Source organism: Rhinatrema bivittatum, chromosome 3 (assembly GCF_901001135.1).
Source record: "Rhinatrema bivittatum chromosome 3, aRhiBiv1.1, whole genome shotgun sequence".
NCBI classification, from domain to species: domain Eukaryota; kingdom Metazoa; phylum Chordata; class Amphibia; order Gymnophiona; family Rhinatrematidae; genus Rhinatrema; species Rhinatrema bivittatum.
In genome coordinates this window covers 137067361-137644076 of record NC_042617.1, presented here as the reverse complement: position 1 = coordinate 137644076, position 576716 = coordinate 137067361, and the positions used below count along the sequence as shown (strand labels likewise).

The window sequence follows — 576716 nt, the reverse complement described above, 5'->3', positions numbered from 1 at the left end:
GAGACGGACCGTGGCTCCCCTGCCTCCCGGAGGCAGCTGCCGGCGAAGATGGATGCCTGCATGGGCGAAAGCAGCCCCTGTGCGTGCAATTGGGCCGCTCAAGATGTGATGTCACATGCCGTGACGCCAAATGTCGTGACGTCACGCCTTGAGCGGCCCAATTGCATGCACAGGGGCCGCTTTCGCCCATGCAGGCATCCATCTTCGCCGGCAGCTGCCTCTGGGAGGCAGGGGAGCTGCGGTCCGTCTCCGCCGATGTCCGTCTCCGGAGGGGGGCTGCAAGAAGAGTAAGTCGCTACGTTGCTTTACACTGCCAGTCCTTTCTCCCCTCCTCCCGAAGCAAGGCTGCTTTACGTGCCTTGCTTCGGGAGGAGGGGAGAGAGGACTGGCAATCCCGAGCGTAGGAGAATCATCCACTTCGTTGCTACTTTTTTTTTCTTTCGCTTTTTCGCTTTTTTCCGCTTTCGTTGCTTCGGGAGGAGGGGAGAAGACTGGGGCTGCCCCGGAGACCAGCACCCATGGACGCGGCCAGGGCAGGTGAGCGGGGGCTGGGGGAAAGTTTGCCACCTACCCTTACCCCTGCCTCTAACGCAGGGGTAAGGGTAGGCGGTAAGTTAGCAGGTTAAATGCGCGGCAAAACAGCAGGTTAAAAAAGCGATAGTCAGGGTGCGCGTTACTGTATGGGAGGGAATAGCTAATTCGATTGTTTACATCTAATATACATGCCGCGGACGGAAGGGGTTACCCGGTGATTTAAAGAGGCGGTAAGAATGGGTTAAAGGGGATAGTGTATCGCGGGTTGGACTAACGCGGCCGAAAAGTGAGTAGAAAGCGGGTTAGGAGCAGAGTAACCGCGGCCGCACTTTACTGTATTGACCTGATTGTGAGTTATTATTAGCTTTAAAACTTTGCTTTAGAAAAGGAGACCTATCCTTTCAGGAAGAATGTTTTCTGAGGAGTCATTTTCTCTTTTTTTCTGGGGGGGTTTTCTTAATGACTCCTGCCATGAATTGAATCAGTCACCAATCATTTACACATTTCTATCAAAAGAGCATTGCTTATACATGCAACTGGTCACATAGTTGTTCTTGAAACATAGTTGGTCTGTTACTGCCTGAATATATATGCCTGATACTGATGCATATATATTCCACATTTTGTACATGCTTCTGTGAGTCAGATACATTAAGTAAGGTTGTGACCTATCACAGAGACAGCAAAGTACAAATTAATTATTATGAGCAATGTATTTTTTTCTACCTTTTACCATCATCTTCATTTATAGATATCTCTGTACCCCAGCTTTATAGTTCTGTTTCCAATCTTGTATAATCAAAATTGCATGATTAGAATTACGTAAACGATAAGACTTTTGGACTATCATTTCTATTAGGATAAATCCCTTAGAAAGTTTATATGAGAATCTGAATAACAAGTATTATAATAATAGTTTTGTAACTTTGCTTTGTATAACTTGTCTTGTAGAAGTCTTTGATATTTTAAAATAAAAATATAAAGCAAAAGAAATGTTTGACTGCAACAAACATATTTGGGGCCAATTTTCAAAGTTTAGGCTCCAACCGTTAGAGTTAGGCTCCTAAATTTCTGTGAATATTCAGCTGAAACCTTAGGAACCAAATTTTAGAGGCTTAAATTTAGAAACTCAGCTCTTTTAAAATATTTTATTTATTTAATATTTTATTTAAAAAAAAAACTTCTTAATCATCTTCCTGATTACATCTCTCAAAGCAATTTACAACAAAAATTAAAATATATCATAAACAACAAATGACTACATTAAAATCATATAACATAAAACCATTCATCCAGGCTTAATTTTATATTATAGTTCTTTCAGTGTAGGGTTTATTTTTTTTCAGTGTATATAATTCTTTTATGTGGTACCTCACCTCCCGCATATTATGTAGGCAGGTTAAAATTAATTAAAATAAATATATTAACAATAAGATTCTGCAAATATTATTATAATCCCTAAAACTGAAGCTTTGAAACATCATTGTCTAAAGCTTGGAACTGACACATATGATTTATATAACAAAAGCAAAGGATCTGAAATTCATCTAAGTAAATATGATATACGGGAAACCTCACTAATCTTCTCTGTGTTGACATACAAATAGTCAAACTGCCTGAACACACAATAACTGGGAGAATAAAAAGTTTGCTTTCTTTTACTTTAATTATAATATCTCTAGGTGTCCAACAAACTCTGATTTTCAACAAATAATTTAAGTAACATTTAGAGGTTTCCATACAAGATACATAAGCCTCATCAGAAAGGTCCAGTGTAAGATTAATTATGCAGTTCACACCACCATCACTAAGTATTAAGTATGCAATTATTATTATGCATAGGCCTTATTCCAATTAAATTCTCCCAAAACATATTTTATAAGTGACTGGGATCAATGGTACTTCCAAGAAGTGACTAGGTGCATGCAAATTCAACCTATTAATTTTCCCACAGCTTATGCCAAGACCACGTATATCCTGTCTTACCTGGATGGAAGGGCACTAGCTTGGGCTTCTCCGCTGTGGGAGGGAGATGACCCCATCCTGAGGGACCTTGCTGGGTTTCTGGACCTGTTCAAATCCTTATTTGATGACCCTGCCAGGTACACAACCACAGGATCCACATTGGTTCATCTACAGCAAGGTAATAAACCTTTACCACAGCTTATGCCAAGACCACGTATATCCTGTCTTACCTGGATGGAAGGGCACTAGCTTGGGCTTCTCTGCTGTGGGAGGGAGATGACCCCATCCTGAGGGACCTTGCTGGGTTTCTGGACCTGTTCAAATCCTTATTTGATGACCCTGCCAGGTACACAACCACAGGATCCACATTGGTTCATCTACAGCAAGGTAATAAACCTTTACCAGACTTCGCCATCGAGTTTAAGACTTTGGCTTCAGATTTGATTTGGGACTCGAGATGCCTGAAGACCTTTTTCTTTGAAGGCCTGAACTTCCGGCTGAAAGATGAATTGGCGGCTCGAGAAATGCCTGAGACTTTGGAGGACCTGATGAAGTTAGCCACAAGAATTGACCAACGACTTTGGGATAAGGTTCAAGAGGTTAAAGGTTCTAAGAGACCTAGCCAGGGAGAAATCCGAGCCAAAACTATACCTAAGCCTATTCAGTCTAAATCGGTTGCTGGCGAAGAAGAACCTATGCAACTAGGCTGTAGTCACCTGACTTCTAAGGAGAGAAGAACGCGGAGAAGATTAGGCCTCTGCATGTATTGTGGTCAAGCAGGCCATGCGGTACAAACATGCCCTATCTATCCGGGAAACGGTCAGACCTAAGTCCTGTGGGAGGACTCTTCTTAGGTCTAACTGCACCTTCTCCTCCAATCTCTCTGCCAGTCTCCTTGATAAATGGACCTTTTGAATTCCAGACTCTTGCCCTATTGGACTCTGGGGCAGGAGGGAATTTTATACTGAGACGTCTAGTGGAACATCTTCGTATCCCCACTATGACTATGAAGCCTACGCTTCTGTTATCCTCTATCCATGGGGAGCCCTTACCAGGTGAAGTAACCCTACAAACGGAACCCATCAATTTAAGGACTGGAGCTCTTCATACGGAATCCATTTCCTTCATCATGCTAGAAAAGGCTATGCACCCCTTAGTACTCGGGTTACCATGGCTACAAAAGCACATGCCTCAATTCAACTGGGCTACTCATTCTCAATAAATTCAGCACCAAGACACCAGATCCCCCTCCTGTTGACGCAGAAGAGGACATTGAGTACAAAGTAGATGCTATACTTGATATAAGGAAGAGAGCAGAGTATGGGAATACCTCCTGTCATGGGAGGGCTATGGACCAGAAAATAACTTGTGGGAACCTATGTCTAACATTCTGGACAAAGAGATGCTGATCCAGTATCATCGATCACATCCTCGGAAACCAAAACCAGGTCCTTTGAAGGAGGGTACTGTTGCGTCCGTCGGTCTCAGACGGCTTCGCCCAAAATGCCTCACTTCTATTTCAGCCTTTCCACCAACCTCAGGAGAATGGCGTCCTTGCCGCATCCTCCGACGTCCCTGGAGCGGCTTTGGTGCGGTGTCCCGCCATGTTGACCTGAGGCCTCCTAGGGCGTGCGCGTGCACACCTCACGTCTTGTAGCAGTGTTGGCGCGATTCTCGGGAGTGTCCCCCTCGAGTGACGTCACTGCTTCCGACTACAAAAGGTTGCCCATTTGCTGACTCTTGCCGAGTTAGCAACGGATTGGATTTGTTCCGGTCTGAAGCTGCTCTGCCACGTCTGCTGCTGCTGGAAACTATCTTCACCCTCCGGGGTTCTACTAAGTTGGGTATCTGCTCCTCGGGGGCCCTTTGCTTATTTCTAGGTGCCTATCCTAAATCCAGGTACTCGCTCCTTGAGGGCCTGTGTGTCTATCCTGGTGCCTGCTACCAATTCTTCTACCTGCTGGAACACAACCTATCAGCCACAGAGAGTGAGTACTACTTCTCCCAGTCTGTTCATCTATAGCTCCTCGTCTATCTGCATCGGGCCCTACACCACCATTGTGGAACGGGACTCCTCTGCCAAGGATCACAGACTGTTGCTACCTATCCTATCTCTACTGCTTATTAGGAACTCTATCTACTCAGCTACAAGGGAGTGTTAATAACATCTGCCAGTCTGTCTCTCCTACAGTGCCTCACTGGATATCTGTATCAGGGCTTTATACCACCATTGTGGGACGGGTCTCCTCCGCCGAGGATCACAGACTGTTGCTATCTAATCCACTCTCTACTGCCACCTCTAGCGAACCATACAAGCTGCATGATAAAGATATATTATCTGAGTTTGTGCATCTGCGTCTAGCCTGGTGCTACGGTTCCCTACGGGGCTCCTCCCCATGAGAGTCACTATCACTGTTGCCCCTAAGAATCCACCAAACACCTCTATATCATAACAAGATTATATGAATTCAAAATCAGGCATAGCAAATATATTTGCCTCTCACGAATATCTGTTAAATATTGTGTTCAGGTCTAAAGAGGTCAATAACAAATGGCTCCGTGACTCATTGGTTATGCAGACTAAGCCTGGATCTTGATCCCTTGGCTGGATTTGTTTTGGCACACTGACTATTAATACTAGCAATGCTACCAGTACTATTGTATCCTGGCCAATACAAAAGTTCCTAGAGGGAATAGACACCAGCTAGGGAGCTACTTGTATCCCCTACTGATTGACTAGAGTGAAACTGGTAAAGATCAGTTAGTTGAGCTCACAAGAAGACAGTTAAAGATGAGTTGTATCAACCTCTCACATTTCTCCAGACAGAAATCCAGCCACAAAGAAGGTAATTTTCAAACTTTTTACCTACAGACTTCAGTCAAAATTTTCAAAGCAGATTTATGTGCATAAATCTGCTTTGAAAATTCATGGATGTGCATGGAACCCTCAGCATCATAGATGCACAAAGTTACACCTGCTTAAGAGTAGTTTGTTCTGTGCAGTTTATACTGTTTTAAAAATCAAATCAGTATTTTCCTGACAATTATTGTTAGAACTATTTAACAACCTTTTATTTATTTTGAAAAGAATTGGTTAAATTGAATCTTGGATATGGTGAATACTTTCTGTTTAAAGTCAAACTTTATACAGGTGTTAGATTTAACAGGATACTGTTAACAAGAGTCAAGAAGCTAGAAATGCAGCCCATGGGTGTGTGCAATACTAAAATATTGTATTATATATGCCCTCAGAAGGAGAAAATTGTTGTGAGTGGGCACAAGACCCAATTGCCAGGGAGAGCGTGAGCCCTTGGACCACGGCCCAACCCCAGGGTGAGGCTCCAAGATACGTGCTGCAGGTGGTGAATAAATCTAGGCACTGGCTGGACAGAAGCTTAGAAGCATTGGGAGACTTAGAACTCTCAGAGACTCTGCTGAACCTGCATGCATGGAGTGAGACCCATCAACCCAATGCTAGTCTCTGGGTTAGCCCTCGGGCCACTCAAAAGCCCATTAAGACCTGCTGCTTGGGAACAGCATATGCATCAGGACAGATGAAGGTTGAGGACAGACGATGGCTCTGGAAACAAGGACTAGACGAAGGTACAGAAGATTTGGAACTTAGACAAAAGTACTGAAGACAAGGAACTTAGTCGAAGACTCAGATTCAGGTTCAGGATCAGGTTCAGGATACAGACTCAGACTCAGACTCAGGCTCAATTTCAGGTTCAGGATTCAGACTCAGACAGGTTCAGGTTCAGATTCAGACTCAGGTTCAGGTTCAGGTTCAGGATTCAGACTCAGGTTCAGATTCAGGTACAGCCCTGCACCGCAGTGCACCCTACACAGCCCGTGGGCTGGTTGTGGACGCCGCCGAATGTGGAGCAGACTGGGTTTGGAACAGGTTGAAGACTTGGCACTGGAAACATGACAAAGACTCTGGGAGAGTCCTGCACTGCTGTGTGCCCTACACAACCCAAGGGCACACAGACTTGGACATGGACGGAAGCTGGACAAGGAGCTCTGAAGACCAGGAACAGGATTCAGGGACTCAGGAACTCATAACCAGGGACGGGACATTAGCTTTCAAAAAAAGGAACTTCCAGAGATTTGACCAGTGAAGAAGACAGGCCTTGTGCCACAAGGCGCCCTACACAACCCATGGGCTGGTCGCATACCATGATGCTAGCATGCCTGGAAGAGTGATGAGAGAAAAGACCTGGAAGGTGGGTCTTGGAGACAATGACTGGAACATCAGGAATTTGACATCAGGAACAAGATACAGGGACTTTTGAGAGACCAGGAACATGTAACGAAGAACACAGAGGAGCTCCCATGAAGAATGAAGAACACCAAAGATTCCTGGAGGGACAGCTGGACAGGACTCCAGGAGCAGGACAACTCTTTGCGAAGGCAGCGTTCAGTGGCGTCAGGGCAGCGGCAGTTCGGTTCACAAGAGGCTGGGCCGAGATGGAGGTGCACAAGGCCGCAAAAACAGCAGCACAGCATCCAGGAAGCCAGTGGCACTCCAGGGTGCATTGAGGGCAAGGCAGCATTGGAAAATGAGTGAGCCAGACATGGGCCCATCCCTTGGCGGTATTTACAACAAAAATGTCTTTTCAATTAAAAGCTGTTACATCCAAAATCCAAGTCTTAAGGTTTGATTTACTAAGGCGTTTTTCCTATTCTGTGTCTAGGAAAAAAAGGTTAATGATTAGACCTTTAGTGTGCTTTAAGAGAAGATTTGTGTCCTCCATTACTAAAGGACAGATCAGAGAGCTATGGAGGCTTCTTATATGCCCAACATATAAGAGTCAGGATCCTGGTATCTGGATAAATGTTCCAACATTTTCTTAGAAAATCACTTTTTGTGTGTGTTTGACATTGTTTTAATTTATGTTTTTGTAATATCTGTAGAGGAAGTTTTCTCCTGTACTATGCTTATTTTATCTTTTGTTCAGGTGTGAAATAAATTTAATAAATCAGTAAATGAATGAATGGATGTTTATTTTTGAATATGCAATACCATTACATTTTAAATAGAGCCAGTTTCCACAGACCATTCCTTGTTTAGGAGCTTTTCTCCCTATATATTCCTGTGCTGCTTTTTATTTTTAATCTGAATTCAGCACCACACATCCCAAAAATGGCCTCAGAAAGGAGCATAATGAATCCAAGAGAGCCCTAAAATCTGCCTCCTGAAACTGGGTTCCCTCAACAGCTCAGCTTTGGAGACATGTTTGGACTTAGTCAACTGTCTGAGGGACTTCGTAGAAGATTTCCTTTAAAAAAAGATAATCATGAGGCAGGGTTTGAGTTTTACAGAAGTGGGGACAAGGAAGTCAAAGACGGAAATGTGTATCCATGGGTAACTGAGAAGTCAGCAGTCGCAGCCAGGACCATGTTTACCTTGCATAAATCGACAATAATTTGAATTAGATACATCTCCAAGTAAGTATTTGTCAAAAAATACACGACACCATAACATGATTGTTTTTGAGGAGCTTTTAATAGCCTACTGAAACCCAGGTTCAATAAAATATATATATATATCTAGTTTTCCTTTCAAATGCTGGGTGTGACACAGTGAGTCACCAAGCATTATTTACCTTTATTTTTTAATAACTCAGTGGCAAATTTCTGGTTCCGGGGATGACACCAGCCCTGATGTTCCTCTTGTTTACCTAACTAAATGTGCTAGGTGATAGCACCAAATATGAGGAGGTCACGTGACCAACAGCAAACAACCAACAGATGCATTGTATTTATTTTGTTTTAGAGCCTTTTCATAACTTTTCATAAGCTGCAACCATCATTATGCTTCCAGGTTTTACTGCGCTGCCTCTTCTCTAAATTATCTACATGATACTAGCAACTAGTTCAATTACCAGGGAAACCACAGTTGAATTTTACAATGTAACAATATAGAGTAATCCCTTTTAAATCTAAATTTCTTTCTCTAAAATAACCTAACAAGGACTTCTGTAGCGTAAACTGAAAATCACTATTTTAGTTATATATTCCTCTTAATCCCATTAAGATAAGAGCATTGTTATTATGTAGTTTTCTACCACATTGGCCTAAATATAAGATGACTCTTGGCCTGAATATAAGAAGAATACTAGCCCAATATTTGGGCCAGTACAGTACAAACAACAAACAGCAGCGGCAGGGAGTGGTGCCAAGAAGGCTTCCTTTCCTGCTGGGCCCAGCAGTGTGTGGCTTCTGTTTCCCTCACTGGGCCAGGCACTTTCTGGCATGGACGAGGCTATCTCTTCTGCCACTGCTTAGGACTGGATGCTGCCTCCTTCCCTAATGAGCCCAGTAAGACTTTACTTCTTCCACCCTTGTCAGCCCCAATGGGACAGTGTCACTTCTATTCTTGCTGGGGCTCGGGCTAGGCTGTGAATATAAGATGAGGTAGATTTTGAAAAAAAAACATGGTTCCAAACAAACTACCATCTTTTATTAGGCCAATACGGTGTGCATTTTTCAATGCCAACCTCCCTAACAAATGCATCTTTGAAGATATTTATATTTTTTGGCTCAGCAGTTTCCTTCTGCTCCATTGAGCTTCTATTGCAATCAGAACTGAATTCTACTGGGTCTCAGGCCAGGATTTAGGCTTGGCCAACATAGGCAACTGCCTCTGATACCAAATTCCTATAGGCACTGAAATATTGCCGCCTATGCCTATACATAGATCTGCTGCTGTGCCACCATTTCTCTCCTCCCATGGGACAGGCTCTGGTTGCTGCAGGAAAGGTGAAGAAAAATCAGCATAGGGCCTTCAGCAACCCTCTAATGCTGTCAGATTCTGCAGTGCCCTGCCACTCACATGGGTTTCCCTGGTAATAGGATGCTGTGCAGGGGGCAAGATAACACAGGGTCTGTCAGGCTCAGTGTTTATTTTCCTTCATTCTCTGTTGCTGCTGCAGCCTGAGCTGCAACTTTGAGGAGGTGAAAGAGGGAAGGAGAAGATGGGATGCCCTGAGAAGAGGATTTGGGCAGGAGGGATTATACCCTCCCCTTACAGGGAGAAGGGAGAGAATAATAACTCCCCTTCCTCCTATTGCCCATGGGATCATCACCCCTTAATCTGGCCTTGCTGGGACTGAGGCATCATGAGCCTTCATCCACATCTACTTCCATCTAGTCAGTCATTGCAATAAAATTCCTCTGCCAAGGACCCCTCTCCATGCAGAACCCTGAGTCTGGCCACTAGATATTACTATCATGTGATGGCTGAGATTTTCCCTTCCCCTGGATCCTCTGAAGACAGTGAGAGGTTGAGAGCAGTGAGAGAGACAGACTGTAAGAGAGTGAGAATTTTGTAATGTTATTTTAGTTTTTTCTTTTTAACTACAGGGAGGGCAATTTTCAAACTTATTTACCTGAGCAAATAGTGATTTGCCCTGATAAATTGACTTCTTTGAAAGTTAACCCTCTCTCATTGATAAAAGTATGTGTAGGCTTCCATAACATACATACTTTTAGTTGGACAGGAGGAGGGAGGGATGTATATGGGGGCAGGGAGAGGATGTGATAGGCATGTAGGGTGAATATATTTGAAGAGATGAATAAACATGTGGATATAGGTGAACCGGTGGATGTAGTGTATGGATTTTCAGAAGCCATTTGAAAAAGTCCTTCATGATAGGCTTCTAAGAAAACTAAAAAGTCATGGGATAGGAGGCGATATCCTTTTATGGATTGCAAACTGGTTAAAAGACAGGAAACAGAGAGTAGGATTAAATGGTCTGTTTTCACAGTGGAAAAAAGGTAAACAGTGGAGAGCCTCAGGGATCTGTACTTGGACCGGTGCCTTTTAATATATTTATAAATGATCTGAAAAGAGGTACGACGAGTGAAGTGATCAAATTTGCAGATAACAACATTATTCAGAGTAGTTAAATCACAAGCGGATTGTGATAAATTGCAGGAGGAGCTTGCGAGACTGGAGGATTGGGCATCTAAATGGTAGACAAAATTTAATGTAGACAAGTGCAAGGTGATGCATATATGGAAAAATAACCCATGCTGTTGCTACATGATGTTAGGTTCAATTTTAGGAGTTACCCCAGGAAAACGATCTGGGCATTATAGCCAATATTACATTGAAATCGTTGGCTCGGTATGCTGTGGCAATCAAATAGCAAACAGAATGTTAGAAATCATTAGGAAGGGAATGGCAAATAAAATAGAGGATGTCATAATGCCTCTGTATCGTTCAGTGGTTAGACCACACTTTGAATACTGTGGTCAAGTCTGGTCACTGCATCTCAAAAAAGATATTGTTGCACTCGGGGATGGATTTAGAATTTTGCCACTCCTAGGCACTTTTGGTACTTTCAGTCCCTTATCTCCTGTATTGGGCTGTTACAGGGTAGCAAATGGACTTTTCTCTTCTGAATAAGATTCAGCAGAGCTGGAAGGTGGCAAATATTAGCCAGCCTGCTGCCCCTAAATGTATGCTACCATAGGCACAGATACAATGGGTGCCTATTGATAAATCCAGGGCTGATTGCACTGGAGAAAGTACAGAGAAGGGTGATGAAAATAATAAAATAATAATAAAATAATAAAAGGCATGGAACGGCTCCCCTATTAGGGAAGACTAAAGAGGTTAAGCCTGTTCAACATGGAGACGAGAAGGCTGATAGAGGTCTATAAAATCATGAAAGGACTTGAATGTTTAAATGTAAAACAGTTATTTACCTTTTTGGATAATACAAGGACCAGGATGCACATCATGAAGTTAGCAAATAGGACATTTAAAACAAATCGGAGAAAATTATTTTTCACTCAATGCACAATTAAGCTCTGAATAAGCCAGCTAGTGTAGCTAGGTTTAAAAAAGAGTTGGATAAGTTCCTGGAGAAGTCCATCAATTGCTATTAACCTTGGTGCACAATCAAAAAATGTGAAATACGGTTTCCTCCTATCCATAATAAAAAAGGACAATAGGGGAGGAGTTGGTGAAGTGGGCTAAAAACTTGCCCATACTTACAGTGCTGATTGCTATCCTACAACCCATGTCAATGGTGCAAATTAGAGTAGCACAGATCCTAGTATTGATCCCTGTGGTAGTCCACTAATGAACTTTCTCCATTTGGAAACCTTATCTTTAACTTTCTTTAAAAAGAAATTAGAAAAAAAACAAATAAAAAGAGTAATTGCAAAGGTTAAAAATTTGCATCAGATATAGACATTGTTTGAAAATACTATCTTAGAAGCACAGATAAAATGTATTCCATTCATTAAAAAATGTCAAAGGAAGATAAACAATGGCCAGCATGGATTAATGGTGAGGTGAAAGAGACAGTTAAAGCCAGTAGGGCATCTTTCAAAAAATGGAAAGCAGACCCAAATGAAGAGAATAGAGAAGAGGATAAGTTCTGACAAGTTAGATAAAAAACAGTAGTAAGAGAGGCCAAGAATGAATTTGAGAAGAAGCTTTAAGGCAAAAACTAATAATACATTTTTTTTCAAGTTCATTTAAAACAAAAAGCCTGTGGAGTCATTTGGCCTGCTGATTGACTGAAGATAAAATGATTGCTCACGGAGGACATGGAAATAGCAGAAAAACTGAATTAATTCTTTCCCTTAGTCTTTACTGAGGAGGACGTTGGGAACTGCAGCATTCTTGGAAATATTCTTCAATGATGATGATTCTGAGCAATTAAAGCAAATCTCTATGAGGTAAGGAACTGCATTTGGATAATCAGAATTTGAAAAATGCAATGAATAAGGCCAATTCATTTCTTTCATGGGGCCCCCAAATCAATTTGGGGCCCATGAGAATTAAACAAATCTTATTAGTTTCATTTGTTTAAAAAAACAAATCTCCCTCAGACTATCTGTAAACAATGGTAGTGTACTATTTTTAAATTTATCACCTTGATATCTTATATGCCTTGAAAACTATATAAATAAAGAGTTAAAAAAAAATCTCCCATCCGGCCTAGGCCTGAGGCCAGGGCCTCACCTAGGGAATAGGCCAAGGCCCAAAGCAGGGGTCGAAGCCTATGCCTGAGGGTTATGCTGGCATCTTGGCGTAGGCTTGAGGCCAGAGCCTCGCCTAGCCATAAGCCACTGCCCATCGTGTGGCCTTGAGACTATGGCTGAGCATGATACCGGGGTCTTGGCTTAGGCCCTGGCCCAATGCCGGGGTTTCAGTTGAGACCTGAGCAAAGGCCCAGGCCCCCCAAAATATTTTGCAGGGATCAGAAAATTTCCCAACCCTCATTTACCTGATCTGTTAAGGATCAATGCCATAGCCCAGCCCAGAGGCCATATCCTGATGTCTGGGCCTCTGCCTAGACCAAGCCCTGGGCCCAGGCTCAAAGCCAAGGCCTGGTATGGAGCCCAGGTCCTGATGCATGGTTCTCTGCCCAAGCCCAGGCCTGATGCTGGGGTCCAGTACGAAGGCTGGGTCCTGATACCTGGGCCTTATCCTAGGCCAGATCCCAGACCCAGGCCTGATGCCAGGGCCTGGCCCAGAAGCTGGGTCCCGATGCTTGGGCCTGGGCCTAAGCCCATGCCCGATGCCGGGGAAGCAGCACAAAAGCCAGGTCTTGAAGCCTGAGCATTGACCTTTTTGGGCCTCAGAGCCTGAACCCAGACCCAATACAGGGCCACAGCCAGAGGCTGGATCCAAATGCCTGGGCTTCATCCCAAGCACAAGCTTGACACCTGGTCCTTGCCTAAGCCAGAACCCAAATCTAGACCTGACAACTGGGCCTCAGCCTAGGCCACAGCCTGAACCCAGGCCCGATGATGGGGCCCAACCTGAAGGCCAGGTCCTGATACCTAGGCCTCGGCCCAAGCCCAGGCTCTACATCTGGGCCTCAGCCTAGGCCGAGTCCAAACTCAGACCCAGATCCAATGCTACGCCCCAACCTGTAGGCCAGGTCCCAATGCCTGGGCCTCAGGCCAAAGCCAGAGGCCAGATCCCGACAATAGGGCTTTGGCCCAGGGTCAGGTCCAGGCCCGGAGGCTGGAGCCCACTGCTAGTAGGAGTCTTCTTTCTTCTTTCTTCAAATGACGCTGTCCACTGGAGATGTGCCAAAGTAAATTAATGGGCCCTCTGCAGCATTAAATGAAGCATGAAGTCCAATGATTGGGTTCAACTGAAAAATCTTTATTTCAGCTTAAAAAGGATGATCCTAGAAAGTATGGCAAAAATAAAAAAGTGCAAGATAAAAATCTTAATCAGGACAGCAATGGTTTATTTGTCTATGGTGCATTTATTAGGTACTATCCGTCCTCTAAATGATCCAGTTTCCACTATCTTTTCCTCAAAAAGGGTGGGATAATTATCTTCAATAACAAACATAAACAGAGCAGAAAACAAAATCCCAAATCTTCCAAAAATAGCTGTCTCATTTATTTTTATTCTGCTTTTCAACACTTTAAAGCAGATTACATTCAGGTACTGTAGGTATTTCCCTATCCCCAGAGGGTTTACAACCTAACTGGTGATTCATCAAGCCGCATTAGGGCTCTAACACACATTATATCATGTATATTGCACAATATCCACAATATTTTGCATCTTCCTGACCATATATCCTCTCCTATTACAATGAACTTCTTTGCATGCGATTTGCTGCAAGAATAATTCAAATGCATGCAAAGAAGGTCATGCATAGTCAATTTGATATTAATATTTTATTGCGGCTGACCAAAAAGATGGTTAGCCATGCTAAAATAACATATAGAAAGTGTTACATGTGCTGAGGGAGACCCGAGACCATAACGCGAGTCCAAAGGCTCCCACTGCACATATATAGGGGCAGAAAAAGAAAAAAAAAAAACTCGCGGACAAATGGGGAGGTTGAGCAGGGGTCAATGCTAACCCCATCTCAACTTGGGGGTTAGCATTTTGAGGTGGCGCAGACACACCCAAAATGTGAAAAAAAGCTTTAAAGTATGCGTGTGGCAGTGGTACCATACCCTTCAACAAATAATTACTATCAGGCCCCAGTGCCCCTTCCCACACCCTCCTGAAGTGCCGTCTGGGGGGAATGGGGAGGGGTGGGTGGATTGCCATCAGAGAGGATGGGGGAGGGGAGAGTTGATGTAGGCACTTCAGGGGTGGGTATGGGAAAGGGCATCAGGGCCTGATAGTAATTGTTTGTTGAAAGGGGGCTGCCGCCACTGCCACATTTATACTTTAAAGATTATTTTAACATTGTGGGAGAGTCAAGGCAGCCCCGGGATGAGATGGGGAAGAGCACTGACACCTGCTCAACCTCCCCATTTGCAGCTATTTTGTTTTTGGGCCAGCAACCCTTTAAAGCAATGGTGATCCCATGAGATTGGTAGTCTGAAATAATATCTCACAACGGTCTGTACCTGCGATAGCTTCTGGGCAAGGAGAATCTTCAGAGTGTTCAGGAACATAGGCCCTTGAGGAGCGAGTACCGGTTCTTATCTGTAGTCTGAAATAATAACTCACAATGTCCGTCTCTTTTGATCGCTTCCAGGCAATGGCGAGTCTTCAGAGAGTTTAGGAACATGGGCCCTCGAGGAACGAGTACCGGTTCCTATCTGTAATCTGAAATAGAGAAAGAGAATGAGGCCCCCGAGGAGCGGGTATCTCTGGCAGGTCCGGAGAGGCAATGTTGCAAGAGTGAAGAGGGTCCGAAGGAAATCCCGCAAGCAAGCCTTTGGGTGCAAAGTAGTCTTGGACAGCCGAAGCTAGTCCAATCGGAGTCCTTGTTAACTCGCTCTGTTAGCAAAAGTAAAGACCTTTTATGTTGGAAGCAGATGAAGTCAATACAGGGGGACACCCCTGAGGTTCGCGCCCTTGCTCGAAGCGCGCGCCCTACGTCATCAGGAACATGGAGAATCCCCAGCGTCAAGCCAGCCCAGGGACGCCGGGGAGAAGCGGCATGGAGACGCCACGGCATCAGGCATGGAGGGAGTCGCTACACACGTAGAGAGTGTGGAGTGAGGGCGAAAGCAGGCACGAACGCAACAACCGGAAGGCTCATCTGTATACTGCTCCCAGCATTCCCCGGGAGAGGAGTCCAAAGGTCATCGCAAGCGATCCAGGGATTGAATTCCACAGCCCCAGCTTCCAGAGACCCCGCACCTTTTGCAGTAGAAGAGGTCTGGAAGGCTCATCTGCATACTGCTCCCAGCATCCCCCGGGAGAGGAGTCCAATGGTCACTGCAAGCTATCCAGGGATTGAATTCCACAGTCCCAGCTTCCAGAGGCACCACACCCTATTACAAATGAGGCCTGTCACTTACAGCAGGTATGGCATACCATTTTCCAAACATTACCAATGAGGCCTGTCACTCATAGCTATGGCATGCCATGTTCCAAGCATTATCAATTAGGCCAGTCACTTATAGTTATGACATGCCATGTTCCAAACATTAACAATTAGACCTGTCACGTACAGTTGTGCCATACTATGTTCCAATCATTACCAGTGAGGCCTGTCACTTACAGCTATGTCATGCTATGATCAAAGCATTAAAACTGAAGCCTATCACTTGCAGATATGGTATGCCATGTTCCAACCATTGCCAATGAGGCCTGTCACTTACAGCTAGATATGCCATGTTCCAACCAATACTAATGAGGCATGTCACTTAAAGCAGCTACTGCATGCCATGTTCCAACCCTTGCAATGAGGCCTGTCACTTATAGCTATGTCATGCCATGTTCCAGCCTGTATCTATTAGGCCTATCACTTACAGTTACGGCATGTCATGTTCGAAACATTAACAAAGCGGCCTGTCACTTACAGCTACGGTATGCCATGTTTCAACCAATAGCAATGAGCCTTGTCACTTACAGTGTTATTATTTGTGATAGTTGTGGGTGGATCCTTGGGCCGGTGGCAAATGACCACGCCCATGGGGGAAGATCCCGAGAGGGACCACCGGTCAGGCTCAGACACACACTAGTTCTTTTATTAAACTGTTTTAAAGAACCACCAGAGGTGGCAGTAGTGAGCTGGAAGAGCTCGGCTGGGCTGTAGTCCCTCAGGCACTGGAACAGCGATCCCAGGATGGCTGAGCTGTAGAGAAACTGAGATAGTGAGTAGGCAGAGTATGCAGAGTTCAGGAACAGAACCATGATGGTAACACTCACACAATAGTCTCTTGGAACAGCCCAGGAGCTGGAATGAAGTAGGCCCTCGAGGAGCGAGTACCTGGTTCCAGGGAAAGCTCTGAGAGAGAGATGGTAACTCATTGGTGTTGTAGGCAGCGATGACTTCCTGGCAGACGTTATATTCGGTAGCAGGTCCAGGAACATGGGCCCTCGAGGTGCACGTACCGGTTCCAGACTGCGACCTGAAAAACAAGAGAGACAGCGAGGCCCCCGAGGAGCGGGTACCCATGGTAAAGTCCGAGAAGGCAGAGTAGCAAGGTAAGCGGAGAGCGAATCCCATCCGCAATGATACCTGGAGGCAGCTGGGTAGGAAACCCTTTGCTAACATGATTAGCTAGCATAACAAGAGACCTTTAAATATCCGGTGATGATGACGTCATCTCAGGAGGACGCCCCTGAGGTTCGCGCCACAGCTGGTACTTGAGTCGGGGGCCGCGCCGTGCGCGCGCCCTTATGCCTCAGGAGAAACATGGCGGAAGGCAGCATCTAGCCGGTCCGGGAACACCGGAGGAGGTCAGCAAGATGACGTCACGGCAGCCAAACTTCCATCGACCAAGGAGGGAGTCACCAAAGAGGTAAGATGGGCGGAGTGGAGTCGTCGGGCAGCGACGGTTGCAACGTACAGCAGCTACTGCATACCATGTTCCAACCATTAACATTGTCACTTATAACAGCTTCAGCATGCCATGTTCCATCCATTACCAATAAGTCCTGTCACTTACTGCTATGGCATGCTGTGTTACAACCACTATCAATAAGTCTGTCACTTACAGCTACGGCATGCCATGTTCCAACCATTACCAATTAGGGCTGTCCCAGTTACGGCATGCCATGTTCCAAACATTACAATGAGGCCTGTCATTTACAGCTATGGGATGCCATCTTCCAACCATTATAAATGAGGCCTGTCACTTAAAGCAGCTACGGTATGCCATGTTCCAATCATCAACAGTGAGGTCTATCACTTACAGCTACAGCATGCCACCTTCCAACCATTAACACTGAAGCCTGTCACTTACAAGTATGGCATGCCATGTTGCAACCATTTTATTTATTTAATTTTATTTTAAAATTTTTCTATACCGTCGTTAAGTTAAATACCATCACAACGGTTTACAGAAGGGCACGATAAAGAGAAATATGGGTGGTATAGATTACAAATTATTCGTGTGCCATCATAGTACGGTAACAATTTAAAATAATAAACTAGGTGTGTAAGTTAAACCTGATTGTTAGGAACAAATTAGGCAGTTTGATTTTAACATTAATGTGCTTATGTAGGTTACTAAAAACTTCTAGCTTGGTGCATCCTTATCGCTCACTATTTTTCTCCTTTTCTTTATCTTTATAAAATGCTTGTTTAAAAAGCCAGGTTTTCAGATTAGTTTTGAATAATTTCAGATTTGTCTGTAGTCTTATTTCGAGTGGCATGGTATTCCAGAGTACAGGACCAGCCAGTGACAGTGCTCTTTCCCTTACTTGCGTGAGATGTGCTGATTTGACAGAGGGGACAGTTAGTAGAGCATTATTTGCAGATCTCAGGTTTCTTTGAGGTACATGCACGCGCAGTGCCGTGTTAAGCCAGTCGGCTTTATCATCGTGGATTAGTTTATGGATTATACAAAGTGCTTTATATTGTATTCTTTGTTCAATTGGAAGCCAGTGGAGTTCAGCAAGTGTTCCTGTAATATGGTCACTCTTTTTTTTGCCTGTCAAAACTCTGGCAGCGGAATTTTGCAATATTTGCAGAGGTCGAGGCCTGTCACTTAGAGCTATGGCATGCCATTTTCCAAATATTAACAATGAGGCCCCTCACTTTCACCTATGGCATGCCATTTTCTAACCCTAACCAATAAGGCTGTCACTTCCAGTTATGGCATTCCATATTCCAGTCATTACAAATGAGGCCTATCACTTATAGCTATGGCATGCCATGATCCATGCAATAACACTGAGGCATGTCACTTACAGATATGGCATCATGTTCCAACGATTACCAATGAGGCCTGTCACGTACAGCAGCCACTACATGCCATGTTCCACCCCTTGCCAATGTGGCCTGTCACTTATAGCTATGCCATGCCATTTTACAACCAGTACCTATTAGGCCTATCACTTACAGTTACGGCATGCCATGTTCCAACCATTACCAATGACGCCTGTTACTTACAGCTATGGTATGCCATGTTTCAATCAATACCAATGAGGCCTGTCCACTTTAAAACAGCTACTGCATGTCATGTTCCAACCATTACCAATGAGGCCTGTCACTTATAGCTACAGTAGGTCATGTTCTTCACAGGGGCAGGAATAGAGGATGCTGTGATTAGCTCCAAAGTATAGGAACAGAATAGCCCGGAGGCTGCCCATATTGTTCGATCACAGTCAAGCCGCGGGTGCAAACAGGCCATGGATGCAATAAGACAGGAAGAGAATTAATTGAAATTTTTTAAGTTGCCTGCGTGCCAATGCTGGAAACCATCAAATCAATTGAGCAAAATGAGGACTATCCGATATAACAATTGTGGAGCTTTTATCATGAGGCAAATCACCTGGAAACTTAGGTCTTGCCCCATTTGTTCAGAACTCTCTTCCATTAAAAAAGAGTTGGCTCACCTTAAAGCAAATTAGCTAAAACAACCAACGTATACTCATCCACTTTAAAGCACTCGGGAATCATTTCCTTATTACCACAGAAAAACTCAAAAAACCCAGAAAAAAGCGGTATACAGTAGACTCAGGTAGGATAAGGACTGGTGAATTCATGACCCCCAGTTCATGAAACCCAAGATTGTACCGCTGAGCTATATAGAGCCAATTGGAGTTTGAATGTATGGTACATTGTAGCCAATGATCCTGATGGCTTATGCCGCATGGTCAGAGCATCTCATCATGCAGCTAACCGGCTGCCGTACTGTGGAAGTGCATGCATGCGTCCAGCTGAGGGGAATAACTTTCTTTAAATAAAAGGTGCGCAAACAAAAATGGCTCCATTACCTATACAATCGATAACAAGACGGACGTAGACACAATACACAGCAAGAGGAGAAGACAACAGAAAAAATTATTTTCCTTTTCTCTTCTAAATGCCTACTGGCCAATACTGGAATTCCAAAAAACAAGACTCAGGCGCCGGACGATAGCCCTGTGCAACCGCGGGTCCCCCTGCTCTTCCCCAACTGCAACACCTCTGGCCAAGCTCCGCTCCCCTCGGCCTGGTCCCCCAGGAAGATACCCTGCTGCAGGTTACCGCTGGGCGGGGGGAGGGGCAACATGCATGCACACCCCGGAAACCCCCACAAGAGAAAAGCAAGCCAAGGAAGGTGAGGCTTACCCTGTGTAAAACCGCCAAAGAAGACCTGAGAAAACCGAAAAGGGGGGGGGGGGGGGGGGGCGCCATAAGATGAAAAGAAAAAGAAAAAAAAAAAGATCTCCTGGCAAAATAGCTGCCCCACCCCACCCACCACATCCTCCACATGCCACACTTTCCAATTCCAGGATGGCCGCCTACACGTGCCTGCCTCATCGAGTCAACCAGCTGTGCACCCAGCCGCCGCTTGAAATGGCAACAACCTGCAACCTCCCTCTATCCCTGGAAATGCTCTCTCGGTTCCCACTGGTCCCACGACCCCTCCAGGATCCCTCTGTCTGACACGTGCCACTCGCGGACTGCCAGTCTGAACCCTGCACTACCTGCCCACCCCCACGAACCACGCTGATGCATGCCTGATGCAGAGGCAGTCACGATCGGACTCAGCTGGGCTGCAAATACACTCAAAGGGATGACTTGCGAACCACGTAACCGCCCCAAGCCAGCCACCTCTCCCCAGCAGGTCCTCTGCTGTATCCGACTCCGTCGAAGGAGTCACTCCCCCCCCCTTTCCACTCACCGCTGAGCAGTGAAGGTGAATGAATGTGGCCGCTGTGGACTGCCCTGGGCACTCTACTACACCGAACCCCGACCCGAAGGGTTGACTGCATCCAGAGCATGAGGAAAAAACTGCGAGGAGCACAATGGGAAGGAATGGAGAATGGGCCACATGCTTTCTCGACCCCCCCTTCTTCCCCGACACATGCCATGGTGAAATTAAAGCTGGATGGGCGGAAGCACAACAAAGGTCTCCTCCAAGAGCGGGCCATGCGCTCTCTGGTCTTCCCTATCCGCCCAGTGCATGCCGAGTTGAAAGTAAGGAGGGACAGGTAAGAAGAGAAGAAAGGGCTCCTCCGGGAGTGTACCAGACACCGGCGACACCCCCCCCCACCCCCCACCCCCCAAGCTCTCCCACCCTCCCCATCCCCCGAAGCACTCACCATAACGCTAATGCTGGTCGCGAGGAAGAGGCCGGATGTGCCCCCATCGTGGCCCTTTAGACAGGCCACGACATCATCATGCCACGACTGCTCATCCCCCCCTGCCCGTTCATGCTGCCGCCGCTGCTTGCATTGAGCCAGCGTGAGGGGGGGGGGGGGGGGGAAGGCGAGCTGCACCGCGATTTGGCTCACCGTCGGAGCTCTCCACCAGAGGATGTGACTGGGATGGCCATGCGAGGCGCTGGGTTATGTGGCAGGCGCCATGCATGGGGGAGCGGGCCCGCTCATTTCCATAAGCCTTGTAACCTTTTTTCGGAGCCTTAGGCTACATTATGCTACTTTTTTTTATGCCATTTTGCCATTTTCTAACATACCCTGTGGCTCTTTCCGCCTTTTGATAATTTCTTCTCCCAAGTTTTATTACAAATAATATAAAATTCACTATTTTAGAGCCTATTACAGTCTGAAATAATAACAAATGGAACTAATGAAATGAATAAACAAAAACATTTTTTTTTCATATTGAAACTAATGAAATGAATATGGCTCCCAACTAAACGAATGAACTAACCAAAACAAAATTTTCACATTGTATTAACACTGCTTCTTCTTGTCCTGAATAACTTTTTTCATATTGTTGTCTTTAACCTAGATTCTAAGATCAATCAGGCAGATACAGAAAAACACACAGCTGCGAGTGTATCTTGACTCACATTCCTGAAAATTGTCTCAAGCCGTGCATTGAACTGATTAACCATTCAGGAATCATTTATTGGATGAGAATATAGGTTAATAATGGTGTTAGCTTTCTTCTAAACAAACTGCTCATTTATGCATTGGACTCCCTATTTCTTATAATATTTCAGATTAGGAAGTTATTATTTTATTTCAAATAATAGTGATGTAATAAAGGGTTTCCTAATTCTCTTATCTGATATTCTTGAACTTATGTTCTATAAATTGTGTAAAACTTAATAAAAATATAAATTAAAAAAAAAAAAAAAAAGAAAAACACACGGGAGAGCCGGCGAGCACCTGCTCTCCCGATGCGTGCACAGGCCACTCTTCTGGGCGCGCGATTCAGAAAGCCCAGGTATGTAAATTAGAGCCCGTGGTAAAAGGAGGCGCTAGGGACACTAGCGCGTCCCTAGTGCCTGCTTTTTGACAGAAGTGGCGGCTGTCAGCGGGTTTGACAGCGACGCTCAATTTTACCAGCATCGGTTCTTGAACCCGCAGACAGCCATGGGGTCGGAAAATGGACGCTGGCTAAACTGAGCGTCCATCTTCCTACCCGCGGGCAGACTTTTTTTAAATTTTGGGGCCTCCGACTTAATATCGCTATGATATTAAGTCAGAGGGTGTACAGAAAAGCAGTTTTTTCTGATTTTCTGTACACTTTCCCGGTGCCAGCCAAAATTAAAGCCAGCCTTTGGCAGGCGTTAATTTCTGAAAGTAAAATGTGCGGTTTGGCTGCACATTTTACTTTCTGTATTGCGTGGGAATAACTAATAAGCCCACCAACATGCATTTGCATGTTGCAGGCGCTATTAGTTTCGGGGAGTTGGCCGCGCGTTTTCGACACACTATTAACCCTTACTGTATAAGGGGTAAAAATAGCGCATCGAAAACGCACAGCCAAACGCAGGCTAACAGTGCGCTCCACTGGAGCGCACTTTACTGTATCGGCCTGAATGTCAATTTGCTAGCAGGTAGAAACAGAAACTTTGCTACCTTTTTTCATGATAAGATTAAAACTATTATTATGCAGTTTAATCAGTGTCTCCAGTTGTCTGGCATCTTGCCTTTGAATGAGAGCAGGAAATGGAATCAGTTTAGTGAAGTTTCTTCTGAAGAGGTTTCCTAGATTGTAATTAATATGAAAGACACTTTTTGTCCTTTAAGTAACTGCTCTAATGTTTTCTTTTAAGTTGATGAAGGGGGAATTGTGTCAGCTTCTTACACGTTTTATTTTAATATGTCCTTGTCTGAGGGCCATATTCCTCAACTGCCAAAACAGCTTCTGTATGCCCTGTTTTAAAGAAACCTAAGCTAGATCCTACTGATTGTTTAAATTATCAACTTATCTCTGCCATTTCTTGCTAAAGTATTAGAGAACTCATTGTTGAAATAATTGAAAGCATACACTGAAGAACATACAGGTTGATTCAATACAATGCACTCAGGCTAGCACACAGTTGGATGCGCGTTCTGAATGTGCGTCCATAATCATTTATGTAATAAGGGGATTAGCGAATTCAAATCAGCACGTAGCTAATAGCACTCATCACATGTAAATGCCATGTTGATGAGGCTATTACCTAGTACCCCCTTTTGTAAAAAATAAATGTGTGCCCAATATGCACATTTTTATCCTCAAAAATTATCATGAGAGGTCTAGAACGGGTAGATGTGAATCGGTTATTTACTCTTTCGGATAGTAGAAAGACTAGGGGGCACTCCATGAAGTTAGCTTGGGGTACATTTAAAACTAATCGGAGAAAGTTCTTTTTTACTCAACGCACAATTAAACTCTGGAATTTGTTACCAGGGGATGTGGTCAGTGCAGTTAGTATAGCTGTGTTTAAAAAAGGATTGGATAAGTTCTTGGAGGAGAAGTCCATTACCTGCTATTAAGTTCACTTAGAGAATAGCCACTGACATTAGCAATGGTAACATGGAATAGATTTAGTGTTTGGGTACTTGCCAGGTTCTTATGGCCTGGATTGGCCACTGTTGGAAACAGGATGCTGGGCTTGATAGACCCTTGGTCTGACCCAGTATGGCATTTTCTTATGTTCTTATGTTCTTACCTGCCTCTTGAGGAGTCCCCAGAGTTTTCAGAAAAGCAGAAAATGCTGCTTTCCTGTGGTTCCTCCAACTTAATATCGTCAATTTTTCAAGCATCCATTTTCCTAACCCATGCATAGCCACTTTCCTGGACACACGATGCCAAGGAGGCACAGGGATGCACAATTTCCTCTAGGACCTTCTTTTTAACGTAACGACTCATTAGCCTAATACATCGCGCGCCCGGGAGAGGTGGATGGGTGTGGTTATGAAAGTGGGTGTTCAACTATTGCATATTGCAACGGCCTGATAGTCTTTTGGACATCTACGAGTTCAGTTTCTGTGCCCTGTCATTCATTTTGTTTAATTTATATATGTTTCCTTTATGCCAACTTTTAATCAATCTGGAAGTTGGCTATAGGCTGAATGCTAATGATATACAATTTTTTATTCCTATCAGAAGCATTATTTATTTTTATTTATTCAAAAGCTTATTTTTTGCTCCTTCCACTACAATAATATCATTTAACACAGCATTGCACATATATAACATCTTAAATTCACATAAACATAAAAAAATGGCCATCACTCAAATGCGTCTCTAAACAAAACTATCTTTAGCTGTTTCCTGAAATCCTATACATCAGTTTGAGATCTAAGGTGATCAGGAAGTGAATTCCACATGACAGTTGTGACATATGAAAAAGCTCTGACAGTTCTTTGGAGATGATAAGCATTGTTTGCTGGTACCTTCAACAATGTTTTGTTAGTTGATTGCAAATTACGACCAGGGTTATACCATTGCAGCTTCCTTTGTAAAATACATTTCTCACCAGATGTCAAAAGCTTATGCGCTATAGTGATGATTTTAAATTTAGATCTCAACTGCACTGGCAGCCAATGCAATTCCCTTAATAGAGGTTGAATATGGTTACCATGGCATAAACCCATAAGGATACGTGCTGCGGTATGTTGGATCAACTGCAGTGCAAGCAGCAATCTTTTAGGTAAACCCACATAAAGGAAGCTGTAGTAATCCAGCTGACCCAAAACCAGAGCCTGAAGTACTGTCCTAAACATGTCTCTTGAGAGAACATGTCTAATTAGTTTTATCAACTTATAAAAGGCAGTTTGAGCCACTTGGCAAACATGAGAATGCATGATAAGCTGAGATCCTAAATTGTTTGCCTTGATTAGAATGGGCAAAACAATATTCTGAACTATAATCAGAGGAACCTCTGAGATTAGTGCTGGTGACAACCCCCCCCCCCCCCCCCCCACACACACACACACACACTTCAGTTTTGTTTTTATGAGGTTTAAAACTAACCCATTCTGACTTCCGGTGATGACGTCACCCATGGGACAGTAGGAAGAGAGAGCTCCGTGGCTCCCTTCTGCTCTTACCCCCAACATCGGGCTGAAATTGCAGCGATTTTTCAAAATCTTTTTTCGGTGGGGTCTTTCGTATACTCCTGCTCCCGGTGCCGAGGTGAGGATCGCCGAATATAGCGGGAGCAGATAGTAAACCAGCCGCGTTGTAATCCCCCTTCTCGCGTGCTTAAAATGGCAATCGTTTGTAAGCCTGCACATCATAACCCTCCAGTTACGGCAGCAATTCAGGTGATGATCACAGGGGTGGCGAGCCGAGGAACCCAAGGGCAGCCGAAACCATCTCGGAGTGAGGAGGCAGTAGAGGATCGGGGAGGTGAGAGTGGAGGGCTCAGGACACGGGCCCAATGCCTTGGAACCGCCACGTGGTCAAGATGGCGGCTGTTGCAGTGTGCTCCTGTTTCTGAGCTACAGAACATGGTCGGCTACTCGGGTGTTCGCAGTCTCAGAGGGGGCAATCGCAAAAAGTAAAAACAGGGACATTACAGCCTGCTTTTTCTTTTTTTTTTGCCGGGCTCTCCTACAGTGATGGCACTAAAGTGACTGCAGTTATTCTTTCTCTACTCTGATACTTCACGCACACGCTGACATAATTGCACCTCTTACAAATACTGGTTTTCCTATGGTTTTTATGGAATATACTTGTTAGCTGTCAGGATTCCATAGTGTTTTTATATATGGACAGAGTTCCCAGCCTTGTCATCCCTGAGTATCTCACATTGTATTACTTGCTGAGACCACCGCCGATTTTACTGGATATAGTCACAAACAGACAGGTTCTTCCAGAGTGGATACATTGCAGAGCCTTGATAGCGTCCAGCGGAGGGATACCATGGAATGCGCCATAGGAGTTCCCGGGCCTGTCCTGAGTGAGGAACTCCTGCAGCCAGAATGACTACTAATATGGATGGCGCGAAACAACTCACATCAGTGTCGGAAGATGTCTTACTGCAAATATCGTCTCGGGTTTCAGGAGCACTGGATGAGAGACTTGTTAGGCTGCAGACTATGATGGATGATATAAAGGGGACATTGGAAGGACAGGCCAAGCGGATGGATGGCGTAGAGCAACAGATTAGTGACCAGGATGACAGGCTGGTAAACACAGAATGACAGGTTCAACAACTTACGGAGCAGCAGGGCGTACTCCTGACCCGGATAGAAGATCAAGAGAATAGAAACCGAAGGAACAATATTAAAATAATTGGAATTCCAGAGGCCGTAAAAGAACCAGAGCTGTATCATCTTATAGAGGACTGGCTCCCCAAACATTTGGGCCTGACATCTTTGGTGGGACAACTACGATGTGAGCGTGCCCGTCGGATGGGTCCTTTACGGGAAGGAGATAATAGACCATGGCCTATCATGATACACATTCTAAATTGGCTGTATAAGGTGCAGCTGATGCGGGAGTGTCGAAGACGTCAGGTAGTAGAATATGTAGGAAACCGCATCTTGCTCTTTAATGATTTCTCAACGGCGGTTGCCACACAGCGGAGGGCAATGGCGCCTACTTGTAACGAACTGCATAAAAGAGGCATCTCGTTTGCGCTGCTTTATCCAGCAAAGCTACGGATATACCATGATAATAAGACTCTCTTCTTTTTGAAACCCGATGATGCTTCTGCCTTCCTGGCAAGCTTGGCTCCGGCATGACTCCCTGGAGCGGGAGTCGCGACTTAGATGCCACTCTAAAAAGAGAATGGCCAGGCCCTGGTTGTTCTTGAAAGAAAATCTGGAAATCAGCTTCATGAGCTTACTCACATATCTGCTGGCTCAGAGATGATGTCATTGTTTATTAATTATTATCTTCAGTATTCTGTTCTTTATTTGTGTGAGTTGGTTAGTGGATGTTATCTTGGGTAAGTGGGCTATGGAGGGGAATTATACTACTTGGGTGCCGCAGTTTCAGCCTTTTGTTTCAGTTTTCAACTGTTATAAGGTTATAGTGTAATGTTTTGTAATACTTGTCCAATATAAGGTTTGTACTGTAACCTGGGGGGGGAGGGGGCGGAGGAGATCTTTGGCATGCCTCAAAAATGGGGGTATGTTGGAGTTTTGGGCCTCCTAAGGATGCGAATTGCAAGGTGTAAGTGTGACTGGATTGTTAACTGGTATGTATGGTGTGTATGGAATGTATGGGAATGGATGTTGGGGGGTGGGGGGAGTCAACCGGAACCCCTAGGGGAGGTGGCAGTATTCTTGGTTGAGGAACAGTCTATCTTGGACATAGATGTAGCAAGGAACGAGCTGTTTCCTTATGATCCCGGAGGCTCAGGCTGGGGAGCCGAGGGATTTTTTAAATTGACACTTGCTTTGCACACTTTCTTCAGGGTGAGCCTCTAAAGCTTTACTGAGATGGCTGCAGTAAAATTCATTTCTCTTAATGTAGACGGCATTCATTCTCCAATTAAAAGAAAAAAGCTTTTGATGGCATTTAAACGTATGAATGCACAGGTGGTGTTCCTTCAGGAAACCCACTTGTGTTTTTTCTCCTCTTATAGTTCCCGGAGAAGAGGTGTTCCAATATTAATTCATAAACAATTGTCCTTCCAGTCAGAGAGGGTTTGGCAAGACCCGGAAGGCCTACATCATTGTCCAGGGATTGTGCAATCAACAGAAAGTGATTCTTTGTAATGTACATGCACCAAATGTTTATAGTCATGATCTTTTCACATGCTTGCTGGGGATATTGAGGGAATTCACAGACCATGCAGTGTTGGTAGGGGGAGATTTCAACTATGTAGCTAATAAAACTGAGGATTGTCGGCCGCCTAAGTCTGCAGAGCCTGGAGATGCTCAACAGGGGCCTAATTTTTTGTGCCAAGAGTTACGCCTATTAGATATCTGGCGGACTTTGCATCCTGGAGAACAAGATTACACTTTTTATTCCCATCCGCATGGGTCATACTCTCGTCTAGATTATTTTTTGATATCAGATTTTTTGTTTCCTAAAACATCGATGGCCACAATAGGTACGATAGCCTTGTCCGATCATGCCCCGGTATCAGTTGTTGTCACCTTGGGTCGCACTCCAAAGCCTCCCTTTTCCTGGCGTATGCCCCCTGATCTACTCCTGGACAAGGAATTTTCTCGTTTCCTACAGGAGAGATGGGAGGATTATATCCACTTAAATTTGGGCCTGGAGGTTATGTCTGGGATTCTGTGGGAGGCGGGAAAAGCGGTGATGCGTGGACACATTATAGCATATGTTGCTACTCAGAATAAAGCTAGAAACGCTGTGATACTTAAACTTACTGCGGAGTTGAAAGCTGCTCAACTTCGACATATGCAGGAGATGTCTGAGACTAGTAAAAGGGAAGCCGAGGGAATTCGTGAAATGTTACAAGCACTCTTACACCAGAGAGCGTCTAAATCCTTGCGCTATTATCAGTTTCAGATGTATCGTTACGGTAATAGACCCAGTAAGCTATTAGCTAACTTAGTACGTGTGCGTGGCCCTAAATCTTTCATTACTAGTATTAAAGATCGCACTGGGGTGTGTCACGTTACTGCGCAAGCGATAGCGGATCGATTTCATGAATACTATAGCAAGTTATATAAGGCTAAACCAAGTAATGATGAGATGAAGGAAACATTTTTTAACAATGTGTCTTGGCCTCGGTTCACTGTGGATCAGCAGGCCATGTTAAATAAACCAATAGTAGATATGGAAATTCAGGTCGTGATACATGGCTTGAAACCAGGAAAGGCGGCAGGGCCGGATGGTTTGGGACCAGAATTCTATAAGATTCTAAAATTTCCAGAGCTGCCGGAGTTGCGGCAGTATTATAATGGGTTGCTTCGGGGTTCAACTGTTAGTCCCATGGAAAATCAATCTACTATAGTTCTCTTGCCGAAACCAGGCAAAGATTTACAAGATGTTGGTCCTATCGGCCTATTTCTTTAATTAATGGCGATCTGAAGATTTTATCTGCTGTCCTTGCTGCTAGATTAAACTCCCTCTTGCCTTCAGTAATTCATGAAGACCAAACAGGTTTTGTTAAAGGACGGCAGGGAGTAAAGAACGTGAGACGTCTGATTGGATTGTTAAATTTTCACCCGACAACAGAGGCGGTGGTCTTGAGCCTGGATGCAGAGAAGGCCTTTGACTCCCTGTCATGGGATTATTTATTCTGGGCTCTGCATACTTACTGTATCTCTGGTCCCTTTCTCACTTGGTTGCAGGTACTGTATTCCAATCCTAGTGCCCGTCTCCTCATTAATGGGGCATTGTCTAAATCCTTCCCTATTCAATGTGGGGTACGACAGGGCTGTCCTCTCTCACCTCTTTTATTTGTTTTGGCGGTAGAGCCTTTTGCTATTAAATTAAGGTTGGATGGGGAATTTAAGGGTCTACGACTGGGAAGGCATCAGATGAAACTGGCAAAGTTTGCTGATGACATTTTGTTATTTGTTGGCGATCCGAAAGCTAGTATCCCAGTCATTATCAGTCATTTTATCTCTTTCCACAGCATAGCAGGCTTAACAATTAATTTAGCAAAATTGGAGGCCTTAGTATTAAATCCTAAGGTGCAGCATCAGTGGATAGGAGATTTCCCCTTTACTTGGGCCCAAAACAAACTAAAATACTTGGGGGTTTGGATACCCTGAGATCTTACAGATCTTTATGAGCTCAATATTTCCAACACGATCGCAGCTTTAGCCACCCAACTTCAGTCATGGCAGGTCTTGCCTCTTTCCTTATTTGGTAGATGTGCTCTGCTTAAAATGGTTTTATTGCCGAAGTTACTCTATAAGATGCACATGTTGCCTTGGTTGAAGGGCAGGGATGTCAATTGGTTACAAGTGGCGTTTCAAAAGTTTGTGTGGGCTGGGAAAAGAGCTCGGCTGAATTATAAGGTGCTGACATATTCTAGGGGGGAGGGGGGCTTAGGTCTACCAGACATTCGCCTCGTTAATGCAGCTTGTCAGTTGCGTTTTGTAGGTAAGTGGCTCCTTGATCACTATGCTTATTGTGAAGATGGGCTGGTCATTAGTATGGTTTCCCTGTGGTCTCCCTTATTAGGGATGTGAATCGTTTTAGGACGATTAAAATTATCGTCCGATAATTTTAATATCGTCTTAAACCGTTATGGAACACAATACAATAGAGATTCTAACGATTTATCGTTATAAATCGTTAGAATCGTGAGCCGGCACACTAAAACCCCCTAAAACCCACCCCCGACCCTTTAAATTAAATCCCCCACCCTCCCGAACCCCCCCCCCCCAAATGACTTAAATAACCTGCGGGTCCAGCAGCGGTCCGGAACGGCAGCGGTCCGGAACGGGCTCCTGCTACTGAATCTTGTTGTCTTCAGCCGGCGCCATTTTCCAAAATGGCGCCGAAAAAATGGCGGTGGCCATAGACGAACACGATTGGACGGCAGGAGGTCCTTCCGGACCCCCGCTGGACTTTTGGCAAGTCTTGTGGGGGTCAGGAGGCCCCCCCCAAGCTGGCCAAAAGTTCCTGGAGGTCCAGCGGGGGTCAGGGAGCGATTTCCCGCCGCGAATCGTTTTCGTACGGAAAATGGCGCCGGCAGGAGATCGACTGCAGGAGGTCGTTCAGCGAGGGTTCCGGCGCCTCGCTGAACAACCTCCTGCAGTCGATCTCCTGCCGGCGCCATTTTCCGTACGAAAACGATTCGCGGCGGAAAATCGCTCCCTGACCCCCGCTGGACCTCCAGGAACTTTTGGCCAGCTTGGGGGGGGCCTCCTGACCCCCACAAGACTTGCCAAAAGTCCAGCGGGGGTCCGGAAGGACCTCCTGCCGTCCAATCGTGTTCGTCTATGGCCGCCGCCATTTTTCGGCGCCATTTTGGAAAATGGCGCCGGCTGAAGACAACAAGATTCAGTAGCAGGAGCCCGTTCCGGACCGCTGCCATTCCGGACCGCCGCTGGACCCGCAGGTTATTTAAGTCATTTGGGTTGGGGATTTAATTTAAAGGGTCGGGGGTGGGTTTTAGGGGGTTTTAATGTGCCGGTTTTGCGATTTTACGTTTTTTCGATTTTTCACGATTTTTCACGATTTTTCACGATATTTTACCCCCCAAACGGCAACAATACGATTCCCTCCCCCTCCCAGCCGAAATCGATCGTTAAGACGATCGAGGACACGATTCACATCTCTATCCCTTATACCTTATGCAAGCTAGTAATGCAGTATACCGCTCTCTGCAAGTCCCGCGTGGTTTGGTGCACTCTTGTCGCCAAGCTTGGCGGTGGATCCAGGCACAGGGAGGACTGACTGGACTTGTTTCTCTCTTAATGCCGTTGCTGGGAAACTGGGATTTTCCTCCAGGGCGTGAACAATATGCTATTTTTGATGCCTGGCTACAAAAAGGACTCCCATTCATTTATCAATTTTATTCCGAGGACACACCATTGGTGCAAGACTTTGCATCCTTGGCTACAGGTTACGACTTACCAGCTAAGCAATTTTTTGCCTATTTGCAAACGCGTCATTATTTGCGCAGTTTTAAATGGACAGACGACCAGTTCAGACGGGAACGTCAATTCGCCCAGTGTTTTTTTGATGCGAACTTAAAGCAAAACTCAATTAAGGGATGGTGCGAGGTGGGGAGACGTTTTCGTTCGCCTCGGCGTCTCTCCTGTCTGGTGCAATATTGGACTGAGATGGGGGTGACTGACGTGTCCTTATCCTACTGCTTTCATGTTTTAAAACTATGCAAAAAAGTGTGCCGGATTTATAACTTCAGGAACTACAATTTAAAATTCTACACCATACTTTATGTGATGATGTGCTCCGTTATCAAATGGGGAGGCTTACATCGCCCATGTGCATCAAATGTAATCAAGCTAGAGGAACTTTGATCCACCGATTGTTTACGTGTCCACATTGGGACGGGTTTTGGAATGACGTATTGACTGTTGTTGCTCAAAGTACACATTCATTAGAGATGTGAATCGTGTCCTCGATCGTCTTAACGATCGATTTCGGCTGGGAGGGGGAGGGAATCGTATTGTTGCCGTTTGGGTGTGTAAACTATCGTGAAAATCGTTAAAATCGTGAGCCGACACACTAAAACCCCCTAAAACCCACCCCCGACCCTTTAAATTAAATCTCCCACCCTCCCGAACCCCCCCCCAAATGCTTTAAATTACCTGGGGATCCAGGGGTGGTCCAGAACGGCGGCGGTCTGGAACGGCCCCCTCAATTGAATCCTGTTGTCTTCAGCCGGCGCCATTTTGCAAAATGGCCGCCGCAAAATGGCGGCGGCCATAGACAAAAACGATTCGACGCAGGAGGTCGTTCCGGACCCCTGCTGGACTTTTGGCAAGTCTTGTGGGGGTCAGGAGGCCCCCCCAAGCTGGCCAAAAGTTCCTGGGAGTCCAGCGGGGTTCAGGAAGCGATTTCTTGCCGCGAATCGTTTTCCGTACGGAAAATGGCGCCGGCAGGAGATCGACTGCAGGAGGTCGTTCAGCGGCAGTCCGGAACCCCCGCTGAACGACCTCCTGCAGTCGATCTCCTGCCGGCGCCATTTTCCGTACGGAAAACGATTCGCGGCAGGAAATCGCTCACAGACCCCCGCTGGACCCCCAGGAACTTTTGGCCAGCTTGGGGGGGCCTCCTGACCCCCACAAGACTTGCCAAAAGTCCAGCGGGGGTCCGGAACGACCTCCTGCGTCGAATCGTTTTTGTCTATGGCCGCCGCCATTTTGCGGCGGCCATTTTGCAAAATGGCGCCGGCTGAAGACAACAGGATTCAATTGAGGGGGCCGTTCCGGACCGCCGCCGTTCTAGACCACCGCTGGATCCCCAGGTAATTTAAAGCATTGGGGGGGGGGTTCGGGAGGGTGGGGGATTTAATTTAAAGGGTCGGTGGTGGGTTTTAGGGGGTTTTAGTGTGCCGGTTTTCCTGCCCTCTCCCTTCCCCCGATTTACGATTTTTTAACGATAAATCGGGGGAATTGGTATTGTATTGTGGCCCTAACGATTTTTGACGATTTAAAATATATCGGACGATATTTTAAATCGTCAAAAAACGATTCACATCCCTAACATTCATCCATTGGCAGGAGCAGCAAGCTTCTTCTGTCTGGTCTGCAGGGAGTGGTGCCAGTCTATAAGGTCTCTTTGGACAGGTTTGGCCATACTGCTATATTACTGGCTTGCCGCACGGTCTTGGCCGACTGGATACAACCGAATATACTTCCTACCACAAAGGCCTGGTACTATCGATTGGCCTCCGCTATGCAAATGGAGAGATTGGTCTCTTTGCAGGGCGTGAGACCACCGGACTCGGAATACAGGCAATGCTGGGCCACATGCTTCACCTTATTGCCGCTGGAAATCCAAACTTACTTGCTTGCGCTGGGATACCATTCTTCATGGAAGTGATTGAGCTGTACCAGTCTGTAGTTTTAGAATCCAAGTCCATGAGACAAAAAGGCTGGGTATGGGGAAATGTTGGAGGGATTCTCCGATTTTAATGTTGTACTTTATATATTCTTTCTCAGAAAATGGATGTCTTATGAACTATACATGCTACTCTCCTAGGGGTTCTGGGATGAAGGGGAAGGGAGTGGATGAGTGTGTGACTGGGATGAATGGTGCGAGTGGGTTGTGTGGCTGAATTAGTGGATTTTGTCTGGTGGTTACACCCGCTGGCTATTGAAAAGGAGGGGGGCAGCACGCCTGACACCAGGTGGAAGCATTGTGCAGGGGTGTGGTTTGATATTAATATTGTTGATCTGTTGCGGGCAATTGGGCACCCCTTCTAATGTTTGATGGTTGTACTGTCTTTACTCTTCAATAAAAATGATTTTGACAAAAAAAAACAACTAACCCATTCTTTGCTAACCATTGCGTCACCCTCATAATACATGTTTGAAAAAAGGATGCTGGAAACCTATCACCCTCATCACATGGGATAAAGATCTGCACATAATCAGTTTAAATAAAATACATCAGACCCAACTCCTTTAACAAGTTTTCCAATGGGGCAAGGTAGAGATTGAAAAGGGTGAATGACAGTGTAGATCCCTGTGGAAATCAATATCATACCATCTGGAACTTAATTCTCCAATTTGTACCTGCTATTTTCTCCCATTTAAATAGGAGCCAAATCATTGCAGGATTCTCTCCGAGATTCCAAAAGTCTCCATCTGAGACAATAAAATGGTATGATTTACTGCATCAAAGGCACATGACACATCAAGTTGTATCAAAATTCCCACCTTACTCGCGCAAGTTTCGACATTCCCGGCGGCGTAGACGCCGCCGGGAATGGTGGAGAGGAGGAATGGTAGAGAGGAGCGGAGGCTCGACTGAGCACCGGAGAAATTGGACACCAGTTCTACAAAGAAAATTACTTATTAAGGAACAAACATACCCTGAGGAAGACAGCAACTTGCAAATGTCGAAACTTGCGCGAGTCGGAAGTAAAAAAGACATTCGCTAGAAAGCTAAGTAATTTGCAGTTGGTCCCGGGACGGCTTAAAAAATATAAAAAAAAGTGCTAGACACAGTAAAAAAATTTTTAACAATGGAACACAAACAGTGATTAAAAATAAAGGGTTTACGCTCTATAACCCAGCTTGGCATTTAATACAAAAATTTAAAATAAATAATTGGAGGCGGAAGGTGTGTTAATGATTAAAGGAAAAAACATTGACACCTGGATGGTGTTATAAAATATATGAAACCATCTCCTGCTCTCTAAAAAAAATTTTCAGAAAGAAAAAATTGTTTGTTATACAGAATTGTTGTTACCAACAGTGCCAAGGTGGTATATAGAGGGTCACCTATATGTAAAAAACATTTTGTAAAAATTATACACTGGGTGAATTTTAGTGTGCTGTTCTTAGAATGGCATTTGAATAGTTTAGAGCAGTTTCAAATATGAAAGGGGACTAATTTTCCTTCCTACCTACCTGAATTTTAGCATTGCATTTAACAACAAAAAAATGCTGGGGTAGAGATCTGATGATTCACACAGCATAGTTGGTTGCAGGGCTGATTAAGTATTTATAGTATGAGACCCTGGCACTGAAAAATCAAGGGCCCCCTAACTTATTTTAGATATATAAAATCATTTAAGTATCCTATCATGTCTAACTAATCATCCAAGATCTCCAATACATTTACCTATTTCTAAGTCTTTTGATAGAGCCCTGTTCCCTCCATTGTACCTCCCTGGGGTGTTGGATAGTGTCTCTCTCAGAGATTCAGTTTGGCTCATTTCTTCCAGGGCTCATGCTCTAGCTCTGTCTCTTTAGGATGAAGCACTGGGCTAGCCATCACAGAGGCTCCTCTCTCTTGCAGGGTCCATGGGAGACAGGTAAACCCTCTTTCTTAGGATCCAGGGTGGTAGTGGGTAACAGCTGCTTGTTATCTTTCAAGTCCTGAAAGCCCTCTGCCTATTCTGCCTATGGAAGGTGCTGAACCAACTTATCTACCTCTCCATCTCTTTCTTCTCTAAATCTATCATTCCTCACAATCCTCCATCACTCCTCATTTCTCTTTCAGACTCGATCCTGTCCCTTGCCTTCCTTAGTACTATCTCCTCTTTCTCTTCACTGCTATTTCCCCCTCTCCTCTTTTCTTGCTTTCTTGTGTAACCAGGGGGTCATATAAATTGTTGAAAGGGTCTGGCACTTAGATAGATTGGTGTCAGTCTCTTAGTCTTAGGGTTCAGCAAAGCAGGTCAAGCAGATGGTATAGTGGAACTGGGCTAGAGATAGAAAGGATGTATGTTCTTTTTTAGTTATGGAATAGGGAAACTAGTGGTCTCTTTTCTGTGAATCCCAATCCCTCTCTTTCTCTATAGTAGTTGTTGGCAGTCAAGATCACAATCTACTCCAAGTTATATTTCGTACAATTAAACTTTTATTTCTGGGATGACTTACACAGCAACTATTTATAACATGAAAGAGAGTAGTATAATCATTACTGAAATAATCAGAGTTCACAGGCTTTCATAGCAACATAGAAACATGACGGTAGAAAAAGACTATATAGCCCATCCAGTCTGCTCATCCATCCAATTAATTCTCATCACTTCCTTAGAGGTCCCCTGTATTTATCCCATGCTTTCTTGAATTCAGATACTGTTTGTTTCTCTACCACCTCCACTGGGAGGCTGTTCCATACATCTACCACCCTCTCTGTAAAGAAATGTTTCCTAAGAATATTCCTGAATCTACCCCCTTTCACCCTCATCTCATGACCCCTTGTTCTAGAGCCTCATTTCCATTGAAAAAGGCTCACCTCCTGTGCATGGAAAATTCTGAGATATTTGAATGTCTTTATCATATCTCCTCTATCTCATCTTTCCTCTAGGGTATACATGTTTAGACCTTTAAGTCTATTCCCATATGCTTTAGAACAAAGACCACTGACCATTTTAGTAGCCACCCTCTAGACCAGTGATGGCTAACCTATGACACGCGTGTCAGAGGTGACACGCCGAGACGTTTTTGCTGACACGCGCAGCGTTTCAAGGACTATCGGGAATTTTTTTTTTTTTTATCGGCTGTGCCGAGCCTTTTCTTTTTCAGCTGCGTCGACCCTTTAAAATTTGTTTTTTTAGTATCCCCCTACCCTCCGGACCCCTCCACCAATGCCCCCGGGCGCAGGGAGGCTCATGCGGCGCAGCGATAAGGCTCAAGACAAAGATCGCATTTAAACGTGCTGATGCTCCTCCTCCTTCCTGCCTGTGCATCCCCGGAAGTAAACGTTGCCGGAGCCGCGTGGGCAGGAAGGAGGTGAAGCATCAGCGCGTGCAGAAGAGGAGCAGCATTTGCGTTTACGGGCCGCCGCGAATTCCAAGTCGCAGCGGCCCGAGAAGAGGAAGAGGCCCGGTAGCAGGGCCGCCGCGGCCTGAGAAGATCAGGGCCACTGCAGAGCCCATCCTGCGGCGACCCGCAAAGAGGAGACCCAGAGGTGAGAGAGAGGCTGAGGGTCTGTAGAATGTGCATGTGTGTGTTTGAGATGAGCTGAGAGCCTCTGTGTGTTTGTGAGAGAGAGAGAGAGCATGTGCCAGTGAGAGCCTGTGTGTATGAATGATTGTATGAGAGAGAGAGCATATGCCAGTGAGAGCCTGTGTGTATGAATGATTGTATGAGAGAGAGCATGTGCCAGTGAGAGCCTGTGTGTATGAATGATTGTATGAGAGAGAGCAGATGCCAGTGAGAGCCTGTGTGTATGAATGATTGTATGAGAGAGAGCATGTGCCAGTGAGAGCCTGTGTGTATGAATGATTTTATGAGGGAGAGCATGTGCCAGTGAGAGCCTGTGTGTGTGTGAGAAAGAGAAATGCATGTGAGAATGAGAACCTGACTATGTGTTTGAGGGAAGAAGATGGAGAGAAAAGAAACAGAAAAAAAGACAATATAAAAGGAATTGGCAAAAAAATAAGAAAGGGAAGGTGAAAAAAAAAGCCTGTGACCAACCAATTAGAAAACTAAGATCAGACAGTAAAGGAAAAAAAAAATTACTTTTTAGTGATTGGCACATGTAATCTTTGGGAATGTGCAAGAATAGCACTTTCTCTACTGATCTCACAATGTACGAGATCAGCATGGAGAAAGTGGAAGCCCATGGGGCCTGCACAGAGGAGGCAGCAGAATGGGCTTCAGTGTCAGTAGCAGCAATCGGCACCTCCCCAATAGTCATGTGGCAGCAGTGACAGTGGCAGCAGAGGAATGAGAGAGGCTCCGAGGTTGCTGGCAAAAGAGAGGGGGTCTGCCTTTAGTGTGTGCATGTGTATGAATGGGACTCTGCCTGGGGGTGTATGTGTGTGAATGCATGGGTGCCTGCCTGGGGGTCTATGTGTGTGAGAATGAATGTGTGCATGCCTGGGGGATGGGGAGGGAGTGGTGTGAAAATGAATGGGAGCCAATAAAAGAAACCGACTGACAGATGAAGTTTGTAATGCTTGCTTGGACTTGAAGTGTACGAAATACCAACCTTCAATTGAAGATTTAGCCAATGAAATTCAGCAACAAAAAAGTCACTAAGCAGGTAAGGTAAACAATTATTTGTTTTTGCTTTATTAATAAATATAGTACATATTAAAATTATAACTTTTTGTTATTGATTAGAGCTACAAATATCACAAAATTATGGATTTTTCTAGAAGTGACACACCACCTGAGTTATGCTCGGTTTTTTTATGAATTTTGACACACTGAGCTCAAAAGGTTGGCCATCACTGCTCTAGACCAACTCCATCCTATTTATAATCTTTTGACGGTGTGGACTCCAGAATTGAACACAGTATTCCAAGTGAGGTCTCACTAGGGACCTATACAGGGGCAATATCACCTCCCTTTTTCTGCTGACTATTCCTCTCCCTATATAGCCAAGTATCTTTCTGGCTTTTACAGTCACTTTGGCCACCTGTTTGGCCACCTTAAGATCATCAGATACAATTACCCCCAGATCCCACCCTTTCTTTGTGCTTAGAAGAATTTCACCTCCAATACTGTAACTTTTCCTTGGGGCTTTGCATCCTAAATGCATTACTCTGCATTTTTTAGCATTAAATCTTAGCTACCAGATCTTAGATGATTCCTCAAGCTTCACTAGATCCCTCCTCATGTTTTTCACTCCTTCCTGCCTGTCCACCCTGTTACAGATTTTGGTATCATTGGCAAAAAGACAAACCTTTCCCAACACTTCTTCTGTTACGTCGCTCACAAAAATGTTGAAATGAGCTGGTCCAAGCACCGATTCCTGAGGCACACCACTAGTAATAACACCATCCTTAGAGAAAACTCCATTTACCACTACCCTTTGTCACCTCCCAGTCAGCCAGTTTCTGACCCAGTCAGACACTCCAGGATCCATAACCATATAAAAGGCCTTGCTGAAATCCAAGAACACTACATCTAGCACTCTCCCTTGACCCAAACTCTTTGGTCACCTGATCAAACAACTTGATCAGATTCTTCTGACAAGATTTACTTCTGGTAAAACCATGCTGCCTTGGATCTTGCAATCAATTGGATTCCAAAAATTGCTCTATCCTCTGTCTAGCAGTGATTCCATTAATTTGCTTACCACAGAGGTCAGACTAACTGGCCTGTAGTTTTCAGCCCCTTCCTTACTTCCTTTATATGAATAGGATCCACATCCTCCCTTTTCCAGTCCTCCAGAACTACTCCAGACTCTAAGGAATCACTGAAAAGGTCAGACAGTGGAGCTGTCAGGACATTAAGTTCTCTTAGTACCCTCAGATATATCCCATCCAGCCCCATCGCCTTATCTATTTTAAGTTTAGTTAGCTCCTTACAAGCACACTATTCTGAAGGTTTACCTCACTTCCAATCTTATTTGTGTTTGTTTTATGTGGTCTTGCTCCAGATCCTTCCACAGTGAACACTGATTAGAAATATTTATTAAGCAATATTGCTTTTTCCTCATCAGCCTCTACATATTCCTCCCTTTCGCCTCACAATGCCACATTTGCACTTCCTTCTATCACTAACATATCTAAAAATAAGTTTTGCCCCCTGTTTTTACCATATTTGCTATTTTTTTCTTCTATTTGAATTTTCCCATTCCTATTTTCCCAGCTTCTCTTAATTTTTCCAGATATTGTCTGTCGCCTGTCTTTCTCTTCTGCAATCTCTTGTAGTTTATGAATGCTAACTTTTTCTACCTTACATTTTCAGATACTTTTTTAGAAAACCATAACGGTCTCTTTTTCCTCTTCCCTTTATTAACATTCCTAACAAAAAGATTAGTTGCCTTTATGCTATTTCCTTTTCATTTTGTCCACTGCCCTTCTACTCCACCTAGATTTTCCCATCCAGCTAATGACTCCTTGAGGTACTCCCCTATTTTAAGAAAGTGAGTCTCCTGAAGTCTAGGACCCTCGCCTTAGAATGAACCTTCATCTCTTGCATCCTAATATTGAACCACACCATCTGGTGATCACTGGTTCCCAGATGATCTTCCACTACAACAAAAGACCTAGTCAAGATACTGCTTTCCAAAAATCAAATAAACAGTGCTCAACAATTTACATGCCACTTCAAAGTATCTTTCCAGTCTCTTACTTTGCTCTACATTTATTCCTTCAGCCTACTCCACTGAAATGTTGCTCACACTTCTGTTGCACTCCATAAATCCCAATTTCACAATATCCCATCTTACAATCAGTAGGATACCTCAGGCTCCCCCATACACATCAACATCCCCTCATAATGAAACTAGTATTCCCATTATGGGCCTATAGAGTGCCATCTTTCCCTAGGTTCTTTGTTCCCTGGCAGTGTTCATGGACTTCCCCAGCATCCCTGGTACACTCATCCTTGTGAGTTCTTTTTCTACCCCCTTATCTTTATTCCTTCTGGATAGGGCCAAGCTCTTTCTGGTCCCGTACCCCCCCTTCGACTCCCTTCTATGGGCAAAACCCAGACCAGGTCCCTGGTAATTCTTCATAAGAAGAATTCATCTTCAGCCTCAAGATTTTCCCCTTAAGATGGAGGCAGGGGAGCACCTGCATTGCCCACTCCCAAAGGAGAGGTCTTTGTCTCTCCAGCTTTAGCTGGCTGCTCCCTTAATTCCTAGTCTATGGTAGACTAGGAATCTCCCACCAAACCTTGAATCCAGGTTAAAAACTCTACTAACCACCCCTAGAAGATCTTCTTCCAAATCCTCTTAAAAGAGCAATCATATTACACAATCCATCATTAACGTTTTTGGAACATTACCATTGAACAATATACAAAAGGGTTTACAAATATTTCTTATGCCATCTAGTGGTAGGTCACTGGTACTGCAATATAAACAATTTTCCACTTGTCAATAAAGACTCCTTAAGGGTTCCCACTTAAAGTTTCTTTCAGTGCATACTCCAAGGCATGGACCCACTTTGTGGGCCCCATCACTTCTGAGTGCTACGAGTTCCTCTCTCCTGCAGCCTCAGGTCCATATTAGTCAGCACCAGCTCCTCTCTCCTGAAGCCTCTGAGCTGCATCAGCCACTGCTGGCTTCTCTCTACTGCAGCCTCTGAGCTATATTAGTCACCATCAACTCCTCTCTTCTGCAAATTTGGTCTGCAATCAATCACTGCTGTTTCCTCTGTCCTGCAGTCTTGGGGCATCCGTCAGTCACAGTAAGCTCCTTTCCTACATGGCCTTGGGGCTGCAATCAATCACAACTAGCTTCTCCTCATGCAAACTCAGGGCTGTATCAACCATCATCTTTTCATCATATTATCTATGGCCAGACCAATCTACCTCTGGCTTCAATATGCTCATCTGAGCAGTACTATAGAAATCCCAAAAGCCACTGCTCTGCTATCTTTATGAATACTCCTTTCTAAGCAAATAAATAAGTGGGATAGCCATGTGAACACTTGATGATCCACTGTCTTACTGTTCTCATGGTCCTGTCACTCCAACTATCTGTGCTCCACTGGGACCATAATTCCTCACATTCTTCAACAAGTATACCCGATAGGTAGATGAGGAACAACATAAGATGAGCGCAACCTCTGCTTCAGCAGGGGTGGTTTATCTTTCTCTCTACATATGGGTGAGTCTCTATCAGCCAGGGGTCCCTAGTTATGCTTGACTGGCACAGCCATTAATCCCACCGTGCTGATTCTGTATTTCTGGGGACTTGCAATGTTTCAAGGCAACCATTGTTATGATGCCGCTGTTCCTCCATTATTCTTTTATATTTCAAATCTCCAGCTATGTTTGTGCATTCTGGAATAAGTACTGATATAACAGGATAAAGGAAAACAAATTGCTGGAACATTTGTGCAGGGAGGGTGGGAATGCTGATGGTGTAAATAAACAAACTAAAAAATGCCAGCTGCGCCCACCACCTGGCATGCCTGGCTCAGTCTGCTGATTGGCTCATATATTTCTGAATAGTTTCCATGAGTTCAGAATTGAGATCCAGAGATTAACCATTAGTCTGTGGTGTATGTCAAGGGACTGAAAGACAGAAGGAGACTTCGGCAGAACAATTAACCCTGTGCAAGAGGTGGGGAAAAAAAGGATATTTTTTTGTGTTGACTTATTAAATGTCATTTACTGTTTTACACAATACAAATTATGCACAACCCTTCTACTGTATTATGGCACAGTGCAGTATTATACAGCATAATATAGTCATAATGAAAAAAGAGCAGCACACCAAAAGATCACATTACTGTAAAAGGATTATGAATTAAAATGTACTTAAGTTAGCTTTAGCTGAGCATATTGTGTTTGATTTTGATGCAATATAGTGCCAATCTTATCTATGTTATGCTTTAAAAGAAAAGCTTATTTATACTTCTTTGAAATCACAATAAATAATATTTTCAAAGCAAAATATTTACACATACAATAAACTCCATGCAAGACTGAAAACATCTATGTTTTTATTTGAAGAAAATTAAATATTATCATAAATTTAAGATCCCCAATTGTGAAAGCTGAAGGTAAGCTAGCAACTTATTTTACTACACTATGAAGAAATATAAAAGACTTTTAATAGACAAAAATGTGGTTAGAATTTGAATGATTAATCTTTTCACTCATAAAAATTATACACACCATGACATCCTCAGCTCCAGCATAACTGTCATATTTTCACAATCTTGCAACCTACCATAAAGGCCAGCAAGATTCAAGGCACTGGCCACTGGAGCCTCATCTTCTCCTGGGGGAATTTTGCACAAAAAAATGAAACATTCTGTGCACAAAAACTTAAAAGTCTGCAAAATTCTGCAAACTTGATCACATGCAGCGTTGGTTCAAATCCCTACATATACAGAACCCAGATTTGGGGCTTCGGGAGTTACAATATCGACTTCTACATTTATCGTATTATGATGATGTACGGCACTTCCGGATGGGGCTAATGGATTCCCCGCTCTGCATCAAATACGGCAAAGAGGAAGGCACTTTGATGCATTGCCTCCTTCACTGTACGACTGTCAGTCTTTTCTGGACTCAGGTCTTGCAAGTTATCTCTCAGTGTACAAGTATCACCGCTCAACATGCTGGCACCATGGTGGTTTACACATCCTCTCCGTAGACCTCTTCCTTGCCCACTTTCCAAGGCCAACTTTGGACGTTTAGCGATGCTATTGGCGTGTCGGACCAGTTTGTCATTTTGGGTGGAACCGAATACTTCTCCCCCTGTTACAGCTTGGTATTACCGGATGGCACCCGAGCTCCAAATGGAACGCATGGACTGTCTTTCGGAACATCGTACAAGAGATAAACTATGAAGACTGCTGGCAGGCTTTGTTTTAGGGGCCTACCTAGCAAGATGCAGGCGAATTTACACACTGCTGGATACTCTAATGCAGTGGTTCTCAACCTTTTTCCCATCGTGACACACCGGACAGGCCACGCTCACATGTGTGACACACTGCTCATCAAAATTCACGGTGGAAATAAAAAGTAAAGGTCGGGTAATTATTTTTATTGTTTAAAATGACACAAGGAAAAGATACATATTCTGTCTGAACAGAAATTGCATAAATAGTAAACATCCCACACCAAAACAGCACCAATTTCCAGCACTTAAACAGTAACCACCTTACCTAAGAAAAGGCAACACTGAAATATTATACCAGGCCTTAAGACACCAATACATCTCCTATTAGGAAAACGGACCAAGTCAGGCTGCTATAGAGCCCTACACAGAAACTACACGCCAGCAGAAAACCTCACCTGAGTCACATGTGCTGACCCTCACCTAACAAAGAATAAAGAGACCAAAACGCATAACTAGAAGCATGCAGAAAAAACTGAATTGGAAACTGCAACAAGCCAGAGTCTCTGTACGCAGTGTAATAAAGGAAAAAAGAAACATCACCCATCCTTATATAACAAATCAAGAAATATAAAATCAGTAGCAGTAAAACCATACTAACAAAAAGAACAGATTATTTCAAAACAGCTGATGAGTGGAATATCCAATAATTAAAAACTCATATAAAAATTTTCTAGATACCAATAAAATATTTCAAAATAGCAGACACAAAGACCCAGTAATGAAAAATAAGGATACAAAAATGTTTTTGCTGTGCATACCTGGAAACGTTTGATATCCAGGTGTCCTGATATTGTTTTGAATTAGCAGGAGGAGGGGTGGTTTGCTTGGAACTTTCTCCTCTCTCTCAGTCACATACCAGCGCTCTCTCTCACACTGGCTCTCAATTACACACCTATACACACATGCTCTCAGTCACTCACATATACACATGCTTTTTCTCTCACTTATATAGGCTCTTACTTACACATTTACACACATGCTGTCTATCTTTTCACGCTTACACACGCAAGCTTTCAATCACACACATACATGCTTTCTTTTTCTCTCACACACAAACTCTCATTCACATGCTCTCAATCAGACACAGACACACATGCTCTCTCTCTTACTTATACACACAGGCTCTTAATCATACATACACATGATTTCTCTCACACACAAAGGATCTCAATCATACACACATACTCTTTCACACAAACAGGTTTTCAATCAGAAACTTACACATACAGGTTCCCAATCGTAAACTTACATTCATACTCTCTCTCTCACAGGCAGGCTCTCAATCACAGACATACATGCTTCTCACTCACACACACAGGATCTCAAACACACATGCTTGCTCATTCACTCTCTCCCCCCCCCCCCCCCCCCCCCCCCCGGAACTAGCGGCAGCAGCAGCCTCCTCCCAACCCTAACCTCCTTCGTTTTCAGCCCTGGCGGAGCAAGGAGTCCCATCGGCCGTGGGGGTTGACGCTCTTCTTCATTTTCCTCCGAGCCGCGCTGCACATTCTGTTATGGTTCCCGGCCGTGCTTACCCGTGGCCAGTCCCCCCTACCTTCTTCACGCTGCCGGCACAGGGTCCTGATCAGGGCAGCCAGCAGCGCTCGGGCCGCGGCGCGACTGCCTCCGGAAGTCGGGGAGTAGCATCGGGGAAGACGCAGCAAACCCCGCCTCTTAAAGGGGCAGCAGTGCGAAAACCAGGCCAGCCCCGGAAGATGACATCATCAGCCAGGGAGATTTAAACCTCTCCCTGAAGACAGGAAGACGCCTTTCCAACAAGGTTCCAGTGGTTGCCTGCTTGTTTTCTTCTGGATTCCATGTCTTCTGGCTTGACTTGGATTGGATTTGGTTTTTGCTGCTCGCCGCCTGTCTCGGACCTTTGCCTGGATATTGGACTTTGTTGTTTCGCTGCCTGCCCCAACCTGTGGCTTGGATTCTCTGTCGTTTGGCTTGAATCGGATTGGATTTGGACTTTGTTGCTTGCCGCCTGCCTCAGTCCCTTTGCCTGGAACTCGGACTTTGTTGCTTGCCACCTGCCTCAGATCCCTTGCCTGGAACTTGGACTTTGTTGCTTGCCGCCTGCCTCGGACCCCTTGCCTGGAACTCGGACTTTGTTACTTGCCACCTGCCTCGGACACCTTGCCTGGAACTTTTCATCGCTGTGCTGCAGTATATTTCCACCTTCCGGAGACGAGCACACCTTGGCAGTGCTGGTGGGTATCATCCCTCGTCCCGGACCAAGGATCCACTATCCTAACACATTCTTCAGACCGCACCTCTCTTCTGTTCTTCAGGCCGATGCCGAGCGCACTAGCATGGTCTCTTCTTCCCATGCACGCACCCGATGCTCACCACTTCCTCTTCCGGGCCGCGAGGGTTGGGGGGGGGCAGGAAGAAGAGACCATGCTGATGCCGATTCGCTGACGCCAGCTGTCCTGCCGCGTTCCACCCGGGCTGACAGCATTTTAAGCCCGGTCGGAGGAGGACCGGGGAGCAGCTGGGTCAGCGGGGGACCGGGAAGTGTGGCGACACACCTGCGTGTTCTTGGCGACATACTGGTGTGTCGCAACACACCGGTTGAAAACCACTGCTCTAATGTTTGGGCTTAATTTTTCCTTGATCTCTGGGAGGGGGTGGTGGTTTGAGGGATGTCGAGAAGTGGCTGCTGGAAGTATGGTTTGTATGTGAGAAAGTGTTTTGTGGGGGATGGGAGAGTGACTAGGTTTGGGAGTTGTATGACTGTCTATGGGGTAGTAGGGCAGATGGATATTTGATGTGTAAAAACAAAAAGGAAAAACAAAGGACTGGGGCTTGTGGAAGGCTATGTTTTCTCTCAAGGTCTACACTTTTTATTGTGTTTGTTATTTCACACTGCGGCTTGACTCAATCGTTGAAATTATTTGTTTCTGTTTACTGTCAAGCGTGCTGCTCTCTTTGCATGGCTTTGTACAACCCTTGACCAATAAAAATTATTCTGACAAAAAAAAAAAAGAATTTCTAGAGGGAAAGAATTCCAGAAATTGGGTCCTGCTACAGAGAAAGAGCATTCGCAAGTTGTGTGTAAACAAGGGACCTTTGGGGAAGGAACATCAAGGAGATTGTTGCACTCAGGGGTGGACTCTTGTCCTGGAGCAGTGGAGAACAGTTCCCTGGTAGGGACCAAGAAGCAACTGCCCCCAGGGGGTGGAGCACTGGAGGAGACAGAGGCTAGGATGAGCTTTACCACTGGAAGCCCAAGGTCCCCCCAGGAGGAGCCCATTGGGACCTGGGCCGCTTGGACTTAGGTGGGCCTCGCAGGGACTCCTGGAAGGATGGAAGTCTGGCATGCCCACAGACAGAAGGGGAGCGCAGTCAGGTTCGAGACTGGAGGTCAGATGGAACAAGGAGGACCAGAATAGCGTAGGTGATGACAAGGCTAGGAACAGAGCCAGAATCTAGAGACATGGTCAAGCAGACAAAGGTCAGAGTCCGGGGGTCAGTCCAAGAAGTAGTCTGCAAAGCAGAGGTCAGGTTGCGCAGGTCAGACGAGGTCACAGGCAGGCCAAAGTCAGAAGGCAGGCAGCGGGCAGACGAGTCTAGAAACAAGCTGAGGTCAGGAGGCCGGCAGCAGACAGGCAGGTTGAGAGGCAGACTGGAGTCAGAAGGCAGGTGGCAGGCAGGCAGGTCGAGGAACAGACTGGAGTCAGAAGGCAGGCGGCAGGCAGGCAAGTTGAGGAGCAGACTGGAGTCAGAAGACAGGCAGTAGGCAAGCAGGTCAAGGAACAAGCCGAGGTCAGTACCAGTAAGACAGTCCAGAAGTACTACCTGGGGAGACAGATAGACGAACAGGAACAGAAGGACGCTGGAGTACTAGGATGCAGGAACAAGGCAGAAACAGAACTGGAACAGAAGGATCCTGGAACGAGACTTGGAACAAGACTGGAGCAAGATACAAATGCAGTGACAATCTAGCATACAAGCCGACCCGAATGCCAAGGCAAGGAAGTTCAAGCATGGACTTCCTTATAACAAGGAATCAATCAGGGCACGCTGCGGAGCTAGGACCCGCTCTTGGCCCTACAAGAGGCCGGGCGGTCCGTGCGTGCGTGCGTAGGGGCATGGCCAACTTGGCCAAGGACGCTGAGCTCCAGTGTGAGGCCTAGTGTGCAGTGGAAGGCCTGGCGACCACAGCCGCAGGACGCCAAGGCCTGGAAGCGCTTGCAGCTGCCACTAGGGAGGCTGACCCAGGACCTGCTGTGGAACCATGGAGGTGAGCAGGCCCGTGCGTGGGCTGGGTGCGGACGGGGTGTGTAACAGTACCCCCCCTTCTAGGCCTCCCCCTACGCGGCTGTGGTTTGTCAGGGTGAGTCCTATGAAAGGTTTTCAGGAGTTCCTTATCAAGGATATTGTGGGAAGGTTCCCACAAATTCTCCTTGGCCCCATAACCCTCCCAGGCTAAGAAGTATTTCCATTTTCCTCAACACCGCCGAACGTCAAGGACCTCTCTTACCTGGAGAGAAGAATCAGGCTCTGTAGAGACCCGCGGAGGAGAGAGAACTCTACATGAGGCCCAGGAGAGGACCAACGGCTTCACTAAGGACACATGGAAAGTGTTATGGATACCCATGGCACAAGGTAGCTGGAGTTGATACGAAACAGCTCCCACTCTTCGGATTACAGGGAATGGTCCAATGTACTTTGGAGCCAAGCGATGAGAGGGAAGTCTCAGTCATATGGGTTGAGCGTTTAGCCACACTTTCTGACCAGGACGGAAGAGTGGAGCAGGACGTCTATGGATGTCAGAGTTACGCTTGGAGTGTTCAGTGGCTTGGGAAAGACACTCTTTTACTTGGTTCCATACTTGACGAATGGTGTGAGCCATGGATTGTACTGCTGGAGAAGGAACTATCAGAGGAACTGGAAGAGGCAGTCGAGGCTGCCGTCCAAATACCACAGAGAATGGGGATACATCGGTGGCTGCAGCAACATGAGTATTGTGCGACAGCTCAGCCCAAGGCAGAAGATCAGACCAGTTATCCTGCTGATCATTTACACAGAAGCGGAGGAATGTCTTCAGAGTCCGATTGGTCCTTTCAGCTTGACCATTGGCCTGTGGATGATAGGCCAATGTACCGCTTAAGGAAATGTTAAACTTCTTACATAGGGAACGCCAATACTTGGCAGCAAACTGTGGTCCCCGATTGAAAATAATCTTCTTGGGGAGTCCATGGAGGCGAAAAATGTTCTTCAGAAACAGCTTCGCCAATTCTGGGGCCGAAGGAAAGCCCGGCAGGGCAATGAAGTGACCCATTTTCGAAAAACTGTCGATGATGACCCAAATCACAGTATTGTTCTGGGAAGGAGGCAGGTCCGTAATAAAGTCCGACGAGATGCTAGACCATGGCTCAGTAGGTTCTGGGAGTGGTTGAAGTAAGCCCCAAGGCTTTCCAGTAGGCGGTTTCTGTTGGGCATAGATGGGACACGAGTCCACATAGTTTCAGGAGTCTTGCACCATATTGGGCCATCAATAGTGTTTTCGCAACATCTCTTAAGGTCCGGGCATGACCCAGATGGCCTGCCAACTTGGAATCATGAGCCCATTTCAGAACTCGTTCACATAGTCTATGCGGAACGACGGTTTTCCCAGTAGGAACTGTAGTGGTCACAGCAAGGAATATACAGGCGGGATCAATAATGAAGCTAGGAACTTCAGGAACGTCTTCAGGTTCAAATGATCTGGATAGCGCATCAACGCAAAGGTTCTGGGAACCTGGGCGGAAATAGAGGATGATGTTAAATCGTTCAAAGAAAAGTGCCCATTGGGCTTGATGAGGGTTCAGGAGTTGAGCCTCTTTAAGGTGCTCAAGGTTCTTATAGTCAGTGAAGGTGGTAAACTTGTGCTGCACCCCTTCCAACCAGGGGCACCACTCTTGGAGCACCAACTTGACTGCGAGGAGTTCACGGTCACCAACGGTATAATGCTGTTCCATAGGGGAAAACTTGTGAGAGTAGAAAAAGCAGGGAATCAGTTTACCCTTAGGGGAAAACTGGCTCAAGATGGCTCCTGCACCGATTGCAGAGGCGTCAACCTCCACAACGAAAGGACATTTAGGATCTGGGTGCTGCAGGCAACGGCCAGAACAGAAAGCCTCCTTGATCGTCTGAAAGGCGGCTAGTGCTTTAGGTGTCCACAACCAGATGTTGGCCCCTTTCCTAGTCATAGCAGTGAGCGGGGCAAATAGGGAAGAATAATTAGCAATGAAGCTCCGGTAATAATTGGGAAAGCCAAGAAAATGTTGTAAGGCTTGTAAGCCTACTGGCTGGGGCCAGTCATGGATCCCCTGGACTTTCTCTGGATCCATAGAAAATCCTCGGTCAGAAATGATATACCCTAGGAAGGGTAAGTAATTATGCTCAAACAGGCATTTTTCCAGCTTGGCATACAAATGGTTCTCTCTCAGGCATTGGAGGATGATCTGAACATGATCTCGATGAGATTCAAGGTCTTTAGAAAAGATCAGGATGTCATCAAGATATACGACTACGAAGGAATACAGAAGATCTCGGAAGATTTCGTTCATAAGGCATTGACCGCTGGGGCATAGCCCAAAGAGCATCACAGTGTATTCGTAGTGACCGTCCCTTGTATTAAATGTGGTTTTCCAAATATCATCAGGGTGAATGCGTACCAAGTTGTATGCACCTCTCAGATCCAATTTGGAGAAGATCCGTGCCCCTTCAAGGCGATCGAACAGTTCACTAATGAGGGGCAGCGGGTATCGGTCTTTGCAGGTTATGGCGTTGAGCCCCCCATAATCAATACAAGGGCGTAGACCGCCATCCTTTTTCTTAATGAAGAAGAACCCCGCACCTGCAGGGGAGTCAGACGGATGGATGAATCCTTTTCTAGGTTCTCTTTAACATACTCAGACATAGCTTGAGTCTCAGGTTGAGACAACGGGTAAGTTCTGCCTTTGGGAGGCGTAGTTCCCAGCAGGAGTTCAATAGGACAATTGAACTTGCGTAACGGAGGCAGGGTATCCACTTTCTGCTTCGAGAAGACATCGTTGAAGACAGAATACTGTGGAGGCAAACCAGGTAAGGTGATAAACTTCAGAACAGGAACTACTGGAGATACGGAATGCAAACAAGTTTTCTGGCATTTGGAGTCCCATTGTACCAACTGCAGGGAATGCCAATCGAACTGGGGTTCATGGGCCTGGAGCCAGGGCAAACCCAGGATAACTGAATGGGTTGATCGCTTCAATACATAGAAAGACATCTCCTCCTTGTGGAGAGTGCCCACGGTAAGGCGAACAGCCACTGTCTGGTGAGTGATGAGTCCTGGAAGATGCTCCCCCTGGATGGAGGCGATGCGGAGACTCACCTCCAATGGCTGGAGAGGAATGTTCAGGAGCTTGACAATGTCATCCATAATGAAGCTGCCGCTTGCTCCAGTATCAACAAGAGCAGTGGTAGCGAAGGTATGGGCCTTGATGCCCAGAGATACAGGAAGCAAGAGTTTATTTATTTGTTTGTAAGCTTTTATATACCGAAGTTTAGCTAAAGGCCTTCACTCCAGTTTACAGGTATAACAACATATTACAAGTGAAACATAACTGGTATAACAACAGATATGGACAGGTTATAACATCGGATACAAATTGGTTATATATAACAGCTGATATAGCAACAGATTGGGTATATCATCAGTTACAAAGAGATTAGCTATTCGTAATCGTAGGAGGTGACGTTTATCATGTGAATGATTAGCCAATCCCGTCTTTGTAGGCTTGTCTGAAGAGCCAGGTTTTTAGTGATTTTTAAAAATATTTTAGTGTTGTTTTGTGATCTTAGGTGTTCCGGTAGGGAGTTCCAGAGGTGAGGGCCTGCTATTGAAAAGGCTCTTACGGTGGTGAGTTTGGCAGTTGAGACTGATGGTATGTCTAGTTGTACTTTGTTTGTTGATCTCGTATTGCGTTGGGAGTTGTATCTTTGTATAATGGTGTTTAGGCATGTGCTTTCACTGTTGTGTATTGCGTTGTGGATAATGGTTAGAGTTTTATATTCAATTCTCTTTTCTACAGGTAGCCAGTGTAAACTTTTTAGAACAGGAGAGATGTGGTCAGTTCTTTTGTAACCAGTGAAGATTCTGGCTGAGGAGTTCTGTAGTAATTGGAGTGGTCATATGGTAGATTTGGGTAGGCCTATCAGGAGTGAGTTGCAATAGTCAAAGCTAGTGAATATAAGGGATTGTAGAATGGTTCTGAATTCAGGGTGATACAGTAGTGGTTTTAGGTGTTTGAGGATTAGTAATTTGTGGAAGCCCTCTTTGATTTTCATTGCAATGTGTTTTTTGTATTTAAGCTCTGGGTCTAGCCAAATTCCTAGATCTTTCACGTTTTTGTTTTTTTTTTTTGATGTATGTGTTGTCAATTTGTATGGCGTGGTTCTGGTTGACTCCTGAGTTTTTTCTTTCAAGCAGAATACATTCAGTTTTGTCCATGTTAAGGCATAGTTTCATGTAGTTTAGCGTGTTTCTTATAGTGTTGAGGTAGGTGGCCGAGAGTTTCATTGCATTTTCGAGGGTGTTTGTTATGGGTATGATTAATTGGATATCGTCGGCGTACATGTAGTATGTGACACCGCGACTCGTGAGGAGCTGGCAAAGAGGGAGGAGGTATATATTAAACAGAGTGGCTGAAAGTGTGGATCCTTGGGTACTCTGGTTTCTAGAGGTATGGCATCTGAGGAGTGGTTGTCGATGTTTACCTTGAAATATCTATTTTTAAGGAAAGATGTAAACCAGTCAAGAGTTTTGCCAGCTAGACCAATGTCAGCTAGTCTGGAGATTAGGCTTTTATGTTAGACTGTGTCAAATGCAGCGAAGAGGTCGAGTAGGATGAGGATGTATCTTTGTCCATTGTCGAAACCTCTTATTATTGTGTTTGATAAGTTGAGTAGCAAGGTTTCTGTGCTATGATTTTTTATGAAACCGTGTTGGGTAGGGTGTAAGATGTTATTTGTTTTGAGATGCTCATTGAGTTGTTTAAGAGCTGCTTTCTCCGTCAGTTTGGCAAGGAGGGGTAAGTTTGAGATTGGGTGGTAGTTCAGGTCATCTGGATTGAGGTTCTTTTTTTTAATTATGGGTTTAATTGTGGCAATTTTTAATTTGTCTGGAAGATCACCTTCTTCTAGAGATTTATTTATGATTGCCGTGATGGTTGGAGAAATAGTTTGAGCTATTTCCTTTAAGGCTCGAATTGGAATTATATCGAGTTGAATTGGAATTATTGGAATTATAAGAGTTGAGGGCCAGTAACAGTTGCGCCCAAGCTCAGGACCCCTGCCGGGCTCAGGCAATGCAGTTTCCTGGCTGAACCGGGCAGGACTGCAGACGATGTCCAGAAGTGCCACAGTAAAGGCAAAGACCTTTACTGTGGCACCGAACATCTCCGACCGAACATCTCCTTCCGCCAACGGAGATGTTCAGTTGGAGACAAACGCCCATGGTTCACCTCCATAGGTTCCACCACGGAGGAGGGTGGTGCTACTGAAGTCTTCACTGGAGGACTGGAAACACATGCGGGACATGCTGCAAGAGAGCGTGGAGCCTTTACTTTTAGGCTTCTTTGCCGGAGACGATGATCAATTTTACTGGCAAGGGAAATTAGGTCCTCTAGAGATGTGGGAGTCTCATGGACAGAGTGCTCATCTTTGAGAGCACAGGAGAGTCCATCTAGGAAGATGGCTTGCAGACAATATTCTTGCCACCCAAGCTCCGTGGCCAGATTCCTAAACTCCACCATATATTTGGAGAGGGACCTTGCCCCTTGACGGAGGTGGAGTAAGTTATGGCTGGCAACAGCCTGGTGGCCTGGGTCTCTGAAGGTCTGCTTGAAGAGAGCGATGAATTCAGATAACTTGGAAAGATGGGATCAGAACATTCCCATAAGGGAGAGGCCCAAGCAAGAGACTTCCCTTCCAGACGAGACAGGATCAAGGTCACCTTGGTGATTTCCTTCAAGAACAACAAGGGTTGCAGTGCAAACTGCATGAAGCACTGATTAAGGAAGCCACAACAGGAGCATGGGTCCCCATTATATCGAGGAGGTTCAGGAAGTGCCAATGATGCTTTGGGAAGCATGGTGGCCGAGAGGCCCACAGGATTGGCCAAAGCTGTATCTTGTAGCTGGGAACAAAGTTCTTCCACCGAAGAGGCCAGTGTTTCCAAAGCTTGATGATGTTGTTTAACTGTGGCTCCGGTGTGAGGCCTGGTACGCAGTGGAAGGCCCGGAGACCACCGCCGCAGTATGCCGAGGCCTGGACGCGCTTGCAGCTGTTGCTAGGGAGGCTGACCCAGGACCTGCCATGGAACCATGGAGGTGAGCAGGCCCATGCGTGGGCCGGGCACGGACGGGGTGCATAACAGAGATAGTGTTGTGACAAGCGAAGATTGCGAACCAGTTGATAAAACTTGAGAAAAGTGTTTGCCCAGGGACATGAAATATCATTGTTAAGTTTGTAAATGATAAGGGAGTGTAGCTTTGGGTTCAGTGAGTGGGGGTGGGGGGGAAGGATGGTGGGTTCCTTTCATGGGTCTAGTAGCTTTAACAAACCCAGTGTTAAATTGCAACAGGAGAGCATCAGTTGTTTGCTGGTGGTACAACAAGCCAGCATGCCTCTTCTCCAATTGTAAATTTCATCATGCCTGCTCTTTGTGTGGTAGAAGTCACCCAGCTTCCAAGTACAGTCAAGATCATGCAGCAGGTGCAGGTAGGGGTGGTAAACATTGAGGTTTTGGCCCAGAGGATAGTCACCTGTTGTTTTACATGCTATGAGGGATTGGCTATTGAGGTATCCCAATAGAAAAGCAGTTGTTTTGCTGAAAAAGAGTTTTGAGGAGGGTTTTAGAATTCCTTATGTAGGTCTGGGATTTGAGGGTGAGGCTAAGAATGCCAGGTCTGCAGTTGTTTTGCTGTGATTGTTCGGGATACATTGCAGGATGAATTGGAGTTGGACGTATAGCAGGGCTTTTCCCGTGTCCTCCTTTCAAGCGCATGCATTTTATCCGTTGGCGGTAATACCAAAAAAGGTGGTGGGCAAATATACATTCATTTTGAATTTGTCCTATCCTCCGGGTTCTTCAGTTAATGATTTCATTCCAAAGGGCGAGTGTTCAGTAAAATATGCTTCATTTGACACAGCGGTGTCCTTAGTATGCAGTGTTGGGAAGTGGCACGTTGATGGCAAAGGCTGACATCAAGGTGGCCTTTCAGTTGTTGGCTATTCATCCTGCAAGTTTATACCGTTTGGGCTTTTCTTTCGGGGGCCAGAAATTTGTGGACCATTGTTTGCCTATGGTTTGTGTGGTGTCCTGTGCATTTTTCAAAATTTTCCGTACATTCATGCAGTGGGTCACAATGCAGTCCATGGATAGTGACAGCATGTTGTACTACCTAGTTGATTTTTCTGTTCATAGAGCCAAGTCAGTCGGATTTATGTAATCTTCTGCTGGCGGGGTTCATGCAGGTGGCATGTTTATTTGGTATCCCAATCACCCATGATAAGACAGAGGGACCAGTGGACAGGCTCAACTTTTTGAGCATTGAATTAGATTCTGTTAGTATGATTTCTTATTTACCATTGGAGAAAGTGCAGACGTTGCGAGAATTGGTTCAGTCAGTGCAGGTGGCTAAGAAGGTGACCTTGCATCAAATGAAGTCTTTGATTGGATCATTGAACTTTGCTTGTCGTGTCATCCCAATGAGTAGAGCATTCATAAGGAGGTTGTCTGCAACAACAGCAGGGGTTAAGGCGGGTCACCATTTCATCAGGGTAATGAGGAGGATTCGGGATGAGTTGGGTGTGTGGGCAGTATTCCTTGAATCTTTCAATGGAGTTTGCACGATGCAGGGGGATTTGGTATCCAACTGAGACCTTGAGCTTTATTCAGATGAAACTTCCAGTTTCAGAGTGTATTGGAAAGATATGTGTTGCACAGACTATTGGCCGGCGGAGTGGGTGGAGGCAGGGATAACTCAAAACATTATGTTTTTGGAATTGTTTCCCATTGTGGTAGCATTGACTCTATGGGGCAATTGACTTTGTGATAAAAAAAAGTTGTTTTCTGGTGTGATAATTTGGGGGTGGTTGAAGTTATTAGTCGGCAATTGGCGAAATGTGAGTATGTTTCAGAATTGGTATTATTGTCTCTTAGTTGGAATGTCTCTGTTACAGCCAGGTGCGCAGAATCTAATTGCCAATGCCCTTTCTCATTTCAAGTGAATTTCTTCCAGCATTTGGCCCTACAGGCAGACGAGAGTGGAGAGGCAGTCCTGGACCATCTTTGGCATTTTGGCCTGCTGAAGTGTGGAAAATGATCTGAATGTCAGTGGCACCTTCTACCTGGGCATCTTCGTGGTGGGTGGAGGTGCTGTTTCAAATTTTTTGCAGCTTAGTGAGTGGCTTGGGGGACTGGTTAGTGAAGGTGACATTATTGAATATATTTTGTAGGCTAAGCAGAGTGGTTATTCCATGACAACTGTCAGATCTCACATTGCCAGCTTCTCCTTCTTTCAAAAGCTTGGTGGCTGGGGTAACCCACTGTGAGTTTTACGGTGAAGCATGTGTTAGGAGGATGGGCTAGGGTCATGGTCATGTTGAGGTCAAAAGGTGACCGATTTAATATTCAGAATTGGTAGTGATTTTGGGCAGCTGAGTATGGTGTGTTGGTCCAAGTACAAGATACTGCTCTTCCATGTGGCTTTCATGTTTGCATTTTTTGGGGCCATGAGAGTAGGAGAATTGGTGGCTGATTCCAGAGATAAATGTGTGTGTGGCGAGATTATTTAGGATATTTAGGGATCATGGGCACTTTTGGATCCATAAGTTGAAAGTGGATCAGATGGATCGAGGGCATGTAGTCACATTGGTCCCCCTCAGTGAATGTGTTATCTTGTCCAGTACATTGCGCGCAAGCTTTTGCGAGGGTGAGGCCGTCAGTGGGGGGTTCATTTTTTATACATGCTGATGGGTCTCCCTTAACCAGATTCCAATTTGCGAGGGTGTTGCGAATGATAGTTTTGAGCTTGGGGTGGAATGTTGATGTCTATAGTACGCATTCCTTCCATATAGGAGCAGCTACTATGGCAGCTGAAGTGGGGCTATTGTAGAATTTATTTATTTATTTATTTATTTTTAACTTTTATATACCGATGTTCCTGTATAGGATACATATCGCACCGGTTTACATAGGAACTAGAACTGTCGCCTTGGGGCGAGTACAAGGAACATGTAATACAAATAAATTATAATATAGTATAATCAAAAACATAGGGCTATACATGATATCACTTCAAATAAAGGAACATGTAATACAATTAAATTATAATCTAGTATGATCAAAAACATAGGGCTATACATGATAGCACTTCAAATACACTTTTGGTGAACGCAATAATTATGGGAAAACTAGAGTAAGCTAATGGGTAACGGGTTGAACTTACATAAACTAGCAGGCAAGTTACAAAGGAAGGAGAGAGATAATATATTGAGAACGACTAGCTTACAGGTTCAATTATAGGGGACTAGGCGACTTCTAGCTGCGTGCTGGGCGGCAGCTAGCTTACGGATTTAAAATAGTCTCAGGCTCACGGGTAGTTAAAGAGCTAGAGGATGAATCAGTTGCAGGGTTAGTTCTATTAAGTAGGCTAGTCCGTGGATGGACATGATGTGATTGGACTGGAGGGGTGTGAAAAGAACTTAAGAGTAGTCCTTAGGAGGGACCAGGGGGACCTCTGTGAGCGATTATCTCTCTGAAAAGGCCTGGCTGAAAAGTCATGTTTTGAGTTTCTTTTTGAAAACCAGATGTAACATCTCTGGTAGCGAATTCCTCAACTTGGGGCCTGCCTAGAAAATATTCAGTCTCTTTTTTGTGTTAGATGTGTCCTCCGTGTTGTAGGCACAGTTAATAGTCCTTTGTTTTACGATCTTAGTGTTTGCTACGGTGTGTATGGTTGAAGTGTCACTCCTATTAGGCAGGGTTTTTGTTGATGATATTAAAAATTATATTATTATAATGAATTCTGGATTGTACTGGCAGCTAGTGCAGTGCTAACAATGAGGGGCTGATGTGGTCAAATTTCCTTGTCTTGATGAGGCACTTTGTAATAACTGTAGTGGTTTTAATAGTCCTGAAGATAGGTCTAGTAATAGGAGTTGCATTTATCTATGTTTGAAAATATTAGTGTTTGTAGAACAGTGCAGAAGTCCTGTAATGTTAGTAATGGTTTCAACTGATGTAATGTTCTCAGCTTGGAGTATCCTGTTTTAATTAATTTGCTTATGTGCTTTTTCATTGTAAAGTTCTCATCAATCAGCACATAATAAAGCTATGGAATCTGTTGCCAGAAGATGTGATCAAGGCAATAGTGGGGTTCAAAAGAGGATTGGACAATTTTCCTGAAGGAAAAGTCCATAAACAGTTATTAGACAGGTAGACTTGGGAAAGCCAGTACTTATCCCTGGGAGTGAGATACAAAAAAATAGATCAACTATTGGATACTTGTGATCTGGACTGGCCACTACTAGAGACAGAATGCTGGTCTCAATGGACCTTGGTTTGACTCAGCATGGCGCTTCTTATGTTCTTATGATAGTACTGTAACCAATAACCTTTTCTAGCCTTCTTCACAAATGATAACTTGTCCACCTACCACAGGATCAACAGGGCCATCTAAGCTCTCCATCAAGTTGCCTACCATTGGGCCAGCTAGGTCACTACCCTCTCTGCTGAAGACCTAGTCCCCACCATATAAGGTAGGCTGCCCTTCTTCAGCATGGCTGAACCTAGCACACGTTCCATGGGCAGCATGAGAGTGGCAGCGATAATGACTCATTGTCATTATCACTGCCACTCTCATTTTAACTACTTCAGTGAGACATACTTAACACTCCATGATTCCCCCAGACTTCCTGAACTCTGGTGGGAGTTTTTCCTATTAGGAGTTTGGGTTGTATAATGGCCCAAGCAGTAAAGAAAGGAAAGGAATCCATGAGTACTGTGCCATGTTATGGACCGCACCCCAGCCCAGTGGCTTTTGGGTCCCCTTTTCATCTGCAAAACTGCAGACTCAAAAATGTTTTTTTTTTAGGGAAATTACCAAAAAGGCAAGACCCTTTTAAAGAGCCACCAAATCAGCACAGCAAAAGAAAGTAGGTAGACTCTCACAGATATAGTAGGGTGTGTACATATGTAGCATTATAAAGTTTGCAGGAAATTATACCAAATTATATACAGTAAAAGAAAAGTATGGAAAGCACCAATACCACACTTGTCTCATGTAACAAATCCCATCCCAACAGCAGAAATTTATAGCTTTCAACTAATTTTAGACAGAAAATTATAGGTTAATTTAAATTGCAAGCTGAGTGTCCTTGATAGGATAGGTTAGAATTACTATAAATTATAGTCAGCCCCCACTGCACTGTAGTACCACACTTAAGATAAAAGACCCATAAAATGGTAAATTCCCTCTCCTTTCTTTATAGCATTAAGGGCCTGGTTCACTAAAGCTTTTCTCCCATTCTGTATCTGTGGGAGAAAAGCTTTAGTGAAACAGGCCCTTAAATTTGAAGGCCTGCATTGAGATATCTGAGCCATATTACTTGGTTTATAACACAAAACCTTAAAACAAGCTGTAGTACAATAACTTTCATCACAAGGTTTAAGGCATATTTCAAGGCAGTTCACTGTGATGATCAAAGCAAGTAACAATGTGGCAAGTTATGTGAGCGGTTGAACTAATTATGCTTTATAGCCCTCATTTCTTGCACTACACAAACATTTTATCCCTTCCATTACACTAAAACCAATACTAATCTTGCTTAAACCAGTCATGCCCTGATCACAGCTTTTCAAAATAGTTGTATTTGTTCAAGAAAATGTTTCTGACAGCCAGAAACAGTAAGAACATTTAGAAAGACTAGCAATGAGGCACCTTGATACAGTAAGCCTCGGACAAAATCTATAAAGGAAATGTGCACATGTTGCTGAAGTGTATGTACATCTGACAGATCAAGACAGCAAATGTAAAAAATGGCAAGTTTTGTTTCTAACTGAAAGAAGCATTCACACACCATACAATACCATTGCCAGTCAATTCATGACAAAAGCAATTAGAATGCCATTCCTTAGGGTGGGATATTATCCACAACCTACTTTTCTTACGTATTGACGTCTCAGTTCTTTATACCTCTCTATGAGACCGATCGACTAAGTCACGGAGTTTTGCCATGGAAATGTGCCAGTAACGTGCAAAAATGTTGTACTTTATAAATTGATTTAAATACCATTAAAATAACCCCCTAGACCCGGCAACCAAAGACCTTCTTGCATGCCCAAGAGTTGATGCCATGGTCTGCGCGGTCTCCAAGCGCACCACCATCCCAGTGGAGGGAGGAGCTGTGCTCAAGGATGCACATGACCGACAGCTGGAGTCCATCCTCAAACAGTCATTTGACGTTGCCGCTATGTCTCTACAAATTGCGGCCTGCTGCACCGTGGTGACACGTGCCTGCTTATCACTAACCAGGAACAACACCCCGGGAGAAGAAATGGAACCAGCAGTATCATTCCTCGTGGACGCTGCCTCCGACCTAGTGCGCACCGCGGCCAGAGGAGTGTCCTCTGCGGTGGCGGCCAGGAGGCAACTCTGGCTCCGAAGCTGGTCGGCTGACGCATCTTCCAAGACGCGCCTCACGAGGATGCCCTTCAAAGGATCCCTTCTGTTCGGCAGCGAACTAGAAAAACTGGCCGACAAATGGGGTGAGTCCCCAGTGCCGCGCCTACCAGAGGATAAGATGAAGAGAAACCAGCGACCCTTCCCCAGGTCCTCCAGGGGCAGATGTTCACAGCGTTTCAATCCTTATAGGAGCAACTATCAAGCCCCTCGACCTACGGGCAGGAACCAGTCCTTTCGGACCAAGCACAACAAGAGAGGAACCAGCTCAGGTACAGGCCCCGGCCACACCCCACAATGAGATTCAGCCGACCCATCCAAGGGAAGAAGCCATAGGGGGCAGACTAGCCCTATTCTACCGCAGATGGGTCAAGATAACTTCGGACAAGTGGGTCCTAGCCATCATTCGGGAGGGGTACTACCTAGATTTTCTACGAATCCCTCTGGACAAGTTCATGGAGTCCCCCTGCCACGACCTCTCCAAGAGGGCGGCAGTGGAAGCTACACTGTCCAGGCTACTGGCCCTCGAGGCCATAACCCCAGTGCCTCCACAGGAGATAAATACTGGCCATTATTCCATTAATTTTATCATCCCCAAGAAAGAGGGAACATTCAGGCCCATCCTGGACCTCAAATCGGTCAACCGCCACCTAAGGATTCCCCGTTTCCACATGGAAACCCTACGATCCGTAATAAGGGTGATACAACCGGGAGAATTTCTCACATCCCTGGATCTTTCAGAGGCCTACCTACACATCCCAATTCATCAGGAACACCAGCGTTACCTACGCTTCAAAGTCCTGAATTGTCACTACCAGTTCCGGGCACTACCCTTTGGGTTAGCCACAGCACTCCGGACGTTCACCAAGGTAATAGTAGTGGTGGCGGCAACACTGAGGAAGGAAGGAATCCTTGTTCACCCTTACCTGGACGACAGGCTGATCAGGGCAAAGTCACCAGAGGAAAACCGCCAAGCAACCAGCAGAGTCATAACCCTACTAGAGAACCTAGGATGGGTGGTCAACACACACAAAAGCTCCCTACAGCCCTCACAGTCGCTGGAATACCTAGGAGTCCGATTCGACACCAAAGAGGACAAGGTCAGCCTGACCCCCACAAGGAGATCAAAATTGTGGAACTGGCTGCAAACCTTGCTGAACGATCCTCGTCCCACAGTATGGGATTACCTGCAAGTCCTTGGGCTGATGGCATCCACCCTGGAAGTTGTGCCGTGGGCACGAGCCCACATGAGGCCCCTACAGTGCTCCCTCCTATCACGGAGGAGCCCACCGTCCCAGAACTACACCGTACGTCTATTACTCCCAGGCAGAGTTCAGACCCAACTACGGTGGTGGCTGCAGGCAAGCCACATGAGCCAGGGATCAAGACTATCCTCCCCAACCTGGACCCTACTCACCACAGATGCCAGTCTATGAGGAAGGGGAGCACACTGCGAGGAGTTAACCGCCCAAGGGCAGTGGAACGCAGAAGAGGCAAGATGGAACATCAACCGCCTAGAAGCACGGGCAGTCAGACTAGCCTGTCTGCGGTTCGCTCACAGACTCTGAATCAAAGCGGTCAGAGTAATGTTGGACAATGCCACGACAGTGGCCTATATCAACCGGCAGGGGGGAACCAGGAGCCAACAGGTGTCCCTAGAAGTAGATCCCCTGATGGCGTGGGCGGAAGCAAACCTCCAGGAGATCTCCGCCGACCACATCACTGGGAAAGACAACATCACGGCAGACTTCCTCAGCAGGGAAAGTCTAGACCCAGGAGAATGGAAGCTGTTGTTCGCAGCCTTCCAATTGATAGTGAATCGGTGGAAGCAGGCGTAACTTGCTCGCGCCGCCTCAGCATCCCCCAGCACAGGCCGCAGTGCCGGGGGGACTCGGGACCGCCCTCCTGGCCCGCCCCCAAACCATCGCCACGCCCCTGGACCCTCCCCGGACCGCCGAAGCCCCGGGACTTACGCGCGTCCCGGGGCTTTGTGCGCGCCAGCGGCCTATGCAAAATAGGCGCGCCGGAGCGCACGTGCGCAGGGCTTTTAAAATCTAGCCCATTGTGCAGTCTCACCATGGAGCAATACAGAAGCATTATGACATTTTCCTTTTTATTCACCATTCCCTTCCTAATAATTCCTAACATTCTGTTTGCTTTTTTGACTGCTGCAGCACACTGAGCTGATGATTTCAATATATTATCCACTATGGTGCCTAAATCTTTTTTCTGGGTGGTAGCTCCAAATATGGAACCTAACTTTGTGTAACTATAGCATGGGTTATTTTTCCCTATATGCATCACCTTGCACTTGTCCACATTAAATTTAATCTGCCATTTGAATGCCCAATCTTCCAATCTCACAAGGTCCTCCTGCAATTTATCACAATCTGATTCTGATTTAACTACTCTGAATAATTTTGTATCATCTGTATATTTGATTACCTCACTAGTCCATTCCTTTCCAGATCATTTATAAATATATTGAAATGCACCGGTTCAAGTACAGATCCCTGAGGCACCCCACTGTTTACACGTTTCTACAGAGAAAACTGACCATTTAATCCTACTCTCTGTTTCCTGTCTTTTAATCAGTTTCTAATCCACAAAAGGACATTGCCTCCTATCCCATAACTTCTTAGTTTTCTTAGAAACTTCTCTTGCGGGACTTTGTTGAACGCCTTCTAGAAATCCAAATACACCATATCTACCGGTTCACCTTTGTCCACATGTTTATTCACCCCTTCAAAAAAATGTAGGAGATTTGTGAGGCACTGTGAGAAACTGTCATACCAAATTGATTAGCTCACTTAAACTTTTAACTTATTGCACTATATTGTTACCGAACTATGTTGGCACATACTCAAGTTGTAATCTATACCACTCATAGTTGTTATCGTGCCTATATGTAAACCGTTGTGATGGTTCTCCAACTTAACGACGGTATAGAAGAGTTTTTAAATAAATAAAATAAAATAAATAAATAAGACTTCCCTTGGGTAAATTCATGTTGGCTGTGTCCCATCAAACCATGTCTATCTAAATGTTTTGTGATTTTTGTTATATTTTGTAACGTGTGAACCCCTGGGCTGAGGTGAGAGGTGTCTCCGCCCATGGGGAGGAGCCCCGTGAGCCTCACCGTCGGTAGGCGCGGTCTCAGCGATGTCAGACTCAGCTGTGGAATAGAGTCTTTTATTAAAAGCACAGCCTGTGGAGCGGGAGATGCAGTAATGTTCTGAGCAAAGGGATATACCCAAGGATGATGATGCGTTCGTGCCTCTTCTCGCCCCTCGCTCCACCCTCTACCTGGGATGCGACTCCCTTCGGCTCTGAAGGACAGTGCAACCGCATCTTCTCTCTGCCTCTTGGTCCTGGTTCCCCCGGGCTGGCTTGACGCTATGGATCCGCCATGTTTCCGATGATGTAAGGGCGCGCGCGCGTTCCAGACTTTGTACCAGCAAGGGCGTGAACCTCGGGGGCATTCCCCCGTAGTGACATCATCCACTTGTACTTTAATAGGTCTTTGTTTGCTAACCTCGAACGAGTTAGCAAGGAACTCCAACGGGACTTGCTTCAGCAGTCCACGCTACTTGCACCAACGATCCGAGTCAGCCGGGGAACCTGTCCCCACTGCTCGGCCTTTTCAAAATTACCAGGAGTACCCGCTCCACGGAGGCTCTGCTCTCTCTTCTTGATTTCAGATTGCCAGAACACTCGGAAGACTCATCATTTCCTGGAGGCGATCGCGGACATGAATACAGTGAGTTCTATTACATAGGAATCAGTACTCACTCCATGAGGGCCTACATTCCTATTTGCTCTGAAGACTCCCTTCTGTCCAAGATGTTATCGCAGGTACAGAGATCAAGAGTTACATTGGCAAGATTTACAGATAGGAACCGGTACTCGCTCCATGAGGGCCCATGTTCCTAGAATCTTATACAGCAATTGTGAGTTCTTATTACATATTGTTTGTGGGAACCAGTGTTCGCCTACGGCTCCTGTTCCTGTATGTACTGAAGACTCTCTGTGGCATAGAGACCATTGCAGACATTGACTATTGTGAGTGTACCATCTTGTATCCAGTATACCCTGTCTACTCACTACTTCTAGTCTCTTTCTACAGCTCAGCGACCCAGAGATTATATTCCAGTATCAGAAGGACTTCGGCAGTGCCGGACACAACAACTCACTACTGCCACCTCTGGTGGATCAGCTTCCAGTCTAATAAAGAACTATTGTGTTTATCTCATATTCTAGCCTAGTCGGTGGTCCCTCTCAGGATCTCCTCCTGGGGGCGCTGTCATCTGCCATCGACCCAGGGATTCACCATTTCCTCCAAGTGGTCATTCCTTTCACTATTGTCACCTTGTGGGGAGCCAACCACTACAGACCACTAACTCCACTCACAGAAGTATTATATAGACAGCTACTCCTCTTTCTCTGAGACTTGCCAGCAGCTTATATATATATACAGATTGCTACTCCATAGCAGGGGGCATGATAGATTGCTATCACAGTAGCGAAGTATTATATACCTATTGCCAACTCCTCTCCCTTGGAGAGTTAATCCATAACAGATTGCTACTCCTTAGCAGATTGGTAACAGCTTGCTACTTCCTTCCTTACAGGAGTATCTACAACAGTTCGCTAACAGATCTACAGATAGCTAACTCCTCCCCTCTGGAGGAGCAGGTCAGGTCATATCGCTACTTCTTCCCCTTTCAGGAGAACAGCAGAACAGCTTGCCAACTCTGCTTTCAAGCAGAACATCTGCTTTCAAGCAGAACCTCAAAACTTGGTTGTTCAAACAAGCTTACACTCAATAATCTTGCTGTTTCTGTAATGCCAATCTATTGTCCCTGGTTTTCTCTGATCCATTACCACTCGCCTATTTATTTCCTGGCTCTTACATCCCACTCTCTACTAGTCCTACCATTAACTATAGTATATGATTTTCATTAATTTAATTGTTAGTTGTTAATTGTTTTTATATTTATTTTTATTTATATGTGTTTTTGACATATTATGTACACCTTATTATCATATATACTGTAAAGCTCGTTGCTGAAATTATTGTTTATTGTAAACCGAGGTGATGTTATTAATGTGATGCGGTATATAAAAAATTTCGAAATAAATAAATAAATAAATATTGATACAGCAGGCACATGTCTGTGATTGGAAATATATGCTTTCTCTGCTAGCAGGTTCACAGCATGCAGGCCATAGATGACATCAGGTCCAGTTTGGCCAAAAAGCACCCATTAGGTCCTGTGAGCCAAATGTTATATTGCCGTCCTCTGTCAGTCTATAGTGAATATGCTTGCATTCTGGTTATCTTGGTCCTTAGCATTCTTTTTGCATCTGGATAACAATATATATATGTATGTATATATGTCCTATATTCCTTGAAACAAATTCCAAACTAGTGACCTCAGCTGCTATTGTCCTCCAGATTTTACCTTTTGTAATCACAGCCTTTTGGGTGGAGTCTTTGCCAAACAAGATGATAGCAGCAAAACACAACAAGGTGGAATCGGTAAAAATGGACTTTATTGAAACTTGCACACAGCATTTGCTAGAGCGGCGAGTAGCTGCATGCCATTCTACCCAAGAATTACGATATCACTGCCTGCATAGTGATCAATGGTTGAAAGCATCTGTTCTTAGAACAGGTTGATATTCAGCTTGCTGATTCATGTCTCTTCGACTATGACACATATGATGTCTGCACTGATCTGAGCCAATTCAAGTGGTTCAAAAAGCCCCTGAGGCAGCTCGTAGAGCGAAACTCGGCCAGAGTCGGGCAAGTTTCAATAAAGTCCATTTTTACCGATTCCACCTTGTTGTGTTTTGCTGCTAGCCATATTGGATCGGTTACCGGTTTGTTTTCTTGGACCAAACAAGATGATAGTCAACACAAAGATTAAGGCAACATAATCCAGGACTGAGAAAAGTCCAATGTATATATATGTAGGGAGACCCCCAAAACTGGTGCACTTTTTTTTGTCTTGTGGTCATATAAGAGGTTCTAGGTGGGGGAAACCCAGAGAATTTCAGGATTCCTTGTTTTGAGCATTTAGTATTACTAGAAACTCACTGGATAGCATTTTATGGGCCAGATTTTAAATGCCCTGCGCGCGTAAATCCGGCCGGATTTATGCACGCAGGGTCCTCGCGTGCCTATTTTGCATAGGCCGCCAGCGTGCGCACAGCCCCGGGACGCGCGTAACTCCCGGGGCTTCGTAAAAGGGGCGGGGAGGGGGCATGTCCAGGGTGTGTACAGGGTCAGGGGGCGGTTCGGGACAGGACTGGGGGCGTGGCGCCGGCCCGGGGGTGTGGTTGAGGCCTCCAGACCAGCCCCTGGGTCGGGTGATGGCGCACCAGCAGCCCGCTGGCGCGCGCAGATTTACATCTGCTTTTAGCAGGCGTAAATCTGCCAACAAAAGGTAGGGGGGGTTTAGATAGGGCCGGGGGGGTGGGTTAGGTAGGGGAAGGGAAGGGAGGGGAAGGTGCGGGGGAGTGGAAAGAAAGTTCCCTCCGAGGCTGCTCCAATTTCGGCCTCGGAGGGAACAGGCAGCGCGCGCAGGTTGCACAAATGTGCACCCCCTTGCGCGCGCCGACCCCAGATTTTATAAGCTACGCACAGCTACGCGCGTAACTTATAAAATCCAGCGTACTTTTGTTCGCGCCTAGTGCGCGAACAAAAGTACGCGCTCGTGCAAATTTATAAAATCTGCCTCTATATTTAATGGGTAAGGTGACTGTGGGGAAATGGTGTGTATGTGGCCTTCAAGAGCTGGAGTTTTATGACTGGGTGACCAGGAGCTATAAAAGTGTGATCTTTTGGCAGGTTTTTGCCCTTGGCTCCTGCTCTTATCGGAGAGAGGTGGGTAATAGGACCTCCAGTATATGACCGTCTAGAGTAGCCAGCCTGGGGGCTGCCAGAGTCCAGGGAACCTACCAAGTGAGAGTGGGACCTTTAGGGTCTCTTCCCATCAAGGAGAGTGGCCTGTGGCTGTGGAATGGCTTTAAGTGAGTTTCTTCCTCCTCCAGGGGAATTAACTAAGAGGTAAAGGAAAGTCATAACCAGGAGGCAAAAGAAAGAAGACGTCATTCCTCCCTCTGAGAAAGTGAACCAGGAATGATATTAGTTCTAGAAGATGAGTGCCCCAGAGTGTCCCTTGATGTGCAGTGGTCCAGAACCTGCACCAAGTTTAAGGTGGTGTGGAATTCAGAAGAAAATGTCTATGACCAGAAGATGAGTGAGTAAATCATGTAAGTGGAGTTGCATTTGGTCCGCATTGGATGTGAATGTTGAAATGGTTATGCTACAGAGTGAAACCTACTCTCTAACTATGGAGAAGTGTTGCAAAGAAGTGTGACTTCGGAGGAATTTGAGAGTTCTGATTAACTCTTAAGGATGGTCTAAAGCAAAGCATGTAGGGAAAAGAGATAAGAAGAAGGTATGTACTATTATGTTCCCATGATGTCATGTATTATGCTGACTGTTGAAAACCCATGAATTTCTAATTTATTCAGTGTACAAAATGTAATCCCTATCCATGTATAGGGATCCTGTTAGTCCCCTACTAGAGTGTAGTCAGGAAATACCATTTGGGTGGGTTTACAGCTCACTCATGTGAAAGCTGGTAATGGATGTGTCTCTCTGCCTTATATACTTTGACTACCATTTTACCTTGATTCCCTGTTTTCAGTTGTGGAGGTAGCATATCTTAGCTGTCCTCTGAGTTTTCTGTTCTTTGAGTTGATGCCTCCATGGAGCTTTTTATTTAGATGGGAGTTTTTTCTGCCCTCCCTATCCACTCTATAGTCTTCAATTAATTTATTTAAATTTGGAGTACTCAGTAACTTGGGACTCAGCTAAGCTACTATAATTTTGGCTCTTCCATCAAATGGGAGAGGTCTCCTTCATTCAAAAGGACTGTGATCATCAAGATCCAAGGAGAGGATGATTTGCAGTCATCCTGTAAGGAAGGAGAAAGGGGAGATAGGAGTTTGGATTCCATCCAGGGCCCATTTACATCTACTGGAGTTTTAGAAAGGAGTAAAAGGTATCACACTGATACCGCAAAGGAGAGCAGGAGGTAGGAGACAAATGAATGTATATAATGAATTCCATCTTTGATACTTCACCTACATTGGGAAGGAAGCCATCAAATTGCCCTGTATCCAATGGGAGGGAAGAAATCAGTAACTTAAAGAAGTGAATCAACTGGCTTTAACATCATAAGCTTTAAACAAAACTGTAAGAAGTCACAGATTTATTTGGAAACACTTATATCATACAAAAATGAATCAACCAGTTGTAAAGAACTCTGTCTCATCAATTACAACATATCAGTAAAGAGTAATGTTGGAAACCCTATTTGGTGACTTTAATGGAACCCATCAGCATCAATGGAGGAATAGATAGCATAAATAATAATAATAGTGTAACAATAAAGGAGTAGCCAGCATAAATAATAATAGAATAACAATTAGCATTAGAGTAACAGAATAACAATAATTAGCATTAGGTATATGTTGTATCAAAGACGGTAATAAGGGACTTATCTTGAATGGAGCTTGATGGGGAGGAGAAATGTATTAAGGGGAGGGTCTAATGAGTGGAGAGATGAAATTATTGGTGTGGTGGTGGGGGGCGGTGATTGCCCTGACTGCTGGGTTAGGGTCTGGTTTGGGGTTGGTTCGTGTGTGATGTTGGGAAAGCTTTGCTGAATAACCATGTTTTATGATTTTTCTTGAACGATTGGGTGGATGGATCTGTTCTTAGTTCTGTGGGGAGTTTGTTCCATAGGATGGGGCCGGCAAATGAAAATGTCCGTTCCCTTGTTGATATCCATTGAGTGGCTTTAGGGGGTGGCGTTTGTAGGAGGCCAGAGTTTGAGGAGCAAAGATTCCGTGTGGGAGTATGGAGGAGGAGAGGGGTGGGCAGCCAGTTGGTTTTGCTGTTGTGGAGGATTTTGTGAATGATGGTTAGAGTTTTGTACTGTATTCTCTGAGGGATTGGAAGCCAGTGTAGGTCTTTGAGGATGGGTGTGATGTGGTCTGATCTTTTGGTGTTTGTGAGGGCTCTGGCCACAGCGTTTTGGAGTAGTTGAATGGAGGCTGGGAGACCTAGTAGTAGGGCATTGCAGTAGTCAAGTTTAGAGAAGATGAGAGCCTGTAGAACTGTTCGGAAGTCTTGTGGGTATAGCAGTGCTTGAGCTTTCTTAGGATTTGGAGTTTGTAAAATCCATCTTTTAGTAGGTTGTTGATGTGTTTCTTGAAGTGCAGTTGATTGTCAAGCATGATGCCAAGGTTTTTGACTGTAGAGAGTGTTTGGTTTGTAAGATGTTGTGTGGAGGGGTCGGTGGAGGGTAGTAGGGGGGGGTTTGCTGGATATGTATAGGATTTCAGTTTTTGTGTGATTGAGAGAAAGGATAGTTGTGATAGTAAGTGCTTTATTGATGAAAGGTGTGCATTCCATCGCTCTAGGGTGTGTTCGATGGAGTCTTTGATTGGGAATAAGATTTGTACATCATTGGCATATACGTAATGCAACAGACTTGCTTTGTTGAGGAGTTTGCATAGTGGGGGTCATATAGATGTTGAATAAAGTGGTGGATAGAGAAGAGCCTTGTGGAACTCCGTGGGGGAGGGGGATTTGCTTGGATTCTGTGTCGTTGAATTTGACCTTGTATGACCTGTTGGATAGGTAGGATTTAAACCAGTTGAGCATTGTGTCTTGTAGTCTGATTTCCTGTAGTCTGTGTATTAACGTTTTGTGGTTGACGGTATAAAATGCAGCTGATATGTCGAGGAGGAGTAAATAGGAGGTGTTACAGTCGAGTCCTTTGAGGATTGTGTCTGAGAGGAAGAGTAGTAGTGTTTCAGTACTGCGGGAGGTTCTGAAACCGTGTTGCGTGGGGACGAGAATATTGTGAGAGTCCAAGTGTTCAACGAGTTGACGGTTTATGGTTTTTTCGAGGATCATGGCTATGAAGGGTAGGTTCGATATTGGTCTAAAATTTGCTAGATCAGTTTCATCGAGATGAGGTTTTTTGAGTATTGGTTTGATGATGGCACATTTTCGGAGAAGATGCCTTGGTCGAGTGAAAGCTTGATTATGGTTGCTATTGGTTTGGCTATGTGGTTCGGTATTTGTTTACGTAATTTTATAGGAATTGGGTCAATGGAATGAGCTGTAGGATTAATGTTTTGTATGATTGGTTCAATTTCAGTTGATGCAACGTGGTCGAAGTGAGTCCATTTGTTGTTGTTTGTGTGTGTTTCTGTTGTGGCCTCGATGTTTGGGTTAGGATTTTTTGCCAGTAGATTTAGTATTTTGTTATTGATCATGATCTTAAAGACCTTTATCATATCCTCCCAAGCTTTTGCCAATATCAGAGGATAGTTTGAATTTGACTACTTTACTAGATTTATCAAATGAGAAAGTTATTCCAGCAACGATTGTGTCTTTGGCCTTGGAGTCTAATAGAGAATAGATTTTGAGAAGTTTTATTTAAGCGTCATGAAAAGCTGTTTCTGAATTTTAAAAGTTAGAATTTTTCCAGATGTCACAAAAGCTACACAAAAAAGGTGAAAGCAGGTTCTGTTAATGAGACCTAGAGTACTGCAGTTAGGAGAACTGTTGGTATTGAAATTTCCTTGCAAATGTCTTATTAAATATCAAAGTGCCTCTTATTTCTTTTTCAAACCTAAACAATTTAAGTCTCTTTCTGAGACATAAGGTTGTACAGTCAGGTTATATTTCAGCCCCTCTGTCAGTTTCGTGATATTAATGCTTTATCTCTCTCAATTTCATGTAGTAGCCCCACTGGAGTTTTCTTTTTCTTATATTTCCTTGTAGATTTAGGTATTGCTTCTCTCTTATATAATTGACTTTGTTTTGAGTCTTTAGATAAAATATATTTCCTGTTATGAAACTTGTTAATTAAGTATAATTGTACTATTGTTTCTGTTGACTCTGATATTTCATTTTTTTTTTGCTTGATGTATACTATTAAAATGCATAAATAAAAAGAAAAAAAAAAGCTAGAATCTGAGCAGATCTTTGAGAGAGGGAGGGACTGAGATCCATCCTGTTTGTGTGAAAGAATACAGACAAATTCTTTGGCTCTATAGCAACTTTGATTTTATTTAGAAAGACAGAGAATATTTACAGGTCTGCTACTGTGGTTGCTTTCTAACACTCACTGCTTCCTGTAGCAGTCAATGCTGGAGGACTGTCATAGAGGAGATTACAAAACATTGCTCAGTTCTCTGAAGGCCATTGCTGCATGTCCACCTGCTGCTGGAGAGGTTATTGTTTACCATAACAAAATTCTTCTGGGCATGCTCACAGGCAGAGAAGAGGAAACTGGAATAAGGCCGGAGAAAGTGAGGAAAAGAAAGTCACGACCTCAAGTGGGGCTCGAGATGGATAAATGTCATCCCCAAGGAAGCAGTGGATTCTTGATGCCACAAAGAAGCAAGTAATGCAGGAGCAATGGGCAACAAATTCTGTTGTAAAGTGTCAGATGTATGTAGAGCATTAGTAAGGGTACCAAATGGAAGTTCCAGAAGAAGAAATCTGGGAAATGGAACTTTATCTCATGCACATTCATTGTGGATATCTGAAAACCCAAGTAGCTATGAGATCACCAAGATAGGTTGGGAAACCTTGCTGTAGAAACAGCTGACAACTGAGTTTAGAGAAAGTGATTTTTCAAAATCCCTTGCAGAAATGAGCCAGAAAGTGCTGACATGATGCTTATTAAATTAATATTATCTGATGTTCAAAAACACAACTTTAATAGTTTACCATGCATGCTCAGAGCACACATTTAAAACCAAAATTTCTTGAAAATCCACAAACTATTCAATCCCTCAATACCAAAATCAAAAAATTGGAGTTAAGCTCAAGTAGACTGGGAAATCTGAACTTAAAATTCCAAGCTTTTTTGGCACTAGATGAGCAGCAACATTTCAGAAACAAAGCTGAAACCATTTTGAAGCCAAATATTTTATCTTTTCTTGGCCCATATCTATCTGAAAATATAAAAGACATTTTTCTAAAATGTGTTTGTGTGTTGAAAACTGCTTGCCAAATTACAGGGCAAGCAAACTATTTTTGACAAAATGGTAACCAAATGAATTATATTTTATGTAGAGGCATTTTGTTAATTTATCTTTTTGTTTGCTTTATATTATATGTTAATATTTTATGAATGTTATGAGTGTATTTTGCCCAAATACTACAGTATGTAGAAGTTGTGGAATGTAAGAACAAATAAATAAATAAACAAGTACCATCACAACATAACTTATGTAAGGTTACAGAGTTATTTATTTGCTGTATACTCACCCATTAAAAATCTCACAGCAAACATACAAGAATGAACAATCCATGATTCTCTGCATTTGATTTTTATCTTTTTTTGACCAGGCTGTTATTCCTCCTGCTCCTTTGTGCTTCCAGCTCAGTCTAAACCAGCCTCTGCTGGGCTGCAGTGCCATTCACCTTCATTCATTACATTACAGTACATTTTCAATATATATGCTGCCTTCTTCCACAAAGGATCCCAAGTAGCTTACAACATAGCAGCAATACATAATCAAAATGTGCATGGAAAGTACATCAGGCAATACAAATTCAAATAACATCAAAACACAAAATCTATAATTGTCTCTTTCCTACTTCTTCTCCCTCACTTCACAATTCTTGTTAAATTGGGGGATTTCCCCTATTATTAAATCTCCCTTCCAACTCAGACTAACAATTACAGCAACAGCACCCAGCCAGAAGCTTCCAACAGCAGCTACCTCCAGAGCTCAGTTAATGTGGACCCTAGTTTTGACCACTAGATGTCACCTTTTAAGCAACAGCTGAAACTGACTCCCTCCAGGATTCTGCTGTATCCCTAGGCCCAGCCAACCCAAGGATCAGAATCCTGTCTTGAGAATCAAACCCAAATCATCTACATGGCCATACACAACACATGCCACCAGGTCGGCTCTTTGATTTAATTTTTTAATTTACATTTCAATGCATTTGTTCATGTATGACCAAGTTTCTGGAGGAAGAATTTTGGTCATTCTTGATTTTTAAACATATCCTAGTGCATTGTGGTATTTGTATCTCTACGTCTTCCATTTGAAATAAACATGTCAGATACTAAAATCCTTCAAGAGGGATGTCAAAAAGGCAGGACTGGCCTAACATCTCTTTCAGAAACTGGGTCACATGGCAACTCTGCACACAGTCACTGGAGCCTTTATTCATTTTATTCAAATGTAATACTATAAACCAAAAGCAAGGTTATTTCTAACTATTGTTGCTATGGGGAGTATTTTTTTTTTTTTTATAAAACAAGCCTTAAAAAAACAAATCGTATAAGCATTTCACATAAAAGATGTTTATTTCTAGCCAAACTTTAGTTTTTTGCTTCTATTTCACTTGCTAGCCATCTTTGACGGCATCATATTTCTGTATCCAGTGTGAAATACCATGAAAAGGGCAAACAAGCAGATGGGATCAACAGTTTGCATAAGAAATTCTAAAGCACTGCAAACTGCAGACAACCAAACAGTAAAATGCAAATCCATTGAACATTCAGCCTTAAAATGTTTACCTTGTTTGTGCTTGGTGCATGCAAGATGTTTTTGCCTTTAATATAAAAGTGACCCTTTAAATACAAAGAATTTTTATGTGAAGAAATTCTTACTGCTTAGGTAGAAGTGCTGTTTTTCCCATGTGAATAGGAGCCAGTGAATGAAACATACAGTCCTTTGCCTTAAAATAGCTGCCTTTATTTCACTCAGTCTTCTTGTACATAGTCCCAGTCCTGCGGCCTTTCAGATTCATTTGCAGGTAAACACACTATGACAGGCTCCAAACCTAGAACCAACTAGAGTTGTCACAGCTGTGCCACATAATGAGGCATCCAAAGTCCAAGCCTGCTTAGGAATGTTTGCTGTCACCACAGGCTATAGGTAGCAAATATTTTCCATAGCATGCCAGCTAAAAAGGTTCATAGGGTATTTCATGCAGATCGGTTACAACCTGGTTCTGTAGCTGTCTGGTTGTAAAGCTTACAATATATCTCCCCTGAAGAACAAAAGGGGTGACTCCTTCCAAAAGTCCTGGTTAATTTGCTGTCAGCTCGGATGCATAGGGAAAAGAACAATGATATGCTTACTTACTCCTTTAAAGGAATATTTTTTTTAAGAGTTCCACAAGAACAAGCATACATTAGTAGGCAGAAATTACTCTTAGGATGACATGCTTCGCAAGGGTCTTTTTTTTCAGAAGGGGCTCTCCTATTGTGAGCCTATGGCAGAATTCTGTGGAAAAAGAGTGCTCTGAAAAGATAAAGTTTAATTCTTTAAAAATGAATAACTTAGCCACATGTATTTTGGCAATTCTCTTTCGTAAAACTTGAGTTTTCTGAATCAGATTTCAGCAGAAACGATTCTCCATTTGTAGTCTAGGCATCAAATCTCTTTTACTGTTTGTTTTATTTAAGGTATTTTTTTTTTTGCCTTGAATAAAGCAGTGTGTTTATTTCTTGTAACATGCTTCACACATTATTTTGTGAGTGGAACACATCCCAGTCTTTGTTAGTCCTAGAAAGAGTGTAGTACATCAGTTACTCTAATTTGTACTTGCACATTATTCACTTTTGGTTTACTGCACTGTAATAATCCAAGAGAAATAAAATTCTGTTTACATTTATATTTACTAAGTTTAGAAACAATACAAAGCGTCACACCTTGCATACAGAAACACATGGGAATCTATATCAAGAAAATAATATACAAGGAAATATATATATCAAGAAAATGCAAATAATAGATACCCATTACCTGGTTATACAAATATAGACAAAGGGGGCATTTTCTTGAGAAACAAAATTCTGATTTATGAATGTATTTTGGTAAATAAAAAGCCTAGGCCAGGACCCAAGCTCAAGCCTGATACTGTGACCCAGCCAGGAGGCCAGATCCCAACACCAGGGTCTCGACCCAGGCTCGGTATCCAGTCCTCGGAGGTTAATTAAGTCCAAGGTGTCCCCAGCAGACAGCATCATTACAAAGAAGAAGACAGGGAAAAAGACCTCCAAGATTTGGGCTCCGGGGCTCGGCCTGACCCTGTGCTGAGGCCCTGGTATCAGGACCTGACCTTCAGGCCGCGCCCCAGTGTCAGGCCCTAGTGTTCGGACTTGGCCTCTGGGCCAGGCTGCAGTGTAGGGCCTGGGCCTGGGCCCTGGCCTAGGCTGAGGCTCAGGCATTGGGACCTAGCCTCCGGACCAGGCCCCAGTGTCAAGCCTGGGCCCAGGCCCTGGCCTTGTTGAGACTCAGGCATTGGATCCAAGCCACCAAGCCTTGTGTAGGGCATAGGCTGAAGTAACGGTGACCTACCTCGGCCTAGACTTATGCAATGCCCAGGCTTTGGGCACTTTCAACTCAGGGTGGGTTGGGCAGGAAGTGGTGTTACATTGCTCTGCCTAGGATGCTGCAGACCCTTGCAGAGGCCTGTGGTAAAGGTTTTCAAGGCCAGTGACAAAGAAGTGCCTGCATAGCCAGCTGTCAGTGAGGGTCTACAGCGCCTATCCTGTAGGCTGAGCCAAACTCACCATAGCAGCAAGGGTCCACAAATCTTGCAAGGGGTAGGTGGGAAGGGGGGAACTTGTAGGCAGAGCTGGCTCTAGGGGTAGGTTACTCAAAGGATGCCTGCTTCAGTCAGGGGGACCTCTGTTTGATAAGACACTGCTGCTCACTACAAAGTGGCTGAGTATCGTGTCAGAGAGAGGGCGGCCTGATGATGCAGGTGCCTTTTAATCATAGCAGGGATAGACCAAGAGGGACTACATTTTCAAAGGGGGACCCTTTCATATCTTCTTCAGAAGGGACCCCTCCCCCAGGACACCACTTCATTAGGCCTAGGGCCATTGCTGCCTGTAGGCCCAAGCCCTGGATCTTTTGAGATCTTAGCAATACCTCTGGCCTAAGATCATCCTTGTCTATAGGCCCAAGTCCTAGATCTTTTGAGTACCTAGTAATAACACCTCTGATTGGATGGGTCAATTGGTTGAAGTACTTATTATCTTATGTTGCTTTTTCTCTTCTTTTTCAGTCACAAAATGACATACAGCTACATCAGAAGGAGGAAAAGAAAATGATATGCAGCCACATCAGAATCAGGAAAAGAAATCCTCTAGCATCTTTGTCCCTCAGCAGCAGCAGCAGGAGATGCAGTAGAATGAAGGAGTTCAGTTATATCCCACCCAGCTCAACTGGGAAGGTAGCACTTTTTAAGTATTTTGTTTAATTTCTACTTTGTTCTAGGAATACAAGTTTTAATTGATATGCCTAGTTTGTATTTGTCATTTCCTCTATAACCTATTTTTGTCATGATATGTATGTAGAAATTAATTAAAAGTTATATAATTTCCTACATACATATCTTGACAAAAAACATAATACAGAAAAATGACAGATATGTATGCTGTGTAATGAAACAGTGGTTCTTAAATCTGTCCTGGAGGCACACCCAACTGGTCTGGGTTTCAGGATATCCATAGTGAATATACATGTGCTGGCGGGTCCGCTGCATGACCTGTTCAATAGATCCCTAGAAACAGGAGTGGTGTTGAGTGATTGGAGAAGAGCGGTGGTGGTCCCGCTTCACAAGAGTGGGAGCAGAGAGGAGGCTGGAAACTACAGGCCGGTTAGTCTCACCTCGGTGGTGGGAAAAGTAATGGAGTCGCTGCTGAAAGAAAGAATAGTGAACTATCTACAGTCAGAAGAATTGCTGGACCAGAGGCAGCATGAATTCACTAGGGGAAGGTCCTGTCAGACAAATCTGATTGACTTTTTTGACTGGGTGATTAGTGAATTAGATTGAGGAAGAGTGCTCAATGTCATCTACTTGGATTTCAACAAAGCTTTTGATATGGTCCTGCACAGGAGACTTGTGAATAAAATGAGAAGCTTAGGAGTGAGTGCCAAGGTGGTGGCCTGGATTGCAAACTGGTTGACGGACAGAAGACAATGTGTGATGGTAAATGGAACTTACTCTGAAGAGAGAGCGGTGTTAAGCAGAGTGCCACAAGGAGCAGTGTTGGGACCGGTCCTGTTCAATATCTTTGTGAGTGACATTGCGGACGGGATAGAAGGTAAGGTTTGTCTTTTTGCGGATGATACTAAGATCTGCAACAGAGTGGACATGCCAGAAGGAGTGGAGAGAATGAGACAGGATTTAAGGAAACTGGAAGAGTGATCGAAGATATGGCAGCTGAGATTCAATGCCAAGAAATGCAGAGTCATGCATATGGGGTGTGAAAATCCGAAATAACTGTATTCCATGGGGGGGGGAAAGGGCTGATGTGCACAGAGCAAGAGAGAGACCGTGGTGTGATAGTGTCTAACAATCTGAAGTCGGCGAAACAATGTGACAAGGCATTAGCTAAAGCCAGAAGAATGCTGGGCTGCATAGAGAGAGGAATATCTAGTAAGAGAAAGGAAGTGATGATCCCCTTATATAGGGGAGGTCTCACCTGGAGTACTGAGTTCAGTTCTGGAGACCGTATCTCCAAAGGGACAGAGACAGGATGGAGGCGGTCCAGAGAAGGGCAACCAAAAAGGTGGATGGTCTACATAAAATGACTTGTGAGGAGAGGTTGAAGAACCTAAATATGTACACCCTGGAGGAGAGGAGGAGCAGGGGTGATATGATACAGACTTTCAGATACTTGAAAGGTTTTAATGATCCATGGTCAACAACAAACCTTTTACGTTGGAAAAAAATCAGTAGAACTAGGGGCCACGATTTGAAGCTCCAGGGAGGAAGACTCAGAACCAATGTCAGGAAGTATTTCTTCATGGAAAGGCTGGTGGATGCCTGGAATGCCCTTCCAGAGGAAGTGGTGAAGACTAAAACTGTGAAGGATTTCAAAGGGGCATGGGATAAATACTGTGGATCCATAAAGGCTAAAGGATGGGAATGAAGAGAAGAGCCATGTGGGTGGATTACTGAGTGGAGGCTAGTACCTGGTGATTACTACCCTTACTCAATAAGCCTTTGCATGGTTAATGCAACTACAACATTGCTCTCTGCTTCAATGGCAAGGGGAAATGTGGAAAAGAGGATTTGCATTCAGATAACAACCAACAAGGACTGAACTTCACAATCTGGGTAAACAAATAAGCATGGGGGTAGCTTGCTTATTACGGCGGTTATTACCCTAAAGCAATTAAGCCTGATACATCACTTTGAATGCATATACAGCGTTGCTCTCTGCTTCAACGGCAGGGGGAAATGTGGAAAACAAGATTTACATTCAGACAACATCCAACAAGGCATTGATCTGTGCAGTCTGGGTGAACAAGCATCTGGGTAACTTGCTTGATGCGGCGGTTACTACCCTTAACCATTAAGCTTTATGCTCACCTTTGATGCAACTCCAACATTACTCTCTGCATCAATGACAGGGGATGGCAGGAAATTTGAATCAAACAGTTTCCAACAAGGGCCCTGAACTTGGTGGTTGATGAAACAGATAAGTATGGGAAAAGAAGTGTGGAAGCTTGCTGGGCAGACTGGGTGAGCCGATTGGTCTATTTCTGCCATCAATTCTATGTTTCTATATTTGTATGGGAAATTTGCATGCATGTGTATGCAAATTTATCTCATGCCTATTCATTGTAGCTACCCTGAAAATCAGGCCAGTTAAGTATGTATCCATAAAAGGGTTGAGAACCACCATGATTGAGAAATATGAATTATATATGTGTACAGTTGTTGCAATCTGGGAAGCTGCAGTCCAGGTGTGAACCCTTGAGCCGAACTACCCTGGTGGCAGAGTAGGTCGGGAGGCGGAGCCACAGGCACAGGTCTTCACCCGGGAACCAGGAACCCCCCAGGAGGAGCCCGTAGGGTCCTAGAACCTTGGGACTTAGGAGCACAGTAACAGTCTCTATAGGAAAAGGCCTGGGCAAGAGTAACCCACAGAGTCCAGTAACAGGGAGCAGGAAGGCCCGGCGAGAGCGGGGCGGTCAGATGGAGTCTCTAGCCTGCTGAACAAGAGCAGTCAGTGAGCAGGCCCGGGGTCTGTAGTAAGCCGCGGAGCGGAGCAGACAGGTAACAGGAACAGAGTCTGTAGCGTATCGTGGACTGAGAGCAGCTGAAGGCAGGACTGGAGTCAGTAGCGTGCAATAGAGCAGGAACGTGTGGTGAGAAGGAACGGAGATGAACCCAAGTCAGGCTGGCAGCCGGTAGAAGCAGTCTCAGGAGCAGGCAAAGGTCGGAGGCTGGCGGCAAGCAGGAGCAGAGTCGGGCACAAGCTGAGGTCAATGGCGGGCGCCAGGCAGAAGCGGAGTCTGGAACAAGCTGAGGTCAATGGCGGGCAGCAGGCAGAAGCGGAGTCAGGAACAGGCTGAGGTCAATGGCGGGCGGCAGGCAGAAGTGGAGTCAGGAACAGGCTGAGGTCAATGGCAGGCGGCAGGCAGAAGCAGAGTCAGGAACAAGCTGAGGTCAACCGGAATGCAGAACAGCAGAAGCGCAACTAAGAACTACTAACAGTAGCAACCCTCGTTGCAAGGCAATGAGAAGGCAGACGAACGCCGGTTAAATCAGGCTTGGGGCGTGGCGTTGTTAACCCAGGCGGGGCCAGACTTCCGGCGACCGTGCGTCCATAATGCGCGTCCTTGTGCGCGCGCGTGGCAGCAGCGAGATGGCCCAGCAATGGCGGACGCCCCGAAGGCCCAGCGGTGCCGCGGGAGCGGCGTTCCCCCCATCGGAGGTGAGCACTAAGCACAGCAGAAAGAGGGGAAGCGGTGGAGACCGCAACAACAGCAACTTGCTTGTTTGAGAATGTATTATATATAGTGATGCTATCTAGTGTTATAAGTAAGCCATGTAGGGAGTCTTGCTTGCAAATGTAGCAGTATAGTACTGCATGTGTCTTTTGTAATCCATGCAGTTCTATGGATCCATAGTTTCATAGATGTGTACTATGTGTTACAGAAAATGAGAGGTGAATATATATCAAAAGGGTGGCATGCATGTAGAAAGTGTGAATATTGCATGTGTGAGTGTGTAAGATGGAATAAATATGTTTCTGAAATTAAAATTACTCATAGATTATTCTAAGACGGATGGTGTTATTGTTGTCTTGGGAAATGTAGGACTTAGAGTACAGCAAAGCTGTTTTTAAAAGGCAAGTTCTTTTAAAGCAACTTTTGCATTGGAATCTTAAACCCATTTTTAAAAACATGAAGGCTGTTGAAATTCTAATTGCAGTGCAACACATCAGCAATACATATTAAATCAGTTAGATGATATGTTATTCAATACACTACTGTCGGACCGATTCAGTGTGGTGCCCTCGGCCGAGCGCACCTTTAGCCCCAATTTGGCCGCACGTTTTCGATGCACTATTATTACCCCTTATAGCACGTCGAAAACGTGCAGCCAACCCCCCCTATACTAATAGCGCCTGCAACATGCAAATGTATGTTGATGGACCTATTAGTTATTCCCACGCAATACAGATGTGCTTCGCTGCACATTTTACTTTCAGAAATTAACGCCTGCCCAAAGGCAGAAGTTAATTTCGGCTAGCACAGGGAAAGCGTACAGAAAAGCAGAAAAAACTGCTTTTCTGTACACTCTCTGACTTAATATCATAGCGATATTAAGTCGGAGGCCCAAAAATTAAAAAAAAATTAAAATTAAAAATTTTTTTTTTAAAATCTGCCCACGGCCCGTGGGTTGGAAGACGGATGCTCAATTTAGCCGGCGTCTGTTTTCCGAACCCATGGCTGTCAGCAGGTTTGAGAACCGACGCCGGTAAAATTGAGCGTCGCTGTCAAACCCGCTGACAGCCGCCACTTCTGTCAAAAAGGAGGTGCTAGAGACACGCTAGTGTCCCTAGCGCCTCCTTTTACCATGGTCTCTCATTTAAATACTCGATCGCGCGCCCAGGAGAGTGGTCTGGGCGTGCGTCGGAAGAGCGGGTACTTGCCTCGGAGCGCCAGCTCTCTCGCGGTTTTTACTGTATCGGCCCGTGTATCAGTAGGTATGATTACATAAGAACATAAGAACTGCCATGCTGGGTCAGACCATTGAGCTCTCAGCATCCAATCTCTAACAGGGGCCAATCCAGGCCGTAAGTATCCGGAAGATCCCATAAAGTAGATCTAATTCCTGTTACTCCTAGGGATTGCAATAGCTTTCTTTAGTCTACATGGCTAATAATATGTTATGGACTTTTCCTCCAGAAACTTATCCAAGCCTCTTTTAAACCCCACTATGCTAGTTGCTTTGCTCACATCTTCTGGCAACAGCTTGATAGTGCGCTGAGTGAAAAAGTACTTTCTACAGTTTGTTTTCAATCTGCTAGTTGTTACTTCATGGAGTGTCCCTTTGTTTTAGTATTATTTGACAGGGTAAATAACCATCTTTTACTTGTTCCACTCCACTTGTTACGATTCCTGCCCATGGAGTTACTCTCCGTGAGCAGGCCTCTCCACCCATCTGCTTTCTCGACATGGCAGGACACCGCTGACTCCATTCCCCGCGGCCTGGAGGCCGTGGCCGTCTCCATCCCTGCACGGCAGGGCTGACACCACTGCTGCCGCTCCTCCTTCGTGGCAGGGAGCTGTCCCCGGGGTTCTTATGGTGCAGGGAGGCTGCCTCTGTCTATGCCTGCCTCCCCCTGCCTTCTTCACGGCCTAGTGCCGCCGCCGAGACCTGCGGCCTAGAGGCCGCATCTTCCAGCGCTCTTGCGGCAGGGAGCCGCCCCCCTGGATCCTCTTCGAGTGGCAGGGGATAGCCCGCTGCTGCTCCAATGTCATCGTGCAGCCTGGAGGCTGCTCCGAAGCTTGCCTGCCTCCGCGCTGAGGTGCAGGAGAGCACCGCTGTCCATGGTGCTGCCTCTCTCTTCTGCCTTTCCTTAGGTGCCAGCGTGCACCTCTTCATTCCATTTAAAGGGCCAGTCACAGGAAATGCTGCTGGCTCCTTCTGATGATGACTTCTTGCTTCAGCCCTATAAAAGGGATTCCTCTCGTTGCCTTCGGATCGGGTTCCACAGTCGACTGTGTCTTCTGACCGGTTCAGGTCCTCCGTGGTCTCCTTCTGCTTTGACGGCTTTGTCTCCATGTCTCTGATGTCTTCGTCCAGGTCTTCAGTTGTCTTCATGTCCCAGATGTCCTTCGACCAGGTCTTCAGTCATCTCCATGTTCCAGATGTCCGTCGCCCAGATGTCTTCAGGTTCCTGATGTCCTCTGCCCCTGTTGTCCAGATGTCTTCATGTCCCAGGTGCCTGATGTCCTGCTCTTCTGTTGTCCCGATGTTTCTGATGTCTTGCCTTCGTCTCCGCCTCCATGCCTTGGTTCCTCGATGTCCACTTTCCTGGTGTACCACTGTCATGGTCCATGACCAGTCCCTCGGGTGGACTGTGTAGGGCGCCTCACGGTACAAGGCCATCCTCAAATCCGCAGCGCAACCCACTGGAAGACCTCCTGCTTCAGTCTATTGTTTTTAACCCTTGAGAATCGAATCCTGCTTCAGAGTAGTCCCGGTCTTCAGAGCCTATTGCAGCCTGCGTGATGGCTAAATCAAATCTTTGTCTGAAATTGCCCTGAGTCCGGCATGGTCCGCGACCAGTCCCTTGGGGGGCTGTGTAGGGCGTGCCCAGTGCAGGTCTCTGCAGTTGTTTAGTCATGTTCTGGATTCAGCTTCCACTATTCCTCCTGGAGTACTGCCTCGAGCCCAGCGTGGTCCTCGACCAGTCCCGCGGGTGGACTGTGTAGGGCGCGCTGCATCGCAGACTCGCCCCAGCTCTTGATCCTGCTTCAGCTCTTATCTACAGTGTCCTGCTGCAGCCCTCATCTACAGTGTCTCGCTTCAGCCCTCAGTTATGATGTCTTGCTTCAGTCCTCGTCCATATTGTCTTCGCTCCAGTCCTCATCTGTGGTGTCTTGCTTTAGTCCTCTTCTATGATGTCTTACTCCAGCCTTCGTCTACAGCGTCCTCGTTTCAGTCCTTGTCTACAGCGTCCTCGTCTTCAACTTTCTCGCTTCAGTCTTCGTCCAAAGTCTTCTGTGTTCTAAGAACTCCGTCTGCCCTCGTCCTTTGTCTGGTCTGCCACCCATTGCCATACCCAGCGGCAGGTCCGAAAGGGCTTGGAACGGTCGGAGGACTGTTCATCAATCAACATTGCGTTGTTGGTTATCCTGGGGTGTACAGGTCCGGTTGAGGGTCAGACCTTGTACCTAGTCCTTGCTTCAGTTCTGTCCTGCTTTCGTTACCCATGCTCGCACCAGCTCACCTCCCGCGGTGTGGCTTGGGGGCTCCTCCCTGGGCCATGCCGCGGCCCAAGGGCTCACATCTCCAGCTTCAGAGACAACCACACATCCGCGCTTCGGAGTGTAACAGATGCCGAAGCTCATACTCGTAACAGGACCCGAAGGCCACCGAGCCCTCGGGTCGTAATGGGATCCGAAGACCCCAAGCCCTCGGTCCCTACATCGGCCGGAGGTCGCGCTCATAACTTGATCTGAAGGCCTCCAAGCCTTCGGCTCGTAACACCACTCATGATTTTATAATGTCCCTTCTCAGCCATTTCTTTTCCAAGTTGAAGAGCCCTAACCTACATAGCCTCTCATCATAGAAGAGGTGTTCCATCCTCTTTATCATTTTTGTTGCCCACCCTTTTTCTAGTTCTGCTATATCTTTCTTGAAATTGGGCAATCAGAACTTCACACAATACTCAAGATTGGTTGCACTATGTTTTGATACAGAGACAATAAGATATTTTCCATTTTATTCCTTTTTAGATCATCCCTAACACGCTATATGCTTTTTTGACAGCCACCGCACACTGAGCGGAGGACTCCAAGGTCCTTTTCCAGGAAAGTGACTCCCAATACAGAACCCAGCATCATGTACCTATTATTGGGATTATTTTTTCCTATGTGCATTACTTTGCACTTTTACACATCTGCCAATCAGTTACCCAGTCTCTTGGCAACTAAAAGTAGCTGAAATGTTCATCAACATCAGCCCTTTCTAACCATGTTATTCAACAGTTTGCCTGTGTTAGTTCAGAAGAAAATAAACCTGTACACATTAGTTAATTCTGCGTTCACGTACAATTCTTCATTCAGATTCGTCTTCAGTGATACCTAAACCAAGCTGACTAGTCAAACTCTCTAAATTCTAGTTGTTCAAGACATTATATGTCTTGAACAACTAGACATTATATGTCTTGAACATATATATATATATATATTTCTGATATCCATTTTATTAAATACATCAACCAAATTATTTTAAAGCTTTCTAGCGAAGTTCTTTCAATCACCTTGTAGGAAGCAATTTCCAAAGCTTGCAATATGCACAATGAAACATTTTTTTCACATAACAATCTGACTTTTTCTATTTTTAGAATTTGATCTTTTGCTTACCCCCATAGATTTCTCATAAAATATCAGGCCAATATAGAGACCTTTTGTTTATTTGTAATAGAAGATCATATCACCCAGACTACCTAGTGAAATGTGCTAAAAAAAAAGTAAATAAAGATGAGACTTTTTGCTTTCTTTAATGTTTGGCAGGTATGACATTTAACGTTGATCAAGGGACTTGTTTTCATGAGTTTTGCCATAAGCACAAAGCAGACAAAACCTTTTTTGATAATATAAAATACAGACCTCATTCTTTATATATTTTTACTATTTCTTTCCTTTTTTGTTTTTTCTCCTTTCAACCCCTCAGAAGACTCTACTGTCCCTGCTCCTCCCCAAATGGACTCCTAGATAGTGCAGTTTATCCTTGTGAGCTCCAGGGCTGCCTCCTCCAAGGTGCATCTTCAAGATGCATTGTACAAGCTGCAGAATGGCCTGTAGGGGCCATTACTATAACAGTTGTATTCCCTCTTTCTCTGTGCCTATACATGCTGTCTCCATGGTATGTCATGGCCCAACTGTCCAATCCAACTTGGCTCCTCTGCCCTACATCACAGAGGGCAGTGTCCTGAGTGATGGCTCTGGCCATTTTTCTTCCTTTTATACCATTCAAAGATATATGTTATTACAGTACCTACTATTGTTTAATACATACCAGCAAACATTGGATATTATTTCATTGTATAATATATAATTTTTAATCTTGTATTTTCCATCTTAGTTAAAACAATGGTACTAAGAAAAACTGATGTAAGGATATCTACAAGTCTCTTACCAGGTTATCATATATCCTCACTAAGGACTCATATGATTAGTGATAGAGTAGGAGTAGGTGATGAAGACATGTCCCACTAAATGATGCCTTGAATGTCAGAGGAGTAATAAAAGCAGAAGCTTAGAATGTTCTAGGGCTCTTTAATGTGGATCCAGGGTTCCAGGAAAGATAAATATGGGTTTCTCAAGGAACGAGTTCCTGGAGGAGCCCATGAAGGAGTTTCTGGAAGATTCTGGAAGGGATTCTTGGAGACTCCTTGCTCTGCTGTGGATTTGTCTTTACAATGAAACTGTGTTTAAAACAAAAATCCATTGATATTTGTTATGATTCCTGCCCGCAGAGCTATTCTCTGCAAGCAGGCCATCTACCTCTCAGCTGAGCACACAAAAAGAGGATGCTCCTTTAGTGAAGCATTGTTTAATGTATCAACATAAATTTGAAGATCTACGTTGGTCTGTCATCGAGCAGGTTCAAATTCCATAATGGGGCAGTGACATAATTTCCCTATTAAATTTTAAGGAACATCAACAGATTTTTCATTTAAACACAGTTTCACCACATAGATTAAATGAAAACATTGGTTCTCATTGATTTAGCCCTTTTTCTTATTCAATTGGTGGTTTCTTCTCAGCCTTCTGTTCCAACTGGTCCATTCAGTATTTAAAACTTGAAAGTTTGATATTAGAAGTGTATGCTATTTTTTGCTGAAGAAAAAAGCGAGCTGTAGAGCATGTTTAAGAGTGGCACCCAAGGATTAAATGCAAGTATTATAATTGGAGAAATCAGTTCATAAACTTGATGTGATTTGGTCATGACATAATGTTTTTATTTATTCTAGAATATTGAGTGTTGTCCAATTTATTACCACATTGCTACCCCTGAGGAAGAAACAAAACACACTATGTGTTGGGCATTGGAATTCAGTGTTGTTTGAATCAGAGAAAGGATTTATATCGTCTCTTTCGAACAATTTTCATCAAGATAAGTCCTGCAAGCTCTCATTATCAGGAATATTTTAAATGCATTGAATTTTAAAAAATTGCTTGAAAGATTTATGAAAAATTGTATTATGGCATCCAAGTTGTTGTGAGACCAGTGATTAAAATGCTTGAGCAGGATGCAATGCTTGGTGATCCAGTTTAAAACATTTTTGGAACTATATTAAGGAAATGATACTGCTCTATTATATGAAGGTCTCATTATAATTTCTCCTATCACTTATACTAGTCCTGTGGTCTATTATATTTTTTAATTTCATACATGACACACATAGGCACATATAGGATGTTGAGTAGGAAGTGGGTGCCCTTTTTCTTTTTCTCTCCTTATCTTTTTCCATCCTTTCTGCTCCTTTCAGTTTTTTTCTCCAGCTAATATCTCACATTTATCTTTATCTCCTCTCTCAGGTTCTTTCCATCTCCCATCCCCCCTTAAATTTCTTTTCATTACCTTCTTCTCCCTCCTTCAAGGTTCCTCTCCATTTTCTCTTTGTCTCTCCCTTCTCTTGGATTCTTCTGTATCTCTCCCCTCCGTTCTCTTAGGTTCTCCTTCTTTCTTCTCCTCTATTTCACCAAAGGCCTCTCTCCATTTCCCTCTTCTTTGTCAGATCATCTCTTTAGCCCCATTCATCTCCCCCTCTTGTTTTTCAGATTCTTCTCTCTTTCATGGGACGTAGAACTATGAGAGAATTACTGGCAAGCCAGCTGGGCAGGGACATGATGATCCTGTGCTCCTTGTCCTTTTGGTGGCCCTCCCCTAATGGCGTGTACCTCCTTTGTAAACAGGAAGCATAGGCGGAACAGTTGCAGGGACCTGAAGTGTGTGTGTAATGCCTTTGTACCTTGCTCTTTGTGCAGTCACGCTATACCTTCATGCCTGTGTAGCAAGTCCCCTGTTTTTGCTGTTAGCATCAATCAAAGGGCTATGGGACTGGTTCCAAGTCCAGACTGAGGGGAAGCTATCTTCCTGGGCCCCTGGTATGGTCGGTCATCACTGTAGTCAAAGGCTTACAATCTAGCTGTAAGATCTCTATTAGGTGCAAAAATGTCCAGTATAAGAGCAAGGAAATCAGAACAAGTAAAATGGGTAGAAAAGAAAAAAAACCAGTGTCCATCCATTCAGCGAGTGTCCTGGGCAAGAAGGAAAAAAAAAATCAAACAAGTCCAAAATGATGTTCTAAATAATCAGTTGTCTGTAACTTAAAAACAAGTATCCAGGCCAAATTCACAAAGATAAAAAATAACATTAAAATATTACAATGAAAACAATGTTTTTTTTGTGCATTTTAGATCTTCTTAACCCTCTCCCTTCTCTTGCACTTTCATCCATAGCAAACGTATCTTCCCGTTGTAGGATAGGATACCTAGAGTGAAGGTCTAGCATAAGCCGGTCATGTTGGAAAAAAATATCCCCAAGCACAAAAATATCTTAACTGGCCTCAGAAAGTCAGAAAAAAATTCAACTGTAATCCAAAAAGTCTCAGAAGTGTCCTCAAGTCTCTTAATTATCTTCTCAAACCTCAACTTCTTCTCATCCCAGCTGTTAACAGGTAGCCTGGGTAAAAAGATCCTTTGAGGCAGCCTTTTGAGATATTGGGGGGATGCCCTTCCCTCTGGACTGATCAATGTTTTTCAAAAATTCTTCTCTAAAGCAATAACATTCTTTCAAATCATTGGACCCTCAGGCATGAGGCCTATACTCTCAGAGCTCCTCTCCTTCCTCTTCTCCAGTCTACTTCCACCCACTGAAAACTGAGCATGCTCATGGAGATTTTTATATCTCTTACAAGCCTTCCCCCCAAAAGTTAGGAGTTGTGGCAGAGGGAGGAATCATGATTATAAAAAAAACCAAAACACTCTCCCACAGCACATTGTTGGAAGATGTACATGGGAGCATATTGTTGACTGGCAAAGGCTCATCACACCTGTCAACAGGACACCTTTGATTTGCTGCTTCTGGGACATCTTCAGCCCTCAGCATAGCTGCCACGGCCTGGCATTTCCTCATCAGACTGCATTATGTCCCTGACCACATGACTCTAAGAGCCAATGGACATACCTGGGAAATTTTGAGTTCTGCTCACTCTGAGATTTCTCAAGATTACTGAGGGGGGGAGGAGGGGGAGAGGAAAGCAGGTATTGATTATTATTAAGTCATCATTTAAAATTAATTATTGAATAATGAGTGACCCCCTACCTCTCCTCTGTGACTGTCACTGAGGCTATGTGGTATGCAAAGCATGGGGAGCTCAGTTGCTGAGTGTGCTGATGTGTATGGACTGGAGCTTCACCTATAGCAACCACTTTCCTCTTGAAATGAGACCTTGAGTTCCAGGGCTGGCAGGTATTAGGTGTGAGTCTCTGTGGAAATGTCATAGGCATTTTTCCAGGGCAAGGCTAGGGTCAGTTGCAGGTGGCAAACAATAATGGTCAATGTCCAGGCAAAAGTCAGGGTCAGAAGTCAGTACAAGGGGAGGCTGGGAGAGAAGGAGTAGGACTGACACAGCAGGGCAGGCAAAAGGAACTGGATAAGACAAATCAGGGCAGGCTGGAGAGATGAGGCAAGGCTGAGCTGGAAGGCAGGAATCAGGAACACAGCAATGCACACTACACACAACAATGTAGGAGACCTGTTGCTGAGGTAAATTAGGGACATCCAAAGGGCCCTTTTATAGGGTAGTGGCTGATGATGCCCTTAGATGATGTCATCTAAGGGCACCGCAGTCTTTTCCCACCGCGGGCCCTTTAAATCAGCAGATGCCGGGTAAATGCAGCCCTAAAGGGAAAGGCAGAGGCAGTGGTCCCAGTAGCATCCTGCTGCAGAGGGGAGGCCTGACAATTCACGGCATCAGGGATGAGCGTGAAAGCCTGCGAGGATGTCCTGCAGGCTGCAAAATAATAACACCCCTCAAGATAATTAAACTGAACAATCATGTCTCTCCCCACAAGCCAGCCAGTCATCCAACCTCTCCTCCTCTGTCCCCAGCTAGCCAGCCAGTCCCCAGCTAGCCAGCCAGTCACCTCTGTCCCCAGCTAGCCACCCAGTCTGTCTCCAGCTGCCCCCATCCACCAGTAAGTTGGTCAATACCCCACCTTCCTCGCTCACCTTACTCCAGTGCTTCCAGCCATTGCTACCTCCAAAATAGTTGATACCTTCTGGCACTATGTAGTTCTCAATGAGCCAAGTGAAGCCCAAACTCCAGTGCTATTCTTGCGAGACTGCAAAAGTTTGAGAACAATAAGGGAGTTCAGGCACCATGCAGCTCAAACTCACTGAGAGCTACGTGGTGCCTGAAGAGATCAGCTGTTTCAGGGGCAGCAGCTGCCAATGAGAAATGCCATTTGGAACCCTGGCACACAGAATTGGAACATGGGCCATGTTTTCCAGTGCCTAGTGACACCTCTGCCAATCTGCCTAGTTATTTCCGTCATATTTTGTCAGGGTTATATCTCAGTTGTCCTCTGTAATAATTTGACCATATCAGACTGAAGAAATTGAAGTGGTCAAAGGAATCTGTTCTAGTATCTTGGAAACCAATGTAGCCTTAATCAAGGATAATCAGATTTTGCATAGGAAAATAGAGAATTTGGGTAATTATGTTAAAAGATTTAATTTAAGATTTTTGAATTTTCCTTGGTGTGATATGGTTTCTCCTATGGAGATGCTTAAGAAGTTTTATTTAGACTTCCTGAAAGTCTCCAAAGAAGTAATTCCTGTTGTTACTAAGATTTACTATTTATTTGATGTTACAAGTGTTTCTCCTAGATTAGGGAATATGGATGTTAATGCATAATCTTTTAATTTTATGGCTTTTCTTGAAGATTCAGTTTCCGTTGTTCAAAAAAAGGGCTATTTTATTGGTGACATTTGTTCAAGGATCTGACAAACAATGGACATTGAGGGGTTTTTTTCTCCTTAAAGAGAGGAAATTTCTGGGGCAGAAGTTATCAATATTCCCAGATATAGTTAGAGAAACTCAATCTCATAGGCAATTATTTTTGGAGTAAAAATAGAAGGTATGAGACTTAGGTGCCACATTCCTGTTAAAGTTCCCTTGTAAATATGTTGTTAAATTTCAGGGTATCCACCATAGCTTTTGTGATACTATTCAGTTTGAAACTTTCCTACAGAATAGGTCTAATCCTGTTAGTTTAAATTCTGTCATATAATTTTAGCTAGTTAATTAATTATGGTTTATGTTTTCTTATTACTGAATTTTTCTTGTACTTTCTATCCTCTTAATGGGGTTTGATTGCACAGTCTTTATATTGTTTTCTTTTTCAATGTTTTCTTTGCTCATTATGGTGATTATTGTGTTTTTCCTTAAACAAGATTAAGGAGATTCCTTAAACAGAGAGTAGGATTAAATGGTCAATTTTCTCAGTGGAATAGGGTAAACAGTAGAGTGCCTCAGGGATTTGTACTTGGACCGGTGCTTTTCAATATATATATAAATGATCTGGAAAGGAATACGACGAGTAAAGTTATCAAATTTGCAGATGATACAAGCTTATTCAGAGTAGTTAAATCACAAGCAGATTATGATACATTACAGGAGGACCTTGTAAGACCGGAAGATTGGGGATCCAAATTGCAGATGAAATTTAATGTGGACAAGTGCAACGTGTTGTATATAGGGAAAAACAACCCTTGTCTAGTTACACGATGTTAGGTTCCATATTAGCAGCTACCACCCAGGGAAAAGATCTAGGCATCATAGTGGATAATACTTTAAAATTATCAGCTCAGTATGCTGCAGCAGTCAAAAAAGCAAACAGAATGTTAGGAATTATTAGGAAGGGAATGGTTAATAAAACGTAAAATGTCATAATGCCTCTGTATCACTCCAATGTGAGACCGCACCTTGAATACTGTGTACAATTCTGGTCACCACATCTAAAAAAAGATTTAGTTGCGATGGAGAAGGTACAGAAAAGGGCAACCAAAATGATAAAGGGGATGGAACAGCTCCCCTATGAGGAAAGACTGAAGAGGTTAGGGTTGTTCAGCTTGGAAAAGAGACGGCTGAGGGGGGATATGATAGAGGTCTTTAAGATCATGAGAGGTCTTGAACGAGTAGATGTGAATCGGTTATTTACACTTTCGGATAATAGAAGTACTAGGGGGCATTCCATGAAGTTAGCAAGTAGCACATTTAAGAATAATCGTAGAAAATTATTTTTCACTCAGCACACAATTAAGCTCTGGAATTTGTTGCCAGAGGATGTGGTTAGTGCAATTAGTGTAGCTGGGTTCAAAAAAGGTTTGGATAAGTTCTTGGAGGAAAAGTCCATTAACTGCTTTTAATCAAGTTTAATCAGGGAATAGCCACTGCTATTAATTGCATCAGTAGCACAGGATCTTCTTGGTATTTGGGTAATTGCGAGGTTCTTGTGGCCTGGTTTGGTCTCTGTTAGAAACAGGATGCTGGGCTTGATGGACCCTTGGTATGACCCAGCATGGTAATTTCTTATGTTCTTATGTTGTTAATATAAATTTTGAAATTTAATTAAAGAGAAAGTTAAAAAAAATTGTTTGTTGTCTTCGTCATTTGCTTTTACATGCCCCATACTTAATCCATCATGTTTCCTATGTCTTACCACTAAGCTTTGTAACAGCTACCAAAGCTACTGAGGCTGATGTCTGGATTTCCAGTCACCCAGTGCTCATTGATGTTAGGGTTGTGACATTTTAAGAAAAAGTTTTGCATAGCAGTCAAAAAAAGAATTTTGTATGCATAGTAGTCTAGTAAATGCAATGCCATAGCCAGAGGATGGCTTGTGTGGGCCGTGGTCCACCCACTTTGGGCTCAAACCCACCCATATAGCATTGCCTGAAGGCCCAAAAAGAAAAACTGCAGTGGACCGCAGGGCGTGCACACTCAGAAGACTCGTGACAGAGAAAAGGAAGAGACTAGCAAGGCCGCCGGTAGACCCCCTCCCATTAGCAGCCGAGAAGAAGAGGTGGCCCTGGTGACCATCCATGGACCCCATCCCATAGGTGGCCAAGAAGTTGAGCAGGCGCGGGAGGCCACTGGTAGATTCCATACCACTGGCGGCCGAAAAGAGAAGACCCGGGAGGCCTCCTGTGGACTCCATCCAACCGCCAAGAAGAGGAACAGGCCCAGGAAGCTGCCAGTGGATCCCATCCCATCAGTGGATTAAAAAAAAAAACAAACCTAACCCAGAAGGAGTCTGTTCTTACGTTCCTCCAAGTGTGCCGGCCTGAAGTGTTAGCCCTGTCAGTTTTTAATACCATGGGGCAGGCACACAAGGAGCAGCAATAGTCGAATGGGTTCCCCTTTCTGCTCCTGATGTGAGGTGTGTGTGCATAAATGGGAGCCTGCCTAGGAAGGGTGTATGTCAATGGGAGCTTGCCTGGGGGGTATATGTGAATGGGACCCTGCCTGGGGTGGTGTCTATGTAAATGGGAACCTGCCTTGAGAGGTAAGAGAGAGAGCATCTGGGAGTGAGAGCCTGTGTGTTTATGAGGGAGTATATGGGTTTTGGGAGTAGGAACCTGCATGTGAGAAAGAGCATAGAAGACTTGGAGCCTATGTATGTGTGTAGGTATGTGTGTGTGAGAGAGAGAGCGTGGCAGCATGCATGTGGGAGTGAGAGCATATGTGTGTGCATATGTATGGGAGTAGGAGCCTGTATGTGAGATGAAGCATATGACAGCCTATTTGTTTATATGGGAAAATGAAGCTGAGTGTAAGACAGCATGTAAAAGTGAGAGTCTGTGTGTGTCTGTGGGGGGGATGGTAGCCTGCGTGTGAGAAACAGCATGTAAGAGTGAGAGCCTGTGTATGTGTGTTTGTGGGAATGGGAACCTGTTTGTAAAAGCATGAGAGAATGAGAGCCTGCATGTGAGACAGAGCTATGAGAGTGGAAGCATGTATGTGGGAGTGGGAGTCTGTGTGTATGTGAGAGAAGGAATGTAAGACAAGGATCCAGTGTGAGAGAAAACTTGTGTGTGAGAGAGCGCATATGAAAGAGAGCCTATGCATGTGTATGAAGGAGGAAGGAAAGTAGACAGGAGGAGAGAGAAGAAACAGAAAGAATAAAAGATACCCTGAAAAAGGAATAAAGAAAAGACAGACAAGGGGAAAAAAAGAGGTTGGGACCAACTGATTAGAAAAATAAGAATAGACAACAAAGGTAAAAAGAAAAAAAATTTTGCCTTTCAGTTATGTCATCTTTGGGAATGTGCATTTCTTATATATTTGTATTTTGCTTTTTCTTCAGTATTCCAGAGTTCTCAGATTCTGATTTCTGTGGCTTTCCATTTCAGTTTTGTCTGTATGTCTCTGTTACTAATTTGTAGTCCCTTATTCTGTATTAGGTAAGGGTCTGTCTGTGATAAGCGTGTGTACAGAGGTGAAGTATTTTGACTAGTGTGTTATTTCTCTGTAGGAATTTGTAGCAATTTGGCTACAAATTCCTACAGAGTAGGTGGTGTATTAGTATTCCAGAACCTGATGTAATAATTGCCTTGCTGCCTTATCATAGATAAGGTTGCAACTGTTTTGAGTCCTGGGAATTACTGCTGTTATGATATGGTATGGCAAAATTCTAGATGTCTTTTTTTTTTCTTTTTTTGTAGGGGGTTTGTGTTACTTCACAAAGTGTTTAACAGTGGAGAGAGTTTGTTTTGCTCTCATTTATTTATTTATTTAACATTTTTATATACCGGGCTTCATGCAGGATTGCATATCAGCTCGGTTTACATTGTAACTGAAAAAAGACATGCATAAAGAACACAATTTACATAGAACAGGGACTAAAAAACTTGGAACGAATACATGGGTAAAAATTAACTTAACATAGTATAAAAAATGTGGTGTCACCAAAATTTGAATATATATATATATATATATATATATATATTTATTTATTTATTTTATTTTATTTTTTTTTGCATGTTCAGCTTCTGTTCTACACCCCTTATAAAGCTTAAGTTCTTATGATTATTATGGCTATTGCTGTTTTATAGAGTTATGCTATTCTCTGCATTTTTGGAATGAGGATTCATAAAATAATACATTGATATTTGTTTTATTACGTGATTGGATCTGATGTTTCTGTTAATTGTTTTTTGTTTACTTTTTACATAGAAACATAGAAACATAGAAATGACGGCAGAAGACCAATCGGCCCATCCAGTCTGCCCGGCAAGCTTCACACTTCTTTTTTCTCATACTTATCTGTTTCTCTTGGCTCTTAGTAACCTTTGGTTCTATTTCCCTTTCACCCCCACCATTAATGTAGAGAGCAGTGATGGAGCTGCATCCAAGTGAAATATCACGCTTGATTAGTTAGGGGTAGTAACTGCCGCAATAAGCAAGCTACACCCATACTTATTTGTTTACCCAGACTATGTTATTCAGCCCTTATTGGTTGTTTTTCTTCTCCCCTGCCGTTGAAGCAGAGAGCTATGCTGGATATGCGTGAAGTATTAGTTTTTCTTCTCCCTTGCCATTGAAGCAGAGAGCTATGCTGGATATGCGTGAAGTATTAGTTTTACTACTCCCCTGCCGTTGAAGCAGAGAGCTATGCTGGATATGCGTGAAGTATATTTTTCTTCTTCCCTGCTGTTGAAGCAGAGAGCTATGCTGTATATGCATTGAAAGTGAAGTATGCATTGAAAGCCACATTAACTATCAACAAATATTGAATAAGCCTAATAATTGGTAATACCTATAGCCTTTGAACTCTCCGTTAATTTTACATACTCTTACCCTCCCCTGGGTTTTGTTTTTTTTTTAATTTGGAGATGGCAGCCCTCCATCCTTCCGCTCCGTGAAGGTGGAACACCAACCACTGGCCACTGGCATCCCGCTCCGTGAATGCCACTGTGGCTACTGCTGCTCTGTGCAGTGTTTTGCTGCCTCCTCTTTATACACGTCCTCTAGACCTGATGGACCTTATCTGTTACTCTTGGCTCTTAGTAACCTTTTGATTCTATTTCCCTTCTACCCCCCCCCCCCCCCCCATTAATGTAGAGAGCAGTGTTGGAACTGCCTCTAAGTGAAATATCTAGCTTAATTAGTTAGGGGTAGTAACCGCTGCAATAAGCAAGCTATACCCATGTTTATTTGTTTACCAAGACTAAATAATTCAGACCTTGTTGGTTTTTTTCTGTATATAGATCTACTTTTCTTCATTCCCCCTGCCGTTGAAGCAGAGAGTTATAATATGCATTGAAAGTGAAGTATCTGACTTTCTCCCCTGCCGTTGAAGCAGAGAGTTATGCTGAATATGCATTGAAAGTTAACTATAAGACTTCCTCCCCTGCTGTTGAATCAGAGAGCTATGCTGGATATGCGTGATGTATCAGTCTTTCTCCCATGCCGTTGAAGCAGAGAGCTATGCTGGATATGCATTGAACGTGAAGTACCAGGCTTATTTGGTTTGGGGTAGTAACCGCCATAACAAGCAAGCTACTCCCCGCTTTTTTTGTGAATGCAAATCTTTTTCCACGTTTCCTCTTGCCGTTGAAGCTTAGAGCAATGTTGGAGTCGCATTAACTGTATGTATCTTTATTGAATAAGGGTATTATCTCTAGGCAGTAGCCGTCATTCCCGCGAGCCACCCACTCTTCATTCACGTCCTCTAGACTTTATGGATCCACAGTGTTTATCCCACGCCCCTTTGAAGTCCTTCACAGATCTGGTCTTCACCACTTCTTCCGGAAGAGCATTCCAGGCATCCACCACTCCGTGAAGAAATACTTCCTTACATTGGCTCTGAGTCTTCCTCCCTGGAGCTTCAAATCGTGACCCCTGGTTCTGCTGATTTTTTTCTGACGGAAAAGGTTTGTCGCTGTCTTTGGATCATTAAAACCTTTCAAGTATCTGAAAGTCTGTATCATGTCACCTCTGCTCCTCCTTTCCTCCAGGGTGTACATATTTAGATTCTTCAATCTCTCCTCATAAGTCATTTGATGAAGACCATTCACCCTTTTAGTCGCCCTTCTCTGGACCGCCTCCATCTTGTCTCTGTCTCTTCGGAAATACGGTCTCCAGAACTGAACACAGTACTCCAGGAGAGGCCTCACCAAGGACCTGTACAAGGGGATAATCACTTCCCTTTTCTTACTCGATATCCCTCTCTCTATGCAGCCCAGCATTCTTCTAGCTTTAGCTATCGCCTTGTCATATTGTTTTGCCGACTTCAGATCATTAGACACTATCACCCCAAGGTCTCTCCTGCTCCGTGCACATCAGCCTTTCTCCCCCCATTGAATACAGTTCATTCGGATTTCCACTCCCCATATGCATGACTCTGCACTTCTTGGCATTGAATCTCAGCTGCCATATCTTCGACCACTCTTCCAGCTTCCTTAAATCCCGTCTCATTCTCTCCACTCCTTCCGGCGAGTCCACTCTGTTGCAGATCTTAGTGTCATCCGCAAAAACACAAACCTTACCTTCTATCCCGTCCGTAATATCGCTCACAAAGATATTGAACAGGACCGGTCCCAACACGGATCCTTGCGGTACACCGCTTAAAACCACTCTCTCTTCAGAGAGAGTTCCATTTACCATCACACATTGTCTTCTGTCCGTCAACCAGTTTGCAATCCAGGCCACCACCTCGGCACTCATTCCTAAGCTTCTCATTTTATTTACCAGTCTCCTGTGCGGGACCGTATCAAAAGCTTTGCTGAAATCCAAGTAGATGACATCAAGTGCTCTTCCTTGATCCAATTCCTTGGTTACCCAGTCAAAAAAGTCGATCAGATTTGTCTGACAGGATTTTCCCCTGGTGAATCCATGCTGCCTCTGGTCCATCAATTCTCCTGACTGTAGATAGTTCACTATTCTCTCTTTCAACATTGACTCCATTACTTTTCCCACCACCAAAGTGAGGCTAACTGGTCTGTAGTTACCAGCCTCTTCTCTGTTCCCACTCTTGTGAAGCGGGACCACCAACGCTCTTCTTCAATCACTCGGCACCACTCCCGTTTCTAGGGATCTATTGAACAGGTCGCACAGTGGACCCGCCAGCACATCTCTGAGCTCCCTCAGTATCCTGGGATGAATTTCATCAGGAAAAGGGAAAAAGTACCAGAATGCAGCAGTCTGGAAGCATGTCTGAAAGAGACATGATATTATAATATAACAAATTTTACATGATATTATAATATATCATACATTTAATCCATCTTTAGGCTGTGAGGACTGGTCGAGCAAAATCCTCTAGACTGGAGCAGTAAACACCCTGACTCCAGCCTTTTCTCTTGCAATCTCACTTTATTAACTTCACACAGCAAAATAAACTTCACAATACTGCCTACCTTCACAGTCTTCTGAACACATAACTTCCCAGAGCAGTTCAGGAGCTCCCCACTAACTGATCATGCCCTTCGAGTTCCTCCTGCCCATAAAGCATTTTCCCTTTTGGGGATTAAAGGAGGACCAGGCATCTAGCTTAGTTTTCCCCTATAAACCCGGGCAGGACTAGGCATCTGCATGGGTTTATAGGGGAAAACTAGGAGCACTCTCTCACATACCTATTCCTCAGCTTGGATCCATCGGGCCAAGCATCCTCACTCCCCCTGGTTTTTAACCAGAGAAGTGCTTCACATCACCACTCCCCCTTGTCTGGCCTCCCAACCTCTAGGCTTGGTCCCGGTGTTGTACAGTCATGCTCAGCACTACCACCACCACCCAGTGTGCTGTTTGTGCAGTGTGTACCCCCAGTCTTTTTACTGAATCTTTCGTGGCTCTGGGTTCAAATTCCATGACGGAGCTTCTTGGACTAGCTGGAGGACATCAAGTGCTGGTTCCTCTGTTACCAGCTGTGACTACTTCTGGTATCTGGTGTCTCCTTTGTAGAGTGACTCATTGGCTCCTCTGTCTTTCCAGTTGCTGGGGTCTCCACAGTGCCATCCTCTCAGTTCTCCGTAGTCTCCTCCTCCTTCGGGTTGTCTACAGCGTCTCTCTCTAGGCTCTCTGCAGTATCTTCCTCTGTGATCTCCGCAGCGCCTCCCTCTGGGCTCTCCGTGGTTTCCTCCTCTGTGACTCTGCAGCGCCTTCCTCTGGTCTCTCTGTGGTTTCCTCCTTTGGGTTCTCCATAGCACTTCCCACTGGAGTCTTCACTGTGTCTTCCTCTAGGATCAAGGCAGTACCTCCCTCCAGGGTCTCAGCAGCAGTGACTCCATCTGACTTCCCTGCCATGTCCGCACTAGACCATCGTCACTGCATTCTGCAGGACACTCTATACCACCCCCTTCTGAGCACATTGGGTTGCTTTCTGGTATGGCTATGAAGCTCCACCATAAGCTCTCTGTTTCTTCCAACACAGTTTTGCAGGATCTAGCCCTTGGCATTCCTCCTGCTCAGTTGCCTTCATCTTTGTGGGCTCATGCCCCTCAGGGTCTGCTTTGGCATGAGCCAGGTTGTTGCTTCCCAGGCTCCCTGACACAGACTCTCACCCAGGCTTGAGCTGCAGTCAGCCACATCCCTCAGCTGCTGGGCCCCCACCGAGTCCTCTGCCATGGCTTTCTCAGCTCCCAGACCACATAAGTTCTTCTTTAAATAGGAGTCAATAATTGCACAGCATGCTTCCAGGTTCTTGTTAACCTTATCGCTGGTCCACAGGTTTGGTCTGAGGCTTTCTATAAACTGCCTTTGCCCTTCCAGGGGACTCCGCATCAAAGTTTTTATGTCTCTTTCAGACCTGCTTCCAGACTGCTGCGTTCTGGTACTTTTTCCCTTTTCCTTCCTTTCTTCAGAACCTGAGTTTATTAGGACCAGGCCCTGTGCACACATACTGATGGCTTCAGTCTATAGAGGGACCACACTCTATTTCAGCCCAGTGCACAGCTGTGGGCTTTTTTTCTCTGCAGACTTTTTTTTTCCCCAAACGGTAAAAAAGTAAAACAAAATCTGCTTCACTAGCTCTTACTATACTTTGATACAGATTCTAACTTTGGACAGAGCTTGTCTCTTAAGTCCACAGGAAAAAAAAACCCTAAACCTGCTCCCTGTTCGGGCCCCACTCTTCTCGTTTTTTTTTTCTCTCTGCTCTGCAGTCCTAGCAGTGCTTATTTGCTTCAGTGTGTTCTGTGAGCCACACCCTTTTGCCTTCAGCTGCTTCTGGTAGGCACCATAGCAAACAAATTTTTCTCTTCTCTGTGTTCTTGTGCACACTACAGTAGTCTTGCCTTCAAACTTCTGGCAGGCTATGGACACACAAACTTTTCTTCCTTCCTTCTGGAGGCTTTGGGCTTTCTCTATACCAGGTTTTAGAGAAAAAAATCCTACTTTTAATACCTTATGTGAGGACTGGCCGAGCAGACTCCTCTGGACTGAAGCAGTAAACACTCTGACTCCAGCCTTTTCTCTTGCAATATCACTTTATTAACTTCACACAGCAAAATAAACTTCACAATACTGCCTATCCTCACAATCTTCTGTACATACAACTTCCCAGACCAGTTCAGAAGATCCTACTCCTAGAGGGATGGGGGCCTCTCTATCCCAGCTGGGCTTACATTCTTATTCCCCACTAACTGGTCATGCCCTCTGTGTTTCTCTTCCCCAGCAAGGTCCCGCCTATAGAGCATTCTCCCTATTGGGGATTTAAGGATCTGGTCCTGACAGGTTTATAGGAGAAAACTAGAGGCACTATCTCACAAAGGCATTTTTAATGTTGTACTTGAAATAAAATTAAAATATTTTAGAATGCCATTCATGATGCATCATGGCTGTTGCAGACTACTTATAGGGTGCTGTTGCAGACTACTTATAGGCTGCATTCTAAGGCATTATTTTTCTATAAGAGTACAACTAGTAGGGCCTAGACCTGTACATCTACTGCCCACTCATCTTACCCTTGGGCCCCCAAAAAAGTCAGTTCTGGCTATATCATTGAGTAAATGATGACAAAAAAGACCATTTGGCCCATCCAGACTGCCCATAAGAACATAAGAACATAAGAAATTGCCATGCTGGGACAGACCAAGGGTCCATCAAGCCCAGCATCCTGTTTCCAACAGAGGCCAAAAACCAGGCCACAAGAACCTGGCAATTACCCAGGTTAGCCCAGTTTTTCTCAGCCATTGCTAAGGATTTATATTAGTTGCTAGCAGCATAAGCTTCCAGGATACTAATTTTATCTAAATCCATTTTTGTTTTCTTCCTCTTTGATTATCTACGAGCCTGATTAGATGAGCATTCAAGTTCCCAAACATAATCCAGCACCCAGCTGGATCAACACCAGGTTGGGAGAAGGGTGTTGGCAATCCCCGTGCATGCATGGTAGGTGTGTGAAGGAAAAGATTTTGTTTTGTTATTCATTTTGTTTTGTCGTTTTAATCTGTTGCTTTTTATTTTCATTTCATTTTTTGTCTTATGATTTTAAATGTAAATGATTTTAAAATGTGCTCAATTCATTTAACATTATCTAAAGCATTTAATACACATTAAAACCAGTTAGTATGCACTAAAACAAATTAGCATGCACTAAATGGATTTAGCACACAGGACAATAAAATAAAACAAAACACATCAATGCAGTAAATAAATAAATAAAATTTGTCTTTTCTATCATTTTGTTTTGGAAACAACATTGAAATGAAACAATGTCTATGTCTATGCTTTCAAAATGAAAGCACATCCTTAATGGGAACAATGATGGATAGCACTTGCTGGCATCAACTTGGTTACATTCTGAGGAGTTGTAGTCTATTCATTCCTACCCTACTACTCTCTGGCCTATACTGTCCCTAGATCATTCTTCCTTTATCCACACATTGGGGCCGATGCAATACTGTGCGCACCGGCTAGTGTACAGTTTAAAACGGCATTAGATGCACGTTTTGGACGCACATCCATAACCCCCAAAGCAATAAGGGGATTAGCGCATCCAAAACGCATGCCCAAATCACTGCGTAGCTAATAGCATTCATCACATGTAAATTCCATCTAGATAAGGCTATTAGCTAATCCCTGCAATGCAAAAAATGTCCTGCGTGGCCAATGTACCCATTGCAATGAGGCAAATGTTATGCCAGCCTGGGTCTGGTGTAAAGGTTTGCCACGCTCAGGAGTGCATTGAAAAAAAGAAAAATCCTGCTTTCTGTGATTCCTCCTAATAGTATCGTAGCAATACTAATCAAATAAAGCAGATTTAGTTAAAAAAAAGTTTTTGAAAAAAAAAATTTCTGAACGCCAATAGACACACACAAGTTATATGGTCCATGTCGTGTATCTTGTGCATGTCTATGCCTGTAGCTGGAGAAAACTGATGCTTGTAGATTGAGCATCTGTTTTCCCAACCCACTTGACAGCCACCTCTCCTGTGCGCCCGATCCTGAGGCGCCACTAGGGATGCACAAATTTTCCCTAGCGCCTCCTTTTTTTGCACGATCTCTAATTTAAATATTGGATCACGTACCCAGGAGAGGTGGTTTGGCGCACGTTAGGAAAACGGGTGCTCAACACTGAGCGCCCATTCTCTGTGCACAAACATTGCATCAGCCCCATTGTTTTCTCCAGTGTGCTCTGGTCTACTCCCATACTATCTAGTTTGCTTTCCGGTCTTCTGTGCAAAACGATGTCACAGATCTCACTGAAGTTCAAATAGGAAATGTGTACTGTAACTCTCTACACCACCTCTTTTGTCACTTCATTAAGGGGCAGATTTTCAAACTGTTTGCATTGGAGCAACTCACGGATGGACTTTTAGCTGCATTGAGAGAGGGTGGTTTTCAGAAAGATGATTAGCTCATAAGTCGCCTTGAAAATTGTCCCCCAATAGACCTCAACCAAGTTTGTCTGTCAGCATCTTCCTTTTGTGAAAACATGTTGTCTGGTGTTCTGTAATCACAACTCCAATTGCCTATAGCAGCTCAGGGGTGAGATTCTAGAGCATGATTTTTTAAACTTTGCAGCAATTCTACAATACATTTACACAAATTTGCATCCTTTTGTATACCAAATAATATCAATTTATTTTGCATAATAAAAATAAAGCATTTTTCCAAACGTATTTGTGCATCTGTATAATTTACTTTGTTTTTTTGGGAGGTTTATGTGTATGGAAAAGAGAGGAGAAAACAGATATAAAGAATAGGGAGAGGGAGAGAAGATCACAGGGATGCGAGAGTGGCAGATGGAAAGAGAAAATGAAAGGATCAGGGTTTGCAACAAAAGGAGGAAGCACAAAAGAGGGTTTTCTAAAATCAAGTGAAAGGAGAAGAAGGGGAGTTCTGAGATTGGGAAAAGAGGATGGAAGAAGGAAGGAGGGAAAGAGTTTCTGGGATCTGAGAGGAAGATAAAGGAGAGATTTTGGGACCTGGAGTGGTTCTGGCTCTGCTCCCTCTTGCAACCCCCATCCCTGTTCCTCGTACTCTCTTTTTCTCCCTTCCTCTCCCCACTTCACTGCAGCTCCTCTTTCGCAATGAGTTGAAATTACAAGGCAACTTTCACTCTACAAAAAATGAGTAAATAAACGTTTGAAATACTGGCTATATCTAGTAGGGGGGTTTTCTACATTTTTGTATCATCCCTCCCTCTACCCATAAATGACTCACCAAATTTTGTCTCTCAGTTTCACCTGTCCCCACCCTCAACATGCAAAGTCAATCTTCCTCTCTTTCACTGTACCCTGATTGCCCATGGCCTCAACTCTACCTGCCTTCATCCACTCCCTCCCTCCTGCAGTCACACTCCCTTTCTCTCTCTCTCACTACCTTTTAACCACATTCACTCCATGGGCATAACTTCCTCCCCCCTGCTTACTTCCTTCTCCCACACAGTCATGATCTCACTTCCCCCCCCCCCCCCCCCCCCATCCTAGCCTTAACCTACCTTTCTCTGCCTCAGAGCAGCATAGGAGAATTGGCCCACAAATTTCACACTTGTAAACTGCAGAATCACAGCATCTTATATTGGCAGAGAAAATAAAGATACTGGAAACCACAGGCATGGACTTCCACTGCTCTGATTCAAGAGTGGGGTAGGCACAGAGAGAGTGGAGGCTTCCGGGGGTATGACCACTGGAGGAGAGTGGGAGGTAGGGAAGGAGAGGGAAGGCCACAGAGGGAGAAATGGAAAAGAGGAAGCCTTGAGCCATTGAGGTCAATGTGCATCCTTTTCTCCCCTGTGTCTTCTATTGGCTGCAAGTCTGCACTCATTTTCTGTCAGCAAATGACTCTGGGACGGAAAAAGCTTACATCTTGCACTCTATTCATCAGCCCATCTTGCATTCAGGCCAATACAGTAAAATACAATTCTAGGATTGTGAGTACTATATTCAGAGCTTAGAAGGGCACTGCTGTATCTGAAATCCTTTCTCATGTAAGAGTATAGGCAGCGAAAAGGGAATAAAGTTCCTGAGGACATTCAGAACTTTTTACCAGATAAAAATACTACAATATTTTTAAAGTTGCTTCAATTTAAGAAAAAAACGTTTTCCCCAAGATTTTTGCCTGTAGAAGCCCATGGTTTCATATTTTATTACCTCTGTAATTTTTCAATAAGTGCTTTCTTATTTTCCATCATTTTATTTTCCCTTCCACTCAGATGATCTAGCCAAGCAACTTCGACTTCCTTGCTTGCCATAAACTGAAGGGGAAGTCTCCATTAAGACTATCTTCTCAGTGCCACTCGTGTGTTGGCAGGGGTCACCACAGTAGCAGCAGAAACTAATCACCTGTGATGTGCCTGAGCCCTGCTAGCCCAGTTGAACAGGAGACTTAAATGCTGTAGCTTATTGTACTTTGACTTAGATCACAGGACTAGCCCTCACTGGGGTTATTATTTCAGTTATAGTAGCAGATATTTCTGGATATGATTCATAGTATCCTCTTTTGAGATAGCATTTAAACAATACAGTGTACAGTTCTGGTCGCCGCATCTCAAAAAAGATATAGTTGCAATGGAGAAGGTACAGAGAAGGGCGACCAAAATGATAAAGGGGATGGAACAGCTCCCCTATGAGTAAAAGACTAAAGAGGTTAGGTCTGATCAGCTTGGAGAAGAGATGGCTGAGGGGGGATATGATAGAGGTCTTTAAAATCATTAGAGGTCTAGAATGGGTAAATGTGAATCAGTTATTTACTCTTTCAAATAATAGAAGGACTAGGGGGCACTCTATGAAGTTAGCATGTAGCACATTTAAAACTAATCGTAGAAAGTTCTTTTTCACTCAATGCACAATTAAACTCTGGAATTTGTTGCCAGGGGATGTGGTTAGTGCAGTTAGTGTAGTTGGATTTAAAAAAGGTTTGAATAAGTTCTTGAAGAAGAAGTCCATTAACTGCTATTAATCAAGTTGTCTTAGAGAAAAGCCACTGCTATTACTGGCATCAGTACCACGGAATCTACTTAGTATTTGGGTACTTGCCAGGTACTTGTAGCCTGGATTGGCCACTATTGGAAACAGGATGCTGGGCTTGATGGATCCTTGGTCAGACCCACTATGGCAATTTCTTATGTTCTTATCATTCCTTTACATAAAATTCCACTGATGACAACCAGGTTCTTCAAATAAAAATGTGCATTTTACTATGTAAATCATATTACCTATTAGAACATAAAAATATAAGAAATTGCCATGGTTAGTTGCTTGGTAGTTTCTGATTTTTTCAGGTCTTGATCATGATCCCTAATTTGCACTTTTTACAAGTAACCAACATGTCACTAGAACAAATGAGTGAATTTATCATTACTTGTGTATCTACTGACAAATTCTAACAGCACATTTCACTGCAAGAGAAGAAGGAGGCAATCTGTGTTTACATTGCCTTGGATCACACACAGTAATTCTATTCTCATTGCCAGTAGTATTTTACAGCTGACAGAGAATGACATGGACAGTCCACACATTTTCACCTCATCAACTCCCTGGGGTTGAAGACAAACACAGCTTTCCTCCTGTAGGAAATAATGTTCTCCTTGTGATGCAGATATGTCCTGGGGAAGCTGGAAGACACTTCCTGACTTAGTTCACGTCCAGCTGCCTGCTCTTCCTCTTTGCCAAAAACCTTCTAGTTGGCATATCTTGTGTGCTTTCAGGTGGGCAAATAGTAACTATTGGGATCAATGGCACTTTTTAAAGATGTTTGTGTGTATTCACTTTCTTTCAGGAAGGCCCATGCTGCTTTTCTCCTTTGTAACACATATAATTGCAAATAGTTCACTTTACAGTTTGAGGCAATTATCCTAAAGATGTGTATTGTTGCATCCTTTCAACACTGCACAATTGCTTTCAGAACTGCATCTTAAAATCACCACACTGAGTGAAATAAAGTGATATTCTGACACACGCAGTAATGATTAGGAAAGAGGCACCTCTTCTACTGGTATTTCAAAGAAATGAACAGTTGAACTATGACAGTTGTTTTCAATGTTCAAGTTCTCCTTTAGGTGCTCCTTGAATGCATGGCAGTATTTGAGAGTTCTTAAGAGGGAGACGTGATCAGAAAAAGAGAGCGAGATTCCTCACTGAAATACATTAAAAAAGGAGAAATTCTAAGAAGTAGATAGTAAAAAAAACCCAAAAACCTAACACTTTTGGTCTCCTAAATAGTGCTGGCAAGTCTGAACCTTAGACAATATGGTATGTCTTTTGGATACCTGAATCATGCACATGATTGTCCCAAGAATTTATTTTTTTCTGTAAAATATACGCAAAACAACAGGAGATTAGCAAGGGCAAAACTGCGACACTGAGATATAGATCATGTTGTGGACATTTTAGTTAATGGAATTCTGTTTGAAAACATGAAAAGTTTTATTTATATGCTTCTCTGAAGAATAAAAAGAATGAGGCAGCCTTCAAGAGAGCAGAACTGCAATTTTAGTATATAGAATAATAGAAAAGGAAGTTACCAGCAACACAGAATGATAATGGAAATAACATCTGTGGTATTTTAGTGATGTCCCCAAAACAAAAAAGCAATCACTAAATCCATAAGAAGCAATTATAGGTACCCAGTGCATTACACATGGTGTGACATTCATTAGCAAATGTACTTTGCTACCCTGCTGTGAAAGTCATCCAAACCAGGCAGAAAATTACAAGATAAGGAAAAAAAAGACAGGCACAACTATAGAAACAAAGGCAGAAGACCCACACTTTAACAGAGTAAACAAGCAACATTGCCCTAGCTCCTAAATTGTCCATAATCTTGTCTGTTGGATTTTAGATTTAATTACTTGCTTTTCCAAACCCAAACTAAATTACATTCTGGTACAGTAGGTATTTTCCAGTCCCCAGAGGGTGTACAAGAAAAGTTTGCATCTTAAGGGATGGAGGGTGCAGTGACTTGCCCATGAGGCCACTCATGGCAAAAAGTGGAATATCAAATATCTATTGATGAATAAATCAGTGAGGTCTGAACTAGGCTTCCCTGGCTTTCAGCCCATTGCTCTAACCACCAGGGGCAGCTCAACGCAATCTGCTCCCTAAGGAGTGGGATAAGAGGGTGCTTCCCTCTTCAAAGAATGGTGCAGGTCAAATCACCAAGATGGCAAAGGAGGGAGGGTCCCCTTGAAGTCTGGCCCTTTCAATGATTTGACATGCTGGGAAGTGCGCAGGCAGAGAGGTCAGAGTTCCCAGAGAGGTGGTGGATAAAAATGTCAGTGATAATATTTCTCGGAAGCCGGCAACTCTACCATCAGCTTCCTCGGCCTCCTCAAGCATTTGCACCTAAGATTGGGGGGATGAGAGAATGGGGAGGGTCTTTGTATGACACACTCTCTCAAGGCTAATGCAAGGGTATTAGGTGCCTGGCAAACCTTACAGCCTTGTGGCCCCTTCCCTCACAATGCACACAAATATTATGCATTTATATTAACAGATTTTACCTGAAAAAAGGCATTCAAAGTACAGTCTTCTGATGTGAAAATATCACTTACAACAAAACAAATATTATATTTACATGCAATGTTGTGGTGACAACTAGGAAACCCTGGAAAAAAGACACTTGGAGCTCATATAGTATTAGGCCGATTGTAAAATGTGTTCGGTTTGGGTTTGGTCTTCAGAAAGCCATGAATAAACTGAATTACAATTACAATGTAGTTAACGTCCCTTTCCAAAATGGCACTCAAACAGTAAGAACCCTACCCATGAAAATGCAACACTGCAAATATTACACCAGGCCCTAAAACACCAATACACCTTCTACTAAGAAAACAGAACAAGACAGACTGCTATAGATTTTTAAAAAATCCCAGTTTTCCATATGTGAGAACTTTTGATTTAGTCACCCTGAAATTGTCCTGAATTAGTGGGGACTCCACTCTCTCATATACACACACTTTCCATTTCCTCTTACTTAAGCCCTTCTGTTTCCTTCCTTCTCGTTCACTTACCCCACATTCACTTTCATCCCCTCATTCATTCAGCTCCCTTTACTTCCCTTCTGTCCCCTCTCACATACTCACTTACCCCTCCTTTCCCTTCTCATTCACCACCCTTCCATCCTATATCATTCAATTATCCCTCCTCCCCTCCCATGCCATTTTCTCTCACTCGCCCCATCTTCTCTCACAGCCCACCCAATTACCCCCCTTTTCCTTCACACCTCAGTCACTAGGACTCTTTTTTCCTTCTGCCATTGGGGCCTGGGATCCCCATGAGCATGTCAGACTTCTGCATATCTGGCTCAGTTTGTCTATGTTACAAAGTGGACCCTGAGTCCGAGATGAGGTTGTTACCTACCTGCAGGGAGAAACCCTGTAGGCTCTCATCATCAGTAGGCAGAGCTAGCAGATGCAGAGACTGAAAAGGATCCTCACCAATACCAGCCCTCGTTCCTCTCGAGTTGCTTTCTTGGATGCTGGGGCTGGCTGGACTTAGGAACAGGTCTCCAGAGAAGAACAATTCCACGAGGCAGTTAGCCGATGGAGTCAAAGAAGAGCCAGAAGTCAGGGCAGGTGGTAATCCACCAGAGTCCATATCCGCTCCAAGAGTTGGGGCAGGCAGCAATCCAACAGAGTCTGTATCCAATCCAAGGGTCAGGACAGGCAGCAATCCAAATCCAATCCAAAGGTCAGGGCAGGCAGCAAACCAACATAAACCAGACAGTCCAAAACAGAACCAGGATCCAGGAAAGACGGCGACAGACAATAAAAGACCCACAAGAAGCGACCTGTTGCTGAGGCAAGGCACAGCAGACAGGGACGGCCTTAAGTAGGAAGAAGCGATGACATCTTCAGGGGCAACTTTTCCCGCCATGGTCCCTTGAAGACAAGTGGAGAGGCGAGTGCACCTAGGAGGACGCCGGCAGTATCGGACTTCCGCGTTCTGAGCGGTAGCCCTGAGCCATGGGGAAGTCCTGCGTTGGTAGTGGCTCTCTGCCGCTGCAGGAGAGGACAAAGTTGGACCAGGGCTGCCTCGGGTGAATGTGGCCGGCCGCGGAATGCCGCGGTCAATGCACATATAACAGTACCTCCTCCTCTAAGCCCCCTTCCCAACAGTTTAGGTTTCTTAGGATGGGAGGCATGGAATCATTTAAGAAGATTCTTGTCTAGTATGGTTGAAGCAGGCTCCCTAGTATTTTCTTCAGGACCATATCTCTTTCAGGATATCAAGTATTCCCATTTCTTATTATGATGCCTGACGTCCAATATTTCTTTTACTTGATAATCCTGGTCTTCTTCTGAGGATATGTCCCGGGGGTCCAGGGTTTTCTGAGAGGGCCATGATAGAACTAGCGGCTTGAGGAGGGAAACGTGGAATGTGTTATGGATTTTTAAAGATATGGACAGATGTAGTTGGTAAGTCATAGGCCCTACCTGACCTGCCTGATGATTGGAAAAGGTCCAATATTGGGGTGCAAGTCTCAAGGAGAGCACTCTGATTCATATATATCTGGTGCTTAGCCACACCTTATCTCCCAGCTTAAAGTGTGGGGCTGGTCCTCTGTGTCTATCTTCAGTTTTCTTGGCCCTCTGAGCAGCCTTCTGGATCAACATCTTGGTTCAATCCATAGTTGTTGGAGTTCCTGAGCTGTCATATGGGCTGTAGGCAAGGAGATGGACAAGAGAAGTAGCAGTGGTGGAAGAGGTTGTTTCCCATAAATGATTAGAAATGGAGAAGATCCCGTGGCCTCATTTTTATGGAAATTATGGGAAAATTCTGCCCATGGAAAGAAGGATGCCCAATTGTCCTGGCAGTCATTAACAAATGCTCTTAGGAAGGTTTTGAGGGATCAATTGGTACGTTCAGCCTGACCATTGGCTTGAGGGTGATAACTGTTGTGAAGTCTAGCTAGATGTTGAATTTCTGAGACAGTACATGCCTGTAATTGGCCATAAACTGAGTTCCATGCTCCAAAGTGATGAGTCGTGGTAACTCATGCAGGCGAAAAATATGGATAGTGAATAATCTTGCCAGTTCGGATGCTAAGGGGAGACTGGGCAGAGCGATAAAGTGAGCCATCTTGGAAAATCAATCGATGACAACCCAAATAATTCGACAGCCATTAGAAGGAGGGAGATTCACAATGAAGTCTGTGGAGAGATGAATCCATGGCTCCCTGAGGGCTGGTAACGGCTGCAGTAATCCCCATGGACATCCTACCATAGGCTTTTGCAGAGCACATGTAGGGCAAGAATCCACATAGGCTTTGATGTCTCCTTTTATCTGGGGCCACCAGTAGTATCGTTGGAGCAAAGCTAAGGTATGGGCTTGACCAGGGTGCCCAGATACATGAGAGTTGTGAGCCCAGTCCAACAGCTTTTGTCGATGTTTACGAGGAACAACCGTCTTCCTGGGGGAACTGTATTTGTAGCAGCCAAAAGGATCCTAGCTGGATCTATGATATGGCCCAGAGGTTCGGGTAAATCTTCTTCTTCTAAGAACCGGGAGAGGACATCTGCCTTGGTGTTTTTAGTTGCCGGTCTGTATTTTATCACAAAATCAAATCGATTAAAGAATAATTACCATCAGGCCTGACGGAGATTTAATCACTGGGCAAGACGAAGGTACTCCAAATTTTTATGGTATGTGTATATTATGATACGATGTTGTGCTTCCTCTAGCCATTGATGCCACTCTTCCAAGGGTATTTTGATGGCCAGTAATTCTTTATCTCCAATGCCATAATTATGCTCGGCAGCGAAAACATGGGAGAAAAAGGAGCAAGGGCGGAGTACCCCCATATCCGATTGTTGGCTTAACACAGCTCCTACTCCCAGGGTGGACGCATCAATTTCTAGGATGAATGGATGTGTAGGATGTGGATGTCGAAGGCATGGACCCTGGAGGAAAGCCTGTTTTAATTTGTTGAAGGCAGCCACTGCTTCAGGAGGCCATTTTTTTCTGGTAAGAGCAGTGAGGGGAGCCACAATCTGGGAGTAATTGAGAATAAAATGACGATAGAATTTAGTAAATCCCAGGAACCATTGTAAGGGGTGAAGTCCAGAGGGCTGGGGCCAGTTCTGGATACAGGTCACCTTTTCTGGATCCAAGCGGAAGCTGTCACTAGAGACTATATATCCCAGGAAGGGTAAACTTTCTTTCTCAAATATGCATTTCTCTAGTTTGGCAAACAGTTTATTGGCCCATAGTCATTGAAGGACTTGACAGAAAAGTTATGGATATCATCTAGGAAGATGATCACACTAAAGTACAGAAGATCCCAGAAGATCTCGTTCATCATATTCTGAAATACGGCAGGCGCATTGCACAAGCTGAAGGGCATAACAAGATACTCATAATGGCCAATTCTTGTATTGAAGGTGGTCTTCCACTCATCACCAGGTCAGATATGAATTAGATTGTAGACTCCCTGAAGATCTAGCTTCATAAAAATTTTAGCTCCTTGATGCCAGTCTAGCAGTTCTGCAATTAGCGGCAGGGGGCTAACGGTCTTTCTTTGTTATGGCATTAAGACCTTGATAGTCTATGCAAGTCGGAGCGTGCCATCCTTCTTGACTACAAAGAAGAATCCTGCTCCCACTGGTAACATAGAAGATTGGATGAATCATCTCTCGAGATTTTCTTGAATGTATTGTGACATAGCCTTACTCTCAGGAAGGGACAGAGGATATACCCTTTCTCGTGGCGGAGTGGTGCCTGGCAAAAGATTAATGGCACAGTCATAAGTAAGATGTTCTGGTAAAGTCTCTGCCTTCTTCTTAGAGAACATGTCAGCATATGCAGCATATGGAGGTGGTAATCTGAAAGATATAAAAGTCAGCAGGACCGATGATGGGGGAATAACCGGGAGAAGACAGGAAGTCTGGCAGTGGGGGTCCCCAACTGGTCAATTGGAGGGTTCTCCAATCAATAGTGGGACAATGGAATTGTAACCAAGGTATCCCCAAAATGATGGGATGAACTGCCTTATCGATGATGAAAAAGATTATTTCTTCCACATGTAGGATGCCAATTTTGGAAATATTTTGTATAGTTGTAACTGTGGTACTAGTAAATGTCCATTGGCATCTGGATAAAACTGAGTCCTGTACTATAATGTTTTACTCCAGTTTGGATTGAGGGATGGTGTCTTTGTTCCCTTAAGAACCCTGGGTGTGCAATTGGTGGAATGGGATTTAGTGGGAGGTATAAAATTGGTTTTTGGCAGAAGCTGTGTTTTTCCCTTTTGTTCTTGCCCTTTCTGTATGGGGCTGGTAAAGGAAGGGACATCCAGGATGTAGTGGCTTGGAATAACCAGTCTGTGTGCTAGTGGACCCGGTGATCTTCCCAGTGGGAGCAGGACACTGCAGGGGTTCTTCCCCTCAAGGGAAGTGGCCTGAGGCCATGGAATGTAGAGATGTGAATCGTGTCCTCGATCATCTTAACGATCGATTTCGGCTGGGAGGGGGAGGGAATCATATTGTTGCCGTTTGGGTGTGTAAAGTATCGTGAAAATCGTTAAAATCGTGAGCCGGCACACTAAAACCCCCTAAAACCCACCCCCGACCCTTTAAATTAAATCCCCCACCCTCCCGAACCCCCCCCCCAAATGCCTTAAATTACCTGGGGGTCCAGTGGCACACTAAAACACGGCACACTAAAACACGGCACACTAAAACCCCCTAAAACCCACCCCGACCCTTTAAATTAAATCCCCCACCCTCCCGAACCCCCCCCCCCAAATGCCTTAAATTACTTGGGGGTCCAGCGGCACACTAAAACACGGCACACTTAAACCCCCTAAAACCCACCCCGACCGTTTAAATTAAATCCCCCACCCTCCCGAACCCCCCCCCCCAATGCCTTAAATTACCTGGGGGTCCGTAGCCTTAAATTACCTCCGTAGTGGCGGTCCGTAGCTAAATCAGGGGAAGGGAGAGAGCAGGAAAAGCGGCACACTAAATCGTGTAGTCTTCAGCCGGCGCCATTTTGCAAAATGGCCGCCTCAAAATGGCGGCGGCCATAGACCAAAATGATTCAACGCAGGAGGTCATTCCAGACCCCCGCTGGACTTTTGGCAAGTCTTGTGGGGGTCAGGAGGCCCCCCCAAGCTGGCCAAAAGTTCCTGGGGGTCCAGCGGGGGTCCGTGAGCGATTTCCTGCCGCGAATCGTTTTCCGTACGGAAAATGGCGCCGGCAGGAGATCGACTGCAGTAGGTCGTTCAGCCGGGGTCCGGAACCCTCGCTGAACGACCTACTGCAGTCGATCTCCTGCCGGCGCCATTTTCCGTACGGAAAACGATTCGCGGCAGGAAATCGCTCACGGACCCCCGCTGGACCCCCAGGAACTTTTGGCCAGCTTGGGGGGGCCTCCTGACCCCCACAAGACTTGCCAAAAGTCCAGTGGGGGTCCGGAACGACCTCCTGCGTCGAATCGTTTTGGTCTATGGCCGCCGCCATTTTGCGGTGGCCATTTTGCAAAATGGCGCCGGCTGAAGACTACACGATTTAGTGTGCCGCTTTTCCTGCTCTCCCCCTTCCCCCGATTTAGCTACAGACCGCCGCTACGGAGGTAATTTAAGGCTACGGACCCCCAGGTAATTTAAGGCATTGGGGGGGGGGGGTTCGGGAGGGTGGGGGATTTAATTTAAAGGGTCGGGGTGGGTTTTAGGGGGTTTTAGTGTGCCGTGTTTTAGTGTGCCGCTGGACCCCCAGGTAATTTAAGGTATTTGGGGGGGGGTTCGGGAGGGTGGGGGATTTAATTTAAAGGGTCGGGGGTGGGTTTTAGGGAGTTTTAGTGTGCCGGTTTTCCTGCCCTCCCCCTTCCCCCGATTTACGATTTTTTGACGATAAATCGGGGGAATTGGTATTGTATCATGGCCCTAACGATTTTTGACGATTTAAAATATATCGGACGATATTTTAAATCGTCAAAAACGATTCACATCCCTAATGGAATGAGAAGGCTTTTTCTTCCTCTCAAGGGAATAACCAGAAACTGAGGGTATATACAAGGTGGTTCCTTTCTATGAGGAAAATGGCTAGGAGCAACAGGAGTATGGGGTGATTCTGACATGAAGAGTGCCACAAGGGGTACATTGCATGGAGGATGCTGGGGAACTCTACACACTGTGGAAATGAAGAAGTGCGGAGACCAAGTGGGAGATTGGTGTTCAAGGAACCATGAGTAGTTCTGAGAAATGAAATGCATGTCCCTTTTGGATGTGAATTTTGATATGATTATTGGCATGATAGACCAGGGGAGTAGATTGAGTGCATGGAGTCTGGAGTAATGTTTAAGGGAGTAAACCTTATTCCTTATTAGAATGTTAAGATTGAAATAAACCAGAAGAGGAAGTTGAGAGTCATGCCTAATCCTTGCAGTTTGAGTTGAATTGACAGAGGAAGGAAAAATATACTTTGTGGAATGTAGATCTTATGTTTCTGAGAACTGGTATGAGGAGGAGATGTTCATCTTGACTGTTGTATCCCATGAATTCTGATTATTCAGTGTTGACTATTTTTACTTATGCTAAAGTATATATGGTTGCTGCTGGATGACCCAGAAATAAAGTTTTAAGAGTTGGTATTTTGAAAGTGGTGTCTGCTTATGGCGGATAAGGGGGGCGCAGTGGTAATTCAAGACCTTGTAAAATATATAGAGGATCTCACGATACACCTTAATGATTCAAAATATTACCTACAGATTACGGAAGACCCCACACAAGCTTTGGGGTCAAAAATCCAAGAGATAGTAGAGCACAATCTGAGATTAACTATCAAGGAGAAAGCATATCTCATGGTAACGCATCCAAGGAGACCAGTTATATACTCAGTGCCCAAGATACACAAAAGTTTATTAGCTCCTCCAATTAGACCCATAGTGTCTCAAAATGGGTCGATTTTGGAACCAGTCGCAAATTTTTTAGACATCTTTTTGCAACCTTTTGTGGTACAGTCTCCGTCATATATAAAAGATACAGCTCACTTTTTGAGAAATCTGGAAGCGTTGCAAGTTCAGTGGGAATTTGTGAGAATGGTTACCATGGATATAAATTCCCTATATACCAACATCCCGCAGACCCAAGCCATGGAGGTCTTGGAAGAAATATTAAATCAACGTCGATCAACAGAGAGAATTCAATCTAGTTTGCTGCTACAGTTAGCAGATCTAGTTTTACATAATAACTTCTTCTGGTTTGGTAATCAATGTTATCATCAGATTCACGGCATACCTATGGGGTCCCCGTTAGCGCCTTCAGTTGCTAATTTATATGTGGCACAATTCGAGAACACACAGATATACCCTTCTATTTGGTGGCAGCACATAAAATGTTGGTATCGTTTCATCGACGATATCTTCTTCATTTGGGAAGGAACAGACACACAGTTACACACATTCATTACATGGCTTAACACAGTGAATGCAAATCTGCAATTCACTTCTCATATATCTCAAACCACTATCTCCTTCTTGGACGTGGTTATAAATATAGAACATGGGATATTACAGACGACCATATATCGAAAACCCACTGATCGCAATAACCTATTGAGGTTTTCCAGCCATCATCCTCAGAGTTTTAAAATGGGGCTTCCTGTTAGCCAATACTTTAGAGCTAAGCGCATCTGCTCCACCGCTGAGGACTTTGCTATTCAAGCAGATATCCTAGCAAACAGATTCCTGTCAAGAGGTTATCCACATCAGGCCATAAACAGGGCATATAAAAGAGCTAAGCACAGTGACCGAGACACATTATTACAATACAAACCCACGAAAGAGGAATCCCGATTGATATGCGTGCTTAAACAATCTACAGCAGCAAGTGCCATTAAAACAGCAATACGGAGGCATTGGCACGTATTTACAATGCATGACATTTTCAATAATCCACCTACGTTTGCCATGTCCCGAGGCAGGAATATTAGAGACCTCACGGTCCATGCACAGTTGGCATGTTTTAAACCTGAAGAAACACTCACAGGCCACCAAGCATGTGGCCATTGCACTTGGTGCGCACAAACAATCACGGGAACACAGTGGGAGGACCCGATCTCCAGATATAAAGTCTGGCGTAAAAGCAATACGAATTGTTTATCTTTCAACGTGGTCTACGTCATCATATGTCCGTGCCCGAGGCTATATATTGGCCGCACCACGCGACCAATCAAGGTCCGTCTAGGAGAACACAAATCAAGGTTCACCACTGTTAAAACTACGGCACCCATGGTACAACACCTTATAGACTTTGGACATTCCATCACAGAATTAAAATGGACAATATTAGAACACATAGAACCCCCAGCGAGGGGTGGTGACGTTCGGCTCCTCCTCAACAACCGTGAAGCATTTTGGATCTTTACGCTTTCTTCATCCACCCCCCGGGGTATGAACGATGAACTTAATTGGAACACTCTGCTATAATGATTTAGCTCTAATTACAATCTTTTGATTCTTTAATTCATCTAGTTCTAAATGCTCCATATCTATTCAGGTTATAACGCGTCCAACCTAGTGCGTCATAATCATTCGCCAATAGCACATCAATCAGCGCCCTCTAGCATTGGGAAGTTCCCGACCAGGTTGGTTAGTTCCCGACGAGGTCGGCCCAGCCACGTCACTAGTGCTTATGCTTTTCTTTTAATTCCATTGGTTAATTTCACTTCCAGCGTCCCATATAAAAGGGGTCACAGCATACCTACAGACTACCTGACCGCAGGCGAGTATGGAGTAACATCCATTAGAGGCCAACACCGAATTTAACGATGCGGAGAAGTTCAGACCCCAGCAGTTGGTTGTCCAGCATTCATTTGCACACCCCTGAGGAAAGATTCGACATCTGAAACACGGATAGTTCGTGTCGGGACCGTTATCAGCAGACGGACATTTTACACCAACATCAAACGGGGAAGTCTGATTTTCATTTTACCGATTTACCTAGCATTAATGCTTGTTAAGCCTTTATTATGCATTGCTTGCATTGAAAGTTTATCCACCCTTTCGCCTCGGCAGAGTCTCTAGGTTATGACACCATAAAGAAAAGTAAAAGAAGAAAAAAATTTCGCTTGATTATATATACAAAAAAATTCACACGGGAGGAGGAGGAGAGTTTATGATTATATACACCACAAAGTAGTGGTGCGGGGGCACCTACACTTATGTATGAAACTTTCCTCTAACTCCTTTTAATATTTCATTACTCCATTTTACAGAGTTTATTCCATTGAAACACATTTCACATTAAGTAGGTGCATTAAGTTGAAGTTATAAATCATACAAAAAAACAGATTAGTATTTTTAAAAATAAATTAAAAATTCTCATTAACATCAGCGTGATAGGTTTTTACCTATGATTCTTTTTGCATTTATGTTTTATTTGGGCCAGAAGTAATGGATAGCATAGGGCCAGAGTTCATGGAGGGGAGGAGGAGGATGGTATCTCCCTGTCCAAACAGTAGAATAGTTGGGACTTACTCCTGCTATCTCTATTCAGGTCCACTTCACCATCTGTATTACCAATACATTGAAACCACTAAATACATTTTGGAGAATGACCCTTCTACCAATAAGGGAGTACTCCCATCATTTTATGTGCCTTAATTCTTCTATCATCCAGAGTGCTACTGCAATACTATTAAAAGTAGTCAGAACTTGAATCTAGATCTGTTGTTTGTTAGCATTGTCAGTGGTTGTTGAGAGCTCCCCACAAAGGTTTGAAAAAAATTGTGGTCTTATCATAATAAATTCCATGGTGGGTCATACCAAAGGTCTTTCTCAGATAGTGTCCACGCAGTAGATCCTAAAGCTACAAGACCCATAGGTACCATAGGCTATTGAAATTTGGCTCCAATAAGATTCGTGCATGTTGAAAAAATTTGAATGATTTCTAGAGGGATATGTTTTAAACATTGCATAAAATAAATCTTAGTGAAATTATAAATTAAGGTAGATAAAGACCAAAATGGTCCATCTACATTGCCCAGTTGAGATTCAACCAATTTGTGTAGATGCACAGATAAAATCTTTTATGCAACCCAATATAATTTCTCTCTCCCCCATGTCTTTTACTTGTCCTCTCAACCTTTTTCCCACCACTGTCCTCTGCATCTATCCCAAGCATGTCCAAAATCTGCTCCAGTAATGGAATCTACCATCTCCAATAGTAGGCCAGTTCAGGCCTTGTCATGTTCAACTTTACCTCTTAAAAAATAATTACCTAAGCCAACACCCAGGCCCCTTTCTCTGGCATATCAAGTTTTGCAATAACTCCCACAACCACCATAGGACTGGATTCATCATTCATCATTCATCGCGTGTGATAGAGGCTTATCGCTTTTCTGGTGAAATTCAGAAGGCCCGGGGCTTCTTAAACCAGTGCTGCATGCATTTTGCCTTACAGCCATCTTTATTTCCTAAAGCTCTTTCCAAGACCACCTACATCCTTTCATATCTGGATGGTAGAGCCTTGTCTTGGGCATCTATCTTGTGGGAGCACAAGGACCCCATTTTGCAGGATATAGAAGGATTTATGGACTTGTTTAAATCCGTCTTCAATGACCCTGCTCAAACTGCTGTAGCTGGTTCTGCTTTGGTGGAACTGAAGCAAGGCATCTGCCATCGAGTTCAAAACTCTTGTGGCAGAACTTCGCTGGGACCCCAAATGTCTCAAGACACTCTTTTGCAGAGGCCTGGACACCCGTTTAAAGGACGAGCTGGCTGCTCGCAAAACACCTGACTCACTAGACGATTTAGTAGCCTTGGCCACTCGGATTGATCATTGGCTATGGGACAAGGTGAAGGAACTCCGGCCTAAGGTGTTACCTGGGTTGAAACAGGCTAGTTCTATATCCCGCACCTCGGATGGTTCCAGTAATTCTTGCTGCTGATAAAGATGAACCGATGTAACTTGGTCATGGACATTTAACTTCCAAAGAAAGAAGACTTCGGAAAAAGCACGGCCTTTGCATGTACTGTGGTCAGCCTGGCCATAATGTCTCTACATGCCCCATTCGTCCGGAAAACAGACGGGCCTAAGACCTGCAGGAGGACTGTTCTTAGGCCATACCGCACCCTCTCCTCCACTTTCTCTTCCAGTCTCCTTGACTTATGGACCGGTCACAGTTCAGACTCCTGCCCTGATGGACTCAGGGGCAGAAGGCAACTTCATTCTCAGACGTCTAGAGGAAGACTTAAGGAGTCTCCTCATCAAGCTGAAAGACCCACTACTGTGTCATCATTTGAAGTGGGCTATGGACGTTCCCCAACACCGCCACTTCCACTGAAGCTCAGTGACGTCCCAGCAGCTCAATCCATTGCTGTTGATATTCATAACGCTTTCCATGTTTCACTTCTGAAACCACTCATACTCAGCGAATTTTCTTCCAAATCTCAAGATCTACCTATCATCAATACAGAAGATGACTTAGAATACAAAGTCGAAGAGGTCCAGGATGTTCGTAAAAGAGGCAATACTTTTGAATACCTTCTGAAGTGGGAAGGTTTCGGCCCCGAAGAAAACTCTTGGGAGCCTCAGGCCAATATTCTGGACAAAGAGATGCTTCATCAGTTCCACCTTGCGCATCCTTCAAAACCCAAGCCTGGTACCCGAAGAGGAAATTGCCCTTTGAAGGGGGTACTGTTGCGACCGTCGCTGCCCGACGTCTCCACTATGCCCACCTTACCTCTTTGGCGACTCCCTCTTTGCCTGTTGGAGGTTTGGCTGCCACGGCATCATCGTGCCGTTTTCCTCTGGCGTCCCCGGACTGGCTAGACGCTGCACTCCGCCATGTTTCCCAGCAGCCTAAGGCCACGCGTGCGACGTGGCCCCGACTCAAGTACCAGCAGTGGCGCGAAGCTCAGGGGCATCCCCCTGAGGTGACGTCATCTCCACCGGATATTTAAGGTCTCTGTTATTGCTAACTAATCGAGTTAGCAAAGGGTTTCCTTGCTACTCTGCCTCCTCGAACTTACCAGGGATACCTGCTCCTCGGGGGCCTCGCTTTCTCTTTGCTTTTCAGATCGTAGTCTGGAACCGGTACTCGCTCCTCGAGGGCCCACGTACTCGGACTTGCTACTGAATACTACTTCTGCCTGGAAGTCATCGCTGCCTACTACACCAGTGAGTTACCATCTCTCTCTCAGTGCGTTCCCTGGAACCAGGTACTCGCTCCTCGAGGGCCTTATCCTTTCCAATTCCTGGGTTGCTTCTAAAAGACTATTGTGTGAGTGTTACCATCAAGGACCTGCTCCTGATCTCTGCATACCCTGCATACTCACTATATTCAGTTTCTTTACAGCTCAGTTATCCAGGATCACTGTTCCAGTATCTGAGGGACTACAGCCCAGCCGGGCGTTCCAGCTCACTACTGCCACCTCTGGTGGTTCCATATATTGTCTAATAAAAGAACTAGTGTGTGTCTGTCTCCATACTCTGAGCCTGACCGGTGGTCCCTCTCGGGATCTTTCCCTGGGGGCATGGTCATCTGCCACCGGCCCAAGGATCCACCCATAACTACCTCGTACACTAACAGCTATGACACGACTGGCACAACCTCAGAGCTGGCCATAGTCCATGCCGCTGGCAAGTGAGCGCATCCAGACATGGGCTAGGATGAAGCTGAAGCCTGGAAACTTGGGACAGACTGAAGGCTCAAGTGGAGCTGAAGACTTGGAAAAGGAATACTTGAAGACTTGGAACAGGAACACTTGCAGGCTTAGATCATGAACAGACAAACCAGGAACTAGAAGACCTCAGATGAGAACCAGCAACCCATGTTGATCTCTGAGTTAGCTATCTGGCCACTCCATAAGCCCTTGAAGGCTAACCATTTTGGAAGGGCTTGAGCATAGGACAGATGAAGACTGAGGACTCTGGACACTCATGACAAAACAAGGCTGAAGACTGAAGATTCCTGACAAGACAAAGGCTCTGAAAACTTGGAACACAATGAAAGCTTAAGACTAGGAACAGGCTGAAGACCAGAACAAGAACTCCAGAGACTACGGAGAGGACTCAGGAACTTTGAACTCAGACTCAGGAATTCAGAACTTGGACTCAGGAACTAAAGGAAGAGAATCCAAAGACGAACCATTGGTGAAGACTTGGACATGGTTCTGAAGACTCAGACAGGACTTGGAAAAGGCTGTAGACAAGGAACACTGGAGTAGGAACAGAAGACCAGGACACAGGAGCCAGACAAGGACCAAGAACAGGATGACCATCGAAGATCACATGAGACAGGTGACCAAGAACATGATGAGAGACTAAGAAGGACCTTGCAAAGACCCCGAGCAGAGACTGAAGAGCCCTTTTATAGGGCAGCTGGAGAATGACATCATCGGGGGTGCCACAGGCTTTCCTGCCACGAGCCCTTTAATTGAGGCCAAGGCACGGGCATGCATACCTAGGAAACAATGGAGCAAGAGCAGAGGCCGCTCTGGTTCTTCTGGTGGTTTCAAGGCTACAAAAACCAACAGCAGTGGTGTTGGCCGCCTTGCATAGGTGAAGCCACTTGCAGGACCTTACTGTGAATGGAGCGCAACAGGTCAGATTTGGGGTTACAAAAGGAGTGTTTTAACTACTGCTCCAATTATAAAACAGTAGGAAAGAACTAAATCAGGTGGGGGTGTAGGTGGGATTAATAGAGAGAAGGGAAGCTTTAATTTAGTAAAACTGTAAGGAATCAGTGTACCTAACTGGTAAATTAGGCAAAAAATTAAATCTTTGTCCCAAAGTAATCTATATAAGAAAAGCAGCCCATGGGGTGGGAGGACCTCCCAGAGAGACAGTGCTGCCTTTTATAGGCATTTGTACTTCTAAAGACATCAAACATTCACACTTTAAAAAGAAAACAGCTAGAAAAGTCCTAAAAGCTCCAAAGTTATCAAAAATTAGAAATATTAATCTTATCTGAAGTACTCACTCTGCATTAGGGTAGATGCCTCAGGAAGGCAAATAAGTCATGTATTTAGGTGGGTAAATAACCATTTGGACGTGAGTGCAGAGTTAGAGGGAAACATGATAATGGAAAGTATAGAAAGGCTCCATCTCCTGAGAACTCTGAATATTTTTATTTGGGCTTTTCTAAATATCTTTTATAGTGCGTCACAATGTAGAAAGAATGGCCAAATATTCCCTTTTACATTAGATATTTTTCTCCTAGATATCCAACCCTCTGAGGGTGAATCAACTCCTTATTGTATTAAAATGTAGTCATAAGTCAACTTTTTTAACTGAGTTAGCAATGAGTATTTGGTTTAGATGAGTCCATGCTAGAGAGAAAGAGAAAAAAATATTCTAATATGTTGATTGCTTTCAATAATTAATTGCATGATTCACCCAAATCCAAGACTTAGAAAAAATGTATAGTCAAAAGATATTCACTAAAAAGTCTGAATAAAAATAATCATATAATATGTTAAAAAGTACAGCAGTTTTCAAAGTTACCTCCTATAACTGACCTTCTTGGTTGGAAGCTGTGCCTTGAAACTTCTGTGTGTGTAGCTGATGAAATGCTGAAGTAAGTTTCTCCAAGGCGTCTTGCTGCTCCACAAAGCGCTGGGCCTGGCCCGGTATGGCCTGCAAGGCATTAAGTTGTGCCGATCCATGGATTTAGCAATCTGTTAGTGTACGAGGTAGTTGTGGGTGGATCCTTGGGCCGGTGGCAGATGACCACGCCCCCAGGGAAAGATCCCGAGAGGGACCACCGGTCAGACTCAGAGTATGGAGACAGACACACACTAATTCTTTTATTAGACAGTATATGGAACCACCAGAGGTGACAGTAGTGAGCTGGAACGCCCGGCTGAGCTGTAGTCCCTCAGATACTGGAACAGCGATCCTGGATAACTGAGCTGTAGAGAAACTGACTGGAAAAAGAAGGAGGGACCATATAACTGAAACCCTAGCAGAGTTACATTGGCTACCAATTGAACACAGAATTAAATACAAAACCCTATGTATCATTCACAAACTAATTTATGATGAGAAATCAGACTGAACACAGCATTACGGGTACACACTCCACACAGGAACCTCCGCTCAGCAAATAAAGCACTCCTAACCATTCCATCAGTTAAAACAGCAAGACTGACACAAATGAGAGAAAGAGCCCTATCACTAGCAGGACCCATAATCTGGAACACAATGCCTCAAGAGATCAGGCTACAAAGTGATTTCAAGACATTCAAGAAAAACCTAAAAACATGGCTTTTTAAACAAGCATTTTACAAAGAGACAGGAGAATAGAGAGAAATATTTCCGGAAAAGACAGAAAGGCACCGACATACAGCCCTTAGGACTATACAGTAGATTAGTCTATGAACTCCACACCACAATAAACCATAACTATAATACTATGTGTAATAAAACTACCGGTATAAGTACCTTGGTACAATTGGTCATGAACTACTTCGCTAAATGACTATGTCTAATGATATATTGTAACCGAACCAGTGACGGCACCTGTTAGAATGTACTATTGTACACTTTTACCTATATTAAATATGTGCCAACATGTAAACCGTTGCGACGGTATTTAACTTAGCAACGGTATAGAAAAGTTTTTAAATAAAATAAATAAATAAAAATAGTGAGTATGTGTAGGGTATGCAGAGATCAGGAGCACGTCCTTGATGGTAACACTCACACAATAGTCTCTTAGAAGCAGCCCAGGAGTTGGAAAGGATAAGGTCCTCAAGGAGCGCTCTGAGAGAGAGATGGTAACTCACTGGTGTAGTAGGCAGCGATGACTTCCAGGCAGAAGTAGTATTCAGTAGCAAGTCCGAGTACGTGGGCCCTCGAGGAGCGAGTACCAGTTCCAGACTGCGATCTGAAAAACAAAGAGAAAGTGAAGCCCCTGAGGAGCGGGTACCCCTGGTAAGTACGAGGAAGCAGAGTAGCAAGGAAACCTTTTGCTAACTCGATTAGTTAGCGATAACAGAGACCTTAAATATCCGGTGGAGATGACGTCACCTCAGGAGGACGCCCCTGAGGTTCGCACCACTGCTGGTACTTGAGTCGGGGCCGCGCCGAGTGCGCACCCTTAGGCTGCTGGGAAACATGGCGGAGTGCGGCATCTAGCCGGTCCGGGGACACCGGAGGAGAACGGCATGATGACGCCGCGGCAGCCAAACCTCCAACAGGCAAAGAGGGAGTCGCCAAAGAGGTAAGGTGGGTGCAGTGGAGACGTCAGGCAGCTAAGGTCACAACAATAGCACAGGGACTCGTGCTCACATACGTCGTTCTCACAACAGGTTGCAAAGGCCATGAGCTTGGTGAATGCATCTCCACGATGGGTCTTCATCCAAGTCTTCAGCCATGTGTTTGTCCAGCTGTGCCTTGAATGATTCTTCACGTCTGTTCCTGAAACCAAATATCTCTGGATCCTTTGTCTCTATCCTCGTGCCCCAGTTGATAAAGGATTACCTTCATCTCTTTGGAAGCCGCAGAGTGGAGGCTTGAGGATGGGGTTTTGAGGAGGGAGTACTGTTGTGGTCTGTTTGCAGGAGAGCCCTGGAAGTAGCTTCACCTACCCAACGCAGCTGCTACTGCCGCTGTTGGGTTTTGTGGCCTTGAAATGCCGCAGAGACCCTGTGTGGCTGCTGCTCCTGCTCTTTTGTTTCCTAGGCACGCGCATGCACGCCTTGGTCTCAGTTAAAGGAACCATGGCAGGAAATCCTGCGGTGCTCCCCCAATGATGTCATTCTCCAGCTGCCCCATAAAAGGGCTCTTCAGTCACTGCTCAGGGCCTTCGCAAGGTCCTTCATGGTCTCTTCAAATTTTCGTGGTCTCCTGTCTCATGTGATCATCGATGGTCATTCTTTTCCTGGTCCTTGTCTGGCTCCTGTGTCCTGGTCCTCCATTCCTGCTGCAGCGTTCCTTGTCTGCTACCTGTTCCAAGCCCTGTCTGAGTCTTCAGAGCTCTGTCCAAGCCCTCACTACTAGTTCAATCTTTGGAGTCTCTTCCTTAATTCCTGAGTCCGAGTTACGAGTTCCTGAGTCTGAGTTCTGAGTCCTGTCTCTGATCTCTGGAGTACTTGTTCCAGCCTTCAGCCTGTTCTTAGTCCTGAACCTTCATCGTGTTCCCAGTCTTCAGAGCCTTTGTCTTGTCAGGAATCTTCAGATATTCAGCCTTGTTTTGTCATGAGTGTCCAGAGTCTTCAGTCTTCTCTGTCCTACATGTAAGCCTTTCCTAAACAGTTAGTCCACAGGGGCTTATGGAGTGACCAGAGTCTTACCCCAGAGATCAGCATGGGTTGCTGGTTCTCATCTAAGGTCTCCTAGTTCCTGGTTCATCTGTTCCAGTTCCAAGTCTCTAGTTTTCCTGTTCCAAGTCTTCAAGCATACCTATTCCAAGTTTTCACCTCTGTTTGAGCCTGTTAGGATTAGTGAGTGTGTGGGCCCTGGGCCGAGGTGAGAGATGGTACCACCCACAGGGAGGACCCCTGTGAGTCTCACCGTCAGGAGGCGAGGTCTCAGCTGATGTCAGACACAGAGAAAGTCTAGAGTCTTTATTAAAGAGGTAGAGCAGCACTACCCGCAGAGCGGGAGGTGCAAGAGTAAAGTTCCTCAGACCCAGAGGAGTGACAGGGTCTGGAGAATGGGGGATACCCAAAGAGAATACCTCAGTATAGTTGGCAATGGTCCGCAGAGCGGGGTACACCGATGAGGTTGTCAGTAGAGATGGTAGTGGTCTACGGAGCGGGATACACTGAAGATGTCTTCAGTAGCAATGATAATGGTCTGCAGAGCGAGGTACCTGAAGAGGGTCCTCAGCAGAGATGGTAGTGGTCCGCAGAGCGCAGTACACCGACGAGGTCCTCCGTAGAGATGGTAGTGGTCCGCAGAGCAGGGTACACCGATGAAGGTCCTCAGTAGAGATGGTAATGGTCCGCAGATCGGGGTACACTGAATAGGGTCCTCAGTAGAGATGGTAGTGGTCCGCAGAGCGAGGTACACTAATGAGGTTCCCAGTAGAATAGGAGGTGGTCCGCAGAGCGGGGTACTCACGGCAAGAGTAGCATTGGTTCCAGGAAAACCCCGGGAAACAGGGTAGGCCGAAGTCCTGAGGAGCGGGGACCCGGGACGTCTCACGCCGAGGAAGCAGGAGCTGGAACGAAGGGTCCTCTATGAGCGAGGCAGATTTAGCAAAGAGGGATCTCGTTGCCAAGTCGTCGGTAAGCAGGGCCAGCCAGCTTATATGTCCTGGAGAACTGACGTCATCCGGAGGGGACACCCCCGAGGTTCCCGCCATAATGTGCTTAAGACTGGCCTGTGCACGTGCACACGCCTAAGGGATTCCGACGGCAAGATGGAGGTCGGCGGCGTCCGTGCCACCCCGGGAGGTCTGGGAGCAGCAGGCAGGCCGGCGACAGCTGGCGGAGGCCGCCAGTCTTCCCCACAGAGTCGAGGCAGTGAAGAAAGAGGTGAGCAACAGTGGTCGCAGCCATCTGCGACCGATGGGCTTAACAGTAGCCCCCTTCTTAGGGCCCCTCCCCGGGAGTTTTGGCTTCTTGGGTGAGAAGCATGGAACTGTTTAATCAGCTCCTTGTCAAGGATGTTGACTGCAGGCTCCCAACTGTTCTCTTTGGGGCCAAATCCTTCCCATGAGATCAGATATTCCCAATGCTTCCCGTGCTTCCTTATGTCCAAGATGTCCTCAACCTGGTATGTGATATCCTCTTCTGAAGCCAGATGGCCTATTGTGGACTACAAACTGGTTAAAAGATAAGAAACAAAGAGTTGGACTAAATGGTCAGTTTTCTCAGTGGAGAAAGGTAAACAGCAGAGTGCCTCAGGTATCTGTAATGTGACCAGATATTTATATATAACTGATCTGGAAAGGGGAATGCCGAGTGACGTGAAAAAATTTGCAGACACAAAAATATTCCAAGTTGTTAAATCTCAAGCAGATTGTGAGAAATTGCAGGAGGACCTTGCGAGACTGGAAACTGGGTATTTAAATGGCTGATGAAATTTAATGTGGACAAGGGCAAAGAAAGCCACACTAGTTACACGGTTAGGTTCCATATTAGGATTTACTACCCAGGAAAATGACCTGGGTATCATAGTGAACAATAGAGGTGTGCAGTCATTTGAAATGAAATAGGAAACCCCAACGATATTTCCTATTTCATTTCATTTCACGGGTTTAAAAAAATGATAGAAAAACCCCACAAAATTTTGGTTTTTTATTTTTTTATTTTTGGGGGGAAGCCAAAAAAAGCAAAATTTTATTTAAAAAAAATACCCAGAATGTACCCCAATCCTTTCCGTTTATTAAAATATTGAACTGACCCCCCCCCCCCCCCACACACACACACACCCCTTGTCCACCCTCCCAACTCCCCCCAGGACCCACCACCACCAACATTTCTTTGGTATTCTAGTGGGGCTCAGGAGCAACCTCCTGCTCCCATCTTGTGATGGGGCTGCCAGTGCCAGTAGTCAAGCTGAGATCAATATAAGATATCTGCCCAAAGGGAAAAGTGGGATGGATAGGCAGGGCAGAAGAACAGGTGGGTAGAGACATACTGAAGAACTGAAGCTGAGGAACTGAAGATGAAGAGCTGAAGATGAAGACAAGGAACCACCGGAACTGAAGACAAAGAATCACGGGAACTGAAGATGAAGAATGTTGGAGCAACATGCATTACTGGAATGTAGGGAGACCTGTTGCTGAGCAAGGATGTGGAGTTCTGGAGAGCCTTTTATAGGCCAGCTTATGTGAGGTCATCAGGCTGCGCCGTGGGGCCTTTCTCACCACAGGCTCTTTAAATGCGGCATCATTGGCCGCGCACATGCCTAGGAGGAGGTGTGGCAGAGATTCGGTGGCATCTAGTCACAAAGCGAGTAGCGGCATGTTGCCACGAAGAGGAGTGGGGTGTGACATAGAGGGTAGCGGCATCCCACCATGAGGATATCGTTTTGTGACTGGGGCCCATCCTGGAAGGTGAGGGCAGCTATTTGCGGGCTTATCCAGCGGACCACCAAATGAAACAGTGCCCCCCCTAAGGCCCCTCCCTGAGACTCTGGGCTTCCTTGGATGAGATTGATGAAATTCCTTTAAGAGATTACGGTCGAAGATGTTGGAGGCTGGCTCCCAGGAGTTTTCTTCCAGACCGTAATCCTTCCAAGCAATTTGATATTCAATTTTTTTTCCCCTACGACAGGAGTCGAAGATTTCTTTCACTTTGTATACTGTGTCTCCATCAATAGTTACATACTGAAGTTCAGGTAATGCCCTAGATGGCCATGAGAGTACCAATGATTTCAGTAGTGAAATAAGAAATACATTATGTATCTTGAGAATTGAGGGCAACTTTAACTGATAAGTGACAGGTCCCAGTTGTCAAAGTATAGACAAAGGACCTATGTAGTGGGGGGCTAGAAACATGGAAGGGACCCACAGATGTAAATGGTGTGTGCTTAGCCACACTTTCTCTCTAACCTTGAACTGAGGAGCTGGTCTTCTGTGGGCATCTGCCATTCTCTTGGCTCTGTCAGTGGCCTTTTAGATTAGATGGTTGGTCCGTTCCCATAGTTCATGCAATTCCTTGATGGAGATTTGTGCCGCTGGTTGCATGCCTCTGTCTGACAATATGTGTTTTGGCAGGCTGTGCAGATTTAAGACAAGGAGAGTAAAGAGGCATGCCAGTTCTGGTACAGAAGGGAAGCCTGGTAGTGGGACAAAGTGTTCCATCTTTGATAAAAATATATGACCACCCAAATCATGGTAACACATTTTAAGATAGGGTGGTCTACGATGAAATTCATGGATAGATATGTCCAGGGTTGGCTATGCAGGTTTTTTGCTGTGCATAGATAGGACATGAATCAACATAGGCCTTGATGTCTTGCTTCATTTGGGGTCACCAGTAGTGTCTCTGAAACAATTCAAGGGTTCTCACCCATCTAGGGTGACCTGTGACATGGACATCATGGACCCATTTCAACATGTGGTCTGGAAGGTACAACTGTCTTGCCTGGAGGAATGGTCACCGTGGTAGCCAGAAGTATTTTAGCAGGATTGATGATGTTTCTGGGAGGTTCTGGAGTGTCCTCAGTCTGGAAAGAGAGAGAAAGGGCGTCTGCTCTTGAGTGCAAGACAAAACCGCAGTTCAAAGTCAAAGCAAGTGAAGAACAGAGACCAGAGAGCTTGCCTTACATTCAGCTATTGAGCTTGGTGAAAATGCTCTAGGTTTTTGTGATCCTTATATATTTTGATATGGTGTTGGGCTCCTTTAAGCAGGTGGCACCAATTCTCAAGAGAGTTTAACTACCAGGAGCTCTCAGTCTCCAATGTCATAGTTATGCTCCATGGATGAGAACTTCTTTGAAAAGAAGGAACATGGATGAAGTACTCCTTCTGGAGAGTGTTGGCTTAAAACCTTCCTTATGCCCAGAGTAGAAACATTGACTTCTAGGACAAGGGCAGTGTGGGATCTGAATGACCAGACATGGCCCTTCCACAAAGGGATCCTTCAGTTTCTGGAATGCTTCTAGGGCTTCAAGCAACCAGTTCTTGGTGTTGGCACCCTTGTGGGTAAGGGTAGTAAGGGGAGCTGCCACAGAGGAGTAGTTTGGGATAAACTGATGATAATAATTAGCATATCCCAGGAATCTCTGTAGAGCATGAAGTCCCACCAGATGAGGCCAGTCATTGATGGCCTTTACTTTGGCAGGGTCCATATGGAATCCATCACGAGAGACACTGTACCCTAGGAAGAGGAGACCTGTTGTTCAGAGAGTCATTTTCCCAGCTTAGCATATAGATTGTTCTCTCTTAGGTGTTGCAGGACTGTGCAAACATCTCAGCAGTGGGCGCTGAGAGTTTGAGAGAAGATTAATATGTTATCTAGGTACACAACCACACAAGTGTTGAGTAAATTGCAAAAGAATCTCATTAACCATCTTTTGGAACATTGCTGGTACATTGCAAGGTCCAAAGAGCATAACTTGATACTCGTAGTGTCTGTCATGAGTGTTCAAAGCTGTTTTCCTCTCATTGCTGGCCTTGATCTGCATGAGATTGTATGCTCCCTGGAGTAGTAGCTTGGTGAAATTTTTTGTGCCTTGTAGCTGATCAAAGAGCTCCGATATTAGCGATAAGGCAGTCTTTTTCTGTGGTGGTGTTCAAGCCCCAGTAATCAATGCATGGATTGGCAGTCCATAGATTGCCCCGTGGACCGCTGCTCTCACCTCTACCCCATACCAGCACAGGAACGCCACCATCCAACGCAGCCACAAGCCACCTCCACTTAGCAGGATCATTGCTGATACTCCTCGGTGAGGCGCAACCTCTTTAGGCATGTGCCTCCTGTCTGAATTTAAAGGGACTGTAGCAGGAAAAATCCATGGCTCCTCTTGATGGCCTCACAAGCCTTGACCTTTAAAAGGCCCTTCCTCCCTGCAACCGGCACCTTGGCAATAGATCCACTACTTGAAGTAGAGCGAATTGCCTCAGCATTTCTGCCTCTGTCCCTGGTCTTTGTTCCTGCGTTCCTGGTTTTCTTCTCTTCAGTTCCTGTTCTTCGGCTTCATCCTTTAGACCATCTTCAGTTCTTCATCAGGTCTTTATCCTGTGATCAGTCTTCAGTTCTTCAGTGTCTTCTGTGCCTTACCTGCCCACCTGTGCTGCTCCTCATCTCCCTGCTTGCTTATCCATCCCGCTTTCCCTCAGACGGATCTCTAGTTCTGACTTCAGCCTGTTGATACTTGACTACGTTGAAAGCTGCCTGCCATGACTACCGCCTGCCTCCAACTATGCCTGAACACAACCTGCCGCGGACCATTTCCATGATCATCCAGCTCATCAGCAGAGGCCCCCATATAAGACTTTCTGGCCCCGGCACCCGAGGGCTTAACCTAGGGGGAACAAGGGCTGGTATAGGTGAAGCTCCAGTTGGGCCTCTGCCACAGCCGGCTCCTCCAGCCAATGGTGGGGACCTGCAGGGCTTCTTCCTGCAAGTTGCACCAACTTCACCTCAGAGCAAAAGTCCACATCCACAACAGAGGCCCTTGCTAGGGCTACTCCATCCAATAGAGAGAGAATGTAGGTCGTCTTTGTTAAGTCGTCCGGGAACAATGGTGCCTGTAAAGAAAGTTTTAAGTAGCACTGATTCAGAAACACCTGGCATTGCTTGGGATCCCTGGAGTAATGGGGCCGAGCTGGTAGGTGCAAGTATGAGATGCTGGAGGCTACATAAGGAAACACTGGAACTGAAGATGAAGATCACTGAAGCAACACGCACCACTGGAATGTAGAAATACCTGTTGATGAGGCAAGGAAGTGGAGTTCTGGAGAGGCTTTAATAGGCCAGCTGTGTGAGATCATCAGGCTGCACAGTGGGGTCTTTCCAGCTGTGGGCTCTTTAAATGTAGCAACACTGGCTGCATGTGTGCGTGCTTAAGGGGAGATGCAGCAGCAAGGAGTCAGCAGCATCCAGCTGTGAAGTGAGTCGGTAGCATCTTGCCACAAAAAGAAGTGAACGGAAGCAGCGCCTCACCACAAGGTTATCATGCTGCAGCCAAGGCCTGGCCTGAAAGGTGAGAGCGGCCATTTGTGGGGTTAGCCCCATGGACCGCCGAACGCAACACAGTGAGTGTGCCCCTGCCCTTCTCAGAACTTAGCCCAGCCATTTCAGACAGAAGCCTCACTAATACTACACAGACATCTCCTTCTGGTTCACACCCTCCCTTTCTATGGCAGTAGCTTACCTTCACTTCAGCACATTCTCACTAACTGTATGCATGACCGGATCCCTTAATCTGTCACTGTATGCCTTAGTTCTACTTCTTTTTCTTAAATATCTTGAGCTATCCATCTCCTCTTGTCCTCCTCCCAATTAGGACAGCCAGGATTGGTTGCACATGCCCTTTATAACCAGCCTTTTTGTAGTAAGAGGTGTGGCTAGAGTCAATGCAGAGAGATACCAGAGAGACAAGATGGAGATGTTTTCCCTCCCTGCCTCACCAGTTTCCCTTTTTGGAGGGGAGATTTGCTGTGCACAACCTGCCAGTGGATTCTAGGTATTGTTACAGTAGGGATATCCTTTTGACCTGAAACCTTTTAGAACTTGCACTCCTTGACTTTAAACCAGTGAACCTATTTACCCCCCGAATGTGGCAAGCACCTGTGACAGGCTTGGTTGTGTGAGATGCATGAAGGCTAGAAGAACTTTACTACAGAAGGGACTGCATTTCACCCTGCTCCTTTGGGGAAAGTCATCCTTGCAGGCTATACCCAGAGTACAGGGGCTGAAGACCAGTAAGCCCATTCTCCCCATGAGTGTAGCAAGCACCTGTGACAACAGAAATCCAGTCTAGGAAGGTTTTTGTAGAAAAGGTATTTCTCTTTTGTTGTGACCCAGCCAGCTCCCAGCTTGCTGGGAGCTGGCTGGGTCAGCAGGTTCTCACACTAAGACTTTTCAACCTGAGGAGTCACCTTTCAGAAGAACTAAAGGAATCAAGTAAGAACAAGGAGACCCCATCTGGATCTCCAATAACATGGGACCAGGATATAGGGCTGGGTGATCGGGAAGATGCAGGAGCCACAGGTAGAATTTTTGCTATGCCTCAAGGGGGCCCATGACCTAGGAATCCCAGATAAGCCTCTGGAAGAGCTTTAGTGCACATTTTACACCACCATGGGAGGCTCAACCAGTTTGCTGAAGGAAAGGACACCTATCCAGAGTGAGACACCCCACCTGTAACAAACTCATCTATAACTACACAAGTATTTAAAGATGGACTTTAATTTGCCTTAAATCATTCAGTAAATTATTATTTAACAGCAAGTTCCTGGTCTTGCCTGTTCTTTCACAGCATCTCCCTCCTGGGGATGCCACAGCTACAAGCACCTACACAGGATCACACACCACTTTCTGGGCCATAGACAGAGTCTCCCCCAGGGATCAGGAGTCAATCTTGGGATGGAATCAGCTAGCTGGAGCAGCCCCAAAGGTTATACATTAGATGTGTGCCCTGAGGGAGTTACTACTCCCAAAAAAGGGGTTACATGCAGGGCTGGTGCAAGGGAATTGGGCAACCTAGGCACCTTCAGCCTTGCGCTGCCCCCAGCCGCAGCCCCGATTCCTCCTCCCCCATCCAAAAGAAAACTTACAAAATACCTGGTGCTCCAGGTGGGGGCCTGGGAGCGATCTGCCGCTCCTGGGGCCTCGACTGCCACTAACCAAAATGGCGCTGGTGGCCTTTAGCCCCTACCATGTGATAGGGGTTACCAGTGCCATTGGTTGGCCCCTGTCACATGGTAGGGGCTAAAGGCCACCGGCACCATTTTGCTTAGTGGACGCCAAGGCCCCGGGAGCGGCGGATCACTCCCGGGCCCTCTGCTGGACCACAAGGGGGGCCCGGGGCATTGGGAGGGTGGCACGGTGAGGTGGGGGCTGGCAGAATTTTGAAAGGGCACTTTTTTCCCCTTTCAAAATTTTGCCACCTGCCGTGGTGCCCCCTAAATCGCAGTGCCCTAAACACAGGCCTACCTCGCCTAGTGGTTCCTCCGGCCCTGGTTGCATGTGTCATACAGTCTGCTGCTGTTATGGTTATTGATGTTTGGGTGGATCCTTGGACACTGTGGCAGCTGACCACGCCCACGGGGGCAGTCCCGTGAGGGACCACAGTGTCAGGCTAGACTCTGGACACACAAACACAGATTTGAATATTATATTAAACAGTTTTGGAAACCAGCAGAGGTGGCAGTAGTGAGTAGTAGATGTTGAGCCCAGCTGGGCAGGTCTCCCACAGAACACTGTAACAGCAAATCCTCTGCTAGGCTGTGCTGTAGTGGAAAGAGACTAAGAGTTATGAGTACACAGTAAAAAGCATTCAGAGTCCCAGGTAGAATTAGGAGAAGCTCCGAGACAGGGAGAGCAGGCCCTCGAGGAGTGAGTACCTGATCCCTTAGAGCAGAGAGACTCAGTTGTATTGTACTCACGTAGCAGTAACAGAAATTCCACTAGACGACAGGTCTGGCACTGGAATAGAGGGCAGGCCCTCGAGGAGCGAGTACCTGGTTCCAGTGAAGCAGTACTGTGGAATAGATGGTAGTTGTACTCACAGATGGAAACTGTTAGTGAAGTCTTCCAAGTAGAAGGGTTTGAAGATGCAGGCAGTGACTCAGGGAACATGGGCCCTCGAGGAGCGAGTACCGGTTTCCTGATAGCACCTGAAAGCAGCAGAAGAGGTCCCCGAGCAGCGGGTACCCCATTAGCAACCCTGAAGGGTATAAGAGTTCCAGATAGCACTGGAGTGGCAGAGCAGCTTCGGTACAGAAGGCGAATCCCATCCGTAGAGTTACCGTTGCTAACTCAATGAGCTAACAAATACTGTAGGCTTAAATATCCAGGCAGCGTGACGTCTTATCAGGGGAACGCCCCTGAGATACGTGCCAACGTGGAAATAAAGATGAGGGCGGCGTGCGCACGTGCGCCCTAATGTACCTTGGAGGAGTATGGCGGGAGGCAGCACCAAAGCCGGTCCGGGGACGCCAGAGAGGACGGCAAACAGACGCCCTGGCAGCCAGTAGTCTGAAGTGAGCAGGAGGAGCCGCAAGTAGTGAGAGGTAGGCGGGGCAAAACCGTCGAAGACCGACAGTCGCAACAGTACCCCCCTTCAAAGGGCGGACTCCAACTCTTGTACCAGGTCTTGGTTTTTGAGGATGCATCTGGTGAAACTGAAGAAGCATCTCTTTATCCAGGATATTAGCCATCGGCTCCTAAGAATTTTCTTCGGGGCCGTAAACTTCCCAAGACAGAAGATATTCCCAAGTTTTGCCACGTCTTCATATATCTAGAATAGCTTCAGCCTTATATTCAAGGTCATCTTCTGTGTTGATAGAAGTTGGTTCAGGAGACTTGGATGAGAACTCACTGAGAATGAGTGGTTTCAGAAGTGAAACGTGGAATGCGTTGTGGATTTTCAATCCAGGTGGTAGTTTCAGACTGTATGTAATGTTGCCAAGCTGTCAGAGGATTGGAAACGGTCCAACGTAGTGAGGAGCAAATCGAGTGGAGGGTAACTTTAGTCTCAGATGCTTAGTTGATAGCCAGACTTTGTCACCAGGTTGAAACAAAGGCGCTTTAGAATGGTGAGCGTTGTAGGACTTCTTTGCTCGATCACCCACTTTAATTAGCATATCTTTAGTCTGAATCCATAATTGATGGATATCATCAGCAGTGGACTGAGCTGTTGGGGACGACACTGAGAGCTTCAGTGGAAGTTGCGGTGAAGGTAAACGTCCATTATACCATTTCAAATGGTGTTGAACCAGTGGATGATGCTGAATGTGAATTAATGGCGAATTCAGCCCATGGTAACAGCTCGATCCAGTTATTCTGACAGCAATTCACATAGGCCCGAATGAACTGTTTTAGGATCCTATTCATCCTTTCAGTTTGGCCATTAGATTGTGGATGATAGGCAGATCTTTAACCCAGAGAGATGTCAAATAGCTTGCACAAAGCCTTCCAGAACTTTGCCGTGAATTGAGATCCTCTATCCGAGACTATGTGCTTCAGTAGGCCTTGAAGGCGAAAGATGTGTGCGATGAAGAGCTTCTCAAGCTCCAAGGCTGAGGGTAAGCCAGGCAGCGCCACGAAATGAGCCATCTTGCTGAAACAGTCAACCGTCACCCAGATAGTATTCATTCCTCCAGAATGGTAGATCAACTACAAAGTCAGTAGCGATGTGAGTTCATGGCTGTTCTGGAACTGGCAGCAATTGTAGCAATCCCCAAGGCTGACCAGAAGTAGGCTTATGTTTGGCACAGTTGGAGCATGACGCTACATAGGGGTATGTGTCTTCCTTAATAGTAGGCCACCAATACTACTTCTGTAATTTCAGCAGGGTACGGCGTTGACCAGAATGGCCAGCCATCTTGGACTCATGAGCCCAGTATAGAAGTTTCTTTCTGAGGTTCTTGGGCACAATTGTTTTGCCGGCAGGCACAGAATGGGTAGCCGCCAAGATGACTTTCTTCGGGTCGATGATGTGCTGAGGTTCTTCAGGGACATCCTCAGAGAGGAAAGAGCGTGACAGAGCATCAGCTCTGGTATTTTTGTCTCTGGGGTGATATTTGAGCACGAAGTCAAAGCGATTAAAAAACAGACCATCTGGCTTATCTGTGGTTAAGACGTTGCACATGATAGAAATACTCTAGATTCTTGTGGTCTGAGAATACGGTAATTTGATGTTGGGTGCCTTCAAGCCAAGGCCGCCATTCCTCGAATGCCAGTTTAATAGCCAGGAGCTCTTTATCTCCGATCCCATAGTTCTTCTCTGCAGGAGAAAAGCGTCGCGAGAAAAAGGAGCAGGGGTGTAAGGCTTTAGAATCTCCAGTTTGGCTTAACATGGCCCCTACTCCAACATCTGAAGCGTCAACCTCCACAATGAAGCGTTTATTGGGGTCCGGGTGACACAGACATGGCTCAGTGGAAAAGGCAGTCTTTAATTTCTCGAAGTGGAAATGGCCTCTGCAGACCATTTAGAAGCGTTGGCCCCTTTCCGTGTCATTGCAGTTAAGGGCACTGTCAAAGAAGAGTAGTTCTTTATAAAGCTTCTATAGTAATTTGTGAACCCCAAAAATCATCTCAGGGCCTGGTAGGTTGAGACCAATTCTTGATACTCTAATTTTTGGGGATCCATCCGGAAGCCTTGTTTCAAGATGATATAGCGAAGAAAAGACACAGACTCTTTGTGGAATTCGCACTTTGATGATTTGGCATAGAGGCGATGTTCTCGAAGTCTCAGTAATACTTGTTTGACATCTGTTAGATGAGTAGACATATCCTGTGAGAATATCAAGATGTCAGCTAGGTAAACAACGACACTTTTGTACAGAAGGTCCCGCAGAATGTCGTTCATCATGTTCTGAAACACAGCGGGAGCGTTGCACAGGCCGAAGGGCATTACCATATATTCGAAATGGCCATCTCAAGTGTTGAAAGCTGTTTTCCACACGTCGCCATCATGCATGCGAACCAAGTTATAGGCTCCCTTTAGGTCAAGTTTTGAGAATATCTTGGCTCCTTGAAGTCGATCAAACAGCTCTGAGATCAGAGGTAAGGGATATCGGTCTTTAATCGTGATTTCGTTCAGACCTCGATAGTCGATACAAGGATGCAGAGTGCCGTCCTTCTTCCCCACGAAGAAGAAGCCTGCGCCCACAGGAGATGGTCTAATGAAACCTTTTTGCAGGTTTTCCTCAATGTACTCAGATATGGCCTTGTTCTCTACCACTGACAGCGGGTAGACACGTCCCTTAGGAGGTTCAGCATTAGGTTTCAGTCATAAGATCTATGTGGCGGAAGGATGTCAGCAGCTTCTTTGGAGAAAACATCATGAAAAGATGCATACTGAGGCGGCAGTCCTGGCATCACTGGAGTTGTAGCCATGCAGAGAATAGGAGAGACCTCCTTTAGGCATTTGCCATGACATTATGGGCCCCAATGGGAGAGTTCCAATGTAGCCCAGTTGAATAGTGGCATGCGCAGCTGCAACCAGGGTAACCCCAGAACGATAGGGTGCATGGCCTTATCTAACATAAAGAAGGAAATTGTCTCTGTATGGAGGGCTCCGGTGCGGAGGTATACCGGTTCGGTACAACAGGTAACATCACCCGGTAACGGCTCTCCATGTATAGATGATAAGAGTAGTGGAGTCTTCAAAGTGGTAAGGGGAATCCTCATATGTTCCACTAATCATCATAGAATAAAATTACCTCCTGTCCCTGAGTCCACCAGGGCAAGGGTCTGGAATTCCAAAGGTCCGCAGATCAGAGAGACAGGAAGAGAGAGCAGAGGAGAGAGCATAGTAAGGCCTAAGAAAAGTCCTCCCACAGGACTTAGGCCCGTCCGTTTCCCGGACATATGGGGCATGTTTAGACTGCATGACCAACTTGTCCACAGTACATGCACAAACCATTCCTCTTCCGAAGTCTTCTCTCTTTGGATGTCAGGGGACTGCGACCGAGTTGCATCAGTTCTTCACCACTGGCAACAGGCATTACAGGAACCATCCTGAGTGCAGGCTTAGCACGAACTTATTTCTGAACAGGTCCTTTACCAGGCTTGAGCTCTTGCACCTTATCACGAAGCCGGTGATCAATTCTAGTAGCTAAGGCCACTAGCTCATCCAGTGAGTCAGGTGTCTCACGAGCGGCCAGCTCGTCCTTCAAGTGGGAATCCAAACCTCTGAAGAAGAGAGTTCTCAGGCATCTTGGATCCCAAAGTAACTCAGTTGCAAGAGTCTTGAGCTCTATAGCGAAATCAGCCAGTGGTAGGTTGCCTTGCTTCAGGTCCACCAAAGAAGAACCAGCAACAGTGTGTCGGGCAGGATAATCAAAAACGGATTTGAACAAGTCCATAAATCCATCAATATCTTGGAGTATAGGGTCTTTGCGTTCCCACAGCGAGGAAGCCTAAGACAAGGCCCTTCCATCAAGATAAGATAGAATGTAAGTAGTCTTGGCGTAGGCTGTAGGGAAGTGAGAAGGTTGTAATGCAAAATGCATACAACACTGGTTTAAGAAGCCTCTAGTTCTCTGAATCTCCCCAGAGAAACGTATTGGAGCAGCAAGAGGCACAGTAGTCTTTACAGTTACTTCAGGTAACTGACCTTCATTACTGGAAGTAGAGCCTTGATTGTTCTGTGCGTGCAGCTGATGAAACGCAGTAGTGAGTTTTTCCAATGCGTCTTGTTGTTCAGCAATGCGCAGGGCGTGGCCTGGAATGGTCTGCAAGGTATTGAGCTGAGCTGGATCCATGGAGTTAGCAATCTGTTATGGTTATTGATGTTTAGGTGGATCCTTGGACACTGTGGCAGCTGACCACACCCACGGGGGGCAGTCCCACGAGGGATCACAGTGTCAGGCTAGACTCTGGACACACAAACACAGATCTGAATATTTTATTAAACAGTTTGGAAACCACCAGAGGTGGCAGTAGTGAGTAGTAGATGTTGAGCCCGGCTGGGCAGGTCTCCCACAGAACGCTGGAACAATGAATCCTCTGCTAGACTGTGCTGTAGTGGAAAGAGACTGAGAGTTATGAGTACACAGTAAGAAGCATTCAGAGTCCCAGGTAGAATTAGGAGAAGCTCAGAGACAGGGAGAGCAGGCCCTCGAGGAGCGAGTACCTGATCCCTTAGAGCAGAGAGACTCAGTTGTATTGTACTCACATAGCAGTAACAGAAATTCCACTAGACGAGAGGTCTGGCACCGGAATAGAGGGCAGGCCCTCGAAGCAGTGCTGTGGAATAGATGGTAGTTGTACTCACAGATGGAAACTGATAGTGAAGTCTTCCAAGTATAAGGGTTTGAAGATACAGGCAGCGACTAAGGGAACATGGGCCCTCGAGGAGCGAGTACCGGTTTCCTGATAGCACCTGAAAGAAGCAGAAGAGGCCCCCAAGGAGCGAGTACCCCATTAGCAACCCCAAAGGGTGTAAGAGTTCCAGATAGCACTGGAGTGGCAGAGCAGCTTTGGTACGGAGTGTGAATCCCATCCGTAGAGTTACCGTTGCTAACTTGATGAGCTAGCAAATACTGTAGCTTAAATATCTGGGCAGCGTGATGTCATATCAGGGGGACGCCCCTGAGATACACGCCAACGTGGAAATAAAGATGTGGGTGGCATGCACGCGCGCGCCCTAAGGTACCTTGGAGGAGCATGGCAGGAGGCAGCACGAAAGCCGGTCTGGGGACGCCGGAGAGGACGGCAAACAGACGCCGCGGCAGCCAGTAGTCCGAGGTGAGCGGGAGAAGCCGCAAGTAGTGAAAGGTAGGCAGGGCGAAGCCATCGAAGACCGGTCGCAACAGCTGCTTTTATAATTCCCTAGGATTAGCTCTGCCTGAAGAGGCGGGGGACTATAAATGATCCATACTACCTGCTTCCTACAGGGCTTAAGAAAAAGAAAATTAAGCCCTGGTCAAGGCTATATGCAGCACTGCTGCAGCAGATACTGTGGTGAACTTGGCCCACAAGAGCACAGCTTCAGATGGAATTCTGCTTTCCCACATGGAACCAGTGTAGCCAGGCCTGGTGCAAAGGTTTTAGGCACCCTGAGCAAACCTTATGGCCTCGAATCCCCCCAAAAATTATGCATTTGAAATAAGATTTACATGCAAAAAGACATTCAAAGTACAGCCTTCTGAAATAAAAATATCACAACATGCATATTATATTTACATGCACTGTTGTTGTGCCAATCACAAAACCTTGCAAAAAGTAAGACACTTGAAACTCATATGGCATTAGGCCTATTGAACATATGTTGACTGTGGGCTTGGCTTTAAGAAAATCTTGAGTAAACTAACCTTCAATTACAATATAGTAAATCCCTAAATCAAAACAGCACTAACTGCCAGTACTCAAACAGTAACATAAAGTGCAAAAATAAACATGAGACAAAATCTGAACTGGAAACTGCAAAAAGTCAGATACTGTATATTAAAGAAAAAACATTACTATTCCTCATAAAACTTCAAACAATAAAATCAAGAACTATAAAACATAATAGTAAAACATACGAAAAAAAGAACAAATATTTCAAAACAGCTGACAAATAGAATATCCAATAATTGAAAACGCATTTTTTAAAAAATGTATTGTTTTGGTGTTTGCAAGACAAATCAAATAACACCCAGTACTTAAAACTAGCAAGGATAAACAAAAAAATCCCCTGCTCTCCATACCTGAGAATGTTTGATTTCTACTCACCCTAAGATTGTTGTGCATCATTAGCAGGAGAGAGGAGAGTACACAAACTTCCTCCCCTCACACACACACACATGCACACAGCCTCCAATTCTAAGTCTTATGCATGCAAGCAGGCTCCCAATCTCTCACTTAAAGGCATAGACACACATATATACACACACACACAAGCAGGCTCCCAATCTCTCCCTTACAGGTGCACACACACAAGCAGGTTTCCAACCTCTCTCTCACTGGCACACACACACATGAAGGCTCACAATCTCTCTCTCACAGGGACACACACAAACACACAAGCAGGTTTCCAATCTCTCTTACAGGCACACACATACATACACACACAAGCAGGCTCTCAATCTCTTTTTTACAGGCATACACACACACACAAGAAGGCTCCCAAGCTCTCTCTTTTAGGAAAACACAGACATACGCAGGTTCCAAATCTCTCTCACACAGGCACCCACATGCAAGCAGGCTTCCAATCTCTCACACAGGCACATACACGCAAGCAGACTCCCAATTTCTCTCTTACAGGCATTCACACACACACAAGCAAGCTCCCAATATCTCTCTCACACTCACACACACACACACACACGCACACACACACATAGGCAGACTCCCAATTTCTCTTTTATGGGTACATACATACAAGCAGGTTCCCAATCTCTCTCTTACAAGTATGTTTAATTGCCTTTGATGTTGTATTGTAAACCTTTGTGATGTGAATACGAACGATGGTATATAAAAATTTTTAAATAAATAAATAAATACACATAAGCAGGCTCTTTCTCTTACAAGCACACACAAGCAGGTTCCCAATCTCTCTCTCTCTTTTTTGTTCTCACAGACTCCCAGTAGTCTCTCTCATCCTATTCTGCCTCTGCACATTCTTTGGCCCTATGAGCCTGCACTGGATCACTACATGAGATGCATGTGCATGTAGGCAGCTTTTAAAATACACTGGGTGCATGTAAACCCTACATGCACGTGCTTCTCCTGATTTTAGCGTGCACCAGGCTTTTAAAATTCACCTCAATGTGAGGTATTTAGACATAGTGTTAAAGCTTGACTGCCAGGTTGTTGTCTCAGATGTGGCTGTAGTGGGATCCTATTAAATAAAAAATGCTATGCAAATACAAATTCTTATTATTAGTTATTAATAGTATGTTGTACCAGAGCCGGATTTAAGATTTTAGTGCCCTTAGGCAGATGGCCATGGCAGTTCCCCTTTGAAGCTGTGCTGGCACATGGCCCCCAAAGCAAGTAAAAGCAAGATCTGCTTTGGCCAGGATATTGAAAGCCTTCAAAATTTGGTGCCTTAGTCAATTGCCTATGCCGAAATCCGAGCCTGTTGTACGGGAAGTGTTCAGAATAAAAAATGTGGCAGAACCCATGCTGCATATTTACGGCCTGATTTTAAAAGGGCCACGTGCATAAAAACGGGGGGTTATGCGCGTAGTCGTGCCTTTCAAGGGCCCGGCCATGCACGTAAACCCTGTTATGCGCCGACATGCCGGGCCACTCAAAAGGCATCATTAGCCGCTGTCCCAGGGAAACGAGCACTGGCAGCTGGCCAGCACATGGAGGTTACTTCAAATCGGAAGTTGAAGTAAGTACTAAAACATAAAAAATCTAATAGTGGGGGATTAGGGGTTGGGGAAGAGAGGGGAAAAGTTAGGAAGCTTAAGTAGGGGTGTAGGGAAGTTCTCTCTCAGTCTGCTCCTTAATTGGAGTGGACTGGGAGGGAACTGGGGAAGGCCTACTCGCATCGCCACGCGCAGGTTATAAAATCCCTCTCTTGCGTGCACGAGTTGCAGGCCGCCCACACATGCACATGCGTATTTTAAAATCTGGTGCGCATTTGCGCGCGGCCATCGGATTTTATAACATGTGCGCGCCAGCGCAGCCATGTGCACATGCCGGGAACTGCGCGCACATGGATGCATGTGTGCGGGTCTTAAAATCAACCTCTTAATGCAGAGCTTTCCAAACTGTGTGTCGGGACACGTTAGTGTGTCGCCTGCAGTGTCCAGGTGTGTCACGCAAGCCCGGTCAACTCTGATGCGAGTTTGGGCTTTTTTTTTTCCTAGAGATTCACTTTTTTTTTTCAGTTTATGGGTTGCTTATTATTGGGTGATTTTTGCTGTCAATCGCGTTTTTTGGGGGGGCTTGGTGGGTGGAACGAGCCCAGCCATCCTTGCATTGGCTGCTACTGCCGATGAGGCCTGGCCATGAGAAGTACTGACTGCAAGCAGCAGTGTCTGGTGATCATGGAAGGGAGTGAAGCACTTAACTGGCAACAATCAAAAAGACGAGGTACATGAGTGTGGGGGCCAGACATGTGCTTGAGGGGGAGAGATATGAGTGTGTGGGGGCCAGACATGTGCTGGGGGGAGGAGAGAGATGAGGGTGTGGGGGACAGGCAATTTGTTTTATTATTGTTTCTCATAAATTATAACAATAACATGAATCTTGGAATATATATTTTTAATATAAATTTAAGGTTTTCATGAGATAGGTTGTGTCGTGAAACATTTTATTTATGTATATATTTAAGGAAACATACATAAATTGTCGAAATATGTTTCGTTCGTTTAACCTTTAACCTCTGGTTTACTAGTAGACTGAATTACCGTGTCGTGAAATTATGTTTGTCTAAAAAGTGTGTCACCAACATGAAAAGTTTGGAAAGCTCTGTCTTAATGAGACCTCCCGCTGTACTGGCTCACTGACATTTTCATAAGTTGTGCTAGTTGGTAAAAAGAGCATAGTTAAAAAAAAAAAAAGACAGTACTAGTTGCACAAGCTCACCATTTTTGTCCAATGACAATTTTCCACTGCATCCTGTGCACATATAGAAAAGTAATATTCTTTTGAGGGAAATTTTAATTGCAGCAAACTTTGAAAAAATACACTAGAGAATTATTTCCTTAAAAGCTGCATCTGATCTTTACTGAAGAAATTATATTTAGATGAAAACAATTGAGGATTTCAATCATTTGAAGGCTCTGTATTTTAGTTTTGGACTGACATTATGTTTACACTAGGAAGACAATATGCGTTTAAATTTATTTTTTAATGAGGATGTGAAAATTCATTGTTTAATTGTTCCAAATGCTCTTAACTTCTTGGAAGAGGCCTCCTTTGAAAAGAAGCAAGAATGGCAAGAAGAAAAGTTAAGCAAAACAATGTGAAGCCAATATAGACATTAATGTCTAACTCTAGATTTGCATTTAGAAGCTACAGCATACGTCTATAAACTCTGATCGCCCAAAAGCTGCATTGCTCTGATTATTATTATTAGAAGTAGATGAAATTCAGTCAGATTTACATATTTACTTTTGTCCAGTTGCTTTAATTCCTGAACTTGCATGCTGGAAAAAATGTTTTGAAATGTCAAGATAACTGGGGTATTAGAAATCTGCCAGAACTAATAGGAATGACATTCTTTTACTGCTGACCCAGTGCTCCTGTACTAATATATTCTCATATATTGACATCTTCCATTTTATATAACCAGATTTCCTATTGGATTAGTTATCCTGATTTTTATACTACTAGAAAATGGAAGGTTTTAGAGCTTTGGAGAAATTAATTGGAATGCATTTGAAAGTAAAAGTGAATTTGAACCCAGCTTTAGCAGGTCACTTTCTGCTTAAGACATAAGGTGGAAGAAGAGTTGCTTGAGGTAAAATCATTATTTTCATCTCAAGTGAGAGAAAAAGTGAGAGACTGAGTATTTTAAAAATTTAATTAATTGCTATATGTTCTAAAATGCCCCCTTAACTCCAGTTGAATATTCTGTCATAGTAACTGGTCCTATTTTTTTCTCTCAATTCACCCTCATGTGGAACTTAAAACAATTTATGGCCATGTGAGGTTAACAACTTTATTTTTATCCTCTGCTGTAAAATTTTAAAAAAGCAGCTGAAAGGCCTGGCATATTTCAGAAAATCTGCTTAAACCCCCTTTGTTCAGAGTTTTGAGCCTGCTCCCTACCTCTGGCAGTGTTGTGGGAGTCTCAGTTTAGTGGACCCTTGGGCCGACCTGCTGGAGACGGGGAATAGATGGTCAATGTCTCTAATGAATAGCAGGCCGGGAGGCAGATGTTCAGGCGGGATGTAGATGCTCTTCACCCTGGAAGCTGGTACTCCCCCTGGAGGAGCCCGTAGGAGCCCAACCGCTGGGACTTAGGTGGCTTCACCCTTGGAAGCCGAAGTCCCCCCGGGAGGAGCCCGTAGGGGCCAGGCCGCTGGGACTTAGGCGGGTCGTGGATCAGGACAGGTAACTGGAACCAGACTAGGACAGTAGTAATACTGTAACTGGGTTCGGGTTCTGGAACCAGGCAGGAACTGTAGCAAGACTCGGGTACTGGAACCAGGCAGGAACTGAAGCAGGTAAACAGGAACCAAGCAGGTACTGTAGCAGGAACGGAGCGACGACGCCAAGCGAGTCACTCCGGAGCACAGCGCAACAGGAAACCGGGAAGCTAACCCGTTGCAAGGCAAGGACTGGATGGCCACAGCCGGCTTATCAAGGCCGCGGCGTCTGACGTCAGGAACTGGGCAGAGTCACCACTGGCGGGAAACGGGCTAGAAAGGCGCCCAAGTGGCATGCGCACGCGCGCCTAGGAGCAGGGCATCGTCAGGCACCTTCGCGGCAGCGCAGCCCCAGTGGGGACGCCGCCAAACAGGCCGCAAGCCAGGGCTCCGGAGGCGGAAGCAGGTCCGAGAACAAGGAGGTAAGGGCCTGGTCGTGGTGCTCGCGGCCAGGACCACAACAGGCAGTACATTATCAGGATACACAAGGAGCACCCTCACAGCACAATGTCAGCATGAATTAAAAGCAAGAAGCCCAAAACGACTGCCCACACTTTAATCACTTCTCAGCTTCATTTAAGTATAACTTCAATCATTTTCACAGCTCTATTTCATTTAGGAAAGAATGGGGAAAAAACCAGCACGAATGCATAGAGAGAAAACCTCATATTTCCCATCAAAACCAAACTCCTATGCCTAAGGAAGATATAAAACCAAAAAGAATCTAATCTCATCTACTTGCATCAATTTATTTTTATTTGATTGACAGTTTCAGTGCTTTTTAAAGGGATTTTCTCAGTGGGAGGAATGAACTCCAAACCATGCAAAGGGGCATATTTACCCTTTATTTAAAAACACAATGTCAAATAATAAAGCAGCACTATGAAACAAACATGTTATTGTCTTTTCCATCCTTAGCCTTGAATGATTTCAGTTCTGGAACTTTTTAAAGATTTATACATCACATCAAGCCATATATCTTGAACAAAAAAACTGATTCTGTTTTCATTTTGAACTCTGCTGGTCAGTTTTTGGGATATCTTTCATTTATGGCTCTTTTGGGGGAAAGTGATTTATCACCATTTTGATAAGGTATTCTCTGCTTTGTCTGAGGGGTATAATGCCCAACTCCATTCTAAATGGCTATTTGCCCAGACAAATTAGCTGTTTAAAAATTGCCCATCCTTTCTGCAAGTGAAAGTACACATTGGGATAAACAACATACATAATTGAACCATGTAAAAAAATAGACAAGCTCAGAGTCTGCACAAAAGTGTAAAGTATTGGACCTATTATTGGATATTACCTTATATTATGCTTCAAGAGATTTAGCATTGCAAGGAGCTAATAATCTGATAGGCGACCCACAAAATGGAAACTTTCTTAGAACTAAGATTAATAGCTCATCATGACAGAATCACTCATGACCATTTGGCCAAAGTGAAACAAAAACAAAGGGCAAAACAATGCAAGTACAGGCTTGTTGGGACTGATGTAATAAAACCCATGCTAAAATCATAGTTAAATTTTAGCACAACATTTACTTAAAAAGAGTGGTCCCATGGCATGCAGTAAGCTAATGTGATGCAAATTGAATAGGAGTAAAAAAAAGCATACTAAAATACAAGTTAACCTGAAAAACCACACTAATGCAGAAAAGAGCTTTTAAAAGTGCTTTAAACAAGAGTAAAGAAGTTGGAAGGCGTTTGACACTGGGCATCCAACTTGGGCACAATCTTGCATACAAGGTCATTTGGGAAAGGCATGGCAAGTGAAATCAAAGGGTATGATCTCTAGGGAGGGCACCTATAGCTGAGCAGTATGCACTTTGGTGCTGTGCATCCCTAATGGCTGTAATTGATGTTTGTAGTTCTACGAATAAATAAAAAAATACTATTCAGTTGTAGGTGCCCTCCCCAGAGAGCTTACACATTGTTCAGCTGTAAGTTCCTGCTCAAGAGAACTTATATTGGTCTGAGGTGGAGTATCACACTGGACACACCATTAGACAGCAATGGCTACCAGAAATGTGAGTTTACTCCACCTTAGACCTAGGAGTTAAACTGCCAACATAAGCTCTTTGAGGCAGGCACCAGTCACAGGTTTTCTTTGTTTTCCTGAACAGCTGGATAGTACATGCACAGTGCTAAAATGTACACTGTCCAGCTGTTGGTGTCCACCCAGACAGCCTATGCTTTGTTCATCTAGCTGTAGGTACCTTCCCAGACAGCTTATTATTTTATTTTACTTGCCATTCCTTGTCAAAATGGCCTTGAATGAGAGAATATACCCAGAAGCATCAAACTCACATGCAATGCCATTTTGGTAAGGCATGGCAAGAAAAATCAAAGCATAAGCTCTCTGGGGAGAGTATCTTCAGCTATGCAGTATGCACTTTGGTAATGTGCATCTGACTTTGGCATCTTGTTCAGCTGCAGGTCCCCCTCCCTCCCAGAGAGTGTTTATGCTTTGTTAAGCTAGTTGTAGGTGCCGCCCCCCCCCCCCCCCCCCCCCCCCCCCCGAGAGCTTATGCTTTGATTTTACTTGCCATCTTCTGCCAAAATGGGCTTGGATTCAAGAATTTGCTCTCTGGAGTGGTCATTTACAGCAAGCTGAACAAAGTGTAAGCTCCCTAAGATGGGCATTATAGAGTTAAACAGTATGTCAAAGTTGTGATGCACAGCGCTGGTGTATTGCTCAGCTGTAGGTACCTGTCTTGAGAGCTTACACTGGAAATTAAACTCCTGGTTCCAAGGTAAACTCACATTTCTGGTGGCCCAAGTTATTCTATTGTGGGTCTGATAGAAGCAGCTAAACACTACCACACTGAGTAGAGCAATAATATAATATGGCCTCCAGAAATGTGAATTAAGTTTTACTCCTTACTCAGAAGTTAAATTTCCAGTATTAAGAAAATGTGCTTTAAGCTCTCGGACCTGTAAGGCACCTCCCTGCATTGCAAGAAGGCCATCCTTGGCAGGAAAAGAAAAGGCCATTATTATTATTCTATCAGGTGATGTTACTCTTGATGTTACTCTTGATGTTTCTCACCAAGAACATGTGGTAATATTCTGATCTGAAAAATACAGGAACATTTAATATTAATAAAAGGTTCCTTGAGATTATCAACATTGAGAAGTGCTAGGACTTTTATTTTGCCCCCAGGATCAGATTTAAGGTTTTGTACCTTAACAGGCTCCTTTGATGCTGTGTTGGCACATGGCCATAAAGCAAGCAGAAGCAGGATCCTTTCTGGCCTGCATATTTGGCGCTTTCAAAAGTTGGCACCCAGGCAGTTGCCTATGTTGCCTATTCCTAAATCTGGGTCTGCATCTGTTGCAATACCACTCATGGGAGAGCCTCACGAGTAGTCTCACTTACAACTCAATGACACCACCGCTGCACTTGCTCTCCACAGCCAAAGCATCGCTGTCCCTGACACCACCTAGGCCTGGCCACAGATTCCTGCTTAGAGATGCCGCTGTTGCCACCATGTGGCTGGACGCTGCCTCTGTCATCCATGCTATCATCTTCTGATGTGCTGCCCAATGCTAGGCTGCCATAATCTTCATGCCCTGAGGGCAATCGACTTCCATCCCTGCTCATGCATGCCGGCATTCTCCTAGATGTGCATTCTCATGCCTCTGTTTAGAATTTAAAGGGACTGTGATGGGAAAAGCTCACGGCCCCTTCTGATGATGTCATTCCGCTAGCCCTATAAAAGGGCTCTTCAAATGCTTTCTTGTTGATTTCGTAAGGGTCTTCTGATCCTGTGGTCTCCTGGTTCCTGCAAAGTCCTTCATTGGTATCTCATCTTATTCCTGGTTTCCTATCACGTGATTATCGATGGTCTTCTGTTCCTGGTCCTCGTCTAGTTGCTGGTTTCCTGAGTCCAAGTCTTCAGTCCTGCTTCCAAGCCTGTTTCCAAGTCTTCGGTTCCTGTTCCTAGTGCCCTGCCTGAGTCTTCCGCCGGTTTGTCTTCAGAGTCTTCCAAGATCCTGAGTCTAAGTTCCTGAGTTTGAGTCCGAGATCCTGGATCTGAGTTCCTGAGTCTGAATCCCAAGTCCCGAGTTCCTGAATCCTATCCTGGTCTTTGGAGTTATTGTTCCAGATTCCATCTTGTTCCAAGACTTTGAGTCCAGTGCCTGCGCTGCTATTGGCGAGGTTCGCGGCCAGCCCTGGGGTTGTGTAGGGCGCACAGCAGTACCGGACTCTCTCAGAGCCTTAGTCTTGTTCCAAGTCTTCAGCGTCTTGTCCACATCTCCAGAGTCATCTTCTGAGTCCCTCAACCTTCGTCTGTCCTCAAGCACAAACTGCTTTGCAGCGGCAGTCCAAAAGGGCTTTCAAGTGGCTGGAGGTCTACCCCAGAGACCAGCATTGCTGGTGCATGTTGGACATCTGAGTTTTCCTATGCCAAGCCAAGCATGTTCCTGTTTCCAAGCTAAGGGGGTCATTTATCAAAGTGCTATATGGCGTTTTCGCATGCAAATATGCTGTTAATGCATGCGAAAGCACCATAATTTTTGGTGCTTTGCAAATGAGAAAAAGGGGAGGATATTTTGGCCAAGTGGGCTTTCCCTACACCTTTTTCATTTGCATAAAGCCATGTGATAGGGCTTTATTGTGAGTGAGTGAGAGAGAGAGAGACTGACTAGCCATAATGTACACCTTTTTCATTTGCATAAAGCCATGTGATAGGGCTTTATTGTGAGTGAGTGAGTGAGTGAGAGAGAGAGAGAGAGAGAGAGAGAGAGAGAGAGAGAGAGAGACTGACTAGCCATAATGCCCTCACACTAGATAGGTATTTATATCTCTATGGGAGGCCCACCTAGTCACTCGAGGTGAGGTTTAGGTATTAGTGTAGGGGTTAGGGGCCACTTTGTCATTCAAAGTAAGACGTACAAACAGAACAGTGCTCTCTTGTGAAGATTTGATGACCTTCAGAGTGAGGAAACTCACCCAAAGATGAGATTTGTGCAATGTTCTCTCAATGTAGCTTGATGGACTCTCTACCTGGGTAAATCTTTTTCAGATTTGCATCGCACCATGCATTATGGTGCTATTGCATGCATTAAAGGCGCTTAATGCATGCGAAAACGCGATTTGATAAATGACCCCCTAAGATTTAAAAACTGGAGAACAGATAGTTACATTCATTTTGGTGACTATATAAGTCAAGGTTTTGAAAATGCCTCCAATATGTCATGGAAAATAAATGGTGTTTAGGCCTGCATTATTTCAAAAAATGACCTTGCTGTGTATTTGTGTTACTTATTATAGAATCTATCATAGATGTACAAGATACGTATTTGGTTACATTGGTCATCAAAGCATTATATACCAGTATCCCAAATGCCGAGGCACTTCAGGTGATCCAGGAATCTTTGGATAGTAGACCACGGCCGCATATGGTATCTACTGATTTATGTACCTTAGCCACTCTAGCCCTGCGAGAAAAAGTTTTCTATTTTGACAACGTATTTTACAGATAGGTACATGGCACCGTAATTGGAGCTATGATGGCTCCAGATTTAGCTAATTTATATATGGCTAAATTTGAAGAGTATTTCCAGTATTCAGCTCCAAATTTTGAACCAGCATACTTGTGGGTGCAATATATAGACAATATCTTTTTTCTATGGCAATCAGATGAAGCAGGTTTATTTGCCTTTGTGGAGTGGCTTAATACTTTAGACAGTAATCTTTGTTTCACGAAGACACATGATTTTTATACCATTAATTTTTTTAATGTAACCATCATGAAAGAGGGCTCCAGCTTGAGTACTACCATTTATTGGAAGCCAAGTGACAGAAATATGCTGCTCCATTTTGGGAGTTTCCATCCATATCACTTTAAAACTAACTTAACAGTTGGGCAGTTTTATGCTTTCAAAAACTTTGTTCTAAAAAATCAGAATTTTTAACTCAGGCGACAATTCTATTCTAAAGATTGTGCGAGGATACCTTTACAAAATCATTAAACGTGCATTTAAATGAGCCAAACATGCAAACTGGTGGTGGCTCTTAGTTGACAACACTACTCACAATGAAGACAATTCCCTGGTATGTGTGTTAAAATACTCAGCAAGATCTACATTGGTAGCTTCCCTTGTACGTCGCTATTGGCCAATTTTACAGATATAGCCAATATTTGCTGAAACACCACTAATAATGCACACCTGTGGCAAAAGCATAATGGATTATGTCGTTCATTCTTGGATGCCATCAAGGGACACACAAATAGATATAGTCTCTGATACAGCAGTCCATTGGAAATGTAAAGGATATTCTTTTTCTGAATTTTCCATCATTGGCCCAACCTGGAGTGATTCCAAAACGGGCAAAGAATACAGAGCACAACACTACACGGCTTGTACCACCTCAAATGTAATTTACATGATTGTCTGCCCTTCTTGAAAAAGATATATAGGGAGAACCAAACATGCTGTACAGAAACACCTCATTGAACATTGAAGTTATATACAGACTTGTAAATTACAAACACCTATTGTACAACATTGTATTCAACAATCGCATAGCTTTGAAGATCTGAAGTGGCAGGTCACTGAGAAAGTACAAGTGAGCTTACGGGGAGGAGATCCCTTCCGCTCTTTGAATTATAAAAAACAACAGTGGATTTTTTATTTGAATCCTATCCATGCACATGGACATAAAAATGAAATTGATTGGTACTTACTTGTGTAAAGACATGTGGGCAATATTCTGTTGTTATCTTTATCTAAAAAAATTGAAAAACTTGAACAAATTGAGAAAATTAAAAATGGTATCAATAAACATAAGGTTATCACCAACATATGGGATAATCTATTTAGCTATACTGAACATTTGTGTACATGACAAAATTTAGTGTCCTCTGATTGTTGGCATTTGTGATATTATTAAGAGAGGACCATTTGGGCTTTGTTAGTTTTTGACATGTTTATATAAATGACAGGCTTCTTTCAGGTAACCTTGCACTGACAATGTATCTGGCCAGACGCCATTTCTATTACAATGTTTGGACAAGTAAGCAGGTATTTTCAAAATACTGATGTCTTTCTGTGAAACATTTTAATTTAATATTTCTTTTTACTCAAATGCAAGCATAAATACTGTACCCTGAAAAAGAACCTTGAAAAAGAACTATTCAAATTTGAAATGTGTGCCCGTGTTGGATTTCACTTCTGGACTTTCACCCATGGTGGATACTTGCCATTAATTAGAAAAGTGCTTTCAATACCATAAACAGTGTTTTATTTGCAATATAAAAAAATTTTCAAAAAGAATTCTACACATGGACATATGACCAATGATTATTTATAAGGCGGAGTACTGAATGTGAAAACATGTACCGATGATACCTATTATGAAGGTCATTCTTTAATGCATCAGAGCTTTTTCAATATAGCTTTTGCTTTTGGTTTTCAATAAATAATAAATTGAAATACAGATAAGGCGGATTATTTTATAAGTGTGTATTCTTTTCCACTTATCTATCATAATAACTTTAATGGAGGCAAACAGTTATTTGTTTGTTTTAGGTGTTAGGGTTGTGGACCCTTGAGCCGAGTAGAGGTTGGCACTACCACCAGGAGAGGGCCCCTGTTGGTCCTCGTCGTCGGGAGGCAGTGCAGGCAGAGACGACTCTACTGGAGCTTCACCTTTATCAGCCCTCGTTCCCCGCAGGTTGAGCTCTTGGGTACCGGGGTCAGCAGGACTTAGACGGGGGTCTCTCAAGGCATAGAACCAGAGGAGGAGGAGGCTGAAACGGCGTCAGGCAGGCAAAAGTCGAAGTAGGTGGCAGACAGACGGAACCAGGAACAGGCCAGTGGTCAGGATGGGCAGCAAATAGGCGTAGACAGAGAAACAGGCTGGAGGTCAGGGCAGGCGGAGGTCAAGCAGAGTCAGGTTATCAGGTGGAGGTCAGGCAGGCAGAGGTCAAGCAGAGTCAGGGAGGCAGAGTCAAAACCAGGAGATCAATCCGGAGGGACAGGAATTAAGGAGCAAGGTAGGAACACTGGATCAGGAATCAAGGCAGGAATGCAGGATCAGGAATCAACGCAGAACTCGCAGTCTAAACAGAGCAGGACCCATTGCTGAGGCAAAGTGCTAGAGGCAGGGCAGGGTATATATATCCACCCTGCCTGATGTCATCTTCATGGGCTGCGGGGAACTTTCCCGCCACGGGCCCTTTAAATTGGCAGCAATGCCTAGGGAGCCACATGCGGAGGTCAGGGTGGCGGCGTGCAGGGCTGAGAGGGCTGGCCACTGTAGTGGCGGTTGGCAGCGGGTGCGGCGAGTGGCAACAGAAGAGAGCCGGGCCTGATTACCTCCTGGCAGAGGTAAGAGGACCCGGCCATGGGCGGCTGCAGCCGTGGATTCTAACAGTATCCCCTCCTTTATGGCCCTCTTAGAAGGTCCAGGTTTATCGGGATGGGTGAGTGGAACTGCCGGAGGAGCGACTTGTCGAGTATATTAGAGGCGGGCTCCCAAGTATTATCATAGCCAAACCCTTCCCAGGCAATAAAGTACATCCATCACTTGTGGTGGCGTCATGTCCAGAACCTCCTTCACCTGGTATATCTGCTCTTCTTCGGCCACCAAGTCTTGTGGTTCAGGTGGCTTACCTTGTGGCCAGGAAAAGACTAGTGGTTTTAAGAGGGAAACATGGAATGTGTTGTGAATCTTCAGTGAAGAAGTTAGTCTTAGATGGTATGTGACCGGTCCAACACGTTCAGTGACGGAAAAAGGACCAATGTATCTGGGAGCCAATCTCTTTGAGGGTACACGGAGGCGGATGTGGCAGGTACTCAGCCATACTCGGTCCCCTGTCCCCTGTCTTGAAGAGGGGAACAAGCCAGCGGTGTTTACTGGCCCCCTTCTTAGCTGCTTCAGCTGCACATAGAAGATTATTCTGGGTGCTGGTCCAGAGAGAACGTAGTTGTTGTGTGGTGAGTTGAGCCACGGGAGAGGGCAGCGAGAGAGGAGTGGGAAGCAGCAGGGCCAGTTGCTGACCATAGACAACCTGGAAAGGTGAATAACCAGTTGCAGAGTGGGTATGGGAGTTGTGCGAAAACTCTGCCCAGGGGAGCAGGGATGCCCAGTCGTCTTGTCTACTGTTTACGAAGGAGTGGAGGAAGGACTTTAGGATTCGATTGGTGTGATCGACTTGTCCATTACCGTGTGGATGATATGCAGAAGTAAAGTCGAGTTGCACCCTGAATTTCTTACATAGCAATCGCCAGTAATTCACTGTGAACTGAGCTCCTCGATCAGAGGCTATGTGCTGTGATAGTCCATGAAGGCGAAAGATGTGCTGCGTAAAAAGCTGGGCCAGTTCTTGGGCTGAAGGGAGTTTGGGGAGAGCGGTGAAGTGGGCCATTTTTTAAAATCTATTGACAACTACCCAGATGACGTGGTGGCCACTCGACGGGGGGTAGTTCCATGACGAAGTCTGTTGAAAGTTGAGTCCATGGCTCCTTAGGCACGGGCAAGGGTTGCAGGAGGCCCCAGGGATGCCCAGGCAACGGTTTCTGTTGGGCACAAGTCAGGCAGGAGTTGATGTAAGTCCTGGCATCTTGTTCCATCTGCGGCCACCAATAGTACTGCCATAGTAAATCCAGCATACGCGCTCTTCCGGGATGCCCGGCAGTGAGGGAGTCATGAGCCCATGCTAGGACTTTCTGTCGAAGGTGGAGGGGCACCACTGTTTTCCCCAGTGGAACCGTCTGGGTGGCAGCCAGGAGGTCCTTCGCAGGGTTGATGATGTACTGGGGAGTCACTGGGGTGTCGTTCGTCTCAAAGGTCCTGGATAAGGCGTCGGCCCTTGCATTCTTGGAGGTTGGTATATAAAGGAGGGTAAAGGTGAACTGGCTGAAAAATAGCAACCAGCGGACTTGGCAAGGGTTCAGGAATGATGAATAAAACGGAAAATGTCATAATGCCTCTGTATCGCTCCATGGTGAGACCGCACCTTGAATACTGTGTACAATTCTGGTCGCCGCATCTCAAAAAAGATATAATTGCGATGGAGAAGGTACAGAGAAGGGCTACCAAAATGATAAGGGGAATGGAACAACTCCCCTATGAGGAAAGACTAAAGAGGTTAGGACTTTTCAGCTTGGAGAAGAGACAACTGAGGGGGGATATGATAGAGGTGTTTAAAATCATGAGAGGTCTAGAACGGATAGATGTGAATCGGTTATTTACTCTTTCGGATAGTAGAAGGACTAGGGGACACTCCATGAAGTTAGCATGGGGCACATTTAAAACTAATCGGAGAAAGTTCTTTTTTACTCAACGCACAATTAAACTCTGGAATTTGTTGCCAGAGAATGTGGTTCGTGCAGTTAGTATAGCTGTGTTTAAAAAAGGATTGGATAAGTTCTTGGAGGAGAAGTCCATTACCTGCTATTAAGTTCACTTAGACTAGAGAATAACCACTGCCATTAGCAATGGTTACATGGAATAGACTTGGTTTTTGGGTACTTGCCAGGTTCTTGTGGCCTGGATTGGCCACTGTTGGAAACAGGATGAGGGGCTTGATGGACCCTTGGTCTGACCCAGCATGGCATTTTCTTATGTTCTTATGTTCTTAACCATTGGGCTCGGTTGAGATATTCTAGGTTCTTGTGGTCTGTTAAGACTGTGATGGTGCTGTGCTCCCTCAAGCCATTGTCACCATTCCTCAAACGCCATCTTAATGGCAAGTAGCTTCTTATCCCTGATGCTGTAATTCCTTTCGGCCGGGGTAAATTTCCATGAGAAGTACAAGCAGGGCAACAGGGTGCCCTTTTCAGAGTGCTGACTTAGGATGGCTCCTACTGCCGTGTCGGAGGCGTCCACTTCTACCACAAATGGGCGTGAGGGGTCCGGTGTCTGAGACAAGTGTCTTGTAGGAAGGCATTCTTCAATCTGTTGAAGGCCGCAATTGCCTCAGGCAGCCATTGTTTGGAATTGGCCCCTTTCCTGGTAAGATCGGTGAGGGGCACCACCAGGCAGGAGTACCGGGGAATAAAGTGTCTGTAAAAATTGGCGAAGCCCAGGAAGCGCTGTAATGCATGGAGCCCAGAAGGTCGGGGCCAATCCCGGATACTGGTGACCTTCTTCGGGTCCACGTGGAACCCCATGGTTGAAACGATAAACCCCAAAAAGGGAAGGGACTCCCATTCGAACAGGTACTTCCCCAGTTTAGCAAACAGCTTATGCTTACGCAGGTGTTGAAGGACGTACCTGTCCTCCTGGCGATGGGATGGAAGATCCTTGGAGATTATCAGCACATCACCCAGGTAGACGATGACGCTGGAGTGGAGCATGTCTCAAAAAACCTCATTCATGAGGTTTTGGAAAACCGCTGGGGCATTGCATAGGCCAAAAGGCATCACCAGGTACTCATAGTGGCCATCTTGGGTGTTGAAGGCGGTTTTCCACTCGTTGCTGGGCTTGATACGTACTAGGTTGTAGGCCCCTTGGAGGTCCAACTTTGTGAATAATTTAGGCGGTCTAACAATTCTGGGATAAGTGGAAGCAGATACCTGTCCCTGCGGATGATGGTGTTTAATCTGTGGTAGTCAATGCAGGGCCTCAGGATACTATCCTTCTTCACCAGCAGACGAGGTGGAAGGGCGGATGAACCCCCTGTCGAGGTTTTCCTGGATATACCTGGACATGGCCTGGTATATCCTGGACATGGATATACCTGGACATGGCCTGGGTTTCTGGAAACAATAGAGGAAATACTTGTCCCCGAGGAGGAGTGGAGTCCGGAAGGAGGTCTATGGCTCAGGGAGTGTCTCAGCATTTTCCTTAGAAAACACGTCTGCAAAATCTGCATATTGCAGAGGCAGAGTGAGTGGTGTGGTAGCTAGAAGAAGCCTGGGGCAAGGTACTTCTTAGAGGCAGGAAGTGCGACAATAGGTTCCCCAGGAGGCCAGCTGCAAGGTCTCCCAGTTGAAATGGGGGGAGTGCTTCTTGGGTCAGGGGAGGCCTAGGACCACCGGGTGTATGGCCTTCTCCAGGACAAAGAAGGAGATCTCCTCCTCATGGAGAATCCCGGTGCATAGCTTCACTGGGGTGGTCACTTGGGTAATGTAGGCACAGGAGCAGAGCTGGATGGAGCTTGGAACACAGGGTTACAACGTAGGTCTCTGGCTAGGAAAAGGAACTTGGAACATAGGAAGGTTCAAGGAAAGCTTAGAGCACAAAAAGTCAGAGAAGAGCTTGGAACTTGGAACTCTCAAGGAGTACGATGTGGAGCTTGGAACGTGGACTTGGAACATGGAGATGAGGAGATGAAGACTTAGAACGTGGAGATGAGTAGCCCAGGGCCTGGACCCCTCACACCCATTTGTGGTAGACTTGGAACGTAGACTTGGAATGTAGACTTGGGCAAGGAAGGCGAGCCCCTCAGGCACCCTACAAAGCACATGGGGCTGGTCGCAGACCACACTGAAGACTCAGGTGGAGAACATGGAGACATGGGGACTTAGACTTGGAGATGTAGACTTAGGATGTAGACTTGGGCAAGGAAGGCAAGTCCCTCAGGTGCCCTACATAGCACATGGGGCTGGTCGCGGACCACATTGAAGACTCAGACGAAGAACAAAGACAGAGGTGGGGTTGAGCAAGACCCTCAGGTGCCCTACACAGCACGTGGGGCTGGTCATGGACCACACTGTCCCCTATGCACCCTACACAGCCGAGGGCTGGTCACGGACCACGAGGGGAGTGGGGCGAGCTCAGGAAGTCTCATAGCGCAGGTTAGTGGAAACCCTTCGGATCCTCCGGATTTGGAACTTGGGAACAGATAAAACCTTGGAGCTAGGAAACTCAGAGTAAAAGCAGGGAATCTCCGGAGGCACGAGTCCCACCGGGCCTGGAGCATTAGGACCGGGACAACATCTAGAAGGGAACAAGGACAGCGGCAGATTCCCAATGAAAACTGGCTGGGGATTTGCCACCCAGGCCGGCCCAGGAGATACTAAGTGGTCTGCCGAGCGAGGCTCTGTCACAGCCGCACTCGGCAGACCACGTGACTAGCACGACCAGCCCACCGAGGGATGCCCGTTCCCCCGATAGGCCAATCCACCCCTGAACAAGGAACATCACTGGACGAGGACTCACAGACATCTTAGGTCTAGGAACATCTTGGAACTAGGAACATCTTGGAACACGGGATATCTTGGAACTAGGGACATCTTGGAACACGGGACATCTTGAAACATGGAACCAGATCTAGACACACGGACATCCAGACTTGGAACCGCGTCAGGATCTGGACTCATGGACATCCGAACTCAGGAATAGACATCAGGATCCGGACTCAGGAATAGACATCAGGATGTCAGGATGAAGAGACGTCTTCAGGAGCATCTGGATAGTTACGAAGACAAGGGTGGAATGAAGCAAGACCCTCTTATAGTGCTGAGAGGGCAACTCTCTGGGAGGAGCTGCCTGAAGGACCACACCTCTCTGTCCCTTTAAGAAGGGAAGAGAGCCGCGGGCCTGCACCATAGGAGGAGCAGGAAAGAGGAAGTCCAGAACCCTGGACAGTGGCATCCCAAGGCATGCAGCAGGGGAACGACAGGAAGAAGAGTGGCATCAAAACCACAAAGCACTAAAATAGATGTAAAGGGTAGCAACAACAGTGGCAGTAACACACCACGCAACTGAGAGAGGGGCAAAGCAGCAAAATCAGTGGCATGAAGTCCCCAAAGTATCAAGAAGGGAGTGAAGAGCATCAACAACAGTGGAAAAACATCCCAAAGCACCATGATCGAAGCAAAGTGATAGCAACAGTGGCAGGAGTTCCTCAAGGCACCATGAGAAGGACAGGAGCAGACCAGGCAGTGACAGACCAATACAGCAAGGCACTGAATCAGGAGAGAAACAAGGTGGAAGGAGAAGGATTTTCTTTTTTTGAATATGACAAAGATCAGTACATCAAACTCAAACTAGGAAATCCAGAAGCCTTTCTAATTCTACCCCTGGATAATAAAAATCCCTCATACTCATCTTTAGATAAATATAGGTCAACCATGCCTTATAGTCATGGTTCACCAGAATGAAAGAATAACGCTATTAGTTTAGTACCCATTTAGAACTTCTAAGTCATCTTTATATCAAAAATGGTTGGTTGCCATTATATTTTCAATCTCTTCATCAGTCACATGAATATATTCCAATGGAATCAGCCTCAATAAATAGTGCTATTATCAGTATTCCTCAAAAATATTAATTTTTCAGCCATATCCATTTTGTGTCTGTGAGAAAAACCCTTAGTGCATCAGGTTCTTAGTTTCTTGATTCTGTTTCATCCAATACTAGTCTTATTTTTAGATCTCCTTGTTGTTTTTTTGTCCAAACACATTTTATTTTCTCATATTTCCATTTGTTATGAATAAAAGTCTGTAACTTTTATTATAGCCACTTTAAAATTTTAAAATCTTCTCCTGCAGTCACTCCACATGGTCCGACTATATTAATACTCTGCATGCATTAGGTGATTCAAGCAGAATTGTCTGTTGATGATTTACTTAGACCCCTGCTGCATGCCTTTACTTTTTTGAAGGAGTTAATAAACATGTGGATAAAGGTGAACCGGTAGATATAGTATACTTGGATTTTCAGAAGGCGTTTGACAAAGTTCCTCATGAGAGGCTTCTAGGAAAAGTAAAAAGTCATGGGATAGGTGGCGATGTCCTTTCGTGGATTGCAAACTGGCTAAAAGACAGGAAACAGAGAGTAGGATTAAATGGGCAATTTTCTCAGTGGAAGGGAGTGGACAGTGGAGTGCCTCAGGGATCTGTATTGGGACCCTTACTGTTCAATATATTTATAAATGATCTGGAAAGAAATACGACGAGTGAGATAATCAAATTTGCAGATGACAGAAAATTGTTCAGAGTAGTTAAATCACAAGCAGATTGTGATAAATTGCAGGAAGACCTTGTGAGACTGGAAAATTGGGCATCCAAATGGCAGATGAAATTTAATGTGGATAAGTGCAAGGTGATGCATATAGGGAAAAATAACCCATGCTATAATTACACAATGTTGGTTCCATATTAGGTGCTACAACCCAAGAAAGAGATCTAGGTGTCATAGTGGATAACACATTGAAATCGTCGGTGCAGTGTGCTGCGGCAGTCAAGAAAGCAAACAGAATGTTGGGAATTATTAGAAAAGGAATGATGAATAAAACGGAAAATGTCATAATGCCTCTGTATCGCTCCATGGTGAGACCGCACCTTGAATACTGTGTACAATTCTGGTCGCCGCATCTCAAAAAAGATATAATTGCGATGGAGAAGGTACAGAGAAGGGCTACCAAAATGATAAAGGGAATGGAACAACTCCCCTATGAGGAAAGACTAAAGAGGTTAGGACTTTTCAGCTTGGAGAAGAGACGACTGAGGGGGGATATGATAGAGGTGTTTAAAATCATGAGAGGTCTAGAACGGGTAGATGTGACTCGGTTATTTACTCTTTCGGATAGTAGAAAGACTAGGGGGCACTCCATGAAGTTAGCATGGGGCACATTTAAAACTAATCGGAGAAAGTTCTTTTTTACTCAACGCACAATTAAACTCTGGAATTTGTTGCCAGAGAATGTGGTTCGTGCAGTTAGTATAGCTGTGTTTAAAAAAGGATTGGATAAGTTCTTGGAGGAGAAGTCCATTACCTGCTATTAAGTTCACTTAGAGAATAGCCACTGCCATTAGCAATGGTTACATGGAATAGACTTAGTTTTTGGGTACTTGCCAGGTTCTTGTGGCCTGGATTGGCCACTGTTGGAAACAGGATGCTGGGCTTGATGGACCCTTAGTCTGACCCAGTATGGCATTTTCTTATGTTCTTATGTTCTTTGTTCATATGTTTACCTCGGTTTACATAACTTCAAACATATATTTATCTCCTAGAATCAAATACAAATCATAAAGAAAACAAGTATGTTAAATAATTTGGTTTCACTATCATAATATTTTTGAGAGTCCTGCTGCCCTTTATTAAATCATTGATTGGACATTGTAATCTGTCTGTATGAAAATTATTGACAGTGTCTGCCTTCATGAGTAATGAATCATACTGAAAATATATATGTAACCCAAATTGTAGCCTAGGATTTCTGAATGCCCTAGAAACATCTGTACAAATTCTTAGTTGTGTGTGAGTGTGTGCTGTTTAGATTTAAATAAAATCCTCATAAATTCAGACCTTTGCCCAACAGAAACCAAAAGCATGAGCCACCCCAGATGTGAAATGGCTAGCAGAATTAGAATCCAACAATCTCATGATAAGCAGGATTCAAGTTACTGACTGAGCTCACATCTCTAGTCCAGGAGTGAAAACACAGTGGTGAAAGACTTCACATCATTCTTCCCTTCAGAAGCATTTAGGTTCACATGTAATAATGTGTTGGTTCCATCTAGTGGTCATTAGGAAGACTGCATGTTGACATCTCAGTTGGCTCCTTCATACAAGAACATTTACCATATAAACTAGAGTTATTTTACTACAGTTCCTACTATCCTTTGCTCACAATACTATCAACAAACGTGTTACCATACAGATAAATTTTAAAAGGAGCACACATGCACCCGTAAATATGTGTATATGTGTATTGAGCATGCAAGCAAAAATACACTTGATTTTATATCGTGCATGCAAATACATGTGTATCATTTAAAATACACCCTACCATAAATATGTGTGGAGCTTTTACACGCGTACTCACAAGTGACCATGGGGGGAGAAAGGGAGAGGGAGAGAGAGACACATTCTGGCAGTCTATACATCTCCCAGTGTAAGAGGGGAACTTTCAACTCAGGGTGGGTTTTGGGGGGAGCAGTGTACAAGGGTCTACAGACCCTTGCGCCCTAGGCATACCTGAGTTGAAAGTGCCCCTCTTATAGTGGGAGATATATAAGAGTGTCAGAATCTCTATCTCTCCATGCACAGGTTTGTACACGTTACTTCCCAGTTTCTTAAAATTCATGTGTGGCCCACATACGCATGTATGGGGCCATTTTTGTGTGAGCAACGCTTTTAAAATCTACCTGTTTATGTGTATTGAATATCATAAAAAAGCTAAATAATTACTAAGCGTTATAAGCTTATATCTAAAATTCAAAGCCTTTCCATCTGGCATGCATTTTAATGGCCCTTTTTATCTTAGTTATAAAATAGGCTTTTGTTCCTTATGTAGAAATGTTGCCCTATCATTTTCTCAACTTTAAAGAGTTCTAATTGAAAGTCATTTTCTAAGGAAATGCTAAGTATGTTATATTTCCCAATTAAAGCACACTAGATTAGAGGAACCTTTTGATCAGACAGTGAAAAAATATAATTTCTACTAAAGATATTTAGTTAGTTATTTTAAACTTTTATATACCAGCTAATCCAAAAGTTCAAAGTAGTTTACATCAGTACATACCCAATAGATAAAACAAAAACTTGCACAAACAGTACAATAAAAGTCTGTTATGTTTTTGTAAGGATGTGAACTCTGGGTCGAGATGAGAAATGTCTCCGCCCACAGGGAGGAGCCCTGTGAGCCTCACTGTCGGTAGGCGTGGTCTCAGCAGCGTACGACACAGCTGTATGTTAGAGACTTTATTTTGAAGGAAGGAAAAGCAGAGCCCGCAGAGTGGGAGATGCAAAATAAGTACAATTCTGAGCAGTGGGGTAAACCCAAGGTGATACCACTGATGTGAAGATCCAGTAGTGGCCCGCGGAGCGGGGTACGCCAGGAAGTCCTTTCAGTCAAATATAGATTACCTCAGAAGTGCAGATCTGGTAGTACGCTGAGACTGCAGAGCGGGGTACGCCGAGAATGACTGTACTATAGAATAGTGGTTCTCAACCGGTGTGTCGAGACACACCAGTGTGTCGCCAAGAGCACACAGGTGTGTCGCTACACTTCCCGGTCCCCCACTGACCGAGCTGCTCCCCGGTCCTCCTCCGCCCGGGCTTAAAATGCTGTCAGCCCAGGCGGAACGTGCCAGAACAGCTGGAGTCAGCGGCACCGGCATGGTCTCTTCATCCCGCCCCCCCCCCCCCCCACCTGGAAGAGGAAGTGGTGAGCAGCAGGTGCGTGCGCGGGAAGAAGAGACCATGCTAGTGTGGTCAGCATCGGACCGAAGAACAGAAGAGAGATGCGGCCGGAGGAATGAGCAGCGCGGCTGAGAGAAAAATGAAGAAGAACGTCAACCCCTTCGGCCGATGGGACTCCTTTCTCCGTGAGAGGGCTGAAAATGAAGGAGGTTAGGTTTGGGAGGAGGCTGCTGCTACCGCTAGTACCGAGGAGGGAAGGAGAGAGAGTGAATGAATGACCAAGCAAGCATGTGTGTTTGAGATCCTGTGATGTGTGTGTGAGATAGCATGTATGTGAATGATTGAGAGCCTGTATATGTGAAAGAGAGTATGTCTGTGATTGAGAGCCTGCCTGTGAGAGAGAGCATGAATGTAAGTTTACGATTGGGAACCTGTATGTGTAAGTTTGTGATTGAAAACCTGTTTGTGTGAAAGAGTATTGTGTGTATGATTGAGATCATGTGTATGTATGATTAAGAGCCTGTGGGGCAGATTTTAAAAAGTTGCGCGAGCACGTACTTTTGTTCGCGCAGCAGGCGCGAACAAAAGTACGCCTGATTTTATAAGATACACGCGTAGCCGCGCGTATCTTATAAAATCTGGGGTCGGCGCGCGCAAGGCTGCGCAAAATCAGCAGCCTGCGTGCAGAGCCGCGCAGCCTGCCTTCGTTCAGGGAACTTTCCTTCACCCTCCCTGCACCTTCCCCTCCCTTCCCCTCCCTAACCCACCCCCCCCCCCGGCCCTATCTAACCCCCCTCCCTTACCTTTGTCGGCAAAGTTACGCCTGCTGGAAGCAGGCATAACTTTGCGCGCGTCGGTCGGCAGCCCCGCTCCGTCCTTCGGTCCCGGGAGCTGGTCCGGAGGCCTCGACCACGCCCCCGGGCCGGCGCCACGCCCCCGGGCCCGCCCCCAAAATGCCACGGCCCGCCCCCGAAACACTGCGTCAGTAGGCCCCACCCCCCGACATGCCCCCTTACAAAAGCCGGGACTTACGCATGTCCCGGGGCTTTACGCGCGCCGGCGGCCTATGCAAAATAGGCGCGCTGGCGCGCACGGGCCTTTGAAAATCCACCCCTGTGTGTATAAGTAAGAAAGAGAGTATGTGTGTCTGTGTGTGATTGAGGGCTGGTTTAGGTGAGGGAGCATGTGAGTATGTGATTGAGAGTCTGTCTGTAAATGAGAGAAAGAGAGAGCATGTATGTCTGTGTCTGTGTCTGATTGAAAGCTGGTTTAGGTGAGGGAGCATTTGAGTATGTGATTGAGAGCCTGTGTGTAAATGAGAGAATGTGAGTCTGTGTGTGATTGAGAGCTGGTTTAGGTGAGGGAGCATGTGAGTATGTGATTGAGAGCCTGTGTGTAAATGAGAGAAAGAGAGTGCACATATGTGTATGTGAATGAGAGTCTGTGTGTGAGAGAAAAAGACAGCATGTATGTGTGTGATTGAAAGCCTGTGTGTGTAAGCATGAAAAGATAGACAGCATGTGTGTAAATGTGTAATTAAGAGCCTATATAAGTGAGAGAAAAAGCATGTGTATATGTGTGACTGAGAGCATGTGTGTATAGGTGTGTAATTGAGAGCCAGTGTGAGGGAGAGTGCTGGTATGTGACTGAGAGAGAGAAGAAAGTTCCAAGCAAACCACCCCGCCTCCTGCTAATTCAAAACAATCTCAGGACACCTGGATATCAAGTGTTCCCAGGTATGCAGAGCAAAAAAAAATTTGTATCCTTATTTTTCATTACTGGGTCTTTGTGTCTGCTATTTTCAAATATTTTATTGGTATCTAGAAATTTTTTATATGAGTTTTTAATTATTGGATATTCCACTCATCAGCTGTTTCAAAATAATCTGTTCTTTTTGTTAGTATGGTTTTACTGCTACTGATTTTATATTTCTTGATTTGTTTTATAAGGATGGGTGATGTTTCTTTTTTCCTTTATTACACTGAATACAGAGATTCTGGCTTGTTGCAGTCTCCAATTCAGTTTTTTCTGCATGCTTCTAGTTATGCATTTTGGTCTCTTTATTCTTTGTTAGGTGAGGGTCAGCACATGTGATTTAGGTGAGGTTTTCTGCTGGCATGTAGTTTCTGTGTAGGGCTCTATAGCAGCCTGACTTGGTCCGTTTTTCTAATAGGAGGTGTATTAGTGTCTTAAGGCCTGGTGTAATATTTTCAGTGTTGCCTTTTCTTAGGTAAAGTAGTTACTGTTTAAGTGCTGGAAATTGGTGCTGTTTTGGTGTGGGATGTTTACTATTTATGCAATTTCTGTTCAGACAGAATATGTATCTTTTCCTTGTGTCATTTTAAACAATAAAAATAATTACCGGACCTTTACTTTTTATTTCCGCCGTGAATTGTAATGAGCAGTGTGTCACACATGTGAGCCTGGCCTGTCAGGTGTGTCACGATGGGAAAAAGGTTGAGAACCACTGCTATAGAAGATGAAGAGATGATCTGAGGTACAGGAACCCAGAAGAGGATCCTGAAGCTGGTGAGACAATACCCTGCGGCACAGGTTATACTGGAACAACTTCTATTGAAGAGGAATGGTAGTGGCCCAAGGTACACCGCAGAGAACCTTCAGTGGTGCTGGTATCGAGAAGTCTGTAGTAAGGTACTCACAAGAGGTAGTTCAAGGAGAATGTTCAGAGAAGCGAGTCAGGTAGTAGTCCAAGGCAGGAAGGCCCTCTGAGGAGCTGATAGCTGGGAACGCAGAAGAGCCCCCGAGGAACGGGTTCCCAGAGTGTCTACACGCCAGGAAAGGAATCTGGAACTGGAAGTCCAAGAATGGAGCAGATTCAGCAATGAGGGAACTCCTTGCTAACTCGTAGAAGCAATGGGCCGGTCAGCTTAAATACAGCAGCGAGTTGACGTTATCGGGAGGGACGCCCCCGAGGTTCCCGCCATGACATGTACAAAGGAGGCCCTTGCATGCGCGCCTTAGGTGATTCCGGAGTCAAGATGGTGGTCGGCAGCACCCAAGCCATCCCGGGAATGCCGGGGAGGTCAGGGGTGGTTGGCAGAGGCCGCCATTCTTCACAGAATTGATGGTGCAGGGAAAAAAGAGGTGAGCATGAGTGTTCGCAGCCGTCTGCGACTGATGGGCATAACAAAATCATTGCTAAAATAATCTCCAGTAAATTATAGGTAGAAAAGAAGAACTGTAATAAAGGCTATCTGCTAATAATTATATTACCTGAAAGATGGATAATTTCATCTGAGTACTACTGTGTTTCAGGGTCAAACACCAATTAGAACTGGCAAGATTTTAGTAATTTTTTAAAGCTCTTAGTACATAATGTCAGCCTGAGGTGATCTGTTGGGTATTCCAGAAGTAGTGCCTGATATTAAAAAAAAGCATGCTCTCTTGTCTCAGATAAATGATCCATCTTAAGAGGTGGTACAACAAGAAGTCTGGATTGGGAGGAGCACAAGGTTCTGGAAGGAACATAGATCTTCAGTAAAACATAATCCATGGTGTCTTGGGGCTTTCCAGAAACTAATGAATAATCATGGCAACTTTGTACTTAATACACCATAAGATTGGAACTCAGTGTAGTTTATGGAGGATTGGGAATAACATCCTCTATTTATGCCTGCTAAAATACGAGCAGCAGCATTCTACACAATCTGTGGTGGTCTCAGTATAGAAACAGGAACACTAAAATATAGGGCATTAAAATAATGAAAACCTATAAAAAAAAAAAGAGATTGAAATACTGTATGAAACTCGTTTGCTTTTAAAAGTGATCTTAGATGTCACAGAAGTTTTATTTTAAAAACGGTTGCCTTTGTTACAGTGTTGATCTGCGGCTGCATTGAAGGACTATAGTCAATAATGACTCCGAGAATTTTTTACTTGCGACACTATTGGAATCTGGTGGTACTCAAACACAAAGGTGGATGGCTTATCCTGAGAGGATTTACTTTCCAAAATCATAAACAGTTTTTTCCACATTATAGAGCGAGTCTGTTGCAAAGATGCACCTGATCTCCTGTAAGTTTATTTACAAATAGGCTTTCACTACTTATGAACTCTGACACAGGCAATGATTTAGGTCTAAGAACCAATTTAGCTCTTAACTGCTCTGAACTTTTTACCATTGACTTTTCCTCTGTCACTGGAGGAAGAAACATCACAAAAGTGGCGCTTCACTACTTCTCCAATATATTGACTGCAAATCCAAACAAATCTGAAAAATGTTTACATTCATTCAATTAATTGCTGAACTTGACGTTCTGAATACGTTTATTTTTAAACAGCATAGTCAAAATTAGATTTTTTGAACAAGTCTCCAGCAAATACAGATACAACCTTGATTTCTGACGTTAGATTTCTCAGCTACGCCATCCTCCCATATTCCACAGAAAGGTTTTAACTCAGTTCTTCCAAACCTAGATCTGAAGGTAGTGGAACAGGAGTGAGGAAACTTTTAATCAACTTCTTTCATTACGTGAGCAGGCTGTTATTTGATTATGGAACTTTTGATTGTTAGGAATTGTGGATTCTTTGCCCGAGGTGGGGTTGTTGCTACCTGAAAGGTTGGGCCCCGCAGGTCCCCACCGTCGGGAGGCGGCCAGTTACAGAGGCAAGCTGGGACTTCACCTGTGCCGACCCTCGTTCCCCGCAGTTTGAGCCCTTGAGTGCTGGGGCCGGTAGGCCTTAGGAGCGCCCTTGTGTGGCTGGTCCCGGAGAGAGTAGGCGAGTGCATGCAGAGAGTGTCAGAGAGCTTAGGCACAGTTCGAGACAGGAGCCCTCCAGGAGGCGAGGAGAGAAAGGGTTTCAGGGAGTGCAAGACCACTGTAGCTCTGAAGAGGGTAGCTCAGGACCACGTGGGAGTATCCTCGAGATAATGAGATTCAGATGAAGAGGTACGACCTGGAGTCCGCTGGATAAGGCTAGAGCGGGGAACCCGCTGAAGCAGGTGCCTGTAGGAAAGCAGTGCCGGAGTACAGCCCAGGGTATGGCAAGCTGATGACAGGGACCTCTGTTGTGGTAGCGTAGAGGGATACCCCAAGGAGCGGGGCACCGACTCAGTCTGGAGGAGTACCGTGGGGATTCCCAGGAGCTGTGGGTTACTGCGGTTGGAGCTCACAGGTAGAATGGCGCTGAGCCTGGCCCCGAGGAGCAGGAAGCGCTGAGAGAGAGTCCAGGTAGGGTTGCACTGAGCCAGGGTCCACAGAGCAGGAAGCGCCATGAGAGTCCAGTTAGGGTGTGTTGAGCCAGGACCCGCGAAGCGGGAGGCGCCGAGAAGGAGTCTGAGTAAGATTGTGCTGAGCCTGGCCCCGAGGAGCAGGAAGTGCCGAGAGAGAGCCCAGTAAAGTTGTGCTGAGCCAGGGCCCCCGGAGCAAGAAACGCTGAGAAGGAGTCCAGGTAAAGCTGCGCTAAGCCTGGCCCCGAGGAGCGGGAAGTGCTGAGAGAGAGAATCCAGTAAGGTTGCGCTGAGCCAGGGCCCGCGGAGCGGGAGATGCTGAGAGAGGAACCCGGAAGGAGAAGCGCAGAGGTCCGATGACAAGAACAATCCAGTTCGTGGAGAGAATATGGCACCAATAGGAACCATGGAACTCGTTGCCAAGTCGGTTAGTGGCGGCTAGAGGTGAAGCTCAAATACTCCAGGTCAATGATGTCATCAGCCGGGGATGCTCCCGGAGTTCCCACCAAAGGCCCTTTAAATGAAGGGCAGATAGCACGTGCGCGCATGCCTTGAGAAACCCAGGATCAGGGCGCTGGTCAGCGGCATCCTGGCTGCTACGTGGAATGGAGAGAGCCGGGAGGAACACGGTGGTGGTGACTGGCCACCGCCGCGAGAGCACCAGAGTTGGAGAGGCAGGCATGACATGACGTGAGTTGAGCCTACCACGGATGGCTGCAGCCAGTGGTCATAACATTGATTACTGGATTTTGGTCCAGGGGGAATCCAGGAGATTTGTGTAAAAAATATATCTTGTAAAATGTTACATTAAGCATAACAAATTCATTAATAGAACAAATAAGGCAATATTTCCCAATCAAAGACATGTGAAGGTTAATATTAAAAATCTATTTTGATGGATAACTGAAAAATTATCCATCTAAATGGCTAAACTGTCATATTCAGAAACTTATCCAGCTAAATTCTAGCCGGTTAACTAGTTATCCAGCCAGAATTTAGCCGCGTAAGTCGGGGGCATTCTGGGAGTGGCCAGAAGGCATTTCAGGGAGGAGCAGAATTAGCCGCATAAGATAACCAGCTATTTTGATATTCAGAATTAGTTGGTTAACTTATGTGGCTAACTCTGGTCATGCCATTGACCTATCCTAAAATTATCTGGATAAACATATCCGGCTAACTTTTAAGATAGCTGAATATATTCAGTGGAGCGACCACACCCCTAAGTATACCTTGCTAGTTAGCCAGATATGTTTATAGGCTAATTAGCCAAGCTGCTCAGCAGCTGAATATTGCCCCCATAGTATTCTTTACCAGTGTATTTATCTTGAAGGCAAAGAATTCTAGGGGACCAATGTACGTAACTTTAAAAGAATTCTTTGCAGAAATGAGCTGACTCCGTGAAGTTTTCTTATGGTACCAACTCTTTTAAATAGAATGGAAATGGGTTTTGCAGCATTTATTTTGTGACAAAGTCTATGCAAAACTGCAAAATTTATTGCAAAAATCGTAAGCCTTCCTGAGGTGCAGTTACATAGAAACATAGAAATGACGGCAGAAGACCAAACGGCCCATCCAGTCTGCCCATCAAGCTTTCACACTTATTTTTTTCATACTTAGCTGTTACTCTTGGCCCTTATAAGTAACTTTTTGGTTCTATTTCCCTTCCACCCCCGCCATCGATATAGATAGCAGTGCTGGTGCTGCATCTAAGTGAAGTCTAATTGTTTAGGGGTAGTAACCGCCGTAATAAGCAAGCTACTCCCACGCTTGTTTACCCAGCCTGTGCAGTTCAGTCCTTGTTGGTTGTTGTCTGAATATAAATCATCTTTTCTTCATTCCCCCCTGCCGTTGAAGCAGTGAGCTACACTGGATATGTATTCCAAGTGAAGTATCAGGCTTAATTGATTCTGGGTAGTAACTGCCATAACAAGCAATCTACACCCATGCTTATTTGTTTACCCAGACTATGTAATTATGTTTGAAGAAAAAAAACTTTTGCTTTTGCAAAATTTCTATTGTAATTTTTCTAATGTTGAATCACTAATAAGCTGATTTGCATGATTTTTCAGCTCATTAGTGATTAGCATAATTTTTGCAAATGGCTTTACAAACATAAAATTGTGTGTTTAAAAGACAAATAGTGTGTTTTAAAATGTGTAAATTCAATTACATGTATCCTTGTAGCGCATTAAAAGATGTTTGCAAAGCCATCTGCACCTTAGTACATTGCCTCTTTGAGAGGTATACAAAACATATAAACCACTAATGCAAACTTCATGAGACTGTAGAACCCCTCTCAGATCCCAGTATTTCAGCACATCTAGTATCTAACTTACTACATTCAATTTACTTTGATTAACATTACAGATTTTTTATTATGTATCTCCAAATATTTCCTAGATCAAATGTGCAAATACCCACCGCTATCTCTCCCTATAACACAGATCACACTCCCCTATATGATCCATACATATATGATAACACTAAACAGCCATCAAAATTGACCAATAAATACACATCACAATTCTCATACCAATATCATTAAGGACATCTTTTTTAAAAACAGATGTTCATGAAAGACTACCCACTGACAAATGTAACACAGTTGGTGGCCTTAGGTATAATCACTGATTCAAGTCTAAGTCTTTTTTTTTTAGTTATTTTCACAATGTGATAATAGAGTGATTATAGTCTAAACAACTTCATTGTGAATATCAGCCATGAAAACATAAAATTCTGGCATTGATAGAGATAGGAAAATCAAAAGTACTTAAATTATGCTTAATCCAATACTACTGTGTCCATCAAAAAAAAGTAATGACACAGAAGCATGGCCTAGATTCATTAAATAGCTATAAATATAGCAGAAAGAGCACCTGCGATAAAAAATGGGCATGGTTAGGCTAATTTCCTATCTAACACATCACATAGGCAATTTTCGCGCTGCGCGATACATTTTTTTGGTTGCACTTCATTTTACTCAGCACAAGTTGATTAATACATGGCGCATTATTTTTTTGGTTTATATATACCGGCTTCCTGCAGCTGCCTCTTTGTGGGTGTGGCAAGCGTTGGAGAGATGAGAGAAGAGTTGGGGAGTTTATTGGTTTAGTGGGAGCAGGAAATTTTTATCATTTGATTAGCTGAGTGCATTTTCTGGTCTTCTGCTGTCTGATAGCTTTATGGAGCAATTGGTTCAGGAACAGACAAGAGAGGGAGCAATTTTAGATCTAATTCTCAGTGGAGAACAGGATTTGGTGAGAGAGGTAACAGTGGTGGGGCTGCTTGGCAATAGTGATCATAATATTAGGGATGTGAATCGTTTTTCGACGATTAAAATTATCGTCCGATAATTTTAATATCGTCTTAAACCATTATGGAACACAATACAATAGAGATTCTAACGATTTATCGTTATAAATCGTTAGAATCGTGAGCCGGCACACTAAAACCCCCTAAAACCCACCCCCGACCCTTTAAATTAAATCCCCCACCCTCCCGAACCCCCCCCCAAATGACTTAAATAACCTGGGTGTCCAGCGGCAGTCCGGAACAGCAGCGGTCCGGAACGGGCTCCTGCTATTGAATCTTGTTGTCTTCAGCCGGCGCCATTTTCCAAAATGGCGCCGAAAAATGGCGGCGGCCATAGACCAACACGATTCCACGGCAGGAGGTCCTTCCGGACCCCCGCTGGACTTTTGGCAAGTCTTGTGGGGGTCAGGAGGCCCCCCCCAAGCTGGCCAAAAGTTCCTGGAGGTCCAGCGGGGGTCAGGGAGCGATTTCCCGCCGCGAATCGTTTTCCGTACGGAAAATGGCGCCGGCAGGAGATCGACTGCAGGAGGTCGTTCAGCGAGGGTTCCGGCGCCTCGCTGAACGACCTCCTGCAGTCGATCTCCTGCCGGCTCCCTGACCCCCGCTGGACCTCCAGGAACTTTTGGCCAGCTTGGGGGGGGCCTCCTGACCCCCACAAGACTTGCCAAAAGTCCAGCGGGGGTCCGGAAGGACCTCCTGCCGTGGAATCGTGTTGGTCTATGGCCGCCGCCATTTTTCGGCGCCATTTTGGAAAATGGCGCCGGCTGAAGACAACAAGATTCAATAGCAGGAGCCCTTTCCGGACCACTGCCGTTCCGGACCGCTGCTGGACACCCAGGTTATTTAAGTCATTTGGGGGGGGTTCGGGAGGGTGGGAGATTTAATTTAAAGGGTCGGGGGTGGGTTTTAGGGGGTTTTAATGTGCCGGCTCACGATTTTACGATTTTTCACGATATTTTACCACCCCAAACGGCAACAATACGATTCCCTCCCCCTCCCAGCCGAAATCGATCGTTAAGACGATCGATGACACGATTCACATCTCTACATAATATGATCAAATGTGATTTAATGACTGGAAAGGGGACAGTAAGCAAATCCACGACTCTCGTGCTAAACTTTCAAAAGGGAAACTTTGATAAAATGAGAAAAATAGAAAAAAACTGAAAGGAGCAGCTAAAAAGTGTGCAAGACGCATGGTCATTGTTAAAAAAATACCATCCTAGAAGCACAATCCAGATGTATTCCACACATTAAGAAAGGTGGAAAGAAGGCAAAACGATTACCGGCATGTATAAAAGGGGAGGTGAAAGGAGCTATTTTAGCCAAAAGATCTTCATTCAAAAATTGGAAGAAGGATCCAACAGAAGAAAATAGGATAAAGCATAAACGTTGGCAAGTTAAATGTAAGACATTGATAAGACAGGCTAAGAGAAAATTTGAAAAGAAGTTGGCAGTAGAGACAAAAACTCACAGTAAAAACTTTTTAAAATATATCCGAAGCAGAAAGCCTGTGAGGGAGTCAGTTGGATGGTTAGATGATTGAGGGGTTAAAGGGGCACTTAGAGAAGATAAGGCCATTGCGGAAAGATTAAATGATTTCTTTTCTTCGGTGTTTACTGAAGAGGATGTTGGAGAGGTACCCGTACTGGAGAAGGTTTTCATGGGTAATGATTCAGATGGACTGAACCAAATCACTGTGAACCTAGAAGATGTGGTAGACCTGATTGACAAACTTAAGAGTAGTAAATCACCTGGACCAGATGGTATACACCCCAGAGTTCTGAAGGAACTAAAAAATGAAATTTCAGACCTATTAGTAAAAATTTGTAACCTGTCATTAAAATCATCCATTGTACCTGAAGACTGGAGGATAGCTAATGTAACCCCCATATTTAAAAAGGGCTCCAGGGACGATCTGGGAAACTACAGACTGGTTAGCCTGACTTCAGTGCCAGGAAAAATAGTGGAACATATTCTAAACATCAAAATCACTGAACATATAGAAAGACATGGTTTAATGGAACAAAGTCAGCATGGCTTTACCCAAGGCAAGTCTTTCCTCACAAATCTGCTTCACTTTTTTGAAGGAGTTAATAAACATGTGGATAAAGGTGAACTTGTAGATGTAGTGTACTTGGATTTTCAGAAGGCATTTGACAAAGTTCCTCATGAGAGGCTTCTAGGAAAAATAAAAAGTCATGGGATAGGTGGCGATGTCCTTTTGTGGATTACAAACTGGCTAAAAGAAAGGAAACAGAGAGTAGGATTAAATGGACAATTTTCTCAGTGGAAGAGTGTAGGCAGTGGAGTGCCTCAGGGATCTGTATTGGGACCCTTACTTTTCAATATATTTATAAATGGTCTGGAAAGAAATACGACAAGTGAGGTAATCAAATTTGTAGATGATACAAAATTGTTCAGAGTAGTTAAATCACAAGCAGATTGTGATAAATTGCAGGAAGACCTTGTGAGGCTGCAAAATTGGGCATGAAAATGGCAGATGAAATTTAATGTGGACAAGTGCAAGGTGATGCATATAGGGAAAAATAACCCATGCTATAGTTACACAATGTTAGGTTCCATATTAGGTGCTACTACCCAAGAAAGAGATCTAGGCGTCATAGTGGATAACACATTGAAATCGTCGGTTCAGTGTGCTGCGGCAGTCAAAAAAGCAAACAGAATGTTGGGAATTATTAGAAAGGGAATGGTGAATAAAATGGAAAATGTCATAATGCCTCTGTATTGCTCCATGGTGAGACTGCACCTTGAATACTGTGTACAATTCTGGTCACCTCATCTCAAAAAAGATATAATTGCGATGGAGAAGGTACAGAGAAAGGCGACCAAAATGATAAAGGGAATGGAACAGCTCCCCTATGAGAAAAGACTAAAGAGGTTAGGACTTTTCAGCTTAGAGAAGAGACGGCTGAGGGGGGATATGATAGAAGTGTTTAAAATCATGAGAGGTCTAGAACAGGTAGATGTGAATCGGTTTTTTACTCTTTCGGATAATAGAAAGACTAGGGGGCACTCCATGAAGTTAGCATGTGGCACATTTAAAACTAATCGGAGAAAGTTCTTTTTCACTCAATGCACAATTAAACTCTGGAATTTGTTGCCAGAAGATGTGGTTAGTGCAGTTAGTATAGCTGTGTTTAAAAAAGGATTGGATAAGTTCTTGGAGGAGAAGTCCATTACCTGCTATTAATTAAGTTGACTTAGATAATTTGTCTTATTTGCTGGAGTGAAAGTTTTTGTTTGTTAGTTTGTCTGACTGTCTTTCTGTGCAGGGGAATGAGGAGGAATGATGATGGTGGTGTAGAGGAGTGGTGCTGGTGTAGAGGAGAGATGGTGGTGGTAAGGAGGGGTGGTGGTAGTGGTGGTGAGGAGAAGTGGTGGTGATGGTGGTGTAAAGGAGTGATGGTGGTGATGGTGAGGAGGAGAGGTGGTGAGGATGGAGTGTGAAAGGCATGGGGAGAAGAGGGGAGGAGAGGAGGTGGGATGACCAGGGCAGGAGTGCTAGGTGGAAAAGTAGGCATAGGAGTAGGGACAGGGACAGGAGTAGAGATAGGCAGGAGGGAAGGAATAGGAGGAGATGGGAGGGGAAAGGGTATAGGCAGGCAAGTACAGAGGGAGGAGGACAGCAGGCTAGGGATATACAGAAAGGAAAGAGGGAATGAGAGTTGGTAGGGCAGGTGTGGGGGGGGGGGGGGGAGGAAGCAAGGTGAGAGGAAAGTGGGAACAAGTGTGAGGCAAGGGAGGACACCTTTCCAGAAGTGGAAGTGGCACCCCATTCTGGCAGCCAGGCCGCAGGGCGTGCACATCTGAGGACTTTGAAGTTCAGCATGGAGGACAATGAGATGATAATCACAGGGATCCCAGAGAATTATGCAATGCTGTTTGGCAACAGGGCCGCCAAGTCATCCAGGGCATCCAATGGCCAGATGTGGCACACCATCACACAGGCTGTATCCAGGCACAGTGGCATGAAATGTAGTCTGGAGCAGGTGGCCCACAAGTACCACAACATCAAGGCCCAGCTGAAAACAAAGGTGTCTAAGCAGAACAAATATACGGCAGTCTGAAGGAGAAGCCCCTTGTCCAATAGTATTGACACCGATGGAAGAGCACCTCATCCACAGCTGGGACTAGATGTCTTTGAGGATGCATCTGTGTATGGGTGCATGCAACCACAAAGAGGTATGTTAGCTTGCACTGACCTGTGAGCATTGTGGGAATGCCACAATCTTTGACAGGTGCTTTACTGAAGCCTGTAAGTGAAGGCCTGCTAGGTGAACACTCTGATGTCAGCATTGGCTCTCAAATAGCTGAGGCAGTGCTGTCATCAGTATCTTTGCAGGCCCATATGACACAAAGTATCTGATGTACAAGTACATATCTTCAGTTGCACACAGATGTCAACTAAGGGATGAGGCTGTAAAATGGCTACACTGTAATTGATACTTTTAGCTGTCAACCTGTAGCTTTAGGCTATGCCTTTAAGCTTCAGAGCTACTTTTGATTTTTATGATTTCTAGAGGAGTTGGGCTCCATGTTCAAGGCTCTGCTGGAGTGCCATAAGATCTATGCCACTATCTCACCCACATGTGAGAGCTAGAACAGGTTCCAAGGGGTAGGCCAGGCAAGCAAAATGCCGCAAGCTAGGTCAAGCTATGTACACTGTGTTGGCAGTCCTACATGAACACTATTGTGAGACATGCCTCTTTTAGATTCACTATCAGTCAGAAAACATTAGGCCAGGCACATGCATTTGGTGTTATCTTTTCTTTGAGTACGTGGCAGGTAACCCAGGAAGGGTTGTAGAATTTAGAACGGTCACAGATGGAGACACTTGCCGTAAACAGCAGTTTTGACATTGAGGGCCCCACTGAATTAGTTGCAGGGATTGCCAGTCAAAGTGGGGTGCATGTAACTGGAGCCGGGGAAGTCCAAGGACTACAGGGTGCGTGGACCGTTTCAGGATAAGGAGAGAGATTCCCTCGTCATGGAGGGTTCCAACGGTGAGGCGAATGGTCGTGGTACGGTGAGTGATACGACTGGGAAGATGCTCTCCCTGGATCGAGGTGATACGGAGTGGTACTTCCAGTGGTTGGGCCAGTATCTGGAGAAGCTTGATGATATCTTCCATAATAAAATTTCCACTCACCCCAGTGTCCACGAGGGCGGTGCAGGCGAAAGAACGAGTCTCCCCAAGGATGGAGATAGGGAGCAGTAGTTGAGGGCCAGAAACAGTAGCGCCCAAGCTTGGGACCCCCGCTGGGCTCAGGTTTTGGAGTTTCCTGGACGCACAGGGCAAGTCTGAAGAAGGTGTCCAGAACCGCCACAGTATAAGCAGAGACCTGTTTTTCTGCGTCAGAGACGTTCCTCTGGAGTCAGGCGACCGCGATTGATTTGCATGGGCTCCTTGGGTGGTTAAGGAGCTGGTAAGGCCTTCAGCAGAGGACTCGCTGCACATGATGGTCGTGGGGCAGGAGCTCAGACGATGTCTCCTCCTGGATGTCATCGGAGACGGTAGTCAATCCTGATGTCATCGGAGACGGTAGACATCCTGATGTCATCGGAGACGGTAGTCAATTCTATCAACCAGGGAGATCAGGTCTTCCAGAGATACGGGGATCTTGCAGACGGCCAGTTCGTCCATAAGGGCCGGAGACAGTCCCTCGAGGTAGAGTGCCCTTAAGCATTCTTCTTGCCAACCTAACTCAGTAGCTAGTGTTCTGAACGCCACTGTATATTCAGCGAGCAAGTACGAGACTTGACGGAGGTGGAGTAGATGATGGCCAGCGACCGCCTGTCAGCCTGGGTCCTCGAAGGTACGTCGGAAGATGGAGATGAACTGAGGGAGCTGGCGAAGGATGGCGTCAGAACATTCCCAAAGTGGGGAAGCTCCTGCCAGGGCCTTCCCCTTGAGGCACGAAAGGATGAATGTGATCTTAGTTGCTTCATCAGGCAACAGCGAGGGTTGCAATGACTACTGCACATAACATTGATTTATGAAGCCACAACAAAGGCACGAATCCCCATTAAAACGGGGTGGAGCTGAGAGGGCCAGCGGTGCCTGTGAGGGTAAGGTGTGGGCAGTACCCCGTGAGTTGGCCATGACAGATTCCTCCAATTGGGAATGTATCTTCTCCACAGAAGAAGCCAATGCTTCCAGGATCCGTAGTTGCTCTCGGACACGAGTGACCAGACCAGGGATGGCCTGCAAGGTAGGAGACTCTGCCGAGTCTATGGCCTTGGCAACCTGTTGCACTGGAGGTGGACCCTTGGCCTGGTGCAGGATTGGTACGGCCCTCTGGTCAGACCCAGAGAACGCCTGCCACCAGGAGGCAGAGCACACAAGGAGACAGAGGCTAACTGGAGCTTCACCAATAACAGTCCGGGGTTTCCGCAGCTTGAGCCCTTGGGTACCCGGACCGCCTGGACTTAGGTGGGCCTCTGGTGGTCTCCTGGAGAGGTAGCGGAGGGGTGTGCTCACCACGAGCAAGGGTGCGTGGCTGATGCAGAGTGGATGGGCTAGACCCGAACTGGAAGCTCCGGAGACCTCAGGGAGGCAACAGTTCAGGAAGGTTCTCTGGGCAAGACAGGCAGCACCTGTGGGTCTAGCCAAGTGGAAGCCGCAGTTGGTTTCCAAACAGGTTGGTCTAATGGACACAGTAGGTCAGAAGAGAGTGTCCGAGTGAAGCGCAAGGGTCAGAGCCAGAGTATCAGTCCAGGAGAAGTCAGCCAAAGCAGGGGTCAATACCAGAATCAGTCCAGGCGTCATCAAGGCAAGCGAGGGTCGGTTCCAGGCGGCAGACAAGAGAATAGTCAGGCAGGCAGTGGTCAGTTCCAGGCGGCAAGCAAGAGAGTGGTCAGGCAGGCAGTGGTCAGTTCCAGGCGGCAAGCAAGAGAATGGTCAGGCAGGCAGTGGTCAGTTCCAGGCGGCAGGCAAGAGAATGGTCAGGCAGGCAGAGGTCAGTTCCAAAGGTCAGTCCGAAGAGGTACTACCTGAGAAGGATACAGGAACACACAGAGCCACTGGGAACGGAAGACACAGGAACACGGAGATGCTGGAACAAGAGACACTGGAACAGGAGAACACTTGGAACACAAAGGCAAACTAGCACACCAACGGTGTCGACTCGATTGCCCGAGGATGCTGTGAACTGGTTGTGGCAGCAAGGGAGGGGTGCACGGAGCTGGTTGAAGGAAGCGCAAGGTGGGCAGGCTCAGCCGCGGTGCCAACACGGCTGGGACGAACAGCAGTTGATTCCAGAACTACACTTTTGGTTGTTTTTCTTTTAAAATCAGACAGGGATTGGACATTGAAACAGTTTTTTCATCTTCAGAATAATTTTTTTATGGGTCACAGGGTGGCGTTATTTCCAGATGTTTCAAGAGTTACCCAACAAAGAAGGAAAGCTTTTTTTGACATACAGAAGTAAGATGATTTCGTTAGGATTTTCTTTTTTGATAAGATTTCCTTGTAAATATTTAATAAGGTCTGGGAATGGCAGGTTTATATTCTTTGAACCTAAGCAGCTTGAATTATTTCTTCAATCTAAAACTATTTCTCCAGCTTCTATCCATACTCATAGGGAATAACCAAGCTAATTAATAAGTGATTTGGCAGTTCTTTCTAAACTGTTTTTTATTTTTCTATGCTCTCTTCCCTCACATGTGGACTAATTTATGTAATTTAGTTTCCTTTTTAAAAATGGTGTAGCCAAGAGCTTTGAAATGTTTCTTTTTTTCTGGAATCAAACTATTTTGTTTGATGCTATTTGAAACTAATAAAGATATTTGAAAAAAAAACAGTATTACCAGACGAGAGGTAACCTGACAGGATTGGTCGAGGCTGAGGACTGCGCCTGAAGAAAGGATTGTAATCCTTGAAAAAATTATACCCTGGAAAAGGCAGAAGGATCCATGCCAAAAGCAGAAGTTCCCCTGCTGACAAACCAATTAAGGGAGATCCAAGGTCAGGCACCCCTCCTGGCATGGTCTTTACCCAGGCCCTCATCAGGCTGGGAAGAACCAGGCTTAACAAAATCAGAAGAAGGTAATTCTCCCTGATCCTCTAAGCAGCGCTGGCACAAGTTAGAGGGCATGCCAGGCTGAGATGCCCGAATATAACAGGCAGCACAGAGGGAAAGGTGCTTAGGTTTCTTAGCTATAGGCACCATGAGTCTTTCAGTATGCATAACAGGTGACTGAAAGGGATGCATCCAGCTGAATTCATGCTGTAAAATACATACATCCAAAATTTAGGCGTCCCAAAACTAGATGTCCCCAAGCTAGGTACCCCAAAGTTAGGTGTGCAACCAATGCCACCCAAATTGTGCATATAGGTAAGCACACACCTATCAGACACCACTATAACCTGGACGCCCAAGCAGGTGTCCAACTAAGCATCCAAAAACTGAATGCACAACCTGGACGCACAGGCATACACACTTGCACAAACCAATGGTCCTGAAGTGGGCAGCCTAACTCGCGGGAAAAGGCATGAGAAAATGCCACCGCGGCCTACCACACGGTGCACAGAGAAAAGCCTAAGAGCATGGCCAAACCCAAAAAGGGCTGCTCAACACACCAGGCTGCCCATGTCCCTTAACCTCCCTCATGGGTGGGAAGAACCTCAGAATGGCACGCTGAGCACAGAGACCGGAGGAAGGAGGAAACCCTACAAACTCCTCTGTCTTTTTTTTTTAAGTTTTACTAGAACTCAGCCCGTCCCAACTGAGTATAGATATGGTCTCTGGCTGCAGGGGGAGAGGGCATATACATCACCGCTGCACTCTGCTTCCTGCATTCGCTGCCTTTCAGCTGTTTTAACAGCTAAATCCACCCCGGCTGAGAAAACCAGCTACCAAACCAAGGCACTCATCTGAAGGACCATGGAAATCACCTCAGGAATTCTCAAATAGGGGAGGGACCATTTGGTATCACCATAGAAGAAGACAAATTAAATTTCCTTTCTTTATTTCTTTCTAAAACTTGAAGCAATCCCTAGTAGGGAGATGCACACCCACCTTCTGCTGGAGACAGAGAATACTGGCAGGCTGATGTCACTACAGGAGTATACATACTGTGATGTCAGCTTTGCTCCGTCTCTATCTGCTGGTAGAGGTGCATAACTCACTGGTTTTGGATTCAACTGACTAGAAGCTAAGAAATGCTAAATTAAGCTCTGAAATTCATTGCTGGCGGATGTGGTTAAGGCAGTTAGCATAGCTGGGTTTAAAAAAGGTTTGGATAAGTTCCTGGAGAAGAAGTCCATAAACTGCTATTAATCAAGTTGACTTAGAGAATAGCCACTGCTTATTACTGGCTATAGTAGCATGAGATCTATTTAATGCTTAGGTACTTGTGAGGTACTTGTAACCTGCATTGGCCACTGTTGGAAAAAGGATGTTGGGCCTGATGGACCTTTGGTCTGATCCAGTATGGCTACTTCTTATGTTCATTTTGCCTTGGACAGACCATTCTTTAATTTTCTTTAGCTTTAATTTTTTTTTCCACTGTTAACAATCAGAATCATGAAGCATTTGTAAACAAATGGGAGCATACACAAGAGAATAAAAGCAAGCATAAAGGAGATAGATTAATTGACATCAAGACATCTTCCCTTTACATAGCTTTAGATATAAAACAGCATAAATATCCCCTCTCAGCTATCCTCTCTATCTTCAATTTGCTTTCTCCAGTTCCAGTAACGCTCCCACACTCTGTCAAATTTAGATGGGTCTTCCCATAGCACACATGTAATGCTCTCCATGATTGCAATATCTTCAATACAGTTTTTTTCAGAACACCAACAAAGGAGAAATCTTCCAGAAGGATTCAATTGTCAGGCATGCTGCATGTTAGAGGTGTGAAACTAAATGACATTGTTCTGTATGTCCACAGTCCCCCAAATACCGATAAGGATTAACTGAGAGGTCCAATCAAAGTTCTGCCTAATAATCATCTGTATTTCCCGTTGTATTGACACCCAAAAAGAATGTACCACTGGGCAAAACTACCACATATAAATATATGTTCCTTCTTCACCACACCCCTTTCCAGCAAAGATGAGTGGCATTAATGAAGGTAGCAAAAAAATGAGAAATTACTACTTACCTGATAATTTCCTTTTCTTTAGGACAGTCAGATGAATTCAGAACAAGTGGGTTATGCACCTCTACCAGCAGATGGAGATGGAGCAAAGCTGACATCACAGTATATATACCCCTGCAGTGACATCAGCCTGCCAGTATTCTCTTCAAAAGCAACTGTGGACAGACTAACAAAACTTGATTAAACAGATAACCATTTCAATACTCATCCAACAGGCAACACTGAACTCAGACAAGAATTTATTTATTTATTTATTTTATTTAAATTCTTTTAATATACCGATGCTCAAGACCAGGTCTTATCGTACCGTTTACAATAAACTAGGGGGAAACCAGTTAACAATGAAAGCAAAAAGTTACATTATAACAGGGAATGTGGAACTAGGCTGTTAGAAAAAAGGATAGGTTAAACAATTACTAACTGGAGAGCAGGGCATATAAGCAGGAGTAAGTGCTTACATGGTAAGAATTATATACAGATTTACATAGTGTATATGATTAGGCAAGTTATATGAAAGAATGTATTAACACTAGTCAAGGGAGTGGATGAACACTTACCAGTAATCCCTGTAACATGTAGCCATAGAGGAGGAACATAATACAACCAAATGGCAGCCAAGGGAAGGAAGCTGGATTCATCTAACTGTCCTAAAGAAAAGGAAATTATCAGGTAAGTAGTAATTTCTCATTTCTTAGCATTCAGTCAGATGAATCCAAACCAAGTCAGAGTACCCAAACTACTCCTGAATAAGGTGGGAGATGCCCATGGTCCAGTCAAAACCACACGGGAAAAGGCTGTGTCCTCCTGGGCTTGCACATCCAGATGATAATTCCTGGAAAAAGTGTGTAACAAGGACTATATCGCAACTTGGCAAATGTCGACAGGAGACAATAATTTCACTTCCGCCTATGATACTGCCTGAGCCCTAGTGGAATGAGTCCTGACCTGACTAGATAACGGTTTTCCACAGGGCCGGTGCAAGGGTATTAGGCACCCTAGGCAAATCTTCAGTCTGGTGCCCCCTCCCCATACACAATTTTAAATTATGCATTTATAACATATTTTACATGAAAAATGACATTCTAAAGTAAAATTAATATACAAGTTGTTGTGATAATTTCATGCACTGTTGTGATGCCAACAAGAAATCGTTGCATCTTGGAATTCATATGGCCTCATACCTATTATGATATATTTTGGCATGGTCCTCCCATATCAACACAATACTATCTGCCAACACTCAAAGAATAACAACCCTACCTATGAAAAAGAATACCAAAAATATTACACCAGAATCTAAAATATCAATACACCTCCTATCAGGAAAACAGAACAGGCTAAGCTACTACAAGTCCCTAAAGAGAAACCACATGCTTAAAGAATGCTTCATCTCAGTCTTTGCTTGCAGAACACAAACCCTCACCAAATACAGAATAAAGCCACATAAAGTATAAATAGAAATGTGCAGAGAAAAACTGAATTGTAAAACGCATCACGCCAGACTCTATACAGCGTACCAATGGGAAAACAAAAATTTCACCATTCCTCGTGAAACAAATCAATAAAATGAAGATATATAAATCATTAATCATAATTATAAAATCATACAAATAAAATAATTTCAAAACAGCTGATGAATAGAATATCCAATAATTAGACTCATGCAAATTTTGAAAGCTTTACCAAACACCAATAAAATATTTCAAACAGCAGACACATCACATACTACCCAATAATTAAAATGATAGTCAATCAAGAAAAATGAACTTAAAAAGCCACCTTTACTTAGCCTCTCCAGCAGTTCTCCTACTCCTTTCCCTTGCAGGCCATACCAGAAGCAGCAGTAGCTGCTGAAGCTGTCCTCACAGACCTCTTCCTTAGGGATCACAACCAGTCTCTTCTCTCTCTCACACACACACACCAGTCACACCCTCAGGACCAGTTTCTGTCTCTCACACACCAATCATCTCCTCAACCAGTCTCTCTCTCTCTCACACACACACACACACACACATACACACCAGTCATCTCCCTGATCAGCCTTTCTCACACATACACACGTCACCTCTCTGGCCAGTCTCTCTCAATCACACATGCTCTCGCTCTCTCTTACTTACACACAGGCTTTCAATCACACACATGCTCTATTTCACTTGCACACAAGCTCTCAATCACACACATGTTCTATCTCACTTACAAACAGGCTCAATCACACACATGCCCTCTCTCACAGCCACAAGCCAGCCAAAAACATGCTCCATCTCTCTCACGCACACACATTGACGCACAGAAGCACCCTCCCTGACTCACATATACACCACACACACACATACAGAAGCACCCTCCCTGACTCACATATACACCACACACATACAGAAGCACCCTCCCTGTCTCACATACATATTACACTCTCACGGAAGCACCTTGCTTTCAGACTTGCAGCATTTTTCACTTTTATTAAAAGTGAAAGTGATGCTCCCAACCGTTAAATAAGAAAACCACATTCCTATCAAAAGACGAAATGACACCCTTCCTTCAGGTTCTGTCCTCCCAAGGGACAGCCACCCACCCAGTACAGCTTCTCTTGTTTTACGCTTCCAGGCAATAAAGCAAGTCTGCCACTCCACAAGTTTCGAAACAAACCTCTTCTTTCTTCATAGATTTTACATTTCAAACTGTTACCAAAAAGTACTTAGCTTGTTAACCTAAACGCTGAGGCACCAATCCACGGCAGCGTGTTAGCCGGACAAGGCCAGGTTTCGAACGAATTCTTCATCAGGGGAAAACGCTTGTCCACCGCTCATCTCAGCTCCAAGATGTTATCCATCTAAATCTTATTCTTTTATTTATAAATTTTCAAACCTCATGCAACGCAGGGCAGGCGGTTTGAAAATTTATAAATAAAAGAATTATGGACTTGAGGTGTAGCTGAAAGACCTTTGTCAAAATTTTCACATTCGCATTAAGCAGGGAAATGGGTTTATATGAGCTACAGTCAAGTTTTTATTTTATTTATTTCAAGTTTTTATATACCGGTATTCGTTTTCACATCATATCAGTTTACACGGAACAGTTTAACAAAGTGAAGAGATACATAGAACCAGTAGAGTTAACATAAGGGCAGGAAGATTAAGATAGGTAACAGCATTAAATATAATTCAACAGGGTTGTAGTATTTACAATTTTTGCAGGAAGCGGTAAGGTTGAATGCAGACACACATTTGTAAATGAAAGTCCCTTTCAAGCTCTTCCTAAAAACAGTGCTGCTCTGGCTGGGTGCAGATCCAGTTTCTGTACATGAGGCAGTTTGCACTCTTGATGCTGGCATCAGTCAGGTAGGCACAACCCGATTCCTGTGAAATGCTAAACGTGTTATTGAATTCCCGATCCATCCGTCCATTTCCACGGCTGCCCTTGCTCTCTTTTCAGACCGATCCCAGTCAATGGGGTCTTTATCTTTCTTGGGAATCAAAATGATTAAAACATCTAACAAGCAGCCCATATGATGGTCCACATTGTTAAGATGTTAAGAGGTTCTTAAGAACATAAGAAATTGCCATGCTGGTCAGACCAAAGGTCCCATCAAGGCTAACAACCAGTTTCCAACAGATGCCAAACCAGGCCACAAGAACCTGGTAAGTTCCCAAACACTGAGAAGATCCCATGCTACTGATGCCAATTATAGCAGAGGCAATTCCCTAAGTCAACTTGATTAATAGCAGTTAATGGACTTCTCCTCCAAGAACTTATCCAAACCTTTTTTAAACCCAGCTACACTAACTGCACTTACCACATCCTCTGGCAGCAAATTCCAAAGCTTAATTGTGCGTTGATTGAAAAAGAATTTTCTCCGATTAGTCTTAAATGTGCTACTTGCTAACTTCATGGAGTGCCCGCTAGTCCTTCTATTATCCGAACGTGTAAATAGCCGATTCACATCTACTCGTTCAAGGCCTCTTATGATTTTAAAGGCCTCTATCATATCCCCCCCCAGCATTCTCTTCTCCAAGCTGAACTGCCCTAACCTCTTCAGCCTTTCCTCATAGGGGAGCTGTTCCATCCCCTTTATCATTTTGGTCGCCCTTCTCTGTACCTTCTCCATCGCAACTATATCTTTTTTGAGATGTGGCAACCAGAATTGTACATAGTATTCAGGGTACGGTCTCACCATGGAGCGATACAGAGGCATTATGATATTTTCTGTTTTGTTAACCATTCCCTTCCTAATAATTCCTAATATTTTGTTTGCTTCACTGTTGCAACACACTGAGCCGATGATTTCAAAGTATTATCCACTATGATGCCTAGATCTTCTCCTGGGTGGTAGCTCCTAATATGGAACCTAACATTGTGTTAACTACAACAAGTTATTTTTCCCTATATGCAACACTTGCACTTGTCCACATTAAATTTTATCTGCCATTTCAATGCCCAATCTTCCAGTCTCGCAAGATCCTCCTGCAATGTATCACAATCCACTTGTGATTTAACTACTCTGAATAATTTTGCATCATCTGCAAATCTTATAACCTCGCTTGTCGTATTCCATTGTAGATCATTTATAAATATATTGAAAAGCACTGGTCCAAGTACAGATCCCTGAGGCACGCCACTGTTTACTCTTTTCCACTGAGAAAATTGACCATTTAATCCTACTCTCTGTTTCCTATCTTTTAACCAGTTTGTAATCCACGAAAGGACATCGCTTCCTATCCCATACCTTTTTAGCTTTCTTAGAAGCCTCTCATGAGGAGCTTTGTCAAACGCCTTCTGAAAATCCAACTACACTACATCTATCGGTTCACCTTTATCCACATGTTTATTAACCCCCTTCAAAAAAATGAAGATTTCTGAGGCAAGACTTCCCTTGGATAAATCCATGCTGACTGTGTTCCATTAAAGCATGTCTTTCAATATGCTTTGTGTTTTTGATCTTTAGAATAGTTTCCACTATTTTTCCTGGCACTGAAGTCAGGCTCACTGGTCTATAGTTACCTGGATTGCCCCTGGAGCCCTTTTTAAATATCGGGGTTACACTGGTCACCCTCCAGTCTTCAGGTACAATGGATGATTTTAATGATAGGTTGCAAATTTTAACTAATAGATCTGAAATTTCATTTTTTAGTTCCTTCAGAACCTTAGGATGCATACCATCTGGACCAGGTAATTTGCTACTCTTTAGTTTGTCAATCTGGCCTACTACATCTTCCAGGTTCACAGTGATTTGGTTCAGTTCATCTGACTCATCACCCTTGAAAACAATCTCCAGAACTGGTATCTTTCTGGTCGTTTTTTTTTCAGGTGGAATGGGATAATCAGCTCTATGACAGCATTACATTTAGGTGTTCCACAAGGATCTATTTTTGCTCCTCTGTTACTTAATATTTCCTGGATCCATTGGCCACCCTATCCATGGTTAATAAATAAATAATAAGCTCATCCTAAGGGTCTTCCCTTTATGAAATTGTTTACTTTTCCAAACAGCTTGCCATTGAATGAATAATCATAGGTCCATTCAAACCTCTAGTCCATAACAGTCCCTTAACTTTGTGGGGTATACATAACCTCAGATTTAGGTGAAAATATACCTTTGCTATTTATTACCTTTCCAGCCCTCACAGTAAGTGCCCTGCTCCATGTATGAGCAGAAAGTCAATATGGCGGGGCACTTGTGCTAGGCTTGGAACCAAATTGGAATTTAGATAGAAATACAAAATATTTTGAGCTGCATGATTTTGGTGCACACATCTAAATCACCAAACTGCCCCAAAAATAATAACAAAAAGGATGAGAGAAACAACAATCATAATAATATTTATTTAACCATCCTGAAAAATATTATTTATTTATTATTTATTTATTTATTTCGGATTTTTATATACCGACATTCTCAATACAAGTATCGAATCAGGTCGGTTTACATAGAACAATAACTGTCGCAATAAGGGCGTTACATTAAACAGCGTTTCTTAACATATATTTTTTTTTTTTCTTAACATATCACATATAAATATAACTATAAATACAACTTAAATATAAGTATAAATACAACTTAACTTAAATATAAATATAAATACAACTTGAATATTACATAAACAATAATAATAATGATAATGATGATAATAACTCGTCAACAGGACGAAGATCAATATCAGGAATGTTTAAAGCGTGAATAAATATCTTGAATAATTGGAGGGATAGTCTAAATTGTGATGTGAGGGTACATAGACCTTGTTTGAAATGCAAAATCCGAGTTATGCATGAATTAAAGAAGACTGATAAATCAGAGAAGTAGTCTTAAACAGGTGAGTTGTTCAGTCTGGCGTGGTTGGTTCTTGAGGGGATATGGGTGATCGATGATCTGATGTTGGACTATTTTCCTCTTTGACCGGTGTCTGAGTGATCTTGTGACTCTGTATAGGCTTGCCTGAAAAGCCACGTTTTTAGGTTTTTCTTAAAAGTTAGATGACAGGTCTCTTGGCGTAGATCCGGCGGTAATGAGTTCCAGAGGGTGGGCCCAGCTGTGGAGAGTGCTCGTTTTGTTAGTGTAGATTTGATCGGGGGAGCATATAAGGAACCTTTGTAGTTGTACCTGATGGGTCTTTGTGATGTGTGAGGGCGGATTTGTGTGATTAGATTTAGGTGAGCGATGCCCATGATATCCTTGTGGATCATTGATAATGTCTTGTAGGAGATTCTAGCTTTTATAGGAAGCCAGTGGAGGCTGTGAAGAATAGGTGTTATGTGGGCTCTTTTATTTGTGTTAGTGAGTAGCCTCGCTGCGGCATTCTGCACCATCTGTAATGGTCTTGTGGATAAGGCTGGAAGACCTAGCAGTAGAGAGTTGCAGTAATCCAGCTTAGACAGAATTATAGACTGGACTACTAGCCGGAAGTCACTGAAGTGAAGAAGAGGTTTAAGATTTTTTAGCACTTGGAGTTTGAAATAGCATTCTTTAGTTGTATTGGTGATGAAGTATTTAAGGTTGAATTTGTTGTCGAGACGCACTCCCAGGTCTCTGACTGAGGTGGAGTGGTTAATAGTTAGTTTTGAGAATTGTGTTGCGTTTTGGGAGTTGGTGAGGGTATTGTTTTCGTCAGGTGAGATGATGAGGATTTCTGTTTTGTTTGGATTAAGTATGAGGTTCAAGCTGGATAGCAGAGTGTTGATAGCCTGTAAGCAGTTGTTCCAATGTGCCCAAGTTTTTTGCAGTGATTCTGTGATGGGCAAGAGAATCTGAATGTCATCAGCGAAAATATAATGTTTTAGGTTGAGGTTAGAGAGTAAGTGGCAGAGTGGAAGCAGGTAAATATTAAATAGCGTAGGTGAGAGAGATGATCCTTGAGGTACTCCTGGAGTTGATTTGATAGGATGCGATTCTTCATTATTGATTTTTACTTTGTAGAATCTGTTCTCCAGGAACGATTGGAACCAGCTATAAGCTTCTCCTTGGATTCCTATATCGGATAGCCGTTCGAGTAGGATGGTATGGTTGACCGTGTCAAATGCGGCGGATAGGTCGAGAAGAGCGAGGAGGTGAGGTTGTTTTTTTTCGAGATTAAGAAGGATGGTGTCCAATAACGATGTTAGAAGTGCTTCAGTGTTTTGAGATTTCCTGAAGCCGAACTGGAAATAATTATTTCCAGTTCGGAAACATAAATAAATATTTATGTTTAATAATAAATAAAATTCTTACTTTTTAAATTTCTTTCATTGTAAATCAAATCAAATGTCTTTCATCCTAATTAATCCTCACTTGCCTTCCAAAGAACGTCTCACCTGAAAAAAACAAGTGCATAATACAATGCAAGCAAAACTTCTCAACATTAATGTCTAGCTTGCATGTTATAATAAAAAAGAAATAATCAAAAACCAAAAAGGTATAGAGTGAAGTAATTGATAAATCAACAGAAAACCAAAACTTCACAACACCAATATTGCAAAAAGCCTATTGGTTGATAATTCCCAGATGTAGAAAGACATCATGAAAAAGAAATAGCACGGAGGAGTGGAAGATGGACAGAACCAGATTAGACAGTCAATCTGAAGATCACGCTCTGGTGGTATTTTCAATGACACTGGTAAATGTCATTATTGCACTAGTAAGGTTGTAATCATATTGTCAATGTTTTGCTCCATCTGCCGATGGTGTCTAGTCTCCCATATCACTGTTGCAGTTCCCCCTCACCTCATGCTATCCCTCAGTTACAGAGTTATCATACCGCTCCTACCTGGGCAAAATTTCATTTGATAACTGATCACCAAGATCTTCCAGGCATAGGAGCAATAGAATAGCTGGCTGCTCTTCTATAGGACCTATGCCTGGAACATCTTCAGTGGGTTCTATTCCCTCACCGGTGCTACCTGTGGCATGAGTTGCTATTTGACCTCCTGGCTCTTCTGGGCATCCAACGACTCAACAAGTGAAGCGGCTGATTGTTAAAGGGAAAAGTGATGACTGGCATGAAAGGAGTTTGTTCAACTTCGTCCATGCTTTCATGTACTGGGGCAGTCTCCTCTTGATCCTCGCCCTCATCCTCATATTTGAAGGATAAAAACTAAACACAAGTTGCAATCATCTTTTCATCCCAAAGACAAACATCAAATAATTTTTTTTGCATGCATCTAGACCCCCTGCAGTATTAAAATCACAGTGCCTCTGCACACTGTCAAGCACCTCAGGCCCTGGCCCGAATTTAGGCTTAGGCAACATAGGAAACTGGCTCTGGTGCCAAATTTTGAAAGGCACCTGAGCATTACCGCTGCTGCTATGCTTCCACTTGGGCCTAAAACACCACTGTCCTTGCTTACCAAAAACGCCACTGTCCTGAACTCACAGCCTGCAACCGCATGCTCAAGATCCTGCTTCTCGCACTGGCTTCCATAGTAACAGAAAGCCCGTGTAGGAGGCGTAGGCAAGGCTTTGAGTGTGCAGCCACAGGCTGCAGGCCCCACACTTGAATTTCTTCTAAGTTGCTGCTGCTGCTGCCACTGCAGTAGGATCAAGACAGAACCGCTTTAGGTAAGAGGATAGAGGTTGACCCCCCATCTCTAGAAGAGGGAATGGGAAGGGGGTGTCCACCATCCCTCTCTCTCTCCATGCCTATGGGCGCTGGCAATGGAAATCCGGCCCTGTTTTGGTCAAACTGTAGTACCAGCTTCTCTAAAGGGCAGCTCAAGGCTGCATGGCAGACCTCCCCACATCTTTTACTTTGCTGGTTGGATTTTTGCCGCCTTCTCTTTTCTCCTTGCGCATATTGTGCGAACAATGTGGTATGTGGTTTACTGTTTGTGTCGACTGTCAGGCTGCTGACATCTGTGGCTATCAAAGCAAAAATCCACCTCTTGTTCACTGATGAAATCTTTACCCCATACAGTGCAACATAGCTCTCACATATGTGCCAGCACGACTCACACATGCACCAGCATGTCTCACACATGCACCAGCACATGTCTCACACATGCTTCTGAGGATCACCACTCGGCCCTGCCTGCTCCTCTTGCCCATCCTGCAATGTGCCCTCTCAACATTTATTCCTTCCTGCAATCCCACTCTTTCTGCTCTGCCACCTCTTCCTTTTCTCTACAATTCTGGGGCCCTGCTCCTTCCTCCTCCATCTCTTTTCCCTCATTCACTCCCTGATCCACCATCTTTCCCACATTCTCCACTGTGCCACCAATTTACAAACATGCCCACAACATCCTGTTATAATAAATATAAAAATAAAAAAATAAAGGTTAAAGGTTAATAAACCAAAGAATAGATAACAGAATTGTTTTCAAGGGTTACATACATGATCCTTAAAATAAAGGGACCATGAAATATATGCCCACAAAAGAAAAGGCATCAGACAAAATGAAGAACGAACCTACAGAAAAATCAGCTATCAACAATTATAAATACCTTACAACAAATTCAACAAAACAGCATAAAATCAAACAAGTGCAAAACACTGTCTTATCTATTGAGTTCGCCTCCACACCCTTTTATGAACCTAAAAATAAAAGGTTTATGGTTAACAAAACGAAGCACTGCTAAGAACCCAAAAAACAAGGAAAAAGCTATGTGTCTCATAAAACAAAGGGACCAAGAAATATATGCTCACCAAAGAAAAGGAATCAAACGGAAAAATCAGCTATTTTTTTAGGGGGTACGTTAAGAAAATGCATTACTCATTTTTTTTTACTTCTGTCCATTACTTCGGGTTCCAAGCAATCAATTGAGTAAGGAAGAATAGGAGATGAGACAACCCTAGAAGGCATCTCCATAGGGAACAGTTAATTCTGTAACACAAAAACATTTTTACTATGAAGTAAAAGTGTTTTTAATCCCAAAATTCTGCAACTTCTTTCATCCTGCTCCCAGCTTCAAATGAAGCTTGAAAGCAAAGCGCCAGAAAGCACTATTGCTTTCCTAGGTTCTCCTGTTGCATTAGCCCCGGCCCCGGGAAAGGACCCCGAAGAGCCCAGACAGGTCCCAGCCCCTACTTGCTCATCACAGACTGCTTAGGACGTTACCCTAGAACCGGCCTCCCCCCGGCCCAGAACCTTTCGCGAGCGCGCTCCGCGGACGTTAGTTGTCATGGCGACGAATTCAATCGTTGCCTCTCCATCCGGGACATTCCACACCCTGCAGCTGGGTTTCCTGTTCTTTCCCCCTCGTCTGCCACAGAGGGAGCGGAAAAGCTGGAGCAGGCCTTTGCTCACCGCCGTATTCTTTGCGCTGACTCCTACTACAACTACTATTCTTGTCTCGCCTTTCTTAAGCCCTTTCCTGGAGCAGAGGCGCAGAGTCATCCAAACCGGGGCGCTCGTTTTTCGGTGGCACTTGGCCTCTCTGCAGCTGTCATGTCCGAGGAGAGCGAATGGGTGGTGGAGAGCATTTTCGGCTTCCTCAGCGGGCCCGTCTGGACCGTGCCGGTGCTGGACTTCGTAGAGCAGAACTGCTCAGGTGAGGGCGGCTGCTAGGCCGTGGTGCGGGGGCCTGTCGCTGCCCGCCACCAAAAATCCTGGCCGGTGCTGGCTGATATGGCCCGTCATTGCTATCGGCAAAGCGCTATTTACGTGTTTCTAGGGAAAATATAGGTGTTTTATTTTCCCACTGCTTTTTCATCACTTTGCATTATTTTCTGGGGGTCTCGTATGCACCTCTAGAATTTTTTCTTTAGTCTCAGTTTCTTCTTAAAACAAGTCAGCCTTATATAAACAAACAAATTAGTAAAGCCCAAACCGGGAAATGTTGCCAAACTGCTCATTGGACTTCAGGAAGGATATACTTGGCTTTGTATGTGGGTCTGTGTTGTTTTCCGTGGATCCGCATTTGAGTTTCTAAAAAAAAAAATAATAATTGTCTAAAAATGTAGATCAGGCAATGCTTAAGTAATCGGGATATTATTTTTACATTCTTGGTTGATGAGCAACTGGATATGCTGTTTCTGACAGAAATTTGGCATTCTGCGGCAGACGAGGTTTTGCTGCATCAATTGTGTACCTTCTGGTGTTCTTATCTTCATCATCCTAGGGTGGGGTTATTTTACTTCATAAAGCAGCTTTGTGATTAAGAAATCTGGGCTATCATTTGGATGATGGAGCTGAGAATTTGGTTGTGGGTTATTTTAGTTCTGATTTTGGGATGATTTACTTCTTGCCTGGACTAGGTGGGGTAACTTCTGAAGGTAGTGGAGTTTATTACATCCCTGCATCTTCATTTTGAGAATTTGATAATTGTGGAGGATTGTAACGCCCATTTGGATAATAATTCTCTGAGAGTGGTTAGAGAATTTTATTACAATCTTGCAGATTTTGGGTTAGTTCAAGCGATTAAGGAACTAACCTATCGAGCAGGTCACTCCTTAGATTTATTATCTATACCTGAGAAGTATGACAGGGCATGTGATTACAGAATTACAACTTGTTCAGATATTAAGGTCTGATCACTTTTTGTATTATTTTAACTTTTTTCCTATAATTATGTACTGAACTTCCTCTGTAGGGAGGAATGTGAAAATGTTTCTGGGCCCAATCAATGTTGAATAATTTGGAGAGAACGGGAGATTAACTTTCAGGTTTTTTGTTTTAGTACTGTAGTGTTAACAGCACTTGCAAATTCTTTAAAATTCATTCTTTCTTTTATAATCTAATCAGTAGCACCATTGAAATTTAAAATCTGTGATAAAAGTGCTCACCAAGTTCCCTGGTTTAATTCCACTTTGATAAAAAAGAAACAAGAAATGCTGGATGGGAATGGCAAAAGGAATGTACTGATCAGTTGTGTGAGACATTTCAAATATGTGGGCAAGGAAAGAGTTTTAAACCCAGTGGCTACAGGGATCACTTAATAAATATCTGGAATTATATGGATTAATAAATCAACTGACTGACACCCCCCCCCCCCTTCTAGTCGGTCTTTTGTAGAAGAATTTGATTGTGAGGGTTTTTCTGATTGTGATAGATTTTAGATTTGCAGGTTACTGTTGGGTGTGTAAAGCCACTGGTACTAATAGCCCGTGTTGGGAGGGATAGCTTTTAAGGAAGCTGCTTCTATAGTAGGGAAAATCAAGTCTTCTTTCTGGCCTTTGGATCCTTGTCCATTTTGGGTACCTTGTAATTTGGGTCCAGTTTTTATTGAAGTTTTAACTAAATAAGTAAATTGTTCGCTAACTGAAGGCTGGTGCCAGTTCTTTTAAAGTGGCCTGTTGTGTGACCAGTATTGAAAAAACCATCCCACTTTTGGAATACTTATCGGCCAATTTCAAACCTCCTTACCATTGGTAAGGTCTTTAGAAAAGGTGGCATTTGGACAATTATTGGATTTTATTGAGGATCATAGGGAATTTAATGTGTATCAGAGTGGTTTTTGTGCTGGGCATAGCACAGAGACCCCAATGTTTTATGTTTCAGATTTTATCCTGGAAGAATTGTACAGAAAGCATTCTGTAGTGTTACTTTTGTTTGTTTCATCAGTATTTGATATTGTCAATCATGATAGGTTGCTGGGTAGATTGGCTGAGTTAGGGACTGGGGGGCTAGTGCTTGGGTAGTTTGTCATTTTTAACTGGTAGACCTATCAGTGCAGGCTGGATTAAATCAGTCTTCTTAGAGAAGGGTTACATCTGAGGTTCCTCAGGCATCTGTCGTGGCTCCCACCTTATTTAATATATATCTGCAACTGTTGTGTGAAGTAGTATCTAAATTAAATGTTTTATTTATAAAGTTTATGCAGACGATATACAGTTGGCAGTCCCTGTGGAGGAATCAATAGTTACAACGTTTTCCTGTCTGTGTACCTGTGTTAAAGTGATAAATGAATGGATGGGGGAAAATGGTTTAGAGTTGAATATCCCAGTCCTCTCCTCCTGATTCAATGAGTTTTTTCTATGGAGGGAAATGTTATTCGTTTTCCAGCACAATTAGGAATTTGTGGGTAATATTTGATAATTTTCTTTTGAACCCCAGCAGGTCAGCAATTAGGGCTGGGTTTTTTAAGTTATGGAAGGCCATTGTTTGAAATATATTTTGTCAAAAAGGGATTTTTAGGACTGTGATTTGTGTTAACATAGACAATTGCTGCAACTCTTTATATATTGGGTTGACTAATATACTTCAGGCATTAATGAATGCTGCCAATAGGCTTAGTTTAGTATGTTCCATCTTTGATCACATTTCCCCAGTGTTGAAAGAACTACATTGGTTCAAGAAGGAGCAGTTACATGTAACTGCTCCTTCTGCACTATTGTTCAAGTTGTTAAGTTTATTATAATTGCACTCCTGTTTCTTGTGAACCAGCATGATGGGACAATCGTCTTGAATGTTGGTATATAAAAAACTTAAATAAAAATAAATAAATAGTAAATCAGAGAGTGAAATTTAAGGTTCTGACTTTGGTTTATAGAGCCTTTGGGGTAATGACTACTTATCTATCCTTTCTTTTCACATGGTATAGTCCAGTCTGTTATCTCAGGTCTTCTGGTATAAATCAGTTAGCTATTCTATTGTGGGCTGGAAAACACCCTTACAATCGCATCAATAAGAGATTTGTGGTTACTCAGGCCAGAGCATTTTATTTTATTGGGACTGGTTTAAGGAATACACTGCCATTAGAGCTGAGGATGATACAAGATTACTTCAGGTTCAGGAAAAGTTTAAAAGGGTGGCTGTTCATGAGGTGTGTCAAGATTGAGGGGTTATGGGTAGAAATTTTATTTTTGTAGTTGGAGATGTGAGATTGATTTTATTCGGTGTTGTGTAATCAGCCCTGAATGGCTGGTCTGGATCAGGTGGAATATAAGCATTTTAAATAAATAATTTTAATAAAAATTTTTTCTGAAAGAGTAGAAAATTTCAAGCTATAAGGAAGGCCAGCATTTTGCAAAATAAGTTGAATGGCATTCATTATCAAAAATGAGAATGAGGTGGTATAGGACTGATAGTTGAAAAGCTTTAACAGTTTTGATTTTAGGGTTTTATCTTAAAATAATATGGTTCTGAAAATTTTTAGCAGACTGTAATACAGTCATAATGCAAAATTTAGCTAGAATGTACCCATCAGGTGTGTAGGTGGCTAACATTTATTTATTTTATTCATTCATTCATTCATTTAAAAGATTTATTACCTGCACTTTTCCAAGTTCAAGGCAGAGTACAAGCAACATGCATAAAACTCTTCAACGTAAAAAACCCACAGTGAAATAAAATCAGTAAAATAGAAAATTAAAACATCAAAAACAAAAATGCATTTTCAGCACTGACCAACAGACATTGGGATATTATCCAAGAGCTGGAGCATTGAGGTAGGGAATTACATGGACTGGAATCAAATTCTGGGACTGCAGGCATCTCTAAAAAGCAACATCTTATGAGCTTTTTTGAAAGCCAAAGTCTCAGCTGAGAAGCGAAAATGCTCATGGAGGGAGTTCCATAAAAATGGCTCAGTGACTGAGAACGCATATTTACGAGTCTCTGTGAGATGCACTGATTTCAGTGAAGGGTTTTCTAACAAACCATGGGCCTCATTTACCAATATCGCATTGGTAACGCATTAAGGGGCGTTTCCCATGCAAATGAGGCTTTTTTCGTGCAGCGGGGAAACTTTGCGTGCCGCGATGTTTTTGCGAGTTGCACAAATATATTCGCAAAAACATCTACGCGGTGCACGATAAAACAACCAACAAATCATCACAGTGCACGAAAGTATCCAGACAGCCTGTGAGAGAGAGAGAGAGAGAGAGACTTGCTATAGTGTCTCTTCCCTAGACAGGTATTTGTATCCCTATGAGAGGCTCACCTAGTAACTGGAGGTGGGGATTAGGGATGAGTGTAGGGGGTTGGGGGCCACTTTCACATTCAACGTGAGACGTACGAACAGAACAGTGGTCTCTTGTGAAGATTTGCTGGCCTACGGAGTGAGGAAACTCACTCCAAGATGAGATTTGGGCAATGTTCTCTCAAACTAGCTTGATGGACACTCTACCTGGGCGGCAACAACAAGCTAGTTTGAGAGAACATTGCCCAAATCTCATCTTGGAGTGAGTTTCCTCACTCCGAAGGCCAGCAAATCTTCACAAGAGACCACTGTTCTGTTCGTACGTCTCACGTTGAATGTCAAAGTGGCTCCCAACCCCCTACACTCATCCCTAATCCCCACCTCCAGTTACTAGGTGAGCCTCTCATAGGGATACAAATACCTGTCTAGGGAAGAGACACTATAGCAAGGTGCTCTCTCTCTCTCTCTCTCCCCCCTCCCCCCCCCCCCCCCGGCTGTTAGCGCGATATGTGGAATTATCTCCTGCGGTAACTCCTTGGAAAATGACCCCCCATGTTTGCTGATCAGAGTACTTGTGATGGCTTATAGATGCGCAAAAGTGCACTAAATCATATGGTGGAAGTGTTATATAGAAGCTTATGAATGATCACAGTAATCTTAGAGGTTAAAGTATATACATATTTTTTTGTAATTTAAATTTTATTAAACATATTATATGAATGTAAGATAGTTCAAACATGTGCAGGTATATACCATTGCCATACAATATAGCATATTAATGTAACCAAGATACTAAACGATCAAATAAACCAATACATCAAATAAACTTCGATGCTGGATGCAGTACTCTTAAGTTATCTGAGTGTCATTATGTTTACTGAACACAGATTGAGGTATCCTTGGGCTCAGAGTCAAAGTCACTGCAGGCGGTAAGCTGCCCTTCCACTGTAGATAAGGAGTCCACACTTGTGTAAAACGAGGTATATTCTGGTGCAGCTGAGCCGTCATCCTGTACAGAGTACACATGTTGTCCAGTTTGTGAAGCAAAACATTCAACGAGGGCACCAGGGCCTGCTTCCAGGTAGATGCCAGGATACACCGGGTCCCCAGACATATTTGAGCAAATAATACATTATCACTTCTAGAGCCCTCAAGTGACGCATTCAGTAAGGCCCTTTCCGGTAGAAAAAGAATAATATAGTCTATGTGGGGTAAAATGCCATCAAAATAGGACTTTGAATCAGTTTTCCATAATGGAAGTGGAAATAGAACACCTTTTAGTATTCACAAATATCTGATCCCATTCATCTTTGGAGAGAGATATCCCCAAATCCTTCTCCCAAGCTTGGATAAAGTTCAATCTGCAGGGGGTAGCGTTTTGTTTAAGACCGTATATCTTAGAGAACCCTCCTTTAATCCAATCCACTAACCCACACCACCCTTCAAATTGTTGCTTACCCTGACTTAGTTCCCCAACAATGGCTTCCTTCCTTATGAATTGATAAATTTGATGATAAGGGAATATATTTGATGGTTGTAACTGATAATGGTCTCGGAGGTGCTCAAAAGACATCACACCCTCTCGATCCCACAATTGCCCCAGAGTGGTGATGCCCTTAACTTTCCATTCCTGAAACAGAGACGTGTTCCAACCCGGAGAGAATTTCCTATTGTGAAAAAATAGGTATTATGAAAGTAATTCCTCGAGTGTACTAGTAAATGTTTCCACTGAGCCCAACTGCGGAGTGTGGTTTGTAATGATAGAGGTATTATTCCCTGAATTCTCCATGTCTCGCGAGGTTGCCAGATAATGGCCCTAATTGGCATTGCTCCTATCGCTGCCTGTTCAATGTCAACCTAGCTGGGGGTCTCCCCTCGTTTATGCCATGCTAATATGGTGCTGAGCTGCGCCGCTGTGTAGAACCCCTGAAGCCTGGGAACCCCCATACCTCCTCGTAATTTGTGCCTATACAGCACATTTTGGGCTACCCTGGGAGGTCTTCGTTTCCAGATAAATGCGAATAATCTTTTCTGGCCAGCCATTTCAGCATTGCTGACGGTATATGTATCGGTAATGACTGGAAGAGATAGTTGAATTTGGGAAGAATATTCATTTTGATCTTAGCTATTTTCCCCGTCCATGAAAATGAATAATGCGTCCAATTTCTAGGTCTTTGAAATCTTGTTTAGCAAAGGGGTATAATTTAACGTAAATAGTTCTTCCAAATAACTACTGAGTAGGATACCCAAATATGTAATATGTTTTCCAGCCCATTTAAAAAGGAATTGTGTCTTCAAAGGGGCGATCTGCCCATGAGGTAGGGAGATATTAAGCACTTCAGATTTGTCAAGGTTAAGTCGGAATCCTGACACCGAGCTAAATTCTTTTAACCTGGCTACTACTCGAGCCAAAGATTTTTGGGGCTTGGATAGGGTGAATAGCACGTCATCTGTGAACAATGACATTTTATAGTCTGTGTTCCTGACGAGGTGCCCTGAGATGGAAGCTGCCCTTCTAATACTTGTGGTAAATGGTTCTAAAAATAGTGCGAAAAACAATGGAGATAGTGGACACCCCTACCTCATACCTCTATGGATAGGGAAAGGTTCTGAATAAACACCGTTTACTTTAACCCTGGCCTCAGGGTCCTCATATAATTTAAGTAACCATTTTCAAAATTTCGAGCCAAAATTCATTTTTGCTAAGGTTTTAAGCAGAAATGGCCAATGGACCATATCGAAGGCCTTTTCCGCGTCGACTGCAAGCAGTACTGCTGGGGTGTCATGCTGTTTAGCCCACCATAATAGGTCTATAATTTTTCGGACGTTGTCCGCAGCTTTCCGCCCAGGGATAAAACCTGCCTGGTCTGGATGTGTCATTTTGTCATGACCCTATTAAGGTGGGTAGCCAAGATTTTGGCTAAAATTTTCATGTCAATATTTATTAAGGATATAGGTCGATATGACCCACAATCTAGGGGATCCTGTCCCGGTTTGGCCAAAATGGTTATCCTAGCCACATTGGCTCCCGATGGCAATGATTCCCCCCCTTGAAGCGCATTATGGGCCAGATTTTAAAACTTATGCGCAGGCGTAGATTTGTTGCGCGCAACTCAGCGTGCACAAATCTACGCCCGATTTTATAACATGTGCGCGCTACCATGCGTATTTTATAAAATCCAGGGTTGGCGCGCGTAAGGGGGGTGCACACTTGTGCATCTTGCACGCACCAAGCCCAAGGGGAGCCCCGATAGCTTTCCCTGGGAACTTTTTTTTTCTCCCCCCTACCTTATCTTGTTGAGTTACACCACCTTGCGTGCGCTGGCTCGCCATCCCCCGGCACAGGCCGCTGTGCCAGAGGATTCAGTCCCGCCCCTGGATTGCCGCCACGCCCCCGAACCGAAGCCCCGGGACATACGCGCGTCCCTGGGCTTGCGCGTGCTGCCGAGCCTATGCAAAATAGGCTTGCCGCACTCAGGGGTAGGTTTTCGGGGGTTACGCGCGTAACCCTTTAAAAATCTACCCCTATAGACCTCTGCTAAATGGAGAACTGATTCGTCTTTGAACTTTTTATAAAAAAGACCCGAATACCCATTGAGCCCTGGAGCCTTATTCGACTTAACTCTTTTATAACCTTCCTAATTTCCAGGGGAGAAATACTGTTTTAAAAAAAACTATCTCTCCGCCTCTATGAGCTGGGGCAATTCCACTTTGTCCAAATATTGTATAATTCCTTCCTTCTGAATTTTAGAATCAGCGGTGTATAAGGTACCGTAAAACTGCTGAAATCTCCGTTGGATTTCAGCCGGTAATACCAGCAGGGAGCCATCCTCATCCTTAATTTGTGTAATTTGCTTCTGGGCTATCCGTTTTTTTCAACTTTCGGGCCAGTAACCTTCCAGCTTTATTGCCCCACTCAAAGTGTACTTGTTTTGTCATTTGAAGTTGGAAGGCAATATCGTTGGCCTGAGCCTCTTTTAAAGAATTTCTAGCCTTTTGCAATTGAGCATAAATATTAGAGGATAAGATGTTTTATGCTGTTTCTCTAGTTGAGAGATTTCAGCATGCAGGGCTATGATCGTTCCCTGTTTTACCTTTTTTGGTAAGAAGTTTGGGATATAAATCTGCCCCTGAGAATTGCTTTTAAGCAGTCCCAAAATAAAAAATTTAGACTCCGTGGAGTCCCTATTAACCGCTGGTATTCCTCTGTTGCTGTTCTCATTGTCTGACAAAAGGGTTCATCCTCCAACAATGTGTCGTTTAATCTCCAGTACCTCATCCCTGACCATATCATGTAATTGAATTTTTATCCAGGTTGGTGCATGGTCCGACTAGGTAATTGAGCCTATATCCATCTCCCGTACCCGTAAGCATATAACCCCATCTACTAAAAAAAAATCAATTCTAGAGTAGGAATGGTGAGGATGAGAAAAGAAAGTATAATCCCGTGTCGTGGGGTTTCTATGTCGCCATATATCCTGCAAGTCTCTTTCTTTAACAAATTCCCTAAGGCGGGTATGCCCCATCTTGGATCCCACCCAGTCCTGAATGAATTATCTATGCAAGGTTGGTTAGTGATATTAAAATCCCCTGCTATGATCATGTGTCCCACGTCTATGCTATCCAACAGTTGCTCTACCGTATCAAAGAATACCTGTTGTTCAGAACTGGGGGCATACACATTCAGCAACGTATACTTTTCCCGATCCAATTCCAATTGTAACAGTATGTAACGTCCCATAGGATCCTTCCGTGTTTGTAAAATTTGACACTGTAGGTCTTTATGTAACAGTATGCTCACCCCTGCATAATGCGCCGACTTAGAAGCTGCAGCATGGTGTTTTCCCGTCGATAGCAGGGCTGAATTACCCATGCTGTCATGGGATCTGTCAATCAGGTACAGGAGGTGGAGCTTGTCAAAGCAGAGAACAGAGCTTTGCTCTCTGCGGCTGTGCGTGTGTTCCCGCGCAGGAAAGTAACGGAATCTCCCTCAGTCTGTTTTTTTCCGCGAGCAGGATCGCATGAGGAGCTGTTCCTCTCCTCAGCATTAACATAATAAACATGTCAAAATCGGGGTTTAAACCCTGTCATTGCGGCAAGGTAATGTCTGTCACGGACGGCCACGACCGATGTTACCGATGCCTAGGACCAGATCACAATCGAGAAGATTGTGAATTTTGCTCAAGGATGTCACCCAGAGCACTGAAGCAAAGGACCTACAGGCTTCAGGAACCTTTTACCTCAATGGAACCATCGGAGTCTCATTCGTCGCCTGGCCCGCCGATTTCATCGGCTCCCTCGAAAAAGAGAGCATCTTCGTCGGATCCTCAATCCTCCACTCTTGGAGGTAAGGAGATGTCAAAATGACAAAGGCCAATGGATTATCAAAAATCCACAGAGCCAGAAGCGCAACAGACATATTGGTGCCAAAAACCTCAGCGCCTACACCTTCTGCGCCTAAGGCGCCGTATGTGCATAAAAAGTATCGGCGCATAATACTTCGGCGCCTGGCAAGGGATTGGCGCACATCACTTCTATGCGCATGGCACCGATGACACTTGTGCATACGGCGCAGAAGAATGCTGCGCGCAGGGCACCAAAGATATCGGCTCGCAAGACGCTGAAGATGTCGGAACACACAACCAAGGGATTTGCTGCGCGCACGGTGCCAGTCGACATCTGCGCGTATGGTGCCGACATCACCTGCGCGCTCGACGCCAATTGTGTCTATGCTCATGGCGCCAAAGACATCGGCGCCGATAACCCTTGCGCGCACGGAAACAGAAGGATATGCGCGCAAGTCTACATCCGCACATAAATCTAAATCCGCGCATAAGAGACATGATCACTCATCTCATGTACTACACAATGAGTTGAAACAACGACGTAGCCCTTCACAAGGGTCTTCTTCAGCTTCTCTACCAATAACTTCACCTTGTTCAGGTACTTCCCTTTCTTCGAGAGCTGATTCCAAAGAATTTACAATAAAACATAGGAAACGATCACCGTCTTCACGTAGATGTCATACAGACTCGTCGTCTCACTGTTATCATAAGCACCCACGACACTCCCACCATAGAAAGTTGGCAAAGAGGAGTGCTACATGGGAAATAAGCCCTTCGACTTCTAAATCATCTCATATACCACCTTCCAATACCTTCTCACATAGAGAGGTAATACAGGTTGTTTCCTCTAACGCTTCTACAAATTCAGAGGATTCGAGGAACATAACGGGCGATAAAATACGAAATGACCGTAAGGTATCTAATACTTCACCTCAGAATACTCCAATGCTCCCTAAAGCAGGTGTCTCACGAGAACCAGATGGTCGTACAACAATGCCCCCTCGTACAAAAGAGGCATTTTATCAATTGTCTCAGTCCTTAGCAGGTTTTTATGAAACTCTTCAGTCATCGTTCAAAATGACTAATATTGCTGCTGACAGTTCTCTGGAACAGAAGACGCAGATTAATAGAGAACCATCGGTGGAGCTGCCGACATCTCCCATAACAAACCGACCAGCCTCACCAAATCATACACAGGATACATCTTTTGATTATCCTTCACTGCAAACATCCCCATCATCATCTACGGGATTCCCGTCGGATCCGCAGGAACAACCTCAACTGCTGCGGCAGTCAAAAAAGCAAACAGAATGTTGGGAATTATTAGAAAGGGAATGGTGAATAAAAACGGAAAATGTCATAATGCCTCTGTATCGCTCCATGGTGAGACCGCACCTTGAATACTGTGTACAATTCTGGTCGCCGCATCTCAAAAAAAGATATAATTGCGATGGAGAAGGTACAGAGAAAGGCTACCAAAATGAATAAGGGGAATGGAACAGCTCCCCTATGAGGAAAGACTAAAGAGGTTAGGACTTTTCAGCTTGAAGAAGAAACGGCTGAGGGGGGATATGATAGAGATGTTTAAATTATGAGAGGTCTAGAATGGGTAGATGTGAATCCGATATTTACTCTTTCGGATAATAGAAAGACTAGGGGGCACGCCATGAAGTTAGCATGGGGCACATTTAAAACTAATCGGAGAAAGTTCTTTTTTACTCAACGCACAATTAAACTCTGGAATTTGTTGCCAGAGGATGTGATTAGTGCAGTTAGTATAGCTGTGTTTAAAAAAGGATTAGATAAGTTCTTGGAGGAGAAGTCCATTACCTGCTAATAAGTTAACTTAGAGAATAGCCACTGCCATTAGCAATGCTAACATGGAAAAGACTTAGTTTTTGGGTACTTGCCAGGTTCTTATGGCCTGGATTGGCCACTGTTGGAAACAGGATGCTGGGCTTTATGGACCCTTGGTCTGACCCAGTATGGCATTTTCTTATGTTCTTATGTTCTTAATCGTACTCCCCTCCGGAAGACCTTACATACCCAAAATTTCTAAAAAAATTGGGTACAATACTGCATCTAGAGGTCCAAAAAGAAGCAGACCCTAGAACAGAAACCCTCGGTCTCCTAAAGATTTTTGATACTCCAGGGGAACCAACATCTCTTCCATCACAAGAACTCCTGCATTCAGTCTTACAAAAATCCTGGGAAACGCCTTATGCAATTGCAGTCGTTTCCAGGAAAACAGACATAAAATTTCGTATGAGAAAAACATCACCATACTCTCTACCACAATTACCTCATGCTTCGATTGTGGTGGAATCGGCTATGCAAAGATTTAAGAAAACAAAGTCACATTCCTCATACCCACCAGGGAAAGACAACAAATATTTAGATGAGTTTGGCAGGAAAATATACCATAACTCAATGTTGAATGCCCGAATTATGCACCATCAGTTCTACATGGTACAATACCTATATGAGTGCATGCAGCTATGAAGGGTATGCTTTCTTCGACGGCGGATCAGATACCTCCGCCTCTTCATGACATGGAAGAGTGTTCTCGACACCTTTTGAGGTCGATCTGTGAAGCATATGAAACATCCTCCAGGGCATCGGCAACAGCTATTGCAGCCCACAGACTAGCATGGTTACGTTCAAGTTCGATACGTGAAGATTTGCACGAGAAACTAACAAACCTCCCATGTACAGGAGATAACCTGTTCGGAGAAAGATTCCAGGACACAGTAGGTAAACTAAAGGAAGAAGCTCTAGCAGTACAATCATTAACATCACATCCTAACTATTCGACCACATGTCGTTATATTGGATCTACTCGTAGGCAATCATATGCCAGGAGACCCCTACAGATCTTATCAGTCTTTTCGTACACAAGCATACCCTTCCTACCAGCGTCCAGCTCACAACAGAATACCTCAAACCAACGTAGAGGTAAACCACGTAACCAGAGACAGCAGGCACAACAGCCGGCTACTGCAGGCAAAAGCAACTTCATCTTTTTAGTTACTCAGCCACCACCACAACATCAAGCTCCACCCGGCAGGATTGATTCCTGCCTGGGAGAGAATAACATCTGATCAATGGGTTTTGGAGATAGTACGTCACGGTTACCAACTCCAATTTGTCACAAAACCCATATTGCCTCATCTTTCCACACTCAAGATTCACAACCTCCAACCACAACTAGGGGAGAAAATTGCTTTGCTTCGCAAACAACAAGCAATTCGAGAAATTCACCCAGGCTCCAAATCAGTAGCATTTTATTCCCCATACTTCCTCATACCCAAGAAGTCAGAGGGCCTTCGCCCCATACTAGACCTAAGGGAATTGAACAAATTTCTCACCAAGGAGAAATTCAAAATGGTATCGTTGAAATCAATCCTTCCTCTGATTCAAACCAACAATTGGATGTGTTCCATCGACCTGAAGGATGCTTACACACACATTCCAATCCATCCATCTTCGTGGCGTTACCTATGCTTTTGCTACAGGCATCAACACTACCAGTACAAAGTTCTCTTCTTTGGACTATCGGCTGCACCCAGGGTGTTCACCAAATGCACGATAGTGGTGGTGGTTCATCTCAGACAACAAGGTATAACCATCTTTCCATATCTGGATGATTGGCTCGTAATTGGCCCAACTCCCAACGTCTTACTAGATCACCTCCATCGGGTGATACAATGCTTACAGGAATTAGGATTAGTGATCAGTTTTCAGAAAATCACACCTACAACCAACACAGCAGTTACAGTTCATAGGAGCATGCCTGGACACTACTTGCAACAGGGCATACCTAACAGGCGACAGAATATCGCACTTCCGTCACCTTCTACTTACATTGAACCATACTCAGAGACCGTCAGCGAGACAGGTGTTGGTAGTGCTGGGCCACATGGCGGCAGCAATTTTCATGGTTCCCAACACCAGGCTACACATGAGATGCCTGCAATGGGGACTAAAATGCCAATGGAAACAGCATTCACAATCCATTGATACAGAAGGTTCGCTGACCGCCGAAATGAAAAAGGATATAGCATGGTGGCTCCTAGACTCCACCCTGTCCAAAGGAAGATTGTTCAGTTCCCCTCCTCACAACGCAGTCTTAACCACAGATGCGTCTCGCAAGGGAGTTTGTTTTACTCCTTCACAAGGCCTAAGGCCAGGAAATTAGGAAAGCAGCAGGCTGAATGTAAGATTCCTTACTTGGGTCCAAGGTCTAATCCACGCAGTGGCCTAAGCCTAATGGTGGCTCGGGACCTTCACGGGCTAAACGCCCATTAAGGACAGCGGCCCCCCAGACTGACTCTGATTCCTAGGATCTGGATTCTGTCCTGGGGAACCAAGACCTGCAGGCCAAGCCCCCGCTGGGGGTGGATGTGGCTCCTGATCAGCAGCAGCAGGATGCAGGCAGGGGATCCCATGTTGTGGAGGGCAACGACCCTAAGGTGGTCCACCTGTTTCGGAAAGAGGGGTTAGGTCCATTGATCCCTGCAATTCTGGGGGAGCTGGACATCGATGTGCCTCCAGAAGAGCAGGTTAGGGGCTATGGATCCGGTATTGTTGGGCCTGCGGAGCCTGGACACTTCTTTTCCTTTTCATTTCTCAGCGACGGACTTGTTTCGAGAATGGGATACCCCGGATTTGGGATTAAAGTAACCAAAGCTATGGATAAGCTGTATCCTCTTCCGGAGGAAGCTCTAGACCTGCTGCGCGTACCTAAGGGGGATGCTGCAGTGTCTGCAGTCACCAAAGAGACTACCATCCCAGTAACGGAAGCCACGGCCCTCAGGGACCTGCAAGATAGGAAGTTGGAGCTTCACCTCAAGAATATCTTGAGGTTTCTGCACTGGGAGTGTGGGCGGCTATGTGTAGCAACTTTTCTTTGCGAGCTGGCCTTCGCTGGGTTCAGCAGTTGCAGGGCCAATACAGGACTTTCTGAGGAGGAGGCTCATCAGGCGGGGCGCCTGGAGGCGGCAATAGCTTATAGTGCTGATGCACTTTACGATCTGTTGCAGACTTCGGCCAGGTCTATGGTGTCTGAGGTTTCAAGCCCGCAGACTCCTGTGGTTGCGGAACTGGTTGGTGGACGTTTCCTCCAAGCTCAGCTGGGTTCTCTGCTGCTTAAGGGAAGGTTGCTTTTTGGCAAGGCCCTGGAAGATATGATCCAGTCACTCGGCGAGATCAAGGTCCATCATTTGCCAGAGGACCAGCCCAGATCGAGGGGCGCCTTTTCCTCCCAGGCTTGGTTCAGAGGAAATCGCAGATTTCGTCCATCTAGAGCTCCAAGCTCTTCCTTTTGGCAGTCTTCTACTGGCAAAAATCCTGGACTCGGCCTTTTCGAGGCCGGTGCTTGGTAGAACTGGAAGTCCTCAGACGGCCACTGGAGCAAAGTCTTCCCAATGAAGGCGCGCCGGTCCATTCCTCAGTGCTGGTTGTGGGGGAAGGCTGTCCCTGTTTTACGAGGAATGGGCCAGGCTGACATCAGACCAATGGGTCCTTACAGTGATAAGTCAAGGCTACGCTTTAGATTTTGCTCGGCGCCTTCAGGACCGGTTCCTAGTTTCTCCATGCGGTTATGAAGAGAAGCAGAGGGCGGTGCGAGACACTTTACAGCGCCTTCTTCAGCTCGGCGCCATGGTGCCAGTTCCTCCCAGCGGAGCTAAGACGAGGGCGGTACTCCATCTACTTCATGGTTCCAAAGAAGGAGGGGGCCTTCAGGCCCATTCTGGATTTAAAGCAAGTAAACCGATGCCTTTGCGTGCTCCGGTTTCGCATGGAGACCCTGAGGTCTGTCATAGTCTCAGTGTGAAAAGGAGAGTTTCTGGCATCTTGGATCTCACCGAGGTGTATCTTCACATCTGCATCTGCTCCGACCACCAGACGTTTCTCCAATTCTCTGTACTGGAGCGCCATTTTCAATTTTGGGCTCTGCCCTTCGGCCTTGCCACCCGCACCTAGGTCGTTTACCAAGGTAATGGTGGTGGTGGCATCGCAGCTCCGGAAGGAGGGGCTTCTGGTGCATCCATATCTGGACGACTGGCTGATTCGAGCGAAGATGGAACCGCTCGGCCGGTTGGCGATTCGCAGAGTGCTGCAATTGCTGAGGTCGCTTGGTTGGGTGGTCAACTTAGCCAAGATTCGACTGGTACCCCTCCCAGTCCCTGGAATTCCTGGGTGCTCTTTTCAACACACAAAGGGGGAGAGTCTTCCTTACCACGGATTCGCATTGGCAAGCTGCAAGGCCAGGTGCGGGCCTTGTTGGCCAAACGACCTCCCAGGGTGCGAGATTACTTACGGGTCCTAGGCTTGATGACTTCCACCATGGAACTGGTTCCCTGGGCCTTTGCTCATATGCATCCGTTACAATCTGCGTTGCTTTCGCGATGGAACCCCCCGTCTCCGAACAATTTCACACCTGCCTCTGCCCATGACGGATGCGGCTCAGTCCAGCCTCGATTGGTGGCTCTTCTCAGACAACTTAACCTGCAGAAGTGCCCGAGTGGACAGTGCTTACCACGGATGCCAGCCTATCCGGTTGGGGAGCGGTTTGTCTGGGGAGATCGATGCAAGGGCAATGGTCCCAGCAAGAAGCTCAGTGGTCGATCAATCATCTGGAGACCAGAGCGGTGTACTTGGCGTTACAAGCCCTTCTTTCCTCTCCTCAAAGGGAAGTCTGTCAGGGTTCTGTCCTACAATGCAACTGCGGTGGCTTACATTAATCGCCAAGGAGGGACCAAAAGTCAAACCAGTGGCGTTAGAGGCTCAGCAGTTGATTCACTGGGCGGAAGAGCATCTGGTCAGCATTGCGGCATCTCACATAGCCGGCGTGGACAACGTTCCAGGCAGACTTTCTCAGTTGTCACCGTCTCGATCCCGGGGAATGGGAATTGGTCAATGAAGCTTTTTCAGCTCATTTGCGACACGTGGGCATACCCAGCATGGATCTGATGGCGACGTTCAAGAACGCCAAGGCCCCGCGCTTCTTCAGTTGTTGCAGGGAAACAGGAGTGGAAGGAGTAGAATGCTCTGGTTCTTCCCTGGCCAACAAACATCTTGCTCTACATGTTTCCCCCATGGCCTCTGATCGAGAAAGTGCTCAGGTGCATCAAGTTACACGCCGGCAGAGGTGGTTCTACATGGCTCCGGAGTGGACGAGATGTCCTTGGTTTGCTGATCTCCTCAATCTAGCTGCGGCGGAGCCTCTGCATTTTCGGGAATTTCCGGCCCTTCTTCATCAAGGGCCCGTCTGTTTCGAAGAGGCGGATCGCTTTGTCTAGCGACCATGGCTTTTGAGAAGCGACGTCTGAAGAGCAAAGGGTATTTGGACGCAGTAGTGGCTACACTTCTGGAGGTCTCGCAAGACATCTACTTCCATGGCCTATGTCCGGGTGTGGAGAGTGTTTGAATCTTGGTGTGTTGGAACGCAAGGTGGGTTCCGACCCAGGCTTCAGTGCCTGATATTTTAGGTTTCCTGCAATCCGGCCTGTCAAAGGGGTTATCGTGTAGTTCTCTCAGGGTTCAAGTAGCGACTTTCGGCTGTTTACGGCGGATCTGTTCAGGGGGTAGTGTTGGCAGCGCACCCGGATGTGGCTCGATTTCTTCGGGCAGCGAAAAGACCTCCAATCAGACTCCCTTGTCCTTCTTGGAACCTAAACTTAGTTCTCACAGCTTTATATGCTGCGCCCTTTGAGCATCTAAAAAGGGCAACTTTTAAGGATCTCACGTTAAAGGTGATTTTTCTGGTAGCAATTTCATCTGCTCAGAGGGTGTCTGAACTGCAGGCATTATCTTGCAGAGAGCCGTTCTTCAGAATTCTGATTCTGGAGTTTCCTTAAGAACGGTTCTGTTATGTACTGGTGGATTTCGTGTGCCCATGGGCCTCCAACCGACCCAGGCCGTCCAGGGCCGAGCCAAGGGTTGACGGTGGCCCCGCATGGCTGACGGTCTACCCTCTGCCAGGCCGGCAAGCTCCCATGGCCAAACATCCGAGGATGTTGGAAGGTGAATGGTCCTCCAACCATTCCGGGCCCTTTCGGACCTGCTGCGAGCAGCATGGAGCAGCAGGCCTGGCCTGAGATTGAGGGCAGATGGGCCTTGACATGAAGACACTAGAGTTGATGCAACGGCATCACAAATCACGAAGACACTTGGCAGAAGACATGACACCAGGGCTATAGATACGTGACACCAGGATCGATGCGGACGGCATCGCAGACGAGACACTTGAGATCGATGCGGACGGCATCGCAGACGAAACACTTGGGATCGATGCGGACGGCATCGCAGACGAAGACACATAGCTGGGTTGATGCAAACGGCATCCGAGGCAAGACACATGGCTGGGTTGAGGAAGACGAAGACACATGGCATCACAAGGCAAGACACTAGGCATGGACATTGGCACTGTCTCTCAGGGCGCCCTACTCAGGCCACCTGCGGTACTGAGTCGAGGACCACCCTGTCAGTTACGCGCCCTACACAGCCCCAAGGCTGGTCACGGACCACGACGGGAGTGGGACAGCACAGGAACACACATCAGGACTTGACGGCTCAGGAGCACAGGACAACCGTCCACCGGCAGCCTAGTCCACCCAGGAACCACATCTGGGGAACCCCCGGCCTACCGGACCAGAAGGCTCCAGAGCAAAGACGAGGCAGAGTGAAGGGAAAGAACGTCAGGAAGGCAGGAAACACCAGGATGAAGGCTGAAGACACCCTGGACATGGACCTCAGGCGAAGACATGAACATGTCATAGCCTGACGAGACGACATCAAGATGAGGAGCTCCACAAAGAAGACCTTACATAGTCTCTGGCAGGCCGGAGCCTCCAGAGCGAAGACTGGAACACGATGCAAGGCCCTGGACAATGAACGAAGCAGCCCTTTAAAGGGCTCAGGCAGGAAACAGTCATTGAGGTGGGGCCCAGACACTTCCTGTGTCTGGCCCTTTAAATTGAATAGAGAGACGCGGCTGCGCGCCTAAGCAGAAGCAGGAGCAGGGCTGTGCAGGACCGTGGACAGTGGCCTGCACAGCGTCTATGCGTAAGACGCAGGGAGGAGGCAGGAGAGAGCCTGGAAGCAGGCTCCGACGAGTGCAGCGGCTCCAGCCTCCAGGAAACACCGGGGCTTTGCGGCCTCCAGCCGCGAAGATCCTGATGACGTCGGGGGCACTCCCAGCCCGTGGGAGGGCCGCAGCTCTGATGCGGAGCAAAGGAAGTTCCAGGGCGGCCTCCGGGCCGCGTGGGCAGGCCGATGGCGGCATCCTGCTGCATCGGCAAAGAAATCAGCGGTTGAGGTCAGTGCCTGCTTGCGGGGGGTGGGGACCCCGCGGGCGGCGTTCATAACAGGTTCCTTCCTTTCTTCCAAAGGTAGTTTCCTCTTTTCACTTGAATCAGTCGGTGGAGCTGCCGTCTTTTCCAGAGATGGACTGGTCGGATCCCTGTCTAAAGATTTTATGGAACTGGATGTTCGCAGGGCCTTAATCGTTACCTGGAGATTACCAATGCTTTTCATCTATCCGACCATCTGTTTGTGTTGTGGAGTGGTCCAAGGAAAGGTAATATGGCGTCTGAGGCTACTATTGCACGATGGCTGAAGGAAGCTATAACTTCGGCATATTTGCTAAGTGGTAGACCTCTATCATTTGGAGTGAGTGCCCATTCTAACCCGTTCTCAAGCATCATCTTGGGCAGAATGCCAACAAGTCTCACCGAAAGAGATTTGCAGGGTGGCCTACTTGGAAGTCTTTACATACTTTGCAAGGCATTACAGACTGGATGTCCAAGCACCAGGTTCCGGCGGATTTGGAGAAGGTGTGCTTCGAGCGGGCCTCTCCGGATCCCATCCCGGGTAAGAAAGCTCTGGTACATCCCAGGAGTCTGGACTGATCCGGGTACGTACAGGGAAGAAAAATTAGTTCTTACCTGCTAATTTTCATTCCTGTAGTACCATGGATCAGTCCAGAGGCCCACCCTCTGAGTCTTGGGGATAAAGGAGAGTCCATCATTTAGTATTATTTTTTGATTCACAGAATTCAGTGGTTTTCTTCAGGTTCTGGTCCCTTTGTGGGTTGAGGAGCCGGTTTGTTAAGGTATTACTGTATATAGTTAGTTTGTTTTTTGGGCCATTCTGCTTTGACACTGAGTAATACTGCCGGACTGTAGGTGGCACCCTGGTATATAAGGTAGAGTTTTGTTTAAAAACTTCTCTGTTTCCGTCTGCTGGAAGGGAGGCAAAACCCAGGAGTCTGGACTGATCCATGGTACCGTGTTTCCCCGAAAATAAGACATCCCCCAAAAATAAGACCTAGTAGAGGTTTTGCCAAATTCTTAAATATAAGACCTCCCCCGAAAGTAAGACATCCCTTGTAAACAGGGGTGGATTGACCTATCGGGGGATTGGGCTTCCCCCGGTGGGCCGGTCAATCCTGTGACGTCATTTTTTTTTTTTTTTTAAATAAAGTTTCCAAAGTATTAGGGGCAGACGCGAGCAGTGGTATCCCGAGGGGAGCCAATGCCCCCCGGGCACAAGGAAAAGATCGCGTTCAAACACGCTGATGCTCTTCCTCCTTCCTGCCTGTGCGGCCTGGAAGTAAACGTTGCCGGAGCCGCATGGGCAGGAAGGAGAAAGAGCATCAGCGCATGCAGAAGAGGAGCCGCCGCGGGCTGCTGCGAATCCCAAGTCGCAGCGGCCCAAGAAGAGGAAGAGGCCCGGGTAGCGAGGAAGAGGCCCGAGAAGTTCAGGGCCGCTGCAGAGCCCATCCTGCGGCGACCCGCAAAGAGGAGGCCCAGAGGTGAGAGAGAGGCTGAGGGTCTGTAGAGGGTGTGTGCGTGCGTGTATGAGATGAGTTGAGAGATTGTGTGTGGGAGTGAGGATCTGAATGTTTGCAGAGGCAGCATGTGAGAGCCTCTGTGTGTGTGAGAGAGACAGCGTGTGACGGTGAGAGCCTATGCTTGAGCAAGACAGCATGTGGGAGTGAGAGAGAGCCTGTGTGTGTGAGCGTCAGACAGCATGTGCCAGTGAGAGACTGTGTGTATGAATGATTGTATGAGAGACAGCATATGACAGTGAGAGCCTGTGTGTGTGAGAGAGAGAAATGCATGTGAGAATGAGAACCTGACTGTGTTTGAGGGAAGAAGACGGAGAGAAAAGAAATACGGAAGAAAAAAGGACAATATAAAAGGAATTGGCAAAAAAATAAGAAAGGGAAGGTGGAAAAAAAAAAGCCTGTGACCAACCGATTAGAAAACTAACATCAGCCAGCAAAGGTAAAAAAAAAAATTTACTTTTTAGTGATTGGCACATGTAATCTTTGGGAATGTGCAAGAATAGCACTTTCTCTATGCGGATCTCACAATGTACGAGATCAGCATGGAGAAAGTGGAAGCCCACGGGGCCTGCACAGAGGAGGCAGCAGAATGGGCTTCAGTGTCAGTAGCAGCAATCGGCGCCTCCCCAATAGCCATGTGGCAGCAGTGACAGTGGCATCAAGATTACTGACATCTGGGGATGGTGGCAGTACCAGTCGGGGGACCCCTTCCAAGCAGTGTGCAGAGGTTCAAAAGCAGCAGAGTCAGCCCAAGCTGACTACCATGAATGCTGCACACTCTTACCTCTCTCTGACAGCACACTGGTGAGGCATGGCTGACGCAGGGGCAGCCAGCAGCTCAACGGTATTAGACATCCCCTGAAAATAAGGCCTAGTGCATCTTTGGTAGCAAAAATTAATATAAGACACTGTCTTATTTTCGGGGAAACAGGGTACTACAGGAACGAAAATTATCAGGTAAGAACTAATTTTCCTTCCTACTCTGTCTAACTTCATTTTTGCTTGTTTACTGTTTTTACTGTTTATTGCTCATCTTTTTAATTTTCTCATTATTTATTTAACTTTTTTACACTTTTTGCTTTTGTCTTCCCTTCCCTACCTCCTCCCTTTCTTCCCTTCATGTTCTCAAACTCTCTGGCCTCTTTGCCCCTTCCCCTCCCCTACATAACCACTTCTTTTCCCCAGCAGGGCAACAGCTGTGATCTCTCTCCCTGGTTAAGCACCCATCAGCAGCAGGAACTCCTCCTGGGCTGAGTTCTGAGAGTGCAGAGCTTCCTGGGTTGTGGAACACTGCAGTGGTTGCTCGTATGCTCAAGTCTGCCATAAGTAAATCACTCCCTACTCTCCCTGGCCCACTGAAAGGGACACATGGTTAAACCATGGCTTGCTTACAAAATCGCAATGTTCTGGCAGCTCCCTCCTTCTTACTTGCAGTGCGCCTCCATGGCACCAAGACTTAACAGCATAGACATTTTTTCTTCCTTGTTTGGGCAGCCAGTGGGGCTCCCCTTCAGGATTGTTCAAGCCCACCCCACCAGTTTGCTCACCTCTGTGTTAAGGGTTAGTTCTTGGCAGACCATTTACAGAGAGGCTATCGGCTAAAACAAAATGCCATCAACTAGTAAAGGAGAATGGCAGACTACACAAATAGAAGGCATCTCTGTGGAGGACAGTTAATTCTTGAAAAAAATAAAAGAAATACAAATCTCATCTGTATGCTCTCCAAGTCTCCATTGCCTTTTCTTTTTAATAAAGAAAAGATAAACTTTGGTATTCAAACCTATTTTCCAAATTATTTTTAAGGTGAAATACCTCAATGATGCCTAAACTTTATAAAATTTCCTTCAAAGGTGAATTTGATTTACCATGGAATGTGTCAGTGGGAAAATACTAGAAGAAACCCTTACAAGAAATGAGTATCTGAAATTTAGTCATGTCAATCAATTTCAGTCTAATTAAATTGAGTACTACCTTTTTGATTGTTGTCTTAAACATGTAGTAGACTGTAGTACCACTCTGACATACTGTATATACATAAAACTGTCATACTGTGTCGAACTAGCCAATCCAAGATTCAGGTACCTCGCAGGATCCCAAATATTAGCTAGATTCCATGTTGCTTTTGCCCAGAGATAAGCAGTGACTTTCCTTAAGTCTACCTTGTTATATAACTTTTCCTCCAGGAATTTGTCCAACTTTTTTTTTTTTTTTTTTTTTTATAATCAGCTACATTAGCTGCCTTTATCATATTCTCGGCAATTAATTATAGAGATTAATTGTGAATTGAGTAAAAAAGTATTTTCTCTGATTTGTTTTAAATGTTGCTGCTTGTAACATCTTGGAGGGTCCCATAGTCTTTTTGGAGATAATATTCAGTAAACCAATTAGTCCACTAACTGGTTTGTCCCAGATTCTCAGCAGGATAAATGTCCCACTAAATGTACTTGGCTAAAGTTATCCGGCTACATGTAGCCGGATAACTTTAAAATCTAACCAGCTGTGTTTCAATATCTAGGGACGTAATGCTAGTTTTAAAATAAAAGAATAAAGATGTAAAACGACCTATGACCCGACCCCTCCTTCTCCCACAAAATTTCATATGACCCTGTTGGGCTGAGTATCCCCCACACCTCAACCTCCCCTAAATGTGAAAGTAATGTCCCAGGGCTTGCAAGCTTGCAATTTGGTCCCTCCCCATTCCTCTATTGTCAAAAAGAAAAACTGGGCTGCCCCCCCCCACCCACTCGATCAACCCACCCGCAGTCCCTAAGTGCAGTGCTGCCCTTCCAGACCCCTCCCCATTGCAATACCTTAGGATCCACAGTCGGGAGCAAAGTACACATTTACCACTCCCAGTGCTGCTCTGTCAGAGACTACTCTGGAAGCTGTGAGGCTTACACTTCCAGCACAGCCTCTGACAGAATAGCACTGGAAGTGCTGGATAATGACTTAATCTGGCCTATAATTTAGCTGAGTGAGTGACTGAATATGGCCAAACTTGCCATTTAGGACAGAGCGGGCCTGGGAGGGAAGGGGGGAAGGCAGCGCGCGCAAGATGCACAATTGTGCACCCCCTTGCGCGCGCCAGGTAGCGCGCACACATGGATGCGCGTGCGCAGGTCTTAAATCTACCCCAGAGTCTGTTTTCTCAGGCTTTCCATTTTCAGTTTTGTCTGCGTGTTTCTCTCTAATTTGTAGTCCCCTTATTCTTAGGTAAGGGTCTGTCTCTGTTTGTGTATGTGACAGAAATGTAATATTTTGTCTAGTGTCTAGTTTCTCTCAGGGATTTGCAGCAGTCTGGTTGTTTTTTGCCCATTAGGTAGTGTATTAGTGTTCTAGGGCCTGGTGTAATGTTTGCCTTTGCTGCTCTTTGAGTCCTGAGAGTCACTGCTGTTATGGTATTGTAAAGTTCTATTATGATTTTATTTGCATGGTTTGTCTTACTTCACAAAGTGTTTGGCAGTGAAGGGAATTTGTTTTGCTGTCACTAAGGTGACAGTGGAATTTGATTTTTTTTTTTACATGTCCTAGTTCTGTTCTACACCTGTTGGAAATCTTTTTATGATTATTATGATTATTGCTGTATTATTGTAGTTTTATGCCTTTTTGTAAAGGATTCATAAAAGAATATATTAATATTTGTTTATTACTTGATTTGATCCGATGTTTATGAAGTGTTCTTTGTTTACTTTTTACATGTGTATATTTATAAACTGTAATAAATATAAATAAATTATTATAGATTAATGCATTTTTATGTTGGTAAGTGCTTGAAGTAATAGAATTAAAATATTTTTAAAATGTCACTCATGCATATGATGGCTGTTGCAAGCTACTCAGAAATCCATTGTAGGGTGCATGCTAAGGCATTATTTATCAATTAGAATACAACTAGTAGGGCCTAGATCTGTATGTCTACTGCCCACCCATGTTAACCTTGGGCCTGCCAAAAAATTCAGTTCTGGCTATGCCACTGTGGCAGATCCCATAAAATAGATCTAATTCTGTTACTCACTCCCAAGGATAGCAATAACTTTCTTTAGTCTATCTGGATAATAATGTATTATGGACTTTTCCTCCAGGGACTTTTCCAAACCTCTCAAACCCCGTTATGCTAGTCACTTTGATCACATCCTCTGGCAATAGATTCCGCAGCTTGAGTGAAAAAGTACTTTCTACAATCTTTTTTTAATCTGCTGGTTGATAGTTTCATGGAATGTCCCCTTGTTTTAGGATTATTTGAAAGAGTAAATAACCATCCCTTATTTACCTGTTCTAGTCCACTCATGATTTTATAAACTTTTATCATGAATTCTCTCAGCTCTCTATTTTCCAAGCTGAAGAGACCTAGCCTGCAGGCCTGGCATGACCGGGTGTGCATACCGTGCAGTTACACAGGGAGGCACACGGGGGGGCGGGGGGCAGCGGGCTGGCGGCAGCAAGCGAGGCCATAGGTCTGCCGGCGGAGCCTAACCTGCCAGCGGCTCCACAGCCTGCAGCCGAAGAAGAGAGGCTGCTGGCCTCCAGTACTCAACCTGTCAGCGGCCGTAGGAGAGACGCTGCAGGCTGCCAGTACTCAACTTGCCAGCAGCTGAAGGATTGATGCGGCAGGCCACTGCTGCTCAACCCGCCAATGGCTGAAGAAAGAGAAACACTGCAGTCCGCTGGCGCTTAACCCACCGGCGGCTGAGAGGCTGGGTCTTCTGTTGTGCACACACCTGCCCCCCCCCCCCCCCCGCAAAGTAAGAAGGACTATAAGTCGTGGTAGAGCTCATCCCACCATGGCCTGATGACAACAGGAGGTCATGTGTGTATGTATGTGAACTTGTATATGTGTGTGAGTTTTCGAGAGAGCCCATGTGTGTCTGTGAGCCTGTGTTTGTGTGTATGAGTACTGTTTCTGCTTTTCCATTGTTGCTCTGCATATAGAGGCTGGCTTGTTGTGGATTCCAGTTCAGTTCTCAGCACATTTCGTTTATACTTTTTCCCACAGATAAGCAGGTTGAATTAGCCATGCGTCTGGGAGCATACCTTGGCAGTCCGGTGCGGGAACTTCTTTAGAATGAAAACTTCACTCCGGGCGCCTTCCAAGCGACCTATCTGTCTATTCAGTTTTTTACTTTCCTACGCCAGTAATGGTCATGGGTTCTTCTCTACTCTTCGCCCTTTACTGAAAAATTTCTCTCTCTTTTCTGCAAATCACTGTAGTGATTCCCAATGGCACCTTTTCAGTGTCCTGGTTTAGTTTGCCAATGCGACAAAATCATGTCCCTCACGGATGACCATACTTGTTGCTACTTAAGCCTCGGCCTGGATCAAGATCAGGCATCCTTGCGGGTTTGTGGCAAGATGTCCCCACGGGCCCAGCGGCAATCTTCACTGGGGCAAGAACCAAACAGATCAGACAAACAAAAGTGGGTATCCTCCTTAGAACTGGCTGCCAGTAAGTCACAAAACTGTAGGGGTCATACGAAGCACGGGCATTCCCATACCAGCCCGGATGCACCGAATCCCAATCAATCAAGCACCAATGCATCTTATGCGTCGCCCGATGCTTCCCATGATAACCGGAGTAGCACTGTGCCATCGTGATCGATGCAGGAATACGATCGACGCAAATCGACCAACAACCTGCGTCGACAGACAATAACATCAGAAGGTGCATCGAAGTCTGCTTCAAACCACGTTTCCACAACGCCGATGAATCCGACTCCAACGCGTAGGTCAAGGCTTTTGAAAAGTAAGAAATCACATTCGATGCAGAAACCACCTATGCTTCGAAAACTTTTCCTGTTAGGACACCTGCACCAGTCTAAGACGTGTTTTACCATCTCTGATCTAGGAGATTCAGATGCTTCAGATGCCGACACCCTTGCATTCCAAACATTCCTCTTCAATCAACTTCAGATAAACATCACAAGAGGGGAAGACACTAAGCAACCTTCCCCACCACCCTTCAAATGGACGGGAAAATCGACTTCACCCAGAAAAGACCAACACAGTATTATCCATTAGCCAAGAAAAAAAGAAAACATCTGCAACTACCACCAAAGAGTTACAAGCTGCAGCCTCTCAATTACTGTCTGAAATTATAGGAATTGTACAAACCTCCTTGGGTACCTTAGTGGCCTCTCAAAATCTCTAAAGCCAGAAGAATGCTGGGCTGCACAGAGAGAGGAATAAAAAAGGATTGGATATGTTCTTGGAGGAGAAGTCTATTACCTGCTATTAAGTTCACTTAGAGAATAGCCACTGCCATTAGCAATGGTAACATGGAATAGACTTAGTTTTTGGGTACCGTACTTGCCAGGTTCTCATTGCCTGGATTGGCCACTGTTGGAAATAGGATGCTGGGCTTGATGGACTCTTGGTCTGACCCAGTATGGCATTTTCTTATGTTCTTATGTTCTAATAGTCTCATCACTGTCACTTTTTAAGGAAGTTGAGGTTATTGTAATTTTGGCCAGGAAGCTTTGTACCAGAAGAACATATAATGTTAAATGGAATTGTTTTTTATCTTGGTGTCAGGCAGGCTCCTTGTACCCGTTTGCCTGCACTCCATAGGATCTACTTCAGTACTTATTCTTGCTCTTTTTGTCATCAGTCAAGGTGTATCTCCATTCATTGGGCTGTAAAAGGGCCTTTTGTATATTATCTAAAGAGAACTCAACCACATTGTCAGGCTTTTCATTTTTTTGCATCTTACAATCCTAACAGATTGGGAATAGCTGTGGCTGGCCTCCAGATACCAGACTCTGTCAAGGCTCATCAAGTAAGAGCCAAAGCTACCTCAGTGACTCACCTTTGAACCGTGTCCATTGAAGACATTTGTAAAGCTGCAACTTGGTCATCAGTTCACATCTTCGTGTCCTACTACTGTCTTGACAGTCTCTCAAGAAGTAACAGTAGCTTTAGGCAAGCAGTTTTACGCAGCCTTTTCACCCAGTAGTCCACTGTCCACAGGGGGCCTGGCTTGTTTTTCAGTAAGTGCTTCACCATACAATCCTCAGCTTAGAACTCCCTTTGTGTCATGGATAATTCTGTTTGTTGATGGAGAAAGCAAGTTTGCTTACCATAAATGGGGTTCTCTGTAGACAACAGGATGAATTAGCCATGCTTAATGTTCACTCGTCTCCCTGGAGAGTCAATTACATAGCTAAAGCTAAGCTCTACAATTGATTTAGGGGCTCACAAGGCAGCATGTGTGCAGGAACTCCCGCGCATGCTCAGTAGTATTCTGAGTTAGAGAAATGTTAAATGACGACAACTACATGCTTCTTCCAAATGCAAGGGATCTGGTCAACTTTGGGCAAGTAGTTTAGTGAAGCCTGTACATCCAGTAGTCCATTCTCCATGGCGGAATCCAGGTTGTTTTTCAGTGAGTGCTGTGCCATGCAACCCTCAGCTTGGGAATCTCCAAGTGTCATGGCTAATTCACCCTGTTTATGATAAGCAAACTTGCTTTCATTCAGTTGTCTGCTGCATGTATTGTTTTTCTTCAGAAATGTGTGATTAAAAATCTGCTTTCCATTTCTGTTATTGTCAATTCTTTCGTTGTTGTTTTAGTTTTTGATGATGAAGAAGAAAACAAGTTGTCCTATACAGAGATTCATCAAGAATACAAAGATCTGGTGAGTAGAATTCATAATTTAAAATCGAATATTAAAATTAAGCAATCTGATAACATGACAGCTTCTGGGACCATGGAAGAAGGTAATATGCATGCCACATTTTCACAGGTACAATACTGTCAATATCATTCTGTAAGGTAAATAGTAGTATTACTAATATAGAATAATTATTTTTGGAGACTTTATTGTATAATATACACAATTTATTAATTTATTAATTACACCAACTATGGCCAATCAGTATTCATTTTAATCAGAACAAGGACTAATTTGGTTTATCTAACATTAGAGGCTTTATTGAGTGTATTATCAATTGAAATATAATTGATTGATATAACAATCATTTAAGTGATCTAGAAAGCTAGAGGCAGTTATAGTTTCTAAAGTAGCACTATAGCTTCTTGACCACCAGCTTGGCACAGATTTAATTCAGAGTAATCATAACTGTCTATCTACCCACACTAAAGGTAACTTTAGACCTCTTAATTAAAAGTTAGTTTTTCTTACCACGCTAGTAAACAGCAGTTAAAGGAGACAAGCAACTTTTCTCTATAAAAGCATTTGCATCTATGTTCTTCAGTGTGCTGGTCCAGGTCCTCTACAGCTGGACACAGGCATCTGGGTAAGTGTATCCTCATCCCAATAATCATACTGAAGTGGAGGCAGATGACTTCTGACCCCCTGGGATGTAATTTGTTGATTGGAGAGAGCTCTTGGATGGCATGCTCTCTCTCTATGACGACGAGACACCCGTCTCTTTGTTTCACTTACTTTATAGCAGTCCATCTGCATAATGTGTACACAATCAATGCATATGAATGAGGGCCAAGCACAGCTCTCTCATTGGGAGTTTCACACTCTTCACTTAAAAAAAAAAAAAGTTCATGTTAGCATAGAGACCTACATAGTCTCACATTGCCATTAGAGATAAACGTCCTCCAATCAGTATCAAAGACCTTTGTTTCAGCATCAAAAACCATTGTTTCAGCAGAGCTAACAATAGACAAACTGGCACCCATGCCAGAATAGGTTTTACAACCTATGCATTCCTCCTGCAAGGCCTGTATTTTTCAGTTTCGGCACAAATAGAAGAATGTCCATGAAGCTTTGTTGTCCGTCTTCCATTTTCTTTGGTGCATAGAAAGTGAGCTCTTTTAAGATACACTCAGAAAATGTTGATCTTAATTCTCCATACATCATCCCCCCTTTAAAGAAATGATGTGATGGCAAAGGAGCACATCACTTCTTAAACCGAACTATCAAAGTAAAATCTGGGCAAGCTTTAATCAATGAATGTTAATACTAAGAACATAAGATATGCCATACTGGGTCAGACCAAGGGTCCTTCAAGCCCAGTATCCTGTTTCCAACAGTGGCCAATCCAAGTCACAAGTACCTGGCAAATACCGAAACATTAGATAGATCACAAGTTACTATTGCTTATTATTCTTTTTCACTCAATGCACAATAAAGCTCTGGAATTTGTTGCCAGAGGATGTGGTTAGTGCAGTTAGTGTAGCTGGATTCAAAAAAGGTTTGGATAAGTTCTTGAAGGAGAAGTCCATTAATGGCTATTAATTAAGTTTACTTAGGGAATAGCCACTGCTATTAATTGCATCAGTAGCATGGGATCTTCTTAGTGTTTGGGTAATTGCCAGGTTCTTGTGGCCTGGTTTGGCCTCTGTTGGAAACAGGATGCTGGGCTTGATGGACCCTTGGTCTGACCCAGCATGGCAATTTCTTATGTTCTTATTAATTACCATCATAGCAGTTTATGGATTTATTCTCTATGAACTTATCCAAACCTTTTTTAAACCCAGTTACACTAACTGCTGTAACCACATCCTCTGGCAATGAATTCCAGAACTTAACTAAGCGCTGAGTGAAAAATAATTTTCTTCGATTTGTTTTAAATGAACTACTTGCTGACTTCATGGAGTGCCCCCCAGTCCTTCTATTATCTGAGAGAGTAAATAACCGATTTACATTAACTTGTTCAAGTCCTTTCATGATTTCATGTCATATCCCCCTTCAGTTATCTCTTCTCCAAACTGAACATCCTTAACATTTTAGCCTTTCCTCAAGGGCAGCCGTTCCATTCCCCTTATCATTTTGGTGTGGCACATTTAAAACTAATCAGAAAAAGTTCTTTTTCACTCAGCGCACACTTAAACTCTGGAATTTGTTGCCAGGGGATGTGGTTAATGCAGTCAGTGTAGCTGGGTTTAAAAAAGAAATGGATAAGTTCTTGGAGGAGAAGTCCATTATCTGCAATTAACTAAGTCAACTTGGAAAATAGCCTTGATAAGTATATGACAATAAGAACGGACAAGTGGGTCGGATAAGCAGCCAGGGAGAAGGGATTTTACAAGTAAAAAATAAAAGAAAAAAGAAAAAATCAATATAAAGTGTGAATAATAAAGAGCAATACACGGAGCAAATGAGAAGGATAACTAAAAGTGGTTATCCTTGAACCAGAGCCACCGTACAAAAAAAGACCACCAAGCAAGGTTTCCCCTTGAATCGGTGGGTGTTGGAGAATTGTTTGTGAAGGGAAAGAGGTTAGTTGGTGCATTATTAGCATTAGTAGCATGGGTAGGACTTAGATTTTGGGTACTTGCCAGGTTCTTAAGGCTTGGATTGCCCACTGTTAGAAACAGGATGCTGGGCTTGATAGACTCTTGGTCTGACCCAGTATGGCATGTTTTTATGGTCACCCTTCTCTGCACTTTCTCCAGTGCAGCTATATCCTTTTTGAGATGCAGTGACCAGAACTGAACACACAATATTCAAGGTGCCGTCTCACCATGGAGCGATACAGAGACATACCATGGAGCGATACAGAGGCATTCTGACATCCTCAGTTTTATTTTCCATTCCCTTCTTAATAATTCCTAACATTCTGTTTGCTTTTCTGATCGCCACAGCACACTAGGCCGAATGATTTCAATGTATTATCCACTATGACACCCTAGATCTCTTTCCTGTGTGGTAACTCCCAAGATAGAACCTAACATTGTGTAACTACAGCAAGGGTTATTTTTTCCCTATATGCATCACTTTGCACTTGTCCTCATTAAATTTCATCTGCCATTTGGAAGCCCAAACTTACAGTCTTGCAGTGTCCTCCTTGCAATTCATCACAGTCTGCCTTAAGATTTAACTACTCTGCATAATTTTGTGTCATCCGCAAACGTGATCACCTCACTCGTTGTATCCTTTCCAGATCATTTATAAATATATTAAAAAGCACCAGTCCAAGTACAGATCCCTGAGGCACTCCACTGTTTACCTTTTTCCACTTTGAAAACTGACCATTTAATCCTACTTTCTGTTTCCTGTCTTTTGACCAACTTGCAGTCCAGAAAAGGACATCACCTCCTATCCCATGAATTTTTAGTTTTCGTAGAAGCCTCTCATGTGGGACTTTGTCGAACACTTTCTGGAAATCCAAATACATCACATCTACCAGTTCACCTTTGTCCACATGTTTATTCACCCCTTCAATAAAATGTAGGATATCTATGAGGCAATACTGTACATCACAAATTCTTAACTTCATATAAAAATATGAGATAAAATATTGTCATTACTAAATATGAGTAAATGAATGTAAACAATAGATAGACATAATCTGTTATGTAAGACAGTGCATAGGTTTTTACACATACTCAAAGAATATGTCATTAAATATAACTGTTATTATTTGTGATAATTGTGGGTGGAACCTTGGGCTGGTGGCAGATGACCACGCCCCCGGGGGAAGATCCCGAGAGGAGCCACCGATCAGGCTCAGAGTTGGGAGACAGACACACACTAGATCTTTATTAAACTGTATAGTGAACCACCAGAGGTGGCAGGTAGAGTGAGCTGGAAGAGCCCGGCTTGGGCTTTAGTTCCTCAGGCACTGGAACAGTGATCCCAAGATGGCTGAGCTGTAGAGAACTGAATATAGTGAGTAGGCAGAGTATGCAGAGTTCAGGAACAGAACCTTGATGGAAACACTCACACAATAGTCTCTGAAGGAGCCCAGAGGCTGGAATGGAGTAGGCCCTCGAGGAGCGAGTACCTGGTTCCAGGGAAGGCTCTGAGAGAAATGGTAACTCACTGGTGTTGTAGGCAGCGGTGACTTCCTGGCAGATAGTAGTACTCGGTAGCAGGTCCGGGAAACGTGGGCCCTCGAGGAGCGAGTACCGGTTTCAGGACTGCGACCTGAAAAGCAAAAGAGAGAGCGAGACTCCCTAGGATGCGGGGTACTCCTGGTAAAGTCCGAGGAGGCAGAGTAGCAAGGTATGCAGAGAGCGAATCCCATCCGCAGCGATACCTGGAGGAAGCCCTTGCTAACTCTAATAGCTAGCAAAAACGAAGACCTTAAGTATCTGGTGAGGATGATGTCATCTCAGGGGGATGTTCTTGAGGTTCGCGCCACAGCTGGTACTTGAGTCGGGGCCGCGCGTGCACCCTTAGGCTTCAGGACAACATGGCGGAAGGCAGCGTCTAGCCGTTCCGGGGACGCCGGATGAGGTTGGCAAGATGACGCCGCGGTAGCCGAACTTCCAGCAACCAAAGAGGGCGTCGCCAAAGAGATAAGGTGAGCGGAGTGAAGACGTCTGGCAGCGATGGTTGCAACAGTACCCCTCTTCAAAGGACGATCTCCTCTTCGGGTACCAGGCTTGGGTATGGAATGATGCGCGATGTGGAACTGACGAAGCATCTCTTTGTCAAGGATATTGGTCTGAGGCTCCCAAGAGTTTTATTCGGGGCCGAAACCTACCAGGGAGAGAAGATATTCAAAAGTATTGCCTCTTTTTTGAACATCCAAAATCTCTTCGACTTTGAACTCTAAGTTGTCTTCTGCATTGATGACAGGTGGATCCTGAGATTTGGAAGAAAATTCGCTGAGTATGAGCGGATTCAGAAGTGAAACGTGGAAAGCATTATGGATGTTGAGACCAGGTGGTAGCTTCAGACGGTAGATGACTTTGCCAATATGTTGAAGGACTGGGAATGGTCCCACGTAGCGAGGAGCAAAAAGTAGTTTAAGTCTGAGGTGCTTGGTTGACAACCAGACCTTGTCTCCTGGCTTGAAGACTGGAGCTTGCGAATGGTGCGCATCGTAGTACTTCTTAGCACGGTAACTTGCTTTGATTAGCATGTCCTTTGTCTGAACCCACAGATTATGGATATCATCAGCAGTGGATTGAGTTGCTGGGGATGTCACTGAGAGCTTCAGTGGAAGTGGCAGTGTTGGGGAACGTCCAAAACCACTTCAAAACGTGACAATCTAGTAGATGTTGCTGGATGAGAGTTTGATGGCGAATTCAGCCCTGGAAGCAATTCGGCCCAGTTATTCTGTCGGGACGTGACATAAGCTTGAATAAACTGCTTCATTGTTTGATTCATCTGTTCCGTCTGGCCATTCGACTACAGATGATAGGCTGAGGTGTAGTCTAGAGAGATGTCAAACACTTGCAAAAGGCCCTCCAGAATCGTGCAGTGAATTGGGACCCACGGTCGGATACGATATGAGAAGGTAGTCCGTAGAGGCGGAATATGTGCGATATGAAGGGCTTTGCATGCTCCAAGGCTGGAAGGTATGCCAGGGAGCGCCAATGAAAGTGTGCCATCTTGCTAAATCGATCCACTGACACCCAGATGGTGTTCATTCCTGCGGAAGTGGGTAAATCATCTACAAAGTCAGTAGCGATGTGTGACCAGGGCCAATCCGGAACTGGCAGTGGTTGCATCTGACCCATGGTTGTCCAAAAGTGGGTTTGTTCTTGGCACAATTGGTGCAGGATGCCACGTAGAAAATAGGTATCCTTTTTGATAGTAGGCCACCAATACAGCTTCTGTATCTTTGAGCAGGGGTACGGCGTTGGCCAGGATGGCCAGCCAGCTTGGAATCGTGCACCCAAAAGAGCACTTTCTTCCTGAGTCTTTTTGGAACGATTGCTTTACCAATGGGTACAGACTGGGTGGATGCCAAGAGGATCTTCTTCGGGTCAATTATGTGCTGTGGCTCATCAGGCACATCCTCCGAATGAAAAGAGCGTGACAGAGCGTCTGCTCTGGTGTGTCTATCTCCAGGGCGGAACGTCAACACAAAATCGAAACGATTAAAAAATAAGGAGCATCTGGCCTGTCTGTAATTCCAACTTTGTGCGTGGCGGAGATACTCTAGATTTTTATGATCCGTGAATATGGTTATTTGATGTGGAGCGCCTTCAAGCCAAGGCTGCCATTCCTCGAATGCAAGCTTTATTGCCAAGAGCTCTTTATCGCCGATCCCAGTTTTTCTCGGCGGGAGAAAATCTTCGTGAGAAGAAGGAACAGGGACGTAAGGCTTTCGAGTCGCCTGTTTGGCTAACACAGCCCCTACACCCACATCTGAAGCATCAACTTCGACGATAAAGGGCTTGTTGGGGTCTGGATGCTGCAAGCACGGTTCTGTGGAGAAGGCAGTCTTCAATGTCTTGAACACGGAAATGGCCTCCGCTGACCATTTTGAAGCGTTGGCACCCTTGCGAGTCATCGTAGTCAAGGGTACGGTTAAAGAAGAACAGTTCTTTATAAAGCTTCGATAATAGTTGGTTAACCCCAGGAATCTCCTTAAAGCCTTCAGGCTGGTAGGTTGGGACCAATTCTTGATAGTTTCAAGTTTGTGAGTGTCCATTTGGAAGCCTTCTTTCGACACTATGTAGCCTAGAAAAGGCACTGAGTCTTTGTGAAATTCACACTTAGAGAGTTTGGCGTACAGCCGGTGTTTCGCGAAGGACGGTGGAGTACTTGCTTGACATCTGCAATGTGGGTGTCTAAATCCTGGGAGAAGATGAATATGTTGTCCAGTGGACCACAACATTCTTGTACAGCAGATCCCGCAAGATGTCGTTCATCATATTTTGGAAAATGGCAGGTGCATTGCACAACCCGAACGACATTACTAGATACTCGAAGTGGCCGTCTCGCGTGTTGAAGACCGTTTTCCATTCATCGCTGCTCCGAATGTGAATGAGGTTGTAGGTCCCCTTCAGGTCGAGCTTTGAAAATATCTTGGCCCCTTGCAGCCGGTCAAACAGCTCCGGGATTAACGGCAAGGGGTAACTGTCTTTGATCTTGATTTCGTTTAGACCTCAGTAATCGATACATGGATGTAGGGTAGCGTCCTTCTTCCCCACAAAGAAAAAGCCTGCGCCAGCTGGCGACTTTGGTCTGATAAAGCCCTTCTGGAGATTTTCTTCAATGTATTCCGACATTGCTTTATTCTCAGTGGCTGAGAAGAGGGTGCACCTGTCCTTTCGGTGGCTCAGCATTGGGCTTCAGTCTTATGGCACAGTCATAGGGCCTATGTGGAGGAAGAATATCAGCCGCTTCTTTGGAAAATACATCCCCGAAGGATGCATATTGGGGCGGCAGTCCTGGCATCACTGGAGTCATAGGCATGCAAATGATAGGCGAGATTTCCTTAAGGCACCTCCCATGACATTCTGGGCCCCAGCAGGAGAGATCCAAGGATGCCCAGTCAAATTGGGGTTGGTGCACTTGGAACCAGGGTAACCCCAGGAATATAGGGTGCATGGCCCTTTCCAGTACATAGAAGGAGAGCGATTCTGTATGGAGAGCTCCGGTGCGGAGAGTAACTGGTACGGTTTGGCAAGTCACATCGCCCGGTAAGGGCTCTCCATGAATGGAGGATAACAGTAGTTGATCTTTCAATTTGATGAGGGGAATCCTCAAGTATTCCACTAGACGTCTGAGAATGAAGTTGCCTCCTGCCCCTGAATCCACCAGGGCAGTAGTCTGAACCGTGACTGGTCCGTAGGTCAAGGAGACTGGGAGAGAGAGTGGAGGAGAGGGCATAGTGAGGCCCAAGAACAGTCCTCCTGCAGGACTTAGGCCCGTCCATTTTCCAGACGAATGGAGCATGTAGAGACATCATGGCTGGGCTGACCACAATATATGCAATATATGCAAAGGCCGCGCCTCTTCCGAAGTCTTCTCTCTTTGGAAGTCCAACGTCGATGACCAAATTGCATCGGTTCATCTTTATCAGCAGCAGGGAATACTGGAACCATCCGAGGTGCAGGTATAGCACTAGCCTGTTTCAACCCAGGTAACACCTTAGGCCGGAGATCCTTCACCTTGTCCCGAAGCCGGTGATCAATCCGAGTGGCCAAGGCTACTAATTCGTCCAGCAAGTCAGGTGTTTCACAAGCAGCCAGCTCATCCTTTAAACGGTTATCCAGGTCTCTGAAAAAGAGTCTTAAGACATTTGGGTCCCAGCAGAGTTCCGCTGCAAGAGTTTTAAACTCTATGGCAAATTCAGCCAATGATCTGTTGCCTTGCTTCAATTCAACCAAAGCAGAACTGGCAACAGAAGTTCAAGCAGGGTCATCGAAAACGGATTTAAATAAGTCCATAAATCCTTCTATGTCCTGCAAAATGGGGTCCTTGCTTTCCCACAAGGTAGATGCCCAAGGCAAAGCCCTACCATCCAGGTAAGAAAGGATGTAGGTAGTCTTGGAGAGAGCCGTAGGAAATAAAGATGGCTGTAAGGCAAAATGCATGCAGCACTGGTTTAAAAAACCCCGGGTCTTCTGGATTTCTCTGGAAAAACGAATTGGAGTCGCCAGTGGTACAAGCAGTTTTTAAAGTTACCTCCTGTAACTGACCTTCATGGCTGGAAGCTGTGCCTTGAACCTTCTGTGTGTGTAACTGATGGAACGCTTAGTAGAAGTAAGTTTCTCCAAGGCGTCTTGCTGCACCGAAATGCGCAGGGCCAGGCCCGGTGTGGCCTGTAAGGCATTGAGCTGTGCCGGATCCATGAAGTTAGCAATCTGTTATTATTTGTGATAATTGTAGGTGGATCCTTGAGCCGGTGGCCGATGACCACACCCCCGGGGGAAGATCCTGAGAGGGGCCACCGGTCAGGCTCAGAGTTGGGAGACAGACACACACTAGATCTTTTATTAAACTGTATAGTGAACCACCAGAAGGTGGCAATAGTGAGCTGGACTGTAGTCCCTCAGGCACTGGGCTGTAGTCCTTCAGGCACTGGAACAGTGATCCCAGGATGGCTGAGCTGTAGAGAAACTGAATATAGTGAGTAGGCAGAGTATGCAGAGTTCAGGAACAGAACCTTGTTGGTAACACTCACACAATAGTCTCTTGAAGCATCCCAGAGGCTGGAATGGAGTAGGCCCTCAAGGAGCGAGTACCTAGTTCCAGGGAAAGCTCTGAGAGAGAGAGAGATGGTAACTCACTGGTGTTGTAGGAAGTGGTGACTTCCTGGCAGACGTAGTATTCGGTAGCGGGTCTGGGAATGTGGGCCCTCAAGGAGCGAGTACCGGTTCCAGATTGCGACCTGAAAAGCAAAAGAGAGGAGAGCGGAGGCCCCCGAGGACCGGGTAACCCTGGTAAAGTCCGAGGAGGCAGAGTAGCAAGGTATGCAGAGAGTGAATCCCATCCGCAGCGATACCTGGAGGAAGCCCTTGCTAACTCGAATAGCTAGCAAAAACAAAGACCTTAAGTATCCGGTGAGGATGACGTCATCCCAGGGGGACGCCCCTGAGGTTCGCACCACAGCTGGTACTTGAGTCGGGGCCATGCCGCGCACGTGCCTTAACGCTTTAGGAGAAGATGGCGGAAGGCAGCGTCTAGCCGGTCCGGGGACGCCGGAGGAGGTCGGCAAGATGACTCTGCGGCAGCCAAACTTCCATCAACCAAAGAGGGAGTCACAAAAGAGCGGTGGGCGGAGTGGAGACGTCGGGCAGCGACGTCGGGCAGCGACGGCCGCAACAATAACCACGCATCTCTGAATTTAATAGAAATGAATTAAATGCATATGATGGTGGTGTTCATTTATGTGCCTCAAGTGAAAATATTAAAGCTATTTTTGACAAGAATGATATCATGATGAACTGAACAATCATCGCAAAGAGAAGAAAAAACAACTAAGATGATGGTTTCATCTCTAAAGTGTAATTATAATCAGTTAATTGGACTGTTTAAGTGTCAGTTCACTGCTGTGAAAGTCTTTATAGTCCTGAAGATAAACCAAGTCTCTGTTAAAGTTGATTCTTGTCTTTGGAACACATCTAAAATTTTAACCTCAGTTGGCACTTATTGTGTGTTTTGTGGTCACCTTTATGTTGAGGGAAGACTGTAGCTAGGGATTCACCCATGTGTGGGTCTGCCATCTTGCTTGACCTCAGAGTAAGCAAAGTTGCTTACCTGTAACAGGTGTTATCCGAGGACAGCAGGGTGTCAGTCCTCACGAAACCCACCCACCATCTCACGGGTGGGTTCCATTACATGTGTTTCTTCTCATTATTTAATTCTTGAATTCTGTATTATATGATTGAAGGGGACTCCATGTGGATGTGTGGTATAATGCATGCTGAGCATTTTCTGTGAGGCTCAGTCAAAGTTCTAGAAACTTTGACATAAATTTTCCATGACAGGGCTCCATCCAATGATATCACTGATGTCTGAGGATTGGGCATCCAACTCTGCTTTCACATCCCCCCTCCCAATAAGTTGGCACTTACATGATTAAGTCAGGGGATTTTCTTACATGCATGCGGCAATGACAAGTACCCAGTCTAACCAATTAGTCCAATTTGCCCAATCCTTCTGCAGCTCATAAAGGCCTTCCTGGGTTTCCAGCCTGATGTCCCCTCATTTCACCTAGACCTTCTACTTAGTTATTTTTTCACTTTTAAGATGTTTATTCTTTTTTTTTTAATTATATCTTTATTAAATTTCTTATTTAATACAATAAGATAAAGAAATACAATTGGTGTAGCATATAATTACAAGCAATATTTACTATCAAAAGTAAACTAAATTATAACAATCGTATGCCTTATAAATCTGGGGAGTTAGAAAAAAACGACATCAAAATAACAACATCATTAAAGAAAAAGGAGAATATACCTGGGTTTACTTCAAAATTAAAGACTATCCCCACTACTAGCTCAACCTCAAAAAAGAACCATAGTCTTAATAACCTTTCTCAGCATTCTTATTTAATATAAGCATTTCCAAATGAAGAGGATCAGTAAACATGAATTTATTTGAATGCAAAGTTATGAAACATCTCCAGGGAAATTTAAGAAGAATGATGCTCCTAGGGCCAAAACCTTACTTTTTTAAGGAGAGGAAATGTCTCCTACGCACTTGTGTAGGATGGGAGACATTGGGAAAATTAATATCTCTTGGCCACAAAGAATATATCCTTTTCTTCAAGTATCTATAGAAAACTACATCTTTATTTCACTCTGCACAAAAAGAAACAATAAGAGTAGTTCTATACTTATCATGTGTCCAATTACTGGAGCGCTGCCATACTCCGGGAGTTCAATCTTTACCCGCTTGTGCAGGGAGTTCAAGTCCCAGAGCCTATGCTCCTGGGCAGAAGGCAGGCCCTTCTGAAATAATTCACAACCTCTTTTCTTAATGAGTAATCTTTATTAGTAAAATGCAAGAAATGAATATATAATTAGTCTTTCTTGGAAGCAGCGTAGCAACGTACTACCTAGCCTGCTCTGCTTTCTCACTTCTCCCCTAATACAAGATACATTATTGTCTTATATACATGTATGGCTGACAGCGTTTTTTTTCTCTTTTGTTTTGGGATGGCTCCCTTATTTGGAGTGGAGAATTACTGAACCTTTTCCTCAAAGTACTGTTATCTGGTATACTCCCCCCATTCCGTGTTCAGTAACTAGGCCTTGAGGTGGAGACAGTTCTCTACACAAACTGCTTCTGTTTCTCATCCAAGGTCTGTTTTGCCTGCTCATAAAGGCAAAATATATTCTATTCTCTTGTGCAAAACTGTTCCATTATTTCATTATTTAATCCAGGTTATTATCATTCCCTCTTGAAGAATTAGCGCTACTAATTCTTCACTCTGGATGGCCCGTACCTGGCTGTCTTAGGTTGTCCAGCACTGCCCATCCTAGTGGTGGGCTCACCAGATCTTACCCGTCATCGCCTAGCATACACTGTTCTATACCACCAGGTTTACATAGGTGATTCTGGATCAGGAGCACATGGCTCTGCATATTGGGTTTGCACAACGGATTTCTGAGAGATCATAATCCAGGGAGTGAAAGGCATTTTCCCTGTACGTACCAGGATCAGTCCAGACTCCTGGGTTTTGCCCCCCCCCTCTAGCAGATGGAGACAGAAGTTTATAAACAAAAACTCCGCCTGTATCTAGGCTGGTGCCACCTACAGTCTGGCAGTATTCTTCTGTCTCCTAGCAGGTGGAGAGGGTGCAAAACCTACAGTCTGTTAGGGCCTAAGTATAGGTGTTTAAAAAAAAAAAAAAAGACAGTGAAAAGAGAGAAATTGTGACTAGCAGGTAGGTGTTGTGATTTTGGAAGGGGAAGGACCGCAGAGGCTTGCCTGCTGGTCCCAGTCCCCGCCTCCCAGGGGAAGGTAGGGTCCTGAGGGGACCGTTCCCCCTGGTAGAGGCTTCCGAGGAGTGGGGGAGCCCCATGTACCGGCACTTACAGGCCTGGGGGTGATACCGGGGGTCCCTGCTCACTCCCCACAGCCGGCTCAGGATCCGAGGTAAAGTTTAAAAAAAAAAAAAGGTAACGCTGTGTTTTTCTTTGTGTGTGTGTGCTGCTGGTAGTGCTTGGCTTACTTCCTCGAGGTGACTAGGGCTCGCGATCCGGGGAGGTTTCGGAGACAATTTTCTCTTTTTTCGTCGGGCTCCCTTCCCGCTCCACGGCGTCTTCATGCCCAGGCAGGCTGCTTGCAGGGCCTGCGGGTCCGCAGCAGCGCGGCTGTCGCGAGACAGCCTGTGTTCCGGGTGCGTGGGCGGCGGAGAAGGGGGATCGGCGGCAGCTTCAGGGACCCGGAGGGGTAGACAGTCGCACACTGGGGCTTCCTCCGCGGTTTCAGCCTTTTCGGAGCGGTCGTCTTCGGCACCGCCGGGGGCGGCCGCCATTTTGTCCGCGTTTTCGGCGGGAACGGCGGCCATTTTCTCGGCGCGGACAGCCGAGATCGGCGCGGGCCGGCGCGGCAACGGAGAGTTTGTGGACCCGCCGCGTTTGTCCCCCCAGCAGGGCCCTGCGGGGGGGGACAGGCCAGCAGGGCCCATAGCACCTAGTGAAGATTCCCCCGGGGAAGGGGGTGATGAGGAGGGGTCATCGGACTCCTCCTTTAACTCTCAGTTCATATTGCTGATGCATAAGGCTTTTAAGCCCGGCGCCTAGCCAGAAAAAGGATGCACGGGACCCCTGCCTCCGAGACTGGGGCTCCGGCAGAGAAGGTACCGAAGCCTGGTCCGGGGGAGGGGGGGCCGGCTCGAGCCCAACCCCTTCGCTCTCGGGGGGGCGGAGGTTTCTCAGAACTCATCGTCGGAGTCGGAGGAGCTAGAGGAGCCGGAGGAGGATCTGGAGTTTCCATCCCAGCCCCCGAGGGGGGTTGAGGGGGATGGAGAGCCGGGGGCTAAAGGTTCCGGGGCACCCCATGGAGCGGAGGGGGATGATCCGAAAGTAGTCAGGTTATTCCATAAGGAGGAGTTAGGACCCCTCATTCCGGAGATCCTGGGGGAGCTGGGAATTCCGCTTCCCCAGGTTGAGTCTCGTCTTGGACAGATGGATCCGGTCGTCCTGGGGCTCCGGGGCCCGTCTTCGGCGTTCCCACTACACTTTTCGGCCTCGGATTTACTTTTTAAGGAGTGGGATACTCCGGATTTGGGCCTAAAAGTTGCAAAAGCCATGGATAAGTTATATCCACTGCCGGAGGACGTTCTGGAGCTTTTGCACCAAGGATTGATTCAGCGGTGGCAGCGGTAACGAAAAAGACCATCATCCCCGGTGACGGAGGTACGGCGCTTAAAGATATACAGGATAGGAAGTTGGAAGTTCAGCTAAAGTATTTTTGAAGTTTCGGCATTGGGAATCCGTGCAGCGATTTGTAGTAATTTTTCGTTGAGAGCAGGCCTTCGCTGGGCGCAGCAGCTTTTGGCCAATGAGTCCCTGTCACTGGACGAGGTGAGGCAGGCAAGTCGGTTAGAAGCGGTCATCGCCTATAGTGCGGATGCCTTTTATGATCTCCTGCGTACTTCCGCAAGGACCATGGTCTCCGCGGTGGCGGCGCGGCGGCTGCTATGGCTCCACCATTGGGCGGCGGATGGCACCTCCAAGGCTAGGTTGGGCTCCCTTCCCTTTAAGGGGAAGTTGCTGTTTGGCAAGGAGTTGGAGGACCTAATTGAATCCTTGGGGGGAGAATAAGGTGCACCGTCTCCCGGAGGATAGACACTGTTACCGGGGGGCTCCTGCCTCTCGTCCTCGTTTTCGTGGCGGTCGTAGACCACGGTCGGCTCGAGGATCGAACTCTTCGTTCCGTCACAGTGCTACCCGCCAGCAATCGTATTCTCAGTCCTTTCGTGGGCGCCGTTTCGGCCGTCCTGGAGCCGGTCCAACTGCGCAGGCGGTAAGCCAGCGCAATGATGTGAGGGCCGGTCCATTCCCCCCGTTCCCAAAATTGGCGGCAGATTATAAACCAGTTTTACGAGGAATGGACCAGAATCACGTCGGATCAGTGGGTACTAGAGGTGATAAGACACGGCTACGCGTTAGATTTTTTCGCACCGCCTGCCTCAGTGCTTCCTGGTGTCCCCTTGCGGATTTTCAGAAAAAATGTCGAGCGGTGAGGGCGACTCTGGCTCGGCTGCGCGATCTCGGGGGCCATTGTGCCGGTTCCCTCAGGCGAGCTCCGGCAGGGTCGTTATTCCATTTATTTTGTAGTACCCAAGAAGGAGGGAACGTTTCGTCCCATTCTCGATCTGAAGAGTGTCAACAAGTGTCTAAGGGTACCGCGTTTTCGGATGGTAACCTTACGGTCCGTCATCGCGTCGGTGAGAAAGGGGGAGTTTTTGGCTTCTCTGGATCTCACGGAGGCGTACCTTCACATCGGTATTCGGCAGGAGCACCAACGGTTTCTCCGGTTTGCGGTAATGGGGCAGCATTACCAGTTTCAGGCGTTGCCCTTTGGCCTGGCAATGGCTCCGCGCACGTTCACCAAGATTATGGTGGTGGTGGCAGCGAGACTCCGCGAAGAGGGGCTGTTGGTGCATCCATACTTGGACGATTGGCTGATTCGAGCCAAGTCGAGGCATCTTTGTCATCTGGCGATCCAGCGAGTTCTACAGCTGTTACGCTTGCTGGGATGGGTAGTCAATGTAGCCAAGAGCCATCTGGTTCCATCTCAATCCCTGGAATATTTGGGAGCGGTGTTCGACACGTGTCAAGGCACGGTGTCACTCATGCAGGATCGAATATTAAAGTTGCAAGCTCAGATCCAAAGGTTGTTGCGCAAACCAGTCCCAATAGTATGGGATTATTTACAGGTATTGGGCTCTATGAACTCCACGCTAGAGTTGGTTCCATGGGCGTTCGCTCATATGCGTCCCTTGCAGTCAGCGTTGCTCTCCCGCTGGCGCCCAATCTCGGAGGATTATTTTCTCAGTTTGCCTTTGACCCAGGACGCCAGGGACAGCTTGCCGTGGTCGCTCTGCCAGGCCAACTTGAGTCGAGGGGTTTCGTTGGAAACTCCATCGTGGACGGTGGTTACTACGGATGCCAGTTTGCTCGGTTGGGGAGCGATCTGTCTCGGGCAGGCTGTTCAGGGAACATGGTCTGCTCGGGAGGCGTCGTGGTCCATCAATCGCTTGGAAACTCGAGCAGTGCGGCTGGCTCTGTTGAGGTTCCTTCCGCTCATCCGCGGTCGGTCGGTCAGGATTCTGTCAGACAATGCGACCACGGTAGCTTACATCATTCGGCAGGGGGGAACCAAGAGTCAACCGGTGGTGGCCGAAGCTCGGTCGTTAATGATATGGGCGGAGGCCCACCTGAGCAGTATTGCAGCCTCACACATAACCGGTGTAGAGAACGTCCAGGCGGATTTTCTCAGCCGCCACTGGTTGGATCCCGGAGAGTGGGAGCTCGTGGGGGAAGCATTCCGACTCATCTGCGCTCGGTGGGGCACACCAGCGGTAGACCTGATGGCTACGTTCAAGAATGCGAAAGCTCCTCGGTTTTTTGCTCGCCGTCGGGAGACGTCAGCGGAAGGAGTAGACGCGCTGGTGGTGCCGTGGCCGACGGATGTGTTGCTCTATGTGTTTCCTCCGTGGCCTCTCATAGGAAGGGTGCTGCGTCGAATAGAGAAGCACCCGGCGGATGTGATCATCGTCGCTCCAGAATGGCCAAGGAGGCCGTGGTTCGCGGATCTGCTGAATCTAGCGGTCGAAGAGCCGCTTCGTTTCCCGTATCTTCCGGACATCCTGCATCAGGGGCCCGTTTGTTTTGATCTGGTCCATCGCTTTTGCCTAGCGGCATGGCTTTTGAGAGGCAGCGGTTGAGATCTAAGGGGTACGCGGAGACGGTGGTGTCTACGCTTTTGCGTTCCCGAAAGAAGTCTATGTCCTTGTCTTATGTGCGTGTTAGAGAGTTTTTGAGTCTTGGTGTTTGGAGCGCGGCGTAGTGCCTACCCGTGCGGCTATTCTGGACATACTGCTGTTTCTCCAGGACGGGTTGTCCAAGGGGCTTTCTTGTAGTTCTTTGAGGGTGCAAGTGGCGGCGTTAGGTTCCTTGTGGGGTCTAGTTCATGGAGCCTCAGTGGCAGCGCATCCGGATGTATTGCGTTTTCTTCGGGGGCAAGGCATTTGCGCCCTCCGTTTCGGCAGCCGTGTCCGTCTTGGAATTGAATGTTGTCCTTAAAGCGTATGTACGGCCCCTTTGAGCGCAGTATCACGCTTAAGGATCTAACTCTAAAGGTGGTATTCTTGGTGGCCATGGTATCGGCACGACGGATTTCTGAGCTCCAGGCGCTGTCCTGTCGGGAGCCTTTTTTGCGGATTTCGGATTCGGGAATCTCGTTGTGGACGGTACCGTCATTTTTACCCAAGGTGGTTTCCTAGATCCACGTGAATCAGACGGTGGAGTTGCCATCTTTTGGGCAGGTGCAGTCCTCGGACCCTATGGCTAAGGATCTTCGTAAGTTAGATGTGCGACGTGCGCTGCTACATTATTTGGAAGTCACCAGTGCCTTCAGGGTATCCGACCACCTATTTGTCCTCTATGGTGGTTCAAGGCGGGGTAAGGCGGCCTCCAAGACTATGATTGCTCGGTGGTTGAAAGAAGCCATTCGGTCGGCGTATCTGTTACAAGGGAGGTCGTTGCCCGTGGGGCTGAGAGCCCACTCTACTCACGCCCAGGCTGCTTCCTGGGCGGAATGCCACCATATACCTACAGAGGAGATCTGTAGGGCGGCCACCTGGAAATCGGTCCCACACCTTTGCCCGGCCACAATCGTTTGGATGTAAAGCGCCAGGGTCGACGGAGTTTGGAGAAGGGGTGGTTAGAGCAGGCCTCTCCGGCTCCACCCTAAGTAATGTAAGCTCTGGTACATCCCAGGAGTCTGGACTGATCCTGGTACGTACAGGGAAAAGAAAATTAGGTTCTTACCTTTTGCTAATTTTCATTCCTGTAGTACCGAGGATCAGTCCAGAGTCCCGCCCAGTGTTGGGATTTTCTGCCGGGAGAGGATGTGTGGTCTGTGTGCGTGTTATCTGAATCAGGAATTTTTTTCTTATTGATTACCTAGAGTTCGGTACCCAGTTGGGTGGAGTTATGCTTAGTTTTGCCATAGTTTTTGAGGTAATTTTCAGCGTTCTAAGGATTATATGTTGCGGTTGGTCCTGCTGCTTTGACATTAAGTAATACTGCCAGACTGTAGGTGGCACCAGCCTAGATGTAGGCGGAGTTTTTGTTTATAAACTTCTGTCTCCATCTGCTAGAGGGGGGGCAAAACCCAGGAGTCTGGACTGATCCTCAGTACTACAGGAACGAAAATTAGCAAAAGGTAAGAACCTAATTTTCTTTTTGTCGAAGTTGCTGCAGGCATGAGCAAAGGCATGAGAGACAGAAACATAGCAGTAAGCATAGGGCAAAAAATCCAATGGCAAAACTAACATGGCCTCGCAAATAACTGCTGAAGCTAGAGAACCAGGAAAAGAGAATGTATCCCACCAGGGCACTGTTAATCCTCCCTCAAAATACAACATTTTGAACTGTTTAAATTAGTGCATAAGCCACCTTGTGCTGCAAGTATATAATCTAAGCCATGTCTGTTATACATAGAAACATTAGCAAGTTAATCAACAGTTTGCTGCAAAGCTTTCAATGCAATTCCTAACTCATATGTCACTTCATGCAATACTGATTGCAATCTTCTAATAGCCATTCCTAATTCAGCAGCTACTGCGGGTTGAGCAAAGGGTAATCTAACGAGAGTTGAATTGCTTGTTCTTCAGGGACAGCTAAGGGTACACTTCTACGGGAGCGATTATGAGCAGGTTTCAATAGTGGAATGATTAACCAGTAATGTCCAACATAAAGATTTGTAAAATTTTGTATCACAGAGTAATTAGCATTATCCCAGGGCAAGCAGGATGCTAGTCCTCACATATGGGTGACGTCACTGACGGAGCCCTAATGCGGGAAAACTTTCTGTCAAAGTTTCTAGAAACTTTTGACTGGCACTGTGAGGCCACTGAGCATGTCCAGCATGCTTTGATATTCTCTGCTACAGGGGTCTCACTCTAGTCTTCGTTTTTCCGCGCTGCTGTAAGCATCGCGGAGATAGGAGCCCTGTGAGTTTTTACTCACTATTCTGACTGAAAAAGTCATCAATTTCAAAAGTTTTCTCCCATAAGGGATCTCACTCTCTCTTTTTTCACCAGACGGTGAGAAATTCACATCGCTTTTACAGTAAGTAAAAACAATTTTTTCTCTCATAAAATTTCCCTGTTTTCATTGACGGCTGTCGATACAAACATGGCTTTGGGGTTTAAAAAATGTCCGATTTGCAATCGGACCATGTCTATCACATACCCACACCACGAGTGTGTCGTCTGTTTAGGTGAAAAACATGATATTTCATCCTGCCAACAGTGTGCAGAGATGACCCCTAAAGGAAGGAAGCTTAGGCAGGAAAAAATGGAGCACCTTTTTCACCTCCAACTCCTTCCTTCCCCTTCAATGTCAACGAAATCATCCCCAGCTGGAGTTACCAAAAAAGTCCTGCTGAAGAAACGTCGTCTGGAGGGATCAGGGGATGGGACCTCGCCAACACCGTCGACGGCCTCAATAAGGTCGGTAATCGAGCAAAGGCCTAAACATAAGCATCAACATGCCCCGACACTAACGTTAACTCCCTCCCCGGCAGAACTGATCGCAAAGCGGCAAAAACACAAAGAAACACCGGCACCATCAGGGCCTACTTCGATGGAACCCATATAACCATCGCAAGAGTTACCATTTACTCCTCCACCGCCGACGACCATTCCAGCCGTACCACAGGACTTGTCCATGCTAATCAAGCAAGCAGTAATGCAATCCCTGAAGGAACAAATTCTGGCGACTATGCCGATGCTGGCGATACCACCGATGCCAGTGATGTCACTTACACCGGTGACATCACCGATGCCGGGACCAATCCCGATGCCGGGGGACACCCCGATGCCAGAGGCAACGTCGATTCCACTGACGACCTCGATGCCACTATCGATACTGAAGTTGGTGCCTTTGGTATTACCGAACACCATGCCGATGTTGATGGCTCTATTGGTTCCGGCACCGATGCCAATTTGTACACTTGCACCGATGCAAGGAAGAAAATACAAAACAACTACGGTGACTTCGAGGAAATCATCGAAGACGTTAATCGCTTCTTCGATGCTGAAGCCTTCACCAACGGTGCCACTCCTTCCTGGGGCTCCAGGACACCCAGAATCAGCACTACATCAAATAATCACGAAAAGTATCAAGATTTACTGGATTCTCTTCCCTCTAATCCAAGAGAAGAAAATCCTGAGGAATCTCCTGAAGATCCATTACCAGGAGCTTCTGGCATTCCTCCTCCACCTAGGACTTCAGCACCTCCACAACAAATCCAACAATATGATACTTGGAGTGACATGAACTCAGACACATCATCTGAGGATTTTATGTCTGAGCCATCACCACCAGATCCCCGAAAGAAATCTCCAGAAGATTTTACTTTCACTACCTTTGTCCAGGAAATGGCAGACTCCATTCCTTTCAAATTAGTAACAGAGCAGGACACCAGACAACAAACCTTGGAGGTACCTCGGTTTGTCGACCCTCCAAAGCAGGTTGTAGCCATACCAGTGCATGATGCTCTCTTAGAATTACAACATCGTCTCTGGGAACATCCCTGCTCCGTTCCAGAGGTAAACAAGAGAATGGACAGTACATATCTAGTACAATCTGCTCCTGTGTATCAAAAGTCGCAGCTACCTCACCACTCAGTGGTGGTGGAATCAGCACAAAAAAGATCAAAAAGAATAAGAACACATTCATCGAATCCCCCAGGTAAAGACCACCGATTTTTTGATTCCCTGGGTCGCAAAGTGTATCAAGGAGCCATGTTGAATTCTAGAATCTCTTCCTATCAGCTCTACATGACCCAATATCAGAGAAACATATGGAAGCAAATCCAAGATTTTGTTTCATCTCTCCCAATTCAGTATCAAGAGGCAGCCCAGACCATCATCCACAAGGTTCTGGAGGCCGGGAAACATGAAGTCTGTGCGGCCTATGATGGATTCGAAACAGCTTCAAGGGTAGCTGCATCAGGAATCAGCACCAGGAGATGGGCATGGCTTAAGGCCTCAGACCTTAGACCTGAAGTTCAGGATAAGCTAGTGGATCTCCCTTGCCTGGGAGACAACTTTTTTGGATCCAAGGTCCAAGATGCAGTGACTCAACTAAAGGAGCACACTGAAACACTGAGGCAGCTTTCTTCCCTTCTGCAAGATCTCCCTACGCACTCTGGGCGTAGGCCTCAACGGAAAGACACGAGAAGGCCTTTTTACAGACAACGGAGATACTATCCTCCTACATCTCGTGCCAGACCTTCTAGGACTCAACAAAGACTGTAACCAAGACAGCCGAGGGCAACTAGGCCTCAACCTGCTCCGCCGACAGGGCCAGCTGCTGGTTTTTGAAACCAATTCCAGAGAACTCAGCTACTTCTGCAATCCTCAGCCAGAACTTCCAGTGGGAGGCCGGATATCCAGATTTTACAACAATTGGATACCTATAGCATCAGACCAATGGGTTCTGTCAATAATATCTCGAGGTTACCAACTCAGTTTCCTCTCAATTCCCACAGATTTTCCTCCGAGTCATTTTCATCTCAGCGAAAATCACATACTTCAATTGCAAATAGAATTATCCACCCTTCTGAAAGCCAGGGCTGTAGAGTGGGTGCCCCAGTCTCAGTGGGGCAGAGGATTCTATTCCCGTTATTTCCTCATTCCAAAGAAAACTGGAGGCCTTCATCCCATCCTAGACCTCAGAAATCTCAACAAATTTCTAAGGAAAGAAAAGTTCAGGATGGTTTCTCTAGGCACCATGCTTCCACTTCTTCAAAAAGGAGATTGGCTTTGTTCTCTGGATCTTCAAGACGCTTACGCTCACATTCCAATATTCCCTCCTCATCGCAAGTACCTGCACTTCATGGTGGGTCAACGACATTTCCAATACAGAGTATTGCCATTTGGCCTTGCCTCTGCTCCCAGAGTATTCACCAAATGTCTGGCAGTAATAGCAGCACACTTGCACAAAGTGTCCATGTGTTTCCATATCTAGACGACTGGCACATCAGAAGTCAATCTCTACAAGGAGCTCTCGCTTCTCTCAATCAAACAATTACTGTACTCCATTCGATGGGGTTTCTTATCAATTATCAGAAGTCCCATCTCACTCCATCTCACCTGCTTCAATTCATAGGAGCAGAATTGAACACTATCCTCTCAAAGGCCTTTCACCCGAGGATCGGGCAGAGACACTTTCCCTTTTGGCAAACTCACTCCGCTCAACGAAACAAGCAACAGTTCATGTCACTCCTATGGCACGGCTCGCCAGGAGAGTAACCCAATGGACTTTAAAGTCACAATGGATCCAAGCCATTCAACCACTGCATTCTCCAATTCAAGTAACCCACCAGCTACGTTCCTCTCTACTATGGTGGGCGAACAAGGACAACTTGCGCAAGGGCCTACCCTTCCAGCAACCAGTCCCACAAATAACCCTAACCATGGATGTATCCACCTTGGGTTGGGGAGCTCACATAGACACTCTCTAAACTCAAGGTACTTGGACAACACTCGAAGCAACATATCAAATCAATTTCCTGGAACTTCGAGCTATACGTTATGTGCTATATGCGTTCAAAGACTTCCTTTCACACAAAACTGTTCTCATCCAAACGGACAATACAGTATGGGCTCGTATCTCCTTTGTCAAGAAGCCGCACAGATTTGGGGCTGGGCCCTGAACCACTCAATGATTCTCTGGGCCACTTATCTGGCAGGTATTCACAATGTAGTGGCAGATCGACTCAGTTGTCAGTTCCAACCACACGAATGGTCCCTGGATCCCGCAGTAGCGACCAGGATATTTCAACGTTGGGGACAACCAACAATAGACCTCTTTGCGTCACATCTGAATCACAAAGTGGACAAATTATGTTCTCTACACAAACAGAAGAACCAGCCAGCCAAGGACGCCTTTGCTCGCCCTTGGAACTCAGGCCTTCTATACGCGTATCCTCCGATACCACTCATAACCAAAACTCTAGTGAAGCTACAACAGGACAGGGGAACCATGATCCTCATAGCCCCATATTGGCCTCGACAAGTATGGTTCCCCACACTTCTAGACCTCTCAGTCAGGGATCCCATTCGCCTGAGTATAGCTCCCACTCTCATCACTCAGGATCAGGGTCGGTTGCGCCATCCCAACCTTCAATCCCTATCCCTGACAGCATGGAATTTGAAAGCTTGATTTTACAACCACTCAATCTTTCAACCAATATATCTCAAGTGCTTAAAGCTTCAAGTAAACCTTCCACACGAAATAATTATTCTTCCAAATGAAAGAGATTTACTTTGTGGTGCAGACAAAAGAATATTGATCCTTTCACTTGCCCCACTACTTCTTTTCTAGACTACTTATACCATCTTTCAGAATCTGGTCTCCAGACTTCATCTGTAAGAGTACACTTAAGTGCAATCTCAGCTTACCATAACAAAATGGGAATTGCACCAATCTCCACACAACCTCTTGCCAGCAGGTTTATGAGAGGTTTAACTCAACTTAAACCACCAATTCAGCCACCTGTCATAGAATGGGACCTGAACCTGGTTTTAACAAGACTCATGCGTTCTCCTTTCGAACCCATGAATTCCTGTGATATTAAATTTCTCACATGGAAGACTATCTTCCTCATAGCCATTATATCAGCTAGAAGGGTTAGTGAGTTACACGCACTTGTCACGTACTCACCCTATACAAAGTTCCTACATGACAGAGTGGTTCTCCGTACACATCCAAAATTCCTTCCCAAGGTAGTTTCGGAATTCCACTTGAACCAATCCATAGTTTTACCCACATTCTTTCCAAGGCCTCATTCTCACCAAGGGGAACGGGCCTTACATACCTTGGACTGTAAACATGCGCTAGCATTTTACTTAGACCACACTGCAGTCCATAGGAAATCCACTCAGCTCTTTGTATCTTATGATCCAAACAACCTGGTAAAGCAGTGGGTAAACATACTCTATCCAATTGGCTAGCAGATTGCATATAGTTTTGCTATGAAAAAGTAGGCCTTCTTCTCCAAGGACGAGTAAAGGCGCATTCAGTAAGAGCAGTGTCAACCTCAGTAGTACACTATCGTTCAGTGCCAATCCTTGACATATGTAAAGCAGCAACATGGAGTTCTCTTCACACCTTTGCAGCTCATTACTGTTTGGACAAAGAAGGACGATAAGATTCTGCCTATGGACATTCTGTCTTAAAGAACTTGTTTCCAGTTTAATCCCAATTCCTTCTACATCCAACCTGCTGTGATCTTCAGCTGTCACATTTTCAAAAACAATACTTCACTGTAGCTTCACTACGAAATGACTCGGCCTCTAGCTTGCTAATCACCCATATGTGAGGACTAGCATCCTGCTTGTCCTGGGATAAAGCAAAATTGCTTACCTTGTAATAGGTGTTATCCCAGGACAGCAGGATGTAGTCCTCACAGAACCCACCCGCCACTCTGCGGAGTTGGGTCTCATACCTTTTATTAGTTTATTTTTGCTAAAACTTATTGCTACATATGAGACTAGAGTGAGACCCCTGTTTCAGAGAATATCATAGCATGCTGGACATGCTCAGTGGCCTCACAGTGCCAGTCAAAAGTTTCTAGAAACTTTGACAGAAAGTTTTCCCGCAATAGGGCTCCGTCAGTGACGTCACCCATATGTGAGGACTACATCCTGCTGTCCTGGGATAACACCTATTACAAGGTAAGCAATCTTGCTCTGTTATAAGGACCATTATAAGACAAGGGAAAACAGCATCTAAATAAGGCATAGAGCTAAACAAACACAAAGAGAAAATCAGGCAAGAAGTGACAACAGTTCAGTTCAGATATTGAAGGGTGCAAGATGACTTCCATGGCAAAGGCATGACTAAAATTTCACCCAAAGAATGAAATCCTAATCTGTTCCAACCACGGGATTTTTAATAAAAGTAAAAGGAATCTTATCTCATCTCTATCAGATCTCTGTATAAACAATTTCAAACCAGAGTAACTCTATACAGGCAAACAAACTTTTACTTCTAACAACTATTATAAGAGACGGGGCTGAGAAACTATAGTCCTCAAACAAAACTAGCTTACTATGGACAACATCTAAACTATAAAAACATACAGTCCAAAACTGTAAATGTAGGGTTCCCTGTGCTATAGTCTAACCAAGGGTTAAATTCTGATTCTATGCTCTCGTAAGGAGGGGAGAAACTCTGGGAAGAAGAAAAACTGCCTGATACTTAGTAGTGCTTGTAACTTTCAATTCACAAACTAATGCTTTAAACTTCATGTGGAAATAAGTGCTAGGGGACTGGGGAATCCTGTACCTTGTGACATAATAACGTTAACTTAGTATGCTTTAGAAAAGACAAATTACCAACTTTAAGCTACTATGTAACAGTTAGTAATGAAACAAACATTCAGCAAAAAGTAAATGAAAATACTTACAAAAAAATATACTCAAATGATGGCGAGTGCTCTGTTTTGGCTTACCTCAATGTCATCACGTAATATTCATTACCTGAGGCATATCTCTCTCAGGGAAATGTGACCTGGTTCTACTTGTGGACCCCGTCTAGGAATAGCAGTTTGACATAACATACACAATGGGAAACATAATCATGACACATTTGTGTAAGTGCGGCAGAGCAAAGCGGTGTAAGTGTGTTGCAAAGAAAGCAATGACAGGGGCAATCTTGACTGATCGCTGCCAGTCACCCTCCTTTTCCTAAACCTGGTATTGTGTGATACTGGGGTATTGTGTGCCACTGGGGCATCTACACCATCTGCTGTTGTCTCACAACACTTTTCACTTTCAGTCTTTTCAATCTGTAAACACTTGTCTAAAGGTTTTAAAGAGGCTGGGTCATTATGCTGATAGCCACAGTCTGCAAATGTTTCATTAATCTGTTCACAGGCTGGGGGATCTAATGATAATAATGATGATTCAGAGTCTGGCGCAGACATCACCCCTATGCTCGATTCTATAACGGGAGTACACTGAACTCTCCCCGTGATATCAACCCAAGCGGAATTCCCTGTAGGCTAATTCAGCAGGGGGATAGTGGGGGTTGGGAGTTTGTGCTCTGAAGTTAAATTAGGAGTACATCCAGCTGCTGTTAAAGGCGGGTCACTAGCTTTCATCTGTGTCTGAATAGCGGGAAATGAGGTAGCATAGGATGGAGGGAGAAGGGGAGGGGGAACATCGGGAGCTGCAGTGTGAGCTGGGGAAGCTGAAGCTAAAGTCTCCTGCTGAGAGAGAGCGTCTGGAGACTGGCATACATTGTCAGAATTTCTAATCTTCTTTTCTGCTACCGGTGTAAGTGTTTCTGCCTGTGCCGGAACTGAAACCATATCTATTATTAGTTTGTCTGGTACAAGGTTTGGCTGCCCCTTATTACCTCTTGCCCCTTCCTTCAACAGTCTCTCCATCTCCATCTTCAGATTGTCTCTTTCCAGTCTCAGCTCTTCCTCCTTGCTCAGGCTGCACTGGTTCACCAGGGCTTCCAGCAGTTCCAGGACGCGGATGATTTTAAACTGCAGCTCTTAGACTCTGCCGGCCTGCCCCTGCGAGTTGTCTCCGATCTTCAGCAGATCCCTGCCGATCACGTAGGAGATGTCGTAGACGTCTTCCACTGTCAGCTGGAAGGGATCCTTCTCCAGGGCCAGCTCGGGATCTTCCATGGCAAGCACTGAGCACTGCCCCGCAGTCCTCGACCTCTCCGCTACTTACTTCCTGCTCCGAGGAACTCAATCTCAGCCCGTGAACATAATGGTCCGTTGGTCCTTATCACATCCAGTAATCACGTCGGGGTCACCAATTATGTCCAATTACCAGAGCGCTGCCATACTCCGAGAGTTCAAGTCCCTGCTTGTGCAGGGAGTTCAAGTCCCGGCCTTCTGCTCCTGGGCAGAAGGCTGGCCCTTCTGAAATAATTCACAACCTCTTGTCTTAATGAGTAATCTTTATTAGTAAAATGCAAGAAATGAATATATAATTAGTCTTTCTTGGAAGCAGCGCAGCAACATAAGAACATAAGAAAATGCCATACTGGGTCAGACCAAGGGTCCATCAAGCCCAGCATCCTGTTTCCAACAATGGCCAATCCAGGCCGTAAGAACCTGGCAAGTACCCAAAAGCTAAGTCCACTCCATGTTACCATTGCTAATAGCAGTGGCTATTCTCTAAGTGAACCTAATAGCAGGTAATGGACTTCTCCTCCAAGAACTTATCCAATCCTTTTTTAAACACCGCTATACTAACTGCACTAACCACATCCTCTGGCAACAAATTCCAGAGTTTAATTGTGTGTTGAGTAAAAAAGAACTTTCTCCGATTAGTTTTAAATGTGCCCCATGCTAACTTCATGGAGTGCCCCCTAGTCTTTCTATTATCCGAAAGAGTAAATAACCGATTCACATCTACCCGTTCTAGACCTCTCATAATTTTAAACATCTCTATCATATCCCCCCTCAGTCGTCTCTTCTCCAAGCTGAAAAGTCCTAACCTCTTTAGTCTTTCCTCATAGGGGAGCTGTTCCATTCCCCTTATCATTTTGGTAGCCCTTCTCTGTACCTTCTCCATCACAATTATATCTTTTTTGAGATGTGGCGACCAGAATTGTACACAGTATTCAAGGTGCGGTCTCACCATGGAGCGATACAGAGGCATTATGACATTTTCCGTTTTATTCACCATTCCCTTTCTAATAATTCCCAACATTCTGTTTGCTTTTTTGACTACCTAGCCTGCTCTGCTTTCTCGCTTCTCCCCTAATACAAGATACATTATTGTCTTATATACATGTATGGCTGACAACATTTTTTTTTCTGTTTTGTTTTGGGATGGCTCCCATATTTGGAGTGGAGAATTACTGAACCTTTACCACAAAGTACTGTGAACTTTTATACTCCCTCCATTCCGTGTTCAGTAACTAGGCCTAGAGCTGGAGACAGTTCTCTACACAAACTGCTTCTGTTTCTCATCCAAGGTCTGTTTTGCCTGCTCATAAAGGCAAAATATATTCTTTTATCTTGTGCAAAACTGTTCCATTATTTCATTATTTAATCCAGGTTATTATCACTTGTCTTTTGATTCCTCAAGGAATGTAGAGAGACTAGGACTATCTAACATAGGAGGCTGATTAATCTGTTCTTGTTCTGTTCCGTGCCCGCAGCCGTCCGCGGGCACGGCCCCCTACCTGACATCCGTGCCGGGCCATCGGCGGCAGCGTCAGGGCAGACTTCCCTACCTCTGGGCCCGGTGCCCCCGCGCGTCGGCGCGGGCCTCTGTGCTAGCCGCCGGGTTAGGAGCCGTTCCCACTCCTCCCTCGCGGCAGCTAGCTGCTCTCCTCAGTGGCCTGAGATCCAAGATGGCCGCCGCCATCTCAGGCACGAGGCCGCGCCTCCTCCCCTGAATTAAAGGGACCTCGTCCCTTTAATTGCCTACAGCTGATCCCAATCCACCGGCCCAGAGGAAGTATAAAAGGAGACTTCCTCTGACCATTCCCTGACTTGGCAACGTTCTCCAGCACTGTCTAGTCTGCTTGCTTCGGTGAGTTCCTTGTGCTTTGGATCCTTGTTCCTGTTATGTCTTGGTGTCCCCGGTTCCTGACTTCGGATTGGCTTACGGTGATTCTCTGGTGTGTGACTTCGGACTGGCAAGTGGTGATCCCTTGGTGCATGACCTTGGACTGGTAAGCGACGACCGTCTGGCACTCAATCTTGGACTTCTGGACTACCATCTCCAAGGGCCCGCCTAAGTCCCAGCAGTCCGGGTCCCTACGGGCTCCTCCTGGGGGAACTGCGGACTTCCAGGGCGAAACTCCAGTCAGCCCTTGCACCGATACCTTGACTTCTCAAAGGTCCACCTAAGTCCCAGCGGTCCGGGTCCCTACGGGCTCCTCCTGGGGGGACCGCAGACTTCCAGTGGTGAAGACACAGCTCCTCTTCTCGTCTCTTCATCTGCCTCCGCAGTCGTCTCAGTCTCCAGTGCCGAGGGTCAGCTGGTCTCATCTTCTGCTCTGCCTCGCCACCCGACGAGAGAACTACGGATCTTCCGCAAGGTATATCATCCTCCCGTCGGCCCAAGGGTTCACAAGCCTGAGCATAACAGTTCTGAACTTTTCCTCTTAGTTACATAAAATATTTTAGAAATGTGTGGGACCTCATCTTCTGAAAAAGACAATATCTCTTGTAAATATTTTTTAAACATTTCTAAAGCAGATAGTAGCGTAGTACATGGAAAATTAATTAAACACAAATTCTTAACTCTTGCAAGATTTTCTAAGCATTTAATCTCATTATGTAGGAAGAAACTATCCTTAATATGAGCCAATTCAGCATTAAGCAACAATTGCAGTTGTAAGTTCAAAGCAGATGTAAGTTTTTATTTTATTTTATTTATTTAAGGTTTTTATATACCGGCAATCATGAGGACATATCTTGCTGGTTTACATGAAACGGGGTGCATTAAATACATCAAACTAAAACTGTGGTGATCGAAGGAAACAGTTACAATTAACAAGGGTCACAGAACTTGGAGAAGAAGGAAGAGATAGGAAAGAATAACTGGTTAGACAAGTTCAGAGCAGATGTTGTTTTCTCCAGAGTTGCAATTTCTTTTCTTGTGCCTGAATAGAGACTTAGTTTCAGTCATAAACACTTTAAACTGAGTAATGGATTGAGTAACATCACTATCTAATTTCTTAATCATTTTCCATAGATCTGCAAGTGTTACACAAGAGGGATCTTTACCTATATCCAGTGATGATCTTTAGGACCAGATTTATCAAAAGCCCTAGCAATAGGCATTTCTAATTCACATGCCTATGAACCAGGACTTGGGTCATCCCATACATAGGATTGCAAAATTGGGGGCAGATCCTGTCTCACTTCCTGCAATAAGGGAGCTAATGTTTGGGTGGGGAGTCTAAATCTACAGGACTCAAGGAAATTCCAGTAGAGGAGCTTCCAGTGCAGTCACTGACTGACAGCTCACCCATTCAAAGTAGATGAATGTCCATTGGGCCTCAAATAATAGCTGGAGCCCGTGAGGATGTAAAAACCTTCGATTTCCTTTTCTTCCCCATCAAAACAAAGTAAGCCGCGTGCTGACGGCTCACACCGTAGGCTTGTAGATTTTATAGGAGACAGGTGTCCCTTAATGATGACGTCAGTAGCAGTATCGGTGCGGGAGTTGGGGCATCGCCGCAGTGGAAGGGAAAGCAGAGAAGCTTATAGCAGCCCTGGGTTTCTCTCCCAAGTACCTCCAAGCTAGGGATCTCCCCTTAAGATGTTTATGATCATTTACTCCTGATATTGAGCAGGAGTAAATATATGTGATTAAGATTTCACATTTACATGCATAAATTGCTTATAAAATAGTAATTTACTCACGTAAATGTTGGCCCCTCTCTGGAACGCCCCTGGTCCGCACCTTTTTTACACGTGTAAATTTATTCACAAACCCTGATTGACGCATATATGTTGAGGGTTTTAAAATAGCATTACGCGCGCAAATTTTTAAAATTCACCTTTTTATTTGTAAGTCTAATTTGATTAAGTTCCCATTTAGGACACTTTGCTATTTGGGAAGGCACTGGAGAAGATGGGCAAAATTTGAGACAACTCCATGGTTTCATGTTTTCCGGAGGATAAGCCTAGAAATGTAATGTGTTCTTCCCAGTCCCGAAGCAGGTTTTGTGACTCACGGAAGTTTCAATCTGGAAGGCCCTCTTGACCTTTTGTAAGGTTTCATTCCTTTCATACAGTTAAGAGAGGAAATTAGGATAGTTCTTCTGGAACCAAGGAACCAACCTGTGGTTTACAATAAACGTATGGGGGCTCATTCTCTGATTCTGGAGATAAGTAGCCACCTGTCTTGGTTCTGACTGAGTTGGGCCCAGATTACTATAGATCTATGGGTGTTAGTGATAATTTGAAGAGATTGTGCCTTTGAATTCTCTTGCCTAATTTCAGACACCCTTGTGTTTTTTAGCCCCTGTCATTCTGTCAAGAAGGACAGATGATAGAGGTTACTCTGGAGCGGTGGTGTCTATTCCCAGATCTCAGTGGGATGAGGGTACTATTCGATTTAGTTTATTGTCCTGAAGAAGACCGGTTCCTGCTGCCTCTTTTTCATTTTGAAGCAGGTCCAAAAGTTCCTCAGGGGCCACATTTCAGGATAGAGACTGTGAAGTTGGTTGTCATAGTGGTGAGACACGAGGAATCCCTGACATCTCTGAAATTCACGGAAGGTTATCTTATTAATCTTATTCAAGAATGTCAGCATTTGGCTGTTCTGGGAAGTCATTTTGTTCAATGCACTGCCTTTTGATCTGGCCACAGCCCCGTAGACCTTATCAACGGTATTGGCAGTTGTGGTGGTGGATCTCCGGAAGGAGGGACTCTTAGTTCATTCCTATATGGATGATTGACTCATGTGAAAGCAGTTGGAGCAGGAGAGCGATTTGGCTTTCCAGAGGGTGGTCAAGTTGTTCTTGGACCAGGGATGGGTGGTGAATTTCTCCAAGAGCAGTTTGCTACCTACACAGTGCTTGGAATACTGGGGGCTACATATGATGTAAAACTAGGGCAGGCCCATCACACTGACATACACATTTTTAGACGTCATCTGCTTCAGTGATATAATGTACCAATTATTATTGGTACTATTTATTTATATTCTATTTATTTTATTTATATTCTGCTTTTTCAGGAACTTCAAAACATTATATTCAGGTACTGTAGATATTTCCCTGCCCCAGAGTTCTCATAGTCTAAGTTTGTACCTGAGGCAAAGAAAGGTAAAGGGTTAGGTTCCATATTAAGAGCTACCACCCAGGAAAAAGATCTAGGCATCATAGTGGATAATACTTTGAAATTGTCAGCTCAATATGCTACAGCAGGCAAAAAAGCAAACAGAATGTTAGGAATTATTTTATTTAAAAAATTTTCTATACCATTGTTTAGTAATGTACCATCACAACGGTTTACATTTCGGCACGAAATAGGTTGGTTAGGTTTCTAGGTTATCCATGGTGTGCCAATATTTTACGGTTACATAGTTCAGTATATACTCTAAATGAGAGATGGATTGGGGTTACCATTTATATGATTTTGGGATAATCACATATGTGTATACTGTTTCAATTTAATATTTAATAATGGGTAACAAATAATAAAATTGTCAAATTTTCCGTTTGTTGGTGACTTTCAGCTGTATGTATTGTTAGTCATCGCTCTCATTGTGAAATGCTTTTTGAAAGCCAAGTTTTAGGCCTTTTTGAAAAGTTTTAATTCTTTCAATTAATCTCAGTTCAAGTGGTAATGTGTTCCACAATAATGGTCCTGCCTAAAGATAGAGCTCTCTCTCTCACTTGGGTCAACTTTGCTGTCTGACTGAGGGTATGGTTAGCAGTGCTTTATTGGCCGACTGAGATTTCTTTGTGGGACATGTAATCGTAAAGCAGTGTGTTAGCCAGTTGGCGTTTTCGTCATTAATTAATTTATGAATTGAGCAAAGTGTTTTGAATTGGTACTCTCTGTTCTATTGGGAGCCAGTGTAAATCTGCAAGTGTTTGGGTAATATGATCTCTTCTGCCTTTTCCAGTAAGTATTCTGGCAGCTGAGTTTTTTTAGTATTTGCAGTGGCCTGATTGTGGTGTATGGTAAACCTAGGAAGAGTGTGTTGCAGTAGTCCGTGCTGGCAAATATTAGTGCTTGTAGTACTGTACGAAAGTGTTCCTGGGTTAATAAGGGTTTTAGTCTTCTAATGACCATTAGTTTGGCATAGCCTTCTCTTACTTTTATTGATATGTGTTGTTTAAGGCTGATTTCGGTGTCCACAATAACTCCTAGGTTTCTAACCTTATCGTTTAACTCCACTAATTTATTAGAATTATTAAGAAGGGGATGATTAACAAAACGGAAAATGTCATAATGCCTCTGTTTTGCTCCATGGTGAGACCGCACCTTGCATACTGTGTACAGTTCTGGTCGCCGCATCTCAAAAAAGATATAGTTGTGATGAAGAAGGTACAGAGAAGGGCAACCAAAATGATAAAGGGGATGGAACAGCTCCCTTATGAGGAAAGGCTGAAGAGGTTAGGGCTGTTCAGCTTGGAGAAGAGATGGCTGAGGGGGAGATATGATAGAGGTCTTTAAAATAATGAGCGGTCTTGAATGAATAGATGTGAATCAGTTATTTACACTTTCGGATAATAGAAGGACTAGGGGGCACTCCATGAAGTTAGCAAGTAGCACATTTAAGACCAATCGGAGAAAATTCTTTTTCACTCAACACACAATTAAGCTCTGGAATTTGTTGCTAGAGGATGTGGTTAGTGCAGTTAGTGTAGCTGGGTTTAAAAAAGGTTTGGATAAGTTCTTGGAGGAGAAATCCATTAACTGCTATTAATCAAGTTGACTTAGGGAATGGTCTCTGCTATTACTGGCATCAGTAGCATGGGATCTTCTTAGTGTTTGGGTACTTGCCAGGTTCTTGTGGCCTGTTTTGCCCTCTGTTGGAAACAGGATGCTGGGCTTGATGGACCCTTGGTCTGACCCAGCAAGACAACTTCTTATGTTCTTATGACTTGTCCAAGATCATAAGGAGTGGCAGTGGTTTGTAGTCTAATGCTCTAACCACTAGGCTACTTCTACTGCTGAATTCAAATATGACAATGAAACAAGCTGATTGGCTACTGTTTCCATGTTATTTAAGTTTTAACATTTTACATCTGTCTATTGTGTAGATAGTGTGTAGATAGTTTTAATCATAAATTGCAAACTTAGGTCTTTTTGTATATTTATGGTTGCATAATATTTAATCTGTCTTGTTTATGTAACACTTTTTAAAAATTAAATTAGTAAAAGGATTATAGAAATAAAATTTGCTATGAACAAAAGGCCAAAAAGTATTATGTATTCAGTAGCTACTCAGCTCTTCTTGTCTTGCTCTTGCATTCTTTAAATGGAACATCTTTTGTCACTGTTCAGCAATAATTTGCAAGCATTGATGGGCTCCATTTTTCCTTTGCTTTACTGTCCTGGTGAAATCCCTCGCCCTGCTCATTACTCACTGTTCCACAATTTGATGGAAAAAATTTAGATGAGAGTGCAGAAAATGTATCTTTAGTGATATGTTGCAGCCAAGACTTTTGTATGCATTGAGGAGGTTATTTTTACCTTGCTTCTGAGAAAATTTGTTACCATTAACTGGAAGGTTTTCCATGCCGTTTTTTCCTTACAACACAATGCACGGCTAAATGCATTATTTCAAAGAAGTTCACTTATCTGAGGGCCAACAAAAACACCTTCCTTTATCTTAGCTTCACTTAACCTTGGAATTTTACCACCGAGGTACTTGAAGGCTGCTTTAGTTTTGTGCATGGCCTTGACAAAGCTCTTCATCAGAGCCAGCTTATTGTGTAAGGGTGGTAACAAAATCTTCCTTCATTCAACAGTCATTTCTAGTTTAATTTCAGATTCCTTCGCTTCTTAACTCACTTATCCTCTGCAATTCCCAAGTCAAACGTATAGACTGACCCAGTAGCATACCTTGAAAACTAAAGCCAAACAATTTTAATCATCATTTGTTCTCAGTGATCCAGATTTAGTAAAGTTTGACTACATTCATTTCAGAACCATTTTGGATGTAGGACAAATGCTACCGGCTCACAGGGTTCTCAAACTGCGGCTGCACTTGCGGTCCTTGCAGGTGGCCAGGTTCTGGTAGTGTGGAGTTATCTGCAGCTGTTTTGCTCCATGGTACTCATGCGGACTAAATTCCGTGAGTGAAAGTGCATTTGGGGGTCTCTTCAGATATCTCTATTGTTCGGTGTGATCCTCAATCTCAGGACTTGCTACAGGAGTCTGTTCAGGGTCAGTTTAGGTTGGTAGATGATTTCCCAGAATTTGCTTACTGGACTGACCTTGAGCCCTCAGTCTTGATCATCCTGATGAGGACATCAGCCTTCGAAGCTGGAAGGCCCATTGCAGGGCATTTGGTCAGTGGAGAAAAAGAGGTGGTCTATCAGACGCCTGGTAACCAGGGTGATTCATTTGGCTCTGTTGGACCTTGTAATCATCCTCTAAGGTCAAGCCGTCTGGGTGATGTCTGACACTGCCACAACAGTGGCTTATATGAATCAATAAGGTGGAACCAGAGATCTGCAAATGTCAGAAGAATTGATCCTGTTGATTTATTGGGTGGAGAAGAATCTGAAAAGTGATTTCCATCATGCATATTGTGGGAGTAAAAACATTCAAGCAGATGATCTATCAGAATATGGTTGATCCAGGGGCATGGTCATTATTCCTGGCAGCCTTCGAGTTGATATCAACAGGTGGGCACTTCCCTTGATGTATCTGATGGCTTCAGACAGGAATGAAAGGTGCACAGGTTTTTCATTTGAAACAGATATGGTCATCTGGTCTGAATGCCTTGGTTCAATATTGGCTGAAGGAGGCTCTGCTGTACAGTTTGTTTTTCCTCTTGTACTGTTGAAAGGGAGATTTCTTTAGTTAATAGCTTCTCACGTGATTCTGGTGGCCCTGGACAGGCCAAAGTGTCTTTCGAACGCAGATCTCATCAAGCTGTAGAATGGAGATCCGTTCTATTTTCCTAGATACAAGTATCTGATGTCATAAAATATATTAACTTGTGTTTGTTGTTCGGTGCCAACATCAGCCATGGTATAGCCCCTGTGTCACTCTGTCTCAATATAGTGTTTTTTTACAATGATTATAATTTAGTACCTACATAGCCATGTGCTGTTTAATTTTTTAAAAATACAAGCATGTGTTTTGTGTTCGGTGCCGAAATTAGCCATATTGTGTTGTCTCTTTTAATTGGTCTTTTAATAGTTTTTTAAAAGAGTTCTGAAATAAATCCCTTTTATTATACCATGTATATATATTTTTTTACTATAGGCAATCACTAATTTGTGGTTTGTGTAGTGTTTAGTATTTTTCATTTTATAAAATACTGTGAATATGATTACAATATAGCCCATGCACAGTCTTGTGCTTTTGACTTTTTAATATCTAAGCGTGTGTCTGTAGTTTGGACGCCGTAAACAGCCTACTGTGTTGGCTCTTTCAAGTTGTTCCTCTTAAAGCAATCTTTTTTAGTAGTCCCTTACAAGCACATTTTTATTATTATTATTTAGAACAATACTCTTGTCAAAGGCATTTCTCTTTTTATTTAATTAATTTTTTTATTTTTGAACTTTGGGCTCACGTTTGCAATAATAAAAAACCTGCAAATAGTCTTTACGTGTGTAACCACATATTTTATGACAGTGATGTTTTTTGATTATGATTTTAGTTATTTTTTATCAGTTATTTAATTTTTTATAATTAATTAGGCATTTTTATGTTTGTAGCACTACCAATATCAGTTTTATTTTTGGTTTTATTTTTTCAGCCACATTGCTCAAAGTACTAAACCAGTATTTCCCAGTTGAGGTTGCCTTTAATAAAAGCTGCTCTGTGAACTAACAACATAAAAGCAAGCAGCGTTTCAAAACGAGACAGGTAAACAATTAATTTTGCAGGCAGCCTTCATTTTGAATTCTTCATTTTTCAGTTAGAGTTGTTTTTAATATAACCCATTTTTTTTCTATATAGGCACTAGGTCAGCCTATATATGGTACTGTATCATTGGCCCTGCAGGCATATCCTCAGTCCTGCTTTATTCGAGTAAGCATTCCAATTTATACATTCAACTTCCTCTTCCTTTTTTTTATTTTTTATTTTTAATTTTTCACATTTTTCTGTTTTTTAACCATTACTGATTCTTTTGCATGATCAGAACACTTCCTAACACAAAGTCTACCTCTCCAGTACCACATTGTCTATGTATAAATATAGCAGTTTACAGTATGGTTTTCCATGTCTTAGTCCACATATTTTCTGCATACCATTATGTTTTTGATCACATATGTATGTTTTATTTTAAGTCCTGTATTTGTACACCTATATATGTTGTTTATTGATTTTAATTTGATGTGCAATTTGAAATGTTTTTATATTTGTTTTTAGTTGCCCCTGAGGCAGCTCTTTGTAAGAGAGCGAAACTCGGCCAGAGTCGGGCATTATTTAATAAAGGGCTTTTTCCAACAACCGATTCTCTTTGTTTCTACTGCTACTAAATAAAGCTCTGCCCCACCCAACTTTCATAGATTACCTTCTATTTACCTCTTGGGCAGTCTGTGGCTGGAGATCTCTGGGACCGTCTTGAGGGAAAGGCTTGCTTTCTTGGTCCTGGTACTGGCTTGGCTGAAGAGGCATCTCTAAGCTCTTGGCTTTCTGGCTTTATGACAGGTGGCCAGATATCAGGTGGGGCTTTCCTTTCTTCAGTCTCACCGGACACCCCTGATCATCTATCTCTTCGACACAGGGAGGAGTAGGGTTGATGCTTCTACGTTGTTAGGTGTTGACTGTCTTTTCTTGGGTTTTTTTCCCTCCTGTTTCTTTCTCCTCTAACAGTCAGCTGATGAATATGCAAAAGGTTCATACATAATCATGTTGTGGGCAGATGGTGTCTCCACATTTCAGATTGCTGACCTCCAATTTTCCATGGGGGGGAGGTCAATGCTCCTGCTGCTTGCCAACTTGACCAGGTCCAGTCACATCTTCACCAGTGCTGCTTTGCCATGTCAGCAATTATCTTTGATTGCTGCCCCTTCTCTCCCATCGGGAGGTCACTGCTCCTATCTCATGAACTGTCTAGGAATAGACTATTTTCTGCTCTGGGGGATTAAGCTGTTTTTGAGTTTCTGACCTGGCTGTCCAGGGCTACTTACTTTTTATTTAGAAAGAAGCTTCTAACAGGCTGATCTGATAAGCTGGATAGCATTGTTGTTCAGGTCAGAGTTCCTTATCTTGTTTTTCTCTGCTGAGACATTCATGTCAGCATCCATCTTTTAAAGTCTGTGTCCCTCTGAGGTCAGTATTCATAGAAGGTAGAATTCATATTTTGTTTCATAGAGTGGTAGAGCATCTGGTAACTCTCTTACAGAAGTACCCTTTGAAGATATCTGCAAAGCTGTGACATGATCTTCAATGTACACATTCATATCCCAATACTATAACATCTCAGTGTCTGATAGTAGGTTTGGACAAGCAGTTTTGTGAAATCTGTTCTCGCTATAAGCCACTTTCCACAGTGGAGTCCAGTTTGCTTAATAAGTAATTATTCCGCTGCAACCCTCAACTTGGGACTCCCCACATGTGCTAATTCAGCCTGCTTATCGAGGGAAAAAGCATGTTGCTTCGCCTCAACTGTGTTTTCTGTAGAGAACAGGATGATTTAGCCATAGAATACCCACCTACCTCCCTGGAGAGTTGACTTCACAGGTATTTAACTCTGATACTGACTGAAAAGGCTCATGAGTGAATGCCTGCGCAGGAACTCCCGCACATGCTTAGTAGAACTGAAAGCTCTTCAGTTTGTAGAGACAAGTTCATGCATCCTCCTATTTATGAAAACCACAATTTACATTAAGCAGACATTTTTTTTTCTTCTGTTATATTAAGAATATGGTTTGTATTTCTGCTATTCAAGGATCCTGGTAGGCATTTGGCCTGTTTCTCTCCAACTGTATTATGAAGTTAGTGCCATTGATAACAAAGTCTTCCCAGCAGTCAGAGTTTTCTGTTATGGGATCTTTTGATAGTGCTTTTACTTTTATGTATTAGCATAGGTGAATTTTCAAAGGAGTTAGGCATGTAAATGTAAATTTTTGAAAGCCATTTACCTGCGTTAAATGCACTTTACACGGGTAAAACTTATTAACAATTCAATGGCATATATTGTAGCAGTTTTCAAAAACCTACTTACATGGGTGAAGTGCTTTCCCTAACTTGTGTATATCTGAATTTGATCTTTTCCTCTACAATTTTCTTGATGAAACTTTTAATTTAATTAAATTTTACTATTTTTAAGATTTATTTTCCTGTTTTAATCAGTTATATATCAGTCTTTTAGTTTGTTATTTAACAGTTATTATGTATGTACTTTTGTAAACCGCTCCAAACTTTGGATGGCGCGGGATATAAATACTTTTAAATAAAATAAATAAAATTTGTAAAACCCAGTTTTAAGCATGTTAATGCTTTTGGAAATCAGGCCCTACATGTATTTCTTCGACTTTGTTACTACTTCAGATGCTTTCTTTGGCATATCTTTTGGATGTAATGCCACAAAAAACATTTAGTAAGGGTGACATATTTGGGGGAGGTGGGTGTCTTTTCTACACACTATCTTTTTAGCAATATACATTTTTTAAAAAAGTATGAAGAATACAAACACCAAATATTTTTTCTTGTAGGTAGAAAAGCTTCTAGAAGGTTATCTTCAAGATATTGGAATTACTGAAGAACAGTTTCAGGACGCATGTAAATCCCCTTTTGCAGAGTCCCATTCGCTTCAGGTATGTTTAACTTTTGCTGTCCTGTTTAACGTTTGCTGTCCTGTTGTGTTGACAAAGCAAATGAGAAAAGACATAGAATTTCTGTAGTTAGCATTTCATTATCACAGTATTTTAATTATGAACATTTGCATATGCCATTATCAGCATTTTTTCATAGAAATTCAGTCCTGCAATAACTGAACATTATGGCAATGTTTTCCAATCAGTGAGTAAAAACCAGGCACAGCCAAATAAAAACAATGACACTAATTTATTTTAAAGTGTATTCCTGAAATTGAATCTTTTCAGAAACTTTCATATTTAGTGGTATTGCATTAGAATTAACATTATAACATGCTAATATCTTTTCTAAAAATGTCATTCCCGTTTCATTGGTTCTCTTCTAACTTTATATACTTAGATGTTGCTATTTTCAATAATTTTTCACAGATATGTACCTTTAATAATAGACCCCTGCTAGGCAAGATCAAGAAGGATCCTTGAAGATAACGCCTATTATCAGTTTGTTGGTTAGAATGACTAAATTGTGTAAAGATGATTGTCCTCTCAAAGGTACTTTTATTATTGCATAAGCTTTTGTGTGAAGTACCAAATTAATTTTGCTGCATTCTGTTGGGGCATTACGTACATTGTTGTATACAGTAAGTCTAGACTGCCGATTTCATGTTTCCAACACAGTGAAAAGTCTTGCTGTCTCTCTTTACCAAATTTTAGATTTTATAAAGCATCTCAATTGACAGCACTAGATTGCTATGGAAGAAAAAACTTTCTAAACCACATATTTTTTGTGTGTTTATGTTCAACAGTTGTGTCTGCTCTCAAACTTAGGGGTAACCCATTTATTGCACTTTCTCTGGGGGTCTGGCTGAAAACAATCAGAAATGAAAATTGACCCTACATTTTAAGTATTCTGATGTTGTAAATTATGCATATGCTTTAGCATACATGGACCTTGTAGCTAATTTTCAAAGTGAAATTATATGGATAGTTTTACTTTGAAATTAGACAGAAGATATGTGTGTGTACAAAGTGGCTGCATACATGTTCACCTGCTACTTCTGCAGGCGGCTGAATTTGGGATAAGAGAGTGTATGTCATTTTGAAACTCAAATCTATGTGAATTTTTTTTTTTCTCCTGAACTAAACATACCCTTGGGAACATCTCTTTTTAATCCTGCTAAAAGTATGCACAGCGTATCTGATTTTCAGTTGTCTATATAAGTCATCAAATGTGTGCGTAAGTGGGCCTGCAGAGATTTTATAAACTGTGTTTTTGTATCCAGAAACAATGTACATATGTTTGGTATGTAGGAAAATATATACATTTTCTACATGTTTTATAAAATTACATGCATATATTTTATGCATGTAATAATTGTAACGTGTGTGTAATATCCCAGAATTCTTCTAGGAGGCATAAATTTTATAAATAATGTGCATATTCCATTTCTGAAAAAACGTATTTGTTCGCATAACTGCAGTCACCAGTTCACGGACATCTCTATCATTTTCTGTCAATAAGCAGGGCTGAATTAGCCATAACATGTGGGTGATGTCATCCAGATGTCTCATAACTAGTAGAACCTTTTGCTCTACTGATCATGTGTGGAAATTCCCACTTGGGTGCCACATCATGAGCCCCTTCAGTCTTTTTTCATCTGAGCAATAGTGTGGACTTGTACTTCTACCTCTTTCTGTTTTCTTAAGAAATTTTCACAACTTATCTTTAGTTACCTTGTTGCCTCAGTAGCCCCAAACAGTATTTTTCAGTGCTACCATTTTCATCTGAATGTCTTCCAAGAACAAAGCCACAATAAGTGGGTGTAACGACTGAGTTTGTGGCAGGAACGTGTCCATTATAGATGAACATGAACTTTTCTGCTGTTGCCTGGGTCCAGACCATGACTAAGCCAATTATTACGATTGTGGACGGATTTTCCAATGAACACAAAGATCCAAGGCCTAGAAATTAGATGAATTGCGTAAGTCTCATAGAAACCACAGTTGGTGGTCTTCCTAAAGTGCAGCCTTGTCTACCTCACTGGGAATAGAGTTGAGCACTAGCTACTCTAAAATATCTTATCACTGGAACAGGCCCAATCCTCAGGATTGAGCAAACATAGCCACCAAGTGTCAAAGAAAAGGAGGCACCACTCTGCAGAACCACTGGAGCATTGAGCACTAAGAAGAGCAAAGGCTTGAGTGCATTGGCACTGTCTATGAACAAGGCTTCATCGGCGCTGTCAGCAATCAGAGCCCCATCGACACACAAGTCTTCATTGGTGCCATCCAAGCACAAAGCTGCATCAGCCCTGTTGAAGCATAGACCCTGTTGCCATCAATGCAAAAGTCATCAGCACCATCATCTTAAAAATCTTTTCATTAAGTCCTGGAGCACTGATATTTGATACTTTTGCCTATTAAACCATTGGAAGCATCCATGCATCATACTGCAGCTCTTCCTGTTCAACTAGGAATAGGAAAACTCTTCACAAGAGCAGAAAGGGATATGGTTCCCCTTCCACCACCAATTACTAGAACACTCGCCAACAAAATTGTTGTCACAGGGACTGTGTCTAGAAACACCAGATCCTGTTTGCTCTCTGGTGGCTCTTATTTCAAATAGTCTTCTAGTTCAAATTCTGAAAAGCCCAGAAGACGTTCAAAATTCCATTCTAGTATGAGAAGATGATGTTCCACCATCCACCCCAGGTCAGAGGGCATGTCAACTACTTGACAAAGTAGTGGAGTTAGTGAAAGATTTTTTAAATCTCATTAGTACCTAAGGATAAGGAGAGTACTATACAACCTTTCCTTTTCAAGCTGTCATCTTTACTTCCACAAGAGGGACTCTCAGAAACCCCAGTTCATGAGGATTCCCATCAGAACCTCCATAAGATGCTTCTATCCCATGGCATTCTAGCCACTCTGAGGATGTGCAACAGGAACTCTCTCCTCCGAGGTGACCGAGACTCCTCCTCAATCACCAACTTTATCATTGAAGTACTGGATCATTGTTCTGTCACCTCTAGGCTATGAAAAGAGATCAGTAATTCTCTCCTACCTCCCTCCAGAATACTAGTCTTCCCTGGAAGACCTTTTCTACTCCAGCTTTCTGGACACTTTAGGAAAAGCTCTTGGAGTTAATGTTCGTAAGGGCAAAGAACCTCATACAGATGTCTTGAGTCTTCTTCAGGTTCTGGAAGCTCCAGCAGACCCAGCAGTTATACCGGTTCATCATATCCTGCAAGATTTACAAATGAGAATGTGGGAAAATCTCATTTCCTGTGCCCCAGTAGCAAAGAGACAACCAAGTACAGAGTTAAAAAAAAATGCCTAGAATATTATATTTACCCTGTCCAATCAGTAATGGCAGAATCAGCTCTCAAAGTAGTGAAGAAAACAGGAATATATTTGAATATGCCTTCAGGACAATTTTGGCAAAAAAATGCTTCAAAATTCCATGCTCATCAACTTTTTTGTTTCAATCAAGTTATTTTTAATTATTTTACCTAACTATTTTTGCATTCAGTTTAATATTATTTATTTGTTTTTAATGTGTATTTTAGTTAATGTAGTTTTTTGTTATTTTATTGTATATGTCATTTTTGTTCATCACCTAGACCTTTTTGTGATTAGGCGATTTATATGTTTTGTTTTGTTTTTTGCTATCATCAACATTTATTAAATTCAAGCCACAGCACTTATAAATGAAAGTACTAACATCAATTGCTCTCCAAATATTATCCATTAGATTCCAATCTAAGGAATGAGAGAATTAAAGACCAGGAAGACAAAAGTGATTTATACATTTTAATAAATCTAAATCTAATCTAAATCTACATGGGCCTGTACCAATATGACTGTATTAAAAAATTGAAATCATTTCTTCCAGCCGATGATGGTGGAATTGCATACCCTTGGCCATTATTGGATGCCGAAGAATGTATATGCCATCTTCTTCATTCTGTCTATGAGATATTTGAGAGCTAGTGCCCTACATGAGGATGTCCATGAAAAGTTGGTAAATGTACCCTGCGATAGGAGTATACTACCGTACACCTGACCAAAATGATGAGACAGAAAGTGAAATGGTAAGAGAAATTAGGGAAGCGAGCCAAATTCGTAGTGCAGTTATTATCCCAGGACAAGCAGGATGCTAGTCCTCACATATGGGTGACGTCATTCACGGAGCCCTTAAGCGGGAAAAACTTCTGGCAAGTTTCTAGAAGCTTTTAACTGGCTGCCTGAGGCTACTGAGCATGCCCGGCATACCATGATATTCCCCTGCCACAGGGGTCTCACTTCAGTCTTATTTTTTCCATGCTGCTAACGGCATCGCGGTTTACATAGGAGCCCTGTGAGTTACCTCACAACTACAAAAAATTATAAGAATTTTCGCCCTTTACGGGTCTCACTTGTTTTGTCACCGGCTGGTGACAAAACCATATGTTTTTTCGCTAGAAAAAAACTTAATTTTCATCGACGGATGTCGACAGAAAAGACTTCGGGCTTCAAAAAGTGCCCGGCCTGCAACCGAACGATGTCCATCACGGACCCGCATGTTGAATGCGTTCGTTGCCTAGGGGGAGAACATGACATTGCCGCCTGTTCACAATGCCAGGAGATGACGGTGAAAGGCAGGAAACTCCGCCAAGAAAAAATGGCGCAAATCTTCCAAATTCAGACAGCGCCATCGCCGATGACTTCAACAAAATCGTCACCAGTAGGCCTCACAAAAAAGATCTTGATAAAGAAAAGGATTCCGGAGGGTTCCGGGATGCCTCCTCTCCAACACCCTCCGCGTCATCGACAAGGTCGGTATCTGAACCGTGTACCAAACATAAGCACCGACGGCACCGTTCCATTCCTCCGTTGCCACCGCCGGGGGAGCCGGTCCCTAAGAAACAAAAACTTATATCGACCTCCGTAATATCCGGACAGGAATCGATACCATCGACATCGGTTACAGATTTAACTGCGTTAATAACACGGATAGTCACAGATGCTCTCAAAGATAAACTACCGGCGTCATCGCCGATGCCGACCACCGGGTCGATGCCGACCTCCGGGTCGATGCCGACTGTACAGTCGATGCCGACCGCCGAGTCGATGCCGACAACCGTGTCGATGCCGATACTGTCTGCAGTGTCGATGCCGACAACCCTGTCGATGCCGATGCCCACTGCAGTATCGATGCTGGGAGAGTTGCCGATACTTCCAACTTCGTTACCGGCTACTCAGCCGATGCCGGCAACCCCATCAACGCCGATGACTGCAGTAACTTCATCGATGCCTTACACTACCTCTTCGATGACAGTACCATACACATGGCAAGACTCATCGATGACATCGATACTTACAAAAAGTTCGATGACCACGATAACCTCTAGACCTATTTCATCGATGGTCCCAATCTCCATGTTCACTTTTCATACTTCATCAATGCCAACTCCTGCACCATCGATGTCCTTGTACACTCTAGCTCCAACTAGAGCACCTATACAAAACAAACCAACTGCACCAAAAAAGGCATCAGGAAAATTGAAACACACTTCCATTCCTGCTCCAGACACTTCCACCTCTGAAGCAAGACTACATAGCATCCTTACTAAAAGGTACCAAGACCTATTAGCATCCTTGCCTATAGCACCTGGTCAGGAAGAGGAAGAACTAGAAGTTGAGGATGAAGATAGTACACCAGACCCTCAAGATCCCCTACAGGGACCTTCAGGAGTTCCCCTATATAAAACACTGGAAACTCCTCAATACCAACATACGTCAGACACATGGTCAGACACAGGATCAGAGCATTCCTCAGAGGATTTTTTATCTGAGAATACTCCGCCTCAGGCTAAAAAGCAGTCTCCTCCAGAGGACCTTTCATTTTCCTCTTTTATTCAGGAAATGTCTGAGTCCATACCCTTCCAACTCCAAGCTGAAAAGGATGAGAGGCAACAAACCCTCGAAATACTGCAATTTGTGAATCCTCCTAAGCACAATTTAGCCATTCCAGTGCATGAAGTACGTTTACAACTTCAGCAAAGAATATGGGAACACCCTTGCACAACCCCTGGAGTAAACAGGAGAGTAGACTCTACTTATCTTGTACAAGCAGCCCCAGGTTTTGAAAAACCTCAACTCCCTCACAACTCCTTAGTAGTAGAATCTGCGCAGAAAAAATCCCGCAGATCTAGAACACATGCTTCCATCCCTCCAGGAAAAGATAGCAGGTTTCTCGATTTAATGGGAAGAAAAATCTACCAGGGAGCCATGCTTAACTCCAAGATTGCTGCATATCAGCTTTATATGACGCAGCACCAGAGAAACCTCTGGAAGCAAATAGAAGAGTTTTTACCATCCCTGCCTCAACAACAACAGGAAGCAGCACAGCAAATTGTGCAAAAAGGCCTAGATGCAGGAAAGCACGAGGTAAGGGCAGCCTATGATGCTTTCGAAACATCATCAAGAACAGCTGCATCTGGCATCAGTGCAAGAAGGTGGGCCTGGCTAAAGGCTTCAGATTTACGCCCGGAGGTACAAGATAAGTTAGTTGACCTACCTTGTCAGGGAGACAACTTATTTGGCACAAAAGTGCAAGATGCCGTTGCCCAGCTCAGAGATCATTCTGAAACCTTAAAGCAACTGTCAACCTTACCTCATGACACTGCGACTCATACAAATCGCAGATCACAACGCAGGGAGCCCAAACGTCCCTTCTACCGACCAAGGAGGTACTATCCTCAGACCTCTAGGTCAAGACCTCCAAGGGCTCAACAACGACCTCAACAAAGGCAACAGCGAGCTGTGAGACCACAGCCGCCTCCTCAGACAGGTTCCACCTCCGGTTTTTGAAACACATCCCAGAGTTCAGAGCCAACTACCAAATCCTTATCCAGAATTACCAGTTGGAGGAAGAATTTCCCAATTTTACACAGAATGGACAAACATTACAACAGATCATTGGGTCCTATCCATTGTTCATCAAGGCTACCGCCTAGACTTCACATCTCTCCCTCAGGATTTTCCACCACAAAACTCCCATCTCAATCACATACCTCAATTGCAAACAGAATTATCTGCTCTTCTGAAGTCAAAAGCGGTGGAGTACGTACCACACACTCAGAAGGGAAAAGGATTCTATTCCCGGTATTTCCTCATTCCAAAGAAAACCGGAGGCCTACGTCCCATTCTAGATCTCAGAAATCTCAACAAGTTCCTCAGAAAAAAAAAAAATTCAGAATGGTGTCCCTAGGCACCATGCTTCCACTAATACAAAATGGAGATTGGCTTTGTTCTCTGGATCTTCAAGATGCTTACACTCACATTCCTATATTCCCACCTCATCGCAAGTACCTGCGATTTACAGTAGGACATCAGCATTTCCAATACAGAGTATTACCATTCGGCCTGGCTTCAGCTCCAAGAGTATTCACCAAATGCCTGGCAGTAATAGCAGGACATTTGCACAAACAAGGTGTGCATGTTTTTCCTTATCTCGACGATTGGCTAATCAAAAGTCAATCACAACAAGGAGCAGTAACTTCTCTACATTACACAATAAAGTTACTTCACCAGCTGGGATTCCTCATCAATTATCAAAAATCCCACCTGAACCCTTCTCATCTCCTCCAATTCATAGGAGCAGAATTAAACACAAACCTTGCACAAGCTTTTCTTCCAGAAGACCGTGCACTCACACTGTCCCAGTTGGCATACTCAATGTCCATTCAGCCACAAGTGACAGCTCATCAATTTCTAATCTTACTAGGCCACATGGCTTCAACGGTTCACGTCACTCCTATGGCAAGACTTGCCATGCGACTAACCCAATGGACTCTTCGATCACAATGGATCCAAGCCATCCAACCACTTCATTATCAGATACAAGTAACCCACCAACTACGCTCCTCGCTACAATGGTGGATAATCAAGGACGATTTACGCAAGGGCCTACCCTTCCAGAAACCGGTCCCTCAGATAACTTTAACTACAGATGCATCCACCTTGGGGTGGGGAGCTCACCTAAACTCTCTTCAAACTCAAGGAACTTGGACAAAACTCGAAGCCACATATCAAATCAATTTTCTGGAACTTCGAGCTATACGTTATGCGCTGCATGCGTTCAAGGACTGCCTTTCACACAAGACTGTGCTAATCCAGACAGACAATACAGTAGCCATGTGGTATATCAACAAACAGGGAGGTACGGGCTCGTATCTCCTTTGTCAAGAAGCTGCACAAATTTGGGACTGGGCCTTGAACCACTCAATGTTCCTACAGGCCACTTATCTAGCAGGAATTCAAAATGTCCTAGCAGACCGGCTCAGTCGCCAGTTCCAACCGCACGAGTGGTCCCTGAATCCCTCGATAGCGACCAAGATATTCCAACGTTGGGGACAACCAACAATAGACCTCTTTGCGTCGCATCTGAATCACAAAGTGGACAACTTCTGTTCTCTACACAAACAGAAGAACCAACCAGCCAAGGACGCCTTTGCTCGCCCTTGGAACTCAGGCCTACTATATGCATATCCTCCAATACCGCTTATCACCAAGACACTGGTGAAGCTACAACAGGACAAAGGGTCCATGATACTCATAGCCCCATATTGGCCTCGACAAGTATGGTTTCCCACACTGCTAGATCTCTCAGTCAGGGATCCAATTCGCCTGGGAGTAGATCCCACTCTCATAACTCAGGATCAGGGCCGGTTGCACCATCCCAACCTTCAATCCCTATCCCTGACAGCATGGATGTTGACAGCTTGATCTTACAACCACTCAATCTTTCAACCCATGTTTCTCAAGTACTCATAGCTTCACGCAAACCTTCCACAAGAAAGAATTATTCTTTCAAATGGAAACGGTTTACTTTCTGGTGCAAGCAAAACAATATTAATCCCTTCACTTGCCCCACAACTTCTCTCCTAGACTATCTGTACCATCTTTCAGACTCTGGTCCTCAGAGTACATTTGAGCGCAATCTCAGCTTATCATGACAAGATAGGAGATGCACCTATATCTACACAACCTCTCGTCAGTAGGTTTATGAGAGGTCTAACTCACCTTAAACCACCAATTCGGCCTCCAGTCACAGCATGGAATCTGAATTTGGTTTTAACAGGATTAATGCGTTCTCCTTTTGAATCCATAGATTCCTGTGATCTTAAATTTCTCACATGGAAAACTATTTTCCTCATAGCCATTACATCAGCTAGAAGGGTTAGTGAGTTACAAGCACTTGTCACGTATGAACCTTATACAAAGTTTCTCCATGACAGAGTGGTTCTCCGTACACACCCAAAATTCCTTCCTAAGGTAGTTACGGAATTCCACTTAAATCAATCCATAGTTCTACCCACATTCTTTCCAAGACCTCATTCTCACCAGGGGGAAAGAGCTTTACACACCTTGGACTGCAAACGTGCTTTATCCTTTTATCTGAATCGCACCACGTCCCTCAGAAAATCCAATCAACTTTTTGTATCTTATGATCCAAATAAGCCAGGTAAAGCAGTGGGAAAGCATACTCTATCCAATTGGTTTGCAGATTGCATACAGTTTTGCTATGAGAAAGCAGGCCTTCCTCTCCAAGGGCGAGTAAAGGCACATTCAGTAAGAGCAATGTCAACTTCAGTAGCACATTTTCGTTCAGTGCCAATCATTGACATCTGTAAAGCAGCAACATGGAGTTCTCTTCACACCTTTGCAGCTCATTACTGTTTGGACAAGGAAGGACGACAAGATTCAGCCTATGGACAATCTGTCTTAAAAAACTAGTTTCCAGTATAGTCCCAACTCCTTCCACATCCAACCTGCTGTGATCTTCGGCTGCATCATTTCCTCAAAAATGCATTACTGTTACCTGCATGGACAATGACTCAGCCTCTAGCTCGCTAATCACCCATATGTGAGGACTAGCATCCTGCTTGTCCTGGGATAAAGCAAAATTGCTTACCTTGTAATAGGTGTTATCCCAGGACAGCAGGATGTAGTCCTCACAGAACCCACCCGCCACCCCCGCGGAGTTGGGGCCTCAGACTTTTATTATTTTATTTGGCTAACGCTTATTGCTACAAACAAGACTGAAGTGAGACCCCTGTGGCAGGGGAATATCATGGCATGCCGGGTATGCTCAGTAGCCTCAGGCAGCCAGTTAAAAGCTTCTAGAAACTTGCCAGAAGTTTTTCCCGCTTAAGGGCTCCGTGAATGACGTCACCCATATATGAGGACTACATCCTGCTGTCCTGGGATAACACCTATTACAAGGTAAGCAATTTTGCTTAATGGGAGATTTCAATTACCCTAATATTGAGTGGATAAGTGTAACATTAGGACATGCTAGACAGATAAAGTTCCTAGATGGAATAAATGACATTTTTATGGAACAACTGGTTTAGGAACAGACAAGAGAGGGAGCAATTTCAGATCTATTCTCACTGGAGCACAGGATTTGGTGAGAGAGGTAACGGTGGTGGGGCCGCTTGGCAATAATCATAATAAGATCAAATTAGAATTAATGACTGGAAGGGGGGTCAGTAAGTAAATCCATAGCTCTAGCATTAAACTTTGAAAAGGGAACTTTGATAAAATGAGAAAGTTAAAAAAAAAAAAACAAAAAACCCCAAAAAACAAAAAACCCAAAAAAACCTGAAAGGTGCAGCTACAAAAGTTAAGAATGTACAACAGGCGTGGACATTGTTAAAAAAATAATAATAATAAAAAAAGTCTTAGAAGCACAATCCAGATGTATTCCATGCTTTAAGAAAGATGGAAGGAAGGTCAAACAATTGCCAGCATAGCTAAAAAGTGAGGTGAAAGAGGTTATTTTATCCTAAAGAACTTCATTCAAAAAATTGGAAGAAGAATCCATCAGAAGACATTACGACAGGCTAAGAGAGAATGTGAAAAGAAGTTGGCCATAGAAGCAAAAACACTATAATAAAAACTTTTCAAAATATATCTGAAGCAGAAATTTTGCGAGGGAGTCAGTTGGACCATTAGAAGATCAAAAGGTTATAAAGGGATACTTAGAGAAGATGAGGCCATCTTGGAAAAACTAAACAAATTCTTTGTTTCAGTGTTTACTGAAGAGGATGTTGGGGAGATACCCATTCCAGAGATGGTTTTCAAGGGTAACAATTCAGATAACTGAACCAAATAGGTGTACCTGGAAGATATGGTAGGCCAGATTGACAAACTGAAAGAACTAAAAAATGAAATTTCAGACCTATTTCAATTAATTTGTAACCTATTATTAAAATCATCCATTGTACATGAAGTCTGGAAAGTGGCCAATGTAACCCCGATATTTAAAAAGGGCTCCAGGAATGATCCGGGAAACTATAGACACGTGAGCCTGACTTCGGTGCTGGAAAAATTGTGGAAAGCACAAAACATTTAGTTAGACATGGTTTAATGGGTCATAATCAGCATGGATTTACCCAAGAGATGTCTTGCCTCACAAATGTCCTACACTTTTTCAGTGGGTGAATAAACATGTGGAAAAAGGTGATCCGGTAAATGTAGTGTATTTGGATTTTCAGAAGGCATTCGACAAAGTCCCTCATGAGAGGCTTTTAAGAAAACTAAAAAGTCATGGGATAGGAAGGAATGTTCTTTTGTCAATTGCAAACTGGTTAAAAGACAGGAAGCAGAGAGTAGGATTAAATGGTCTATTTTCACAGTGGAAAAAGGAAAACAGTGGAGTGCCTCAGGGATCTGTACTTGGACTGGTGCTTTTCAATATATTTATAAATGATCTGGAAAGGAATACGACGAGTGATGATACAAAATTATTCAGAGAGTTAAATCATAAGCAGATTATGATAAATTGCAGGAGGACCTTGTGAGACTGGAAGATTGGGCATCCAAATGGCAGATGAAATGTAATGTGGACAATTGCAAGGCGATGCATATAGGGAAAAATAACCCTTGCTGTAGTTACACAATGTTAGGTTTTATCTTAGAAGGTACCACCCAGGAAAGAGATCAGTGTGCCATGGCGGTCAAAAAAGCAAATAGAATGTTAGGAATTATTAGGAAGGAAATGGCAAATAAAATGGTGGATGCCATAATGCAGCGGTTCTCAACCTATGGGTCGCGACCCCGGCGGGGGTCGAACGCCCAAAACACAGGGGTCGCGCGCTCCCGGTCTCTCCTGCTGCCGTTGCCGCCGGGCTGTCAGCACGTTCAAGCCCAGCGGGAACGGCAGCGGCGCTAGAAGAAGCTCTGCACCCGCGGCTGGGCCTTTTCTTCTTCCTGCGCCTGCCCCCCCCCTCCCGTGACCCGGAACAGGAAGTGAATCGTGGTGCGCGGGAAGGAGAGAGAGCCGCGCGAAAAAGTAGCAGCAGCGGCTGCAGCATCAGTCCCCGAGCAATAGAAGCAGCCGGTAATGGAGAAAGGAGACAGCAGCATGAGCCTCCCGCGGCCGATGGGATTCTTCTTTCTTGGCCAGCGGAGGCTGCTGCAGCTCCCATTTGTGCTCGGGGGAGAAGAGGAAGTGAGTGAGAGAAAGAGAGAGAAGCAGCCAGCCAGCCTGTGTGTGATTGACTGGTCAGAGAGCTGATGTGTGTGTGTATGTGAGAGACAATGAAAGTGATTGCTCAGGGAGATGACTGATGTGTATGTGAGAGTGTGAGACATTAGTCAGGGAGGTGACTGATGTGTGTGTGTGAGAGAGAGAAAAAGCATGGAAGTGAGAAGTCTGGGTATGTGAGAAAGCATGGGCGTAAGAAGCCTGGTGTTGTGGGGGTGAAAGAAAGCATGGGAGTGAGAAACCAGGGTGAGTGTGCATGCATGAGAGAGAGAGACTGCTTGGTAAGGTGATGGTGTGTGTGAGAGAAAAAGACTGGTGTGTGTGTGTGAATATGAGAGAATGTGATTCAGGGAATGAGAAGCCTGTGCACGTGGAGAGTGAGCATGGAAATGAGAGAGACTGGTGTGTGTGTAACAGAGAGAAAGTGATTATGGGAATGAGAAGCCTGTGCATGTGGAGAGAACAAGCATGGGAGTGAGAGACTGGTGAGTGAGTGAGTGTGTGTGTGTGTGTGTGTGTGTGTGTGAGAGAGAGAGACAGAGAAAGTGATTATGAGAGTGAGAAGCCCATATATGTAAGTAGAACACGGGAGTGGGAAGCCTGTGTGTGTGTGTGTGTGTGTGTATGGCATGAGAGAAACTGTTCAGGAAGGTGACTGGTGTGTGTGTGTGTGTGAGAAAGTGATTATGAGAGTGAGAAGCCCGTATATGTAAGTAGAACACGGGAGTGGGAAGCCTGTGTGTGTGTGTGTGTGTGTGTATGGCATGAGAGAAACTGTTCAGGAAGGTGACTGGTGTGTGTGTGCCAAAGACTGTTTGGGAGATGATTGGTGTGTGAGAGACAGAAACTGGTCATGGGGGCATGACTGGTATGGTGTGTGTGTGTGAGAGACATGGGCACTAAGGAAGAGGACCATAAGTATAGAGCTTAGCTTCTACTGCTGCTTCTGGTGAGTGCCACGGCCTGCAGGGAAGGGAGTAGGAGAGCTGCTGGAGGGGGTAAGTAAAGGTGGCTTTTTAAGTTTATTTTTCTTGACTGCCATTTTAATTGTGTGATGTCTGCTTTTTTGAAATATTTTATTGGTGTTTGGAGAATGTTTAATAGTTTTTATGCGTTTTTAATTGTTGGATGTTCATAGCTGTTTTGAAACATTTATTCTGCTTATTAGTATAGTTTTACAATTATTTCTGTGTGGGGATCTATAGCTGCTTGCTAGTTCTGTTTTCCTAATAAGAGGTGTATTGGTTTTTAGGACCTGATTTAATATTTGTAGTGTTGCCTTTTCATAGATAGGGTTGCTCCTGTTTGAGTGTATTCCATAATACAGGTGTAACTGTGTGCGGATTAGTTTATGTGCATTACTACAGATCCTGGAGTATGTTAGGTCGGTTCTGTGTCTGTTACCGAGATGAGATATTTTGCTAGCATGTAAGCGTTTGTATCGGTCTTATTTGTTGTGTTTTCTCAGAGGACATGCATTGGTGGTAAAACTGCTGTCTTTTCATAAGTAGGGCTATTGAGCCTGGAAATAGAAGGAGTTTGAGTTGCTGTTACTGAGATGTCACTAGAACCAGAATATCTTTTTTGTAGGGTGAGTTGTATGGGGAATGTCATAATTCTGCTTTACATCCATTATTGTGGGTCAGGGGGGTTCCTGTGGATACAAACTGTACTTTTACATCTAGCCCCGTGACGATCATGGGTCAGTGTGCCATGCATGTGAGAACCTATGGTGAGTTGAGTTACATTCACATTATAAATGTCATAATTAAATGATAAGTGTGCACTAAAATCCAACCCCATCCATAACCCCGCCCCCATATGACCAAAGCCCCGCCCTCACCCCACCCTCACGGGGCGAGGGCGGGGCGAGGGGTCACCGCAACATGAGGAACTGTATTGCGGGGTCACGGCATTAGAAAGGTTGAGAACCACTGCCATAATGCCTCTGTATCACTCTATGGTGAGACCGCATCTTGAATACTGTGTATAATCCTGGTCGCCACATCTCAAAAAATATAGTTGCACTGGAGAAAGTGCAGAGAAGGGTGACCAAAATAAGGGGCATGGAACGGCTCCCTTATGAGGAAAGGCTGAAGAAGTTAGGGCTGTTCAGTTTAGAGACGAGACGAATAAGAGAGGATATGTTAGAGGTCTCCAAAATCATGAAAAGACTTGAACAGGGTAATGTAAATTGGTTATTTACTCTCTCAGATAATAGAAGGACTAGGGGGCACTTCATGAATTAGCAAGTAGCTCATTTAAAATAAATTGAAGAAAATTGTTTTTCACTCGGCATATAGTTAAGCTCTGGAATTCATTGCCAGAGGATGTGGTTAGGGCAGTTAGTGTAACTGAGCTTAAAAACAGGTTTGGATAAGTTCCTAAAGGAAAACTCCTTAAACTGCTCTTAATCAATAAGGAATAGTAGCTTGAGATCTATTAAATGTTTGGGTACTTGGCAGGTACTTGTAACTTAGATTGGCTACTGTTGGAAACAGAATGCTGGGCTTGATGGACTCTTGATTTGACCCAATATGGCATATTTTATGCTGTAATAAAAAATAGCATATTTTATGCTGTAATGTACCTTCCCAGAATCTCCAACACTTTGGCAGATTGTCTCAGCAGAATATTTCAGCCACGCAAATGGTCCTTTCAGCAATCAACAGCAATTCAATTTTTTCAGCAATCAACAGCAATTGTTCAATTTTTGGGGTTTTCCAGCAGTCAAACTATTTGCATCAGAACAAAACAGAAAACTGGAAAAGTTTTGCTCCATTCTTCCCAGCAAACTTAGAACCACTCAGGATGCTTTCCTGATCTACTGGAATACAGATCTCATATATGCTTAACATTGGCAGTCTGCACTTCCGTGTCCGTCCCCCCGCCCCCGTGTGCCCTCCCCCCCACCGCCATACATATTACACAGAAACTCAATGTTTGGTGAAACAAGGCCGCAGCATTTATTAACCTTAATTAACATGAATCAACATAATTACATTACCGGTACCCGAGCCGTCGGTACGCTCAACCCTAGTGCATTCCGGGCGTCAAAACGGGCGTCCGCCGTTTAAGCCAGTCCGCCACCATCTTACCGGCCCCCCGCCGTGCCAAAGCCACGGGGCCATTCTTCCAGGCCGCCCACGCCTGACTACGCGCACTTTGTTTTTCCAAGGACTTCCGGTCCCTCCTGACCGTGTCCTCAAGGTCCCCTCCTACCTACCGACTCGGGTACCCCCGCCCCGCTGCGACGAATCCTTTCTTTATTGTTGATATGTAACTTCGCCCTCCTACCCCCTTGTCTCCTTCTAACCCCGTCTCTTCGTGTCATCCCCTTTTGCTCCTATGGGTGGGTGGGTGGGGAACCGGCGAGCGCAGGCAAGGAAAAGGCCGAGGCCCGCGCTCGCCCTCGCCTTAAAGGCCCCGGGTCTCGCGAGAGACCCGAGGGCTGACGTCATCACGCTGATGACGCGCTTGCGCCGCCGCGCGCGTCACCCCGTCCGTCCCCCATATCGAGGAGGGATCGCGCGCCGCCGCACGGACCGCCCGGACTCTAGGTAGGGGGTGGGGGGGCCCTCCCCTTCGGCAGTCGCCATGTTAAGGGGGGGGCCTCCCCGCACGAGGCGAGTTGGCCCCGTTTAACATTGGCAGGCTGCACTTCCGTGTCCATCCCCCCGCCCCCGTGTGCCCTCCCCCCCACCGCCATACATATTACACAGAAACTCAATGTTTGGTGAAACAAGGCCGCAGCATTTATTAACCTTAATTAACATGAATCAACATAATTACATTACCGGTACCCGAGCTGTCGGTACGCTCAACCCTAGTGCATTCCGGGCGTCAAAACCGGCGTCCGCCGTTAAGCCAGTCCGCCACCATCTTACCGGCCCCCCGCCGTGCCAAAGCCACGGGGCCATTCTTCCAGGCCGCCCACGCCTGACTACACGCACTTTGTTTTTCCGAGGACTTCCGGTCCCTCCTGACCGTGTCCTCAAGGTCCCCCCCTACCTACCGACTCGGGTACCCCCCGCCACCAGACTGGGACAGTGTCCACACTTGTCCCAGGCTCCCCCCTTTTACTGCGGCCCAACCTTGCTAAATACCCGCTCAAGTGATTCCTGTATGGCGTTATTAAATAGATCGTAACCAATGTCGGACAAATGTATCTGATTCGGCCTATACAGGCCGGATCAGATACATTGCTGCCCTGCCATTTGATCCTAGGGATGATATCTGACCAAATGATGGCTGTTCCCGGAACCAACTCCCTAATTGCGTCTAAGTCTCGTTTTATCATCTCTATCAACTGTTTGGCCGAATGCGCCCCCAGGTCATTGCCCCCGAGGTGAATAACTATGGCCTCTGGTTGTCGAGACGTGGATATTTTATGCCGCAGGTCTGACAGCAGGTGTTCCCATTTCATTCTCGACCTTCCCATCCATTTCAGACTGACTCCTTTCGGAGCCAGCCCCAAGTGTACGCCATAAGGTCTTTCCTGCGCCCTTTTGGCCGCCCATCTCACGAAGGAATGTCCTATGAACCATGCTATCTTCCTTTGGCTCCATGCATCTGCGGGTGAAATTAAATGCGTTAGTTACCCATTTGAACGAACCCAGGCCTCACATACCGCTTAGCCACCGCTGATTGCCAACGACCAATCTTACGGATGATGTCCATCGGCATACCTGCTTGCGCCGCGCTAGTCACTACCCCGATCCGGAACGAATGTGTTCCGTACTCTCTTGGGTCCAATCCTATGTATTCTAAAGCCGCGCATAACACCGCTGCGAACTGGTACCGAGTCAGCGGAACACCATCCCTATGCACAAGCCAAATGCTCTCCACCTTTCGGTCTTAAGCGCAAATAGCTCTTTAGGTTCCTCACCGGGCAGGTTACCAGTGTCCCTGCCGTTGCCAATATGATTTCCGCCCCTTTTGCCTTCTGGTCTGTCTTTGATTTGTGAACCCGGAGTCTAATGAACCGGTCCTGTACCTGTACGTTGCCGTACAATAACCCGTTATGGCCCTTATCATTTTTGGATGGGGCCACCAGCTCACTAACCCTTAGCGCCGCAAAAAATGCTGTGTAGAAAGCCGCCCTGAACAATACCGCCTCAAATGGCTCGGTGCATACGTGCTGTACTGCGTCCCACAATCTGACCAATAACTCGTGCATGATGGGCCGTCTTTTATCGCCTTCCCATGCTACCTCCCTCGCCCACCCCGCTAACAACTTCTTGACTATGAAGAAGCTGAAAGGGTCGCCCAGACCTTGTGCCTTGGTAAAGAATGCAAAACCGGCCAGGTGGTTGATCGTGGCTCCTCTGGACAGACCTGCCTCTTTTGACCATGATATGAACCGGACTATCTGGTTGGCCTCCACCACCCCTGTCACCCTACCCTGCCCTCGCAGAAACTCCTGAACCTTAGCATAACCACGGCAGTAAGCTTTCCACGTCGCCGGGGCAACCAACGCCCTCAACAATCCCCGCTCGACCTTGTTCCAATTTGCCATAGACGGTTCGGTATTGGGACTCCCTCCGCCTCTGCCTCTGGCACCTGTTGGCGAAAGAGATCCCACTTAGCCCTTGAGAGCGCATCTGCCACCTGATTCCGGGTACCCGGCACGTGTTTTGCCCCTAAGGTCATGTTCGACCACAAGCTCTGCAATACCACTTCCCTCAACAGCCCAGTCACCCGCGGACAGTGGGCCGCCTGTTTGTTCAGCACTGTGACTACTGCCATGTTGTCGCACCAAAAGACAATTCTCTTGTTGCGCAACTTGTGGGCCCACACTGTTATTGCTACCAATATGGGAAAGAGCTCCAGGAATGTTATATTCTTTACCAATCCGTCATCCCTCCACGCCTGCGGCCATGGCGCCGCACACCATGCACCCTGACAGTACACCCCGAATCCCCATCCTCCAGACGCATCCGTGTAAATATCTAAGTCCCTGTTGGATATCGTCTCCTCCTGCCACATTGCTATGCCATTGAAATTTTCCAAGAATTGCAACCACATTACAATTTCGGCCCTTATTGGTTTCGTTACCCTAATGTGGTGGTGCGGGCGCTTCACCCCTTTCGTCGCCTCTGCCAATTGCCTCAAGAAAGCCCTCCCCATGGGTATTACCCGAGTCGCGAAATTAAGACTTCCTATTAAGGATTGCATCGCGGTTAAGGTGACCTTCCTTGATGTCAATGTCTGCCTAAGCAAGTCCCGTAGCTTACACACTTTCTCTAACGGCAGTCTCGATGTCATTGTCTGCGTGTCTATCTCTATGCCTAAGAAGGACAAGGTGGTAGCTGGGCCTTCCGTCTTTTCCTGCGCCAAAGGGACCCCGAAATCTTGGGCCATTTCCTGAAATCCTGCTAATAGCTTTGCGCAGGTGTTCTTATTGGCCGGTCCCACAAACAAGAAATCGTCCGGGTAATGGACCACGTTGCTATTCCCTGTCCTTTTTTGGAGTGCCCAGTGTAGGAATGTGCTAAACAACTCGAAGCAAGCACAAGATATAGAACACCCCATGGGCATACATTTGTCGAAGTAGTATCTACCTTTGAAGTGAAAACCTAGGAGCGGGAAGCTGTCAGGATGCACGGGCAGCAATCTGAATGCGGACTTTATGTCCGTCTTGGCCATTAAAGCCCCTTGCCCGCATTGCCTTACCAAAGCGATCGCCGCGTCAAAGGACGCGTATTTGACCCTGCAAGCATCCTCCGGCAAATGATCGTTAACGGACTCGCCCGGGGATATGACAGGTTCTGAATAAGCCTGAACTCCCCTTGCTCTTTCTTAGGCACTACTGCCAAAGGTGAGACCATCATATCCTGGAAAGGCGGGTCCGTGATCCTGCCCAATTCAATTTCTCTAAGGACCTTCTGTTGCACTATGCCCACGTGTCTCACTACAGAAACAGCATTACCTGAGCTTGCGCTCCTAATTTTTTCCCTGAAATGGTATCCTAAAACCGTATCTAAAGCCCTCCCTAAGCCTGGCAGCATCTTCTCTTTTAGGGTATTCTGCCAGCCATTCCAACATGGTTGCCAATTGTATCGGCGACGGTGCCTTGCAGAAGACACTAGTGCTTTCCTCCCCCGCCGAGATTTCCTGCCGGCCCTTGCCCTTTTTTAATACACTTGCTGGCCGGGTGCGGTGCGGAGCACATGGAACATATATGCCTAAATTTGCATTCGTGGAAGATGCAACCTGCCTTGTTAAATCTCCAACAGACTTTATCCTTGTTATTCCCGCTCTCCCCCCAGGTACTACTCCCCGGCGTTGGTGTCCCGTTGCCCGCCTTTCCACTCCCATGTGCCCCGCCTGTATCAAGTACCTTGCTAGTCATCTGACGCAGCCATAGACCGACGTCCTGCGTTCCCCATGACATGTTCCTGTTGTCTTCCATTTTATCCCTAAACTGCTCATCATAATTTAGCCAGCACCAGCCTTGATACTCCTTGTAACCCTCGAGTATTGCGTCTGCATAGCTAAGCATGGGTGCATACTGTGACGGGTCCGCCCTTCCCGTGACACTGATCATCCTCAAAAATGCTCTGGCCCAATTAACTATGTTCTTTGCCACCTTCGCTTTCCCCGCTTTCTTCTCCTCCTTCTTTCCTTTCTTCCTTCTCTCCGCTGCGCCCTTCCTCCCCTCCAGTATGGAAAATATATCTATATACTCCCCTTTTCTTATTTTACTTCGCAGCGCCCTCGGAACGCTTTCCCACAACTCCGCTAAGGGCGGCAAAGGCGTTGGAAATGTCGCGCCCACTCCTGCGCACCTGCCCGCCGCAAAGTGCCCTCTTTCCCCTTCACTCCCTTCGGAGTCGTCCTCTGACGAGTCAGTGGAAGATTCGCTGTCCTTCCTCCTTCTCTTATTACCCTTCCTTTTCATCGCTCCCTCCTTGTCTCGTTCTCCACTGCTTCGCCCGCTGGGTGCCTCCGCTCCGACCACCGGGTCTGCTGCTCCTTCCGGTGCTCGTGTCTCACTGTCCTCTCCCGAACTCGCCTCACCCTCTCGGCTCTCCGCCCTTTGCGTGACTTTGCCTCTGCCCGCCTCGTTCGCCGCGGTCCGTTTCTTGGGTTGCTGGCCCGACGTGATTCGTCCCTCTCGCTCTGGGGTGGGCTCCAATGCCTTTTGGGTTCCCGTGACCCTGTCCTGTGTAGCCATCGTGCCCCCGGCCGCCTGGTTGTACCATGGCGGTGGCACCTGCCACTATGGTGGGTACATGTGTTGTTGATAAGGATTAGTCATTGCGGCCAGCCATGCCTGGGCGCCTTGCTGAGTTCCTCCCAGCCCACCTTGTGACGGAGCCTCTGGTGATGGCCCGGATGCTCCCGAGGGTGGCACGGCTCCCGCGCCTGTCGCAGGCCAGATGGGCCATCCCCACTGCAGTGGGCTGCCTTGCCCCGATTCAAGCTGCGTGCCCGGAGACCCATGGTGGCTGCCTTGTTCCTCCGGGGTTGACTTCGCTTGCTGTCGCCCCCCTCTGCTCTTCTTTGCCTGCACCTTCTTGGCCTTTTCCGCCGGTCACGCCTCTTTTTGATTCCTAGCCTGTGGTCCTCTCCTCCTCCCGGCCTCTCGTCTTCCCTCTCCCTTTTCTGGGGCAGGATCCGCCGGTCCATCCCGTGGCTCTTCGCCCCTCCTCTGCCTTGCTCCCCCCCGGGCTCTCGCTGCTTGTCTACCTGGCATGTCCGCGGTCAACACACAGGACTCTATTTTTTTTTTTTTTTAAAGTTTTATTCTTGTCTACTCACGGTTTGTAGCTTCCAAAGGAGGGGGGGGGGGGGGGGGAGCACTGGCAACTTCCTTGTCCACTCCTGCAGTCGGCTCCAGATTCCTTTGGGCTCCGAAGTGGCCACGTGGTACCCCGGGCTCAGCTGTCCTGGGATCCTGCCTGCCTCCTGAATTCCTGTCCGTTTCTTCAAGATTTCTTTGCAGCACTGCTGATGCCTTCCTCCGTGCTTCCCAGGCTGCTCAGGCTCCGGCTGCCTCTGTGTCCACCCACCGGGTCTCGGGGTTGCTGCTTGCCCTGGCGCCAGGATGCAGCCAAAAGGAAGGGAGCAATTCCCCTTTAATTTTTTCTCCGGGTCCTCGGGTCCTCCTTTGTCTGCTCGGTGCCTGCCCCTCCTTCTCGCCCCTCTTTCCGGCCTTCTGGACGTCTCGCCGCGCGGTCGATCGCGCGTTCTGCTCCAAATGGGGTGCCCACGATGTGATCAGCCTCCGCTCCCTTTAAATTTTCTCTTCCGCGGGTCCTCGGGTCCTCCTATTTGTCCGCTGCAGTGCCTGCCCACTCCGTCCGTTCTCCCGGACGTCCCCGGCTTGCTCGATCGGCGTTAGGCCTCCGTGCGCTGCCCCCGATGCTCCCAAGCTGCCCAGTGATGCTCCCACCGGCGAGCGCAGGCAAGGAAAAGGCCGAGGCCCGCGCTCGCCCTCGCCTTAAAGGCCCCGGATCTCGCGAGAGACCCGAGGGCTGACGTCATCACGCTGATGACACGCTTGCGCCGCCGCGCGCATCACCCCGTCCGTCCCCCATATTGAGGAGGGATCGCGCGCCGCTGCACGGACCGCCCGGACTCTAGGTAGGGGGTGGGGGGGGGGCCCCTCCCCTTCGGCAGTCGCCATGTTAAGGGGGGGGGGCCGTCCCCGCACGAGGCGAGTCGGCCCCGTTTTTCCATCAGTTTTGCTAATAGCCAGAACAGTGCAAAAAATAATGAAGGACCAAACACATCTAATCCAGCATGGCCCAGACAAATCTTCTCCATTACCTCTCGGATCATATCCATGCTTATTAACTCAAGAAGAGGGATGTCTGTTTCATCTGTTTTTTCCCTCCTTCAAACTGATGGCTTGGATAATGAACTCTCAATGATAAAAAAAAACAAAAAAAAAACCAAACTTGTCCTTACCTAAAGCAGTAGAAGACATATTAGTGTCTGCATAAAACCTTCAGTTAGAAGAGTTTCTGGTTTTCCACATGATGTCAACACAACAATTTGAATCCATTTGCAATAGAACCAAAAGAATTACTGAATTATCTATTCTTGCTTTCTGAATCAGGTGTTGCCACCTCATCAGTAAGTGTACATCTCAGTGCCATAGCAGCTTATGTTCAACCTGAGGGTAAGCTTATCTCCATTTACCAATTAGTGTCCATTTATAAAACCTCCCATTCCATGAGATCTAAATGTGATCCTGGCACAACTGATGAAGATAGCATCACTCAAATTTCTAACATGGAAAGTAATATTCCTGGTTGCAGTAACCTCAGCCAAAAGAATCCGCTAACTTAGGGCAAAATTTTAAAAGCATTGCTCATGCTAAAAGGCTCATATATGCAAGTATGTGGGCTGCGCATGAGTGATGCTGATTTTAAAAGCTGCTAATTATGCATGTATATACATATACACGAGCTAAAAATGGGTAGGGCATGGGTGTTCCAGAGCAAGGCCTACAGTTATATGCATAAATCTGTATTTTAAAACTGGAGGCTGCAGCATGTGGCGGTATTAGCCGCTTACAATTACTGCTGGTCCTGATGAGGTATAAGTCTGCAGAAATTGCATTTTAGGCCTAACATGACAAGTCTGGGTTAACTGGGGAGAATGCAGGATGAAGAACGTAGGTAAGCATGATGGCTTGATTAGTTTGTAAAGCTGACAACATCTTTGGTAGAAACTTCAGGTGGGTTCAGAGCATCACCCTTTTGTGAAAGAACTGCATATAAGGAGGATAATGAGCTAAGATGATAACTTTAAAATAAACAAATATGGGAACCCAAGCAGATATATGCTGGAATTTTAATCATGCATGTACTTACATGCAAATGATTTAAAATACACTTACCACGCTTAAATATGCTCCTAATTTTAAGCTATTACTCGAGCAAATGTACTTGGCGATCTTCCTTAGGACATTGTCGGTTTAAATGCACGTAGGTAGGTGGATTTTAAAACATGCTTGCACGAAAGACATCCCCAGTTTTTCCAAATAATCCCCCAGTTTGCCAGGTCAATTTCAAGATCATCTAGATATCTCAGGTTCTTCTCCTGCATTCCCCCCAGTTAACCCAGACTCCTTAACACACACATGAAAGCGAGAAAGCCCCTTCATATCTATAAAGGATCATTGCTCCACACACAGGATACTATCAGCAGCCACAGCAGAGCAGCTATCTTCAAGCTGAAAAGTTCAAGCTCAACATTATGGAAGGTAATACTTGTTCCTAGGTACCAGGCCTATCCTTTCCAATGGCCTTGTGTTCAGTTGCATCAGGAGCAACAACAGCAGAACAGGCCACATGCTAAGGACAGAGCATGGGCCAAGGCCATACAGTAATTGTAGTCAAAACTAATCTGAGTTCCACTATTAGATTTGAAAAGCCTTCCATTGGGGGGGGAACTCTTCAACATTTCAGCCCACAATGGTCTTTGATATAAACAGACTGGAGTACTAATATTATATATCAGGGTTATCAATTTAAATTTCAAAGCACTGCCTCCAAGAACTCAATCTATCAGTGCGGAATAGTTATAAGTCCTTTAAAAGGAGATGATAACTCTCCTTACATTAAAACCAGTCCCAGTGTTGGAAAGGAACACTGGCTTCTACTCAAATACTACCTCATACCATGCTGGATCTCACAAATGTTTACATTTACATATTGATTCACAAGGATCACAGGAAATTCCTTTGTTTCAAAATAGCAATTGGATTTTATCATGTCCTCCCATTTGGTCTACCAGCTGCACCCACTGTATTCATAAAGTGTCTAATAGTAGTAACGGCCCATTTAGGAAAAGCAATGTCTTTGTGTTTCCCTACATGGTCGACTGGCTCATATGTAGCACTGTCCTTGTATCCACGCTAGCTACAGTAAAAATTCTTCCATTGTGGGATTTATTTTTATCATTTCTCAAAATCGAGTCTACAACTACACATATATCATACAAGGGAAAGCTTTGTTCCCTCATAAGATGTGCAATATAAACACCTTAATACTACATCTATCCAAGCCAAGGACAGTCTCTGCCCATCTCTTCATGAAGATGCTAGGTCATAAGGTAGCAACAGTGCATGTCATGCATTTCATTCATCTCCACATAAGAAAAGCTCAATGGCTTCTAAAATCCCAGAGGTCCATATTTATTATCAATCTAAAATTTAGCTGGATAACTTAGGGGCATTCTGGGGAAGAGTTAACTTATCTGGATAATATATCTGCTAACTCTGATATTCAGTTAGCCGGATAACTTATACTGCTAAGTCTGGTCATGTCCTAGAGCTGTTTTAAAGTTAGCCAGACTTATCCAGCTAACTTTGCTATTCGGACAGCGACTGAATATGTACCCTCCAATTGAATCAGTACTCATAATCACTATCGCTCAAAATCTACCTTTCTTGTGTCTCTTATCCACTCTCTTGAGTTGGTGGGACCAGACTTTCAAACCTACTCAGAGGTCCACCTTTTCAGTACCCTGAACAAAGATAACCATGGATGCCTTCAATCATGGTTGAGAGCACACCTGAACAACCTTTGTTCTCAAGGAATTTGGACTCCATGAGAGAAATGGCTGCACAGAGAGAAATGGCTGCACAGAGAAAAGTGATACTGGTCAAAGCAAACAATTAGGTAGCTATGTACTGTATAAGCAAACAGAGAGGAACAAGCTCTTTCAATTTTTGACAAGAGATCTAAAGGATTTGGAAATGGGCAATTTCTCAAAAGAAATTCTGGATAGCAGTATATTTTTCTGGGAAGCAAAATCAGATAATAAGCACAATTAATCTCAAGTTACAAGCACATGAATGGTCATTGGATCAGAATATAGCAGAACAACTTTTTCAGCTTTGGAAAGCACCTCAGAGAGACCTTTTTGGCAGTCCCCTTCAACATTCAGAGTTTCTACCTACTATTCCAAAAGATCAGCAAGAATAGTCTAGTGCAGATGCTTTCTTAATTCTGTGGCATTAGGGACTTCTTTATGTGTTTACCCTAATTCCTCTTTATAGGCAAGACAATTCAAAAATTAAAAAAGAAACAAATCCTAATGATTGATAGCCCCTTTTTACCCATGCCAAATTTGGTTTCCATGGCTTCAATGCTTTGCCATTCAACATGTAGTAAGATTAGAAAATTTACCAACTTTTTGATCACTCAGTGCAGTGGGGATCTTCTCTACCCAAACCTTAAGTCATTGGCTGTAATGGCCTTGATGCTGAAAGTCAACTAATTACATTGATGCAATTACATATCAAAGTAAGCAAGATTATTCTTGAATCAAGAAGATCTTTCACTAGAAAATCCTACAATTGGAAATGGAAAAGGTTTTTTTATCTGGTGTACTCGACTCAGTCAGAAATGTTATCCCCATCCTACTTTAATACCTAAGGTTCTGAATCTAGACTAAAAGCTAATTCTGTCAGAGTTCATTTGAATGCTATAATAGCAAAATACAAGCTGTCAGATGGAATTCCCATGTCTGCACAGCCAGATTTAAGAAAGGCTTAAATTGTTTTCTTCCTCTAGTTAGAGATTCTCCTACTTTATGGGATCTGAACATAGTCTATGAAACCATCCTTCAAGCCTCTAGCACCAGCAGAATTAAAATTTCTGTCTTGGAAGGTGTTGTTTTTGATAGCTGTAACTTATGCTCATATAGTAAGCAAATTACAAGTCCTAGGCCTGCAGGATAAATCAGTCACACAATCCCACTCTCCTCCATATAGAGTTGAAGGTTAGCTTGTGATAAAGACTGAAGAGTCTCATGCAGCAGTGGCTACTTGAAACACCAGTGCATGCCCAGAAAGACTTTCTTGGTCTTTCTGAGCTTACAGAGAGCTCCAGTCTCTAGCGGAGCAGATTAGTCACATGGCGACAACCATCGCCTTTTCAGAAGTGTTAGCTGTTCATGGAAAGGGGAAGGAGAGGCTAAGCCATATTAATAACTTCAATGTATGGCTCAAATCCTGGTGTATGGAACAAAGTTTTGGATTTATCGGGGACTGGGGCCGTGTATGGAACAGTAAAAAGCTCTTTGTCAAGGATGGCTTACATCTGTCTGTGCTCTGTCGCTGTCAGTGAATAAACTTTTAAATGGTATGTTGTATTTTATGTATTGTTTTAATAAAGTAAATACCTACACAATAAATGGAGTGAATTTAATCAAAAAATGTGTATGTGGATTAATTTACCAAAATAATGAATGGAGTCGGAGAAAGGTTTCATACATGGTGTAGGTGCCCAGCACCACTGTTGAGGTGGTCTTATAATCATTAACCTTCCTCCTCCTCCTCGAGTTTTTTTAAACAGTTTTTTAAAAAAAATTTTGTTGAAATTTGTGTTATCCCAAAGAAAACCTGAAGATTCTTCCGTGGCAATATAATATTTTTAAGTGCGTGTTCTGCAAATATTAACTAGATGAGACTCTAAAAGATGTCAATAAAGGGTATATAAACAGACTTCCCCGGTTATGGTTGGTGTGCCCATCTTCTTGCTGGTAGTCCCGACATGTTTCAGACATGAATACCAGCAAGAAGATGGGCACACCAACCATAACCGGGGAAGTCTGTTTATATACCCTTTATTGACATCTTTTAGAGTCTCATCTAGTTAATATTTGCAGAACACGCACTTAAAAATATTATATTGCCACGGAAGAATCTTCAGGTTTTCTTTGGGATAACACAAATTTCAACAAAACTTTTTTTAAAAAATTGTTAAAAAAACTCGAGGAGGAGGAGGAAGGTTAATGATTATAAGACCACCTCAACAGTGGTGCTGGGCACCTACACCATGTATGAAACCTTTCTCCGACTCCATTCATTATTTTGGTAAATTAATCCACATACACATTTTTTGATTAAATTCACTCCATTTATTGTGTAGGTATTTACTTTATTAAAACAATACATAAAATACAACATACCATTTAAAAGTTTATTCACTGACAGCGACAGAGCACAGCTCTTGATTGTTTTTGTCTAGTTTAACAGTTCGCTGTACTGTTTGGTGTATTTTTGATATTCTTTTACATCTGTCTGTGGCAGGAAAAAGGATGCTAAGAGATAAATTCAAATCCTATGTCATAAGGCATTTAAACTAGATGCCAGGGTGGCAGAAAGAAATTAGAATGTCACCCCCCAAATACAAATACAAATGTAATGGAAAAGGGTGAAATTGATAACAAAACTCAACTAAATAAGTCACAAAAGGAGTACAAGAAAAACAGTAACCTGAACGAGAAAAGCTGGAAAGCTATGAGCACAAATGCTCGTAGTTTGGGCAATAAAATCCCAGATCTGCAAGCCCTAATGGTAGAGGCGGACTTGGATGTTGCTGTCACAGAGACGTAGTTCACGGAATCTCTTGATTGGGATATGGCAATACCGGGCTATAACTTGTTAAGGAAGGACAGAGAGGACAGGAAAGGGGGAGGAGTGGCTCGTTATGTCAGAAACAATATCCAAGCATCTGAGCGGCAGTAAGATGGGGCAAAGAAGAAGCACTATGGGTCGACCTAAAAAAAGATGATGGGGCATCCATTTTTATTTCAGTGGTTTACAGGCTTCCAAATCAAATGGAAGAGCTTGACAGAGATCTGGTTGAAGACATCCAAAAGATGGGAAAGAAGGGAGAAGTCGTGATTGTTGGAGATTTTAATCTGCCGGATGTAGACTGGAGAATCCCTTTGGCGGAACCTAACAATAGTAGAGAGATAGTGGATGCCCTGCAAGGGGCTCTGTTCAAACAAATGGTAATGAAACCCACGAGGGAGGGAGCTATACTCGATTTAGTGCTCACCAATGGAGATAATGTCTCTAATGTCCAGGTGGGTGCCCACCTCAGCACCAGTGATCATCAAACGGTATGGTTTCATATCACAAATAGAATACGGAGAAGCACGAAGACCCAAGTTTTGCAGTTCAAAAACACAAACTTTGATGAAATGGGGCATTATCTGGAAGAAGAACTAGAAGGCTGGGAGAACAAAAGAGATGTGGAACAACAATGGACCAAAATAAAAGGAGCAATTATCAAGGCAACTAATCTATATGTTAGAAAAGTAAAGAAAAGCAAAAGAAAAATGAAACCAATCTGGTTCTCAAAGGAGGTGGCTGACAAAATAAAAGCTAAAAGACAGCGTTCAAGAATTATAAAGAATCCCAAAGGGAGGAGCACAAGGAAGAATATCTGGTGAAACTGAGGGAGACTAAGAAAGTAATCAAGACGGCAAAAAGTCAAGCGGAAGAAAGGATTGCCAAAGAGGTAAAGCGAAGTGACAAAACATTTTTCAGATACATCAAAGAAAGGAGAAAAGATCCAAGTGGTAAAATGAAATAGAAAGGTGAAAAGGATCAATGTGTGGAGAGCGACAAAGAAATGGCAGAAGTATTAAACGAATACTTCAGTTCAGTGTTCACTAAAGAGGACCCTGGAGAAGGACCATCGCTAGTTAACAAGAAACCGGAGGAGAGTGGAGTAGATGTAACTCCATTTACAGAAGAGAATGTATGAGAAGAGCTAGGAATAATAAGTGGACAAAGCTATGGAGCCTGATGAGGTCCATCCCAGGATACCAAGGGAGCTCAGAGATGTGCTGGCGGGTCCACTGTGTGACCTGTTCAATAGATCCCTAGAAATGGGAGTGGTGCCGAGTGATTGGAGAAGAATGGTGTTGGCCCCGCTTCACAAGAGTGGGAGCAGAGAGGAGGCTGGAAACTACAGGCCGGTTAGCCTCACCTCGGTGGTAGGAAAGGTAATGGAGTCACTGCTGAAAGAAAGAATAGTGAACTATCTACAGACAGAAGAATTGTTGGACCAGAGGCAACATGGATTCACCAGGGGAAGGTCCTGTCAGACAAATCTGATTGACTTTTTTGATTGGGTGACTAGGGAATTAGATAGAGGAAGAGCGCTCAATGTCATCTACTTGGATTTCAGCAAAGCTTTTGAAACTGTTCCGCACAGGAGGCTTGTGAATAAAATGAGAAGCTTAGGAGTGGGTGCTAAGGTGGTGGCCTGGATTGCAAACTGGTTGACTTACAGAAGACAATGTGTGACGGTAAATGGAACTTACTCTGAAGAGAGTGCGGTGTTAAACAGAGTGCCGCAAGGATCGGTGTTCGGACCGGTCCTGTACAATATCTTTGTGAGCGACATTGCCGACGGGATAGAAGGTAAGGTCTGTCTTTTGCAGATGATACTAATATCTGCAACAGAGTGGAGAGAATGAGATGGGACTTAAGGAAGGTGGAAGAGTGGTTGAAGATATGGCAGCTGAGATTCAATACCAAGAAGTGCAAATCCTTAACAGAGCAGCATGGTGTGTCAGATCTCTGGGCTTTACTCATGATGTGCCTAATAGGGTGGTCTGTGTTTGCATGTTCCCAGAAGGTTAAACAGGATGAACTTTGGGATTTTCTGGAGTCACTTCAGACCTCTTCCTTGGGGAAGAGGAGAAAATGGCCAACAGCTGAGGAACCTTCGCCAAAAGTTTAAAAGGCAGAGTCCTTTCATGCTTAGCATAATGATTTGGTTTAGGCATGGTGCATGAACCATTTTCCATTCGGTAAAGAGGGAGATAAGTTATGCTCTTTGGTGATAAGGGATACTGATGCTGTTTCACCAGAGAGCTTTGGTGCAGAAAAAGACAAGAAGTCCTCTGTGGCACATGATACACACAAGAGATCAGCATGGAGACCGATGCTGTCTATTGAAACTCTCTGAAACACAGATATTCTTCTGGTGCCGTCCAGTAATAAAGGAAGCAGAAACTTGTCAACACCTATATCTTCTCAATGCCAGCATGCATATCCTTATCATTCTCCAGACCATGGGTTTTTCTGATGGGTTTTTCTCCCCTACCAGCAGATGGAGACAGAGTATCAAAGCTTCACCATACACTACTGTACATATGATACTGTACTACCAGTAGTCCATCAATATTCTCTGTCTCCAGCAGATGGTACAGGTGTCCTACCTGCAGTCAGCTGTCCTGGTGGACAAATTACTCCCAAGAGTGGGCAGGTCCCTTGGGGGTAGGGGGTTATCCTCCTGATCGAGTAGGGACCATCAGGGTCAGTGACATTCTAAGTACACCTCTCCTTCACTGAGGGAGATTTGAAAGCCAGTGGAACTTGCTCCCTCATTCCCTTACTTCTTCTCTCTTCTCTGGTGTTGCTGTCTGCTCTTAGATTCTGTTGCTTAGGATCAGGGAAATTCCTGTTATCTTTCAAAAAGCTGTAAGAAAGTTTTAAAAATTAAAAGAGAAAGTAAGGGATTTTGGCCACACTGGAGCTCCTGGTTCAGGGAGAATCATGCTTTGTCTTAAATTGCTGCCAGTCATTTTGGGATTCTGGGGCTCACAGAGAGGCCATTACCAATGGCAGAAGAGAGAGAGTAAGCGGCTGCATTTGCAGAGCAGTGTGGAGTTGGTTCCGCACGATCTTAATATATCTCTTGCTGAACGAAGTAAGACTTCTCCTGCATGGGGAGGGGGTGGCAAGGAGCGATCCGGTTCTCTGACTGGTGCAGTGCATGATCTGGAGGCAGAGAAGGCAATTCTGGGTATTTCCCTGAAGCCCTCGAGTCAAGGTAGGTCTGTTCAAAAACACTATTTTCCAATTCTGATTCTGGGCCTGCTGCAAGTGATCGTGGCAGAGCAGGAATGGCAGCCATTTTGTTTCCTCCCATGTTGCAGAGGGAAGGCAGAAGGGCCTTCTCTGAGCCACTGGCCCTGGCTCCAATAGAGGGGAATGTTTGTGCAACATGGAGGAAGGAGGTTAAGACATCTGTCTTCCCATCTGGGTTGAACTCATCTCAGCTGAGTCTTTTTGACTCAGGATTTGAATTCTTAATGCACAGACTTTTTCATTTAAAAAAGAACAAGCTTGCTCTGACACTTCTTCGACCCAGGGCTTTCGGGGGGGGGGGGGGGGGGGGGGTTCTTCAGCGATTCCTTCTTGCCCTAATCAGAGTCAGTTGGACCCATGTGTTGTTTTTGATTTGGTATCCATAGTATAGGGAGAGGAATTTGTGGAGAAACTCCCAGGGCAGTCCCAGAGGGAACTGATCCGGACTCTGAAGGTCTAGAAGAGACTCCCATTGTTGAAGGGGATGATCCTAAGTGGCCCTTCATTTTAAGAGAGATGATTTGTTTGCCATGATTACCCAGGCTGTTGTGGAACTGGGTATTAAAAGAAGAAAGCAGAGCCGGATCTGGAGGGGGAGAGTTCTATTTTAAGAGGGCTGTGGGGGCCCGCAAAACCCTTTTCTTATCATAGAATGGTGAAAGCGTTAGTCTTTATAGGAAGGGGATTTTCTAGAAGCAAGGTTAAAGTTTGGCAGAGCCATGGTAAAGCTATACTATAAAGTTGCCTAGAGTGGATACCATGGTCTCTGCAATTATACAAGAGAATACTATTTGAGATGCAGTTCTTGAAGATGCCAGAACAGGACTATGCTGCGGCAGTAGCACACATAATCAGACAAGGGAGGGACCAGGAGACAGGCAGCTACTCTCAAAGTGAGGTGGTTTGTCCAATGGGTAGACTAATATCTTTTAGCTGTGTTGGTTTCTCACATCGTCGGGGTGGAGAATGTGCAACAGACTTTAGCAGCAGGCACATTTTGAATCCTGGGGAGTGGAACTCATGCAAGAGGCGTTAAGTCCATGTGGGGAGTTTCTCAAATAGGCTTTATGGTAGCTGTGTGGAACTCTAAGGTACAAGGTTCTTCAGTTACGGGACAGAGCTCAGAGCAGAAAGGTCCAATGCTGTATCTGAGCGGAGGCCACAACTTAATCTTATTTAAGTTTTGTCCACTGTGGCTTCTGCTCAGCAGGAAGATTCTTCTAACTCTGGATGGACCCAGGAAGCTTTGGTTCAAGTTGGAAGGTCCACTGAGATTTAGCACGTCTCTGCAAATGTGATCACTTATGTTCTCAACTTCTCTTCTCAAAAGCTAAGCCGCGAGAAAAATGTGATCCACTTAATCCAGGCAAATCTGCATTTGGCTTTTGAGAAGAGAAGTTGAGAAATTAGGGCTATTCCAAAGTGCTGTTCACTTTGCTTTGGTCCAGAAAAGCTTCTACGTCTCTGGTTTATGTGCGAGTAAGGAGGATGTTTGAGCAATGGTGCTTGGAGTCTGGATTCTCTCTATTCACAGCTACAGTGCAGTCTGTTCTGGACTTTGTTGCAGGAGAGGTTGCAGAAGGGCTTGACTCTTAAATTCCTCTAGGTTCTAAAGAGGGAATTGAGAGCCTCTAGTCTGGGAGTTGGTACCTCAGTAGATCCTTAATTTGGTAGTGAAGGGGTTTTGGTTGGCTCCTTTTGAGACTCTTTGATATATGTCTTTGAAGAGATTGACTCAATAATGGTGTTTTTAGTGGCTATCAGTTCCATAAGGCATAATTCAAAATTGCAGGCCTTATCTTGTAAGGAACTAGTCCTCAAGTTCTCAGTTCATAGAATGTTGATATGTACTGTGCCATTTTTTTGTTACTGAAAATGGCATTGAGGGAGAATTGCCTTCATTCTACAAATCATGTATGGACAAGGGGTCTTGCATCAAGGATCTTCATGTCTGGGATGGTTGAAGGGTACTCTTATGATATTTAAGAACATAAGTTGCCATACTGGGTCAGACTGAGGGTCCATCAAGCCAAGCATCCTGTTTCCAATAGTGGCCAACCCAGGTTACAAGTACCTAGCAAGTATCCAAACATTAAGTGCCGTATATACTTCTCTGTAAGTTGAGGGTATTTTTTGGGCCCCAAAATCAAGATTTATTTGTCACCTGTGGACAAGTCAAGGGTAAAACCTAGGGGGCTTATGAAATGGTGAAATCATAGTAAGAAACAAACAGATAACTTAAGAAAATCGCTTTTATTTATTTTTTAAAAGCAGAATAAAGTGTCCCATAAGAAAATGTCCCTACTGTATGAAGCCTTGCCTCCCCCCCATGGCTGACCTTCCTATCTGAATCCTATTTGAATTCAAATTATCCATATCAACTGAAAAGCAGATTGTTAATACAAACAAAAACATACTTTAAAATGTCTGAATGCCAATGCCAGAAGTCTAAGAAGTAAGATGGGAGAGTTATATAGCAGTAAATGATGAGATAGACATAATTGGCATCTCAGAGACCTAGTGAAAAGAGGATAACCGATAGGATAGTGCTATATTAGAGTACACATTATATCACAATGATAGGGAGGATCAACTTGTTGGGGGTGTGGCAATTTATGTCCGGGAGTGTATACAGTCCAACAGAATAAAGATCATACAAGAGACTAAATGCTCAGTAGAATCTATATGGGTAGAAATCCCATGTGTGTTGGGTAAGAGTATAGTGATAGGAGTATACCACCGTCCACCTGGACAAAATGGTCAGACAGATGATGAAATGCTAAGAGAAATCAGGGAAGCTAAATGTAACATCAGGACCTGCTAGAGACATAAAGTTCCTGGATGGAATAAATGGCTGCTTCATGGAGAAATTGGTTCAGGAACCAATGAGAGAGGGAGCTATTTTAGATTTAATGCTTAGAGCAGGGGTCAGGAACCTTTTTGGCTGAGAGAGCCATAAACGCCACATATTTTAAAATGTAATTCCATGAGAGCCATACAATATGTTTAAAACTAAATACAAGTAAATGTGTGCATTTTATGTAAGATCACACTTTTAAAGTACAATAAGTCTCTGAAAATATTACACCAGGCCTAAAGACACCAATACATCTCCTATTAGGAAAACGGACCAAGTCAGGCTGCTATAGAGTCCTACACAGAAACTAGACGCCAGCAGAAAACCTCACCTGAATCACGTGCTGTCCCTCACCTAACATAGAATAAAGAGACCAAAACGCATAACAAGAAGCATGCAGACAAAAACTGAATTGGAAACTGCAACAAGCCAGAGTCTCTGTATGCAGTGTAACAAAGGAAAAAAGAAACATCACACATCCTTATAAAACAAATCAAGAAATATAAAATCATCAGCAGTAAAACTGTACTAACAAAAAGAACATATTTCAAAACAGCTGATGAGTGGAATATCCAATAATTAAAAACTCATATAAAACATTTCCAGATACCAACAAAATATTTCAAAATAGCAGACACAAAGATCCAGTAATGAAAAATAATAAGGATACAAAAATTTTTTTGCTCTGCATACCTGGGAACGTTTGATATCCAGGTGTCCTGAGATTGTTCTGAATTAGCAGGAGGTGGGGTGGTTTGCTTGGAACTTTCTCCTCTCTCAGTCACATACCAGCGCTCTCTCTCACACTGGCTCTCAATGACACACCTATACACACATGCTCTCAGTCACTCACATATACAAATGTTTTTTCTCTCTCACTTATATAGGCTCTTAATTACACATTTACACACATGCTGTCTATCTTTTCACGCTTACACACACACAGGCTTTCAATCACATAAATACATGCTGTCTTTTTCTCTCACACACAGACTCTCATTCACATGCTTACAAACATGTCCTCTCTTTCTCTCATTTACACACAGGCTCTCAATCACATACTCACATGCTCCCTCACCTAAATCAGCTCTCAATCACACACAGACACACATGGTCTCTCTCTCTCATTTAAACACAGGCTCTCAATCACATACTCACATGCTCCCTCACCTAAATCAGCTCTCAATCACACAGACACACATGGTCTCTCTCTCTCATTTAAAACACAGGCTCTCAATCACATACTCACATGCTCCCTCACCTAAATCAGCTCTCAATCACACAGACACACATGGTCTCTCTCTCTCATTTAAACACAGGCTCTCAATCACATACTCACATGCTCCATCACCTAAACCAGCTGTCAATCAGACACAGACACACATGATCTCTCTCTTACTTATACACACAGGCTCTTAATCATACATACACATGATCTCTCTCACACACAAAGGATCTCAATCATACACACATACTCTTTCAAACAAACAGGTTTTCAATTACAAACTTACACATACAGGTTCCCAATGGTAAACTTACATTCATGCTCTCTCTCTCACAGGCAGGATCTCAATCACAGACATACTCTCTTTCACATATACAGGCTCTCAATCATTCACATACATGCAATCTCTCACTCACACACACAGGATCTCAAACACACATGCTTGCTCGCTCATTCACTCTCTCTCTCCCCCCCCCCCCCCCCCCCCCCCGGGAACTCGCGGCAGCAGCAGCCACCTCCCAACGCTAACCTCCTTCATTTTCAGCCCTCGCGGAGGCGAAGGCGGAGTCCCATCGGCCGCGGTTGAAGATTTTCATTTTCCTCCGAGCCGCGCTGCAGTCTTCTTCCCGTCGGACACTAGCGTGCCTGCGCGGGTCTTCCCGCGCAGGCACCCGATGCTCTCCACTTCCTCTTCCGGGCCGCGGGAAGAAGAGAGCACCGGCGTGCTCTCTTCTTCCCGCGGCCCGGAAGAGGAAGTGGAGAGCATCGGGTGCCTGCGCGGGAAGACCCGCGCAGGCACCCGATGACTCCAGCGCTGGCACCCGGCTGACACCCGATGACTCCCGCGCAGGCACCCGGATGACTCCAGTCGGCGTGCTCTCTTCTCCTCCCCCCCGCGGCCCGGAAGAGGAAGTGGTGAGCATCGGGTGCCTGCACGGAAGAAGAGACCACGCTAGTGTGGTCTCTTCTTCCCGCGCAGGCACCCGATGCTCTCCACTTCCTCTTCCGGGCCGCGGGGGGGGGGGGGGGGAGGAGAAGAGAGCACGCCGGTGCCGCTGACTCCAGCTGTCCTGCCGCGTTCCGCCCGGGCTGACAGCATTTTAAGTCCGGGCGGCGGAGGACCGGGGAGCAGCTGGGTCAGCGGGGAACCGCGAAGTATGGCGACACTTGTCTGCGAGCCAGATGCAGCCCTCAAAAGAGCCATATCTGGCTCGCGAGCCATGGGTTCCCGACCCCTGGCTTAGAGGAACACAGGATTTGGTGAGAGAGGTAATGTTGGTGGGGACACTTGGCAATAGTGATCATAACATGATCAAATTTGAACTAATAACTGGAAGGGGAACAATAAGTAAATCTACAGCTCTAACACTAAATTTTCAAAAGGGAAACTTTGATAAAATGAGGAAAATAGTTAGAAAAAACTGAAAGGTGCATCTCTAAAAGTTAAAAGTGTTCAACAGGAATGGACATTGTTTAAAAATACAATCTTAGAAGCGCAGTCCAGATGATTTCCACGCGTTAAGAAAGGTGAAAGGAAGGCAAAACGATTACCGGCATGGTTAAAAGGTGAGGTGAAAGAGGCTATTTTAGCCCAAAAAAATCCTTCAAAATTGGAAGAAGGATCCATCTGAAGAAAATAGGAAAAAGCTTAAGCATTGTCAAATTAAGTGTAAAACATTTATAAAACAGGCTAAGAGAATTTGAGATGAAGTTGATCGTAGAGGCAAAAACTCATAATAAAACCTTTTAAAAATATATCCAAAGCAAGTAACTGTGAGAGAGTCGGTTGGATCGTTAAATGCCCGAGGAGTTAAAGGGGCTCTTAGGGAAGATAAGGCCATTGCAGAAAGATAAATGAATTCTTTGCTTCTGTGTTTATTAATGAGGATGTTGGGGAGATACCGGTTCCAGAGATGGTTTTCAAGGGTAATGAGTCAGATGAACTGAACCAAATCACTGTTAACTTGGAAGATGTAGTAAGCCAGATTGACAAACTAAAGAGTAGCAAATCACTTGGCCGGGATGGTATGCAACCCAGGGTTTTGAAGGAACTAAAAAATGAAATTTCAGATCTGTTAGTTAAAATTCGTAACCTATCATTAAAATCATCCATTGTACCTGAAGACTGGAGGGTGGCCAATTTAACTTCAATATTTATAAAGGGCTCCAGGGGCGATCCGGGAAATTATAGATCAGTAAACCTAACTTCAGTGCCAGGAAAAATAGTGGAAACTACTCTAAATATCAAAATCATAGAGTATATAGAAAGACATGGTTTAATGGAACACAGTCAACATGGATTTACCTAAGGGAAGTCTTGCCTCACAATACTGCTTCACTTTTTTGAAGGGGTTAATAAACATGTGGATAAAGGTGAACCGATAAATGTGTAGTATATTTGGATTTTCAGAAGGTGTTTGACAAAGTCCCTCATGAGAGGCTTCTAAGAAAACTAAAAAGTCATGGGATAGGAGGCGATATCCTTTCGTGGATTACAAACTGATTAAAAGACAGGAAACAGAGAGTATGATTAAATGGTCAATTTTCTCAGTGGAAAAGGGTAAACAGTGGAGTGCCTGTACTTGGACCAGTGCTGTTCAATATTTATAAATGATCTGGAAAGGAATATGACGAGCGATGTTATCAAATTTGCAGATGATACAAAATTATTCAGAGTAGTTAAATCAGATGCGGATTGTGATAAGTTGCAGGAGGACCTCGTGAGACTGGAAGATTGGGCATCCAAATGGCAGATTAAATATTTTTTTTTATCATATTTATTGGATATTTCAGATGCAGTACATGACTCACTATGTCGACCATGACAGTGAGTCATGGTCGACAAGAAAGAATCGTGTACAGCTATGCAACATAAGAAGTAAACAGCATCCATAACAACAAGATAAAATTCAGAGCAAAGGTTTTGTGAACTGGTGAACATACGTAAGAACCTGCTTCAAATTTACCCTTCTCCAACCCAAACTCCCCCCCCCCCCCCTTTAAAGGTATACCTGTTAGCGGGAGACTGATGTTTAGAGGTTAGCATAACAAGCTGTAAGGAGATATTGTCTTCGCCTAAGGCAAACAACTGAAAGACACTTGTTCAGGGCATTTTCTTGAGTCATTATGTCATGGTGGAAATACAAAACATCATAAATCGGATCATAGCCCATTGTCTTATACTAGTTAAGAGGCAGGAAGAAATATTAGTAGCCCTATACACCAACTGTATTCATACGAATAGTAGGAGAAAGATAGACATAGAAAGTCCTCAGATGCTCATCATAGAATGAAAGTATTTGGGAGTATCTGACCTTGCTGTAAGATATTCAAAAGTGAATAATTTCACCATTCTAGAGAAATGGAAGTCTGGATTAGGGAGTGTGTCATCAGTCCAGTGAGCAAGTATACGTAACTGTCTTGCCAATCAGGCCCATTTTTCTCAGTAAGAGACATATGTTCGGCTCTTACTCTTGCAGAACACATTAGAAATTACCAAAGAGCCAGATGTTTGGGTCATTGGGGATATGAAACCCAATGACTGTAGCGCCTATTTCTTCCACCTTGAAACAGAATGAATAAATATGAGGACGACCAAAATACGTGCGTGTAAGAACCAACTGCAAAACCACACCTGGAGCACATATTAGAGGGGAACTGTTTTGCTTTAAATGCCTTCTTTGAGATGCAATAGAATTACTAAAGAAATTTAAATTGCATTTTCAAGAAAAGCTTAAAAACCTGGCTATTCAGAAAAGCATTTCACAATGAGAACAGAGAATGAAAAAACACAGAACAAGGTTACCTAGATGCGTGGTACCACAATTTTTAATTTAATTTTTTATTTTATACTCAATAATTATGTTAGAGAACTCCAGCTTAAGCACAACCCTTGTATGATTATCATATTAATCATATACATGGACCAGATCCATGCCAATTATCATATCCATTATTTTATATAAGCATTTACCGACATTGTAATGGCACTCTTGTAAATACATTTGTAACCAAACTAAATATATGTGCCTATATGTAAACCATTGTGATGGTGCAACACTAAATGACGGCATATAAAAGATTTTAAATAAATAAATAAGTAAGTAAATAAATAAATACTTAGTTTTGGGTACTTGCAGGTACTACTAGCCTTGTTTGGCCACGGTTGGAAACAGGATGCTGGGCTTGATGGACCCTTGGTCTTGATCCAGTATGGCAGTTTCTTATGTTCTTCCCCCCTCCCCCATGGCTGCTCTCCCTGTTTGAATACTTCCCTCTCTCCCCATGGCCGCCCCTCCTGTCCCTGGTGGTCCAGCAGGGGTCAGGAGGATGGGGGGGCTTTATACTTAATGAAGTTTGAAGGGTTGGGGCTGGTTTGGGGTTTGTTTGGGTTTTTTTTTTTTAATGAAATTTTGATCTAAAAAAATCCAAAACTGTGCATAACTACCATACACTATGCGTGCATAAGTCGAGCCAGCTTCTTTGGGCTTATTTTCTGGCATAAATTTCTCGACTTATACATGAGTAAATATGGTAGATCCCATGCTACTAATGCCACTAATCGCAGTGGCTATTCCCTAAGTCAATTTGATTAGTAGCTGTTTATAGACTTCACTAGGAACTTATCTAAACCTTTTTTAACCCAGCTACTTAACCGCATTCTCCAGCAACGACTTCTAGAGTTTGTGTGTTGAGTGGAAAATAATTTTCTCTGATTTTATTTTGAATGTACGACTTGCTAACGTTATTTATTTATTTAGAACTTTTTTATACCGACATTCATAAGCCTATCACATCGGTTTACAGATCAACGGTGATAAACCAAAAGATGAGAAATTGATTTATAAAGTTACAATTAACAAGGGGTCAAAGAACAAGTAGGGAGTATTAGAGGGTCAAGTGGACCTAGGTAATGAGAGTAGAAGATAGTATAACCAATAAATAGAGGTAGATAGTTTAACCATAACTAGATAGTTTAACCAATAAATAGAGGTGGGCTTGATGAGGGAAGGGGAGACGAGTGTTATGGAGTGCCTCTTAGTCCTTCTGTTATCTGAAAGAGTAACTAGCTCATTCACATTTACCTGTTCTAGTCCTCTCATGATTTTATAGACTCTCATATCCTCCCTCAGCCTTCTCTTCTCCAAGCTGAACAAGCCTGACCTCTTTGCCTTTCCTCACAGGGGAGCTGTTCTATCCCCTTAATCATTTTGATCGCCCTTCTCTGTACCTTCTCCAGTGCAACAATTTTTTTTTTTGACATGCAGCGACCAGATTTGCACACAGTACTCAAGGTACACTATGGAGGGATACAGAGGCATTGTGACATTCTCTGTTTTATTCACAATTCCCTTCCTAATAATTCCTAACATTCTTTTTGCTTTTTTGACCGCCGTAGCACACTAGGCCGACAATTTCAATGTATTATCCACTATGACGCCTAGATCATTTTCCTGGGTGGTAACTCCTAATATGGAACCTAACATCGTGTAACTACAGGAAGGGTTACTTTTCATTATATGCATCACCTTGTACTTGTCCACATTAAATTTTATCTGCCAATTGGATGCCCAATCTTCCAGTCTTGCTAGGTCCTTATGCAATTTATCACAATCTGCATGTGATTTAACTACTATGAATAATTTTGTATCATCTGCAGATTTGATCACCTCATTCGTCATATCCCTTTCCAGATCATTTATGAATGTATTGAAAAGCATCAGTCCAAGTACAGGTCCCAGAGGCATTCCACTGTTTACCTTTTTTCATTGAGAAAATTATTTAATATTACTCTGTTTCCTGTCTTTTAACCAGTTTGCAATCCACAAAAGGACATCACCTCCTATCCTATAATGTTTTAGTTTTCTTTGAAGCCTTTCATGATGGACTTTGTCAAACGCCTTCTGAAAATCCATCTACTGATTCACATTTATCCACGTATATTAACCCCGTCAAAAAAAATGTAGCAGATTTGTGACGCAAGACTTCGCTTAGATTAATCCATGCTAGATGTGTTCCAGGCATCTAAGGTATTTTTAGCTGGATAGATTAAGCAGTGAATTTCCTTGACGTATATTGCCAAGAGGTTTAACAGTTCCTGAAGGCTTGCAGGTTCCCTCTATAAAGGGCCCGGTGGCTTCCTAGGTGGTGTGTTTTTTGCTGGTTTTGCTGCAGGGCATTGCTAAGGTGGCAACTTTGTTTTATTTGAGTACTTTTGCTTAATATTCTCAGTTGGAAGTTCTAGAGTCCGACATGACTGCTTTGGCGCAAGCGTCTGTTACCCTCCCAGATTAGAGTGGCTTGGTTACATTCCATCAGTCTAGACTGGTCTAGTGGATGATAAGGAAGGAAAAATTAGCTCTTATCTGCTAATTTTCTATTAGTCCAACCAGACCAGTCCAGAAATCCAATCATGGTGTTTGACGACTGCTCTTATTTCTGTCTATGTAGATAATAGTTCTATACAAGAACATTGAGTTTGTTGTAGTTCTTTCACTTTTAGAGATGTGGAGAATGTTTTTTGATTCACTGAAAATTTATTCCCTTGCTTGTCAGGTGTTCTTATTTCTAGCATTGATGCAAAGAACTGAAGGCCTGTAGGTGGCATAGTATCTTAAATGCTGTAGTGTACAGTGAAGCTTTGATTCTGTCATCATCTGCTTGGAATAAAGGAAAGAAAGCAGCTAAGAACCAATTTTTATCTTTTAGCATTAAACAGATGAAGATTTGGTTGAAGATTCACCTGCAAAACAAAAAATTCCATTGGCTATATCAGTTGTGGTTCCAGAATCTGATAGTTCTTCCCTAGTGGTTCCTCCAATAAAAAAGAGATAAATATCCCTTAGTAGAAAAATGTGGCTGAAATTTATGAAAAACTACTAATATGCCAGACTTGCCTTCTCCTTCTCCTCCTCCTTCGGTAGAATTGTCTTCAATTCTTGACACTATAATCTCTATATTGGACAGTTAATCTACTATTCCACCATATCAGAGTACAAACTTAGATTGTGAACCCAATGGGGACAGGGAAATACCTACAGTACCTGAATGTAATCCGCTTTGAAGTACCTGAAAAAAGCGGAATATAAATCATAAAAAATGGTAGAGATGAAATGATCCAAATTAAGATGCATACTCTATCTCGTGACTCACCTTCTTCCAGAGATAGGAAAACTCCCGAAGACCTTCCTGTTATTGTCTGAGTCACAGGAAGGCACAGTGTCATCTTATGCTTCTCATTCCTTTCAGAAGATGAAGAATCCTCAGCATCCTAGGAATACATATCTTCCTGAAGTCATGATATGCTCTGCCTTTGTGCAAAAAATGGCTAACGAAATTTTATTATGTTTACAAGAAGAAGCAGAACCCTAGAGAAGATGTGCTTGGTTTGCTTAAATAAATCTAAGCAGTTCCAATGCACAGGCTGTTTCAAGAGCTTCAAGCAAGAATGTGGCAAACACCTTTGCCTTCATTTCCTGTAGCAAGAAAGTTACATCTCATATACAGAGTTCAGTTATCTACTGGACATCACAAAGTCCAGCTTTTGCATCAATCAGTAGTAGAAGAGTCAACTGTAAAAAAGGCTAAATTCTCTAACTCACATTCCAACTCTGCTTCTAGTCAGGATGTTGGATAGCATAGCAAAAAAGGTGTTAAAGCAGCCATGCTCAACTCCAGAATAGCCGCTCATCAGTTGCATGTGGTTAAATATATGAATTCTTGCATGTAGACTGCAAGAATGCTTCGAGTAAATAAAATGGACCATTTTATTTCAGTAATTCAAGAATGAGGGAAGCATTGGACCAGATCGGCCTATGATACTTCTTCCAAAACTTCTGCAGTGTCTGTTGGAGCTAGAAGGATGGCTTGGCTACGGGCTTCAGAAATCCATGAAGATGTGCATGAGAAACTTGCAGATGTTCCATGCATGGGCAATAATTTCTTTGAAGACAAAGTAAAGGAGTCAGATGTTATTAAAGATCGCTGTACTTTATTAAAGATCACTATGGGGCGGATTTTCATACTCCGCGAATAGGCCTACTTTTGTTTGCGCTCCAGGCGCAAACAAAAGTACGCTGGATTTTAGTAGATACGCGCGGAGCCGCGCGTATCTGCTAAAAACCTGGATCGGCGCGCGCAAGGCTATCGATTTTGTATAGCCGGTGCACGCCGAGCCGCGCAGCCTACCCCCGTTCCCTCCCCTCCCCTCACCTTCCCCTCCCTTCCCCTACCTAACCCACCCACCCGGCCCTGTCTAAGCCCCCACCTTACCTTTGTCGGGGGATTTACGCCTCCCGGAGGGAGGCGTAAATCCCCGCGCGCCAGCGGGCCTCTTGCGCGCCGGGCCGCGACCTGGGGGCGGGTAAGGAGGGCGCGGCCACGCCCCCGGACCGCCCCGGGCCGTAGCCACGCCCCTGTACCCGCCCCCAAAACGCTGCCGACACGCCCCGAAAACGCCGCGACGACCGGGACCCGCCCCCGACACGCCCCCGACACGCCCCCCTCGGAGAACCCCGGGACTTACGCGAGTCCCGGGGCTCTGCGCGCGCCGGTAGGCCTATGTAAAATAGGCGCACCGGCGCGCAGGGCCCTGCTCGCGTAAATCCGGGCGGATTTACGTGAGCAGGGCTCTTAAAATCCGCCATTATGTTACTCTCTTTGGGGCGGATTTTAAGAGCCCTGCTCGCCTAAATCCGCCCAAATCCGGGCGGATTTAGGCGAGCAGGGCCCTGCGCGCCGGTGAGCCTATTTTACATAGGCTCACCGGCGCGCGCAGACCCCGGGACTCGCGTAAGTCCCGGGGTTCTCCGAGGGGGGCGTGTCGGGGGGGCGGGCCCGAACCGCACGGCATTTAGGGGGCGTGCCGGGAGCGTTTCGGGGGCGGGCCCGGAGGCGTGGTTACGGCCCGGGGCGGCCCGGGGGCGTGGCCGCGCCCTCCGGACCCGCCCCCAGGTCGCGTCCCGGCGCACAGGATGCCCGCTGACACGCGGGGATTTACGCCTCCCTCCGGGAGGCGTAAATCCCCCGACAAAGGTAAGGGGGGGACTTAGACAGGGCCGGGTGGGTGGGTTAGGTAGGGGAAGGGAGGGGAAGGTGAGGGGAGGGCAAAAGGAAGTTCCCTCCGAGGCCGCTCCGATTTCGGAGCGGCCTCGGAGGGAACGGGGGTAGGCTGCGCGGCTCGGCGCGCGCCGGCTATACAGAATTGATAGCCTTGCGCACGCCGATCCAGGATTTTAGTGGATACGCGCGGCTCCGCGCATATCTACTAAAATCCAGCGTACTTTTGCTTGCGCCTGATGCGCCAGCAAAAGTAGGCCTATTCGCATAGTTTGAAAATCTACCCCTTTACCCTTTCAGCAGCTACAATTTAAAAAACTCTCTAATTCCAGAAAGGGTCAGCATCAATGTTATAGAAGGCTATACTTCTGTTTGAGAAAGAGATACTAACAATATCATTATCTGTGTTCTTGTATTCAGTAGCATCAGAACAGGTCTTGTACCAAAGAGAGATCACACCCTAAGCCTGTATAGCAAATGAAGGCCAAGGCTAATCCTAAATTTTGTTTGTAATCTAAACAGATCTTCCCTATTAACCTTTCTGAAGCCTACCTCCACTGGAAGGTTGTCTGTTTCAAAACAGCATTGTCTTTAGTAACAACAGACCATTAGGTACCAAAAATGATACAACAAGGATACTGACTGAATTTCAAGTCTACTCCCCCAAATAATCCTCTAGATAATAAACAGATCAGGTTCCTTCAGCAAGAACTGTCATTTCTCCTAATGGCCAGTGCAGTAGAAATGGTTCCACTACAAGAAGGCAATCTGGAGTTCTGTTCCAAATACTTTCTGCTTCTAAAAAAAGTAATCAGGTTTCCAACCCATCTTGGACTTAAGGATTTTCGGAAAATTCTTAAAGAAAAATTTCAGGATAAACTCTTTTGACATTTTTCCCCTTCTAGAAAACATCAACTGGCTTCCCCCCCCCCCCCCCCCCCCCCACACACACCTTATTCACAAGGCACACAGGATGTTTATTTCATGATTGAAGAACAAGATGGTGTTGATCCAAACAATCAAGTAGCAATGTTCTGTATCAACAAATAAGGAGGAATAGGTTATTTCAGTCTTTGTCTAGAGACCTCAAAGATTTGGAAATGGGCAATTTCCTAAGTAATTTTTCTTCTGGGAAACCAGAATCAGATAATAGATTAAGTCATCAACTACAATCGCACAAATGGTCGCTACATGATTAGATAATGCAGGAACTTTTCCAATTCTGGGGCAGTCTGCAAAAAGATATCTTGGCAACATCTCTAAACAAGTTTTCCCATACTGCTCCAGGAGACCAGTAAGGAACAGAATGGTTTCAGATGCTTTTTGAATTCCATGGGATCGAGGGCTTCTTTATGCATTTCCTCCAGTTCAAAAACTAAGAATAGAGGGGGGACAAATAATTTTCATGGCTCTTCATGGGCCTTGTTAAATTTGGTTTCTGTGGTTTCAATTTCTAGCTATTCAGCAGTCAATAAGATTGTGGAGATTCCCATCTCTCATTACACAGCACAGTAGGAATCTTCTACATCATTCTACACCATTCTATCCTCATCAACCGTCTAATGGAAATAGGCATCTCTGGCTCTGCACTACTCTGGTCCAAATCCTTCCCGAACAACAGGCACTACAAAGTTAAAATAAATGACAAAGAATCCCACCCCATCCCTTCAAATCAAGGAGTACCACAGGGTTCTTCACTTTCCCCTACCCTGTTCAATATATATCTACTCCCTTTATGCCAGCTACTCAACAGCCTCAATCTCACCCATTTTATATACGCGGACAATGTGCAAATCATAATTCCCATCTCGGACCCCATCTCTTCTACTCTAAATTTTTGGAACAAATGCTTACACGACATCAGTCTTCTACTCTCGAGTCTCAACTTGGTCCTTAATACGTCCAAAACGGAACTCCTGGTTATCTCCCCTAGCGATAACAACCCCTTCATCAACAATACAATTACTCCACTAGCAAGCCAGGTTAGAGACCTTGGGGCCACCCTTGACTCTAGAATGAATTTCAAAAAGTTCATTAACGCTACAACCAAAGAATGCTTCTTTAAGCTTCAGGTCTTGAAGCAGCTAAGACCGCTCCTACACTTACAGGATTTTCGCTCAGTGCTCTAAGCCATACTGTTTTCAGTATGGCTTAGACCATACTGTTTTCAGTATGGTCTCCCCACCTCTTCTACCAAACCCCTACAGATGCTGCAAAACGCAGCGGCCAGGATCCTTACAAACACACGTCGTAAGGATCACATCACACCAATTCTTAAAATCCTACACTGGCTACCCATCCATTACAGAATACTCTTCAAGGCTCTCACCATCATCCACAAATCCGTCTACCAACAATCTACACTCCAAATAGCCATCCCTCTCGAACTACATACATCCGCAAGGCCGACCAGAACCGCCTACAAAGGTTCGCTCAAGGTCCCCCCCAAAAAATCCTCGGTCCACAACTCCATTTACAAGCGAGCAATTTCGACTGCAGGTCCGCTCCATTGGAATTCGCTTCCCTCAGATTTATGCCAAGAACAATGCCATCTCTCCTTCAGAAAAAAACTGAAAACTTGGTTGTTCGCACATGCTTACCGTTGAAGGAACATCTATCAACCAACATTGACTCTCACACTTCGATTCCTCCCTATTCCCTCCCCCCTCCCAGTCCCAGCCCTGACACCACCCCCCCTTGTCTCCTCCTCCCACAGGATATATTATGTTAATAATCGCCTAGGATATATGATTTTTAGTTGTTTTTAAGTTTTTTAACTGATTAATCTTATCACTCTACAGTTGTTATCGTTTAAAATCTTTCCTGTCTTCCATCTCCCATGTTTTTCGCTTCCTGTCTAATGTAACTTTACCTTCTACTTGTTGTTAACTGGTTTCCCTTGTTTATTGTAAACTGGTACGATAAGACCTCGTCTTGAGTATCGGTATAGTAAAAGAATTTAAATAAATAAAATAAATACATCCCAATCTTCAGTCTTTGGCTCTGACTAAGTGGATGTTCCAAGTTAACTAGTATCATTTATGAAGTTGCTCTTTGAAGTAAATAAAGATCTAGCTTCAAGAAAATACTCTCAGAAGATCTTTCAACTTTAAATGGAAAAGATTTTCTGTCTGGTGCTCACATTTTGTCAGAACCTCTTTAACTGTCCTGTCTTTTTTATTTTTTTAATTTCAGTATCTGAAATAAACCTATCTGACTCCAGATTTAAAAGTTTCTTCATCTAAATTCACCTTAATTCTATTAAAGCATGACAGTTAGGATGGTGCTCTTAACTCCCATCAACCTGTAGTTGCCAAATTCATGAAAGACCTCACATATCTGAAACCCCCCAATAAAAAATCTTCCCTGTTCCTTAGGATTTAAATGTAGTTTTTGCTCAGCTCTTAAAGCCATCATACTAACCATAGGCAAAGGCAGATCTCAAATTCCTTTCTTAGAAAGTTTTACTTTTATTAGCAGTTACTTCTGCTTGAAGAGTAAGTAAATTGCAAGCCCTCATACTCTGTACTCATTTTTTCATAACAGAAAAGTTTGGAAAACCTATCCTAAATTTCTCCAAAAATTATTTTCTGAATTTTATTTATTTGTATTACCTACATTCTTTCCTAGACTACACACCCATAAGGGTGAGCAGGCTCTTCATATATTGATCTCCAGAAAAGATTTATATTTATCCCAGGACTAGCATGATGCTAGTCCTCACATATAGGTGATGTCACTGACGGAAAACTTTCTGTCAAAGTTTCTAGAAACTTTTGACTGGCATATTGAGCCCATTGAGCATGCCCAGCATGCCATGATCCCTCGAGCCACAGGGGTCTCCCTTCAGTCTTCGTTTTTCCGCGCTGCAGTTAGCATCACGGAGCAGGAGCCCCATGTGAATGTCTTCACACAACTTTGTCTAAAAAACAAATTAAAAATCCCTCTTTTCTCATTCCCCACATCGGGGTCTCTCTTCAACCACTGGCCGGTGAGTAAATTTTTTTGTTTCCGACTCAATTTGAGTTCAAAATGTTTTGGTCAGATAGCCATCGATGGCTATCCTGGTTATCATGGCCACAGGATTTTAAAAAATGCCCTAAATGTAATTGAACTATGTCGATTACTGATCCACATCTTGAGTGAGTGTTATGTTTAGGGCAATCCCATGACGTTTTGTTGTGTCCAAAATGTGCAGAAATGACCACCAAAGGAAGAAAGGCACGTCAGGAAAAGATGGAACACCTTTTCCACATCCAGTTACTGCCTTCCACATTGACATCCACCCATTCGTTTCCAGCCGGAGCGTCGAAACGTTTGATTATTAAAAAACTCGAGTGGAGGGTTTGGGAGACCGGTCGTCACTGACCCCGTCTGCAGCATCGACAAAATCAACGTCCGGGCTTGAAAAATCCACTGAACATCATCTAAAACATCGGCATCGACATTCCTCGATTCCGGAGGCCCTGTTATCACCGGAACAGCCAGGAGCCAAGTGACCTCGTCTACAGGAATCACCGAGGCCTGCTACACCAAGGCGTTTCCCACCTCTAGAAGTGCCGGACATCGAGCCACCACAGGGCCCTGTGGTAGAGCCGATGACGCCTTCGCTGCCACCACTTATAGCTGCTCTGCCTGCAACAGCTATAACTGAGGAACTGAGTGGATTCATCTGCCAGGCAGTGCGAGAAGTGCTTCAGGACTTACATCCATCGACACCGATGACTCCTCCGATGCCGGTGCCCTCGTCAAAGCTGATACCATTGTTGATGCTGGTGCCCGCACCGACACTGGTGCCTACACCGATGCTGGTGTCATCACTGATGCTGGGACCATCCCTGATGCCAGGACCATCACCATTCCCGATGCCATTCCCGATGCTGGTACCCGTATCAGGGACTCCAATACAACCAGATGTATCATTTTTTCAACCACTAATGGAAAAACTCGATGCCCTCATCGGTGCTATGCCATCACAACCTATCCCTACTAAGCCAGCAGGTATAGGAGATACTCCTGGTCCGTCCCCACTATATGAACCTCAACCAGGACCTTCAGGACTGTCCAGACCAGTTGTACCGTTGATACCAGCGAGGTCTTCTCCTCGCTGGTATCAACGGTCATATCATACACCATATGACTCCTGGGAGGATAGAAACACTGATTCATCATCAGAAAGTTTTATGTCTGAACCATCTCCTCCTGAGGGAAGAAAGAAGTCTCCTCCAGAGGACTTATCCTTTACCACTTTTATAAAAGATATGGCATACACAATCCCTTTTAAATTAGTGTCTGAGGAGGATACAAGACAGCAAACCTTAGAGGTTCTTCAATTTGTGGATCCCCCTAAAGAAGTCCTAGCCATTCCTATTCAAGAGGTCCTGGTAGAGTTACAACATAGATTGTGGGAACATCCATGTTCAGTCCTGCCAGTCAATAGAATGGACACCACATATCTAGTACAGCATATCCCTGGTTATCAAAGGACACAACTACCACACCAATCAGTAGTGGTCGAGTCAGCTCAGAAAAAATCTAAAAGAATACGACCTCATTCGTCTACCCCACCAGGGAAGGATCATAGATTCCTAGACTCTCTAGGAAGGAAAGTCTTCCAAGGAGCAATGCTGAACTCCAGGATAGCATCTTACCAACTTTACATGACGCAGTACCAGAGAAATCTCTGGAAACAAATGCAGCAGTTCGCTGATTCTCTACCTCAGCAGTACCAGGATGTAACCAATGAAATTGTCCATAAAGGACTAGAAGCTGGAAAACATGAGGTTCATGCTGCATATGACAGCTTCGAAACTTCTTCAAGAGTTGCAGCTTCTGGGATCAGTGCACGCTGTTGGGCCTGTTTGAAAGCCTCTGACCTTAGGCCTGAGGTACAAGATAAGTTGGTGGACTTGCCTTGTGTGGGCGACAACCTTTTTGGATCAAAGGTTCAGGACGCAGTAGCCCAACTTAAAGAACATACAGATACACTGCATCAGTTATCTGCAGTCCCACAAGACTGTTCTTTAGGGTCACGTCGTCATCCAAGAAAAGATACCAGAAAGCCGTACTACAGGCAAAGAAGTGTTAGCGATCACCCCGCCAGGAGGGCAGAGTTAGCAATCTGTTATCGATTTCCCCGTCAGGAGGGCAGAGTAGCAATCTGTTGTAATCTGACTCCTGTAGAAGAGAGGAGTTAGCAGTCTGTTATGGCTTACCCTGCCAGGAGGCGGAATTATGAATTTGTTAGAGTGTCTGCTAGAAGTTAACAGTGTTATAGGTTAGGACTGCTGCGTAGCAATCTGTAATAGAAGCTGCTATGGAGTTGTTCCCCAGAGAGGAGAGGTCAGCAACCATCTAAGATCTGTTCTTCCAGAGAGGAAGAAATAGTATCTGTTATGAATCTCCACACAGAGTGGCAACTGATATACGAGAGTCTCCCTGGAGGGAGGTGTAGGCCTTCTGTATGGTTCCTACCAAGAAGTAGCAAATGGTTATGATACAGTTCCTGAGGAAGAAGATGTTAGCAACAGTTGAGGGTAGACTGCAAGGTAGCAGTTTGTTGTACTCAGCTCTTGAGGTGTGAGAGATGAGCACTCTAATGTAGAATGGTGAATCCTTGCGTCGATGGCAGATGACAGCACCCTCAAGAGGACATCAAGAGAGGGGCTGGAGTATGGAGACAGACACAGATAGCTCTTTATTAGACAGGTAGTAGAACCACCAGAGGTGGCAGTAGTGAGCTGATGTGCCCGGCAGGGCTGAAGTCCCTCAGATCCTGGAATTATCTCCGGGTTAGCTGAGCTGTAGAGAGAGACTCATAGATAGTGAGTAGACAGGGTATGCTGGATACATAACCAGAAGTAGATGATACACTCACATAGATGAATAAGAAGGCTCAGTAGCTGGAGAGAGTTAGGCCCTCAAGGAGCGAGTACCTGGTTCCAGGAACAGCTCTGAGAGAGCGATGGTAACTCACAGTTAATTATCTCTTTAATGGTTTCTAGGCAGACTGTAATAAGAACTCACAATATCTGTATATGAAATAGCTTCTGAAATAGAAGTGAGTCTTCGTAAGGTTTAAGGAATATAGGCCCTCGAGGAGCGAGTACCGGTTCCTATCTGCAATCTGTAATAACTCACGATCTCCGTACCTGCGATAGCGTCTTAGACAGAAGAGAGTCTTCAGAGTTCTAGGAACATGGGCCCTCAGGGAGCGAGTACCGGTTCCTATATGCGACAGAAACTCACTATGTTCATGTCTGCGATCGCTTCCTTGAGGAGCGAGTACCGGATCTCGTCTTAGCAATCTGAAAACAAGAGGAGAGAGCAGGGCCCCTGAGGAGCGGGTACCCCTGGTAAGTTTGAAGAGGCAGAGCAGTGTAGGATGAAGCGGGTCGGAATGATCCCTGCAATCAAACCTATGCTAACTCGATTCGTAAGCGTAAGTAAAGACCTTTTATGCTGGAAGTAGATGACGTCACTACGGGGGGACGCCCCCGAGGTTCGCGCCCTTGCTGGTACAAACTTTGGAGCGCGCACACGCGCCCTACGTCATCTGGAACATGGCGGATCCGCAGAGTCGGGCCAGCCGAGGGACTCCGGGAAGAATGGCGAGGAGAAGCCGCAGCAGCATCTGTCCATCAGACCCGAAGGGAGTCGCCTCAGAGGTAGAGAGGGTGGAGCGAGGGCAAGAACAGGCACGAACGCAACAAGAAGGTACTATCCACCAGCGCTTAGGGGCAGATCTTCCCGACCACAACAGAGATCTCAGCCCAGACAACCTAGAACCGCTAGGCCTCAACCGCCAGCGCAAACAGGCCCAGCTGCAGGTTTTTGAGACAAGGCCAGAGAACAGCAGCCAACTCAGCAACCCCAACCCAACCATACCAGTAGGAGGTCAAGTCTCCTACTTACAACCATTGGTTAAGGATAACAATGGACCAATGGGTACTCTCCATAATATCACAAGGTTACCAACTCAATTTCCTATCAATTCCAAAAGACTCTCCACCAAAGTCTCTTTGGATAAACACAGATCACAACTCTCTCCTCCAAGCAGAATTATCCACCCTTTTGAGAGCCAGAGCTGTAGAACCGGTACCCTGGCCTCAGCAGGGCAGAGGATTCTACTCCCGCTATTTCCTCATTCCAAAGAAAACAGGCGGCCTGCGTCCCATCCTAGACCTCTGAAATCTCAACAAATTTCTACAAAAAGAGAAATTCAGGATGGTCTCTTTGGGCACCTTGCTTCCCCTTCTTCAGACAGAAGACTTGGCTCTGTTCTCTGGATCTACAAGACGCTTACTCTCACATTCCAATATTCCCTCCTCATCGCAAGTATCTGTGTTTCCTGGTGGGTCATCAGCATTTCCAATACAAGGTTCTACCTTTCGGACTTGCCTCAGCACTCAGAGTGTTCACAAAATGCCTAGCAATAGTAGCGGCACACTTACACAAGGAAAGTGTACACATTTTTCCCTACCTGGACGACTGGCTCATCAGAAGTCAGTCTCAACAAGGAGCTCTTACTTCTCTCAGACTCACAATCAATCTGCTCCACTCGATGGGTTTTCTCATCAATTACCAAAAATCCCACCTCATTTCATCTCACCGGCTGCAGTTCATCAGAGCAGAATTGAACACCATACTATCAAGAGCCTTCCTACCCGAAGATCGGCCGGAAACACTCTCCTCATTAGCAAAACAGCTATGCTTTCAGAAACAGGCGACAGCTCATCAGTTTCTAACACTCCTGGGTCACATGGCCTCCACAGTTCATGTCACTCCTATGGCCAGATTAGCCATGAGAATATCCCAATGGACATTGAGATCACAATGGATATAAGCAATTCAACCACTGTCATCTCCAGTTCAGATAACCCACCAATTACGTTCATCTCTCCTTTGGTGGACAAACAGGGACAACTTGCGCAAGGGCCTACCCTTCCAACAACCAGCTCCACAGATAACTTTAACTACAGATGCATCCACCTTAGGTTGGGGAGCTCACATAGGCAATCTCCAGGGTACTTGGACAAAACTCGAAGCAACATTTTCCTGTCGATAGCAGGGCTGAATTAGCCATGCTGTCATGGGACCTGTTCATCAGGGCCCGGGAGGTGGAGCTTGAGTAGCAGAGTATAGTTTTTTGATCCCTCTGCAGCTGCGCGTGGGTTCCCGCGCAGGAAGTAACAGATTCTCCTCAGTCTGTTTTTTCTGCGCGCGGGAGCGCACGCGGAGCTCGATTCTCCACACCATAAGATTTTTTCGAGAGAAAATGTCCAAGAAACCTTCCGGATTCAAGCCCTGTCCCTGCGGTAAGATCATGTCCTTTACCGACGGACATGATCGCTGTTACCGCTGCTTGGGACTGAGCCATAAACAAGCGGACTGTCAGTTCTGTGCTTGCATGTCCCCGCGAGCAAGAAGACATCGAGCCTATAGAATGATGGAATAGTGGTGGACAGTTCCTATGAAGGCTGTGTTTGTTTTTGGATCTTTGCACTTCTGTAGGATAGTCCATTGCAAAAGAAACATCCAGCGCCTGAGAGTGTAAACACTGGTGGGATGTGAAATGTATAGCGATAACTGTTGCCGCTTTCCAGATGTCCATAAGAGGCACTTGATGGAGAGGCAATCGAGGTCGCCGTTGTAAGCACATGAGGCATCCCTAAGGTCGCAGAAAGCGTGTGCGACTTAGTATTATAGGTAAAATGGATATAATTAAATATCCTTGTGGGTAAGGTGTTGAAGACACTGGACGCCCATGGTAATCTGGATTGACGGAAGAAAGAGCTGTGAGGGTCGACTGGGTGATAGAGTGTGCCCTTTGTAGTATGCCAACGTATGTTTATAACCAAAGGTATGTAACCTTTGTCTTATTTCCGTGTGGAAGAATTTTGGGTGGAACATGGACAAAGGGGATAGCCTGGTCAAAGTAGAAAACAGGAGATTATTGCTAGTGGAAATGTCTGGCGCGTGCAGAAGATTATCCTGCCGATGCGAACAGGAGAGACAGAGGGTAGGGAAGCAATGCTTGCAACCCACTTGGTGGCCTTTCAGAAGTCAAAGCGAGTAGGAAAAAACACCTTCCATGAGAGGTATCTAAGGTGACTGGTGCCCAGAGGTGCAAAGGATAAAAGGCATTATGCGTTCGAGAAGCATAAAAATGTTCCACGGTATCGGTGTTGTTTTTTTTTCTTTTGAAAATGTAGGTGCGGTATGCCCTACAGGAATCTGGATATCAAGGAACAGAAATAGGCTCTTCAGTTAGGAAGTTGATAAGCTGTTATGGTGCAGATAGGAACTTTGGCGAGGAGTCGCAATGTCCCTATTGTAATGTAGATGGAGGTGGGACAGCAGTCAGCCAGGTGGAGAAGTCAAGGGGATTACACCCGTTGATGAATATCCGGAAGTGGAGTGGGATAACCATTCTGGTACTTAAATGTGATGTATAGTTTCCCTGAGGATAGAAGAAAATGATGATGAGCTAGTTCATCAAGCTCCCTGCCATAAGGTGTAGGGAGGAGAGGAGAGGATGCTCCCTTGTGTTAGAGAAGAAGCTGTGAGCTGACGTCCAGGAGAACTGGATTGCAGATCGAAAGCCGTCGTAGATAATTGTACCATGGACGGCGTGGCTATGCTGGGCGATGAGGAAAAGATACTCGTTTGTTGTTTGGTTTTTTGTTTTGCAGATCCCCGATTATGGCAGATCCGTATGGTCATATATGCAGCTCTGGAATTTCCAAGAGACGATTAGTGATGAAGGGAATGCATAAATCTGCATTGTGACCAATCGAGGAGGTATGAGATCAGAGAATGAACAAAAGGCTCTCCATTCTTCTGTTGTACAGTTTTGCAAGAGATTCATTGTAGTGAGATGTCTCAGTGAGAATATTTCTGGAGTCACCTTTGTATTGAGTTCCCATTTTATGGGAATGAGAAATGATATTGAGTGTGTGCACTGTGGAATCGTGAATTCCGGCAAACGAGTTAATGGAAATGAGATGGATACTCGGTGATGGTGATGTAGTATCCGAACTGTCTCTTCGTAGAGGTTTTATGAACTGGACTGTCTGTTTTGTTGACAGAGAGCATTGGAGTTGGATTCCGTCAGGAACTATTTCGCTTTCATATGGAATGTTGGAGGTTAGAAAGGGATGTCTATTCTCTGTGAGTTCTTGAAGGTTTTCGTGCAGTGCACCTTCTTATGAAGTCCATAGAGCTTGTGTCTGTAAGTCTTTCAGACGCTATGGTGATATATAGTGCAGGGAATGCAGGGGTGAGCCCGTCTTATGCAAACAGAGTAGCCCACGATTGTGGGGTTTCCCTTTTTTTTTGCTGGCCAAGTTATGTGAGTGGCCAAAAGTATGGAGAAAAAAGGAGTCCAGCGGTGTCTGAGGCCAAATTACCATTGGCACATATGTAAACGTAAATGTGGAACTACGTAGATGTCTGAACATAAGAACATGTCATACTGGGTCAGACCAAGGGTCCATCAAGTCCAGCATCTTGTTTCCAACAGTGGCCAATCCAGGCCACAAGAACCTGGCAGAAAAAGACAAGACTTGGCGTTCTGTCCTTGCAGTATCGTGAGCAGAATTATAGACCCTGTGAAGAGGGCTAATGCTCTCGGATAAGGTATGAAAACCTGTCGTGAATCTTGCGACTGTAGGCTTCCATGAATTTCAGATGGAATAGGCTTCAATGATGATTTTTATTTTTTTTTGTATAGAGGATTAGAAGTCCTAGATCGTCTAGGCCAGAATCAAATGCTAAGATGTCTGCTAGACGGTATGAGACGGTAATCGTTCAGCTAGGGAATATATATATATATATATATAGATATATAGACATATATAGATATATAGCTCCCCTTGACGACGAATGGTGCTGCAGTATCCTCGTCTAGTATTTGGTGAAATCATGGGGGAAGAAGGAAGGCCGAATGGACGAGTTTGATGGGTGGAATGGTTGATCGCCTATAAAAAAAAACCAAAACAAAAAAAACCAGTAGGTGACACCATGAACCGGGTGCTTCAGTGTTCAAGCAGATGCCTGTTGCAAAAACAAAACAGTGCGATCTCCCGGGATGAAGGACTGAGGAATGGACTGGAGAGAATTCCTTCTGTGTTATATTTATTGTATTTTTTTATTTTTTTTTTAGGTAAGACCCATTAATGCAAGAGAAAGTGATTGTTAGACTGGGAAATAAGTGGACAAAACTTTATCCCAGATGCTGCGGCTGGCGAGGCGTCCTAACACGCTGATATGGTGCGTGTAGTTGATCAGCCCGTTGTCTCGATGGTTGGTAAGACGGAGGCTTACAATAGGAATAAGGCTTGAGGGGTGATTCCCCCTTTTTTCCTTTTTTTTTTTTTTTTGATGATCCTCGGTAGAGCTTCGAGGCTGAATGTTGACGGCGTGATAGATATGGACGTTGAGGAGATATTAGGAAAACGAATAGTCGTTTCCTGCTCTTCAAGCCTCATCACCGCATCGCTGAAAAAGGTCACCTAATAAAATAAGTGGACTACCTGGCAATATGCTCAGTTGTCATGAAAATGATATGTTATATGTCGCTAGTATGAAGCCTGGAAGGCTACATATTGCCAAGGTAGCTGCTGAAGTCTTAAAAGAGACTTAAAAACATTTCGGATCAGGAAGTGCCTTCACCTTCCCTCGAGGTTAAGGTGTTGAGGTAAGGTTTGTTGGAATGTGGTGTTTAGAGCCAGTAGATTAGCAAAGGGATGCGCGATGCAAGCTGGTGGTTTGCATGCGGGTTGTGAGCCATTAATATGAAATGCTCCCTTTTTTCTTTTTCTTTTTTTTTTTTTTAATTCAGCGGTAAGTTGGAATGAATTCTGAATTTACCAGACATTTGCATTGCCGACTGAACTGTGTAACTTAAATGGTAGTATAGAAAGATGAATCTTTCATTTGTACGTCCAGTCGATATGACAATGTTGGGAACCCAGAAGGGAGTTTCCCAGGAATTCTGTATCAAAGCTGTTAACTGGAAGCTGTGGCAGGATTATCGGTCCAGGAGGAACTGAAAAACCAAACTCCAGCTTGTCACTCAGCCCCTCCACAGAAAAGTAGACCTACTAGTGGTCATGCAAAACCTTGAATGACCTTTGCTGACTTGTCAGGTGGGAGAACCCCTGAAAATAAACTCGGCTCTAATATGCCAGTTCTTGTCGGTGTTTTGGGTTTTGTTTTGTTTTTTTGGCTGGTTGGAGGGGCTGGTTTTGTAGCAGCGATGGATTGCTGATACAATGTTGTCAGGCGGCTGGTGGGCACAACAATGCCTGTGTGCTTGACTTCGGTCCCGATGGTCTGGAGTACCTACTGCCTGCGCTACTGTCCCAGCGTTCTTTGGTGCACATGGTTCTGCCGATGTCCCGGTGTGCCGATATCCCGGTCTGAGTAGCGCCACTTTAAATTGTGGATGGCCTGGAATTCCCTAACTGGTGGCGAGGCCATGGGTCATAGTTATTGATGTCCCAGCCGAACCTGATATGCTGGTGCGCCAGCGCTCGCTTTGATGCGGTGGTTTGCTGGCGGTCATATCAGTGCATCGCGCACAGCAACCTCGTCGATGCACCGGCTGCCATGTCGACAAGTCAGTTCCTGTGTCGATGCTTCGGCGCAGTGTGTCAGTGTATGTGTGCTTCAACGCCTGTGTCAACACCTCGGCGCCTGTTTCGACACCTCGGTGCGCCGGCGCCCGCATGGACACTCCGGTGTTGGGTCTCTTCCTTTGCATGTCGGTGCGCGTGTCAACGCCTCGGCGCTTCGGCACCTTCTTTGACTCCTCGGCGCGCCGGTGCCCCCGTGGACGCTCCAGCGCCGGGTCTCTTTCTTTGCATGTCAGCGCTCGCATCGACATCAAGGCGCCCACGTCGACGCTCCAGAGCTGCAGCGCCTGTATCACCATTTAGGCTGTCTGGCACATGCGCCCACACTTTGGCGCTCACATCGATGCTGTGGCGCTCCGGCGCCCGCATCAAAGGTATGGTGATCCGGCATCTGCTGGGGGTGGGGGGCTCGCATCGACGTGGCAGCCACTGTAATCAGCGCTTGGTATAAGTACTGCTGTGGCATCGGCGTCGTTGGTTAGGCGCGTTGGGTTTGGCGCCATCCATTCAGTAGGGCCGTCTTGTGAAAGATCAAGCCGCTGCTACTCAGCCTACTGCAATCTCACCCCTCCCCCATTCTCCATTCGGTACCAGCTCGGGTACACCAGGGGGTCCAAGGAGATTAGTCGAGGTAGAAGTTCTGAGAGGGGGAGGGGTTGCCCCGAGATTTAAGGAAGATCTCGTAAGGGCAGGCTGCTGAAGAAATTTCATTTTTCATCTTTTTTTTTTAAATCAGATGAATATGGATAGTTTTAATTCCTTACTCTTCTTTTTTTTTGTTTTTAGTTGAAGAGAGGAGAAGTAGAGAGCTCCGCGCACTCTGTTGCGCAGAAAAAATCAGACTGAGGTGCCTGAGGTAATCCTGTCTCTGTACAGGAGGGAGGGAGCTCCTAGCTAAAAATATTTTACTAGACTTTGAAAGCTCCGCCACCTAGTGGCACGGAGGACTTACCCATACAGCATGGCTAATTCAGCTGCTTATCTATGTGAAAAAAACCTTGTTGATTTTTCTGGTTTCTGAGAAAACGGTTTTCATCTCACCACTGTCTGATGACACCATCTACTTGTGTGGCTGATTTTTCCTGTTGCCTACAAAGAAAACATGTTACAGGTGAGCATCTTAACCTTGCTCACATATAAAATGGATTTGATTATTACCCCCCTTTAATATGACTCAATGTATGTAAACTGGATGACAGCATTCATATTTTTAGGCATGCCAAAAATTGGTAATGTTGGGGTTGGAGTTGAAACAGGAAAGTACCTGCAGGAATTTCATTTTGAAATCAGCACAGGTAGTTATGAGCACAAACTTGCACCTGCTTCGATGCAAGAACAAAGAGGTATAAGCATCCTGCCCAAATTTTTAATGGGAAACTCCTTGGGAAGTTTCCCTTTGAAAATCTGCTTGCAGCTCGTAGATACAAAGTACCCTGCAAGCTCCTCTTGGGGATTTAGTAAGTGCCCTCATACTGTTAAGGCCTGTCTGGGCCTGTTTGCTATGAAGAGTCATATTGTGATTGTCACAGTCTCGATTCCAAGCAGGTTTATGCTCCAGCCAGTGCCAGGTCCACTTGGGAGTTTACATGTTCCTTGGTCAGTTTCTTTCTCCACTTAAGATCCTCTAGTTTCAGAATGAGAATCAAGAACATAAGAATATTCTGAATCCTATTGAAGTGGATTTGGTATTTCTAAAGAGAACTCGTCTCCAGACTGTTGTTCAGAACTACCTTCTAAGCTAGCTATGACTTATTCTGCACCTGATAACATTTCATTTGTTTCATTTGTTCAACAGGTGACTAAGGCCATCTCATCTGATTTACACACATCAAGAATACTCAGGGCATCACTTCTTCCTTTCCTGTTATAAGTGAATTCCTTAAAGATCTGATGACAGTGGGAATGCCCACTATCTTCACTTGAATGCATTAATGCCAATAAGATAAGCAAACATGAAGTATCATGTCCACCAAGCTCTAGGATTTGACCACATCAGAGTGTGGTATTTGTATTGGCTGTTATGAAGGCCAAGAATTCTAAGAGTCATGTATCTGTTACTCCAAGCCAAGAAGCTTTTTCAAAATGCTGTGCTTTCTTCTTGCAAGACCTGACTACTAGGTCTACATAGCGAGATGTTTACATACCATATGTAAGCAGACATTTGCTCAGTATGTCCTTTTGGACAAACAGCAGGAATTTCACTCTATTATAGCTAGAGGAAAAGATTCTGAGATGCATCTTTTCTATTGAGCTTATGAGATATTTGGTAATGTATTTGAGACAGTATTGAGAGTGTCTGCCATGGCCATTGATTCCAGTAGAGCTGCTTGGTTTATAGGTATCTGGCCTCAGAGACAACATACAAGACAGGCTCATTGATGTGCTATGTAAATGAGAGAATTTCTTTTGAGGCAGGTTAAGTCCGATGGATATTATAAGGAACAGTAGATTACTTTGCAGACTTTATTATGCTGCCTTCAGAATGCCTTCCACATCCAGTAGGGCCATATGGAAATTTTCCCTGGCAGACATTCTTCCATGTAGGAGAAATTTTCTGGGATTTTTACCAGCCAACACACCAAAATGCCAGGTTTAGTCAGCACAGGCAAAAGGCTTCTAAGCACATTCTGCCACCCAGTCAAAGCAAGGCTAGGTTTTTCATTAGCCCTAGTGGACAGCCAGTCTTCCTGCCCATCCCTGTAGCAAAGAGACCATCTTTTTTATAAATCATTGGCCCCTTGTATCCTGTAGACATCTAGATTCTAAGGATTATCAGGGAAAGACACAGACAGCATGGTTTGGAAATCTTTCCAAATTTTCTTATCCAAAAGTCAATCAGGCCTGTATCTCAACTGGAACTGCTGATGTTGGAAAAGAGGCTCATGTGGTTGTATTTGACTTATCTTTGGAAAGAGATAGGGATTTTACTCTAGGTACTCCTGATTTTGATTAAAATGGGTAGATTCAGATGCATCCTAGATCTGAGGGACCTGAACCACTATCTGAAAGTGGAGAAGTTCAGTATGGACTCTGAAAACATTTTTTTCCTCCGGACTCACAAAAAGGCTTTTTTTTTTTTTTTTTTTTAAATTAAAAGCACATTTTAAAGGTATTCATTAATGTGCATTTTTAACATACATTAATATTTCATGGTGAATGCAGGATTTAGTTAAGGACATTAAGTGTAAGTAAATCCTGCATTCACATCGGTAATGTGTGTTCCCATGGTGGTAACATAAACATTACCGTCTTGCAGTCTAATGGGGTGTCTTACCCTGAGTGTTAGCTCCCCCTAAAGAAACAACCCCTAAGCAGATCTCTTCCCCCTTCTAGAGAGATTCTCTCTCACTACCAACACATCTTCCCAGTTGCTAATAAACTGCACCCCCCACCCGAATGCAAAAAATATAGATACTCCACCCTGCATGTGAGTGGCAAAGGAGAGCCTTGGGTCAGCTGATGCCATTTTGAATTTTGGCACCAGCAGGACATGAGTGATTGTGCATTGCTTCTGACATAAAGAACATGGGAAGCACTTGGAGGTATATATTAAAAAAAAATCTGCTGAGCAGGTAAGATAATGGTCTAAATTTAGTCAGTTACCTTTATCGGAATTTTTAGCTGAATTTAACCCACTCAGCTTCGAGCTGAAAATTCTCCTAACTCTGATGACCAGCTAGATTTGCCCCTGACAAACTTAACAAGCTAGTGCTGAAAATCAGTGCAGTAGCGATTCTCTTCATCCTCCTTTTCACCAAATATAACCCTCTAATCTGTTGCCTGAATCCCTTTAATCCCCTAAAAACCCATACTGTGCCTGAAGTCTCCCCCACATGCATATTTTTTTAAAAAGCCCAAGTCCCGCACCTGAAATTCCTCCTCTTCAGATGCATATTTTAAAAACCCTCGATCTCATGCTTTTGAACCTCCTTTTGATCTCCCTTCCCATGAGGCGTTAAAAAAACATGAAGGGCCATGGATCCCCCTACCTATCCTCCTCTTTTCTTAAAGAAAACACAAGTGCCCCCCAAACCCCGGAGGTCTCCTAGCTAAACTGGGGAGATGAAAGGGTCTTATCCCCTCCACCTGGGCTAAATACTAAGTGCCGGCACTTAGTAGTCATTTATTCACTATACTGTCAGGGAAAAAGTCAATCCCCATTCAGAACTTAGTGCAGTGAATAAATGAATACTAAGTACTGACAGTGTATTCAGCCCAAGTGGGCGGAGGTAAGACTCTCCTCCTCCTGGCATTGCTGAGGGTGAGGGTGGGGGAGCATTTGTGATTTCTTTAAGGAGGGAGGATGATGGGGTGGGGGGGGGGCATTGCCCCACAGGTTTTTTTTTTTACATCTGATGTAAAGGGTATCAGGAGGGGATTCGGGCATGGGACCAGGGCTTTTAAAAAATATACACCTGAATGAAAATAATGAAATCAGAAGGGGTTCAGATCCCAGCATCTTTATTTTCCCAGTATTAAAATTTTAATACTAGGAAGGGGACTTAGTAGGTTGGACACATTTTTTTTTTAATATTGGGAGGGAGGGTTGGCTAGCCAGATTTAGATTTGCCTTTGCAACATGTAAAATTTCCTGTCATATTTAGCCAGTAACCTTCTGTGAAGGAATGTCCTTGAAAACCCCTCCTTAAAGTGTGTTGGCTTGCTGCACTTAAAAGCTAGAGAAACAGGTAGCACTGTGGGCAGGTCCCCTGAGAGCAGGAATAAAGGTGTAGGCCCAGAGGGGAACAGAGAAGCCCTAGGTTTCCAGAAGAAGGCAGCTCCCGAAACATTGCTCTCCTGAATATATCTATGAAGCCTATCCTTGCCATGCCTCCAGTCTGATCTCCTTTTTCACTGGTAACATACAGTATATGTGCACATTGGTTTTCTGTGTATAGATTTTGCTGGTCAGAAGGCAGAGATTTTTAACCAGGAAGATTTAACTGGCTAACTGCCAAAACTAACACATTACATCTTTTAAAAACTAGACTCTAAGGGCAAGGGGGTTGAGTGTGAGGGAATCTTGATTTTTGCCCTCGGGTGGGAGGGGAGAAGAAGATCTCCCAGCAAGAGAGTGATCTGCTTGGTGCAGCTTTATTTGCCAAAGGAGGGGATGTTATTCCATTTGGTGGACCTTATCTCTCGGATCTAGAATACCCCATTAGATTGCAGTTTGGGTGGAGGGGATTGAGACCATTGGCAGACATGTTAGCTTGCCTGTGCTTTTGGAGAAGGATATCTGCATCTCTTGAAATGTAGTTAATTTTCCAAGGCTTAATGCGGATTGTAAGGATTATTGCAATCTGTGTTAAGCCATTTTAATATCAATGAGTTACTTTGCCTGTATTTACATGCAGCACAGCTCATTAATATATGCTGTGGATTTGAAAAAATTGTGTTCTTGATAACACTAAAGCAGTTATCGAAAATGCTACTTAGTAAATAGACACCAGAGACTGACTGTGTTCACTGAACCTCAGAGAGGGCCTACGCAGAAATACTTCCCATTCAGCTACTTCAGTATTTCTTAGCATCCAGTCAGATGAATCCAGAACAAGTGGATCATGCACCTCTACCAGCAGATGGAGATGGCGCAAACTGATATCACAATATATATATACCTCTGCAGTGACATCAGCCTGCCAGTATTCTCCGTCTCTAGCAGTTGGTGGACATGCATCTACCTGCTGGGCATTCCTTTATTTTGTAAAAGGAGAATTAAGGATATTTTGCCCCGCTCTCCTGCGGTGATAACAAAAGGTCCTTCCCCCAGTTGAGAATTCCTGAGGTGATTTCTGTGGTACCTCAGAAGCCTTGGTCCGGTAGCTGGTTTTTCAGCCGGCTTAGACTTAGTTGCTTAAGCAGCTGAAAGGCAAAGGGTGCAGGAAGCCGAGCACGGCGGTGAAGGCATATGCCCTCTTCCCCCACAGCCGGAGACCATCTCTATACTCAGACAGGTAAGGCTGAGCTCAGGTAAGTTTAAAAAAAAAAAAATTTACAGAGACATAAAAGGCTTTGTAGCGTAAGGCTTCCTCCTTTTTTCCGTTCTCCGTGCTTGGTGCGCCATTCGTACATTCGTCCCACTCCATAGGAGGTCGAGGGATATGGGCAGTCTGGTGGGTTAAGCAGACTCTGGCCCGCTCTGAGGTTTTTTTCGCTGAGCGCCACGTGGTTGGCTGCAACGGCATTTATGTGCCTTTTCTTAGACTGCCCTCTACAGGAATGTCGATTCGGTGTGTGCGTCTGTTGTGTGCAGTTTTGGATGCTTAGTCCGGGCCTTGTATTCTATGCATCTAAGTTAAAGGTGCCTTAAGTAGTGTTAAGAACTGTCGCTGCCCGACGTCTCCACTCCGCCCACCTTACCTTTTGCGACTCCTCCCGCGGTTGATGGATGTCTGGCTGCCGCGGTGTCTGCCTGCCGTCCTCTCCGGCGTTCCCAGTCCAGCTTGGGTGCTGCAATCCCACTATGTTGTCCAGGTACCATTGGGCACGCACGCCGTGCGGCCCTGCTTCTTATTCTCTCTTTGGCACGAACCTCAGGGGCGTCCCCCTGTGATGACGTCACGCATCCCGGATACAAAAGCGTACACTTTTGCTAGCTAATCGAGTTAGCAAGGGAACTCCTTATGGATGGGATTCGCTCTCCGTAACCTAGCTACTCTGCCTCTCCAACTTTTGGACTTTATCCTAACGGGGTACCCGCTCCTCGGGGGCCTCTCTCATTTCTTTCAGGTTGCTATCGGGAACTGGTACTCACTCCTCGAGGGCCCATGTTCCCTGACCTATCGCTTCTGCTTGGAAGAACCACTGCCTACATCATCAGAGAGTTACCAACTTTATCTCCTCAGAGCTGTTCCCTGGAACCAGGTACTTGCTCCTCGAGGGCCTGCCTCTATTCCAGCTTCAGTGTCACCTTCCAGGAGAAACCGCTGTGTGAGTAACTTTACCAACGAGGCTCTACACCAGAACTTTGTGTATGCTCCACTGTACTCACTATCTCAGTTTTCTCCACTACAGCACAGCCATAGAGGGAATCGCTGTTCCAGTATCCTGAGGAACCCTAGCCCAGCCAGGCTTTATCATCTACTCACCACTGCCACCTCTGGTGGCTTCTCAGCTCTGTCTAATAAAAGATATAACTCTGTGTTGTGTGTCCCAAAGCTGAGTCTGACCTGTGGCCCCTCACGGGACTTCCCCCCATGGGCGTGGTCAGCTGCCACAGTGTCCAAGGATCCACCCAAAACCTTACAAACCATAACAAGTAGCCGCATGCTTACCTGTATGAACAAGTTTGATTTCCTAGCGTGTAGCAGATGGACTCATTACAAATGGGTATAGTGTGCTCGTGCTAGCAGTTGGAGAAGGATCTGACGTCAGCACGTGGTACATATACCCCTGCAGGAAGTGCAGGCGCTCAGTAATTTCCATCTCCAAAGCAGTTTGGAGCTACCTCACGCTCGCTGAGCGTTTTTCCAAATTCTAACGACTAAATTCATAGAAGTCCTACCTGAAGACGAGCCCCGCACTCCTGCGGTGATACCATCGGGTCCCTCCCCGAGTTGAGTTTTCCGAGGTGATTTCGGTGGTCCCTCGGAGGTACGAGCCTCGGTCCGGTGGCCGATTCGCGGCAGGGATCTAGCCCCTGAGTGAGAAGGGCTCGGGCGCGGCATAGAGGCGCCTCGGTCCCGATCCGTTCGCGGTGAGGACTTGGCCCCCGAGCGAGACGAGTTCGGGTGCGGCCTAGAGGCAGCGGGTGCACTTCCTCGAGCGCGGCGGTGACTGTAATCACCCTCTCCCCCCGCAGCCGGAGACCGCCCGGGTCGCAGCCGGGAAGTGCCAAAGATCAGGTAAAGCGTACATCTTTACTTTACTGATCTCCGAGGAAGCGAGGATTAGCGGGGTCTGCCTGTGTATCAGCGTGCCTAGGAGGTCGCCATTTTGCCTGCCTGCTCGCCGTCACCATCTGCCCCAGTTCGCCGCCTCGCCCTAGCGCTCAGACTCAGCACACAGGCGCCGGGCGCGTAAGTTAGGCGCCCGAAAATAATTGGGCGCACATTGTTGATAGGCACACACTGCTAAGCGCACGAAGTTTAGCGCACGTTGCTAGGCGCACGTTGCTAAGCGCACGTTGGTAGGCACACGTTGCTAGGCTTACGTTGATAGACGCACGTTGCTAAGCGCACGTTCATCGGCGCACGTTCATAGGCGCATGTTCATAGGCGCATGTTGATAAGCGCGCGTTCATAGGCGCACGTTCATAGGCGCATGTTGATAAGCGCACGTTGACAGGCGCCCGTTGATAAGCGCACGCTGATAAGCGCACGTTGATAGGCGCACATCTTGCGCATATTGCAAAGCGCATAGAGATAACAGACGCGAAGGAGCGTATGAGAGCCCATGCGTCCGCAGAGCCGGCACCTCCAGAATCAGGCATAAGAGCTCTAGGCCTCTGCTCAGCATGCCACCTCAGAGCCACACAGAGCGAGGAAGCAGACTCCCTATGTGCCCAAAGTGAGGAGACCCTGGGAGTTCCAGGCCAGGGCCGGTCCCAGCCCAGCGTAATTGCTAGTTCTTCAGGGAACACCCCGGACCTAGCAGGCCGCGCCGAGCAGCCAGGGAACCCTAGAGACCTGGTGCCCCTAAGGCTAGAACCTGCTTCGCTCTCATGGGTGGAATTATTCAAGGGGAGCCACGCCTTTGTCCAGATGCAGTCTGATCCCCGAACGGTCCCATACGTACCAGATGACCCGGCCCCTGGACCCTCAAGACCTAGGCACGGCCACCCGCCACCCGGAAGCCCCACTTATGGGGATTCAGATTGCTCTGTGGAAAAAGAAGGAGGGAGAACTTCCCTCGGGGATAGAGCCGTATCGAACCATGAGATGCTTCTTTCTTAAGGAGGATCTCCCAGACCTGGTCTCTCAATGCCTGTCGGAGCTGGCTATCCCAGGCCACGGCACCCCAGGGGAACCTACAATGAACCCCCTGCTGGAAGGCCTTTGTCAAACGGCCCACCACTTCCCCCTCCTACAAGCAGCACAGCAGCTAATCGATCTCGAGTGGATTACGCCGGAGGCCTCATTCAAAGGGGATCGGGCCTTGTCTGGCATGTACCCCCTGGACCCGGCAACCAAGGAGCTTCTGGCATGCCCTAAGGTAGACGCCATAGTTTGCGCAATTGTGAAGCGCACCACCATTCCGGGGGAGGGAGGGTCGGCCCTCAAGGATGCACATGACCGGCGCATGGACGCCATTCTGAAACAAGCCTTTGAGGTGGCAGCCATGTCCCTACGAATTGCGACCTGTTGCACTGTGGTGACGCGTTCCTGTTTATCACAAGCCAGGAACAACACCGCGGGAGAAGAAATGGAATCAGCCCTCTCGTTCCTCACTGACGCTGCCTCCGATCTAGTCCGTACGGCAGCCAAGGGAGTGTCATCCTCAGTGGCAGCCAGGAGACAGCTCTGGCTACGAAATTGGTCAGCTGACTCCTCCTCCAAGACGTGCCTTACTAGAATGCCCTTTAAGGGATCCCTCCTGTTCGGCAGCGACCTCGAGAAACTGGCTAACAAATGGGGCGCCTCTCCATTGCCCCGTCTACCAGAAGACAAGTCAAGGAGGAACTAGCGCCCTTTTCCTAGGCCATCCAGAGGTAGAAGCTCTCAGCGCTTCAACCCTTACAGGACTCACTACCAAGCACCTCATTCTCAGACCAGGAACCAGTCCTTTCGGACCAGGCACAGCAAGCGGGGAACTGGCTCGTGTTCGGGTCCCGGCCGCACCCCACAATGAGAATCAGCCGACCCATCTGGGGGACGTAGCCATAGGGGGCAGGCTAACCCTATTATACCGCAGATGGGTCGAGATTACTTCGGACCAGTGGGTCCTTGACATCGTCCGGGAAGGGTATTACCTGGACTTCCTTCACCACCCTCCGGACAAGTTTGTGGAATCTCCTTGTCCGCCCCTCAAGAGGGTGGCGCTGGAAGCTACCCTGGGAAGGCTCCTGTCCCTAAAAGCCATAATCCCAGTGCCTGCATAGGAGATAAATTCTGGGCATTACTCCATTTATTTCATCGTGCCCAAGAAGGGGGGCACCTTCAGACCCGTCCTGGACCTCAAGTCGGTCAACCGGCACTTAAGGGTCCCAGGATTTTGCATGGAAACTCTGTGGTCAGTCTGAAGTGCCATACAGCCAGGGGAGTATCTCACATCTCTGGATCTGTCAGAAGCTTACTTGCATATCCCAATCCATCAGGATCATCAGCGCTACCTACGCTTCAAAGTCCTGGGACAACACTTTCAGTTCCGGGCTCTACCCTTCGGGTTAGCCACCGCGCCACGGACCTTTACCAAGGTAATAGTAGTGGTGGCAGCATCACTCAGGAAGGAAGGAATTCTCGTCCATCCCTAACTAAACGATTGGCTGATCAGGGCAAAGTCACCGGAGGAGAGCCGCCAGGCAACCAACAGAGTTATATCTCTCCTGGAAAGCCTAGGATGGGTAGTCAACACAAACAAGAGTTCCCTACAGTCTTCGCAGTCGCTGGAATACCTCGGAGTCCGATTCGACACCTAGGGAGACAAAGTCAGCCTGACCTCCAAGAGGAAATTAAAACTCTGGAATCGTTTGCAGACTTTGCTGAGCACCACCCGGCCCACAGCTTGGGATTACTTACAGGTCCTCAGCCTAATGGCCTCCACTCTGGAAGTGGTACCATGGGCGCGGGCTCATATGAGACCGTTGCAACGCGCCCTTCTATCTCGGTGGAGCCCACGATTACAGAACTACACCGTGCATCTACCTCTACCGGCCAGAGTACGGCATCAGTTACGGTGGTGGCTGCAGCCCGGCCACATGAGCCGGGGGTCAAAATGTCCTCTCCAACCTGGACCCTGCTCACTACAGATGCCAGCCTGAGCGGCTGGGGAGCACACTGCGAAGAACTAAGCGCCCAAGGGCGGTGGAACAGAGAAGAGTCGGGGTGGAACATCAACCGATTAGAGGCACGGGCAGTCAGGTTAGCATGCCTGCGGTTTGCCCACAGACTTCGCAACAGAGCAGTCAGAGTGATGTCGGACAATGCAACCACGGTGGCATACATCAACTGGCAGGGCGGAACCAGAAGCCGACAGGTATCCTTAGAAATAGCCCCCCTGATGGCGTGGGCGGAAGCAAATCTCCAGGACATCTCCGCCGTCCACATCGCCGGGAAGGACAATGCCACGGCAGACTTCCTCAGCAGAGAAAGCCTAAACCCGGGGGAATGGCAGCTGTCATCCAAGGCCTTCCAGATGATCACGGATCAGTGGGGGACGCCGGGCATGGACCTACTAGCGGACAGGTCCAACGCTCAAGTACCCTGATATTTCAGTCGCAGGCGAGATCCTCTATCCCAGGGGATCGACGCCCTGGTACAGCCATGGCCTCCAGAGATCCTGCTATATGCCTTTCCCCCATGGCCCCTGCTGGGGGCCATTATACACAAGATTCAGCGGCACAGAGGCCTAGTTCTTCTGGTGGCCCCGGACTGGCCAAGAAGACCCTGGTACGCAGACATGAGAAGGCTACTGGCAGGGGATCCTCTACCCCTGCCTCCTCACAGGGACCTGCTGCGGCAAGGTCCCATCCTCCACGAGGATCCAGCTCAATTCTCTCTTACGGTCTGGCCATTGAGAGGGCTAGACTGAAGAAAAGGGGATACTCGGGGCCGGTAATAGATACACTCCTCCGCGCACGCAAGTTCTCCACATCACTAACATATAAGGATCTGGAGAGTATTTGAAGCCTGGTGCGAAACTCGCGGCACCAATCCACATGCCGCTAAAATCCCCATCATTTTGGATTTCCTGCAAGATGGGCTCCAGAAGGGTCTGTCCCTCAATTCAATCAAGGTTCAGGTAGCTGCGCTATCCTGCTACGGCCCCAGGAGTGACGGCAATAGCATTGCCACACACCCAGACGTTTCACGTTTCCTGAAAGGAGTCAAACACATTCGCCCGCCGCTGAAGTGGCCAGTGCCCCTGTGGAACCTCAACCTAGTTTTGGAATTCCTAGCAGGACCTGCCTTCAGACCCCTCCGAGGCCTGTCCCTCCGTTTCTTAACCTTGAAGATGGTGTTCTTGCTGGCCGTGTGTTCAGCACGCCGCATCTCAGAGCTACAAGCACGGTCCTGCCGCGATCCATTTCTCAGGATCACCCCAGGGGCTATCCATCTTCGCACGGTTCCTTCCTTCTTACCCAAGGTAATCTCGCACTTCCACCTCAACCAAACCATATCCTTGCCAACCACGGAAGGTTTGAAGAAGTCGGAAGAAGGTCGAATACTGCGCCATCTCGACATCGGCAGGCTATTGTCTAGATACCTGGAAATGTCGGAAGCAGTACGAAAGACGGACCACCTGTTCGTCCTTCACAGCGGGAAGAGGCAAGGAGAAGCGGCCTCACGGGTGACAATTGCTCGCTGGATCAAAGAAGTTATCAAGGCGGCCTACGTAGAAGCGGGAAAACCACCACCTCTACGGGTCAAGGCTCACTCTACCAGAGCGCAAGCGGCCTCCTGGGCAGAAACTAGGATGCTGTCGCCTGCAGAGATATGCAGGGCGACAACATGGTCCTCCCTCCATACCTTCTCCAGATTTTACCGTCTGGACGTCCAGGCCAGGGAGGACACAGCATTTGCAAGGGCAATCCTAAACGGACCTCGGGCAGCCTCCCACCCAGTCCGGGAATAGCTTGTGTACATCCCATTTGTAATGAGTCCATCTGCTACACTCTAGGAAATGGAGAGATTACTTACCTGATAATCTCGTTTTCCTTAGTGTAGGCAGATGGACTCAGCATCCCGCCCGGCTGCCGATATACATGGGAATTCACCGTTTCAAGGTAAGCCATGTTTTCTGACATTGGGCATCCACCCTGCCGGGTGTCGACGCCTTCCGGTTGAGAACACTGGCGGTCTCCAGCTTCTGTCAGTCGGTCAGGTTAATCATGTTCAGTCAATTGATCGGTCAGTCACACACATATCCATAAAGCTTTTGCAAAGAAGATTACTGAGCGCCTGCACTTCCTGCAGGGGTATATGTACCACGTGCTGACGTCAGATCCGACTCCAACTGCTAGCACGAGCACACTATACCCATTTGTAATGAGTCCATCTGCCTACACTAAGGAAAACTAGATTATCAGGTAAGTAATCTCTCCATTGTGCTCTTAGATTGTTTTGTGGCGCCTATTTTTGGGACGCCTAAGTTTTGGACTCCTAGGTATTGAGGCACCTAAGTTTTGGATGCCTAGTACTTTTGAGCGTACAAAAAAAAATAAGCTAGTTGCACGCCTCTGGCCGCTCCTGAGCATCCTGTTGGCCATAATGACACCTATGCCTAAGAAACCTAAGCACCTTTCTCTTTGTGCTGCCTGTCATATTCTGGCATCTCAGCCAGGAGTACCTGCTAACTTGTGTCAGTGCTGTTTGGTGGCTCAGGGAGAATTGCCCTCCTCCGATTTCACTAAGCCTGGCTCCTTCCAGGGGATGTAGGACTGGGTGCAGATGGCTCAGGTGGGGCACCTGATTTTGAAAGTCCCCTAACTGGTTCCTTAGCAGGGGATGGTAGCTAAGTGAGTACGCCTCAAGTACCTCCTGTATTGGATGCTTCTACCTTTTCATGGGTAGAGTTTTTCCAGGGATTGCAATCCTTTCTCCAGGCGCAATCTTCAGTCTTCCCTAATACTCCCAGAGCAGAGTTGCAGGTAGGAACTTTGCCAGGACCTACTGTTAAGCGGAATATGGCTAGAGTGGCAGTGGGACTTCCCGATGGAGGTTCAGATGGCACAGATGATGAAACCGAACCTGACTCTCTTGAGGATGGTGAAATTCTTCCAGGTTTAGAACCATATAGAACTATGCTTCAGTTCTTTCATAAAGATGAACTGACAGCTCTGATTTTTCAGATATTGAAAATGGTTGGAATTCCTGGGGCAGACGCTGTGACTGAACCGAAGAAAAATCCCATTTTGGTTTCCTTGCTTAAGGCCTCTTGTTTTTTCCTCGTGATGGAAGCCATTCAAGAGTTGATCTTGAGTGGGGTGCCCTAGAGGCTAATTTCAAAGAGGTCAGGTTTTGGAAGGCCTGTACACTCTGGATCCAGTGGCAAGAGAGCGTAAATGTTTTCCGAAGGTAGATGCACTTGTGTGTGCAGTCTCAAAGTGGACCACTATTCCTGTGAAAGGAGGAGTGGCCTTGAACTATGCTTATGATAGTCTCAATCCTTCTGTCTTTAAGCAAGCATTTGATGCAGTGGCAATGACCTTGCAGATCCCTTCTTGTTGTTCCCTGGTGGCTTGGTCTAGTTTGCTTCTCTCCCAGGAGGTCAATGACTCTGAGGTGAACTCCAGGGCAATTATGGAGCCTGATGCTGCCGTTTTTTCAGATGCAGGCTGTGATTTTGTCTGCTCTTCAGCCAGAGGAGTGGCTTCCATAGTAGCGGCCAGACGTCAGTTATAGCTGCGAAATTGGTTGGCTGATGCGACCTCTAAGGCTAACCTTACCAAATTGCCTTTTAAAGGCTCACTATTATTTGGGAACGAGTTGGAAAAGGTAGCTAGTAAGTGGGGTGAGTTTACGATTCCTCATTTGCTAGAGGATAAGAAGCAGATGCCAAGCTCTTTTAACATAAGAGGTTGTACTAGAGGATCCAGGCGTTTTTGTCCCTACAGAGGAATGACCCATGAGAGAACTTGACCTTTTGGTAGGTCTCAGTCCTTTCGTTCCCGACAGCCAAGAAGGGGTGCGGGTTCAGGTAGTGCGACCTCCCGACACTCCCAATGAAGGTTTGCCGACCCACCCCCGGTTACAGAAGATACGGGGACGCCTCTGTCTCTTCTATCAGAGGTGCATTGAGATCACATCGGATCAATGGGTCCTGGAGGTGATACGAGAAGGATATGCGATGGAGTTTTGCAGTGTTCCTCGGTACGTGTTCATGGTGTCTCCCTGCCACTCACCACAGAAGAAGCAGGCAGTGGAATCTACATTGGCAAGGCTCCTCAGTCTGAGGGCTGTCATTCCAGTGCCAACATCTCAAGAAAATATGGATCAATATGAATTTGTGGTGGCTCCTGGAGGACACACCACTTCAACTTCCGGCACAGGAACCTGCTAAGTTAGGGTCTGTTTCTTCACGAAGTTCCGACTCAGTTTTCTCTTACAGTATGGCCCTTGAGAGGGCTGGTTTGCTGAAACATGGATACTCGGTGGCAGTGATTTCCACTTTGCTTAGAACTAAAAAGCTCTCCACTTCCTTGACCTATGTGCGAGTTTGGAGAGTGTTTGAGACCTGGGGTGAGGATCGCTGTACTCATCCTCGTTCGGCCAAGATCCCGCTCATTTTGGAGATTTTTCAGGATGGCTTGAATAAAGATTTGGCCCTTAAGTCCTTAAAGGGACAAGTAGTGGCTTTCACCTGTTTCAGGGGTCAGGTGAATGGTGGTTCCTTGTTGGCTCATCCTGATGTGGCCCGTTTCCTGAAAAGAGTGAAACATCTTCGTCCTCCCTTGCGGTTTCCGGTACCCTTAGGGAGCCTTAATTTGGTTTTCGATTTCTTAGCGGGTCCTATATTTAGTCCAATGCGTAACCTGTCCATGTGGTTACAGACTTGAAAATGGTGTTTCTTGTAGCAATTTGTTCTGTGCGGAGAGTTTCTGATTGCAGGCCTTGTCTGTTATTTGTGATAATTGTGAGTGGATCCTTGGGCCAGTGGCAGATGACCATGCCCTCGGGGGAAGATCCCGAGAGGAGCCACCGGTCAGGCTCAGAGTTGGGAGACAGACACACACTAGATCTTTTATTGAACTGTATAGTAAACCACCAGAGGTGGCAGTAGTGAGCTGGAAGAGCCCGGCTGGGCTGTAGTCCCTCAGGCACTGGAACAGCGATCCCAGGATGGCTGAGCTGTAGAGAAACTGAGATAGTGAGTAGGCAGAGTATGCAGAGTTCAGGAACAGAACCTTGATGGTAACACTCACACAATAGTATCTTGAAGTAGCCCAGAGGCTGGAATGGAGTAGGCCCTTGAGTGAGTACCTGGTTCCAGGGAAAGCTCTGAGAGAGAGATGGTATCTCACTGGTGTTGTTGGCAGCGGTGACTTCCTGGCAGAAGTATCTCTTCGGTAGCAGGTTCGGGAATGTGGGCCCTCGAGGAGTGAGTACAGGTTCCAGACTGCGACCTGAAAAGTAAGAGAGAGAGCGAGGCCCCCGAGGAGCGGGTACCCCTGGTAAAGTCAGAGGAGGCAGAGTAGCAAAGTATGTGGAGAGCGAATCCCATCCGCAGCGATACATGGAGGAAGCTAGGTAACCCTTTGCTAACTCGAATAGCTAGCAAAAACAAAGACCTTAAATATCCGGGCTTGATGATGTCATCTCAGGGGGACGCCCCTGAGGTTCGCGCCACTGCTGGTACTTGAGTCGGGGCCGCGCGCACCCCCTTAGGCCTCAGGAGAACATGGCGGAAGGCAGTGTTTAGCCGGTCTGGGAACGCCGGAGGAGGTCGGCAAGATGACGCCGTGGCAGCCAAACTTCCATCAACCAAAGAGGAAGTCGCCAAAGAGGTAAGGTGAGCGGAGTGGAGACGTCGGGCAACGACGGTCATAACAGTACCCTCCTTCAAAGGGCGATCAACTCTTCGGGTACCAGGCTTGGGTTTGGAAGGATGCACGATGTGGAACTGACGAAGCATCTCTTTGTCAAGGATATTGGTCAGAGGCTCCCAAGAGTTTTTTTCGGGGCCAAAACCTTCCCAGGAGATATAAGATATTCAAAAGTATTACCTCTTTTTCGAACATCCAAAATCTCTTCGACTTTGAACTCTAAGTCGTCTTCTGCATTGATGACAAGTGGATCCTGAGATTTGGAAGAAAATTCGCTGAGTATGAGCAGTTTCAGAAGTGAAACGTGGAAAGCATTATGGATGTTGAGACCAGGTGGTAGCTTCAGACGGTAGGTGACTTTGCCAAAACATTGAAGGGCTGGGAATGGTCCCACGTAGCGAGGAGCAAATCGAGAAGAGGGTAATTTAAGTCTGAGGTGCTTGGTTGACAACCAGACCTTGTCTCCTGGCTTTAAGACTGGAGCTTGCGAATGGTGCGCATCGTAGTACTTCTTAGCACGGTCACTCGCTTTGATTAGCATGTTCTTTGTCTGAACCCACAGATTATGGATATCATCAGCAGTGGAATGAGCTGCTGGGGACGTCACTGAGAGCTTCAGTGGAAGTGGCGGTGTTGGGGAATGTCCAAAAACCACTTCAAAAGGTGACAATCCAGTAGATGTTGCTGGATGAGAGTTGATGGCGAATTCAGCCCATGGAAGCAATTCGGCCCAGTTATTCTGTCGGGATGTGACATAAGCTTGAATAAACTGCTTCATTGTTTGATTCATCTGTTCTGTCTGGCCATTAGACTGCAGATGATAGGCTGAGGTATAGTCTAAAGATATGTCAAACAATTTGCACAAGGTCCTTCTGAATCGTGCCGTGAATTGGAACCCACGGTCAGATATGATGTGAGAAGGTAGTCCATGGAGGCGGAATATGTGCGTTATGAAGAGCTTTGCAAGCTCCAAGGCTGAAGGTATGCCAGGGAGTGCCACGAAGTGTGCCATCTTGCTAAATCGATCCACTGTCACCCAGATGGTGTTCATTCCTCCGGAAGTGGGTAAATCGACTACAAAGGCAGTAGCGATGTGCGACCAGGGCCGTTCTGGAACTGGCAGTGGTTGCATCTGTCCCCATGGTTGTCCAGAAGCGGGTTTGTTCTTAGCACAATTGGTGCAGGATGCCACGTAGAAATAGGTATCACTTTTGATGGTAGGCCACCAATACAGCTTCTGTATCTTGAGCAGGGTATGGCGTTGGCCAGGATGGCCAGCCAGCTTGGAATCGTGCGCCCAGAAGAGCACTTTCTTCATGAGTCTTTTAGAACGATTGTTTTACTAGCGGGTACAGACTGAATGGATGCCAAGAGGATCTTCTTCGGGTCAGTTATGTGCTGTGGCTCATTAGGCACATCCTCTGAATGAAAAGAGCGTGACAGAGCGTCTGCTCTGGTGTTTCTATCTCCAGGGCGGTACTTCAACACTAAATCGAAACGATTAAAAAATAAGGACCATCTGGCCTGTCTGTAATTCAGACGTTGTGCGTGGCGGAGATGCACTAGATTTTTATGATCCATGAATATGGTTATTTGATGTTGAGTGCCTTCGAGCCAAGGCCGCCATTCCTCGAATGCAAGCTTTATTGGCAAGAGCTCTTTATCGCCAATCCCATAGTTTTTCTCGGCTGTAGAAAGTCTTTGTGAGAAGAAGGAACAGGGAAGTAAGGCTTTCGACTCTCCTGTTTGGCTCAACACAGCCCCTACACCCACATCTGAAGCATCAACTTCGACGATAAAGGGCTTGTTGGGGTCTGGATGCCACAAGCACGGTTCTGTGGAGAAGGCAGTCTTCAATTTCTCGAACGCGGAAATGGCCTTCGCTGACCATTTTGAAGCGTTGGCACCCTTGCGAGTCATGCAGTGAAGGGTACGGTTAAAGAAGAATAGTTCTTTATAAAGCTTTGATAGTAGTTGGTGAACCCCAGGAATCTCCTTAAAGCCTTCAGGCTGGTAGGTTGGGAGCAATTCTTGATACTTTCAAGTTTGTCAGGGTCCATTTGGAAACCTTCTTTCGACACTATGTAGCCTAGAAAAGGCACTGAGTCTTTGTGAAATTCACACCGGTGTTCGCGAAGATGGTGGAGTACTTGCTTGACATCTGCAATGTGGGTGTCCAAATCCTGGGAGAAGATTAATATGTCGTCCAGATAGACCACAACATTCTTGTACAGCAGATCCCGTAAGAAGTCGTTCATCATATTTTGGAAAATGGCGGGTGCATTGCACAACCCGAACGGCATTACTAGATACTCGAAGTGGCCATCTCACGTGTTGAAGGCCGTTTTCCATTCATCGCTGCTCCGAATGCGAAACAGGTTGTAGGCCCCCTTCAGGTCGAGCTTTGAAAATATCTTGGCCCCTTGCAGCCGGTCAAACAGCTCCGAGATTAATGGCAAGGGGTAACAGTCTTTGATCGTGATTTTATTTAGACCTCGGTAATCGATACATGGACATAGGGTACCGTCCTTCTTCAACACAAAGAAAAAGCCTGCGCCGGCTGGCGACTTTGATGGTCTGATAAAGCCCTTCTGGAGATTTTCTTCAATGTATTCCGACATTGCTTTATTCTCAATGGCTAAGAAGAGGGTACACCTGTCCTTTCGGTGGCTCAGCATTGGGCTTCAGTCTTATGGCACAGTCATAGGGCCTATGTGGAGGAAGAATATCAGCCGCTTCTTTGGAAAATACATCCCCGAAGGATGCATATTGGGGCGGCAGTCCTGGCATCACTGGAGTCATAGGCATGCAAATGATAGGCGAGATTTCCTTAAGGCACCTCCCGTGACATTCTGAACCCCAGTGGGAGAGATCCAAGAATGCCCAGTCAAATTGGGTTTGGTGCACTTGCAACCAGGGTAACCCCAGGACGATAGGGTGCATGGACCTTTCCAGTACAAAGAAGGACAGCGATTCTGTATGGAGAGCTCCGGTGCAGAGAGTAACTGGTACGGTTTGGCAAGTCACGTTGCCCGGTAAGGGCTCTCCATGAATGGAGGATAACAGTAGTGGATCTTTCAACTTGATGAGGGGAATCCTCAAGTATTCCACTAGACGTCTGAGAATGAAGTTGCCTCCTGCCCCTGAATCCACCAGGGCAGGAGTCTGAACCGTGACTGGTCCGTAGGTCAAGGAAACTGGGAGAGAGAGCGGAGGAGAGGGCGTAGTGAGGCCTAAGAACAGTCCTCCTGCAGGACTTAGGCCCGTCTGTTTTCCGGACGAATGGACACGTAGAGACATCGTGGCTGGGCTGACCACACTACATGGAAAGGTGGCGCCTCTTCCGAAGTCTTCTCTCTTTGGCAGTCAAACGTCCATGACCAAGTTGCATCGGTTCATCCTTAGCAGCAGGGATTACTGGAACCATCCGAGGTGCAGGTATAGCACTAGCCTGTTTCAAATCAGGTGACACCTTGGGCCGGAGTTCCTTTACCTTGTCCCGGAGTCGGTGATCAGTCCGAGTGGCCAAGGCCACTAATTCGTCCAGCGAGTCAGGTGTTTCACGAGCAGCCAGCTCGTCCTTTAAACGGTTATCCAGGCCTCTGAAAAAGAGAGTCTTGAGACATTTGGGGTCCCAGCAGAGTTCTGCTGCAAAGTTTGAATTCTATGGCAAATTCAGCCAATGATCTATTGCCTTGCTTCAATTCAACCAAAGCAGAACCGGTGATAGAAGTTCGAGCAGGGATTAAAATAAGTCCATAAATCCTTCTATGTCCTGCAAATGGGGCCTTGCGTTCTCACAAGGTAGATGCCCAAGACAAAGCCCTACCATCCAGGTATGAAAGGATGTAGGTAGTCCTGGAGAGAGCCGTTGGAAATAAAGATGGCTATAAGGCAAAATGCATGCAGCACTGGTTTAAAAAACCCCGGGTCTTCTGGATTTCTCCGGAAAAACAAATTGGAGCCGCCAGTGGTACAGCAGTCTTTAAAGTTACCTCCTGTAACTGACCTACATGGCTGGAAGCTGTGCCTTCAACCTTCTGTGTGTGTAGCTGATGGAACGCTGAAGTAAGTTTGCTCCGAAATGCGCAGGGCCAGGCCCGGTATGGCCTGTAAGGCATTGAGCTGTGCCGGATCCATGGAGTTAGCAATCTGTTATTATTTGTGATAATTGTAGATGGATCCTTGGGCCGGTGGCAAATGACCATGCCTCGGGGGAAGATCCCGAGAGGGGCCACCGGTCAGGCTCAGAGTTGGGAGACAGACACACACTAGATCTTTTATTGAACTGTATAGTGAACCACCAGAGGTGGCAGTAGTGAGCTGGAAGAGCCCGGCTGGGCTGTAGTCCCTCAGGCACTGGAACAGCGATCCCAGGATGGCTGAGCTGTAGAGAAACTGAGATATTGATTAAGCAGGGTATGCAGAGTTCAGGAACAGAACCTTGATGGTAACACTCACACAATAGTCTCTTGAAGTAGCCCAGAGGCTGGAATGGAGTAGGCCCTCGAGGAGCGAGTACCTGGTTCCAGGGAAGCTCTGAGAGAGAAATGGTAACTCACTGGTGTTGTAGGCAGCGGTGACTTCCTGGTAGAAGTAGCTATTTGGTAGCAGGTTCGGGAACGTGGGCCCTCGAGGAGCGAGTACAAGTTCCAGACTGCGACCTGAAAAGTAAGAGAGAGAGCGAGGTCCCCGAGGAGCGGGTACCTCTGGTAAAGTCCAAGGAGGCAGAGTAGCAAGGTATGTGGAGAGCGAATCCCATCCACAGCGATACCTGGAGGAAGCTAGGTAACCCTTTGCCAACTCAACTAGCTAGCAAAAACAAAGACCTTAAATATCCAGGCTTGATGATGTCATCTAAGGGGGACGCCCCTGAGGTTCGCGCCACTGCTGGTATTTGAGTCGGGGCCGCGCGCGCCCCCTATAGGCCTCAGGAGAACATGGCGGAAGGCAGCATCTAGCCGGTCCGGGAACGCCAGAGGAGTTCAGCAAGATGACGCCGCGGCAGCCAAACGTCCATTAACCAAAGAGGGAGTCGCCAAAGAGGTAAGGTGGACGGAGTGGAGACGTTGGGTAACGACGGTCGCAACATTGTCTTGCCGAGAGCCCTTCCTCTGGGTGACTCCAGAGGCGGTATAGCTGCATACTGTTTCTTTTTTTCTACCGAAGGAGGTCACTGAATTTCACTTAAATCGGTCTATCTCCCTGCCGTCTCTGGACAGAGAGAGAGAGAAACGTAGGGTAGTATCGTCTGTTGTGACCCTTGGATGTCAAGAGACATATCATCTGGTACCTGGAGATTACTGAGCCTTTACGGAAAACAGATCGTTTGTTTGTTCTTCACGGTGGTTGGATTAAGGAGGTAGTCACGGCAGCATACATTGATGCTGGCAAGCCGTTACCTAATCAGGTTAGGGCTCATTCCACTAGGGCTCAGGCAGTGTCATGGGCAGAAGTTAGATTATTGTCTCCTGTCGACATTTGCCGAGCTGCGACATGGTCCTCCTTACACACCTTTTCCAGATATTATCATCTGGATGTGCAGGCCCAGGAGGACGCAGCCTTTGCACATGCGGTTTTGAGAGAACCGCGAATAGCTTGGATACATCCCACTTGTTCTGGATTCATCTGACTACTTACCTGACAATTTCCTTTTTGTTAGGACAGTCAGATGAATCCAGCTTCCCTCCCTTGGCTGCCGATTGATTGTACTATGGTCCTCTTGTGTATCTATGTGTTGCAGGGATTAGTGGTGAGTGTTAATTCAGTCCCTAGACTTATGTTTATACATTCTTGTCTGAGCTCAGTGTTGAAATGGTTAGATGTTTAATCATGTTTTGCTAGTCTGTCCAGAGTTGCTTTTGAAGAGAATACTGGCAGGCTGATGTCACTGCAGGGGTATATATATTGTGACATTAGCTTGCTCCATCTCCATCTGCTGGTAGAAGTGCATAACCCACTTGTTCTGGATTCATGTGACTCCTAAAGAAAAGGAAATTATCAGGTAAGTAGTAATTTCTCATTACCTAGTAATAATTATGGCATGTTTGCCCAGGCTGAATGAATGAAAATGTTATAATTAGATAACACTAATGGTAACTTTATCTTCCTTTTAATTAAGAAATTTTTGGTTTTGTCAGTTTTGAATTAATATAAACATATCTTCTCACAGACGATTTTACAACCAGTGTTGGCAGCAGAAGATTTCAATATGTTTAAAACCATGATGGTGCAGAAAAATGTTGAACTGCAGTTGCAAGCAATTCAATTAATTCAAGATAGAAATGGTAATATATTATATAAATTTGTTTTGAATGTATTAATTGTTACCTTACTTTGTGATATAATTTAAAGATAAGTTTAGCCCAGTCATCTGTCAAATTTGGTGCCTTAGTTATTACAAGTTTTTTACCTTTGAAACTTGGTACCTAATATTAGTTAACTGGTAACCAAAAGTGGGCTTTAACAAATAATATTCAAACTGATACAGTTTACATATTTTGGACTTTTTTGTGCATTTGCAAACACTTTTCATTTAAAGGAAGGTTTTAATCCATATCATCCATAGTTCTTGTTCTGTGGTATACCAACAAATCCAGTGCTTTTCGTTGTCTTCTAATGTCCTTGGCTCTTTCCAATCTGAATTTAGATTCCTTGTCGTCCATGCCAAACCAGTCCAAACAAGTGGGTTATGTCCCACCGCCAGCAAATTGAGAGAGAAAAAAGTTCAAAACTGACTTCACTCCCCCTATAGGTGTCTGGTGCTGTATTTACCTGTTCAGTATTTCTCTATCTCCACCAGATGGTGTAGATGTGTGGACTGGCACTGCAGCTACATGTAGGCTGCTCCCAGGAAGACTTTTTAGGCCTGGTTTCTTGTTGGAGCATAGGCTGCTCCTTTGAAGGCTTTAGGCTCAGGTTTCCAGTGGAATGGAGACAAGTATTGGGGCATTCTGGATGATGGCCTTGGTGGGCCTGATTTTTCCCTTCCACCCTTGGGAACCAACTCACTTGAGGTTCTGAGTTCCCGCCCAGAAGGGTCAAGCACTTGGTGACTTTTTTCCTTGGTGGGTCCAGCAACAGGAGTTACTGACAGCACACATTCCCTGTATTTTGGGAGAGCAACAGGGAGGCAGTAGTTTAAAAGAAAAAGAAAGATGTGTGGCACAGCTTTTTCCATTACTGCCTCCCAGTCTCCTATGGTGAGTAGGCAGGTTACTGGGCGGGTGAGTGCGAACTGCAGTTGGTCAGCATCTTGCTAAGAGCCCTGGCCTCTATGTTGGAAAGCAGCACTGCAGTGCACAAGGAAGAGGGCCTGATTGGCACTCCCAATTTGGTCGGATTAGTAGACATTTTATGTCTGCTTCAGGCCAAAAATAAATTATAAATTAAGCATGCCAGACTCTTTTCTCCCTCTTCCCTCCAATAGTCAAACAGGGAGGTTTTGGGAGAGGGGGGGCTACATATTTTCCCTCAGGCACAGTAGAGCCTGCTTAGCTCCAATTCTCTACTGAGTTATTTCAGCAGGCGATCTCATATGCATGTTGCTGCTCCTCTCATCTCCCCTCTCTGATAGCTGAGCGTTGGAGGTAACAGCCTGCAGAATTTTCTCTTTTCCCCTCTATACAAATGAAGATTCTCAGAGTGTCTTTTAAGGCTAGATTAGGCTTGTGAAACTGTAGATTGCTTTAGCCTGTTATAAAAACAAAAATTCCAGGGTGGTCCTGCTTGGACGATACTTTTGGATTTCTCCTTGAGCCCTTCCCAGCCCTTGGCTATGTTCCCGCACTAAGAACTTTAGATGATTTTTGGCAACATTTGGGATGCTGGAGCACTTCACCGGCTTGAATAGTCGTAGAGAATTGGCTGGATAAAAGGAGGAGAAGATAGCCGATCTAGCGGACAGGGGATGATTGCCTCCTCAGAAGAGGATAATGCCACAGTGGGGATGCTGTTCAGGAGAGAGAAGCTGCTGACCTGTAATTCTGGGGCATGACCTCCTGCAGCTATTGGATGAGCAATGATAGGCAGTAATTTATAGGGTGAGCCCTTATTCTTAGGTACTTTTAGGTTCCCCTCCCCACCAGTTTCCTGCTAGTTCTGATGTTGGAGATGGAATCTCCTCTTTATGAGACACTTGGTGCCAGACTTAAGGTGGCTAGGAAGGTGAGGGATCTATATTTCCTTCCCAGGGAAGAGAAGGATATGGTATTGGTTCAACCAGGAGGGTAGACTTCATCTTTTAAAACCACAATCAGTGTATGGAAGTACAACATTCAAAGCAAAGTCCTCCATGATAGAAAGATTGAGTCTTTGCTTAAGCTCTTTCTTTTTTCTATAGTTCTCTCCTCAGGTAGCTGTGTGAAATGACTTTGACTCAAGTCCTCCTGCATTGGGTCTAGCATCTGTCTGAGGTGGCCAAGGTGACTTCCTCACAGGTAACAGTGTGCTGAGGGGGGAGGTCGCAAATCTGCAGTCCCTGGATGGATTCACAGCTGGTGAGTCTTGCACAGTAGAGATAAGTGATACTAAGAGTTCCTTCGGTCACAATCCCCTTTGTCCTGGCCCAGGCTAGTTCAAGATGTTTACAGCTATGCTTCTCTGGAACTCCTTCATAGAGTGGTGGCCATGACAATCTTGACCTTTTCTACAGTTTTACCCTTTCTAAGAGACTATCTGTCCTAACAGAATGTTAGGAATTATTAGGAATGGAATGGAAAATAAAACGGAGGATGTCATAATGCCTCTGTATCGCTTCATGGTGAGACCGCACCTTGAATACTGTGTGCAGTTCTAGTGACCGCATATCAAAAAAGATATAGCTGCACTGGAGAAAGTGCAGAGAAGGGCGACCAAAATCACATAAATAAATAATAAAGGTTACTTTCTCTGTCTCTTGGGAGATTAAAAGGTGACTTTTCATAGTTGTCTCCTGCAGGGAATGGATTTGCAGTCTCCTCCATGATTATTTCCCCATGTAGGTGTGAGCTTTATACATTAGGAGGGGAATTATGATCCAGGTCGGCTGAAGTGAGAAAGGTTCTAGTGGAGAAAGTGGGTTCAGATCTAGGGCAAGGGCCAGAGCCAGCTGTCTAGTGCTCCAGAAATCCTGGCCTGTAGCTCAGGAGAAGGCAACACCCAGAGTGGTGACAGTTAGTTTAATTACAAAAACCAACAACTCTCACACAAGAAGGCAAAATTGTAATGAAGATACAAAACTTGCACCTCGACAGCCAGAGTGGTGCGGGGAAACCATATCATCACATGACTCTGTTATCACCTAAAGTGTAAAATTTTAAATTTTTGTTTTTTTGTTTTGCAAATAAAAACAAAGGGGTAGATTTTTAAAGTTATGCGCGGGCTTAGATTTGTTCGCGCAACCCGTCGCGAACAAATCTACGCCCAATTTTATAACATGCGCTTGCTGCCGCATGCTGCAGCAGCGCACGTGCCGCCGCCGTGTGCATGTTATAAAATCCAGGGTCGGTGCGCGCAAGGGGGTGCACACATGTGCACCTTGCACGCGCTGATCCCGAAGGGAGCCCCGATGTCTTTCCCCATTCCCTTCAAAGCCACTCTGAAATCGGAGCGGCCTTGAAAGGAACTTTTTTTCAGGCCCCCCCCGGCTTCCCCTCCCTTCCCCTATCTAACCCACCCCCCATTCCTAACTAAATCCCCCTCTACCTTTGTCGGCTGGCTGCCGGCACACTATTCCCTGGCCCGGGGGCTGCTTCGGAGACCTCGGCCACGCCCCCGGGCCGGCACCATGCCCACGGCCCCGACCCCCCCGGAACGCCCCCGAATGCCGCACTGCCCCCGACATGCCCCCAAGCAAAACCCCGGGACTTACGCGCTTCCCGGGGCTTTGCGCGCGCAGGGCTTTTAAAATTTACCCCAAACTTTTGAAGCAGTCTCATTCATATGAAAAAAATGTTTTTAACTTATCTTATTAATCCGAATGAATAATTGTTCAAAAACGCGGCAAAAATGTTGAATAAGACCAGTCACCTGACACTGAACAGCATTTCGAGAGAGCTTGATGTTTACCTCTCTGCATCAGGGGAAATTGCTGCCATCATGAAGAGGATCCTTCTGTCTGAAAATGGAAGCAGACACAAATTCATTTAAATGCTTGATTGACTTGAAAATGTACCAGTCACAATAAAGGAAACATTATTTTACAAATATGAGGAAAATAGCAAACCAAGATGAAATCAGCCAACTTCAGATCATTCAATAAATTCATTTAACTCATTTGGAGTCAAATTAAAAATTCACATTTGTTCCCTTGAACACAAGAATTTATAGTGGTCATCCTCTCTTTCCTTTGTTGGTATAAAATCAATTACAGTCCATTCTTTTTGCTGAAAAGAATGATGTGCCTCCAAAAATTGAGAAACAATTGAAGCTGAAATTTTACCCATATTAAAGCAGCTTCTGTGTTCAATCAGTTTTTTTTTCATATGTCTCGTTCTGCCAATGTAAATTGCAAGGACATTTAATCAAATAAATGACAAAAGAAGATAAATAATTTGTATTATGCGTTCTCTTAATCATGTCAAATGCATTTCCATGCCGGTCACTGTAAGAGAACAAAAATCACATGATCCACAATTGGAATGGCCCACTACTTTGTCAACTACCTTCTTACTGTGCAAAGATGAATGAACTAATATGTCCCTGAGATTTTTACCATGAGAAAAAAATAGGGGGTTCCAATAATGCTGGGTGTAAAGAAACAACTCCCCATTGATTTCTAATAATTTTAATGATTTCATTTGTATAAGTGGTATATATGGTAAAATGCATGTAAAATGAGGAATGATGTCCCGATTTTTATATTGCAACAAAGAATCTCTGTCAGAGAAACGTGCCCTCAGGCCCTTTTAATGATCTTTATTGGATACCTACATATCAACAACCGGTTCTATAATTCTATTTCCTGTTGTTTAAATTCATTGGTGTCAGAGCATAATCTTCTCAATCTGAAATCTGACCAACCAGAAGGCCATCTTTCAAAGGTTTAGGATAATGACTGGTAACACAACAAATTGTTGCAATCTGAACAGAGAAGTAATAATATGTCCGCCATTGCACATAACAAGCACATCAAAAACAGACATTTTTTTCTGATCGGCTGTCATAGAGAATGAAAGATTAACATCCTTAGAGTTAAGCCATTTGAGAAACTCCTGTTAACTGGTCAAAATCTGATGACCAAATGAAAAAAATATCATCAATAAACTGGACTCAAAATAAAACATGTTGAAATCAGATAGATGAATAAACATGTTCAGATTCAAATTGTCCCAAAATAGCAAGATTAGGGACAACAGTTGAACCCATTGCCAAACCAAAAGTTTGTAAAAAGAATTCACCATCAAACATAAAATCGTTTGAAAAATGTACAAGTTTACACAGTTCTATCAAAAATTCTGTTGTACACGAGTGGGCTTAACTCTCCTGGCTAATACATTTTCTATGGTAGAAACTGCAGAATGTTGCGGCCTATTAGTATAAAGTGCCACTATAGCCATAAAGACAAGCCAACAATTTGCAGGTACAATACCCAGTTTTTTTATTTCACTCAAAATGAAGTATCTTTAATGTAAGATAGTAATAATAATACTTCATCTTTAAGTACGCAATCCAAAAATGTTGGATCCACATCCCGACACAATGAGACATAATGAAGGGTTAGGGAGTCAGATTTGGTCTGGGATGGAATTCCTCTGCAGAACCTAGCAGCAGCTCATGTGGCTAATACTGTCATTGTACAGACAAATATTTTGAGTGGGCACTTGAAACACCGAAGTGTAAAGACTGGCAAAAGCGTCCTCTGTCCTACTAGTAGTCAGCGGGGGCACTAACATGAGTGAATATCAGATCAGCCTAATTAAGCTCCAAGACAAGCAAGTTCTTCAGCCAGAAAAGGAAAGCAGGAGCTCAGTGGGTTGGATATCTTTGTAGAACTATAACTGGTATTCTGTCTTCCTCATGTGTTACTTCCCAAGACAGAGTTCTGAAAGTGCAAGTGGAGGTTCTCCTTTACCTTTTGCCCCAGTCAGAGGATTCTTCTAGGCTGTAAAAGAGAAATGTAAGGGATCGTTTAGGATTTACACCCTTGGCTGTTGAGAATACCAGGCTACATATTGAGGATACTTAGTGTTGGGGTTATTGCCTTCAGTGGCGTGAAAGTGGACCATTACTGGACCAGAATTAGATTTTGGAACCTCTGTGAATCCAGTTTATAGAGGAGGCAGTATTTCCCTTGGAGGAGATCCATTCCTTCAATCTTGCTCTTCGCCACAGGAGACTGGGATGAAGGCATAACTTGCAAATCTTGCAGAGGGCAGAGTCTGGTACTGGACTGCTGGAAGGGATGCAGTCATGCAGCTGACTTATTACTATCTCAGAAGGGATACTTTCTTTTAGGGAGTTAAGAATGCAAGTCTTTCCCTGTGGAAAGTCTACTCAACTTGGAACCTGAGTTTAGTTTTGAAAGGGTCTGGCTTCCCTTCCTTTCAAGCCTTAAAGGGTATCTTTTTGAGTCTTGTTGGCTATTGATAATTTTAATGGAAAAGGTATCTCTGAGCCCAATTATATCCCACTCCTAAGGGTAGTGTCTCACTTCTGTCAGAATCAGCTTTTTTTCACATATGACTGTGAGAAAGTAGAGCAATGTAGGCCAAGGCAGGAATGGCCATTCTCAAGTCTGCTGTAGGTTACCGTTGAGATGTTTGTAGGTAATCACTTTTTTTATTGGATAGGTCTTTGATGTGTCCTATTAAAAGTGGTTTGTTTATATAAAAAGTTTATAAATAAATAAACAAGACACATATAATATATAGTATGTGATGTAAAAAAACATGACATCAAGCAAAATACATACAGAAAATCTGCAAGGGACTAGTAAACACATTCTTCAACCATCTCCCTACCTTCTCATTATGGAGACTGGATATCATTATAAATGTTGCTCTGTTTGTGAAAAGAATAAGATACTATTTCAGCCACTTTGTTTTCCCAGCATGAGACACTATGTTTGTTTCCACAGATGTGCTACAATAAGTCAGTTGGCATGAAGTAATCTATTGCTTAGTTTTGGAAACCTCGCCATGCAGGACCTTTCTCTCCATCATCCCAAAATACAAATATCTGGAGCTATGCATGGAACCTGTCCACACATTTGACCAATAAAATCTAGGACTTGTTTCCAAAATTCCTCTACCTCCACGCAGTCCCACTACATATGGAAATAACTGCTGCTTTGCCTGTATCCTCGCTAACATAATGGGCAAATTTTGAGGTGAGAGAAGTACAGTATGATCAGTGCAGCAGTTTAAATAAAAGTTCATGGCTGTTAGTGCAAAAGCAGATCTTACTAGATGTTCGTCAAATTTGCCTCCAGTCTAAATCAGATTGTAAATCCACATTCCATGTCATGATGAGACCAGGCGAAGTCTCCTTCGAACATGTGAGGTTTCAAATACATAAGTAGAATTTAGTAATCATACGACTTCCCCTATTTTCACAGCAAAGTAATTCTTCACCGCCCTTGCTTTCCTCAGCTATATCTCGTACTCCCTGGGGCTTATCTTATGTTCCTTCTTAACTGGAGTGCTTGCAGATTGCAAACTCTACCTCCAAATCCAAAAAATGATTTAATCTGCTGGCTCTGAAAAAGTTGCCCATCTTCCATCAGTCAACAATATCGGGTAAGAAACTAGCTATGGACACCTGTGGGTTCTTTACCAAAGAGGTCAAATATGAAAAGGAAGAGTAAAAGATCCCCACCTTTTTGTTTACCATATGCCTCACATGAATTGTATGAGCAAGGATAGGGTTGCTTCTACAAATAGCCCTACTAGTGGTAGAAGTTGAAGGCTGCACATCCCTCTTCATGTGAAAACCAGAATTGTGACAGGATCTGTACCTATCCATACTCATAAACATGTCAGTTTGGCTGCCCAGTAATATGTTTGAAAGTCTGGAAGTGCTAGCTGTCTATAATTCTTAGGTTTAAGCAGTTCAGAGTATTTCAGTCTAGGCATTCTGCCCTTCCACAAAAAGATTAGGACACTGCTTTTAAGAGCAGGAAAGGTAGAATTCAGAATATTGCATGGAATATGAGAAAAAGGATATAGCAATCTAGGTAAGATGACCATTTTAATAAGGTTCTCTCTACCTAACTGAATATGGAGAGGGGATTCTATTTTACTAAATTGGACTTAATCTTATCCAAGATTGAGGTATAGTTAGTGACAGAGTCGAGACAAATCAGTGGGAATCCAGATACCCAAATATTTAAACCCTTCTTCTGCAAATTTGAATTGGTTTAAATCAGGTGGTAAAGATGTGGTAAAGATGTTCAAGGACCAACTAATAATACTTAGATTTGAGTAATTGATCAGATATCTGAGTATATTGCTGCAATGAATACACGACAGCTGGGACAAATGTACACAAATGGGTAAAAAACAGAAAAATGTCATCAGTATACAAAGAAATCTTATAAAAAGAGTTATGAAAATCAAAGCAGAAAAGAGGGTGAGGATAGGACGGCTTGGGCCATAGGCTCTATAGCCAGATCAAATAAAATGGGTGATGAGGGCAACCCTTTCGGGTGCCCCTGCATTTTGGAAAAGGGGCTGACGCCACTCCATTGTACAGTATCTTCACCATTGGATTAGAATATAGGGCTCAAATCCATGCAGTAATGGCCTCTGGGAAACCCTACTCTGAGGATTATAAAAAGAAATTCACATAAGATGTGGTTGACGGCCTTATCCATGTTGATTGATATTATGGCCCCTGTAGTCTTATGTTTATTAGCTAGAGTTACTATATTAAGCAGTCATCTAGTATTATTGGTAATGTACTTGCCCTTGATGAATATGGTTTGTCCAGAGCAATCAGTGTAGGAATTAGATTCAACAATCTTAATTGCAAAATTTGTGCTAAGATTTTTACATCGGTATTTAACAGCCAGATGAGCCTATGTGAGGCACATTCAAAGAGTCTTTAGTTTTTTTTTATGAATTAATACTAATAAAGCTTCGGTTATGTGTCATATTTTAGCATTGAGCTTCTATAGGTAATTAAACAATTCTCAAAGCATTGGGGCCACTAAGTCTATAAAAGATTTATAGAAATCTAGTGGGAATCCATCAGGGTAAGGGATCTTGACAGTGCTAACAGTTTGATGGCTCTGCCAAATTTGTCAACTGTGATAGGGGCTGTCAAAATTGTTGAGTCCTCATCAGATAGTTTGGGTAGCCTAAGAGGATCTACAGAAGCATTAATCTCCTCCATTCCAGAATTAGGTAGAGCACTGTATAAATTCTCAAAATGTTTAGCAAATAGATCATTAATGTCTGTAGGATATACCATATATAATGGAGCTATCGATACATTTGACTGTTTTAGCCAGTATAGTCCCTGCCCTGCTCTTCTGCTCATAGTATGTTTGGTAAATCTTAAAGATTGCTCAATGTTGGATGTCTGAAGACTCTTAAGTTCATCTCTAACTAATATCAATTTTTTTTATATACAGAAGAGGAACCCCCAATCTTGTGGCGGTGGTTTAAATTTTAATAAGATGTTCCAATTCAAGTGTCTGGCTTTTTTCACTCTGTTAAGGTGACTGGCTTAAAATATAGCCTTGCCCCTTAGCCCACACTTAAAAGTTTCCCACCTCAGCATAGGATTAAAATCAGACACTGGATTGGTCTCATTAAATTCAGTGATAGCAGCTGTCACTACTTCTCTGAACTCCTCCTTACCTAAAAGTGAAATATTAAACTTCCAAGGTCTGGAGGAATGGAGATCTTGATTAGCCCCAAAAGAAATGAATGAACAATGCGCATGGCATACGTCACAATCTCAAATCACATGTATCATAGATCACACAGGAAAAAGTCAATATTGCTATAAAATTTATGTCTGGCAGAATAAAACGTATAATCCCTGCATGTTGGATATCTTTCCCTCCAAACATCTTTGAGGATCTTTGAGGACGTAGATAGAATTAAGATTGTTAAAACCGGGTATAGATTCTATCCTATTGGAGCCCATGCCAGATCTATATAAGCTACTATCAGAACATAAATTCCAGTTCCCACCCATGCACAGCCCCTGTATGTTAAATTGAGTTAACATAGCACAAAGTTCAATGTAATAATCATTCTGTCTGTTATTAGGGCCAGATAAGTTAACTAATGTAATAAGCTGATCCTACAAACTTCCCTCTAGAATGACATAATGTCCTTCTGGATCAAGTATGATTAATTGGCATGGAAGGGGAGATTTTTATGAATGAGGATGCATAATCCCCTGTTATTTTAAGTGTAAGTGTAAATCCGTCTGACCCTCCCTCTACACAGTTTTTCATGCTTTTTTTGGACATACACATCTCTTCTAAAAATGCAATGCCCGCAGCCTGAGTTTTAAGAAATTGAAGAACCCAAGTTCTTTTAACTGGTGTGGCAATGACCCTGTTGATCAGTTAAACAATATATAAGTCTACTGGCATGATGTCTGAAATATAAATTCTGGTCCCTAAACTCGATTTTCTTTGCAGTTATAAAATTTAATGATCTACATAAATATGCCAATTTTATACCCCAAATAATCTAACCAGAAAATCACAAAAAAATTTTCAAATTCCTCCAAAACCCTAGCCTCCAGACCTAGAAAAATAAAATGTTAGATGTTAAGTAGGTGCAGAAAAATTCCTATCTAAAACCATGAAATCCCTTTCATCCCACTCGCCCACTCTAACCCCCACCCCATCCTTAATATATAAAGTGCTGCAGCGATAGAACAGACAAACAACTGTCCCCTCCAACAAGAACAGTTTACAATATTTACAGTACAATAAAAAAAAAAAGGAGCATTTTGCCCAAATGTAAACCTTTATGGCCTAAGCAAGGACTGAAGGTCACTGAATACAATTCTGTGTCGAAAACAGAGACATAATTGCACATAAATAATGCTAAGTCCAAAAGTTCAGTCCAAAGTAAAGGTATGATTTTCCTCCAGATAGGAAAAATTGTCTCGTATTTTGTAGAAATATGTGCATGCATTCCTCACAGTTTAGCCTAGGTTCAATATTGCTGTGCTTTGGCGAATTGAAATAATGAGCAGCAGATCATTGGGCTCAGTAAATTTACTGAAGTGGCATCAAGCGCTAATAATACTGGAAAGGCATGGCAGTTGAAAAAAGCACATCTGGACCTTTCTAAATAAATATAAATGCATTGGTTACTTAAAAGGAGTGTCCAACAAAATTTAAAAAAAAAATTTAAAAAACCCCACCGGCTACATCATAACATGTCACGGATTTCACTACCCCTGACCAACAACTTGATAGCACTGCTTTCATTACAAAAATCACCTTGTAAAGATATAGTCTGCTATTACATACCCATAAATTGAAGGTCTTTACCATGTCCCATGAGCCACTTTAGACAGCATCTTTTTCTAGACCATCCAGAAAGCACTGTGCCATTCACTGAGTCAGATATGGTTCTGTTTGTGGGCTGATACTTTTAAATTGGGCTGAGTGCAGCATTATAGATGGGAGGTCATGTTGTCATAGCAACTTTTTTACTGTTGTGAAATTCGTGCGCTTTTCTGGACTGCTTGCGAGAAGTCATGAAAAAAATATATATGGTGCTGTTTGTAAGTAATCATGGCTGTCAACTGGACCTTATCAATAAAATGATTTAATTGAAAAATGACCACTTATGGCTGACCTCTTGGATCAGGAGGTGAAGCCAAGGTCTGGTGTGCGCGCTCCACCTTCAAGCAGCCTCCCTTTACATCTAGGCCTAGCACAACCGGAATCCATTTCGGAAAAAAGGTCACATCTACTTGTTCTGGAAATGCAACAATGTGAATGATTTTCTGGCGTCCTCTGTTCTCTGTATTATCAAACGTTTTCCCCTTTCAGGAGAGTTTCCGTTCAAGAACATCCACTTTCTTTTGGGCCTCGGTTAGGAAAATCTCTAACTTTGTCATGTGGCCTTTGGGTTCAGTAATTTGGGTAGAATTATCATGTACTGTGGAGATGTTTTCAACAATCACAGCCAGTTTACTGTTGATATTGAAGGTGAGTTTCTCCGAGAATTGCTCACATATATTCTGTAGCAATTTAGTTGTATCTATAGTGGTTGCTGGAAAGGGCCATTTGTCCTCTGAAATGAAGTCTTCTCTTTGACAGCTCTTCTCCGACATATTAGACTTGCCTTGTCTGGAAGGTTTAGAATTTTTTTTGTTCCCAATATGCCAGCAAGGATTTCTGCTGCTGTTATATGTTATAATCATGTTTGCAAGGAAAACACACATTTTTTAACAGGATTTCTGAAACAGGTCAGGGGAGCTCTCAGCAGCATATTATCTGACACCAAGCACAGTGGTTTCTAAGACATTGGTTTGAGGAGGAATCAAGGAGATGAGTACTTTGGCCTGCTCCAGCAAGAGGTAGCAGTTCCCAGACGGCTGTCAAACCCACTTGATGAGGATGAGAACTCCTCATAGGCAGAATCAGAATATGTCTTTCCAGAGTTTAGTGGCAGGGCAGTGCCCTTGTCTTTGTTGCATCCCTGCTCTAAGGACATCATTTTGGGTGTGCAGACCGAGAAAGTCTGTGCCTTGGATGTGAGAGTCTTGAGGGTTATTGTGGCTTCCTCTCACCTGGTTGGGGTGGAGCTTTGATACACCCCAACCAGGACTGGTGTGGCATGGACAATAAGGAAGGCGAAATTTGAACTTACCTGCTAATTTCCTTTCCTTTAGTCCTGCCAGACTAGTCTAGAACCCACCTAGGGAAGTCACAGTGATCAAGAGCTCACAGTCTGACAAATTCAGAACATTAGTGAGTATACTTTTTCCAGTCTGAAGGTAGTTGGCCTAATCATGAGCTTGGTACAGAGATTACATAATTCCTGGGTTAATGACCATAGAGTGAAGTTTCTTGGCTACATCAGGTTTTTGTTGTGGTGTGATTTGGAAACCAAAACAAACAATTGCCTTCAGTTGTCTTAGCTTTGACATAGGATCTTGAAGAGCTGAAGACAACACCAGACTCCTGTAAGGGGAATGAAGTCAGTTTTGAGCTTTTTTTTCTTTTGTCTCCATCTGCTAGCAGGGGGGACATAATCCATTTGTTTGGACTGGTCTGGCAGGACTAAAGGAAAGGAAATTAATAGGTAAGTTTAAATTTCATCTTATTGCACTATCCTGAACTGCTTTTCTTGATCTTTTCAGTCATTTTCATTTATGTACTACAGTTTGCTTATATATCATACTTGTCTGGGATTTTTTGCCAGCCTTTTACACTGTGGACCATCATATTGTCTTAGAAGTGAATTTTTAAAGATGCGGCTGTAAAACAAAAATAAAATGTGTGCGTAAAATAGCATGTACGAGAGTATATATTATTCTAAAAACTGCAACATATGCGTGTATATTGTGGACTGCAAATAAACTTGCACATATAAAAAAAAACAGGGGGGGCAGGCGAGGGGTGTTCCAGGGCGGGGCCAACAGTTATGCATATAAATTACTATTTTACAGCCTGCCAGTGTGATGGGCACAAGTCTTTTGCTTGCGTTACTCGTGCTTAGTATCTGCTGTAAGTGATTGTTAACATTTCAAAAGTGAAATAGCATGGGGGGATCTGGGGAAATGGGGGGACTTCAGGCTGAAGAGCTGGGTGAACAGATGGACTGGGCGAACTGGTAGACTAATTGGAAAAAATGGTTATTCATTGTCACGTGCATGTTATAAAATACCCTGACATATGCATATGAAAGCTGACTTAGAGGTAAATGCATTTAAATAATCAGGTAGATTTTAAAAGCATTCAGCCAAATTTTAATTCCCCTGCACGCATAAAAAACCAGGGGTTGTGTGTGTGGTTAGGTCTTGTGCGCATCGCGCGCATTTTCAAAGGGGCCCGGCCACATGTGTAACTCCCATTACGTGCAGAAGTGCTGGGCCAAAGGAAAAGGGCAGTCCGAGGGGCGGCTGGTATAGCAGCCATTTGCTGCTGTACTGGGGAAGGGACTACCGGTGCGCGCGTGTTGCTACTGCTCCAACGGAACAATAAGCAGCAAAATAAAATTTAAAAAAGGTAGGAGAAAGGGTTTAGGGGACGGGGAGGAGAGGAGAGGGGAAAGGCAGGTTAGGGTGGGGGTAGTGAACTGGGTTAGGCTGGGATGCGTCACCACGCAAAATTTGCTTGTCTACCTCCCTCTTGCACGGATTACAAAATCCGGAGTGCATGTGCGTGTGACACATCCATGTGTGCGCCTCTTCTTTAAAAATCTACCCCGTTGCTTTCACCAAAACAGCCCCATACATGCTCGCACATGGTCCACATACACAACACAAATTTTAAGAAGCTGTGAAGTATGCGCGTACATACCCATGCACACATCAAGAACAAGGGGGGTGGAAAAGAGGTGGGGCATGGGTGGTCCTGGGGCGGGGCCATCAGTTACACACACAACTTCGAATTTTAGAAAAGCTGACTATGGCGCATCAGTGCATTATCCACGTAACTTTACTACTAGTCCTGATGAAAAACAAATCGGAGATCTCACGTTTTAGGGATTTTACACAGCATGAGCATTCATAGTCAAATGGGTGGCTTACAGGATGAAGAACCAGAGAGGTCTTCAAGACTGCTAAACTATCATATATACCCTGGAGGTGGGGGGTTTGCGTTCGTCGATCTCAGACGGCTTCGACCCTTGTGACTCACCTTTTTCTCTGCTCTCCCCGCTAGCCTTGGGAAGATGGCTACCACCACGTCTGCAAGCCGCGTTCTCCGGCGTCACCCAAACGGCTATGGGAAAGCCTCATGCCATGTTTCTCCTAAGGGCCTCCTTGAGTGTGCGCATGCTACCCATGTCTTTATCCATGTCATGGCGGGAACCTCGGGGGCGTCCCCCTCGAGTGACGTCATGCCATTAGGGTATTTAGCCTACGCTTGTTTGCTAGCTCATTGAGTTAGCAAGGATTGGACTCGTCCAGTCTAAGCTCCTCTGCCACTTCCGTGCTGCCGCTGGAAGCTCTCTCTGCCCTTTGGGGTATTCTCTAACCTGGGTACCCGCTCCTCAGGAGCCCTTTGCTTTCTTTCAGGTGCCTTACTGGGATCAGTTACTCGCTCCTCGAGGGCCTGCTCTCCCTGCCTCGGTGCCTGTAACCATCTACTTCTGCCTGGTGGAATTGTCAACCTTACAGCTACCTTCTAGTGAGAAATCTAATTCTCAATCTGTCTCATTTACAGCTCTGGTATGCTGGGAAACATACACCTGGATCTTCCTATACCATCTTGGTGAGACTGGTTCCCTCTGCCGAGGGTCCCTGGACTGCTACCTCTGGATCACCTCACTACTGCCACCTCTGGTGGTATACATCAGCTGTACAATAAAAGACAAACTCTGTGTTTGTGTGTCCTGAGTCTAGCCCAGTACTGTGGCTCCCCACGGGGCTCCTCCCCGTGGGCATGGTCATCTTCCACAGTACCCAAGAATCCACTCAAACACCTCGAAACCATAACAGGGGGGAGCACTATAAGAGAGACAATATGACACTATGGGGCGGATTTTAAATGCCCTGCACGCGCCTATTTTGCATAGGCCGCCGGCGCGCGCAGAGCCCCGGGACGCGCATAAGTCCCGGGGCTTCGTTAAAGGGGCGTGGCAGGGGCGTGGCAGGATGATGCGGCTTTCGGGGGCGTGACGCGGCGTTTTGGGGGCGGCGACGTGGGCGTGGTTCCGGCCCGGGGGCATTCCGGGGGCGTGGCCGCGGCCTCCAGACCAGCCCCCGGGACCAGAACACGGAGCGGAGCAGCTGGCTGGCGCGCGCTGATTTACGTCTGCTTTCAGCAGGCGTAAATCATGAAACAAATGTAAGGGGGGGGGTTTAGATAGGGCCGGGGGGGTGGGTTAGGTAGGGGAAGGGAGGGGAAGGTGGGGGGAGGGCGAAGGAAAGTTCCCTCCGAGGCCGCTCCGAAATCGGAGCGGCCTCGGAGGGAACAGGCAGCGCGCGCTGGGCTCGGCGCGCGCAGGTTGCACAAATGTGCACCCCCTTGTGCACGCCGACCCCGGATTTTATAAGATACGCGCGGCTACTGCATTCCACCTCTTCAGATTCCAATTCTACAGAGGTGAAATCAAAACGTATGAGACGATCGCCATCAGGAAGTGGAATCCATACAGGACGCCATCACCATAGGCGGTCACGGCACTCACATCAAAAACCGGGGAAGACGAGGGATACATGGGAAGCGAGCCCTTCTACTTCTAGGTCATCCCACACACGAAGTAGAGACATAATACAAATCACTTCCTCTGCTGCATCTACATCCTCAGATAATTCTGTTAGGACCACAGATGGCAGGAGGGGGCAGAAGTATGAGGTGCCAAGTGCTTCCCCTCAAATTCCTCCGGTGCAACCTAAACCATGTGAGTTACCGAAACAATCTGGTCGTTCAACAATGCCTCCTCAAACAAAAGAGGCATTTTTTCAATTATCCCAATCGTTAGCAGGTTTTTACGAAACATTTCAATCATCTTTTAAGATGTCTAACGAACTATCTGTGAGTTCTCCAGAACACAATATACATACCTCTAGAGAACCGTCGGTGGAGCCTCTGGCATCCCCATTAGCACAACGTCCAATTTCACCAATTCAACAGCAAGATACACCTATCGATTCTCTGTCTCCGCAAACATCCCCATCGTCATCTACCGGATTCCCTTCGGATCCGCAGGAACAACCGCACGAACCGTATTCCCCTCCAGAGGACCTGATATACCCAAAATGTTTAGAAAAATTAGGCACGATATTACATCTGGAGGTACAAAAGGAGACAGACCCTAGATCAGAAACCTTTGGTCTCCTAAAGATTTTTGATGCTCCGGGAGAACCAACATCTCTCCCACCACAGGAACTGTTACATGCAGTCTTACAAAAATCTTGGGAAACACCTTACTCTCTGTCAGCGGTTTCAAAGAAAACGGATATAAAATTTCGCATGCGAAAAACATCACCTTACTCTATGCCGCAACTACCACATGCTTCAATTGTGGTAGAGTCTGCAATGCAAAGATTTAAAAAAGCAAAGTCGCATGCCTCATATCCACCAGGCAGAGACAACCAATATTTAGATGAGTTTGGCAGGAAAATGTACCACAACTCAATGTTGAATGCCCGCATTATGCACCATCAATTCTACATGGTACAATACCTATATGAGTGCATACAGGCCACAAAAGGTATGCTTTCCGCGACGGCAGATCAGATACTACCGCCTCTTCATGACATGGAGGAATGTTCTCGACACCTTCTGCGGTCGATATATGAGGGATTTGAAACATTTTCTAGAGCATCTGCAACAGCCATTGCAGCCTGTAGGATGGCATTGTTACGTTCTAGTACGATACGAGAAGATTTACACGAAAAACTAACGAACCTCCCGTGTACAGGAGATAACCTGTTCGGAGAGCGATTTCAAGACACAGTCGGCAAATTAAAAGAGGAAGCTCTAGCAGTCCAATCCTTAACATCACAACCTCACTACTCGACCACGCGTCGTTATATGGCATCTACTCGTAGACAATCCTATGCCCATAGGCCTTACAAGTCTTATCAATCCTTTTGTACACAGACGTATCCATCTTATGTCATCTACCCCTTATGTCATCTACTCTCATGTCTCAAGGTCACACACTTCATATACGCAGACGATGTCCAGATTCTGCTGCCAATCACTGACTCCATCTCCAGCACCATCAACTTCTGGAACAATTGTCTACAGTCCATAAACTCACTCCTCTCTAGCCTTAACCTAGTACTTAATACATCAAAAACTGAACTTTTGCTAATCACCCCAGATGAGAACCTCCATCCTACCAACAACCTAAGCACACCCCTAACGATCAATTCCACTCAAGTAAGAGACCTTGGTGTTACCTTAGATAATAGGCTGAACCTCAAAGAATTTGTCAAGAACACAACGAAAGAATGCTATTACAAACTACACATTCTGAAAAAGTTGAAACCTCTCCTACATTTTCAGGACTTTAGAACAGTCCTCCAAACAATTCTATTTTCCAAAATCGATTACTGCAACTCTCTGCTTATTGGCCTTCCAGCCATCACCACCAAACCTCTACAAATGTTGCAGAACTCCGCTGCCAGGATTCTTACTAACACCAGCAGAGGTGAACACAACACCCATACTAAAAAACTTACACTGGCTCCCTATCAGATCCAGAATCATTTTCAAAGTGCTAACTGTAACACACAAGACCATCCATTCCCAAACGTTGCTAGATCTAAGCTGTCCACTTCGTCCACATGCATCATCAAGACCAATCAGAACCAGTTACTTAGGCACCTTACACGTACCTTCAGCCAAGTCCTCACTCAAGAAACGTGCATTCTCGACTGCCAGCCCCCTCCATTGGAATGCCCTCCCCACGGACATTCGTCTTGAAACCTGCACTCAAACATTCAAAAAGAAACTCAAAACCTGGCTCTTTACAAAAGCCTTCACTTAAAGTTTTCGCTCAGAGCCACGTCCCAGAACTAGATTCACTCATGCATTTCATAATCACATTAACCAGATGTCTGATGCCGCAACTCTTAATTGTAGTTCTTGGTCTCATATTCCCAATCGTTAATTTACAGCATGCTACACCAATACCGTTTAAGTCAGATGTAACCTCAGCTTTGAAGTCTACAAACCTTGAAGATGTAACCGTTAGTTCTTGTAGATTTAAACCTTATTCTGAAGATATAAACTTAGATTTTGAAGACTGTAATCTGTAAGCATTTGTATTTATTGTACGAATTTATATTTGTATTTATTGTACGAATTTATATTTATTATTTAGCTATTTACATGGATCTGTTACCTCTTGGTTCTGTTCTCTCCTTTACCTCTAGTTCAAAGTTCCTACAAAGTTAGCCTTGTTATTTATACCCACTTGTTTGATTTATTTGTATTTATTGTATTTGTTTGATGTAATTTTCCAACATTGGTTCTGTGTAAACTGAAGTGGTATGTACTAGTACATGAACTCCGGTATATAAAAGCCTTTAAATAAAATAAATAATAAATCTTACCAGCGTCCTCCGCCACAACAACACAACTCAACTCAACGTAGGGGTAAGCTGCGTAACCAAAGACAGCAGACACAGCAACCGGCTGCTGCAGTAAAATCAACACCATCTTTTAAATAACCCAGCCACCACCACTACATCAAGCACCACCTGGCAGAATTCATTCTTGCCTGGCAACCTGGGAGAGAATAACAACCGATCAATGGGTTTTAGACATAGTACGTCACGGCTATCAACTCCAATTCGCCACAAAACCCATATTACCTCACTTTTCCACTCTAAAGAGTCAAAGTTTCCAACCACAACTGGGGGAGGAAATTGCGTTACTTCGCAAACAGCAAGCCATTCGACGGATTTCCCCAAAAACCCAAAAGGCGGGATTTTATTTCCCATACTTCCTCATACTCAAAAAGTCAGGTGGCCTTCGCCCTATATTAGATCTACGGGAATTAAACAAATTCCTGACCAAAGAAAAATTCAAGATGATATCATTGAAATCAATCCTACCTCTGATTCAACCCAGCGACTGGATGTGTTCCATCGATCTAAAGGATGCTTACACACATATTCCAATTCATCCATCGTCATGGCGATACCTGTGCTTCCGCTACAGGCATCATCACTACCAGTACAAAGTTCTTCCCTTTGGACTATCAGCTGCACCCAGGGTTTTCACCAAATGTATGATTGTGGTGTTGGCTCATCTCAGACAACAAGGGATAACAATCTTTCCATATCTGGACGATTGGCTGATAATCACCTCAACTCCGAGCATCTTAATCGATCACCTCCATCAGGTGATAGACTGCTTACAGAATTAGGACTAGTGATCAACTTTCAGAAATCACACCTACAACCAACACAACAACTGCAATTCATAGGAGCATGCCTGGACACCACTTGCAACCGGGCATATCTACCAAACGACAGGATATCATAATTGTGTCATCTTCTCCATGTGTTGGACCATACTCAGAGACCTTCGGCGAGACAAATCTTAGTAGTCCTAGGCCACATGGCAGCGGCTATTTTTATCGTTCCCAACACCAGGCTACACATGAGACGTCTGCAATGGGGACTAAATTGTCAATGGAAACAACACTCACAACCGTTGACACAGAAGTTATCATTGACCTCCGAGATGAGACGGGACATAACATGGTGGCTCCTAGACTCCACCCTGTCCAAGGGAGCATTTTTCAGTTCCCGTCCTCACAACGCAGTCTTAACCACAGATGCGTCTCGCAAGGGATGGGGAGCACATCTCGAGATTTACAAAACCCAAGGGTTATGGACAATCCCCGAGCAGACCCTACAGATAAATTTATTAGAGCTCAGAGCAATTCAAAATGCATTACAAGTGTTTCAGGACCACCTGAAGGGTCGCAGGGTCTTGATATACACGGACAATCAAGTGGCGATGTTTTACATCAACAAACAAGGAGGGTCTGGTTCATGGTCCCTTTGCAAGGAGACCCTGGCAATCTTCGAACATGCTCATCGAAATTGCATACATCTGCAAGCAACTTACCTACCAGGAGTGGCAAATACAAGAGTGGACAGGCTAAGCCGCATCTTTCATCCTCATGAATGGGCACTCAATTCGGAAGTCGCCCAAGACATCTTCATACAGTGGGGGATGCCTGCAATATATCTATTTGCAATGGAGATCAACGCTCAAGTTCCCAAATTCTGCTCCATAAGACCAAGCCAGTTCAGGATCGCTCAGGACGCCTTCCTCATTCTGTGGACGACAGGCCTCCTGTATGCCTTTCCTCCCATACCACTCATAACAAGGACAATTCAAAAGTGCATAGCAGACAAAGCTCAACTGATACTCGTAGCCCCGGCTTGGCCGAGGCAACTGTGGTACAGTTTCCTTCTCCAACTGCCATCATGGACCCACTTCGATTACCGAATTGTCCAGATCTACTCTGCCAAGATTAAGGGATGCTCCTACACCCACTACACTCATCGCTTCACTTGACAGCGTGGAGATTGAAAGGCTCCTTTTAACAGAACAGGGAGTTTCCCCTTCGGCACAGTTCATCTTGTTAGAATCCAGGAAACTCTCAACGAGGAAAAATTATAGCTATAAATGGAAACGCTACTCTACCTGGTGCACTTCCAAAGGCGTACCACCATTGGACTGCTCACCTGAGCTTTTCATGGATTATCTTCATACACTGTACACAGCTGGTCTAGCAACATCATCCATTAGGGTCCATCTCAGTGCCATAGGCGCATATCATAGACCAGTTAACAATATTCCTATATCCAATCACCCCTTACTATCCCGTTTCATTAAGGGGTTAACTCACCTTCGTCCTCTGATCTCTAAGCCTCCAGTTCCGTGGAACCTCAACATAGTTCTTGAACAGCTCATGCTTTCCCCGTTTGAACCCATGGACTCGGCACACCTTAAATATCTCACATGGAAGGTGGTATTCCTCGAGGCAGTAACATCAGCATGAAGAGTCAGTGAATTACAGGCCTTGGTCCATTACTCTCCATATTTACAATTTCATCACCAGAAGGTGGTTCTCCGAACTCACCCATCCTTCCTATCAAAAGTGGTTTCTCAGTTTCATCTCAATCAAACCATAGAACTACCCATCTTTTTCTCTAAACCTCATGCAAATGATAGGGAAAAATTACTGCATACACTAGATTGTAAAAGACCTTTAGCATACTACAAAGACAGAACAAACTCGGACTCCCGAGTTTCTCAACTCTTTGTCTCTTTCAACCCAAAGGCGCCTGGACTACCAGTGGCTAAATGCACCATCTCCAGCTGGATAGCGCAATGCATTACGTTTTGCTACCACAAGCAAAAACTACAGCTAAATTCTGTTCCTAATGCTCACCAAGTCAGAGCAGTGGTGGCCTCCTTGGCACACCTTAAGAATGTACAGCCCATAGACATTTGTAAGGCAGCTACATGGTCATCGCTCCATACCTTCACATCTCACTACTGCCTTGATCAATAAGCAGCCACTGATGCGGATAGGGCACGCAATCCTGCAATCTCTATCCTCCTCTTCACGGTCACTGCCACACTATTAATGATCACGTACAACCATAGATATCATAAACAACGTGATCGGGAGCGTGGGACTCCCATGACAGCATGGCTAATTCAGCCCTACTATCAACGGGAAAAAGCAAGTTTGCTTTACAGTAAATGGTGTTTCCGTAGATAGCAGGATGAATTAGCCATGCTGACCCACCCTCCTCCCTGGCAGTCGCCATCTGTTCGACTACTGCTTAATCACAGACTGAGGAGAATCTGTTACTTTCCTGCACGGGACCACACGTGCAGCCGCAGAGACCAAAAATCTAATCTCTGCTTGTTAAAGCTCCGCCTCCCGAACCTGATTGACAGATGCCATGACAGCATGGCTAATTCATTTTCCTTTCTACGGAAACACCGTTTATGGTAAGCAAACTTGCTTTTTTGAAAGCATAAATAACAGATTGACATTTACCCATTCTATTCCATTTATGATTTTATAGGCTTCTATTATATCATCCCCATCAGCCATTTCTTCTTCAAGCTGAACAGCCCTAACCTTTTTAGACTTTCCTCATAAAGGAACTGTTCCATTCCCCTTTATCATTTTGGTTGCCCTTCTCTGTACGTTTTCCAGTTCATCTATATCTTTTTACTGAGATGCGATGACCAGAATTGCACGCAATACTAAAAGTGTGGATTTACCATGGAGCAATATAGAGGTAGTATGACATTCTCTGTTTTATTCTCTATTCCCTTCCTAATAATTCCTAACATTATGTTAGCTTTTTTGACTGCCCTCACACACTGAACCAAGGATTTGAAAATATGGACCATGATGACGCTCAGATCTTTTTCCTGGTGGTAACTCCTAATATGAAACCTAACATCGTGTAACTACAATCTGGGTTACTTTTCCCTATGTGCATCACTTTGCATTGTCCATATTAAATTTCATCTACCATATAGATGCCTAATCTCCCAGTCTTGCAAGCTTTTCCTACAATTTATCACAATCTGGTTGTGGTTTCACTACTCAGAATAATTTTGTGTTATCTTCAGGTTTGATCACTTCACTCATCATTCCCTTTTTCAGATCATTTATAAATATATTAAAAAGCAGTGGCCCCAGTACAAATCCCAGTACAAATCCCTGAGGTACTCCACTGTTTACCTTTCTCATCCATGTATTCCTCCTTTTCTTTTCCTAACTTTTAACCGCTTGCAGTCCACAATAGGACATTGCTCTCTTGCCCATGACTTTTTATTTTCCTCAGGAGTCTTTCATGGGGGACTTGTCAAACGCTTTATGAAAGTCCAAATTCACTATAGCCACTGGATCACCATAATCTACATGTTTATTAACCCCTTCAAAAATGTAGCAGATTTGTGAGGAAATACTTCCCTTGGGTAAATCCATAAGAACATGCCATACTGGGTCAGACCAAGGGTCCATCAAGCCCAGCATCCTGTTTCCAATAGTGGCCAATCCAGGCCATAAGAACCTGGCATGTACCCAAAAACTAAGTCTGTTACATGTTACTAGTAATAGCAGTGGCTATTTTATTTATTTATATACCGACATTTGATCTCAATTGAGATATCACACCGGTTTACATTCAGGTACTATAGGCATTTCTCTATCCTCAGAGGGCTTACAATCTAAGTTTTTGTACCTGAGGCAATGAAAGGTAAAGTGACTTGCCCAAGGTCACAAGGAGTGACAGCAGGACTTGAACCCTGGTCTCCTGGTTCACAGTCCACTGCTCTAACCACTAGGCTATTTCTCCTCCTTTTCTAAGTCAACTTAATTAATAGCAGGTAATGGACTTCTCCAAGAACTTATCCAATCCTTTTTTAAACACAGCTATACTAACTGCACTAACCACATCCTCTGGCAACAAATTCCAGAGTTTAATTGTGCGTTGAGTGAAAAAGAACTTTCTCCAATTAGTTTTAAATGTGTCACATGCTAACTTCATGAGTGCCCCCTAGTCTTTCTATTATCTGAAAGAGTAAATAACCGATTCACATCTACCCGTTCTATCCTATTTCCAACAGTGGCCAATCCAAGACACAAGTCCCTGGCAAGTATCCAAATATTAAATAAATCACAATCTACTATTGCTTATTAATTAATAGCAGTTTATGGATTTTTCCTCTAGGAACATATCCCAACCTTTTTTTAAACCCAGTTACACTAACTACTGTAACCACATCCTCTGGCAATGAATTCCAGAGTTTAACTATGCGCTGAGTGAAAAAGAATTTTCTTTGATTTGTTTTAAATGAGCTACTTGCTAACTTCATGGAGTTCTCCCTAGTCCTTCTATTATCTGAGAGAGTAAATAACTGATTCACATTAACTTAAGAACATAAGAAAATGCCATACTGGGTCAGACCAAGGGTCCATCAAGCCCAGCATCCTGCTTCCAACAGTGGCCAATCCAGGCCACAAGAACCTGGCAAGTACCCAAAAACTAAGTCTATTCCATGTTACCATTGCTAATGGCAGTGGCTATTCTCTAGGTGAACTTAATAGCAGGTAATGGACTTCTCCTCCAAGAACTTATCCAATCCTTTTTTAAACACAGTTATACTAACTGCACTAACCACATCCTCTGGCAACAAATTCCAGAGTTTAATTGTGCGTTGAGTAAAAAAGAACTTTTTCCGATTAGTTTTAAATGTGCCCCATGCTAACTTCATGGAGTGCCCCCTAGTCTTTCTACTATCCGAAAGAGTAAATAACCGATTCACATCTACCCGTTCTAGACCTCTCATGATTTTAAACACCTCTATCATATCCCCCCTCAGTCGTCTCATCTCCAAGCTGAAAAGTCCTAACCTCTTTAGTCTTTCCTCATAGGGGAGTTATTCCATTCCCCTTAACATTTTGGTAGCCCTTCTCTGTACCTTCTCCATCGCAATTATATCTTTTTTGAGATGCGGCGACCAGAATTGTACACAGTATTCAAGGTGCGGTCTCACCATGGAGCGATACAGAGGCATTATGATATTTTCCGTTTTATTCACCATTCCCTTTCTAATAATTCCCAACATTCTGTTTGCTTTTTTGACTGCCGCAGCACACTGAACCGATGATTTCAATGTGTTATCCACTATGACACCTAGATCTCTTTCTTGGGTTGTAGCACCTAATATGGAACCCAACATTGTGTAATTATAGCATGGGTTATTTTTCCCTATATGCATCACCTTGCACTTATCCACATTAAATTTCATCTGCCATTTGGATGCCCAATTTTTCAGTCTTTCAAGGTCTTCCTGCAATTTCACAATCTGCTTGTGATTTAACTACTCTGAACAATTTTGTGTCATCTGCAAATTTGATTATCTCACTCGTCATATTTCTTTCCAGATCATTTATAAATATATTGAAAAGTAAGGGTCCCAATACAGATCCCTGAGGCACTCCACTGTCCACTCCCTTCCACTGAGAAAATTGTCCATTTAATCCTACTCTTTGTTTCCTGTCTTCTAGCCAGTTTGCAATCCACGAAAGGACATCGCCACCTATCCCATGACTTTTTACTTTTCCTAGAAGCCTCTCATGAGAAACTTTGTGAAACGCCTTCTGAAAATCCAAGTATATTATATCTACCGGTTCACCTTTATCCACATGTTTATTAACTCCTTCAAAAAAGTGAAGCAGATTTGTGAGGCAAGACTTGCCCTGGGTAAAGCCATGCTGACTTTGTTCCTTTAAACCATGTCTTTCTATATGTTCTGTGATTTTGATGTTTAGAACACTTTCCACTATTTTTCCTGGCACTGAAGTCCTTTCATGTTCCTGGCACTGAAGTCCTTTCATGTTCAAGTCCTTTCATGATTTTGTAGACCTCTATCATATCCCCTCTGTCATCTCTTCTCCAAACTGAACAGCCCTAACTTCTTTAGCTTTTCCTCATATGGCTGCTGTTCCATGCCCCTTATCATTGTGGTCGCCCTTCTCTGCACGTTCTCCAGTGCAACCATATCTTTTTTAGATGCGGTGACCAGAATTGCACATAGTATTCAAGATGTGGTCTCACCATGGAGCGATACCGAGGCATTATGACATCCATCCTTTTATTTGTCATTCCTTTCCTAATAATTCCTAACATTCTGTTTGCTTATGTGATTAGTTTGCACTGTTCCACATTAAAGTGCATCTGCCATTCAGTTGCCCAGTCTCCTAGTCTCACAAGGTCCTTCTGCACTTCCTTGCAAACAGCTGCTATTTTAACAGCTTTGAATTATTTTGCATCATCTACAAAATTGATCACCTCACTTGTCATTTCCATTTCCAGATCATTTATGAATATGTTAAACAGTACAGGTCCCAGTATTGATCCCTTTGGTACTCCACTAATAACATTTCTCCATTTGAAAAACTGACCAATTAGTCCTACCCTCTGTTTACAGTCCAGCCTTTTAACCAGTTATCAATCCATAATAGAAAACTGCCTCTTTCTTACCCCATGACTTTGTAATTTCCTGAAGTGTCTCATTGTGAACTTTGTCATATGCTTTCTGAAAATCCAAATACACTATATCAACTGGCTCACCTTTATCCACATATTTATTTATATCTTAAAAAATTCTAAAAGATTGATAAGTCAAGACTTCCCCTTGCTAAAACCATGTTGACTCTTCTTCATCAAGCTATGTCTATCGATATGTCCAGTGATTTTGTTTTAAAAAATGGCTTCTACCATTTTACTCAGCACCTGACAGGCTCACCAGTCTGTAGTTTCCCAGATCATGCCTGGAGAAAATGTGTCACTTTTTAAAAATCAGTGTCACATTAGCCACCTTCTAGTCTTCAGGAATCGTGGTTATTTTAAATGATAGCTTACAGATTACTATAAACAGGATAGTGATTTAATGTTTTAGTTATTTTAAAATCTGATCCCTGAGATTTGTTACTCTTTAGTTTGTCAATCTGATCTATTACATTCTCAATTATCAAAAATATTTGTTTGAATTGCTCAGAATCTACACAATTAAAGAATGTTTCTGTAAAGACCAAGCAAAGAATTAATTCAGTTTTTCTATTTCCTTGTCCTCCGTGAGCACCCTTTTATCTCTTGTTTATCTAATGGCTTAGCCTACTCCCTCACAAGATTTTTGCTTCAAATATACTTGAAAAGGTTTTTACTATTCGCTTTTGCCTCACTGAAAAGCTTTTTTTCAAAGTCTGTCTTGACCTGTACAATTACTGTTTTACATCTGACTTGCCAGTTTTTATGCTCTTGCCTATTTTCTTCATTTGAGTCTGGTTTCCATTTTTTGAATGATGCCTTTTAGCTTCTACTGCCTCCTTTTCCTTACTAAACTATGCTGGCTGTCGTTTGATCTTCCTTCAGCCTTTTTTAATGTAAGGAATATATTTTATCTGGGCTTCCAAAATGGTATTTTTAAACAATGCCTAGGTAAGCGGAGAACACAACACACCAATGTGGAAATCCAAGTAATATAGGGGTGTGTCAAACCAGGTAACTCATCAACAGGCACAAGGGCTGTAATGTAGTAGAAGACTTTATTATCTCGATATAGTTATCAGGCAAACATATCTTGTAGATAAATTCAGTAGCAAAATAGTTGTGATTGCATTATTGGTCCCCCGACGCAGCTGGGTTTCGCACTGTCACGCTGGACGGCATCATTTGTTAAAGATATTTACTACTTTGTTTCATCAAATGCCTGCCCGTCTTCCTTGAAACTTTGTATCCTGAATTACAAAGATTTACCTTGTAACTGCATTGGTGAAGATAATCATTGTTCTCACAGGACAAGCAGGATGGTTGTCCTCACAAATGGGTGACATCGAGGATGGAGCCCACCACGGAAAACTTCTGTCAAAGTTTAACAGAACTTTGACTGGCCCCTACTGGGCATGCCCAGCACGGCACTGACCCTGCAGCCAGCAGGGGTCTCCCTTCAGTCTTCTTTTTTCCGCGCAGCAGTTGCCACGCGGTGAAAGGAGCTCCTAACCACGTTTCCTGACAGGAAATCTGAATTTCTATATTCTGAAGAAAATTTGCCCCTCGGGGGTCTCCCTTCAGCAAATTTTTACATTCGCGGAATTCCGGTAAGTTTTTTACCGTTTTTTGTCGACTTACGTCGAATTTGGCCCTTGAGGCCTGTCGACAGTCGCTAATCCCGCGGCTAAATTTTTGGCCCAAGGCCATGGCGACGGGGTTTCGCCGATGTCCGGATTGCACCCGGACTATGTCAATCACAGACCCCCATAGGGTCTGTGTTTTGTGTCTAGGCAGCGAGCATGATGTCCTGACTTGCACCAAATGTGCCTTAATGACGCCCAAAGGTCGCAAGGCCAGGATGGAGAAGATGGGGCTCCTCTTCCATGCTCGCACCCCAACGCCATCGATAGCATCGACGTCAACGGAACCGGCACCGTCGAAGTTGCACCATCATCGTCAACCCTCCGGTGACCGTCCACCATCGATGACTTCACGGCCGTCGACTCCCGTCCCTTCCCCGGATGGGCGAGGGGATCGGAAAGAGAAACATCGCCACCGACGGCACAAGTCTCGGCCTGTCGAGGATCCACAACCATCGACCTCCGCACAGACCGAGCCACCGACTAAAAAGCCTCGATCGGACCTGGCACCGTCCGCATCTCGCTCGCAGGCACCGAGGAAACCCTCACCCCTTCCGGGTGTGGGAGCCGTGATCCCACCGGTTACGGTGGTCCCTCCGGCTCTGCCTCCGCCTCCCTCTCCCGTTGAGCCGGGTCTCGTTACCCCTGGTCTCCGGGAAGAACTGGACCGGCTGGTTCAGGAGGCCATCGAAAAGGCGATGCAGAAGTTCCAACCTCCACCGGCACCGACTCCGGCACCGACTCCGCCACCGAGCAAGGACCCAACAGTCGAGCCACTAGTGGGAACACTAGCACCGTTACTGCACCGTATGGAAGCGCTGCTAACGGCCCTTCCATCGATGATTCCAGTACCACCTGCAACACCACCGTCTCCGACGGGATTATCATCGGGAGGGGAAACACCGTTTGTTATTCCCCCTTCAGGGGTGGTCCCATCGGTGCCTTCTCATCCCTCACCGATATATCCGTTGGCTCCACCGATTCCAAGGCCGGCACCGATTCCATCGACAGCACCGAAGCCCTCGATGCCGTTTCCGGTTCCGCCTTCAGCACCGATGCCATCAAGATTATTCTCCATACCCTCGGTGATTCCTCTCAATATCCCGGACCCTCAACCAGGACCTTCAGGGCTTCAAGCCCCACAGGATCCCTATGATACCTGGGGAGATAACACCTCTTCTGACACGGATTTGCCTTCGCCACCGTCCCCTACAGAGAGTAGAAAGCGTTCTCCTCCTGAGGATCTCTCCTTTATTAATTTTGTAAAGGAGATGTCAGAGGTGGTCCCCTTTCAGCTACAATCTGAAAAAGATGACAGACACCAGATGATGGAACTTCTCCAATTTCTGGATGCTCCTAAAATCATCGCTTCCATCCTTATTCACCAGGTGTTTCTGGATCTTCTGAAGAAGAACTGGGAATCTCCTTCATCGATTTCCCCAGTCAACAAAAAAGCTGACTCCACATACCTAGTCCAGTCAGCACCAGGTTTTCAGAAGCTTCAGCTGGATCATCGCTCTGTCGTCGTTGAGTCGGCTCAAAAGAAAGCTAAGCGCCAAAAACCACACTCTTCAACCCCACTTACCAAGGACAACAAATTCCTGGATAGTGTAGGAAGAAAAGTGTATCACGGAGCTATGCTAATTTCACGCATAGCTTCATATCAGCTCTATATGACTCAATACAACAGAGCCATCCTCAAGCAGATGCAAGAGTATACGGACACCTTGCCTGACCAATATCAGCCACAACTTCAAGCCCTCCTTAACAAAGGGTTCGAGGCCGGTAAGCATGAAATTAGGTCCGCATACGACATCTTCGATGCTTCCACTAAAGTTTCAGCTACAGCCATCTCAGCCAGACGTTGGGCTTGGCTAAAATCATCAGACCTTCGCCCAGAGGTCCAGGACCGACTGTCTGATTTACCCTGCCTAGGCGACAACTTGTTTGGAGATCAAATTCAGCAAATAGTAGCCGAATTAAAGGATCACCATGAGACGTTAAAACAACTCTCATCTACTCCATCTGAGGTGACCGCCAAGCAACCACCTAAGAGGGACTCTAAAAAGTCTTTCTTTAGGCCACGTCGGTATTACCCTCCATCGGCTAAGCCTCGACCTTCACGGTCTTCCAATAGAGCTCAGCCACGTCAGCCTCGGAAACAAAGACCTACCGTGGCCCCACCCCCTGGGCCTACGGCGGGCCTTTGACTTCCTTGTAGAGAGCACGTGCCAAACCCCTCTTCCAGCCATCCCTGTGGGAGGTCGACTGTGCCACTTTCTAGACCGCTGGCTTCAGATCACCTCAGATCAGTGGGTACTAGCAATCATAGCACAGGGTTACCACCTCAACTTCACTACTCTTCCTGCAGACTCCCCGCCTCTACAAGCATGGAGTCTGACCAGCCACTCGGCTCAGTTACAACAAGTATCCCTTCTTCTGCAATCAAATGCTATAGAACCCGTTCCTCCATCTCAGCAAGGAAAGGGATTCTACTCCAGGTACTTCCTGATACCAAAGAAATCAGGGGGGCTTCGTCCCATCTTAGATCTTCGAGCCCTCAACAAGTACCTTCAAAAAGAAAAGTTCAAGATGGTAACCCTGGGCTCGCTTCTCCCTCTGCTGCAAAGAGGGGATTGGCTATGCTCTCTCGATCTCAAAGACGTGTATACCCACATTGCGATAACGCAATCCCATCGCAAGTACCTGCGGTTTCTGGTGGGCCAAAACCATTACCAATATCAAGTACTACCTTTCGGCCTGGCATCCGCACCACGAGTCTTTACCAAATGCCTTGTCGTGGTTGCAGCATTCCTCCGGAAGGAAGGTGTCCACGTCTACCCCTACCTGGACGATTGGCTAATCAGGGCTTCCGCCCAACAGATTGCTCAATCCTCCCTAAAATTGACAATTCAGACTCTCCTTTCCTTAGGGTTTCTTGTCAATTACGAGAAATCTTGCTTAGTCCCATCTCAAAACTTATCTTTCATTGGAGCAGACTTGGACACCTTACAAGCAAAGGCTTACCTTCCTCCTCAAAGAGCTCAAACCCTGATATCCCTAGCTCGCCAGCTCCGGTGTCAGGACACTGCCACAGCTCGCCAATTCCTAGTTCTCCTAGGACACATGGCATCCTCGGTTCAAGTCACTCCCATGGCCCGACTAGCCATGAGAGTTACACAATGGACTCTGCGACACCAATGGATTCAAGCTTTTCAGCCGCTGTCCTCCATTGTCACAGTTACACAAGCGCTACGCCTATCGTTAATCTGGTGGATGAATCAAGTCAACCTCCTTCAGGGCTTACCCTTTCTCCTACCAGATCCACAAGTAATCCTAACCACCGACGCTTCCCACATCGGTTGGGGGGCCCATGTGGACGAGTTGCAAACTCAGGGTCTCTGGTCTCGAGAAGAAGCCGAACACCAGATAAATTTCTTGGAGCTGCGAGCAATCCGCTACGCGCTCAGAACTTTCCAAGCTCGCCTATCGAATCAGATAGTCTTGATCCAGACAGACAACCAGGTGGCCATGTGGTACATAAACAAGCAGGGAGGCACAGGCTCCTTCCTTCTGTGTCAGGAAGCTGCGCAGATTTGGGCAGAAGCCCTCTCCCGCTCCATGTACCTCAGGGCCACCTACCTGCCGGGTGTAGAGCCGTGTCGTCCAACCACACGAGTGGTCTCTCAATCCTCTAGTAGCGACCTCTCTATTCCACAAGTGGGGATACCCACACATAGACCTCTTTGCGTCCCCTCAGAACCACAAAGTGGACAATTATTGCTCTCTCATTCGGAGCCAGCACTCGCGGCCAAGGGATGCCTTCTCCCTCAAGTGGACAACCGGTCTGCTCTACGCATTCCCTCCACTTCCTCTTCTGTCCAGGACTCTCGTGAAGCTACGCCAGGACAGGGGAACCATGATCCTGGTAGCACCGCACTGGCCACGCCAAGTGTGGTTTCCCATACTCCGAGATCTCTCCATCCGCAGACACATTCCCCTGGGAAAGGATCCGCATCTACTCACTCAAAACGACGGATGCCTTCTCCATCCCAACCTCCAAGCCTTGTCCCTGACGGCATGGATGTTGAAAGGCTAGTTCTCCAGCCTTTTAACCTTTCGGATTCGGTTTCTCGTGTCCTCATAGCTTCACGAAAGCCCTTCACTAGAAGATCCTATTCATACAAATGGAAAAGGTATACATCATGGTGCACTTCTCAGTCCCTTGATCCCCTTTCCTGTCCAATCTCTGACTTCTTGGACTATTTATGGCATCTCTCAGAATCAGGTCTTAAAACCTCTTCTATCAGGATGCATGTCAGTGCGGTAGCCGCCTTCCACAAGGGTATCGGGGGTGTCCCTATCTCAGTACAACCCCTGGTAACACGCTTTCTCAAAGGTTTGCTCCATCTGAAGCCACCCTTATGTCCTCCGGCCCCATCTTGGGACCTTAATCTGGTTCTTGGTCGTCTAATGAAACCACCCTTCGAACCTCTTCACTCATGTGACTTAAGATATCTCACATGGAAGGTGTTATTCCTTTTGGCTATCACTTCAGCTCGCAGAGTTAGTGAATTGCAGGCCATAGTTACCTATCCGCCTTACACTAAGCTCCTGCAGGACCGGGCGGTACTCCGCACTCACCCTAAATTTTTACCTAAGGTAGTTTCGGAGTTCCATATCAATCAATCCATCATACTACCTATCTTTTTTCCCAGGCCCCACTCCAACTCCGGGGAACAGACTCTGCATACCTTAGACTGTAAACGGGCTCTAGCTTTTTATCTAGACCGTACAGTTTCTCATAGAAAGAGCACTCAATTATTCGTCTCTTTCCATCCTAACAAGTTAGGACAACCTGTGGGTAAGCAGGCTCTTTCCTCCTGGTTGGCGAACTGCATTTCCTTTTGCTATCAGCAAGCTGGCATTCCTTTCCAAGATCGTGTCAAGGCACATTCTGTGAGGGCCATGGCGACTTCAGTAGCACACCTTCGATCGGTGCCGCTTCCTGACATCTGTAAAGCTGCAACCTGGAGTTCTCTCCATACCTTTGCAGCCCACTATTGTTTGGACAAAGCTGGAAGACAGGACTCCATCTTCGGCCAATCTGTCTTGCGTAACCTTTTTCCATCATAATGTACCAACATCCTTCCACCTTCCCGGTAGGGTGCGGATGCCTTTTCCCAAATTACACCCCAGTTGTTGTGCCTGTTGCACGCCGTTGGGTGCCTTTGGTGCAAGTCAGGACATCCTCAGCTCGGTACTCACCCATTTGTGAGGACAACCATCCTGCTTGTCCTGTGAGAAAGCAAATGTTGCTTACCTGATGTAACAGGTGTTCTCACAGGACAGCAGGATGCTAGTCCTCACGAAACCCGCCCGCCACCCCGCGGTGTTGGGTTCGTTTCTTTTATTTTTTAGGCACTGCCTGTAGCTTTGAAAATCAGACTGAAGGGAGACCCCTGCTGGCTGCAGGGTCAGTGCCGTGCTGGGCATGCCCAGTAGGGGCCAGTCAAAGTTCTGTTAAACTTTGACAGAAGTTTTCCGTGGTGGGCTCCATCCTCGATGTCACCCATTTGTGAGGACTAACATCCTGCTGTCCTGTGAGAACACCTGTTACATCAGGTAAGCAACATTTGCTATCTCCTGTCCCTCCCGATGCAGCCAGTGTTTCCATCTATTGAATCATCATCTGATGCTGATTTGTGTTTGTCTTCATAGGTAGCGGTCATCTTCTGATCCATCCATAGCATTGCTAATGCCACATTTCAGGAATGACTTCTTGACCATTTCTGGTGGAATTGACACCTGGCAACCTTTACCCATTTCGCTACCAAATCAATGTCTGTTTCCTCCTTTCATTAACTTTGCTTGCCATAACACATTCATTATTGCCACATATGCCGCAGTTGGTCCTTGAAAGGCTTGTTGAGACAGACCTCTAAAGGCTGGAGCATTGATGTCAGACCTCCTGGAATCACTGCTAACGTGATCACCATTTTATCTGCATCGTCCTTCACATCCTCTGTTATACATGTGTGGAAAATATCCCACACCAATAGTGACTGTCGTTTTCTTAGCTTTGCACCTGGTCGCCTACCCCATACATCGCACAGCCACTATTTTTTTCCCTCCTCATCCATCCAGCCTTTAGGATGAACCTGAACAGTTATGCCTGCCGGAATTTTTAGGTTCTTTGGCTTCATTTTCCTCTTGAATATTACCATTGGAAGCAATTTTGTGCCATCTGCCAGTCAAGACAGGACCACCAGTTGTTTTTACAAGTTTGGTTTTCTCACCAATGCCAGCTACAATGTTATTCGCTAGGCCTATCAAATGTCATAGGCATTTCATCCATATTACCAATGTTATTCTTATCAAAATGATTCTTTTCTTAGCATACATACAGGTGAATCCAAAATCAGTGGGTTATGCAACTCTACTAGCAGATAGAGACGGAGCAAAGCTGACATCACAGTATATATACCCCTGCAGTGACAGCCTGCCAGTAATCTCCATCTCCAGCAGATGGTGGTCATCCATCTCCCTACTGGAAATTGGTTTAAGTTTTAGAAGGAGAAAAGAAGGAAATTTAATTTGCCCCGCTCTCCTTGGTGGTACCTTATGGGTTTCTCCTTCAATTGAGAATTCTTGAGGTGATTTCAATGGTCCCTCAGATGAGTGCTTTGGTCTGGTAGCTGTTTTTTCAACTAGCGTGGACTTATCTGTAAAAACTAATAATAAAAGAAAAAAGCTGAAAGGCAAGTGGATGAAGGAAGTAGAGCACAGTGGTGAAAGTTGATGCCCTCTCCCCCTGCAGCTGGATACCGACCTTGTACTCAGCCGGGACGGGCTGAGCTCAGGTAAAGGATAATTAAAAAAAAAAAAAGTCAATGAGAAAGGGAGTTGAGTAGGGATCCCTCCTCACCCCCTTCCTGGTCTCCATACTCGACGCAAGATACGACAGTCATTCCTGCCTCTGGTGGAGTTCTTGGGAAAAGGGCAGCCTATTGGGTTGTGCAGCCCTTGCTGCTAGGCCCCACTCCAAGGCTTGTCTGGTTCACTGCTTGGTAGGCCGCATCAGCGTTTTTGCGTGTTTTTTGTGTGCCACAGAGTGCTCTCTTCAGTTTCCGTTGGATTGTGCTTGTGCGCGCGACTCTGTGGCCTGTTGTGCATGTAGTTGGGTGCCTAGTTGAGCACATAGTTAGGCGCACAGGAGCGCTTACCAGGACATTCAGTTGTGCATGCACTTGTGCTTTTTTACGTGAAAGCACACATGCATCTTTTTTGCATGCATTCTCTGATCGTCCTGAGGGAGCTCAGATTGGGCACTTTTATAGGCACAGTATTGTGCGCCTTATCTGTGAGCTCCCAATTTTTTGGGTGCACTATTGTGAAATGCCTTTTACGGCATATTGGCAGACTGATGACGCCCATAGCAAAGAAACCGATTCTTACTCCCTGGAGGATGGGAAATTCCTCCAGGATTGGAGCTGTATGTTGAGGTTCTTTTATAGAGTTGAGTTACCAGCTCTGATTTCCCAGATATTTAAGATGCTGTGGGTACCTAGGGCTGAATCCATGTCAGAGCCAAAGAACGATCCCATTTTGACTTCCTTGCGTAAAGCCTCATGGTTTTTTCCTATTATGGAGGCCATCCAAGAAGTAATTGATCTTCAATGGGGCACCCCAGAAGCTAATTTTAAAGGGGGACAAGTCTTGGAAGGCCTCTACTTCCTGGTTCCAGTTGCTAGAGAGCAATTACATTTTCTGAAGGTGGATGCCCTTGTGTGTGCTATTACTAAGCGGACGACTATTCCTGTAGAAGCGGGAACGGCCTTGAAGGATGCACAGGATAGGAGAATTGAGGCTATCTTTAATCAGGCCTTTGAAGCAATGGCAATGAATTTGCAGATAGCTTCCTGTTGTTCCCTGGTGGCTCGCTCTTGTTTATTGCTCTCTCAGGAGATTGAGGAATCTGGTGTAAATTTTAGGGCAGTAATGGAGCCAGCAGCTGCCTTTTTGGCAGTTGCGGGCTGTGATTTCAGCTGCCCTTCGGCCAACGGGTGACTTCAGTAATCGCAGCTAGGTGTCAGCTATGACTGAGAAATTGATCAGCCGATACAACCTCGAAGTCTAACCTTACGAAATTGCCCTTTAAAGGCTCGCTCTTATGTGGGAGTGAGCTGGAGAAAATGGCCAATAAGCAGGATGAGTCCACAGTTCCTCGATTACCAGAGAATAAGAAACAGGTGCTGCAATCCTTCAGCTTGAGAGGTCATATTAGAGGGTTCAGATGTTTTCAACTCTCCAGAGGAGCGGCTTTACAGTGGACTTGACCTTTGGGTAGATCTCAGCCCTTTCATCCCATGCAGCCCAGATGGGGCGCAGGCTCAAGTAGTGGAGCACCCCGAGTTTCCCAGTGAACATGTGCTCACCCTCCTCCAGGATTAGGAAATAGGTGGTCGCTTCTCTTTCTGTTTTTTTGGGGTTTTTTTATCGGAGGTGGGTCAAGATCATGACAGACCAGTGGCTGCTGGAGGTGATAAAGGATGGCTATGCACTGGAGTTTCGCAATGTTCCTTGGGACATGTTGATAATGTCTCCCTGCAACTCTAAGAACATAAGAACATAAGAAAATGCCATACTGGGTCAGACCAAGGGTCCATCAAACCCAGCATCCTGTTTCCAACAGTGGCCAATCCAGGCCATAAGAACCTGGCAAGTACCCAAAAACTAAGTCTATTCCATGTAACCATTGCTAATGGCAGTGGCTATTCTCTAAGTGAACTTAATAGCAGGTAATGGACTTCTCCTCCAAGAACTTATCCAATCCTTTTTTAAACACAGCTATACTAACTGCACGAACCACATTCTCTGGCAACAAATTCCAGAGTTTAATTGTGCGTTGAGTAAAAAAGAACTTTCTCCGATTAGTTTTAAATGTGCCCCATGCTAACTTCATGGAGTGTCCCCTAGTCTTTCTACTATCCGAAAGAGTAAATAACCGATTCACATCTACCCATTCTAGACCTCTCATGATTTTAAACACCTCTATCATATCCCCCCTCAGTCGTCTCTTCTCCAAGCTGAAAAGTCCTAACCTCTTTAGTCTTTCCTCATAGGGGAGTTGTTCCATTCCCCTTATCATTTTGGTAGCCCTTCTCTGTACCTTCTCCATTGCAATTATATCTTTTTTGAGATGCGGCGACCAGAATTGTACACACTATTCAAGGTGCGGTCTCACCATGGAGCGATACAGAGGCATTATGACATTTTCCGTTTTATTCATCATTCCTTTTCTAATAATTCCCAACATTCTGTTTGCTTTTTTGACTGCCGCAGCACACTGAACCGACGATTTCAATGTGTTATCCACTATGACACCTAGATCTCTTTCTTGGGTTGTAGCACCTAATATGGAACCCAACATCGTGTAATTATAGCATGGATTATTTTTCCCTATATGCATCACCTTGCACTTATCCACATTAAATTTCATCTGCCATTTGGATGCCCAATTTTCCAGTCTCACAAGGTCTTCCTGCAATTTATCACAATCTGCTTGTGATTTAACTACTCTGAACAATTTTGTGTCATCTGCAAATTTGATTATCTCACTCGTCGTATTTCTTTCCAGATCATTTATAAATATATTGAACAGTAATGGTCCCAATACAGATCCCTGAGGCACTCCACTGTCCACTCCCTTCCACTGAGAAAATTGCCCATTTAATCCTACTCTCTGTTTCCTGTCTTTTAGCCAGTTTGCAATCCACGAAAGGACATCGCCACCTATCCCATGACTTTTTACTTTTCCTAGAAGCCTCTCATGAGGAACTTTGTCAAACGCCTTCTGAAAATCCAAGTATACTATATCTACCGGTTCACCTTTATCCACATGTTTATTAACTCCTTCAAAAAAGTGAAGCAGATTTGTGAGGCAAGACTTGCCCTGGGTAAAGCCATGCTGACTATGTTCCATTAAACCATGTCTTTCTATATGTTCTGTGATTTTGATGTTTAGAACACTTTTCACTATTTTTCCTGGCACTGAAGTCAGGCTAACCGGTCTGTAGTTTCCCGGATCGCCCCTGGAGCCCTTTTTAAATATTGGGGTTACATTTGCTATCCTCCAGTCTTCAGGTACAATGGATGATTTTAATGATAAGTTACAAATTTTTACTAATAGGTCTGAAATTTCATTTTTTAGTTCCTTCAGAACTCTGGGGTGTATACCATCCGGTCCAGGTGATTTACTACTCTTCAGTTTGTCAATCAGGCCTACCACATCTTCTAGGTTCACCGTGATTTGATTCAGTCCATCTGAATTATTACCCATGAAAACCTTCTCCATTACGGGTACCTCCCCAACATCCTCTTCAGTAAACACCGAAGCAAAGAAATCATTTAATCTTTCCGCGATGGCCTTATCTTCTCTAAGTGCCCCTTTAACCCCTCGATCATCTAACGGTCCAACTGACTCCCTCACAGGCTTTCTGCTTCAGATATATTTAAAAAAGTTTTTACTGTGAGTTTTTGCCTCTACAGCCAACTCTCCTCAGAAGACAGGTAGTGGAGGTTACATTGACAAGACTCCTCAGCCTGCAGGCTGTGGTTCCAGTGCCCACGTCTCAAGTAAATACGGGCTAATATTCCATTTATTTCATAGTGCCCAAGAAGGAAGGCTCTTTTCGTCCCATCCTGGATCTCATGGACTCGTTTTCACATTGAAACCTTGCGCTCAGTGATAATGGCAGTACAGTCGGGGGAGTTCATGACATCTCTGGATCTGTCCGAGGCGTACCTGCAAATTCCCATCCGACTAGAGCATCAATGATTTCTGCGTTTCACAGTTTTTGACGTAATCATCGGTTTTGAGCTCTTTCTTATGGTTTGGACACTGCACCTAGAACTTTTTCCAAGGTCATGGTAGTGGTGGCAGCGGAGTTGAGAAAGGATGGGATCCTGGTACATCCATACTTGGATGATTTGCTGATTTGTGCCAAGAGTCTGAAAGAGAGCCTCCGGGTCTCACGCAAGGTGATCTCCTTGCTGCAGGAGGTAGGTTGGGTCGTGAACCTGGCCAAGAGCAGTCTTCAGCCATCACAATTGCTAGACTATCTTGGTTTTCTATTTGACATAAAAAGGGCAAGGTTTTCCTGCCAGAGGGCCGTTTTCAGAAGCTGATGACACAGGTGTGTCTATTGATGAACAGAAAACACCTGACGGTGTGGTCCAATCTACAGGTGATAGGATTGATGGTGATGACCCTGGAGGTGGTGCCATGGGCAAAGGCGCATATGTGACTTCTTCAATGCATTCGATCTCATTGGAGCGCACAATAACAGGACTATTCGATTCAGCTCCACCTGCCAGTGGAGGTCTGCTCTCAACTACAGTGGTGGTTAAAAGCGGATCATCTGAGAAAGGGGGTTTTCTCTAAGATCACCGGATTGGCTAGTACTTATGACAGATGCGAGCCGTGGTGCCCTTGATTCACTCGATGCTTCAATGCCTATGAGGCACTCAAGGTCACAGTGCCTTCGGGGCACTCGACCCCTTGGCACGGTGCCCTCAGGCACTTGCCATGGTCTGTGCACTCGATACCTCAGTGCCCTTGGTGCATTCGATGCCTCTGTTCTCGATGCCCTTGATGCTTCAGTGCCTTTGAGGCACTCAATGTCATGGTGCCTTTGAGGCACTCGAGGTCACAGTGCCTTCAGAGCACTCGACCCTTCGACATGTTGCCCTCGGGCACTTGCCACGGTCGGTGCACTCGATGCCTTGCGGCTCTCGTTGCCTTGGTACACTCGCTGTACTCAGTACTGTGGAGACCACGGTACCATTGATGCCACTATGCTCTCGATGCCCCCAGGGCCATCAATGCCATTGACGGCCTTGATCCATCAAGGTGTATATCTGGCCACCCAAATACTCAGGAAGGATGAGTACCTTCCTATTTGGTGAGACAGTTTACTGAGCAGTGTCCAAGCATTTCTGCCGGAGCTCACTACTAATTGAGATTTTAGTTGCTTTGGAACCTCTCCCGTTTCTATCTGTAGTATCGCATTTAACTAGTTGGGCCCAAATTAACTTTGTAAATATTCACGAGGAGAGAAGTAAGAGGACACAGATAGCCAGTCCACAATATGGCTTAGCATACAAGCCAAATTGTATCTCTGCAGGTTTGGGCAGTTCAAACCCCCCCCCCCCTGAGTTATAGGCTTCAATAAAATATTCAATGGTAAACTTGCCCTCTTCCCATTCCAGAGAAAGATCTGAAAGAGCCTGTTTATCTTTTTAAGATCCCTGTGTGTTAACCAAATAGGCAACATTTGCATCATATAAAGCCACTTTGGTATCACCATCATTTTAAGTAAATGTATCTTACCAGTGAGAAATAGGGGCAGTTATACCAATACTGAAGAGATTTAACCATGTTCTTCAATAATGGTTTAACATTCGCACTGTATATAGAATTAATGTCAACTGGACTCTTAATTCCTAGATATCTCATCTCCCCTTCAACCCATCGTAATAGGAATCCCATTCCCCAGATTTCTTTTAGAGTTCCAGAGACATCTAAGGCCTCAGACTTATCCTGCTTGATTTTCAGCCCTGCAAGCTTCCCCAAAAATTCTGGTACTCCAATGCTTTCATTAGAGACTCTTTGGGGTTTATTAGAATTATTAACACATCATCAGTGAATGCCGCCACTTTGAAAGGCTATCCCGCCTTGGAAAAGCCTCTGATAACTTCAGCCTCTGTATCAATTTTCTTCAATAAGGGGGTCAGTAGATAAGATGTACAATAACAGAAAAAAAGGGAAACCCTGCCTTACCCCTCTATGAATCCCAACATCTGAGGATTTGAAGCCATATTCTTTTGTGTTGGACACCGGAAGACTATATAATAATGAGATGTATCTGATGATATCTCCCTTAAAATCAAATCTTTGGAGAGCAGAGAACATGTAAGACCATGAAACTCATAAGAACATAAGAAAATGCCATACTGGGTCAGACCAAGGTTCCATCAAGCCCAGCATCCTGTTTCCAACAGTGGCCAATCCAGGCCATAAGAACCTGGCGAGTACCTAAAAACTAAGTCTATTCCATGTAACCATTGCTAATGGCAGTGGCTATTCTCTAAGTTAACTTAATAGCAGGTAATGGACTTCTCCTCCAAGAACTTATCCAATCCTTTTTTAAACACAGCTATACTAACTACACTAACCACATTCTTTGGCAACAAATTCCAGAGTTTAATTGTGCGTTGAGTAAAAAAGAACTTTTCTGAGTCCAAGACTTCTGAGTCCAAGACTTCTGAGTCCAAGACTATAGCCGGTGCTGGAATGTTTTGTATTCTATATATGGTCATGGCTATTGTCAGTTTAACTATATGTGTACCCACAGTTCTTCCTTTATCAAATCCCACTTGATTTTTTGAGATGATTGAGGGGGAAGTCAGACTCAGTCTATCAGCCAAGATTTTAGCAAAGATCTTGAGATCACAATTTAACAAGGATATAGGCCTACATGAGGATGGTGACAACAGATCTTTCCTCGGTTTGGGTAAAACTGTGATATAGGCTCTATTAAAATCAAGTGGGAAGGCTCCTTCTTGTAGAGCATCTTCAAAACACTTGCTCAGTGATCCTAGCACCTGGGATCTCAAGATCTTAAAATAGACATAAGAGAACCCATCGGGGCCTGGAGCCTTTCCTGATTTACTAGAGTTGATTACATTTAAGTTTTCATATGCCTGAATCGGTCTATTTAGAAATTCCAATTGACTCTCCATAACTTTGGGAAAAAATAAATCCTTAAAAAAAGATTTTCCTTCTCCTCCTCCCATTCTATCCTCTGTAAAGAGCAACTTGTAAAATGTTTTGAAAACCTCACATATTTCTGCCTTTTTAGAAACTACAACACCTTGCTTATTTCAGAGATATTCAATGAAAGTTCTCCCCGTCATATCTTTACTGCATTAGCCAGAAATTTCTCAGCCATAATTACAAATCTGAAAAAAATAGTGTTCTGATCACTGAAGAGTCTTTTGCGCTCTCTGATGTAGGCACACATTCAAGCTCTCTAAAATAGCACATTATTCAGCTTTATTTTCTTTAGACATATGTTTCACTATCTTTTCCTTTGCTATCTTTAACTTTTCTTCCAACTGCAAAATAGACTTTTGGAGGCAGGTGATTCTCCCAATTACATAAGATATAAGATTTCTCCCCTTAAAACAACTTTACTTGTCTCCCAGAATAGCCTTTGTGAATCAACATGTTGGTCATTAGTAACCATAAATTCTTTCCATTTATTCATTATAAAAATGTCAATGTTCCCCCCCCCCCCCCCTTAGTTGACTTGGGAACCTCCAGATATTCTCATCTTTCTCATTTTCAGGTAACCTACAATCCACCCATATAAGAGTATGGCTTGAAACTCCTGGAGAATCAATCTCCGCTATAATTATTTTAGAGAATACCTCTTGAGAAGCCAGTATATAATCAATTCTGGACATGGTAGCATAAGCCCTCGAAACATGCATGAAATCCTTCACCTCTGGGTTCAGGGTTCTCCAGACTTCTAAAATTTGTAATTTTCGACATATAAATACAGCACCCTTCCCCTTGCAGGTGACTAATTACCTAGGGCACGGTGATCTAGCTATTGTAGGGTCATACACACAATTGAAATCTCCAGCAAGAAATAAGCTACCTATCGTGTTTGCTATTAGGATATTTGTTAAATTAACAAAAAAACGGTTGCCTTGGGGCAAGATGGTGGCGTAGGCAGACGCTTAAACACTGAGCTCCGCTGTCTGATTATTTTTTCTTGCAAAAAGATGCCTGCGAAACGGAAGGGCAAGCTCCGTATCTATCCCTCAGATACAGAGCTTATGGCCGCTCAACGTCTGATAACTACCTATGCGTCTGTGAAGGTCCCTGAAGTCGGGGGAGTGAACTCCGCTGAGGGAGCCATTGAGGAAGCGTTGGCCTCTCCTGGAGATGTGACTCTCAGCCCCCCTGTTCCTCGGAAACCCGAGATTGCCTTCTCCCCCTCCCGTCCGGAGGCCGCTGAGTCGCAGACACATGACGTGTTGCTGGAGAGCTCGGCGCAGGGAGGTCAGAGGGCTGCGGATGCCGAAACGCTGAAGCAAGATTTAGAGATCCCCGGAACTTCAGGGGCAGAAAATCTGGCTGTGCCCCCCCGTATCTACCCCGATTCGGAACGAGGACAAAGAAACCTTGAGAGGAGCGTTTTCGACATCGGAGAGGGAGATTCAACTGGCCGGAATATCACCGGTGTTAAAAACGGGTGAGTTTCTGAAACCCTGTTTTCAAATGCCTTCTAAGCCAGAGAAAATAACTCTAGAAGCAATCTGGGACATTATGGCGGCGCTGGTGAATGCGATTGGAAACTTTCAGGACAATTTGGAAATCGTAGAACAGAAAGTGGAGTTATGTGAAAATCAGATAGAAGAAATAAAGCCAAAATTGGGAGTGATTGAGGTTGAATTAAAGAAAAATCAGGAATGCAATGTCAAGATCATAAAGGATATACTACGATTTCAAGGAGGTTGGAATTTATGGAAAATTATTCCAGACATTTAAACTTAAGATTCCTAAATTTTCCAAAAATTGTTGGTGAACTTCCATATATTACATTAAAAAAGTATTTTGTTGAAAATTTGAAATTCCAAGAGGGAGAAATCCCTCTAGTTAATAAATTGTATTATTTACCTTTTTCTAACAGAAATAGGAATTTCTTGCAGACTAATGTTAATGAAGGGAATCTAACAAGATTCCTAGAAGATTCAACAATGGAATATTATGAAACGGCTACTTTAATGGTATCCTTTATAGTTGAAAAAGACCTCAATGAGATAATGAAACGGTATTTTAAAAATATTCAGAACCAGTTTCGTGGGGCACAAATACGTGTGTTCCCGGATTATGCACCTATTACTCAGAACAGGAGACACGAGTTTCTTGTAATGAGACCTCAAGTAATAGAATTGGGTTTTTCTTATGTTTTAAAATACCCTTGTAAGTGTGTTGTAAAGTCTGCGAAAGATATATATGCTTTCCAATATCCTGAACAGTTAAAATCTTTTCTCAACGCCAGGAGGGTAATAGTCCCCTCTGCAGTTAAGCCTTAAATTGGAACAATAAAAATGTGGGCACCTTTAGCTACGTTAAGCTTATTACATGCAAAGTATGTTTATGTTTTTTGAACTTCCTTAAATTTCTGTCCCCAATGGCACTATGTTTCTTTAATGGTGAAATGCAATATGTAATTTAGAAGGTTAAATAGAATTGTTTCAGCATTTCGTAAATGAATGTATGGTAGACATATTGCATTTTTCTTTTCTGTAAGTAAGTTAACACTTGCTGTATTTTAAAAATTAGAAAAATAAAATAAAAAAAAACAAATTAACAAAAAACCAATAATCATATTCATTAGGGGCATACAGATTACAAATAGTAATCTCTTTTCCATTGTTTTCCAATAATAACTATATACCTACCATCAGGATCTTGAATTACTTTTCTCACTTCCTCCCCCCCTCCCCCCCCATACCCAAACCCCTCAATCAAACCACTTTGCTCACTCCCTGCGAGCATGCGATGTGTTATGTCATGTATGCGGGTGCCATCCCTCACCCAACTCTCTTTAAAGTAGAGACATCACAGAGAAAAAATTACAAACAATCACAGCTGATTATATAACTGATCAAGCAATGAACTATGAGTCCCAATTTGGACAGCAACTTGCAATAATTCTTAGAAATCTTTTTTTTTTGGAAAGGACTTTCACTTGTTTTGTATCGAGAAACTCCTCACCAGTAGACCAGCAGGACAGGCCAAAAGATCCATAAATTGAAAGACCCTAACCCCTTAGACTCTGAAGTTGGGTCATTCTTTGTATAATCCACATAAACTGGCCTAATATTGCAGCTTCCAAGATAAAGCCATAGTCCCATCATGAGCCATCTCCGGCTCGTCCAGAGTGTCCCATCTGCTGGGCGAACCCAGAATAGTAATGGTAAATGATCAGTTTGACTGGTAGAACTCCAGAACCTTTAGATTTGATGAAAAGCCCTTAAATCAATGTGGGATTTAAATACTATTAAAGTCATCTCTTTACCATTGAGTCACCCAAAGAATGTGTAGTTAGGATTCCTGATCACGTATTATAGTAAAATAATGTTCCAGTTATTATTGCTAAGAAACTCCTCTCGCACGGTACCTTGGTCAAATTGCTCTCCTTACATTTCCACTCCTGCTCAGTGAAGATTTTCAACCTCCCAGTGCTCGCTTCCAACCTTAACGATTAAGCGACCAAGATCTCCAATGCAGCGGCTCCCTGCTTTGAGTCCCTCAGGGTTTCAACTCAGAGGTGGTTCACATGTTACTTTCCATCGGAGGTTGTCCCTCCTGCCAACTGAATTGCACCACTGCATTTTTCACAAACTTTTTATCTTAGGCGGTACCATACAGATGACAAGCGAGGCTGCATTAAAAGCTCTGATCTCCTTTTTTTTTTTTTTTGTAATTATTTTTCCTTTACATTTTAAATGCTATAGCGGTCTTCATGCGTAATGCAGATCTGTTCAGTAAGCATCTCATAGAAAATCGATAAAGAGTTTTTTTGTGCTTTCATGCCACATTGTGCTTTCATGTCACACTCTGAGTCTAGCTGGGAACTGTAAAGCAAATTTAATCTGCTTTTGTGCTAGTGAAGCACTTAGTGGATTGAATTCTTTCCTTTTAGTGGTCACCGAAAGAGAGTAGTCTTGAAAAATTCATTTTGTGCGATCTTGATATTTCATATCTTTTATTTTTTGAAATGCCAGCATTATCTGTTTGTGTGCTGAATTGAGGATCTTACAGATGCTGATGTGTGGGTGAGAGTCACATCTTGTTTGTGGCCATTCTATGCTCAGGCTTCCCTTTAGCTCAGGTATGTTCAGACTCTCTGGGAACCATTTTTCCAGGAAACTTAAAAGATTTTGCTCGGCAGTGCTTTCTGGTATGCCAACAACCTAAATGTTGTTTCTCCTCAACTGATTTTCTAAATTGTCTATTTTCTCTGCTTGTTGTTTTAACATTTTTTCCAGCATGATGATTTTGCCCTCTGGAGCCAAGGCCTCATCTTCTGTTACAGAAATCTTCCCCTCCACTTGGTCCAACCATGGGCCTGATTCGGACATGACAGATTTAAGTCTGCTATTCGGTTTGAAATGCAAGTCACCTGCTGCAGTTAACTCTGCAATCAGCTCTTCAGAGTGGGCAGGCCTTGGGGCACTTCCTGCAGCGGTGGCCATCTTCCCATCCCTCACATTCATTTTTCTTTATCTTTTTTGCCCCTTTAATGGGCATAATTCCCAATGATTTTTGCATAAATTGATCAATCGACATAAATACTGCTCACCTAGGTGATCCTGACTGATTTTTGCCAAGATAGAAGCAGAATTGGAGGAGATATTAGGGGATGGCACACAGAGCACTGAAAAGAAGTGTCTTCCCAGGCTCACCACATCACGTGACCTTTCACATACAGTCATTTTAAAGTTTATTTTTTATTTGTATTTTAATTTCTCTTTGTATTTAAAACCTGCTTGTAAGCAAATGATACAGGCAGTTTTGAGTTATTCACATCTGGGTGTTCTTGGTCTACATCCGTATGGACTATTTCAGCCTTAAACAAATCTGTCTACTGGGATTCTGTCTTCCCTGATATATCCTTCCGAACCATGTGCTTCTGCACAACTGTCGGCTTTCCCCCATACCCTAGTTTAAAAGCTGTTCTACCTCCTTTTTAAATGTTAGTGCCAGCAGCCTGGTTCCATTCTGGTTAAGGTAGAGCCCATCTCATCATTATACCTGCTTCTTCCCCAGAATGTTCCTCAGTTCCTAACAAATCTAAGATCTTCTTCCCTGCACCATTGTCTCATCCATACATTGAGACTCGGGTCCTGCGTGTAGAATGGGGAACATTTCTGTGAATGCAACTGTGAAGGTTCTGGATTTCAGTTTCCTATGTAAGAGCCCAAATTTAGCCTCCAAAACCTCCCTCCTGCACCTTCCTATGTCATTGGTACTCACATACAACCGTGATACATGGCTCTTCTTCAGCTCTCTCTAAATTATTATCTAGGTGATGCGGGAGGTCCACTACTTTGGCATCAGGCAGGCAAGTTACCAAGCCTGCCAGCCACCCAGCTATGTACTTTGCTAATGATCGAATCACCCACTATAATGGTCGTCCTAACCCTTTCCTCCTGCCCTGGAGAGACATCCTCGATGTGAGTGAATAAAGCATCACCTGGAAAGTAGATCCTAGCTACAACACCACTTCTTACTGCACCAAAGTGATGGTCCCCTTGCAGATGATCTTGATTTTAAAAGCCTTGAAAGATTATATCTCCATGTAGAAACTCCAGTATGTTTTTTGGAGGAGACGAAAAATAAGGAATTGCTCTGAAGCATCTTTCCTGCAAAATAATGGCCATCGTCTACTTTGGTTTTCATTTGGCATTACAGTTGTATTAGTTAAATGAGTAAGAAACTGCCGAATTAGAAAAAGTCAGATAAGTTTTTCTTGATTCTTTTTATATCATTTAAGTAACTCACTAGAAGAACAGTGGCGAGTTGGCTTTGATAACGATTGCAATTAAAGTAAATATTCCTTAAAATTTATGCAACACTTAAGTAAAAAGAGAAATAAAGAATGAGAGAATTTATTAAAAATTAAAACCAAAATGAAGGTTTGAGGTTTTTTAACCTATGATTGAAGTAGTGATGCTTTTTGAGCTGTTCTGGTCATAGCATTGGTATTCTGAGGTCTTTTTCTTTCATTTGAAATCCATAAGTAATTTCATCAGGTGAAGTGCTGTTTTTCAAGGTGGTCTTGCTTCTCTAAAGCAGCAGAAGTGCTGCTTGACTGGAGTTGGGACTTCTCTATCATGTTCCTGAAGATCTCCTCTGTATACCTCTCTACCTCAGGTCTGCCACCTGAATGGACTCATTCTCTGAGAGCCAGGAGCTCTTTGCATCAAGTGCATACATACAACCTCACACCAACAGGTAGATGCAGATGTGGTTCCTATTCATAAACGTGGAAGTAAAGAGGAGGCTGGGAACTATAGACCAGTTAGTCAGACCTCTGTGGTCAGCAAACTATTGGAATCGCTGCTAAAACAGACGATAGTGCAATTTTGTAATCCAGTGGATTGCAAGATCCAAGGCAGCATGGTTTTACTAGAGGTAAATCTTGTCAGATGAAATCTGATCAGTTTCTTTGATTGGGTGACCAGAGAGTTGGATTTCAGCAAGGCCTTTGACACGGTTTCACACAGAAGACATAAATTATGTGCTCTTGGTATGGATCCTAGAGTGACTGACTGGGTTAGAAACTGGCTGAGTAGGAGGCAAAAAGGAGTAGTGGTAAATAGTTTTATCCCAGGACAAGCAGGATGATAGTCCTCACATATGGGTGACATCACTGATGGAGCCCTGACACGGAAAACTTCTGTTAAAGTTTCTAGAAACTTTTTGTTTGGCACACTGAACCCACTGAGCATGCCCAGCATGCCATGATTCTCTCAGCCACAGGGGTCTCCCTTCAGTCTTTTTTTTTTTCGTGTTGCTGTAAGCCTCACGTGATAGGAACTCTGTGAGTTTTTCCTCACGGAAAATATAACTTTTCAGTCACAAAATTATTTACTCGGGTCTCCCTTCGACATACCATTTGGTGAGTACTTTTTTGAGTCAGTTTTTGGTCGATTCTGGTTACCTTTTTACTCGGTACCCGCAAGTCATCGACCGTTACCCGGCCCGTTTTTCTCCATGGCCTCGGGATTAAAAAAATGTCCGAATTGTACCCCAACAATGTCGATAACCGACCCGCATGATGTTTGCATTTTATGCCTGGGATCAGGCCACGATGTCTGCGCATGTACTACCTGCGCCCAGATGACACCGAAGGGCAGGCGTGCCCGTTTGGATAAAATGGAGGAGCTGTTTAAAAAGATCACTTCATCGTCATCTTCAACATCATCACCGAAGAAATTATCACCCTCTGTTGAAAAACATCGAGGAAAGAAAAAGGCAGATCACTGTCCGTCACCGGCCCCATCCTGATCTTCAATAGCATCTTCATTGGTATCCACTAGGGAGCATCGTGAAAAGAGACGCCATCGACACCGTTCTGACACCGTTCTGTCTCCGTTCCATCGGGAGAAACGGTATCCGCATTGGCACTGAAGGACATCGAGCCAATGATGAAGTAGGTCTGGGTACTAGAGCCACCATGCCCCTCTGTACCCGAGACACCGAGCCACTCTCCACCAGGATCGGTGTCAGAGACTGAGCCACCACACTCTGTTGTGGAAGTGCCAATAGCGCCAGTCTTACCTTCTCCTGTGACAGTGAACTCAGTCCCAGTCTCCAGGGAAGAAGTGACCCATGATTCAACAGGCAATCATCGAGGCTTTTCAAAAATTTCAGCCTCCCTCAATGCCATCACCGGTACAATCGCCGACACCGACGCCAGAACCGTTGATTTTTCAAACTCTTCTAAATAGAATCAATGCCTTAATTGGTGCCTTCCCAGCACCAATACCGATTCCATCAATGGATCCCCCAATGCAACCATTGATGCCTAAACATCCACCGATGATTCCTTCAATTCCTTTTCCAGGCTCATCGGAAGACGAGGGAAGGGACTCGGATCCCTTACCAGGGCCATCGGGTCTTCAGAAACCCCGTTCACCTTCATTACCTTCGATGCCACTCCCGGGTCTATCGATGCCTCCATGGCCTGGTCCCTCGGGCGATGCCAGCCATCGATTACCATCAATGCCTTTCTATTCTCCATCGATGCCTTTTCTGCCTCCTTCGATGCCAAGTCAGATTCCAAGACAACCATCGAAGTCTCCTTCTAAAACAAAACATCCTCTTCCAAAAGACAATTTGGATCCCTCTGGATCACATTTTCAGCCTCCTTGGGAGGATGTAGACACTGACACTGATACCGAAGATCTAGAATCAGAACCTTCTCCACCAAAAGAGAAGAGGAAGTCCCCTCCTGAGGACCTGTCCTTTGCAAACTTTATAAAGGAAATGGCAGATACAATTCCCTTTGAATTACTTACTGAAGAGGATACAAGACACAAGACTCTTGAAGTGTTACAATTTGTAGATGTACCAAAGGAGGTGATGGCGATACCCATTCATGAAGTGCTTCTGGAACTTCAGCATCGATTATGGGAGCATCCTTGCTCTGTACCAGCTGTAAACAGAAGAACAGATGCGATATACCTGGTCCAACATACCCCAGGTTTCCAGAAGCCACAATTGCCACACCATTCAGTGGTCATTGAATTGGCTCAGAAAAAGGCTAGAAAGCAAAAACCACACTCTTCTGCTCCACCAGGAAAAGAACAGAAGTTCTTAGATGGCTTGGGAAGAAAGGTTTTTCATGCTGGTGTCCAGGATTGTGGCATACCAGCTATATATGATGCAATATCAAAGAAACTTGTTGGAACAAGTTCAAGATATTGCTGATAACCTCCCTCAATAACAGCAGCTGTCACTAAACACTCTGATTGCCAAAGGCCTCGAGTCCGGCAAGCATGAAGTACGGGCCACCTATGACTCTTTTGAAACATCAGCCCGTCTGTCAGCCGCTGGAATCAGTGTACGGAGGTGGGCTTGGCTCAAAGCCTCAGACCTCAGGTTAGAAGTTCAAGAGAGACTGGCAGATCTCCCATGTACTGGAGACAATCTCTTCAGAGAAAAGATTCAGGACACTGTCTCTCAACTAAAAGATCACCACGAGACACTCCGTTAGCTCTCCAGATTGCCATCGGATCAGCCGTCCTCAGTGCACAAACCCACCAGAAGGGACACCAGGAGGCCCTTCTATAGGCCTAGAAGGTACTATCCACCTGCTTCTTCGGCCCGCCCCTACTTCCCACCACAAAGAGGACGTCCACGCCTACCAAAGCAGGCAAAAACCCAGCCACCTCCGCAAACCGGACCAGCATCTGGTTTTTGAAGAACAGCAAGAGAACAGAAGCCTCTCCATCAATCCCATGCCCCACCTACCTGTAGGAGGTCGACTCCATCTTTTCAAAAACCAATGGAGTCTCATCACCAAAGATCAATGGGTATTAGCCATACTGAATCGGGAATACCATCTCAAATTCACCACAATACCCCATATTCTCCACCATCCCACTTTGGACATGCACTGTCATCATATCTCAGTTTCAACTAGAACTCTCAACCCTGCTGACTACCAGGGCTATCGAACCTGTTCCCCGGTTTCAACAAGGCAAAGGGTTCTATTCTCACTATTTCCTAATTCCAAAGAAAACAGGCGGCCTTCGCCCCATCCTAGACCTCCACAATCTCAACAAATTTCTTCAAAAGGAAAAGTTCCGGATGGTATCCCTGGGAACATACCCATTTCCACACAACATCCCAAGTACTTACGATTTGTCATGGGAAAACATCATTACCAGTATCGGGTGCTACCATTCGGACTCGCCTCTGCACTTTGAGTATTCACAAAATGTCTAGCAGTGGCTGCGGCACATCTAAGAAAAAACAGCTTTCATGTTTTTCCCTACCTGGATGATTGGCTAATCAGGAGTCCATCAGGCAGGGTGCTCTGTCTGCCTTAAAAAGCACAATAAGACTATTACACTCCCTGGGATTTCTAATCAACTATCAAAAATCCCACATCGAGCCTCCTCAGCTCCTCACGTTCATCAGAGCAGACCTCGACACCACAGTGGTAAAAGCTTTTCTTCCAAACGGCCGTGCCAACAATCTAGCATGCTTGGCGAACTCTATAACCCACTGCCAGTTGGCCTCTGCCCATCAACTTCTAGTGCCACTAGGACACATGGCCTCTACAGTACATGCTACCCCTATGGCGAAACTAGCCATGTGAAGAACTCAGTGGACTTTGAAATCTCAATGGTTCCAAGCTTTCCAACCACTGTCATACACAGTTCAAGTCACCCACCAATTATGACTTTCGCTCCACTGGTGGACAAACCAAACTGCCTTGAAAGCTGGTCTACCATTCCAGCAGTCAACTCCACAAGTCATCTTGACCACGGATGCCTCCAACTTGGGTTTGGGGAGCTCATGTCAACAACCTTCAAACACAAGGTACGTGGACTACGCTCAAAATGAAGTGTCAGATAAACTTCTTGGAACTTCGAGCGATACATTATGCCCTTTATGCCTTCAAAGACTGCCTCTCAAACAAGACTGCTGATACTAACAGACAACACAGTAGCAATGTGGTACATAAACAAACAGGGAGGCACGGGCTCTTATCTGCTCTGTCAATAAGCAGTACAGATTTGGGCCTGGGCTCTAGAGCATTCCATGCATCTCTGAGCAACTTATCTGGCAGGCATACTTTTTTACCATATCATACAAAATAAGTTAACAGCCCTTAAGATCTTTAAGACACACATTCTTAAAGATAACATTTTAATCTAACACGTTTTTATGTGATAATTTAAACTGATGTTTTTAACGTATTGATTGTGATGTACTTTGTTTTATTATGTATGTTACATTGTAAACCACTTTGATGGTCAGTCCTCTGACCATACTGCAGTATATATAAACCTATAAATAAATAAAAATAAATAAATAAACTATGTAAAAGAGTGTCGCAAGGTCATCAGAGAATGCCTCGTTCTCAAGATTGTTGAGCCTGGATACCACTTCTGTTTCTCCCAGCTTCCCATGCTTCCTCATCACTCAGCCTTCATTCCAGATCCATCTCACTTGATGCAACTCCGCAAGCAAGGGATTCTCTCTTTGACCAGCAGGGTGATAGAACCATTTCCTCCCCATCTCCACAGCCAGGAGTTCTACTCTCTCATTCCCAAGAAATCTGGGGGACTGAGACCAATACTGGATTGGAGAAATTCAAAATGAACTCCCTCTATACAATTCTCCCCGTCATTTAGAAGGGGAAATGGATGTGCGCTCTGGATCTAAAAATTGCTTATGCTCACATTTCCATCCATCTCTTCTATTGGCAATTGTGGTGGATTTTCATTATCAATACAAAGTACTCCCTTTCGGCATCTCATCTATTCCAAGGGTCTTCACAAAAATGCTTAGCTGTAATAGCGCATCTACCCTGCCAGGGCATTCAGGTCTTCCTAAACTTGGATGATTGGCTTGTGAAAAATCAATATATTTCCTACATTCACTCATCTTCCTAGTGAATTTTGAGAAATCAACAGAAAATCAGATTCATCAGGGCATGGATAGATTCTCAGCAGAAGAGAGCTTTTCTTCCTTCAGATTGAGCACAAACTCTCTTGTTCCATCCTCTGACTAATTCTTGGTTCTGACCCCAGCCTGTTTCTGACTATGCTTGATCTCTGCCTGTCCTGACCAGTGCCTGAATCTCAACCGTGCATGTGTGACATCTGCCCTGACCTTAGCCTGCTCCTTGGCCCTGTCTGTTATCTATGGGACTTTCACCTAAGTCCTAATGGCCCTCGAATCTAAGAGCTCAACCTGTGGAGGAAGGGGCTGGTAAAGGTGAGGGTCAGACCTGGTCCCTGTGAGTCTGCCTGCTGTTGGTGGAAGCCCTACCCCGGCTGGGTCACCAGTTAGACAGCACTAACTTAACCACAGTGCAAGGGCTCACATACCATGACAGTTGATTGAGCGGACTCATCAAAGAGCTTCCTGAAGTGGGACAGGAATACTTGGGACTGGGGCCAACTCTCTCCCCCATAAGGGGGAAGCCCATGCTAGAGACATTATAAAGGCCACTTAACCTCATTCAGATGCAACGTTGGCCAACTGGAGATCGAAATGAATCAGCCACCGATTGATGAAGCCTCTGTAGGTTTTAGGATTTCCGTCATACCTGGGTGGCAGAGGTAGACACAGTGACAGAGTAATCTGAGAATGGCAGCGACTGATTGTGGCAACGATAGAGGTGACATTGCAGCTGCTAGGGATGACTGAAATTTATTTAGTCAGAAAGACAGGTTTTACAGGACTCCCAACAATATGATCTTTAATTTTTTGGATTTTTTGGGTTTATCTGTGAGAGGTCCCACTGAAACTCCAGGAGAACATCAGCAGGGTCCATAGCCTGAGCAAACTGTCAGTCTTGGGCAAGTGGATCCAGAAACCGCTGACTGACAGAGCCAAGGCACTGAAAGAGAATCACGAGGCAAAGTGGAAGACAAGCAAGGTCCATTCTGAAGCAGGAGACAAGCAAGGATCAGGGCCAATGGCAGAGGGAAGGACAGTCAGGAACCACAATGGTTCTCGATTGAGGAGTTGGAAACAGGAGCAGCAAGATGCACAGGAACTAAGGAACTGGACCTGTTTTTCAGACATCTGCCCAGGGGACTGAGCTTTTAAGTTAGGGCTCCTCCCTGCAGGCAGAGCTAATTTCACCTCAGCCCAAGGATCCACAGACACAGCACTCCTGCAGTAAAGAACATTTAGCATGATATTTATGTAACCACCTAGGAGATTTAAAGTCTCAAATGGGAAATTATTTAAAAAAAGAAAAACTCCCACTATTTATTCAATAGATCTTTCTATTGCAGACATTAAGGAGGGAATATTAGGAGATGCTAAATTTGTTCATAAAGACTTCATTAACAGTGTTTTTTTTGTTCTATTAATAGGGCGATGATTAAAGTTCTTATCTTAAGAACAGTTAATTATTCTAGTGTCAAAAACATTAACAATACTTTTTAATTTAATCTGCAAATTCACTCAATCCATTTTATTCAACTTAACCAGAATTGATCTTTGCTTTTACTTAGAAGTAATCAAAGGTCTCAGATTTTTTTTCCAGAAAATCAGATAAATTATTCATTTATTTTGGAAGAATATAAAAAGTTTAGGTGACAACCAAATCAATCATAGCAAATTGGACAAAGGAGTTGACAAGAACAGCACATATGTTAAAAGGAAATCAGGCTCTATCAGAAATCAGAGCCCATTCAGCTAGAGATCAGTCTTCCTCTTGGTCATAAGAAGGATTATCTGAAAAAGATTTGTAAAGTGCCCACATGGTCCACATTACATTCTTATCAAAACATTACAGATGGGATGTTTTCAAAGAAAAGAAAACTGCTTATAAACAAGCGGTCTAAATTCAGGTTTATTATCTTCTCAGCAAGAATAATTGGGCTTTGATATTTCTGAATTGTTGTGGACTTGTGTAGCAGAAAGCAAAGGAAGGAGATATTTAGACTTACCTCATAATATTCATTCCTTTATTTCTCCTACACCACTCCAGAAACGCACCTGGGAAGTTAAATCATAAAAGAATATAGAGATTTTCTAGTAAATGAGAAGATTAAAAAAAGAAAAAAAATGTAAATTATAAAATCTTAACGTAACAATTTTAAAGAGGACCTTCATCTATATAAAAAAAAATGTTAGTATTTTGTTATGTTTTAAAATCTGCTTTGTCATAAAAATACTGACTTTAACTGTCACTGCACCACACGTATGTAGTAGTGATGTCATAAGATTAAAAAAAAAAGAATGTTCTCTGCCTCGAACAACTAGGTGAGGGACTAAACCTAATTGTTCTGGACTGGTGTAGCAGAAGTAAATGAAATGAAGTTATCAGGTAAGTTTAAATTTCTCCATACACAGACACCCACACACTATCCCATTTTGGGGGGCCCAAACCAAGTTCATGAATGGAAGGGAGGGCTGCTGCTCAAAAGCTTGCTCACCCCTGCCCTAAACAAGTTGGTGGGCAGACCAGATTAACTATTTGGGTCTTTATCTGCCATCATTTGCTGTGTTAACTATGTATACTTTATTTGACATTTTATAATGTATATATTTTCTATAATGTTCATTCATTTAAAATTTGTAGCTATTTTCTTAGAGTTGTAAAAGCTGTCTTAATTGCAACATAAAGTCATAAAAGAACCAAAATTCTTAAACTCTAGTATCGAAAATTAGAAAATGTTAGAACTATTTTATTTTTATGTACATAAAGCAATTTTCTATTGCTAATGTAGGTGCAAAGTGTGTACATTAAACATGCTCGTGTACTTTGCACCTGTTATTTATGTAGTTGGCTGATTGGCGGGAAAATAGCACATATACATTTGAAAATGAAATATGTGGTGGCTTCCTCCCATGCATTAACCACTGTTAGAAACACCTTTTTTTAAGCTGGTTAAAATAATGCATGCTATGGAAGTCCTGCATTCATTTTGCTAGATAGAGGACAGTTTTCATTCATGCACGTTTACCCGAGTAAATATTTATGTAGATAAATGGCTTTGAAAATTGTCCTCCTATTTAGATCTGTTTTTTGAAAAAAATTTATAATGATTTTTTTCCTAGTGTATTGATTAGTTTTTTTCACCTGGTTTCCCTTTTTTTTTGTTTTCTGTCTAATATTTTTGATACATCTTACCCTATTGACTTATTGCTGTATATTTCTTTTGATTTATTAGTGTAAATTGACTCTTATAATAGTAATGATTTACAGGGTCAAGTAGGCTATAGAATGCCTCCTAAGAACATAAGAAAATGCCATACTGGGTCAGCCAAGGGTCCATCAAGCCCAGCATCCTGTTTCCAACAGTGGCCAATCCAGGCCATAAGAACCTGGCAAGTACCCAAAAACTAAGTCTATTCCATGTTACCATTGCTAATGGCAGTGGCTATTCTCTAAGGGGAAGATTTTAAAAACTTGCGCAAGCGCGTACTTTTGTTCGCGCAGCAGGCGCGAACAAAAGTACGCTGGATTTTATAAGATACGCACGTAGCCGCGCGTATCTTATAAAATCCGGGGTCGGCGCGCACAAGGGGGTGCACATTTGTGCAACCTGCGCGCGCCGAGCCCAGCGCGTGCTGCCTGTTCCCTCCGAGGCCGCTCCGAAATCGGAGCGGCCTCGGAGGGAACTTTCTTTCGCCCTCCCCCCACCTTCCCCTCCCTTCCCCTACCTAACCCACCCCCCCAGCCCTATCTAAACCCCCCCAGCCCTATCTAAACCCCCCCCTTACCTTTGTCGGCAAAGTTACGCCTGCTGAAAGCAGGCGTAACTTTGCGTGCGTCGGCCGGCTGCCCCGCTCCGTGGTCCGTTCCTGGGGGCTGTTCCAGAGGCCGCGGCCACGCCCCCGGAACGCCACCGGGCCGAAACCACGCCCACGTCGCCGCCCCAGAAACGCCGCGTCCCGCCCCCTAAAAGCCGCGTCATCCCGACATGCCCCCGACAGGAAGCCCCGGGACTTACGCGCGTCCCGGGGCTTTACGCGCGCCAGCAGCCTATGCAAAATCCGGAAGGATTTACGCGAGTGGGCCTTTGAAAATCCGCCCCTAAGTGAACTTAATAGCAGGTAATGGACTTCTCCTCCAAGAACTTATCCAATCCTTTTTTAAACACAGCGATACTAACTGCACTAACCACATCCTCTGGCAACAAATTCCAGAGTTTAATTGTGCGTTGAGTAAAAAAGAACTTTCTCCGATTAGTTTTAAATGTGCCCCATGCTAACTTCATGGAGTGCCCCCTAGTCTTTCTACTATCCGAAAGAGTAAATAACCGATTCACATCTACCCGTTCTAGACCTCTCATGATTTTAAACACCTCTATCATAACCCCCCTCAGTCGTCTCTTCTCCAAGCTGAAAAGTCCTAACCTCATATAGAACAGTTACTAACAAATTAGTTGAGTAGTTCATAAATTGCTTTTAAGAATAGAGGTTTTTGTTCTTGACCAGCTACAAGAACATGTACACATGAATGGGGTTCTTGACCAATTCATATTTGACTTCAGGCCTAAACATAATACTGAATACCTCATACGATCGAGCTTGGATATCATTTGCCGATGTTTTGATGTTGGCACTAACTTTATGATCCTTCTTCATATCTCGGCAATGTTTGACACCTTAGATCAGGGGTGTGCAAACGTTTTTGTGCTGAGGCCACATTACAAGTTATTGAGTGCAACAAGGCCTGGAGGGTGTGGCAGGATGTGGTGGGTCCTTGACACAGCAATGAAATCTCCACCACTTGCTGCAGGCTTATGCACCATCATTTTTAGCACCCAAGGAGCCCCTTCAATCAAGGATCCCCAGCCTCTACCAAAATCAGAAAAACCTTTAACCCAACAGGTAGAAGGCATTTTCCCAGCTGTTAGATCACCTCACCTCAGTCACAAGTGCAGGCCTTAACTATAAATAGGTGCAGACAAAAAACTGGACTGGAAAGCACTTAAATCCTTACTCATATACAGTGCAATAAATAAAAAAATAGAAATATTACCATACCTCATAAAATAAAGTCAAAAAATCTAAATCAATCTTAACAGTAGGGAAACCATACTAGTAAAAAACATATTTCAAAACCACGTAATAATTAAAAAGAAAAAGGATAAAAGTTTTTAAACATTTCCAAAAAATCAATCAAATATTTCAAAACAGCTAACATCAAACACCCAATAATTAAAACTAATAAGGCTCAAAACAAATTCTCTCCCCCCCCCCAAATACCTGGAAACTTTTCATTTCCAGTCACCCTGAGATTGTAGACTTGCTCTTTCACAGGCACACACACAAGCAGGCTCCCAGTCTCTCCGCTCTTTCACAGTCGTGCACACAAGCAGGCTCCCAATCTCTCTCTCTCTTTCACAGGCACACACACAAACAAGCCCCCAAACTCTGTCCCACAGGCACACACACAAGCAAGCTCCCAATCTTTCTCTTTCTTTCATAGGCACACACACACAAGCAGGCACCTAATCTCTCTCTTCCCTTTCAGTCACTTTCCCTCCTCGTGACACTCACCCCGTCTCTCTCACTTACTTGCCCCCTTTTTAGTCACTCTCCCTTCTTCCCATTCACTCACTTCCCTTTCAGTCACTTTTGCTCCTTCCCACTCTCTCTCTTCAGTTTTAGTCACTCTCCCCCACTCAATCCCTTTCCTTCCCTCTGTCACACACCCTCTCCCTCCCATTAGTCACTAACCCTCTCATCCCATTTCCTTACCTTATTCATATCCTTCCTTTTCCCAACCCACCGTGTGACAGCTCGCCCTTCCTGCCAGCTTGATTTCGTCATCTTCCTGCTGACTGGGTAAATTTCAGGGCCACCGCTATGCAGGATCTCGTCTTACTGGCAGGAAGATGGGACCTCCTCCAGTGCCTCACTCGTGCCGTGGTCCTGGCCACCTTCTTGCTGGTGGGGGGGTGGGACCCCTGCCAGCATGTCACTCATTGCTTCACGATCGTGGTCGCTTTCTCACTATAGCGTCATTGAATATTAGTTACGTAGGCTGTACATAATATACATTTTAGGAAAGCCAGAAGAAAGATGGTGACAGGATGGATTTGGTCCACCTTTGCCTTATATCATTCTCTCATGCTTGCTAGGTTAGAGCAGATAGGTTTATTGGGAAAAGTTTTGGCATGGTTTGAATCAAACCACAGAAATCAAAAAGCAAGATATAGATCTAAAACCTCAAAGTGGCATGCATTAAAGACAGGTGTTCCTCAGGACTTCCTCCCTGTCGGCCGTTTTATTTAACATTTATTTGCAACCAATATGTTGTTTTCTCTCTGGTCTGGGTTTATATTATCACCTTTATGCAGATATTTCTATGTTTTTTACTATTCCATCTGATGTTAAGATTACTCTTGGCTATATTTTCACTAGCAACTGTACCCGTTCTACGCCCAAGCGGCGAGCCTTTTTATTGGCACATCTGCTCTTGTTTTGAGCAAAATTTCCCTAGAAATTCACTGTAAGAGTGTCCCTTCCACATACACACACACCCTCATACAGGCACCCTCACTCTCTGGCACACACACACACATCCCCTCATATAGGCTCCCTCTCTGAAACCCACACTCAAGCATCCCGTGCATTCCCCCTCTTACCAACCAAGCTGTCTCTCACACTCCCCCACATCCCCTCTCCTCTCTCACACACACATTCTCTCTCACCAGCATCCCCCTCCCCTCATATAGGGTCCCTCTCTCTGAAATCCATACTCAAGCATCCCCCACCCACCTTCTCTTACCTCCCATGCTCTCTCTCACCCTCCCCACCCCCCCCTCACCAACCATGCTCTCTATCACCCCCCTTCTCTCACACACATTCTCTCTCACCGGCATCCCCCCCCCCCCCATCCTCTCTCTCACCCCCTCCTGCTCTCTCTCACCCTCCCCTCCACACATTCTCTCTCAACGGCATGCTGCGGGACCTGCGCCGTTTGCGGCGAAGATGAAGGCCTGGCGCGCCGTTCACGGCGAAGATGAAGGCCCAGCGCACCATTCGCGGCACACGGGGGCCTTCCATTTTCGCCGTGAGCAGAAAATAGCAGCAGAGACCCCAGCATGCCGCGAACGGAGCGCGTCCCGCAGCACATGCTCCATTTGCGACGAAGATGAAGGCCTGGGCGTCCTGATCGCGGCACACGGGGGCCTTCCCTTTTCGCCGCGAACGGTGCACCGGGCCTTCATCCTCGCCGCGAACGGAGCGTGTGCCGCGGGACGCGCTCTGTTCGCAGCATGCCAGGGTCTCCTCTGCTATATTCTGCCAGTCCCGCGATGGCCGCTGTCCTTCTTACCTGTTGTAGCTCGTGTTGTCACATGTCCGCTGTACGGCATGTTTGAGCCTCCAAGGCGGCCAGGGAGCCACCTGCACTATCTATTGGCGGGCTGGGGAACATGTGCGAGCACTGACGGACACACTACCAAGCCCGATATATTATAGCACCATATATCGGCGGGCTGCGGAACATGCGTGAGCACTGATGGACACACTACCAAGCCCGATATATTATAGCGCCATCTATCGGCGGGCTGCGGAACATGCACGAACACTGACGGACACACTACCAAGCCTGAGATATTATGGATTTATCTCACTTCTATTAAGGCTTGGTTGAATAGTAATCAGTAATCTCTGAATTTATCAAAAACTGAGATAATCAGATTTAGCAGGGCCGCGATCTCACTTCAATTTTGAAAATGTCACCATTCCAATTGTAAATGAAGTAAGAAATTTGGGCGTGGTTATAGACTCAGAGCTCTCCTTCATACCTCATGTGAAATCCATTGTGCAAAGATCTTTTGGAAATTATAAGATGAATTTTAAAAAGCTGGATATGCTGAAATTGGGAGATGGGTGCGCATCGGGCACTTGTGCATGTCCACCCAATTTTATAAGGTGGCAGATGTGCACTCAGGTGTCGATGCATGAATATCTTGTATCATCCAAAAAAGGGGCGTGTTATGGGTGGTGCGTGGGCATCCCTAGGCGGGGTCAAGAGACTTACATGCAAGTCTCTACCTGCCTGGATGTGCGCCCAGGTCCGGTGCTGCGTAATTTACTTCTGCTATGGAGGAGGTGTAAGTTTAAAAAAAAAAAGTTACAGGCATCTGTGAAGGGTTTGAGGGATCTGGGATAACTGAGAGGAGTGCAGACTAAAGAGCCAGGGGATTGGACAGACCTAGCAGAACACTGAGCAAACTAGTGGACAAACTGGTGAAACCAGTCCTCGGCTGGATGCGCATCTGTTATAAAATACAGGCAGTTGCACTTCTGTAAGCAGACTTATACTACTGGGTGCTCAAGCTTAAAATTAGGTGAACAGATGTACACTCCTAGGCTATTTTATAAAATGCACACTTTTGTGCGCACATGTTATAAAATTGCCGCGTCTCTGAGCGTGCGCCAGTATGCTAATTTGAAAGTTACCATCCCTGGGTTTTATGAAAATTGAAACCTTATCTTGACATGAGTGATTGCTGGACAGCCATACAATCTTTGGTCATATCTAAACTCGATTATTATAATTCTGTCTTTTTAGGAATACCAAAATCCACTCTTAAATCTCTCCAAGTGGTTCAAAATTTGGCTGCCAGGATCCTTACTGGCACTCCTAAATTTGATCATATCACCCAATTCAGTTTTCTCTCCATTGGCTTCCTGTCGAATGGAAGATTCAGTTTAAAGTTTTATGGATGAATCACATAGTTCTCAGCTCAGAAGCGCCAACATGTATTAGCTTTCTATTAAAAATGCATTGTCCATCAAGAAGCTTACATTCTGCTGTTCTCTGTTTATCGGAAATACCGAGTCATAAGACCATCAGGCTTGTTGCTGCTTGGGAGAGGGTTTTGACAGTTGCAGGTCCCATTCTGGGGACCCGACTACCACTTTTTTTACTTCAGGAGATAGGTGTTAAAACATTCAGAAAACATCTTAAAGCACATGTCTTTAAAGTGGCTTTTGAAGAATTACTATGAGAAAGTTTATATGCTTAGTCTTGTTTTCTTATTGCTGTATTTTATCTATTGTTTATTATGTATATTTCTTTATGAACCGCCTAAAATTGTGAGATAATGTGGTATACAAATTTGGAAAAAAAAGAATGAAATATGTACAGAAATATTGGGATTTAATGTTTGGGGGATTCTTTTGTTTTAACAAGCACTGTTTCTCAGAGCAAATTTTTTTTTTCTTTTTCACAGGTGTACTTCCTGACTGTTTGACGAATGGTAGTGATATGGTAGCTAATCTGGAACAAAAGGAGATGGAATTATTGACGGAGGCTCTTAGGTAAAAATTTTAAATATCACATGATATTTGTTTAAATGAAGGAGGAATACCAACAATGAAAATGTAAGTGGTGCTTTTTTCTCCAGAGGTAAGTATTTTCCATGGATTCATATTGATGGATCAATGTCTTGTTGAGTGCTACCCCAAGAAATTGCCAAAGCTCAGAGCTATAGAATGTAGAATGCTGCCTGTCAACCAACTGTCATTAATTTGCTCCATGTCAGTTCCTTTTCTTTTGACGTTCTGTGAAGAGCTTATTACATTAACTTTTATTTCAAAATCAAATTTATTTTTATGCTTTCTTCTCAGTTTTATATTTGTTGTCATAAAAATTGTCAGCATCTCCAGTGTGATGAGTAGCATAGGAGTGAGCCCTTTATGCTGTGGCATAGCTGATGCAGTCTTATAGGTGAACCTACAAGCCTATGCTGACAGCTGGCAAATGTACCCTGTAACGGGATAGACTGGAGCTTCACCCATACCAGCCGCTTCCCCTCCAGGTTGAGCCATTGGGTTCTGGTGGCTGGCATTGCTTATATGGATCACTAGGGCAGTAGAGAGAATAAGAGTAAAAGAGCACGCCAGGGTCAGGACAGGCAGCAAGCTGGAGGTACTGGAACAAACCAAGGTTCGGGGCAGGCCGCAATCAAGAAGTCAGGTCCAGGTGGCAGGTACTCTTGGTCAGATCCAAGCATTAGGTACTCGTAGTCAGGTCAAAGTAAGAGCTCAGAATCAGAAAGTCAGGCCGAGAATAATAAAGACACATGAGACAATGAACAAGATGGATTGGGCAAGTCAAGATTAGACAAAACAAGGCTGGAAAAGGCAAGACTGGATGAGGCAGGAACAATCAGGAACGTAGGACAATACATAGTGGGCTGGATTTTAAAAGGGTTACGCGCATAGAGGTAGATTTTAAAAACATACGCGCGTGCGTACTTTTGTTCGTGCACCAGGTGCGAACAAAAGTACGCTGGATTTTATAAGATACGTGCGTAGCCGCGCGTATCTTATAAAATCCGGAGTCGGCGCGCGCAAGGGGGTGCACATTTGTGCAACTTGTGCGCGCCGAGCCCTGCGCGTGCTGCCCGTTCCCTCCAAGGCCGCTCCGAAATCGGAGCGGCCTCGGAGGGAACTTTCTTTCTACCCCCCCGTACCTTCCCTTCCCTTCCCCTACCTAACCCACCCCCCAGCCCTATCTAAACCCCCCCCCTACCTTTATCGGAGAAGTTACTACTGCCTCCGGGCAGTAGTAACTTATGCGCGCCGGCGTGGCAGGCCCCAACACAGGCCACTGTGTCGGGGCACTCGGCCACAACCCCGGACCGCCCACCCGCCCCAGACATGCCCCCGATCCCTAACCGCGCCCCCTGCCACGCCCACGACTGCCCCTTTTTGCAAGCCCCGGGACTTACGCGCGTCCCGAGGCATGCGCAGGGGGGGTTTGGGGTAGGTTTTCGGGGGTACGCGTGTACCCCTTTGAAAATCTACCCCATAAGGTACGCGCGTAACCCTTTTAAAACCCCCCTGCGTGCACCGAGCCTATATTGCATAGGCTTCCGGCGCGCACAAAGCCCCGGGACGAGCGTAAGTCCCGGGGCTTTCTTGGGGTGGGCGTGTCGGGAGGCGTGATGCAGTCGGCACGTCACCGGTGGGCATGTCGAGGGCGTGACGTGGTCGGCGCGTCATCCGGGGGCGGTGCCGTGGGCGAGGTTTCGGCCTGGGGGTGTTCCGGGGGCATGGCCACGGCCTCCGGACCAGCCCCCGGACCAGAACACGGCGCGCGGCAGCTGGCCCGGCGCGCGCAAAGTTATGCCTGCTTCAAGCAGGCGTAACTTCTGCGACAGAGGTGGGGGGGGTTAGATAGGGCCAGGGGGGTGGGTTAGGTAGGGGAAGGTGGGGGGAGGCGGAGGGAATGGGCAGCACGCGCAGGGCTCGGCGCGTGCAAGTTGCACAAATGTGCACCCCCTTGCGCGCCAACTCCGGATTTTATAAGATACGCGCAGCTACGCGCCTGGTGCGCAAACAAAAGTACATGCGCGTGCAGAATTATAAAATCTACCCCACTGTTTCTAGGCAGGAGACTTGTTGCTGAGGCATCTGATGCTCCGTTGAAGGAGCCTTTTTTTTTTTTTTTTTTGCATTTGACTGTTTATTAGGAGTAAAGTTATCATTATAAACAATAGCATAGTTGAATATATACCCGTAGCCAAATCCAATCAGTAGAGAGATTTACACATTATAGCTAACTGTAGCCAAATGCATATCTTCATACAACCAAGCAAACCATCATGATAAACAGATATGTAAAACATTTAACAAATCTCAAATTGTAATTCGACTCTCAGAGTTCAGTAACTCCCATATTTAACCCTCCCCACCCCCCTGTCGCTGTGAGATCAAAAGTTCTAGTCAGTCATTAAGGAGCCTTTTATGGAGGAGAATTAGTGATGTCATCAAAGGGTGCCGGGGCTGCTTTCTCGCCCTGGGCCCTTCAAGAGAATGAGCGTTGAGCACGTACATGCCTATGGGAGGCCATGGAGTGTGGTGTCATGACGGGGTCTTGAGTTGTGCAGAGCAGCTGTAGTTGTTTGAAGCGGCGTCCCAGCTGCGGGAGTCCTCAAGCAGCGTTGGGGTGAGTCCTGCAAGCCACAAATCATAACATTAATTTTGTTAGTCACCTCTGGGATTTGTTGCCTTCTGGGATTTGTTGCCTTAGTTTTTGAGAAATCAAAATGTGTAGAAAGTCATAAAAACAGGAAACTGGAGAGGAAGTGACGTCACCGAGCTGATGGCAGCGTGAAGCCCGAGCTCTGATCCTCACCGAGGGAAAAACACCAAAAATAGCAGCTAAGCCGCTCGAATCGGGCTCCCAACTGAGTGATTGAGTGCAGGAACCTTGCAGTCATGTCGGTACGCAAAAAACCCGTCGACCTCAAACAATTTTTGTTTACTGCCGCCCCGGAAGAGTTTCGGGCAGGCCTCATAGACCACGAGGCAGCAGTAGAGCAGGGGCCTGATTCTCCAGGGGTACAGATGTGGGTAAAATCACCAGGAGCCGCAATTGATTCGGCATTATCCAAAGCTGATTTTCAAAATTGGTTCAGCGAAATCAAGGCGGGGATGGGCACCCTCAGAGAGGAGATACAAACTTCAGCGGCTGACATGCGGCAAGAGTATGCAGACCTGGGAGCACGGGTGGATATTTTAGAGACCCAGGTGGGAGAGCAAGAACAGGCTGTAACTGAGACGCAGCAGGAGCTTAAAACTATACAGCAGAAGGTTGATGAACACCAAGCGTGGCTAGAGGACTTGGAAAATAGATCTCGGAGAGGGAACCTGCGGTTTAGGGGGATCCCTGAAGGAGAGCCCTACGCTGACTGTGAAAAAATAATTGACATCTGCAGCCTTCTTCTTGGTGATTCACATGCAACTCCGGATGAACCCTCTCCGCAGATCTTACTGGACAGAGCCCACAGAGCACTAGCCAAACCTAAAGGAAATGTTCCAAGAGATGTTGTGGTGTGTTTCCATAACTACACACTTAAAGAGAAGATTATACGGCAGGCTAGGAAATCACCTGACTTTCAATGGCACGGCAAGAAAATTGAAATCTTCCAGGATTTATCTCCAATTACTATCCGCCGACGACGAGAATTCCGTGAAGTCCTACAGGTGTTGCGAGAAAATAATTATAAATATAGATGGCTTTTCCCATTCGGACTACTGATCGCCAGCAGGGAGTGTCTACCAAGGTCCAGAGGGTGGAAGAAGCAGCATCTCTACTTCGAGCAGCTGGCATGATGAACCAGACAGATGGAATACCAAAGCAGATAACTCAACAACACCCTCTCAACAGGGCTCAAAGATGGCAACGAGTACAATCTGGCGGCAAAAGGCTTCGCAGACAGTTGGGGGAAGTCTCCGGCCATAAAGCCAACCAGGACTGAGCAGGACACTAAGAGAGACATACCAATATTTCTTAATGGGTATACTCTTTTCTCACAGGACAAGCAGGATGGTAGTCCTCACAAATGGGTGACATCACAGGATGAAGCCCTGTACGGAAAACTTTTCTGTCAAAGTTTCTACAAAGCTTTGACTGACACTGGCACACCGAGTGCACTGAGCATGCTCAGCCTGCAATTATCCCTGCGAGCCACAGGTGTCTCCCTCAGTCTTCTTTTTTCCGCTCTGCAGTAAGCATAGCGGTTGGAGCTCTGTGAGGAATTTTTAACTTTTTTCCTCATGGAAACACTTAACTTTTTACTTCAAAAGACACTTTTCCCTGCATGGGTCTCCCTCCACGTATGTTTTTACAACACTCGGTGAGTACTTTGATTTATTTTTTCGTTCGGTTCCTGTCACCTTCTAGCCTGCTAACCGACTGAGGCCTTCCCTCTCCCTATTTTTCAGTTAGCTACACATAGCCTGCAAATGTCCCTCTGTGACACTCTGCTTGGTTATTAGCGCTAGTGGGACAGGGACTTCAACGGTTTCCGTTGCCGCCAGGGCCCCTGTAGTTTTGGGTCCTTTGTTCCCCGGTACCCTCGCGCAGTCGATGCCCATCGCTACCGAAGGTACCCCTCCTCAGACCGCCCTGGACTTTTAGGTGCCATCAGTACCCCTTCCCCCGCGGTACCCTGATGCCATTCTCCCTGCATCGTTTTCATCAGTGCTGCCAGGTTTTTTCCTCCTTCGTGCTGTTTTTTTTCCTTGGGCTCCATCGGTGCTGCCTTACCCGTGTGAATGCCCTCGATGCACATACTCGGGTCGATGCCACCGTTGCCCGGGACACTTCCATCGATGCCAGGATCACTTTCCTCGATGCCATCCCTTAAATTATGGATGCCATCGATGTCCACAGCCTTTCCATCGAGGTCCAGAGCCTTTCCATCGATGGGCATCCATGGCAGATCGATTCCATCCGTGAGCATCGATGCCAGGTCGATTCCATCGATGGACATCGATGCCAGGACCCATTCCGTCGATGGACATCGATGCCAGATGGTTTCCATCGATGGACATCGATGCCAGGTGGTTCCCATCGAGGGACATCGATGCCCAGGTGTTTTCCATAGATGGCCATCGATGTCAGATCGATTCTATCGATGGGTATCCATGCCAGATCGATTCCATCGATGGGCATCCATGCCTATACCTTTTCCTTGGATGCCATCGATGCCAATGCCAATTCCATGGCTGGCATTTGTAGTGCACTCGGTGTGCCAGTGGCTGGCATCAATGCCAAAATGGATTCCATCGATGTCAATGTCTCTTTCATCCATGGGGTCCTTGCCAACATCGATTCCATCGGTGCCCGGGTCGGTGCCATCGACACCTCTATCCGTGGCGCTGATTCCACGTACACATTTGCTACCCGAGTCGATCCAATCCATACCATCAATGTCCGTGGCCATACTGTCGATGCCCGTGGCTTTGCCACCGAGGATGTCGGCGCCCGCCCCCATACATCGATGTCCTCGACAGCCACGTCGTTCCCATCAGTGTCTTCGATGTTCCTATCGATGCGGTCATCGACTCCATCGATCCCGGTATCTCTTTTCGATAATGACAATGTTTTCTCAACTATTCGATGCCACATCGTTCCCATAGATACCTATGCCGATGCTATCAGTGCTCTGCCACTGGCATCATTACTCTGGCCGAGTCATTGACGTTTTTTCATATCCAGTTTTGACGATACCCTCGAGGCCGCTTCGGCCGCCATCGATACCGTCAATACAGACATAACACTGCCACGTAATGCCCTCGCCTGCATACAATGCTCCACGCTTTGGGTTCTTTTTAAAGCCCCGTATTAGCAGAGCAGGCGTGCTGACAGTCCGTCATCAATCGCCATCCAGGAAAGCGAGGGCTTCCATCTCGGCGCTGGGGAAAGACCGGGCTGAGCACCGTGGCACCCATCGTCACCAACACAGGGATCGTCCGCCGCTGACGCCATCCAGCACATCGGTGCTATCCTTCTCGAGGCTGGACAATGCTCGGACAGAGCCACATCACCACTGCCATCAGCACTGTTCCGTACAGTTTTGGCAGTCCTTGGTGATCCAGAAACACCTGATCAAGGTCCGATGGATTCTGCATTGGCGTCACGACACATCGAGCCACTGCGACGAGGGTGGGATCATGAGCTCGTTAATCGGCTCCCCTGTTCCCGGCGTACTCCACCGTCATAGGTGCTAGGTGCGGGATTGTGACCCTCTGTTTTCAATAGTCGAAATGCCACTCTCGCCCAGCCCGTCCTTTGTACCTGTACCACCATACCGGGTATCAGAGTTGAGAGGACGTTTACGTCCACGGGCTACCCCTCGAGGACTCTGGAGATCGACGGAGACAGCAACCTTCAGCGGCTCGTCCTGCGGCGATCCACGTCGGACGGTAAGTACCCGCTTCTGCGGCATTCCCATTGAGATGTGTTCTCTAATTCGGGCCACATGGTTCGAAAAGTTCTGGGTCATGTGCGTTTCAAGAACTGTATTGGTGTCACATATCGCTATGCTAGCTATATCAGCCACAATACCAGGAGAACCCCTCTATCATTTCTTTGGGATTGCTTCAGGGCTTCCTCCCTTTTCAGCAATGAGGCTCTGTACTGATTAATGCTCTGTCCTCTGGTTCCTGCTTCAAAACCAAGGTTCAGGTGCGTTCGCTGATCTGCTAACCACGAGCTTCAGCAAATATTGCCTCAAGTACAAGTCCACCTTGAAGCCTGACGTCAGGTCTCAGTGTCGCCTTGTACAGCTCAAAGAAATGCGGGTACGACTTTACCACTCACACTCCCGTGGGAGCTTATATGATATCCTGATTACTTCAGCCCCTCCACTGGGACACCCCTTGGTCTCCCATCTGGTCGGATATCAGGGCGGTCACCCCCACCTTGTACCAAAGTTCCCAGTATACTCCCCCAGCCACTACGAAGCGCAGAGGGGGGAAGGGAGGGGGGTTGGGGAGTTTTAATTGCACTATTCTTTCTTTCCACAGAAAGTAGTCACTCTCCGCACATTCTGGACCTCAGAAATACCAATTTTCTTCAGAAGTCACAGGTACAATGGTAACTCTTGTTTCCATGCTTCCAGATTGCAGTAAGTACATTAATCTTTCCATGTGCTTTATGGTGAGTCAACAATATTACAAACCCAAGCTCTGCCACTGGCATCAACTTCGGCAACAGGAGTATTACATTCAATCACTACTAGTGAATGCTGTTTCTCTGCGGAGTGCAACATCATTCACTCTTTTCCTTGCATGGACATCTGCACAACCGTAGTCAGTCCATGCAAGGAGCTCTCACTTCTTCCTGACTCACTATACATTTCCTAACTGGGATTATTGTCACTGCCATAAATCCCTTATACAACACTTCTGGACACCACAGTCATAAAGACCTTCCTGTCCAGCATACGCGCAGACATTCTAATAAATTCTTACATGTCTCTGCGTGCATTTTCCATTACCTCAGGCCCTCAATTCCTCATTGTCGGGCTAGGAGGTTTTTTCACTATGCACTTTCCTCATAGAAAATTGCTATGGGTTACATTCAGTGAAATTCCATTATTAATGGGTCTAAGCTGTGCAACCGCTTTCGTCCCTCAAAAATATTCCAGATCTAGAACCACAACCTAGTCTGATTCTGCTCATGCTCGCATTTACTCAGGGTTGCAAAGTTTCACCTAAAAGCTTCTCAACCCAGTATGCGTCTATCCACTCCATGCCCAGTTTCTCTTAAACTTCCTGGAGCTTGTAGCCATGAGTTCTACCCTTATGCCTTCCAATACTGCCTCTGCAACAAATCTTTGTGCATACAGACAGACAGCATAGGGACAATGTGCTTTCCAACACACAAGCACACATTACCTTAGCTGCCCTGCTGGGAAGCTGCGCAGCTCTACCCTTGGCCCTTGCTTACTTCATGCATCCTCGGGCCACTTTTCTAAGAGATTTACTGAACACACTAGCAGACCTTCTCCATGTAGGTTTCTGTCCTCTCGAATGGTCTCAGACTACATGTATAGAGCGAACAATCTTCTAACGCTAAGGTCAACCGAGCTTGCCCTCTGTGTCCGAGTCGAACCATACGGTGCACAGATTCTACTCCTTACACATGTTTCCAATGCGTTCCCTTAGACACCTTTCTTCTATCAAGGGCCTCTTAAATGTATCTCTTCTGCTGCCTCTCATAGCCAGCACTCTTCTAATACTGAATCGGGACGTGGTTCACTATTCCTCCAATCCACGCCCTGACCGAGACCAGAATGCTTCACATACTTCTCATTCTATCACACCAGTAACCACTTTACTTTCTCACCAGTTAGTCCCAAATCATAGGCTAACTGATGTTCTCAGGTTCTGCTTGCGTCACAAAACCTTCCACACATAAATCCTACCATTCAAAATGGCATGATTTACCACATGATGCATACAAAAGGGTATTACCCTTTCTTCTATACCACTCTTTCTCTTGCTCCCTCGGATTCTGCTCCCCAGACATCCTCCACACAGGTACACCTCTGTTCCAATTGGTGTATCGTTTGGGAGTGGGGATATCCGTTTTACGGTAAATCCCTTCTGAGTCAGCTTACCATGGATTATCCACTGATCAAGCCGCCTCTATTTTCACTAGTCACGGAATGGAACCTATATCTGATGCTTATAAGTCTCATACGTTCTCCATTCAAGCTTTTCCATTCCTCTCAGTTCATAGTTTGACATGGGAAATTCTTCCCTCATAAATGTAATTTCTGCCAGCAGTGTCAATGAGTTACACTCTTGTAGTTACATACTCATCTGACCCTGCTTTCCTCCGTCACCGAGTGGTTTTTACATATTCAACTTTCTATCTTTTTTAAGGTAGACGTTGCATCTCACCTTACTCAGAATATATTCTGCCCATTTTTTCCAACGCCTCTCTCTCACCAGAGCGAGAGGGTTCTTTCCATTTCTTGGACAGAAAGGCTACACTTGCATTCTATCTAGCTTGCACTACATTCCATAGGAATTCCACCTAACTCTTTCCTTCTGTGGCAAGAGTAAACCTGCGAGTTCCAGTTGGCAAACAGACCTTTTCTTCCTAATAGTAGACGGTCTGTATCTCTTTTCCTACCAACCAGCAGGCATTTCACTCCAACACTGTGTGTAACCACACTCTGTTGCATCCGCCTCAGCCTTAATAGCTTCCCTTCGGCCGCTGCTGCTTGTACACATATTATCAGGCTGCAACCTGGAGTTCTCGCCATACTTTCACAGCCCATTATTGCTGGCATGCTCCATGTTTGGCCAGTCCATCTACTCCTATTCCTTTTGGGTTAACTACCCAACATCCTTCCACCAACCCTTTAAGGGTTTCAGGATGCCCTCAGTTCCAAACTCCACCCACATCATTGCGCCCTTCACGCGTCTTGGGTGCATTTGGTGCACTCTCGGGGATCCTCAGCTCGGTACTCACCCATTTGTGAGGACTACCATCCTGCTTGTCCTGTGAGAAGGCATTTGTTGCTTACCTGTAACAGGTGTTCTCACAGGACAGCAGGATGTTAGTCCTCAAGAAACCCACCCACCACCCCGCGGAGTTGGGTCTCTATACATTTTCACTTTTATTTTAGTTTCACTTGCGCTTTTAGCTATAAGACGAGACTGAGGGAGACACCTGTGGCTTGCAGGGATAATTGCAGGCTGAGCATGCTCCGTGCACTCAGTGTGCCAGTGTCAGTCAAAGCTTTGTAGAAACTTTGACAGAAAAGTTTTCCGTCCAGGGCTCCATCCTGTGATGTCACCCATTTGTGAGGACTAACATCCTGCTGTCCTGTGAGAACACCTGTTACAGGTAAGCAACATTTGCTTTATTTCAGGCGAGGGCAGCCAGGTATCTGATGGCGACCCTAAGGTTGTTTTGAGTTACACTGTGATATTAACGGGTAGTCTTGTGATATTACCGTAAGGTAATATCCAACAAAGGGGGGATGGGCCACACGCTGGAGATCAGGTTATGGGAGGTGACAATAGTCCTCACATCCAGCAATGGAATCAAGGAGTAGGGAAAGGGAGGGTGGGGAGGGGACTGAGGGGGATCTGCAAATCTGGGCGCATAAGAGGAATACAGCATTGTACCTCTTTGGGAATATCTGTTTGTCTAACGGAATATGCTGAAACCACAGGGACTCTTAGCATGCGCGTGTGAAAGATATGACTACTTACCGGGTGGAAGTCCTATAAATTCCATACAGTATCAAGATGAGTGATCTAAAAAGTTTATCCTGGAACGTAAAAGGATTGAACTCCTATTATAAAAGGAAAAACTTATTTCAGGACCTTAGTAGGGCAAAGGTTGATATATTATTGTGTCAAGAAACGCATTTAAAAAAGAGGTATGAGAAGCTTATGGCCTCTCCGCACTATCCAATGCAATACTTTGCAGCTGCAACTAAGGATAATAAATATGGGGGAGTGGGGTGCTCTTTGCTAAAGATATGATAATTGTTGTGATATCAGTACTCAGGGACACAGAGGGCCGATATATTTAATTAAGTTTAAAATGGGGTCTGCTTTCTACACCTTAATGAATATTTACGCTCCTAATCAGGGCCAGGGGCCATTTTTACAAAAAGTCTCTGGTGTGCTACATCAATAGGCGGATGGCCACATCATAATAGGGGGCGATTTCAACCTCACTAGATACCCATTTCTTGATTCTAGCAGTGGTAAAGGGGCCTTTGGTAGCGCACATAGAAAGAGCTTTAAAAGATTGCTGGGGAACTGGCACATGATTGAAGCTTGGCGGTTGTTTCATCCAGGGGAAAAAAATTATACCTTCTATTCTAAGGTACATCAATCATACTCTCAGATTGATTATCTTTTGGTAGATAAAGCCCTAATAAATCAGTAGCTTTTAATTATGTTATTAACCCCATATATCTTAATCCAAGTTATTTCAACCTGTTCATTGTAAGACATTTACTTGTCAATGTTATTGTTTAGAATGTGAACCGAATTGATCAGTAATTTTGTTTACTGGAAAGTCGGTATATAAAAATGCTAAATAAATAAATAAATAAATAAATATCCAAAACACAGGAATTGAACCATTTACGTGGTCTGATCACGCGGCTACTTGGATACAGTTTAAGGGGCTGGGAACTCCCTCAGGGGACCGTTTTTGGAAACTTAATGAAAGCCTACTTGATGATGCATCATTCTGTAAGGTATTGGAGACTGAGATTGCCCATTACCTAAGAGAAAATACCACAGATGATGTTGCTGCTACCACGGTTTGGGAGTGTCTTAAGGCTGTAGTCCGAGGTAAATTAATAGCTCGAGCGTCACATCTGCGAGGAGAGGAAAATAAACAAAGGGTGGACCTATTACAGCGGATTGGTAGGCTGGAGATACGGCACAAACGGAGCACTGACTCCTTAATAGGCAAACAGCTGGACAGTTTGAGGGCTGAATTGAAGGACCTTTCCCATAAAGAAATGATATTCCACTTGGATACGGTGAAACAAAAATTTTTCAAAGGGGGCAACAAGGCGAGCTGCTTACTGGCCAGGAAATTGAAAGCCAGAGCCACCCAAAACCAAATTTTGAAGATTCGGGGGGGTCAAAGGGGAAGTGTTATCAGAGAATGAAAGTATTAGAGAAAGATTTACGCAATTTTATCAACAACTATACTCTAAACGGAACGATATCTCTGCTAATGCAATAGAGACATATTTAGCGGACATAAACTTACCTCAGTTAGATGCTCTTCAACAGGCCCGCTTAAATCAGGATATTTTTATAGTAGAAGTCCAGGAGGCCCTTAAGGACCTGAAAATGGGTAAATCCCCAGGGATAGATTGTTTTTCTGCAGGTTTCTATAGGAGATTTAATGCGCAGATTGCAGCTCCTTTACGAGCTGCTTTTAACCACTTGCTGGGCGAAGGGCAATTTACTACAGATGCCAATAGAGCGGGTATTACTATTCTGGCTAAACCTGGGAGAGATGCGACGATTTGTGGATCGTACAGACCCATCTCCCACATTAATCTAGATTTAAAAATATTGGCTAAAATTCTGGCAAAGCAACTGGGGGCTCGGTTGCTACACATCTGATACATGCGGACCAAACAGGCTTTATCCCGGGAAGGTTGGCAGCGGATAATGTCCGTAGGGTAGTGAACTTAATTTGGCAGGCCCAGGCCTTAGCAACACCATTAGTATTGTTGACTGTAGACGCAGAGAAAGCTTTCGACCTAGGTATCTGGCTACCAGTTAAATGTTGATAAATCTGAACTACTAAATGTGACGCTTTCAGCTGAACACTTCCACAGCTTGAATAAGAGGTACCCATTTAAACTAGTCCACTCTACTTTAAAATATTTAGGTGTACAACTCGGCCCAGAACTAGACAAACTGTACCAATATAATTATGGGGATATCTGGGGGAAAATTATGTTGGACTTACAGGATTGGGAGAGGCTGAACCTCTCCTGGCTTGGTAGAGTGGCCACAGTTAAAATGAATATCTTACCCAGGTTGGGTTATTTATTTCAGACCCTTCCTATCGCTGTACCACCTGGGGCGATTCGCGGATGGCAAAAAAAGCTTTTTCAATTTGTCTGGAATAGGAGACCTCCGAGAGTAAGCAGATGGGTTTTATATCTACCCAAGATTAGAGGAGGACTGGGGGTACCATGCCTTCAGTGGTATTATGTGGCATCACAGTTGCGATCATTGCTGGATTGGCATTGTCCGACTTCTGATAAGAGGTGGGTCCAGTTGGAAGTTGATCTTGTGCCGGGAATACGCTTAGCCACATTAGCATGGTTACCGAGACCATATAGTCGGTTACCTGAAACTTGCCCCCCGACTATACTACATACACTACACATGTGGGACATATGGAAAATATCTCTGACGGGTACTCGGGCTGTTTTCATGAGAACCCCTATTTCTCTCAATCCAGGATTCCCACCGGGTATGGAGAGAGCAGTAGCCGGGAGTTGGGAGAGGCAAGGGTGTACGCGACTGGAACATGTCTGGAACCAGGGGCGTATGTGGGACCTTTCAGGAGCTGAAGCAGAAATTTGGTCTGCCTAATAACACACGTTACTTCTATTTTCAACTGTACCACTATATATTCCAAAAGGCGGTGCACACAGACATACGAAAGGTAAAACCTTATTCGAGGGTTTCTGTGATGCAGCTAGTTCACTCACAAAGGTGATCTCCCGGATATATTCTCTCTTAAATGGAGAACTGGTAACTCAGCCGTCCCATATCCAGGGCTGGGAGAAAGATTTAGGGATTACCTTAACGGCCACCCAATGGGCAAGCACCTTTTCGGCTATAAATAGCTGCTCCATTGTCTCCTCGATAGTAGAACACGGGTATAAAATGTTATACCGATGGTATCTTACACCATCAAAACTCCATCAATTTTATCCTCAAGTTTCAGCTCAGTGTTGGCGGCACTGTGGAGAGCTAGGCACCTATTTTCATATATGGTGGACATGCCCTATAGTGATGAAATTTTGGGATACTGTGACACAATTACTTTCAGATATAATGGGCTTTCCTGTAACTAAAGACCTGGCAGTTTTTCTGCTCCATATACCCAGGGACACACAGTCTGGTACAGAAGAATACTTTATACAACAAGCCCTTATGGCGGCACAAATGGAACTGGCGTGCTGTTGGAAATCAGACCAGGTACCCACCTTAGCTAGGGTTACACAGCGCTTGAATACTGTCTGTTATTTGAATAAACTCACCGCTGTTAGGAGGAAACAATTAGCCAAATTTGAGCTTCGATGGCGATGTTGGTTCTTATGGAGGGGAGAGACACATATACAATAAGGCGCATAAGTATTCCTAGTATATCTAGACACTAATACAGATAGGGGTACCATGTGGTTATAGAGTCGGACAGCAGACCAGATTTGTAGGAGAGAGGAGGGTGGGGAAGGGTGGGAAGCATTAAAACTCAGACATTTGTAACAGAGGTTTCATTTTTGATGGTTTATTATTCATGCTGCCAGCTTTTATGATATTACAGTTTTCAGGCCTTTTTGTAGAGGCATTATCGCTCTTTTTGCGACCAGTAGTTTCCATCATCATTATATGTCTTGTATGATTCCTATTGACTACTAGTGATGACTGGGAGTCCTGAACAGTGATTTCTTGATCGGGGGGGCCTGCAAGACAAGAAGAGACAGTTGATACAGCCTGTTCTAGCGTATTTTTTTAACTATATGTTGATAACAAACGTTTAATATGTAATGCTACAATTTTATTGTCTCCATGTAGGCTCTGCATATGCCATAGTTGTAACCATCCTGATTGTTATTGTAATACATTTCTGCGTTACAAGGACCTCATGTAGATATAAATCATTTGCAGTACTAAATTCAGTTTTTTCATTTATTTTAGTTTTTGAGAAGGCATTTACATGTAGCTTTTCTCTAACACTTAATACTTCTGCTCCCTGTGAAAACATCTCTCATTGGTGTGTTTTCTCTTCTGCTCCATCAGTCCCCAACCTGTGGGTTATATCCTCTCGTCCAGCAGACATGGAGGCAGAGTTTTATTTTTGGGGTTTTTTTTGGTTTTTTTTTAAATTACATCACTAGAATATATGTCATATTTGGAACCAAATCAGCCAGAGTTCTCTGCCTCCAGACACTGGATGAACATTTTTTAATTCATCTCTTCTTGAACAGAAAGTTTATTTTCAGTTTTCAGCCTGCCTACTACTTTCTAAGTTGTTTCTTAAGGCTGTTTTTGTGAACCATGGCCCTGCACATGTTTGTTCCTGCAGTGTAGTGAGCTCAAATGGCATAAATCTTTTAATTGTTCCATTTCTAGTGTTAGGAAGGTTGAGCGCTTCTGCTTGATTAGCTGGTGTTGACAAAGCAAGTAAGGAGAGATTTATTCACTTTCTTCAGCACGTTTTGCTCTGTCACAGCCTTGAGCTATTTTTATGTTGATCTGATGGCTGAAAAAAGCTGCCATCATAGCATTTGTGGCACTAAGTGCTCAGTGACTGAGGGGAGTCTGTGTGCCGCAGTAAATCTAATTCACCCAATTTGACTAAATCTACTTTCTTGGGCAAGAACTCTTCCTTTGCAGAGGCTCCGGGTAAGCAAAAGTCGTCTTCCAGACTGCAGCCTCCAAAGATCCGTTAGCAGCAGCCGTTCTAATGGCTGACTCGGACACAGCGGCCATTTTGGATGAATCTCCTGGGACATTGTCACTAAGGGGAGGTCTGGTTTTAACTCAGGGACCGCCCAAATTGCTGCCAGGGTTAGATTTTTCTCATGATTTGAAGCAGGAACTCCCTAGCACCAGCGCTGGTGCTTTTTCTCCTGATTTTTTCAAGTTTCACCACCAGGCTTTACATGCCTTTTAAGAGCAAAGACAAGGTATAGTAGAACAAGGACAGATTGACTTTCCAGTTGCTGAATTGTCTAAATCTCAAAAGAGGAAGAGATTTGATTCAGATGAAGCTGGATCACTTTTGCTGGAATTGAATTGTTCCTCTGTTTTAAGATTTGAAGATGAGAGAGATGGTGGTGGTCTGGATTCACTGGAAGAAGGTGAGATTCAGTCTGGGGAAAATGAAGAGGCACAGGTTAGATTGTTCCATAAAGAGGAAATCACTGCGTTAATTCTGCAGGTTATCTGTGCTTTGCGTTTAGACAAGCAAAAATCTGAAGAGACTCCAGGTGGGATTCAATCCTGAGAGGTACACGAAAGCTTCTTTTTTTCCTCGACACCCGGAGATCAAAGCTATGATTTTGGCTGAGTGGAAGTCACCTGAGGCTGGCTATAGGCACCTGAGAGTTTTTAATAGGCTGTATCCTATTCCACCTAAGATGCTGGATCGTCTGTTTCAGCAGCCTAAAGTTGATGCGATGGTTGCAGCAGTATGCCAGAAAGATTACCATTCATTTGGAGGGTAGTACAACTTTGCGGGATGCCCAAGATAGAAACTCGAGTTGGTACTTAAGCATCTTTTTTTCCCACAGGCTCTTTTCTGCTTCAGGGAGCAGTGTGTGTGAGTTATATTTTGAGATTTTTACTGCGTTGGATTCAGCAATTACATCAAGGACCTATAGTGATGGAGGATCCAACTCCATTCTTGCTTATGGCTTGGCTATTGAAAGGGCAAGGCTAGCTCAGAGATGTTATTCTCCTTTGGTGATTTCGACGATGTTGCATTCAAGAAAGAAATTCACTTCTTTTTCTTATGTAATAGTTTGGCGTATTTTTGAAGAATTCTGTAAGAATAGAAACATCGCTTTGGTCATCTCAAAAAAGTGATATTCTTTTGTTTTTGCAACATGGTTTGAATAAAGTTTTAGTATTAAATTCTTTAAAGGTTCAGATAGCAGCCATTTCTTGTTTTCTTGGTCATATTAAAGACAGTTTAATTTCTATCAACATGGATGTTTCCTGGTTTCTTAGTGGGGTGAAGCATATTCATCCTTCAGTCAGACTTGTTTTTCCTCATTGGAATTTAAATTTGATTGTTCAAGCCTTATCTAGATTTCCTTTTGAACCTTTAAATCAATCCACAATAAAGAATTTGACTTTAAAGACAGTCTTTTTAGTAGCTATTACTTCGGCCAGGTGAATTTCTGAGCTGCAAGCTTTATCGGGGCATAAACCATTTTTGAAGTTTACAGCAGATTCAGTTATTTTAAGACCGGTTCCTTCTTTTCTTCCTAATCGGGTCATTTATCAAAATGCATTATGGCGTTAACACACGCAATAATGCGTTAACGCGTGTGAAAAGAATTGTAACGCATGGCACGAATGCAAATTTTTGGAGGGGCGAAATCGGGGAGGAGTTTGGGCAGGATTTAGTTAAATGAGGGGCAATATCACACCGTGCAATAGCATAACGCATGTTATCGCACAGTTTTAAAGCCGGAAATAACTACACCTTTTTTCCTGGCATTAGGCTGTGCGATGTGTCCGAAATGGCCTTAACGCAATTCGCAATAAATTTTTGGAATTGCATTTTGGCCATTTCTGGGCTTGGGAGGGGAGAGGAGTGGAGTAGAGAGTGAGCGCCTCTGGGGAGGGCCTCACTGTGTGTACCTATTTATAACTCTATAGAAGGGCCATCTAAAAGGTCGAGGTAAGGTGTTGGTGGTGGTTTAGGGGCCAGTTTCGCAAGTAGAGTGAGATGTACGAACAGCGCAGCACACCTTGGTGAAGGTTTGACGTCATTTGGAGTCTTTCCTCACTCCAAGGTGTACTGCGCTGTTCTTACATCTCACTCTACATGTGAAACTGGCGGCCCCTAAACCACCACCAACACCTCACCTTGACCTATTAGACGGCCCTCCTATAGAGAGATAAATTCACTACTATGAGGGCCTTGTAGATAGTCTGTCTCTCTCTCTCTCCTTATCTTTTCTTATCTCTAGAAGTGAAAATAGGGATTATCGTAGGGTGTGCTAAGTTTACTGCTTCGCAATACTACCGATGCGAAGTGGTAAGTTACCACATGGTGCAGTATTTGTAAAATTTCCATAAACGCCCCTTTTTCTTAATACGGGTGTTATCAATGCGTTATTAACACTTATTATTGTTTCATTTAAATCAATGAATAGTTCTTCCTGCTTTTAATAAAGGTAATTGTAAGGATAGTTTAGAGTTTTTAATGTATCTGCATGTTAAAAGATGTTTAAAACATTACCTTAAGAGGACGAAGGATTTCCATAAGCCCGAGGAGTTGTTTGTTCCCTTTTATGGATCACGGAAAGGAGAATCTGCTTCAAAGGCTTCAAATGCTAGGTCATTTAAAAATGCTATTTATTCTGCTTATTTGCTGCAGGTTAGAGTTGTGCCGAGATTAAGACCCATTCAACAAGAGTACAGGCTTCATCTTGGGCTGAAAGATGCTCAGTGAGTCCAGTGGAGATTTGTAAAGCAGCCACAAGGTCTTCTTTAGGACCATTTATAAAACATTACAGGTTGGATCTTCTCGCTAGACAAGACACAGATTTTGGTACCTCAGTCTTAAAAGCGGGATTGTTATTCACCCACCCTTAGATGGGCTTTGGTATTTCCCATCGGTTGGGTAATGGTGGAGTAGAAGTAAGAGGAAGGAGAAATTATGTCTTAAGAACACAAGAAATTGCCATGCTGGGTCAGATCAAGGGTCCATCAAGCCCAGCATCCTGTTTCCAACAGAGGCCAAAACCAGGCCTCAAGAACCTGGCAATTACCCAAACACTTTTAATTACCTTTCCTTTACTTCTGCTACACCAGTCCACAACCCCACCCATAAAATAAAATTAAAAAAGTTATTGAAGAGGATAGTAAATAGAGGGGTAATCATATTTATTGTATTTATTGCATAGAGAGTTTTGACTTCCTTCAAGAGAATTTTCTTTAAAAAGAAAAAAATTGTTAAAAATTAAATTTTTAAAGTAATAAGTAAGCTGATAGGCTAGGCTGTGACATTGCAAGATAAGTCTTGCAAGGGGCTTCTTTGTTTGTATTCTTTTTCTCCTTAAGTTAAATTGTTTTCATTGATTGATATTTTTAGTACTTGTTTAGCTTTGACAGTAGTAAACCGGCTGATATGGTTCTAAACATGACATATATTCTAGTGATGCATTAAAAAAAAACAACTCTGCCTCCATGTGTGCTAGATGAAAGGATATAACCCATAGGTTGTGAACTGGTGTAGCAGAAGTAAAGGAAAGGAAATTAACTCGCAAGACATAATTTCTCCTTATTCATGATAAAACATATCCTGTGAGTGATTGGTATATTGTCATTTGTAGGATGACTCTGCATCACTTAGTGCTTAACCCACTTCTAGACTTGGCATCTCAGTGTTTCAATGCGAGAGTGCTATGTTGTCATTTCAGTGCTTCAAAGAAGTACTGGAACCAGCTCAGTGGCAGTGCTGTGCATTGCTATGCTAACAACCTGAGTTCAATTCCCAGTCTTGACTTCTGCTCCTTGGGTTATCTGTGATGCAGAGGCAACATTGACATCCCCTTGGGGAGAGGTGGGACAGGGTTTCAACCCTTGCTCAATAATAACACCTATTGACCAGACTTAAGGTGCACACATACTGGTTTCTGTGAGATTTATGGTTTGTGGCCCCTGGCCATTTGCCAATACCACAATGGCTGGGTAGTTGGTGAGGGTTATAAAATATGGGAAAACTCCCAGTGGGGCTGATGCAATAAGGTGAGTCAGCAGAACACACAGTTGTACCCTCAGCTATATGTAATTTTTTTTTTTTTTTTAGCACAAATGTTACTCCTGATGCAGTAAGTGTTGGATTCGTGAACCCTTGGGCCGGCTTGGACAGTTGGTGGCTCACTGAGAAAATACTCAGTGGGTGTCGAAGCCAGAAGGCGGCACAGACGGGAGACCAAGAGATCTTCACCACTGGAGACCCGAGGTCCCCGCAGGAGGAGCCCATGAGGACCCGGGTCGCTTGGACTTATGAGTGGTCTCCTGTGAGGTGGTATCCCAGGAATGGAGACGAAGAGCTGGAGCCAGGAGGCCAACTGAACTTTACCACTGGAAGCCCGCGGTCCCCCCGAGAGGAGCTCATGAGAACCCGAGCCGCTTGGACTTAGGCGAGGTCTCCTGGACGAAGCCAAAGTTGGAAGCCAAAGGATGAAGCTGAATCAGAAGTCGGTGGACGGAAGCCGGAGTCGAAAGCCAGGAATCAGAAGCCGAAGGATCTGAAGCAGCAACTAGCAACTCTTACCAGAGTGAACTCGTTGCAAGGCAGGGAAGATATCCGGTTGCAGGGTTAAATACCCTGGGAGCGTCTGATGTCATCCCTATGCAGGGCTGCATTTCCCGCGCTGGCCCCTTTAAGAGTAGAGCCCCTGTGAGCGCGCGCACGCACCTAGGGCGCGGGGCCAGCCGCGGAGCAACAACGGCGTCTCCCTCGAGGAGGGAGTGCTGCAGCCAGGGTCGAGTAGGCCCTGGGGAGCGTCACAGCGGTCCGGGCCGTCCCCGAGGTAAGTGGAGGGACCGGGGCACGGCCGGGGACCGTAACAGTAAGGACATTTTTAAACATAAAAAATGTGTGTGAAACTGCACATCGTACTTAGCACCCTTGCATGGAAATCCCATGCAAATGAAGGCATTAACTATTACACCCCACCCCAATGGAGAGAATCATGCCAGTGAATCTAGCTGCAACCCGGGAGCCGGCCGCATGACTGGAACAGGCGCAGGTGGATGATGTCAGCGATCTGGAGGTCCAGGTAGGGAGAGCACTGCCATGGAAGTGAGGTTGCAGCCATCGGTTCTGATTTCTCCGGGGATTTTGCCAGTTCTCCAGCTTTAGGAAGGCAGAAAATAGGTGTAGAAAGACCCTTCTGTTCTTCAACTCCATCTAAGGGCATCCCATCCATGCTTAAGCAATTTTTTCTGGTAGACCTATTCAGATCAGTCGGGAGTAAATCTGGGATGTCTTGAAGGCCTTGGCACTTCAATTACAATGCAGTTAAATTCTCTGGTTTTGAAATGTGCTGATGAAAACAGGATTCAAACTTTGGAATTTTCTAAATTAAATATGGATCAACAAAATGAAGAAATTAAACAGGAAATGGGCTCTATTAAAGCTCTACAAGATTCTCTTATTAAAGAAAATTCAGTGTTGTCAAATAAACTTGAGAATTTAGAGAATCTTTTGCAAGGAAGAAACCTACATTTTGTTAGCTTTCCTAAAGTACCCCATATTTTTCCTAAAGAAATGTTTAAGAGATATCTGGTTGAAATGTGGAAGATTTCAGATCAGGCAGTCCCTCCACAATCAAAGGCATATTTTTTATCTCCCTTTAAAAAAGGAAATGAAGCACAAGAGGATTCTCAAGCTATGTTACCATGAGAGCCTACAAATTTGCAGGCCAATACAGTAAAGCGAGGCCGTGGTTACCCTGTTTCTAACCCGCTTTATACCCACAATTTGGCCGCGTAAGTCTAACCCGCGATTTACTATCCGTTTTTACCAATCCTTACTGCTTCTTTAAATCGACGCGTATCCCTTTCCGCCCGCGGCATGTATATGATATGTAAACGATCAGATTAGCTATTCCCTCCCATACAGTAACGTACGGCCCGATTATCGCCTTTTTAACCAACTATTTTGCCGCGTCTTTAACCTGCTAATTTACCGCCTACCCTGACTCTGGCGTTAGAGGGATGTGACAGCAATAGGCAGGCTCCGGTCAAATAAATGGGTGGGTTGGAGCAAGCGAGTAACATGGTGTGGCCTGGTTCTCCTACACTCGGGCCTGGTTCTCCTACGCTCGGGCATCGGGGATTGCCAGTCCTCTATCCCCCCCTCCCGAAGCAAGGCGCAGGGCGAAAATCGACTTGACATGTTATTAAAGCAAATAGAAATTGTAACAAAAGTAAACTTACTGCATGCTTCCAGCAGCCCCAGTCCTCTCTCCCCTCCTCCCGAGGCGCGCACCGCAGCTCCCCTGCCTCCCGGGGGCAGCCGGCGGCGAAAGCGGCTTCCAGCAGCCCCGCCGGCGAAGGTGCATGAATGCACGTCCAATTTGGGAGCTCAAGGCAGCGAAGGCGCATGAGCGCACGCCGTGACCTGAGCGCCCGGATGGACATCCGAGGTCACGGCGTGCACTCATGCGCCTTCACTGCTTGAGCGCCCAAATTGGACGTGCGTTCATGCACCTTCGCCGGCGGGGCTGCTGGAAGCCGCTTTCGCCGCCGGCTGCTCCCAGGAGGCAGGGGAGCCATGGTGGGCGCCTCTGGAGGAGGGGAGAGAGGACTGGGGCTGCTGGAAGCATGCAGTAAGTTTACTTTTGTTACAATTTCTATTTGCTTTAATAATATGTCGAGTCGATTTTCGCCCTGCGCCTTGCTTCGGGAGGGGGGGAGAGAGGACTGGCAATCCCCGATGCCTGAGCGTAGGAGAACCATCCACTTCCTGGTACCTGACATTTGAAATGACAGGTACCAGCGCACCCAGGATACTGTATAGGCGCTGTATAGCGCTCTATACAGTAAAATGGATTGCGCTTCATGGACGCGGCTTGCATTTGCGTCTAATTTAAATACTGTATCGAGCGGTATGTGATCCGAACTGTGTGTGCGGCAAATGAGGGTGCGCCTGGCACTGCCGCACTCTTTTTAACGGGTCCTTACTGTATCGGCCTGTTGGATATTTCTAACATGTTAAAGACTTCTGATGGTGATCAGGCTCTACCTGCAACTTTGATAGTCATCTTTGTTCTGGAACCAGATAGAGAATGGGTACTTAGATTGTTTTTTAGACATTGTTCAGAGAGCTTCCTATATCTTAGTTAGGATTTTTCCCAACATGTAAAAACAGATCCAGAAGAAGTGGAATCAGTTTTTATTACTTAGACCTAGACTGTTACAGTTTGAGGCATATTTTTCTGTTGAAATTGCCCTATAAATGTTATGTTAAATATAAAGATGTATATTTTTTTTTCAGCACTCTAAGTATCCTATTTGCTCAGTGATAAGTTTTCTCATCAAGATGAATCTTTGATTTCTACTTTTATATGATTCCCTAAATCAGGTGTGTAAAATTCTCTAATCGGTAAAGATAAACCCATTTTGAAGTGCTGTTATAAACTTTGTTTCCTGAAATTATGAATTGGATCCCTAAATTATGGACTTGGTATATAGAATGTAGATTTTTTTCTTTACTTAGGAATATTTTGCTTTTATTTTGATTATTATAGTCACTTTTTTTTTCATATCAAGTCTATTCTTGAATACTGTATTTTGAAATTGCATAAATAAAAAGTAAAAACCAAAAAACCCCAACAAAAACACCCTATTACACCCCAATGCAGAGGAGATGTACTGGTTTAAAACTTTTACTCCTGGTCAGAGGTAGAGTAAAGTTTCCAGCGCTTGTGTTAATAGAAACACAGAAACATAGAAATGACAGCAGAAGAAGACCAAACGTCCCATCCAGTCTGCCCAGCAAGTTTTGCACTTTTTTTTTCTTTTTTCTCATACTTATCTGTTACTCTTGGCTCTTAGTAACTTTTTCGTTCTATTTCCCTTCCACCCCCACCATTAATGTAGAGAGCAGTGTTGGAACTGCATCTAAGTGAAATATCTAGCTTAATTAGTTAGGGGTAGTAACCGTCACAATAAGCAAGCTACACCCATGCTTATTTGTTTACCCAGACTATGTAATTCAGTCCTTGTTGGTTGTTGTCTGTATATAGATCCACTTTACTTCATTCCCTCTGCTGTTGAAGCAGAGAGTTATGCTGGATATGCATTGAAAGTTAAGTATCGGACTTTCTCCCCTGCCGTTGAAGCAGAGAGCTATGCTGGATATGCGTGAAGTATCAGACTTTCTCCCCTGCCGTTGAAGCAGAGAGCTATGCTGGATATGCATTGAAAGTGAAGTATCAGGCTTATTTGGTTTGGGGTAGTAACTGCCGTAACAAGCAAGCTACTCCCCGCTTTTTTGTGAATGCAAATCCTTTTTTCCACATTTCCTCTTGCCGTTGAAGCTTAGAGCAATGTTGGAGTCGCATTAACCGTGTATATGTTTATTGAATAAGGGTATTATCTCCAGGTAGTAGCCGTCATTCCCGCGAGCCACCCACTCTTCATTCACGTCCTCTAGACTTTTTGGATCCACCGTGTTTATCCCACACCCCTTTGAAGTCCTTCACAGTTCTGGTCTTCACCACTTCCTCCGGAAGGGCATTCCAGGCATCCACCACCCTCTCCGTGAAGAAATACTTCCTGACATTGGTTCTGAGTCTTCCTCCCTGGAATTTCAAATCGTGACCCATGGTTCTGCTGATTTTTTTCTGATGGAAAAGGTTTGTCGTTGTCTTTCGATCATTGAAACCTTTCAAGTATCTGAAAGTCTGTATCATATCACCTCTATTAATCTATGGGCAGAAGCTGAAATTATGACACCAGGGCCTGTAATCGGCATTTATGAGCAGAAAACATGCTTTGCTATCACAAAGCATGTTTTTTTGCACATAAATATGTTTTATGCACACAAAAATGCTTTCTGTGCTGAAAGTCTCCCCCCTCCCAAGTTTAAAATGTATATTTAGCCTATGCTGAGCGCACATTTTACCTTGGGTTTGTGCTTATATTTTCCACTCAGTGGACTTTATCTCCCGATGTATTACATTACCATTAGCTTACTGCATTCGGACAGGCATGTTGAACAGACATTAAAAGGCAGACAGAAAATAGTCACCCTTGGCTCGTGCATCTTAGTGAGCCTCTTGTAGGGACCTAGGAGGCCTATAAGAGTGAAGAATTATTTAAGGACTGTTGGTATGACTCTTGAAAGGGAAAAAGTGGTGAGGGTTTAATTCCGATTGTAAAGGGCCAAGGGAGATATGCGACAAATTTTGTGGGGTCGCATTTTAGGTGTAAAGGAAGTGGTATGTTGGGTCAGATGTTTAAGGGAATGTCTATGATGGGGGGGGGTAGTGTCAGTGATTTTAGGTCTTTTCTGACTGCTTTTTAATGTCTGTATGTTACAAAATAAGACGTTAGAAATCCATGGTTTGAAAGTAGATGAACGACCTGATTTAGGGCCTCATTTTCTAAAGAATCGCAGGCCTGCGATACTTTAGGTAATGAGGGGCGGGGGCCGAAACAGGGGGGCGGTCCTGCGCTAGCCGGCAGCGATCGCACCGCCGCGGTGCGATCGCTGCTGGTTTCGCACCCAATAGCACCACCATAGAAGGTGTAGCTATTGGGCGCGAAGTAGGACGCGAAAAGGCCCTTACGTATTCATCGTCCGCAGCGTCTTCGCGGAGTCAGCCCCGGTACGCACCGACTCCTCCTCTTCCGGGGCCGACTCCACCCCCATCTTGGTATCGCACGCGATAAGGGATTTTTCACATGCAAAACGTCCCTTATCGCGTGCGATCCGTCTGGTAAATGACCCCTTAGTTGGTTGCAGACTTGGTTGCAGAAGGAGGGAGGGGTGCAAGGTCCGGGCTTTGTTCATTGGGGTATCAGATGTATTTTTAGTCTCAAGTGCGTAAAAGGGGTGAGGGTGTGGTGGTTATTTTTAGGACAGGTTTGGTGGTCTCACAGCTAAAATGTGAGTCTTGAGAAGGTTGAGAGTGTTTATTGATACAATTGACAGGTGATATTAAAGTGGGTTTTTTGTTTATCAACCTCCTCTTATAACACAAGTATAAGTGAATGTTTCTCATGTTGTGCTAATTTTTTCATATTTGTAGGGTTGGGAGATTTTAGTCTTCATTGTGATATGTATTGTTCAATGGCACAGGTTGGGTTTTTTTGGTTTTTTTTTTAATATATTCAACATATTGAACTTTATGTGTTATTTAATGAGGTAATAAATAAAAGGTGGCACATGTTAGACTTTATCTTTGTTCCTAATATTCTGATGGTATGATGTTAAATTAGTGGGAATAAGACAGGTTTTGTTATTATGTTATACTGTGCCAGTGAAATTGAGAAGGGAGAATATTGTGGAAAAGTCATCTTAAAATTGATAAGAAGTAAAGTTGAACAGGAAGTGTTTAATGAGAGGCTGGAGGAGAGATTGGAAGATAGTGATTGTTATTTGTTAGTTGAAAAATGGAATCAGGCATTTTTAGCTGTTTTGGAAGAGATTGCTCCTTTACAGGCAAAGAGTGAGGAAGAATAATATGGGTTGGTTTTCTGAAACGTTATGTACTTTGAAGAAGAAAGTTCAGGCTTTAGAATAAAAATGGGTAAGGTGAAAGATGATGGTAAGAAATTGTGGTGGGTTACAGATAATCATTATTACAAGGAAATAGTGAAGGCTAAAAAGTATTATGGGAGGGTCATTGAGAAGCAGAAAATGAATTACATAAGATGTTTGTTATTAATAAGTTATTAGAAGCAGATATAGTAAAGAAGAATATTGCATTGGGTGTACTGGATTTTGAATTATTTGCTAACTCTTTTGTGATGGATTTGTGGATTATGTGGAGAAATGATTTGTCTGTTGGTTTGGTTAATAAGGCTAGGGAAACTGATGAAAGTTCTGGTTTAGGTGATAATGATGATATAAATGAGTTTTAGAGCTTTGTCTTTTTTTTTTTTTAAAACTGTGTTTTATTGGGTTTTGAAATATACAAACACAAGTAAAGAACTTTGTGACATGAAACAAGCGGTGTAAAGTACTAAGATCTGATTAACAAGTAAGTCATACTAAACATAATCTAACATTAGCAGTAGAAACAGGACATTCAATATCCAGTCAATACCCAATTTTCCTCCCTCCCCTACCTCCCCCCCTTTCAACCCTTCCCCCTTTTCCATCCAAAGTGTGGGTGTTGTGGGGTATTGTAATCATTGTTCGTTGTTGTTGATATTGGTATTATTGTTATTGTTATTATTGTTATTGTTGGTCGCGCGGCAGAAATGGTTAAGTTCAGTTATTTGAGTGTAAGCCCAAATTCAAATCCGTGAAGAAAGTGGTAATTGTGGGCAGAGGTATGATTTTGGGTGTGAGTCATAGAGGCGGACACGATACACACAGTCTCTAGACCGTAGGTGACACATTGGTTGTGATACAGTCATTGGGTTAGCAGTTTGTGGGGGTGACATGTATGAAAAGCTGTAGCCCTTCAGGATTCCCATTCTTGGTTTTGCAGAATGCTCAGATTATCAAGACAAATAACAATAAGCAGTGGATGATAATTGATAAGTAATACATCATAAGCAATAAGCAACTGGCACTTTCGGTGGGCACTATTTTGCTCTTGTTGTTGGTGATAGATATTCAGTAAAGGGTGCCCATGTTGAGGAAACCACAGCGTGTTTTCTTGCTGAAAAATTTCTTGCGGAAGCAAATTCTAGAGCACACAGCTGCACCATCTTTTTAAACCAAAGTTTGTGGCTTGGAATTTGATCCGTCGTCCAGTGAACCAATATAGACTTTTTCCCTATCAAACTTGCTTTTTGGAGGAACAAGCCCTATTTCTTACGAATGGTGGGTAAAGCCCTTGCGCTGGTACCAAAAAGCCAAACTGTGGGGTCCAAAGGGATGGCTAATTTTAATAATGTAGAACATGTGTTGCACAGCTGCTCCCAAAAGAATAGGATCTTGTGACAATCCCAGAAGCAGTGATAGTAGTTTCCTTCTACTGCTTTGCACTTGTAACACATTTTAGTGGTACTAAGGTTCATATGGTATGCTCATGTCGGTGGGATAAAAAATTGCCATAAGAATTTGTAGTTTGTTTCGCAGAGCAATATATTCTCACAGCGCTTGAACTCATCAAAGGTAAGGTTGTATAGGGGCCACTGTTCCCATTTTCTGAATGTCATTTAGAAATCAAGGATGGGCAGTTGACATTAAGAGCTTAGTCACCTTGGATATGGAAGCTTTCTTAGAAGGGCCATGATGAAAGAGGTCTCTGAGTTTCTGTGAAGCTTGGATGTTGAGAGGGGTAAACCCTAGGATGCGCAGGAAGTGGCTCACTTGTCCATAGGCATAATAATCCGTTTGCGGAAGAGTGAAATGGGATTGAACATCTTAGAAGGCGAGTTGTGTCCCAGTTGTCGGGTCAAACAGTTGATAAGCATAAGTTAGACCTTTGGAATGCCACCTGTGAAATGGACCTTTGTGGGTTCCCGGAGGAACAGCGGATTGCCAGCGATTTGGATAAGTGGAGTCATGCCAGATGGTTGCTGGAATTTACCACAGATGGTTAGCCTTGCTTTCCGGCATGTGCGGAAAAGGGTGTGAATTCTGATATGAGCAGGTACTTTCTTGGGTGGTAGGTGCAATAAAGAGTTTAAGGAGGGGACTCCAAACCATTCCGCCAGGTGTTGGTATGGTGTATATTTAGAAGTTGAATATAACCAATCACTAATAATATTGGAGGGTACAGGCTAAATTATAGATGTGTAGGTTAGGCATCCCAGTCCTCCGTCCTTCACTGGGTAGCAAGTAGTGCCATTGGTAGACGCGCGTGTTTACTCTGCCAGAGGAAGATCCTTAGATCCCTCAGGAACATCTTATGGTCCAACTTGGTTATCCAGATGAGAGCCATTTGCAATATGTTGATCCATTTTGGGAGTAAGATCATTTTGACCAGTTGTATTCTGCCTGTTAACGAGAGAGGAAGAGATTTCCAGTGGTGCAGTTTTGACGTGGTTTGCTCCCTTAAAGGTTGGATGTTGGCCATGTATAATAGGTCCACATTAATGGGAATTCAAATTCCTAAATATTTGAGTTCTTTCTTAACCCAGCGTAATCGAAAGTCACCGTGCCAAGTCGTTTGAACTGTGCCCGTAATGTCTATGGCCTCAGACTTGTCTTGGTTGATTTTGAGACCAGCAAATTGCCCATACTGATGCTGGATTCGTAGTACTTCAGGCAACGATTGATGTGGTTTAGTCAGAAAGACCAGAACATCATCCGCAAATGCTGCTATTTTGAATACATGTGAAGGGCCTCCAAAGCCTTTGACGATCAGGCTAATGTCCAGTTTACGGAGAAGCGGATCTATATTTAATATATAGAGTAGAGGGGATAAAGGGCATCCCTGCCTTACTCCTCTTCTGATGTGGACATTCCCTGATAAGCAACCGTTCGTTAATATTCGGGAGACTGGGGAATCATATAACAGATATAGATATTGTAGAAAGTCCCCTTGGATGCCAAAACGTTGGAGAGTTGTAAATAGGTACTGCCAGGCCACTCGATCGAAAGCTTTTTCCAAATGAAACCTGATTGCGAGCACTGGGATGTTTTGCGATTGGCATATCTTCATAGTTGTGAGTAGTTTTATGATATTTTCTTGCAGAGACCGGCCTTTGACAAAGCCAACTTGATGTTGGGATATCAGCGATGGTAGCAGTACATTTAATCTTTCGGCCAACACTTTCACTAGAATTTTTAAATCACAGTTCAATAGAGAAATAGGCTGATAAGATGAGGCCTGTAGGAGGGTCTTTACCAGGTTTAGGTAATACTGTGATATGAACAGTATTGAATGATGGCGGAAATCGTTGATGAGAGAGCCCGGCTAATAAAAACTGGTTAAGGGTTTAGCGATTTGAAGGTTAAGTATTTTGTAGAAATTATACGAAAGGCCATCTGGGCCGGGTGACTTCCCAGTTTGGGTTGCCAGAATTGCATGTGAGATTTCAAACTGTTGGAGAGGTCTATTTAAAAAGGTTGCTTGCGATGTTGTAAGTTGTGGAAGTAGTAGATCCTGAAAGAACTCCTTTTCTACATCTTCTCTTCTGGTATGATCTACCATGTATAATTTTTCGTAGTAACGATGGAAACATTCACCGATTTCTTTTTTTGTCCGTGGTGATAGTCCCATCATTTGTGTCAGGCTGTTGATGAAAGTCTTTTTCCTAGTGGATCGGACTAGGTTACCCATTAATTTTCCAGATTTGTTTCCAAATCTGAAGAGGTTTTACTCCCCTTTCTGGAGGAAATAGTGTGCCCTTGTCTGTAGTAGAGTATTAAGGCATCCCAATGTGCTTTAATATACGTTTCTATGCGCGGTGGAGGGGGATTGAATCATACTGTGCTTACTTTGCTTCAACAGTTGTTCGTGATTTCAGGATATCGCGGTGAGCTTTTCAATTCGGGGAGTGGAACATTGGAAATTATGTGCCCCCTTAGGACAGCCTTCCCCGCTTCCCAGAACAGTTGAGGTTCTGTGACATGTTGCTGGTTATGTAATGTATATTCGTTCCACTTGTCTTTTAGAAATTCCTGGAATTATGGTCATCTTTAAGATAGCTTGGGAACTTCCATATCCGCGCGGTGAGTGTGATTGAAATGGGAGCGTGATCCGAGATTGACCTGTGTCTCGAATTGAGGCCAGTTTTATTTGGAAGAAAAAGACTGGGGGATCAAAATATAGTCTATTCATGAGAGAGACGTGTGCGATCTAGAAATGTGAGTGAAGTCTTTTTCATTGGGGTGAAGGGTTCGCCAAACATCCAAAAGGTTGAGCTGATGACATAGGAATTCTATGCCTTTCCTGTTTCTTGTCTTTTTCAGCGGTTGAGGGGACTTTTTTATCCATAGTGACATTGTGAACAAATTGAAGTCTCCTAGGAGGAATAGATGGCCCTGAGAATGTGTGTGTAGCAAGTTGCATATGGTTTCAGAGAATACATATGAATACTATTGGGGGCATATATATTGCAGATCGTGACTGACATCCCATTCCAAGTGCCTATGAGCAGAATATATTGTCCATTAGGATCCGCGACGTTTTTTAGAATTTGGAAGTTTGCAGTTTTACTAATTAAGATTGCCACTCCAGCTTTCCTGTTTACAGCTGCTGAATAGATACATGATCCCACCCAGTCCCTTTGCAATTTTTGGTTCTCGGGGGATGTAAGATGAGTTTCCTGTATGCCTGCCATCTCTGCATGTAAGCGTTTAATTTGAGAGAGCACTTTTTTTCTTTTTGCTGGTGAGCCTAACCCGTTGACGTTCCATGATATCTTATTCATGGATCATAGATAAGGAGGATAATAGTTGAGAGATAAGTTAAAAAGTCAAAAGGTGGGGGCCCCCCATCATAGCCCCCTCCCCGTTCCCCTCCCAGTTCCCCTCCGCAAGGTTGGTTGTAGGCATCGAGTTGTATGTGTCACTGTCATCCATCGTGTCTGTTCTGTCAGCCATTTCTTGAAAAACCATTGTTCATGGGTTTTTTGCCAGCGCATTCTATGCTTTGCTGAGTGTGTGGTAGGAAAAGGTCCCAAACTGTTCACATTCCCCTCCCAGGATCCCCCCCCCCCCCCCCCCCCCCCCCATTGTACTCTCTCTCCCTCTAGTCCAATGCTGAATAAGCCTCTGTATTTGAGGCTGCGAGGTCATTTTCAATGTGTGCCGTACCTCCAGGTGCAGAGTTCTTGGCCCGAAAGTGAAAATTTCCAAGATTCCTTCCTCTCTAGGGGGCACCGGTTATGAGGTGCTAAGGTTAAACATGCTGCTTGATCGCTGTCTATCAGATAGTGGGCCTAACCGTAGCGAGGATATCTGGGGCATGCCAGTATTGTTTGGCGGGCATGCCACACTAGGACAGATCATTTGCCTCTACTGTAGGGTGACAGAGAGGCACCCACTTAAGTTGTTAGCACCTGGCCTCTCATGAGAAAGCTCTATACTGTAAGGTGTGATCAATGAAAATTGCAGCAAACGCAGGTCAGGAGTTTGCTCATCCATTTGACATTGCTAGCCCTACCAGGCAAGTTTCGGAAGCCAATATGAGTGTTGTGATAGGTGAATAAAGGAGAAAAAAATTAGAAGCTGGGAGTGCAGCAGTAGTTTTTGTTGTTATGCGCTGCCCTCAGTGTTTCAGTTCGCTCCTAAGGTTTCCAGGAATTCAGTAGCTGCTCCACGTGATTGGAAGATGTGTGGTTTATCATTGTGCCAGACCCGTAGTTTGGCTAGGTACTGTGAAGCAAATTTTATATGCTTCTGATACAGCAGGAGCATATTTGTGAGAATCCTCTACGCAGCTCTGACACCCGCACTGAGTAATCCTGGAATATACAGATTTTAGTGTTTTCATACCAGATTTCCTGTTTTCCCCTATATGCTTGCAACAAGAAAATAATGTGCGGCAATAACTTAAACTGAACAATACCACTTTAAACCAAACTGTTAAGTTTTAATGGGTGCACACAACAATAGTGCACCGAATTTAAATATTAGCATTTAGAATAAGTAGTTACACAAAGCCCCGACACGGCCGTGTTTCGCGTCAGGCTGCGTAGGGGGAGGATTCCAAAAGTCTGAAAACAGAAACAATTTACATGCAGTTATTGTGCTCATTGTGTCCGCCTCCCTGTAGAGGCAGACACAATGAGCACAATAACTTTGCATCTTTTTGTAGAGGCAAAAAGATGCAAAGGCACCAAATAGTCTCAAGGCACTAATGTACAAAACATAGTTTCATTTATTTATTTAAAAATTCTTAATAACTTCCCCAACCCAAATGGGTTGTCCAGTACAATTTACAATATCAACAACATAATAAAATCACAAACACAAGTCAATCCAACATCAATTAAAAATCATATCACAAAATCAAACATAATAAAAAAAACCTTTTTAAAAAAAAAATACTGCATTTTCCATCCTATCACCAAACCAACCACGCATTATCCACATACTTCACGGCCCACCAGCATAATGCTCAACCAATTCTGGTAAACCAAGTTTTAACTTTTTCGAAAGGCTAAATAATTCCTCTCAGCTCTAATTTCCACTGGTAGTAGATTCCTAAGTATGGGGGCTATCACCTAAAACACTCTTGCTCTTAGCCTGATTTTACCCATAAACCAAAACAACGGCATGATCAAAAATTGGCCTTGACTAGATCTCAGTTGATGTCCTGGCATATGCCAACTCATCCTTCAAATATTTAAGAACCTAACCCCTTCACAGCAAGAAAAGTTAACATTAAGAGGGGAAAACCAAGATGGCTCCCTGAACAGACGCTTACTGCACACGTCCGTGCAATCCTCAAGTTTCTTTATCACTTTGTGGTGTTATTTCCTACCTTTTTTGATGCCTCACAAAAGGAAAGGAAAGCTGAGAGTTTTCCCATCTGAACCTCAGATTCAAGCTGGACAGAGAACCATCCCGCAGTTTGCTTCACCCGTATTGCAAATGAGGACGCCGAGCCCCGCTGGAGGTATGGGGGGGGGGAGCCCAGATACCTCCTGGGGATGTATCGTTGAGTCCTCCTGAGCCGCGGTTGCAGCCGGATTCTTTTCACCCTGACGCCGCTGACCAGCTGGTGCTGCAGGGGAAAAGTTCCCCAGGGCAGACCCAGGCTCGACGCCGATGGGGAACGGGAGAGGTTTTGTGATCCCCCCACCACGATGGAAGAGAAAGGAGCTGTGGGTGGAACAGCGTTAACATCAAGTACCGGAGGTTTGGAGGTAAACAAAACCCCTTTGAAGCCCCTTTGAAGCTGTTTGAAATTAAAAAACCAGCTGTTATAACACTGGAGTCTCTATGGGACTTAATTGTGGGACTAGCAGCAGGACATAATGAACAGGCCTATAGGGTCGAAGAAAACTCCCAGAAAATTACCTCTCAAAAAAAATATGAAAATAGGAGAACAAAACCATGCCATTAAGGAGATGAAAAAAGATGTGAAAGGAATATCTGATTCCAATGCTGTTATACTGCGGGAACAGTCTATATTAGCACGAAGATTATTTGCAGTGGAAAATTATTTGTGTCATCTAAATATAAGACTGCTGAATTTTCCTCGTGTAATGGGAGAAGTTCCCTTGATAACATTTAAACGGTATTTAAAAGAAATTCTTAAAATACCAGATGAGCAGATACCTGCAGTAAAAAAGATAAAATACCTCCAACAGAAACAATCGCAGTTCCAGATCTCACCAATTGGAGAACTTGGAAATTTTGATAATCTTTCTGAATATTTAGAGAGTTCTTGACTTGAAGTGGCAGAAAGAACTGTTTTGTTTGTTACCTTGTATTCTGAGTATGATAGAGGGGTAATTATAAAGTATTATTTTAAGAGTATAAATATTACCTATCTTGGGGGTAAGATTCGTATTTTCCCCGATTTGTCTAGAGCGACTCATCTGCGCCGCAAGGAATTTTTGCAACTATGCCCTGAAGCTTTGCTAAAGGGTGTAAGTTTTATACTACGCTATCCTGCTAAGTGTATTGTTAAATCCTCTGGAAATACCTTTGTGTTTTATAACCCTGATCAGCTTAGGCAGTTTTTGTGTTCTAAAGAGCAAAATCCCAACAGCAATTAACCATCCAAAGAAGTATGATATGGAGATCAGGGTAGCTGGATGAGATTAGTATTACAATTTCCTCATTCTCCCCTTTATTTCCCTATTTTTCCCCCCATATTGCCACAAGTAGAAAGAGAGTATTTATATATATATATATATATATATATATATATATACACACACCTCTGTAAAGGATAAAGTAAAAAAATGTTTCTTTGATGTACACTCTTGTTTTTCAAAGCAAAGTTATCTTTGTTTGTAATCTATAAAATGGTGATAAATAAAAAAGTAAAAAAAAAAAAAAAAGAAAAGTTAACATTAAGATCTTAAACTTAATCCATGCCCTCACCGATAGCCACTGTAACTTCCAAGTCATTGATGAAATAAACTGTCTTCTCAAACAACCAGACAACACTCTCGCTGCCATATGCTGGACTTCCTGCAGTCTATGCATGAGCCTCTCAGGGATGCCCATGAAGAGAATGTTGCAGTATTCCAGTTGAGAAGTAACCATAGTATGAATAGCTATCTTAAAAGCCTGATAATTCACCTGCTTCAATTTCCAAAATGTCATCTGAACTACATGAGAAACATGATGCTCTAATGTAAATCCAGGATTCAAGAACAGCCCTAAATCTTTCACAATTTCCACCACTTCTACTACCTCCAGACCCATCAGCAGCCTATCAGACATCATCCCATATACCTTAAGCAACTATGTATTTTTTGAATTCAATATTAATTTATTCTTTATAAACCAATTCATAATCCTAACCACAGCTAGATTCAAATCCAAGTCTTCAGCCTATCCTTCCCCAAAGGCACCACAATTTGCACATCTGCATATAAATATCCCCTCATCCCCAACTCACGCAACAGCCTCCCAAAAAGACACATGAAATATTAAACTGGGATGATGTTGAACCCTGAGGAACCCCACAATCAAATGTAAAGGCAGAAGACAGTTTTCCACTAGCATAAACCCTAGCCGACTTATTTGAAAAAAAAAAGTATGAATCCACTGCAGTGCTCTCCTAGCAATATACAATGCCACACAACAATAGGACTAGGGGGCAGTCCATGAAGTTAGCAAGTAGCACATTTAAAACTAATTGGAGAAACTTCTTTTTCACTCAACACACAATTAAGCTCTGGAATTTGTTGCCAGAGGATGTGGTTACTGCAGTTAGTGTAGCTGGGTTTAAAAATGTTTGGATAAGTTCTTGGAGAAGTGCATTAACTGCTATTATCTATCTATCTATCTATCTATTTATTTATTTATTTATTTAAAATCTTTTCTATACTGTCGTCTGGTGGGGACCGTCACAATGGTTTACATTAAGGCGCATAAAAAGTAATGATACTACAATTTGTCCGTTTACATAGGTGCCATAAGGTTCGGTAACATAGTTTGTGATCAATGTTCATTGTTAAATGTGATGAATCATGTCCATGTCTCTCTATCTCAGTTTTAAGTACAGAATTAACTTTATAATTGTAAATTGTCCTATAGTGATGCTGCGCTATCTATTAAAAACTACACACTTAGTGACTTCTGCAGTGTGTGTGTGGTTGTTTAATTGTTCCTGCTTTGCCCATCCCTGGCTTCTATTCTCCGTTCTCTTTTTGAAAAGCTTGTTTAAAGAGCCAGGTTTTTAAACTTTTTCTAAAGGTTTTGCTGTCTCTTTGTAATCTTAAATCCAAGGGCATGGAGTTCCATAGTATGGGTCCTGCCAATGATAGCGCCCTCTCTCTTACTTGTGTTAGTCTTGCCGTTTTGACTGATGGAATAGTCAGGAGTGCTTTGTTTGCTGACCTTAGGTTCCTGTTAGGGACGTGTACTCGAAGGGCTGTATTTAACCAGTCTGCGTTTTCATTATGTATTAACTTATGTATGGTGCACAGTGTTTTGTATTGAATTCTTTGTTCAATGGGAAGCCAGTGTTTCCGTGATGTGTTCTCTTTTACTTTTGCCAGTTAAAACTCTTGCAGCTGTGTTTTGCAAAACCTGCAGTGGTCTTAGTGAGGTGTATGGTAGACCTAGTAGAAGTGCATTACAATAATCAGTGCTTGCAAATATCAACGCTTGTAGTACTGATCAAAAGTTAGCAGTAGTTGGAGTGGTTTAAGTCTTCTGAGGACCATGAGTTTAGTGTATCCTTCCTTTACGTTTAGAGATATATGTTGTTTTAAGCTTAGTTCTGTGTCAATTATTACTCCTAGATTCCGTACTTCCTCTGCTAGTAATATTTGTTGGTTGTTTTTGAGTGTGATTGGGCTTTGTTTGATTTCCATATTTTTTCGTTCTAAGGGGTAGATTTTCAAAGGGGTACGTGTGTACCCCCCGAAAACCTACCCCAAACCCCCCCTGCGCGCGCCGAGCCTATTTTGCTCGTAATCCCGGGGCTTGCATGGAGGGGCGTGTCGGGGGCGTGACGCAAGTGACGCGGCGTTTCGGGGGCGGCGGCGCAGGCGTGATTTCGTTCCGGGGGCGTGGCCGCGGCCTCCGGACCAGCCCCCGGACCGGAACTCGGAGCGTGGCAGGCGTAACTTTGCCGACAAAGGTAGGGGGGAGGTTTAGATAGGGCCGGGGGGGTGGGTTAGGTAGGTGAAGGGAGGGGAAGGTGGGGGGAGAGCGAAGGAAAGTTTCCTCCGAGGCTGCTCCGATTTTGGAGCGGCCTCGGAGGGAACGGAGGCAGGCTGCGCGGCTCGGCGCGCGCAGGCTGCCGATTTTGAGCAGCCTTGCACTCGCCGACCCCGGATTGTAATGGATACGCGCAAAAGGAATTCTGTCTTCTCTATATTAATTACTAATTCCATTTGGTTTAGTAGCTGTTTGATGATATCTAGATACATGTTGGCTATGTTTAATGTTTTCTCAATAGTATCGTCAATGGGTAAAATTAATTGAATATTAATAAAGCTGACGTAGGGAATAATGTCTGCTATTACTGGCATCAGTAGCATGGGATCTACTTAGTGTTTGGATACTTGCCAGGTACTTGTAGCATGGTTTGGCCACTGTTGGAAACAGGATGCTGGGTTTGATGGAACCTTGGTCTGACCCAGTATGGCAATTTCTTATGTTCTTATGTCTGTGTAATTGAGAGATGGTTTAAGTGAGGGAGCATGTGAGTATGTGATTGAGAGCATGTGAGAAAGATAGAGCATATATGTCATATGTGTCTGTGTGTGATTGAGAACTGGTTTAAGTGAGGGAGCATGTGAGTATGTGCTTGAGAGCATGTGAGAAAGATAGAGCATATGTGTCATATGTGTCTGTGTGTGATTGAGAGCTGGTTTAAGTGAGGGAGCATGTGAGTATGTGATTGAGAGCATGTGAGAAAGATAGAGCATATGTGTCTTATGTGTCTGTGTGTGATTGAGAGCTGGTTTAAGTGAGGGAGCATGTGAGTATGTGATTGAAAGCCTGTGTGTAAATGAGAGAAAGAGAGAGAGAGCATGTGTGTCTGTGTGTGTGACTGAGAGCTGGTTTAGGTGAGGGAGCATGTGAGTATGTGATTGAGAGCATGTGTGTAAATGAGAGAAAGAGAGAGAGCATGTTTGTAAGCATGTGAATGAGAAGTCTGTGTGTGAGAGAAAAAGACAGCATGTATGTGTGTGATTGAAAGCATGTGTGTGTAAGCCTGAAAAGATAGACAGCATGTGTGTAAATGTGTAATTAAGAGCCTATATAAGTGAGAGAGAAAAAGCATGTGTATATGTGAGCGATTGAGAGCCAGTGAGAGAGAGAGAGAGAGAGAAAGAGGAGAAAGTTGCAAGCAAACCATCCCTCCTCCTAATTCAAAACAATCTCAGGGCACCTGGATATCAAATGTTCCCAGGTATGCAGAGCAAAAAATTGTTTGTATCCTTATTATTTTTCATTTCTGGGTTTTTGTGTCTGCTATTTTGAAATATTTTATTGGTATCTAGACATTTTGGATATGAGTTTTTAATTATTGGATATTTCATTCATCCGCTGTTTTGAAATAATCTGTTCTTTTTGTTAGTATGGTTTTACTGCTACTGATTTTATATTTCTTGATTTGTTTTATAAGGATGGGTGATGTTTCTTTTTTTCCTTTGTTGCACTGCATACAGAGACTCTGGCTTGTTGCGGTTTCCAATTCAGTTTTTGTCTGCATGCTTCTAGTTATGCGTTTTGGTCTCTTTATTCTTTGTTAGGTGAGGGTCAGCACATGTGATTCAGGTGAGGTTTTCTGCTGGCGTGTAGTTTCTGTGTAGGGCTCTATAGCAGCCTGACTTGATCCGTTTTCCTAATAGGAGATGTATTAGTGTCTTAAGGCCTGGTATAATATTTTCAGGGTTGCCTTTTCTTAGGTAAGGTGGTTACTGTTAAGTGCTGAAAATTGGTGCTGTTTTGGTGTGGGATGTTTACTGCTTAAGCAAATTCTTTCAGAACAGAATATGTATCTTTTCTTGTCATTCTTAACAATAAAAAATAATACTGGACCTTTATTTTTTATTTCTGTTGTAAATTGTAATGAGCAGTGTGACACGTGAGCATGGTCTGTCAGGTGTGTCACAATGGGAAAAAGGTTGAGAACCACTGATCGAAGGCATGTATTGCTGACTTTGTATATAAATCTGATTGTATGTTTTGAGATTTGGGAAACATCCACTGAGAATTTGCTTGACGTGTGTTTTTTTTTCTCCATGTAATTTTGCATAGAAAGTAAATGTGGTTACATTGCACTGCACCAGATTTGTCTAACTTTTTGTAGAGCAAGTTAGAATAAGATTAAAATCTCCACAAAGCTCTGGGGGTAATTTTCAAAAGGAGTTACATGCGTAAATGTAGCTACTATTGTAGCAATTTTCAAAAGCCATTTACTCAAGTAAAGTGCACTTATATGAGTAAATCCTATAGACAAGTCAATGGCATATATTGTAACAATTTTCAAAAACCCACTTACTCAAGTAAAGTGAATTTACTCCAGTAAACCTGGTTTTTACTCGAGTAAATGCTTTTTAAAATCAGGCCCTCTGTGTATGGGGGTGGGTGGAAGTCTGTGTGTTATGTATACAATATATATATAATGTGGGAGAGCCCGAGTGTCGGGGTGTGTGTGTATGTATAATCTCTTATGTATGGGGGGGGGGGGGGGGCGGAGGGTGATAGTGTTTGTGTGTGTGTGGATGACTACATGGGTAGGTGGGTGGGTGAGAGCCTGGATGTATGTGTTTGTAGGTAGTGGGTGAGATCCTGTGTATGTATCAATATGTGTGTGAGAGAGGGGGTGAGTGAGAGGAGAGAGCCTCTTTATGAGGGATGGGGGGGAGAGAGGCTGTTTGTACATGGATGGGTGGGTGAGAGCCTGTGTGTGGGGATGGGTGTGTATTTGTGACTGCCAGTGTGTAGTTGTGGATGAAAGATGGTGCATGTGTGAGAGCCAGTGTGGATAGGTATGTGAGAGTCAGTGGATATGTGTGGAGGAGAGCCTGTGTTTGGGTGCATTTGTATGAGGAAGTGAGAGCCTATGTATGTGTGTGAGAGAATAAGATTTGGACAGACAACAATCACAGAGCAGTTGGAAATCAAAACATCCCAGGTATGAAGAGTGGGAGATTTTTAAAATCCTTATTAGTTTCATTATTGGATGCTATTTGATGTCTCTGCTATTGCATGTTGTATTCATCAGTTTTTAAATATTCTTTTTATTATTTGGTTTTACCTTTATGATTGATGTGTTTTATATTTCTTTATTTTGTTGTTTGTTGGTAAGGGTCTATGTTCTGTATGTATGATCGAATTAAAGGATTCTGCAAGTGTATAGTTTCTGTGGAGGTGTATTAGTCTTCTAAGACTTTTTGGGGGGGATATTAGTGTAAAGAGATACAATAATAGCAGTCACCAATGTCCAGTTGTCATTAGCTTGGGGTAACCTAGCTAGTTGGTTAATAAAATTTTATGGACCTGTCAGAAAAGAGATTACAATTTCTATTAAATTTTGCAGAAATTACATTGAATTGTAATTGTTTTCGTTATAATTCAAAAATTTTTCTACAGATTAAAGGCATCCCCAAGGGATCTCCCGTGGTGCCAAGTGTGGCATGTATATATGTTGCTTTGTTCGAAGAAAAATTTGTGTATGTCTAGGTAGTTTTCTCAGATCATCACGTGGAAGAGATATATTGATGATTTATTTTTTATCTGGCAAGGATGTGATGAGTTGAAAATGTTTTTGGAGGAACTGAATGCAAGCGATCCTAATTTGAAGTTTACTGTGATTAAGGATAAGAAAACTGTCACATTTTTGGATATGCAAGTTTATATTCATGAGTATAGATTGGTTACTACGGTTTATAAAAAAGTAACTGATAAAAATATGCTGTTACACTATCAGAGCTTTCATCCCAAGCAATTGCGTGACAGTATACCCATAGGCCAATTTTTACGCAACAGAAGGTTGTATACCTCTACAACTGAATATAAGATTCAAGCCCAACAATTGAATGATCGATTTGCAGCTCGCGGATATGTTAAATATTCCATCAAGAGAGCTTACAAAAGGGCATTATATGCCAACAGGGATAATCTTTTATTACAAAATCAGAAAGAGTCTCCTTCAAGGGTTATATGTTCGATCCCTTATTCATCAAAAATCACAGAGGTAAAGGCAAGCATATTGAAATATTGGCATATTTTATCCTCAGTGACAGGTTTCTCTGAGAAACCTATTTTTGCAATAAAAAAGCGCCTGGATCTGAGGTAAATTGAAACATCAGAGGCAAATTGTGGAGGAGAATCAGGACCATGGACAGATCCCTTGTGGATCTTGTTCTGTATGTCGATATGTTTTACAATGTACAGATTTTAATCATTCTTACTTGGCCTATCCTTATAGACTACCAGAGTTGTTTTCATGCAACACCAGTGGGGTGGTTTATGCGATTGTTTGTCCCTGCGGGCTAATTTATATTGGACAGACTGTTAGAGTTATTCGGTCTTGCATTATTGAACATAGGAGCAGAATTAAATCCCTAAAAGAACATGCTCCTTTAGTTGAGCATTGGGCAGAGCTCGGACACACAGTGGATGATATTAAATTCTTTGTGATTAAAAACTTATGTCTTCAGAATGGTGGAGATTTGTCTTTAATGTTGAGAAGAAAAGAACAATGCTCTATTTTCAATTGGGGGACGGTAGCACCAGGAGGTCTTAATGGACCAATAGAGTGGAATGTGGTTTTTTAGACAATTGTAGTTGTGCTTAGAATATTGGCTGACAGGTGATTTGATTTTCAGGAAATGTGGGTAGATGAGTTTTGATAATTTAGAAAGGGGGTTTTCCCCGCTAATTATTTAGTTAGTGTGGTTGATGGGTTTGCCTTTATAATGAGTAGGGAAGAATGGTTACGCTATTAGGCTATGACGTGTGACTGTAGATGGTGAGGACGTCAGTTCCGGTAGAAAGTAAGGTTGACAAGATGGCAGTGCGGGTCAAGGATGGATTACAATGTAAGATTTTTAACTTTACATTCTGACAGTGTTGCCTGTTCGGTTTATAGATAACGACATTAAAACCATGAAAGGTTATGAATAAATAATTAAAGTGATTATAAGCAGTTATGAGTGGACGCGTTGACATACTGAATTGAACTTGTGAGATTACGATTTTTTTATTTAAGGTTAGTATAGGTATAGTATTATACCCATACTAACCTTAGGTGAGCGATTTAAAATAGGTTTCCGATAGTTCATAGTTATAATTCTGTGTGTTTTAGAGCAAGTGTGGAAAGAATATTTCAGAGAGTACTATTGCGGTTAGTCCCTGAGGAAGCCCCGAGGAGGAGGTGAAACAAAGATCTTTGTTGGGCCAGACAAAAGATATGAAATTTATTCGTGATCGGGAGGATCAGACACAAGACATGAAATTTATTCACAATTAGGAGTGGATACAAAATAATAAATTTGTGATGATCAAAGAATAATCTTTAAATGAGAAAAAATAGCTACTAATTGTTGGAAAATGTTATAACTTTCTCATGAAAATTGATATTTTTGAAATTGTTAATTTTTGAGTCACAACGTTTACATGTTTCATGTGGTTTTAAAAGTGGTATGAATGGTGAATGGATGAGTATGTTTTGATTAGTTAGATTTTAATTGTCTAGAGGTAAGGTTGGGAGGCAGGTGGTAGGGTTCTTGCCAGCTTCATAGAAATATCATTAGCACTCTATCTGAGAATTCTGACCCTGCTTCATCCTTTCCCCTTTCAAATAACCAAAAGGACTATCTGGCAAGGGGGGAAACCCTCTTTTTTGCTTTCTCACTGATTTGACCTGTGCTGCGCTAGGCTTGGCTGGGCCAGGTGGGGGCGCACACACTTTTCTCGCCTCAGGCAGCAGATTGTCTTGAGCTATCCCTGGCTGTGGGTGTCATGCTAGCCATTTTACTCACCTTTGATAATGCAATATAAGTTTTCAACTTATATTGATTGGTTTGGCTTTGATGGAAAGACAACCTCTGAACTATGGTTACTCAATATCTGCTACTCAACAAAGATGTTGTATCTATGAACTTGTATTTCTACTTTTAATTTTGAGAGCAATTTTCAAAGGTATTTCCACGGGTAAACAGGCATTTATGAGCATAAATAAAAGAAGATATGGCAAAAGCATGACCTAGAAACATATGTTTAAAGGTTCCTGCTAGAATGATTCAGCAATTTGTGTTGGGATTGAATAATGTGAAAATTTCCCCTGCCAAGTGAAAAAAATGTGCATACTTTTCCATGCAGGAAAATGAGTGGTGCCAGGTGTGAGGTTAAGATAGAACTGGTGACGTATGAATAGGGATATCTTTTGAAATCTGTGCCTGCTTTTCCTTGTGTACTTTGCACCTGTAAAGTAGGCAGGGTAAAGAACTTTGAAAGGGAAACTCCATGGGGAGTTTCCCTTTGAAAACCTGCTTGCAAGCCTATACCTGTGGGCCTCCCTCCTCCAAAACTACCCAAGTGATATTTGTTATCAGTCAGAAGACTTCATGTAACTATGTCCTTGTAATTCACAGCACACAGCATTTACTTTTACTGTGTTGTGGGTTATATTAACACTGAATTTTTTGTTTTATAGACGATCAAAGGAAGAGTATGAACAAGAACAATTAACAAAAGTTACAAAGGTCAGTGAATTGTCTTTTGTTTGAAATTGCTTAAAATTGTATTTTTCACTACTACTTAACATTTCTAAAACAGTAGTGGACTTTAAGAAGGCATGGTATAAACACAGAGAATTCTTAAGTGCAATAAAATGGAGATAGCAGCAGCATGACCTATAAACACTTGTTTAAAGTGTTCAACTAGATCAATTCAGTAATTAGTGTTTGAATTATAAGAATGAATAGCAAGTGAATAATATGAAATGTTTCAAGTCCTAGTGCAAACACAGGCAACCATGCAGATGGATTTCATATTACAATGAAGCAATTAACTAACAGTTGGGTCTGTCTTGTAGGCTGCAGGTACAATAATAATTAAAAGTCCTAGCAGAAATGCATGCTCTCATGTAGCCAGGTCTATCTGGCGTGCTGAGCAGGGGATTTAGGGAGTCAGATGTTCCATTAACAGCTTTTTTCAATTTATATAGTTCATTATCTCTTTTTATTAAGATTTTTATTGTTGTGTTTTTATGTTTCCATTTTAAATTATGTTTATTTTTACATGTAAACTGTTGGTTTTTTTTTTGTAAAAAGCATTTTATTAAGAAAGTGCTAGATAACATGACAAACCAGTTACAACATTAATTCTTCTTCACATTACATTTCAACAGCACCCTCTCTTGTTTCTTAGAAATACCCCCCTCAACCTTTCCCTTCATTACCTCCCCTTGTAGCCCCCACAGCTTAAAGCTAATTGTCCTAGATGGAAACAGATCAGGAAAGACATCCAAATCATCGATTGAGATAGCCATGGGTTCGTTAATATAGAGCCAAACTCAGCTAATTATCAAGCCAGAAATAGCTAGATTTGGGATGTAACTTTAACCACTTTACAAATGGAGACCAAATTGAGTCATATTTAGATAAATGATCATGTCTAAACGCTGAGATCTTTTCCATTCCTTTAATTCCCACTAGTTTAGATACCACCAGGTATCTAGGAGGCACCTTGCTGCGTTTCCACCAGGCTGCCACTACCAAATGGGCAACTGTAGCAGCAAAGCCTATTATCTTCAGACATCCCCAGAAGCCAAACCTCAGGGGTAGAGGACACCTCACAACCCAGTATCTCTTTAGTTAACTGCCAGACATTATACCAAAACTTATGTATTAAAGGGCAAGTCCACCAGATATAATAAAAAAAGAACCCACCAACTGACAGTGCTGCCAACATTTGTTGGAAATGGAGGGGAACCATCTAGCTATCTTATCAGGACACAGATACCACCTAAATAACATTTTGAACCCATTTTCAATCATGGAGATAGACATTGAATTTTTCCCAAACCCCTAGAAGCATTCATCCCAACATATGTTATCCCATTGAACCCCAAGGCCCCGCTCCCACACCCTAAGATGGGGATCTTAATTATCATCACATAGTATTTTATAAATTTTAGAAATCAACTTAGGTGGCTTGCGAGCCAAGGTACAAAGTCCTTCAAAAAAGGAAACTCCTTTCAAAAGATCTTGTTTGACCTACTCTGTATTTAAGAAGTGCCACAACTGGGCATGGGCCAGAAAATCCATAGACGGGAGGCCATATGTAATCTGGAGTTCTGAAAAAGGCACCATGTGCCCCGCGGACCACACCTGACCCACTCTCATAAGACCTCTGGATCCCCATTTCTTAAAGACGTCATATTTCCTCCCAATTGGGAAATCCCCTAGATACCTAATCAGTGAAGGGAAAAAATACCCCTCTTTTCCTAACACCTTCCCCCATTTGTACCACAATGTGAGAGTACACCGTAATGTAGGAAGAATGGTCAAGTCACTAGCATTTGATAACTTTCGACCCCAAAACAAACTAAGAAGGGGACGGGGACCTAGTAAGCTTTGTGCAATATCCATCCATTGCTTCTTATTTGAGGAGGCATGGCACTCCACTACTGTCTGCAATTGAGAAGCAATATAATATTTCAGAATATTAGGTACACTAAGTACACCCGCCTCCTTAGTCCGGTGAAGGAATTTAGCAACCCTAGTGGGGGTGCCTTTTCCATATAAATGAGAAAACCTGTCTTTGTAAAGCTTTAAGGCAAGCGTCTGAGATAACACAGGATAATGCATGAAACAATTAGCTCAGCCTGAGGAGATAATTCATCTTAAACATGGCTATTCTGCCCATCCAGGAGATCTGAAATCTCTCCCATTTCCTTAAATCAAATCGGAGAAATCGCAACAGTGGGTTATAATTAGTTTTAAACTGTTCCTTATGGTCCAATACTATATTTATCCCTAAATACCAAATTGGTCCCTGTGTCCATCTAAAAGGATATGTGTGTTGTAACAGGGAGCACTGGTCTACTGGGACACAGATAGGCAAAATCTCTGATTTGTCTGTATTCACCCAAAACCTTCCCGAAGCTATCCAGTTCTCTGACCACCTCTGGAAGTAAGGTATCAGGAGCAATAAGGGAAAGATAATATCATTCGCATAAAGTGAGATTTTATATTGCTCCCTTCTGATACATATGCCTGCTATTTATTTATTATTTATTATTTTTTATATACCGACATTTGATCTGAGATATCACATCAGTATACATTCAGGTACTGTAGATATTTCCCTATCCCCAGAGGGCTTACAATCTAAGTTTTGTACCTGCTATTGCCGAAGACTTGCGAACCCTTTCAGCCAGAGGCTCCACACTGAGAGAAATAATACTGGAGACAACGGGCATCCTTGCCTCGTTCCCCTACAAACAGGGAAAGAGCTAACGGTTCATGGTATAATTCTTGCACCCACCCCAAGAAATGACTTCCCACCCCCATTTTTTCCATAACTGCAAACAGGAAAGGCCAGTGCACTCTGTCAAAGGCCTTTCTGCGTCAGTTGTCAAGAGCAGAGATGGAGTAAGCCTATGTTGTACCAATGAGATTAAATCTATTATCTTGCTTATGTTATCAGATGTGGCCCTGCTGGGCATGAAGCCCACTTGATCATCCTTAATACGAGAGCAGACCACATATCGTAATCGATTCGCTAGTATTTTTACCAGTAATTTGAGATCGATATTGATCAGTGAAATGGGGCAGTAAGACCCACAAAGTGTCACATCTTTTCTGGGCTTAGGCAGTACAGTAATCCCTGCCAAGTTCCCAAATGGGAGCAACTTCCCGGATGGCGTTGAACATATGCATCAAGAGATAGACCAGTACCCATGTAAAGGTTTTATAAAACAAAGGGGTGAAGCCGTCTGTACCTGGGGCCTTACCTGGTTTCAAATCTTTAATAGCCCCTTGAATTTCAAATATCGAAACAGGATGCCCTAACATCTCTTGAGTTGTGTTCGTCAGTACCAGCAGATCCATCCCCTCTGGGTATCTCTGAATGTCTGCTTGGGATAATGTATTTTCCTGATTATACTATTCAATGTAAAACTGCACAAATTGGTCTCGGATAGCCTGAGACTCTGTATCTGGCCCTGCATATCTTTAATACGATATATATGAGCTCAGGTGCACCGGCCTTTAAGTTTATGGGCTTACAGTTTGCTTGGTTTATCCTCATGTTCATGATAGTCTTGCTTGACTAAGTCTAAATGGAACGCAATTGCATCGGCATCTACCGTGTTTCCCCGAAAATAAGACATCCCCCAAAAATAGGACCTAGTAGAGATCTTGCCGAATTCTTAAATATAAGACCTCCCCCGAAAGTAAGGCATCCCTTGTAAACAGGGGCGGATTGACCTATCGGGGGATCGGGCTTCCCCCGGTGGGCCGGTCAATCCTGTGACGTCATTTTTTTTTTTTTTAATAAAGTTTCCAAAGTATTAGGGGCAGACGCGAGCAGTGGTATCCCGAGGGGAGCCAATGCCCCCGGGCGCAAGGAGGCTCATGCGGCCGCTGATCCTCCTTGACCGAAGAAAAAGATCGCGTTCAAATGCGCTGATGCTCTTTCTCCTTCCTGCCTGTGCGGCCCCGGAAGTAAACGTTGCCAGAGCCGCACGGGCAGGAAGGAGAAAGAGCATCAGCGCGTGCAGAAGAGGAGCCACCGCGGGCTGCTGCGAATCCCAAGTCGCAGCGGCCCAAGAAGAGGAAGAGGCCCGGTAGCAGGGCCGAGGAAGAGGCCCGAGAAGTTCAGGGCCGCTGCAGAGCCCATCCTGCGGCGACCCGCGAAGAGGAGGCCTGCAGTCGTATCCGGAGGGGAGCCGATGCACCCGGGCGCAAGGAGGCTCATGCAGCCGCTGAGCCTCCTTGCCCGAAGAAAAAGATCGCATTCAAACGCGCTGATGCTCTTTCTCTTTCCTGCCTGAGCGGCCCTGGAAGTAAACATTGCCGGAGCTGCGTGGGCAGAAGGAGAAAGAGCATCAGCGCGTGCAGCAGAAGAGGAGCCGCCGCGGGCTGCTGCGAATCCCAAGTCGCAGCGGCCCAAGAAGAGGAAGAGGCCCGAGAAGTTCAGGGCCGCTGCAGAGCCCATCCTGCGGCGATCCGCGAAGAGGAGGCCCAGAGGTGAGAGAGAGGCTGAGGGTCTGTAGAGGGTGTATGCATGCGTGTATGAGATGAGTTGAGAGATTGTGTGTGGGAGTGAGGATCTGAATGTTTGCAGAGGCAGCATGTGAGAGCCTCTGTGTGTGTGAGAGAGACAGTGTGTGACGGTGAGAGCCTGTGCTTGAGCAAGACAGCATGTGGGAGTGAGAGAGAGCCTGTGTGTGTGAGAGTCAGACAGCATGTGCCAGTGAGAGACTGTGTGTATGAATGATTGTATGAGAGAGAGCATGTGCCAGTGAGAGCCTGTGTGTGTGTGAGAGAGAGAAATGCATGTGAGAATGAGAACCTGAATGTGTTTGAGGGAAAAAGATGGAGAGAAAAGAAATACGGAAGAAAAAAGGACAATATAAAAGGAATTGGCAAAAAAATAAGAAAGGGAAGGTGGAAAAAAAAAAGCCTGTGACCAACCGATTAGAAAACTAACATCAGCCAGCAAAGGTAAAAAAAAAAAAATTACTTTTTAGTGATTGGCACATGTAATCTTTGGGAATGTGCAAGAATAGCACTTTCTCTATGCGGATCTCACAATGTACGAGATCAGCATGGAAAAAGTGGAAGCCCACGGGGCCTGCACAGAGGAGGCAGCAGAATGGGCTTCAGTATCAGTAGCAGCAATCGGTGCCTCCCCAATAGCCATGTGGCAGCAGTGACAGTGGCAGCAAGATTACTGACATCTGGGGATGGTGGCAGTACCAGTCGGGGGACCCCTTCCAAGCAGTGTGCAGAGGTTCAAAAGCAGCAGAGTCAGCCCAAGCTGACTACCATGAATGCTGCACACTCTTACCTCTCTCTGATAGCACACTGGTGAGGCATGGCTGACGCAGGGGCAGCCAGCAGCTCTACGGTATTAGACATCCCCTGAAAATAAGACCTAGTGCATCTTTGGTAGCAAAAATTAATATAAGACACTGTCTTATTTTCGGGGAAACAGGGTAGGTCTCTCAGAGCTGCACGCAGCTCATCCATAATTTTCACAGGAATTGATCCTGGTCGCTGTTTGTGAGTCTGTTCCATAGTTTGTAATTTGCATAAAAGAAGCAAATGCTTCTTCTCCTTTTCCTTTTTATGATATGTCCCCAGCCAATCGAAAAACCTCGGATTGTGGCTTTGAGACCTTTCCAAATCGAAAGAGGAGACGTTTCTGCCTCTGAATTAATTGTGAGGTATTCCTCTAAATGTTGTTGAAACCTCAATTTATATTCCTTAATTTTGATTAGAGTGTCATTAATCCTCCAATATCTATGGCCCCTCTTCAGATTCTTTCAACTCCATCTCACACCATACAGGGGCATAGTCAGACCATGTTAGGCACTCTATATCCACCCATCTAGTCCTAGATACCAATTCTTTATCTATAAGAAAATAATCAAGACATGAATATGAATCATGAGTCCTGGAATAGAAGGTATAATTTCTACTTGTAGGATACTTAATTCTCCAGATATCAACCAATTGCCAAGTTTCTAACAAATGTTTAAGAGTCAGCCTATACATGTAAACCATTTTGACCAACCAATCTAGTTGTAAAAGCGGTATATAAACCCTTTAAAGTAAGTAAGTAAGTAAATAAATAAATAATGATGGCAGCCTGTCTGGCAGGCTGCTATTATAGAATAAAGTTGTAGCTGGGTCTATCTGGCAGGTTTCAATACAGTAATAAGTGAGGGATCTTATGTGCCTATTTGCCTAAAATGCAGGAGTATGAAGGAGGAAGACGGCAAAATTGCCCTTGCTAGCAGTCATGCTGGCTGGCAGCTTGGTTATATTCTGAGCAATGTGGACAAGAATAATTGGGCCGACAGCATGGGTCTGTGTGTCTTATTTTAGTCATTTACTATCTTAATTATGGAAAAATAAGACAAAAAGAAATTCAGACTTAGTTTAAACAAGGATACTGTTTTTATTATGTTTGATATGTGCATTTGCAACAAAAGAAGCAAAAGAGAACAATTCTATGTTAAATTGTCAACCAGTTATACTGTTCCATATGTTATACGGTTCCATGTAAAGCTCCGCTATCTGTTGAGCAGTTCTTCGTTTTATGTAAACCGGAGTGATTTGTAGTCCCTACTAGAACTTCGGTATATAAAAATTAAAAATGAATAAATAAATAAATAAATACATGCCTAGTGGCCAATGGGCTAAACTGTGTTAACATGTCTCAATGCTTGTCTTATTTAATGCACTTTAGTGTGTTAGTGTGCATTAATATGAATGTGGATTTAATGTGGCCTAATGCACAAGTGTCATTGAGCTGTGTCATATGCAAATGCATGAGAAATCAGCTCATTAATACTACAATGGTTTATATAAGAACATAAGATATGCCATAGTGGGTTAGACCAAGGGTCCATCAAGCCCAGGATCCTGTTTCCAACAGTGGCCAATCCAAGTCACAAGTACCTGGCAAGTACCCAAACATTAGATAGATCACAAGCTACTATTGCTTATTAATTACCGTCATAGCAGTTTATGGATTTATCCTCTAGGACCTTATCCAAACCTTTTTTAAAACCAGTTACACTAACTGCTGTAAACACATTCTCTGGCAATGAATTTCAGAGCTTAACTATGCGCTGAGTGAAAAAGAATTTTCTTTGATTTGTTTTAAATGAGCTACTTGCTAACTTCATGGAGTACCCCCCTGGTCCTTTTATTATCTGAGAGAGTAAATAACTGAATTACATTAACTTGTTCAAGTCCTTTCATGATTTTGTAGACTTCTATCATATCCCCCTTCAGTCGTCTCTTCTCCAAACTGAACAGCCCTAACTTCTTTAGCCTTTCCTCATAGGGCAGCCATTCCATGCCCCTTATCATTTTGGTTACCCTTCTCTCCACTTTCTCCAGTACAGCTATATCCTTTTTAAGATGCGGTGACCAGAACTGCACACAGTATTTCAAGGTGCGGTCTCACCTTGGAGCGATACAGATGCGTTATGGCATCCTCCGTTTTATTTTCCATTCCCTTCTTAATAATTTCTAACATTCTGTTTGCTTTTTTGATCACCACAGCACACTGGACTTACGATTTCAATGTATTATCCACTATGACGCCTAGATCTCTTTCCTGGTTGGTAACTCCTAAGATAGAACTTAACATTGTGTAACTATGCATCACTTTGCACTTGTCCTCGTTAAGTTTCATCTGCTATGAAGCCCAATTTTCCAGTCTCGCAAGGTGCTCCTGCAATTCATCACAGTCTGTTTGAGATTTAACTACTCTGCATAATTTTGTATCATCCGGAAATTTGATCACCTCACATCACAAATTACATCACAAATCACAGTAAGCCATGTGATTTACATTAACCCTTTGGCTAATGCAAAAATATAGCTACACCTCACAAGATGTAAACACTTTGTAAGAGCATGGTCAGGCTAAAGCGCCTACTGGTTGTTAATTTCTTGGAGTGTCCCCTTATTTAGTATTATTTGAAAGACTAAATATCCATCCTTTATTTACCTGTTCCACTCCACTTATGATTTTATAAACTTCTGTCATGTCCCTCTCAGCTTTCCCTTTTCCAAGTTGAAGAGCTCTAGCTTGCCGAATACTGAAGAAGCCTCAGCATCAGGAACCGTCACACCTTTATTAATTTGTAGTGCATCGTGAGAGGAAGGTTCCCCAAGGTGAAGATGTTCATTGGAGCTTAAATACCAACAGACAAAGGTACCTTCACAGAGTTCATGTCTTCTAACCAGATGTGCACTGATATCACACTGCTGACTTGTGATTTTGGCTAAGAGTCTAAATATTTCTGGGGTTACAACTATATATCTAAGGACTACTCTAATTAGGAGGAGAGAACAGGTGTCCCTTCAGACCCTTCTACTCCAGTTCTTAGATTCCCCCAAGGAAATCATGGCAGTGTGTCCAAAAGGATCCCTGGATTTGAAAAGAAACTGCCTTTTCATTCACTTGTAGTCAAATCAACTCTGAAAAGGCCAAGTGGTCTAAAATCCACTCTTTGGTGCTCTCATTTAAGGATTCTCATACCTTTGACTTTATTGGGAGGAGAATTTATCAAGTTGCCATGCTAATTGTCTTCATAGCTTTCTACCAAACTCTTCATGGGCCAGAGTATGTGAAACATTCTGAAAGTGTTTCAGAGTATTTCCCTCAGGAGAAGCATGACACCTTAGAATCACTAATGAACAAAGGTATGGAGTGTGGAAAAGACATTGTCAGATCGACCAGCATTGTTTTTGAAACAGCATTGAAAATTTCTGCATTGATGCCTGCAGGCTTTCTTGGTTGTAGGCCTTAGATATAGGACAAGATGTGCAGGAAAGACACACTGACATGCCCTGCAATAGAGACAATCTCTTCAGAGAAAGCAATGGTTCAAATTACAGACCACTGTGCTATGCTTCAGACCCTCTCCATTGCCACTCCAGACCAGCCTTCCACATCTAGGAGGTAATTGAGTGCAGAAGAGTTCTTTCTATCTTCAAAGGCAGTATCCTTTGCCCTCTCATCTCCCCATCAACAGCAGAGATGCCTGTCTTGTCCTAGACAGCAGGGGGGCCCAGAGCTACTTCCAGGTAGGTATAGCTAGAATACCAGGATCTGTGCCAGAGAACCTTCCTGTCAGGGGAAAGTCGAGGTTTTATGTAAATTGTTGACCCAGGATACCCTCAGACACTTGCTTGTTCATCATAGTCAGAAATGAATATGGATTACATTTTTCAGAAACCCCACAAATTACCTTCTGAGAAGCTCTGTTGGTTTGCTTCTCAACATCAGAAACTGCTGCAAAATGAGCTCTCCTCCCTCTTAGATGACAATGCAGTCAAATTTGTTCCTCTGGGGGAAAGATGAAACCTTATATCCAAAGTGTTGTCAAAAACACCTTTTACAAGCTACACATGCTTAGACGGCTATGACTATTACTACTCCTGCAAGATTTTCTTAGTGTCTTACAAGCTGTTGTCTTAAACAGTCTCAGTTACTGCAATGCTCTTTATTTAGGTTTGCCATCTAACTCTATCAGAGCATTGCAGATCGTGAAAATGCCGCTGCAGGTATAAGGGTTCACATTACCCCTGTCCTTTCCTCTCTGCACTGGTTGCTGGTGGAATGGTGGATACAGTATAAAGTACTAACTCTGATTTATGAGCTTCTTTTTGAGAAACCCATTCCATGGTACAACATAGTTTTGCACATTTACCAACCTACTTGTGCACTTAGATCTGCCAACAATAACTTCCTGGAAGTCCCATCCCCACGTTTTGTACATCTATGTGCAATTAGAGAGAGAGCTTTCTTAGTGGTTGGATCAACCATCTGGATTGCCCTACCAGAACAGTTTTGATCAGCTATTTGCATTAAAATTTTTAAGAAGACTTTAAAACCTTTACTCTAAAGCCTTTGGGAATGGCTTATAAGAAACTAGTACTCAGTCTATTTCCACTTAGGCCTGACAACCATTTATCTGCATGTACTTTTTAGTTTGAATCTGTTTTATTAACATTTTCAACAATACAAAACATATGCATACAATTATTCAGATATACATCATATAGTAAATATTTTCAACAAATAAACAGATAAATCACACCGGTTCCCCCCAAATTACCCCCCTTTCTTATCCTTTGTTCCTGAACTTCACCAAATAAATGGACTTCTAGAAAAAAAAGATTGAAAGAACCAAAAATAAAGTCCAGAAGAATAAAGTTAGTAAACATATCATCCAATTAAAAGTCAATCAGAATCTGACTTTGAGCTTTGTGTGGAAGCTTTGAAATATATAGAAGCCATATATCTAGAATCATTTTCTTTCTTCTGGGATGTACTGATTTCCAAGACATCTGTCCCATAATTAAGAAATGATGTATTCTTCTGCATTCAGGCAGGCCAATCCCCACCAGTGAGTTATGCACCTCTGCCAGCAGATGGAGACGAAGAAGCTGACATCAAGGAAATATAGTCCTGCCCTGACATCAGCCACCAGTATTCTCCATCTCCAGCAGATGGTGGACATGCATTTTCCTACTGGGGATTGCCTGTAAAAAAATTAATTAATTAAAAGAAGATAGAGAAGAAGATTATATAGTATTGCTTGCCTCCTGAGGTGATACCATTCAGTCCCTCCTTCAGTAGAGAGCCTTCAGGCTGGTAGCCTTGATTGGCATGGTCTATAAAAATAAATAAATAAATAAGCAGTTGCAGGCTGAGAGAGGCTCGGCTGTGAAGGCTTTTGCCATCTTCCCCCTGAGTGGGACCCATTCCTGCTCTCAGCCAGGGAGAGCAGATCTCAGATAAAAGTTTTTACTTCATAATAAAAAAAAAAAGAGGAACTCTTTAATGAGGATTCTTCCTACCGGGTCCTCCTGCTTGGTGTTCAGCTTCTCTTGCTCACATATCTAGGGAGTTCTGTGAGGTGTGTAGGAAGTTCAAGCATGGCAGGTTGAACAACCTTTTGGCTAGGCCCCACTGTCAGGCTTCTCCTTCTTGGCGCATGGTAAGCTGCGGTGGCTAGTTTGTGCATTTTTTGTGTGTATCATCAGAACACACCTGCGCGCCTCTTTGCACGTCAGCATCTGCGTCTCTCTTTGTGCGCGTGTGACTGGGCACTTTTTCTGGACGTACATTCTGTGTGTCTAGTTTGAGTGTCCTCCTTTCTGGATGCACATTTTGCGTGCCTAGTTTGGGTGCACTTTTTATGCCCATGTACCTGGATGCACATTTTGTGAATCTGGCTGGGTGCTTGGCTATTTTATTTATTTAGGCATTTTATATACTGTCATTCCAAAAGTAGATCACAACGGTTTACAAGATCCACATACATATTAATGGTTGATGATTACATATTGTGGGTTAGCAATCACCTTTTAGTTCGATACCGCAAGGTAAATATGCTCTCATTTAAAATCTTAAGTATTTTAGGTAATTACACTAGTTACTGTGAACTCTAGTTCATGTTTGCGCATTTTCTGTTCTAGTTCATATTGGTTCAAATTTGTGTATATTCATGGTCGACATAATAGGAATACAAGATCTAATCCTACTAACAGTGTACATCATCTAATTCATAATTATTGCTCGCTCTAATAACATCAATGTGCAACACATTATTCATTACTTATTGCTCACTCAATTAAGAACAATTTACATCACATATGTATTGAGCGCATACCAACCATGGCATCGTTGGCAAAGAAGTCTAAGTGCTTATCTGTTTGTTCTGCATGCCATATCAGGACGATACATAAAATTGACAGCAGAAAAGTTCCAAATGGTCCATCCAGTCTGCCCAGCAAGCTTATGGTAGTATCTGCTGCACCGTGTAGGTTACTTCCATGCTTATCAGTTTCCCAGAGCATAAAATTTAGGACCCTTGTTGGTTGCTGTTTGAATCCAATTCCCCATTACGCCTTGCTGTTGAAGCAGAGAGTCATGATGGAGTTGCATCAAGAGTATGACGTTAAAGGTGGTAACCACCACACCAGCAAGTTACTCCCATGTATTCTTTTCTTCATTTCTGTTCTCTAACCTTTAGGGATCCACAGTGTTTATCCCATGCCCCTTTGAATTCTTTCACTGTTTTCATCTTCACCAACTCCTCCAGAAGGGCATTCCAGGCATCCACCACCCTTTCTGTGAAGAAATATTTCCTGATGTTGGTTCTGAGTTGTCCTCCCTGGAGTTTCATTTTGTGACCCCCTAGTTCTACTCATTTCTTTCCAACAGAAAAGTTTTGTCAAATGTGCATCACTAAAACCTTTCAGGTATCTGAAGGGTCTGTGTCATATCTCCCCTGCATTTCCTCTCTTCCAGGATGTACATATTCAGATCCTTCAGCCTCTCCTAATAGGTCTTCTTGTGCAGACCCCACACCATTTTGGTCACTCTTTTCTTCTTCCTCTGAGGCCTCACCAAGGACCTGTACAAGGACGACATCACCTTCTTTTTCTTACTGGTTATTCCTCTTTCTATGCAGCCCAGTATTCTTCTGGCTTTAACTATCGCCTTGTCACATTGCTTCACCTTCTTTAGATCTCCAGACACTATTACCTCAAGATCCCTTTCTTGGTTCGTGCACATCAATTCCCCCCGCCCCCCCCCACCCCCCCACCAATTACTTACAGCTCTTTTAGATTACCGCACCCCAGATGTATGACTCTGCACTTCTTGGCATTAAATCCCAGCTGCCAAACCGTCAACCACTATTCCAACTTTCTTAAATCCCTTTTCATTCTTTCTACTCCTTCAGGCATGTCCACTCTATTGCAGATCTTAATGTCATCCACAATAGACAAATTTTACCTTCTATCCCTTCCCTAATGTTGCTCACAAAGATATTGAACAGAACCAGGCCCAAAACCAAACACTGTGGCACTCCACTTAACATGGTTTTCTCTTCAGAGTAGGTTCCATTTACCATTACACTCTGTCTCCTATCAGTCATAGAAATGACGGCAGAAGAAGACCAATGGCCCATCCAGTCTGCCCAGCAAGCTTTCGCATGCTTTTTTTTTTTTCTCATACTTATCTGTTACTCTTGGCCCTTAGTAACCTTTTGGTTCTGTTTCCCTTCCCCTTCCATTAATGTAGAGAGCAGTGTTGGAACTGCTTCTAAGTGAAATATCTAGCTTAATTAGTTAGGGATAGTAACTGCCGCAATAAGCAAGCTACACCCATGCTTGTTTACCCCGACTATGTAATTCAGTCCTTGTTGGTTGTTGTCTGTATATAGATCCACTTTTCTTCATTCCCCCTGCCATTGAAGCAGAGAGCTATGCTGGATATGCATTGAAAGTGAAGTATCAGGCTTCTAATCAACCAGTTTGTAATCCATGCCATCACCTCAGCACTCCAAAGCTTCTCATTTTATTCATAAACCGCCTGTGTGGGACCGTATCAAAAGCTTTACTGAAATCTAAGTAGATCACATTGACTGCTCTTCCTCTATACAGCCGGAGCTTTCTGCAAGTCTATGTTAGTGCTGCCTGGATGCTTGAGAGGGTTTTCTTCCTACTGATTTTACCATCTTTGGTCCATCTCCACGGTCTGAGGGGAGTGGGACCGAAGGCGATACGACACGGGTTGATCCACTGGCTTTGTCTTCAGGGAAGACTTATTCTCAGGATGGCAGGTTTGGGCCTATGGGGTCTGGTATGGAGCCGCCATCCTCTTCCTGAGTGGAATTCTTCCAGGGACTACAGACCTTTCTATTGGGGCATTGAAGAGTACCACCAAAGGTGGCAGTAGTGAGGCAGTCTGGTAGTAGCAGTCTCAGGGACCTCGGCAGAGGGAGCCCTTCTCACCCCATTGCTACAGGAAGGTTCCGAAGCAGGTTTCCCAGCTAGGTAGTACTGTGGATGAGACAGACTGAGAGTAGAGAGTAGAGTACTCACTAGATGTTTGCTGTAGGTATGCAATTCCACCAGGTAATCCTTTGAAAATCTGCCCCAAAGAGTTTAGGTTGTTTAATAGCTCACCAAATTTCTTGAGTTTAAAACCAATAATTGGTTGTTCATCAATTTGTAAAATGAGAAGGAATCTAAAAATGTTTGTAATTCAGTGGCATCACCTATCTCAGCTGTATATCCTTGTAATATTGATAGGATATATTAATAATCAATTTAGTGGTTTGTGCTGATATCCCAGATTTTTCTCTCAAAGCAGTAATGTAGGTGTTACCTGTGTTATGTCACTAAATTTGCCATCATACATCCAGATTTGTTCCAATGCAGGAAGAATCTATGTTTATAATATAAGAGACCTTTGATGATTAAAAGTATTTGACCTACCTTGCCAAATATTGTGTTTTATTATCTTCTGTCTGGTTTCCATGAAATATTTGCTTGTCACATTGCAATTGGCATTCCAATATCAGAATCTCTTTAGCCATAGATTGGTTTTACGTGCCGTATATGTAATTATATCCTCCCTTAGGGCAGCCTTAGCTGTCTCCCAAATCAATAATGGTTCTGAGTGATGCTGCTTATTGAATTTATCAAAATTTTTACATTTCATCTTTAAAATTCTCAGAACTGTGTATCTTCATATAGATGCTTAGGAAATTTCCACAAATGAAATTGAGATTGTGGTGCAAAACCCTTCATATATACTCATACTGGGTCATGGTTCGAAATCTCCAATGGACCAATTTCTAATCCTGATACTTGTGGAAAACTTGAAATAGATAACAAGATATAGCCTAGTCAAGACTGAGCATTATGTGCCCTTGATAAGTGTGTATAGTCTCTGTGGGATGTAAACTTCTCCAAACATCCAATAAATTCAAAGAATTACAAAGAAAGGGAATCTCTCTATTCTGAGAAATAGGTATCAAAGATTTTGTGGGAGACTTACTCATTGTGGGATCAAATGTAATATTGAAATCTCCTCCCAGTATAACAGGTATATGAGAATATTGCGCAGGGAGATTAATCAATGTCTCAAATCTACTATGTGTATGCAAATTTGGGGCATAGATATTGTCTAAGATTATGGGTTTCCCAAATAGAAAGCCTATATATTGAATTCCATACACACATAATTCCCCCACCCTCCAGCCCCCCAATAACCCCCCCAAAATTAACATCAATCTCTCTTACAAAGAGCTGGAGACCTTAAAACGTGGTCAGGTGCCATCCTCCCCCCCCCCCCCCCCCCCATCACAGCAGTCTTGTTACTATTTCAGTGAACAGGACAAACATAGCTAGAGTTATTAAAGGTTTAACATGTTGACAGAACAACCCTTTTACTTCTAAGTACTGAAATCTTAGGGAGCTAAATCGTCATTTGAGCCAGTAATCTGCTGGTTGATGAATACAGATGATCCATTTCAGGTGAAAGACAAATAGCGAACTGTTCCGACGATGGAGGAATCTCATCCTCAGAGTTACCTATGCTTCAGGCTTATCTGTTAATGCTCATTGGTGTTCAAAATCAAATTCTTGATATACCCAAAATAAATAATTGCTCAAATTGCATCTCCAAACTCATAGTGTCCCGAAATACATTTGATAACCATAAACATCTTAGCTGACAGTCTCTCACCAATACCCAGGGATAGTCCCCACTTCATTTCATTGATGATTCATTCCCCGTCACCACATATTCCTTTGCCTTTTCTGTTCTCAAATACCTGCATACTTCCCGCATTCCAGATTTGCAAGCGGGCAGTAAATTGTAAGACAAAACAAATTTGCTTTGTAGCAAACGCTGAGCACAATGACCCATACTCTCTGCGCTTTGTAGAAACTTTTAAGCGAATAGTCCTGAAATATTCAGATGATTTGATTGTTATATTGTAATATTTCTTTTTTGCGATATGCTTGCAAGATCTGTTGCTTGTGTATAAAATTTAGCAACTTGATAATCACCACCCTGGGGCATCTCTCGTTTTCTCTCCAAATTCCAATTCTGTGTGCCTTTTCTATGATCAAAGGTCGCTGCATATCGGTGAGGCTTAACACTTCCAGAAGCCAGACACTGATTATGGCAGCTAGCTTATACTCTTCAACATTTTCATCAGACCCCATAATTATCAGTTTATTAGGATGGGATCTGTTTTTTAGCTCATCTAGCTTTTCATCCTGAGCTTGAATTTTTTACAATTTTTGCAGTTTCCTGACTGTCGCTAGCGAGTTGTCCTCCATTACAGCTTCCTGGCCCTCCACTGCATCAAGCTGCGATCCAGATTCTTGCAGTGAGTTTTTAAGATTGATATATGCTCTGAAATCATATCGAGTTTTCTTGTAATTGCCACCAATATCACTGCAGTTAACTCACTTACCATTGCTTCATCCAAAGGCTCTCTTTCCCAACGGCCATCTTGACGTCATTCGGCTTTGGTTTTTCTTTTTCTCTTTTGGTAAGTTTTGACGGCATATTGGAATATTTCTGCATAAATCGGTCAGTAGACATAAGTTCTTAGTGTATTGAGGTGTTTAATAGCTGCGGGGGTGCAAATAACTGTGATGTTCAAGGATTTCGGGGATGACACCTGGAGCCCATTCAGAGACATCTTCCCAGGTTCACTGCATCACGTGGTCTCCCTGTACGTACTTTGTGTGTATTTGTTTTAATGTGAAATCTTTGTTTTTATGAAGTATGTATGTGCAATTATTGTAAATTGCCTCAAACATTTTGTATGTGTGTGGGCTACAAATCCTTTAAATAAACTAAATACATTTTGTGCCATGCGCTTCCTGGTTCCAAAGAAAGCAGAAGGACTCCCTTCCTAGACTTGAGGGCACTGAACAAATTCCTGATAAAGGAAAGGTTCATGATGGTTTCCTTAATCAACTTAGTTCCCTTCGTGGAAAAAGTGGTTTGGCTATGCTCCCTGGATTTAAAGGATAATTTTACCCACACAGAGATAGTTTCAGGTCACAGGAATTATCCCAGGACAAGCAGGATGATAGTCCTCACATATGGGTGATGTCACTGGACGGAGCCCTATCACGGAAAAAGTTCTGTCAAAGTTTCTAGAAACTTTTGACTGGCACACTGAGCCCACTGACCATGCTCAGCATGCCATGATCCCTCGAGCCACAGGGGTCTCCCTTCCGTCTTCTTTTTTCCGCGCTGCTATTAGCCTCACGTGAAGGAGCCCTGTGTGATAGTTTTCACACGATTTTTTCCTGACAGGAAAAGTTTCAAAGTTTTTCAAATTTCCCCCTTCATAGGGGTCTCCCTTTCACTACCGGTCAGTGAGTACAAACATTTTCTCCGGTTGATATCGTTTTCGCATTTTTTCTCTTCACAAGGCCGTTGACGGCTGTCCGGCCTTTGAAATGGCAACGGGTTTCAAAAAATGCCCAAATTGCCCATGCACCTTGTCCATCACCGACCTGCATGTCGAGTGTGTTTTGTGCCTGGGCGAGGGACATAACGTATTGACATGTCCACAGTGTGCCGAGATGATGGCCAAAGGCAGACGTCTGGAGAAAATGGAACATCTCTTCTATCTTCAATTACTTCTGTCGATGTTGACATCGACTCAGTCGTCTACGGCTGGAGCGGCGAAGAAATTAGTCCTTAAAACTAAACGTCGTCTGGATGGAAGCGGTGACTGATTGTCTCCGACTCCATCTCGGTCATCCACAAAATCTACATCGGGGCTCGAGAAGCAGACCTCCGATCATCGAGAAAAACATCGCCACTGTCATCGACGGACTTCGACGCCCGATGTCATTTCGACTCCTAGAACTGTCTCGATGCCCGTCGAACCATCGCCAAAAAGGTCTCGAGTGGGTCATCGATACCCTTGACACCTTTCACTCCAATGCGATCCCCACCGATATCGGTGCCAAGTACCACGCCACCACAGGGATCTGTGGAAAAGCCGATTCCACCTTCTCTGCCACCCCCTATAGCTGCTCTGACCTCACCAGCTATACGGGAGGAACTGGAAGGTTTTATCCGCCAGGCAGTAAAAGATGCTCTGCGAGACCTGGGACCATTGACATTATCACCGGCACCGATGCCTACACCGATGCCGACACCGGTCCTTTCCCTATTAGCACCGATACTTGATAGGCTTTAAGCCCTTATCGGAGACTTTCCGAAGCAACCATCAAAATCGGGTACGAAAACTCTGGTTTCCAACCACAGGGAAGATGATGCCTCGAGGGATTCCTCGATGCCCGAACCAATCCCGAGACCCTCGGGTATTTCACAGCCGAGACTCCCGAGTTCTCCATTGGTTCCCTTCCTTCCACCATCGATGCCGCTGATTAAACCATCGATGCCTTCGATGCCTCTTTTTATTCCTCACTCCACTCCTCTATGGCGACGTTCTTCAGATACCTGGGAGGATGAAAACACCGATTCTTCATCGGAGGATATTCTATCAGATCCATCCCCACCGGAAGAGAGAAGAAAATCACCACCGGAGGACCTCTCTTTTTCAAAGTTTGTGAAGGAAATGGCAGATACCATACCTTTGCAGTTACAAGCAGAAGAGGACACCAGACAGAAAACCCTCAAGGTTTTGCAATTTGTAGATCCTCCTAAGGAAGTTCTTGCAATTTCTGTGCATGAAGTACTTGTGGATCTTCAGCATAGGTTGTGGGAGCACCCTTGTTCTATACCACCAGTAAACAAGCGGACTGACACCACTTACCTGGTTCAGCACATACCAGGCTTCCAGAAACCTCAGCTCCCACACCAGTCTGTAGTGGTGGAATCTGCCCAAAAGAAATCAAAGAGAATTCGCCCTCACTCATCAACGCGTCCTGGGAAGGAACAAAAATTTCTAGATACTCTTGGCCAGAAAATGTTCCAAGGGTCAATGCTTGTCTCAAGAATTGCGTCATATCAGTTGTATATGACTCAATATCAGCACAATTTGTGGAAACAAATACAAGAATTATCTGAGTCACTCCCTCAACAATACCAAGATTCCCTTACTAACATCATTCATAAGGGTCTAGAGGCAGGAAATCACAAGGTCCGTGCAGCTTATGACTGTTTTGAAACATCGTCCAGAATGACTGCAACAGGAATTAGTGCCCATAGATGGGCCTGGTTAAAAGCTTCTGACCTCAGGTCTGAAATTCAAGACAAATTGGCAGATCTGCCTTGTACAGGGGAAAACCTCTTTGGAGAAAAAGTACAAGCTGCAGTGGTAATTAAAAGAACATTCTGAGACTCTACGACAACTCTCTGCTGTTCCAACAGACACACCATCTTCTGCACAAAGAACAGCCAGGAAAAACACTAGAAAACCCTATTACAGTCCACGAAGATACTATCCTCCAGCACCTCATGGTAGGGTATCAAGACCGTCCCAGAGAGGTCAATCAAGACAGCCGAGGGCACCTAAGCCGCAACATCCCCCTCAAACAGGCCCTGCAACAGGTTTTTGAAAAACCTGCCAGAGGACAGCAGCCCCTTCACCAATCTGGCCCCACATCTACCAGTAGGAGGTTGGATCTCCTTTTTCCTTCTCAATTGGTCAAACATCACAACAAATCAATGGGTACTCTCTATTATACATCAAGTTTACCATCTGGATTTTCTCACAATGCACAAAGATTTTCCACTAAACTCACTTTGGGTACACAAGGATCGTTCCACACTTATGCAAGCAGAATTATCCACCCTCCTGAGAGCCAGGGCCGTGGAACCAGTTCCCCGACCTCAGCAGGGCAGAGGATTCTACTCCTGATATTTTCTCATTCTAAAGAAAACTGGAGGCCTACGTCCTATCTTAGACCTCCGAAATCTCAACAGATTTCTACAGTAGGAAAAATTCAAAATGGTATCCTTAGGCACCATGCTTCCCCTTCTTCATTCAGGAGACTGGCTCTGTTCTCTGGACCTTCAAGATGCTTACGCTCACATATCAATTTTTCCCCCTCTTTGCAAGTACCTGGGCTTCCTGGTGGGTCATCAACACTTTCAGTACCGGGTTCTGCCATTCGGACTTGCCGCGGCACCCAGAATATTCACAAAGGGTCAGATTTTAAATTTTACGCGCGCGGGGTACATTTGTGCGCGCTACTCGGTGTACACAAATGTACACCCGATTTTATAACATGTGCGCACTGCCGCGCGCATGTTATAAAATCCGGGGTCGGCGCGTGCAAGGGTGTGCACCTTGAGTGTGCCGAGCCCGAGGGGAGCCCCGATGGCTTTCCCCATTCCCTCCAAGGCCGCCCCAAAATTGGAGCGGCCTTGGAGGGAGCTTTTCTTTCAGCCCCCCACCTTCCCCTCCCTTCCCCTATCTAACCCAACCCCCAGCCGTACCTAAATCCCCCCCTACCTTATTTTCTTTTTTACGCCTGCCTCTTGCAGGCATATCTTGCGCGCGCCGACCAGCTGCCGGCGCGCGAATCTCCGGCATGGGCGCTGTGCCGGAGGACTCGGGACTGCCCCTGGACCGCCGCCCTGGACTGCCCCTTTTTCAAAGCCCCGGGACATACGCGCGTCCCGGGGCTTGTGCGCGCCGCCAAGCCTTTGCAAAATAGGCTTGGCGCGCGTAGGGGTTGGTTTTCGGGGGGTTAAGCACATAACCCTTTGAAAATCTACCCCAAAGTGCCTAGCTGTGGCAGTGGCCCATTTATGCAAGATGGGAATACATGTCTTTCCGTATCTAGATGACTGGCTTATCAAAAGCCATTCAAGACAGGCAGCATTCCAATCTGCTTCACTTGTTGGGATCAATCTGCTTCACTTGTTGGGATTTCTAATAAACTACCCAAAATCCCACCTCCTACCATCTCGCTTTCTACAATTCATCGGAGCAGAATTGAACACCACTGTATCTAAAGCCTTCCTCCCAAAAGACCGCGCAGAGACTGTCCATTTTAGCAAACTCTCTGCACACAAAGCAAACAGCGACAGCCCATCAGTACCTCTCTCTGCTCGGCCACATGGCTTCCACAGTTCGTCACTCCTATGGCCAGTTTAGCCATGAGAATAACGCAATGGACATTGAAATCTCAGTGGCTCCAAGCTATTCAACCACTGTCATCTCCAATTCAAATATCCCACCAGTTATGTTCATCTCTCCTCTGGTGGGCGAAGAAGAACAATTTGCTCGAAGGCCTACCTTTCCAGCAACCAGTTCTTCAAATAACCTTAACTACAGATGCATCCACCTTGGGTTGGGGAGCACATACAGAAGGCCTTCAGACTCAAGGTACTTGGACAACACTCGAAGCAACTTTCCAAATAAACTTCTTGGAGCTTCGAGCTGTACGTTATGCTCTATATGCGTTCAAGGACTGCCTTTCACACAAGTCTGTGCTAATACAAACAGACAACACAGTTGCCATGTGGTACCTGAACAAACAAGGAGGCACGGGCTCTTATCTCCTTTGCCAAGAAGCTGTACAAATTTGGGACTGGGCCCTGGCACATTTCATGTTTCTCCAGGCCACTTATCTGGCAGGCATTCACAATGTACTTGCAGACCGCCTCAGTCGTCTGTTCCAACCCCACGTGTGGTCCCTGGATCCTTCAGTAGCGACCAGGATATTGCAACATTGGGGTCAACCAACAATGGACCTCTTTGCATCTGAGATGAATCACAAAGTGGACAGATTATGCTCCCTGCACAAACAGAGAAACCAGTTAGCCAAGGACGCCTTTGCTCGCCCCTGGAACTCAGGCCTTCTATACGCGTATCCCCCGATACTGGTAATAACCAAAACTCTAGTGAAGCTACAACAGGACAAAAGGTCAATGATACTCATAGCCCCGTATTGGCCTCGGCAAGTATGGTTTCCCATACTCCTCGACCTCTCCATCAGGGAACCAATTCGCCTGGGTACAGCACCCATTCCCATAACTCAGGACCAGGGCAGGTTGCATCATCCCAACCTTCAGACCCTATCCCTCACAGCCTGGATGTTGAAAGCTTGATCCTGCAACCAATCAATCTTTCAACTAATGTCTCTCAAGTGCTTGTAGCTTCACGAAAGCCTTCCACACGAAAATCCTATCGTTGTGTGGAAAAGATTCACCATGTGATGCACACAGAAAAGTATTATTCCATTTTCCTGCCCCATATCATCTTTATTAGACTATCTCTGGCAACTTTCCGACTCTAGTCTCCAGACTACGTCAGTAAGGGTGCACTTAAGTGCTATCTCAGCTTACCACAAGGGTGTAGGGGATGCACCGATATCAGCACAACCCCTTGTCAGTAGATTTATGAGAGGTTTAATTCAGCTTAAACCCCCATTACGGCCACCAGTCACAGAATGGGACCTTAATGTAGTCCTAACAAGGCTCATGCGTTCTCCCTTTGAGCCCATGGATTCCTGCGATGTTAAATTTCTTACATGGAAAGTTCTCTTCCTAGTAGCTATTGCATCTGCTAGAAAAGTTAGTGAGTTACAAGTACCTGTAACATACTCACCCTATACCAGGTTCCTCCATGACTGAGTGGTACTTCGTATTCACCCTGAATTCCTTCCCAAGGTAGTTACTGACTTCCACTTGAATCAGTCTATAAATTTGCCCACATTCTTTCCCAGACCTCACTCGCACCAAGGCAAAAGAGTTTTATACACCTTAGACTAAACACGCGCTAGCATATTATCTAGAATGCACTAAAGTATATAGGGACTTCACTCAGCCCTTTATTTCTTTTGATAAAAACAAACCGGGTAAAGCAGTGGGCAAACAAACACTCTCTAACTGGCTAGCAGATTGAATAGACTTCTGCTATGAAAAAGCAGGCCTTTCTCTCCAGGGACGAGTAAAAGTGCACTCAGAGCAATGGCAACCTCAGTAGCACATTATCATTCTGTACCGATTGCTGACATCTGCAAAGCTGCAACTTGGAGCTCTCTTCACACATTTGCAGCCCATTATTGCTTGGACAAGGAAGGACGACAAGATTCAGCTTTTGGACAATATGTCTTAAAGAACTTATTTCCAGTATAGTCCCAACTCCTTCCACATCCAATCTGCTGTGATTTCAGGCTGCCTCATTTTTCCAACAGTACACCAGTTGTTGTGCCCGTTGCACAAGTTGTACGCTGTTGGTCCAATACATATATGACTCAGTCTGTAGCTTGCTAATCACCCATATGTGAGGACTATGGGTGATTAGTGATCCTATTTGTTGTTACTTACACAAGTCCTGAAGGAAGTCCTGCACACCATCTGTGAGATGGGATTGCGCACACACACCCACTCAATGGAACATGCCTAAAGCTTCTAGAATAGGGATGGCCAACTCTGGTCCTGGAGAGCCACAAACAGGCCTGGTTTTCAGGATATCCACAATGAATATGTATGCGATAGATTTGCATACAATGGAGGCACTACATGCAAATGTACCTTATACACATTTATTGTAGATATCCTGAAAACTAGGCCTGTTTTTGGTTCTTGAGAACCAGAATTGGTTACCACTGTTCTAGAAGCTATGAAATTAAACTTCACTGACCTGTCTTTATCAGATGATGTCAGCCAACTGTGGGAGCTTACATCTTGCTCTCCTTGGAAAACACCTCTTACAGGTAAGCAACTTTTACATTAGTTGAGGGTGCAAGAGAGAGAGCTAGATAAAAATATGGTCATTTTGACAGTTCTAAAACATTAAAACTGAATTCATAACTTTCTGTTGTATTCAATATCGGCCGGATTTTAAAGGCCCGGCGACGCGCATAAAGCTCCAGGACGTGTCTAAGTCCCGGGGCTTTACAAAAGGGTTGGGGAGGGGGCGGGGCCAGAGGCCTCCAGCACAGCGGCCATTTGCCGCTGTGCTGGAGGATCACATGCCGGCAGGCTGCCGGTGCACGCAATCTGCGCCTGCCCTGCCTCCAGGCAGGCGCAAAAGGTATAATAAAAATTTTGGGGGGGGGGTTAGAGTAGGGCTGGGGGGGGAAAGGTTAGGGGAAGGGGTGGGTAGGTTAGTTTAGAGGGAAGGGAATGGGGGAAGCCTGCGGGTGTCAGTGCATGCAAGGTGCACTAGTGTGCACGCCGACCCCCGATTTTTACAACATGCGTGCGCATGTTATAAAATCGGGTGTACATGTGTGTGCGCCGGGTAGCGCGCGCATATGTACACCCGTGCATATGTCTGAAAATCTACCCCTATTTGTATCCAGGATTAGGCATTTTCTGTTAATTAAGGCATTAAATTCCAGCAGTTGCCTTCAATATTAGTCATTACTTGATTGAATTCATATTTTGAGATAATGGTTTTATCAAGCTTTGACATTTATTTCTACAGTAAATCATAACAAAAGTTATTTTTTTGTATTTAAGTCATGTGGTAAAATATTGGATTCATCAGAAACTTCAAAAGAGGAGTCTTCAGGATATTTAAGTGATGTTCCAAAAAATATGTCATTTGAAGAAATTGAAAAATCTTCAATATTGTCATCAGGTATGACATTCAGACTGAAATTATTTATATGTGAAATTGGTTTCTGTTAAACCTGCATAATTGTTAAAAATATTGTGAGAAGAGATACAGTAATTGAAAATTCTTTTCCTTTGTGTTTTATAGTGTTAAACATGCTTTAAATTGATTCCCGCTTTGATAATCCAGCTACCGTGGATGAAAGAAAATTGTTGCTCTATTCATTTGCATCACCAAATTTACCACTACTATTAACATTAGGATAAACAGTTGAAGAGTGATCTTATAGAACAGGTTTGGCCAACTTCAGTCCTCAACAGTGACAGACATTGTTGGTTTTCAGGATATACACAATGAATATGCATGAGACATTTGCATGCATTACTTCCATTATATGGAAATACATGCCATGCATATTCATTATAGATACATGAAAATCAGGCCTGTTTGTTGTTCTGAAGTTGGCCATCTTTGTTATTGGAAGAGATTTAAAAAAACCGGGACATGTACTACTAAAAGTGTTTTTTGGACAAACTGAAACCTATGAAAATGAGCCAAAACCAAATAAATCAGTCAACAAATAGGTAATTTGATATTCTGAAGAATATAAGTAGTGCTGCTGGTTTAAAATATAGCTGTATTCTCTATGACGGTAACTTTCAAACAGGCGGGCGAGTGCACATGTGCGTGTGTTCATCAGCCCACATCTAGAGAAGTGGCCATTTTATAACATGCATATATTTATTTATTTATTTATTTATTTATTTATTTGATTTGATTTTATATACCGACAACCGTTTGCACATCGTGCCGGTTTACAGATAACTTATAAACAGGGAACAGTTTGTAGCATAAATGCAGTAACATAGCAATTAACTAGATAAATAAGTAGGGGAGGGAAGGGTAGGGATATACGAGACAAAAGGAGGGGGGAGGGGGGGGGAGTGAAAAGGAAAACATAGGGAGAAGATATGTACAGGGGTTTGAGGAACAACTATAACATGCACAGGGGTTTGAGGAACAACTATAACATGCACGCGTAATATATACGCGTGCATGTTATAAAAAAAAATCTGAACGCACACAAATATGCACAAAATTTTATGTGGACGCACACAAATGCCTCTTCTACCACATAAGTGGGGGGATTTTAATAGATATGCATGGACGCCATTACCAGTTTTCTCGGTTCGTTCCCAGTTTGCCCAAAAAAGGTTTAGACTTCCAAACTCCCTAGTTTAAAAGCCTCCCTGTTAGTCCCGACTCTTAAAACCCCACCTATCTTTTTTTTTTATTACTTAAATGGCCTCCATAGTAAAAGTTATACAGCGGGGACCCTGGCACATGCCTGTGCATGTAACTATTTACATGCTAAATTGAAGTTGAAATGCAGGAATCTCCATGTGCCACCCCTTTTTTGGAACTTTTCATTTTTACATGCAGCGAGAGATACGCATGTACTTGGGTGGCTTTTAAAGTCTGTTCAGTTCACACCAGCCAGTCATAATTGTGTATCTTCCGGTCCCTTTCCCGGAGGCACACTTAACTGGTCTGGTTTTCTCTCAGGATATCTATAATTAATGTACATAAGAGAGATTTTCATTCACTGGGTCTCCAATGTATGCAAACCTATCTCATGTATATTCATTGTGTCAATCATGAATTCCCAATTTGCTATGTGTGTCTTCAGGAGAGGGTTGGGAAACCCTGCTCTATGTACTGTGCAATATTTCACATTTTAACATAGCAAGAAGTGTTCAAAATCTTAGTACTTCATTGCTTTTTTAATTCTTTAAACTGTTTTTTCACGTAGATAAGCAGCTGAATTAGCCATGCTGTCTGGGTATGTCTTCTGTGCCACTAGGTGGCGGAGCTCTCTAAGTCTAGTAAAGTCTTTCAGCTAGGTGCTCCCTCTTGTATCTTCCCGGATTTGCCTGAGGCTCCTCAGTCAGTTTTTTCCATGCGACAGTTAGCACGCGGACTCTTCTCTCCTGAGAGAAACAGTTTCTGTGAGAAAAAATAAAAAGTTAAAATCATTAGCAGGACAACATCCACCGAAATGCCTTGTCCAGGATTCAAATTTTGTGCCTGCGGGAAGATAATGTCGGTCACCGATGACCACATTTCTTGCTATATATGCTTGGGTCCACTTCATGACCAGGCAAATTGTGTGGACTGCGGGCGCATTTCCCCTCGAGCGCAGCATCAACATGCTGCCAAACTTCAAGAATTAAAGTCAAGACCATAGGGCTCTTATGCCTTTTTGAGGCTTCCATAAGATCCTCCCCAGGCCCAAAAAGGAGAAAAAAGTCTCCTTCTTTGAGAAGGGTATCTTCAGTCGACCCCCCCACCGGTCAGAACATGCGCCATTGTTGGCCTGCTTAAAATCGGCGCACAGCGCGAGAGATGCATCGGTAGCATTGCAGCCACATGCTTCACCGACGCAGTCGATGCACCGGCGCTCCGAAGATCAACGCGCCTGCTCGGATCCGAAGCATCGAGGCATTGACGTGCCATCTAAGAAGCGAAGCACCGATGCATCGACTAATCGATGCAAGGAGAGCACTGAGTCGAATCCACGCCCGACCGGCGCATCGTCGATGCACTCGACTCATCAACGCAAGGATAGCGAGGCGTCGCATCCTTGCCCAACCGACGCACCACTGATGCAGTTGGCGCACATCGGCGTAGATATCGCCTCACCGACACGACCGACCCAAATCAAGCCCAAAAAACACCATATAGGTCATAAAAGACCCAGAGAGATATCACCCCTTCTAGTTATCGACTCTGATCCAGACATCTCTCCACCTCGTCTGTCAGACACCGATTCATCATCACCTGGTGCACTGTCAAGTTTTTCTTTAGCCTCCATGGGCACCCTTGCCCCTGATCGTCCTCAAACAGTACCTCCACCAGTTACTCCACCTCCAGAGAAGGTTCCATACAAAAAACGTATGCAGGCAGACATACTGAGGTCCACTCTACCACCTATAGCAGACCCACCACCTGTACTGTCTACCTCGGGCCTGGCTAACCATGCTATGTCACAGATAACCTCTATTTTGAGCCAGTTCCTACAATCTGTGGACCAATCTAGTCTGCCACCTCAGCACTCTCCTCCCATATCACCAACGGTTCCAGAGGACCCCGCACTCCCTGGTACAGCACCAAAAAACCTACCGAGCGCACCTTCCTTGCAGTTGAAGATATTCCACACTCAGATTCTTCATCAAACTCATCGACGGGCTATCTGTCTGATCTGGCGGAGGTTCCCCTGAGCCCTCCTCTCCACCAGAGGATCTTACTTATTCTCAGTTTATAGAAAAGGTGGGTCAGATGCTCAATGTGGAGACCAGGAGAGTCCCTGATCCACGTCAGGAGATGTTAGATTTTTGATGCTACAAATGAACCGGTGGCGCTACCGCAACATTCGGTATTGACTGCGCTGATGGAGAAGTCATGGGATACCCCGCTATCCATTCCTCCAACATCACTCAAAATAGACCTGAAATATCAAATGAAGGATTCCCCCTTCCATTCAACAGTCCAGCTCCCACATCAATCTGTAGTGGTAGAGTCGGCAATGCAGAAGGCTCGTAAATCGCGATTTCATTCAAATACACCGCCAACCAGAGATAATAAATCGCTTGACAACTTTGCAAAAAAGTCATTTCAATCTGGGATGCTAAATGCCCATATACAAAACCACCAATTCTATATAGCACAATATCTTTTCGAAAATTTACAAGCGCTGAAGCCACATCTCCAACAGGAACCCAGGACAGTTGCTTGTACAGTACCACAACCTAGAGGAAGGTTTTTTGGTTGTTTTTTTTTTTATTATTTTTTATTTACGCATTTCAAAATTATAACATCAACATTATAATTGTATACAGATATAGCAGTACCTCTTACATAAAGATATACTTCCTTATAATCAGGTAATAAAATCATTTATCTGTCTTTATTCTAAGGAAATGGAGAGAGCTAACTTTAAATGAGCGAATTATAGGAAAAGAAAAAACAGCTGTTAAGGAGATTAACAAATCCCCCTCACATAGCAATCAGAGACTACAGTCAAATTCTACACATTGCTTTTAGTCAGTTTGTGTTTACTAGGGGGTGGGATTCCAAGCATGCCTGGAGTTGGGAAACCTCAGATAAAACATACTTATGCTCTAGGTAGTTTATTTCACATCTATTTGGGAACTTTAACAGAAATCTAGCTCCCCTGGTCACCACATCTAATTTTAATCTCAGGAAATCCTTCCTTCTGGTTTGGGTTATTCTTGCTAAGTCCTGGTATATCCATATTTGCTGTCCATGGAACTTTTCTAACCGATGCCTGAGAAACATTCGAAGAACAGCATCTCTCAGAAGGAAATAAAAAAGAGACAAAAAGTTTAGCTCTAATAAGAATTTCTGTGTCTATTGAAGATTCCAGTATCTCAGTCAGATTCATGGAGCACTCAGGTGGCTCATTCCCCACAAGGTTATCCATCGATGATCTTGCAGGTAAGTAATACACTTTCGCAAAGGCTGGTATAGCTTGACAAACTAAAGAGTAGCAAATCACCTGGACTGGATGGTATGCATCCTAGGGTACTGAAGGAACTAAAAAATGAAATTTCTGATCTATTAGTTAAAATTTGTAACCTATCATTAAAATCATCCATTGTACCTGAAGACTGGAGGGTGGCCAATGTAACCCCGATATTTAAAAAAGGCTCCAGGGGCAATCTGGGTAACTATAGACCAGTGAGCCTGACTTCAGTGCCGGGAAAAATAGTGTAAACTATTCTCAAGATTAAAATCATAGAGCATATAGAAAGACATGGTTTAATGGAACACAGTCAACATAGATTTACCCAAGGAAAGTCTTGCCTAACAAATCTGATTCATTTTTTTTGAAGGGGTTAATAAACATGTGGATAAAGGTGAACCGGTAGATGTAGTGTATTTGGATTTTCAGAAGGTGTTTGACAAAGTCCCTCATGAGAGGCTTCTAAGAAAACTAAAAAGTCATGGGATAGGAGGCGATGTCCTTTTGTGGATTACAAACTGGTTAAAAGACAGGAAACAGAGTAGGATTAAATGGTCACTTTTCCCAGTGGAAAAGGGTAAACAGTGGCGTGCCTCAGGGATCTGTACTCAGATTGGTGCTTTTCAATATATATATAAATGATCTGGAAAGGAATACGACGAGTGAGGTTATCAAATTTGCGGATGACACAAAATTATTCAGAGTAATTAAATTACAAGTGGATTGTGATACATTACAGGAGGACCTTGCAAGACTGGAAGATTGGGCATCCAAATGGCAGATGAAATTTAATGTGGACAAGTGTAAGGTGTTGCATATAGGGAAAAATAACCCTTGCTTTAGTTACACAATGTTAGGTTCCATATTAAGAGCTACCACCCAGGATAAAGATCTAGGCATCATAAAATCGTCATCTCAGTGTGCTGCAGCAGTCAAACAAGCAAACAGAATGTTAGGAATTATTAGGAAGGGAATGGTTAATAAAATGGAAAATATCATAATGCCTCTATATCGCTCCATGGTGAGACCGCACCTTGAATTCTGTGTACAATTGTAGTCGCCGCATCTCAAAAAAGATATAGTTGCGATGGAGAAGGTACAGAGAAGGGCAACCAAAATGATAAAGGGGATGGAACAGCTCCCTTATGAGGAAAGGCTGAAGAGGTTAGGGCTGTTCAGCTTGGAAAAGAGATGGCTGAGGGGGGATATGATAGAAGTCTTTAAGATCATGAAAGGTCTTGAACGAGTAGTTGTGAATCGTTTATTTACACTTTCGAATAATAGAAGGACTAGGGGGCATTCCATGAAGTTAGCAAGTAGCACATTTAAGTCTAATCAGAGAAAATTCTTTTTCACTCAATGCACAATAAAGCTCTGGAATTTGTTGCCAGAGGATGTGGTTAGTGCAGTTAGTGTAGCTGGGTTTAAAAAAAGGTTTGGATAAGTTCATGGAGGAGAAGTCCATTAACTGTTGTTAATCAATTTTACTTAGGGAATAGCCACTGCTATTAATTGCATCAGTAGCATGGGATCTTCTTAGTGTTTGGGTAATTGTCAGGTTCTTGTGGCCTGGTTTGGCCTCTGTTGGAAACAGGATGCTGGGCTTGATGGACCCTTGGTCTGACCCAGCATGGAAATTTCTTATGTTCTTTTAAATTGCTGAGGCATTTTCAATACTTGTTGCAAGTATTCTTTAAAAATTTCCATTGCCGGTATTACTCTCTGTAGCGGGAAGTTCAAAACCCTCAAATTAGTATATTTCAAAAAGTTCTCTATAAACTCCAATTTCTTTTCATTGAATAACTTAGTCTTAGCAAAATTATGTTGAGAAATTTCCACCTTTTCCAAACGTTTCTCACAAGTTTCCAATTAAGTTTTATTCAGTGAAGCAACATTCTCCAAATTAACAACTCTTTGTTGAAAACTCGTGGTTGTCTGAGTCAAATTTGCAATCGCCAGTTCTAAAGATTTAATCGCTGATCATAATGAGGCCATAGTGATCTCTGCTGGTTTCTGAGGCAGAATTAACTCCAACTCCGGCCTAGGCTCCCTCCCCCACCCCACAGCCTGGTCTCTACTCCTCGATGCTTCCATAGGTAAAATAATCAAATCTCCAGAACTCCCTTCAAACGTAAGGGGGCCTACAGGACCCGCTGAACTTACATGTGACGGGGAGGGAGTACTAGGAGCACCAGGACTTAATGATGTTGCCTCGGCCTGCAGTGCCGCTTCTCGCTCCAATGCAGCCTCCGCAGCAGCCCTTTCCTCCAGCGTCATCCCGGCTGTTGGCATAAAGAAGGAGGATATCCGCAGCTGAGATATTATTGGCAAGGGAGACGAATCTGATGCCTCCCTTAACCGAGCCTTCCTCTTGGTATGAGGCATCGTACGTTAAAAAATAAGGCTATTCACTTAGAAGAAATAGGTCAGAGAGCTCCTTCTTAACGTGCGTCTCTGTTGGCAGCCATCTTTGCTCTCCCTAGAGGAAGGTTTAAGATACCTGTTGTGGTCTATTTACGAAGAGTTTGATATCTCTTCCAAAACTTCGGCTAATGCCATAGCAGCAAGACGCCTGGCATGGCTCCTTTCCAGTGCAATAAGGAACGATGTTCATGATAAATTAGCGAATCCGCCCTGCCGTCCGGATAACTTATTTGGGGATAAGTTCACTAACACAGTGACGAAGCTTAAAGAACAGAAAACAGCAGTTCTTTCACTCACATTCCCTCACCAACCATCCACATCTAGGCATCAATACTCTTTTGCTACATATAGAAGAACCAACTTTATAAACCTTACCCATACTACAAGCCTCAATCCTATCAACCATCGAGGCAACAGCCATATCAACACCAACCATCATGCCAACGTGCCAGAGCCCCTCATCAGCCACGTCAACAAACTGACCCTCTACCTGTAAAAACCCAACCATCACAGACACCTCCAGTAGGGGGTAGATTATCCAATTTCCTTCCAGCCTGGAACCACATCACTTCCGATCGATGGGTCCTCACAATAATAGAACAAGGTTACTCTCTCCATTTCTCATCCCTGCCAACCCTCCCGCACTTAGTTCCCCAGAAACAACAAACAGCGCACCAAGGACCTATTCTACAGGAACGCAAGATTCTTCTCCAGAACAAATGCATTCAGAAATTGCCTTACCCACAATTTCATCAAGGGTTCTACTCACAATACTTCCTTATTCCCAAAAAGTCAGGAGGACTGCGCCCCATCTTGGACCTACGTTCACTTAACAAGCACCTCCACAGGGAAAAGTTCAAAATGACATCTCTCAAATCCATTCTTCCATTTCTACGACCCAGGGATTGGATGTGTTCACTGGATTTGAAGGATGCATATGCTCACATACCAATTCATCCAACTCCTGGTGTTACCTCTGTTTCCAGACGGCAACCAACACTTCCAATACAAGGTTCTTCTATTCGGCCTTTCCTCTGCCCCCAGAGTCTTCACCAAATGTCTGGCAGTAGCGGTGGCACACCTCTGTCATCAGGGGGTGCAAATATTTCCTTATCTGGTTGACTGGCTTCTAGTAGCACCAAATCAGACTCTCTTACAAGACAATCTGCTTCGGACTATGTCTTGCCTGGACAATCTAAGTCTTTTAATCAGCTACGAAAATTCAAATCTAGAACCCACTCAAACCTTACAATTCATAGGAGCCTACATCGACACAATTCAAAACAAGGCCTTCCTACCACACCTGCAAGCATTAGCTCTCTCCACACTGTCTGCAGTTCTACGTCACAGTACAACAGTTCCAGCTCACCAGATCCTGACCGTTCTAGAACTCATGGCAGCATCTATCTACGTAGTCCCACATACGCATCTACATATGCGTCGCCTACGATGGGGGTCTAAAAAAACAATGGACCCAATTTCTCCTTAATCAACAGCATGAAGAAAGACCTGGTTACTCCCATCGACACTACTAGCAGGTTCACCTCTATGACCCCTTCGACATCAAATAATACTCACCACAGACGCATCTCCCGAGGGATGGGGAGCTTACCTGGACCAGCTACAAACACAGGGTCTATGGACCACATACGAACGCAAACTACACATACATTTTCTGGAACTCAGAGCGGTCAGAAACGCCCTTCGAGCCTTTGAAAACTCCCTACGGGGAAAAACAGTAATGATTCACACAGACAACCAGGTTACAATGTTCTACATAAGCAAAGAAGGAGGGTCCGGTTCTTGGAACCTCTGCAAGGAAGCAGTTCAGATACTGGAGTGGGCTCACCACAGATCCATCTCTCTCCAAGCAACTTATCTGCCCGGAATCAGCAATTCCAGAGCAGACAAACTCAGCAGAATATTTCATCCCCACGAATGGGAACTACATCAAGAGGTCGCACAGCACTTATTCTCCATTTGGGGCGTTCCTTCCATCGAACTCTTTGCGACCAAAAGCGACAGGAAAGTGGACAACCTTTGCTCGGTTTACCCGAGCTTATTCAGACTAGCTCCAGACGCTTTCCTCATAAGTTGATCTCACAATCTACTGTATGCGTCCCTCCGATACCCACTCATCTCTCGCATGATCCAGAGATGCATTGAAGACGACGCAGATCTGATCCTAATCATGTCAGCATGGCCAAGACAACCATGATACAGCTACCTCATACAACTGTCAATACACAACCCAATTCCCCTGGGCAACAGCCCTCAACTTCTTACCCAGGACAGTAGATTACTACTACATCCTCTTCACTCCTCTGTACACCTCACGGCATGGAGATTGAAAGGCTTGTGTAACGGAACTTAAACATGTCTCCTTCTCTTCAAGACTCACTACTATCCTCGAGAAAACCTTCGACCAGACTCAACTACCAAAGAAAGTGGTCACACTACGCTTCCTGGTGCTCAACAATGGGTATGGACCCACTTACCTGTCCACCAGAAAGCCTTCTCACCTACCTCCATCTTGTCTACAGTGAAGTTCTCGCCACGTCCTCACTCCGAGTACACCTAAGTGCTATAGCAGCTTACCATAGTCCCCTGAACGGAGAACCCATTTCATGTCATTTCTCTTGTATCCAGGTTCATGAAAGGAGTGTTACACCTACGTCCACCAATAAAGAAACCACCGGTGCCGTGGGATATTAATATAGTCCTTGAACAATTGATGCTACCACCATTTGAACCATTAAATACTTGTCACCTATGATACCTTTCATGGAAGGTGCTTTTCCTCACTGCTCTAACATCAGCAAGATGGATTAGGGAGAGCTTCAAGCCTTAGTTCACTACCCGCCTTATCTCCAATTTCACCATGACAAAGTGACCTTACGCATTCACCCCAATTTTCTGCCAAAGGTGATTTCCATTTTTCATATTAACCAAACCATCACTTACCCACCTTCCATCCAAAACTTCATGCAAACGACAATGAGAGAAAACGCCACACTCTAGACTGTAAGCATGCGCTTGCCTATTACAAACAGCGTACCCATTCACCCAACAGACCCTCACAACTATTCCTTTCATTCAACCCAAACGCACAAGGATGTCCAGTGTCAAAAATAACTTTATCTACTTGGATATCAAACTGTATACAGTTCTGCTCTCAAAAGCATTCACAAAAGCTATCTGCAACACCAAAGGCACATCAAGTGCGTGCAATGGCTGCTTCAGTTGCCCACCTCCACGAGGTAAGTCTCATCAACATCTGTAAAGCGGCAACATGGTCATCGCTACATACTTTCACATCCCATTACTGTTTGGACAAACAAACTGTGGATGACGCACTCATGGGATGGACTAGCCTACAGAAGAGCACATGATCCTCACATAAAATGCCTTCATATGAACTGTCCGCCAATACATGCTGTATTGAGCAAAATAATCATACTACGCTCACATCAAATGCTCAGTACATCAGCTAGAAGACTCCCAGACAGAATGGCTAATTCAGCTGCTTATCTACGTGAAAAGAGCAAGTTTGCTTACTGTAAACAGTGTTTTTCGTATATAGCAGATGAATTAGCCATGCTGACCCGCCCGCCTCCCAGGACAGTTCTAGCATTGCATAATACTTGCTTTGATACTGACTGAGGAGCCTTAGGCAAACCCGGGAAGATACAAGAGGGAGCACCTAGCTGAAAGACTTTACTAGACTTAAAGAGCCGCCACCTAGTGGCACGGAAGATGTACCCAGACAGCATGGCTAATTCATCTGCTATCTACGGAAAACAGTGTTTACGGTAAGCAAACTTGCTCTTTTTTACAGTTACCATGAGCTATTTGGAACAGCCATACTATCATCACAATTTTTCTGTCGACAAACAGGTTCATCAAGTTACTCAAGCGGAATCATGTGACCTCTTTGGTGCCAAGTGTTCTAGAAAGGGCAAGAGACTGTTGCTGCCTTTGCATAGTAGTTCACACACTGATGTGATCCTGTCGCTCCACTTGCTGAGACTATCACACAGTTTTAGAAGATTTCCTTTTGTTTTTCTTCAGATTTCCTGCCCCTACCCCCTTTCCCCACCTCAGACACACACACACACACACACACACTTACATTGCACTAGTTAGATTTTTTGGTACTTAGGAAGATTTCCTTTTTTTTTTTTTCTTTTTCCATTCTTTATCAATTTTAGATTTTTACAAACCTTAATTTGCAAATATGATAAACAGGGAGATCTAAACATCAATTTCCTGAGCAATACATAAAAATCATAGATCTGTCCAAAAGAAAAAGAGTTACAGGAATTGACATATGTTCTCCACTTATCCATAAATCAAAATAGTTATAACCAAGTATTTGAAGATCCGATATAAAGGGGAAAATAAGTAATAAAAATAACTGCACATCTAAGCTTCCAAATATCTCTAAGTTATGGGGGATGAAGTAATGGGGGATTTAGTTTGAAGAAATTCTCTCACTTGCTCAACAGTAAAGAAAACATTCATTTCTGCCCCCCTCTTCAACACACACTTACATGGGAACTTTAACATGAAATTGTAACCAAGGGTAACTATCTCAGGGCGTAGAGCTAAAAATTTTCTATGCCGCTCTTGTGTTTTTGGTGAGAGGTCAGGAAAAATCTTTATATTTGCATTTATAAAGGTAATTGGAAATTTCCTAAAGTACACTCTCATGATACTTTGCATATCTACTGAAGTTAACAAAGGACTAGAAGGGTGGCTCTATCTAACTCTAAATCTGAGCTCTCTAGAATTTCTGTTAGGTTTTCTTGCAAGTTTAACCTATTAGGATTTACAAATGTTTTAGGTAAAAAATAACATTTGTTAACTTCAGGTAATCTGCCTTCCTCAAATCCTAGGACTTCTTGCAAAAACCTTTTAAAGGAAACATATGGGATTTCTCCCAATATACGTGGAAAATTTAAAACTCTTATATTTAGGTGTCTATTAGAGTTTTCAAGTGCTTCCACTCTTCTAGTGAGATATTGTCTATCTTTCGCAACTGCAGCCTTAAAAGCAACGGGGCGGATTTTCAGAGCCCTGCTCGCGTAAATCCGCCCAAAACCGGGCGGATTTACGCGAGCAGGGCCCTGCGCGCCGGTAAGCCTATTTTACATAGGCCTACCGGCGCGCGCAGAGCCCCGGGACTCGCATAAGTCCCGGGGTTTTCGGAGGGGGCGTGTCGCGGGGCGTGTCGGGGGCGGGCCCGAACCGAGCGGTGTTTTCGGGGCGTGTCGGGAGCGTTCCGGGGGCGGGCCCGGGGGTGTGGCTACGGCCCGGGGCGGCCCGGGGGCGTGGCCGCGCCCTCCGGACCCGCCCCCAGGTCGCGTCCCGGCGTGCAGGAGGCCCGCTGACGCGCGGGGATTTACACCTCCCTCCGGAGGGAGTGCAAACAAAAGTAGGCTATTCGCGCTCCTTTTAAAATCCGCCCCAACATTTTCATGCTCTTTCTGTTGTAGGTCCGAAACTTGTTTAGTTAGTACATCAACTTTCTGTTGAATTTCATTTGAATTTTGACTGTTTTGAGAAGCGAGATGTTCAACCTTGGAGTTTAAATTGTTCAAAGTTGTCGCTACCCCCACCATCAAGTCCCATAGAGCCACCATTGTAACAACCTCCAGGCGTTCAGGAATCCTTAGGGGCACAACTTCGGGGTTTGTCTCAGTCAGTAATTGCAGGCTATTACCCGTTGGACTTACCCCTACTGTCCCTGCTGCTGCTGTGGCATTAGATGTCTCCGCGTCATTCAGCACTCCCGATGCAGACTCTTGCTCAGCGGCAACCCGAGGAGCTAGAGATTCAGATGGCTTCTCTGCCAACAAACCAGGAGGGAGTTCCTCTTTTTTCGCGCCGTGTAGAAACATCAGCCCGGAGCATTGTTAAGGGACTGACCTAAGTTCTGGGCTCAGCGTTGTCTCCTCCGGAGCCGGAGCTTCTCCCTCAGTTCCATGCTCCAAGGGTTCCTCGACCGCTGGTGCAATTGAAGCTTGCGAGGTAAGGAACCAAATTATTTCCTGCTGCATAACCGAAGATGGTGGGGGTGTTGAGGGATAAACCCTTGTCTTCCCCTTCCTTTTCGGAGGCATAAGGGATTGATTGTAGGAAAAAAAAATCTCTAGAAAGCAGGACCTGTCTCGGCTCCTACACGCTCTGTGCAGCCATCTTGGATCCCCTCAACTGAGTCAAGATTTCCTTTATATTATTCTGCTGAACCGGCCTATGCGATCTTCAGCATTTTTGCCATACCAGGCTGCCCAGTGAAAGGTTTATTCATCTCTGTTTGCTGTTGTCTTTGATTTCACTTCATTGATTTATCTGACAGTGTCTGAGTAGCAGGCCAGCAGTTCCAAGTTCTGACCCAAGTGAAAACAGAAGATATCCATTCTCTGAGGATAAGCAGGACAGCGAACCTCTCTAGTGGGTGACATCATCCAACATAGTTCAGGGACAGATCATACCTTTTATATGCTTTTGGTGAGCCGGTACGGGATGGTCCACTTCATTGTCATTGCGTGGGATTCCCTTCAGTCTGTTTTTGTCTGTTTTCCATAGACATTTTTCTCTTCATCTCATGGATTTTGATGGGTTTTTCCCTGCTGAATTTCAACATTTTGTGTGGACTTCCTTAGCCATGTTCTTTTCACTGCTCCTAGTCCCATTAGATTACTTAGGCCTGGAGTCACTAAGCCATGATTTTTTTTCACGGGAGGGGCCTCACTATCACAGAGTGGGGGAGAACTCATGATAGTGGGCCCCTCCTCTTAAAATTATCATGGCTATAACTCCGTGATTTGTCTTGTGGTAAAATTCCACTAGGCAAAACAACGTGGCCGCCATAGCCTTAAAGGGCCCACCTGTTAAAAAAAAAAAAACACCCACCAAAAATTGTAAAATTGTGTCCGGGGTCAAACATGATACCACCCTCCTCACCTTGAAGCCGCCAATTGAGGCAGCCGTGACCAAAAAAATGTTTAAAATATCTCGCCTTAAACGCGTGAAAACGACCCTCTCTCCAACCCAGTCAACATAGATGCAATAAATGGCACAGGTTTCCCCATCCTCCTTTTATTTAAAAAAAATTTCCAGGTATTCCCCCCCCCCCCCCCCCCCGGAGCAGTCATTGCCTTTGAAGCCAAGGTTGTGATCCGCTCCATCGATGCACCCAGCATCAGTGCCAGTGCCATCAAAACACTTGGCACCATTGACACACCGGCTCTTGGTGCAGTTGGTGTTGATGCATAGAGCTTTGACACACAAGCTCTTGGTGTTATTGATGCAGTCAATGCATTGCACCTTTTCTCAGCCAAAGCAGCTGTTTATATCGACATATCATTCCTTGGCTCCATTGACATAATCAATGTATTCGAAGAGAACAGTAAGGTCTGAAAGGGATTTGCTTCACTTACTTCCTGCCATTTCCAGAGTAGTATTTCCATTGAGGCTCTGGAGCAAGGTCTTTGCCTAGAGATGCCAGTCTCAATGTGTTCTGGTTTCCATGCATCCATCGATCTGGAGGGGCCCCCATTTTGGAGCCCCAGGGAAGTATCCCAACAAGATAAACCTAACTAGTTTGGAAGAAGATATCTCTCCTCCAACTCCTGATCAGAGGATACAACTGCCCATGGACCAGATTGCAGAGTTAGTGAAGACTTTCTTTGCCTCACTGGCAGCTGGGAAAAGGAGGGCACTCTTCAATTCTTCCTGTGCAGTGTGTTGGATTTGTACCTGCAAGGGAGAGTCCCTCTCACCTCCATGCCAAAGGAGATCTCATGAGAGATCCCAGGAGTGAGGTTAGGTCTCCGACCATCTCTCGCTGCAGAGTCCAGCCAGTCTGAGGATGCCATTGTCTGGAACATGCCCCAGTGATATTCTCCTCCAAGATTACCAAGGACACCGCCCCAATCTTCTGTGTCGTAAGTAGAGTCCTGGATTAGTGTGCCCTGTGATCTGAAGAAGAGTCAATGGGAATTCCCTCCAGTCCCCTACCTGATCCAGCAGAACACTCTTTGCTGCCAGAAGACTTCTCATATACTTCATATTCTTGGAGAAGTCAGGGACTGAACTAGAAGTCAATATTCACAAGGACAAGCACCCCTGTGCTGATGTATTTGGGTTTCTCCAGATCTTGGAAACTCCATCTGAACCCAGTGCATTCAATCCTACATAATTTACAAATAAGAATATGGGAGAATCCAGCATTTTGCTCCATCCCCACCCCCACCCCGCCAGTAACCAGGAAGCAGAACTTTAAGTATAGAGTTCAGCAAGCCCCAGGTTCTGCGGTAATCTCATTACCAAACCAGTCAGTAGTCATGGAATCAGCTCTGTAATGTGCAAAGAAGGCAAGGATTTTTACCATTACCTCAGTGGCAAGAACTCTAGACGGTTGGACAGCTTTAGGAAAAAGGTTTTTCAGAACTCAATGCTCAGTGCCTGCATAGCGGCCCACAATTGCATTGAGAAATTGAAACCCCTATTAGCATTGTGAGACGGAGTATCCGCTGGCTCTTCAAGACACAGAGTAGTGTGAGATCATCCCCTTTGTTCAGTATATGACTTGTTTGATAAACAGCTAGATTGTTGGCAGTGGCTACTGGAGAACCCCAAATAGTTGGTTAAGAGCAAGTGGTCTACTAGAGGATGTACACAAGTTAGCTGATATGCCCTGACATGCTCAGAGAAACAGTTACCCAAATTAAGGAGCAGCATGTTGCCATCCAGTTTCTCTCTGCAGGCTCTGATCATTTGTCTTCTCTGAGATGTCCTTACTTTGCTTCTTTTTTTTTTATTATTTATTCTTTATTAATTTTCAGCTTACATAAACAGCAAAAATTTAAATGCATGCCAATGCAAAAATTCATATATTCATAATCAAACAAGTACTTTCCTAATTGAATCAAATTTACATAAAGAAATAATATTGATTATGGATTATACATCCAATTTATAAAGTAATCGGAGATCCAAAATTTCCAAAATTAGGCAGCAGGAAATAAATTTTTTGTTAAAATATAGAAGGAAGTACAACACTTATTAATTCCAATCCCGTGGGAAACTTAGGTAGCATTATTTAAGGAATTATGTAAATCAAGAAAACTACGTAGATCTTGAGGGTCAAAGTAAACATATCTTTGAGTATTTAATTTTACAACACATTTGCTAGGGTAACGAATCACCATATATGCTCCCAGGTTTTTAACTTCCTGAGCCATCTGTAGAAATTGCTTTCTGCGCATTTGCGTATCTCTTGTAATGTCCGGGTAAACCCAAACTTTCCCACCAAGATAAAGTTTATTTCTATTACGGAGAAATAACCTCAAAACAGTGTCTCTGTCCGAGGAAAGGACGAATCTTACACAAAGAGTTCCCCAAAATTCTATCTGTTCTTCCATAGACTGTTCCAGGAACCCCGTTAGGTTTTCCAAATCTTGTGAATGTATTTCTATATTTTCTTGTCCTTTCCCTGGCTTCTCTCCAGATTTAATATAAAAAATCTTTTCTATAGAAGGTATAGCATCTGAAGAAATTTGCAAATTTTCTTGTAGAAATTTTTTAAGTTGTTCCATGGGAGATATCAACTTTACACGGGGAAAGTTCAATATTCTCAGATTTCTATATCTAGCTTGGTTCTCTATATTCTCTGCTCTTCTTATATTATTCTTCTCAGATTTTATCAGTTCAGCCTGTACTTCCTTTATTTGAGTAATTTGTTCTTGTAAATTCTCAATCTTTTCGGTGTGTTGTTTCACTACTGGGTCTAAACTTTGTACTTGATTCTGTGTAGTTGAGATAATACTAGACATTCACTATTGAGGTTTTCAACTCCAATAACACAGTCCATACGTTCTCCAAGGTAATTTTTTGCCTTTGATCCTCAAGAGAAGGTAAAATTACGCTTACCGGCGCTTCTTGACGGCGTTGATGCCTGATTTCTGAGGCCGCCGCCATTTCTTCCTGCCCCTCTGGCGTTGATGTCATCGGTAAGGCACTAAGTATTTTTTCTCCGACCTCACTCAGCTGTTGCCACCGAGGATTTTCAGGTATCACCGTAACCGAGCCAGCTTCCACAACTTTCTCCACCTTTTATTTATTTATTTATTTATTTATTTAACATTTTTATATACCGGGATTCATGCAGAATTTGCATATCATCTCGGTTTACATTGTAACTGAAAAAGACAAGCATGAGGAATGCAAGTTACATAGAACAGGGTATTAAACTTGGAGCAGATTACATGGGTAAAATAACTTAGTACATGGGTAAAATAACTTAGTACATAATATAGGATGGAGAAACTGAAAATTATCTTATTGTGATATTTTATATTTTAAGCTTGGTTTGAGGGTCTTTTGATGGACTATGTGCTAGTTAGTAGGCATTGATGTATCTTATTATCATGATTGGAACGCTTGTTCGAATAGCCAGGTTTTTAGTCTCTTTTTGAAGTTGATTGGGCAATGTTCTGTCCGGAGAAAAGAAGGTAGGGAGTTCCAAATTGATGGACCTGTTGAAGACAATGCGCGTTTGCTTAGCGAAGTTTTGATGTGTGTTGTTCGGAGAATGTTTTTGTAAGCTGTTCTCGTTGGTCTAGTTGGTAGATGAAATTGAAGTGGAGAGTTGAGTTCAAGAGGAATGCCCTTGTGTATGGTTTTGTGAATGATTGATAGTGTTTTGTATAAGATTCTGTACTTTATTGGGAGCCAATGTAGGTCCCTCAAAATGGGGGTGATATGATCTCTCCTGCTGGTCTTAGTCAGTATCCTGGCTGCGGCGTTCTGTAGCATTTGAAGGCCGAACAAGATGACAGGCATCAAATAATGGAGCTGTTGCAATTCCTGGATGCTCCCAAGGAAATAACCTCCATACCTATTCACCAGGTACTTCTGGATCCCCTCAAAAAGAACTGGGAACACCCTGGCTCTGTTGCTCCAGTCAACAGGAAGGCTGACACCACTTATTTGATACAGTCAGCCCCAGGTTTTCAAAAATCTCAGTTAGTTCACCAATCTGTGGTTGTAGAATTGGCCAAAAGAGGGCAAGGAGATCAAAACCCCACTCTTCCTTTCCCCCAGGCAAGGAGCAGAAATTTCTAGATGCCATTGGTCGCCGTGTCTTCCAGGGCTCAATGCTCATCTCCCGAATTGCCTCTTATCAGCTCTATATGACACAATACAACAGGGTCTTATTTAAGCAGATACAAGAATTGACAGACTCCCTGCCTCAACAATTCCAAGACCAACGTCAAACCCTAGTGAACAAGGGCTTTGAGGCAGGCAAGCATGAGATAAGATCATCTTACGATATCTTTGACACTGCTACCAGGGTATCTGCAGCTGCTTTTTCGGCAAGAAGATGAGCCTGGCTCAAGTCTTCGGACCTTCGCCCTGAAGTACAAGACAGATTATCCGACCTGCCCTGTGTAGGAGACAATCTGTTTGGCGAACAGATTCAACGGACGGTGGCGGAACTCAAGGACCATCATGAGACCCTGAGACAGCTCTCTCTGATGCCTTCTGAGTATTCCTCAAAACAGCCTCTCCGAAAGGACACTAAGAAGTCATTCTTCCATCCGAAGAAATCCTACCCACCACCATCTAGAACTCGTTCTATGAGACCTTTCCAAAAATCCCAGTCTTGTCAACTACGAAAACAAAAGCCTCAAGCAGCTCCTCAGCCGGGCCCTGCTTCCGGTTTTTGACTCTTGCATAGGGAGCAGCAGCCAGCTTCCACTGCCACAGATACCAGTGGGAGGTCGATTGTGCCATTTCAACAACAGATGGCACTCAATCACCTCAGACCAGTGGGTCCTGGCGATAATCGCTCAAGATTATCATCTGAACTTTCTCTTCATTCGACCGGACTCCCCACCTCTACCGACGTGGAGAACATCTGACCACTCCATCCTCCTCCTCCAGGCCAAAGCAATAGAACCAGTACCCTACTATCAGCACGGCCTAGAGTTCTATTCCTGTTACTTTCTAATCCCCAAAAAATCGGGAGGCGTTCGTCCAATTCTGGACCTACGTGCCCTCAACAAGTACCTCCATCAAGAAAAGTTCAAAATGATAACCTTGGGTTCTCTTCTTCCTCTTCTGCAAAGAGGAGACTGACTCTGCTCTCTAGACCTCCAGGACGTGTACACACACATTGCGATAACTCCATCTCATCGCAGATACCTGAGATTTCTGGTAGGCCCCAAGCACTATCAGTACCGAGTGCTTCCATTCGGCCTCGCATCTGCACCACGAGTCTTCACAAAATGCCTCGTAGTAGCTGCAGCCTTCCTCAGGACTCAAGGTGTTCACGTCTACCCCTATCTAGACGATTGGTTGATCAGGGCTCCCACTCAGCAAACTGCTCTGTTGTCCCTACATCTTACCTTACACACTCTGATTTCGTTAGGATTTCTCGTCAACTATGACAAATCCTACTTAGTCCCATCTCAAACTTTATCATTCATAGGGGCAGACTTGGACACCTTGCAAGCAAAAGCTTTTCTGCCTTGACAGCGAGCTCTCACTCTCGTCTCTCTCGCACACCAGCTACAGTCGCAACACAACTGCACGCCACTTCCTCATCTTCTGGGACACATAGCGTCCTCAGTTCAGGTTACCCCAATGGCCCGCTTGGCCATGAGAGTCATGCAGTGAACTCTAAGGTCACAATGGACTCAATCTATTCAGCCCCTGTCGACCATTGTCCACGTCACCGACTCACTCCATCAGTCTCTAGCTTGGTGGAAAAATCAGATCAATCTCCGCCAAGGCTTGCACTTCCAGGCTTCAGACCCTCAAATAATTCTCATCACCGATGCTTCCAACCTCAGCTGGGGAGCCCATGTGGCCGAACTGCAGACACAAGGATCTTGGTCTCCAGAGGAAGTCAAACACAAAATAAATATCCTGGAGCTTCGAGCAATCAGATATGCTCTCAGGGGCGGATTTTAAAACGAGCGCGAATAGCCTACTTTTGTTTGCGCTCCAGGCGCAAACAAAAGTACGCTGGATTTTAGTAGATACGCGCGGAGCCGCGCGTATCCGCTAAAATCCTGGATCGGCGCGCGCAAGGCTATCGATTTCGTATAGCCGGCGCGCGCCGAGCCGCGCAGCCTACCCCCGTTCCCTCCAAGGCCGCTCCGAAATCGGAGCGGCCTTGGAGGGAACTTTCCTTTGCCCTCCCCTCACCTTCCCCTCCCTTCCCCTACCTAACCCACCCGCCCGGCCCTGTCTAAACCCCCCCCTTACCTTTGTCGGGGGATTTACGCCTCCCGGAGGGAGGCGTAAATCCCCGCGCGTCAGCGGGCCTCCTGTGCGCCGGGACGCGACCTGGGGGCGGGTCCGGAGGGCGCGGCCACACCCCCGGGCCGCCCCGGGCCGTAGCCACGCCCCCGGAACGCTCCCGACACGCCCCGAAAACGCCGCGCGGTTCGGGCCCACCCCCGACACGCCCCCTCCGAAAACCCCGGGACTTACGCGAGTCCCGGGGCTCTGCGTGCGCCGGTAGGCCTATGTAAAATAGGCTTCCCGGCGCGCAGGGCCCTGCTCGCGTAAATCCGCCCGGTTTTGGGCGGATTTACGCGAGCAGGGCTCTGAAAATCCGCCCCTCAGGGTATTTCAGGATCGTTGTCCAATCAAGTCATCCTGATTCATACGGACAACCAGGTGGCCATGTGGTTCATCAACAAACAGGGAGGGACGGGCTCCTACCTTCTGTGTCAGGAAGCTGCACGAATATGGGCGGAGGCCCTCTCCCACTTGATGTACCTCAGGGCCACCTACGTGCCGGGAGTGGATAAGGTGTTGGCAGACAAGCTGAGTCGCACCTTTCAGCCACACGAGTGGTCCCTCAATCCCTCAGTGGCAGACTCGATCTTCCAACAATGGGGTTACCCTCATATAGATCTCTTTGCATCATTTCAAAACCACAAAGTAGAGAACTTTTGCTCTCTCACTCGCAGCCAACACTCTCAGCCAAGAGATGCGTTCTCCCTCTCATGGGCGACCGGTCTCCTATATGCATTCCCTCCACTTCCACTTCTCTCAAAGACTCTCATGACGTTACGTCAGGACCAGGGAACCATGATTCTGATAGCACCTCACTGGCCACGCCAAATGTGGTTTCCAATACTTCAGGATCTCTCCATTTCCAGGCACATTCCCTTGGGAAAGCTTTCCGTGATAGGGCTCCGTCCAGTAACGTCACCCATATGTGAGGACTACATCCTGCTGTCCTGGGATAACACCTGTTACAGGTAAGCAACTCTGCTTTCCCTCCCATCCCAACTCAGGCCAGCCAACATAGGGGTCTATAAACCTTCCAGAATCCAGCTAATGTGGACCCTAAGTCTGGCCATTAGATCTTCTTGTGCAATGACTGAAACTTTCTGCCCTTTTCTGGGGGCTGTGAATCTATTTCCACAGCCCTGGCTAACCTCGAGAGCAAATCTTCTGTCCCAAGAATTGAATTCATGTCTATATAATGCTGCTGCTGAGACACTGGGCACATGATCCTTTATTTTTCAGAAATTAGTTAAATATCAGATTAAAAATAGCTTAGGGGTCTATGCAATAAACTTTATCATGCATGTTAAGGCTGCATATGCATGCTAAAAATAGCGTAATATGCTGAAAGACCTGAAAGTGCGGGAGGTTAAAATGTTTAGACATTCTCGCCTGAAGACTGATTTGCTTAAATTTAGGAAAGCTTTAAAAACCTGCTTAATGAAAGAATGACATTTTATTTTATTATTTTTAAGTTTATTTATTTTAAATTTTTTTGTATAAATTGTTCAAATCCATGTTGTAAATCGCTTAGGAAGATATATTCTTTTAGGCGATTCATAAATGATTTTTAAATAAATAAATAAATAAATAAATAAATAGTGCAAGTTAAAAGGATCTGAAAAGACATTAATATGAGCATGCTAAAATTAATTTACCTGTACATGCCAAATGAAGGAATATCATATGCAAATAAAGATTTAATGAGCGCTTGGTAAATAATGTGTGATGCTCATTCACCATTCTATTTACCGAGTGCTTGCTAACTGAACGCTGTTTAATACCTATCTCAGACTGGTGTTAGCTTACTAACATGAGCCTGTTACTTACCAAGGGGAAGCTAAGTAGTATAATCACATTAAACTGAGCATACTTTTAAGAGGGCTCAGCTATTTGAAAACAGAGGACCTGAAAAGTGAAAACCATGGGTAAGAGATGACACTGTCCAACTATATCCATAGGTATTTGGGGATGAATACATTTGATCACACTTCTCTTTGCAAAAACAAAATACAGCTAACATAAACTTTTTGAAGAAATTCTTACACATATGCATACTACAAATGTTTTCTAAAACAAAACAGTTAATTTTCAGCTGACCAGTTGTTTTGGTTTTGAGGGCATACTTTTTCTATGAGTTCTGAGGTAATAGCAGATTGTGTGGTGCAACCATTGTTGTGCCTTAATGACAGGTTGGTCACAAGGAGAGAATAATCAAATGCCAGTGCCTTTCTAAGTCAGGGCAGGTGGATTCCTCACTGGGTCTCCCCTTGCATGCTCAGTTCTGTCCCCAACCACATCTGTTCACATCACTCTTTGAAGATTTTTACTGATACAAAAAACAAATGGTTCTAAACACACATTCCTGTTAGTTTTCGGCTCTGGAACCCTTGGCTCTATTCTGACCTCCTCTCCTAAAATGTATTAGGCCTCCCACTTCTTTCTGCACTGACGAGCAACCTCTGTGTACTAGCTTTATTTGTATATCCCTTGGGAGCCAACAGGAAAAGTCAAGAGAAAAAGAAAATTGAGCATGCTTAGTTTAGTGTGCTCATGCTATTTAGCTTATCCTTGGTAAGTAACATGCTCATGCTATTTAGTCAGTACATTTGGGGGTTTCAGTCCACAAGAAGAGTGTGAGCATGCTATTGGATATACCTTCTTGAATTGTCTTAAATGTACATCATACTTATTAGAGGACTATCATATAAGAAAACTGTTGACACTTAGGGGTAGATTTTAATAGATACGCGTGCGCACATGGACACGTGATTTTATAACATTCGCACGCAGGTGTGTGCATGTTATAAAATCTGGGGTCAGCGCACACAAGGGGGTGCACAATTGTGAACCTTGCACGCGCTGAGCCCGCGCTGCCTTCCCCCGTTCCCTACCCCCCCCCCCCCCCCCCCCCCATCTTCTCTTCCCTTACCTCCCCCGCCCTTTCCCCCCTACCTTTTTCTTCTTTTTTCTTTTGTTTTAAAACTTACTTCAGCCCTGGAGCTGAAGTAAGTTGGCTGAAGTAAGTTGTGCGCGCTGGTCGAGCAGCAAATGGCCGCTGTGCCAGGAGCCTCTGTCCGCCCCCTCCCCTTTTTGCAAGCCCAGGGACTCCCACATGTTCCAGGGCTTTACGCACATCACCGGGCCTTTTGAAAATAGGCCCGGCGCACGTAACCTTTTGAAAATCTGCCCCTTAATGTATATCCCACGGTTTCAGTGTTATAATCATCAGTCCTATTACCTTGTCATCAATATATATATTTTTTTAAAGCTTTCGATCAATTTGCACATAAAACTTCTTGATTATACTTAATTGAAGTTTGAAATTTTCAAACAGCCTTACTCCTACCCCAAACCTGACATGAGACTGTGTTTTGATATTCTCTGTATTAGAGAGGCTATTATTGTTGCATTTAGGAATGCAAATAGAATTATTAAGGTCTTCAAATCTTCATCTTTGCTCTTCACAAGTCTTTTTCTAAAAAGAAAAGCACATCACATGATATATAAGTATGTCACATGAACATTATTATACCACTCATTGGATAGATCAGAGTCCATATTATTGATTATTATCAATCTTTTCATATAATTTTAAAAAGTTATATGCCAATCTAATTTCTCATTGAGTCTTCCAGGATTTACTTTATTTAATGAGAAGATCCAAAATGTGGGACATGTGGATCACCACCACATGTCCCACAGAAATCCTGTTTCAATACTGACCACTTCAGTTTCAGCAAAAGTATATCCAAGTTCAAAACAATGAGCAAATAATGGTGCTTGAATGTTCTTTGTATTTTAATGCAACTACGGTTCTTTATAAGTTACAACCTAACTATTTGTTTAGTGTGATCAATATAGTTCTTGACAAGGATACGGACAGTTAGGGTACAACTTAAGAGCACCATAGTTGCATTAATACAAGAAAAGTTCATGTAGCTTTCTTCCTTATAATAAGCTCTTTTCATTTATTTATTTATGACTAAATAAATGAAAAGAGCTTATTATTGTTTGATTGTAGACCATACCAGGACTTAACAGTTTTGAACTCTCTTATTTGCTTTCAAACTTTAGGGGAAATAACTGCACCTGTGGGCCACAATTCAAGTTTTAACCATAACCATCAGATGCTAAGACTTTCTTACTTATTTTTATTCAACCTGGTAAATAAATTTTAGGTTGATTTACAAGTTTCCGTATCTAGCGGTATTCACTGACAGTCCTCGAGGTCCACAAATATGTCAGATTTTCAGAATATCCCTAAAGATTATGTATGAGGTAGATTTGCATTCACCCTTCCTCAGTTTATGCAGATCTATCTCATAAATAGTGATTAAGGATATCCTGAAAATCTGACCTGTTTGCAAACATCAAGGACCAGAAGTGAAAACTATTGGCTTAATACAGACATTTTAGTTGTATTTTTTGTACTTTGACTTTATTTTGCTGAGATTGTACAGTGTCTTGTTTGTGATTTTTTTCTTTATATAAAATTGCCACAAAGGAGAACATATCAAGGCTTGTGAAACTCTAAAACCAGTACAACCGGCAGTAGGAGTGTTGGAATGTCCTTTAGAACCTCCTTCTGTTAAAGTAAAGGAAATGAGTAACTCTGAAGCAGCAGAAGCATGGTTAGAACAAGCAAGAAAAGAAGCTGGGATTTTCAGTTCTGTAACTGTAAGTGTTATTGATTTAAACATCTGCCTTAAAAATTTAGCTTATAATATAATAGTATACTATATCCATTTGTTATTCAGATAAGTAATAAATCTCTTTTGGTAGATGTTGAACAGATTCTCTACTGTTTGATGTCAATTATACATGTTTTATGCACATCCCAGGTGATCTCGAACTGTGAAAATTCAAAAGTTGTAGGCATGGCACTAGGTATTATTTTGTGCCCCATTTACCTCCAGTTCCTTTTTTATTCCACATGATGGTCATATCAATGGAGCATCTTTCATTGCTTTTTATGCTATTGTCTTTATTAAACAGTAAACATCTTTTTTTTTTATATATCTGTTGTTCTTTGTTGGTATTTACATTTAGAAATTGTGAGGTCCATATTGATTGGTGAGCGGGATATTAGCCAGGTAAAGTTAACTAAGAGATCCATATTCAGCTGCTGAGCAGCTCGGCAAGTTAACTGGATAAACTTATCCAACTAACTTTGTCTATATATCCAGAGGCATGGTTGTACTGCTGAATATACCCAGCTGTCTTAAAGTTAGCAAGATAAGTTTATCCAGCCAACATTAGGACAGATCTCTGGGCTGATCAGACTTGACCTGGATTCACCATTCTATCGCAGAATGGTGAATCCAGTGAAAACAAGGGGCGGGGGGGTGAAGGGGTGCAGGCCTGCGAAAGCCGGCAGCCTTCGCACCACCGCGGTGGTTTCGCTGCCAGCTTTCGCACCCAATAGCGCCACCATGAAAGGTGGTGCTATTGAGTGTGCTACTGGCGACGATAATGTTACTAACCTTATCCCCGCCAGCGAAGACACCGCCGAGTCCGCCTCCTCGCCGCCCCGACTCCACTCCCAGCATGCTATTGCATGCGAAAATGGCCTTTTCGCGTGCGATAGAGGCTTATTGCACGTGAAACGCCTTTGAAAATGACTCCCTTAGCTAGATAAGTTATCTAACTAATTCAGCGCCATCCAGTTACACCCCTCGAATACCCCTATCTTATCTGGTCAAATCCGGCTAGAATTTAGCCATATAAGAGCCCAAATCTTCATTTAACTGTATAACTTCTGAGTTATCTGACTAAATGCTTCTGAATGTGGACCTCATCGGTAACTTTACCCAGGATATTCACGGGACTTAATTTGGATAAGTCTGCCTCTGAATATATTCGACTAAAGTTACCTGCCACTGGATATATATGATTGAACAAACAGTGGTCCACACAATCATACTTTCTATTCATCCAGTCAGACCAGTCCAGGTGAATGGGTTATGCTCACTGACCAACCAGTATATGGAGACAAATACCAACAGGCTTGCTGATGTCACTCCTTATATATGCCTGTGCCGAACTCAGCCTGCCAGTATTCTCTGTCTCCAGCAGATAGTAAACAAGCATCCTGAGCTATGGACTGAGCCTGGTAGGTTGAATAGTAAATGAGGTTTAGAACCCTCCCTTTCCCTGTATGTACCCGGATCAGTCCAGACTGCTGGATTTTGCCTCCCTTCCAGCTGATGGCGACAGAGAAAGTTTCATAGGCACTGCCTCTTAACCTGGTGTGCACCTGCTGCTCTTCAGTATTTCTCTGTCTCCAGCAGATGGAGGAAGTGCAAAACCTGCAGTTCTGACCCAAGCGTTACTAAGAAAAAAAAAAAGAAGACAGAAGTTTTAGGAATGAAACGGCTTCCCAGGGAGCAGCTAGGTCCTGCTAGGACCATCCTTCCTAAATCCCCCTTGGCCAACTGAAGACAGTAATGTCTGGCCAAAAAACTGTTTACATGGGAGACCCCACTCCTCTTGCAACTGTGGAAATGAGAACAGAGTCATGGAATCCTCCTCTACCCACTGGTGGACTGCACAAAAGTCACGGGATTCCCATTCAGAAAAAACATGCGAGTCCATCCCTGGAGGATAATCAGGGTTCACTACCAGGGTTAAAAAGGGGTATATTGCCAGTGAGCGGCTTATGCTTTTCTGCCACCATAGCCATGCCTTTTGCACGCTTTAAACCAGGGAGGGGGTAGAACCAGAGATGCCAATCTGCGACCAGATATGTGTAATAACAGGATAGAATGGCGCAAGGATGTCTTCCATTAGCTCCTCAGTATCAAATTTATTGTTACCCACCACCCAATCCTGAATGTCTCAGGCAAGCAACATTGTATACCTGTAGATCTGGGACTCCCAGTCCTTCTTCCAGCTTACCCAAATGAAGGGTATCCAATTTGATGGGTGCCCTTTTACCTTCCCAGATGAAAGAGACCAAAATAGAGCGAAAGACATCCAAGTCTTTGTCTTTGATCCAAATGGACAACATTTGTATACAATATAAAATTTTGGGAAGTATGACCATTTTTATTAGAGCACAGCGTCCTATCAGTGACAATGGGAGACACTTCCATTTCTGCAAAAGCGATTTAATTTTATCTAACATCACTAGAAAATTACCTGCATAGATGTCCCCATCCCTTCCCGTAAGCTTAATGCTCAGGTATGTCAAACCGGTTGGGGCCCAAGAAAAGGGGAAAGGTCCCTGCCAATTAGTCAGTAAGGAAGGATATAAGGGGAGAGTTAGCAATTTGTCATAATTGATCTTGAGACCAGCGAAAGACCCAAAATCCTTAAAAATATTTAATATAGTATTCAGACAATCTGCGGGGTTATGCACAAAGAGCATCATATCATCTGCGAAAAGTGCTAGCTTTACTCTCTTATTACGGATATCAATGCCTTGAAAAATGTCCAACTGACACAATCGTATGGCCAAGGGTTCCAAGGTTAATATAAAAACTAATGAGGACAATGGGCATCCCTGCCTAGTCCCACACTCTAGAGGGAATGGGGAGGACATTGATCCATTAACCAAGAGTTGTGGATGTGGCTGGTGGTATAACAACTGGACCCATTGGAGAAATGTCTGGCCAAACCCGTACTGTTGTAAAATCCAAAACAAATATGGCCACTCCACACGATCAAAAGCTTTGGCAGCATCTAAAATGATCAGCATCTGATCTTGCCCTCAGGACCTAGAAGATTGAAACGCCTTAAGTAAATTATTGTTAGCCAGTCTGCTCTTAACAAATCCAGTTTGGTCTGGGGATATCAGAGATTGGACTACTTTATTTAATCGTACGGCGAGTGCCACAGCAAGACAAGTATTTTTTATTCATTAATATTTTTTATTTCTTTTTATTTATGTATGTTCTGCCTTTTGTGACACTTCAAAACAAATTACATTGAGACCCTGGAGATATTTCACTATTCCCAGAGTGCTTAAAACCCAAGGGGTCTAGCTACTAAAGGTTTTCTCCCATTTTGTGTCTATGGGAAAAATGTTTAGTAAATGAGGCCCTAAGTTGTACCTGAGGCAATTGGAGAGTGAAGAGATTTGCCCAAGATCACAAAGAGTGTCAGTGGGATTTGAACCCTGGTTTTCCTGGTTTGCAGCATGCTCCAACTACTAGGCTACTCCTCTACCCTATATTCTTTACTGTTTATTCAAAACAGGCATGGTATAACTGCATCTAATTTGTGCTTTGGTAGTAGTTTTAAGCCAGCTTCCTTAGCGTTCGGGTAGGTCAATCCCAATGAGTGGGTTATGCACCTCTGCCAGCAGATGAAGATAGAGCAGAAGCTGACGTCATGACTATATAGTCCTGCCCCATCAGCCTGCCAGTATTCTCCATCTCCTGCAGATGGTGGACATGCATTTCCCTTCGGGAGATTGCCTGCGAGTAAAAAAAAAAAATAAAAGATGAAAAGTTGGAAAGGGGATATCAGAAAAATGAGATATCTGTGTAGCATCACTTGCCTCCTGAGGTGATACCGTGTCCTTCTCTCAGTAGATTGCCTTCAGTCCAGTAGCCTTGACTGGTGTGGACCTAAATTCCAATTAGCGGTTGCAGGCCGAGAGAAGCTCAGTGGTGAAGACTTTAGCCCTCTCCCCCCGTGGTCGGGACCCTTTTCTGTTCTCAGCCAGGGAGGGTTGAGCTCAGGTAAAAGGTTTTTTTTTTTTACTTAAAAAAAATAAAAGACAGAGAAAAGAAGACAGCAGGAGAAGGGTCTGTTTCCTCAGCATTCGGCTGCCCACTCACATCTCTGGGGAGTTTTGTGAGGTGAGGAGAGAGTTCAGGCTCGGCAGTTGAGCAGCTGTTTGGCTAGGCCCTGCTCCCAGACCTCTCCTACTTTGGTGCGTGGAGAGCCATGGGGTGGATTTGCACGCTTTTTGCTGCAGGTGCCCATCCGTGTGGGCGTCAGTTCTTGTCTGCACCCAGTTTGTGCGTTCTTCCTTCTGGACATATATCTTGTGCGTCCAGTTTAGGCGTCAGTAATGGGTGTCCAGTTTGTATGACAAGTTGGACAAGCGGCCTAGGCGCGTGGGCTTGGATGCACATATTTTTGTGTGTCCATTTTGGGTGCGTTTATATGCGTGGTTAAACTAGGCGGGAGCCTTTATCAATCTGCACACTTACAGCATGACACCTGCGGCAAAGAAACCAAAGCATTTATCTATCGGTGCTGCATGCCACATCAGGGCCATTCAGCCGTAGCTTTCTTTAAGCCTATATCTGCACTGCCTGGATGCTCAGGGAGATTTACCTCCTCCTGATTTTGCTGGCAATGGTCCATCTCCTCGGTCTGAGGGAGACATTGGCAGGGGTGTTCCCTCCCTTGATTGATCCACAGGTTGAGTCCTCAGGGGACACTGGCTCACAGGACATCAAATTTGGCCTGTGGGGCCTGGACTGAACTTGTCCTCCTTTTCCTGGATAGAATTCTTCCAGTGATTGCAGACATTTCTAAAGAGCCAGTCTTCTGTGCACTCCAAGTGCTCCTCTGCTTGTCTCCACGGTCCAGTGCCATGGCGGAGTGTGGTCTGACAGAGCTTGAATACAGGTGGATCAGGATGATACCACTCATTTATTTATTTAAAATTATTTATATACTGCTGTTACATCAGGAGGTGGTCAAAGCGGTTTACATAGTTTGATTACATACATAATATTAAAAAACAAAAATCAAATAACATTAAAAACTAATAAGATTAAGTAATAATAAAAAATTGAATAAAATGATTAAAATTAACTAAAGATTACCAGCGCTGTAACAGATTAGGTCATCTATTTTAATCATCCCACTGCATCTCTGCTTCCTCCCAAACTATCAACCCCTAACTCCCCTATCTCCACATATCCCCATCCCTCACTCCAAGTGCTCCTCTGCTTGTCTCCACGGTCCAGTGCCATGGCGGAGTGTGGTCTGACAGAGCTTGAATACAGGTGGATCAGGATGATACCACTCATGATAGGGGTGGCTCTCCTGGTGAGGAAGGGGACATTCCCCCAGCTTTGGAGCCATGTAGAACTCGTCTCCATTTCTTTCAGAGAGAGGAGTTGCCGGGGTTTGTTATCTCAGACCCTGAAGACCCTCGGAGTGGCTGGGCCTGACTCCTTGGGGACGCAGAAGAAGGATCCTATTTTGGTCACTCTGCGCAAGGCTTCTTGGTTCTTTCCCCTCTTGGATGCTGTCCAGGAGTTGATTGATCTGGAATGGAGTGTACCAAAGGCGTCTTTTAAAGGGGGTTGTCTTGGCAGGTTTTTACCCTTTGGTTCCGCAGGCCAGAGAGCAATTGTTTCCATAGGGTGGATGCTTTAGTGTGTTCTGTCACAAAACATACCAACATCCTGGTAGAGAGAGGTGCAGCACTGAAGGATGCTCAGAATAGGAAGATTGAGGCTATCCTGAAACAAGCCTTTGAGACAGTGACAATGAACTTGCAAACCGCTTCTTGTTGCGCCTTGGTAGCTCGGGATATCTTGCATCTCTGTCAAGAATCTGGTGGTGCTGGGTTCTATCTTGGACCTATGATAGAACTGGGGGAGCACTGCCTTGGCTGACGCGGACTGTGACGTGGTATGCACAGTCGCCAGAAGAGCTGCTTTGGTTATTTCGGCCAGGCGGCAGCTGTGGCTCTTCAACTGGGTTGTAGATACTATTTCAAAGTCCAAACTTAAGAAGCTGCTCTTCAAAGGCTTGCTTTTGTTTTGCAGTGAATTGGAAAAAATGGAAAGTAAATGGGGAGAGACCCATTTTCTTGTCTTTGTTTGCCAAAGGACAAGAAACCCATTGCCCGATCTTTTTGGGTGACTAGCCACTCCTGAGACGACCAGTCTTTTTGGCCTATAGCAGAGGTTTTTTCCAGATATCCTGACCCTTGCGTAAGTCTCAGTTCTTTCGCTCCTGAGGCCCTTGAAAGGATGCGTGCTCCGGCGGTGGAGTTCCTCGATCTTCCTAATGAAGGTTTGCAGGCTTACCTGGTGGTGCAGGAGATAGGTGGTCGCCTATCCCAGTTTTATCACAGGTGGGTCAAGATTACTTCAGATCAATGAGTTCTCGAATTGATTCAGAATAGGTATATTTTAGAATTTCTTCACATTCCTCCGGATCCCTTCATGGTCTCACCATGCAGCTCCCCTCAGAAGAGGGTAGAAGTAGGAACGACATTACAAAAGCTGTTGAATCTGAAAGTGGTAATTCCCGTTCCCAAATCGTAACGAATTACAGGCCGATATTCCATTTATTTTGTCGTGCCCAAGAAGCAAGAGTCATTTCGGCCAATAGTGGATCTCAAGGGCATCAAGTGTCATCTACGAGTCACGCATTTTAGAATTGAAATGGTGCGCTCTGTCATAATGGTTGTCCAAGGAGGGGAGTAGCTCATATCTCTGGATCTGACAGAGGCGTATCTGCATATTCCCTTCCAGCACGAACATTAACAGTTCCTCCAATTCTCTATCCTTGACTGTCATTACCAGGTTCAGGCCTTGCCTTTCGGACTAGCCAAGGTAATGGTGGTGGTAGCAGCACCCTTCGCATGGAGGCATTCTAGTTCACCCCTATCTGGACGACTAGATGATTCGAGTCAAGACATTGGAAGAGAGTCTTTGAGCTTCCCTTAGTTGTGGTTTCCTTGAAACAGGAACTAGGCTGGGTGGTGAATCTGGCCAAGAGCAATTTGCAGCTGTCTCAGACCCTGGGGTATCTCGGGGTTTGATTCGATACAAGGCAGAGCAGAGTGTTTCTGCCGGAGTCTCAGATCCACATGTCGATGCTGCCAGTTTGATCCCTAAGGAACTCTGTCTGACCGTGCAGTCTTTTCTACAGGTCCTGGGGTTGGTGGCTGCCGCGTTAGAAGTGGTTTCCTGGGTGAGGGCACGTATGCGCTCTCTTCAGCGTGCCTTCGTCTCCCGATGGAGTCCGCAATCGCAGACCTATGCGGTGAGGCTGCTCCTTCTGTTAGAGATGAGATCCCAGTTGGACTAGGTAGTTACACGCGGACCTTCTCAGGAAGGGAATTTCCCTGACGACACTGGATTGTTTGGTTCTCACAACAGATGCAAGCCTCCAGAGCCGGGGGGGTTCACTATCAGGAGTTGGTGGTGCAAGGACACTAGAATGCAGCAGAGCGGCAGTAGAACATAAACAGACTGGAGGCACGAGCGGTTCAGGTGGTGTACCTGCAGTTCGCCAAGCAGTTAGAGGCTCAGGCAGTTGGGATAATGTATAATAATGTGACAGTGGTGGCTTTTATTAACCATCTGGATGGAACCAAGAATCAACAGCTGTCTGAGGCAACAGATGAGCTCATGATGTAGGCGGAGCAGAATCTCCTAAGCATATTCGCCTCTCACATTTCCAGAAAGGACAATATCAGAGCAAATTCCTCAGCTGGAGAAACTTGGACTCAGGAGAGGCCTTTCTGCTCCTGGTGAACCGCTGGGGCCTACCAGATCTAAACCTGTTGTTGACCTTGAACATCGCAAATATTCCGTGCTTCTTCAGTCACAGGTGGGACCCAAATCAATGGGCATCGATATTCTTGTCCAGGAGTGGCCGTGCAGAACTCTTCTTTATGCTTTTCCGCCCTGGCCTCCGATAGGCAGGCTGGTCCAGAGGATTGCAAGACAAGCCAACACCGTCCTTTTAGTGGCTCCGGATTGGGCTCAAAGGCCATGGTACGCCTATCTCCAGAATCTTCTAGTAGGCAGACCCTCAGGCTACCATCTCGGATGGATCTGTTATGTAAGGGGCCCATTCCGCACAAGATCCAGGTCAATTCTTACGGTTTGGCCATTGAAAGGGCTCAATTGTTGAAGCAGGGTTTTTCACCTGCAGTAATTTCCACTCTTCTTCGGGCCCAGAAATTTTTTACTTCTCTAGCCTATGTTAGAGTTTGGAGGATCTTTGAGGCTTAGTGTTCTGAGTGAGGTGCTCAACCGCTCAAGGTGGATATTCCGTTGATTTGGGATTTTTTACAAGATGGCTTGTGTAAGGGTTTGGCCCTTAACACCTTGAAAGTTCAAGTTGCAGGCTTGTCTTCCCATCAGGATGTGTCCCATTTTCTGCAGGGATTTAAGCATGTTCGCCTCCCCCTCCCCCCATTGCAGTTTCCAGTACCTCTGTGGGACCTTAACTTGGTCCTCGAGTTTTTGACAGGTCTGATCTTTTGACTGCTGTGTACTCTTTCCTTGCAGCTGCTTACCTTTAAGAGAGTTTTTTCTGGTAGTCATCTGTTCGGCTTCTTCCTACCATGAGCCTTTTCTCTGTATGACTGCGGGTATGGTTCAGCTTCAGACTGCCCTCCCTTTTTGCCCAAAGTGGTTTTGGTCTTTCATTTGAATCAGTCCATTTCTCTGCCTGCCTTGGACAAGAACAGAGATGAAGCTGAGCACCGCCTTTTCGCTTCTTGGACATCAAGCATTATTTGCTGCGGTACTTGGACATGACTATGACTGTGTGGACGTCTGAGTGCCTGTTTGTGCTCCATGGTGGAGGTAAGCAGGGAGAACTGGCGACCTGGGCAACGATTGCCCGCTGGGTTAAGGAAGTCATTGCAGCAGCCTATGTGGCTGCTGAGGTTGCCTTACCGAAACAGATTAGACCACATTCCACGAGGGCTCAGGCGGTATCATGGGTGGAACTTCGTTTGTCATCACCTGCTGAAATTTGCCAGGCGGCAACATTATTTTTATACACCTTCTCCAAGCATTACCGCATTTATGTGGGCAGTATTGACTGGACTGCTGGCAGCCTCCCGCCCTTTTCGAGATTAGCTTTGGTACATCCCACTCATTGAGATTGACCTACCTGAACACTAAGGAAGGAGAAATTACTACTTACCTGATAATTTATTTTCGTTTTAGTGAAAGGTAGGTCAATCCTAGACCCTACCTCGACTGCCGGTGTTTGAATTTGTTGTTAGCCTTTCTTAGGGCAAGCTATGCAGAGTATGATTCATGCTCCTCGTTAACAACTGGTAAGTGCCTTCTCTAGCCCAGAGTTTGCTAGATGTGTTCTTTCTTTTGGCTAAGCTCAGTGTTCCTGTTGGTTGAGAAACATGAATGGTTGCCTATTGCTAATAATGTTCAAATATAATCAGTTTTGTCCACAAGCTGTCAGCTTTTGCTCAGTCTCCATCTACTGGCAGAGGTGCATAACCCACTCATTGGGATTGACCTACCCTTCGCTAATGGAAAGGAAATTATCAGGTAAGTAGTAATTTCTCCTTAACCTTTGATATGGGTAATTTATTGTGATACAGCTATGATTGTGAAGGGGGAATTCCATGTTGCCAGCATTGAAAGAAATCGCTGCCTCTACTTCTCTATTCGTTATGCACAAAGCTAGAAATGGTTGGGTTTTGGGCCACAAACCAAAATTGCTATGTGCCCTGTTGAACTTTTGTGATATGAAAAAAATTGGACTGAAATATTAAGTTGCCATTTTTTTCCAGATTGCAAAAGATCTGATTACAATCCAAATAAAAAATTGCCACCTATACAACACTCATCTCTCCACCTCTTAGAAGATGGTACCCAAAGAGAAACCTGCATTACAGTATCATAATTCAGAAATCCACAGTGATAAACATTGAGAGGGGAATCATTTTTGTTACTTTATAATGTTCTCCAGCTGTAGCATTTAGAAATGGTTCCTATTATATTGGGTGTATTTTAAAAGCACTACGCACACCAAAGCCGGGAGATATGCATGAGTATTGGCCCAGTGCGCTACATGGATTTCAAAAGATGCCCTGGTACACATGTATCTCTCGGTATGTGAGTAAAAATGTTTTTCATAAAAGGGGCAGGATGTGGGTGTGGTCTGGGTGGGGCATGGGCATTCCAAGAAATAGAAATGAAATCAGCACGCAAGTATTTACACACACCAGCGCGCTCGCTGGGAGCCCTATCCGCATAACTTTACTTCTGTTATAGACGGTGTGTAAGTCATGAAACAAAAAAAACGAGGCTAGTCAGCAAGGTTTTAAGTATTGGGGCTAAAAGGGTAAACAGGAGGCAAGTTAGCTAGGGGTTTAAGAAGTCATCTCCTTTACTGGGGTGAACTGGAGAAATAGGTAATTGCATCATCTACTAAAATACCCCCACTTATGTGAACGAAGTGGCATTTGCACACATGCATGCGTCATTGTTAAATTGTGCGCACATTTACGCATATATAGCCAATTTTATACCAGGTGCGCATTTGCGCACGTATATTATCACCATGTCCATGTGTGTGAGCCAGCAAATGTGAGCACACGTGATCCTGTGCGCAGGTTTTTAAAATTCACCTTTATATGCCTTGGCCATCAAACACTTTTAATTTTCACTAGAAACTTTTTTCCCCATTATGGTCATAAGATTTCAGAAATATCTTTGTTTTTGCATGACAGAAACATAGAAACATAGAAATGACGGCAGAAGAAGACCAAACGGCCCATCCAGTCTGCCCAGCAAGAGTTCACACTTTTTTTTTCTCTCACATACTTATGTTTCTCTTGGCTCTTAGTAACATTTTTTATTCTATTTCCCTTCCATCCCCGCCATTAATGTAGAGAGCAGTGTTGGAACTGCATCTAAGTGAAATAGCTTAATTAGTCAGGGGTATTAACCACCGCAATAAGCAAGCTGCACCCCTGCTTATCCAGACTATGTAATTCAGTCCTTGTTGATTGTTGCCTGAATATAGATCCACCTTTATTCATTCCCCCTTGCTGTTGAAGCAGAGAGCCATGCTGGCTATGCATTGAAAGTGAAGTATCAGTCTTGCTCCCCTGCCGTTGAAGCAGAGGGCTATGCTGGATATGCGTGAAGCAGAGGGCTATGCTGGATATGCATGAAGTGTCAGACTTTCTCCCCTGCCGTTGAAGCAGAGAGCAATGCTGGATATGCATTGAAAGTGAAGTATCATGCATTGAAAGTGAAGTATCAGCTTATTTGGTTTGGGGTAGCAACCGCCGTAACAAGCAAGCTACTCTGCTTTTTTTGTGAATGCAAATCCCTTTTTCCACATTTCCTCATTGCTGCTGAAGCTTAGAGCAATGTTGGAGTCGCATTAACCGTGTGTATGTTTATTGAATAAGGGTATTATCACCAGGTAGTAGCCATCGTTCCCGTGAGCCACCCACTCTTCATTCACATCCTCTAGACTATAGATCCACAGAGTTTATCCCACGCCCCTTTGAAGTCCTTTACAGTTTTGATCTTCACCACTTCCTCCGGAAGGTCATTCCAGGCATCCACAACCCTCTCCGTGAAGAAATACTTACTGACATTGGTTCTGAGTCTTCCTTCCTGGAGTTTTAAATCGTGACCCCTGGTTCTGCTGATTTTTTTCCAATGGAAAAGGTTTGTCATTATCTTTGGATCATTAAAACCTTTCAAGTATCTGAAAGTCTGTATCATATCACCTCTGCTCCGCCTTTCCTCCAGGATGTACATATTTAGATTCTTCAATCTCTCCTCATAAGTCATTCGATTAAGACCATCTACCTTTTTGGACACCCTTCTCTGGACCGCCTCCATCCTGTCTATGTCTCTTCGGAGAAACGGTCTCCAGAACTGAGCGCAGTACTACAGGTGAGGCCTCACCAAGGACCTGTACAAGGGGCTCATCACTTCCTTTTCTTACTCAATATTCCTCTCTCTATGCAGCCCAGCATTCTTCTGGCTTTAGCTATTGCCTTGTCACATTGTTTCGTCAACTTCAGATCGTTAGACACTATCACCCCAAGGTCTCTCTCCTGCTCCGTGCACATCAGCCCTTCACCCCGCATCGAATACAGTTCTTCTGGATTTCCACACCCCATATGCATGACTCTGCACTTCTTGGCATTGAATCTCAGCTGCCATATCTTCGACCACTCTTCCAGCTTCTTTAATAAATCCCGTCTCATTCTCTCCACTCCTTCCGGAGTGTCCACTCTGTTGCAAATCTTAGTGTCATCCACAAACAGACAAACCTTACCTTCTATCCCGTCCACTGTGTCGCTCACATAGATATTGAACAGGACTGGTCCCAACACCGATCCTTGCGGCACTCCGCTTAACACTGCTCTCTCTTCAGAGTAAGTTCCATTTATCATCACACATCGTCTTCTGTCTGTCAACCAGTTTGCAATCCAGGCCACCACCTCGGCACTCACTCCTAAGCTTCTCATTTTATTCACCAGCCTCCTGTGCGGGACCGTATCAAAAGCCTTGCTGAAATCCAAGTTTATGACGTTGAGTGCTCTTCTTTGCTCCAACTCCCTAGTCACCCAGTCAAAAAGTCAATCAGATTTGTCTGGCAGGATCTTCCCCTGGTGAATCCATGCTGCCTCTGGTCCAGCAATTCTCCCGACTGTAGATAGTTCACTATTCTCTCTTTCAGCAGCGTCTCCATTACTTTTCCCACCACCGAGGTGAGGCTAACCGGCCTATAGTTACCAGCCTCCTCTCTGCTCCCACTCTTGTGAAGCGGGACCACCACCCCTCTTCTCCAATCATCGGCACCACTCCTGTTTCTAGGGATCTATTGAACAGATCACACAGCAGCCCACCAGCACATCTCTGAGCTCCCTCAGTAGAACAGTGGGAAAGTTAGCGATGGCATAAAAACCTCTCTTCAATTCCATCAAGTCCTTTCTGTCTTGAGGAAATATTATGTAGCGATTCATGTGGTCAGATACAGAAGCTATGACCTGGTCAAGACAGCGGGAAAAAGTAGTTTGGGACCTGTCCCCCACGACCCCTCCTGTTGTTTGGAAGGAGCCACTTCCCATGAAATGCAGGGTAGCCAATAGTTTGGTGAGGCCCAGTACAGCATGGGACCTTTCCGTGACTGGAACCAGGTCCCTTCTGATTTCTTTATATAATTCCAGGATAACCTGAGAGCTGTGGCAATACCTGCTAACCACATAATCATTTGGCATGCCCAGCAATGAGGCGCATGGAGGAAAGATGCGCTCCCTGTATCTCCTCCACTGTGCCTGCCTGCAAGCCAAGCGCTGCCATGGACCAAGACCCTCTCCCTGTGGAGCCAGTGGTGTGGGCTCCAGTGCAGGGACTTCCCTAGGAGGGGTTGGAACTTCCCTTGCCTGTTTTTGTGACTATTGTTCCTCTTGTTGTTGTCTGCGACGAGCCTCCTGAAGCATTCAATATCCCCCAGCAAGTAAACTTGCATAAACATTATGGGTTTAGGAAGAAAGGCCAGGTAAGAATAGATGTTAAGTTCACTGTAAACCGGCATGATGTGCTTCACGAATGTCGGTAAATAAAAGTTAATAAATAAATAAATAAAAATGGTTTTTTTTGGCTTAGGAGGGACTGGTAGGTGTGTCAGATAGAATATCTCATTTTATCACTCGTGATAATCACTGCAATAAAAGCCGCGATCCGCGATAACAGCTGGCTGATGCATGATAAAAAGTATTTTCCCCGGTAAAGAAAAAAAAGGGTGTAGTTATTTCTGACATTAAATCCAATATAGTGTGCATTAATCTATCGCAGAGTGCAGTAGGACACCTTAATTTGCATGAACTCCTTTCACATGCATATTAAAGTTAAAATTTGTATGCTACCTTGCATTGCATACTGTGCACCTAACGCACGTTAGACCTCATTTAACGTGCGTTCGTACCCTAACACAATTTGATGAATGTCCCTATTAGTTGGATCAGTTAACCATTTTAGTTTTTTGATTGTTCACATTTTAGTGTGCACTAAAACAAAATAAAAAATGAATGACATGAAGAAAAAACAAAATTGAAACAGAGAAATGTTGAACTGCCTGTGCTACTATTTTATAAGCCTGAAGCAGCCTTGTGTTCTGACTGCCCCCCTAGGACGGCCCCCGTATTTTATTCTTTATTTGTTTTTTCAAACCAATTTTTATATTAATTTTCTTTTTGCTTTTTTGACTATAGTGTCCATTGCTCAATTCTCCCGTCAGTTCCCCCGTCTTGCGGACCGACCCTTTACCTTCTTATTTCTTTCAAACTTCCATACAATTAATGCCTAAGTTTTTTGCGGCTGGGCTCGGGTCTATTCCGCCGGCCCGACATGGTCCATGTTTCGGCGTGGTGCCTGCTTCAGGGCACCACGCCGTGCCCTGAAGTCAAAAAAGCAAAAAGAAAATTAATATAAAAATTGGTTTGAAAAAACAAATAAAGAATAAAATACAGGGGCCGTCCTAGGGGGGCAGTCAGAACACAAGGCTGCTTCAGGATCGGCACCCGCACAAATTTTCTCATAACGAGCAGTTTCCTTGTTATGTATTTGGTTGCAGTGGCATTGTACAAGGCAACGAGGTTAGTTGGTATATACTATTTTATAAGCAGCATATGCACATACATTATCAAACTTTTAAGGTGAATTTTAAAAGCCCGACCTGCGCACAAATTAGCGAATACGTTGGGCCGGCATTACCAGGATACGTGTGCACCTGCCGCTTTGCACACAAAAGAAAAGTTTCCGAAAAAGGGGCAGAGCATGATCTGGGTGGGGCACGAGCATTCTGGGATTTTAAGATGAAATTTGTGCATAAATACTTATGCACATTGGCGTGCTCTGGGGTTCTCTGCTGCATAATTTTACTTCTGATATGGATGACATGCACGTTGTAAAAAAAAAAATCTAGGCAGAAAAGGTGAGGTTTTAAAGATCAGAGCTAACAGGAGAGATGGGAGGCTATTTCCTAGCATGTAGCAGATGGACTCAGGACTGAGTCCATCTGTCTACACTAAGGAAAACGAAATTATCAGGTAAGTAATTTCTCCATTCAACTAGGGGGGTTTGGAAGTTCTATCCCTGAACTGGGCAAACTGGGAATAAACTGAAAAATTGGCTAAGGGTGTCGGCAAATGTGGCTTTTAAAATACCATTTGCACATACAGGCAACATTTGCACATACAGGCGGGTGTCCACTTAAACTTGAGTGCACATGCATGCGCGGTCAGGCTATTTTATATCATGCATGCATATATGCACGTATGTTATAAAATGATGTGTCCCTGGGTGTGAGCTGATGAACATGTGCACCTGTGTGCCAGTTTAAAAGTTACCATCCAAATGTACACTTTTACACCTGCTAATTGAGTTATGGAAATTAATCACACTTGTTGGTTTGTCTGCACTGTTTTTTAGGTGGGAGATCTGATAGTAAGTGGTTGGGGGATCAGGATGAAGTGATGGGGGGGACTAGATGAACTGGTGTGAATATGGGTGAACTGGTGAATGTGTCAATGAACTGGTGATTATCAGTTCAAAGCAGTCCCTTTCGGTCTAGCAACAGACCTGAGCACATTTACCAAAATATTGATTGTAGTAGCAACCTTTTTAAGAAAGGAAGGAATCTTGGTCCACCCATATCTAGATGTCCGGTTAATCAGAGCAAAGTCTCTTCAGGAGGGGATCAAAGAAACGTCCAGGGTACTGGAGGTTCTAGAACATTTAGGCTGGATAATAAACTATTCAAAGAGCAATCTTCAGCTGACCCAGTCAGTACAATTTTATGGGCATACTACATAACTATGGAAAGGAAAATATTCCTAACCAAAAAGTAAATCAACAGAATTATCAAACAAGTGTTAAATTGCATCGGTTTGGATTCTCCAAGAGCATAGTATTCTCCAGTTTATTGTTAAATCTCTTTATTCAGAATTTTCAAAATAATACAGCTCAAGAATTTTCTTGAGATAAGAAAATGATGCTTAATTATACATTACATAATTAGAAACTATCAAAGAAAAATGTGTAATTTTTCATTAATTATACCACAATTGGGGTAAAAAAAAAAAAAAGGAAAAAAGGTTTCTATTACAATTAGGTTTCTTTTTTCTTTTTTTTTTGTAATTGGTATTTTATTAACTTTATAACAAAGATGTCAAAACAACATTCCATATTGTCGTTTGGCAAACATAATACAGTATGGCAAACAAAGCAAAGCCAAAAGTACATATTGATATTATGGGATGCACTGTTCCTCAAGGCAAAGAAAGACATGTACAGGACTGATAACAATGATAAAGTACTCAGTAATACCATTATCTTAAATTAAATTGATGATTATCAACCAAACGTCTGTCTCTCTGACCACTGTTCATGAATCTTGTTTTTAGTCGCAACCTTCCCCCCATTGCTTCCCTACCCAATCCCCCCCCCCCCTTCCATCAATCTACCAATCTAGAACTCAGCTCATCTGCACCTTGGTGTCACAGCACAAGAGGCAACATTACACGGAATAGACAAAGCAAAAAGAACATTAGGGCAGCTATTCAATGGTGTATGGAACAGCTCGATATACAGAATGTGGCAACAGATAGTTCCAAGTTTCGGGGCTCTTGTCTGATGAAATGTATAAATGAGGGGCACATGCGTCCCTGAAAAGATGGCTCTAAGAGAAACGCTAATATTATTCCAACATTGCTTCCCCCCCCCTAATGGATGTGATTCTGTCCTGCAAGGTATGGTCCCAAATTCTTTGAAATTTGGGCAGCTGATCATGGCATATGGCTGTTAGATGGCTTAAGTGATAAATTTTTGCCAGACGAGCAAGCACATCATCCAGTGCAGGTGTCTTCGCCTTCTTCCACCAGTATGCAATCTCACATCTAGTGGCGAGAACCACCTGCATGACTAATAAACATTACCAGGTCGTGACCCCTTCCAGAGTAACCTGTAATAGACACGTCTGGGGTGTTAAGATTACTTTTATCTTTAATGTATGCTGAATGTAACCACTAACTGCCCTCCAAGTATCCTGTACCTTGGGGCACCCCCACCACATATGAAAGAAGGTACCCACCATTACACACTGCCGCCAACAATGATCATCAAGTCTAGCGGACATCCTATGCAGTCGGTCTGGTGTTAAGTACCAACGATATAGCACCTTATATCCATTTTCCTTTAGGAGCGCTGAGACGGAGCTACTACCTATAATTGAGTGACATTTTTCCCCATACTTTATCAGGAAATGCTTCATCAAGGTCAATTTCCCATTTCATTTGATGCGTGGGTTTAGCCTTTGGCTGACTATTTAAAAGAGAATAGATCCTTGAAATAGGCTTCCCAAAATGATTTGCAGTTTCACAGAACCTGGCAAACATTGTTTTCTCCTGACGAAACAGAGTGGCTAGTCTGTGGGATGAAAAGAAATGAACAAGTTGGGTGTATGCATAATGGTCGGACATATCCAGAGAGTAGCGCTCTCGTAAATCATCAAAAGATATAAATTTGTTGTCCTTCCATAGTTGACCAAGTGTGGATAGACCCTTACCTTGCCATCTCCTAATGAAAGGCCCCTCCATTCCTGGCGGAAATAAAGGGTTGAATAAAAAGGAAGTGTTATGATAAGCAATATTGTCCCCGATCAATTTCCCTTTCCATTTCAACCAAGTTTGCATCACCACCTCCGAGAAGGTCGTCCAACTAGCCCCCTTCAATTTATGTGTGGACCAAATTCTATAGAGTAGGGGCGGGTCCCCCGTCAGTACCCGTTCTATCGCTATCCACGGTTTGGAGTGTTCACTGCTATGCCAGTGAACGATCACTGCCAAGAGATTGACAATATAGTACCATAATAAATTGGGGAAACTGAGGCCCCCGTGAATTTTATCTTTATATAAGACGGAGCGAGCCACCCTGGGAGGTTTCCGCTTCCATACAAAATGAAACAGTTTTCTCTGCCATAGCTTCAGGGCTTTAATAGGTATGCTAGCAGGAATTGTCTGAAAAAGATAGCAATACTTTGGCAATACTGACATTTTTACCGCTGCTATGTGACCCATCCATGAGAGGTTAGTTCTATCCCATCTATCAAGATCTTGTTGGATTGATTTGACACGGGGAACGTAATTTAAATCAAACAGCAGGGTGAGGTTAGAACATAACCTAACCCCTAGATACTTTACACATTTCCTAGCCTTTTTAAATGGTAACTGAGTGGCGAGCGCCTCATAATGACCCTCTTCCATAGAAATATTCATCAATTCCGACTTATCCATTCATTTTGAACCCGGACACTCTCCCAAATAGTCAAATTTCCTGTACTAATTCTGGTAAGGAGGTCCCCGGTTCAGTTACAGTGAACAATAAATCATCTGCGAAGAGAGAAATTTTATAGTCGCACTCCCCCACCTGTATGCCCCTGATGGATCTTAGACATCTGATCTTTTCAGCCAGGGGTTCAAGTGACAGAGCGAATAGGAGAGGAGAGAGAGGACACCCCTGCCTGGTCCCTCTCCTGACCTCAAATGGGGAGGAGTAAGCTCCATTAATCTTAATACGGGCTTGGGGATGATCATATAATTTGGCCACCCAATTCGTAAATTGAGTACCTAGTCCCATCTTTGTGAGCACTTGAAAGAGAAACGGCCAATGAACTCTGTCAAAGGCTTTTTCTGCATCCACGGACAGGAGGGTAGATGGTATTCTGTTCTTCTGCACATATTCGATTAACTCAACGACTCTCCTGACATTATCTGATCCTAGTCTACCAGGAATAAATCCCGATTGATCTGGCGCTACTAATATCGGAGCTATCTGACCTAATCTTCTAGCCAATATTTTCGCCAAGATCTTTAGGTCTATGTTAATGAGCGATACAATTAGGTTTCTGACAACTTATAGAACAGTCACCCTGGAAAGAGTCCTATTCTGTAAAAATCCTTGGTCTGAATCAAAAAAAGTATATTTTACACCATCTAACTTATCATAACATTTACATGGGAACTGTAATAAAAAACATCACTTCAAGCAAGAACTCTCTTGGTTTTTTGTTTATTTTTTCTTAGGAAAAATAAAACATCTTTCTTCTTTGCTGCGGTTCACTGGCAATGTCTGGGAACACTGCAATTTTCTGGCCCAAAAATATCCTTTATTTATTTTTATTTTTTAAATTTTTTATTTATCATTTTTCAGTTTAATACAAAGAAACTTTGCATAGAATTACAAGAGATACATGATATTGTTCTTGAACATAAGTTATATCAGCAGGAAATAATAAAGAACGAAACATAACAAAAATCAAACAATCCCTTTCTTACGTAGGAAACTTGAGAGGAAAAGAAAAAAAAGGAGAACATTAGAACTATTTAATAATCAAAGGCTGGTTTACACATCAGGTATAATTATAGGATCCTACTCTGAAGGGTGCAGGCTAATGCGCCCGAGCCTCTAGGAAGGCCTGAAGTTGTTCTGGACTGAAGAATATATAAATGTTCCCTGACAGTTTTACAATGCACTTACAGGGGTACCGCAAAACATAGGTTCCCCCTAGTGCTAAAACTTCAGGGCGCAAAGCAATAAATTTCTTCCTTCGCAGTTGCGTTGGTTTTGCCAAATCTGGAAAGATACGAACCTGACCTCCCAAAAATAATACATTCAAATTTTTAAAATAATTCTTCATAATTAATCCAACATCATTTTCTGAATAGAAAGTTACAAATAAAGCAGACCTCTCTATTATTTCCATTGTAGATGATTCTAAGAAATTGGACAGATTTTCCATATCTATCCCTAAACCAGGTAATATTGGAGTGCTTCTTTGTTTTAAGAAGAATATTTTTTTCACCGAAGGAACATTATCAGCAGGTATTTTTAGGATCTCTACAACAAACTTTTTAAAAGTCTGAAAAGCAAACTCTCCCATAACTTTGGGAAAATTTAGGAGTCTTAGGTTCAAGTGCCTTAAATAATTTTCTACCGACTCAAGTCTTCTCAAAGACGATAGCCTCTCATTCACAGAAATTGCACTTAAATCTTGTAGTTTTTTAACCTCAGCAGTTACCTTCGTTAATACATTAGCTTGATTCATCTGGTCAGTTTCAATCTTATCCATTCTTTTCGAAACTCCCTCCAGTTTATAGGCCTGTTCGTCGAGTTTCACCGCATTTCCTGCTACCAAATCCCAAAGGGCATTGAGTGTAACTATCGCTGGTTTTGTACTTCTCTGCGGGGTAAACGGAGCAACCGGCTCAGATGTCGCCTCTCTGCTGGCTTCACGCTCCACCACTCTCTCAGCCTCAGCAGAAGCCTGAGTTGTTCCCCCCTCTGAAACGATGCTGGGCATGCCTCCCAACTGAGCATGCTCGGAGAAAACTTCCGACGGCGTCTTAGCAGGCACAGGATCGGTCAGTAGAGCTGCTTGAACCGGCGTTCTAGGATCCGGAGGCGTCAGAGATAGTTCCCCGGGTGAGTATGGAGCTCCTTTCCCTTCCTCACCAATGGGGCTTGACGTCCTCGTTTCTGATGTTGAGGTCGCATATTGAGATATTAACCGTTGCCCCTCAAGATTCTCCGGGATGGGAGGGTAAACCCGGATTTTCCCTTTCCTCTTATGTGGCATTAGGGTATAATGAAAAAGTATCGCAGGAAACAACGAAAAGCGGAGCAAGTCAGTATGTGACCGCTCCCGCGGCCATCTTGATTCCTCTCAAAAATATCCTTTAAATGAAAAAACATCTTAAGCATCCATTGTTTATCTGGCTCTAGTGGAAAACAGACCAAAAGAGTAGCTCTATTCAGGACTTCTTCCTGAGATTGTTCCAAAATACTTGTAAGGTCTAAACTAGCAGGAGCTTCCTCAGGTTTCACAGGTGTGTCTTGGGATACCTTTCTACGAATGGGCAAGTACTGTAACTTTGAAATGGGAGGAATGGACTCTATGGGAATTTTCAGTAGTTCTAGATATGGAGACAATAAGGAGCTTTTAGGGAAATTAAGTCGCAAATTGGACCTCCTGAGATGGTTATCCAAATTTTTTAACATACGATATAATAGCTGATTGGCTTTAATTAACGCTAAATCACATTCATGTAAAGCTTTATATTGATTCTCAGTTTGAACTGATTTCCTCTCTTGCATATTAACTTAAGCAGAAAGATCAGCCAATGAAGATATCAATTTATCAATTCTAACAGTGTTTTCTCCAAACCTACGCTAGCTGACCATACTGTATCTAGAGTAACAACAGCAAGCTTAACTAAGGAAAACTTGACCAAACATTTGAGACCTTGAGGGATATACAAGTCCCTCGAATGCAGGAACCTCCCCATGTTGAAGAGAACAAATGGGAGATAAACCCAATGTAGTCCCACTCCCAGGATCTGGACGGGCCTCAGCACGCACAGATGAAGGAATCCTAGAGTCAGGACTCAGGGAGAAGCAGCAGATATCCTGCCAAGCTCAGAAAGCCTTGTTACAGTACCTTTCCATTGTACAAATTTAAGATTCTCAAGAGTGGGCTGAGAAGGGGTGGAAGAAACAACAGGCTCAGATGGGAGAGTCCGGATGACTGCTTTTCTCTTCTTCCCCATCTTCTAGATCTAACTGCAAAACTTGAAGGGAACTTCAGCAAATTGGCCCTAGGGTGCACCCCTTTAGTACGCAGCTTCAGCACACTAGTGGCTATGCCCTGCTGAGGCACAGATGTTATAGAGCAAGTCCAATGCTTGAGTGACATCACAGGAGGGAAATCTCGGGAGACCAAACAGGCAGCCTGGGTAGGCCGAACAGGGCTTGTTGCAATCTTCACCTCATGCTCTCTCTCCCATTATTTTCAGTTATTGGGTTCAAAAGTGGCCACCACAGACTTGGTGCCTTGGACAAGAGTGCGCATGATGATACCTTTACAGACTTACTTTCTGCATTAGAGACTTCAGCATCAGAGCTACGAACATTGTCTTCCGCTTCCTCAGTTCATCAGACAATCTCTGACTTGGTTGTCAGACAAAGCAAATTTGACCAGCAAGGCAAGAAGTAGATTTTAAAAGAAACACGCGGGTGTCCATGTGCATGTGGTTCCCAGCGCACGCACATGGACGTGCCAATTTTATAACATGCGTGCCCCCACACGAGGGGGAATTTTTAAAAGTATGCGCGGCGACGCGATTGGGCCTTTGCCCAGTTCCCTCCCCTCTCCACCACTGGCCCCTAAACCCTAACTATCAACCCTATTTTTTTTTTTTTGTTAACAACTTACCTGCTCTAAGGAGCAGAAGTAAGTTGTGTGCACCGGCCGGCTCCCGGCCCGCCCCCCACCTAGACTCCACCCCAGCCCGCCCCTTTTCTAAACCTCCACTGTTCCGTGTATCGGCAGATATGGGCGTGGCTGGGCTGTTTAGAAAAGGCATTCGGCCCAGCATGTGCATAAATGTGCATATCTGCTGGGATTTGCGCGCACAGGGTTTTTTAAATTAGCCTGTTAGCTTGGAGCCTCCTTCCCGGATAATAGTGACAACAGATGCAAGTTCAACAAGCTGGGGGAGCCCATTGCCAAGCACAGTATATTCAGGTTAAATGGTTGCAAGCAGAGGCTGCCTGGTCAATCAACAGATTAGAGACAAGGGCAATTCAGTTTGGCTTTACAACATTTCCAACCAATTCTATGAGTCAAGGCCGCAAAGATTCAATGCAACAATGCCACAGCAGAGGCATATATGAACAAGCAAGGAGGAACGCAAAGTCTAGGAGTGTCAGAAGAAATGAGTCATCTCTTTCAATGGGTATAAGCCAATTTACAACAGATTTCAGCATTACATATCGCAGGCAAAGAAAAATCAGAAAGCAAACCTTTTGAACAGACATCATCTAGATCCAAGAGAGTAGGAATTTAGCGTTGAGGATATTTATCTGATTGTATCAACATGAGGCATCGTAACAGCGGAAGGTATAGTCACACAGATACCAACAACAAACTAATAAAGAAAATAAACTGGTGCCCAAATATTTCACAAAATGTTTATTGATAATACATTTCCAAGAATATCCCATAGGATTATGGGAATTTTTTTTTTACTTTGTTGTTATACATATGTGTCTGTCTTTGTAATTATATATTCTTGGGAATATATTACTGGGAACAATTTTTAACATAATTCCTATTGAGTTCAATTTTTCAGCTGTTTTAGACTTAAATAGGCATGCTGATTTCAAAACTGCAGTTAGTTTTCTTCTATCATGTCAAGTTTTTTCTCTACAGCCTATCTTAGGCCTGGATTTATCAAAATGCACTAAATATCGCATGCGATAGGAAAAGGGGCGTGTTTTATGGTAATAGCGCACTTTGCGATAAACAGCCTATCTTAGCGCTTCGCATAGGTATTACCGCGAACTGTGATAACTTTTTCGCACTTTGCGATAAGTGCCAGAATTGTAATTCCTACCTATGACGTCTGGGAAGGGGGGGGGGGGGGGGGGGAGAGAGAGAGATGTTTTCGCAAATAGCGTTTTCAGTTTTATAAGCTGCTAGGGGAGACAGGGCATTGCCTACCACCACTTGGGGGGGGGGGGGGGGGGAGGGAGAGAGAGAGTGTGCCTAGCTTTAAGACCTTCATACTAGGTAGGTATTTATACCTCTATAGGACGCCCACCTAGTTACTCGAGGTGAGGGTTAGAGGCCACTTTGACATTCAGAGTGCGACGTACGAACAGAACAGTGCACTCTTGTGAAGATTTGATGACCTTCGGAGTGAGGAAATTCACCCAAAGATGAGATTTGTGCAATGCTCTCTCAACCTAGCTTGATGTTACCCATATAGCACTTTGATAAATGACCCCCTTAATGCGACCACTCTAGGCTGGTTTGAGCCTGGATCGAGGGAAGCACTAGTGCTCTCCTATTGGCTGAGAGCAAACCTCCCTCGAGTGGGGAGGGGTGGGGGACGACCTTGGAGACTAGCGACAGGTTCATACTTGTCTAGGCTATTCAGTTACATATGAGACAATGTGGTGAGAGGTTGTGTGCCACTCTATATAGTGAATCGTATTCCGAAGTGTAGTCCGAGTTCTTGTCTATATACAAGGAGTTAGCAGAATTTATTTTTTTTATTTACATACGTACTTATTTCCTTTCCTTCAGATCTTGTCTGCCTTTGCTATTTTTCATCGTAAGTGCCTAAACAACCCTGATTTTTGTTATATCTGTGGCAGTTTCACCATTCCCAGTCAAAGGACAAACATTAGCGCATTTGTCAGGCAAACTTATTTTGCATATTTTAAAGTAAAACTTGATGATCAAGATAAGTCTTGGGCCCCTCACAAGGTGTGCAAAGTGTGTCAAGAGTTTATGGATGTGGATGAAGGGAACACGTGATAAATTGCCATTTGGTATACCTATGATTTGCTGAGAGCCCAGAGATCATTCAAGTGACTGTTACTTTTGTATAGTGAAAACGTCAGGATATAACAAGAAAAATAAATGTAAAATAGAGTATCCTAGTCTACCATCAGCTATACACCCAGTGCTTCATTCATTCTTTTTACTAAGAGGGTTAGATAAAGAACTAGCGCATAACTCTCCCTGAGACTACAAATAGAAGCATATGTGTGCTATAGGGAAGGATTAAAGGTTTTTCAATAACATCACAATCAGATGTGTCTGGTTTCTGATTAGAGTAAAGAAATTAGACCTTTTAAGCCAATTATTCCTTAGTGGAATCTAAATTTGGTTTTGAATGCTCTGACAAAAACACCTTTTGAGCCTTTAAATAAAGCAATAAAGCACATAATTTTGAAGACAGTGTTTTTGGTTTCCATAGCATAAGCAAGGTAAATATCTAAGATTCAAGCCCTTTAATACAGAGATCCATGTTTAAGGTTTAATACAAACTCTATAACTATTTCTCCTGACCCTTCATTTCTGCCAAGCATTCTCTCTCAAGTCCATTTTAAATCAGACCAGTCATTTACAGATAGGGATTGTCAAGGGAAAGGAATAAAATTCTTATACATCCACAGTGTGTTAAAATATTTAGAGGTTACTAATTCATTTTGAAAAACAGATACATTTCTTTGTATTGTTTGGAGGACAATGCAAGAGAGAAGCAGCACCAAAAGCATCAATAGCTAGATGACTGAAAGAAAGTTCCAGAATTGATTATGGCGCACTCTTCAAGAGGTGCCAAACAGTTGATGTGATCTGAAGAGATCAACATTCCAGAAGCATGTTGGTTTATGACTTTTATCTTTGGACATTGAGGTTTTGTCGCTGTAATATGGAATGGCATTTGACTTAGAGAAATAGAGACGAGAGATGAAATGATGGACGTTGTGAAATAATGCAATATTATGCAATTTGATGTAAAACTATAAGATTTGGAGAGTTCCAATAATTTTCACCTGAGGAATCCTTTGGTTTACGAGGTGAAACGAAGAATTCTTTGTTGGGATTACCAGAAAGTATAAGTGAATATATGTTCAGCGGCTTAGGAATGTAAGGAAAGTGGCATCCTTGCACGGTCTATATTTTTTAATAAGCCCTGATTTATTGGAAATAATGTATATTTCAAGATGATGATAATGTGAATCATATTGAAGAAGAAGAAGAATTTTCTCCAATTTTTTTGGGGGGGTTTATACTCCTGTATATTGAACTATTTTTAATGTGTGTTGGTGAGTTTGTTATAGTATGAGTGTGTGTGAATGTTGACTTATGTTTTTATCCTTTATGGTGTTTTGAATTGTTTGGGATATACATTTTAGATATACATTTTGTATCCAAATATTACATAATTTGTAAAAGCAATTGTTAAAACCTCTTTTGTAAATCGATTAAAACATTGTGGGAAATATTCTGTATATATATTTCCTCTCTTTTGTGTAGTTTCTTATCTAGTAAGAGAGAGAGGCTAGTTTCTTCCTTCTTTTGTTTTCTGTACTCTTTAAGAGTCTGTTCATCATCCTGTGCAGAATTAAGTGCAGTCAGTTCAGTGGACATTTGCAAGGCAGTTAACCCAGTCGTCTTTGCATACTTTTAGTAAGCACTACAGCCTAGATCAGGGATGGCAAACTCCAATCTTCAAGTGCCACAAAAGGGCCAGGTTTCAGGATATCTACAATGAATATGCATGAGATAGAGGAAGTGCATGCAAATCTTTCTCATGCTTATTCATTATAGATATCCTGAAAACCTGGCCTGTTTGTGGCACTCGAAGACTGGAGTTCACCATCCCTGGGCTAGATATACTTGCAAAAGAGGATGCGGCCTATGGGGTAAGTGTCTTAAAAGTGAGTTTAATATCTACCTATCCATTTTACTTAAGCTTTGGTACTTCCCAAGCATTCTGGACTGGTGTAGCAGAAAGGCAAGAAAGAAAAAATTAAACTTGCTTGATACATTTTCTTTCCTTTATTTCTGCCACACCATGCCAGAAACCCACCCTAAAAAATATTTTAAAAAGTTGTTAGTGAAAGCCTCTTTCAGGAATATAGTTTGTTATAAAATTACAGTTTACTTGTTGAAAATATATTTAAAAATATAATATAGTGAATTATCAAGGCTCCATAGTTAGTAGAGATGTCATCTAATAAAAAAAAACCAAAAACATTCTGCCTCCATCAGCTGGATATAGGATGAAAACCCAAGCTTTCTGGACTGGTGTAGCAGTTCTTCCAGGACAAGCAGGATGGTAGTCCTCACATATGGGTGACGTCACTGAACGGAGCCCTATCATGGAAAACTTATCTGTCAAAGTTTCCAGAAAGCTTTGACTGGCACATGGAGCATGCCATGATCCCTGTGTCTCTTTTTTTCCGTGATGCAGTTTGCCTCGCATTTAGGAGCTCTGTGAGATTTTTCTCACAATTTTTCCTCACGGAAACACTTGAAATTTTACTTCACAAATAATTTTTCCCTACACGGGTCTCCCTTCGCATACATTTCATCGACGCTTGGTGAGTACTATGCCCTGTTTTTCAGTCAGTTTCTGTCACCTCACTTATGGTTCCCCCGGGTTACCATCCGAATTGTGGCCTTCTTTTCAACTTCAGTCCGCCCCACGATACCCACGAGTGTCCTTGCTGTGAACTTCCATTGGGGCTAGAGGGTTTGGGACGTCCACGGTTCCCGTTGCCACCAGGGCCGCCGTTGACTCCAACACCCCCGTCAACGCCGTCGACGTCCTCATCGATGCCGCCGTCTATGCCCCGATGGCCCCGTCGATGGCTCCATCGAATCGATGCCTTGGCCAATGCCATCGAGCTCCGTCCATGCCATCTTCGCCTTCAATGCCACAGTCAATGCCCTCGATACTATCAAAGCCGCAATCGATGCCCTAGACTAAAGAAAATGCTCCATACTTCGGGATCTAAACCAGAGCCCATTGTAATCCTTGGGCGACAAACAATGCCAAGAGCACTAGAGGCACGGTGACCGTCCGTCACCAATGCCATCCGAAACAGCGAGGGCATCTTCCTCAGCGCTGGAGAATGACCGGGCCGAGCACCATGGGATTCATCATCACCGGCATGATGACCGTCTGTCAGCAATGCCATCCGAGACAGAGAGGGCATCTTCCTCGGTGCTGGAGAATGACCAGGCCGAGCACCGAGGGAAAAATCATTATTGCCACGGTAACTGTCGTCGATGCCATTCTGGACATCGGTGGCAACTTCCTCGGTGCTGGAGAATGACTGGGTCGAGCACAGAGAGAAACATAGTCACTGCCACGGTAACTGTCCATTACCTTCACCATTCTGGACATCGGTGGCAGTTTACTCAGTGCTGGAGAATGACCGGGCCGAGTACAGAGGGAATCATCGTCACCGGCACTGACGTTGTTCCGCGTTCGGTGCCGACACTGATACCGCACCGGCATCAATGTCCATTGAGCCAGTTGTGAAGCAGGCCCAGGTACAAGAGTCTCCATGCTCCTCTGCACCCGAGGCATTCCACACCGGTGCAGAGTACTGAGCCACCACAGATTCATGTGGAAGTGCTAGTAACACCTAGCCTGTCTCTCCCTCTAGCTGCGATACCTATACCGGCTTCCAGGGAGGAGCTGGACGTCCTCATCCATCAGGCTGTCATTGATACCTTCCGGAATATACTAACACCAAAGCCATCAATGTTCGTACCATTGTGACACCGCCTCGTTGTGGCACCTACCAATGACAGCCTAAGTCATCAACGCCGACTAATCCTTCTGAGCCTCCATGGGCCCCGTTCCTATCCCTGGATCCTCGCGGGGCGATGGGCACTCTAATCCCGCTTCGGCATCGATCCCATCGAGACCTAAGTTAAGGACGTGCCTGAAACCATCCCTTTCGACCTGGTCACTAAAAAGAACCAGAAGTTTCAGGAGGTTATAGGTCGTAATATCTTCCAAGAATCATATTGGGGTCACGTATTGCAATTTACCAGCTATGTTTGACACAAGACCAAGGGAACCTCTCTGTCATCCACATGAAATTCGAGCAATGTGATTGCTTCGAAACGTCCTCCCATTGCCAGCAACAGGACTCCGTACTAGATGGTAACCTGGCTTATGGCCTCTGATTTACGGCCCGAAGTCCAAGATAATCTAGCTGATCTGCCATGCACCGCAGATAATCTCTTCATGCACAAGCTCCAGCAGACAGTGGCTCAATTGCAAGACCGCCATGAGACCCTGTAATAGCTTTCTATGTTTCTTGCAAATCCTCCCTCCTCAGCTAGAAAACCAGCAAAGAGGGATGCTAAACAGACCTCATGTGTGAGACCAACGGGTATCCAGATCACACCAGCTCCACCAGTCGGGCAGGCTTCTGGATTTTTCTACCTTGCCAGAGAACAGAACGGTCCACCCTACTGAGGCTCTGGATACCGTTCCCTGAGCATAGCAAGGCAGAGGTTTTTAATCCCTCTATTTCCTACTTTCAAAGAAAATAGGTGACCTCCGCCCATCCTGGACCTCAGAAATCTCAATTTCTTCAGAAAGAAAAGTTCAGAATAGTGTCTCTCGGCACCATGCTTCTCTTACTACAGCAAGGGGGTTGCCTCTGTTCTCTGGACTTTCTATACGCTTCATAGTGAGTCAATAACATTTTCAATACCAAGTTCTGCCATTCGAACTAGCTTCGACAACTTGTGCTTTTCACCAAATACCTAGCAGTGACTGCCATTCATCTACAAAGAACAAAAACATTCATAAGTTTCCTTTCCTGGATGACTGCCTAATAAGGAGTCAATCCAAACAAGGAGATCTAAATTCTCTAAGACTCACTATAAATCTAGAGCAGATCTGGGCCCTACAGTCGCAACGGCCTTCCTGCCCAACAACCGCGCAGACATCCTATCAAATTGTCCACATTTCTGCGCGCATGCAACATAGCCCATCAAATCTTTTATTGCTGGGCCACATGATTCCATGGTCCATGTCACTCCTATGGCCAGACTAGCTCTGAGAAGAACTCAGTGGATTTTAAAATTTCAGTGGCTCTAAGCCGTTCCACCGCTTTCATCCCTGCTCCATATCACCGATCCTGTACCAAATCCTCACATGATCTTGGCCACGGTCGCATCCAACTTGGGTTGGAGAACTCATATCAATACCCTCCAAATCCAAAATGCATTGACTCTGCTCCATAACAAGTCTCAGATCAACTTCCTGGAGCTTCGAGCCATTTGTTATGCCCTTTATGCCTTCCAGCACTGCCTCTCACACAAAACTTTGTGGATTCAGACAGACAACATAGTAGCAATGTGGTACTCAAACAAACAAGGACACACAGGCTCTTATCTACTCTGCCAGGCAGCTGCGCAGTTCTGGGCCTGGGCCCTCGCACACTCCATGCATATCCGGGCCACTTATCTAACAGGCATACCTAACATACTAACAGACCATCTCAATCGATGTCTCCATCCCCACGAGTGGTCTCTGAATCCATGTGTAGCAAGCAAAATCTTCTAGCACTGAGGTCAACCAACCATTGACCTCTTGCGTCCGAATCAAACCACAGAATGGACAGATTCTGCTCCCTACACAGGCATACAAATGCGTTAGACATGGGCACCTTTGCTCGCCTCTGCAACAAAGGCATCCTATAGGCGTCTCTTCCAATACCGCTCATAGCCAAAACTCTCGTGAAGCTGCAGCAGTACAGGTTTTCAATGATTCTCATAACCCTGTACTGGCTTCAATAAGTATGCTTCCCCCATACTTTTCAACCTATCACTCCAGGAACAGTTCGCCTGCCCACAGGCCAATCTCATAACACAGACTCACTGATATTCTCAGGTACTTGTAGCTTCACGACAACCTTCAACACGTAAGTCTTGCTATTCGAAATGGGCAAGATTTACCAAATGACGTGCACAAAAAGGTATTGGCCCTTTTTTTCCTGCCCCACTCCATCTCTCTTGGGCTATCTCGGATACCTTTCGGATTCTGGTCCCCAGACTTCCTCCGCATGGGTACACCTCAGTTCCACCTCAGCGTACCACCAGGGAGTAGGGCATGCCCTGTTAACGGCTCAACCCCTTATGAGTCGGCTTATCATGGGTTTTCTACAACTTAAATCTCCTCTACGATCACTGGTTACGGAATTGGGCCTAAATGTAGTGCTTACAAGACTCATGCGTTCCCCGTTCGAGCCTTTGCATTCCTAGAACATTAAAATTCTAACATGGAAAATTATTTTCCTCGTAGCCATCACCTCTGCTAACAGGGTCAGTGAGTGACAAGCCCTTGTTGCATTCTCACCCGACACTAGGTTTCTCCGTGACTGAGTGGTCCTCCATATTCACCTTAAATTTCTTCTTACGGTGGACACAGCCTCTCACCTTACTCAGTCTATAGTCTGCCCACTTTTCCCAAGGCCTCTCTCACCATGGTGAGAGGGTTTTGCACACCTTGGACTGTAAGCTTGCACTTGCATTCTATCTAGACTGCATTGCACTCCTTAGGAAATCCACGCAACTCTTGCTTCTTTGACAAAGACAAGCTGCGAGTTCCAGTGGGCAAACAAACTCTCTCCAACTGGCTAGCAGACTGTATCAAATTCTGTTATGAGGAAGCAGGCCTTCCTCTCCAGGGGTGAGTGCAGGTACATTTTGTAAGGGCCATGGCAACATCGGTAGCACACTATCGTTCAGTACCAGTTGCCAACATCTGCTAGGCTGCGACATGGAGCTCTCTTCACACATTCGCAACCCTCTACTGCTTAGATAAGGAAGTCCGTCAAGACTCTGCCTTTGGCTATTCTGTCTTGCAGAACTTTGTTCCAGTATAATCCCCAACTCCTTCCATAATCACCTGCTCTGATTTCAGGCTGCCTCATCATTGCCAATAGCACCCCAATTATTGTGCCTGCTGCACGAGTTGTCTGCTATTGGCCTGTTGTAATATGAGTCAGCCTGTAGCTTGCTAATCACTCATATGTGAGGACCACCATCCTGCTTGTCCTGGGAGAAAGCAGAGTTGCTTACCTGTAACAGGTGTTCTCCCAGGACAGCAGGATGTAGTCCTCACGAAACCCACCCGCCACCCTGCGGAGTTCAGTCCGCTTAACGTTTTATTTTATTTTTCGCTCGCACTTTTTTGCTACAAACGAGACTGAAGGGAGAACCCTGTGGACACAGGGATCATGGCATGCTGGGCATGCTCAGTGTGCCAGTCAAAGCTTTCTAGAAACTGACAGAAAAGGTTTCCGTGATAGGGCTCCGTCCAGTGACGTCACCCATATGTGAGGACTACATCCTGCTGTCCTGGGCGAACACCTATTACAGGTAAGCAACTCTGCTAAATAAAGGAAAGAAAATGATCAAGTAAATTTAATTTTTTCTTAGTCCTTGTATGGCAGCTAAATTTTATTTGGTCTTGCATAGAAACATTGCTGCTTTAAGTGTGGAGGGTGGTGGTGTACAGTAATCTAAATGCTAGGGCTCAAAAGCTTCTCAATGATACTAAATGTCATTACTCAAGCAATGCAGATTTTTAATTTAATACATGGTTTGCCTATTAATGGTATTGTCTATTGACCTCTGTGCTTTTTTAAATCATTTTAGAGTCTAACATCTCTTGAAAAGGAACAGCTAAGGCAGCGAGCTGAGTATTTAAAGCAAAAGCGAGATAAACTAATGGCTAAAAAGATGGAGTCAAGGTTTAAGCTACATAAAGAAACTGCTGAAGATCATGAAGCAAAGGCATCTTCATCAGCTTCACAGCAGGTAAGGACAGAAATTGCATTATACAATGAACTTATTCTTAAAATTCAGTATTTTGAAAAGTTTTCAGTTAATGCTTGTTGCTATAAATCATTTTTGGACAAGAAAAAGCTTAATATCTATTCAGGAGAATTCAATGGGGTGGACAATGAGTTTTAGAACATAGTGATTTTGCAGTCTGCCTTGAATATGAAGCTCCTAACTCTACTGGGAACATCCATATTTCTGTCATGACGTTTGTCCGTTAAAACTTTAGGGGCGGATTTTAAAAGGCCCGTGTGCGCCGGCTCGCCTAAAGCCCCGGGACGTGCGTAAGTCCCGGGGCTTTCGAAAAGGGGTGGGAGGGGGCGTGTCCGGGGGCGTTCCCAAAACGCTGCGGCATTTCGGGAGCGGGCCCAGGGGCATGGTGCCAGCCCGGGGGCGTGGTCAAGGCCTCCGGACCAGCCCCCGGGACCGGAGGACGGAGCGGGGCTGCCGGCGACACGCGCAAAGTTGGGGGGGGGGGGTTTAGATAGGGCCGGGGGGGTGGGTTAGGTAGGGGAAGGGAGGGGAAGGTGGGAGGAGGGCGAAGGAAAGTTCCCTCCGAGGCCGCTCCGAAATCGGAGCGGCCTCGGAGGGAACAGGCAGCGCGCGCTGGGCTCGGCGCGCGCAGGTTGCACAAATGTGCACCCCCTTGCGCGCGCCGACCCCAGATTTTATAGGCTACGCGCGTATCTTATAAAATCCAGCGTACTTTTGTTCGCGCCTGGTGCGCGAACAAAAGTACGCGATCGCACAAGTATTTAAAATCTGCCCCTTAGTGTATCTCACTTGATGGCAAAATTAATTTTTCATTGAATAGGAGGCTGGATTGAAGGGGGGCATAAGGACTGGAGAATAAAAATATTTCCTTTTATCCATTGCGGTAAAGTTAAAAAGATCTCTCTCAAGCAGTCAACTGGGTTCCCAGAAAATTCCAGATATCTGACCATGGAATTTCCCACTTGCCAAAAGTAAAGCTATCCAATGGAAGCTTTTAAAGCAGCAACTTTTAGTGGCTTTGACTTTCCATAGTAACAAGGAGGGAAATTTGAAAAGCCATTTATCCATTTCTAATATAGTCTACCACCTTGGGACCCACCTGTAGGTTGCTCAGTGTTTTTATGAGCCTTCTAAGGGGGATAGGGTCAAAAGCTTTGCTGAAATTCAAATAAACTATATCCATTGCATGCCCTTGATCTAATTCTCTAATCACCCAATTGGAAAAATCATTCAGGTTTGTTTGACACAATCTGCCTCTGGTAAAATCATGCTGCCATGGATCCTGTTATCCTGCAACTCACTGGATTGTGTAGATAGGTCATTATCCTTTCTTTCAGAAGAGCTTCCATTAATTTTCCCACTACCAAGATAAGACTAAACAGTCTGTAGTTTCCAACCTCTTCTATGTTACCGTTTTTATGAAGAGGGATCAGTCCTGCAGGACCACTCCCATCTCCAAAGATCTATTGAACAGGTCCTTCAGCTGATCCGCCAGAACAACTCTGAGCACCATTAATATGCTGGGATGCATTCCATCTAGCCCCATGGCTTTGTCCACTTTCAGTTTTGCTAGTTCCACAAACACACTCTCATCCGTAAATGGTGTCTTATCTACCCTATTTGCAAATGTGCCCTTGACCCTGGATGTAGCAGGAAGAACTGGGAGAAAGTTTAAGATGCTTGGGACTGTTGCCTGGTCTTTCCTTAGAGCTCACCTAATTGTTTAACTGCAGCTTCATTTTTAACTTTTCATTTCTCATTCTCTCTTCTATCGTCTGCTTTCTGCAAAATGAATTTTTGCTGTTTAAGTACTGTCTAAATGTCTAAAAAAAATCCTCTATTACAAACAGGTAATTTCCTGGCGTGTAGCCAGATGGACTCAGAACGAATGGGATAGTATCCGCGTGCTAGCAGTTGGAGACGGATCTGACGTCAGCACAGGTATATATATCCCCACAGGAAGCGTAGCAACTTAGTAATTTCCATCTCCAAAGCAGTTTGGAGAGCCTGCACGCTTGCTGAGCATGTTTTCCAAATCTACTTTTTCTTTTCTTTTTCTACTTACTAAAACTTTTACAACATCGAGCCCCGCACTCCTGCGGTGATACCCTAAGGTCCCTCCCCCAGTAGAGTTTCCCGGGGTGATTTCCGTGATCACCCCGATGGTGTAAGTCCTCGGTCCGGTGGCCGAATCGCGGCAGGGACACAGCCCCCGGGCGAGGTTCGGGTGAGGCTTTCGAGGCGCCTCGGTCCCGGCGTGGACGAGGCACCGGGTGCATATCCTCAAACGCGGCGGTGAAGGTACTTGCCCTCTCCCCCCGCAGCCGGAGACCGCCCGGATTCCAGCCGGGAAGCGCCGTAGATCAGGTAAGGCGTACATCTCTTATTTCTGGTCTCCGAGGAACAGAGGATTGGCGGCGTGGCACGCCGTGGAGGATGCCATTTTGTGGGCCTTGTTCAGGTATTGAGCGCCCGTAATAGGCGCGGCTCTATTCCTCCTTGTGCGTATATTGCCTTATTGCTGAGAGCATATTGAATGCCACTGAGCGTGTATTGTTAACCGCCTGTTGCTGAGGGCATATTTGAATGCCATTAAGCGTGTATTGCTAACTGCTTATTGTTGAGAGCCTATTGAAAGCCATTGAGCATGTCTTGCTAACCGCTTACTGCTGTGAGCCTATTGAATGTCATTGAGCGTGTATCACTAACCGCTTATTGCTGTGAGCCTATTGAATGCCATTGAGCGTGTATCGCTAACCACTTACTGCTGTTAGCCTATTGAATGCCATTGAGCGTGTATCGCTAACCGCTTACTGCTGTGAGCCTATTGAATGCCATTGAGCGTGTATCGCTAACCGCTTACTGCTGTGAGCCTATTGAATGCCATTGAGCGTGTATTGCTGACCGCTTATTGCTGAGGGCCTATTGAAAGCCATAGAGCGTGTATTGCTGACTGCTTATTGCTGAGAACCTATTGAAAGCCATAGAGCGTGTTTTGCTAACTGCATCTTGCTGAGTCCATTTTGCATACAATTGAGCGGTTTTTATGGCCGCCTATTGCTGAGAACATATTATTATTGTGCGCCTGTTGTATTACGCGCATATTGCTGCCGCATATTGTTATTGCGCCTGTTGTATTAAGCGCATATTGCTGCCGCATATTATTATTATTGTGCGCCTGTTGTATTAAGCGCCTATTGCTGCCACATATTATTATTACTGTGCGCCTGTTGTATTAAGCGCCTATTGCTGCCGCATATTATTATTATTGTGCGCCTGTTGTATTAAGCGCCTATTGCTGCCGCATATTATAATTATTGTGCGCCTGTTCTGTTAAGCATTCAGCGCATACTTTTCAATGGATCAGAACGCCGCAGCGTCTTCAGCGGCGGCGCCGCCTGCCTCAGGCATTAAAGCCCTTGGCCTCTGCTCTGCATGCCAGCTTAGAGCCACGCACAGCGAAGAGCCAGACTCCCTATGTGCCCAATGTGAGGAGGCCGTGGGACCCTCAGGCCAGGACCGGTCTCAGCCACGATTTGCTGACAGTTCCCCAGGGGCTACCCTGGATTTAGCGGGCAGCCTCGACCAATCGGGAATCCCAGGGGATCTTGTACCCCGGCGATTAGAGGCTGCTTCAATTTCCTGGGTGGATCTCTTTAAGGGGCTTCATGCCTTTGTACAGATGCAGACGGCTTCCCGTCCAGGCCCTGCTGTTCCCGCTGTTCCTCCTGTTCCTGTCGTTCCTGCGGTTTCTGCGGCGGCTGCGACTGTGGCGGCGGCGGCTGCGGCTGCCGCTGCGGTGGCGGCTCCTATGGATCCTGTTCCTGGACCCTCACGCCCTTATCGTGAGCGGGACCTCCCGCCGCTGGACAGTCCGGATCAATCAGACCAGGAGGTTTCGCCGGACGAGTCCGAACTTCCGGACGAGAGGGAACTTCCCCCAGGGATTGAGCCATACAGAACCATGAGGCGGTTCTTCCCTAAGGAGGATCTCTCCGACCTGGTGTCTCAGTGTCTGGCGGAGTTGGATATTACAGGTCCCAGCACTACGGTACCTTCTGCACAGAACCCCCTGCTGGAAGGTCTTCGTCCTACAGCCCGCCATTTTCCATTCTTGCAAGCGGCACAACAACTGATAGATTTAGAATGGGCGGCACCAGCGGCCACCTTCAAAGGGGGCCGGGCCCTGACGGGCATGTACCCATTAGCACCAACCCACATGCAACCACGATCCCTATTGTGTTGGAATTCCTGCAGGATGGACTTCAGAAGGGTCTCTCCCTCAGTTCCATCAAGGTTCAGGTGGCTGCGCTGTCTTGCTATGGTCCCAGGAGGGATGGCAAGACCATCGCCAAGCACCCAGATGTTTCTCGCTTCCTTCAAGGAGTCAAGCATATTCGTCCGCCACTGAAGTGGCCAGTGCCCTTATGGAACCTTAACCTTGTTTTGGATTTCGTCGCGGGATCCACCTTCAGACCCCTTCGGGGCCTGTCTCTCCGTTCTCTAACCTTGAAGATGGTGTTCTTGCCGGCTATCTGTTCAGCACACCGCATCTCAGAGCTACAAGCACTGTCCTGCCGGGATCCATTTCTCGGAATCACTCCGGAGGCTATCCATCTTCGCACTGTTCCCTCCTTTCTACCGAAAGTGGTTTCACAGTTTCATCTTAACCAAACCATATCCTTGCCTACCACGGCGGGTTTGAATAAATCTGAAGAAGGGCGTTTATTACGCCATCTCGACATTGGCAGATTGCTGCCCAGATATCTGGAAGTGACACAAGAACTACGAAAGACAGACCATCTGTTCGTCCTGCACAGCGGGAAGAAGCAAGGTGAAGCGGCCTCGCGGCCCACCATCGCCCGCTGGATTAAAGAAGTTATACGAGCAGCTTACGTAGAGGCTGGGAAGTCTCCGCCTCTACAGGTCAAGGCTCATTCTACCAGAGCACAAGCGGCATCCTGGGCGGAATCCAGGATGCTGTCGCCTGCAGAAATATGTAAAGCGGCGACATGGTCCTCCCTCCATACCTTCTCCAGGTTCTACCGTCTGGATGTCCAGGCTAGGGAGGACTCAGCATTTGCGAGGGCGGTACTACATGGTCCTCAGGCAGCCTCCCGCCCAGGCTGGGAGTAAAGCTTTTGTACATCCCATTCGTTCTGAGTCCATCTGGCTACACGCCAGGAAATGTTGAGATTACTACCTGATAATCTCCTTTTCCTTAGTGTAGACAGATGGACTCAGCATCCCGCCCAGCTGCCTGTGTACATGGGTTTCACCGATTCAAGGTAAGCCATGTCATGTGTTTACATAAGAGCGTACACTCTACCAGGTGTCAACGCCTTCCGGTTGGGAATGCTGGCGGTCTCCAGCTACTATCAATCGGTCAGGGGAATCCTGTTTTCACTTTTCACTGAGCGTCAGTACACACATCCATAACAGCTTTTGCAAGGAAGATTACTAAGTTGCTACGCTTCCTGTGGGGATATATATACCCCGTGCTGACGTCAGATCCGTCTCCAACTGCTAGCACGCGGATACTATCCCATTCGTTCTGAGTCCATCTGTCTACACTAAGGAAAAGGAGATTATCAGGTAGTAATCTCAACATTTTGTGATTGAAAATAGCTGTGTTATAAAATAATTTAAACCTGCAGAATTTAAATATCAGTATTACGTTGTGTCTTACATTATAATATAGAAATTGATTGCATTTTTATTCTTACAAAATTTGGTTCCTGACTGTTCAACATTCCTCAATGTGATAATGAAGTAATTGGCTGAGTACAGTTGCAATTCATTAGATAAATATTGATTTTAAATTTAAATCTGTTCTAGACGGGATCTTAGGGGCAATATAACTGACTGAGCAGATGGGAGTATTTATGCTCTGTGAATTCAAAATTCTTTTTCGTCTGACTTGATTTACTCTGTTTCATAGTGAATATGGGGAAAAATAAAGGATAAGCTTATGGTTTATACCCTTCCAAAGACACTCATGGGTCTGATTGATAAATTCATCATTTTTAGATCTTTACTGAGAACAGCGTCTGATGGCACAGGAGAGGCATTCAGGGCTCAGTCCTGCCATATGGATCACATGCTCAGCATAAAGCAGTCTGTTAAAGTTGTTAGACTGACTGAATCAGAGGCATATCCCGGATCTGAGCTCTGTTTAGAAGATTTGAATGACAAGTATTATTGGCAATGCCAACATGGGGGGGGGGGGGAGGGCAGGTAACTTGTATGGCAGACAAGCATGAACTAGCCACTATAGTGGCTCCTGCATCTATGATTGAAGCTGTTACTCTTTCAGAGTAAACTTGGCCCCCCACTACCTATCACATTGCAGTTTTTTTGGAGAATTATGGTGTAACTAGACACTTTTGTGACCAAAAAATGGTGAGTTTGTAAAATTCTGTCTCTAATTGACATAGGAACTGTTACAGAACTCCAAACAGGCTGAGGAAATGGAGAGAAAGCTGCCTGATATTCAAGTTACTGTAGATGAAAATGTAGAACATGTCTATAAAGGAAGGAATTTGAGATTAAATTATTACACAAAAGTTATGACTGTTACTCCTTTGGATATGTTTAAAACATATTTATTATCAGAGGTATTGCAGATGTCAAGAGTCCTTTCTTCATCTTAATCATGCCAACCAACTGTGGCCTTCCCTCTCCCTATGTTTTTAGTTAGCCACACATAGCCTGCGAGTGTCCCTCTGTGACCCTCTGCCTGGTTATTAGTGCTAGTGGGACAGGGACTTCCATGGTTTCCGTTGCCACCAGGGCCCCTTTCGATTCAGGTCCTTCGATTCCTCGGTACCCTCGCGCAGCCGATGCCCCATCGCTACCGTCGGTATCCCCCTTCAGACTGTCCTGGATTCTTAGATGTCATTGGTAACCTTCCCCCCACGGTACACTGATGCCATCGGTCCCTGCATCGTTTCTATCAGTGCCATCCATGTTTTTCATCCATGGCACTGATTTTTCCTTGGGTTTCATCGGTGCCATCATTGCCCGGATGGATGCCATCGATGTTCACCTTGTCTTTTGGTGCCATCCATGCCCGGGTCAATGTCACCATCGCCCAGGGCACTTCCATCGATGCCCGGGTCCATTCCATCGATGGGCATCGATGCCCGGGTCCATTCCATCAATGGGCATCGATGCCAACATCCATTCCATCGATGCCCATGTCGGTAGCATTGATGCCATGGATGCCATTGGTGCCCGAGTTGATCCAGTCGATACCGTCGATGCCTGTGGCCATGCCACCGATGCCGTCAGCACCCGCCTCCATACATCGATGCCCTCGACGCCCACGTCTTTTCCATCGGTGTCTTCGACGTTTCTATTGATGCGGTCATCGACTCCGTCGATACCGGTATCATTTTTTCTGATGCCAATGATGTTTTTTTCAATTATTTGATGCCACATCGTTCCCATAGATACCTACGCCGATGCCATCAGTGCTTCCATCACTGTCATCATTGCTCTGGCCGAGTCATTGACGTTTTTTCATATATATATTTTTGACGATACCCTAGAGGCCACTTCGGCCGCCATCGACACAGTCAATACCGACATAGCACCGCCACGTAATGCCCTCGCCTGAACACAGTGCTCCATGCTTTGGGTTCTTATCAAAGCCCTGTATTAGCCTATGACACTACATAGTGCCAGGAGCAGTGCAGGCATGCTGACAGTCTGTCATCAGTCGCCATCCAAGACAGTGAGGGCATCCATCTCGGCGCTGGGGAAAGACCGGGCCGAGCACCATGGCATGCATCGTCACCGACACAGTGACCGTCCGCCACAGACGCCATCCAGCACATTGGTGCTATCCTTCTCGATGCTGGACAATGCTCGGACCAAGCAACATCACCACTGCCATTAACACTGTTCTGTACAGTATTGGCAGTCCTTGGTGCTCCAGAAACACCAGAACGAGCATCATTCCCATCGTTCCCGGGCATCGAAGAATTCTGCACTGGCTTCACGAGACATCAAGCCGCTGCGACGAGGGCCGGGTTCACGAGCTGTTAATCTGCTCCCCTGTTCCCGAGGCGTGCTCCACCGACATCGGTGGGGGATTGTGGCCCTCCACAAAATACTACCATGGTAGCGACAGCCACGCTCATCCTGTCTCCCCTATACCTGCGCCACCATACCAGGCATCAGAGTTGAGACGGGCGTCTACTCCCTCGATGACTCCTGAAATCCATGGAGCTAGCAATTTTCACCGGCTCGTCCTTCGGCGATCCACGTCAGATGGTAAGTACCCGCTTCTGCGGCATTCCCATTGAGATGTGTTCTCTAATTTGGGCCATATGGTTCGAAAAGTTCTAGGTCATGTATCTTCCAAGAACCGTGTTAGTGTCACATATTGCTATGCCAGCTATGTCAGCCACAATGCCAAGAGAACCTCTCTATCATTTCTTTGGGATTGCATCAGGACATCCTCCCATTTTCAGCAACGAGGCTCTGTACTGATTAAAGCTCTGGCTTCTGGTTCCTAATTCAGAACCAAAGTTCCAGGTGCATTCGCTGATCTGCTAAACACGAGATCCAGCAAATACTGCCTCAAGTGCAAGTCCACCTCGAAGCCTGACGACAGGTCTTGGTGTCTCCTTGTACAGCACACAGAAATGCCGGTAAGACTTTACCGCTCACACTCCCATGGGAGGTTACATGATATCCAGATTACATCAGTCCCTCCAGTTGGACACCTCCTGGTCTCCCAACTGGCCGGATATCAGAGTGGCCACCCCACCTTGTACCAAATTTCCCGGTACACTCCCCCAGACACTACAAAGCGCAGAGGGGGGAGGGGGGTTGGGGAGTTTTAATTACACTATTCTTTCTTTCAACAGAAAGTAGTTACTCTCCGCCCATCCTGGACCTCAGAAATACCAACTTTCTTCAGAATGCACAGGTAAAATGGTAACTCTCGTCACCATTCTTCCATATCGCAGTAAGTACATTACCTCTAATCTTTCTATGTGCTTCATGGTGAGTCAACAATATTACAATCCCAAGCTCTGTCAGTTGCACCAGCTTCAGCAACTGGGGTATTCATTGAATCACTATCGGTGAATGCTGTTTCTCTGCAGAGTGCAACATCATTCACTCTTTCCTTGCATGGACAGCTGCATAACCACAGTCAGTCCACGCAAGGAGCTCTAACTTCTTCATGACTCACTATACATTTACTAACTGGGATTACTGTCACTGCCATAAATCCCTTATACAACACTTCTGGACACCACAGTCATAATGACCTTCCTGTCCAGCATACGCGCAGACATTCTAATAAATTCTTACTTGTCCCTGCGTGCATTTTTCCATAACCTCAGCCCCTCAATTCTTCATTCTCGGGCCATGGGGTTTTTTCACTATGCACTTTCCTCATAGATCCAAAACTGCTATGGGTTAGATTCAGTGAAATTCCATTATCAGTGGGTCTAAGCTGTTCAACCGCTTTCATCCTTCATCCATATTGCAGATCTAGAACCAAAACCTAGTCTGATTCTGTTCATGCTCGCATTTACTCAGGGTTGTAAAGTTTCACCTAAAAGCTTCTCAACCCAATATGCATCTACTCCACTCCAGGCACAGTTTCACATGAACTCCGTGGAGCTTGTAGCATGCGTTATACCCTTATGCCTTCCAATACTGCCTCTGCAATAAATCTTTGTGCATACAGACAAACAGCATAGGGACAATGTGCTTTCCAACACACAAGCACGCATAACCTCTTAGCTGCTCTGCAAGGAAGCTGCGCAGCTCTACCCTTGGCCTTTGCTCACTCGGGCCACTTATCTAAGAGATTTACTGAACGCACTAGCAGACCTTCTCCATGTAGGTTTCCATCCTCTCGAATGGTCTCGGACTACATGGCATGATTTACCACATGATGCATACAAAAGGGTATTTCCCTTTTTCTTTTTCTACACCACTCTTTTCTCTTGCTCCCTCGGATTCTGCTCCCCAGACATTCTCCGCATAGGTACACCTCTGTTCCAGTTGGTGTATCGTTTCGGAGTGGGGATACACGATTAACGGTAAACCCCTTCTGAGTCAGCTTACCATGGATTATCCACTGATCAAGCCGCCTCTATTTTCTCTAGTCACGGAATGGAACCTATATCTTATCCTTATGTCTCATACGTTCTCTGTTTGAGCCTTTCCATTTCTCTCATTTCACAGTTTGACATGGGAAATTCTTTCCCTCATAAATGTCATTTCTGCCAACAGGGTCAGTGAGATACACACCTTGTTACATACTCATCCGACCCTGCGTTCCTCTGTGACCGAGTGGTTTTACATATTCAACTTCATATCGTTCTTAAGGGAGACGTTGCATCTCACCTTACTCAGAATATATTCTGCCCATTTTTCCCAACACCTCTCTCTCACCAAAGCGAGAGGGTTTTTCCACTTCTTGGACAGTAATAGTGCACTTGTATTCTATCTAGATCACACTACATTCCATAGGAATTCTACCTAACTCTTTCCTTCTGTGGCAAGAGTCAAGCTGCGATTTCCAGTGGGCAAACAGACCTATTCCTCCTAATTGACGGTCTGTATCTTTTTTCCTACCCACAAGCAGGCATTTCACTACAACACTGTGTGTAACCACACTCTGTTGCGTCCGTCCCGGCCTTCATAGCTTCCCCTCAGTCGCTGCTGCTTGTACATATTTATCAGGCTGCAACCTGGAGTGCTCTCCATACCTTCGCAGCCCATTATTGCTTAGATACGACTAACCGGCATGCTCCATGTTTGGCCAGTTCATCTACTCTTATTCTTTTCAGTTTAACTACCTAACATCCTTCCACCAACCTGTTAAGGGTTTCAGGATGCCCTCCATTCCAAATTCCACCCCCGTCATTGCGCTTTTCGCACGTCTTGGGTGCATTTGCTGCACTCTCGGGCGCATTTGCTGCACTCTCAGGCATCCTCAGCTCGGTACTCATCCATATGTGAGGACTACCATCCTGCTTGTCCTATGAGAAAGCAAGTGTTGCTTACCTGTAACAAGTGTTCTCACAGGACAGCAGGATGTTAGTCCTCACGAAACCCACCCGCCACCCTGCGGAGTTGGGTCTGTTTACGTTTTTACTTTTATTTTAGTTTCGCTTGCGCTTTTAGCTATAAGATGAGACTGAGGGAGACACCTGTGGCTCACAGGGATAATTGCAGGCTGAGCATGCTCCGTGCACTCAGTGTGTCAGTGTCAGTCAAAGCTTTGTAGAAACTTTGACAGAAAAGTTTTCCGTACAGGGCTCCATCCAGTTAGCAGAAAAGCTTAAAAAATATGTGAGGACTAACATCCTGCTGTTCTGTGAGAACACCTGTTACAGGTAAGCAACACACTTGCCTTCTCCTCCCTCCCATTCCAGATAAAAGTACATATGTAATGGAAACCTGTGCATATTTTTTTCTTTTTAAGAGAGTACAGTTTTTAGACAGGCATTTGTGCAAGTAAATGCTCTTCCATCATGCTAAAGGCAAATCAGGAGTATGCTTTGTGCACTTCTGCCCTATTACAAAAAAGGATAGTGAGACCCTGTTGTAATAAGCCTGATCATGTAGTTTAGACCATACCTTGCTTTCTGGTACGTAACTTCAAATTAAAGGTTTTTTCAGCTTTTCCAATAAGAATAGTCCCTTTTACTAGCTTGGTTCAAATGCAAAGTACAGATATTTTTATTTGCCTGACACATTGCATGTTACTTGTGCTCCACTGTTGTATATAGCAAAAACCTCACTATATGCATGCATGGGGAATAGTCCATGTGAATTATTTGAACATGCCAGTTATAAGAGAGTTGTTTAAGTACTTTTCATGAAAGAAAATCTAAGACTGAATGTTTTAGCACTTTTTATAGTATTTATTTATTGAAATACAACAATTAACAGTATGGGAACACCTAGATGAGTAAGTGGTTAAAATCCTCCCCCTCCACTACTCCCTGACATACTGCTCATATCCTTTTTTGTTTCAGTATCAATATCATCTGATGTTAATGGGACTGAAATGGCTTGATCCTTGACACAAGCTTAAGAAGATCTTTGAAGGAAGTTGTGGATGTTTGCATGGAAATCAGTTTTGTTTTGTTTTAGGAAATTGTGAACAAAGTTTCATCACCTGAACACAATAAGAAGGCTGCTTGCTGCTCAGCAAATTTTAAGAATGTTTCAAGGCATTGTAGAGCAATAGTTCAGGCTACTTTTGTTTTTTTATACACAACCTTTTTTATATAATTTCAGCATCAGTAAGTGTTAGTGTAACATCCAGGCTTTATCAATGTTAACGCCATCTTCAGTTTCAATCTCTTAAATTTTAGTAGCAGAGTTTATGGGGGTTAGCATTTTGACAGACAGAGAATGGCTCAGCGATTATTTTTTCTCTTGCACATTGAAACCTTAGGCCCGGATTTTAAAACACTTAAGCACGTAGGAGGCCTTATTCGCACGGGCCTATTTTAGAAAGGCCCAGTCATGAGCATATGTTCCGGGGCTTCAAAAAGGGGGTGGGACGGGGTCAGAGGCTCCTGGCACGGTGGCCATTTGCTGCTGTCGGGGGATCACGTGCTGGCACGCTGCTGGTGCGTGCAACAGGTAAGATAAAGGTCGGGGGGATCTAGGTGAGGACTAGGGTGCGGGAAGGGAGGTTAGGTTAGGAGGGTTGGGAAGTTCCCTCCCAGGCCGCTCCAATTTCGGAGCGGCCTGGGAGGGAACAGGGGAAGGCTGTGGGCTTCGGCACGTGCAAGTTGCACAAGTGTGTACCCCCTTGTGAGCGCCAACCCCCGATTTTATAACATGCCCGCACCTGCGCGCGCACATTATAAAATCGTACATCCATGTGTGTGCGCCGGGTAGCGCGCGCACACAGGTATTAAAATCTACCCCTTAAGGAGGAGGAGGTGAAAGGAAGCACTGCTGAGGGGCTTAAATACCTTATACTATCGATTTCTTCAATATCCCCGGATAAATTAGAGCTCTTTGGACCCTGTGGAGCCGCTTCCTGGTTTGTTGATGTCACAGAGGCGGGACTTCCTGGACTGATAAAATCGGATGCCCAGCAGAGCTTCGTTTGAGGTGGAGGTGAGAGGAAGCACTGCTGAGGGGCTTAAATACCTTATACTATCGATTTCTTTAATATCTCCGGATAAATTAGAGCTCTTTGGACCCCGTGGAGCTGCTTCCTGGTTTGTTGATGTCACAGAGGCGGGACTTCCTGGACTGATAAAATCGGATGCCCTCCGGTGCGTCGCCAGCACGTCGCCAAAGGGGCGTGCGGCTTTGAGTGGATAAAATCGCCTGAAACTTTATTTTGAATATTAGAAGATTGCAGTGAGCAGTCAGTTGTTCCTAAAGTGAGTACCAACAATTCTATCCTCTCTGCCAACGCCTCCACTTATGAAGTAATAAATTGAAAAACCATTGAGTATTTGAGTTAGAAAGGCAATAGCGAGGTATTAACTGTTTCTTGGTCTTATTAATGCCTCATACTAAGAGAAAGGCCAAAGTCAGGGAGATGTCAACGTCATCCCCTGTACTTTTGGCCTCTCAACCTCGGATACCTGCCTTTTTTGCCCCTACAGCAGGAATAGAACCAGTGATACAGGTCGCTGGAAGTGGCATAGAGCAATTGCCATCTTCCCTGACCGAGACATCTTTGAGTCCCGGTGCCCCTAGTACTCCTTCTCCACCTTTTCAAACTTCCTCTCACATTATGAGATCACAAGATGTTACTCAAGGAAATGGAGAAGGAACCCCAGCCACAACGGGGGAAATGGAATCAAGAAGCCCTGAGATTTTTTTACAATTGGATAAACCAACTATAATTACCAACTATAATTACCATGGACACACTTTGGGATGCTATAAAAGCATTAGAGTCTGCGGTAATAAATCTTACCAGAATAACAACTGACTGAAATCAGCGATTTAAGAACATTGAAACATCAATGTCCAACTTTGAGGTTAAGAATCAGCAAACGGAGAAGCGACTTGATAAACTAGAGACTTGGCAGCAGAAGTTTGCCAGAGCGGAAATAATCTATGATAAAAAACTAGAAGTTTTGGAAAATTCATTTAAATACTTAAATTTAAGGGTAATAAATTTTCCAAAACATGATGTAATTTCTCCATATGAAATGTTGAAGGAGTACTTGGTAGAAATTTTAAAGATTCCTCAATCTACTCCCCCTACTTTTTCTAAGATATATTATGTAAATCCAAAAGGAGTTTCTACTCAAATTAGTGGGGAAAGACAGGATTCTTTAAATTTAACGGATGTGATAGAATCAAATATAGATACAGTAATTACAAATAGAGCAGTATTACATGTATCCTTTTCATTTGCCATAGATCGAGATCTTGTATTCAAAGCATATATGAGAAATAGGATGGCTTTCTTTCATGGCGGTAGAATTTGGATGTATCCTGATCTTTCTAAGCAATCCCAAGATAGGAGGAAAAAAATTTTAGCTTTAAGAACAGAACTAGAAGAAAAAGGTGGAAAAATGTTATTAAAATTCCCCTGTAAATGTGAAGTTGTATTTCAGCAACAGAAATTTGTATTTTTTGAGGTGTCACAGTTAAGGGTTTTTCTAGATTCACACCCTCAAGAGGTTGTGACAGGGGAGTTAGAGGCTAGTTAGAGAGGATCCTGTTTAAATACTCAATTTTAGTTGTTCATCTGGTAGAAGAGATTCTCCCAATAATGTCCTCAAATATTGCTCTATTACTTATAACTTCATGAGTTACTACATTTTATTTCAATATTAGTTATGAATACTACTAGATAGGATTATTGATGGATAAAGTAAATAATTTTGCAAAAAACACCTTTTCATTCTGATCTGTATTCATTTAAGTTGATTTGTTTGTAAAATGGAAATGCATAAATAAAAAAAAAATAAAAAATATCTACCCCTTAAAATTCATCATCAGAAGATCTTTCTACAAATCTAATCTGAGACTATGGGCCTCATTTTCCAATATCGCATTGGTAACGCATTAGGGGGCGTTACCAATGCAAATGAGGCTTCTTTCGTGCAGTGGGGAAACATTGCGTGCGGCGATGTTTTCGCCATTCGCGAAAACATTAGCACCGCACGCGATGTTTTCCCAGTGTGCGATGATTCTTTCGGTGTTTCATCGCAGTGCACAATATTTGCCGGTTTTTGCACTTCAATCATCGCGGGCCACGATAGTCCCAGACAGCCCGTTTCAGGCTCGGGGGAGGGGGGGAGAGAGAGAGAGAGAGAGAGAGATGGACACTCTACCTGGGCAACAACAAGCTAGGTGGAGAGAATGTTGCCCAAACCACTTCTTGGAGTGAGCGTCCTCACTCCGACGGCCAGCAAATCTGCACTAGAGAGCACTGTTCTGTCCGTAGGTCTCATGTGGAATGCAAAAGTGACCCCCGACGCTCATACCTAATCCCCACCCCGAGTTAGTAGGTGGCCCTCCCATAGGGGTTAAAATACCTGTCTAGGGCATAGGCACTATAGTAAGGCTCGCTCTCTCTCTCTCTCTCTCTCTCTCTCTCTCATGGCGATAATCCTTTTCTGGCCCGTAGCGCAGTCCATAACGCAAATTTGAGGGTTGTAGTTATTAGCCACGATAGCAGCCGCGCGGTTTTGTAATATTCAACCCATGTTCATGTGTCCAAAATCAAAGTGCACACAAATCATAAAATCGGCATAGCTTCCTGTGTGCAACTGATTCCTCATCTTTTTTTTTTTTTTATTTCATATTAATATAATTATTCAATTTACATTGAATGCAGAAAAGGAGATACAAACTTTGTAATTTTGAGAATTGTAAAATCAATCAAAATATAGTTATACCTTGCATTCCTTATTACAAAACAAATGTGAGGGAGATCCAATTACTAGAGCAATTCTAATTCAAACATTTTTACTCAAAAATAAATGAGAGGTTGCAGAGTTAATTCTAAATCCAACTATTCAGGAATTGAATTCCAGGCTCAGTTCTTTGGTTCCGACGAGCTTCCAAAAATTTTTCAGTTGGTCTGGCTCATAATAGACATATCGTATACCGTCAACTCGCATTATACACTTACAATTAGCGATCAGGTTTCCCTGTATGCCAAAGGTTCTTGCTTGGTTCGCTAAAACCAGAAACATTTTACCTTTGGTCTGAGTGTCTTTAGAGACATCCGGATAAATCCAAAGTTGTTGTCCCAAGTATTGAGAGGTTCTATTACACAAATACAATTTTAGAACTTTATCTCTATCAGATGATGGAGCAAATTTAACCAAAAGAGTTGAAAAGAACTGTATGAAGACTCAATTAGTTCTGTTACATTCAGTGATACTTCATCCATTAATTGATTTTCTTCTTGTCTTTCATTTTTCCATGAAAGAAAGCATGCATTTAATACTGATGGTAAATTTTCAGGTTGTATTTGTAATACCTCCTGAAAGTAATTCTTCAATTGCTCTTTTGGAGAAACTAATTTACATTTCGGAAAGTTTATTATCCTAAGATTAGTGTAGCTAGTAGCATTTTCTAGGTTTTCAACTTTCCTATTTAGCAAAGATTCTCCTTGAATAATTGAGAGCTGTACTTTTTTTAATATGGCTTATTTCTTGTTCAACTTTTTCCAGAGTCTCTGTATGTTGGGTCACAGTTGGATTCAAGTTAAATAAAGCTGTTTGCATTTCTTTTATATTCACATTCAGATTCATTATATTATTTTGTAGCGAAACAATTGCTTCCCATAACACATCAAGTGTAATACTTTTAGGTTTCTCAGTCAATAAAGAAGGTAGAAAATTTACTGGTTGAGGCAAAGATAGCCCCTGCAGGTCATGGGTCCTCAGAAACTGAGCCGGCTTCCTTTCTGCAGCAGAAGCTGTTTCTCCGCCAGTAGAAGCTCGGCTTTTACCGAAAGAGCTCTCCCCCAAAGGGGAGGAGGTTATCAGACCTCCTACTACGTCTCGCACCGCCATAGCCACCACTGGTCCCTCCTCGATCGGGCTCACCTCCAGGGACGCCTTCTGTCAGTGTGGTAAATCTGGGTCCACGGTGGTTGTGACACTCATAGGAGGTAGAGGCATGCTTCCTCCTCTTATAGAAACCCCACTGTGGGATTTTGTGTGTGGTAGTGACAATTTTCTCCAAACATTCTGTGAAGTTTAACTTAAAGCATGTAGGATCTGCATCGTCTTCCTCTCAAGATCCCTGGAATACATGAATCGATTACATAGCTAATACATTGAATTGTCCTAGTACTTAGAAAACTGTTTTTACAACCAATTTCCATTCATCAATTCATTTTCTTTAGCAGCACAGTAAGGCACTTTGTTAGATTTTTTTCGATCCTTTGTTTTAAAATAAATTTTTTTTTTTTTTTTTAAATGATAGTTATCTACTAAAGCTGCCCAACAATCTAATCAGCTGTTGTCCAATGGTCCAATTCAATTGGAACTGTTATATAGCTACAGCAGCACTTTTCAAACAGTACTTACACTTTCTGTGAAAAATCTCTTTACCCCCTCTTTGTTGAGAATTTGTCAGATAGATCCACAGAAGTTGATGAAGAGTGAGGTCAGCCAGAGAAAAAAAGAAAAAAAAAAACCTCTGGCTACTGCAAATGAAAGACCATTGGGCCTTGCCTTCTGCTCTTCTCTCCCCTGGTCATAACTATCAGTGAGTAGAATTGGTGCACGTTCTGAATGAGCTAGAATCTGAGATGTGCACAGACATAAGCTAAGTTTAAAAAGAAAAGTTTCTGCCCATACAGTGTGGCATGGAGATGGGTAATTCCAATATGGCAGAGTCACAAAATAAGGAAGAAAAAAAATAACACATTTTCAGCAAGTCTCTTCAATATAGAAAAAAACATCTGCACAGATTTGGTTAACTTAAATAAGATGCTACTATAAAATCTGTGTGTAATATTCACACATTTATTTTTGCAGGAAATGTCTGAAGAGGAAATGAAAAATTTACAAAGACGAAGACAGTTAGCAGAAAAGCTTAAAAAAGAAGTGATTAATAAGTGATGGCTTGCAGAAATTCACTGCAGAAACATTTATGGACAAGAACTGAATCTCATTTTGTATGAAATAAAGTTATATAACCACAAACTGAGGGCATTTGCTTTTCACATTTTATGTAAATGTGCATGCCAAGGTATAAAAATCTCAGTTTAGAAGAAAATTTATAGAAATGAATTTTGTAAAAAATGTATTGATACTCAATAGTTTGTCATGTTTAAAATTGTGATTGCAACCAAATTGTTTGACAGCATGTTAATGTAATTATACAGAACTGTAAGCCTTTAAAAGCCATGGACATACAGCATATCCAGTATACAAAATTTTAAAAAGTACCACTGTATCTTTCAAAGATAGCATACGATTTTAGTCATTAACTTAGAAAATTGTCAAAAATGTAATGGATATGTGTAAATCTTAATGTTAGAGGGCAAACTGATTTTGTTGCATGAGCTGTTTTTTCCACTGGAAAGGGCCCAGTTTTCCTAAAAGAATTAGCCAATTTTCTCTGTACATGAAGTACCTTCTTTCTTCCATAGGCTATGGCAAAAAAGATTTGATTCAGTCCCATGTTGTGTGTGCACTGAAGCAATTTGTAATAAAATATAGCAATATGTATTGCACCTACCTTTGTTAACACTTTGGAATCTGTTTCTAAACTATTTTGTAAGCTAGAAAATATGGATAAGAACAAAACAAAATGGTTAACAGTATTGCCTTTTTATAGTATAAGCCAGTGTTCTTCATTGTAAAGCCTGGGGGCTAGTGGCAGCTCCCTGACTCTCTTGCCCTAGTACATGCTGTCTCCCCTACCTTTTCAGGAGCTTGCTGCTGCCACTACCTCTGAGTTTCAAAACAAGTGGGTATAGTGTGCTCGTGCTAGCAGTTGGAGACGGATCTGACGTCAGCACGGGTACATATACCCCCGCAGGAAGTGCAGCAATTCAGTAATCTTCCTTGCAAAAGCTTTATGGATATATGTGTAACTGACCGATCGATTAAATGAACAGGATTACCCTGACCGATTGATAGTAGCTGGAGACCGCCAGTGTTCTCAACCGGAAGGCATCGACACCCGGTAGGGTGGAAGCCCTATATAAGAAAACATGGCTTACCGTGAGTCGGTGAATCCCCATGTATACCGGCAGCCAGGCGGGATGCTGAGTCCATCTGCATACACTAAGGAAAACGAGATTATCAGGTAAGTAATCTCTACATTTCCTAGCGTGTAGCAGATGGACTCAAAACAAGTGGGATGTACAAAAGCTACTCCCGGGCTGGGTGGGAGGCTGCCCGAGGTCCGTTTAGGATTGCCCTCACAAATGCTGTGTCCTCCCTGGCCTGGACATCCAGACGGTAGAACCTGGAGAAGGTATGGAGGGAGGACCATGTCGCCGCTCTGCATATCTCTGCAGGCGACAGCATCCTAGTTTCTGCCCAAGAGGCCGCTTGAGCTCTGGTAGAGTGAGCCTTGACCCGTAGAGGTGGTGGTTTTCCCGCTTCTACGTAGGCTGCCTTGATAACTTCTTTGATCCAGTGGGCAATGGTTGCCCGTGAGGCCACTTCCCCTTGCTTCTTCCCGCTGTGAAGGACGAACAGGTGGTCCGTCTTCCGTACTGCTTCTGACATTTCCAGGTATCTGGACAGCAGCCTGCCGATATCGAGATGGCATAGTATTCGACCTTCTTCCGACTTCTTCAAACCTTCCGTGGTAGGCAAGGATATGGTTTGGTTGAGGTGGAAGTGTGAGACTACTTTGGGTAAGAAGGAAGGAACCGTGCGAAGATGGATAGCCTCTGGAGTGATTCTGAGAAATGGATCACGGCAGGACAGCGCTTGTAGCTCTGAGATGCGGCGTGCTGAGCATACGGCCAGCAGGAACACCATCTTCAAGGTTAACAAACGGAGGGACAGGCCTCGAAGGGGTCTGAAGGCGGGTCCTGCTAGAAATTCCAAAACTAGGCTGAGGTTCCACAGGGGCACTGGCCATTTCAGTGGCGGGCGAATGTGTTTGACTCCTTTCAGGAAACGTGAAACGTCTGGGTGTGTGGCAATGCTGTTGCCGTCAGTCCGGGGACCGTAGCAGGATAGCGCTGCCACTTGAACCTTGATGGAATTGAGGGACAGACCCTTCTGAAGTCCATCTTGCAGGAAATCCAAAATGATAGGGATCTTAGCGGCATGTGGATTGGTGCCGTGAGTTTCGCACCAGGCTTCAAATACTCTCCAGATCCTTATATATGTCAATGTGGAGAACTTGCGTACTCGGAGGAGTGTATCTATTACCGGCCCCGAGTATCCTCTTTTCTTCAGTCTAGCCCTCTCAATGGCCAGACCATAAGAGAGAATTGAGCTGGATCCCCGTGGAGGATGGGACCTTGCCGCAGCAGGTCCCTGTGTGGAGGCAGGGGAAATGGATTCCCTGCCAGTAGTCTTCTCATGTCTGCGTACCAGGGTCTTCTTGGCCAGTCCGGGGCCACTAGAAGAACTATGCCTCTGTGCCGCTGAATCTTGTGTATAATGGCGCCCAGCAGGGGCCATGGAGGAAAGGCATATAGCAGGATCCCCTGAGGCCATGGCTGGACCAGGGCATCAATCCCCTGGGATAGAGGATCCTGCCTGCAGCTGAAATATCTGGGTATTTGAGCGTTGGACCTGTCCGCTAGTAGGTCCATGCGCGGCGTCCCCCACTGATCCACAATCATCTGGAAAGCTGTGGGCGACAGCTGCCATTCCCCCGGATTTAGGCTTTCTCTGCTGAGGAAGTCTGCTGTGGTGTTGTCCTCCCGGCGATGTGGACGGCGGAGATGTCCTGTAGATTTGCTTCCGCCCAAGACATCAGGGGGGCTATTTCTAGGGATACCTGTCGGCTTCTGGTTCCGCCCTGTCGGTTGATCTATGCCACTGTGGTGGCATTGTCCGACATCACTCTGACCGCTCTGTGTCGGAGTCTGTGGGCAAATCGCAGGCATACTATCCTGACTGCCCGTGCCTCTAGTCGGTTGATATTCCACCCCGACTCTTCTCTGTTCCACCGCCCTTGGGCAGTGAGTTCTTCGCAGTGTGCTCCCCATCCGTTCAGGCTGGCATCTGTAGTGAGCAGGGTCCAGGTTGGGGAGGACATTCTTGACCCCCGGCTCATGTGGCTGGGCTGCAACCACCACCGTATCTGATTCCGCACTCTGGCTGGTAGAGGTAGGTGTACGGTATAGTTCTGTGATCGAGGGCTCCATCGAGATAGGAGGGCACGTTGTAATGGTCTCATATGAGCCCGCACCCATGGTATCACCTCCAGAGTGGATGCCATAAGGCCGAGGACCTGTAGGTAATCCCAAGCTGTGGGCCGGGTGGTGCTCAGCAGAGCCTGCAGACGATTCTGGAGCTTTGCTCTCCTCTTGGCGGTCAGACTGACCTTGTCTTCCTGGGTGTCGAATCGGACTCCTAGGTATTCCAGCGCCTGAGAAGGCTGTAGGGAACTCTTGTTCAAGTTTACTACCCATCCTAGGCTTTCCAGAAGAGCTATAACTCTGTTGGTTGCCTGGTGGCTCTCCTCCGGTGACTTCGCCCTGATCAGCCAATCGTCCAGGTAGGGATGGACGAGGATTCCTTCCTTCCTGAGGGACGCCGCCACTACTACTATGACCTTGGTAAAGGTCCGCAGCGTGGTGGCTAACCCAAAGGGTAAAGCTCGGAATTGGAAGTGTTGGTTCAGGACTTTGAAGCGTAAATAGCGCTGGTGATCCCGATGGATTGGGATATGCAAGTAGGCTTCCGACAGATCTAGGGATGTGAGAAACTCCCCTGGCTGTACTGCATTTCCAACAAAAAAAAAAATTTGATTTCCAACAAAACGGAAATCCTTATAATAGCACCAGATCAATCTGCCCCGCCAACATCCAGCAACTCTCCAGACACCTCAGGATATGCCACCGCTCCTCAAGTCAGAGATCTGGGAGTACTACTAGACAACAGACTCAGCCTCAATAAATTCATAAATAACACTACAAAAGAATGCTTCTTTAAATTACAAGTGCTAAAGAAACTAAAGCCCCTTCTACTCTATAGGGATTTCCGCACAGTACTCCAAGCCATCATTCTCCCCAAATTAGATTACTGCAATTCACTCCTGCAGGGCCTTCCCGCATACACCACCAAACCACTCCAGATGGTACTGAATGCCACTGCAAGGATCCTTACCAATGCCAAAAAAAGGGACCATATCACCCCGATCCTCCAGCATCTCCATTGGCTTCCCATCAAATACAGGATTCAGTTCAAAACCTGCATGATGATTCATAAGGCCATACATAACATCTCTCCACTCAACTTAACCTTCCAGCTTCTACTACACTCTTCTAAAAAACCAACCAGATGGGCATACCAGAACAGAATGATCACCCAACCTGCAAAATCTACCCTGAGGAAACGCGCTCTATCCACAGCGGGCCCGTCTCTCTGGAACTCCTTACCACCGGATCTCCACCTTGAGCCGTGCCATACTACTTTTAAAGTGAAACTCAAGACTTGGCTCTTCCGTCAAGCTTTCCCAGAGAGCTAATAGCAAGAAGAACAACAACCACCCTTGTCTTACAGCAACAATGTAATGTCTATATTGCTTTTATTGCTTCAGTTATATGTTCCAAGTTGTGTCCTAAGTTGATCCTAGTTATTTCATAATAGATTGTACTTTATTATAGATTATAGATTATCCGTTCACTATATTCGATATGTTCCATGTAAACCGCCTCCCCGGCGATAGTTATCTCTGTTAAATGTGAACCGGAGTGATATGTATTGTATACAGGAACTTCCGGTATATAAAAACCAAAAATAAATAAATAATTTTTTGACAGACCGCAGAGTTTCCATGCGAAAGCTGGGGACCCGTAGGTGTAGGTTGACTGACTTGAGGTCCAGGACGGGCCTGAAAGTGCCCTCCTTCTTGGGTACTATGAAATAAATGGAATAATGACCAGAATGTATCTCCCCTGCAGGCACTGGGATTACGGCTTTTAGGGACAGGAGCCTCCGCAAAGTACCTTCTACTGCTGCCCTCTTGAGGGGTGAGCAAGGAGATTCCACAAACCTGTCCGGCGGGAGCCAAAGAAAGTCCAGGTAATACCCTTCTCGGATGATGGCGAGGACCCACTGGTCCGAGGTAATCTCGACCCACCTGCGGTAGAAGAGGGTTAGCCTGCCCCCTATGGCTGCTACCCCCGGATGGGTCGGCTGATTGTCATTGTGGGGTGCGGCCGGGACCGGAACCCGAGCCGGTTCTCCTCTTGTGCTTAGTCCGAAAGGACTGGTTCCTGGCCTGAGAACGAGGTGCTTGGTAGCGAGCCCTGTAAGGGTTGAAGCGCTGAGAGTTTCTACCTCTGGATGGCCTAGGAAAGGGGCGCTGGCTCCTCCGTGACCTGTCTTCTGGTAGACGGGGTAATGGAGAGGCGCCCCATTTATTGGCCAGTTTCTTGAGGTCGCTGCCGAACAGGAGGGATCCCTTAAAGGGCATTCTCGTGAGACGTGTCTTGGAGGAGGAGTCGGCTGACCAACTACGTAGCCAGAGCTGTCTCCTGGCTGCCACTGAGGATGACACTCCCTTGGCTGCCGTACGGACTAGATCGGAGGCTGCGTCAGTGAGGAACGAGAGAGTTGATTCCATCTCTTCTCCCGGGGTGTTGTTCCTAGCCTGTGATAAACAGGAACGCGTCACCACGGTGCAGCAGGTCGCAATTTGTAGGGACATGGCTGCCACCTCAAAGGCTTGTTTCAGAATGGCGTCCATGCGTCGGTCATGTGTATCCTTGAGGGGGCCCCCCCCCCCCATCGGAATGGTGGTGCGCTTCACAATTGCACTAACTATGGCGTCTACCTTGGGGCACGCCAGCAGCTCCTTGGTTGCCGGGTCTAAGGGGTACATGCCAGACAAGGCCCGACCCCCTTTGAATGAGGCCTCCGGCGCATTCCATTCCAAATCGATTAGCTGCTGTGCTGCTTGTAGGAGGGGAAAATGGTGAGCCATTTGGCGCAGGCCCTCTAACAGGGGATTCATTCTAGGTTCCCCTGGGGTGTCATGCCCCGGGATATCCAGTTCCGACAGGCATTGAGAGACCAGGCCTGGGAGATCCTCTTTCAGAAAGAAGCGCCTCATGGTCCGATATGGTTCAGTCTCCGAGGGCAGTTCTCCCTCCTCGGGGGGCTCGTCGTCTTCCTCAGAACAATCTGAATCCCCATAAGTGGGGCTTCCGGGTGGCGAGTGGCCGTGCCTAGGCCTTGAGGGTCCAGGGGCCGAGTCATCCGGTACGTATGGACCCGTTCGGGGAGCAGACTGCATTGAGACAAAGGCATGAATCCCCTTGAACAATTCCACCCAGGAGAGCGAAGCAGGATCTGGCCTTAGGGGCACCAGGTCTCTCGGGTTCCCTGGCTGCTCACCGCGGCCTGCTAGGTCCGGAGTGTTCCTTGAGGAACTGGCAAGTACGCTGGGCACATAGGGAGTCTGCTTCCTTGCTCTGTGTAGCTCTGAGGTTTCATGCTGAGCAGAGGCTTAGAGCTCTTATGCCTGAGTCTGGAGGTGCCGGCTCTGCTGACGCATGGGCTCTCTTACGCTCCATCTCGTCTGTTATCTCCCCCCAGCTGGCGTCTGAGCTTTGTAATATGCGCGAAAGATGTGCGCCTACCAATATGCGCTTATCCACGTGCGCGTATCAACGTGTGCTTATCAGCTGGCGCCTATGAACGGGCGCTTATAACGTGTGCCTATGAACGGGCGCCTCTGAACGGGCGCTTATCAACGTACTCTTAGCAACGGGCGCCTATCAGCATGCACTTAGCAACGGGCACCTATCAACGTGCGCTTAGCAACGGGCGCCGAACAGTGTGCGCTATCAACGGGCGTCTATCAACGTGCGCGTACTGTGAATCAAGGTGACTTCAATGCATGCCTCTATCGAACATGCGCCCAAGTATTTTTGGGCGCCTAACATATACGCCCTTCGCCTGTGCGCTCAGTCTGGCCTGAGCGCTAGAGCGCGGCGACAAACCAGGGCAAAAGGCAAGCAGGCAGGCAAAATGGCGACCTCCTTGGCGGGTTGCCACGTAGGCAGACTCCGCTAATCCTCGCTTCCTCGGAGACCAACAAGTAAAGATGTACGCCTTACCTTGTCTTCGGCACTTCCCGGCTGCAACCCGGGCGGTCTCCGGCTGCGGGGGGAGAGGGTGATTACTGTCACCGCCGCGCTCGAGGAAGTGCACCCGCTGCCTCTAGGCCGTGCCCGAACTCGTCTCGCTTGGGGGCCAAGTCCGCGCTGGGACCGAGGCCGCCTCTAAGCCGCGCCCGAGCCCTTCTCACTCGGGGGCTAGGTCCCTGCCATGAGTCGGCCACCGGACCGAGGCTCTTACCTCCGAGGGACCACGGAAATCGCCTCGGGAAACTCAACTGGGGGAGGGACCGAATGGTATCACCGAAGGAGTGCGGGGCTCGTCTTCAGGTAGGTTTCTTCTATTAATTTAGTCGTTAGAATTTGGAAAAACGCTCAGCGAGCGTGAGGTAGCTCCAAACTGCTTTGGAGACTGAAATTACTGAATTGCTGCACTTCCTGCGAGGGTATATGTACCCGTGCTGACGTCAGATCCGTCTCCAACTGCTAGCACGAGCACACTATACCCACTTGTTTTGAGTCCATCTGCTACATGCTAGGAAATGAAGAAATTAAGGTAACATGTGGCTCAAACTCACCGAGAGTCACAAGATGCTGGAAGAAAACAGAGCAGCTGTTTCAGAGGTGACGCAGGTAGTAAACCTCCAAGAACGTGAGGAAGAATTAATAAACTTATGGGGAAGCTGGCTTGGAGGGCCTGGGGACAGGATGATGGAGGCTGACTGGTGGGAGCTGAGACTGGCTGGACTGGGGTTAGGGAATAGTATGTTTAGGAGAGAGTATTTTTCATGGGGGTGAAAGAGGAAGAATGTATTGCACCAAGAAAGAAAAGCCTGAGGAAGCAGATTTTGCTTTAGTTACATGTGTCATTCTGAGTGTGTTTTGTGAGCAACCGGACTGCCTGCATTATTGAAGGGAACCCCATTGCTCAGGGAACCAGCCAACTTGTCCAGTGTTGGTCCTAGCTCTCACATTTAATTTTTTTTTTTTTGCCAACATAGCCTCTGCTTCAAAATAGTGAATATTACTGGTACATACTTCTATAAGCTTGTCATGCTGAGGCAGTAATCAGTCAAGTCTCACTACCTGACTTTAAAGTCCTCATTTCTTTGTTACTACAGAAAAGCATCCCCTTCACCACAGATCTATCACAATTACTTCCACCTTGCAGATGATTAGATAGATTTTCAAAGAGGGTAATATTGTCATATCGTGTATAACTTGTATGGTAGCTACATGCATACATTTCACTAATTTCAAAGCGAATTTATGTACACAAGTTCAATCTGAAAATTATCTGAAATAACACACACAAACTGATGCACAGGAAGTTACACCATGTATTTTTTTTCCAATCTAGAGTAGGCACCTAAAACCAAACTCCATTCCTTGGCACACCCATTTTTTTTTGTGCACAATCTGCAAAATCAGGTTTTATACACACTTAATAGTAAACTTTTTCTGTTGATAAGCAGGCTCAATTATCCATGCTTTCTGGGTAACATTATCTGAAGGTATGAGTTCTTGGAGGACAAGTCATTACCTGCTATTAATTAAGCTGACTTAGAAAATAGCCACTGCTATTACTAGCAACAGTAGCATGGAATAGACTTAGTTTTTGGGTACTTGCCAGGTTCTTATGGCCTGGATTGGCCACTGTTGGAAACAGGATGCTGGGCTTGATGGACCTTGGTCTGACCCAGTATGGCATGTTATGTTCTTATGAGGGTGGAGCCTTATCTCCAAGCTTGCAGAGCTTTCTTCTGAGCATGTGTGACCACAGATCTTCACAAGCTTTGCCTAATATGTTTGGGTACAGCTCATGATACCACCAGCTGCAAGGCATTTGGGAAGATGTCTCTCAGAGCCATCAAATACTGCCAATACAAAATTACATATAAAGCATTGCCTTTGCAACAACAAAAAAAATTCCCAGGAGAACCAGAACCACCCCTTTAAAAGAGGTCAGAATTGCTAGTGCTACAGCAGGACTTTGTTTTCATCATCCCATACATATAGGGGTAAAAGAAGTCTCCATCGGCCCACAAATCACAGCAGAAAGACCATAATTGTTGCAGAAGGCAAAATCAAAGGCCAAACGCCTCATCGTGATAGTATGGCACAAGGGGGGGGGGGGGGAGTCAGTGCCATCGACTTCAGGTTGATTGGCGCTAACATCCACCACATCAAACACTATGGTACAGAGACCATCAATGCTGAATTTATTGTTGCTGAAAAGACCAGTGTCAGATTCTTCCTAAATACTGGTTTTGGAATCAAATACATCATCTGAAATTTTCCCATCAAAAATATCTAGTCATGCATTTAATCCAAAAATATGACATGACTTTGTTTCTAATTATATGACAGAATATAATGAGCTTCCTAAGAAAACATTTCCAATACTGGAAAAACTTGCTCAAAAATGAATTGTCCATCTTATATTTTACCATATCGGAAACTACCAGGCAAGGGTAAACAGAGTTGCTTACCTGTAACAGGTGTTCTCACAGGGCAGCAGGATGTTAGTCCTCACATATGGGTGACATCACAGGATGGAGCCCAATCACGGAACACTTTTGTCAAAGTTTCTAGAACTTTGACTGGCACCTACTGGGCATGCCCAGCAATGCACTGACCCTGCATCCAACAGGAGTCCCCCTTCAGTCTCGTCTTATAGTAAAAGTACGTGCGAAAAATAAAAAAAGAAAACGTAAGCGAACCCAACTCCGCGGGGTGGCGGGTGGGTTTCGTGAGGACTAACATCCTGATGTCCTGTGAGAACACCTGTTACAGGTAAGTAACTCTGCTTTCTCACAGGACAAGCAGGATGGTAGTCCTCACCTACAGGTGAGTACCGAGCTGAGGATACCCAAGCAAAGCACCAAATGCACCCAACGTGCAACAGGCACAACAGGGGTGGAAATTTTGTTAGGAGGGCGTTCTGAACGGGTCGGTGGAAGGATGTTGGGAAGCAAAACTCAAAACAAGTTGCATAGGATAGACTGGCCAAAGATGGAATCCTGTGTGCCAGCCTTATCTAAGTAGTAATGGGCTGCGAAGGTATGGGGAGAACTCCAGATAGCAGTTTGCAAATATCAGCAAGCAGCACTGAATGAAGGTGCGCTACTGATGTCGCCATGGCCCTCACAGAGTGTGCTTTTACATCATCTTGCAGCAGAATGCCTGCTTGCTGGTGGCAAAAAGAAATTCAGTCCGCTAACCAGGAGGAGAGGGTTTGCTTTCCCACAGGATTTCCCAATTTGATGGTATCGAAAGAGACAAACAATTGAGTGGATTTCCTGTGGGCCGACATGCGGTCTAGATAGAAGGCTAGGGCATGTTTGCAGTCCAAGGAATGCAGAACCTGTTCTCCTGGATTTGAATGGGGTCTGGGAAAAAAGGTAGGATAATGGATTGATTAATATGAAATTCCAACACTACCTTCAGTAAAAATTTAGAGTAAGTGCGGAGCACTACCCTGTAATGCAGAATTTTAGTGTAAGGCGGGTAGGTAACTAATGCCTGCAACTCACTGACTCTGCAAGCGGACGTGATAGCGAGAAGGAAAACTACTTTTCACGTGAGATAACGGCGATCACAGGAGTGGAGAGGCTCAAACGGAGGTTTCATGAGCCATCTCAAAATCACGCTGAGGTCCCAAGTAGGGGCCGGAGGGCGCAGTGGAGGTTTTAAATGGAACAAACCTCTCATGGAGCGTGTTACTAAGGGTTGTGTCGAAATAGCATTCCCCACACCTTTATGAAACGCGGCTACCACGCTGACATGCACCCTGATGGAGGACATTTTCAGGCCTGCCTCCAACAGGTGCCAGAGATAGTCCAGAAACTTCGCCATGGAACAAGTGAAGGGGGTCTAATGACATAGAAGTGCACCATACTGTAAACCTTTTCCATTTAGAACGATAAGATCTTCTCGTGGAAGGCTTTTGTGAAGCTACCAGGACTCGGGACACAGACTCTGAAAGGTTAAGAGGTTAGAGTATTAATTTTTCAACATCCAGGCAGTCAGAGACAGAGCCTGGAGGTTGAAGTGGCGCAGACATCCGTTGTTCTGAGTTAGAAGCGGATCCTTCCCCAGAGGAATGTGGCGGTGTACTGATACGTCCTGGAGGATTGGAAACCACACCTGGCATGGCCAGTGAGGGGCTATCAGAATCATTACGCCCTTGTCTTTCCATAACTTCACGAGAGTCTTCGATATTAGTGGAAGTGGAGGATATGCAGAGAGGAGATCGGTGGCCCACGAGAGGGCGAAAGCATCTCTCGGATGCGAGTGGTGGCTGCGAGTTAGAGAGCAGAAGTTTTCTACTTTGCGATTGTGGATTGACGCAAATAGGTCTATGTGAGGGTAACCCCACTCATGCGGAAGAAACATGCTGTTTAACTTGTCCGCCAATACATTGTCCACGCCCGGCAAATAGGTGGCTCTGAGGTACATCGAGTGGGAAAGGGCCCACGCCCATATCTGTGCAGCTTCCTGACACAGGAGGTAGGAGCCTGTTCCCCCTTGCTTGTTGATGTACCACATCGCCACCTGATTGTCTGTTTGAATCAGAACGGCTTTGTTTGAAAGGCAATCCTGAAAAGCCCTGAGGGCATATCTGATTGCTCGAAGCTCCAGGAAATTGATCTGGTGTTTGGCTTCCTCTGGAGACCAGGTTCCTGAGTCTGTAGGTCGCCGACATGAGCACCCCACCCTAGGTTGGAGGTGTCTGTTGTCAAGGTAGTTTGAGGTTTTATAGCCTGAAATGGAAGGCCTTGAAGTAAATTGGAGTGTTGCATTCACCAGGCCAGCGATAGTCGGAGCTGTGTGGTAATGTGAACAATGCTGGACAGTGGTTGACAAGCCTGAACCCACTGGGATTTTAAGGTCCACTGCATAACTCATGGCTAGGCGGGCCATTGGAGTGACATGCACCGCGGACACCATGTGACCCAGCAGTATGAGGCAATGACGAGCAGCTGAGAATACCCAAGTCTGTAAATGATGCGCCAGAGAGGCCAGGGTGAAAGCCCGATCCTGAGGGAGGAAGGCCTGTAAGTGTCTAGGTCGGCCCCTATAAAGGATAGGGTTTGGGATGGAACTATCTTGGATTTGGGATAGTTGATTAGAAACCCTAGGGAGATCAGGGTATGGAGAATGAGACGAAAAGGACGCCAATGCGGCTTGTTGAGTCGGAGCCCTTATTAACCAATCGTCGAGATAAGGGTAGACATGGACACCCTGACTCCTGAGGAATGCTGCAACTACTACGAGGCACTTGGTGAATATTCGTGGAGCGGACGCTAGGCCGAATGGCAGTACACGCTACTGGAAGTGACGAGGGCTGACCAGGAATCGCAGGAATTTGCGATGAGATGGAATAATTGAGATGTGTGTGTATGTGTCCTGGAGATCTAGAAAGCACAGCCAATCTCCTTTTTGTAGAAGAGGAAGTAGCAAACCCAAGGTTACCATCTTGAACTTCTCTCTTTGTAGATACTCGTTTAGGGCGCGAAGGTCCAGAATTGGACGAATGCTACCTGACGTTTTTGGGATGAGGAAATACCGGGAATAGAACCCCTTACCCTGTTGGGAGAGGGGCACTGGCTCTATTGCCTGGGACTGGAGGAGGGTTGAGACCTCCTGTTCCAGAAGGAGAGAGTGGTCGGACAATCCCCACATCAGCCGAGGTCGGGAGTCCGCCGGTACAGTCAGGAAGTTGAGGTGGTAACCTTGAGTGACTACCGCAAGTACCCACTGATCGGTGGTGACTGTGTGCCAAGTGTTGGTGAAATGGCACAAACGACCGCCAACCGGTACCAATGGAAGAGGAGGTTGGCCTATGCTCCCCAGGAAGGAGTCAAAACCTTGACGCTGGTCCTGGCTGAAGAGCAGATTGGATCTTCTCAAGTCAGGACTGTCTGGACTGACCTTTTTGATAAGGCTTAGAAGGGCGACCTCAGGAAGCCGGAGGATAATACCTTCTTGGTTTGTAGGCTGGTCGCTTAGCGTCTCACCTGAATGTCCTCTTGGAGGTGGACGAGAACTCAGCAGGCACTGAAGAAAGTTGATGCAGCGTTTCATGTTGGTCCTTGAGCTGCACCACAGTCTCCTGAATCTTGTCTCCAAAGAGATTATCCCCAGCATATGGCAGGTCAGCCAACCTGTCCTGTACTTCTGATCTGAGGTCGGAGGATTTCAACCAGGCCCACCTTCTTGCACTAATTCCCGCTGCGAACACCCTAGAGGCAGTATCAAATATGTCGTACGCAGCATGGACCTCATGCTTGCAAGCATCCAGACCTTTCTGAGCTAGAGCATTAAGCTCATCCTGGAATTGGTTAGGTAAAGATTCAGAGAATCCTGTATCTTCTTAAAATGTTTTCTGTTATACTGGGTCATGTACAACTGGTTTGAAGCAATGCAAGATATAAGCATTGAACATGAAAAACCCATCTGCCAAAAGCATCTAGGGATTTCTGTTCCTTTCCTGGAGGTATGGAGGAATGAGGTTTGGAACATCGTGCCTTTTTCTGGGCTGATTCCACAACCACAGAGTGATGATCCAGTTGTGATCTTTGAAACCCAGGAGCTGACTGCACAAGATAGGTGGCATCTGTCTTACGGTTGACAGGTGGAACTGAACCTGGATGCTCCCAATTCCTCTTTAGCAGGTCAATTAGGATTTCATGAATAAGAATTTACATGATTTCCTTAGGAGCATCAAGAAACTGGAGTACTTCCAGTTTCTCACAGGACAAGCAGGATGGTAGTCCTCACATATGGGTGACATCATCAGGATGGAGCCCAATCAAGGAAAACTTCTGTCAAAGTTTCCAGAACTTTGACTGGCCCCTACTGGGCATGCCCAGCATGGCACTAACCCTGCAGACAGCAGGGGTTCCCCTTCAGTCTTCTTTTTTCCACGCAGCAGTAGCTTCGCGGTTTAGGAGCTCTGAAGAGATTCCTGACAGGAATTTTCCTCACGGACTTATTTAAAATTATTTTGCCCCACAGGGGTCCCTTCTCTAACTTTTCTCAGGCCACGGTACTCCGGTAAGTTTTTCACCATTTTTTCGGCGATTACCGTCGAGTTTGGCCCTCGCGGCCTACTGGCCGTCGACCGTACCGCGGCTCAATTTTTTTCTATGGCCATGGCATCAGGTTTTCGTCGGTGCCCGGACTGTACTCATACCATGTCTATCACAGACCCTCATGGAGTCTGTGTAATGTGTTTAGGCTGTGAGCATGATGTCCTGACTTGCACTAAATGTGCCTTATGACACCAAAAGGTCGCAAAGCCAGAATGGAGAAGATAGGACGCCTTTTCCGTGCTCACACCCCAACACCGTCCATTGCATCGACGTCATCGGAACCGGCACCGAAGTCACACCACCATCGACAACCGTCCGGTGACCGCCCGCCATTGACGTCTTCACGGCCATTGACTCCTGTTTCTCCCCCTCAAGATCGAGGGGATCGAAGGGAGAAACATCGCCATCGGCATCGTACGTCTCGGACCGTCGAGGGAGCGAAATCATAGACCGCCACCGTCCGAGCCACCATCGAAGAAGCCCCGTCCAGGAACGGCACCGACCACTCCTGCGACCGGGACATCGAGGCCACCCTCACCCGATCGGGGTTTGGGAGTCGTGATTCCGCCTGTAAAGGTGGTCCCTCCAACTGTGCCTCAGCCTCCCTCTTCCGTCACAGAGCCGGAGCTGATTGCCCCAGGTCTCTGGGAAGAACTGGACCAGCTGGTCCAGGAGGTCATCGACAAATGCAACGACTCCAGGTCCCTCCGGCACCGACACCAAGAGTGGAACCGGTCACCGACCTGATTCCAGCAGCGCTGGCACCGCTGCTATCCCGGATGGAGGCGCTCATGGCCGCCCTTCCACCGGTGATTCCCGGGTCTCTGATGCGCTCCCTGATAGCTTCATCGGGAGGAGAAAGACCTTTTCGCATTTCTCCTTCGGGGTTATTGCCTCAGCCATCGATGCCATGTCGTCCCTCGCCACCGATTCATTCATCGGGAGCGATACACACATCGGCGCCATCGCCCCCCCCCCCCAGGGCTTCCATGGTACCCCCGGTGATTCCTTAGATTTTCTCTGAGCCTCAGCCGGGCCCTTCGGGTATCCAACCCCCTTCTCGTCCTACAGGTCAGCCTGCTGATCCTTATGACACCTGGGGTGATGATACTTCCACAGACACCGATGATTTACCTTCACCTCCTTCTCCTACTGAAAGTAGAAAGCGTTCTCTTCCAGAGGACCTCTCTTTCATTAATTTTGTGAAGGAGATAGTATATGCAAATTTATCTCATACATATTCATTAGGAATATCAAAATTCTGACCTGTAGGTGGCCCTCAAAGTCTAGGAGTGAATATTACTGGCCTAAAAAATCAATCAATAATTTGGGCCTTACAAATTTTAAATAAAGTAGTAAGTATCCAAACTTTTGCACGTACTAGATTCACTGTTTGTTTAAATAAATATATTAACAAGATTGATTTCCAACACAAATACAGTATTGTAAATATTATAATTTCCAACCCCTTTTTAACCCCAAACCAAACCCCAATATAATCACATACACATCTATCAAAGAGCATCAAATATCTGCTGGGTTATAATAAAGATGGGTAACTTATGAAATCATTCTATTAATAAAATCTCTTAGTGGGGATTCTCATAAAATTGTACCGCTTAGCGTACAGACAGGTGAATCCAAAACCAGTGGTTTATACACCTCTACCAGCAGATCGAGACAGCAAAGCTGACATCACAGTATGTATACCCCTGCAGTTGTTGCATCTGTCGGTGCTAGACGGCTTCACCCTGTTTGCCTCACCTTATTCATGGCTCCTCCCGCTTACCTGGGTAAGATGGCTACCACAGCATCTACAAGCCGACCTCTCCGGCGACCCTGGAACGGCTATGGTGCAGCCTCTCGCCATTGCTCCTCCCAGGTACCTACTAGGGTACGCGCACACACCCCACGTCTTTATGCCACCCTTGGCGCGAACCTAGAGGGCGTTCCCTCATGCTGACGTCATGCCATCCGGGTATATTACCTTCACTAGTTTGTTAGCTCTTTGAGTTAGCAAGGACTCAAATTTGTTCTTGTCTACACTACTCTGCCGCTTCCGTGCTGCCGCTGGAAGCTCTCTCTCTCTGCCCTTCGGGGTAACTGCTAACCTGGGTAACCGCTCCTTGGGAGCCCTCTGCTTTATTTCAGGTGCCTTACAGGGATCAGGCACTTGCTTCTCGAGGGCCTGCTCTCCCTGCCTCGGTGCCTGTACCTTCTTCAACATATCTGGTGGAATCGCATACCAACAGCAAACACCTAGTGAGCACTCTAACTCTCAGTCTATCTCATCCACAGTATCTCCTAGCTGGGAAACCTGCTGCTGAACCTCCTATCATCAAGGAGAGAAGGGCTCCCTCTGCCGAGGTCCCTGAGACTACAACTACCAGACTGCCTCACTACTGCCACCTCTGGTGGCTCTCTTCAAGCTGTTTAATAAAGAACTGTGTTTTGAGCATTACGAGTTTAGCCCAGTGCTGTGGCTCCTCACAGAGCTCCTCCCCGTGGACATGGTCATCTCCCACAGCACCCAAGGATCCACCAAAACACACTCAACCATAACAGATTGCTAACTCCATGGATCCGGCTCAGCTCATTGCGTTACAGACCATTCCAGGCCTGGCCCAGCGGATCTCTGAACAGAATGCGCTGGAGAGACTGACCGCTGCATTTAACCTACTGCACACACAGAAGAACTCGCCTTCCACCATAGGTAAAGAAGCTAAACTGTCTGAGGTGACAGTCAAGACTCCTGTGCCTCTATCAGTTCCTACCCACTTCTCGGGAGAAGTCTGGAGATGCAGAGGCTTCCTTAACAAATGCTGCATGCACTTTTCATTACAACCTGGCCACTTTCCCACAGCATATGCCAAGACCACTTATATCCTGTCGTATCTGGACAGATGAGCATTGTCTTGGGCCTTTTCACTGTGGGAGCGCGAGGATCCGATTCTTCATGACCTTGAAGGATTTCTCGAACTGTTTAAGTCAGTTTTCGATGACCCTGCCCATCATACCATTGCAGGATCTTCCTTGGTTCACCTGAAGCAAGATAATAAACCACTAGCTGACTTCGCTATCGAATTCAAGACACTGGCGTCTGAATTATCCTGGGACCTGAGATGCCTGAAGACCCTCTTCTTTGAAGGACTGAACTCTCGTCTGAAAGACGAGCTCGCCGCTCGTGAGATGCCTGAGACCTTGGCCGGACTAGTGAAATTGGCAACAAGGATTGATCGCCGACTTCGTGACAAGGTTCAAGAAACCAAGACTCCCAGAAAACCCTTTCAGGGTGAAGTTAGAGTTAAGTCCATACCCAGGCCTGTTCCTTCGGTCCCAGTAGCCGGCGAAGATGAACCTATGCAATTAGGCCACAGCCATCTGACATCAATAGAGAGAAGAACGCGGATGAAACTGGGGCTGTGATGGACTGTGGACAAGCTGGTCATGCTATCCAAACTTACCCTAGATGTCCGGGAAACTGGCAGACCTAAGTCCTGAAGGGAGGACTCTTCTCTGTCTCACCACTCCTTCTCCTCCGCTCTCTCTTCCTGTATCCTTGATTTGCGGACCCTTAAAGTATCAGACTCTTGCCCTAGTGGACTCAGGGGCAGGAGGCAATTTCATTTTACAAAGATTAGTGGAGCACCTACGGATCCCCACTTCTACTAGGAAGTCTCCACTACTTCTGTCGTCCATTCATGAAGAGCCCTTACTGGGTGAAGTAACCCTACTCATAAGAACATAAGAAATTGCCATGCTGGGGCAGACCAAGGGTCCATCAAGTCCAGCATCCTGTTTCCAACAGAGGCCAAACCAGGCCACAAGAACCTGGCAAGTACCCAAACACTCACCGAACCAGTATGTCTACGGACCGGTGCCCTCCATTCTGAGACCATTTCCTTCTTTGTGTTAGAGAAGGCCATGCATGCACCCTATAGTACTGGGATTACCTTGGCTGCAGCAGCATATGCCTCAGTTCAATTGAGCTACACTGGAATTGTCAAGATGGGGTCCAGACTGCCATGATAAATGCCTGATGGAGGTAGCTCCGTTACCCTGCATGCCTACCACCCCAGTAATGCCGGGGTTGCCGCCTCAATATGCATCTTTCCAAGATGTCTTTCAAAAGAAGCTGCAGATGTACTACCGCCTCACAGACCTTTTGACTGTGCTATTAATCTGAAGCCTAATACGGACCTAGCCAAGGGTAGGGTTTAACCCCTGTCCGTGGCAGAGAATAAAGCCATGTCCGAATATATTCAGGAAAACCTCCAAAAAAGGGCTTCATAAGACCAAGTCCTCTGCTGGCGCAGGCTTTTTCTTTGTGGGGAAAAAAGGATGGAACATTACGTCCATGTATAGATTACAGGGGTCTCAACGAAATAACAATAAAGGATTGTTATCCCCTGCCTCTGATTTCAGAGCTATTCGATCGACTACAAGGAGCTAAAATTTTCTCAAAGCTGGATCTGAAAGGAGCCTACAACTTACTTTGCATTCGAGCTGGCAATGAGTGGAAGACAGCCTTCAACACGCGGGACGGTCACTTTGAATATCTAGTGATGCCCTTCGGCCTGTGCAATGCCCCAGCTGTCTTTCAAAATTTAATGAACAACATTTTCCGGGATCTCCCCTATAAGTGTGTCATTATTTACTTGGATGACATCTTGATATTCTCTCAAGACATGATCACTCATCTGGAGGATGTTAAAAGAGTACTGCAGAGGCTCTGTGAGAACCATCTCTAAGCCAAGCTATCCAAATGTGAATTCCTCAAGGAATCGGTGCCTTTCTTAGGCTACACAGTTTCCAATCAAGGTTTTCAAATGGATCCACAGAAGCTGGAGAGTATAAAGAAATGGGTGCAACCCACTGGGTTAAAAGCTCTGACTCTTCTTAGGTTTCACCAACTATTACAGGACCTTCATCAAGAATTACTCTTCATTTACAGTGCTGCTTACCGCTATGATGAAGAAAGGTGCCAATGTTGCTAATTGGTCTCCAGAGGCTATTGATGCATTCCAGAAACTAAAAGATGCCTTTTCAAGCAAGCCATGTCTTCAACACCCAGACCCCACCAAGCCTTTCACCGTGGAAGTCAATGCCTCAGACGTTGGCGTAGGGGCCAGATTAAGCCAGGTTGGTGATTCAAAGGTTCCACAACCATGCTCATTCTTCTCCCGTCGCTTCTCTCCTGCAGAGAAAAATTACAGAATAGGAGATAAAGAGCTTCTGGCTATAAAGATGGCATTCGAAGAATGGCGCCCTTGGCTCGAAGGAGCGCAACATCAAGTAACGGTCTTCACAGACCATAAGAATCTAAAGTACCTCCGCCACGCACTGCGCCTGAATCATAGACAAGCAAGATGGTCACTGTTTTTCAACAGATTCAACTTTGTGCTCAAGTACCGCCCTGGAGATAAGAATATCAGAGCTGACGCTCTATCTCGCTCATTCGTCTCAGAGGACATTCCAGAAGAACCGCAACACATCATTGACCCAGAGAAGGTTATTTTGGCAGCTACTCTCTCAGTACCTGCAGGGAAAACCATCGTACCCAAGAACCTCAGAAAGAAGTAATTGGCTTGGGCCCATGACTCTAAACTTTCAGGACACCCTGGTCAATGTAGAACCTTATCTAAGCTTCAAACCATTTATTGGTGGCCCACCATGAAAAGGCATTCTCCTAAGCTGCTTCCTGCGCAAACTGCGCTAAACAGAAGACATCGCCAGGTCATTCATGGGGTCTACTCCAACCCTTGCCAGTACCAGAGGAACCATGGACACATATTGCCACAGACTTCATGGTAGACTTACCATCTTCAGGAGGAAACAACACTATTTGGGTAACCATAGATCGGTTCTCGAAGATGGCTCATTTTGTGGCTCTCCCAGGCTTACTCACCGCCATGGAGCTCGCCAAGCTATTCTTTTCACACATCTTCCGCCTGCATGGCTTGCCTAAGCACACATAGGGCCTCATTTTCCAAGCACTTTACCGCGTGCGATAAATTCGCAAATCGCGTTAACAGCTGTTAACGCGATTTGCGAATGCAAATCAGTCATTTGGTATTCAGGGGGCGGAGCATATGTAAAGCGGGAACCTGTGTATCGTGTGCGGCGAAACAGCCGCAGTGTTAGCGCGGCTGCTATAGCGGCTAATAACTACAACTCCAACCTCGCATTATGGACTGCGCTACGGGCCAGAAAAGGATTATCGCCATCCACGATAGTTCCGGACAGCCTGTTTCAGAGAGAGAGAGAGAGAGAGAGAGAGAGAGAGAGGGCCACTTTCGCATTGCACATGAGACCTACGGACAGAACAGTGGTCTCTAGTGCAGATTTGCTGGCCGTCGGAGTGAGGACGCTCACTCCAAGAAGTGGTTTGGGCAACGTTCTCTCCACCTAGCTTGATGGACACTCTACCTGGGCAACAACATGCTAGGTGGAGAGAATGTTGCCCAAATCTCTTCTTGGAGTGAGCATCCTCACTCCGACGGCCAGCAAATCTGCACTAGAGACCACTGTTCTGTCCGTAGGTCTCATGTGCAATGCGAAAGTGGCCCCCAACCCCCGACGCTCATACCTAATCCCCACCCCGAGTTAGTAGGTAGCCCTCCCATAGGGGTTCAAATACCTATGTAGGGGATAGGCACTATAGTCTCTCTCTCTCTCTCTCTCTCTCTCTCTCTCTCTCTCTCTCTCTCTCTCTCTCTCTCTCTCTCTCTCTCTCTCTCTCTCTCGTGGCCTGTGATGATTGAAATCCAAAAACCGGCAAATATCGTGCACGGCGATAAAATTCTGAAAGAATCATCGCACACTGGGAAAACATCGTGTGCGGCGCTAATGTTTTCGCGAATGGCGAAAACATTGCCGCACGCGATGTTTCCCCACTGCACGAAAGAAGCCTCATTTGCATTGGTAACGCCCCCTAATGCGTTACCAATGCGATATTGGAAAATGAGGCCCATAGTCTCCGATCGAGGAGCCCAATTCACAGCTAACTTCTGGAAGGCACTATGTAAGAAGTTCGATATTTCTCTCGACTTCACCTCAGCATACCATTCACAATCCAACGGGCAGAGAGGATGAACAGGACACTCAAGCAGTTCATTCGTGCCTACATGAACACTCGCCAGAATGATTGGCGTGAACTGTTGCCCTGGGCAGAATTTGCCATTAATTAAAGGCTTGCTCTTATGTGGGAATAGCTGGGGGGGGTCCCCCACACTGGCATGGACTTAGCTGTTAAAAAAAAAAAAAATCAGTTGAAAGGCAAGTAGGTACAGGAAGCAGAGTGCCCTCTTCCCCTTGTACTCAGCCAGGACAGGCTGAGCTCAGGTAAAGAGTGTTTAAAAAAAAAATATGTGCTATTGTCAGGCACTTGTTAGGGCATAGTGGCAGACTGATGGCACCCATAGCAAAGAAACCTAAGTGCCTTGTCCTGTATGTTGCTTGTCATATTCGGGAATCTCAACCTCGTGCTCCTGCGAATGTGTCAGTGCTGTTTGGAGGCTTGAGGAGAATTACCTCATGATTTTACTAAGCCTGATTCTTCCCAGCCCGGTGTGGGAATGGAAAAAGAGCTGCCAGAAGGGTTGCCTGATTTTGGAGCTCCCCTAACTGGTTTGTCAGCGGGGAAAGGTAGTTCAGTGGACACAGGACAGTTGCCCCTTGGTTTTAGCATGGATCTTTCTGCCTTTCCTTGGGTAGAATTTTTTCACGGACTGCACTCCTTCCTTCAGGCACAGTCCCCGGGCCTGACTAATCTTAACAAGTCAGGATCGCCAGCAGTGAAATCCCATACACCTGATGCTGTGGATAAGCGTCGGGGTATGCCTGGCACAGATGAGACCAATCCTTACTCCATGGAGGATGGGGAAATTCCTCCAGGATTGGAGCCATATAGACTAGGTTGAGGTTCTTTCATAGAGATGAGTTACTGGCTCTGATTTCCCAGACACTGAAGATGCTGGGAGTACCTGGGACGGAATCCATGTCTGAGCCAAGGAAAGATCCCATTTTGATTTCCTTGCATAAACCCTCATACTTCTTCCTTGTTATGGAGGCCATTCAAGAATTAATTGAATTGGATGGGGCATCCCCAAAAGCTAATTTTAAAGGGAGTCGAGACTTGAAAGGACTTTACCCCCCTCGATCCATTTGCAAGAGAGCAATTACGTTTTCTGAAAGTGGATGCGTTTAGCTGTGCTGTTACTAAACAGACGACTATTCCCGTAGAAGGATGCACAGGATAGGAGAATTGAGGCTATCCTTAAGCAGGCCTTTGAAGCAATAGCAATGAATTTGCAGATAGTTTCCTGTTGTTCCCTGGTGGCTCGCTCTTGTTTATTGCTCTGTCAGGAGATTGATTAATCTGGTGTAAATTTCAGGGCAGTGATGGAACCAGAAGCTACCTTATAGGAAGATGCGGGCTGCGATTTGGCCTGTACTTTGGCCAGAGGGATGGCTTTGGTAATTGTGGCTAGGCACCAGCTATGGCTGAAAAATTGGTCAGCCAATACAACCTCGAAGTCTAACCTTACGAAGTTGCCCTTTAAAGGCTCACTCTTATGTGGGAGTAAACTGGAGAAAATGGCTAATAAGTGGGGTGAGTCCCTGGTTCCTCGATTACCAGTGGATAAGAAAAGGTGCCGCGATCCTTCAGCACGAGAGGTCGGGCTAGGGGGTTCAGACTTTTTCAACCCTTTAATGGAGCAGCTTTTCAGAGGAATTGAACTGTAGGTAGATCTTAATCCTTTCATCCCAGGCAGCCCAGAAGGAGCACGGGTTCAGGTAGTGGAGCACCCCGAGCCTCCTAATGAAGGTGTACATCTCCAGGATCAGGAGGTCCCCTCTCTCTTTTATTGGAGCTAGGTCGAGATCACAACAGACCAGTGGGTGCTGGAGGTGATATGGGATGGCTATGCGCTGGAGTTTCTTAGTGTGCCTCACAACTCACCGCAGAAGAGACAGGCAGTGGAGGTTACGTTGTCAAGCTGTGATTCCAGTGCCCAAGTCTCAAGAAAATACAGGCTGATATTCCATTTATTTCATGGTGCCTAAGGAGGAGGGCTCTTTTCGTCCCATCCTGGATCTGAAAGGAGTCAACCATCATTTGCATTTGACTCATTTTCACATGGAAACCTTGTGCTCAGCAATAATGGTAGTTCAGTCAGGGGAGTTCCTGATGGCTCTGGATCTGTCCGAGGTGTACCTGCATATTCACATCTGGTTAGAGATCAACAATTTCTTTGTTTCATGATTTTGGAACGTTAACAACAGTTTTGAGTGCTTCCTTTTGATTTCGCCATTGCAGCCAGAACCTTTTCCAAGATTATGGGGGGGGGGGGGGGGGGGTGGAGACAATAGACAGGATCCCAGTATACCTATAGTTGGACGACTGGCTGATTCAGGCCAAGAGTCTGGAAGAGAGCCTCCAGGTCTCACGCAAGATGATTTCCTTGTTGCAGGAGCTAGGTTGGGGTGTGAACCTGGCCAAGAGCAATCTTCAGCCATCATAGTCACAAAGCAGGACATCCTAGGGGACATACAACCTGATCAGAATTCAAAAGGACCACAAGTGGAAGACTGCCTGTATCATCCATGTCTATGAATGACTAGTAATGTTCTTTTGATTATGCAAAGTCTCCAAAGTCTTCCAATTTATGGTAAACGATATCATCAGGGACCTTCTCTACTCCTATGTGATAGTTTACCTGGTTGATATCCTAGTTTTACCTGAATGATATCCTAGTTTTCTCAAAATCTTTGTCAGAGCACAAACATCATGAGAAATAGGTTCTCCAGAAGCTCTATGAGCACCACCCCTAAGCCAAGTTAATGAAGTGTACTTTCAAACAGGAAGAACTTCCATTCTTGGTATATATTATCCCTTGCCAAAGCCTACAAATGGACCTTGATAAATTAAAGGCCATACTGGAGTGGCCTCGACCTGTGGGCCTCAAAATATTGCAACACTTACTGGGTTTTACCAGTTGTTATAGACAATTTGTCCCTGATTACTCCTCCCACTCACTACCTTAACTAAGAGGAGTTCTGATACCAAGAACTAGACCCATAGGCTATTCAAGCTTACAACCATCTCAAACATTTGATCCATGCTTGCACCACTCAGATCCGTCCAAGCTGTTCATCTTGGAGATAGATGCGTCTATCCTCATGGTGGGCACCCTCATGACATGCTCCTGCTTTTCAAAGATGTTCTCCCCAGTAGAAAAGAATTAAACCATACAAGATGGCCTTGGAAGAATGGTGATATCTTCTAGAAGGAGCCAAGCATGCCGTAATCATCTCTATGGATCATAAAAACCTTGAACATTTAGAACAAGCTCAGAGCTTAAACCCTGGCAAGTCCGCTGGTCACTGTTTTTTAATCAATTCAACTACGATTTGCAGTACTAGCCTGCTGAGAAAAACCACTAAGCCAATGCACTCTCCTTGTTTTTTTGATACTGAAGAAACCCTGGAAGTCCCATAGCATATCACTGATCCAGCTAAAATTCTGGATATGGTCACCTGCATAGTTCCTCCAGGGAAGACTGATACCCCAGCGCCTACGACAAAGCTCTTCAATGGGCTCATGACTTTCACCTGTCTGGTCATGCTGGCATCACTCTGACATTGGAATTAATTGTGAGATACAATTGCAGGCCTCATATGAAGACAGATGTTAAGAGTTACATTGATTCTTGCCCTACATGTACCATGCATAGAAGTATGAGAGCACATCGTTGGGGGTTGTTACAACCACTGCCAGCCCTCACGGAACTCTGGACCCATTTGGCCACAGACTTCATCACTGACCTTCCCCTCGCTAGTAGCAGCACCACCATATGTGTGGTAGTAGATATTTTTCAAGATGGCAGATTTTACACCCCTTCCGGGTCTCCCATCAGCACCTGAACTGGCTAAACTCTTTGTGCAACACGTCTTCCATCTCTACATTCTTAGACCCTGGGGTTCAGTTTACAGCCCGATATTGGAAAGGCCTGTGCAGAAAATTCAGGATTACCTTGGAGTTCACCTCCACTTATCATCCTCAGAGAAATGGACAAACTGAATGGGTGAATCAAAGTTTAAAGACCTTTCTGCATGCCTATGTGAACCAATGACAAGATAATTTGTCCTCCCTCTTTCAATGGTCTGAATTGGTTTATAGTAATCATTAGAGATGGCAATCGTTCCAGTTTTGTTTTCGTAGAACCACGGGAAATTTTGTTTCCTGCGGTTCTGACCGGGTTTTTTTCTGCTGCCCCGATCCAAAAAAAGAACCACCCCCATCCTTCAGATTTAATCATTTACAATCCTCCACCTCCCGACCCCCCAAAAACTTTCCTAAAGTCCCTGGTGGTCCAGTGGGGGTCCCAGGAGCAATCTCCTGCTCTCGGGCCGTTGTCTGCCAGTAAACAAAATGGCGCCGGTGGCCCTTTGCCCTTACCATGTGACAGGGGCTATCGGTGCCATTGGCCGGCCCCTGTCACTTGGTAGGAGCAATGGATGGCCAGCGCCATCTTAAAACATTAGTGGCAGCAGACGGCCCAAGAGGGGGACATTGCTCCCGGGACCCCTGCTGGACCACCAGGGACTTTAGGCAAGTTTTGGAGGGGGCAGGAGGGGGGGGATTGTAAATAATTAGATCTGAAGGCTTGGGGTGGGTTTGGGGCTTTTTTTTTTTATCTGTGTGCTCTTTCTCCTCCCCCACCCTCCCACCCCCAAAAACAAGAAAACCACATGAAATTTCATGGGGTTTTCCTATCATTTTCGGGGACCCCCAATACATGACGAATTAAGAAATATCATACAATATTTTAATTAGTCAAAAAAACGATGCACATCCCTAGAAATCATGTGAATAGTTCCGTAGTCATCACCCCTTTTACATCATCTTTGGATGCCATCCCTGTGTGCCTAGACCAATTCCTATCTTTGACAATTCTGCAGCAGCTCCAGGAATTGTGGAAAAAAACAAAACAAAACCCTTCTTCTGGACCAGGCAGCAAAACATTCTAAAGAACAAGCTGATAGACAACATTGTCCAGCACCTCACCTTTGCCCAGGAAGCCTAGTGGGGCTTAGTACCAAGTCAGATGCCTTCCATGAAGCTCACCCCTTGATTTGTGAGACTTTTTTCCTGTCGATCGTCAACTGGGTCCTGTGGCATATAAACTCAAGACTGCCACCATCCCTTATAGTTTACAATGTATTCCACGTCTCATTATTAAAACCAGCAATTCTGTTATGGCCAGGAAGACCACCTCTTCAGACCACTTAAGTGACAACTGCAGAAGATACCCAGTTCGAGGTACAAGAAATTTTAGATTCTCAAAGGGTATGGAACCACTTACAATACCTCATTTCTTGGAAAATCTATAGACCTGAGGAAATCCCATGGGAACTGGCCTCCAATCTACAAGCCCCAACTTGTAGTAGCATCTCACAGAAGATTTCCCATGAAGCCCTAGCACAGACGACTTGAGAGGGGAGGTACTATTAGGAGTTGGGGCCTGCAGATAGCCTCAGTGAGCCACAGCATCTACCTCTGACATCTGCCAAATTATGCTCCCTGCACTGGCATGCCTTTCCTCTTGGTCCCAACACCACCTGGCCACAGCGTGGCTCAAAAACTGCCAGCTCCAGCCTCCACTTCTGCCATGACCAGGCTCCTCCATAGGCACGTGTTCATTCTCCCAGGACAAGCAGGATGGTAGTCCTCACATGTGGGTGACGTCACTGGACGGAGCCCTATCACGGAAAACTTTGTCAAAGTTTCTAGAAACTTTTGACTGGCGCACAACCTACTGAGCATGTCCAGCATGCCATGATCCCTGCAGCCACAGGGGTTTCCCTTCAGTCTTTTTTTCCACGTTGCTGTTAGCCTCGTGTTTAAGGAGCTCTGAGTTCTCTCACAAAATGTTTCCTCATGGAAATGCAAAGTTTTCACTCCAAAAACTTCCCTACACAGGTCTCCCTTCGAACAACGTTCGGTGAGTACCGTTCCGGGGTTTTTTTTTTCAGTCGGTTCCTGCCACCTCACCATCGGTACCCGCAGGCCACTGACTGTTCCCGGCCTAATATTTTAATCATGGCCAAGGGGTTTAAAAAGTGTCCAAACTGCCCCCGAACGATGTCTATTATGGACCCGCATGAAATATGTGTACTTTGCCTCGGTCCCAATCACGATGTCCGTGCATGTTCCACCTGCACACAGAAGCCTCCGAAGGGCAGATGTGCCAGTCTCGATAAAATGGAGAACCTCTTCAAAAAAGTTACTCCATCGACATCTACAAAGTCCTCACTGATGCCAATCCTCTCATCAAGAAAAGTCACTGGGAAAACAAGAAAATCAATGACCGTCCGTCACTGACTCCGTGTGGGACATCAGTGGCTTCGTCCTCGGTGCCAGGTAAAGACCGGACCGAGCATCAGGGAAAAAAGACGTCACCATCATCGGACTGACTCCATGCCAAGTGGAGGAACCGATACCGCATCGATGGCCATCGATCCGATAGTGAAGCAGGCCCGGGTACATGAGTCTCCGTGCCCCTCTGTACCTGAGGTACCGAGGCGTTCCCCACCGGGATCGGTGTTGGAGACTGAGCCACTACATGTTCATGTGGATGACCCAGTAGCGCCCATCGTGCCTTCACCTGTGACAGTGGATCCTATCCCAGTCTCCAGGGAAGAGCTGGATGTCCTGGTCAAACAGGCAGTCATCGAGGCATTCCGAAAACTACAGCCTCCACCAATGCCGGTCCCCGTACAGACACAGACACCGGAGCCATCGGTGTTTGCGCCACTGTTAAACAGGCTGATGCCTTGATTGGCGCCTTCCCGACACAACCGTTGCCAGTGACACCGATGGAACCTCTGATGACTCCACCAATACCCATTCCAGGTTCATCGGAAGGCCAGTCCATCGGGACTTTCAAAACCCCATCGACAGACTTCCATCAATGCCTTTGATGCCTCTTCCCGGTCCATCGGGGGACACCAGACGTCGATGCCGTCTGGATCATCATTGATGCCTGATTTACCTCCATCGATGCCAAAGTATCCTCCTTTAAAGGCATCCTAAATTTCATCAATACCAAAACGTCCTATTATACAGGATATTCTTCCTCCACCTGGGTCCCACTTAGAACCCCAGTATAATCCATGGGAAGACGTGGATACGGATACAGATACAGATGATCTCATATCAGAGCCTTATCCACAGGAGGAAAGAAGAAAGTCTCCACCAGAAGACCTATCTTTTGCAAATTTCATAAAAGAAATGTCTGAGATGATACCATTTGACCTGGTCACAGAAGAGGACACCAGAAATAAAAAACTGGAAGTCCTGCAATTTGTCGATGCCCCCAAATCATGGCTATACTGGGCCATGAAGTGCTTTTAGATCTACAGCCCCGTCTTTGGGAACATCCCTGTACAGTTCCACCCGTTAATAGAAGAGCGGATGTGACGTACCTTGTACAGGACACACCGGAGTTCCAAAAACCGCAACTTCCACATCAATCAGTGGTGGTGGAATCGGCGCAGAAGAAAGCCAAAAAAACCCCGCATTCTTCTACCCCACCAGGAAAAGAACAAAAATTTCTCGACGTACTAGGCTGAAAAATTTTCCAAGGATCCATGCTAGTGTCACATATAGCAGCCTATCAGTTCTACATGACACAGTACCAGAGGAACCTGTGGAAACAGGTACAGGATATAACTGACAATCTTCCCTAACAGCAAAGGGAACCACTCAATGCCATTGTCCAAGAAAGCCTTGAATCAGGTAAACACCTGGTCCGAGCGGCGTATGATTCCTTTGAAACTTCTGCATGCATGTCAGCAACAGGAATCAGTGCCAGAAGATGGGCTTGGTTAAAAGCTTCAGATCTCTGCTCAGAAGTGCAAGATAAGCTGGCAGATCTTCCATGCATCGGAGACAACCTCGAAAGCCCATAAGAGGAGACACTAGGAAACCCTTCTACTGACCTCGTCGATACTACCCACCCGCATCTAGCACACCTGCAAGACCACCTCAACAGGGACATACACGCCAGACAAAACAAACTAGAACTTAACCAGCCCCGCAAACAGTCCAGTGACGTCACCCACATGTGAGGACTACCATCCTGCTTGTCCTGGGAGACACAATTCCTTCTCTCTCAAGGCAGTGAGCACTTGTACAACAGGCCAATATATATATTTTTTAAATCGTTACAATATATTGCGACATGTGTGTATAAGTGATAGGACATACAATTCGATCAACAGATTTTCTCTTTCTTCTTGAGGTGGTCTATTCTATTGTGTTTGGATGCTCTCAAGTAACCAGTTTCTACATATTAACCAGATATTCTTTGTCAATAAATCTCTGCTTCATTTCTGAAGATCTGGCATGGAAAGTAGTTTCATCTGCACACAGTCTTCTTAATCTTAAAACTGCGAGTATGTTAGATTTTTCAAGTGATTTGTTGTGGCAACTTTTATAATGTAATAATTTGTGTCTGTAGGTTTCCTATAAATATAAGTACTAAAAGGTCCTTCTTTAAACTTGATTAAAATATCTAAAAATGCTATAGACGTATTATTAAAATTCATAGTGAATTTCAAATTATTGTCTAATGAATTCAACCAGTTAAAAAAAACTTCCCCAAAGTATCAGTATTGCCTTTCCACAATAAAAACATCAATATATCTTTTCCACACTTAGTATTGCCCTTGTGAATGCTGTGTCCTCCCGAGCCTGAACATCCAGGCGGTAGAATTTAGAGAAGGTATGAATGGAGGACCATGTCACCACCCAACAGATCTCGGCAGGTGACAGCATCTTGGTTTCTGCCCAGGACACTGCCTAAGCTCTATTGGAATGGGCCTTGACTTGTAGAGGTGGGGCCTTGCCTGCCTCTATGTAGGCTGCCTTGATTACTTCTTTGATCCAGCAGGCTATGGTTGCCCACGAGGCTGCTTCCCCTTGCTTCTTCCCGCTGTGAAGGACGAATAGGTGGTCTGTCTTTAGTACGGATTCCGACCTTTTAGGTATCGGACTAGGAATCTGCCGACGGCGGCGAGATTCCTCAGAGTCCTTATGCTCGTCTGGAGATGGCAGCAAGATGGTTTGGTTGAGATGGAAGTGAGAAACCATTTTTAGGAAGGAGGGGACCGTGCGTAGCTGTATGGATCCCGGTGTGAACCTGAGGAATGGTTCTCAGCAGGATAGTGCTTGAATTTTGGAGATGCCACGGGCCAAACATATTGCCACTAGGAATGCAGTCTTCAAGGTTAGGAGTCAGAGGCAGACCTCAGATAGGTCTGAAGAAGGCTCCCGCTAGGAATTCTAGTACTAGATTGAGGTTCCATAGGGGTACCGGCCACTTTAGGGGTGGTCGAATCTGCTTGACCCCTCTCAGGAAGCGGGAGACGTCCGGATGAGATGCTAGGCTGGTGCCTTCCACTTTGATTCCGAAGCAGGCCAGAGCGGCCACCTGAACCTTGATGGAGTTGAGAGCCAACCCCTTCTGTAATCCATTCTGCAGAAATTCTAGGATCGTGGGAATTTTGACTGTTCGCGGAAGGATGTCGCGGTCTTTGCACCAAGCTTCGAATATTCTCCATATTCGTATGTAGGTCAGTGATGTGGCGAACATTCGTGCTCGGAGCAAGGTGTCAATCA

General features: G+C 44.7%; 1 protein-coding gene across 3 annotated transcripts; it reads left to right on the top strand.

Moving 5' to 3' along the window:
* Positions 1-192047: 192047 nt before the first annotated feature.
* Positions 192048-546396, top strand: CFAP36 (cilia and flagella associated protein 36). Of its 3 annotated transcripts, none has more exons than XM_029593753.1 (10): positions 192048-192389; positions 220467-220531; positions 259570-259671; positions 340452-340566; positions 403126-403213; positions 446089-446137; positions 470367-470487; positions 495261-495433; positions 527537-527698; positions 539734-540499. In XM_029593753.1, exons 1-10 carry the CDS (start codon positions 192287-192289, stop codon positions 539779-539781), a joined length of 1026 nt encoding a protein of 341 aa, XP_029449613.1. In that variant the 5' UTR covers positions 192048-192286; the 3' UTR covers positions 539782-540499. The 3 variants fall into 3 exon arrangements, with proteins under 3 accessions (XP_029449613.1, XP_029449612.1, XP_029449611.1); XM_029593752.1 differs by lacking the exon at positions 539734-540499 and adding an exon at positions 545692-546396 and having other exon boundaries at positions 192050-192389; positions 495264-495433; XM_029593751.1 differs by lacking the exon at positions 539734-540499 and adding an exon at positions 545692-546396 and having other exon boundaries at positions 192052-192389.
* The last annotated feature ends 30320 nt before the right edge of the window (positions 546397-576716 follow it).

Excerpts from the sequence above, each read along its gene's own strand:
- CFAP36 (XM_029593751.1), top strand. The coding sequence starts at position 192,287 with ATGTCCGAGGAGAGCGAATGGGTGGTGGAGAGCATTTTCGGCTTCCTC. Across the intron at positions 403,214-446,088 it reads TTATTGACGGAGGCTCTTAG|ACGATCAAAGGAAGAGTATG; the intron begins GTAAAAATTTTA and ends TTTGTTTTATAG. Across the intron at positions 527,699-545,691 it reads CTTCATCAGCTTCACAGCAG|GAAATGTCTGAAGAGGAAAT; the intron begins GTAAGGACAGAA and ends TTATTTTTGCAG.